The 554,070-nt window shown below is 41.9% G+C and overlaps 1 protein-coding gene across 4 annotated transcripts; it reads right to left on the reverse strand.

Moving 5' to 3' along the window:
* Positions 1-27,478: 27,478 nt before the first annotated feature.
* SGCD (sarcoglycan delta) lies at positions 27,479-367,147 on the reverse strand. Of its 4 annotated transcripts, none has more exons than XM_075766167.1 (9): positions 367,113-367,147; positions 234,719-234,904; positions 156,464-156,649; positions 101,448-101,549; positions 79,064-79,151; positions 76,667-76,786; positions 61,496-61,568; positions 31,016-31,139; positions 27,479-29,361 (listed from the first exon to the last, which is right to left on the reverse strand). In XM_075766167.1, the coding sequence occupies exons 3-9, from the start codon at positions 156,647-156,649 to the stop codon at positions 29,188-29,190; spliced, it is 867 nt and encodes a 288-aa protein (XP_075622282.1). In that variant the 5' UTR covers positions 234,719-234,904; positions 367,113-367,147; the 3' UTR covers positions 27,479-29,187. The 4 variants fall into 4 exon arrangements, with proteins under 4 accessions (XP_075622282.1, XP_075622284.1, XP_075622283.1 ...); XM_075766169.1 differs by having other exon boundaries at positions 156,593-156,649; positions 367,113-367,131; XM_075766168.1 differs by lacking the exons at positions 234,719-234,904; positions 367,113-367,147 and adding an exon at positions 166,747-166,900 and having other exon boundaries at positions 156,593-156,649.
* Between the last annotated feature and the right edge of the window lie 186,923 nt (positions 367,148-554,070).

Below are 554,070 nucleotides of genomic sequence, written 5' to 3' on the forward strand. Positions count from 1 at the left end.
TGATGATCCAATTTTTTTATTAATTTTCATATAAAGAACACAAAATATTGTGGCTGTGAAAGAGCTGAATATGAAGCAGATATAAAATATGTACATAAAACAGGATAACTGACAGCTTTAATACATTTTCAATCTATATGTGAATATAGACACAATTCCCCCCTGCACAAACCAAACACCTAGCCACAGGGTATAATGGGAAGCATAACATTAAAGCAATATGCAGCCCTTGAGCTGGAGAAAGGGTGGTAGAGTGGTGGCAGAGGGCAGGTACTGCCTGTTGGCTTGATGGGATCATCCCCTCCCTCCTTTCATGCCCATCCCTGTAGCAGACATCAGATTCGCTCAGGACCTGACAGGCACAAATCTTTGATCTTTTTGTGCGGTGTCTAACACCATCTTCATCAGCAACTCTGATTCTGCTAGAATCAGAGAAATCATCAAGGTTAAGGAGTTGATTGTAATGGCCAGATGTGACAAAAGGCAATTCGAAGGCAAAGCTGGTGTGACCAGACTGTAGCTGTTTCCTGACAGCTCCCAGACAACCCACAGAGGCTACTCAAGATTGTTCTAAATTGCACCAGGCTCAAGTGAGATCCTGTGTGATCTCAGGCACACTGGTGCCATAAAGCCACCCTTACCACCTTATCACCCCATGATGTTGTCACTTCACCCAAAATTTTTGGCTTGCTTAAAAAAAACAAGGGGGGGGGGGGGGAATGAAAAGAAAGGAGAACAAAAAAATAAAAAGGAAAGAACAGAGGCACAAACACAGAAGAGCAGAATAAGAGGTAAGAAATTAAAATTTTCTGCACCCACAGCAGTAACCTGTCCAATTCCCAGGATGCCCGGCTGTGCCCAGTGCTGCCTTTTTAATTATTGGCATAATCAGGTCATGCAGCTAATCGGCACCCTGGTGTGGGAGCTCATGCTCATGCTGCGTCTCCTCTGCCAAGGCTTTTTTTGGAATTTGTTTAGCTGCACGACACAGTGAAACCTCATTAGGAATAAGACTGGCTCTTCATAAAGGATAAGTTCTGATGAGCGGGTCTTTTCTCTTCTGCTTGAGCTACTGTAAGGGCTTCTTGAATTAATTTAATATAAGCAGCAACAAAAGCCTCTCAGACAGCTCTGCACTCTCCTTCCCCAAATGGCTGTTTGTAAGGATTCCGCTGTCCTACCCTGTATTTTTCAGCAGAGAATTTACAATATTTAGCAGATACCACCAGGGCCTGCTGCAGCTGCTCCTCACTCCTCCAGGACGACTGTCCTTACGCAGCAAAGAGCTGTTGTTGTGCCACTGGGAACCGGCTGATTCCCTGCTGGAGTGCTTGGGTGGCTGTAACCAAAATAAGGAAAATAAGGTTGTGCTATGCCGAAAGAAAAGTATCTCCAAGGAAAACGGACTAGGGATTTTCTATGGTTTTTGCAGAACATCCCAATCTAGACCCTCTCTCTGGACCCTCTCATGGGTTTCCAGCAATGCCTTAATCTAGACCATTGCTAGGAATTTCCCACAGCTTTCCAGGAATCCAAAACCTTTACAGGAAATCCCCATGGCTTTCTAAGAATATAACAGTTGCTTTCCAGGAATCCTTACATTAGAAGGTTTGGAGCAATTACCTGGTTTTCCAAGAATTCCTCAGAGTCCTCCTAGGAATTCAGGTAGTGCTTTCCAGCAATTCCTGGGGCTGGAATCTGTATGGAAAGTTTCTGGTGCTTTCTAGGCAATTTCCTGCTACTTTTAAATGAATTTTTCTAGGTGCTTTTCAGATTTTTTTAAATTTTATTTTTTTTTTAGTTTGTAGGCAACTTTATCACAGCCTTTCCACATGTGTTTTCTAGGAAAATTTCCATTTCTTTTTGTGACTTCTCCCTGTGGTTTCTAGGAATTTTTTTCCTGCTCTTTTATAGGAATTTTTCTGTTGCTTTTTATGAATTTTTTGTACTGCTTTCTAGGAATTCAGTTGGTGCTTTTCAACTTGGTTGTCTTCTAGAAAATTAACTAATTAATTTAATTAAAAATTAATCTACTGCTGTCTAGGAATTTTACTAGTGCTTTCTTGAAACTTTCCCACCACTTTCTAAGAATGTATATGGTACTTTCCAGGCATTTATCCTTAGATTTCTAGGAATTCACACCAAACCCTCTAAGAATTTCACCACTGCTTTCTAGGAATTTTCTGCTCTGTTCAATGACTTCATCAGTTGCTCTCTGGAAATTTGGGTTGTGCTTTGGGGGAATTGCCCTGTGCTTTCTAGGAATTTTCCTGCTCCTTCCTAGGCATTTTCCCACAACTTTCAAGGATTTCATCCACTGCTTTCTATGCATTTCCCCACTACTTTCTAGGAATTTACTCTCCTGCCTCAATTCATTTTTCAAGTGAAAAATCTGTAAGCCCCTTTCTGCTCTGCTAGCATGTCCTGGCTCTGCTAATGGTGTCCAGATTAACAGCACATACCATCTGCGACCAGGTAAAACAGCCCGATGAGGCAGGGCAATGGTGTGGAGAGAAAAATATGGCAATGCTCACACCTTCACCCATGATTATAACTTCATCCTGCTATTGCAACTTCTGCCTGTACTATGTCAAAGCTGAGACTTGAGGAGAAACTTCTGTATTTTTAAAAAAGTTGATTTTTTCCAGTAGAGTAACACTTAAAGGAGTTTTGCAATTAGAATTGCTAATGTTCAAGTGTGGTAACAGCCAAGCACGATGCAGCCTTTCTGTTTGGCACAGCACTGATGAATTGTTAGGAAAAGGAACTGATTCACTTTACTAAATTAGAACTGATGCCACAGGCACTATGAATGTTAACATCCATGTAATTATGCAAAATATTTGTACTTTTATCTACATTAAGTATGGTACAAGTGTACAAGACACAGAGGCTGTCAGAAAAACACCCACAACTCACCCAAAAGAAAAGTTTCTTATCTCCTTGGTTCCCAGAAAAAAAAAAAAAAAAAAAAAAAAAAAAAAGAAGAAAAGAAAGGTGTAGTGACAGGTTCCACCTAAGGATGGACCACCATGTTCCTGCTTTCTGTAGTGTATCATTAGACACAAAATAAAGCAGAATTCAGGGTCGGGGGGCTCCTGCTTGCTACTGGGAAGAGCTGGCCTGCGGTGCTGGGAGCACTGCTCCTTTGGTTGCAGTGTGAACTGTGCAGCCCAGGGAAAACAGGAGCTCGTCGGTTCTCGCTGTGAAATAACACATGAAGGTAACCATGAAGTCTGCACAAGGAAATGGAAAAATAAAGTATGACCCAGAAAAATGATGTAAGGAGAAGCCAGGCACAGCTGACAGTCCTTTTCTTCATATCTCTTGCTAAAGAGGAATTTGGGTGGTTTTTTTAGCCTTTTCCAGGTAGTTATCAGCCTTTCCTGCAGTGCCAGAGAACAACTCGCCTGTCTGAATTTGCTCTCAGGACCTCAGAGTAAGGTAAAGCATGTATAATATTACGGTGGCCATTGATTAACCTTTTCTGCTTGCCAGCTTGAACTTGTCTCAATGGTAGGACCTGACACAGGACAAGGCAAGTAATAGTCTGAGGAGAGACACCAGCATGTTTCACCCTGACAGACTCTCTCAGGCTGAACTAATTGAAAGGATAAGCATGTTTAGAAGTGATAGTCTACCTGTTTCACTTGTATTCACATATCTATGGTGACACTGAAATCTTTGCAGGTAATGACATTAGATTCATACTTCTCCTTATTTGGGGAAAAAGTTAAATCTTAATAGTTTGAACACTAAATCATCCCACAGGTTCAGAGCTGCCAAAGGAATTGTAGAAATAACCCAAAATATATGATTTTACTTTCAGCTGTTTAAAGTTTTAATCTGAATTGAATTACATTTGGGGAGTGGAGGTGGTGGTGGAGGTGTTACTACAGAACACTAAGGCTTCAGCACTTGCCAATTTGAAGGTGACTTCTTAAAGGAGAGATTTTCTTAAGAAGGGTTTCAAGGTCACCTGCACTTATTTTTAACAAAAAAGAAGGCTCTTGAAAAAAGATTGTGATCAGCAAAGCCCTTGATCCTTCACTTTGGTTTAATAGATTCTTTTTAGAAGACTTTGTCACTTTTTCCTGCTTATTATTTATCTAAGAAGCTTCATGCCTATGCTCAGAGAGATATCTGACCTTTGTATGTTAAAAAAGTTGTTCAGGTAGCAACTCTTTTAATAGAACAAGCACCTTCCTTCAGTGAGCTGAACTTTAACTGACATACATATAAAACCATCACAGTTTGGACAGCAAAACCCCACGGTCCTGGGAAAGATGCTATTTATTCATCAGGCTTGAGAAGTAAATGAATTTTCATCAATATCAGCATGGTTCTGGAAGTCAATACCCAATACCCTTATACTCCAGGAGATGGTTTGAGACAGCAGTGTACACAGATGAAATTCCTCCGTGAGGTCAGTGGTATAAAAACCTTGGCAGTTTATTCACCTTTCTACTTTTCTGACAGCAATTGGAGAGAGGTGTTGTTTGTGAACCAAAATGTCTCACTTACTTAACTTCAAAATATCTCAAGAGCTTCGTGTGCTGTGAGGTTCTGGGCTGGATCTCACTGTTGAAAGGGGGGTTGCTATTTCCTTTAACACACAATATTAATTACTAATACTGTTGTCATCAGCAAAGTATCAACAGTAAACTGCTGTGCTCATCAGGCCAGGTTCTGCCACACTGGGATGGAGTTAAGGTGAGACAATTAGGATTTTGTCCTTACACATTCTGAGTTTGGTTTGTTTGTTTTTTGATAATATAAAAAATTGGTGATTCTGAAGCATCAGCCTATTGTAAGCCAGTACAGCTGTATTCCAGCACATCTCCTAATCCATCTCATTCACAAAATCATCAGCTAATCCTTTCTACTGGTTGTGATGATCTGCAAAGCTTCAAAGCAGTTTCTTTTTCAGATAGTATATTAAACTGAATTGGTTCTGCTATAGATACTTTACTACAGCAGCAGACATGTTTAAGGGAAAAAACAGTAAGTGGGATGTAACTGTTACAGCCATGGAACATCACTGGTGTTTGCTGTCTCCCCTCATGAGTGATGGTCTCAGAGCAGGCGTTCCCATGGCCGTGGTTGTGGTTGAGGCTCGAGGCTTTGCAAGCATAGCTCATGCTGTTAGTAGAATTTAACTGTTCTTTTCCTAAGATCCTCTTTATCATCTTGTATTTTATATGAAGGTTTATGACATGGGACCATGCCCAAAGAGGGCACGGGCAGCCTGGATGTGGGATGGTCAGAGATGGATTGCAAATTAGCTCTGTCACAGCAGGATGTGTGATTGTCCTCTTCCCTGGTACTGACCAGACAACTCACAGTCATCAGGCTGAGTCCTACCTCCAAGCATAGACAGATTTTATTTGCTGTTCTTCTGAGAGTCTGGAAAACTGTGCAAGTGGTTTCTCATAGATTGAGCTCAATCCTAGAGGTATGTTACCAATATCTCTGTGTGTGTGTGTGTGTGTACCTACATGCACCAAGTGCTGGTTTGCTATGGCAGAGCATTTTAACCTGCTGAGGGAAGGAAAAACCTTGTATTAAAAAAAAACCCCACTCATACCTCCAAAACCTCAACCCCCAGAGGAAGTATTCATTTTTAGATTTTTCATCATAGGACCCCATAAAAAATGAACTGATGCCTGCCAGAGAAGCTTATGAAACTCATTTAGCAAGCAAAAGGGCACTGCTCCCAGGTCTAACAAGTGCAGCACACTTCCCCACCCCTGGGCCCGGCAACTGGGGTAAAAAAAACCCTCCTGAGGTTAAAAAAAAAAAAAAAAAAGTGAGAAATATTGGATCTCCTACAGGAATCATATGTCTCACCTTAGCAATGCCCAGGCAAGGTGTTCCTGTGGGCTGAACTGGGGAGCTCTGCTGTATCGTGTTCCTTCAAGTAATTTAACAAGTTCTTTTTTTTTTTTTTGTATAGCCAAGATTGGGAAGTGGTGGTGATTGCTTGACACAGAGCTTTAGCACCTTTAACACTTGTCTTCATAGTCAGGTTGTTTTCAGATGCCTCAAATTACACACCTCGGATAAGACCCGCTCCTCACGTGGGGCATCTGGGTGCTCTTTGAGCAAGAGGAGGACAGCAGTGTGTGTCCACCAGCAGATGGGACATTAGACAAGGAGAAATTCTGGTTGTAGCTGGGTGAGACATTGGTCTTTAGTCCTGTTACCTCCTTGTTGTTTCATTTCTGGAAGGCAACAGCTGAAGTGGAATGAGGTGGTTTCCAGTCACTACTTTCAAGCTTGACAAATAACTGCAGCTACTGGTGGGATAGAAGGGTCCACAGTGAAAAGCTTGAAGTGCTGATTATCCCACCCTTAAGCAAGATATCTGATTTTTAAGCTAGAAGGTCAATGCACCAAGATTTAGCTTGGGAACAATCTCCAAAGTTGTTTATAATTCTTTCTAATGCTACGACTGGGTGAAATATTTTGTCAGTCATGAAATCTATTCTAAATCCCAGAGAACTGCTGAGAAAGAAGCAGTTTGTACGTGATCACAAAACAGCAGTTTCTTCAGACTTGCTGTATATTTACAGTTCTCCCCCTGAGGAGTTTTCTTATTTCAATTAGGAGTCAGGATGCATAAGAAAAATGCTTTCACTCTCTCCTACATAGATTTGGGTCAGCACAGGCGAAGCAGGGGAAGTCAGCTGAGCAGGGCTAATGTACATAGGAGGTATTTTATTTGTATTGACTATCATAAATAGCTTGAGCTCCAGTATCTGAGTCAGATGGGAGACCGCCAAACTTCTGTGTCAACATCGCAGTGGCAACAATAAAAAAGAAAGGAGAGACTACCACAGAGAGCAAGCTCTGTAAACAATCCTTCACAGTGTGACTTTCTGCGTTGTTAGACAAAGAGGGAGCAACTAATTGGAGCATTATTTTCCTAACAAAAGCTCACATCTTGCTCTCAGTTACATGTCATCAACTACGCTAAAGTAACTGGAATAACACCTCCAGCAGAAGAAGTTCAGACACCATGGTGATGAGTGCTAATAGAGAGACTGGTTAGATAAAGCAGGATGCATAGATGACGGATCAGTTCAGTTCAATGTATTTTAAAAGTCAGAAAGATTTTCACCTGTGGTTTTCTTTTGAGCCAGACAGATAGCTTTAGAAGTCTTCTTCCTAGAGAGGTGTTCATTTGCAGGAATTTTAAGTTTTTAGAGATCCATATCTGATTTCTTTGAAGTCAACAGAAATTTTGCAGTTATAAATTGTGATCTTGGTTATGAAATCTTATTTATTACTAGAAATTTAGATAATATACATTTCTACCACATCTGCTATATGATTGGAAAGAATTTTCTATGTTATACTTTTAAAGATGCGCAGGTCATGAGTTTTCAGAGTAGCCTGATGACACCTGGATGCTAGTTCTGAAACACGGCTAGAAAATCTGTAGGTAAACCTAACCAGCATGTCTATAAATGTTTCATTCCTATGAATATTTGCTGAAGATCTGTTCCCCAGGCACTAACTACAGAGGACAGAAATTGATTTTTAAAATTCCCTTTTATATTTTTTCTCAGCTAACACTCAAATAAGACCAAGATGACTGTTCCTGACTATGATTTTTCTTTTCTTTTATTTTCTCAAAACATCTGGAACCAGCTATTAGGGAGTTTAAATGATTAAACTTGTGATTATTCTATGACAGGCCAAAGTTGATACGAACTTTATTCTCCAAACTGTATCTCAGGTAAATTATTGTGTCTGGGAGGCAACTGGGCTGACGTGCCCAGAGAAGAAATCAAACTGGTTTATATGCAGTAAGGGCAGTCACTGTATGCCTACCAAAATCCTGATAATCCACTCCGAGCAGGACTTAGACACTATTCCCAAACAGTCTGTGGGAATCTCTCTAGGCAGTTTAAAGGGAGCTGATTTGCACCTCAAATGTCAAGATTTCTTCATTGGTGTCCTCTGAAAAAGGTAGCCTAGCCATCTAGGAAAGCAGCTTCTCCACCTCCTCCCTTCCTTCCTACCCTCAGAAATGGTATCTTACATCTAGTATTTTCTCAGCAAGATGTACACTGGCTGACAAAGTTTTGCACCTTTCACTAATAGGTTACTTTATAGAGTGGAGCTTACAAAACTGATGCTTGTGAGAGCATCTGCTTATAATTGCTTGTAAGTCCTAATTGAGCTGTTCAGCCATTAAAACACCACTTGCACTGAAATACAACACCGTGCTGAACTGTGATGATCTTCAACCACTTTTGTTTAGGAGGTTCCAGAGGAAATAATTAAATGTTTTGGTTTCATATAGCTGAATAGTATCTCAAAGCTTCATTCAGTGGAGAAGTACTGATGATCATCCAGAAAAATGGAAGCATTGACCTGTACATAAAAGCAACATGCATGATTTTTTTAGAAATCAAAGTTCAACTTTATAAGAGGGATTATCCTTTTCTTTTTAGCAACGTATGGAAGTTAAAGTCACGGCTTGATGGGTTGTAGCTGACAATTAAAATTATATCATCTGACAGCCTTCCTGCTTATAGTAGAAGGTCAACTTCCATGCTATCAGGAATCATTCCTTTTATAATTGTTCTGGGTAAATATAGGTTTCTTTTATAAGTTTCAGCCAGACTCCGATATGAAAGCCTGTAGATCAGACATGGTGGGAAGCAGATTGTCTCTTCATAGATGTCTCAAAGCTCATTCAATGCAAGACTTCAGCAAAAGATAACTGCTCCAGGTATCTTCTAGTGATGTCACATGGGCTCTGTTTCATTTCTTCTCTTCCTCAACTTCTGCTTTTCCCGGATTTTGTCTAAACCTTTTAGGCAAACAGCTTCTGCATTACATAATGCTGAGGTATGTTGCAAATAGAAGGGTTCTGTGTTAAGCCCTGCAAGAAGGCTGTACATGTGGATTTCTCCTAGTATGATGGACACTGGAGTAGAACTGGGAAGGGGTTCTGTATTCAGGTTATCTGAAGCTTCTTTGTGCTAATTATTTCACTATGTGTTAGAGAGGAATCTCCCAAGAAATGTATTAATCCTAGAATAGAGCTGCAGACAGAGATACTCAATGGCTTATATGGAATTGTTCTAAGCACAAGGTTTCCTGGATCCTAGCCTCATGCATTAGTCTCAAAGCCAATCTTCCTCAAATTGTTTGCTCTATCTAATTTTATTATAAGACTGAATTTGGCCTGAGTTTCACTTTGCAGCTGGAAGCCAGAAGTAATAGCACTGTACTAAATATTAATGTTTCCCCCTACAAGGAAGCTCTTCCAAGTCTGTGCCAGCTGGTGGCTACTCTGATAGACAGAGTGTGAGGTATTGGCATAGACAAGCAGCTTTGGGGCCTTGAATGGAGAAGTTCAGCTCTTTTGACCTACCTAACTATATGTCAAATGTTAATTCTGCCTCGGAGATAACTCAGATGTCTCTAAATTCTTGAGCTAGAACTAGGTGAACTCACTCAGGTGAGCCTCAGGGTTAGTAGCTGTACAACCAGACGTTATCTTTCTATGCTGCTCTTCACATTGGTTTCATGTCTAGCCAGAGGGTGGAAGAATGCCGTTTCCACATTAAATTCATGCTACTTGCTTGCCTTTATCATTTTGGAAAGCAACTTTTTGCATCTCAGAGGTATTCGACTTGATGTCTGCAGAATCTACTGCAGGGTATGTCAAATCAACATTTCCAAACTTCTGCCACTGAGAGGGAAAACAATCAGAGGAAGGCATCTGTCAGTCTTTTGACAGCTGAACATCTGGGACATAGGAAGTGGTCCAAGAAAAGTTGGTGCACTGTGGCATTTTAACAACTATTTACTAAGCAAACATTGGTAATTAACAGAGAACTCGAGAACATTGCCTATCACATTTTCAATGTGCCTGGCATCTCATTACCTAGTGTACAAGTCACAACTGTGTTTGTTACTCAGTGGCAGGCTGAGAGGACCACTTTAGGAGGAGCACCAGGGAAAAAACAGAGGCAGTACAGTAACATTTGAAAAAGAAAGGCAGAACAAAGCAGTCTTGGAGGGAGCATCTTCTGCACCCATCATTTTGGAATCATCTCCCCAGATTATCTTTCTTCTGGAGCAAGTCCCAAGTTTCTAGGAGATGGGAGCTAAACTCAAGCTTGTATTCAATTCCCCAGAAGGACCATACCAAAAATAGCTGTTCAGTTGTGCTGTTATTTTCCTTCAGTTGGAATGAGCCAAGTCTGAATACTGGAGGCCTCCAGCTCTCCTGTTTCTTGAGAAGTCATTGTTATTTCTGGGATAGTACTGTTGTTGATGGCTCCTTGCTTCCTCACTTCTCCCCAACACATGGGCACAAGGAATGCTCCATCTGGCCAAGAAAGGGAAGAGGAACAAAAGCCAGAGATGGAGGCCCTTTTGGTTTGATGTTGCTCCAACATTGCATTAGTCCTATATGTGTTTCTTCTGCTGTGTTTAACTTTTGTCTCTATTAATAAGGAAAGGAAGGAGCCATCTTTCCGGGGAGCCATTCCATATAATTTATCTTTCTGTGCATGAAAGAAGACAGACTAGCCAGGCAAAATACCAATTCTCATTACAATGGTGGTATTTGCTTGTCTTCTAACCCTTTTGTCACAGTTTGACGCTATCTTCACATCTGCCATGCAGCAGCAGATGTCCAGGGCATAGAAGCTTGGCTTCAGCGATCAATAATTAACAGCAGTCAGACCATTTCTTCCAAAGACTCAAAACTTGCTTATTTGCAAAGATAAAGACCTGGAGGGCTGGGCCTTCCAGCACTGCCTGTGGCTTTTCGTGTTACAGGATTCAGCCATCTACCTGGGGTTCACTAAACACATTATTTAAGATAATGAATACCACAAGGTGAGAGATAAGTTGTGTGAGAATTGAGTATCTTGGCAGCAGAGCCTTCCTCTAGCCAGACTCCCAGCCTGGGATTTGACTGAGTGCTGCATTTCTTTGCACAAGTGGGAACTATTCTTGTTCCCCCGGAGTCTTGCTCCATTCTGGGGGGACAGCAGATGCCCTTGACTTTCTACCCTCCGCAGAGGCTGCAAGCCCATCAGCTTAGGCTGCATGGAGCTGGCTTTAAATGGAGCATCTGCATAAGGGATGTTTCAGTCTGCTTTAGCCTCACTCTTTGCACCTGATCAGCCCTCTCATGTTGAAGGAAATCATTGTGGAGAGGTGTCAGGATGTCAGAGGCTTTCTGTGCCAGCCTCCCCGCCCAGCCGCGCCGGAACTAGCTTCCCCTCTCAGGCAGACTGGGTCATAATCCATCCCATTTTCCACAATGACTGTAATCCTAGCACTGTTTATTCAAGCATGGCCATGCTACAATTAGAGCCAAGGGCTTTAAACATCCAAATGATGCCATTGGCAGAGCTTGTGCTCCAACGAGTGAACTGCCAGCTCCTCCTCTATGATTTGTGCAGCCTTTTCCCAACCAATAACTGAAGTGCCTTAGTGTGGTCTTGAACATAGATGGAAGAAAGGGCTTTTCTAGTCTCACCTCTGACTTTTGTATGCTACTCCCACTCCTTCAGCGCACCTTGTCTCTGGGCTTTTAAATAACTGACATGGCTGAACAGACCTTCTTTTTCTTCTGAAGTTTTTAAATGCTCACTCCAGGCAGAACAATCTCCTATTTGACCAACTCCAGAGCCAGAAGAGAAAAAGTTTTAATTCCTCTGGAAATTCTTCTCTGTGCAGCATGTGACAAATCCCTCTCCAAATCTGTTGCCTGCTGATGAACACAAACCCCATCCTGCTAACGCCGGCACGGCTGCGTCCACGCCCAAGAGGGAGCTGCTTTGCAGCCTGCCGGTGGCCGCTTCAGAACCACATGCCTCTCTTCAGGTACGTGAATGTTCCCACCAGACCTAGTCTTGGCACTTCTGGATCAGGAAATATGATTTCATCATTAATTCTTTCAGCTGTCTTTTCACTTGAGCCTTCCTGTTTGAAGGGATATTTGCTACGGTCGACAGCTTCCTAAAAGGCTTAAACTGAAACAATATTACCTGGAAAATGCAAGTTAAATCTAGTTGTTAGGAGTGTAATGCAGACAGGCCTTTTTCTTGTCTCAGCAAGTTTCTAACGCCTGTTAGTTGACCTGTTGTTATATTGAAGACAGGTTGTTCCCCACTCCAGCTCCGAGTTCTCATTAATCACAGCAAGGAGTGGTGCGGGGCAGGGATGTCTGCACGGTGCAGTGCAGCAGAGGTGCTGAGAGCAGGGCGATGCTGGGGGATGTACCTGCCCAACATCATACTTTGGTTTGTGCTGAGCAAGAAGTTTGTCTGCTGCTGCTTTGGTGGAGGATGACTGTCTTTCCTGTGCCACATTTCCAGGTTTCTGTGTGTTTAGTGTAAGGAAGGGACTCTGAATCCTGTGTTTAACCATCCAAGGTTTGGGGTTTTTTTTCGTTTTCGTTTGTTTGAGGTTTTATTTTTTTTCAGTGAAAACTGTCAGCTTTTAAGTCTTTTCCACTGCAAGCAAACTAGCCCAGGAGATTCCACTTGGCTTCTGGGACTGGCAGAACCCAGAGAAATTGCCACTAGAGCAATGCAGCCATGTTTTATTTCTTGTGGATGTGACAAATTCCAACAGTGAAAAACCTTGAGGGGCAGAGAAAAATCCAAGGTGGGAAATCACTGCCTAATCAATTTTGCAGTTCAGCAAGGATCATTTAGAATTGGCCATTTATCCAACTACAACCAACCAAGTATTTTACAAGAACATTATGTACGACTTAATCTCAGCATAGAGCAAACCCAAATAAACTGGGACAGTTCCAGTGTCACTCTGTTGTGATATCCTCTAGGGAGTGTATTCTTTTCCAGATTTGACCAAAGAGCAACTGGTTCTAGATTTGTCAGAGTGTTTCTGGATTTGCAGCCTAGGCATTGTCATTATGGCTTTTTTTCAGATGCAGATGCCCACGTACCCTGAGCTCCCATGCAGCACCATGTGGCTGGCTGGTAGTTGGCTGATGGGTGTCTGGGTGATGCGGTCTCGGTGACTGGTAATTCTCCATTTCTTTGGGCTGGTAGGAGGTGAATTTAACATTTCTGGATTCTCTTTAGGTCCTCCTGAGGCAAGAGTCAGGCATGTGCAATGAAGCCTGTTCTTTCCATTCTGTGGACAGTAAAATAACAATATCCCCAAGTCCTAACTGCTCTCATAAATTAAGTGAGTAATTGCAGTCAGGTCAGATGCAGTTACTTTCTGGAGTACATGTAACTTTACAACTACCTGGCAGTGACTTCTGGTGCACGTGACACCAAAGTCATTACGGCATTAGATTAGCTCTGCATCTGATGGAGGAATCTAGCGTCTCAGTGGTCCCAAGCATGCTGCATTTATTCCTGTTGCATCCAGATTTGTGCTGCAGCCCAAAGTGCTATAATATGTGCATTATAGCTTTCAGCCTACTGCCTGCTGCATGATGGGCTGGTTTGGGCAATGTTCTCCTCACCTAATTATCTTTTATGTGGAGAGATGAAAACAGAAAAGACAGATACTTCTTTAATATGCAATTAGGGGTCACTTTATATAGGCCATGCAATGTTAATGGAATTTAGCAGCTTATAAATGTTTTTTAATCACAAATAATTCATTGTAACTTATTGAATGAATTGTTTACCCTGAATTGCCTGCCATCTCCATTCCTGCACCTTCTAAGGCTTATCTTGAAGTCCTCCATGCAGTTCTCATGCAAATCAGGGATGAAAATATTCTTGCCCTCAGATTATTATATCATTATTTAATTATTTAATTATTTTTAGCCTTCTTGGTTTGGCCCTGGTGGCTGTTTTAGTCTTGTATTTCCCAGGGAGTAGCTCACATCAATTCTCCTGAGCCAAATCAGACCATGGTTTAGATGAATCTGGATCCAAACTGTCATTCACATCATGCCAAACTTTGGTCCTTTCATTTTAAGATGGCTGTTCTGTCTCTTAAAAGTGGGAGCAATGACCTGTATGTGGACAGAGCGCCTACTGATTTCAGTGGCAACTGTTTGAACTCACTCTAGGGCTGCAGAGCTTTCAGTATTTCTGCTGTCATTTTTGCTGTCTCCCATCATCTTCTTGAAGAAGAAAAGAGCAAAGCAGTGGGTTTGTCTTAAAATGGCAGTGGGTGGGGGGAGAGTTAGGGTGTCCTGTTTCTACTGAGCTTCCAAACAGTGGTCATCTACAGAGATCCAAAAATCAAATCACAAAGAGAAAACTAAGAAGAAAATGACTGAGGCACAAGTTTGGTTGATACCCCACCCCACCTCATATGAGAGGGGAAAAAAGTGACAAGTGACATCCATCAGTCACTGCTGGATTGAGTCACCACCAGTCACTGGTGGCTTTATCTACCTACCTTTCTCACCCCGGGACACATGGTCCCTGCCAGCTTCCATCTGCCTCACCATGCTCTTACCTCTCTCTGTGTGATATGAGTTGTATGTGCAATGTCCTTGTCCTGCAAAACTGTCAAAAGACAGGTCTCTCCTTGGCACATTGTGCTGATCAGTTTTGTCCCACCCAAGTATTTGATTTGATGGAAAACAAGCACATGTGGAAGAGGCTTCAGGTCCAGAAGTCAATGGAGAAAGTAGAAAGGAAGAAAAAGGAGGAAAAAACCTGGAAAAATCATCTCCTGACTCTGCTGTACTCATCTGCTCTGCCTGATCTGCTCTCTTTGGGAGGGAAACACTGACCATATTCCAACAGCCAAAGTCTGAGCAGAGTTTGAATTGCAAAGGTGTCTTAAATGTTTCAGCTGGTTCCTAAGGTCAGATGATGTGAACTTCTTTAAACTATCATAGCATCTTTCTGCTTTTGCCTTCAGCCTTTCTGATGGAAAACAGCACAAAGGGCAGCTTCTCACTTGCTTTTGGGCAATATCATGGCTTCACCTCATGATTCAGAGCCTACACAGGTGTGAGTCAGACTTACTGGGGGATGCAATGCTGCTCTTCCCACAGAGAAATGCTGTCTGTCTGGTCACTTGGTTTCCATAGTGGTACTGCCAAAAATCCCCATGCCCCACATGGCTGGCAGGACTGTGCACTACCATGCTGGGCTTGGGGACAGAGGCACAGGAGCTGAGATGCATGTATCTTAGAAAAGTGACCATTATAAAAGTCATTGTGGGAGGGGAGCTAAACCATGCTCAGCAGTACCATGCTCTAAGGGAGGGCAGCAATCTCAGCCACCCCACTGGAACAGACAGGACTCTGGTGTTGCTCCAGCAATAAATAAATTTTAAAAAAGACCCAAAAGCATTTATAAACTATTCACTACATTTGCTAGGCTCAACCTACAGAAGCCAGGAGCTATGTTGGGGAGTGTCCTGCTGCTCTGTTTGCACAAGTAAGAGTGACCCAGCACAGCTTGTTCCTGGTGATGCTGCAGGAGCTGCGAGAGCCCAGAAGAGCCCAGTCTGGGCCAACCTGCCCACTCTGCTTTTGGTTTCTCCCAAGCCTATGTTCTCCTGCTAGCTCCCACATCACCTCTGCCCCAGGAGCTATTGAATGCAATTTCGGCTCTGCCAGGAATCCAGCTAGGTTTGTTTATGCCCGTGATCCACGTTTGTGTTAGAGAAGTAAGGCGCGCAGCAGCCGGTTAGCCTGACAGCATGCCACGCAGTTGTGCGGCCAGCATCAGGACTGTGGCTTGTCTGCAGTCACACAGTCAAACCAGGGATCCCAGCTGAGAAAGAGGTAAAAAAAAAAAACCCATAAAAGCATTAATTTAATGCTAAAGGCTGGTGTGGAGCCCTCACGGCAGAGCCCATTCTGGCACTGGGCAGGGACAGCCCCTTTTACAGCCTGGCCATAAAGAATTAATTTAAAAGCGGGATGGGGCCTTTATATCTCCTGATTTCTTTGTTCCTGTCATTAGCCTTTAAGCAGCAGCTCGTTGTGCTTGTGTTTTAGCTCAGCATGTAAACAGAGTGGCGGGGGAAAGGTGCGAGGCAGTGGGGTGACAACTCCTGCCAGAGCGGCTACAGCCACAGCAGATGTCTGTAGACCAGAAAGCGCTCGCGTCTGTCACCTGGCTCTGGATGAGCGATGACACATGCAAGTGGGGTCAGAGGGTATGTCAGCATATTAGTACACCAGGCTGGTGTTTGCTAGGACTTGGATTTTTGTCTTAAACTTTCTTAGTGCGCAACTAATCATGTGTATTGCTAAATGTCTTCTTGCCACAGGAACAGCACACTCGTGTCCCCTGCCGTCACCCCAGGCAGGGCTGCGCTGCCAGTTTATGTTTCCTTTGACTGCTAAACTGTTCATTGCAAATTAATTCATAAATAATTCATTGGATGTTGCATTCTGTGCTTAAAAGTTCATGGCGTAGGTGGTAGGTTGTGGATTTTCTTGGAAGTGACAGTGCTTTTCTTTTTTCTTTGTTAATTGTGTGTGTGTGTGCGCGTGTGTGTGTGTGTGCGGTGCTCCTATAGCATTCACAGCCTGATGGTTCCACTATAGATGTTTTAATGTCTTTATAGCAGACAGTTATTTTAAAATTTAGTTACTATGGTTCAAGACAATTGTATTGCAAAAACTCTCTTTTGAGATTGGGGCTTATTGAAATACCCAAATGCTTTTGGGAGTTGCTACAACTTACACAAAAATAACACATTATTCAGAAATGTATCCTCCCCCATCCCATGCCTGTACGTGCACACGCATGGGTGCATGCACACACTTACTCTACCCAATCCCTATTATTATTCCTAAGCCTGCTGATACTGGAAAGCAATGAGAAGTTTTTCATCACCCTGGTTTGCAAAGGCAGGTTGTGTTTGTTGAATGGGAATTAAGATAAACGTGGTCCTCTCTGGGACCAATGTCAGCTCTAACACTGCTTATGTCAGCCCTGGGGCTTCCTTGGTTTGTTCCCGTAAGAGCACTGAAACCCATATAAATATGTCATGTGGGACAGAAACCCAAATCTGATTTCTCCTGACAGACTTCTTGCCATGGCAGGGAGGGAATGTCTTGCTATGGAGAAGCCTATGTGCTTGCATGGCTCTGTCCTGCCATGCTAGGAGGAGCAGGGCATTTCCCCATCACCCTGCCCCGGTCCTGAACACATTGGGGATGCAGCAGATTGCAGCCAACTCCAACTGCAGCAACTTCCATCAAAACCTCAACCCCAGAGCAGGAGATGTGGCATGGTTGGATGAAGGAGAGAGGCTCAGGCTGAGAGTGGCAGCCATACAGAGATACAGCACCACTTTTTGGCATGTGCATGTACTGCATCTTGTCTGTCTGTTTTTTGTTAGATCCCAATCTGGTAAAGCAGATGCAAGACCCATTTTCAATGAGTAAAATCCCATCTCAGTCCTGCTCAGCATCCTTTGCCTGGCTTGGAGCTCTCAGCTGCTAAACTCAACTTGTAGGTAGAGTTTAGGCCAGGTAACGCTGATGTATTTTTTTTTTTGTTTGTTTGAAAAGGTGCAGAAATACTGAGCAGCACTGAGGTCATATTGTCTCCTGTGTACTTGTGGGTTATGCTGTCATTTTAAATATTTCTGTTTCCTAGTCTGAGTCAGGCAGTGGCACGGGAATAGGGCTGTTGAGGAAGGAGAGGTGGAGCCCCAGGAGGGATCCAGCCCCAGCAGGAGCCTGGGCTGCCACCACCTCTGCCTCTGCAGCTGCCTGCTGCATCGGGGAGAGCAGAAAACAAAGCCAAATGAGGTTATTTCAGAGATCTAAAAGGTGTTTTGTGCTTTTTCCCCTCCCTACATGCACCCACTGCATGGGCAAAGCTGATGGTCACATGCATTCCTCAGCGAGGAGGCAGTGGGCTTGTTTTCTGCCTGCATTGCCATGTTGCTTATGAGACTGAGAGCAAAGCCTAGAAGTAGGGTAAAAAAATGTCCCTGTAGGTGTGAAAGGGAAAATACCACGGCTGATGTTACACAAGTTTAGCTGTATGATGGCCTGAAGCAGAGCTGTTATGTGAAGGGCTATTCACAAACCCCAATTTTAAAAAGTGCAGATCATATCAGTAATGTATATTACAATAGCCTGATAGTGTGAATCAAATATTTAAAGACTACCTTACACTCTGCTTTTTATTCTGAAATGACTGCAGAAAAGAGCCAAGTTCTAGCTGCTGGCCAGACTTCTTGCTTTTTCTGTATTAAATGAGGCCATATAATTTTCCTCTGGGATACATTTGGCACTGGGGCTATTGAGGTCTGAACCTTCATCATTAAATTCCGGAGCATTTTTCTGTTCAGTTTAAGGAGAGAAAAATCAAGGTCACAGCACTGGAGAAAAACTGTTAAAAACAGATACTTCTCATCACTGATTTCTGGACACTGTTCATAAAAATAAAAATAATCACCCTGATTTAACAACTGAACTTCAGCAGCAGCAACTTCTCTGTACTAGACTTAGATGAAAAATACAAAAACCTGGCTGCACATAAAATTTTAAAATGTTGAAGTTGTTATCATTTTACAGAGTATGAAATGGACTCATTTCATCTCAATGATTCTTTTCTGCTTTTGTAATTCTTTTTTGTGTTTGGTTCATCTTTTCTGTTTGCTATTTAGGGAAAAAAAACCACAACAAAAAACCCAATTCCAAAACAATGAATTACCTATGGGGTAGAAAGGAAAGAAAGCAAAAATTGGGAAATATTTCTTCAAAAGTGAAAGGCAAGATACGTGGAAAGAAATTACATTTTGATAATTTCCCCAGGAGTCAATTTTAAAAGAGAAATCCTGTTTTTCAGTACAACTTCCGAGGCTTTAAAAAATGGTTAACGTATCATTGCTACTAGAGTACCACACTTTGCATTTCTAGCATGGGGGCACTGCAAATATGCTGCTGTTAAGGCTGAATTTCATACCTGCTCACTGCTTAAATCACAACACGTTTACAGGCAGCTGATGAGGAATTTGCTGGGACTGGGGAAGGATCTGGCTGCTGCCCACCATGGGTGCTGGGTGCTGCCATGCAGCTACGTAGAGCTGCATCTCCTGCGGGTGCTGTGAAGTTCCTGCCAACATGCTTCTTAATGGCGGTTAATTAATGAATTATTTCATTGTCAGTTTGCTAGAAATTCCAAACTCAGGCCAAGAAATGCAGCTGAAGTTCAGCTGATTTTTTTTTTTTTTTTTAAAAAAGTGCAAACAGCCCAAAACCCAGCGAGCGAGAGAAAGACTGTGTGTGCCCAGTGAACAGTACTGAGTGAACTTATTTGAAGCCTGGTAAACAGTAGCCCCTACAAACTGGTAAACAAGTATCCCTGCGGCCTGGATGTTGGCAGCGTCTCAGCTGCGGGGACTGGGCTCGTACTCTCTGTGCACTTGGAAGGCACGCACGTCTTTTCAGCCGCATTGAATTCTTGCTATTCGTTCAGATAACGAGCCTCAATCAATGCTGTCATTTACTGACAAAATCCTGGGTGAACAAATTCATATTTAAAACCTAGCTCCTGCAAAATGCCCTCACAAGTGATTGCCTGGTGTGTGCAGAGTCACCCATGAGCATCTGATTAGTTAGCCAATTAAAATCAAACTGATGGATCGTTAAAGCAGACAGAGGTTTTTTCAGGAGGCTTTTTGTGAGTTTGTCCAGGCTGCTGTTTTTTTGTTGTGTTTTTTTTTTTTTTTTAATTATTATTTTCTGCAGGCAGACTTGAGCTTGTGCTCCCCACACTGTGCACAGGTAGGGGCTTGTTCCCCGGATGTGTGCACCCGCCTCTGCTCCCCCTTGGAGAACCTCGAGTTCCTGCTGGTTTGGAGCACAAGCAGCACCAGATCCCCACTACTGAGAGGCAGCGATCCTCTCTGAGAGGTTTATGATGCTCAGGCAGCACCTCAGTGCCTGCAACACTTCTTGGCTGCGAGACTCTAAAGCTCGGACGAGGGTGAGAAGTTTAACAAAAATGTAAGCAAGATGGTAACTCAGCTTTCCCCAAAGGAAAGATTTTTTTTTTTGTTTTGCTGACGACAGGTTTTTCTTCTGACAGTCATCTGTAGAGATTCTCATTCTGTCCTCTACAGCATTTTTGGCATGAATATATCCAGGGACTTGATGCTGTAAAATGGATCACTAGTGTGATCCAGTTTGGCATATCCTATGGATGTACAGATATACAGACATATCCTACAGACATATCCTCTCTGTATCCTACAGACATATGAAAGTTTGAGGTCTAATTCATGTTTGCCATGTTATGTTCAACAAAAACCACTCAACAGCTCTTTCCTTCTTAACAATCATTATTTTATTAATATATTTTACAAGATTGCAGTTGAAATCATTTAAATACAAATTTTTTTATACAGAAAGTGTAATAAAGTTAAAATAGTTCCTTGTGTAATTCATAGCATTATTGCAATGCTTACAAAATTTTGCATAGAGTGTGCAAGGATTGATGTTACTTGATACAAAAAAGCTTTATATTTTCCCACACAACCACACACATACATAAATTAAAAAGAAAAAGCCAAACAAATCTGAATTTCTTAATGAGAACTGTGATAAGACTTTAAATTAATTCTGTCCTGTTCACACGATCAAGATCGTTGGTGGTTATCAGAGTAGAGGTCAGACAAGGTATTTTACTGTCACAGATGAAAACTGCTACAGCATATGGGTCATGCCTTTTATGCTACTGCTGTAGATGAGCAGGTTTTTGCTTTGACTTGTACTCAATGTTGTTTTGCTGTTGGGTCTACCCACATGGAGCATTTGTTGTGTTAATATCCACAATTCTATTGGCATTCGTGCACAAGGAAACTAATTCAAATAAGGAGTGGACGAAAAAAAACCCCAAACCCCAAAGGGATCTGAGCCAGATCCAGCAGGTCAATCCCTTCCCCGCTCCCAAACTACTGCACAGTGCGGATCCAGACCGAGATCTGGGTCGCAGCTCAGGAAAAGCTTTGACCTAGGGAGGAATCCACGTGCCAATGCTGTCAGCTGAGTCCCTCTTCAAAAAATATAGTATATAATTGCTCAGATCTGCTCTTTATGAAGTTTTTGGCATGCATGTTTACTCTGCTGAGCAAGGGCAGGATCTGTTCATCTTAACTTCTGTGCACTCTCTGATAACCCGTCTTGTCTTTAGGACAAGAACGTGAATTCCTCCAGCAGCGCCTGCCCCGTGAGAGCCGCTCTGCAAACGCGGCAGCCCTGCCCCACCGCCAGCGGCACCCACAGACCCCTGGTGCCTCCTGGCGAGACCTCCTGCTTCGCACATTACCCACCAAATCACCAGCTGAACTCCAGCGTGGTTCCTGGTGGTGGCAAGGAATGAACCTGGATGAACATGCCTCCCTTTTCAGGCAGCAGGCTGAGCTGGCAGCGATGGGAAGACTTGCCACAGCTCTTTATCGCACCCGTGGAAAAGCCCAGACACACGAGGAGTCCCGCGTCCCATGCTGCTCCCAGGAGCACCCAGGCTGTAGTTTAGACAGGGCAGCCAAACTCTTCCTTCTCATTTCACAAAAGGTGCTAAACCTTTAGGGCCAAACCCTCAGGCGGCGTAGGCTATCGGCGAGTTAAATGGAGCCACATCCTGATTTACACCAGCTACCGAGTCAAAGCCCTGCGCTGTGAATGGCCCTGTTGCACCGCTCCAGCCCAGCCTCCCAAGGCAGGCATCATGCTGCTACTTCTAGTGCAGAGGACCTGGCAATGGGATGGAGATAAAGAAGAAAGGGCAAAGCCACCCGCCAGCCTCCCCCACCCCGCAGGCTCCCCGAGTGACTGCAGCATACCGGGGTACCATCCCCGTGCCATCCTCTAGGATGCCGTACAGGTATTAACAGGATGAAGCAGAGGTGACTTTAAGAGCTACTCGGCTGCACCTTCTGGAGTTACTGCCAATGCTTTCAAGGTGGTCAAAGGCTTGTTAGAACAGCAACCAACAACTACCAGTGTTCGTTATACCACTCAGACTGCAGGTACATATAATCTGTAAAATCATTCATACTGCCCAAGTGTTTCATTATCCGTTACATCAATAATAGCGCTGATAGCGAGTGCACAAGCCCAGAGGAGGACCCAGATGAAGACAAAATTATCAGGCTCTAGTTTAGCGAAGGAGTTAACTCCCTGCTCTAAGGCAGCTACTCTAGAGAAATCTAGCTGTAGTGTTGGGGGGTGGTGGTGTTTGCAGCTAAGTAAGTGTGGGAGAAACTCTAACAGCAACATTTTTTCAACTACAATCCAGCCTTCGATAAAAATAGAACCGCCCACAAATAATTATTCTTTTGCTCTCCAGCGTGAGCCTTCCTCAAGATGTTTCAAGGACTCCATTAGGAAATTTTTAAAAGACCAAAGAAACTACATTGCTTTAGAAAGTGATAATGCATTTAGCAGTAGCAGGCTTTGGAACGCTTTATCTCCTATCGGCAGTTAAGCCTTTTGAATGCGGCAAAAATGTGAGAGTACAATGCAATTTAAAATTCCTGTTACATGCAAAGATGCACATGACCTGTGCTTTGCAATGGGCCTGCTCCTATAATGGCAAATATCTTAGAAATGGTGAGACTTTCCATTTGGGTAGGACCTGATGAAAGGCTCCAAAAAGTCCTTTTTAATCTTAGAAGAAAAGACTGTTTAACTAAGGCTGCATGTTTTTATCTGAAGCATTTGGTAGTGGGGCACAATGTAAATGTAACACTTTTGCACAAATTTTTCCTTCTGATATTTTTCTTTTGCTGGCAGAGAGATTCAACCAACTAAATGCGAGACCAACATACAATTATATATCGCTTCACAGTGGAAATATCCTTCCTATTTTTTAATGCTGGTTAAAAACTAAAAAAAAGCTGAATCCATGGAGAGGAGTTGCCTCAAAGGAAGCCTGGCTTCCTCTGAACAGGCAGCCCGTCACTACCGACTGGTGGCAGAAAATCCCAGTCACTGCGTGGCTTCAAGCCGTAGTAAGGTGAGACATTTCCTGGGAGTAGTACCAGTGCTAGCTTTCCCGCAGGAATTATACTTGTAGCAAATTAATTTTTAAAGGAACTTTCACCTCTAGTTTAAAGTGACTTGGATGGGAAATCTCGGTGGTGCGCTATGATTCTATTTTCTTCTTCGCTTTGGATAAAAATCCTGCAGCTTTAAATATGCATCTTTTCCTGTATAAAGAAAGTGCACCACTTTTCACAAGGGCACAATACAATTCAAATGGCAGGACAAGAGAGTCTGAAATGATAAAGCCTCAGGGCTGTATGTGCATAACCATGGGCTTCTCGACCACGTCAGACTTAAAAGCTTTCTAAATACAAGCTATTCACTGTAATTTCCCTCCAAGCCCCAAGCCACTGCGGTTATTGTGGATGGAAACACCACCCTAGCAATCTTGAATGGCCCAAGCTGTAAGTGGTTTCAGTGACAGTAATTCCACTGTGCACCATGAAAGATCAAGCGTAATTGCTACCATATTTAGTAAAATGGATGTTATTAATCTAAAGTATAATAGTGTAAACAGACAGAGAAGTTTGCTGCATTACTGTGATTAGGGTGATGTCTCTTGCCATTTCTTCCCTCTCCCTTCTACCTGCCTTCTTTAATTCACGCCACTCGTGCTTGAGTAATCTCATCAGCGCCACATCAGTGTTTAACCCTGCTCTACTAACGGCCGTAAGCTACATCAGCTATGCAAACACTGCAATTGCAGTGCAGAGTTTAGCTAAAAGTCCCAAATTTCACCTCAGTGCCACCCACATGCAGGCTTTGGTTTTCTGGGGGTGTGCCAGATCGAGACGTGACACCATGGGGGTTCGGGGGCTGCTGGCCACCTGCACCGGGACACTGGCTACCCAAATATTGCACAGCAATTTTAGAACTGAGGAAAAATGTTAAAATGGGGAAAATGGAAATGTTGCTGGGGTTGTGTTCTTGACCAGCAATAGTAATTAAAAAGGCTGGTATTTCTGCATTCAAAAAGCACCAATCCAGTGCTTGGCAAAGCTTTGCAGAAACGTGCCCTGCATTTGCTGGGGTGAATTCTGGATGCTGACATTTCAAAATTTAAAATGTCAGCCCTAAAAAAAAAATTAAAAAAAAAAAAAAAGGAATACAGCCTCTAATTTTTAATTTTTTTTACTGAAATCATTATGGCACAGTTACTCTTCTTCACCAAGCAGTGACTGGAGTTCTGATCTGCTAATGCTCGAGTGCCAGTGAGGGAACAGCCAGTAGCATTGACTCAGTTTATTTATACTTTCAGCCCATAATGATGTCTTTTACCGTTCTGTGTTATTTCTTCACACTTCAAATTTCAGGTAACCTTGCCCTCTGCACACATTTAAAGGTTTTTCTCATTATTTCCTTTTCTCTCCATTAACAAAGTTAAGAGTTTTCCTGCCACTTTACTCTCTCAAATGCAGCTTGGTGATAAATCTGTATTTTTCCTGCCCAGTTCAAAAAAGCACCATTAAAGTTAATACATTTCAGGCATGAGGGCAACCAGAGAAGGGATGAATTTCTGTAAGTCTTTGGTCTTTGTCTCACTCTCTTTTGCAATGTGAAACTTAAAGCCATAACAACAAATACAAAGAAAATTGGCTTTTGTTGTAAACAAGTGTATGTGAGCATGTATATATATATACATATTTGTGTGTGTGTGTGCACATCTTATGACAACAAAAGCTAATTTCCTTTAAGAACATCTGTATTTGGAGAATAGATATGATGTGAACCAACCTGACATCTTCAGAAGTTCTACAGGAATCTCTCTTTAAGCTTGCAGAAATTTCTAGGGAGGGATTTTTTTTATTTAGACTTAATTTTGCTATAGTATATATTGCAGATGGTACTTTTAGGTTTATGCCTTAAACGTTTTTGTTTGTGCATATATGTGATGTTTCTGACTAAAGGAGAAAAAACCCCACAACCCTCTCAAAATACAGCTGTTTGACAGCACATGACTGAACGAAATACAAATCATTCTCGTGCATGCCTGTTTTTTAAAAAAAAGTATACCTAGGTGAGGCCTTATACATATTTTAGTAGTTACTGTCTTCCCCTTTTGATTACTTCCTTTGGTGTTAACATCTCTTTGTACTCTTAACCTACCCATTTCACTGCCTACTTTTTTTACACTTCCAAAAGTGTAAAAAAAACAAACCCCAACAAACCCAAAAAACCCCACAAAGAAACTTGGAGAATGGATACAGTTTTATAATCTCTGCTTTTGCTAATGGCAGAGTCTTTTTGCTTTAGAAAAACCACCCTAACTCACCTGTGGTGGCAGAAGGGCCATACAGTACGTATGGATCAGGTACTGGTGTACAGGTGAGCGCTGACAGTCGTCTTCCCGACTGCTTACTAAAGCGTCGCATTTAAAGCCAATTTACCAAGGTCCCAAATCCCTATAAAGTTCAGAGTTACAATCCATAAACGCCTTTATCTTTAACTGCAGTATTCATGGTTGCCTAAGGTATGTTGAAATTAGTATCCCAGTCCCTTGATTAGCATTTCAATGGGTTTTAACGCTCACAGCTGCAATGCAGACTGGCACGCAGTGCCGGGGCAGGGTTCGGTCCCACAGCCCCCCCACGGGCTGGCAGCGTTTCCACTCCTGGGGGTGCCCTGAATTTTCACCTCCCCAGCTCCTGTCCTAGCTCAGGCTGTGAAGTCATCGGCATCTCTTCTGTCGAGCTCAGTAGAAACAAATTCACCACCCACCCCAGCCTTGCCTTAGCATTGGGAGGTAAAACTAAACTCTGGTTTGAGATAAATGCCACCTCCCCAAATGGCAAATGCTCAGTTGAACTGAATCGCAGGCCCAATTCATAAAGAAATACACAAACTCTTGTTCATTTTTGGCATTTTATCGATGGCAGGTAGAGCACATGGATGAAATTCCAGCCAGGGTGGCTCTAGTTTTAATCGACTGGGGGAAAAACAACCCATACAGGTTGAGCAATTGTGAGGGATTTCTGGGCAAGGCAGGAGGAACAGGGACTCTCGTGCATTTGCCTCATCCAACAGGGGAGCCAGTCACTCCACAGCAGTCCCCAACAACAAACTATGAAGTGTGAGATAGCTGGATGAGTTTGCATGCTGCTTTTTAAACAAAATGCCTGTTTTTTTTTCCCCCTGGGATCTCAGACACGCAGTCCTGTTTGCTGTGGTTTGCCACTCACAGAACAGCAGGGGACTCATCGTGTGGTCAACACAAGTGCAAGCAGCAGCATCTAAACCGCTGTCTTAAAACTCAAGTGGGGCTCAAATGATTTACAAGTCTCTATATGGGGTCAAGCTCTCTAGCAACAATTCCTCATCTTTCAGCACAGCATGTTATTGTATACTTTTTAAGATGGAAACATGATTGTAAAATACATTGAAGCAACTAGAATTCCTTTACGTAGACGTCCTTTGTTCCCCTCAGAGAAGCATCTGCAGTGATGAGACAGATGTGTAAGGTCATTCCCTAACAGCTCCCCTATAGAAATTCCTACCAAAATGAATGGCTGAATGTCGTTAAACAGTTTCATGGCCTTTGTGATACGAGAAAGTGACAACCTGATCCAAGAGCCCAGCTGAGAAGACCAGCTACTCAAAATTAATTTGTTGGGATGGAAATCCTCAGGAGAGCAGCCAGAGAGTGCACGGGGATAAGGACGGAGCCACCAGACTCTTGGGAGCGGAGCATGGGTATCAGGATGCAGCATCCCTGTGGGGTCAGTCCCTGCGTCCAGCCCTGCCTTTCTCACCAGCATTAATACTCTCTGGATCGGGGCGTTAATGCAACTCATTTTCCGTACAGGGTACTCTTCCTGCAGCACATGTGTTCACAGCTACTCACACGGGATTTGTTTATGAATTGGGCCATGCTTGCTATAAGGTTAGTGATCAGTATTAAATGAAACGGGGAAAAAAACCCAACTCTACAGTAAATGTAGGACCATGAATGGGACTTCAGCTGTGGTCCCAGAGGTAATGTACACAGTATTTTGCTATATTTAACATGATTAAAAAAAAGGTCTGTATCACTCTAGATGCCCCTACAGTCTTAATGCATTTCATTAATATCTGTTTTAAGTTGCACAACCAGTTCCCAAGACACCCTCCTGTCCCCCCCCCCCCCCAAATAAACTAGTTTTAATAACAAGATAAATATGATGTGCTTCTCCTTGCTGAGTGCATTGACTTAAGGCATAGGCACAATTCCCCTCTTTGAACAGAGATGGTATAGTCCTGTGTCCCAATACAATTGTTATCCTGGGTGACCCTTTGCATTCAAACATTGACTCAAGACATAATAATTACAGGAATCATTCATTAACAAATAGTTTGAGTTCATTAATTAATTGGAAAACATTACTGAAGTAAAAGGAGATCATTCAATCCTCTTTCATGAATAAATTTTATGGGAGTGTTGCTTTGTTAGGCAGTAACACATCTGATCTAAACTGCATAGAAATCTTTCCTTTGAGTCCAGCCAGTTTTGGATTAAGCCAGAATTGTTCATTTGGAAAAAAAAAAAACAAAAAAACCCCAAACCCTGGTACTCTCCAGACCACAAGAAAATACGTGGAAATCTGTAAAAAAGGAATGGGCTAAAATATTTCTAAATATTTCTGTCAGCTACATTTTTTCTTGAAGATCGCTTGAAGAATACCAGCTTTGCTTAGATATCACTAGGGATGGGCACAGATCTGTCATATTTGCAAATGAGGTAATATTTTCAAAAGCATCTCAGTGGCTTAGAAACCTTGCTGTCCTCTTGAGATTTACTGCGACTTAGACACTTTTGCAGTAATTAGTACATTTGTTTTTCAAGGATTTTTACATTCATGTGGATGCAATTATGGGTCAGAATTCAATGACCTGGGCTCTTCTCATTTTTTTTTTCAAAACTCAAACTGTGGAAGTAATGTTACCAGATCAGATTTCACATTTTATCCTGCCTGTGACTCCTGGACTTAAATAAAGAAAAATGCACCCATGAAGAGATTCAACCACAGAGTTTTTGGGGCTCAAATTCTAGAGGAACCAGCACCCAAAGCCCTTGCTTTCCAGTAATCTGGCTTTGTCACAATCTTTATAAATGCTTAAAAAAGTCTGTTTCATTGTCAGCATCTCTGATATTTGCAGTGTCCACCAAATCTACGTGGCCGTGGACTATATATCCTGAAAAGAAAGATGACAAAAATTCTGGCATAGCATTGACAATACACATCTAATTTGTATGGATTTCTCTGTATCTATGGGTAGAATCGGTAATTTTCTCCATTTCTATAGGTATTGATAGGTAATGTCCAAATCTGAAATCTTCACACCTGCACATGGTATCTTAAATCTTTTCAAAATTAAAGGTGCTAATGGAGAGTGTGTAGGGTGATCCAGGACACCTGTTAACTAAGGAGGCTCAGGATTTTTCTATTTAGTCCAAGGATTTTTTTCTTTCCAAGAACTAAATGCAGTGCCAGTTTTCTTAGCACAGAGATGACTTTAGGTTAGGGTTAGAGCTGATGCATCACATCTGAATAGCACAAAGCATCCTTGGCCATGCACAGGCAAGTCTCAAACCCCTTCAGAAAAGTACATGATTATTCCAGCAAGATCTGGACTTTGATACTGGCCAAGTGCAATCCATGTCTCCCAATAGGGAGCCATGCTTCAGGTGAAAATTGAAGAGTGTAATTTAACCTCAGATATCTTGGATCACTATAGGTGATCAGTACAGCACATCTGGCTATTTTATTGTTTTGGGCTTTTTTTCATGCCACTGATTTAATGGTGCAACAATAATCGGAGATGCTTTTCTTCCGTGGGTCTACATCAGTTCCAGGGTCTTGCCCAGCCAGCAATCCCATTGCTTTGAGAACATGATCAAAAACGAGGGGTGATCATTGGACTGTATTAATACGGAAGGGTCCAGGGGCGCATCAAGTCCAATTCAGCAGATTGTACCAGTAAATTTTGGTGTGGGAAAGAGAAATACTACACAAATGTAACAGGGTCACCCTGGGATTCCTTGTACTGAAACATCATTTTACACAGAGGATATATATATATTTTATATATATATTTTTATATATATATATTCACACACACGCGCGCGCACACACAAAAAAAGTCTTTGATAGGCTTTCTGTGTTCTAGTAAAAATAGTTGGCAGCTGCAATCTGTGAGACCAGAACTGGCTTTTGTGCTGCCTGCGATGCCCCACTGCAAATTGTCTCTCAAAGGCAGACGCTTGTATTTATCTGGCAGGTCGAGCTGGTGCCTGCCTGAGACAGAAATAACCTCCCATTGGGACACACACAGAGCTCGTAGATTTTTTGCCTGGACCCTGCAGATGAGGAAGATCCTTGAGGCAAGTTAGGTAGTTTGATTTTTGCAGAATTCAATGTTATCTGAAGTCAGAGGGGGAAGAGAGAGAGACAGAGAGAGAATTAGTGGATATATGTTATTTTGGTCTTGTGTTTAAAGAAGCTTCCTTCGGACAACTCGGCTGCTACAAAAACTGGGTAGGCAAGTGTATTAAGATGGGAAAGTCTGATACAAATCTGGGTGAGCGTATGATCTGCCTTTACCATGAGCCACCTAAGACCTCTGGTTTGTTTCTGCTAATGTACCCACTGTGTTTTCTTGACTTGGAGCTTCCGGGGGCACCTCCGTGTTTGGGTTACCCAACCAGAGGTACCCCGCTGCTAGGTGGGGAGCATGCAATGAATCCTCCACCGGGGCTTCTGGCACTGTGATCTCATTGCCAGTTACGCTTGCAGGCTCACAGTACTGACTTTTATGTATATTTTATGTGTACGTGTAACACTTTTATGTATATTAAAAATAACTTAAATGCCACAGTGGACCTGAGTTTCTCCTTGTAAAACAGAACATAAACATGAACACGTGGCAGCTGTTAGACACATGGCAGCTACAGGGGAGTGCTCTAACATCACCGAGAAGAGCACAGTAAGATAACCTACACAGCAGAATATTACAGGGCGACTGACAGTATTTGCTCTTATCTTGCAATCACAGTAAGAGTCTCCAGTTTTAGTATCCAACCATCTGATCTCCCGAAAGAGAGATGCATTTTAAAAGCAACTTAGTGTTAAAAACATTGAGGCAACTGCTTGCAGTAGTGAAATGCCTTGGATTTCAATTGTAGTATATTACGTATGGGGTTTGGGTTTTTTTTGTATTTTTGAGAGTTTTTTTGTTAACACCCGTGGTCTGGATTTGGAACGTCTTAAAATGCAAATGTTTGGAAATAACAGGAATTGCAATAAAATTCCCATTCTATTTATTACACCTGACACTAAGATAGGAAAATGTTAGCTTACGTTGCAGCCCTGTTCCTGGGAGGTTTGTGTTCTATGGGAATCTCCTCCTGCCAAAGCTCTCGGTGGGCTCCACAGCGGGAGCTTCTCAGCCACATCCTTCGGTGTCTTCCATCATTGTGGCAGGAGGAGGGGATGAGAACCAGATGCCCATGTATTCTTGAGCCACCAGAAGAGGCTTAACTCAACACCTATTTTACTTTTGTTCTGTGTTATCAGTTTTAGTTATTCTCTCTTCCCCTTTGGAAGTCTCCCCAGTGCAACAACCTGTGTCTCCTAATGTTCCCTTTATTTCCAAATGAAAACATCAGCTACAAAAGCTTTTCAGGTCAAGACTGGTGAATTAAGGTCTTCTTACAGAAAAATGTATGATAAAAGATTTAATTATGTTGGCCAAGTAAATCTTATTTTAAAGTGACAAGGAAACAAAGAATTTAGGAACACTGTGTATTTTACAGCCACATAAATCTGCTTGAACAACAGATGCTATTATCCAAGCACTTTAAAAATAATGAATCAGCCTTTGCCACAGAGTGAGGCTCGTTTGCATATGATATGTTCAATCACTACTAGCAGAAACCAAGCTAGGAAGGCCTGCTGCACTAGTGTTTTCACACCAGTGTTTCAAATGGAGCAGCTCAGTGACTCAGAAGGCTACAAATCTGCAGGAGAACTGTGGCGTGGTTTGTTTTTGCTGCAGGGCTTGACATCCTTCGCTTACCTCTCCATCTTTGGATTCCAGCCTGAGCTCTGTCCTGCACGTGGCTTTCAAGCTGCCGGCCTCAGCGTTGATCTCGATGCCTTTTGGAGCCTCCATCACCAGCGCACGCGTAGGTGACTCCAGTCTGTAACAGAAAGGGGAGTTACAGAGCCCGGTGGGTTGAATATTCACGCTTAATCTCACGTTGTCATCTTGCACAGCCTGACTGCTGGCTGCACAGCACCTTAGGACCTGTTCAGATCCACACCTGGTTTAGACAGTAGAAAGAATTCATGCATGGTGTGGAAAACACATCACAAATCCAATCTGCTAACATTTCACATTGTTTTTTCTATGCTGTAAATGCTGGGACAAGATGCAAGGTGTAAGAGCTTCCCTGATCATCAACTTGCTCATATGCAAGATGTGAGGTTTGGAAGAGTTTAAGGGCATAAAGAAATAAATGGGGGGAAAAAAAAAAAAGGTTGAAGGTCCCAAAATTCCTGGTCTCCACTCCTACGCTGACATCCCACTGCTCACAGCCAGGTCCCCCTGTGCAGTGCTTCGACCCCTCATAACCATGGATACACCATGTAGGGAGCTACCAACCCCATTATAGCACTGGCTAATACAGCCAAACCTTTTAGTTCAGGCAATTGGGGTTAATGGTATAAGACGTAGAAGTGCAAGGTTCAGTCTTCCCTCCTGATTATCCATTCAGAGGTCTCGTATTGTATTTGTCTCTTCTTTATAATACAGTGTCTTATTGCTTTCTGTATTGAAAATGATAAAACCCAATTCTCCCTCTTTGGGAATATCCTCTTAGTTGATTTTGTCATCATTTATTTACTGTACCATCACAAAATCTAGACTATGATCTCCCCAGGTGAAGCAGGCAGGCGGACTGGAACAGAAACTCCTCTGCTTCGACTGCTTTGGGCAGGCAGCAGCGATCGCACGGACAGAACCGAAGCACGCAGCCACCAAGCTTACTTGGGCAGCTTTTAGGATTTGCTTGCATTGCTGCAGTGGCACTTCGGCTGTTTCTTCAGCTCTTCATATATAATCATTTGTGCAAGTAAGTGTATTCTTAAATGGACTCCTGCTGGTACTGGGACAACATTATAGGAGACTGAGGGAATTCAGCTGTATTTATTGCAGCCAACAGTTCAATAAAGCAAAGGCACAGTTCCCTCTGTGTGGCATTTTTCAAGTTATGACTTTCCCTCTTGTTAGTGTCTTCATATTACTGCTTTTCGAACACCTTTCCCTCAAGACCCCAAACTCATCTGTAATTTCCTGGCTGACTCAACTAAATCTAAATTTCAGGGAAGAACCAAGGCATACACAGCCCAAGGAATGAGCATGGTCTCGTGGTTAGCAGCCTCTGCATGGGCTTTCTGAGCTGCTTTTTCTTTGCTCTCTGCTGGGAAGCTACATCTTACATAAACCTTCTTCTGATCCCTCCACTGGTATCACCCTTGGCTGGTTCCTGTATGAGGAACCTAAGCTTAAGTCTGCTGCTACTCACTTTTTCTTCTTTTTTTTTTTTTTTTTCCCCTCCCCCTATTGAGTTGCAGATTGCATGGAGGATAAAAAGCTCGCAAAGAATGATTCACATTAAATATTGCTACCTGGGATATGATTCCCTCTGACCTTCCAATTGCAATAACTGCCTTTCCAATATCTGTTAGAATTTCTTTATGGTAAAAATAGCCACAGCACACAGCCTTAGGGCCCTGGTACACGCGCTCTGGTGGCTTTCATTACGGTGGCTTAACACACTGTCTGCCCCACATCTTCCCTGGAGATTTCTGCCCTGTACACAGTACATCCTCATCCGTGGTGGTGCAGCTCTCAACCTGGTGTCTACCCTGAAAAATGAAGGACGCCCTGCTTGTCCTAAGCCCCCAGGATTTGAGCTGCAGTGGTTGGGATGCAGGCACACATTCCCTCCTGCTGCCTCTGCTCCCAAGGCAGGATCCTCCAGAGGAGAAGCAGACAGCTGAGGCCAGTAATGTTTTAAGTCACTGTAGCTAAATTCACCAGAGGATGTGTCCAAACCCCAAGACAGCTGAGCTAATCCAAGGATAAAATAATTCCTAAGAACCATGGCCAGGTGACTCTTCAGCTCTCTGACATCTTAGTGACTTCAATTTCTTTGATGTCTTGGCTGTCTCAATATATTTGTTCATCTGTTAATCTTGTAGCTCTTCTGCCCACTGAGAAATAAATCTTGTAAGTGCAAAACAGCGTTCAGACACCACAGTGCAAATGCACTCATTTGCAGCAGCACTCAATTGCTGCCCTGTACAGGAGCAGAGGAGCAGCCTCCCAGTCCCACACCAGTGCTTCACTGGAGAGTGTGGAGAGCTGGGAAATTGGTGAATGTCTTCCCACGGTGCGGGGGCATCAAGAGAGGACCTTCTTGCATATCTTCCCCTGTGCCCACAGGTCCCCGTAACATCAAACTGAGTTAAATTCATGCTTTGAACAAGTTACCAAGTACCTGGCAGTCTATTAGATAACATTGTCCCAAAGGTTTATTCTGTTTTCATATCTAACAGAGTGGTTCTCCCTCCTCCACCCACAAATGACCCTCTCGAGTGCCTCCCAACAGTTCACGCAGTAACATGGGACAAGCACGCAACGCTGGGGCTTTGCTGCTGCTCTGTAAGCCACCGTGTTCCTTGCAGCATCGCGTGTGTTTTTGAAAGTTACCTGAGCTGACCCCCACTCTCTCATCCTAAATCACTAGCTCAGACAGCTGCAATCTTGCTGATATGCTGAATTAACTAAACCCCATGCCTTTAATGTTAAAAATATAATTTTGAAGCCCAGGGTTTTTTTTTTTTTTTAGAACCTTAAAACTATGGAAATGAGTGCAAGTACTATAACAGCAAAGTGCAGCTCCTCCAATGACAACAAATTTGGGCTCGCAGCCCACATGGGTTTGTACTTGTGCCGTGAGTCTGAGGTCTGACTCTTCTTTCTCTTACATGTTGGATATTGGTGTAACTCCATCTGTTTGCATAGGACTTTTGTCCCGATTTATGCTACTGTAAATGAGGACAGAAAGGTCTTAATAAAATTTTCCTTGGCATTTGAAGGGCATGTGATTGTAAGGGATTTAATTTGATTACTTTCTGATATCCTGAATGAATCCCTGAGACACCCGTCTTTAAACCAGGAGCTGAAAAATCTATGCAAAGCCAGAGAAAGCAGTTGAGGAGTTTATGCTCTAGGGGGTTTGAGTAATGTTTACCGAATACTTTCATTTGAAGCAAGTGTTTAAGAGACACTCTGCTTTTAAACCTAATTCTGTCTTCCAGAGCAGAACGAATTTGGAGACTAATAATGAAAGAAAATGATTTAGCGATGAACAGATAATTTGTTCAAAATCAACATTTGTTTTCCAGTGTGATACTCTGGAGCTTTCAGTAGGATTCACATCTCCCGGTTAGGTGTAAGCCCCTACTTACAGCAGTAGGCTGGAAACGTGGCTGCATGAATATAGATTGTTTCATTATTTGCTCCTGCTCTTGAATTTTCCATCCCAGCAATTGGCACACAAGCCCTTTTTATTGACTATGGGTGCTGCTTATTTTTGTTCCCATATTTCCAGAACTGGATTCTGACCTCTCTCACAGAGCTCTGCAAGGAGGGTAAATTCAGTGCTATCCACAGAGTCCCAGCATGCTGAATTCAGGACTGAGATAAGCTACTTCCTCCCACTGCCATAAAATTGCTCCTGTCCCACCTACGATCTCCTAGTAGGTGGATGAAGAGATAGTCTCCTGTCTGGGTGACTACGCACAACATGGGAACCTCTCCTATGGATCCCAGGGTATCATGTAAGCCCAAAATTTTAAAAAGAAAAGACACAAGTAACAAGATTTTCAGAACTATCAAAGTACCCAGGTTCTACTTATTACAACGGGTGTTAGGTACTTTTGAAAATCCCATTGAGCACTTAAATGCCATAACAAATCTGACCCTTAATCTCAGTTCTTAGTTCTGCAGCAGAGGTAACAGCACGTCCCAACTCCACAAGGAGGATGGAAAGATAAATATATTAGTGGTTGTGAAGCGGTTACATACTGTAATAACTGAGGCCAAGTAAGTACCATAGCCAAAGATAGATAGCTGGCAGATGGATAACTGATCTTTCTAAAGCTGAAATATTAAGCTCTTACCTTCATCAAAAATACTGTTAGTCCTGTTCCTCCCACTGAGCACACTCAGCCTGCATATCAATGTGCGAGATGATGTACGCAGGGGAAGCCTTTCTCCAGCTTACCATGCTTAATGGACAGTGCTAAATGTGCCTCTTAAGCCCTTTTACTCAAACCTATCACCGAAGCATCTCACATTTTAGAGAGGTGATGGCATGCGTGCATCTCCCAGTGAACCCCTCTCCTGCTATCGCTGGAAATCCTGTGTTCCTGGGAATCAACAAGGGAGCAAAATTTTTGGTGCCATCCCTGCTTTGAAAACTTCAGCAATAATTTAAAGGAGGTCAGCATGTGAGTTTGTATTGTGGTTCCAGTGAAAGTAATTCTCTTGGAAAGATCATTACTTACCCAGATTTCTAGTTTTCATTTCCTTCATCATAAACAGTCACATTAATCACCCCAGCAGCATGGATTATATTTCCCTCTTGTCCCTCTCCTCACCCCCTCCAAGATAACGCATCATTTTCCTTACTATTATGAACTGCTTTTTGAATCTGGGGAGAAGAGGATATTACAGACACCAAGGCAGTACCACCAGCAGCTAGGGGCTGCTGCTGTACTTCAAATAAGGTGGACATAATTTCCTTAAAAAAAATGAAGTTTAATGTGAATAGTTCAGGGAGAAAAATATTCGTCTGTGTGCAGCATTGATGCAAACAGGACTTGCAATTTGTGGCTGGTACCAAAGGCTGCAGCACAGTAGAGGGATCATCCTCAACATGTGAAAGGACTTAATGTGAGCTGGGGACTTATTGCTGCCACTTTTTAATTTTTCATTACTTTTTTTTAACTTATTTTTTTTTTTAAAGGAATGGCCCCGAGCTTCAGAATTTCTCGTCCCCAGCAGGGGATTTTTCTGTATGGGGCACACACTTTGCTTGCAGTGTGGAAATGGAAGGAGAAGTTTACTCTCGGGAGGTGAGGAGCATATGATGCAGCAGTGTGGTAACACGAGTTAATTTAATTTTGCTTAGAAACCTCTGGACTGAGAATAGAGCATGTATTACTGCAGCTGTAGCCCATTATTTCTAATGACTCTAATTATTTCTTATGGTATCCATCTGACCAGCTATAAGATTTCACATTGAGCATAAAATTAGCCAATGTTACCACTGTGCCTGCTTACATCTCATACGATTGGTAAATTATGCTAGCAAGTAAACCTAGAGCTCCATCAATTTGCTGGTAACGAACCAGTATCTCAGGTTGAAATTTGTTTTCAGTTTTAACTCCCTTACTTCAATGAAATCAATGGGATTACCCATTTGCAGTGACTTATACTTCTGACCCCATTATTTGTGTGTTATCTTATATATATCTATTCATAGAAGAAAACACAATACTTTTCCCCCTATTAACTGGAAGTTAATTAGCTTTTACTGAATTGCAAAGAAACCATGCTTAGTTTCTATTTTTAGAATGCTTTTAAACTTTTTTTTTTTTTTTTTTTAAATTTGTCTTACTTTTGCTTGTATTGGAACAGAAAAACTTTGGGAGGAGGAACAAGGGGCTGGGTCTGGACTCACCTGGTGAAAACCTCAACTGATTGTAAGTTCAAGCAAAGTCTTGTCATCTCCCAAAGAGCAAAAGGCTCTGCCCTGAGCTCTACCCTTCGCCATTAGATTTCCTTCCTACTGGAAGGTACTGCCATTTCATCAGAATAAAATAAACTAAAATACGGCAAAACCAGCAAGGCTAATATAAAAGAGGAAAGAGTAAAAAAGAGAGCTGGCCTTGCTATGTCAGTGAGAGGATAAAATCAAAAGGAGAAATGCGCAATGTCTTTTTCCAAGATACCATGATTTTGACAAAATATGTTGTACATGGCACAGTACAAAAGCAGCAAGTACCCTGAGAACTTACAGAAGAGATCATCACTAATAAGAAGATATGTATCCCTGTTATTTATTGCCTAGCTTTGACATAAATCTTGTTTTCAATTACATTTTAATGAAGCACACCAATTACTGTTTGAATGGTGACATCTGATTACAGTCTCAATCAACAGAAATAAATCTTGCTTATGGAATGTTTCCAGGGTATTTTCTTTAGGAACATTAATTACAGAAGTAAACAAGGATATATTATTATCATGTCATCCAATTGTAAATCCTGCCTATCGCTGTAAATACTGTTTAGTTTGAGAGCGGGTATCATCATACAGTTTCCAGTGTTTATGCTGCAAATCTAGTAAGTGACAATTCCAGTGCAGCCATACTCTGAAACAGTGGTCCAAAGCCTCATGTAATTCCTAATATGATCTAGCGGACAGTGAATGAAAATTCTTTCAGCTGTCATCCACAAACCATGGTTAATTCCTAAGGAAAATCCAGTTAAATCTGTCAGAGACCTGAGCAGAGGTCTAATGATGCTTTATTGGAAATTACAGTTTTCTAATTGAGCCAGAGATAACTCTGGTTCAAATGGCAAGAGGTGCAACAACTTTGCTTCTCTGTATTTGGGCAACACAGATGCTAAAGAGATTTTGTACAAAGCTGAGTCAAGAGAAAAAGGAATTGAGAAAATTCTATGAATTACCCTTGTACTTAATAAGCACAAGTTCATAAAGTTCATGAGCTTTAAATATTTCCTTGCATAGGGAACCTAGTGAACATGCTACATGAATAGTCCTGCTTGGACTCTGCAAGTGCTGCAGTCCCTGATGGATGAACGAATGGGCGAGAGTGCGTGCGAGTCGGTGGGTACCTGTGTGCTTGCTCCATCCTCCCCTCCTGGTGCGCTGCATCTACCAAGTCCTGACCACTTCTCCCTGCTTCAGCTCTGCTAATTCAATCTCAAGCTAATGCCTTAAATCTCATTTTACCTTTCCTTTTCTCTCTCTTTTTTTTTTTTTTTTTTTAAGTAGAACTTTTGCAGCCGCAATACACAAAGAAGTGCTTCACAAGAAGTGTAATAAATCTGCTGCTGGTTTTCCTAACTTCAGCTTAGCACCAAATGAACCAGTTTATGTATTTTTCACCCAGATGGAGCTACAGGTGCTGTGTTTAGTGAACTTTCCCTAAACAGAGTCCATGCCAAAACAATAGTCTCCTGACCATATAATGGAAATATCTTAATATCTCTTCAGAGACTACAACTCCAGGAGGAGGGCTAATTGGGTAACAGGAGCAGTCTGATGCCATTATGAAGCAGGGAAAAGACAGCACTGGGAAGATGCTCAGCTAATATTCAAAGAACATTTGAATGGGTCTACACAAATGAGGAACTGGAGGAGTTTGAATGTATGGTACCAGCTTGCAGCACTAAGCAGGAGAGAACTAGCTTTCATTTTCCTCTGAGAAAAACATCATTCCTCAGCAAGGGGAAGAGTTTGAGCATGCAGTTCCTCCCACCACGGTGCAAATCCCCTGTTGTAGTCTTCCAGTACACTTTACACTTGCTGAAGCTTATTCAGAGCACCAAAAAGGAGTAAAACTAGAAAAACATGGCTGAATCAAAACACAATTGTAAATTCTCTGTGATTGCCTACCATGCTACAGCATGGGAATTAGCTGAAGGAGATGTAATTATGCAAAGTTGTCCTAAATGTTTTAGGGTTTGTGGGGGTTTTTTTTGTTACTTTTTAAGTAATCTCTGGAATGGTTTACAAGAAGCCAAATATAGTATTTAGAAGACAAAAGCAGAGATCAAACAGGAGATATCAAATTAATCTAGGGAGAAAAATATACTGTTTAATACTATTGAGATCTAGTTTCATTATGAACTGGAGAAGTCGTGAAGGGTAGAGATCATCAAAGAAAAAAGTACGAGATTAACGTTTAATGAACTGGAGGTATGGCTGAGAAAATTAAAATCATCTGGATAATTAAAAAATTCTGTTGCTTATAAATCAAGGAAGGAAATTATCATAGAAATTGGGAGATAGTTGAAAATGATGTGTGGTAAATACAGATGTGGTTTAAGAAGATGATGTGTTTAAGTGGCCAGGGAAGGGATTCAGGGATGCAAAATGAATTATTCCTATTTTAAGTGTAGAGATGACTGCAACTTCACTCTCCTCATCCGGTGAGTTGTGAGCAGATTGGTTTTGCTCCGAATCCCTACTGTGCCTGACAGACCCAAGCAGAGAGCTGTCTGCAGGATTACCTCCGTCCTGCCGTGCTCAATCTTTCAGCCTTAATTGATAAGCTGGAACATCCAGAGTCATTAGTGTGCCATGTGGTAGGAAACCTCCACGTAACATGGCCTGGCTATGGCCAGAAGAAGATTCTGAGTGCCTGGGGGCCACATCCTGAGTGGGCGCGGTGCCACGGTGCACCTCTTGGCAGAGGTGTTATCAGCTGAGAGCATGGACGTGATTAATAAACCCATAGCAACTGTAGGTGGGACTGAGAAGATTCAGCCCGTAGCGTACTGCTGTGTATGTTAACATAACCTCTGCCAGGAACCAGCCATACAAAGCACTATGAAATACAGGAGCAAAGAGTCAGCTCTGGCTGGAGGAAAATCAAAGGACAGATGTCCCCTACCCTGGCACGATCAGAAGTGGGACAGTAAATGACATTATCACAGAGCTCTAAGCCACAGCACTACTACTGATGCCACTAGCTGGAACTTAAGACCCTGTAATTATTTTTATTACAAAAAACTCGCCATCAAACGTCACAAGTTACGTAGTCTGGGTCAAAACTGGTCAAGTAATGGTCTGGAAATTCCTTCGTGGCCGCGTGTGCTACCCAGAGGGCTTGGAGCTGCAGCATGGCCGTGCCTCTGCTCTCTCTGACTGCAGCTCCTCTGCATTCCCAGCAGGGCAAAGTAACTGACTTGGTAGTTAGATATGTCCCATCTACTACCTAAACCACCTTTTTTTTGTTTGTTTGTCTGATATACCTTGTTACATAACTTATTGCAATAAAATAAAACAGATCGAAACAAAGTGAAATCCTCTGCCTGTTGGGTGCATTAATGAGCGCGCTTGTTTCACACATGGAGAAAAATAATTACTTTTTATGTTACCATAATTGTGTAAACCACAAATGCATTTTTTCAGAAACAAAGGTTGGTGTAAGTTTCTAATTACAGGTTGAAAGCTTCTAATTAAAAGGCATAAATTGGAAGAAACCCGTTCAACCAGAATGTACAGAAGAGGCTGCTACGATTGGGTATTATCTCGATGTACTGTCACCACGCCAGGGAGGAGAAGGAGAAATGGGGCCGCTGACACCGCTTTCTATCTAACGTCTAACAAAGTGCTGCCATCAGGAACATGGAGGAGATGAACACATCGCAAAGTAGGTTTGTGGGGCCACCAAATTTCATAGCAACCCTGAGCCACTGGAGCAGGGAGAGGGACAGCTATATCATAGCCTGGAGGTAACAGCTGAGGCTTAAACGGGCTTTTCTTCCTGACGTTTATGCTGGCTTCTGGATGGCAGCAGGAGGACGAAAGCCACCTGAATTGGCCTAAAATTATAAAACCCAACAGAAAGACGGTACTTGGGTCAGCTAAAACTTGCTAGATTAACCCATAAGACATTTGTTAACAGAGACATTATACAGTGCTCTACTCTGGGTGATGTTCACGTGCAGTACAGTCAGGGGTGACCCCTGGACCCATTCTCCACTACGTTCATGGCTTGCTTTTCTGCTCTACTTTGGAAGAAGACTGCACCATACAAAATTTTTATCTTATTCTTCTGTTTTTCAGGGTGTTAAATAATCCTGCTGAGCAGACTAGCATGTCATCACTGACAGAGAAATCACTTTCTTGTGATAACCCAACATACTCGAATGAGAGGATTACTGGCAGGGGTGCAGTGCTATGCAAATATTGCAGTCATTATCATCAGTAGTTTGCACACAGTCTTCTACATCAGAACTGCTTTATGAAGAGACGAAATGTTGATCTAGATTTCCATTTTTAAATTCTTTTTGAAGTGTATCTGTCATGGGATTTTTTACCTGCCATTTGGTCAGACATAAAGGAAGAGGGTCAGGTAGATTAAAAATCTCACGTGGATAGCGCACAGGTTCAGCCTACAGTGCTTTCTGCGGTGATGATTTACTCTTTCTCTTCTCCGATGATTTATTCTATTCCTTCTAAAAAGATTTGACTTAATAGTAAATCACTTACAATGAGAAATATAGAGATAACAAAAGTAAAAAGGATTTGAAATGGTAGAATATAAAACCTGCTGGAAAAAAAAAAAGTATGTCTGTACGCATTGTATACTTGGTGATGATATCCTTTGGAAACATGTACGCACTTGCCTAAGTGGATTTGAAGAGCTTATTTAGCATGACAAATTGGCTACAACCTGATGGCTATTTCTGAAAACCCATTTATAGACCTTCAGACAGTCATACTCCCGTGGCATAGCCATTCATTGTACAGTCCATTTATAATGATTCCACCAAATTAAATCTTTATTAACAAACTTATTGACTCTGGCTTTGACTTTTTGTCCCCCCTTTTAATTAACTGCAGTAATGAGACAAGCAACATCCAATATAACTGACCAAACATTTTGTTTAAAACCTGCAGTTTATTTCAAGCAACTTCACAGAAAATGAAGGCTGAATTGCTATTTGCTAAATGTCAATTTTCACACTCTGTTGAACCTTTTCTGAAGCTTGTCAACCACAAATCTGTGGTCATTTTCCCCCCTCTGATCAGAGCTATCTATATAGAGCATATAACAGGTTTTCAGTTACTTTTCATTTTTATGCAGAAGATGTACCATTTGCTGTCACCAGTATACTTCACAAAGTGGTAAATACGCATGAATTGTAAATATAAAGGGATGCATATGGCAAAATTGTGGCCTCTCACACAGTCACAATTTACACTAACGATACAGTTGCATGTCTGCATGCGTAAGGCCACAGGAATGAACAAAACTCCTCCAATCCATCCCGTTATTATGCAACAATACTGTACCATCCTCTTTCCAAATGTGCTGGTGCACATCTCCCTGCTCAGAGCTAGGGAGGTGCTTCACCATCCAGACCATTCGTTCACAGCCTTGCTCCCTGATTAGAGGCTCAATTCCTATTTGCAGCTGCAATTCCCTGCCCTGCCCTGCTGCCTGGCAGACACAAAGCAGCTTCACTTAATCACAAGTGCACACACTTCCTTGTACAAGCAACTATGACCATGCGCAGAGATCCAGGACTTGGCTCCAGTGACAAGAATTACCATTTACATGGTCAAAACCACTGACAATCACTAAATTTAACCAACTTTCCCTGCATTTATCACTATTTGCTAAAGCTGGGGTAGCCAGAGGGATCACAAAAGATGCTGTCTAGGTAAGGATATTGCCACTGAACAGGGCGGTAACCAGTGCCGAGTCTGATTTCTGGCATAAACCAGCCTGGAAGTCAGTTGCTCATTCCTGTATCAAACCTAGCTGAACTGAAACCTGCCTTTTAGCAAGACAGCCAATTTTTAATAAGCATTCACTGATGTAAGATTCCTCTACATCCCCCTGTTACAGCACTGCTCCGTAAACTATTTTGACAATTTGGAAAATTTTCCTGTGTACAACTTACAATGTGCCATAGAGAATACAAATAAGTGAAAAATGAACACATCTTCCCTAGAGAAACACCAAGACAAAGCCAAGGAATGGGCAAAACCGCTGAGGGCCCCAGTGCTCCTCTGTGTGACCGCTTGCCACTTTGGCACCGAGGAGTTTGGCAGGGCAATGGGAGGGATGGAGATTATTTGAAGAATTTAGTCTCAAAGCTCTTTGATTGCCTAGAACTGAAAATCTTTAAGCTATGTGAGATTTCCAACTAATTTCTTGCTTTCAAATATGCAAAGGAAAATAGGTTGGGAAATGGTGCAGAGAAGAAAATAAAGGGATTGGGTGGGTGGGTGGAGGGAGGAATGGAGCAGAGAGAGAAAGAGATCAGGGGGGGGAAAAAAAAAAAAAGAAAACTAACCTGCTGAAAAAGAGAGTATAGAGATGTCTCCAGAGGGACTACTTTAATCCTGGCAATAGGATGTTTTGCAAATTCTTAGCATCAATTTATCTTCAGCTAAAAATGAAACTGTTTTCTGTTTATCTTTTGCACATAATCACTCCTGAATAAAACATACACTTTAAGGTAAAGTTTGGCAATCTTTCAAGAGATAAGCTAGATGATATTTTTCTTAACTACAAGAGAGGCTGAGCCTGGTCGTGGCAATTCACTGTGTGTTGGAAGATGATCACATTGGCATGAACCCACCTCCACACAGGGCAGCTACATCCCTGTCCTGCTCCACCTGGAACTGGTGGGAACTGGGAGCTATGAAGCACTGCTGCCCACAGGTGCTTGTCTCAAGAAGCTGTGATCCCTTCTCTTGGCTCTGCTTATGCTATTTGATATATGCCACTGTGCTATCACTGGTATCCATGCTGTAGGTTGTTGATCTTGTTTGTTTTAAGGTACAGAAATCTGTTCTCTGGCTCCTTGGGTCAACCACAGCAAAATGAGAAAATGTTCAGCATTTCTTGACTTCCATGAGGTTCTTTCCATCTTTCCTTGGGCAAGTCTGCATTTTGACTGTAATAACCTCCTTTCTATGACTTTTTAGGAGATAACAAAGAGACAATTACAGCTGCTAATGGAAGAGGTCAAATGGAGGTGAAATGAAATGGATTAAAAAAAAAAAAGAACTGATGTCAGAAAAGCCTCCGTACCACTCAGTGGCATAACCACTTCGCAGAACAGGTTTTTTAGCTGGGAATTTAATTTCATTTTACTCTATTTTATTTTGATTTTAAAAAGAGAGGTAGGCAGGTAGGAGGACTGGCTTTGTGGTTGAAGCACTGGAATTAAATTTCCAGCCCTGTGATGAACTGCCTTTGAGACCATGAACGAGCGCATTCAGCGGTCCCAGGGCTTATTGCAGTGTAGCAGCAGTGGGGATGGCTCAGCACAGCCCAGGAGGAGTAATTCTCCAAAACACAGCAAAGTGATACAGGCAACTCTTCGCCACTGGTTTCTCCTAGTATCCAAGCCAACTCATCTGAAAACTTGCTTATAGCAGACTGCCACCCCTGCTGCAGAGCATGGCCCTGAGCCATTACCTCCACAAGGAACTTCACCAGATCGTCTCATGCGGTGGGAATGCCCCCAGGTACGCAGAGGTAACCCCACTGACTTACCAAGTACTGCCTTTAAAAGAAGTCAATGGAGTTACCTTGGAAACATAACATGGGAAGGGAGATTGGACCTTAAAAGCAACCTTAATTTTTCCTTTGCCTGGGCAAACAAAATAATAATAATGAAGAAACATTGCAAGAGAAAAAAATAATTGTGGTTATTTTACTGCCTTCGAAACCAACAACAATCAAAGCTGTAAGGTGTAATTTTTTTCCTGGAATTCCTTGCTTTTTCTGAATTCCCTGCACCCTCATGGAATCTCTCAGCAGTGACATTAACACTATATATTGATTGTCTGCTTGGTAGGCAGCAGGAGGGAAAACAAAACAGGTAAGAACTTAAACTCTGTTTGGGTTCCTCCAGTGCACGTGGAATACAGACAATTTTCTGTGGGTGGCTACTGCTGAAACCTTCCAGATGAAAATTACTACCATGGTCTTCATCTGCATCAGTAACCAATGCCACCACCAAGCCAGGCAGGACAGAAGTTAGGGTATGTTTCTTCCCTTCTCTTTAAACCGCTGGTGTGTTTCTTTTCTTTCAAGCAAAAGTATGTGAGATGCCTCGATATTTCCCTAGCATGGGGAACACCGAGATTAAGCATTCCTTGTAACAGCCCCATGTCCCAGCAACCAGGAGTGGTTAATTCCAGTTTGGGAATAGTGAATCCAGCCCTCACTTTCTGACCCCAAGGAAATGAGGACATTTGTGTCATGTCCATGCACAATGCTGAGGAGCCATGTCCAACACTGGACCTTCCAGTCCAAACCAGTACCACTACCCACTTGCTAACGTTACCCACTGCTGGGATAACATGCCACTGCTGGGATGAAACACTGGAATGAGTCAACCAAAAAGTTTGCTTGTTTTGACACTGAATATGAAGCCTGCCATAGAGAGCTCAGAGAAATCTATATATCTGTATCACAGAAATATAGCAGACAATTTCCTTCAGCAAAATTTCCTTAGTAGGGAGGAGGCACTCAAGGCTGGTTACCTTCTGTCCCCCCCTTTCCAAGACAGATAAGGAATGTTCTCAACATTAATGACTCACAGATTTTCTCAATGTTTCCTTTCATTTTTCATCCTCAGACTTCAAGGTTGCCCAGATATCAAAAAACAACTTTTCAAGGTGGATCCAAACATTTACCAAGACTTGGTTGTGATTTAGGAAGGTGAAGAACCAACAACCCCAAGCCCATGGCCATACATCAACATGTCATGGAAGTGTTCAATACTGTGAGCCCAAAGCTGCAACATGGGAACTTCGGTGGTTTTTGAGCTGCCGTGCTAAAATACATTCTCATGTCCATGCAACATCCCAGCATCCCAGTTTGTTGTGGCAGTGAATATTTGTTTTTCAAAGCAATTTAGAAGTACTGGAGAGGCAATCCCCAGGGAGTCAACCTGGGTTTTCTCCAGCCTCAGCCCTTGCATTGCTGTATATGACCAGAAAGGTCGTTTCAGCGTGCCGTGCCTGGTCTCCTTGTGTCTTTTCTTGTTTGCTCAGGACACAGTTAGGTGCGAGGACTACCTCTTTCACTGTCTACACAGCATTATGCACAGTAAGAACTGGTTACATCTATAGCATTTAGGAACTAATCCCACGTAGGAAAATATTAGCCAAACGTGCTCTGGTTACCCACACTGAATTAGCTGTGAATTGGAAGGGAAAATATTTAAAATAACAGGACCGTTAGAAAAGACTGGAGATTTGTAAAGATGTTTACATGCCTGCTGGCCTGTTTTTAAAATTCTGGTGTTGCATCTTCCCGTGCCCATTGCATGTGAAGCAGGTAACTGTATCTTATCTTCACGCACTATCTGCTGCTGGATCTTCTGGTCTAAATGGTTTTCATTCTTATATAACATAGCACATTAACGCTCAAGGGAAGGAACCTATTTCATCCCTGGACTCAATAAAACACAGACAATGGGATCATGAGTCCCATTACACAGGTCTCTCAATCAAACATGGCTCTGGTGTAAACAGGAGGGGAGAGGGATACAGCTGCCTCTTACAAAACTTGGAAATTGCCAAAGAATGACTTTTCTGTCCCTCAGCTATTATTAAGTTCACTGCAGTTCTTCCTTCCATCTTACTCCAATGATTCCCACAGTCCTCTTTTTTCCTGTGTACTCCTATAGAGCAAGTCAATCAGGTATAAACAACATTTGCTGTTACCCTAAAAATGAACATTTGCAATTTTTAGTTTATAGGTGATGACAGTAACTGAGTACCCAGGGCAAAACCACTGAAACCACACAACCCCCCAAGCCAGTATAAACATACTCTGCCACTTCAAAAGAGTTCAAACAACTCCATCCCAGCAGCATTCGTGGTGGACGAGGTAGGACCTGCTTTCCTGCAGAGAGCCGAGCTCCTCCGTTGGGAACGCTTGCCCAGGGCTGCAGAGCACGGCAGGGTCTAGCAGGGCGCAGCTCAGGCAGTGGGGATGCGGAGGCAAATCTGGGGGCAGGTTTTATCCAGTGATGCTGACTACGGTCCTAGTATGCTTCCACAGATAACTGCATATGGAGTATCTCTATATCCTCTAAAGGATATCTTTTATAAAGCAGTCACATCCTGACAGTCATGCGGCTTTAACTTTACTGCGCTAGTTAGAGGTATAATGTGAGGAGAGCTTAAAGAGATATAGCTGGACAGGCCTGTTTTAATTGTTCCCACTAGACCTGTGCTCTGTGACCTTGGACGTCTACAGAGCCATAAATACGGGCTTTGATTGCTGTTCCCATAGTGACTGGCAGGAAGAACACACTGGAGGGTGGACTAGGACTGCTTCAAGCAGGCAAGCAGCAACTGGAAATGATTAAGTTCAGAAGCTCTGGGGACACTAATGTCACTGCAGGCCAACCAACCTGGAAGATAAACATTGCTGGGCCCTGTAAAAATTATTTTTCTATTTGCTTTCCACTGAGAGAGTGAAGTAGGCTACACTATAGGCACTGGGCAAATGAGACCGTGAGCTTTTCTGAGGCAAATTTACCAGTCCTTTCTGCTGCTGGAGATGTCAAAGCCACTAGTGGGGCCCGTCACATTTGTGCTGTGTACACTTAACTGCTGAGGAACACCAGCCCTTGAGCTCAGTTAGACCTGCAGAGCCGGCACAGCAGATACACGGAGAACATGTGGAGCAATGCACAACGTGGGAGGCTAAACCATCCCACGCAAAGTTCCCACATACCTGGCCTGTCCCAGTTCAGTGCCAAAGCCAGTGCAGTTATTTCTATAGTGCTCTGCATTGTGCACTGAGGACTGTCACAGGGTTTGGTGTGGAAACGGGAGACCTTTGGCATCCCACTCCAAAAGGGTAAGGACCTGGTGGATGCAGTCGGGGAGAGGAATGCAGCTTGTCCTGCGACTGTGGCATCCAGCTCTCATGAATACAGAAATAGAATTCAAATAGCTCTAAACTCTCCTATTTCAATATAAAAAAATGGTAGTGTTTCAGGAAAAAAAATAGAGACACATGCTAGTGGCCTGAGTATATATAAAAGCAGCTCAGGAATATTTTTATTAGCAGAGTGCACAGCAGGAAAAGCTGAGCTGTGCTAATGGCAAAGCTGCCAGAGTATTTCTGAGTGACTTGCTCAATAGCACGGCGTGGTGTGCTCGCTGGCTGCCCATCCACACGCAGCTTCATTAACTCCCTGGTGATCAGGGCCTTACACATCACAGAAGAATGGAATTTACACATGGACAAATCTAGATTGCCCATAGATCACGCAAAGTTATAACCCTGAAAAACACAACAGCCTCACCGTCTCCATGACTATGTTAAGGTTTGAAATGGAAAACAGCTGTCCTACCATCCGGGATAAAGCAGTAATTATTCAGATGGAATGTAACACTGAATCTAACTATGCACTTTGTACATGACCCAAAGTCTCCAAATCACATTGACCAACTCTTCAGACTTTGGTATTGTGGTAATGTCAGAAGAAAACAGATAAGCCAATAGAAGAAGTAGTACAAGGCATCACTTCTCCCTTACTACATATAGCACTTTTACATACATGCATAGGTGTGTTAAAAAAAACCATGGCAATTCTGACATGTTTTGAAGTCGTGATTACATGGTCTTTTAAGAAAAGTTTAGTGCACCCCCCAGGGACACACCGCACTACTCTCATGCAATAACTGATCATCCCAGTCTCTTCTCTATGCCTCTAGCCTTTCACTGAAAGTAGATCCTGTCATTTTTCAAGTAGTTGAGCCAGATTTGCAAAGTCTGCAGATTCTTGTAGTGGCCACAAACTTAAAGCATCAGCTATTTTTTTCTAAGTTTGGTTCCTCTTTTTTTTTTTTTTTTTAAACCACATAGAAAATGCCAGAATCGTCCAACATTCTTCTTTTAAATGACCAGCTCGTGACCCCCTGATATTTATACAATATGGACCATCATACACTGAAAAATCAAGCATTATAAAAAACAAATCTCTCAAATTAGGTGTTCAAATGTCTTAAGTTACTTTTGGAAATATTGGCTAATAATAATTATCGCCTGCTCTGCTTCACTGTTAATCTCTCAGAAAGTGTACTTCTTGAACTGCAGAAAATGACTGTTTTAAGAAGAATTTTGCATTTTTCTGACCGCAGCAAACCATATGGAGGGTGGCTGACGGGTCCTGATGGATAACACATATACTAGCAGCTTCCCAGAATATTTATGTCTGAAAAGAAGGAAGCTCTGCAAAAGTGGCCTGGATAGCTCCATAAATCAATGCGACACTGTTAATTCCTGACACCTACTAAAAATTAAGGGATGGTCAGTTTTAAGGATTGGTCCTACAAAACTCTCGTAATCATTGTTTCAAAAGAGCCATACTTTCCACTCGGGGAGCAAGAGAACCATTATATGCAAGTATTCGGTGGCGCGCTCAAAATTTCAGCTTAGCTTTTGGAAGCTAGTAAGTAAAAGCTCATCCAAAGATGTTTCTTTTGTTGATATCATTTTTTTCCCCTGGAAACTTAAACCTAAAAAAGCATTTAATTTGTTGTGGAATAGTTCGATCACACTGCTAGGTTAGCCAGTGCTGTAACCCACCATAGCCTGGGCTAGGAAAGCCAGTCATTAAGGAAATAGTATGCACTTTGCTTCACTCAGAAACAGAGAACTGGCATCCAGCTAGAGGAAAGCTTCCTCAGAGAGATGGTTATGAAACCAGCCCTCACTTTGGTATCGTACAGACATTTTGACATACTGCAGTGAGTCAGAGAAACACTTTTAATGTATGTCTGAGCACCTTGGCCTGCAGAACTCCCATTTCATTGACACCCTTTCCCCTTTCAAGTCACATCAGTTGACAAGGTATGATGCAACATCATTGAAAATGTGCATGTATTTATTAGAGGTTACAGCATAAAACATGCAAGCACCTTGAAATATATTTTAGACTGTGACAGCAGGCAGAGTGACTGAATATATGTCAGAGGTTTATGATGAACTCTAAAGTGTCTTCATTTAAGAGGCAGCATCCTTTTTTATAGGCATCCTTTATTACTTGATTTATTCTTTCTATCTCTAACTAACCTCTAGACTCATAGATTTAGACTCCTGGTGTGATGTTGCTTGAATGCCATGCACCTCAGAGCTTAACAAAATGTTCTGACAAAGTCATTGCTTGGTTCTCTCTCACTGTTCAGAACAATGCCAATGGATGGAGAGATTAAATGATACCCCCACTGCTCAACTGAGAACCCATAAAATCAACATATTTAGTGAGTGTTTTAGAAAATTTGTCACATGCTAAGCAAGAAAGAGCAGGAAAGGACTAGGAGAGATTTAGTGTTCCATTTTCCACTCTCTTTTGCTGTACTGCCCTTGATGTTTTCACTAAGACTTTTTTTTTTTTTTTTTTTTTGCAAAGAATAAAGCATGAACTGATGGTGGGGATGAGGAAATGAACCTAGGTAAATGATGAATGACTCTTGTCTTGATGCATTCATTTTGATCTCATCTAGCAAAACCTGAGCATTTCTGGAAGTATGCAGGGCACAGATGGGCCAAGCCCCAGGCTAAGGCAGCTACCAGATCCCAGGGCTGAATTCAGGACCCAGGTTGTTCTCATTGCCTACAGAATTTAGCCTATTAATACTAATGCCAAAACTGCATTGGTAATCCGCATTACCAAAGTTTCTGTGCTTCAAAAAGCATTAGTGAATGAAGCCATGCAGTAAGATATACACCTACAAGCTTTGGATTTGGCGAGGAACAGAAACGTATTGCCCAAACCTCCTGGCACAGCGTGGTTGGGACTTGCTTTTTCCACTGTGCTCCCAGCACAGTTCCTTCTGTCCCGTGGGAACAAGAATTGATTATCTGGTACTGAGAGCTTTGGAGGCTTTAGATAGAAATGAACAGCAATTATGAAGGACTTAATTTTTGTACCCTAAAAGGCTCTGTCAGATATGTTAGTTGTAATTCATTAGAAGTATATCAAGCAGATAAAAGCCTGTTAAAATCAGGTAGCTTTTAACTCAGGGAACTCGATTTCAGCTACTGGCTGAAAGTTCAGGATCTTTTCACAAGTTTCTCTCTGCTTTCTAGGTGATCCTTCTGGCAGCACGTGAGTTTCCAAAATGAAATTCTTCAGGTTTATAAAAAACTTCCATCTTTAGACACAGCTCCTCAGCTGATTCTTGTAAGATATCCTGTTTTTCTAAAGAGACTTTTATTGCAATATGAATTTATTACAAACCATTTCACTTGCACACATTTTCAATCATACCTTGTGGGTCATAAGAGAGAGAATTTAATTTTGGAAACCTTAGGAAGCAATAATAATCTTTAACCTCTGGCATTGCACAAGAAGATACTGCATATTTTCTATCAAAATGAACAGCTCTAATAATCTTCCATTAATATCCATTTATATTTATTACTCCTTCATTAAAGTTAAGACACCAAATCCTTAATAAAAAAAAATTAAATTGACATTTTACTTCTTTCTCTGTCTTTTAAAATGTTAATATGTAAGGAAGTGGACAGGACACGACATATTTTTATCACTGCCACGCAGTTCAGCACTAGCAGCATAAACCCTTTGTGTCTTGCTTTTTGCCCTTATTATATCAAATATAAGCAGATTTTCACCGAGTTCACTGGCAGGGAACATCTCCTTACAGCAGCACATCCCCTCATTATCCAGCCCTCTCAGCTGTTCTCAAACTCACCAGGAGGCCATTTCCCCTCTGCTTTACAACCTCTTTTATGATCCTTGATAGCCTAAGTTTTGGAGTTTTTTGGTTTACTTTCTTGCTTAATTCCCACATGTCACCTTATAACACGTCCTCAGCCAGTCTTCCCACAACCGTCCTTAATGACATGAAACCAGGCAAAGAGGGAGAGAATGTGTTTTTCTTGTTGTATTGTGAAAAGCAAGAGATAACTCACGAACCAAGGTCAAGTCAACATGAGAAAGAGAATTGCAGCTGAGTATCAGCTGGTGAAACAGCTGCCAGGAGGGTCCCAAGATCTTGACACCCATTCATGTTAGCCTAACCCAGGGGAAAGCTTCTCTCCTCCTGCAGCTACTGCCCACAGCCTGGGAGATTTGCTCCATCTCTCTAGAGAACTGAGCTGTATTTCTGAACTTGTTTTTCAGCCTTTCTTGGAGCCACTCACCTGCTTTTTGGTTATTACTGGGTTCAAATCACATTTCTGCTTCCTCATCTCCTGCATGGCCCTGAAGCCACACAACACTGCGTGAAACACACGCCTGTAAGTTTGGCTTCTTCTATCCAAGAACACAATGTCCTTGTGCAGCTGAAGTGAAACACGGTGTTATTTTACTTGCCAGCAAAGCCGTGTGTATGTACCAAGGTATATATTTATAGCAGCCACCTCTGCTGATGGATGAAATGGTGGCTGCCACTTTGCCTTTCAAACCAGCAATGCTCCATCTTTAATATGGTGCTTTCACATGTTTGCTGGTTTTTTTCAGTGAATCACACCAATGCCAACTCAGCTGGAAACCAAGGCAGGGGACTGACAACTTCAGAAGTGTCAGCAGAATCTGGAAATGAAGCGGTGAAGTCCACAGGCTCTCAACTTTACCAAGATGGAGAAGAGAAAGAGGAACGACCTGCCAGCATCTGCCTGTGCTGCTGGCACAAGTAGCTTCTGCATTTCCATTTCCTCTCTTTGTAGGACATGAGCATGGAAAAGGTGCAAGACGGGTCACCGACCATCTCCGGTGCAACATTGCTGAGCCAACTCACTACTGAGCCCAGAAAGTGCATGGCAGCACGCAGCTAATGCTTACACACTAATAATACATTATTATTCTTCTAGATGAAGCAGAGACCACAGGAGCAACTATGGGCCGTGCATGGGTCCCCCAAAAGGGACACAGGCTTGACTGCTGAGGGATATTTAGAAAGGGGTTCTCATTAGCCACGTGCTGACTGCACCCTGAGGCAGCACTGGGGCCAAACACCCTTGCAGAGCAGGGAGTGACGTTCCTTTAGCGTGACCAATAGCAACGCTATTTGGTCAGAAATTATCACTATTCAAAACAGCCAGAGGTGCCACAGCAACCCACGGAACAAATCCATACTGCAAAATATACATGAGGAGTGGAGCAGCAGTGGCCACTGCACATGAAATAGATAAAATCAATTCAAGTCATGAGGAAACGACATAGCTACTCCTGCTTGGCCTGGAGAAAACAACTCTATTCCACATGAAGCATAAATTCAGAACTAAGATTCTGTAGGCACAGTGAATATTTATGATTTCTCTTAATAAGACACAAATTACTGCTTTCGAAAGAAAGGATCCCATTATAGTAACGGACACATTTTTCTCCTCTCTTTAATAGGGTTATAGAACAGCTATTGATTCCTAACTACAGTCTAAAGTACAATTAGTGTATTTGTAAAAGAGTCCTTTTAAATCACAGTGGACTTGTATAGCTCAAAGTACCTCGCTCACACTAAATAGTAAGTATTATTGCCTTGATACAGCCAAACCCTCCGGCATCAGCAGACAGCAGAAGGAAGCAAAACCCTGAGGAACTCCTCACTTAGGCAGGAATCTCAACTGTCCTGCCCTGTTTTGTACCAGGTTAATGAGAAGTCCGTGTTAAACGCTCAATTTTAAGGAAGCTGGTTTGTAACTGCTGCTCTTCAGCAGGTGAATCCCCAGCCGCGGTTCCTGTGCTGGGCTCTGCACGGCTCCGGGGAGCTCTGTTTGCCAGAGGGCTCCCAAGCTCATCTGCAAAGTCTCTGCGGGGAGATAGTCCTTCCTTAAAAGCAAGTACCGAGCGCTGAGTAAGGCAAAGATTTTTATTTTGCCTGCTTTGCTCTTCACTTTGGGTTTTAGAAATGTGAGATACGGCTGGAGATAAGTATAAAGGGATAGAGAGAAATATTAAAGAAAACCATGTATTTTTTTTACCCAAAAGCAAACATGGTGCTCAGTGGATTATATTTCTCTCATTTCTTTAAGATAAGAACAGTGTTCAAAGGAAAATGTCCTTCTTTTCTGAGCTATTCAGTAATTTTGAACACGATTACATCCTAAATATCACAGTATTTGCAAAGGCTTGGAATCACAGTGATAGGTGGGTAAGGTGCTTTCCTTGCCACCTTTCTATTTACTTCTGTATTTCATGCTCAATATCCTTGCTGCAAATAACTCTATCTCAAGTACAAATGTTATGATAAACCAATAACATAGAGCCTCTCGCAGAGCATTACAAATGCCGCATCCCAGACCAGCACACCAACTGGTGCAGCGTCTCCCAACTCCCCCATGTAACGGCAGCACTAGCAGGCTCTGCCGCAAGGCAAACGTTGCCCAGCTTGCCCTGAAACAACCGCTGGTTTGCCTGCCCTTCTCCCTGGGTAGTTGGCTAATGATGCTTTTAGGACACTTATAGCTACAGTTAGTCAATAACCTGGAGATCCTATTACAGTGGACGCCCCAAAAATGGTCCTTAGAGCCTGCAGACCAGGTACTCCTCCCAGGGCACAAGCAGTAAGGTATGTCACTCCAGAACATGGTAGCCCTCCTTAACCATTATCAAAATGTAAATGAAAGGCAACTTTTTCTATAAATACCTGTGTTCGAGAGGCTAAAGGGTATTTTCATAATTTTCTGCAAGACCTTCCAAAAAATACCACCTCAGGGAGCAAACTAACCTACTAGACAGATACATCATGTTAGACGTGTCACCGCGTCCTTTCAATCAGCGCATAGTCAATATTCTGTATTATATGAACAACTAATTAGTTTTGCAACTTATTTCCACAGATGTCATTGCAAAATCTATCTGAGGACTGTCATCTGCACTTGAGAGAAGGACAAGCATTGTAATTAAGTATTAAGCCATTTCGCCAGTGTGAGTCTGCCATGGAGTGTGAAATGGCTATAATTCACATTTTTAAGACCTTGCTTTTATTAGCATCTATTTTTCTACTCAAGGTTAGTGGTGTGCTGCACAGATAGTTAAAAAAAAGCAAAAAAGGCTCACATTTTTGTTATTCAAATGGATATAAGTGCATGTCTGACTGTAGAGACTGGTCACACTGATAGGGTTTCTCTCAAGTCCCAGAGGACTTCTGGCTCGTACACCTTTGTGAACGGCACTCGAAGGTTAGATGAATGCTCTGATTATGGAGCAAGCAACATTCTGCTGTTGAAAGCTAATGACAGCCCTGGGTGCAACACACCTAGGCAGGATACAGATCTTGTATACAAGAGAGATATTCAATCTGAGATAACAGTCAGGATTGATGATTAATATCTCCCAGGAAAAGGCTTTGTTTGCTTTAGGAAACTCCTGCAGAATAAATGCAGAGAGAGAACAATGAACCAGGCTGTTGTATTTTATTTAGACCCCCGGGGAAAAGTTAAACTGGTCTCTGTCTGGAGCTCCAGTTGCGATTACACTGCTTGATTATATGCAGAAGAGGAGTCTTGTCTGTATCCTCCCACCAACCACCAAATAAGAGGGATATTTCCTCTGCTCTTTATCCCATGGGCTATGCCACTTGGCAGTACTTTCATATAGAAATCTGCCTCCTTACCTCCGTGTTCCCACTCCTCTGTTTTCACTTGAGGTGCCACGTGGCTCTGGTGGAATACGCACGCTCTCGCACCCACGCACTCCTGCAGCAGCACAGGGGACACAAGCGTACTTGGGAAGAGCCACGCAACCCACTGCAGGCTGCTCAACCACAAATTCCAAATGCTTTTTCTTTTTTCCCTAGCTTGAGCTTATCTCATTTTTTACTTCAGCAATATACTGTGTTCGAAACACCTTTGAGCCAAGCTCTCCTTCCTGCCAAGCTTGCTTTCACCATCCGTTAGCCCTCTTTGAAGAGGATCTGCCTGTCTATGGACAGACCCTATTAGCAGCACTGTGACCAGGGCAGGGCCACGATTTACCCAGCTGGGATAAATCAGCAAAGCTCTGTCAGCACCTCTGCCATTTCCGAGACGTGTGCCTCCTGAGCATCTGATCCATATCTAGGCTTCACCTAGTAAAAACAGGGAAGGAAAGGACACCAAGAGCTCAATTCCCTCTTTCTGGTGCTGGGTGTGAAGGGGGTGAAGGCCATTAAGAGAAGATTTGCTGGGGTAAGAAAGGGGAACAGCAACCCCCCTCTCCTTTTCTTTGCAATAGAAATACTTTAACAGATGGAAAGCCCCAGCAATCATCCACCTCCTTAACTCCAAGCCTCATATCCAATGGTATAAAGAGATCTTAATACACTGCCCACAAGAAGCCTATGGAAAGACTATCTTTGATTTGGGAGGGCTGTGGCTTGTCTTCTATAATACAGGAATAGGCAACAGCTTTGAAGGGATGTCAACAGGAGGAAAGGCTAAAGCAAAGTGGCCATGGCTGTGAAATCAGTGTGAATTCTGCTCTGAGAAAGTCTCATCCAACAGCAAGCATTTTAGGAAGCCTTAGCTGTCACAGGAAAATTGTTAGATCAGACGTGGTCTGCCAGAATAGAAAATGGAGAGTATGAGGACCTCTGCTATTCCTAAGAAACTCATCAGAATCCACCTAAATTAGCTTGAAGTGTAGAAACCAGGATCCTGTTCTCTTGTTTTAGTTGTATGCTAATAGGTATGTGTTGACTTTAGTGGAGATATCATATAAATACAACCCATCTGTGTCATACGAAAATAGTTACACTTGTTGCAATGTGGAAAGTAAAGCTCATCCCAAGGCAGAAGTTTGTTGTCTTTTAAGCTGGTAGGACTACCAAAATTATTTGGATTGCACTGGTATAACAGAGAAAATAATTGCATCCTTTCTGGTAAATCGATCAGACAATAACACCAGCTAGATACAAGGCTACACTGACCATTGTTCACTTGCTGAAACCCCCCAGGAACCCCCAAGTGTTTGCTGTAAATGAAACAGTGTTTTGGTATCACACATGAGTCTTTATAAATGACTTCCATTTCCCACCGATTACTTCCTCTTTCATACCATTCATTTTTTGCATTTCCTCTAATTTTTGTTCTCTTAATCTTTATTAATGTAATGGGCTTTAGACAGAAACATTAAGTTCGTACTTATTGAAAATGTCTCTGCTGCCTTGTGAAACACAGCTGTGAGAAACCTTAACTCGATAAGAATTATTGTTTTGCAAACCGAGTATTGTTACATTAGCTGAGCACTGTATTTAAATTGCTTTTTGTTACAATGGGTCTCACTTGGACTATTTGGATAGTTCAGTACAGTAGATGGTAAGGTAGAATTGCACTAATAAAATCAAGCTGCAAGTACATTTCATCTGCCATTTGGTACTTTCAGTGCTTCATAATTAACTTTGGTCAAAAATTACCCCTTAAAGCCCAAGGGATTAATTCTCCCTTAACAATATTTGTGCATTACAGGAAAAACAGTCATCCCTTGGTTTCCTGGCCTTGGATGAGCGGTTTACTGCATTTTTAACCTACAATAATTGTGGATGAATTCCAGGTGTGTGCTTGCCCCTCATGGAGTGAATTTCATGCTGTCTGATTTCTTTTTATTTAACTCTGGCAACAGAAATGCCCTAAACCAGGTTTGTATGCTTCACGTGCCCCTGCCCATCACGACCTAGCCGTCGGGAAGGTACCTAAGCTAGCTCTGAGCCCAGAGACCAGGATGGATGCTCTTACACAGCGCCCATCTGGCGTACGCCCTCCCAGGTTCCAGCATTTAGCAGTTTAATGACATCCTCCTGATATTTTTTTCTTATATCGAATCACCCACTTTTTAATCCCCTCCCCTCAAATTACTTTCCTTCTTCCTTACTCATTGGCTAGTCTAGCCTTTATCCCTTGCCTCGGAAAAGTGCTGATCTTGTGTTTGTCGGACAACTTCTGTTAGCCTCCTTGGCATGTATTTGCCTTTCGGAAGAAGATAAATAGAGGAAGGCAGGCGATTCCTGACAGTGTGAAGGCAAGTAACAGGCTCTTGCCAAGTTATCTGGGCGCTACTAAAATAATCCGGTGAGAAAAGGTCACCTTTAATTCAACCTTTATACATAGGCAATCATATTACCATATGTCAAAGACCTGCATTAAAGAGTCAATGCAGATGAGTACAAATATTTAAATGTCCTATCTAATCTCCCAAGCCCTCCTTATAAACTATTTTAAGATAATACTGAATGGCAATGTTAAACATTCCAAGAATTTGAAAATAATCTGATTTTTTTTGCTTTCCTTTTTAGTGTTTCTGACCAGTTTAGGACCCAATGAACAACTACCAAAACTGTCAAGAATCTAAAATTACTTTAAATAAGTAAAACTATGGAAATTTTCACAGAAATATATAAAATAATTTTTCGACCATTTCTAGTCTCAGGTCATTACTAAAGAATATTCTAGATCCCAGATAGAAAACAAGAACCATTAATAACACTCTGCAGGAAACAAGACATTTATGAGCTCTGGCTTTCTACTACAACTGATATTGGGCTGAACATGATTCTTGTTTTAGGACACATGAGTTTCTCTGCAACATGAAGAAGATTCAGAGAAGATTGAGCAACAAAGTCCAGACCTGGCTCAAAAAAGCACCAAACCAATTTTTGCAGCCCTGGGGCTCTCTGAATGGCTTAGCATGTGAAGAAAAAGCTCCACACATATTGCCACCTGAATTTTCTCCATCTAAACCATTGCGGGCGAGAGTGTTTTAAAAAGGGCACCCAGAAGAGGACCACCCCTTGCCTGTTCTCCAGGATCGTAACCATCTTGTAGAGCAGCCAGTTCTTAATAAATGAATAAGGCTATATGAACCAAAGACTGTTTGTCAGCTAAACGGGGGCAGAAAGTCTGTTGAGAACGTGTGCACCATCACTCGAAGTGTGTCAGTCTTTGTGACACGTGGGCATGACTGGAGGCCTTTGGGAGATGGGAGGAAAATAAGGAAAGAAATAGAAGTGACTGGCACGATGGCGTGCTGCCTATCTTGTAGGAGAAATCAGTCTGTCTGTTAAGGAGGGGAGGAAGGGAAAGAAGACATACAGATGGTCTGACTCCCAGTGGTGACAGGAGCAGTTGGTCTCCTCTCTTTCTGATAGTGACAGTCGCTGTCACCTTATTTTGAAGTCTCCTAAAGAAGAAGTGGGAGTCAGTATGGTACTGAAAAGAGCAAATGGATAAATCACGTAACTAATCGTAACCATTTGGTCCAGGAAGAGTGATGGAGGTTGGTGGCGTCTGGAGACAGCCTCCAATAGCTGAATGTGCACTTTCCCACTCCGAGAACTTCAGCTTAAGGACGAAAGAAAGTTTGTGCTATTTATTACAGAAAAAGCTCTTTCAGAGTCAAACGAGCTACTGAGTGCATGTTTACAATGCTGCTTTCCTAGCAGTGTATGACAGCTTGGGACCCATAGGCTGCCGTCTCCTTCAGTCCCATTTCACTGCAGCATCTTTCTAAATAGGCCAAAAGGACACCTAACACGCACACATAGTTATCAAAATAGGAAGGTGCCAAAAAAAACGCCCCCCTCGAGTAAGATTATTTTCTCTATTAACTCTGTACTGCACCCAAAAGGCACCATTATACCTAAGAAGCAGCCAGTGCTCCAACATGGCATGTGTAGAGAGAGAGATGGATGGTTCTCAGTTTGGGGAGGAATAGAGCATTTGCTCTTGGGAAACTTTCCTTTCTCTACCCAGTGCTACCACTGACTCTTTTCTTCTCACGGTGATGGAAAAACCACTTAATTTTGCCAAGATAAAATTTTCAGAAGCACACAAAATGTTTTAGGACCCTGTGAGACTTTCTTTTCAAAGTAAATCCTATTCAATTATTTTCCCTTAAAACAAACAAACAAACAAAAATCCCCCAAACCCCAAAAAACCCCACCAGATTTTTAAAGAATTTTTTTCACCCAGCCCAGTAATTTCAAAGAAAGTCAGTTATCTAACAGCTCTCTACATAAAACAAGTGAAATAACAACATGAATTTAAAGTAGATCAAATATACTGAATGAACCCCTAGCACAGATACTGCCATTAATTTATTTCAATTTAATTTAGTTTAATTCTCTTTGGAACAGAAGCATACTCAATCAGATTAAGGCCATTTTAATTCACATTTGTCCCCTCTAATATGACAACCTACACTTATTTGGATTAAATTCCCCTCCCGTGTTTAGAAAAGTCCTGAGTAACCACGAACTTGGACCTAAATCTTCCATCTCTTTTGCATTACTGAAAACGGGACCTGGTTTTGTAAGTTATTTAGATTCTATTGGATATTTTAACCATGATCTTGATTTTTTTTTTTATTTGCTGAAAATGTCAGCAAAGATGGGCTGTGCCAGAAAGCCTTTGTCACCTGAACCTCACCTACAAAGCCACCCACCAGCTGACCGCTTCATTTGGTTGCTCTGCCCAGAGAAACGGAGGGTACGTGTGCTCTGCACCACCGCACCCTGCCCTCCTGGGCTCCTTCCTCCACCGCAGATGCTGGAGCTGCCCCGGCAGCTGAGCAAAGACCCTGTTTTCTCTTTTTTTAGATGAAGTATACCAAGATTGAGGAAAGAGAACAAACTTTCGTAACGAACTGAATCACACCACCACTGCACTTCTTGTCTGACATATGATCCCCAGAGTGCAAAATGGGAACAATTAGAGTGTTTCCAGAGAGAAACTGAAAGATAGTGATAGACCCAAGGGACGGCAGCCAGGATATCATTCATCTTCCACGGTGATCTAGCTGGGCCATAACTATCCCTGGTATCAGAGCAGTGAGAGTTAATGAGAGGTCCTCTCCCATCTCGGTGCATCCGCAGTAAATCTGCAGTGCTCCTGCACAACTCCAGCTGTCTGAAGATTGCTTCATCCCCAGCAATTTCCAGGAAAGGAGAGTTTGCAACACAAGACCTAAGGATAGATGTTCTTCTGGAGGTTTTTTCACCTTTTCCCTCTCTCTCTTTTTCTAAGGATGGATAATTAGAGCACTGATGGCAAACCCTGACAGCTCTCTTGGTCAGAAGATATCAGGAGATTCAGTCAATAATTTATTTGGCCATATGATTAGTCTCTCTTCACAGACTAGTCATCCAAACTAACCTGTAGTGCCACACTACTTTTTTTTTTTTATTATTTTTCAAATATAAAATAAATAAAATGCCCAGCATTAGCTTGAGGGCAAAGTTGGTTCTCAGGAGCTGTGCTGTTTATTCTCTCCTGGTACATAGCTGTCAGCAAGTGGCATCTCTGCGAGTTACATGCATGCACAGGTAGACCCTATGTGGGTCAGGGAGGGTTTGCATTTCTGCAAGACAGATAATGCTGGAGAGCGTTATCCTTTTGCCTGCTGCTACTCCCTGTGATTCAGCATGGACTCCAATACCTCCCTGCACAACCAGGAAAAGATTTCTCTATTTCTTGTCAAAGACTGAGCCCAGGGTAAGCAGAGCATGTTACAGAAGAGAAGCTATGCTCTCATGACCCATGATTGCCTTTAGCTTGGACATATCACATGTAAATGCGGCAGGTCCCTTCTCTTCCATGGCATCCCCTTGGTGATGCCTTCCAAGGTGAACCCCCAAGCTCTTATGCAAAAGCAGAAATGATGCCCAGCAGTATGCACAACTCCAACAAGGCGCCACTGAGTTACCGTTAAACCACATTCCAAAGTTTACCTTAGTTCCTTGAAGGGGTCTGCCCTGACATTGGGAGTTTCTATAGATTTAGGGAACACTGTGCCTTCTGCTCCTGAAATCACAAAACAAAACAGAAGACAAATCGTAAACATTATAAGCTGTTATCAGGGGAGTGATTGTCAAATCATACCTAGATGCAATTTAACCCGTTGCCTGACCCCATTTCTCTCTTGCACATATCCCTTCTGTCCCCAGAAAAAGCCAGACCTTGTTCTTCTGAAATTGGTTGCTTTGATTACAACTGGGATTTGTCTGTAAACTGCACTTCTGGCTGTAAAAGCAACCGCTTGCACCCTGACTGTGGGAAATGTTTGCCGACCCAACTAATGCAGGGAGCTCGGAGAAGATAGCCCCTTGGTAACCAGACATCTAATCGAGCTACATCCCTCACTAATGAACCTGGATGCATGTCATGAAATTATTTATTTTGCTAGGCTCTGAGAGATACTCAAAGGAGAAACCCAAATTTTGGGTCAATCACTGCAAACATCTCTCTGGTCAGCCTGTGCTCCTGCCTGGGTAAAAGGAGGGAGGTGTCCACCCAGTGAAATGCAGCACAAGCAGGTAGCAGGCTCTGCTCTAGTCCCAGCCCAGCCACTGGTTTGGTGTGTGACCCAGAAGTCATTTAACTTCTGCTCATTTCCCCCTTCTCTTAGAGACAGTGGGGAAAGCAATACTATCCTCATTTGCTGAGTGGTTTTAGATCATGAGCTGTAAACTGCTAGGCAATATGAACAGCTTTCCTAAGTTTCAGGCTGCTGCAATTCTCTTACGTGACCACCTGCATAGCCCAGGTTGGGCCATTTCACCCAGCCATCCCTGCATCGGGTCCGTATTTGTGACCAAGCCATGCTGTGTCTCTAGAAAGATGTGCTCTTGCAGTTTCATTGTTTTAAGCCAAAGGCAGCCCATGCCATCCTCTGGTAAGCCTTTCTGCTAATTGTTTTAATTTAAAAATGTGCATCTAATCTGAACTGGTCTCACACCAGCTTTCAGCCACTAAATCTCGTGTCCTCGTGTGCCAGCCAATCGGCCGTGCATGAGCAGACCCTCTACCTTCTGTAGGTAGTTACTGACGGTGACCCAACCACCACAAACTTCTCTTTTATTCTCTGAAAAATTATGGCTTTCTGAATCATTCACTGGGAAGCAGATTTTCTGGACTTTTCATTCCTCTTTTCTGAACCCTTTCTGCTTTTAAAATACTCTGTTGGGGCACAGGAGTCCCCAAGTGCTGTCACTGATGCTCTGTGCTGCAGAACGTCACTTTCTCGCTCCTGTTGAAACTTCCAATTAAAACACAGCTAAGAATGGTGTTAACTGCCTTACTCACAGCAGTGCACTAGAAATTCATGTTCGTGTTCTTTAATATACAGCTACCTACTCTGTGAGCAAGTATGACCTATATTCCTAAATTTAGACCTATGGTCTTGTGTTCAGACACACAGTGGACAATTAGTCATTCATTATCTGTATTCATCACAGCAATTTCAGTGTCAGCATGCAAATGAGACCAGCAGCATTTTTTTATTTCCTTAATTTTTTCTTTGATAAAGCTGTTGGTGCAAACTACAGATCCTGATCAGACCTTTTACATATACTGTTTGAGCTGTCTCTTAACATGTGCTGTTATGATTGTTACCCATGGGCAGTCTGGAAGTCATCACTATAGAATAAAAAAAAGTTCTGAGATGATGCAAAACATGTTAACACAACATCCTTCTGTAACTTCTGTTACAAGTGAGAAACACCTGTGGCTTCAATAAGACTACACTTTCTTTGCACTGAAATAAATTAACTAAGCTGCCCCACTGTGTTAAAGAAAAAAAAATCAGAATGAAAATAAGCACTCTAAGATTTATAAAAGAAAAAACCAACTTTTTAACCCAGAGAAAACCAAAGTAATCTCAAAGATGACAAAAGTGTAAAGTTTGAAGCTTTATACTTGGGAATTGAAGTTGATCCTCTGGCCCAGTACAGATATTTAGCTCTTAACTTTACTATAAGCCTTCATCATTACAAGTTGTCAAAAGCAGCTGTAACTTTCCAGCCATGAAGGTTATTATTATCTGATCTGTCCTCTCTCAATGGTTTCCAAATGATTTAAGTCTCTGCTTATCCACACAATTGCCTTGGTTATTAGCTTTGCAATGAAACTTAGCAAAAGATGCAGCCTGCACATATCTGCATAATAAAACAATCATTTTTGCGGGGAGGAAGATGAGGAGGTGCAGCTGGAGAGGTGCACATAGATATTCCTGTACCCAATCCACCTGTATTGCGTAAACGGTGACTTTATGCTGGTAATTTTAATTCATTTTTACACACTTTAAGTCAGCTACTTAAGTTATGCAAAGCCCCAAATCACGGTCTGCAAGTAATCAGAAATGCCTGCAGAATAAGGAGAAAGTGTAGCATATTTCTAACGACCTGGGGTTTTCCAGGCTTTCATTATTTAATTCAAATGCAGAAAGCAACTTTGGAAACAAAGCCAGCAGAGACTCCAATGCAGTCAGTTGAGGAAGGCTGAAAATAAAAAAGCCTGCTATTCCTTTCATCCATCTCCTTGTTTTCCTTTCCCTATACACAGTTTTAAAACCTCTTCCTGTCTTATTTATTCTCAGATCCATGGAAGAGTCCCTTATACACTGGGAATAGGAATGAGATTTCCAGATCCTTCTGTTTCTCTCCTTTGATACGAATTAGAAGTGAAGACTACTTGCCTTGATAAGGCTTCCTGCCTTGACAATATAATTTCTTATTATTCTGTTTTAAGAACACAAGATCTCCCAAAGGGCCACCTGTCCCTGTCACTGAGTAGGACATCAGCCACGAGGGGATGCTGAGGGACCAGGACTGAGACGTCGCTCCCTTGACTCTGGCTGTCAGCAGCTGAGGGACTCCTTGAGCTGGCCGTGTCATCCAGCCTCTGGAGAGACACTGATAAGCTTTCCTCACCTCACCTAATTATAATTTTAAGTGTCTCCATTTCTTTAGCAGGGGGCTCACAGATGAATTAAATACTGTGGAGAACTTCTTCCTTTGTTTTCAACCTGCTGCCTGAGGATTTCACTGGATGCTTGTTCTGCCTTGGACTGTGAAAAACAGTAAATAACCATCCTCTTCTCTTTGTGCTACTGGAAATGTCCCCACTCTCACCAGCCCTCTCTCTTCCTCGCTCAAGAGTCTCGGTCTCTGACTGCGGGATCAGCAGCTCCTTGGACACATTCAACGACACTGGATATTTGTGTCAAAGTCTGGCTCTTGGCCTGTATCAAAGTTCTCAGCCAGGCTGCGCTAGCATCAATGTTGGACTGCATTGAAAGTGAAGCCATTAGGCTGGAGGAAGTGACCTCATTTAGTGGTTTTACTAAAGGCTTTGGCAAAAAAGAGAAGGAAAGTTTGAGGGAAATGTGCTGTTGACACTGAATTGGGCTATTCTGGCTCTGCAGAGGACTGGAATGTCATGGAGAAAGACCTTAGGGAATGGAAGAAGAGAGAGGGGGTGAAATGTAAAAATATGAAGTCCAAGGTCATGTGCTTAGAAAGTAGTAAGAATTTCTGCTCCATGATGGATGCTCCCTGGATGGGAATGCCCCTGGATAAAGGCTGAGCACTACTCATGATTCATGGCAGAGGGACAGGGCCAAAGGGAAGACAAACATGACATTAAACTGAAAGGCAAGAGGCGAGTCTAACAGGAACATTAAAAAAATCACATTATTTTATGAATCATCAGTGAATCCTTGAACTATTATGTAGCCCCCAGCTCAACCCCAGTGAGGAAAGTGTACAGAGAAGAAATATTGTCATGACTGCAGGAACAGAAAAAGCCTCTCCTACAAAAGAAGACTGGAAGGACGTGGCTTTTTAGCCTAGTGATGGACAAAGAAGTGATGTGAATGCTGTGTATAAGTACATTAGGAAGATAAATAACACAAAGGAAAAAGAACTACTGGCTGTAGGCCAATGTTGGTATGAAAGCAAGTGGCAAGAAAATCGTCCCAAATATATCTGGGAAGAAAAGGGTGTTTTCTAGCCAAAGGAGGAGCAAAAGTGGGAGCAGCTTTTCAGTTAAGGTAGATGAGACAGACAACCTAACATCTGACAAATTCATGACTATAAGATGTGGGGGTCTCAAAAACCAGGGACAAGATATGCAAGATCAGAAGGTGTCTTCTAGTCTTGCACTCCTCTAGTCTCATTTTCACTCTCCTCTATATGAGGAATGATGGCTTTTGGCAAATGCGTATCTCCAACATTTCAAGACTTAGCTGCTACAATCTCCCTTCTCAATCAAAGCTACTATACCACTCTTCTCCCTTTACTGAGTACAAAGCAAAAGTAAATTAAATTTATTATTGTACAACATAGCTTCTGCTTCCTGAATTATCTGTTATTAAAACATTTGGTATCTACCATGAAAAATGCATAATATAAAATTTCTATTTAATTGCAAAGTACTGAAAATATTATTTTTTTTAATCTTCTGACAGTCTCTGCTGCTGCTAGGGATAACTTACCTGCCTTACTTAACAGCCAAAGACAGTTAAGAGAAAACAATCATATAATTTGTATTTAAACCTACTATACTGTACATCCCTAGGCAATAAATTATTTTTTCTTACAGTATTATATCAGAGCGACTTCTATCAAAAGCCATACCTACCGATTCCCTCTTCTGACACTGTGTAATTTACCGCCGATAAATGTTCATAAACAGTTTGACTGAAAAATCCATAAAGCCATTTCAGCTTTATTTTAAGTTCCATTTAATGTCCCTCAAAAATGATTTCATCAATGTGTTTCCATTAGCTGGTTCTCTGCCCAATAACTTAATTCCACACAATCAGTCAGGAACTTATAAAGCATATGACAGGATCTACCTAAAGTGTTTTGAATCACCATAAAGATTTACTCAGAGTGGGGGTTTTTTTTGCCCTTCTAGTGCATGAGATGTGGTGACACAAATGTCCAAGACCCCTGTATGTGTTCACTTTACGCAAAAAACAAAAATCAAGAGTCCTAAGGCAAGGGAACATTTACAGTTCAATTTCAATGTTTGGGGATTTTTTTGTTTGTTTGTTTGTTTCTTTCTCTTCTTTCATTTGAGACTCAGAAGAAGGACTGCATGAGAACAGGTCTGCCAAATAAGAGCTGCATTTTATCTGGCACTAGCGGTTTCTTAGCCTACTGCCACATCCAGGAGACAAGTCTGGCTGCAGTTTGAACTGTGAAAGTGAGTTGCTGGAGCAACATCCAGCTTCTGGACCTCCTCTCACCTCCCTCTTCCCATTCTGCACCCACCATAGGAGCCTCCAGTGCCACTGGTCTGTCGCATCTTCTGAACAGCTCCAGCTCTTGCACAGGAAGACACTGTCCTTTATTGCTGCAGAGCACGTGCCTGGCACAACAAGCTGCCCTCACCGTTTCCAACATGGGAGCAACACAAAGAGCCAGTGGGCTGAGCTTTTGGCTCTTGCTCTATGACATGAATCCAAAACATAGGAGCTTTTTTAATCACAGTACTGCACTGAAACAAAGCAGAAGTATCATGTTCTGTATGTGCATGTTGGGCTGCCAGTCTCATGTTGAAGAGCAACTTTTGAAGCATCAGCCCTCTTCATCCAAATGTGGAGCTGGCTGATCAATCTCATGAGGTTTGTGAGAAAAGAGAGAGATTACTAACACCCCACCAAGGCACAGGCTCTAGTGTGAGCTCAATGCTGGCTGGACACCAGCAGCTCCACAGAGGACAGAGATGTTACAAATGGCCCAAGAAGGGAGCAAATCTGAGCTGGAACATGCACCTTCTTAACCAGCAACAAATCCAACCAGAGGAAAGTGGGCATCAACAGTTCAGCTTTCCAAGCTGCCTCTTGCTTCCCCTGTGTGCTGTAGAAGTACCTGAGCTGTATGACACTGTCCTGGCATCTTCCCTGGTGCAAAGGCAAGGGCCATCGCTGCTCCCTCTGGCCAGGACTTGGCTGCAGCCATGGTGGCGAGATACTGATCACATACCACTCCCTCCAGACAAAACTTGCTCTAGGCTTCTACTGCTATCAGCTGGAAGGGAGAGAAGAAGAGCTCAAATACAGTACGATGAGAGGTATTTTTAGACTGATGATTGATGCTCCTGCTGTCAAGGGTAGGTGGCAATCAGCTGAACAGCACTTGGGGGTGAACAGAATGCGAAGGAGAGAAATCAGGTTTCCGCTCAGGTGGAGATGCAACCTGGTTAGCTATTCCTCACTTTCTTTTTTCTTTTCTTTCTTTCATTTCTTTACCACTCTGTTTATTCTTTTAGCAATAATTCCAGATTCACAGTACACCTTTAGTGTTGCATATCACTGCTTTATAATGAAATTGGGGTCTCAGAGCCCTTTGACGAACTGGGTGATTAAGTTGGCTTAAGCATATCTTCTCTTTAGCACTCTGCCTTAATGTAGTACTGTGCAAATGAGGGGAGAAGGAGAAGTATTTGCTACAATTTTTTTCTAGCTAAAGTCAAGAGGCAATGTATAGCGTGCTGGTGATCTCCATAAACTACTTCTATTCTCACTGTTATTGATCAGGACACATTCAGCAATTTGCTCATGAAAACACCACCTGATGAGGATTTCTCCTCTGTAGGTCTCATCAGGGTATTATGTGACAGCCTCAGAAAAGTGTCTGTGCAAACAGATGTCTAGGAAGTAAATCCAGTGCAATATAGGTAGAAATGATTTGTGCCCGCTTCTTTTAATTCCTAGCTTTAAAAGCCTTATTCATCCTTAATTTATGTTTTTAAATAGATGAACATAGTGATTGCTGTTGCTCCCCTTGAATCCCATCTGAAATCTGAAATCAATAAGAGCTCCATTTCAGGGCCCAACAATAATAGCATGGCTAGGTTAAGCCAATGCACCGAACAAAAGCCATAAAGCTTCATTCATGTTTCTTTCTAGGATACTATAAAAACAGTTCATTGCAAAGGTCTGACTGTCTGCCTAGCTTTGTTGTCAAAGTGTTGGGGAGTTGTTCATTTAAGGGCAATCTATGTAATGAAATCATGTGCAGCATAAATATAATAATATTTTATAATAAAAATGTAATATATATTATTTAGAATCATTTAGGTTTTGTTCTTGGCACTGTAGGCACATGGGGAGTGAGTCAACCCTTAGGCACTGGGCTGTGGTTGAGTTAGGCTAGACAGGAGCTCCTTGTGACTCCAGCACTGCCAGCTCTGCCGGGTGGAGGAGAAGCAGTTATCTGACTCACAGTCACAAGAAATAAATGGAGCCTGGTTTTAAGCTAGAAAACTTGCAAACAAGATGAGCCACAAGCTCTAAAATGAGCATGTGGGTCATTAGTGATCTGTGTGTCTGAAGACACACGTTGAACTTCAACAGTCCAGCTTCAGTGGTTGAATGTCTGAGAAACATGAAGGGAATAATAAAAGAACAGAAGGGCTTGCATCCAAACTGAGAAGAGACATACAAAGAAAGGTTGCTATGACTTATGCTAACCTCTAGGTATTTCCTTCTTGACTAGTTTTGGGATCCTTCAACACTTTTTCAGCAGCTCAACAATAGCAATGTCATCACTGAATTCCTTTGAAGCTCTTGGCATTCTTGTGCAAAGTTGCAAAGAAACTCAGGAGAGCACCTGAAGTAGGAATACACAGTGGAAATTTATCAAGGAGAATATTATGTGAGCTTCAAACGGATCAGGTTGTGAAGGCTGGGGAAGACACTTAGGAAATAAAATATAAATCTGCCACACTTTTAAACTTGATTTCAGTGTTTGGTAAGTGTACAGTATGTTTCTTTCATAATCCTTGTGACATTTAATCAATATTAATCTGATGGTGGATGATTCTTCTTTTTCCTTAAACAGGATTAAGGTAACACAATCTGAACACACATTCAGCCTGGACTAGAAGCCTATACACTTTACATAAATGCTATCCTTTTTGCCTGGAATGTACTTTGAAGTAAAAGCAAACACAAGGAAAACTTCTCAGTATATCTCTCTCCCGACACACATTGTTCCCTCCAACAAAAGACAAGTTTACAGTCTGGGTGAGTGGATTTTGTAAAAGGAGGGCAATGTTATTTGAATTTGGCATTAAAAGGAATGGACAACAGCGTCTACACCTATTGCCCTCAAGGCAGCAAAGCAATCAGAAGTATTCATTCAAGAATTGTATGCTTGCTCAAGATCTGGTCATTTTAATTCCTTCCCTTACACAATGGGAAAATAAAAAACTTTATTTGGAAGAAAGCATCCGGAAATCCCATCCCAGCCTCTGGGGAAAAAACCTCACCCAATTCAATCAAAAATTTTTTTTTATATAGTTTTTTAAGTCTTTGTCACTGCTGATTACAGATTAAATCATGTTTTCATACCTGACTTTACGCTGATACAGCAGTACTGCAATTCCTGAGAGCAAAAAAGAATTTTCTTGTGGCTTTAATCACTGATACGAAACATATTTTTTTTATCCTTGCTGCTCCTTAATTTTGCTAAATGTATTTTTTTTCCAGCACCACAGCTCTGCAATAAGTGCAAAGAAATTTGATGAAACTCTGCTGCCATGACTGAATGCTACAGACAGCGGAGGTTGTTCCCAGTCTTGCTAGTGCCAGTGCTAAAACCTGGTATCTTCATTCGCCAGCATATTTCCCTACTTTGCTCATTTTATTCTCTGTTCCTTTTCCGCAGGACCAATGACTACATGACCGCTTGGCAACCACTCCGGGACTCCATTAGTATTACTGCTTAATTACCTATAGGGAGTGCGTAGTGAATATTCGTAGCTGCTTCCTAAAGAAGTTCATACATCTTCAGCAAAAGGTCAAATGCCTGTCCAAGCCTCATGAGCAGCACGGTCGTGGCACGCTCGTTTCTCTTGCCGAGAGAGCAGAAGGCAGCTCTGGAGCAACTGCTCCCTCCAGGTGCCCTGAAGCAGCCTGAGCGAGCAGGAGCTCATTTGCAACTGGTTGAACTGGGAAAGGCCTCCGACCCCAGGCCGATGGTACAGCGTTGGGTTCCAGAAGCACGGCGAGGTACCCCAGCAAGGCACCACAGCCGCACTTTGGCAGCACCGAGCCATCTTTGATTAGAGGCAACTTCTCTGCTGCCTTTGTAAAGGAAAAGGATCATAGTAGGAAAATGTTTCAATTTGCTAAGAAATGAGTCTTCTAGCACCATTTCTCCTTTGAAAAAGCTATTTACAGACCTGTAGTAAAGACATATTTTTCAGGAAAACATACAAAATCCACAATACAAAGATTCAAGCTTGGCATTTATCCTCGGGCATAAAGTTGCAGCAGACTCAATGGTGAGGCCAGAAAGCTCCGTTTCCTCTGGATCGGGCCTCATTTCAACACTTGGCTACAAAAATTGTTCACTCTGCCATAAACAAATCAGCAAAATGCCATTTTGAAATCATAATGGCTGCTGTAAAGGGCAACCGTGCGTGTCCTGACACATAAATAATCGCTTGTGTAGACGGGTGCATGCAGCAAAAATGGGTGATAATTCCTGGAAGTTGTTAAATTTTTGGGTTATGCCACCCTCTAAAATTACTGGTACCAGTCAAATAGCTTTGTGGATTATTTTAATGAAATATAACTACTCTTGCACTCATTAAGGTTACTCTGCTGTAAATATTCAGCAAACATAAGCTAGAAAGGACATGCCAAGAAGCTACTAAAATTGTAATATTGAGGAAATGTGAGCAGAGTCCTTTAACCAGGCTGGAATTGCAGCCACAGTTCTGCAGGGTTCCTCCCGGATCAAGCTAATACAAGTCTCCCTCAAAATGTTTGTAGATGCGAAGCTTTAAAGACAGCTAGTTCACCACATTCATATTAAATTAGGTTCTCCTCCTGTCCAAAGTGAAGGACACTGCAAATGCTTTTTTTTTAACCATGGTTAATGAAACCCAGCACTTAGTATTCTGCAAATACAGAGCAGGTTACTCCCTCTGTTCCCAACAACAGAAACCCTCAACCCAAACCCTCCCATTTAAAAGAGCTTTCTATGAGACAATCACGCAGTGATCTCATTGAATATAAGCTTGGGCTACGTTGCTTTTATCATTGGTGTTCCTCCACTAAAATCTCTACAGTCCTTAATATACAGCCCATAAATAAAATGCTGGAAATATGCTTTGGAATGAATTACTCCAAACTTATTAATAAATTTACAATAACATTTCAACAGCTGACTCCTCTTTTCAGGTGCATTCCCAGGCACCTGTAGAGAAACTAGAACAAAAAATGCTCCCAAAGTAACATTCCTGAAAGTCTAACCTGTGGTCAGCATTTGCATGCTCCACATGGCTCTTGCCCAGAGGGAATATGCTACAGTGGAAAAAAACTACAAGGTAGAAATACACCTACTGGCTAATTATTTGAAGGGAGGGCATGCAAGGGGTTGGCGAGATCAAAGGTACGTTTTAGCAAGCCACGGTGCTGGGGAGGACTGCAACGCGTGGCAGGTGGGTCACATCTGCAGAGAAGCCCCTGCAGTCTGGGAGATGAAAGGCATCCTACCCTACTCTAAATACAGCTATTTTAGTTAGGGTTTGCCACAGGGAAAGGCTTTAGCCAAATTTTTATCATTAGGCTATATTAGAAGAAAAGCTTAGGCTACACTAGTATAAATGTCTAAGTGAGAGGCACATTTTCCAGGGACCCAGAGTGGGAGCAATTTGGGAGCAATCCCTATATTCTTCTGTTACAGAAAAAGGACCTTGTGGTTTTATGATTAATCCTATCCTTATTGCAAAGCAAAATGGTAATTGCAAGGGTGGTTAAAAAGCATTGATTAATTTGTAATGGGACAGCATCCAGCCCATGCAATCCTGCCTCCCACACTAACCTTCCTCCACCACTCAAAACCAGGGACTGCGAAAGCCTGTAAGCTGGAGGAACGTGTCTTTTGTGTTTCTATCTCACCTCACTGCAATACATGTGGATTCCCATCAATATTTAGTCTTTAAAAAAAAAAAAAGGGTTAAATCCATCATAAATATTAAACACCAGAGTTTACTGGCAAGTTTCCCTGAAAACAAACTTCAAAAAATAATCTCCAAAAAAGATGTCAAGGCCCTTGGGAGAACTGACAATGCCATGTCATCAGATGTTGTCTTATAAGGCTAAATTAAGCATCTGACCAGAGTTTAATTTCTGTAAAAACTCATGCTAATTTAAATTGCTTTAGATTTAATTAAAAATGCTTTTGTATAGAGATAATAATGTAACTCCGTTAATTAGTATCAAGTGGCATCTAGAGGGCATATTTAAAAACTAATCTGGAGAATAAATAGAGCTAATTAACAGTCAGAATAATGCTTTATGATTGTCTTTTGTTTATAAATGCTATAATGTTCAATATGCTATTAAATGAAATTGGTAATTAATATATATCAAAGTTATTTCTTAATGCTCTTTTAACTAAAGAGTATTTCTTACACACCATTTTTCAGACAGACTGAACACGATTCATTTCTGGAGGGAGGGAAGGAGGAGCGGGGAAGGAGAACGGCTGCATGACGTACTACATGTGAATTCAATTAGGACCAGCTCATTCATCTCCCATAATGCAGACCGTATGTGTTTATGAATCCACGGGGGACGTCCAGCGAGGCATCAGTTTGCATCTATGAGGTGTTTGCCAAAGTGCACTGCTGACCGTGGCAACGGCCGGCTCAGGGAAGGTTTGCGCTTTATGGCACGCACAACCCCAGGAGCAGCACCGTGGTGCTGTTTGGTGGGCAGAGAAGTGGCAGATTTTGCCTTCAAAATCTAAGCCTTGCAAAACCAGAGTCACGGTTCTGAGGAATGAGAACAGCTCAGAGGTTTGTTGTAGTATCTTTTAAAAGATCATGGGGTGCTCAAATGCTACAGGAGTGAAGCTTGTAAAAGAAAGTGGTGCTAGCAGTGAGGATGTGCTGCCATCCAATCCCACCACAAGGCTGGAGGAGATGGCAGATGAACTTGGAAGAAGAAGGGCAGACCAGATTTGGCATAAGGCTCAGTTTCTACATGACTTTTTGTAGGCAAACATGAGCTCCTTCTGAGTCATCTGGACCAATGCAGCTGCTGAGCTCATGGCTTGCTTTGAGCAAGGCAGAGGGAATTCGTGCTTGTGGCTGGAAAAGGTTGTGTAGATGTTATCAGAGTTTACCATGACCAAAGGGCTCAGAGGGCTGCCCTTGTCCTCAAACAGAAGTTCCTGTTATCCTCCAATCTCTCTTATGACGACAGGATTGATTGGATTCACTAAATCAAATAAAATCATTGAAGTACTCTAAATTACATCATGCATGAAAAGCAGAGGGGACTAACTCTGTCTTTCTGTGTCCTTTAATGATTAAAAATCAGAAATAACCCTCCAAAATACAATTAAAATAAAAAGCACTTTCATTTGGCAATCTGCACTACCCGTGGTGTGCAATTTTTTGAAGCACCATCAAATGCAGCACATGTCCTACTTGTATTTTTTTATCCATAATTCTGTGTATTCCTCCCTTTTTAATGCCTTGCTAATGTTGAGAAATCCTTTAGCTACCCAGAGCGGAGTCCATTTCAAAAAAGGAAAGCATGTCTTTTCTCATGACAAGGCTTCAGCATTACTTTGTAGAACAAACTTTCAGAATCAACTTTGAAAAGTGTACAAAGAAAAAAAGTAATTATCATTAACAAGATTAAAAGCTAGCCACAAGCCCAGTAACTGCTGCTCTAACCTCTGTGAGATGACTTTCATGCCAGATTGCAGACATACACTTCCTTCTATAACAAGTACGTGTTCAGCAATAACAAGAACAAGTTGAGATTATTTACATAGCATAGATAGGTGTCAGCAGACACATACCGACAGTACCTGAGATCCCAAACACCAGAAAAATGATCAAAGGAATTTGTCTGTGTACTACAAGTTGGATTAGCCTCAAGTGCAGACAAAAACACTGGAAGAAATACGAACATATGGTATAACACTTCCCAGCATGGCAAACAGCCATGGCAAACACTTTTGGAAATAAAATTAGACTGGGGAAGCAAAGCTGGGGAAAAACAATGCCAAGCATGAACTCTGAAAGCATTTCAGCGCAAGGTCATTGAAATACTCGCCATGTAACTTCACCAGTGCCATCATTCTACCTTTTCTTTTCTGATAGATCTGCATAAGCCAAATAAACCCCAAGAAACACTCAGTTGCACATAAAAATGAAAGTGCACTACAGTGGTGAGCAATATTTTTGATGCTGTTTATTCTGGAGACTAAAACAAGGCAGAAACTGAAAATAACTATAAAAAATAATTGCTGGTTTCTCCAAAGTACAAAGTAAATAAAAAGCAATATTTTTGTAAGTATGTAATCTGAAAAGGAGTACTTGCAACTTGTAAGGAAAAATTTCTGGTTTGTTGTTTGGTTTTTTTTGTTTGTTTGTTTGTTTGGTTTTTTTTTAAGAATCAATGATATAAATCTCTCTTATTTTAAGGTCTCCAAGAAAACACTTAAAAACTGTTGCTTCCTGACTTCATCTACCCTGCACAAAGACTGTACAATTTATTAGCTCTGAAGGGTGCAGTGGTGGGAAGGGAGATTTGTGGTAGAACATGGATTGTGACAAATGTTCCCCAGCTCTGTAACACTGCAAGAATTTTGAATGGTTCTTTTCAAAGTTTTAAGCTAAAAAAAGTACTGTTAATTTTGTGAGGTTCAACATTTATCCCATAAAACTCACCTAACTTTGTACAGCTGGTGACTGAACTAGTCTAGTATGTAACAACAGTGACTTGCAAAGAGCTGCTCTTGGCTTTTCTACAAACAGGAACTGTCTAGAATAGCATGACATCAGGTAACGAAAAATGTTAAGGGTTGGATACAAAATCCCATTCATGACGGTTTGACTCTGAGGCACTCATTTTAAGCTCCTTTAGATTATACATAGTATACTAATAATACACAATGTAATATGTAGAAATAATAATAATTAAAAATACTATACATCATTCTAAGCTCCTTCATTGATATCTCTGTTTTTAGGAGCTTACTAGAGAAGTAAGGAACAATTTGGAGCAAAGAGATGCATCCAAATCAAGCCATTAGAAAACAGGTATCAGTGCATCCCCAGGGACCAGTGGCACTGTTATGTGATTAACTGTTAGCAATATTGAGCTGCCCAGTCTGGTCCTACATGAAAACATTCACGAGCAAATCTCAGACTAACCAAAGAGCATGGATTGAACTGGAGAGCAAGAGAATTCAAGTTTCTATGAGGTAATTTCATATAACAATCGAATGCATTTTAAAATTTTACAGTTACCATAACTGTTTCTTTTCTCTAATTAAAAAAAATAAATTCAAACCAAACAATAAACAACCCTCACTCCCCAAACCCAAAGTGTATCACCAGTTTTTGTCAGAACTACCAACGTAAAGCTAGCAGGCAGGACAGTTGGGGAGGCAGATCCCGCACAGGCAAAAGGGGAGCTCAAGCTGTCTCGGAAGGCAGATGGGGAAGCAGCGGCATCGGTAAGGTTGGTCTCTCCTCCTGTGCACATGACACCTAACCCTACCCACAGCATAGCTGAAGGCGGCTCAGAGATGCACAACATGCTCTTGCACGTGGCTAAGGAAAGATAGCTAATATAAAGGCCACCAAACTATTCAGAGAATTAATGTGGGGTCCTAATTCGTGGTGACTTTTACACTGCAGGTCTCCTCCTTGGTTTTAGAATAAAGGAGGAGCTGGTGAAAATGGTTTGATCAAACCCACGAAGCCTGAGGTCTCCCTGCACACAGTGACTGCAGCCATGGAATCATCCATGGAGCAATCCCTCACTGCCCTTCATCCCAGACCCACGAGATAGAGTTGTTCGGTTTCCAAAGCTGGTTTTAAAGCTACTTCACTGAGCCAGACAAACCACTTCCAGGGGAGTTTTTTCTGGAGGGGAAATAACATATTGTGCAAGTTAAGAAAACCCTCAGATAGAAACTCCTGGCCATTATCTGCTTGGGGAAGATTCAAAGCAATAAAGACAGCGAAAGGCTTTATCTCCAAAAGAAGCTTTCTGCAAGCATGAAAGAACTGCACTAAAATTTGAAGAGGCGCATATTAAAACAGTGATTTAGTGAATGATCTTTTACCTAAAACTCTCAATCTCTCTGCTCCAACCACCACTTCGTTGTCATCTGCAGAAAACAGCAATTTTCCAGAGAGGGTTTTCACTTCAAATTTTTGGCTGTGTGCTTCCACTGCTTGGGGACCTAGAGGGAAGAAGAGATTTACCATAACCTTTAGTGAAAAGTATAAGAAAATCACATAGTAGCTTCATACATTTATTAAACCCATCTGCTGAGATTATCCTAATAGTTCTGCAGATACAACCTGCATCTGACACATCAAGCAGGGAGGTCTGTGCTTTTCAGAGGGTGACTTCTCGTTAGAAAAGGGCACTGTTTTCTACCCAAATAACAACCCTCAAATATATCTACTTATGGGCTTTTTTAATGCTTATGTGTGTTATAAAATCAGCATTAAACTTGGGAAAGCTGGGAAATTTTTACAAAAAGAGAGACCCACAAGTGAAATAGCAGTGAATATGCCCAGCCATGCTTTGAGAGTATTGGCGCAGCTGTAAGAGGCATCAAGAGTTCCTAAGTACATTTTGCTCGGACTGATGCTGCAATGTGAAAGATTCCTGGTGTTCTGCCTGTTAAATATACCTGGATTAAAATGATATCAGTGTCATGCACAGTCCAATTTGAATTTAAAAAAACCCCAAAAAACCAAAAAAGACAAACATCATCGCAGGAGCAAATGTTTTCTTTTAGACCATTTCAATCATTTGCAGGCCAAGATGTACGGCAGTCTCCCACATTTCAGAAAGTTTTTAGATGAGTAAAACTTTCCTTCACAGCTCTTATTTCGATTCTGGTGCTTCTCCTGCAGGCTGCTGTGCACTGCAGCGCTGGAAAGCCTCTGGCAATGCGTTTTGTTGTGGAGCCTGATAAACATCAGCTACCTGAATAGCAATTCTGTGCAGGTCTGTGGCTTAAAAGCTGCAAAGAGCAGACCCCTCAGTTACCTGACTAAACTTCAGAGAAATCACCATCTAACAGCCCCGTCCAACCAGTCCAAGCCACAACCTCCCTGGAATATGCTACTGCGCACGGCAGGTGGTCGGACTTTGCATGACTTCTGGCCATCTTCCTGACTAGTCTCATTTCTCAAAAGGCAAGAGAAATAAGAGCTGATAGCCAGTACTTTCTTATAGGCAGTTTCTAACTCCATCTATACCCAGCGTTTGCCAGCGCAGGTCATCTGTACTGGCATCAGGGCAAACAAAGAATCACACGTGTGGTTCAGACTACAGAAAAGTGAGGCTATGCCAAGATCCCTGGAAACACTTAAAAATCCTGCAACCATTCTGAGAAAAGGTTGATTTGTACCTTTTTAATTAACTGCCTCCCTACTCATCATTGCGGCACGTACTACATGGGACCATGTCTTTGCTCCACTCTGAAACCAAAGCTGCTGCCGCATGCAGAAATGAGCTCAATATCCAGAACATCATGTTGGGAGATGCCACTGACTGCGTCCTCCCAAGTTCTTATGAAATGGAGGTGCTTGAGTGATCAAATACCCTCTTGAAAATATATGGAGAACCAACAAACTAAACACGTTAATTCTGAATGTAAGAATCAGGGAGCTTGGGGCTGAATTTATTTCCTTCCTCCAGGCAATTTTCATGCATGCTGCTTAAATCATTGCTTACTGAAGCTGCATATTTAATTATTTAATACTGTGACTAGAGGCCAAGATGTTATATAAGCAAACCAAACAACCCAGTCTCACGTAGAAGCAACATGTTTATGGATTACTGGCTCTGCCACACAGCAATACTTCTTCCAGTCCCTAGATAAATCTCAATAAATAAATATCTATCCTATATCATATATATATATTATATATTAGCATGTATAATGCATTAGGCTCTTTCAACCCAAATTACACATGCATTCATTCAAAGGCTGCTGTGCACTGAGGATTTATGAAATACCCATTTCCCCATCAAACACACTCATGCTTGGGAGCACGAGAGCATTCTTCATCAGCAGAAGGGCACAGAGAGCTCTAAATTGCAAAGTGTCCCAACCCAGCCACAGTTAATCAGCAGAGTTCCCAAGATCTCAGGCAAGTTAAAAGTGTCTCAGGAAAAGCCTGTGCCTGTTACAACAGAAGTGTCAGCCTGCATATGTTCTTCTTGACCCTGAAGTCATGCAACTAACCTTTCTGTCTCTGGATCGGCTTTCAAATGAAAATGATGGTCTGCTTCATTATCAGAAAGCACCAACCAGCTGCCTCTCCAGCACACCTTTCATGTCCCTAGGTTTGTTTCTACAAAGTGGAGCGAAGTTTTCATTTGTACTTCACAAGACACCTGGGCTCCCCTCCTGCGTGCTAAAGCCAACACAGCATTCCACAACACACTTGCTTTCATCCCTCCTTAACTCTTTCACGCAGCCTTTCCTCCTCCTTACCTGTTACGAGGCGAGTAAGGACTTTAGTCTTCTCATTGAGGATGTTCACTGTCACATTTCTGGCAGACTGGAAGTACAGTGGGTTGCCCTGGAAGGAGAGCACGAGAGCAAGCATGTGAGATGTGGACAGCTGCCCAAGACCAGCCTTCTTGAGACACCTGGAGATTTGCTTTATGCTGCTGGGCTGCTGCTAATGGCCCCAAGGTTGGGTGTGTGGTTGAGGTACAGACTACCCTGCATTAACTTGTCCAGCATAAAACCGTAGTCCACACCTCTGGCCCAGATAACGTCCCAGAGACTAGCCTTGTTTTAGGCAAGGTTAGCTTTATTGCCAGGATAAGTCAACCAACTTGTTATTTTAAAATGTGCAGGTGATATGGGACCTGACCTAAGCTTCCCCAAGGTCATGGTGTTTTGGGAGGGTGGTTGACTGTGCACTTCAGTGCATTTCAGAGTCAAGTCTGCAATATTGCACACAGCTTCAGATGACTCCAGTGGGTGACTGTGTCTGCATAGGTGTCCCTGCCCATGGCAGGGGCGTTGGAAGTAGATGATCTTTGAGGTCTCTTCCAACCCAAACCATTCTATGATTCTATGAATCTATGATACCACACGTGAGTGCCCAAGGCTGCAAACAAGAAAACCTTAATAACATGTAGAAAGTGCCTTTGATCTCAAAGAGCTTATATACCGTCCGGCACATACCACCGTCACATTTCAGTCTGGAATGCTAGCTTGGGACCAGACCCATCCCATCAAGTCTGAAGATACACAAGACATGAAGTCTTTCCCACTCCCCACTTGACCACACAGATTTCTGAGCATTTTTCTTTTTTATGCTTTGAATATACCTCTGCAAGAAGAGTTAGAGCAGCTGTTAACACACAGGAGCCACACAGCTACCTGGCAGCATCCATCTCAGGTATTTCTCCCACAGAGTGAAGCCAAAGAAAACCCACAGAGAAAACCATCTGGCTCCTTCTGTGTGCAAATGCATCCAAGACACCTGGGAACTTGTGTTTTCCACAGGCAGCCCCAGTCCACACAGCTGGTTTCTCAGAGGCTATTAGCCACCTATGGCTCTAGCACAGGGTGACCTCAACTTAAATCAGCCAAAAATCTAATGTGCAAGGTGGAAATTCACTGCCAGTATCTCTTCATAATGTCTAAAGTCGGCAGCTGACTAAATTCATCAACTGACTAAGCCATAGGATTGGTAGAGGAGATAAAATAGCAAGAAAATCAGCAAGGAGTTGAAAATTTTATGTCCATGCACTTCCTCCACCAAAGTCTCTTTCCAGTGTTTCAAAGTCTTTCCATTAGGAATGAATAATCAGGATGGGGATGGAGGATCGTGTAGGTCAGGCATGTTCTCCTTGCCTCCTGAATTTATATGGAACATAACTAATACTTGTACTGATGCAATTTTTCTGGATCATGACAGAAGGACTAGGTTGTCTGCATATAAAACACAACAGGAGCACAGGAATGCACTCATGGGAGCCCTGTGATGGACTGGAGCTTCAAGGAACACTTCTAGTGATGGGTAAATGATTTTCAGCAGTGTTTGCAGAAAACAAACCTCAAAAAACTAAAACAAAACCAGCCCCACATGTGACTAAACATTCACTATTTGCAACTAAATAAAAATAATAAAAAGAAAGAATTCCACTGAATTATTTCCAGACCTTGGGCAAGTTTCAGAAGCTCCTGCTGTCTCTATCTCATCATACTCTAAATGAGGACAAATCATCCTTATATACCTCTGTGATGTGTTTGACAGCTTAAGTAATACAGTATCTGAAACTGAAATACGATTAGTAAGTTAGAAGTAAGGAGCAGCGGTAATGCCTGGTAATGATTTTGCTCTTTTTAATTAATTTTTATTTGTGATCTTTTAGAACCTAGAAATTAATGTTTATTATTATTTTATGGTTAACAGCACAGAAGAAAAGATGGCTTCACTTGAATACCCACTTGCTCTGGTATTAATTCTCTACAGCCCTGATCAGACACCTAATTTGAACACTCCCAGCGATAGCAGTTTACTGCTACATTTTCATCTTACACTTAGAGATGAAGGATATTTTTAAAGGCAGATAGCTACAATCCGCAATAATCTATAGTCATAGGTGAGACTATAACCACTATAAACATGCCATAGGAAGCACAGAACGGTCACACTTGTGAATTGCACTATTTGACTTTTATGGAGTTATGCAAATAGCTAGAGTGTTTTGAAAAGGCCAGGAAACCTTCTAGTCCAAATTCAGGTAGGAAAAGTCATTCAAGTCCCCGTGGCTTTGAAACTCTGTTTCTGATTTGCGTAACAGGAGATTGCACTACAGAAGCACTACAAGATAAGCCAAGTGGTTAATATAAAAAGAGTCAAAAAAAAAGTTGCTCCAAAGAGGTCTTACAAGACAAGCTAAGACCTGCTATCCACCTACGACAGACTTAAATACATAATCAGACTTTGAAATGCTTACCCCAGCATAGTCATCTCATTCACTGATTCAGAGCTCAGATTCATGCAGCCTTCAAAAAACTAAATTTTCCTAATGGAAGAGTTATGTTTTTATTGGTCTGCAGGGAAGGAACATTTCAAGCACTTAATGCAATGCCCGCTCTCATTTCCGTAATTCTTCTTCCATTAAGAAATGAAAAAGAGCTGAAAAAATTACTCCCTTTTGCTGAAAATTCTGCAGATTTTCTGTCCATCATCTTCTGTTTACAAAGGTAACAACATTGACATCTTTTACCCACTGAACGTTTAAAAGATGTTTCCTCTGTTGCAAGCTTGGTGATGATGCCAGCTTCCTTCAATCACACAGAAAAAAAAATAATTAAAGCATAAAAAATTCTGAAACCAGTTAGAAATTATAACTGAAAAGACAAAATCTTTCACTTCTCTAACACGTTCACACTCATGCACATGAGCAAGTGGAAATCTAGATCAATATGGCATCATCAGCACAATAAAAATAATTATGTAGTGAGGTAATATTCTCACAAACTGTCATAACACTTCATAGACCTAGAGTTAGAATATCAGCATGCAATAAATAAGCATGTCTGATTAATTATAACTCCATAATTATGAGAGACACCACATTTCTGAAGTATAATATGCAACAATCCAGTTCCAAATCTTTCCAGATAAATAATATTAAAGAAAAAAAATATATTTTACTCTTGAGATTGATGCAAAGAAAATGGAAGTGAATTGAAAACTAGATTAAATATTCTTCTAGGTTCAGAAAAGTAGGGAAAATAATCTTTTTCTCTTTGTCTACCTGTTTCTCTCCAAAGGTTCAACCCAATTCTTCAGAAAAGCACATTTAAGATAAAATACATCTGATATCGCTGATCACACAATAACCCAACATATTTCACTGCCTGCATGCTATCTGATGCACTGAAAAATCTTTTTCTCTGTCATTTGTTCTTCTTTCTCTCATCACAAACACGACAACAAGGTTTCCCTGCACCTTTCTGGGCACGAGCAGACGCTGCTCCCAGCCCACACGCTGCCGCTGACCTGCTCTTTACGCTCAGACTCGGCTGTTACAACTTTAACCTCTTGACAACAACCCCCTGTTAACTCTGGCGTTAGCAGAGTCACAGTTCATGTCCACCTCAGCCGTCCCATTGCTCTGCACTGAACTACAGCCTTTGATTTAACTTCCTGTGCAACTCTGAAAATTAAATCAGCGGACACCTCCTTTCTGACATTATTTTACATTATTGCTTCTTTCCAGTGGTTCCTTTGATCTGAGGTAGATCTGAGAAACTGAGGTAGAGACAGCGATGGGAGTAGGATTTTTTTTTTTTTTTTTTTTTTCTTCTGGATGTTTTCCTGTTTGCTTCTGACTTATTTCAAGCATTTTCCTTGCAGGAGGTAGATGGAAGATCCCACTCTGCTCCGGGCTGCAGCTCCATTTCTGGGCACAGGTGAGGCTGGGATCTTTTAAGAACTCTTTGGACTGGTTGTCTACTTCCAGCCCACCACGAATCTCCTATTCCTCTCTGCAGGAAATCATACATAGTAAACAGATCATTCTGCCTCTTACTCCAGCCCCTCATTAGCAGACCCAATTGTGTAAAGATAATGCAAATTTTTGTAGACACACAAAAGAAGTTGCCACCGCTATTCAATATATTAAAATGTTGGACACATGCTGCAGAATAAAAAATATGAAAAGTGAAAAAATATGTCAAAACAGTATAGCTCGTTTCCTCACTAAGTAGCAGGGTATTCAGTGAAACACAGATGACTTCACAAAAGGTGTCGACTGATTGTTTGCTAGGTTAAACACATGGCAAAACACGCCCTAACATCTCACTAGCTGTCTGTCTGTGGCTCACTCTGGAAGAGATGCTAAAAACTCCTAGATCAGAGACTAAAACAGAAAAAGCACTTTAATTGACAGCCCTAATTTACAGCTGAAGCGATCCCAACCAGTGCTGTCTTTAATGAAATTCAATACTTTAACAGATGTCCTTAGACCGTTTTAGAGAATTATTAAAAATATTTGGAATTCCTTTTAAATTTTAACAGTCAGTTTTAAAATAATGCATCACAGTCAACATCTTTGTAATTTGGATGGTCAAAAGGAGTAGCTTTGATTTGATCCTGTGGATTGAAAGACTTCACACAGTAAGTGCAAATGAAGCTTGTGGAAATAATGGAAATGGTGAATTTCCTGCAGGTTTGAAAAAGTAATGGGAAAAATTAAAATATTAAAGCATAAACCAGCTTGGCAAGAAGCAGCCTACGGAGAAGCCACTCAGAGCAAAATTTTCTTGCTCAACTGTACCTCTCATTGACATTACAGAAAGAAAACACTTCTCTATACACAGCTGGACTGTCAGAGGGCAAAGCTCGTTTTCTGTAAAGCAACCAGCCAGCCCACAATGAGATCAAAAGCTCTCCTTCACCTGGCCTACAGCCACAAACAGCACATCCGCTTGCCCGCACCCTTGAGTGCTGTTTTAAGGAGCTGCTGATAGAGATGAAGTATTCGTGTGGGTTATATCAAATATATTCCTTTCCTGAAGTCCAACCAGTCCTACTATACTACCAGCTAATTGTGATAATAGTAATACCAGCAATGATACTCACTCTCCTGCATTGCATTTTCCAATGGCAGGGACAACTCATAGCTGCATGAGGTAACGTTTCACAGTTCCGTCTGGTCTGGAGTGGCAAGCATTCATTGCCCATTAACCGAGACACAGAACAATCATTTCAGGGCACAAGAGGTCCTTCACCAAGAATGGCAAACTTTTCTAATGAAAACTCACAAAAACATCACCTCTGTCGTACCTCCTAATGGAACCAGACCCAGCAGCACACGCTCCCACGATGCAGCACTGCGTGTGAGCTCATTTTTGCAGTTGTCAGGAATATCCCGAGACCTACCAGGAAAGCTGACTTTTTAACCCTTACTCTGTTATTTTTGGTCAGTTGACACAGACGTGCTTAAATTAGTATCCCTGACCCAGTTTTGCATGTTCCTGTATGACTTGCTCATCCTTCAAAGGGAAGCACCAGCAATACCCTCACTGCACGACACTAAATGCAGTTTCCTAACCACAAAGATCTCCAGGACATGCTGTGAGCACACAGTCAAAAAAAGCAGACCTGACCCCAAGCGTGCATTTCTTTCCCTCACTCCTGCCTTGAGGACAGAAACTCCTTTGGTGAGTCTCTGATGCTGGAAAAGCTCAGAACTGCCCCGACAAAAAAGAGAGTTGGGAGGAAATAACGGGTAAAAAAAAAATCCAGAATTGGTAACAGATGCTGCAGAGACCAAGCAACCGGCACCACTGTGAATCACAGCAAACCTCACCAGAACATTGTACAGATGTCGTCCACCTTCTGAGAAACAGACAAAACGCTGGACAGCATCTATCTTTGGCTGGGAGGAAGACAAACTTGGGAGTATCTAGTGAATCCCATCCCTAAGATCCTGCTTGGAACAGCTGCCTGGCCTTCATCTACGTCAACAGAAAATCCAGACTTCAGAGCAGACATGCAAGCCAAACGTTACTGTTTCTGTTTCAAAAGTAAACCCAGTAACTCTTCTTCCTGTTTCTGATCTAGCTCCCCACAGCAAGAAGAGGATTTTGTCCAGAAGCCTTCTTGCACAAAAATGTAAGTCGTGTAGCTAAATCCCTAGGTGCTAGATTGAAAACATCCCTTAATATGATTTGAACGTACTTTTTGTTGTTTAATCACTGAGTCTCTTTTGATCTTGACTTTGTCCTTCAAACAGTTGAATATAATGTTCATGTAACTAAATCCCCTTTTTAGTAAAACTTCTGATTTGGCAGTGTAAGCTTTTCATAGCATAATGAAAGCAAACCGTGGATGGAATTGGTAACAAACAGATTAAAACAAATGCTACAAAACGCCCCAGTATGTGCTATATTCCTGTCTAAAGATGATTACTTTTAGGAAGGAGGGAATAGGTCCAGTGCAAAGATAACAGAACGTAGTCTGCATCCTCTTCTTAAGGAAACAATCTTTTCACAATTTAATGTGTCAAAGTCATGCAACCTGGATCAGTAATGGAGCTGATACATCCCTGACCTACAACTGGCACTCAAAGGTGTAAATGTACAATCATGACCTTACTCACTGTGCCATGTTCCAACTTTTGACATTTTATTAAGTATTCAAATGCTTAAAAGCAAAAAATTCAAGTCCCTTCTATGCAAACAAGGTACAGTCATGTTTGCAGAAAGATGCTTTACAGCACCATGAAGCTCAGAAGATACTGTGGTCCCACCCAACTTGGGACCGCACACATTTTAACAGCATAGATAGAGCACATGTTGGGAGTTTTATGTCTAATACCACAAACCTCCTTTTTTATGGCATTTCTTGAAGTTCATTTTAATAACAATAGAAGCAAAATATAAGTTTCCCACTGCTGCATTAAAGCAATTACATCTCTGACTCTTCTTTTTAAAGTGCAAAGAAGGGAGGTCTGTGATGTGAGATCTAAATGACTGGGTTCTGCTTCTGGATGGCTACCCAAGGGGGTTTGAATCTGTCAAAGTGATTTATTTCTGGCAATCTAGGGGTTTCTCTCTTTAGAAGAATACCTGTAATAATCTCATGAATATAGTGCTTCGAGAGAGTGGCTGCTTCTTCAGGATGCCTAATCGTCTGCTTTGCAGCTGAGATTCTTCTGAAAATAAAATTATACCATGTCTGCTGACATTAAAAACACCACTGAAAAAATCTCCAAGACACTACATCTGCCTCGACGAATTTGCCATTCTTTTTTCTTTTTTACTTCATTGACTTATAATATGAGGAAAACCACAGATGACATGATAGACATACACATAAAAATAAAATGCAACCATGCATGTTGGAGTTCTATTCAGTATCCACAGGGGTGGGAAATCTGGATTTATAACATCTGAAGGCTGCTGCACATTCACAAAATTTTCTGTATTAGTAGGACTGAACTGAGCATTACTGGCACCGGAAAAAATCTGATGCATTAAGCTTCAGCGCCAGGAGTCCTCTGGCAACACACCCTCAGACAACATCTGAAATGAAGAGAACAGCACAACTTGTAAAATGACCAAATAATTCCGAAAATGCTTCAAGCACTTCACTGCAGAGTTGACCCAAAGGTGTTATACCAGAGTCAATCAAATGTGCACCGATGATTAACTTTGCATCACGGGGGGAATGGCTCTTCCTCATACAAACTCAAGAAACCGTAATGCTCTTAAACAGAACAGCGGTCCTACGTTCTCAGCACACTGATTACCACTTCCAATAAAAATCAACCAAGTATTCACTAACAATTTCAATTTACTTGAATTCTTCTGCAGAAATACCGAACCATGGTTGCCGCTCAGTGGCAGCTCACACCGATCCGATCCTTGTCTATAGGAGGTGTTGTAGCAGCAGGACTATGGATTTGTGCTAAGTTATAGCCTATTTTCTGCCTGGGGCTATCCTAGTTACGGTCAGACTCCAGTGGTGACAGATCTCCTGCTGAAGAGAACACACTGTAGATAGATACAGGACCATAGGAGAGAGGGAGAAAAAAGAAGAGCGCTCCGCTGAGGTTTAAAATATTCTAAATCATCCAACTATATAGCTACTCCACTGCTCGTAACTTTTACTCCAGACAAGTGTGCAGACCTCTGTTCATGTGTTTTCATTTTTATGGCCTTTCTGGTGTGCCTACTGCCTGCCTTAAACATCTTTTAAAACTGCTTGTAAATCATACCTCACTATCTATAAAAGGCATTTGAAAACAGTATTAAAATTATACAGAACTAGTAATTTCTGACTTACTTTCTCTTACTATCAGCGTTACTTTGACCATAGTACAACCAGAAACAATTAGGCTCTCAGTTAGTTAGTGAGGTGAATACTCATTGAAGAGTACATACGGTTAATACTAAGAAAGGCACAGTAATATTTTCCAATGGTCTGATTCAGCAGAGACAGGGGTTCTGCAACACTCACAGCACCTTTTAGGCATTTTGTTACTGCACTGCATAACGCCGAGTTATATATCCAGATATTTTTCGCCAAGAAGGCTAATAACACGGCTATCTTTGAACACTGCTTTGAAATGATAACTTTCCTTTGCTGCATGTCAGGGATCGCTTACTTCTTGTATTAGATTATAAATGGCCATGCCAACTTACGTATGCATGTACAGCACGAAACACAGGCAAGACCCTAGCAGAGGCCCCTGGTGTTACTGAAATTCAGCTGCTGCTAATAAGAAGAAGGGAAAACATTTCCATCTGTCTGGATTGGGAAAAAGAATTCATGAGTCTCTGATTCATCTGCATCCATATGCTGATACGCAGACAATACTTATGGACACAGACATATGCGAGGTAGCCAGCAACAGAAATCAAATCAATCACAGATCACAGCATGTGATTTGCCTAATTATGAGTAACACCTCACATTTTTTATCCACGCAAAAAGCACTTTGTGAACGAGCAGATGGCATTGCTATGGGATGGCACCATCCTCGACGGTTGCAGATGCACAGCATTTACACAGCACGCTGAAAAAATGACACAACACAAGCTGCTTCCTGGGAAAAAGATTCAAATTGAACAAGTGTCATCAAACAAAATACACGTATTTATTGATGTTCTGAACTTATCTGATCCAGCCTCTCTCCTCAAATCAAATACATACACGCAGGCCAGGGAGTGATGCTATCTAGACATCATTAAAGTCTCTTAGATAGAACTGTCACGTGAGCTGCCTCGCACAGAAAAGAGAGATGCAGACCAACTTGAGTCTAGTTCCAACCCGCAAACAATTTAAATCCACACAAGCAGAATCAATAGGAAGAAGCCCTGCAGAGAAAGCAATTACACTGCAAAAGCAACTATATTACAGCACGGTTACGGCTGGGAGGCAGGACGCAGAAGGCCATCCTCACTTTTGTGATTACCCAGTGGAGTTGTCTCCAATGCATCTGGCCTGTGAAATGACAAGGTTCAGCCCAGACATGTTCCTGCAGCCAAAGTGTTTCTGCTTCTGGGCTTCTATTGCAATTATAAGCTCTTCTTTACGAGACCCGTCCTTCAGGTTTGCTGTGCTCCGTAGGCAAATGTAGGTCTGTGCATCAGGAAAGAGGTTTGAAGGGCTTGGTATGCTCTCCTTTTCTATAGCTTCATGGGAAAAATAATCTTATTTCCTGTATCTGCAATTATTTATTCATTGGAGACTGTGCACTTGCCACTGTACAAGATACAAAGAAAGATCATCTGATGATTCCTGGAAATAGAAAATTCAGGTTTTCTATTCAAATTCTTGGTTTTATTTGTGGTTTGTCTGCATTTTTTTCCCCCGAGCTGCTGTAAGCACATACACTGGTGTGACAGGTTTGAAGCAGTATAAAATGATTGATGAAAACCATATTTTGTCCTTGTTATGGGAATATTTACTGTAGAAATATACTCAGTTAACCCTGTATGGGCATATCTGGGAAAATGGGAAAGACAGAAAAGAAAGTAATTTGATCTGCTTTAATTATGATACAGGGTTATGGGGTCACAGAGACATTTGCACAGACTGTTTTTGAATTGCTTTTACCTAACCACTTACTTTCTTCTGCTGAAATGATCAATACTCAGCTTTAAGGAGGATGCTCTGTCAGTCTACATGACTAGACAGAGGCTTACCCACAGGAATACAGGGGCCAAACTCTGACCTGCAGTGCCATAACAGTCCGTGTGTGAGTTAGTGTCAGACAGGAACTGTCTCGGAGAGGAAGAACTGCAAACCTCCATCCATCTTGGAGAGGCCGAACAGCTAACAGCCAAGGCAGGACTACACTTGAAGAGGTAAAATGACAGATGCAGCTAGGCATGTGACACGAAATTGGATTGATCTGGAGGAAAGATGCTAAATCCTGCTGGACGTTGCTACATCAAACACTTGTATACCTACAGAGATAGCATGACAGCAAATGTCTGATCAGTGGGACCATCGCATGAGCAGGAGTAGGGTGCTCTGTGTTGGGATTTTACTGCATCTTGCGGCTGCCATTCAACAGACACTCTTGAGTATCTGCTTCAGGGTGAAGAGACGAGAGGAATGTAGGGTATTGCTTGTGGTACAGGGCCGATGAGCAAAAATACATCCCTAACCAACCCCACTGGGGAGATGGGGAGTGGTATTTCAGGAGATTTCAAGCTCTCAGAAAGAGCAGCAGATGCTTTTTCCATGCCTGGAAGAAGACAGGAATGTTGTTCGGTGAAATGGTGAGCAATGGCAAAAGCAGCCAAAGAGATTAGGATGTATGAAGGTAAAATAGAGCACAGGGAAGCATATAAAAGCCAAGGACCCAAATTACTCTTTGGGCAATCAGCAGGGTGGCTCAGCCTGCCTGGTTGTCTCCACTTCTAAACAGAAGGCATTTGCCTCCCGATGTTTTTATTCCTGAAGTTCTTTCAAAACTCTGGAGGAGCAAAACTGATCAGTGAAGACACCTGACCAGTGGCTCCTACCAGGAAAGGGCGTAGGAAGGGTCCTGCCTGCGTGTTCCCATTTCTTCTACTTTACCTAAGCTACGCTTCCCAGAATGCTGCATAATAGATAATGCTGCAGAGAAAAACAAAAAGCCTGCTGCTCTCCCAACTGTGTACCAACATCAAGGTTCATCATTTATAAATAACAGTTGGGATCTTAAGGAAACATATATAGCAATAGTCAATTTGCAGCAGGAGCCGGGGATTTCGGAAGGTAGCAGAATACAGATAAAATATTTTGGCTTGGAGCAACAGTAAACATGCAATAAAAGGTGCTTCTCAAGGCAGCAGCACAGACAACATACGTGCCATTGCGCTGTGCGGCCTTTACTTCATTTAAACAGTGAAGGATGTTCTACAAAAAACTGGAGGACACAGGCTCTGAACACTCAGCCACAGGAAGCAGGAGAGGAAACAGGTTCAGGTTCATCACTGTCTTCCAGCCATGGCTTTTTGGAAACCAAGTCACTAAATCAGCTCACGTTGATCACTTACTCTTGACCTTTTACAGCAATTAGCATGCATTTGGATTATGGATTATTTGGCCATTCACTTTGTGGCTTCACCTGTGTGTACAACACAACAGTGAATTTGTTTAAAGGGAAGTATCAGCTGCTCTAAGGTGATGAACAGCTGTGCCCACTTTGTACTTCTGCAAAATATACCTCAAAAAATAATGATCTTAAGAAAAACAATGAGTTGTTCACACTCTTCCAGATCAACCTAATCAAAAGAAAGACAACAGGGTTTTGCTAAAGAACTGAAAGCCTTGCTGGAGAGATATGCTTGTTCAGTCAGACAAATGACCTCTCTTGTCCCCTCACTCAACCCGATTGTCTGTAATTTTATTTATTTCTCTGCTTTTAAAAATTGATATCTTACAAAGCTTCTCATTGGAGAAAACACTTCTTATTCTTCAGCTGTGCTGCCTTAGGCTGCAGTCCTGTCAGACTGCATCCAAGAGGAAGGCTCAGCTTGGATTAGTACTTGGAAAAGATGACTTTCCAGGCACTGTGAAGAGTGATATGGATCATTCAGTGAACAGCACACTTCTCTCCAAACCAGTAGCCACCCATTCACAGTGCCACAGGCAATCTTGCAGCTGCTGCAGGGTTCTTAGCACAGAAGCAGAACTTAGATGTTAACCACTTTTATTTATTAAATGCCACATGACAAATTCATCTCTTGTCTAAATCAAGAGAGAGACAATGGAACAGTATGTTGTTTTGCTCAAGGAGAAAAAGAACTAGAAGCAGAATATCAAGCTTGGTTTTGGTAGAAGTTGGATGACAGCAGCACTGTACAGTTGATGCTATTTGGGGAACCTCATCGGTGAGAAGACAAAAGCCATCGATGCTTTTGTTCCGCCCCTGCTCAGGGAAAATTTAAGGTTTGAAAGTGAGGAATTTCCTGCTATGCCATGGAAGCATGGCAAACAAGGATCGTGCTGCGATGGATGAGCAAGGAAGAAATACTGTGAAACACCTTGAATTTTCTTTCTGTTCCATAGATTATTCCCTTTCAGAGAGAAAGGAGGAGCAGACTCCCTGCTAGTACTTCATACAACCTGCCTCAGAAAATTATCCCACCTTTTAAAGCCAGACTGGAAGCAAACCTAAAAAGTTCATCAGACTCAGAATCACAGCAAATCAAGAGGAAATCAATGGCCATGTGACATTTTATACTGAAAGCTTGCAGTAAAAGATGAAAAAAGAAACAAAAAAGTAATGAGCATCATGGAAACGGCTTTCCTTTACCTCCCTCAGGAAGGGCAATTTTTTACCATATCAGCGTTTCTTTGCAAATATCTGCCAGCTCTGTCATCACACCCCTTTACACCTGAGGCATGTGATCTACCAAAATGAGCATGCACATGGACACAGGACTCCTCACATCAGTCCTCAGCTGCTGTAGGAGCCAATGAGCAAGCCGCTCTGCTCCCTCTCAGCCCTATCTCCTGCCCCACTCTCTGTTTACGTATAGACAACGTAAAACTTTTTGGAGAAAAGGGCGGTATCTGTCCCCATGTTTGTACAGAGATGAGCAGGATGGACTCCTGCTGGTGGCTTCACTCTGCCACGCACATGCAGTATATGTAGAAATTACAGGGCATAATCCAGCAAAACCCACAACGTACGCCTAACTTTATACATGCGAATAGCCTTACTGATGTCAATGGAATTACTCATGTCTGTAAATTATGGACATAATTAAATATCTGGTTGGACTGAAGCATAGATCAATGATTTATTAACAAGTCAGAAAGCCTATCTCTGTGACTAGATTTATAGCCAGTTTAATCACACACGTACGGTAGTGTCCTGCACTCCAACGCTGTGCCACTAATGCTGGCGGAAGACTATCCCTTCTTGAAAGCACTGGTCTACATGGGAGTGGACAGCCAGGCACAGGCTCAGGCAGAGATCAAAAATAGAGATGTTCCGGCCAGGGAAATGTTAACAGACAAAAAAAAATCTTACTTTTACTTTCAAAAGAAGTCAGTTTTCCCAAGAGCCTCAACCAATTTGCCCTAAAAGAACAGGAGCAAATTTAGAGTTGTTCTTGTTTTTCCCTGTGTTCTTCTTTCTCCAAATCCAACATCTGTCATTTAGAAGCAGAAAAATGACAGAAATTCTTATTACTGGCATAGCAACTGGTAAATGAAACCTGTAAGGTCTGGCTTTCCTTTCCTGTTGCAAATCAAAGAACACACAAACTGAACTGGCTGTAAAACCAGTTGTGTGTGCCTGCACTTCCTAATGACAGCACAGTTTGTCTTGTCAAGTGCTGCTTGCCTTACAAAATACATAACCTTGCTTCCGACATAGCTTTGATCCCTGAAGAGTTGCAGGAGTGTTTGCTGTCCTGTGGTAAGAAGACATGAAGCTCTGCTCTTGAGGCTTCTTGGAAATATCAGAAAAACATTCTTTTTCTTTGTAATTGGATCTTGCCACTTGTTTTTTAGTGTTTCCTTTACCCATTTGTCTCTATCCTCTCTCTATCCATACTGTATAAAGTTTTATTCCTTTTTCATTTTTAGTATTAAGAAGTTGTTTTTATATTTCAGCCTTTCCAAAGCAGCCAGAACCCTGATTGTCAGCAGCGATGTCTAGACATAGTAAATCCTTAAACTCAAGGCCTTTGCCCTTGAGAGAGAGAAATGCAGCCGTACACGACTGCACACGTTTTTCCCTGAGCACTTTCAGGTGCTTTGTAAGGCTTACTTCTTTCTGGGGCTACAGCTTGTTAAGATGAAATTTGGATCAACTTTTGGACTGACAATTCAAGGCTACTCTACGAATGCGTTCAATCCCACGGGCTGGTTCAGGTCAGCTGTAGTCAACTACCAGCACAGCTTCCCTTTTAACAGTAATACCTGTCCGCCAATACTAGTAAGCAACAGAAATCCCATAATCAGTAGGTGTGACTGATGTGTCCCGCACTCACGAATCCCCCAGTAAACCCCCATGCTTTTTTATTTTATTATTTAATGTAAGATTAAACATAGAAAAATAAGGACGATGTACAGTTCCTGAAGGTTTACAAGCCTGTAGGAATACTGAGAGGCTGTAATAAATGGCTAATTAGGAAAAAAGAGCTTCACAGCAGCTTCCCAGTTAATTCATAGAGGTAGCATGCAAATTCGTGATGCCAAACCCAAGCTGAAATAACAGACATTAGAAGTGTGGTGCATGCCCAAGGAAGGCAAGAAACTGCCTGCCAAATTTATTCAGCTCAGCCATTTTTTCTTTCAATTTTATAATCAATAATTCCATGTCTTTTCTTCTTCCTTTTGGGGGAAGAAACCACATCAAATGTTTATTCTATTCTTTTAGGTTCTAGTGCCTGCACTCCTGTCTCAAGGTTTGCCACAGCTGAAAACATGCTGTTGGCTGATTTGCAACATTTCCATGGAAATATAGCCCCACCACAAAACTCAGCCCCACCGTCTTCCTCTTCATGGCTGAAATGCAAACGATTTCTGGGATCATGGCAAAACTGCAATGCAAACGCTTAGAGACCACAGAGCACCCAGCCTTAACCCAGCAGCTCACTTTGAGCTGTGATGCACATCACTTGTTTTTATGACCGCAGAGTCCAGCTGCAGATGTTTAAAACAAAGAGGAGAAGGGAATCGGATCAGAACAGCAAAGCAAACGCATGATCTCTCCTTACACAACCAGCTCAACCAGAGAAATTTCACCTGTCAAAGGGAAAAAGTGAACTAATTTGGGAGATCATCTAGGAAATTTTCCATCTCTTCATATTTGGCTCTGGAGCTGTTAAGTAGTCTGCATCAGCTCCATGGCCCAAACTCCCTCCCTAGAAGGTGAAAACTACTGACAATAAAGTGCTTATTCAGCTTATGGGCTCAGATACTTCTGCAATGACCACCATATCAGGTTTTCTGGACACAAAATCTCCACTGATGTTAGGGTAAGAAAGTACAAACCAGTCATTCCCAGAGTTAGTTCAGAGGTGTGCCCATGACGAAAATATAGACAAAAGCTGAGGTAGGTAGCCCACTTGGCACAGCTGATTGACTCTAATAGGTGTTGATTACACTGCTCATATTGCATGAAATTAAAAAGCTTACAAATGTTATGAGCCATTACCCTTCCATTTAAGAGAGCTTATGACAAGTTAGCAACATTTAATGAAACCCTTTTCAAAATGCCATAGGCAGCCTCCACGAGATTTGGCTTTGAAATGCAACTTGTGGAGTTATTTCAAAAAGTTTGTTTACTTCAGAGCTTCCTCTCTTGCTCTTCTTCGGGATACTTGGATTTTGCAGCTGGTGGGATACTTCAGTTCCCTGTTGTGCTCTCAGTGTGCGGCACATAACACCAGCTCATTAGACAAACAACAGGGAACAGGCAAAGCAAGATTTAATTCTGGTGTTATTGGAAGTACCTCTTCAGCCAGCCAACAAAATTTTCTTAAAAATTCAAAGACTTCTGGACAATTTTACTATGAAGGTAAAGGGAAATGTTTTCATAGTTGCTGTAAAATTTACTTAAACTTCCACCTTTTTAGCACACTGGAAATACCACAGAGCCACTAACTGCCCCCAAAACACTGGGGCAACCAAGGTTCAGTCTGAAGTAGGCTCTCTGGATTTTATTGCTTAAGAATGAAATTTATTAAGAGGAGAACATGTCAATTTTATAAATCCCACTGGACACTCACAGCCTACTGCCGTACGCGGACTCAAATGTGCTTTGGATGGCGATGGCAAGAATATCTGTGCATCAGGTGAAAGTGCTTCTGCCAAAATGATGCCTTTTGCAACTTGCTCGGCTGCTTCTGTTTATTTTTACTGTTTGTCCTGCTGACTGGCAGCTCTCCTCTCAGTTGATAGCTGTCGGGCAAGCAAGACTCAAACTGACCAAAGTGAGAGAGACATTTATAGCAATAGTACACTGGCGCGGAATCTAACGACAAGGCATCTGGAGTGATGCCATAACAAATGCTTAACAAACCCTATAGGGAGAATATGAGATGGCCAGGAATGGCTGCAAGCTTTCTTTTGTTGGCAGTGCCATCACTAGCAACTTTGTTCTTTTTTAAAATTATTAGGGCTTTTAAACAATATTTTAACATCGGCTGCCAAAAATCAAGCAAGAAGCAGTAAGCTATGAAGATGTAGTTAGAGGAAGTTAGTTATCGTGCTTCAGAAGTCGACCTTGGATAGTGTGATTTTTTTCTACCCAAAGCTACAATGGCAGCTGAACTGTCCCAAAAGCAAACGCCAGGAGACCAACATCTCCATGAGCTGCCGAGAGCTCTTACAGGCTCATTCGTATCATAATGCACAAAAAAGACGATTCTCTTGTCTTTGAAGAACTGCTCACTAAGGGAATAGTTAAATGCTGGGAGGAGTAATGGCCAAAGAGGTGGTGGGAGTGCGCAGGGACTGATAAGTGACGGCAGCACGGTGAGACAAACTTCATTTCCACCCTGTGATGGTTTCAGTGAGCGTGCTGAAGTCCTTAAGCACTTTGCTAGATCAAATCATCAGGAACTAATTCAATATCCTTTTATTGCTCTGTAAACCCTGACAAAGGAAGAAAAGGAATTATTCTGTCTCCTTCCTCAAAAACTAGCAACCTTCTTTCATGCTACCTATCTGAGCCTTTACTGAAAGCTAGATTTCTACTACACAGTTTGAGCATCATACAAAGTTGCAATTATCTTGCCATCTGCATTGCCTTTCCTCATGGGTGAATGGTGCCTCTTAATCCAAATTAGTATGTTATATTGTTTATAAATATGTATTTATGGCTATGAGGCAGGTATGCCCCATTGTGGGCACATGCCATTGTTTAATCCACATACCTGTTTTATTGTTTTTCAGTGCATATTTTTAGCTTTGAGGCAGGTATACCTGCAGAGCAAATAATACAAAAGAATACGTCCATTATAGTACTGTTTCTGTGCTTTAAAATTATACCACTCTTCTTCCAGATCTGAACATAGTGAGACAAGTACATTGGCAAAATAATTATTTATCACCCTTAAAAGCTTCCTTTAAAATTTCTATCATTCAAATACTGGCTGGGGAAAATGTAAAATACAGACGAGCATATTTTATGCACTTGCTAGTCTAGCTTTTATGCTGATGAGAACTTACTAACACCAGTAAAGGGAATAGCAGTTATCAGCCCTAATTCACAACTGTGATTTTTTTTAGGCCAAACAGATGCCCTTGCAGAATCACAGCCAAGTGTTAATGACAGGCCCAGTCCTTTTTCCACTGTAGTCACTAGTTATTTCGTATGGCTTCAAATGAGACCAGGTTTGCTCCAATGCTCCAAGCCAGCCTGCTGCTCTCAGTGAGACATTCATTGCCATAAGGAGCAGGATAGGGACCTCTAACATCACTCAAAGAAAGGAAAATAAAAAAAAAAGACACTGTACTTTGCCTCAGGCTTTTTTCTTTGATGTATAGGATTCTTCTTTTAAATTATTTTTTCAGTTGATTAAAAATAATGTGAAGCAGACCTTCAACATGAAACTGGCTAAATACACTAAGAGATCTCTTTTAAAAGACATTTAAAATCTCCTCAAAATCTGTTCAGTGAATTTTGCCATCACTTATACCTGTGCAAGAACAGAATAGCTTGGAGCTGCCCCCAGTAGCAGAGGACAGACAAGAAGGGTTGGTGCCCATGTTTAGATATGTGTTCCCAGACCCCATCAGTAGGAGAGTCTGCAAGAGAGCTGAATGGGCAGGACCCCAGTCAAGAGCTTTATAGTGCAAAAAAAAATCTGTCAGGCAAATCCATACACTTGTCTTTAAAAGGATTCAGGGTAAGAAAATTTAAGCCCAGGTATAAACATGTGCAAACTGATGTTTATTTTTTCTATCTATGCACTTGAAATGAACACTGAAAGGGCAAAACCATCCTAATCCTATCATGGCAATGTCTTTCTCTGCTTCCTAAAGCTTAGATTATCATCTCATTGGTTGTCACACAGCTCCTGCGAGCAGGAATTCAATTTTCCTGTGTAATCACAGCACAGGATTTTATTTCTGTTGTTACTGGAACAGAAAATGCACATAGCCTCTTCTCTCTCTTGCCCCTTTTAAGTTACTTACAGACCTGGATGTGGTAAGCTCCAAAACACCTCAACTCCACTAAGAAAGCTAAAGCTGTGCTTACTGTAAGTTTTAAGCAACCTGCTTGTTAGCAGCTCTTCTCAACAACGGCAGGAAAACTTCCAGTTTTAAATTTCTATTCAAATTGAGGCAATGAAGACTGAAGACCACAAAACTGTGCCATTGCTTTCCAGCACATAAAATTAACAATTTGTGCTGCTGCGTGCAACTTTCAGTCAAAGTTTGTCTGATTTATAAACAAGCAGATGGTTCACACGATAGTCCACAATAAATTACAACAGTTAGAAAGACAGCTACATTTTGAGAGTGACAGTACAGCTGAGCTACAGATGGGTTTATAGATGACCCTTCCAATTTTTAATAATCTCCATAATTTATGTGCAAGTAAAGAAATGCAAGGATTCCTAATGCACCTTCTTGACTAAGTACAAATCACTTTTATTTACACAGGCAATGCTTCATGGTCCAGTTAACTTCTTAATTAAAGGCAGCAAGATGCTCATGTTCCATGCAAGTGGCATGGAAAATACTGTTTAGTGTGCAATATGTTCAGCTGGGAGTTTAAGATGCTCTGATCACTCCTGGAAAATGCATCTATCTCATTTCTTTGAAACAAGACTACAAGGGTGCAAACACTGCTATCACCAGTTACTATTCATTAATCTCCAGATAAACTTTAGGCTCATACAGTAACAAGGTTATTTTTATTTGCAAGCTCTGGTGCTTAGAAATAGGCTTCTAACCCAGGAGACACTACAGAGTATTACTGAGCCAGAAAACAACAGGAACAGAGACTCTTGTTACATGAAGAGAGAGGGATTTGGGGGGCCACTCTTGAATGGGCGATGGAAAAGGAACGTGAACCTGGAGGGTGTCATTCCCGAGACAGGAGGCAGCAGTGATGCAGAAACAAACAGGCTGGAAGCAGCTTTAAGAAGCCAGTTCAAGTCAGTGATTTTACTGGCCGCTTCTCCCACACGGGACTGAACCACTTCAGTCTAATCCTTTTGCTAACATTTTTGAAAGGACTCCCAGAAAGATGCCTTTGTTGGGTTGCCATCAATTGCATGCCACAGTACAACAGATTCGGTTCTTCTTGGTTGCAGTTTCAGTTGCAATGAGTTACCCTCCGAAAGGAGCACAGCTAAATTCAACTACTCTGTTCGGAAGGTGATGGAGGAGGCAGTACCTACTAGAGCTCGTTAAAACACAAGGCACAGCTCCTAGGAAAGCAAGTCTGTGTGTACTTTTAATTACCACCTTCCTGGGACTTAAGAGATGCAGCAGAGAAGAGGTACCAGTGACAATTTCAGGCTTTCCAGAATTATCACAATTCATGTTTTGGAGATATTTTGGCAGGGATTGCCCAGCTCTGCCTGCAGCAGGGCAGCAGGGCGGCGTGGGAAGCAGCACTGCAGAGACACAAGAGCGGGAAAACCCACTCCATGGAGGTCATGGGACTGCAGCCACTCACACAAAAATCGATTCTTCCCCTGCCATTTCCACCCAGCACCAACGCTCCTTCATCTACTACACGGAACGATAATGAAATTAATTTTTTTAAAAAAATGAAAGTCTTCTACAAATGACCAGCATCTGAAAGTCTTTTGAACTTTATATAAAACCCATTATCTATTACTGTACACAACTCTTAGGTTGTTTAATTAAACATATGAAAAATATTATATGTCAGCTTATTTCTGGGATGTTCTTTACTGTTATTTGTCATATTGTTTCTGTTACACTTTGCATATTTAGAGCTGCATTATGCACTTCTGAAAACCCAGAGAAGATTACTATGGAATTAGTGTGGATGTTCATCTGTACTACTGAGTGCTGAGTTTGCACTTTATTCTAGCAATATTCATCAAGTTCAGGAATTGCTGGTACACTTCCTGCCAAGAGAATTCTGAGTCATACTACTGTTCTTTAAAAAAATAGTGTTCGTTATTTAATAATATTTTTAAATATTCCGTAACTATCATCCTTTGATTGATTGCAACTCTTTCATTTGCTTACAAGAGGCCAAATTCATGCATAGCACAAGAAAGGAGGAGTTGATTGAAATCAATAGTATTGCCCCTGTTGTCCACAGCCCAACAGTAATTCCAGCATTATTGTGAGCAACCTGAAAGCCAGCACAGGCTATTCCAGTTTAACTCCACTGAGAAGCCAGAGAAAATACATATACATGGTTTATATAACTATATAGTTAATATAGTGTCCAGAATCTGTGGAAGCCAGCAGGGATGCTCCAACTAACTAGGCTGTAGATCAGACCTTCTGGCTTGCAACTAGATCCTTCTCTGGCTAACAGCAAAAATAATCCTGGAGGTGGGATAGTGAAAGGAACACATACAAAGGCCTTACTTTATATTTCTTGTTCCTTGCATTCATTACACTGTCAATAGTGTGGAAACCAGTTTCATAACCTCAAGAAGGGGACACCTTTGTCCCCCCTGGCATGTTAAAATGTAGATCAATATGATAATATGTAAACAGTAAACTCCCCACTAGCAAGAAGTCATTCGCAGTTCTCTTAGTAATCAAATATTATTTCCAGTAATCTAACTAGAGAAAAAGAAATGTAAGCAGCAATTTGTCATTCTATTTATCAAACTGAGTGCTGTACCTTTTCCACACATTTTCCGTTACAAGTGTATGATGTGTAAGGTTCTGCAGTTCTGTTTTAATTCAGGGACGAAAACATTTATAGATATGAACGTTTTCTCATTAACTTTTCTTCCTAAATGATTATGCTTGTTCAAATCAATTCCTAGCCATCGTACAGAGGTTACAACCTTCAATTATTAAATCGGATATTGTATTGGATGTTGTGTTGATTATGCTACAAGTTCCAATTTCTACAAGACCACTGAAATGCTGAAATAAAGGGATGTTAACTTTATTTAATTAGCTATCTGCCATTGTTATCAAAATGGAAGGTTTGTATCTGACTCAAATTAACACTTTGGATCAGGAAACAGGATAGATGACATCTTCTCAGAAGAATCCTGGAAACTCTTTATAATTGTTTCAGTTATTTTAAAGCTGCTCAGGACAAACAAGATTGCATTAGAAAGAGCAAAAAGTCACTGACAGTCAATGAAGTGCTGCTATGAAAATGCTATTTCAATCACACTTGGCTTCCTTCTCATTTTCAGTTGTTAACATCCTTGCCACTTTTGTCAAGCAGTCTCTCTTAGCAGCATTGAATTTTAACTGCACATAATTTTAAAACACAACGTGAAATAGGACTGAGCACATAATATGGGTTTATTGTGCCAGCTAACAACAGGTCAGGCCCTTGTGCCAAGGCATCACCTCTCTGCTCTCTGCAGAAAAGGAGTAACTGGTTAAACATGAGCTGGATTTCACAACTGCCTGCCATCCTTCTACCTCGGAAGCATTAGGTATCTCACTTGAGGGTTGTTTATGGTTTATCTCAAAAGGAGACAAAAAGACAATGTGAATTCTCAGAGATTCTGGAGGCATTTTAACTACAAACTAAACCCATGCGTATCGACCTTGCAAATGCCCAGAGGATACAGTATCCAGATGAGGTACCCAAAGGACACCCACTGTCTCCCCAAACTACATTTGTATAGAGTAGCCAGTGTAAGTTATCTGATAACCGCACCACCCTGACACTCCATGGTTTCTTACAGTTAGGGCTGCAGAAACTTGTTTATTCCTTCCCCAACAACTTACTGGTCTTGACCGGATTTCTTTGGCGTAGAGAGGTTTCAAGAATTCTGAATCTCCTTCGAGCTTTAGACCCTTTTCCGTGATTCTCAGGTTCCCCATTCCATCCTAAAACACAGACAAAAAGAAACAACCCCATTAGTTACAATTACTAAATTCACAATGCTGCCAATCAGTGATTTTTTTTCCTCCATCAAGGAGAACATGTAAAGCACTGGGAGGCACTAGAGAATGCAATTACTCATGTTATCCTTTTAGCTCTGTTTCTGTGAAAAAAATTTCTATTCAGAGCAATCTGCAATGCCCCCCAGTAAACCATTTACACAGATGAAAGATGTTCTTTTAAGCTAGTCATCTCTACTCAAAGAGACGCAGCAATGCTCTGTGTTAACAGGAAACTATTCACTGTAATATTCACCGGCTGCCTGTATATTAATATACCTTCTCATTCATAGCAAATCCATATAAAGACTATGTGATTAATTCTACTGAACTCCATATAGAGAATATGTGATTAATTCCACTGAACCGACAAAATAAGGCTTGGCTGTGTAGGAGTATTGCAATAAAATGTGATAGGGAACTTGACCCCTGTTATTTGGGGAAATCTCTGCAAAATGTGGACTCCTTGGTGGGGTTTCTTTAGGGCTATCAGCCCTTACAGCAAAAAGATGTGGAAACCTGGTGATTAGTTTCAAGTCACACAGTCTTTCCTCTGCTTTCAATATTGTTAAGATGCTAAACAACTTTACCGGAATATACATTTATGCAAATATTTGCTCTGGGAGAAGTAACCACACAACAGGGATATCTTTCCAACAGACTGCTCTCCTGCCTTGGGCTCACTCCTGACTTTTGTCTCCCACCATGATCAGGTCAGGATTGGAGCCCTCGCTCTTTTCCTTGCACAGCCCAGGCACATTCCAGCAATCTGAACCTCTATATCCAAATGTTTGGATCTCCTGAGTCATTCTCCTGCCCTTCAAACAACCATTGCAAAGTCCACTGGCCAGGCATTAAGTGACTGATGTAACATGCGTTTCTGTCCTCTCCTCATTTGGATTTCACAGTTGCAGCTCTCAGTCCTTACCCTCTCCCCAGCCCTGCTCCAGGCTCCCCCAGTCCCCACCAATCCCTGCGCTTCAATAACAAAAATCTTCTTGACAAATGGTATGAAGTGTTGGCTGCAGGCCTCCAGCGGATGACTGCAAATAGTCCATTTTCTTTAGAAATTGTTTAGTTATGTGTGTCCAAGATGTAATGAAACATCTGACAAAACATAATAGCAAACAAAATATATGTCAAAATTTTATATGAGTTTTTCTTATGGTTTTTATGCCATAAGACAGGTATACGGATACAATGGCACAGAGCAGAATTGGACCAAACTATATTTCACCTTTAACTTGTGAAAGTCGTAACTTTTACTAAGATGAGAGATTTAGGTTCATTTAGGCTATAACTGCTTAGAAAGGTGTGTGTTTGCATAAGAAACATGGTGTGGGGAGGGAATTACAAAGGTAAATCTATAATCTAAAAACATCAAATGCATGCTATTATTTCTAAGATTCAGGGTGATTGTCAAAGTCTGCAAGGATTGGGGTAAGTTGGGGTTTTTTTCCTGAGAAAAAGATGGTCTGAAGAATACCTTTTAGCATAAATTTGACTGACATCACTAGGATTTGAGACTGATGCTAGCAATAGCTATGTCTCCACATGTATAACTCAAGATAGGGAAATGACCAAGAGTTGGGTAGTCAAGAACAGGCATGACAATCCTCAAAAATACCCCTTAAGGATTCTTTCCACCTGTTTGGGGTTTTTTTTCCCCATTTCTTCAGGCTAGAGAAGGAGGATGATGATGCTATATGATGCCTCGGGCCTCCAAGATAAGGCAGGATACAATCACCACAAAAGCTACAATAGCTGGAGCTTGGCGTGGGGAGGACATTGCAATGAGGGACACACACATCAGCACTCAGAACAACAGGATTCATGTTACAGTGAGAGAGATGTTGAAACCAAGGGTCATGCAGGCCACAGGACAGCAGGAGCAGTAATTTGGGTGAATTACTGATCTATAAATAGGGACATGCCATACTGATTCCATGGCATCTCATCATGCAATTTAGGGACTCACTGAGGGAGACTGGGCTGCCGCGTTCTCAATTGCTGCTAGGCACGTCCTTAAACACTGAGGTCCAAATCAAAAGAGCCATGTCAGCACATAACTCACCTAACAGCACCTAACCTAACAGGGATTTTAGAGGAAAGGGGTATGTACTTGGGTAGAAGTCCTGTGAAGATCAAGAGAGAGAAGACCGGGAAAATCCAGGAAAATCATGCGCATTTAGATATACGTCCTCATGTTTTCTAATCCAGCTGCAAAAAACAAACCACATCTGTCTGCTCTCTCTTCCTCCCATTGTGTGCGCACCTCCAGCACTGCAAGAGGAATCACTGTCACTAAAGGTGAATGGCTAACCATAAAAGATTTGAACGAACTATTGCCAAAAGGCATGAATTTGGAGGGATAAAAATCAAGGACATAGCACGGCTCAGCACTGCCACTGGTCACTTGCCAGAGGTTCTCCTGTTCCAAGAAGTATTGCTCCCAGGGTGTACCCTGCCAAGTAAAGATCATTTTTGCCAGAGCGTGGTGTCTTACGAACAAAGGCAGGCTCGGGACTACTGGGCAATAAAATGACTGCTGTCATCTCATTTTGAAATGAAAGCTGTAAGTAAACTTTAAATAGAGATATATGCTGAAAATGCTATTGATTGTTGAAGGGAGGGGAATGAGAGATGGGTCATAAAGTGCCACTTGCTACATTCCTTGTCCCAGGTGTAAAATACTGGTTTATGAATTCTGGGTTGGTGGTGGCACAGAAGGGGTTCATTTATCTCAGGCAAAAGGATGAAGGAAAATGAGTGAAATATGATTATGCTCCAAAGAGTCCAGATTAAATTTTGATAGTGGTATGCTTTGCAATTTGAGTGAGCAGGAACTATTACAGCTATCTGCAGATCCTCACACATTTTGTGCTGCTAAAAAACTCTACATTTTCTTCCCTAAAATAGACATTTCAGTAAGGTTACAAGCCCTGAGGGCTTTCACATTGCAGGCTCTTCTCTAGTTTCATTAAGAAAAGTTGTAGGTTATGTAAGCTGGTATGTGCCACATACAGCTGCAAGACTGACCACCTCTGTGCATACACAATCCTGACCACTTCCAGAGATCGCTCCTGAGCTGAGTGGGGCAATACGTTACCAGTAACATGGACCAATGGATAAAGGGACTTGTCAAGTCAACACTGAAGCTGCGGCAAACCAGCAATTTCCATGGCTCACAAATATATTCTGTTCCGAGTAGTGATTCAGATCCAGCAATCCACTCTGCTCTTCTCTTGTGAGTTTCTCTTCCTTCCTCTCCTTCGCCCTCTGTCTCCCAAGTGTCCCCCACAGGATTTTTAGATATGAAAAACACACATATGGGACATTTAGCTCACACCTAGCAGGTCCTATACATGTCAAAAGAGGTATCAGGCCTATGGGACTATTACAACCAAACCATGAAGAACACATTTGATTTATATCATTTTATGCAGGTGTATTCTCTTACAAAACCACTGGGTTGGAGAAAAAGAGGCACTTCCCCATGTATTCTTCTCAACCTTTGATTCTTCCCAACCTTGGATGCCCACTCACCGTTCTCTCCTCCTGCAGCTGACAAAACTAATAAAAGCTGCACCCACCAGACATTATCTCTTGACTTCTCTGGTCGTTGGGATAGGGATGCAATGCTCAGCACTGACTCTTACCACAATTAACTCTCTGCTGTTCATGTTTCTCATGATTAAAAATGACAGTTTTTTGTAGTAACAGTCTGGGTCAGCAGGTCAAAAAAACAAGCAAAGGTTGTAATCTGAATTTAAAGTTAACGAGTATCCTGGCCTCTTATAGTACAATCATTAAATCATATTTATTATTATTTCCCATTAGAAAAAATATAAGCAGCTTGCAGAATTATGTAGAGATCCCAAAATACAGATACATTAAAGAGAAATCATTGTATGAAAGACTACCTCGGATGTTGTTTTGGATAAGGCATCTTCATCCTCCCTGAATTACATGGTTTAATAACAAATAAATGTCATACCCTGCTACAGTGAATATATATGAAAGTTCTTATGAAATTTCATGGACCATGACCTATAAAATGTAGCCAAAAGCTGGCCAGAGTGACAGAGACCATGAGATTTTATTAAACATTGTATCTGTGATTGGTATATATCCTTATCTGCCACTCTATTGCTTGTGAATAAGGAAAAAAAAAACCCCAAGTATTGATTATTTGATACACTGACATCTGACAATCTTTGTTTCTCCTCTGTTTATCAGTAGACTCCTCAGCAGAGAGCGAATGACTTTATTGTGGAGGCACAAACCACTTTGTGAGAGCTTCCAGGAGGAAAGCCCCAAACAGGAGGCACAGAGTCGGGAACTTTCCATTACCACCTGCTTTGAATTGTTTGGCTTTTTGGTAAGGCATGGTGAAAACTTTCACATCAATTTTATCATCTGTGCCACCTCTCTTTTTATACAATGCCTTGTAATGTGCAGCCATAAAAATTTATGTGCTGTTGCTGACTGCTCTGTGTTGAAAAGGGAGAGGCGATGGTAAAATCCTGAATAACGTAAATGTCATTTCAGTGACGCTGAATGAGAAAGAATTTTTTTATTATTATTAGCTTGAGAAGGAACTCAGTTTAACAACCAATTACAAATGATGGTGTTAAGTGTCAGGGGAAGAGCCCAGCATTGCTGCTATGGGATCACCAGGCTCCTCTCTGCCTTGTGGTCAGCACCATGGCTACACATGTGGGTAAAGCCTAGGGTTTTTTTGTTTTCCTTTTTAACAGTTGCGGGTTGCTTTAATTTTTTATTTTTTTTTAATTGTATGGCTTGTAGCAGGGAGATTCAGTTAGCAGGAAAAGAAAAAAACAGCCAACCCAACCAGAGACACGTAATTGCTGTGGTGAATACCTGGAAGAGGCATTAGCCGCACCAATCCAGACGGCTCGCACACAGGAACGGGGTAATTTTCAGTGGTGTCTGCCATCCACGGGCAGCTTTACTAGATCAGGCTGGGCTCACGCCACAGCTTAATCTAGTCAAGAACCAAGGTGGTGATAACATGTATTCACTGTGGTGCTTCGTGCCAGGATGCTTTGTTCTTTACAAACAATAAATTCAGCCTCAAGCTCCTCTGCGCTTCCTCTGTTCTGGCATTTCTGCACATAGAGGCAAGTTTGCTGTTTATTGAGGTCTTTCTAAGGATTTTAGGGATACTGGGGTTGGGGAACACGTAGAGTTCCAGCTGTCTGCTGGCTACCATCGGCACCAGTGGGTTTTTCCCCCTGCTTTTTCCTGCACCTCCATCCCCTTTAAGTTTTCAGGAGAAAAAAACTGTTGGCAAGGTTTGTCTCTGCAGAGCAGGTAAGCATTTACTTTTTTACTAGGAATAAACCGAAGTTATGTTTGGCAATGTCCTGTGGGGGGGAATTATCTTTGGAGACTGCTCATGTCAGATGGCTGAAACACCTGATTATCGTTGCTTGTATTATTGATTGCTGTGCTCTGCATCGCTTCCAGATATGTGCAAGTTATTACACAGCTCAATACATCCAAAGTTAGGGAAAAAATAGCAAATGCAAGTGACCTGTTTTTTTCTTCCCCTACTGGGAAGATTTCTGTGCTGTTCTTCTACCTCTGACTTGACATTAAATGTTTCCAGATCCCACAGATTTAAGGAAGGTCTATACAGATACACATCGTTGTCAGTTCTTCACAGCCCGAAACACCTACCTGCTCTAAAAGGATCTGCCCTTCCTCCTTCCCATTTTCTTCAGTTAATTTGTCACCTCAACAAAGATCCCAGTATCCAGCTGTGGATCAGCAGCAATATTTTCCTATGAAAGCCAGGAGAGCCTAAACACCCACCAGCAGCACCAGTCCTATAAAGTTAAAGCTGGTCACACAGCACAGTCCAGAGCAACATATGCTCCAAGGTAAGGAGACAATGTGTGACAGCTTCTTCCTCTGACATAAGGCCTTGTTTTGAGACCTCACCTAGGGACTCAGGTTTGTACAGACAGTAGAGAAAACCAAGCCAACGTGGTGTTACACAGCATGTATGATCGTACCCCTATATGCATGGACACATGCTTATGCTTTGAATTGCACTGTGAGGTCTCAAGTCCACAACTGGCATCCGTCTCCCTCTTCTTCTTCTGCTTATTGACCTCAGATGTCCCTGTCAGATGTCTTACTGGTACTGTTTTCATTTAAAGGTGACCGGCACAGTGTAGGATAGCTGTGCTGAGACATCGGTGGGTGAAGGAAGGTGACCCCAAATGCCTTGCATCACTGTGAGACAGTATATATGCCCTCTGCAGGGAAGGAGGGAGACACAGATGAAGCACAGCTAAAATCTTTGCAGCTAATTGGTGCACTAAAACAACATTATAAATTGCAAGACTAGCAAGCGGCTAACTCGCTGCTCCCTCCAGAAGCTCGTGACAGTCTGTGAGAAGACACCTCTATATAATCCCTGGCGCTGCAGTAATCAGTCACAGGGAGACATGGAGTTGAATGAGCAAAGACCAGCTGCGGGAGCAAACCACTGGAAAATGACCTCCAGAAGCTGCTGTTAAAGTTCTATGAGCTGTGTAGACACTTTTACTTCCTCCCACAGGTGTGAAGTCATTTGCAATATCTACAAGAAAGTCAGGTGGCTACTAACTTACCAAGGAATTACATACAAGTTGAGGAAAATGACTGCAGACCATTATGATTTATGTAAAATTCAGCCCAAAACAAGCCTATGCAAAGCTGAGAGCCCTTCTTTTCCAGTGGGAAGCTCTTGTTTTTGTGAGTTCCTCTGCATGACTGCAGAAGAAGAGGCAGAAGATGAGAAAAGAGGGTACAATGAGGAGAGCACAAGAACCACGAAGACATCTCACAGTTATGGCAGTGAGCTGCAACGCAGAAAATCTTGACTTCATTCCTGGCAGACTCACACGTCATGATGGTGTTAGGGACGTCTCCCACATGCACATTCCCATAGCCCCTTTCCCCTCTATCGATTCCTCCCACACTGGCAGAGCGCTCCTTGGAGCCAATGCCATTTATTATGAAGATTACTTGAAAAGCCCTATGAAGCTGTCACTGAAGGCAAAATAAACTTACACATTGACTTCAGTGGGAGTTAGGAGAAAAGTCTTAAGCAGGAAGAACAGGATCAAATGCGGTTTTCCAATTACTGTTTCAAATAAGTTACAACTGACCAAAGCAACTAAATCCCATCCCTTGAAACAGTTCCAAACTAGCACTGGAATAATTTCTAAACAAATCGTTGAGCCAGAGCTTGAAGAAAGTTCAGCTCAGGATTTACTGCATATTGCTGGAACTACTTTGGGCAGGAGGCATTTCTTTTCAAAGCAAACTGCTAGTGAGTTTACTCAAAGTATGATCATGTGTGGCACAACAAAACCAGGACTTCTCTGAAATAAGCCATCCCATCTAAGAGTACATTTTTGCAGGGAAAAAGATTAGCAGACCTTTTGGGGAAATGATTATGAATCCCAACATTGTTACTACAACAAAACCATCATATGCAGAATTCCTCTAGGGTAATAATTTCCCTTTCCATTGGTACAGCAGGGAAGAGATCAAAAGTTGCCTTTCACACCTCCCAACTCCCTGTTATGGAGCACTTTGGCACTGAAGCATTATAAAATGAGCCATGTTCTCTTGAGCATTTTTCCCCTTTTTTGCTCCAACTCAAATAGTAAGGTTTCACATCTTATCATCAACATATATTCCAAATGCGTCCCTTGAATTCTCCATCTTTTTCAGTCTAGCTCATTACCATAATTATGCTAACTAGAAGGGAAAAGTCCCATCCTGCAGAAATTTGTGCTCACTCAGAAGTGGAAAAAAGATTCTTATACTCGTAGGAACAAGTACTCTTACAATGCAGCAATTTAATAATAAAATCAGCACATAAATTCACTGTACAGTTCAAGGGGTTTCAGAAACAGGTTTTATAAATTACGGTCTAACACTCCTGAATTATGATAGTCTGTCAATCACCGAATGGAGAGAATAAACACTTCATTTTTTTAAGCTACAAAGATTTTGGACACAACATCCTCTGTGGCATGGCTCCTCCAAATTACACCAAGGCTGAACTGAACTCATGCATCTTTATATTGTTGGAGATGGGAGAAGGGAGATTTGGATTTTTTTCCTTTCACTATCTTAGTGGATCCCTTTTGTGTTCCGTACTTACACTCTAAAGTAAGATTTTTCTGACTAATCCAGCATTTAGCAATTCCCCCCAGCCAGCAATGAAGCTGGCAGATTAAGGACGGACAGTGTGAAAAGGAAAGTGTCAGGTCTCACGCGGCGTTTCTGAAGGTGAGCTCCTGAAAATGGGGCCAATTATTGGGTCATTTTTCTCTGATGTGAACGTGCCAAAACAACTCAGGGGCACCAATTAGAGCATAATACCAGGTCTGTTCAAAGAAATAAGGCTCGCACAAACATGCTCTGGTTTCAAACCCCTGTTCAAGATCCACACCAATACTCAAGATGCCAAAACCACTAGCACAGGTGGAGAGAGACCGAGCAGGGCTGTGGCCGCCCTCCAAGCCCTGTCTGTAAGGCACATTTGAGGATCCCATCTCAGCAGACTGACTTACAGGCTTTGGGGAAACTTGGAGGAGACGCCTGTTGCACTGACCTTCTCAAAAACCCACCGCACCTGCATTATATACTCGCTGCTATGGCAACATCAGCCTCCGAAGGTAGGATAATCACGATGAGAATCCATATTTTCAGTTGCTTCGTTTACTCTCCTCTACTATTATCTCCTCTGTTTCCAAAAGCCAGGAGAAAACAGGGTGGATGGGGAGGAGTATTTTCAATGCACCTCAATTAATCACTGCTGAGCCCAGATTCAGCTAATATTAGGCATTTAAGTGATGAGCCTGCATTTGGAAGATAATCACCCTGTGCTTCCTCTGCAGTCGGGGGAGAGAAAATGGCAACGGAGTCCACCTAGCACCCAAATCACTCCCTGGAAGTGCTCCTTCCTGGCTTGTGGAGCTCCTCCAAGGTGACTTGGGCATCTTTTCTGGATGCCTGTAGATAACTGGGATAAACATAGACCTCAGTAGTGTGCAACAGGATTCAAACAGAACATAAATGGGTTGATAGGCAAAACAATAAACAGATATCATGAAATAAAATATATTTCAAAAATGTGATTCCAACTATACTAATGTAGAGTTGCTTCAGGGATTATTTTAATGATTTTTTTTTTTTTTTTTAATCAAGACTCATACTTTCAGTAAGAGATAGGAGATTGGGCACATTCAATTTATTTGCACAGGTAGGTAAAAAGAAATTTGCTTTAAAATCAAATTCACTGTGTTAAGAGGAATCCATAGTCCCCTTGTTAAGAAGCTGCCCTCATGGCTAAGGAAACACCACAGAATTTTTATAGCTGTATTTGTCAAAAAAATATATGATTTAGGTCTTCCACTATCAGAATATACTGAAAAATAATTTAAACTGTCTTCCAGACTTATCTACAGTGTGTATATGACATTGTTGTTAGCAAGGGAGGCTCTGGAGACAGCAAAGAAATGAGAGAACTGAAAGCGCTGCTCCCAAAGAGACTGAAATAAGTATATTGCTTCTATTGCTTTTTGAACAATTGCCAGCAAATAATTATTCATAGAAGAAAATATATGGGTATGTTTAGGGTCCCTCGCCACCACAAATGGTGGGCAAAGAATGAGATCAGATCTGTGGAGTGCATCCACTGATTTCAAATAGCTCCATCAATTTACACCCACTCGGTATCTGGCCCCAGAGCAAAGAGGTAGGAAACGGAGGGCTTCTGCAAAACGCCTGCGGCTGCCAGGCTGCGGTGGCAGTCATGCAGGCAGGATGCTGCAGCCGCTGCTGGTCACGGCACGTGCAGGACACCCTGGCACGCACCCACTGCACCTTGTTGGCGGGGACGGATGCACAGCCAAAAGCAACTGAACCCCCCTGGCTTGCCCTAATGCTCTGTGATGGGCTGCGACTGCCCAGGAGCAGCTATGGGGGACTGGAGGATAAGCAGCAGTTTGATTACTTGTCATCTTTTATGCCTCCCCAAACTCCCAGCAGCAAAATATTTAGCAGGAGAATGTACGTGCTCTCACATCTGTGCATGGCACACGCTATACCGCATGCACGCTCACACATGTGAACACCCTCTTAGGGGAAACTGAGGCACAAAGTCAGGCATCCACCAACAGCCACACGAGAAAGCTGTGTTAAAGAAAGAGCTCCCAAGGTTTCTCTCTAGCAACTTGTCACATAGCACTGCAGCTAAGAAACTATATATATCCTGCTCCTAAGAAACAACAGGTTAATTTTAGCAGCTTTCAAATGCCAACAATTCTGACTTCAGATACTCTCTCTTCTCCCTGTGGTTTGAATTCCTCTGCCTCCTTGCCAGACGATGCATTATGCTTAATGCCCCCTGTCTTCTTCACAACTTTTTAGTGCACATTCAAAAGTGTTTGCTAGAATAAAAATAATGATCATTACACAGCAAGGGAACTAGGAGCTCGTTAGTCATCAACCCGAGCCCAGAAGCATCCTGCAAGACGGCGCTTCCTGACATAATTTCCAAAATTATCATCAGGGTAGTTTATACTTCTTGAACCGTGAAGTAACTGGAAAACATTGAGATAATTTTCCTACTACTTACTTTTTGAGGAAAATAAAGGCAAAATGGCATTGTTTCATATCTAGAACCCATGCGTGGGCTGTTTTTAATTTCAAATTATTTATTGAGTGGGTGCTTACTGAATCATAGGGGACTTTTGCCAGATACCAAGAGATTCTCTTGGAAGTCAGGAGTGTAATATTACGTGCGTGAAAATCAGGCGGTTATGTGAAATAGCCAAGAATCACATGCAAAAATATACAACTGGCATTGGCAAACTACAGCAGAGCAAGACACAGCACCTTTTTGTAATACTTTTTTAAACAGAGTCTTAAAGTCAAGTCACAGGAAAGCGATTGCTTGTACCACTCTGTGGCCTTTAGAGAACTATACAGCTCTGTGTGTCACCTCACAGAAATATGCTTATTTGGGGATATTAGCATTTCCTCCTTCTTCTGCTCCTTTTTAAAGCATGACACCAGCACGAACAAATTAAGTGACTCACAATCTGCATACGTATGTATTTATTTATTTATTTATCTGCTGAGTGTAACCTCACCTCAGCTTTTTAATTTTTTTTTTTTTTTTTTTTTTTTAACAGCACCAAACCCACCTAAATAATGAAATCTTTTAAAAACAAAGCGTTTCAGATCTGGATTTCCTTTATTGTGAGCCACATTTGAACCTTCTGCCAGGCCACGTGTATTTGGGAGGTGAGCTGCTCCTGGACGCAGTTTTGCAGCAACACCATCATGAGTAAGGAGCGATGCCCACTACCTCCAACCCGGCAGGAGCAAAGGTGAGCAGAGCAAGTGACGCCATCAAGTTAAATATGTTATATTCTCCAGTGGATGTCTGTGAGGTTTGCCAGAAGCCCCTGGTTATGCTCCCTAGGAACTTTGCAAAGAAAATAAACAAACAAGTGGCAGGAAGCGGATGCAGCCCTCGCCGGGAGCAGCTGCCTAGTCCCATGGGGCAGCCCTGACTGGCGCTCGGCACGCTTGCATGCTTGCAGTACGTGGGGAGATGGTAGCTAGGACCAAGCTATGCTAAAATAATGTTAAAATAATGAACTTGGTGAAATGCTTTCGATCAACGAGCACTGCTCGTTGGAAGTGCACCGGTAAGCAGCTCCTCTGTGCAGCCTTTCGTAGGCAGAATCGGGCTGGCTCAGAGGCAGCAAGAGGTGACTGAGCTCTCCATCACAGTCCAGACAGGGCTCTGAGGGCAACTGAGACTCTTCTTACAGCTTTTTGGCCATTTTGGCAACCTGTGCTTGTTACTGCCTGGATAAGACTTGTCTTTCTGACAGAAGAACCACCGGGGGATAATGACACATAATCACTAACCAATGCACTTGGTTAGGGACCAAAAATGCTTGAGAAGGAATTTTTATCCCTTAAAAGAACACAAAGCATAGAGCAAAAAAACGCCAAGGCAAACATTCGTATGTCCATCTGGCTAAGCATCCAGAGCCTGTCTTCAGACTGCCTGAAGCCACGAGATTTCTTTCCCTCTGCACTGAGGCTGCACATCCGCAGCTTTGCCTGGGACACGGCTGTGACACCGGGGTAGGAGCTCTGCATCGCTGTTACCTCCTCCCCTTCCCATCCACCTAAATCCTAAAGCCTAAGATTTCTCTCCCTTCTTTTGGATTTCATCACTGACCTGCTTGACAACTTTAGTGAATTTAATCTCAAAACACTCAGGGATATAGGGCAAAAAATATTTTTCCCAGGCTACATATAAAGAATGTAGTTTCAGGGAGCTTAAATGGCTCTACGGGACATTTTGGTGACCGGAGGAAATGTAGAACCTTATGATAAATTTGGGATATTAATGTAAGAATAAAGTCACACTGCTAGAAGCAATATCTTATTGACAAAACTGCTAGAAAGTTGCAAAGGTAATAAACAAGAAATTGAGATGGATTAGTGGTGATATGCTTTTGAATGTATTATTCAATGCCAGCTGTCGGATACCTTGTGAAGTCCTTATAAACCTGGGGGAAATACTGCACCTATAAATACGTTTCTTGAATGGGACTACTAATGAGAGTAGCTACACTAAGTGTGGTCAGTGATCTTGTCATCAAGGGAGAGGTATTAATACAAGTGTTGTAGTTTATTATTCTAATTGGTTATTTCAAGTCTATCTTTATTGACACTATAAGAAATGTGCAGTTTATAGCTATAGCTATGGCTACGTAGCATGGCTATTTTCTCACTCAAGGTGTATTAAAAAAATAATTTCTTTTCCTTTCAGTTATTAGTGGGGCCTTAAAGACTCTAGTAGTCTTGGCAATCAGTGCAATACACTGCGTATTTCTAGGAAATCCTCGAAAAATATCTAAAATTCCTAACATGGGGAATGGGACCAGCTCACAGGAAGACACTCCTCTGGGATGTTCGCTGTTTAATCAAACAATTTCTAAGTTATGAAATGTCTGACAAAAATTTCTTACTTTAACTAGCGTTCCAAGCTTCTGTAGTCTGTAGGGGACATTCCTTAGAAAACCGTGTTTATTCCTCAAATGCTTAAAGATTATGTCATAATGTTTATATCCAACATTTGTTACCAAATGCAAGCAGCAAATGCTGCAGATCAAAATGCTGCAAGACTTTGTCAGAAGTTCTAGAATTTGTTAAAATACAAGACATTACCTAAGTACAGCATACTTCTATTAAATGAAAAACTATTTAAATATTTGCTAGTCATCAACAATATCCTTTCCAAAATAAAAGAGAAAAACCCACAGTTCTTAAGAAGTGGCAGTAGAAGTCTTTGTAACTTTAAAGACCTTATTTAAGGCCAAGCTTGAAAAGATCCGTTTGGGAGCTGAAAATCCTTTGTATGTAACTTAAGGAGAGTTCGAGTTATTTTGGGCAGAATTTTAATTTCTGTAAACTGATGAAAGAACTACAGGAATATCTCAAAAGGCAGACTCAACTGAAGGAAAACAAACATTAAAACACTAATTATATAGACACAGGGAGTATTTCCGCTTCTCAAAAAAATAAACAGAGAGAAAATTGGGATTCAGCTGCAAACTCATTAACAACCTGTATTTTCAAAGCTTACTGATGTGTCTAGGGCCCATATTTCAATAGAAATCTTGACATTTACGGTATAACTATGGAAAGCCAAAAAAAAAAAAAAAATCTGTCTCAAACCTATCCCTCATTCAGCATTTCTCTGATCTCAATATTTTCATTTTTCTCAGCTTGGTCACCTCTTTCTATTCCTCAGCAGCTCTGCACTGCTTCTACAATACAGGTATACCTTTTACACATCTACTATGAAACTGCGCAACAACTTTGTTAAAGTCCTGCCAAAGGTTTGTGGTTTGGGTTTTTTTCTCCCGTCTCAATTGCTATCATGGGGGAAGAAAATCTTATGTAAGTTAAGATAATAATAGCTTCGCTTGTTAAACATCAGACTAAGTATTTCTGAAGAAGCGATGGAAAGTAACATCAGTAAATAGAGAAAATAGCAGGGTATGAAATTCTTAATAGTCATTAATTTGTCTCTTTCAAGACAGCTCCCTGAATGACATGCAGGTAACTGAAAAGCAACACATTAGTTGCGTTTGCAGAATTTAGGTCAGAGTCTCTACCTTTGCCCATTTTGCAGAGTTTAAAGTATGAAGGGTGTGCCGAAGAGGACCCAAGTCATCTTCAGCAAAACTCTTTGTCACCTATGGACTGCTCTGTTTACCGCGACGTGACAGAAGACCCTGTGCTAACACGTTTTTTTTCCTCCCCGTAATTCATGGCTCGAGATGATCAGAGTCCAAATCTCTTTTGGGTGGAACTGGCCACAGCAGCTCTGCAGAGGCATTGAATGGTGTGTGCCCAAGCTGGTCCTCTCATGGACCAAAGGCACACCAGCCCCACGGCTGCACAGGGCACTCAGGCTCTCCAGGATGAACTTGGAGGACATGTCCCACGGGCTGGGCAAAGGGCACTGGAGGGAGGGCTGGGGGCGGGCGATGGGTGGGAAGGGTGACACTGCTGCTCCAATGCATGCACTGAGCTCAACAGTGCTCAGCATCTCCAAACCCTCCATTTTTCTCTAGACCTCACCCACTGATCGCGCAGGCAGCATGATGGGTATGCCAGCATGGCACTGCCCAGTGCCTCATGGAGATACTCGCGGTGGAGGAGCTGGCAGTGGCAGCACTAGAATTCTGTTAGTGCAACACTTCGCTGAGCTCTAAATAAGTGACCTTATGGCTCCCTACACAAAACTGCATCCTGCCATATAAATTTACCCATATGAGCCTTCAGTTATTTCCTCTCCCGCAGGTCCCTTGTCATCATTTCATTACACGCCGTCCTTTTCCAGAGAGACTACATTTTACTTACAAAATGCTATGAAGAGTAACTGCAGCCGTAGTTGCACAAACAAGTCAGGTCTGTGGGTGTACCAAACTTTTAGAGGAATCTTACAGCAGTTTCTCATTTACACTGAATGAACTCCACTTTGCTGTATCATTAAAAGTAATTGCTTTGCCTGCATAGCAACTAATTTTTAATGATTCCTTTTTCTGCTGAATCTTACGTTGTTTTCTAAGTAATTTCTTGTTTGTTAGAATAAGGCAGAGATTCCTAAATCACTGAAAAGTACAATTTTGTTTACTTAACTTTTGGTTAACGCAAACAACTTACTTATACATTTGCTTTTTAAATTCTCCTCTGGCTATTGACTTTGTACATTATTAGTGTCTTGTTAAGCTCACTATAAATCTCTCAAAAAGAGTCACTTAAATTTGTAAGCTCTCCATGTTTTGGCTCCTAGCTGTATTTGGGACTGTGTTCAAATATTTATGTTCCTCAAGTTCCAAGAAACATCTTATCTGTCCCTACAATCACTCAAGGAATTTTGGCATAAAACTGCCTTTTATTTTCTGAACAAACAGGTTCTCTTTCAGCTGATAAATCCAGACCCTGACTCACAGGTTAATGGCTGCGCGTGTTCATGTTTTCACCCCTGCACAAGCTGACACCATGCAAAAGGGAAGCGTGTGCACGGCGTTGCTGAAATGGGCTTTCTCCTCCGTATCGTCTGAAATTTTGATGAAAGCCAGTCTCCACATGAGTTCAATTAGTTCACTAATGTAACATGAATTCCACTTCATAGACTTCAAACTCCTGTTTATTGCTCACATTGTTTTAAAAGCCTGTAGTTAACACAAGCCTGTGCCGCGGTTAATAGAGGTAATATCTTTAATTGCCTTAGCCATGAAACATCAACAGCTGTCCTAGGATTATCTACAGAGTGTCTTTGGGTTGGAATGGGAGTAGAGATGAATGCTTATTAATTCAAATTAATTAACGGCCTTATATAGTCTAGTGTGGACATTCAGTAGGTGCTTGTTCAGCAAAACAAATGTGTGTGTGCTTAATTGTGGTTCATTCCAGGCTGATCCATTAACCGTTGTGTGTCTTCCCAAGAATGCACCTTCATTAACTCAAGTTAATTGCTATTCAATTACCCTGAGTTATAGTATGTCCCCAAACACTAGTGCAGACAGACCCCCTAGAGATTTCATGTACTTCAACTGCTAATGAAGCCATACCATGTATTGTTGGTAACTGATTACATCTAGTTTTGAAATAATAACTTCACAGTTACACTTAAATTGTTTCCTATTAGGATTTTTTCAAATGTCCTATATAGGTAATTGGAGTGATAACATTCCTTCTTTGCAATAAATTTATTACTGTGACTACACGTGGCCAAAGATGTTTCCTGCCATCATTTTTTTCATTTAATTGATTTGTTAGATGGAAAGAACGGCATATATTTGACCTGATTATCTCAGAACAACACTCATATGATGGCAGATGTTTTGTAAATTTCAGGGTTCATTCTTTTTGTTTTCAAATGTTTTTAAGATTTTTCCACAGTCTTTTTATAGAAATTTCAAAAAGGTACCTTACCATTTCATATGTTTTGATTTTTTGGCTCCTGCTAAGAGAAAGAAAGCATGGCCAAAGCCTTTCTTTTCACAAACTAGAGCAATTCTGATAAACAATAGCTAGGAACAATTGACAAAGATCTTAGACAGTCATCACCGCAAGAGGCTAAAGGTTTTTAATAGTAAAGCACACCAGAGAATGAGTAATACGCTGGCGTTCCTCTGCAAGATTGAAATGTATTTTAAAAAAATTAAAGTGATCAATACCTTCACAGTATTTAAAAAGAATACAGAAGTTAAGGCAATGACCTTAGGGTGCAACTTCTTGAAAAAAGAACTAATGTAATTTTTTTTTTCTTCAATTTAACATAATCCCTGCATTAAATGTAAGGAAAAAAGAATTAGTCAGAGCTAAGACTGAAGAAAAAGCTGTAGCAAGAAATGTTTTTAAAACTGGTGAATGCTATTTGAATATATTTCTACTCAGTATGTCCCCGTGAAACTAATGGAGCCCCTCCTGTGCACTTCTATCAGATGAACATAGAATAATTGGGAACTCTTAAAGTTCTTATATCCAACTGGCACTCTAAAGCTTCTCCTGATGTGGGCTGAGAATGTGAGGAGGAAATCCCACCCCAGCAGCTCCCCATCTAACAATCACCCCGTGAAAGGCTCTTTGCCCCAGAGGAGAATTTTATCATACCATCAACAAAGCAAAGATATTCTAAGCACCAATTCCTTCTAACATTCTTTAGTTCATGCCAAGAGGGAAGCTTTGCAAATTTTGCAAACTTTTTAAAGGTCTCAACTTCAAAAAAAAAAAAAGAAACTGTGTTTTGGATGGTTATGTGTGGAAGCCTGCCCGACCTCTGCCAGAGCAACTTGCAGGGCTCCTAGTACGGTACTTGTCAATCCAAGAAAGAAAACCACCCTGGGTTTGGTCTCCTCTGTGTTATTGGAAAATAGGGAGAGGTGGCACCATGCGCCTCTGCATCGCAATGGTTGCCTGATGGGCAATGGGAACGGAAAAGACAGAAGGAAAACAAGTGAAGGATATAGGAAGTGTTAGAACAAGCAGTTGTGCTAGGAATATATTTAAAACAAAACCTATATAACAGTAGCAGCAGATTTCTTTGTTTCGGAAGATCAGTTGCTCTGTTAACACTCATTAACCTGCACAAAAATGAACTATCTGTTTACACTCACTGGAGCGACAGAAATCACAAGAAATACACGGCCCTTCCCTGGGCCACATTGCAGAAAGCTACAGAAAAGTAGGGGCAGAGGTACAGCAATGGGATGAAGACACTGAGACCGGAGATACGACACAGCAGAATGGACTCCAGCCCCTACTAGTTATTCTGCCTCCCTTGCAGAGCATCGCCACACAGTGAGCACACAGAGCTGCTGCACTGAGCTCCAAGGGCTGGAGAAGTCCTGATTCAGGGGGCTGGGATGAGCATCAGTCATCAAGGCCATGTTTTATCCCTTACACCCGCTGACTGCCCGATGCCATTGATCCTAGGACTCCCTGTATGCCTACATAGCTTCGTCCCCACCTCCTCCTCTCGGTACAGTAATGAATTATGGCACCTCCGATGCCAAGCGGACAAGCCAAGCCAAGGAGAGGCCGCAGCAGGGCTGTGCTGAGCTGCATAGCATATGGTTAGCACTATTAAAGCAGCCAAAAAGCGATAGCAACTCGCAGTGAATTTCACACAAGACTCCCATCAGGATCAGCTCTTGCCAATCTCTAATATCAGCATAATAGAAGGGGAAAATTTCCAAGCTGTACATGGCCGCTGAGCACCCTCTCCGCTCCATGGCAGCACCTTGGGAAGAAGATGCTAAATGACACCTGTCCTCTGAAAGTCTTTTCAACATCTCCCATCCCCTAAAAAAGAATGTAAAAACCAATCCCCTCTGTCAGAGCCAAAAGCCATGCAGTACACAACTCCCCTCTCCCCCTGCCCCGTGCAGTTCCTAAGGGAAAAAATTTCCATTAACTTCCCCCAAGTGAGACACTGGGGATTGGCCCAAAGCCACAGATTCAGCTCCCACATGCAACATACGGCATGTAGATCAACCTGCAAAGCATCAGGAGCCAGAGCCAAATGTACGAAATTATTTAGGTGCCTTTAGCTAAAACTCATGCAACTAGTAAATATTTCCTTTCTCAAAATGATAGGTTTCTTATTGGTCTGAAAAGATTTTCAAAGATGAGTAGGACCTGGCACTTTATATGTGGAGGCTGCAAACACAAAAAAATCCAGAGGATCTGGATTTTTTAGAACAGACTAATACTCACTGTCTGAAAACCAGGTCCTCATAAAACAGCTGAGCTTAATCAGGCAAAAGTAAAAGGGCCACATACCACAATCAGTTCGAGTCATCTATATAATTCACTATACGAAGCAAGAACCCATTTTGGATTCCTTCAGGTATCTCTCCAGGACTGCTATGCCCACGTGTCCCAGTTACATGGACTATGTTAACACCTCATGGTACAGCTGCATCATAACTTATTCATAAGCATTTAAAAAAAAATTTACATTTCCAAACAAAGTCATGCATGCTGCTGATTCATTTACCCCAAATTAAAAAGCTTCATCTTCATCTCTCTCTCCCAAATTTGACTTTCAGCATTTTAATTGTCTTCATTCATTGTTAGATCAATATCAATCATCGTCTTCAGTTACCAGAACTTGCATGTTCTTGAAAATTATGTTAAATTTAGATGCTAATGAAAACTGTTTATACTGTTTAACCACAGAAATGAAACCTCTATTACAAACCATAAAAACTGTTAGTTATAACAAGAAACCTTAATTTCTACCTCAATCTCCTTTCTACCATCTGCTGCCCTACAAGACCTATCCCAGAAACCATGGACTAAACAAACAAACAAACAATAAAAAGGATAATTGTTAACTTTGCTTCAAAACACAACAATCATTAAAAGAATTAAAACAGTTCCATTAACCATTACACTGAAAATTATGTTATAAAGTAAACTAATCCGTGTATGCCAGCACTTGCCGATACTCTCTCCAGCCGTCTTCCCAAACAACCAACCAGACATCCTATATAGTAATATATAATTGACCCCTAACACCCACTGAACACTCTCCATCCTCCCAGAAGGAATAAGACAAAAAACTCGCAGCCATTAAAAGAAGTACCACAAATATACCCTACCGTAGCAACAGGTGATAATTATTCTTTCATCTAAAGCACTACACACTTAATTAGATTTGATTATTTAAAATAATCATTTTTAAAATATATAAATAATATTTTCTCCGGCCAATCCTTCAGAACTGGCTATGTGAAACACTGAGACTGCATCTACGTCTGTCGTTCCCAGATGTTTTTCTCATGGGTCACTATGTGTCTTTGTACAATTACAGACACTGTCATGTTCTGGGAAATGCTGCATCAATCAGCATCAGCTTCTCTGCATGGCGGGATGGAGAGAACTTAAGGTAGACAGCAGGTTTCAGCATAAAGGCCATATTCAGAATGCACCAAAAAGGTCTAAATCTCCTAACATAAACTGTCGTTCACATTTCTTGAATAAATCCAAAATCTAAATTGTGCATGGGGTGGGGAAATGTTAAAATTATTACAAAACTCTAATGCAATGTTTTAAGTATTTTCCGTGCTGCAGTAGCCAAGCAATCTTAGAGAGTATTTTTCCTTTTATTGGGTTTAGATGAGATACAATCAGCTCAGGTAAAACACTCTGCACTGTATTTTACTTCTTAACGGTTGAAAATCTTTACTTCTTGCTTTTTCCTGATCTGCCCCCAAAGAACACTCAACACATCTTCATCAGGTTTATAGTACGAACAAAACTGTTCCATTTGTGACTTGCACGTTAGTCATGTCCCAAGGAAGACCAAGCAAAATCAAACACATCCATGCTACACCGTTGCTAAATAAAGTCCCGTGAAGTATGAAGCTAATGAGCTCATTTGAGCAATAATGTGGTAATGTGGTTTATGCCATCTGGAATGCAGAATGAACATCTCGTTTACTCTTTGTTTTCTTTCTCTGAGTCCCCCCCCGCCACCCCCTGGCTAATATACATGACCACAGAGAGATGGTTTTGATTCTTGATGTAAATTCACTGACTCCCAGAGACAAAAGCATGGATTTGTACCTTTAAAAAAAGAAAGAAAAAAAGAAAGAACTTGTACATAAATACATCATTCTTTTTATAATCTGGACAATTTAGTCAGGAGCTATAGTGTACCTCTTGACTGAGCTAATTCTCTACTTCAGTTATCTTACACACCTTCTTTAATGAATACATGTTCCTTTGATTAAATTAACATTTTTGTCTACCTAATTAGCCTGAAAAACCTGTGCTGAACCAATCTAAAAGTGACTTCATTACTGCTCATTGGTGCATGTTTGCTACCCATCACTGTCAACTCAACAGGCGAAGGATTACAAGAACATTAACTCTGGCTTATTTGGCTTTCCATAGGAATCGTCCCATTTGGATCGCGCAGCCAATCCAAGCTTTCAATCGACCCGGTAAGACAGTGACAGATGTTTTAATCATGTGGCTTCATTCATTAGTGCTCATTTGCCTGGTTGGCCAGGTTTGTGGTTAGGAGAGACAGTTGAAACAAAAAATAATTAAACCTAACCAGCTTAATTACCTTTTTACATTCATCCTTCAGCTAGTACAGTTCACAAGGAATGAAAAATTGAAAATATAAATAAAACCCAGTTTATTCAGACCAATGAGCTAATAAGTGTGCTCACCACAAGATGCATCATTGCTTGTCTAGGAACATAAGCACAAGTTGCTTAATAGGCACTTAATGTACATCAGTTAATGAAATCATACCATAGCTAATGAATATATATAATTGGGTAGGCAGCTGCCACTAAAAAAAAAGTTAGTGAAACGATCTTGCTATTTCAGTTTGTAGAGACAATTAGAGAAGGCCCTTGAAGACAATTCAATAGACCCTGCTAATACTGCGACCGCTATCGATTATTTGCATGGTGGTATCACATTGCTTCTTTCCTGACTGGCTTCTCATATAAACAACTCTCATCCTCCTCAAAAACGCTAAATAAATAGATTCAAATACATTTCAAAAGAAAATTACATACATTTTAAATACATTATATTAAAAACGATCTAAACCAGTGACTGAGTGTCCACAACTCAATATACCTGCTGAGGTTGCTCTCATCAGCCATCAGTTCAGATTCCATCTAATGTGGAGATAAAAATGTGACTAAAATATTTATTTTTTTTTGCTGATTAAGCTCAGGGGAGAGCTACAGCTTAAATTTGTGGTCATTATTATGGAAGTTTGCACTGTAAATTCGGTATGTGAGACCCTAAAAAGTCCTGTGCCAGTGAAGGTGTTATAGAACAACATTTAGCACAAACTCTCCAGCTGTGTGGACTTTTTTGCTTTCACCTGCTTTGTTCTTTCACTATCAGAGACCCTAAAGTCTTGCATCACTAAATGTCCCTCTTCAGTGAAAATATGTCTTCCTCTATCCTCTTCTAGAAACCGTTCAGAACGGGAACCCCAACTCAATGTGAAAGAAATCTGGAGACGGGAAAGCACAACAGCATGGTCTTCCCTCACACCATTTATCCTCCTGACTACCAAAGAACCTAAACTAAAATTTGAGACTTCTGCAGTATAATTTAGCAGACCATAAGTACTTCCTTCTATTAACGATTTTTTAGAAAGCTCTGGATAAATAATAAATATCAGTGTATGCATTTTATGCCAGTCATAGTTTGTTCTTATCTTTTCAAAGAGATTTTTTTCCCAAAATATCCTGTGGAGACCATTTGGAGTTTGTTTTCATTTTCAGGCTCTGCTGAACTAAGCATTTGATTCAGAGAAAATAACGGGTTTGAAAGAAAGGCTCTGGGAAACTTAAACATAACAGATGCTTATTTGCAGACATCTGATTTAACTGAACTGAAAACCCCAGTCTAAATCCCGAAAACCATAAATGTCAGCCAGCTAGAACAGAATAATAACCACTTATCGATATGGATGCACCTAGTAGGTAACAGAGTTCCTGGATGATAATATTCATATAACTACTCTCAGTTTGCTTCTCCTGAGCTCTCAAATTACAACCGGCAATACCGTATCTCATTTCTCAGTGCTGCACATTGATGGTTCACAGGGAAGGGACTGGTTCGTTACAAGCTGTAGTTTTCTTCCAGCATCAGGTGTGAACTATTTAGTTTGGAATTAATATCCAAGGAAGCTCACGTAGGATATTCTCAGCAGTTTAAACGGCCAACAGTAGTCACCTCTGCGAATTTCAAAAGAGCCCATTGAATGCAAGCTGACAACTCACACCTCATAAATCTAAATCTCTTAATCTTTGAAATTACAGAATCTGTGTGATCAAAGTAAAGTCACAGGCAAAACCACTCTGAAACCGTGAAGCAGCCTGGATCGGGATTTGGCTGTTTTGCGTGCCCATAATGAGGTAAAACCAAACTCTCAAATAGCACTGAAGTTTGCAAAAAATTGGTGAAGATAAGGACCTGAAAATTTAGGACCATTTTAAACAAAAACTTTAGCACCATAAATTAAGCTGAATGTACAGAGAAGAGAGGACACCGGCATTTTAGTGACAACTGAGAAATTTCCACTCAGAACTCAGCATCAAGTCAGTCTGTTTAATACTTTCTTATACTTTTCTCTTCACCTGGGTAAGGGATAAGACACTCACAGACCAAATAACTTGGATGGCTTTTTGCCCTTAGTTAGGAAGTTACATTTTGTTCTCTGTGCTCTTGCTCTTTCCAAATCAGGCCCGGATTACCTTCCTAAACCATGAGTCACCTAAGCATTAGGTGCACAATCTCAGCGAGGTGCTCAGGTTAACTCTGTAGCCAACAAAAATAGAAAGCAGTCACCGGAGGGTGATTCATCTTGCCCAAGTCAGATGCCTACTGTGGGATGTGCTAAAACAACTCTATCTTTGGATACCTGAACCTTGGCAAAGGAAATTTCACGTCAGATGTGCAATATTCTTGATTCCTTAAGCCAATGGTCTATTTCAGCAGTGTTAACTGTTTTTGTTAAAAATTTTGTGTTTGTACTTCTAATTACTTTTCATTACATTTTCAAACTCATCGGAGACATATTTTGAGAAATTTTGGCAGTTTGAGTCCCTTGTGATTTCTTAAAATCATGGCTAAAAGCCCAATGTGACATTAATAGAGTTTAACTAAATTCATTACGCTGTTAATTGAAAGTGATCAGAACTTTGTTGCTGATCTCAGTGGGAACTTGCCTGAACATTTTCTGGGCAGATGAGCTGACAGACAAGGAGGTGGCTGGGTGAGGTTGACTGGAGATTTGGTTTATGTGTTATGGGCTGCATTTTCAGGTGGTAATATTCTAGAACTACTGTATAATGCACCACATATATTTTGTTGGGTAATGAAGTGTTCTCCAAAATTTGATGAAAGCAGACGGTAGCTTCTGTGAGGTTTTATGCAAATCTCGCAAGACAAAATATGGATGCTGCATCTCTTCAATTATTCAATGAAAATGAGGAAAAACCTCTTTTATTAAATACTCCCTGATGTACATGTAAGTGTTAAAACTGGGAAAAGATGAGACTCTAGCATCAGTCACCATAAAGAGAAAAATCCATTTTGTATTAAAAGGCGCTTATTCAAGTTAGTTGTGCAAGAAGAAATTAATTACATCACTACATATTGCAAAAGGGTTGTTCTATCATGTTGTATTTGGCAAGTCAGGCCACAAGGAAGGGAGAGTTACTGAATGAGACAACAGTAAGAGAAAAAAGGAGGGACAGCAACATGAAAAGAAAAAAAAGGGGGGACGAGGTGCTAATAATGACATGCTCTGCTAGTGGTCAGGAAAGCAAGAGAAGACAAATCACTGTAAGGTCAGAGAAGTCAAGAGATCAACATAATATATACCATGGGGTGTAAGTCAAGAAGAAATGCAATGTATAATGAAGGGAAGCATCGTTAAAAACTTGGGTCAGGACTCGCTGGGTGCTGTATCCTCTTGGCCCTGCTCTGACAGCCCGGAGGGATTTAAGCCACTGGTGGGACACGTCTGAGCCAGCACAGCCAAATCCTGAGCTGGAGCAATGTGTCCCCTCTGGAGCTGCCTGTGGCCAACTGAACACAGCTCAAACCGATGTCACTGCTGCTCCAGCCGCCCTGGCCAAAGGGTGTTTTCTGCAAAACGCAAAGAACAGAAAAGAAGGGAGCGGCAACAGAAAGGGGCCCAGGGCAGCCCAGATCAGCCGTGAAAGCTGAAAAAGGTGCAGGATTTCTCCATGCTCTTGATGGGGCTCAGTGTTATCTTCATTCAAATATGTTCGTGAAGAACAGAAGGCAAAAAAGTTCACATGAACACAGTTAATATGAAAAGTGAACTCATAGCTTAAATATTACATGCACTGCTGCAAATACAATACTGTCATTGCATTTAACACAGCTTTCCCTTGCATCCGTGCTCCTTCTGAGCACACAAAAATCATTACTCTTTTTCTCCCATGGCCTTTAGCAGAATATCCCCTACATGCCTAATAGAGCCGAGCACTCCAGCACCCCTGTTTTCTGGCAGTGTCACCCCACCGAACAGAAAGCCTTATTCTATGTGCTCATAGCTGATAAGCAACCGCGCTTAACATCAACAGGACACAACCCCATGTGGCTTCCTTGTATCAAAGCATCTATCAGAAATACAGTGCTAAAAAAGCACTTCAATATTATTTTGGCTGTTCTGTGACATTGATATTCATTTTTCTCCGCATTATAGCCTCACTTCTGAAGTTAGAGTAGTAAAAGTAATATCCCGTTGCCACAGGGCAAAAACTTTCATTCCACACTTATGTGGAATGTACATTTCTACAGCAAGGAAAGTTAGTGAAAAACGAGCTTGTAGAAGTGACTCTCCTTAAAGTTAATGTTCCAAACTTTTTTTAATATGATGTAAGTAAGTGAAGTTTTACATCCAGAATTTATTAAGTAAGAGGAGTTGGGCCTTAAAGGTGCTATCAAAATCCTGAGGACACTGCAAGAATATAGTCCAGCCCTTTAAATTAGATTTTTTTTTTCTTTTTTTCTTATTCATGGACTGCTTGAGGTGAATGGCTACGCAGAAAATAAAGAGGAGAGCCAGACAGATATCGTTGAAAAACACATCCAAATATTTCACTACCCATACTGACACAGGGAAGAACTGTATCTCACATCATCTGGAGAGTCCATTTAATCTGCCAAAACCCCATTAGCAATTACTTTCATTATTATCCCTGTCCCAAAAAGGCTATTATCTTTATCAAGTAATTGATAGTTCTGACTGTCCCCTTTCAAAGGTTGCAGTCTAAAATTTTTGAGAGAAAATCAGACTGGATGCCTAAGCGCTGGGTGTTTGCAGCCAGATAAACCCATGTCTAAATCTGTGCAATAAAGACTTAGGCACACAAAGAAGTCAGCACAGTCAAACACACTGGTGGGTGTCTACCGAGCCATTTTATTGTGCCTGTTCATATTTGTAACTTGTGGTAAAAGTTGGGTAACTATAAAGAGTACTCTGCAGTTAAACAGGGTTAAGCTAACATGAATTATCCTGCATTCACAGATGACAAGCCGTATTCAGCTGCACAGCCTATTCTTTGGGCTTTGCTAGCACACGGTAATTCTTCAAAATACATCTGAACGCTTTGCTGAGGCACATCCAGGCCTGGAGACTGTGTCCCAGGTGGGCTTGACCAGCAGCTGGGCGCCTACAGAAAGAATCACCGTCACCCTATCACTGGTTCACCATGATTCACTGAGGCTGGGAACAGCCTCATTCACCCACGTCCTACCTCTGATAAGTAAAGAAGGACATTATGTACCCTTTGTAAATCTGCCCATTTCTCCTCTGTTTTCAGAACTAACCAAAGCCATTTCCCTTCAGAATTTACTTGCTTTTATGCTGTACACTGCATAAATGTTTCCATGTTTACTGTTAGTCTTGATGAGCAACAGTAGAAGTTTTGTTTTGCTTCAGCGCGTGCAAATAGAGCAGCAGTGATAACCTACACGGCATCACAAACCCCACAAAAATCACTGCAATGCCAAACTTCTAAAGATATTTAGATTGGGGATCTAGTTTTGCTCCTGGTAGAAATTTCAGCAGCAAGACCAATATATGACTAGGCAGTCCTGAATACGCCTGCATACTCTGAATGCAACCTCTGCGACTCTGCACGCGCTGGGGAGGGATGCGGTGGCCCCGCAAGCAGAGCGTGGGGCAGGCAGTTGGGGCGCACACGGGCACTGCTGCCTTCCTGAGGGCCCCAAATGGCCAAAAGGCTTATTTCAAAGCTCACCAAATATGTAAGCACAAGCAAATGCTTTGGCTTTTGATATATTGCAATATTTGTATATATTATAAAAATGAATCTATTTTTATGGATCATTCTGCTTATGTGCTCAACATATTTTACAGTTCAAAATTTTGAGACCTTACTCAGCTCACCCATAAACATATTTACTTAGAATAAGGTTTTGCTGTGTTAAATTTTGGTTCATGTCATAAGAAAGAAGATTTCCTAGGCCACATAAAGAGCGCAGTGATGCACGTTAGAGTGCAGCTCTTGCTTTTAACCAGCTTTAAAAGAAATCTCCCTTTTGTCCTTCTCGAAAAAAACATCATCTTTCATCATTTTCATAAAGCAGTTCAGAGTACTTAACAATAGCCCATCTCCAAAGGCGTGTTTAATTCCCCTCATTTACAGAGCTGCTGGATAATATTTACATGTTCTCAGCTCTCACCGAGCTCCTCTGGTGAACTCTCCTTTTCTACTAACACTACTCCTAAGTTCTCATATTTCCAAAAGTAAATATTTTTACTTTCTTTCTTTATAAGCACATTGGAGTCATTAATCCCTTTAGAATTTAGTGCATTCATCTCTCTGGGTATAAAAGATCTCATCTTCAGCTGTACAGAATATGTTCAATTTACCCTGAATTGCAGGAAGGCTCCAAGTTTGCAGGAGGCATTCAGCACCGAAGCACACCCAACCCTCGCCTGTTCCTCCGGGCTGCAACTCAAGCTTCTCGCTTTTGTCCTTCCCACAATAGTCAGAGAGATCAGGCAATCTGTGGGACTAACTAACAATTTCTCAACATGGTGACGGGTTGTATAAGAAAGTCGCACATTTTTCTGGAATCTGATAATGAATGCTTTTGCAATTCACCCGGAGAGATGAGCACTTAAACATGGCGACCACATGTATAAAAGGAGAAAGATAACCTATATCACACACATTTTAATGAACAATTAGAAAAAAAAGATCATTAAGATTGAAAATAAAATAAAAAAAACCCCAAACAAACCAAAACTGAAAACGGGCACAAGATGGCAAAAGTGTGATTTGTTCTCCGTTCTACTTCAGGTATTTAAGACTATACCAAAAGATGAGGGCTAACTGATACATATTCTTGCCTGGTTTTTAACATCATAAGCTCACTGAATCTGGCAGAACATTTCCTAAAGGCTGCCAAAATCTGAAATCAATTTGCGGGAGAAACAATAATCAGTCATTAACTGATTTCTGATTCTCTATTCATCCCAATCAAATTCTTCCATGTGCTCTCATATAAAGCAATGATTGCTTATCAGATCCACTTTACCACGTTTTCCCACAAAAGCCTGTCAAGGAATAGTCACTGTAACTCTATGGGATGCCACCAGCCAGGTACTACATCGACTTACACCACATCAGGTTTCTCTTTATTTTTGCATGAAGTTTGTGGTAAGGGTTTCATGACAAAAATGTGTGTATCTGTACACAGCTGCATCTGTAATCGGAGCTGTTATATGCATGCTCGGCTACAGATGAGGGAAACTTACCTTTCCCCCTTTTGAAACTCCCAGTTCAAAATCTAAGGAACAAGTAAACCCAGTATTGGCCTTAAATGGGGCTACACAATGGACAGATCATACACAACACCCTGCACACAGAGTAATTTTACCTTCTTCCTTAGCAATTTCTGTAAGGTAAACTTTCATGGTTTGGCTGTGATATAAAAAAAAAAAAGTCTCTCCAAAAAAAGTCTCGACTATGCCTACATTCAACCATTTTTCTGATACAAATTCATCAAACTTCATTTCCATTTCACTAGCTGAAGATCACAACTCATACATCTTTTTCATACCTGATGTTTTACTCACTCCATTTACAAAATACACAAATAAAGAAATGCATTTCAGAGACAGCAGAGGGGTGAGTAGAATGAATTCAGTGCTAAGATTCACCTTTACAGTTCAGATTTGAGCATGAACCAGGGTCTCTGGGAAGACAGCCCCGCAGTTCAGCCCAGCTCGTCACAATTCAGTGTACGCCGTGATTTCAAATGGCAAAACACGTTCAGCTGCATGCTATGTACAGGGGCAGGTGGGAGAGACTCACTCCTAGAAATAGGAGAATAATTTGCTCTTTTTTTTTTTTTTCTTTTTTTCTATTTGACATTGCTAATGGTCTGATAAGATGTTCTGCAAACAGCCCATGGGCTGCTCATGAGACAACCCCTGTTAGCTTTCAAATGAATATTTTTGGATGTCACTTGGGAGTGTTTCTCCAGAACCAGTTTCTGCTCATGAGAAGGGTTTGAGCTGCTGCCACACTTGCAGGGGAAGCTCATTGAATGTCTTTCCAATAACTGAACCTAGCTGAAGTATAAACTTCAGTCTCAAGCATCACTTAGCCTATGGGCAGCACAACTCCCAGCACGACCATGAAGAAGAAAAATATCCTATTTCAAACCCTTCCACCATATTATAGTCTTTTCCTTTCCCTATCTCTTCATGAACTATTACATTTACTTTCATTCTGCTCTGGAAGCCATTTGGAGTTTATGCAAATAAAAAAAAATACTTTTATAAAGGAATACTATGCATCAAATTCTAATTCTTCATCTCCTTAAAGAGAGTTAATAAAGAGCTTTCACAACTTCAGCAGGGCTATATCTATATTTCAGGGCTGCTTTGAGGGGCAATATGTCATGGTAGCGGGCCATTTGGCACCCTGTAACCTCTTGTGCATATATAACTTGAATTAGAAAGGCAACGACATATTTATACTACAATTAAAAACATGCTTAATATTCCCCACGGAACCACCCTTTCCAATTATTTTCTGCTAAAGGTGCATTAACCTGCTGATAAAGATAAAGACAACAGTTGTTTCCATTGCTGAAGTTTAAACACTGAGTGTGAAAACCAATTCTGGATTTCCATAACCTTCAAATGTCACCACACATGGATTATACTTGTGCTTAAACACAGCCTGCTCTTTCAAACAGAACCTTTAGAAGTCCTCACACACAACCACGACTTCGTGCTCTTTGGCAGTAACACATTTCACCGAGAAGCGTATGATTCCATTTGCTGCGGGAAAGCAATAAACAAAAGGCGAACATGTAATCATGCAGCTAGGAAAAAAAGTAATACACAGGCAAGGAAAAAAAAAAAGCAGGGACAAGAAGGAAAGAGCAAGACAAAACAGATAGACAAAGTAGTTTCACGCTAACCTTTTCATTACACTAAAAAAAATTACATTAAATAAGTTCTGCTGCTCTGCAGCAAGGCCATTTCACTCACATCTCCCCTGGACACCTCAAAACACTGTCGAGACATCTCGCCTTACCACAGGTGAGCAGCCGGCTGCTGGAGTACCCACCAAGTATCCACACACCAGGGACCAAATATTGCTGGTGTATTTTGGAATCTGCAGTACCTAGAAAGCACATTTTTGCAGAAACAAAATGAACCTTGCCTTTCGCAGCTTTTCTGCACTGATTGCCTAACAATTTCCAAAGGTATAATGCAGTTCCAGACCAAGGCATGATGATAGCTCGCTACATCATTTTGAAGTTGGTTTCTGCGTTCAGCTACTGCTATTATCTTGTACCGAACTACAATAGCTCAGCCGATATTTGAGAGCGAACAGAAGCTGCACAATGACAACTTGGCTAGTGATCTGCTCTGCAAATCGCTCAGACTAGCTTGAGCTTATTGAAATCCATCTTCTCCAGAACAACCTCCAAAACATGACTAATAGGTTGATTCTCCTCCAACGATATCTATCTTGGTTCCTGCTGTAAAATAATCAATTACACTAAATGGAATTATTTATACAGAATACAAAAGCAGTTTGGCTTTGGTGGAAGTAATATGCTTATCAGATGGATTAAGATCTAATAGGCTTTTCTCTCTGAAAGTATAGCTGTTCCTAATAGTCTATCAAACCTCTTATGTAAATTTCTTTGCTCTTGACAATATATATTAGATAAAAGAACTGTATTTTGTTTACAGACTTCAAGTAACGAGATTTTAAATTGGCTGTGCCAATAGAATCAAAAACTATGTTTATGAACTGAAATTGCCTTATCTTATTTCAGCTAATGAAACAAAAGTGAACTCTGCATACTTTTTGTTAATACGGTGACTCCATGAAACTCAAATATTTATGTCTTTGGTCTAGACGAATTAATACACAATTTCTCTATCACAGGAAAAAGAAGGCAATGTCTTCCTTAATGTGTGACTTAATGGAGTATCTTATCTCTCTGGGGTCAGCTCCGGAGAGCTGAGGGCTGCACGTTAGGGCTCAAGGCAACGGCTACACGGAAGGGAGCAGCAAGAGCTGATGACCAAAGCCAGCTTGGTGGACACCACCAGCACATAAGGATGCCAGATGTTGCCTGTTCATGGAGAGTGAACAGTTAACTGATGCTCCATGAAAACTTACTCAGAAATAAATTTAAGAAAATTTACTCAGAGTTCTAGGGGTTGTGCTTTGACATCTCTTTTTACTCCTTTCCTCCAGGAAGATGGTAGAGGAGCCCTTATACTGCAGTAGGAGTAAGAGGAAATGTGTTTCTCCTGTCTTTGGAGACGCATTACAAGTTCTAAAAGTATTCTTCGTAATACTTTTATTATACACAAGTCTTAAAAAACATTTCTTAAAATGTATGCAAGAAGTAGAGACAGTGTCTAACTTAGGAATATAGTCAGTATATTTAGCAATAAAGAAATGATATCTTACAAAGCAAAACTTTGGACTTGCATTGATCTGAAGCACTGGATGAGAGAGAGATTTGGGGATTTGTAGCTTCATTTTTTAAAAACGGGTAATACAGCACAAAAGCAGTTTGGCTCTGTATGCCCATTTCACAGCTCTGGACTAATCAATATCAAGTAAATTACATTTGGCCCAGAGCTTGGCTAAACAAAAAATAACAACACACATTAAACTGAGTCTTAAATAATTTCTGAAAAGCCCAGATGATTTCCTTTATGAGATGCAACTAAGCATTTTTGCCAAAAGAGAATAAGTAATTTATTATGCCATTTAAAAGCTGGTAACTGCTTCTCTTACCTGGAAAAAAAAAAAAAAAGAAAAAAAAAAAAAAGAAAAAGAGAGTCCCTGGCTTGATTATGATTCACTGTGTGTATCAGTCCTCTGTATCATGGGACTAAAGTATCCTTTTATCTGTGTTATTCGTCAGGACAGATTGAATAATGACAAGTGGAGTGCCGAGCCGGAGTTTACTCGCAGATTGGTTAACATCATTTTGTTCCCAGAACAAGTCTCATCGGCTCTTATCAGGAGTCTCCCAGAATTGTTTGAAAGTTACAGGCAGCACACCAAGAAAATTAATTTCCCTGTCTCCTTCCTAGTGTTGTTCAAATCTTGTTACCCTTATTCACACAAAGTAATTCAACGATCTTTGAACGAAGTGCCACTGCATTTTTGCTTAGTCTTACAAAAACCAGTAACATATAATTTCTAGGGACCTGTGCAGGGTTAATTTTCCATTAGATCTGCACACGACATTTTATTTTACGTATATGTATTTTATTGCGGTTTACTCTTCATTTATTTGTAGCAATTATGAACTTTGCTCACCAAGAAACTATAACTTTAGGAGGGTCTTAAGAGAAACACGGTCCATTCTGCAACTGCTGCTTGCACCCAAGAGCGTGGAGCCTGCTCCATCTGGTGAAGGAGCCATGCTGGCACAGGGATGTCATTTCTGATTTATGGTAAGATACACTAGGGATGTTTTTATGCCTTGGGAAATCCAACGTTCTGTATTTTCAAAGAATGTTGTTTTCCTGAGCTCACTACCAGAATTAGGAAAAATATAGGTGAGGTGATTCAGGCTATGTTTTTTTCACTCTTTCGGAAAGTCTACTCTGAGATTTCAGCTTTATGAATGAATCAAATATAAACAATACAATGGGAAGCTGTTTGTACAGTGGACTGACTGGAGAAATGAATTCGGGGGGAAAGTTTTCAGATTAAAAAAATTGCACCAAGACCTTCTAACTCAAACAAGGACGGATGCAACTTTTAATGCTGGTTTCCTACAACAAACATAGGCTGTATGATGGCACCCTGCATGTCTGCACGAGCAACTGTGGATCTGTGCCATGAATTTTTACACACACATGACCTTTTTAATCAAATTCAGCAGACATTTTCTTGATGATTTCATTTACCTTCTGCTTTACTGAAGACTTCAGCACGCAACAATGTAGTAAAGAAAACAAAACTACGGTTTGAGCTTTACACTTGTTCTCAAACTTCTAGCATTTTGTCTCACATCAGCATCTGTGGAAGAAGCCCAAAACTACCCACAGCAGCATGGCCTCAAGTGAGAGGTGTTGTCCACCAAACTGAGTAGTCTCAGTCCTGGGTCTTGTTTAAAGATCCTGCCTGTGGCTGTTTCCAGTCTTAATTCTCAGGAAAGTTTTGCATTGAAGCTTTTTCATTTCAAGTGACTTTGTTCTGATTCAGGCACGCAGGTAAGAGTGCAACAGTGACTCACAGGGCAATCGCTAGATTAGGTTTCTGTTTCAAACCCAGCAAACCTGAATTTATTCCTCCAAACAGACTCTGCGGTCAGAAGTGCTGTTCTGCACAAAGCTGAACGATTGTGAAGTCGCGTTCTTACACCCACGCTCAGCCGCTCCTCGGTCCACCCCCACGCAGGGCACAGCACACCCAACCATCCCTTGACCCAGTTCTGTCAAAACAGTCCGGATTTCTAAAACCTGCTATTAAAATTGTTTAAGCGAGTTTGGATCTTTGCAAAAGAACCAAGAGAAGGAACAATGATTTGTGCATCTGTGGCAGTAGACCTGAGACAAGCAAGAAATCTTCGATGGATGAACCTCTCCTAAACCAGGTCGGCACTGCTGACCATGGTGCAACCCTCCCTAGGACCAGTCACCTTGCTGATCCAAGCTACACATCAGCCCACAGCCTGTGATACATCCAAGCTGGGCAGCAGCAGAGAGAGCTTATAAACTAATTAAACACTCAGTTTTTACCTTCACAAAGTTTGAAGACCTGCTTTTTTTTTCTTTTTTTTTTTTTTTAAATTTATAGGCTGGAGGCAGTCATATCAAATATAATTTACAGTACTTTAGTGAGAAAAAGGGAAAAACACTGAGGCTGCAGACCTCTCCAACACGGATGCTGAACAGATGTTTTCAATGTCTATTTGCATTTTGAACTGAAATTAAAGGGCACAAATCTCAACGGCTTTAAGATCTCTGCCAACAACTTGTGAATACTAACAAATGGCACCTAATGATCCATCAAAATTGGTGATTTTTCTAATTCTTTTTGGGAAGTACAGATTTAACTAACTAAACAAAAGAGAGAGAAGTGAAAAAATATCAAATAATAAAAATCAAAAACTTAAAACAGGATCTTAAAGCCCCAGCTACAAAGCCTGACAGCCGTGCAAAAGTCTGACAGCAGAGATAGGGTTTAATATTCTTTTATTTGAGGAAGCTTTGAATCTCATTTAATTTTATCAGGTTTAGAGTCATTTGCTAGGGGCCAGACAGCCAACTAGTGTAAATCAGTTGAGCTCCATTAACTTCTACGGAATTACAGTTTCCAATTTACATCAGCTGAGAACCTTGCTGTTATGCTACTATTATTAGCTGCTATTTATAATGCAATAATACCTAGAGCAGTCATCTCAAACATGTGGCTCAACAGGCTTTCTGACATTGCCTGCAGATACTGGAGGTCTGCTTCTCTAGCCCATGTTACCCAGAACAGCAAAGCTGTCTGTATTTTACTACTTGCTCCATGTTCAAACAAATGGACTAATGAGGCTGGAGACTACCGGTTGATACTGAAATCTGAGCCTAGGTTTGCTATGATACATATAAATGTAATAATAACAAACCTAATAATAATAATGAACATTATTATAGAAAATCTATCCCTTCCAAAAAAATCTCATAGTGGCAACCTGCAAAGGATTAGGAAGGAGAAAAAGGGGCCAGAGGAATGAGGTGAGGTTACACAGGCGGCCACCTGTAGAGCTGCAGGGAGAAGGGGAATCCCAGCACTATCCTGTGGGATGACTGGGCCACTTGCTTCTCAGGGAGTCAAAAATCATTCAAATTCAAAGCTGTACAGGGTGACTAAAGAGATTCAGGTCCCTCAGCTCTTGCAGTGAAAAGAGTCAGTTTTAAGCTTAGAATATCCTAGTTTTAAAAAGAAGTTTCTGAAGTTGATGTATTGGGAATATTCACATTAACTAAATTTAGGACCTAACTTGTGCTTAAATTAGGTGGCTAGAGAAATTCCTCCAGGTGCCATTCAGTGCAGAAGCATAACTTAGATACCCTGAATTATTTTCTGAATTATTTTCTAAGTCTCTCTCTTGGCTATTCAGAAGGCACTAAGGAACTTCCCTCCTCCTTGCAATTAGACATCAAAATAGATGGATAACAGAAACAGTTCCCCATCTTGGGGACACAGGCAGGTTTTGATGCCCTCTTGTCTCTCTCTGCTCAGTGTTCATTTATTATGGACATACATCCTACTCTGGCACTGTCCGGAGAAAGAACCGTCTGTGCCCTCAAAACCCATGAAGGCAAATCAGTCACAGTCCTTCATGTCACATAAGGAATGTTTTCTCCCTGACTCTGTAGGGCAGAGGAGGAAATGTCATGGTTTTTGTCCATGTCCTCCATTCACTACTTGACCTTCACACAAGATCGGGAAGAGCTTTCCCTCTACCAGCAGATCATGTTTCTTGCTCAGATTTGTCTGCTTTTATGCAACATACAGTGAAGGCAGACCCCAAAAACACAGACTTAAAATCCCCTTCAGAGACAAACCAGACTTTCTTCTGAGGTTTGGCGCTGTCCTGTTCCCACATCCAGGCAATGTGGGAGGATGGAGACTGAGATGCACAGATCTGTCAGGACCAGGAGGAGGTAGACGGAGAAGAGACACCAAAGAAATGATCATTCCCATTAACAAATGCAGCATGAGGCCCATATCTCATGGCATGATCAAAACTTTGCAGCATTTCTAATCAAAGCAGCCTGTGTTCATTCCCTGGTTGGCTCCTCGTTTTGAAGCTGAACTTCCCTTAAGTTCAAGGGCTCAGGAAGAGAAATCTAGTGCAGAGCTTTCTCCTTTTATTTATGAACTCGTACTCAGTAGACTTCAATCTCACAAAGTGGTTAAGCTTATGCAAAGTCTCTCTGAAGCAAACGGGACTGTTCATACGCCTGAAGTGCAGTTCTTTGCTGTATCAGGGTGGCAGCTCACTTCTTGTCAGTCTTTCCGAGCTCTATACATTCTGTTCAAACATTTTCTAAGGCACATGGGTTAGCGTCAAATATAGAAAGCCCTCTGTTCATTTTTTTTTTCCTCCAAGACTGTCACACGCTGCTAAGTTTTACAGCAGTGCTGTGCAGATCTGCAGAGCACAAGGCTGCTGCTGCTTGTCCACCGCAAGATGGTGGGTGCTTGGAGAGGTGTAAGACAGATCATCTCCAAACTTATACATATTAAGAAAAAGTTTTCCATTAGGACCCGATAACTGTTACTTGCTTATAGCAAATACATCAGAACATCTTATTCTGCCTCTGTCAATAATTTGGCTGACTACAAATCCTGAGCCGTTGGCTGGGTTTGTGCTGCTCTCTAGGAGGATGATTGAGAGCTCTGTATAGACTGATCAAGCAACCCATTAATATTTCAGAGCTGGGCTCAGGTTGACTGGCAGTAATTATTACACAGATTACTTTTTCATTTGAAGTGCAGCTGGTCATCCATTACTTCCTCTATGGCTTTGAAGGTCCAATAATTCCAATTATTTTTATCAACAGGAGACAGGTAAACTGGCTCTATGGAAATCTGCCCTGACATGGGCACTGAGTAGGTGACTGGAAGACCACCTCCTTTACAAATCCACTCTTGAGAGCTTAGATGTTTGTGTACAGTGACAAACTCCTTCCCTGATTTTCCAATCTAGAACATGGTATGTGACACTGCTGTAAAAGCCTGTAGCTTTGGCATGTGCTTAAAGCCGGCAGTCACTAAGCTCAATTACCTTGTACAGGACTGGACCATCAACAGGTTTCCATTAATGAAGATACCGGCCAAATCTCTGTGTGGCATACTTCAAAAAATAAAGCCTTGCAGTGCCACAGGGCAACAATGGCCAGTCTGGTCCCTGAAAGCCACATAGGGTCTTCTTCACTAATCAGCTGCCCCACCAGTCGCGTAACATAGTCCAGGCAGGACCACAGGTTTGAGCTCCTGGAGGGCTGTACGTGGCTGAAGGGACACGAGGGCAACTGTCACACGTCGAGGGCATGTGCTGAATCCAGATACTGAAACGAAGGATCATAGCGGGAATTGTCTGCATTGTTCAGAGCAAAGGAAGACTTTCAAGCTCTCCCATGTTTCTTGCCAGCTTTCCCTTTGCATATAGCACCATAACTTACACTAGGGAGTTTGAAACCTGCAGCGGTCCAAACACTGAAAATTATAATGACAGAAAGGGTTCACCATAAAATTTGCAATCGGATCCAGTCTGCAACTAATGCATTTAATCTTGGAAACATTAGCTGGATTGCACCTGACTGCTGATGAGTTATTCTCCCTTGCTTGACTGGAAGGCCATAAACATCCCTGATATTAATGGCCAGGTGGAAGTCAAGGCTCCATGTGGACGGACTGTTCTCTCCCCATTCCTCATCCACCGAGAACTTTCTGCTCCACTTACTTAGCAAGTGGGAACTTTGAATAATGTGGGAAGACACCACTTATCTATTCATAGGGTTCCTCCGTCTCACTGCCGCAGTAATGCCAAGTTTGCTTCAGGACAGAATTTTATTCTGCACCTATTTTTCTTAATCTAAAGGTCCGTTTAAGAGATCTGTTCTACAAAATGATAGTTCTGGTATTCACTGCTCTGCTTTAATAGCAGCTACATTTATTTCATCCTTTCGGTGGGAGTGAGATTGCTTCTCTTCAACTCAGTGGGAGGGTAACTTCTGCAATTTTTTTCATGCTATTGCTTAAGCGTGTGCATTGCAGCAGCTTCTCTTACATTAGGACCAGGCTAATTAGATTAACAAAGTGAGGCTGTAGGGCTCTTCCTTTCCACGTTATTCTGATCAAACTTTTTCTTCTCCTCAGTGCCACTCACAAGCGAAGGGACTGAATGTGTGTGCTAAGTGCGCAGTGCCCTCTGTGTTCCTCTATACACTGCTCCTAATATGACGCCATGCTCCACTAGATACACAGTGGCGGTGAAACTTCAGAGGAATATGAAGCCCAGAGGCAGAGATATTTGAGATATTCTCCTCCACAGACTGCATTGCAGCTACTGCCTTAAACCTACATTGCTGATGATCCTCGGGATGTTCATGCTTTGCCATGACATGAGAGTCTGCATGCACCTACACAGCATCATGTGGAGAGCTATCTCCCCAAAGCGTGGAGGCGCCTACAGCCAGCAAGTCCCAGCTTTCTGTGGGCAGGTATTGCATGTTTGTGAATGCTGAACTGGATTTCTCCTCTCAAGGAGGCACCCATAAGGCTGAAGACCCAACTCTGCCCATGGTGGTGCCAATAACAGCCTACCTGGAAGCCGGGCTTCTTATGCAAGTCACAAGAGATTGTACCTACACAACACATTCATTTAAAATACTTGGAAAGTGCTATAAAAAGTGCCCTTATTTCAGCTCACTGAGTATGAAATGCATGCATAATATTCAGGAAAGTTACAAGAAGATAATTTTATTGGCTATAATATCCCCTCTTACTGAGTCCCTGAAGGCAGACTCCGCAATCCACCAAGCACAGGAGTATCCCAGTGGGTATGTCTACATTGCTTCTTTAAAAAAGCGCAAAAATGAGTTCTGGGAGCATCTGAGAGCAGAGCACACTGCCACATTTGCCTCCTGGCCACACAAGGGCCTCCCAGGTGACTTGCAGAGCCTCCCGCAGCAAGTCTTCCCGAGCATGGCTCCTGCCATCCAAAATTGCCTCCCAGCAGCCTGAGCCACCTGGCCGGCACAGCTCCCCACAGCCCCCACGGGCTCCAGGCGACACTTTCCAGACACAGCCTCAGGCTGAGCTCCCCAGCTTGCTGTCTGGAGGGGCAGCAGGTTTTGCATCGGGAGCTTGTTCATCCCAATGTGTGCTCTGCTCTATCTGGAAAGTTGGGGAAATCAAATATTTAACACACTGAATGCGAGCACTCCCAGCTAAGAGGAACAGTAATTAGAGACCTGCTGACTCATCACATATCAAAGGGGAACTGACACAGTGGGGAATAGAAATATTCTGAAGGAGCCAGACGTTTGCAGTGCATTGGGCCAGGAATTCAAATTAATGGCATCCCAAACAAGCTGGAAACAATGTTTGCTTAAAATTCCCAGTGGGGAGCTGCATCATCAAGAGGGGAAAAACCAAAGAAAAATGGGTTATTTTTAAATTTATAAAGAACACATCCTTTACTTTGCAATAAAAATGACAGAAGATGGCAGTGTTATGGTCCTAGATGCCTGGAACCTGTCTGTATACTACACGGAACAACTCAGGTGTTCTGGAAAACATGCCTTTTCAGCTTTCTCTGCAAGCTTACCCGTTTCTATTGGCATACATCAGGCATGCACATACATTTTATTGTGGGGCCAATCCTGATATTTCTGCTCAGTGTCTGCTCGTGCGTGTGCTGCTTTCTGGCCCTGAATCAATGCCCTGACTGAAAGAAGATGTGTGTGAGTCCGATCACAGATACTGGATCTTAAGGTCACACCTGATTTTGCTTGAGCAGAAGACAATGTGTGTAATCACTGAATCAGCATACTGATGACACTCCTGGAAGAGGATTAGAAGTCAAACCTCAAGTCCAATAAACTCATCCATGAGCCTAATGAAAGCAAAACTGGACGTGCAGGCATTAATATCCACATGAGCACGGCTGCTGGGGGTACACAGGTTCTGCAAGTGCCAGTACTATGTGAAGTGACTTGGAATTTTCTGTGATTCACTGGCAGGAGACATTAGGTTTACGGTTAGACTTGATGATCTTAAAGGTCTTTTCCAACCTAAATGATGCTATGATTAAAAAGCTAAGAAATTGAGAAGTTCCTATAGCTGGCTATGCTGAACAGATTATCTACTACATATTTCCACACCTGTACGGGTAAGCCTGTGGCATTGCTCACGGGTCAGCAGCAGGACAGGCGGCAGCACAGAACTGGACAGGACTCCAAATCTTTGTGATTACTAGACACATTTAGCACATTCATTGCTGCAAAACCATGCTTAAAAGCAAGTAACTGCATAAGTCAGTACAGGACTGGTGACTTACAACTTACCAGCCTGTCCTTTGGGAAAATGTCCTTTATGTCACCACATGGTTTACCTCTCCGAATATCATACTGAAAGACAAATAAACTTTCTCTCTGTGTGATTTAAAAACCACAAGGGCAAGGCAAAGCTGCTGTTTCTCTCTGTTCCAAAAATGTTCCTCCACTTCCTTTTCCATAAACCTGCCTGGTGTCCTGCAGATATCCCCACAAAATTACCCACCTGGAGAAACAAAATCCTGATTCCACTGCCAGAAGAAGGTCACTCGAGCGAGTCTGTATACCTCAGTTCAGGTGTTCATTTTTAAGTTTGGCTAACCTTAAAACAAAGTGCCCTTTAAGTACATATCACTTTAGCCCTAAAATACTTAATCATTAAAGATTTAAAGCAGAAAGGAATTTAAGTGAGTTAGACATCCTGTAATAGGCCTTTTGACTAGGGCCATTAGGAACATTTTGGTTCAGTTCAGACATAATTTATCATCCTGAGTGGAATTCACCTGAAAGGCAGGCAGAGAAAAAAAATCCATTCAGCTTTTCTGATTTCCTAAATAGCTTAAGGTTATGAATGCCAGATAGCTTCCAGCTAGGCATTTACTGCTGTCTTTAATAGCCAAAACCTATCAGAAACCTCCTGAGGCTAAATACAGAGGAGAGAGCAAAAAGTAATCATTTTATATTCCAATCCCTGGTAGGAAAAACCTGCTGAAAGAAGGTCAAAACACTGTAGACTGGTCTCCTTACCATTTCTAGCTCACCAATTAATTATCATAGCTTGGCCAGTTCCTTAGCCAACATGCAGCTTTGCTGACTTCAGGGCACCCATGAAAGCAGCAGAGCTACCCTGGGACTTCTGCAGCAGCATCCCCCAACACTAATGTACTTCTGGATAGCGATAGTAAATTAAGAAAAGGGCACAGCTTAGCTATTAAATAGCAACAGGGCCATAAAATAAGACATTTCGGCATCTATATGTGATTTTTAGGCTGGTGTCAACTTACAGTGATGCTCCAGTTATTCTGTGGAATAGAAAGTCTGACAGCCTTTGTAAGCATGGCTCATTTTTATATGGGAAACATATAAAAATGCTGATGCATTATACTGTTGTATATAAACATGAAAAATAGCAAAGGTAAGCCAGAAAAGGTTTAAGTCCTTCAGAATGTAATAGAAAAAATATCCAGCCATCTTTCTGAGTGATTACAGAAAATTACATCCCTATCAAAGAACTGTGAAAGATAACAAAAAGCTGCTAGGATGGACATGTTCTCTGCTTAATTTAGTAGATTTTGAATGTAATTCCTACCGAGCTATAGTGATTTCATTTCTCTTCAAGTTTTAAATATTTTTTCCTATACAGACAAGAATGGAAAGAGTATGAAATACCTGAAATACATTTCAAAACACCAGAATATAAAAATGCCACATGTCACATTACATTGCAAATACTGATATAGAATCATAGAATGGTTTGGGTTGGAAAGGACATTTAAAGGTCATCTAGTTCCACCTCCTCTGCCATGGGCAGGGACACCCTCCATTAGACCAGGCTGCCCAAAGCTCCATCCAACCTGGCCAACAAGATGATGTTCAGTGCCTGATTTGGCATGGCTGTGAATGATTTTTAATGGAACTAAGGTCAAGAAAGATTGGAACTTATTAAAAATAAATACATTATACTGCCTGTTACTTTTACTAGTGAACACAGATGGACAGTGAGGAGGGAAAGTGCACGCTCTGGGACTACCATTGACTCCACAGTAATGAAGACCACATCCATCCCTCATCCCCATGGCACAGACACGACGACCAGCTACTGCTGCGTGACTGCAGCCTGAAAGTACGGGCAACTGCTCTGCTTCCACTTTTTATTGTTTTAAAGGATTTTCACAGGGGGGCTGGCAGCTTTGGTAACCGATTAGCGTATATTACTAAGACAATTCACAGGGCTTCTATAAGCCAGAAGGAGTCACGCTGAGAGATCTGCTTTCTGCTCTAAATATAGCAGCACAAGAAATGAAATCCAAGTGCCAGATTTCAGTGGGATTTCCCAGGGTGAAATGCATTGCACGCATGGCTCATTAGAGACCTTTAAAACAAAAACAAGAACTACAGATTGCACCAGTATATTCCCTTCCCAGTGCTGTTACTGAAAACATTTTGGATGAATGGTGGTCATTTCCCCACCACGAATCTCATCATCTCTCTACCCTTGTTTTCGGTAAGCATTTCAGCCAGCTCATCCAATATGAACATCAGTGATAATTGTGACTAGGCAGTGAATTTAGCCATTTAACTTCACATTTCTTATTGAATGGATTAATTTTAAGAACAGGAAAACACAAAATGATGAAAAGGAAAGAAAGAAAGGCCTACAAGAGATGAGTTTGGTCTCATTTACTGGGGCTCATGTATAATTGTCCACCATTTCCAGGCTCCTGTGCCATGTTTCCAAAGCTGGGAGCCTGCTTCTGTAAGACTTCAGAGGACAGATTTGTAGTTGTTTCCAGCTATTTCTGTCCACAGAGCTCTCTTGGGTCTTTGTCTGTGTTTTGTACTGCATAAATTTTCACAGTATTTATGTATTTATTTATAACTGACAAACTTAATAGGTGAGTGAAATCCATTTAATGTGTCACCCCATAGATTATTACTAAGCCAAAGCAACACCCTCTTTTGTTCCCTGTGGTGGGAAAACAAACACCACCACCACCCACCACCCCCAAAACCAGGACACACTCTTCTTTCAAATTGCAGCACACTGTCTATATTTCAAAGTTTAAAATCCTTCTGGAGTTGTATGCTGCTAGCCTGTTCTTCTCTCATTTATACCCCTGTAACCCAGAAGCGGTGCCATGGATTTACATCCCTTGTTAGAGAAGAACCAAGTCATGCATCAAACGACTGGCTACCCCATGTTTATTTAGCATACTCTAGAGAGAAAAGGGAATTAACTGCATTCCCACAGCCCCAGGCTCTGACCCCACCTGCAGAACACGTTTTCCCCCAAAGCGTGAGGCCCTTTGCTTGCACAGACTGCTCCTGTGCAGGAATATTTTAATGCCTTTCATTTTGGGGAGTGCAAATTTCTTTTAAGTTACAGTGAGTTGCTCTGGCTGGTACCTGGGACGATGCGAAACACGACCACGGCACTGCTCCCAACATCGCAAGCACAACACTGGCACCAGGGTCTCTTACTGCCCTCAGCCTCCTCATACCGAGAATTGTTATTTCAGCCCTGGATATGTAAAAGATCCTCATTTTCAGCTCAAAGAAAAAAAGGCTTGACAAGGCAAACTGTTCTGCAGAAATGCTTCCTATTAGAAGAATGGTGTAATGGCAAAAGCTGTAGCTCCACTGGGAAGAAGAAAGGAATTAAACACATCTGCCTTCTAACGTACAGGGTTTTTCTTGGGCAACATGTGAGACTGAATCACTCATAAGACTAACAAAGACAAATACGTTTGGTCAATAGGTCTTGACAAGTAACTTCAAATAAAGATGATATTTGCCTTATAATCTATACCTGCTGGTGAACTGAATCATTCTCCCTTCTAGGCAATGCAGTTTTCTGTAAAACCACAGCAGAATTGCCGGGCTCTGCCCTGTCTTCCTCTAACCCAGCCATCAGCTGCTCAGGCTAAAGTTCCTCCCCTTCACATGGTTCAAGGCTTTGCTGCAATCCATCTATCAGTCTCTGTTGATGACACCTCTCTGTAAATAAGTGCTTGATTCAGAAGTGGTTTGTGTGCACAAATATGTGATTAGCAGAAATGCCCTTTCTAGCATGCAGAGGAAATAAAGCCTGTAAAAGGCATTTGATTTCCTAGTTTCCTAGAACAAAATTCTTTAATGTCTTGTTTTGAAAGATTAAATATTTGTTGTCAGAAACTATACCACCCTACTAAATAATCTGAATCAAAATCAGCACCTACACACGTCTATATGACTTGCACCTACACAAAATACAAGTATTCCAGGGCTCTGCATACAGAACTAAAGCACTTTTTTTTTTTTCTTCCCTAAAATGAAGACATGCACTTTGCCAAGTATATTTGCTTGCTAAGAAGTAACAGAGGCAGGTCACACGTGTTTTCATGTATTTAACTGTAGCTGCAACTTAAAAAAATATGACAAATCTGCTGCTGACAAACAATGACTTTTCCATTTCTGACATTTCACCTCTAGCCCTCTAAGAGGTCACTCTGTAAGATTTCAGTCCATCTAGACATTTTATGCATTTCACAGTGGACATTAAAGAGAACCTTCGGGATAATAAAAAGCAGAACTCAGATGTTGACTTGTGTGATACAAGGCATTAATTAACGATGCAAGAAGACAGGAAAGGAGAATGCTCTCGTGTTTTTCAGCATCGATATCTTCAGTGGAGAGAATAAACAGTAGAAAATGGCCATGTCTGCTGCTACAACATACACACTTTTATTTTTGTCATGCCTGTTTTCAGATCCGTAATACGAGGAGGAATTTTAATAGAGCCGAAGGGTGCAATCAGAGCGACTGTGCTGCCAGAAGCAGCACGGAAATGCTGATAGTCGTAATTAGGCAGAATGTGTAATTGAAGTGCCGCACGCTTCAGTCTGAGGTGGTGGCTCTAACGCGAGGGGCTGCGCTCCTCCCCAGACACGGCACCCACGGGTCCCCACAGACCCCTCGGCCACAGCTCACCTCTCTGCGGCAAACAGACACCTCGGCAAGAGGAGCAGGACTGGTTTTAACACCCGTGCTACAGACGGTGGATTACAAAATGCCATGCCTGCGTTAGGGGCACGCTCCGTGCACCAGGATTACCGGGGCAAGGATCCTAGAAAAGGTTGTCCATGCCCATATTCCCATGTTGACACCAACTGCCAAACTATAAACAGTTTGTCCTGAGAAGGATCAGCTTCTTGCAGCAACAAAGACTGAGCCTGTGGCCTTGGAGCTGCGTACAGGTGGAGGAGCAGGGAGATGTCCGAGCTGTTCCCAAGCCCAGAAGCAGTGCTGCTGCTCAGCCCCGCACACCTCGAGCTGGCAGAGCCCCTCTCCTGAGCTTTGCAGGACATACTAGGTGAAAAGGCTTGTAATTTGTTTCAAGAAAAACCAAAATATCATTGGAAGTCAACAAGAACTGTACAAAACCAGAAACCCATGGTGGAAATGAAACCGCCGGGAGGACTGAGGCAGGACATGTGCACCTGCACCCCCCGTGCCCGGCTGTGGGGCACACCAGCACCCTTCAGGAGGATGGACTTCTCATAAACACACCACAAACCAGGCTTTCGAGTAATTAAACTTTAATTTTAGCTGGTTAACCCACACTGAAGAATCATTTATGAGGACCTCAGTCACCTTAATTGCCTAAGGATAAAATAATTTTCAGGGACCCCATGTGTGTGAGTAAACTTTTTCAGATTTGTGGTTTTTTTTCTCCTTTTCCTGTGGTGGGGTGGGAACTCTAAAGACTTCAATTAGAAGCAATTACTGGAGATGTAGAGGCTTCTCTGAGGTTAAGCTGCCCTTCATTTTCTCAAGAGAAGCCTTTAATTAAATGCAAATAATCACAAATTTCATATAGCAGATTGCCATAATTTCACTATTAGTTACTGGATCTCATTTAAAAAGGAAAGAGGTGGGCAGTAGTGCTGGGCGGATGCGAAGTAATGAGAACTCAAGAGGTCAAGGCTGAATTACCTGCGTAAATCTATTCCTCTTCTATAAATCTGTCTGCAAGCACATCATTTCAGTGTTAACAGGTTGTCCTTCATGTGAGTGCGCTGGAGTGTAGTCCCATAGAAACTGAGGCCTCAATACAAGTAATTACCTCAGTCCATCTTACTGTTGACCATGGCAGCGAAGGCAGGATGGGTAATGGGGAAGATGTAATTGAAGTGGAAATGACCAGAACTAAAATGCGAGTTATGATGAATTCAAATGGTATATTCAAGCTCATCTCCATAGCAGAGCTCTGGAAGAACAGGCACATGAAATGGCAGCAAGTATTTTAAATACATCTATCAAACCAGGTATGGTAGCATGCAAGTGGAGAAGAGATAATATAGTGTCTGCAGGAGAGGAGGGGAAAGACAGACTCCACAGGTCTGTAATTCTGCCCTCAAAACCGTCAGTCTTTAGAGCAGTTCTGACAATTACAGAAGATAAATAACAGAAATGCATACAACTGCAGAGAGAATATGCCACTTTTTTTCTTATTCCTTTTGTTTAGTCAAACACAAGCTTATCATAGCTAACAGGCAGCAGTTAGCCCGCAAGCTGGGGCTTCACCCAGAGAAGGTTTCTGCTGCTCAGTACTTTGTGCTTTGCACAGTCATTTACGGGGTAAGAGAGAGTCGCCTCCGTCCCCTTTCCATGGCTAACGCTACAACCCAAGATGCAAACAGCAGGGGTTCAGGACCAAACACCAAGAAACATTTTAAGAAGCAGTTTTCTGAAAAGCTGATAGCTTTGCAGTTCCAGGACAAGTTGAAGGAGGCATGGAGGCTACTCCAAGCAGCATCTCAGCCTTAAGGCAATCACGCAGAAGAGGTGCTTCAGAAGAATTATATTTTTGTTATAGCAATGGCTGCTAGGTTTTCAAAGCTGAGAAGGTCATTGCTCTCTGCCATGCAGAGAGTTCAGGAGGGATGTCAGGAAGCTCAGATGGAAAAAAAGCACGAGGAACAAGAGAAGCAGCAGTGGAAAACTTACTCTACGGCTCAGCTTGGCCTGTCACTTCTGTGTGGATTCCCAAATTAAATCATTTCTCCTACTGTACTGTGAGAATATGGGGAGGGATCAGATCGTAAGCTATTCAGAGGACTAACTGATTATTGGCATTTTAGCAGAGAGCTTGTTTTTGTTCTTTTGCACATTTATAATAATACCTTTTACATGTTCTCTAAAAGACAAATCTCTCTCTGCTTCAGAACTGCTAGTCTGAAGATCTTTTGTTGGCACTGAGACGAATGCTAATGTGAAATATCTTATTTCTTCAGATGAAAGAGAAGCTGAGAACAATCCCTTCTGGAGGGAGGTGGCAGAAGGTGGGATCTGGGATCAAGAGTAAATGCCTCACCCCCCCTGCACAGCCCACCCATGCCCTCCTCGCTGTTTGCTGGGTCCTGCTGCTATCGCATCGCGGAGCAGCTCCTCCCGGTCTGATAAACCTTCCCATCACGCTCCCTGTAGCACAGCGGGGATGTCCCAGCAGACAGGACCCTCTCTGTTCACAGGCAGTAATGCCTGGAAATGAAGCGCTATGCCACAGACCAAATGCTCAACCTCACCTCGCAAACCACCCAAATCCCTGCTACTCTCCTCCTCTCGCCATCTATTTTTGTCCCTCTGTTCTTGGAGGGACCAAACAAAGCCATAATGTATTTTTAATGCAGCGATATACTTTCCTGCTGCAGAGATACGCAGGAGACTGGCTATTGAGGCTCGACAGCATGGCCCAGACAGCAAATCTGCCAGGAGATGGTTTGCCTGTCTGCATGCACTGAGCTGCAAGTATGAGCAGAGGGGTGTTGCTCAGTTTCCGACAGCTTCCTTCAAATCAGTACTAACCAAGAGGTGCTGGGTATCTGGATTTCAGGGCTAAATTCTCAGGTGTCCGGTAGGAAAACAGCACCAATAACAGCTTTTTCTGGTATGGGGACATTTATAATATCTCTCACTCCTGGTGAGTAGTAAGTCCAGAGCTTTTGCAGCAGCTTCTTCCACAGTAGGGATACTAAGGGATAAGATTGCTTTTTCTGTCTCTGAAAAATACAGAAATTAAATATATTTGAGACATTCCTGTCTCCTTAACACATACTTCTGTTCAGATGGCTTGAGCATGAACAGTGGCTTAGAAACAACTGAGAAGTGAGAGCTGGAAACCTGTCCATCAAGGTGGAAGCACAATCACATAAGCCTCAGTTCTTCATGAAACCCAGCCAAAATATCTGAGGGAAAAGGGCCATCTGCTGTCGTAACACTCTGCACCACAGACTGCCTTGTGCAATAGTCAAAAAATAAAATGAAAGAATTACCTAAATGATTGCAGTGCATCATATCCAGCTTGGATGAGTGGGACTAGTGGAAGACTTACTATTTGACTGTTTCTTTTGCTCCCCTGACATATCTGTAAGTATATCCAATGCCATGGCAGGCCTCTGAAAACTCAATGGTTCAGCAGAGAGTAGAGACAGTGAGGTGAAAATATGGGGTCTTTTCATCACTTTTTGGTAACAAGGAAGATGAAAGCCTTATGCACTTACCCTGAGAAAATGTGGTATTAGGATAATAAAAACGAAATATTATCTCAGAGTGAGTTTTCAAAGATGTAGTACTAGAAGAAACTGATGGATATATAACTCAGCAAGTCATCACTACCAAATGCTTGACACTGGAGGATGCAACAATTAAGGGGTCAAACTTGTAAAAACATTATGCAATATCCTATTAAAACTGACTATATTATTCTGAACTCCAAAGGATTGAAGGCAAAAAAGTACTATATGTATCTTTTAAAAAGATAAGTTATCCCAACTGCTTTTCATACAGAAACTCTTTAGGAATGAAATTCAGATCTCTAAAAAGAGTAACAGAAAAGCGTAACACATCTTTTTCCTCAATCTGGGAGGAAGGAAATTAGAATTTAGTGTGAAAACCTGCAAATAATAAGCATTATGGTGAAGGGCTTGATCCACTGATGTCAATGCCAAGATTCCTACTAAATTCCAGGGGGGTAAGGATTGCATCCGTAGAAATCTCTTCACTTAACAGTACAGTCACTCACAGCATCGCTGGTGTTGTCAGACCTCTACAAGATTAACATCTTTATATCAGAAGATGCAGTCCACGTGAATGAGGAAGGGAAATACACAAAGCTCTTGGGTCATGCAAGCAGTCTCAAAACAATTACTTGTTTTATACAAAGAGCAACATGAATTAGGACGGAAAAGCACGCAATTTTGTATGCATGTGTGTCTGAGGGAGAGACAAGAAAAAAACCCAACCCTTCACTCTTTCCTCCATTAGCATATAGTAACATTAATTCTAACTCTAAATTATTTTAGCTGACTGATCACAGTAGCACTACAAAGCAAAAGCTGAAAAGTAGATCAGATTTCTTTCCCATGTTGGCCTTACCATTGCACCTAAAGAGACCCCAGAGAAATCATGAAAAGGGACTATAAACTGCACAGTCATTTTATTCTGAGACAATTTTTAATTTAAAAAAAATTTAGGACAAAGTCTGTTCCTTTAAATCATTAATAAAAGAATCCTGCCTGTTAGGGCAATGAGCTTTCCTAACTCTAATCCATCTTTACTGCTGTGTTATTACACTACTGTTTTCCTGTAATTAAAATGTGGCAGGTAGTTTACACACAAGAGGGAGTAATTGTATTGGAAATAACTGTTCATAACCAATTTTTAAAAGCTCATTTTTCTTATCAACTTTTAATAAAGCAAGGTGATAATGATATTTAGCATTTGTGCCACCTACAGCAGCATTTTGTCTCTCTAAATTGCTATCATTTCATTCAACATGAATGCATGAGGCTAAAACATACCCCTTCAGCTCTTAATGCAGCCTGCAGCAAAAAAAGGAAAAGTCTGAACAATTGCAGTCATTTGTTCCTGCTCAATTCAAACCATAAAATATGTCTGAACTTCATGCTAGAGGACCCAAACCTTCAAAAACCCTTGCATGGTTCTGGAAGGAGAACACAGGGTTTGCATCTGCTGTGGTTAGGGAGCACCCCAACCTCAGCCTGACCAGGCTGGGAAGGGAAGATCCCCCCTTCCCTGCATCCTCAGGAAGAAGGGATGTGGCGGGTCATTGCCTGCCCATTTCTACATTGCATTTCCTCAAAGGTGCACACACAGATGGCATGAGCAGTCTGCATGGGTTTGCACAGACCTGGAAACAGCACATGGTCACCCGGCTCAGGAGAAGATGTTACGTTTGGCTTGTGAACAGCCTCCTGAATACAAAAGTTGAAGAATTACAAAGTCCTTACAAAGACTATTCTGGAGCCTTTGCTTCGGATGATTCTTAGAAGACCGTTCTCCAGGAATTTCAAGCCTTTGCAAGCTGATTAGGGAAAAATACTATTTTTCCACTTATTATTGTTTACAGTCTAGTACAACCTGCCAATATATAGGACTACAGGATGCTGTATGCAAACAGCTTCTGCCCCAAAGAGCATAAAATTCAAAACACACAAACGGGTAACTGTGAATAGAAACAGCAGGGAAGGGCAAAGGAAAAGCAAAGGGTCCTCGGTGGTTTGATGGGCAGACAAGTAGGTGGACATGTGCCACTTAAATGCAGCCACAACACGACAGTTGTTGTCTCTCCTGTTTAGAGGTTGTCCTGCTGCCTAAGAGGCTATAAAGGGGTACTAATGGATAATGCTTTAGACTCCTAACACTGTTTAAAATATCAGGCTACCCTATGCTATGCTACCCTTGCGGAAAGAGGTCAATGCACTGTTGTTGCCCATTACTGAGCCTTCCGAGCCCTGTGCTGTTTAAAATAAGGATATTGGCTTGCTGTGTTTATGGAAGCACATCTTTTGTTGTAATATTCAGAATCTAATACAAGAGGAAGCTTTTAAAAAGTGGTTTAAGCTCACTAGTAACAGCTGAAATAGAAATCCCCAGCACATCATAGGCATACAGCATAAAAGATGCATGTACTTACACACACAGTCATGGGCAATCCTACCGCTAAAGAGCTACATCACTGGATGCAAATGCAGGTGGCCCATAAAGAGGAAAGTCGTTAAGAGCTCTGGTTCCAGCCTTGTAATTAGATTGGCACATACAAACCCTTGCAGGGGTTATGCTGGTCTCAGCCGAGCTCTGTGCAGCTCGAGGTGGAGCCCTCCATCACGCAGACGTGACAGCAGGACACAGCCCAAGGCTGCGCTGGACCTGCAGACTGAGCGGCTGAGTCACACACACAGCCCGCAGGCATTACGGTTTTTTTCTTCCCAAATCCAATATGTGCAAACCACGTACCAGGCTTGTCCACGATCTGAATGGAGTTCCCTTTAACTATATATCATCGGAAAGTTGAGTGGTGGATGGTGGTTTCTACCTCAATTAGGTTAGGCCACCTTCAGGGTGCATTTGGGTTTCAACCCAAATTGGTGGCTTTGGTCCAGATTCATTCCGTGGTTTGGCTTAAAAAATCAAAGTAAGATTTAGAGGTAGAAACCTTCACAGAGCTTCCTGCAGTCCCAGAGCAGCGTAGCGCTGATGTAAATGAACTGGATAAATGGACCTGGCTATGGGAACCAGCTGTGGGACAGGCAGGCAAAATTTGAGGTTGCCTCCAGTCCTGTTTTTCATACAGCCTGTGCCTGATCAAGGCATTTAAAACAAATCTAGGATCAAATACTAGATGAGAAGTGAATGACTGCGTCACAGGATAGACCAGACAGTGACCAACCAGCCCCACGTGAACATGACAATGCCTTGACAACCCCATGTAAAAAGCAATAGCTCCACATAAACTTGTTTAAGCCTTGAATGTTCAGATAAAAAAAAATCTAGAATAAATTAATGATGCCTTGCTTATTAAAAGCCATGGATTGGGAGCTTATGGGTTGATTTTATAGGAGTTTTCTCCTGGAGCATGAGCCAGCGAGGCATGCAGAGGGAAGAGGAAGGGAGTTCAGGGCTTGATGTGGAAGTGGAGTGGATGGGTACTGCTACAACGTGCATGAGAAGGTGGGTTTTTTCCCCTGAGATTGTCTTGCTTCATCTCCTCCTCCCTTCTCCACTCCCCATTATCAGCATTTAAAACACCCCTGAGTTTTCTCGAGCAGGTTTGCTGTGCTCATTAAAATACTGTGAGCACTTACTGGCTATAAAAAGCATTCATTAAATTCTGGTAAGTGCCAGGACTGTCCGGTGGAGTTGAACAGACTCAGGTTCTAGGAGAAGAGCTCAAGGATTGGAAATACTGGAAATACTACATTTTCCACAAGAACAGAACTACAAACTTTCCCCTCTTTTTCTGCTCCACAAGCACTGGGGTAACTCAGACGTGCTAAGCAGCAGCTATTGCTGACTGAGTACTCAAATCATACCTCTGCCCCAGAAGGACTCTCAGCTTCTCTTATCAGAACAGGAACAAATTAAAGATTTTTCCATATTTGCATCTCCTCATTTGAGAATTTTCCTACATTTGTTATTTAGAGATAAAAGTCTGCCTCTAAAAATTCACTTAGCAACGTGGTTTTCTCAGCCTCAGGGAATGGTGCAGGAGGGATTGCAGAGCAGGATCCAAAGCAGCTGGCGAGGCTGCAGGAGCAGCAGGAGATCAGGAGATGAATGGGTGCATACTGTGGCAAGGATCACATTTTACATGCCCTGTTCTTATATTTATTTCCAACTGGCAGTGTCAGAGACACGCACCCTGACTAGTGTGGCCATGCCTATAGCCATAAAGCAGTTCCCACTGCAGAACTCAGTGCTGGGTGGTCTGTGCTTTTATCACCAAAAGCTGTTCATCGCCTACTAACATTAGGAGGCACGAATTAACTAAAACCATATACAAATATACTTTACCTTGGACTAATACCCAGTGAGTCACAGAGGATAAGTGACTATTTAACGAAACTGAATCAGACAAGAGCTTGAAGATCAGTGCATCCCCCCAAAAGCACATGTATATCCTAGTGGGGCGGAAAGAGCTGCTGGAAGGGGGGAGGTTTCTGTAAGTATCCCTAGATGACCCTTCTACAGATGGCCTGCAAAATGCAATGCATCAGGAGCTGGCTGTGAGGGAGAAAGGAACAGAGAAGTTCACCTGGCTTCCCAAGCAGCTTGTAGAGAGTAGACTGACCACCACCAAATCGCAGGAAGCATGGGACTGACATACTGAGGTTATGTTAATCCAAAGAAATAAAGTTACATTCCTGAAAAGTGAGAATCTGAAATTCTATTATTTTGTGCTTGGGCTGATACCCATACCACTGCCTGTGTGCTCAGCATATGACCAAGTCTTCCATCACCTCAGAAGTATCTACTTTTCAACTACATTCATCTAAAGACCACGATTCAGCACAAAATATGTATTGAAATGGCAATTTCCGAAAATTAAATAACTGGTCTGGTTAAACATTAATTGCTCCAGTTTGGCTCACACTTCACCCACTCACAGGAGCTTTTTTGTGGATTACTGCTTTATAAATGCTTGCTCCCTAAGCACACGTGCATTCCAATCTTCTGCACACCTTGACAGCATCCTGGTTAGAGAAAATGAATGCTACGTGTTCCCCTGACACAGAATTTTGTCCCCTGGATACAGTAAGTCAGATATTGTTTACTCAACTTCTCATGGCCCATTAATGACATAATGTTGGACACAGCTGTTCAGGGCTTCACCAGACCAAAGCAAAGACAAAAAATGCCAGGAGACTTCAAACATGCTGCTCACATCAGAGCCTGGCTGGGAAAGTCCTTGAAAGTGGTCTAGGGGAATTTAGCCTTACAGTTCTCTCATGAAGTAAATCCAGGATTAAAGCCTCAAACTTAGTTTATCCTGAAGACCCAAATGATCTTGAAACAGCTTTGTCTGACCAAGGTGGCAATGCCTGCTTTGAAGAAGAGGCAAACAGTCATTTCATTTTCACTCTGCTTGGCCAAATGGTCTATTGAAAAAATAAGACCTGCCATACATAAAGGCTTGCTAGCTCTGGAAGTGGGGTATGTCTGGTTCATCATGTCCTGACTTTCAGTGTGTTTGAGCAGAAGAGGTGAAGTTCATCCTGTAAAGAGGCAATTCAAGGTCGAGGTACCCCTTAAGATCTCAAAAAGAGTTTGAACTGAGTTCAAGTGATGCACAGAGCACTCCACGCCCAGAAGGCACCATCTGCCCCAGTGCAATCTACCTCCCAGTACAGCTGCCCAGCATTTTTCTAGGTGTTCCTGGAAAGCTAACCCTGGCCAGGGGGTCTGTGCAGCAAGGGAGTGCTGCTGGCAGGGCTGATGTGCACCAACCGCAGCACAACGAGGATCAAGATGTGCTCCACCTAAATACCGCACCCAGAGAGCCACTCTGGAAATTTTATTTTTCTGGAAAAGTAGCTTCTGGAACTATGTCATTACAGAACAACATGAACTTTCCCTAAGAAAAAGGCAAATCAAGTTTCTCAACTTCCCAGTCATGGAGAAAAGCAGAAAAAGTGTAAGAGAAAGGCTCAACTCCATTCCCACACCACAGCTGAAAATAACCTATTTCATTAATTGTAAAACACTTTATAAATGAATATTTGGGGGGGGGGCATATATTGTTTACATATATAGAAGTGTGTGTGCGTGTGTGTGTATCAGGTAGGAGGAGGAATGTGATTTGTGATGCTGAGCTGATTCCTCTGCTTGGCAATGCTGCAGACATCGTTAAGAGTCTTTCTCCAGCAGAAAAAGAGGATCATTGGGTAAATTTCTTCCTCCCTGTAATACGGCTATCCATGGCAACTAAAAGACTCTGTTATCAAAGCCATATCTGAATTCATGCTCAAAGGAAAGACCATCACCCTCCCTCATCTTCCCCAGACCTTTCAGGGTAACCGCTACTTACAATTGTGAAGTTCATAACCTTCAGAATCCAGATGGTCATAGCAAGGTTCACCAGGATTAAAATCATTAGGAGCAGCACAAAGAAATAGAGGCATCTCTTCCTCCAGCCATAAATCCCCACTTTGTATACCTGGGGTCCTTCCGAGGTCTGCATGGTGCTCCGGTGCGCGTACTGTTCCTGAGGCATCTGAAACGATCACAAAGAAATAACCATGTGTATTAAACGGCAAGAGAAAGCTGCTGATAAAAACTGCTTGTGTCTGTGCCTCTTGGAGGGTTTTGGTTTTTCTTTTTTCAGAGTTTACCAGCTGGGCAGCGTCTCTTTCGATATCTTGGTTCTGCGTTATTTTTCTTTCTGTTTATTGTATGCAGTAACATACCAAAAGAGAATGTCATGTGTTAAATGTGTATATATATATTTTTATAAATACACATAAGCACACTGTCTAAAGGTACCCTATGGACATCACTCTGGAGTGACTCTGTTCACCGCCCCAGGTTTTGCAAGGCAGGCACTCCAGGGCCTCTAAGAATCCTGAGGGGAAAATTTTGCATGCGTTTGGTAAAAGCAGTTGAGTTCAGCAGTTTGTTTTGAAGATGCAATATTACTTCTCAGAGGCTTTAATTTAAAAAAAAAAAAAAAATCACCTCAAATAGAATCATTCCTTCCAGCCAAAAGAAAAAAAGGTGAAGGGGAAATGTTTGTCTTTTCCCCCTCCCAGCCCCAAATCTCTCTCAGCCAAGAAAACCTGAAGCACAAGGTTCTCCAGCTGCCACATCCCTGACAAATTATCCCCAAATATCTATGCTGGTTTAACAAGGACTCTAATACCCTGGGTGGGCATGGCACATTAGGACAACACCGGGGCCAAAACAAAGGAAAGAGGGAAGGAAGAAAAGCCGGTGCTGCGGAAAGCAGTGCAGCAGCATCCCCAGGAAGAATTTGCTTTACAGTCTCCCTGGCGAGCACCGTCCCCTCACCTACACACCGGTACCCGGCTTGCTCCGGACAGTCAGGGATCTGGCTGTCCCCACTGTGGATGGAAAGAGATGGGTGCTTTGAAACGGCACTGCAACCAGCTGGGACGGGGGTCCGGAGCACAGCCACTGCACTACGGTTGTGTGCGAACGGCTGCGTGCACACGCGGGTTGTGATCGTGGGGGTATTTCATGCCGCACAAATCAAATATTCACATTCTCACCCTTCACATTCGGGGTGAGGAAAGCCACTTTCATGGGCTTTCCCCAGGGATCAGTTTCTTACGTTTTCAGACTTTTTTGACACACAGACTGAGGATATCATATCATCTCTAACAACACATAGTCTGCTGAATGTTTTGCATTTTAGACTCTAGACAGATAAGAAGCCACCAGACACGTTCTTGCACTACTGATTCAACACCATGGGCTTCTTCCTCAGGGTATCTGGCATTAACGTTTGTTTTCAGTGAATTACAAAATTCGCATAACAGGAGGAAACAATGCGCATTCCTCTCTGTGGGAGTGTGATCCATGAGGGCAGAATGAGAAAATGGTAGAAATTAGATGCTCACTGATAGCATCTTATGTTTGTTTACCATTAGTTTCCTGGTTTTTTCCTTATTTTTTTGCTAATAGCTTCATACTCCAGCATCTAACAATATACAGTGTGCAGTTGGCAGTGCTGCAGAGCCCATTGCAGGTTGATGCAACACACGTATCTTCATGGTATAACTTTTATTCCAGTTGCATTGCACTAGGGATGAAATTAACACTTCATCTTTGCTGCTCCAATGCTGAAGCCCACACATTTGAGGCAAGGGCTGCCTGAACAACCAGATACCTTTTTTTTTTTTTTTTTTACCTTTCACTGCTCCAAAAGTCACTACGGCCTGTGTTTTCTAACGTTGCTTGCTGTTGTCACCTGCAGAGTAGGGAATCAGCCACCTCTCCCCTCCACGAGCCCTCACTCAGGCTGAAACACGGTCTCGGGTGCTAAATAAATCCATTCAGGCACTAAATTCTTTTCAGATCAGAGGCATTGACACCTCTCCTGATCTGGACCTATAAAGCAAAGCCAACTTAGTGTCACATTCAGGAAGGCTGTGTTTAGCCTGGGGAGACTGGTGTGCTTGCACTCCTGCTCTCATCCCAACAGCGATGCTCCTCCGGAGCGTGGAGGTGCCCCTCTGCCTCCTTCTCTAATGTCGGCAGCCATGTTAACCCCCCATACTCAAAATTCATGGCAGTGGCTGAAAACTGTAAGATTTTAAAAAATAGTAACAAATGTGGTACTCCTATCATTTTCCTGTCAGGTTTCTGAACCATCGCATCTTTAAGCATTTTTTCCCCTTACACACTTGAAAGCTGCAGTCCACCAAGGAGAAAAAGCAGGTCAGACTTGTGCAACAGTGGGGTGCTGCAAAGGACGCCCGCAAGAGGAGACCCTGGGCACCGCCGCTGCCCATCTGCAGGCAGCTGCCAGGCTGAGCTCCTTCCTTTCGAATGAAGGTGCTGCCTGCACTCGCAAAACTAAAACTAGAGCAAGGCGAGCTTCAGCCAGCCTGTCCACACCTCCAAGCCGCCCGCTTTTTACAGCTTTCTCAGCTGGTTTAAAAAAAGGATCTCACATCCCCCCACAAACCGTGCCTCATTTACAACCTCAGACTACCCCAGTCCCAGCTAATGCCGTGAAGATCTGCAACGTCAACTAGCACAGACAGTCATTTCATGTCAGGAAGAGCCAACAGCTCACGGCAAATAAACCTGTTAATATGGGTCGGCTCAGCCAGTTTAGCCAACGTGCATTAAAAGAGCATCACCAAAGAAAGCTATGTCTGCATTAAAGAGCAGTTTTCAATAGTGTAAGTGGGCTCTTCCTCTGTTCAGACCAGCTGGGGTATCTATCTCCATCCTGCAAATCCACCCAAAGTGCAGGCAGACCCGTAGCTTTTACCAAGCGGGAGCAAAGCAAGTTGCTTACAACAGATCCGACTCGGTCTGCCCGGGTGTTTTCACTCACAGATGCCAAGTCAGCAACTGCGGAGGACTTTGCAGCACTGAGCTTGTCCGAGAGAGGAGCCGGGTCACCAACACATACACACGCTTGGAGAAAAACAGGCCTTTTTACACTGCTACAACCACTCTGATCTGTGCAAAGGGAAAACTTAAACAACAATAAATTACAGAGTTTCCACTACCTGGGGGAAATTATAACCACAACTACTGTACAGTCAAGGATTTTATTGCCTAATATTTTAACAGGAGAGCACATATTAAATGCAGCCTCTCCCTTGGAGAAAATGAATACGTTGCATCGCTAACCCTCTCAAATCATGAAGAGGTTTGACCAATAAGAAACAATATGAAATACCCAGCTCAAAATATCTCTTTATTGCAAAACTTGTTTATTGTCTTTATCTCTTTTCCATGCACTCTCTCTCCTTCCCTCCCCTCCCCCCCCCCTCCTTTTTTTCCTCACTTGCAATCTCTAGAATGGAGAAAATGGCATATCCAGCTGGAGCAATATTTTGCAGACATCAAAAGAATTTATAGGAACAGAACATAACCACAAAGAGCAACTTGTGTCCACACAGCAGCCTGATATTTTGAGAATTTCTCTGGTTCTGATAAAATATTTAGCTCACAGCTGCCCTGACAGAGATAGAGCAACTCAAATACAACACCACACATGATGAGCATGACTTAGTAATACAGCATAAATTTATAACAAGAAAATAACTTGGGAATCATAGATGGTATGTTCTTTCTATACAAGCTCTCACATAGCTACACTTAAAGCTATATATGATTTCTAGCTAGCATTTCCCCCTGAATTGTGAATACCAAAAGAAAATGCTCATGTCTGTAGTTCTCCAGGAAGAGAAGACACAATGATGGACAGAAAGTGCTGAGGTGTGTTAAAACAAACGAGTAGAATGAGAAGGCCTGCAAGGCAACTACATGAGGAACAAGCTATATCTGCTATCAATAATCTGTTCTGTGTGGGAGGGAAAAGTATGCTAGTCATAATTTACATTTTGGCAACTTCTCCTGACTCGAACGTTAAAAAGAACTAAAACACCAGGAAAAAAAGTATTGCTGTGAAAGGACATACAGTGGTTGCATTTGCAAGGTACCCCCCTTTCAATTACTGAGCTAAGGGGAAAGGCTGCTAGTTGCTTAATAGAATTTATTTTTCTTCTTCAGGAAAACATTAGGAACAACCACCTAATTTCATAATAGTGGTGAAAAAAAAAATACTGAAACAAATATAGAAATTGGAAAGAGAAGCATTCCTTCTAAAAGTCAAATCCGAAAGTGTTTGCCTGCCATGAGAGGGCTTAAAGACACACGTGCACAGCATTGGACCACCATTAGCACAGGCACAATCCCATTTATGATACAAAAAATGCAGCATGCCAAATCTTCACAGTTTAGCCACAGACAACATTACCATGACTACAAAAGTATAGCCTGGAATCCGAGTAATTCTCCAAGGAATTCCTGTTGCTGCAAAAAAATGGGTAATAAGTTTTTGCACAAGAGCTGTACACTGAGTCCTTATATACGAACACTGCAAACAGGGTCTGATACAAAATCCAGTCGCTTTAGCAAAGCCATTCATCCTTTCGCTTTAGCATACCTTAGAGATATGGTCCATGACAAGAAAGATTTATTTGTTTTTTTTAAGACCACTGGAAGAGTCATGTCAGTGTGTCCTTTGATCTGCACAGTCTGCTCGCCGAGCATTTCTGGCAAAGAGGCTTCAGCACTTTCCTTCAGTGAAGCTGAAACCAGGCTCAGCTGAAAGGCATCACAAATCTGAACTGGCACTGAGCTTCCAAAAATTACATCAGATCCCACTAGTTATGGCAAATCCTTATTGCATGCCCCTCTCCCTTCCACCATGCCCTCCTGCCCTGGCAGAAAGCTTCTCACTCAGGGCATACAACCCAGATTAATGATTCATTGGGCAGAAGAAGTGTTTTATGTGCACAAGGATGGATAAACACCTTTCCCTTGCAAACACCAGAGCCGTAACATCCCCTGGCCATGCCAGGCTCAATGAGGGCAATGAACAGGGTGAGGCATAACAAGAGGAATCAATAAAGTTTCTGTGCCACGGGGGTTTCTTTGACCAGTGCTTAAATGATGTATGTTTAGTAATAAAACAATTTTAAGCTGAAAGGGGTTGCAATCCGGGAAGGCAGCTTCTCTTCTATGAGCCCACTTGAAATTTGCTGCTGAAAACGCCCTAGAGCTCATCGAAACTGCTCACTACAACACAGACCAAAAGCCTCCAAGTCCCACCACGGCATGTCTCCTCCCTGCCTGTCTGCATATAACTGAGGTGCAACAACCTCATCAGAAAACCGAAGAGCATCCGACCCCAGGCTAACCTGTAGCGTGGTGACGGGAACACGCTTCTGGAGATGAGAGAGACGGGTTCAAATTCCCTCGGGCCTTGGACCTACATCTCCCACATCTGCCTTCTCTTTGTCTCCTTATCATTGACATCCTCTTCTCTTTCTCTTTTTGTTTTTTTTTGAAACAGAAACCTTTTCTTTTGGGCTGAAATGAGAAAAGAAAAAAACCTGAAAAACCTTCAGAGGTGCTCTCTGCCATATCACTGGAAGGCAAGGTACTTGTATTTGCTAGCTGTAAATGCTCTGCAGATTCATCCTCTTTAATTTCTCTGTCTTTTAAGTGCACACTATCCACCAGGTTCAAAAGAACAGACATTTCTGGAGCGTGACTGAGAACAAAATTTGGCATGAAGAAGAGTGTTTTGAGCCATCTATCAATAAGACTTTTTGCCTCTCCATTCCCCATAAAACTCTCTCAAGCTTGACACCCCCGGGCCTGTTAATCCACTAGCATTATGACCCAAAATTGATTTATGGCCCTGCACATTGGTCAGACCACAGCCCGGGTCTCCATGAAAGGATCTGGCTCTGGAAAATGACTTCTCACTTGCAGCTTGGCCGGCAAGGGCTGAGCACTGGGGAGTGGCCTGAAGGATGAAATACTTGCTGGGATAGTTAAATCTCACAGTGCTTTCTCCAGCACCATCTAAGCCATGCGCTGAGGCTCCTTTACCCCGATGGCTGTGCAAGGGAATCTTCTGCCACCGCCATGCCTGTCCCCAAAACTGAAATCTTCCCTCTCCGCTTGTCCCTCTGCTTCTGTCAACAGTTCCCATCCCTCCACATGGGGAACAGCTCTCCCATGGGTTGGGAAGACCATCATCACTTAATGCCCACTTCTTGGGTATCACCGCAATGTGATACATGACCACAGAGGCAAAAAGTGGAAGGAAACACCCTAAGGAAAGTTTTCTTCTTTTCTGACTAGTTTCTATCAGGGGGGTACATCACATATAGGGTTCTTCAAATATCTAGCCTGATTCTGGCAAACATAAGCACATCCACAAGCTTTTCTTGGTCTGCACAGTCCACCAGTGCATGCTCTACCTGGCCCACTAGGAAATACCTCTTTTCCCATTCCCACTTCTTGTATCTTGAGGAAGTTGGACTCACTCAGCACAGGCAGCTGGGGAGACCTTGGGGATTCATCTCCTGGTAAAGCATCTCTAACCCAGACTCCTCAATGCTCCAGGCTACCCCCTACCTCTAATGTCTTGAGAGCTCATGTAATTTCCCCAGTTGCTAGAGCTGACAGCATTTCAACAATAAACGTGCTTGAGGATAAGGGCACTGTAAGTCTCAGTTTATAAACCAGTATCTTTGAGCAGATGGATTGAACGAAAAGCTGAACATGGGACTTCTGCTCTGCTCCATCACTACTCTGCATTCAAGGAGCACTTGCAGTAAAACTCTAAAGATATTAGAGTTTGCCAGAATAAAACAAAGTAACAGGCAGGTCCATCTCTGAATAGCATCTCCTAAACCAAAAGTGGTATTTTATTAAGATGCTGCAAGAGTCTGTGAGCAATGTGATGTTACTATTGCTTGTCTTCTCTGAGAAAAAGAGAAACATGTCTGTTTTCTTATTTATGAGTGTTTCCTCTAAATTTCAGACTTTTTTCTTGATAGTTACCTTGTCTCAATATTTTTCTTTTTCAGAATTAAGGACAAAATCGAAAGGAAAGTTAGTAAGGAAGAAAAAGTTTCTGCAGTGAGCTCTCTTATGTATCAAGCTAGTCAACAAAGAATGACTTTCACAAAATGCCCCAAAATTTGTACGATACATTCACGCTGCATGCAAACATCCTACCGGCTTTGCTGCATTCACACGCTGGTTCCTTTGCACCACTCAGATGATGTGAAGCAATCATAAGCCTATGTCCATCTGTGCCAAGTTTATAAACACTCTTTTCCACTGGAGTATCTCAAAGCAGGATGAACAAATATGAGAACTACACTAAAATAGCCAGCAGCAGGTGTGACTGCAGGAGGCTGTGGGAGCAGCAAGAGGGATATAATCAACTGAGCTCGAATCAGAAAGCAAGCTACGGGAGGTGATACTTTGCAGACTTCTGCCCCAACACACTCTCACCACACAGTACCAAGAAAAGAGAGATGGCTTGTAGGAATGTGCAAAGCAGGATCGTAATATGGATTTATACGGCTGGAATCCAACCGACATGGCACAAATTGAGAACTGTGGGCTTGAGCATGTGCCAGGATCCAGAGTACAGTCTCTGCAGTGATCCTGCTCTCACAAGTTAAAACTTGTGCCGCTGCATCTTCCTTCCACCATCTTCCCTCCACATGACGTACTTACTGTGCTTATCCATTTGTTCATTTGCACAGACGCACTTACTTTCTTGTTTGCTCTTGGGAAGGACCAGAAGAAGGAATACACGTATTAGTGTGTACCTACAGCTCTTATCTGTATGCTTGCAAGATCAAGTGACCCTCCAATTTCACTTTAGATACATACCGTATTCTGTCAGCACATGCACACACTCTTCAGTCCTTTTGGAAACAAAGCAAAGCTTGAACACTCAACCTGGATGGAATTGCAGAAGGGTCACCACTGGCAGGGGGAGGCTCAGGAGCAGCTGCCAGAGTCAGGGAGGAAACACCATCTCCCTCCATCAAATCCAGCTCAGGGCATTGCAAAGGGCCTCCCCTGCCCTGCCTGGACTCACGCCCACGCGCTGATGTCTCCCACTGGGGTCCTGTCAACAGTGGGTACAGCAAACAGCCCTGCTGGGCACTCAGGGCATCCCATGATCCAGACTGATCCCACACCTGATGAAAAACCTGCACTGCTCGTCTCACCCAGACACAGGGCAGGATCACCCCTAAAGCCAGGTACGGCAGCGCAGCCCGGGCTGCTTCCTGCTGAGCCAGATGTATTCCAGTCTCTTTGTCTCTCTCTGGCTCTTCAGTGCTGATGATCAGATTTGGGAGATCAGAGGCAGGAACTTGAATTTTTCTTTTTTTCTTTTTTTTTTTTTTTTTTAAATAAGTTTACAACTAGCAGTGAAGAAGATAATAGGCTGACTGGGTGCCTAAATTAACAGCTGCTGAGATAAGCAATAGAGCTGTAAGTCTGCAGGGTAAGACGGCAGCCTGCAAAGGCTCAGGCAGTCCAGATCATATGAGACCTTCATTTAACACAGCATTTTCACCGCAGGTGTATTTTCTACACAGCAAACTTTGAGCTTATCAAGAATCTTAATTTTCATCAAATGCCTCCCTCTTCCACAGCTCATCTCTGTCTTTCCTCTCATTCCCTTTGCCCCCATCAGCTTCCAGGAAGCCACAGCACATCCATGTCTCTTGGAGGATGCCCTTCCTGCACCCAAACCAGTAAAGTCCTCACTTGGCCCAAACCAACCCATTTCAGCTTACCATCACTTTCACAGGAAAAAAAACAAATATGGTGGTAAGGAGAAACTGCTCCCAAACATGTTTCTTTTCTCCCTTCCATCACATATAATCTGTTTGCATTGGACCAGATAATATTTCCATTAAAGATCCAAATCCGCTGAATTCCACTGTGTCCAGGTGGGGTTTGCTGCCTGCCAGAAGTAGTCATCCCTTGGAGCTGCCTACACATGCGCTTCACCAACATTACTGGGAAAAGGCTCTGGCCCCATCCCATACTGGGTCTGATGCACTTTGGTGGCCAACCTCACCTTATCACTGAGTTTTCTGGATGGCCAAGATGAATCACCCTGTGATCCCTGTACATGCAGTCCTGCAGGATGCAGGCAAAACAAACCGTGGGTCTACTCCCATGAACCCAGCCAGGAAACGCTTAGCGCTGTCCCACTGTATAATTTAATATCCTTAATTCATTCCTTGTTGAAAGAAAAAAAAAAAAAAAAAAAAAAGACTGCCATAAAACACAGCTAAAAAGCTTTTTCAACACATCAAATAACATTGCTGTGAAAAATCCGAAGAAGAGGCACTGGCAGAGGCAAGGAAGTTTCTGAAGCTACGCGAGGCGGACTCCTCCTGACACCTCCATCCCTTGACGAACGCGCCGTACCCTCACTCCCGAACACAAGCCTGCCATATAAGGTGCTGACATCTCTGCAAAGGCAAGACAAGCTTTAATGCTGAAACTAAAAGGATGAGCTAGCATTGCCTAAATCTGGCAGGCTCCTAAAGAGAGAGTGAGCTTTTTATCATAAATGTTTCTTAAGTTATTTGGAGGGAGAAATGCAAATCAGAAGAGAAGTTGCAGATAGAACAGCCCCTAAATTAATGCTTTTCCTTCTAATCTGCTCTATGTGGTTTCCAGCTATGCTGTCTGTTGCAGTTTGCTCGTGCTTTATAGAATACAGAGAAAAATATGCAGAGAAATCACAAGGCAATGATTATTACTGAATTACTGCCTTTCTTCACAAGCTAGCTGTACCAGGATTTGCCAAACAACCCCCAGACAAACACGCTTTCAACTCATTAAACAACTATAATACAAAGTACATATAAAGGTATTTATTGTGACTGAGCCACATTTTTCACCAAAATCTGTAAGTGACACATGGTACAGAGCCAACCTTTCAGTGGCTTCAGGTTACATACATACTTGTTCCCCAAAATGAAAAAGTTAAGAATTATTTGGTTACTGCGTTCACGCAGCCAGAGATGCAGCGCAGGAGTGGCTTTGCCTGCAGAATTACTACCAAAGTGAAGTTAGCCAGAAACCACCACCCAGCCTCAAACTACTCCCATCCCTTCGCAAATATGCCACAACTTGCCATTCTCGACTTTTTTTCCCCTCTAAACAACAGTCTGAAAGCAAGAAGCCTCTTTGCACGAGCACAGAAGAACGGCGAATCACCCCGGCCGCAGCGGGAAGGAGCAACGCAGCTCTTACCTCTCCCTCGGCGGGCAGATGACAACCCGGAGGGGTGCTGGAGCCTGGGGGGAAGATGCAGCGCGGCGTTCAGAGCAGCACGAGGCCTGGCCTGTGCTCATGAGCTGCCCCTGTCAGATTTTCCAACAGCAGAATTGCAGCCAAGTCCCTGCCCATGCCTGAAGAATTTCCTGAACAGCATTCCCGTTCTTTTTCTAACTGCTTTGAAACCACACTGTCTGTACTTCAATAAGGCTTTGTCAGGCCAAGTTACAGCTACTGGGCTGGCTCCAGAGAGCAATTGAAAACACATGTGTTTTGCATTAAAAGCCCCCTTCTCCGCACACACATTCAGACACAGACACCCCCGTCTGCACTCAGCCCTGGAGCCTGCATGTCTTGCCTCTGCAGCTATAAAGCTAGCCATTTCGGTTAGAGAGAATAAAAGGATTACGTTGGTGGGGGGTTTCTTTGGGAAGAGGGAAGAGGAGGTGGGAGGGATCCCATTCCCACAGATAACACCTCAACCTGCCTCGCAATGTTTTGCTAGTATCAGCGGGTCACGGGCACCCAGGTTAACAGTCAGCTTTGCCAAATCCCAACAAGCAAGGAAGCCCAGGAATTAAAATTTCTGTTCACCACTACTTTCCTCTTACCTTTGCCTCTGTCTCTTCTAAAAATTGTGAGAAAAGAAAGCATATTTTTAGCATCTCCAGACTCAGTTCAGCACATCAGAACTGTATCCTAATCTTGACACATACTCCTCTATCTGCTTATACTAAAAATAATACAACTATTTTTGAGTACTTTCATCCCTCTCTGCTTTCCAGCTGTCCTAACCCTTGAAGATATTTTAAGCACCTTGCATCTCCTTTAAAACAGCATTAACGTTGCTCTGGTGTTGGCTTAAGGAAAAGAAATAGAAGATATAATGTTATACCTTTAATCAGAACGGGTCCCAGTTCTTAATATCTGTAATCATTTCCAGACAGCACCATGGGTCAAGGCAGCGAACGTGGGCTCTGCAGCTCGAGATGCCCTGCGCCTGGCATGTGCCCGTGAAGCGGAGCCGGAATAGATGTGGAAATGCACATGGATGTCCCCCTTATTCCACCACGGCTAAGTCCCACCAAAGATGAAACACAACAGCAGAGTTGTCAAGGTAACAATATAGAAAAGAGACAGTTTAAAGAGAGAGAGTTATATTTTTCCCTCTTAATGTTCCTTTTCAAAACTGTGCACTCCACTTCCATCGGGTGATTCTGTTCTGTGATTTACAGAGGTGCGGCGTCCGGTTGAAGTGTTTACAAGAGACAAATACAGCTGGGGATTGGAAATAATTGAGCGCCTTACGTATGGTCTGATCCAGAGCTCGCTGAAGGCAGTAGGAAGCCTGTTGCCCTCCACAGGCTGCGGATTAGGTCCATAGCAAGGACTCATTTATCCGCAGGAAGGCAAGATCTGCCTTTCGCGCACCAGCAATGAGATCTTACAAAACCCACATGGGTTGCCTGTAGGGAAAGCCTGCAGTACTTCACCCACTCAACCTGTTTTAAGAGCTGCTGTGGTAACACCATGTGTGGCTTTCACCTGCACCCTGCCCTGCTAACAAAACTGCCCTTTTCTTAACTCCTGCCGAGCACCACACGTCCGTCAGCAATATTGCCCAGACACCCGGGCGATGAGCACAGCCCAGATTCTGGCAGCCTGGAGCAGCACCCCAACTGCACGGACTCCAGGGATGTATGCGGAATAAGATGCTATTTTGCAGAAGACAATATAAAACCACACAATTGTTCTGCCTCGGTTTTCAAGATTATAAGCCAAGCAAAAGGCATGCACACAAGCCACACACATCCAACCACCGGTGATAGCATTTCAGATTTATTTGCACAGCTTGTGAGGAGTCAGTTTGTGCCAGAACAGAAACCACAGACTGTTGGATCGCTAATCAGGAGAGCTATCGATGCAGCTAAGAGAGTCTCCTAAACCGACTACAACGGCAATGACAATACTCTGGGATGGCAATGAGTAACGGCTGAAACCAATGGCGCCTAAAAGCTTTGGAGTCTCTTAGTATAAATAAACTGAAACAGAACAATAGGAACTGCAGATTCACATAATTAGATTTTCAGTTGTACAGGACAATCGGGCATCTGCAGACCTATTTGCAAGATGATAGTAGTCCTTGCCCTCTGTCTTGAATTTCCCCATGATCTTTATTCAGCAAACCAACTACATATGGTGACAGGCAGGAACTTCAGTGGATCGACGTGTGTTTTGAGTTAAGCACATACTTCAGTGCTTCGTGGTCCAGGATTTTTTATGGCAGCCTGGCTCTGGCAGGACCAATAGTCAAATCACTTACCACTTGGCAGTATGGTTCTTTGAAATTATTCAGTTCTTTACACAAATATGGTAAATCAGTGGTTTTCAAATTTTTCTCGGTGTGTGGACCCCTAAATATTTGCCAAAGGTGGTGCATACCCCTGTAATGAATTCACAGAGTTCTACATACCCTACACAAAACTCTCTTTCTCGGTCATTTTTCACAGTTCCCTTGGGAACAGTCCACAGGCCTCCCATACGTCTGTGGACCACAGGCTGGAAAGTACTGCTGGAGATAACTTAATCCCTTATTAAAAATGTAAATGATCTCTTCTGTTTATGTACCATACTTTCTATCTTCAGAATATTTATGCAAGCTCGCAGCATGCTGGCAGGTAGAGACATGGGGAGGTGACAGCATTAATACTGCATTTTTTCCATTGGCATAATTAGTAGGACAAGTCTATAAATATTTACATTAAATCTGTCAGGCATCACACCAACCTCTAGTGATGACTTAAGGGTGTCTTACTGTAAACTGCATTAATGCCTAACTATTTTGTCATCAAGTAACACATAAAATGCTCCTTCAAGCTAAGCCACTTTGACTAGGATGTTTTTATCTCTTTCTCATTTGGGTACAGGGTTTAAAGATGCTTCAAGCATCAGAACTGTGGCTCAGGGACTGTTCTATTTTTCTGTTATTGACCTATCATTTGTATTAGTGCCAGTGCTACCAAAAATATATGAACCTTCTAAGCGTAAACCTTAAGTTGATGTTGACATAACTATCCGCGTAACTGCTATTATTTCTCAGTACTGGCACGGTTATGAGGATTAGAAAAAAACAACTAGAGCTCTTTGGGAAGATAAAACCAAATTAACTCCCCTCAAAGCTCCAATACTCTTGCAGCTGGAGACTGCAACATGTGAGGACTTCCATTTTGGGCGGGAGATCCACTCCACCTGGATTCATGAATTTCTACACCAGGAAATACATGAGAGCTACAAAAGGTAGGAAGGAAAGTTCCTTCTCTACCATTTATACCTGTCCTGCATTTTGGCATCCAGCATTTTCTAGAAGTGGCTGAAAATGATTTAGTATTTACTGTTGACTTAGCAATATTCATAACTAATTCCATTTAACTGATAATACAAAATGAAACTCAGTATTTTCCTGCCATGCAGATTTCTAGGGACTTGCTCAAACATTCCCAAAACCTTCCTAAGACAATCAGGGCAAAACAAATATGCAGAAAGAATCAGCATGTAAATGCAGGTGTGCATGCACCTGGAGTGGAGGAAGAAGTCAAAATGAAAATTTTAATATCTGAATGAGATAATTAAGCAATCCTTTGTTCGAGCTTTACCTCCAAATTACTTATTTTAAATTCATTAAATCTCTTGAAATATCAAAACAGAATAAATATAAATATTCAAATATTTTTAAACTCTAAATTGAAAGAAATCATCTGTCTAATTGTTATTATTTTAAATCACCCTCAGCCTTGGACTCTTGTAACAGATCTCTTGCATAGGCGTGTGTAAAGGGAGAAGCCAAGACTCATTTGAGCTCCATCTCCTTAAATGCAGAATAAAGGTAGCTGGTGGATTAGAAAGTTAACTATTTTGGGTCAGGAACAGCAAGCTGTGGCAAGGCAGCTATCGGCATTCCTGACAGCTTCACCCAGCCCTGAGGATCCAGAGAGGATGGAGGGTAATGTAATGAGACAGGGAGGGGGTGAGGGGGTTCCCCAAATTTCTTTACCTAATGGCAGTAGCTGCAGGAGACGAATGTTTCACTGGAGAGAGAGAACCCATCCCTGTGCGTGTGTGTGTCTGATTTGATGGCAGGGAGCAAAATCCTATTTAAGTGCTGCAGCTGCGAATGAATGAAGGCACACAGGTCATCAGGTAATCGCACACAGGGCTGAGATGGGCTTGTTGGACAAGTGAAAAGGAAATGGGAGAAAATGAAAAAGCACTCGTGTGCGTGTGTTCGGCTGTAAGTAGCCTGTTGCGACTGTGCCTGGAGAGCAACTGACTGTGCATGCAACTGTGCGCTGGAAGCAGCCAGACTTGCAGTGCCTACATCCTCACCCACTGCTCCGGTTTCTTCAGAGGAGATAAATACAGCTACGTTTTAGGAAGAAGCTATAAATATAGGACTTGTTATGAGATGCAAGATCTAATTCTTGGAAACTAAAGACAAAGAGGGGCAGAGCTAACGCCACTGTGGCCCTGCTCTTCCAGACACACATTCAAGGATGCTCTGAATTTCACACAGAGGAGAAACTCCAGTTTCCAGAGGTGACCCTGAAGTGGAGACCTTGCTTCACACAACACTGAGTTATTTAGATCTGACTACTAAATTTTGACCCTTCTATTCACCTGGAGTTAGTAAACAGTACGACAGCGTAAATGAACCAAGGGAAACACAACAAAAAGTCCTGGTTTCATCGTAATTTCACAGGTGAGCTGGGGAACAGGAGGTCAGGGCAGCAGTTGGTATTTTTTGCGCAAGGCTGAAAACACAATGTGAGTTCAGGTGAAGGGCTCAAGGAGGTGAAGGACTGAGCTTTTATGAGGCCAGACCCAGACAGCTGCTGCTCAGGGTCTGGAGTTTAGAAACATCAGCATCCCTGTCGCTCCTGCAAGACAAGGATCGAAGTGGCAAAAAGTCATCACCAAAGGCAGAGATCTGCTGCTGCAAAGGTCAGGAGAGCTGTAGAAAAGGGAGGGCAGAGGATGGAAATTCAAGTATCCAGCGTGCCAGAACAACAGCAGGCTCATGCTTAATGTTGTACAAGTCGATGTGTAACACCTGCATTGAGAGCAGCCTACTCCTAATGGCTATTCTCTCCTTAGGGTCCAAGACCTGCAGATTCCCTGAGCCCATTTGCAGACTGCAGTGCACCTCATCAGAAAGCTCTGTGCCACGCTCCTTTTTCCACAAAAGCAGCAGCAATGTTTACCCGTCAGCCAAAGAGCCACAGCCAGGACCTCATCCAGCCCTCCCTCCTGCCCCAACCACTGCTTTGTAATTATTCTGATGATTTCAGCCATTTGCAGGCTCTTCTCAAAAATAATTTAAGGCCAGTAGAGCTTGTTAATAGGTAAAATGGAAAGTGTTCCTTTTCATTTCTCTGGCAACATTAATGTAATTATCCTGAATCATTCTCAAACTACGTGGGCTGTAATTTCAAGGCAATATTACTACTACAGAGCCCTGTTCTTCTAGCCAGCATGTGTCATACTTCCCATCCAGAAGTTATTTATCAATAATTGGAAAAGTCTTCATTTAGAAACAATAGACCCTCTTCACTTGCAGCACGAGACAGACGCAGGATGGGTGTCACCACGCAAAGGTGTGCCCTCCGGCATAAGAAATGCAAGAAAGAAAAAATAACTGTGAAGATTAATTTCACAGAGATCTAAGAGCAAATATTCAGTTGGCCAGGCCAATAATTGTTCTTCTATTAAAGTCTTAACGGTATCTAAATTTATTAGTCTTATCTGAGCAGCCTCACCTTCTGTTCTTTCAGAAATCAGGTTTAAGGCACACAGCTGCTCTCGAAGCTTCAGTTAGATATATGCCCCAACACAGACAAATCTTCACCTCGGCCTGCAATAATCATCTTCTGGGGGAAAAGTTTCTGTTTCCCTGCCAGGTCTATAGCGGTGGGGATTTTTGGAGTATGGATATGCCACACTGCTTACGTTTAATGCAGAGCGCGGTTGCTGGTCAAGCAGAGCTGTTCAGCAGTCTGTGCATATCACAGTCTTTCCCTTTGCACTCCCGGCTATTTTTATTCCACCAAGAAAGAAGCTTGTTCTTACACTTAGATATCCTATTATATCACAAAGTTTAACACCACCCGATGCACCCAAATTTGGCTCTACAGAACAATTTTCATAGGCAGCTTAACTGTATTTTTACAAAGCAATTAGCAGGACTCTTGCAGAACACTAACAAGGCAGACTGTCAGTCCATGAGCAGCCCTGGACGTTACCATCTGTTTTAATGAGCTGTGGTGTGTCATTCTGGACACTAAGACTTTTCCATGATTGTGTGAACCTCCTGAGATGAGCAGCAGTGACCGTCATACATAATATCTGATCCAAAGGAGAACTCTTGCCCTCCTCTTCCCATGACAACACTAGCCACTCACCATCAGGCTAAAACCTGTTGTAAAATATCCACTCAAAATAAGGAGCAAGGAGATGGCAGTTCTGGTAATTAAAATGATGAGCCAAATTTTGCAAATTCTTTCTCTGCTTATATTCTGCAAGAGGTGATAAGATACATACTGCTCATAAAGCAGCTCATGACAGTATACAGATACTTGGAGATGTAGCAGAATAAAGTATGATTATGCTTATATATAAATAAATGTACACATGCACATATACTCACATATTTTGAGTTTCAACAGAGAATGAGGGGGAAGGCTTAAAAAGCAAATTGATAGGAACATTAAGCTACACTAAGCTTGTGTACAATGTGTAAGCCAGAGGGAAGGAAAAAAGATGTAATGGCCTGAGAAATAAATGCATGTTTGTATGTCAGTAATCATGCCTGACCTTTGCCAGAGAACTCAATATGGTAGACGCATATCTGTGAGGATATTTGCTCCAAGGACCATGAAAAGGCCATTGTGCAAAAATCCCAGACTCAGATTTATCTACAGAGATCTACCCAATGGCCTCTCAATCTCAGCATCTCTACTTCAGTTAATGGCAGGATGTCGAAATGATAAAAAGCCATTTAATTGGGAAATCCCTTTATCGCTGCAGCTGTTACCTTGCAATTTCTGAGCGGATTCCTTGTGCTTTCCCATACCTAACCAGTTTCGTGGAGCCTGGGCTAGGGGTTTTTCCTGCATGTTCAACAGCAGCCGTAAGGACCGCAATGTCCAGGAAAGTTGATGAGACCATTTGCACTTGGTCTGCTGTCCTCTTCCAAATATTTATCTAATTCAGCAACTGGTAAAGCATAGCCCTCACTCCAGTGAGGGGGGTTCCTGCCGCTTCCAAACCTCTGTGTGAGCCAAAAGACTCACACTAAGGGTGAGTGTAAAAATGTTTGATCCCGTAAGAGTATGGAAGAGAGAAACAAATGTCCTGTCCCTTCCTCTGCAGAGTTGAGAATCAACATACAACTCGGTTCTTGGCCCCATCTTTTTCTCCTGTATCCTTATAATTACGGTCTTGGATTACCTGTGAGCACAGTGACCCTACAGTTTGGCAGCAACAGGACCTTTTTTTCATTAGTAGGACACGGGGAAAATCTTGTCTCATTTGTATATTTTGGAATGAAATTTCATCACTGCTGTGATTAATGTTAACATCATTTCTGCCTTAAATTCTCCATTCTTTCAGGCTAAAAATACCCTCCTGGATTTTCTGATATTGTTCAATGAGAACCACAACGGGAGTGAGGGCAAGGAGAGAAAAAGAGAGAGAGGCTTGCACCCAGACTTACTTTTTAGGCAAAATAGCTGTCAGGAAGGTAAGAGAGCTGTTCCCTTCTAAAATGTGAGGGACTTTACCTGCCCACTTTTCTCCCAAAATGACAGACTAAAGTTTATGTGGATACTTCTTGAAAAGTAGCACAGTTTTCATGCTATCCCTCACTCAGAGATATATTTGCAATTAGACTCTATGAAATCACTAACTGATAATTAAAAAAAAAAAAAAAAAAAAAAAAAGCTTATTTGATTTTGCCTTTTTTCCAGTTGCCCAAGTGGCTTAATTCTCATTGTTCGGTTTCTGTGGGTTAGGGCCATACTCAAGCTGGAGTAAACTCTCCCTCCACTACAGCAGGAAATACGCAAAGTGAAAAAATAAATCCCTTTCTCACAAAACCTGTTTCCAAACACAAAGATGACCTAATAAAAGGCTTAGTGTTGTAACCTCCTGTCTTACAGAAGATCAGCATGAGAGAAATCAACGCAGAGCATTTACTCCCAATTGTGTGTGAAAACATATACGTATATTTAAGTAGAGTGGTATTTAAGTAACAAGTAACGTACTGTTACAGTGGGGTTGGATGTGAATTCTGCAGCGACAGCTCTATCTGTGAAGACCAGAGGTTAAGTGCTTCTCAACATGCTGCTCTAGCAAGTGAGCATCCGCCCCTTGTACGAAGCAGCACTGCCCTGCACTCGCACTAGCGCTGCTGAGCAAAGCCTCCTCCTTCCACCCCTGCAGCTATTTATCATCATCATAGAAAACTGGGAGCGACTTAGCACAGCGTAACAGAAGTCTCCATCCCTACTGCCACACAGAGGTTAAACCAATCTCCCTGCAATGCAACAGCAAAGCCAGTGCATTTTTTTAACCTAAATCACCCAGGTAGTTAGGCTTTGAAGGCAAGCAGGTGGGGGAATATGTGTGCTTGTAGGGGATGCTGCTGGGAGCGTGGTCTGGAACGGCCCCAGAGTTTTATGGGTTTATTATCCCAACACATAAACTTTCTCCCAACAGAGCTCCTTTTCACTTACCTGTTTTTATTATTCTACAGCTGGAACTCCACGGCAAATCTCTCAAAGGTTAACAGGCCTGTCCAGAAAGTGCAAGAAACAGCCCGGCTACAGTCTATGAATTTTAATGCTCTACATTACAACAAGTGTGCTATTTTTATACCAGGTAGCAGTCCACAATCAGCAGTATTTCGGTAACTGTGTAAGATATGACAGAGGCCAAGGAAAGGTGCACTAACAGTTGTAAGACAACCCACCCGCAAATAATAATAGAAGACCACCGTAAAGATGGAAGGGGAGAGCGAGGGAAAATAACAAACTGGGGAGATTCAGAGAAACTCCAGCAAGGGCACCTCCATCTGCTAGCCTTGGAAACCAAGTAAATGTTGTTGTGCTACAGCAGGTCGGCACGCATTTCAGACAGATGGTGATCCCCATGTGAAATTAGTCAATCTTTCTTTGATAGGTTTCAGAAAGCCCCACTGCTGTCTTCCTAAGAGAAATGACACCTTTATGCTGAAAGTTACAGGTTGTTGCAGGCAAAAGGACAGAAATACACCCCCACACTTTCCTCATTCGCTGTATAATCAAGCTGTCCATGTATTTTGTAACAAGGGATGCTTGCAGGCACTGAGACATCTCTCAGACACATGCTCTCTAAACCAACCACGTTTTAGAAGCTATTTTAAAATAAATAAATAAGCTGGCTACCAGAATACATGTTGCATTTCTTCATCCACTGCAATGGAGTGAACAACAAATCTTTAAGTCATGCTTAAGTCTCGCACATCTCAGTAAAGGATTTCTAACCATCTTATGATGAGAGACTGTCACTGGGCCAAAATCAGGTCCCATCACTTCTTTGGTTGTGCAGCAAACCCTGAACTTGCTTCAGCACTGGGGTAAAGGCATTCGCCACACCAGTCTCACAGAGGTTGAGTAATACTTGACTCCTGCAAAGGAGCAGATGACCACATCAACCCGTGCAATGTCAGCGCGGCTCTGGTTGGGATCCACAGCAGCACTGTGCTGCTGAAGGTGTAACTGGAGGGTCCTGGGTCAGCGGATGCACGCAGCAGGCTGCAGCCCCCACCTAAGCAAAGCACTTGAGCACAAGTCCTTTTTTAAATACTTTCTGTAATAGATGCTTACATGAGCATTTGCCATAACTCAAATTACATGCAATTCTATCCACAGACAACTGGTGTTGAATAAAATATTTCAATAAAAACATGCTTCAGTGGCTTCTTTAAATGAGCACCAGAAGCCCATCAGCCTTGTGCTTTCTCCATCTTTTTATCTACTTTCAAAACTAACCTAGGTTGCCCATTTGATCTCCTTCCAACCTTAATGCTGTGAGAGTAAGGGCCAAACTCTCTAGCTGGAGGACACAGCACAAGGAGTGAACAATCAGTCCAGGCATAAAGGCTGGGACCATGCCTGGAGACTAAGGGCTGGCAGGTCACAATCACTATAATGCCTCTTAGACCAAGGCCCAGAGAGAGTTTAGCCCTGTCTATCCTAAATTATTTGCATTGCTGTATAAAGATAAACCCACAGATTCCTTAAATATAAAATTTGTCACAATTATGTGCTGGCATTTCATTATAATTATCTTAAATACTTCACTCTCAAGAAAATGTGGTTGAAAATGCAAGAAAATTATGCTGATCATTTGCTCATAATTAGATAGATTCAATAAAACCTGGTGCTTAGCATGTTTTGCATCTGTATACTCTTTATACAAAATTAATCTCAAAGATATCTCTATCATTTTTTAGCCTTTTGCTATCAAGGACATCTGATTTGGCAAGGATGGTCTTCATAAGCAGATACCTCTTGAGGATTATTTAAAATCATTACTTTGCTCACAAAACAGTTCCCTAGCACACCGGTTTTCCCTTCTGCTGCTGTTATGCAAAGCTTGGAGCATTAAGGGCTTTGGCTTGTTCTGAGAAGAAACTGATTATGAAACTAGTGATTTTTGTTGGAAGCCTGGTTATTTATGAAGAAAATAAGAAGTCATTTTCCCATAGTGGGAAGGATGTGGAAAAAAAAAGTAGTAATCTTGTGGCCCACTGCTCCAAATGTCTTTCAACTAGTATTTAACTGAAAGGCTTCCTCAAAATGTTAGCTGCTTCTTGGAGCTAAAAGCAAGGATGAATATGTACATCTCAGCAGAAAAGATGTCTTACCTATTGATGAAGCTAAAGCTACTGATAGATTCATAAACTTTTTGCCATAGTTCACCTGTGGATGAAACTTGGTCCAGATATAGAAAAGCCCTAAGAGGTGATAAACAATTGCCTGTTTTCCTATGCAAAATGGCCCTTGTGTCATGGAAGTCCTAGTAATTTTCCTGGGAGTGCACAAAATTAGCAAGAGATGCTTGTGTGTACTAAAAAAGATAAAAGGTATCTATGGAGTTCCTTTCTGTTGTCTCTCCAGAGCAGTCCAATATGTCTTCCACCCCATATATAAGCACCTCAACTTACTACTCTGAGTATCTGATCATCATTTCTCTCTGTGAGAAATTTTTCTTCTTCCTTCAGAGTGCTGCCCCATTTCTAAACCTGAAGAATGTGAAATAAATATGGTACTGCATATAAACAATGCACAATATAAGAGAGCTTCTAAATTCAGAGTCAACTGAAGATACCATTTGTTTGCTCTCTCAGTGATTGATGGTCTCTAAAAGAAATAATAATTATATGGCACAAGGAGGAGGAAAAAAGGCATGCTGAGTGATATAAGCATTTAGTCAAAACATAACTGAAACCCTGAGGAAAAAAAAATGCTTTAAAACTGCTTAGCCTGAATAAGACAGCATTATGATCTGTAAAATGGATGAAAAATAAAACCCCTCCAATAAGAAAAGGACTTAAGAAATTTGTTATACACTAATGCCATCTACCAGACATCAATGGAAGTAGCAGAAAAAAAGTCAAATGAAACAGTGAATGCAACAAAGATTAAGTAAGAATTTGTGCACAGCCTCAAGTCTTTTTTTTTTTTTTAGCAAGTACTGAATTGAAAATCTTGTTCTGTCTTTCCTTTTTTTCTCAGAGCAAGCATTTCAGGGCATCTGTGAATGCAAATATTTATCACTTCTAATTGGCAAGGTTGCAGAAAAATTCCCCTTCCAACACGACTTTGAGGCATAACATATATTTACAAGACTTTGAACTATCATTATTCTTCTCCCACAAGCTGCAACTCTCTTATGCAGGGAAAAAAATAACTTGGTGGCAAATTCCACATGTCTCAGGGCCTCTTCAACCTGCTTTGACTATCTTGATCAGCGAGTCCAAGCTCAGTGAGCTTTGCAAATAGCTACACTGTCAAATTAATCACAGCCCTTATCTGTTTGTGGAGACCAGTTTCCAAGGTTTGCCTGATAACTGTGAAGGAGTTGCAACTTCTCTTCTTGTCCCAAATGGCCTCAGATTTATAGCCAGCTCCAAAACACACCTCAAGGACTTGTGCCAAAGCTTAACAATGCAATTGCTTCTCCAGGACAAAGATTTCTACCACCATTGAAGATGGGCTCTTTGAGTTGCCTTCTCCTAGAGCTCTTCCTCCCTTCCGTCTCCTCAGCCATGCCTTTTATGCTAAGACAGAAAGCTGAAACAAATGAGCCCCGAAGGCAGCATCGCTGTCAAGAGTGTTTCTGTGTTATTTCAGAAAACCGAGAACATCTGTGTATTCTCATCTTTTGGAGACTGCAAATGAGATAGAAAACTTTTACTGAATCCTGTCACATCAAAGACAGCCTACTTGCATGGCCAGTGGTGCTTTGACTTCCGTCTCTGTGCCCTTCCCCTGGCAGTTCACCTTTGTTAGCAAGCCCAAGGCAGTCAGGCTGCGAGTCACGCTCTGCCTTAGTCTTGCAATTACAAAGACTGTTGCAGCTGGACCACTTCTTTGGCTAAACCTTCTACAATTGCTGATCCAACCCTCACTTCACATCAACCTTCAGATCATTCCTTAACTCCTGCTAGGAAAATTCTAGACATGGTCTGAATTCTTTCCTGCAATCACCAGCTCTTGTCTCAGGGTTCATATCCTTTTGCAAAGTTTATAGCCTCTTGAAAAACTATTTTAAGTTCACTTGTGAAGTCTTCAGCTCATGTTTTGGGACTTGCTTTGTATAGATTTTTACAGATTCTCAAACACACGCTTTTCACATGGAAGCAGAAAGCTATCAAATCAGTGGGACTTCACATGCATGAAATTCTATTTGTGCTGCAGCCTCGGCATAAGAAAGGCCAAAATACACAAAAAAATGTAGGTATAATTTTACAGCAGAAGTCTATAAGCAGCACAGGACCCTAAAACTTGTGTAACTGAGACAAGAAACAGTGGTCATGAGCCTGTCTTTAGCCTATATACTCTTCAAAACCCTAAGCTAGATAGTTTTTTATATCCTTCAACTTTCCTTTTGGATGTCCACCAGAAATAAATAGCAGATGCCTGTTCAGTCTGAAGACAGTGAGAAATAGATGCCGTTACAAAATCTGCCACTACTATGCCATAGACACCGTCCCCATTTGCTGGTGCAGACACGTGTATGCACATGGAGACGGACAAAGTACTATCTGAAACCAGCAGAGCACGATGTGGACCTGAACCATTTTGAGAGACTGGAGAACACTTCCATTTCAAAAGGAACATCATCTATCTACGTGCCTGTTATTTCAGACACAACTTCATTTCTTCCAGTACATAAACTTGCCCCAAACTAACAAAATATGTTAGACTTTTAGTCCCTAATATCTTTTTAGGGAAATATTCCAGAAACTCTGACAGTTAGAAACAATCTAATTTTCTGTATAAATGTATTCAGATCAATGACAGCTCTATACATCAAGTTTTTGGTTGTTGGTGTTGGGTTTTTTCCCTAAAAAAAACCAAAAACAAAACCCCAACAAAAAACAACAAACAAAACAAAACAAAAACTTTAAGGAAGCATTCCAGAACCACAGACTGGACTTTGAAGCCCATCTAGTTCCAACCCCCCTGCCATGGGCAGGGACACCCTCCACTAGCCCAGGTTGCCCAAAGCCCCATCCAACCTGGCCTTGAACATTTCCAGGGAGGGGGCTTCCACAGCTTCTCTGGGCAACCTGTTCCAGTGTCTCACCACCCTTATAGAGAAGAATTTCTTCCTAATATCTAATCTAAATCTCCCCTCCTTCAGCTTAAGGCCATCACCCCGGTCCTATTGCTTGGCATAGTTTCCAGGACGATCTGCTCCATGATCTTGCCAGGCACAGAGGTAAGACTGACCAGCCTGTAATTCCAGAAGTATTTACACACGTCAACTAACAAAGGCACTAACCACAAATTCTGCCAGTATTCGTCTCTTCATGATCTTCCAGAAGGACAGAAACAAGAGCTATTTAGCTGCCATACTTAGTCTGTCTCTGCAATGGAAAGGTTCAAATGACGAAGCTGTAGTGAATAGCCACTGATTAACTAACAAAGGCACTGTCCACAAATTCTGCCAGTGTCTCTTTATGATCTTCCAGAAGGACAGAAACAAGAGCTATTTAGCTGCCACGCTTAGTCTGTCTCTGCAATGGAAAGGTTCAAATGATGAAGCTGTACTGAATAGCCACTGATTAAGATACTGCAGCAGGGCTACGAGTTGCTGTTGATTCAAGGTGAGAGGAATCACACTGAGCTGGAGTTAGTTGGCAATGCACAAAGAGGAATTTCCATGTTGTCAAAAATCTTCCACTGTGTCTGATTCTGGCATTATTTCCTACTGGCTTGTTAAGAAAAAATGAACCCTCATCACATTCCTCTGGTGCTTCCTTTGCTCCTTGGATGAATATTCTGCAAGTGCAAATAAAATGTTCAACAGCAGCAATTTATTTTCTGTCTCTTACAAAAAGGATTGCAGGCAGCCAGACTTTTGTATCAGGAGCTGGAAGCAAGTGTGTTACAGCAAAGCCCCCCTGCCAGGTCTGAGTTCCCCTCCTTCTTCTGTCCCTTGCTAACTGTAATATAATAGCCACAAGGCACTACAAGGGCCATATTAATATGGTGCTAGTTCCCTGTATTTTCCCTCATCTCTACTACTGTAAGTGCCTGCATGGCAGCAGGATCATGGAATCATAAAATAGTTTGGGCTGGAAGGGACCTTTAAAGGTCATCTAGTCCAACCCCCCTGCAGTGAGCAGAGACATCTTCAACTAGATCAGGTTGCTCAGAGCCCCATCCAACCTGACCTTGAATGTGTCGAGGGATGGGGGATCTACCACCTCTCTGGGCAACTTGTTCCACTGTTTCACCATCCTCATCATAAAAAATTTCTTCCTTATATCTAGTCTGAATCTACCCTCTTTTATTTTAAAAGCATTATCCCTTGTCCTATCACTACCAGCCCTATCAAAAAGTCTACTTTTAGGCCATACTAAAAGGGATGTAGCCACTCCTGAAACTTAGTCATGAAGATCCAAACCCAAGTTCCTGAACTGTAAAGAGAGGATGCATAAGCAGTCCCAAACTGGGCAGAGAATCAATATTGGGGATGAACATCTCATTACTATTACAATTTAAGTTTAGGGCTTAAACAGCCCATGTCAGAAAAGCAGACACATGCCATTGCAAAAGTCATCTTCTCTCTTACAGAATAACATTCACTGCCTCTCTTTTGCCTATCTTTTCTTTGCCAGGATGTTGGCAGCATATGGGTTCACGAGACAGTTATTTGAAGGAAAGACATTTCCAATACCTCAGCAGATAGCAAAAGGGAAAAAGCACTAGAGTAATTTTTTCTGCTCACAATTTCATTATGCTCTTGACTTTGAGCCATTATAAGGTAAATCACCCAAGTCATGTTGCACAGACATCTCTGAAAGGACAGTTATTTAAATCACTTTGTAAGCTACATTTCTTGTTTTGAATGGAGAATCCTGCTTATTTTGGATGGCACTTATGCCCATTTAAAAGTTTTGAAAACAAGAGCTGCAGTAAAAGCTAGAGCTGTAATTTGGCTAGAGACAGCAGATCATGGCACTAGCCTCAGTGTTGTCCCTGTAGCTCATATTCCCCTTTCCCTCCTGCACCAGCTGGTGATGTGCACTAACCTTCTTCTCAAGTTTTCGTGTCCATCAGCCTCTGGTATCCACTCACCAGTCACTGGCTCCTTGGCAAACATGGAAAACTGCAAAAATGTCCTGTTTTCAGCACTAGGAAGGTTCTCCTGGGATGAAACTCCCAGAGCAAGGAAATAGCGAGTGCTGGCAAACAGTTTATAGTTTTGACAGAACTTGGTCTTTTCATTCTATTTCTCCCCCACACCACCAGTGTGATCAAGAGGAGATGGAGCAAGAACAGCGACACAACAGCAGAACATTGTGGACAAAGAAGATGGGGCATGAAGAAAAAGCAAATACTGTGGTGCTGCTGGTGGCCTTGAAAGCACCAGCCAGCCCCTGCACAAACTGTCTTCTGGCCATTTTTAATGGCTTCTAACTTTGCACAGTGTCATTAATGTTCAATATTTTTCTTTTTACAGCTCACAGATTTCAACTTAATGTGTTCATTGTTAGGCTTTTTTCCCCCAGAAATCACTGGAAGTGCCTTTACCTTCATGATTTGGAGACTCACACAATTTACTGAAGTACTGAGCATCAGTTATAAAAACCACGCATAAAAGCCAAACGCACTATAAGAATCTCGAGTTAACACAGTAAAAGCATCCTCACACACACTCTGGCAGGCAGGAATCCCAATTAATGCCTTACACAGAAACACAAGCTCTTCGTGCTTAGCCCTCAGACTTGGAGTGAGAACCTAGTGTTTGCTGAAAGTAGCTGTGGCACAGTTTAGACATTTCATTTCTGCCCGTTCAAAACAGGGTGAAGGCTGCTGGCTTCTCCATCATCCATCCACCAGTCTCTCGCTTGGGTTAGATTCAACACAGCAAGCAGCTGCTACAGAAGACAGAGATTCCTCACCAGTTTCTAAAGTAGTTGACAGACATTTCCAGCTGCTTTTCTATGTACATTCCTCTATCAATCAAAATTACAGGGTATAATTAAGCAGGCAACAGCTAAGCAATGGCTGTCTTCTACCCAAGAAGCCAATGAACAGATTAATTTACCAGTGAAATAGAGTAAGATGAGTTCCTCTAAAAAAAGCCCTGGCAGGTTCAAGGCATCACAATTTTTTTTCCTAACAGCAGGCTGAATATTGTATTTTTTCCTTCTGAATGCAAAGCAGTGTTTCAAAAGTTGCCAAGACCTTGAAGCTTTCTGTATTATCCCATATTAACATTGATGATCTCAGTTCAGCTTGCAAGCTCAGCTCATGAAGACTTCAATGTGTCTTTCAGTCTCATGAGTGGGATAACAATATCTTCTACTGGGCAAGTTCCAGTTTGATGTCCCATGAAAATGAAATTTTCTACCTTGCACTGGGAACCCACCAGCACTGGTCATGCTGGACACACAGCAGTGCCCCTTCCCACCACCCAGCATCATCTCCCGGAGCCAAGAAACAGAATTCTGTGGAATAACAGAATCTGCCCCAAGCACTTTTAGGTTCCCAAGACCTTCCAAATACCTCGCTCTACCTGACGTCTTTGTGCAATATCTGGTATCTTCACTTTGCATTCTTGAACTTTAATTAGTTTAACAACTTGCAGAGGACTTTTGAAATAATATTTTATTTAATCAACAGGTTTTTCATTGTAATGTTCGGTTGCAGCAAGAGATCATGCTAAGATAATGAAAGGTATTGGAGCAGCTGAAAACTTAATTAAAACATGTAAAAATTAATTATACCGCTCATCATTGATTTTGTCTGAAAAAGCTGATATTGCAAATAGGAAATCAAAAGCAAGGAGGTCATGTAGAGAATTGCTGATGCGAAAGTGATGTATTACTGAAAAAATACGTTCATGCTGAGAGGAACCATTCACTCCAGGTCCATGATCCAGTGCTGAGCTGAATTCCATCCTACATCGCAAAATTGCCAATCAAGCATCAATAAGGAGGCTGATTAAGGTGAAGCCAGAAGAACAGAGTACATATAATACAACAATTATGTAGACAATTGTATGTGAGATTAAAATCACACGATTAATATAGTCAGCCTTTTCAGGATCTTCTTCTGCCTCAGTATGAAAAAAGGAGTTTAGTAGTGTAGCCATGAAACGTCAATCTTCAACCTCTCCAAAAACGTCCAAGGTAGGTGCCTGGGTTAGGACTACACCACTTGGTGTTGCAAACAGGGATTATAACACTCTTTAATGACAATAGCTAAATAGGACCGTGCTCATGCCTGCATTCAGCCCCCAGTGTTAGGGTGGCAAGGGGAGCAGCTGGGTGCTCTAACCCTTTCTTGCTTTATCCTGGAAAAAATTACATACTGTCTGCTAACTTAAATAATAATTCTCTCTCCCTCCTGTCAATTCCTGAGCTTGTTTATAAAGCATAATTATATCTTATTTCAATGTGGAATCAGTAGAACCAGTTAATGCATCCTTTTAATAAAATACCACAGTACAGAAACGCCAAGCTGGTAGCAGCATAAATTTTATCCAGAGCTCTACCATAGACTGCTTTGGGCAAGCCACTTAACTTCTCCAAGCCTGAAGTACGGAATGAAGGAAATACTGTTTTACCAAACTCAGCAGAGAGATTATCTAATACTATCTAATATTTATAAAGCACTTTCAGATCCTCAAGTAAAGACCAGAGAAATGTAAAGAAGTACTGACCCAGATAAGGGTTAAGAGCAAAATCTTCTTCCGAATGACAGCTCTCAAATGACCTTGTAATGTTAGGATTTATTTTCAACGCAAAGGAAGATCTGTCAGGTCTAGGACCCATGTTTTGCTCTAACTACGGATGACTTGCTATCAACAGGAAAACAAGTTTAGTCACTGATTCAAATGTCAAGAGCTGCCAAATCAGCACTTTGATGAAATGTCAGGAATGCTAACGTGGTTTTGGGTCTGCACTGATTGAACATCGCGCAGCCAAAATGGAATCTGGTCACACTGTTGTTTTAGAATCATAGACTCATAGAATGGTTTGGGTTGGAAGGCACCTCAAAGGCCATCTAGTTCCAACCCCTCTGCTATGGGCAGGGACACCCTCTCCACTAGACCAGGTTGCCCAAAGCCCCATCCAACCTGGCCTTGAACACTGCCAGGGATAGAGCATCCACAGCTTCTCTGGGCAACCTGTTCCAGTACCTCACCACCCTCATAGTGAAGAATTTCTTCCTAATATCTAATCTAAATCTCCCCTCCTTCAGCTTAAACCCATTACCCCTTATCCTGTCACTAGACTCCCTGACAAACAGTCCCTCACCATCTTTCCTGTAGGCCCCTTCAGGTACTGGAAAGCTGCAATTAGATCTCCCCAGAGCCCTCTCTTCTCCAGGCTGAACAACCCCAACTCTCTCAGGCTGTCTTCATAGGAGAGGTGCTCCATCCCTCCAGTCAGCTTCGTGGCCTCCTCTGGACTCACTCCAACAGCTCCATGTCTCTCCTCTACTGCGACGACCAGAGCTGGATGCAGTACTCCAGCTGGGGACTCACAGGACACAGGTTTTCCCGAGGACAATAACAAGTAACCAGCAATATATACATTATATACACGTCTTCACTTTCTTTGAAGTGAAGCTGAACAAGCTAAAAAACCCACCTAAACCCATAAATATTTCCCCTTGTGTATTTTAAAGGAGTCTGATTTCCACATGCTGCAACTTCAGGAGTACAAATATCCCATTTAATGAGACAACTTAAGTATTCAGGGATTTTTTCCACACCTGCCACTACGCCTTGCACAGGAAGTTACCCTGCAATGGGAGTCTTCCAGACATAAGGTGGCTCAGAGGAATGAAAACATAATCTTTTACCTGATTGAATCTTGAAAGGACAGAAAGCACAGACACATTCAGAAAAGATGACTGTATCTTTTAAGATGCTTTTCTTAGCCAGAAAAAAATAATTAATAGAGGTTATTTAAATTAATGAAAAGAATCTCAAATTATATCTCTTTTGGTTAAAATAACCAGATGTTTCCAAAGAAAATATTTAAAATATCTGCATGTTGTTGTCAGTAAAAGTCTGTGGGAAAAGGATGGCAATCAAATCCTTGTAATAGCAAGAAAAGTGCTGAAGAATTTCAGTGCTGGGAGAAACTGTAGATGTCCAATGTGTTGGGGAACTGCAACAAACTCTGCCCCAGCAATTAAAAACAATCTTACATAAACCCGTGTAGGAACTATTTGCCATATTCCAAATTCCACAGAAACAAATACTTGCTCATCTCACACACAGAAAGTATAACTAAACTGAAACAAAAAGGAAATACCTGTAAAGGAGCAGCACACGCAGCCGAGTATCTGCACGTTTTGCGGTGTTTTGCTGCTGAGAAGCAGGGATGATGTTTTACATGGGAAGCGTGTTCAAAAGCTGGGTGAGTTGTTGCAAAAATACAGGTCTCACAACTGACACTACCACCCATAAGCTCTAAATGATACCCTGCAATAATCTATACGTGTTATCCTTTATTGACACATACATGAGTGTTTCTAATACAAAGGACCCCTTATGTGCAAACCATAATTTTGGTCTCAAGTTTTGGCACATACTTTAAGCTAATTATCTATCCAGTACTGCACACTGAGGAAGTCATACTGTGGTACTTGAAAACCCAAATAACATCCCATTGCCAGCATGGCAATGATTCATTTTATAATTCAACCTGGACAGCACCTCCACAGGAGGGAAAATAAAAGTCTCTCCTGCCAGGAGCATGCTGCCAGGTCTTTTATAAGTACTACAGAAGTTTTCTGAGCAGGTGACCCATCAAACTCAAATAATTGATCCATGTCAGTTAGACCTGAAAGCTCAATAGTACAGCACATCATTACATGAGAAGAAAGTCCTTGTGGTTTCCCCTGCAGCATGCAGTTGAAAGGAAACAGAAAAGCTCTTATATCTTTTCAGCTCTGCACATACTTCCCTTGAAGTCTTCAGGGGAATGGCAAACACTAATAACCCCTGCAAGAGGCCCCTCCTCTCAGACTCGCCTGCTTTTCTGAAAAATAAAAGCATTATACTATTCTCTGTTTCTTTATTGGAAACAGTTCAATGTGGCTAAAAAAAAAAAAAAAAAAAAAAAAGCCTTGGTAGGTTCAAGGGGTGCTGTTAAACAAACCATTTCCTGATGTAATGCACAGTTTTAACAGGCGACTTTCCTCACAGCTGACAATGGTATGCTTCTCTTGGCAGCACTGCCGCCATGGCTGTGACGGTGGCGGCTGTAACGAAGGGCACTGATTCATCATCACAGGTAGACTTAACAGTTGTAGCTGAAATTGCTACTGCCTCAGATCTACCTGCGAGGACATCTCTGTGGATGGGGTCACCACTGTTCACAGCCTGACTCTCCCATGCCAAGGAATTGCTCCCAGTTACAGCGGTTCTCCCTGGTCACGCACGGACACAACTCTCTGGATCTCCTCTATCACTGCACTTTCTCGAGTCAACCACAGCCTGATTAAGTTGGTTATAATTTTTGCTTAAGCATCCAAGCCTTAAATTTCCAGTGCTATGGCTTCCAACGAACAAGTGAAGTCGCTCACTAACTATGCATTAGGACTCAGAAAAGATAAAAGTGATGTCTGAATCATTGCAAGCACAGAAGAAAGCTCTATCAGCCACAATCACTTAATGAATTATTTATTGAATTTGCACAGGCAAGTCAGAGGAAATATAGCTATTAAATCACTAGCCCACAACCTGTACATTGCCTGTAAGATCTTCCAGTGCTACCCACAGCCACGGGAAATTAAGAAGTTTCCACCAAAATACCAAGAAAGGCAAAGACTGACACTACCTATGGTGTGTTGCTCCTTCAGTATCATGCCTGCAGCCCGTGAAAAGCTGCAGACCGCTCCATAAAGACACATCACTATAAACTATCACCTACAAAACATCTTTCTTATGTTAAGCATCTCTGTTCTTAGGGTTTTTTCACTCATTGGAAACTTCATCAGTGACTATACATATAACACTTTCACAGATGCTTATGCAGGTTGTTTCAAAACACTGCAAACAGCTAGCTAGGGTGAATGCTGCTTGCCAGGCAGGAGGAGGAAGGTTAGAGATACTTCTCCCTGCCAAATTTTGTGCCACCAAATACATACCATAGCATTGCCTGAGATATCTAGCTGAAAATTAGCTCCACGTGTGCTGAAGTTAGCCTAAGGACTGGAGTATGAACAAGCCCTGTGGCCCCCAGAGAGATCCTTTGCTGCTCGCAGCCAGATCCCTACTGACAGGCATGGAAACTTAGGCATTCCTGAAAGCAAAGAGTGAAAGAATCCTCATTCTCGCTACACATCAGGACTCAAGATGCAATCCCACAACACGGCAGGTAAACGTGGAACTCTGGCACAAGCCTTTGAAAAACCTTTGGGTGTTAATGGCTTCATTCCTAAGACCCTGCAGGCCACCTGCCACGTCAGTGGACCCTACAGGTGTTGGGACCTTCTACAACTAAGAAAGTTGCTAAAGGCAACATGGACACTGAAGTGCTGCTAGAAACAAGTTTGGGAGCTTTATTGATTTCACTTATGTGTTTTTTTCTCCCCCAGCAAATTCTGGCAGTAAAGCACTAGCGACAGTGAGCTCAAACCTAACTGACCAGTGCTCCCACCAGCAAGTCCCAGGGCAGCTCCCAGCAGAAGCCAGGCAGAGCTCGGATGGGTTAAATCAGCCTCCGGAGAGTCCTGGTCCCTCTGCTACCTAAAGGGGAATTTTGGGTGCCTGTGCTCCCAGCTGAACCCTCCATCAAGATGTATAACATTAGATGAAATAACATCAAGCCTCTATTTTTCAGTTTCCACCTCCATAAAATAGGTATAATAATGCTTGCTTACTTTAAAAGAAAATTGTAAGGCTTAATTAGATAATTAACATGAAAGTGCCTTTAAAAAGGCTATGTACACACAAAGCACTACTGTATTATTAGTGTAGGCAGGCATGGGGAGCTCTGAAAGATTTTCTAGCAGGTTATTTGTTATTCTGGAAGAAGTCTTTAGCTGCATACAGCAGCAGTATAATTATTATCATCATCAGATTCACTTCCTAAAGTTATTTATGAAACACTGTATAAAAAAAAAAAAAGGCATCAAATTAAGTAGCACTGAGTTGAGTTTATGTTTTGTTGCATATGCTGATTAGGAATGCTGTTAAAATGTTGCTTTGCTGTAGTGCGAATACCAGTGCCAGAAATTTAGTTATATGTTTGTTACTAGAATCATCATTATTTAGATGTAAGTGGTAGGTATCAGCAATTTCCATGGCTTTTTGTTTTTATTTGCGTTTCTTTGCAATGGGATTTTTTCCGGAGTCTACTGGAATATTACAAGAACATGCAGAAACTTATGAACTTGAATTACACTGTTGCACAGCTGATTTTGACTGTACCACACATCCAGGAATTTCCCTCTTCTATGCATTGTATAAATATGGGTGTGTGTGTGTGTATATATATATATATAAAAATCATTCAATTTTGACCATGAATAGGAAAGCAGGGATTTCCTTCAGGCAATAACTATGCTATTCTACCTCCATTAAAAGATACATATTACAAGTACTCCAGCTCAATAGTAGTACTTGGTATGGGAATAAGCAGGCCAAAGTCACTCACTCAAGTCATATAAATACTTATGTCATCCACAAAATTTCCCTCACCAGCCACATGAGGAGGATTTCACCCTAAGGCCCTATTTTACTGTTCTTTTTCAACCAAATGTCATGGTAAACTATACTGTAATCAAGTTCACATGAGTTTCATACATCTACTCTCAGCAAATTTCTCTTGACTGACTCCCATACGAAGTACAATCAGATACCGTCTTACTGGAGCTACGTCTGTACAGCTGAGGACTGGGCCCTGAAACACTGCATCAACTGTGTTTCTTCAGAAGTTTAAGGACAGCCAGACTGCTGGACCCAGCAAGGCTGCTCTTCAGTATCTAAGAGTCAGGCAAAACCAAGATTGCTTTACCATTCAAAAAAAATTTCTCTAGAGAGTATTTTGTACTGTCTATACTGTCCTTCCTGGCATAAGGAATGAAGAGGTCAATTCTCCCCATCAGTGTACAGAAGCTTTCATGTTTGCTTCCCATCAGCAAGAACAAGAATTAGCTGAACACATTCTTTTCAGAGTGATGGAATAATAAAATTGCCAGGAATTGCATTCACCACCTTACAACTTCTAATAGTCCATATCAGTAATTTTTATTTTTAAGAAATCAATACAGTAATGCATTCCCCAAAGAGAAAATATCTATAAATCTCATTTTCAGTAATAAATTTAATTTTTAAATCTGTTCATTTTGATCAGTCTCCATGATTCTGGCACAAAACTGGGCAGAAAATGTGTTTCCACCCAACGCTAATTGAGTAGAAAACCCTCCATAAAAGAACAGGAAAGAAATCTAAACATCATCAAATATTTATATCATGGGAAAACATCAAGAGATCTTTTTTGCAGCTTGTACTGTATATATTTTACATGTAAATTAAGCTGAGTGGTTCCTCTTCATAGCTTCAAGCTGCTGCTAATGCTTCATAGATTTTTCAGGCAGACAAATATTGGTGAAAAGAGTTTTATAACCTTCATACTGAAGATTTATGATTACACATGAACTAGAAGTGTAATGCACTGACATGCGGCCTTGGCTCAGTCTCATTATAGAGTAATTTGTACCCCTAGTTTAATTGCTGTTGTTTGAACGTAAATCATCCTCTCCTTTCACGCAACTCTGCCACATTTGGTGTTAGAGTGGGACATACCAGATCTGCTGGAGTTTGCACGGCTTACACTAAAACTAGTGCTAGCTTACACTAAAACTGTTGCAGCTTTGCAAGAAAGTTTGAAAAACTCTGTTCCGCTCTCTTTCCCAATGGAAAGTGGCACTGCTTCTTCCCGCCCTGGTTCCACTTATAAAAACAAACTGTTTGCTATTTTTAAATGCTTAGACACACTGCTTCGATTCAGCCCCTGTACTGCTCCGATTCGAACAACAGAGTAATGCCGGTACATGACATCAGGCGAATTGCAGTACCTCCAGCAGCTGGCAAATCTCACATCAGCAATTCACTGAGATTTCCAAACAGTACTACGATAAATTAATGCTTGTGATGGAAATTGGCCAATGCAATTAGAAGACGGTACTTACACTATGACATTTTCTATTAGCAAAAAACGTATGCCAATACCGCTAGGTGTTGTGCATACAACAAGAGACAATTAATACAATGGACTGCCACTTACCGAAAACAATGGACTTCGGTATGAGCAGATGGTAAAATCCTGCATTTTTCCTACCTGCTTTCAGCCTCAAATCTCTGGCTGACCACAAAAGCAAACTGGGCTGGTTTAAAATATATAACCAGCAACTATTGTAATTAGCAAAACCATCACCCCAGTGGATATTTTCCAAGCTCATCAACTATTGAAAAGTTTAAATGGTTTTCAAAGGGAGTTAAAAACATTCTTAGAGGGCAGGTCCATGGTGGTCTAAGTAGAATTGTTGGCTCAAAGTCCTTGCGCACTACAAAGTGCCAGAAACTAGGAGCATATGGCCTGGGGTGGATCACTTCATCCATCCTGTTTACTGCTGGTATTTCAGCATCCACCACCAGTGACAGATGAAGAAGAAACATTTTGTACTTTATCCAGACCGGCGCAATGTTTCTTATGCATTTCATAACCCAGGATGTCCAGGAATAACCCTTGTGAGCAGAGCAAGTCAATGGGTGCTCCATAGAGCCAAGCAGCAGCCAGGATGGGGGACAGTGCTGCATGGCCAACCTGGCACATCTACATCAAGTGTCTGAGAAGAGATATCTGCCTGTTAGACATTTTTCACTGTCCTAATGGGAGAAGAGGGAGAAGACCCTTTAAGCCAGGCGCGTAAATCCACATCTGCTTTATAAGATGCATGCTTAAGGCTCATTAATGTGCCTAATGGCAAAGTTGTATTTAGGTGCCTTACCAAATAATTTATCGAACTGAAGCAAGAGTTTCTCTTGTTTAAGCTAAAGGCATCATCTTTGGCTGGCAGCTGTAGAAGGGTTATCGTTTTTTATAGCTCAGCCACTAGGGAAGGAAAAAGACACATTCTCATTGTGCTATACCTGATAGGTGCATACAATTTCTTTCCTTACAGCTTCAACCAAGTAATGACCTTCACCTGTGTTTGATACAAAGAAGTTTGTGAAAAGCTATAAATATGGAGAAGACAGTCTTTTTAACAGCAAGCTACGCCGTCTGTCTTCAGCTGGGATTTGTTTCTCTCTTAAGGATTCTTGCTCCAGTTGCCTTTTCCCATGGTTTTCTCTGCATAAACTTATCTCACAGACTGGACTGGCTGGGTTTCCTCTGGAAGATGCTGTGCTAGGATGGACCATGCCATCAATGCAGTACAACCTCAACAAAGTTTTGCAGCACATGTGGATTGTACTGTGTTTGCTCCAAGATATCTTCAGAGAACACAATGTTTCAGCAAGGATTTTCGGCAAGTCTATGGCCGAATTCTGAACGCAAGTCAGAGAAGCCTCAAAAAGCAAAAAGTAGAACCAGGCTTATTTGAATCATGGCTGTAATTTTGAGATGCCTCTATAGGTGACTGCAGCTGCTGGGCATTTTTCTGCAGCTCTCTTCCTCCTCAAACTGTGTTAAATGCCAGTTGACCCTGGGCATCCAGCCCCAGCTTTCCTGCACATACTCGATGAGTGACAAAAACCAGGGAGGGTGACCTGACCTGTTCCCTCTCTGGCTCAATACATGCTCTTTATGTTGTTCTGCTATCACATTCATACTGTGCTATCAAGTTTAGGATGGCCACAATCCTCGCATCTCCACCTGAGGGCATCTCCCAGCAGACTCAGCAGGATGGGGAGCAGAACCACATCATGGAGATGCAGCGCTTGGGGAGCCTCCCAGCTCAGACAAGAGCAGCACGCGATGCCTGAAGGGCAGCTCTCCGCAGCACCCCCGTGCATTTCTAACCAATGCTTAAAGTTAGAAGATTGTCCATTTCTGATTTTTGCTGATAAAATGAAAATTGCTGGAGGAAGCCGGAAAAAAGGCAACCTGAACAGCTATAGTTAAGCTGCTGACCTCAAATCACTGTCATCTTTGTAGTTCTAAGTTCTGTTTTTAGGTAGGGAAGGCTGTAAAATTGCACTCAACTATGTAATACAAGACAGAAAAGAATAACAGATACCAGCTGAGCTGGATCCTCAGTTTGGGGTTCAATAGGGCTACGCTGATTTGCACCCAGTGAAGATCAAACCTATGGTTTCCTTACCCCACTAGAACTCAAACCAATAAAGAAGCAAATCAGCGTTTATCACAATAGCCTCATTATAACTATACAAGTTAATTTTAAATGGAAAATTTATTTACTGTGGAATATATATACACACTCAGAAAGCTATTATGTATGGTGATATATTTGAAACTCTTTAGACTATGATTATTTCTTTAAGTCCAACGTTTATCTCTTAAAAATGAATACTTTTTATTTTAAAAGCAGGGTCAGTGGTGGGAATGTTGTACTTTGCTTCTAACTAAGAGTAAGCAGCTGGGATTGCACCTGATCTGTCCCCAGAGAGTAAATCACTGTTCTGAGGTTAAATCCTGCAGATGGGAAAAGCAAAAAACCCAACCAATTTCATATCACCTGCAGTGACGGCTCTTGTAAAACTGTCCAGTTAACTAGTATGTCTAACTTGCTCAATGTTGTCTTACATGCAGTGCAGGCAGCGCCTTCGGACGAGTGCAAAACCACAAGTTACTCTCCTTAGTTACAGTCTCTAAGGCAACTACAATATATTGGAAAGTGGCCCTGGACAACTTTATCCTGCATGGTGCTTTTACAATACGAATTATTTGTACTGAGCAGTTGGGGCACATGCAAGATCCAACACCAGAGGCAGGTGGATGCCCAACAGCAGTAGGGTGAAGAAGGAAGGGGAGCAAAAGAAAGTCTTATTCCACGTGAGTTGGAGGTCCTGGGGAAACTGTGTGCTCAGAAATGCCAGGATGACAGCCTTTTTTCTTGGTTTTCCCATCAGGCTGTTGCTTCCCTGAAGAACAGCTTTGCAGAGTGCCACATTTGCCCCAGACCTCAAATTTGCCCCAATAAACTCCCCCCCCCAACCCTGCCAGAACAGCAATTTTGTTGACATGGCTATTGTCCCATGGGGAGAGTCAGTAAACAAGAGCAGTCTGGAGAATATTCCAGTCTTTCCCTTCTCCAGTTTGGTCAAAATCTTTCAAAGGAACAAAATCCCCATCAGCCTTGCAGCCTGAGGACTAACAGCATTCACTTCAACGTCACCTCTTTCCTTGTGTACCTGGTCTAGTGTGAAAGGAGAGGAAAATCCTGTATGTGAATTGCCCCAAACTGCCGCCACCTCAAATTTAATGTGGGAAGAACTGGAAGAAATTATGTGGGAATTTTTAAATTTTTAACTATGGATTTTATCTTCCCTTCCCAAAATCTCTCTGTCTATTCTATGGTCTGAGCATTCGTGCAAAGAACAGCCCAAGGGAAGGATTGAAGGCTGGTAGTCCAGGAAAATGCTTCACCCTCTTCTTTCGAGCATCAGCATTATCCCTTCAGCAGCATTTCCACCACCGGGTACGTCATCCCAAGTACAATCAATGCTTAAAACATTTGAAAACAGGACTGTCACAGCCCATGAAACGTACAGGATTTAATGTCTGCAGAAGCACAAAAGCACTGTCTCCAGATCACTTAACATATTGACAAGCCATGTGAAAAGGGAACGTTTTTCTCTAAGTTGCCAGTTATTTTGCTTCCTCCGAGGAAAGCATCTCTGTCGCAGTATCACATACAGACGGGGCCCCTCGCTGCCTCAGTAGCCCCAGATGCTGCAAGTCCTCAGTCCTCACTGCAGTTTACACCGAGATAATCATACCAATTAATCTAAACTGTGTAAGGAAATTTAAACTGTAGGCAGGGAAGTCTGTTAAATGCATCAGAACATGTTCCAAGGAAAGGTCTATACGTGGCAAAGGATTTCACTTCCAAGCTTTTGTTTTAATAATTTGAAAATGGGCAATCATGCACCCAAGTGGCACTCTCCTTAATTAAGGAAGTCAATTCAGAATCAATAAAAGGCCAATTAATCTGTGGATGTCACTGGCTCTGAATTATGCTGATAGCCCCAAAGAGGTGACCCTGTGACCTCCAACACTTCTCCCAGGGTCTGAAGGTTTCCACACACTGATCTATTATTTTATGACAGACACACTGTTAGAAAATACACTGATAACTGTCAGGAAACACTGAGAGAAAAGTGAACTGAAAAGCCTATGTCTTTTGCAAAATTATTTTAGTTAAACTTGTTCTTGCTTTGGATCCTCTTAAAGGCACAAAGGCTCATGGAAGGGAAAAAGGGGATTCAGTGGAAGAGCACCTCTGCTCTCCTGGGGACTAAGGACCCAGCTGGTCATCCTGGATCAGAGCTGGAACTAAAACCACCCCGTGATTTCTGTATTTCCCAACCCCAGCCACTCCGAGTTGCTTTGCCCCTGCCCCAGCCTGCACTAGAGCCCAGGGCCGGGGGCACGGCAGGCACCGATGGTGCCATGAGCTGCAGGCATGACACCGCCGGTGGAACTGCACAGGAAGGACAACCACACAGCCGGCAGCACGAGTCGGCATCGCTTTGAGCAGCATTCTCTTCCTAAGGGTTTTCTGACAGGTCTCTGGCAGGTTTTGGAGAGGAGGAGCACACAATTTAGCACAGTCCCTCTGTCCAAGACAGCCTCTTCTGTTCCTTTCTCTGTGGAAATGGGGCAGTCCAAGTTTTTCAAGGGGAAAAAGGAGAGTATGAAACGGTATAAATCTCTTGGCTCGTTCCCTCTCACACACCTGGGCACAGATCACCGTAGCGCATGCAGATTTATGTTATCGGTGATACACACAGATTGGCACAAAGAGAAATTACTTGGCTTGTTTAGGGCTGGCGTTTAGCAGCTTGCGAGACATCTCAGTGCTATGGAAGGTAAATGCAATGAAATTCAACAGAAGAGAGGAGACAGTTTTGTGGAGTGACTCTCTCATCAAAAGACAATCCCTCCGACTTCACTGGCACTTCATTACTTATGGAATATGGGGCTACCGGAGCATGTTAAAATATCACACTCTGAGCCCTTGTAAAAGTATTAAAGAATGTGTAAAAGCCAGATCCAGGGTAAGCAGAGGTGCAACTAAGCTGCCATCCAGGGGTGACTTAAGAAGTTTATCTGCATTATTCTGTACTGCTCTCCACTGACAACTTTAACAGTCACTCTAAGAAACATCTTATTTCCTTCACCATGTCCTGTGCATCTGTAGCTAATACCACATCCAGCAGAGATTTCATTACAGGCATTTAATCCTAGCCCATACCCCAAGAAACGCAGCTTTGACTGACATTGCCCCATACCCAAGAACTCTGACTTGATCCGTCTCTTCATTTCTATTCTTTTCCTGGTTCAGGGCTATAGCTCGTCTTTTAGTGCCTCCCTTTGCTTCTTCCTTATTACCAATCCCCTGTCTCATGAATTTTGAGTTAGACATTTCACCTCCTCTGGCAGGAGTTCTCCAGTGTGAGATGACTAACAGACATTAAATTGTTAGTCTTATGTTCGCTTTAAAATGTGTTCAGAGCAAATGCTAATAGCAGCACATCTCAAAAGACTCCTACCAGCATTTGTCTTGATCTTTCATTACCCATTTGTCAAAACCCAGGTGACAGTTACGAGTTTAAATCAAAGTTCAGAGGCACCTGTTAGTTTAAAAAAACTTTTGCCTCTAAGGCCCACCTTTTGAGCAGCAGGGTATGCTTGCCAAGTCCCAGCGTTTGAACTGTTGGCAGAAGACTAAGTACACGGGCATCGTACACGGTGAGAAGAGCTTGGCAATTTTCCATTTAATAAACACTTGGGGGCAAATAAATCACAGCCCCTGGGGCAGAGCATCCAACAAGTTTACTCTGTACCTCCTCAAAATGGCTTACATGGCTTCAACTTGTCAAACCAAGCAGGGTAAGGTGACAAAGAACAAAAAGAAAAGAGTGGCACCACCCAAGGTCAGGCAGTTGCCTCTTTCGAGATGCTGGAGATCATTAACCTGGGCTAAGCTGATCAGAGAGGGGGCTACAGACGCTTGTGCTTGCGGAGCTCAAGCCACAACACAGAGCTGAAAATGGAGGATGTGGTTTGGCATGAGGAAGGATCACGGAGAAAGACAACCCATAGAAAGCTCACAATCCTCTTCAGAAACTCCCTCTTCTCTACTGGAGTCCCAGCTCTTTGGATCTGACCTACAGTTTTAGGTTTTGATGTTTGAATTTAGCTTTCCAGACTGCTTTGAGTAGAAATCAGGCTGAATAGAAAATTCAAAACCAAGTAAGAAAACCCTCCCCGAAGGCCTGGCAGACTTTGGTGGAAAAGTGACCTTTGTTCAACCAACCGGCAACTGTCAATCATGAAATCATCAGCCACAGCCTGACACTAAGTTTATTTTGCCAACTGTTTGTATTGCTCGCTGTAGACTATTACTCCCATACATTTCCAACAGTTGCACACATTTTCCACTGTTTTGAACAGTTTATTTTAATTTGAATGTCATGCATCTATTGAAAAGCATGTGGAAAAAGACTACTGTCTAAATCATCTGGTAATTTCTGGATACTGACAAAAGCCAGTGCACGCCACAGTGTGTCCTTCAGAAAGGACAGAGTTGGACTGATGCTTTAAAAGATACCGTAAAAGATCACTGGACTAGGCACAACTTACTTTTTCTTATAAGCATCTGTTTTACATCAAAACGTTGGATTTCTATTTCTGCTTTCCTGCTTTGCAGAAAACTTCTACCTATACCAAACTAAATAATTCATGGTCATCACATCCCAGCTGTATGTTGAAATGGGTGCAGACAGTAGTTCGCAACACAGCCAAACAGTATGTTCCTGTGCAGAAATCATTTTGCAGCTCCATTATTTGCAATCAACTAGCAATGCTATGCTCCAAGGGTTGATTTTGATACCCTGAATAGAAATGCTGTTTCCACTTCTCAGTCTTGTTACGAGAAACTTGGCAGCTCAGCGTGTGCCTTGTTACTAATCCTGTGGTTTCATTCATAGCACCTGGAGGTCACATCAGAGGTGAAGCTGCCAACCTCAGTGAAGTGTGCACATCTATGTCGCGATCAACCCTTCCTCAGCTTAACCTTCATCTTGTCTGCACACTCCAACTGGATTTAAAAAACAACCTGGAAGTTCCTTCTAACCAACTGGAAGCAGACAAAAAACCCCACATGCATCTTAAAGGTACCACTGTGTATATGCAACAGGTCCCTCAGGAACACGACTCACTTTCTGTGCCAGCTTCTGAAATTAGACCTGATAAATCAAGATAAGGCTATAAGCCAAGCAATGCATCTTTTTCAGTGGATGGCAGAATACAAATGCAATAATTCGTTCTGATTATGGTGTTTGATTACTGAGTGTTAGAAAAGGCTCAAACAGAATGTAACTTTTAATTATGCCATTTTATGGCAGTTCATTGCAAAGCCAGCAGCTCTTTCAGGGCCGTGCAAATGTTTGCCTCATTCCTGATAAAGCCTGAAATATGTCTTGGTGCCTTCCATAGCCTCTGGGCATAGTCTATTCATTCTTGCAGATCTCACTGTTGATTTGCTATATTTTGCTACTGCTACCCTGGCAACCCTATGAAACACAAAGAGCTTATTTCTGTGCCTCTCTTATAAGAAAAAAAAAATGTATTTAGATACTTCTAAATAAACAACACCTGCCACCTAATGAAAACCTATGCAAGAGTGTAATATGGTTGTCATTATGCAAATGATGGTTGACCAAGAGTTGCAAATAAATGCACCCCAGAAACACTGCATTTCCTCTGCAGACATTACACTGAGCACAACTGCATATTTCTCTCCGGGAAATCCTTGACATAAATATGGTGGCCTAAGGCCGAAGGAATAAGGTGGGATTTGAACATGCTATGGCTTTTTGAATATGCCTCATTTGTGTAACCAAGGATGGAAATACTCCCAGTCATTTGGGTTTTTTTAACTTAAGTATCTCAAAGATTAATTGATTCATTTACACAAACCTTTCAAGCCCCCCCAGCAGGCAGCAGAGTCCATTTGCAAAGTTCAGACAAACTAAGAGCAACTCACATTTCACTATCTCCTATATTCTGCTAAAAAACCCAACAAACCAAACCTTAGTAGCATCTATCACTGAAATGAAACAAAAGCACAAAGAACCCAAGAAATCTCATGTTTGAATTAATACAAAAGCCTATGTTCCTCTGGGCATAACCACAAGAGTATTGTGGTCCTCTGAAATTAAAATCGGTTCCCTATTTCCTTACTGGTTGTTTCTCATCTGACCCAGCACCAGTCCATGGTGAATGCTGGTGCAGGCAAGAGCGTGGAAAGGGGAGGGAAATGCAGGTTGTAGTAGATGCTCCTGAGTTTACAAATGGAGAGACAATGCAAAAAGTCAGTAAAGCCACAGAGATGCATGCTATAGTTAGCGTTAGTGGCAGAAACGAAGGAGAGAAGATACATTCACCGAAGCATTTTGCAGAACCTCGGAGGGAGGAGTGAGAAGTGACACCCCTGTTGTGGGTCCGTGGGACACGCGGCGGCGGTGGAGCTGTCAACATTAACAGGAAGAGGAGGCGGCTGGGAGGATTTTGAAGGCTAGATAAAGAGTTCAGATTTTGAGCTGTTGGGCTTCAGTTGTCAACAGGACATCCAGGATCTGCCGAGGAAAAGGGAATGGCAAGAGAGAAGTCTATGAATCATCGACTCTGGAAGGCAATTAAAACCTCCATGCCATGAGCTGCTCTGTCAGCAAGCGCCTCTCCTGCAGCATGGGTGGAAGCTGCTCAACACTTGGCATTTTCCACCCAATTTCCTAGAGGAATTAGTGCAATTGATTGTTTGCTTCCACCTTCTAATTATGCTCATGTAGAAATGAAGCATCCATAGGTCAGAGGTTTGCTTGGGCTGTCCCAGTGAGCTAACCTTGCCTCCAGGTTTTAGTCCCTCAGGCCCCAGAGACCAGTTGCCAAAAATAGATAGATACATACTTAAGCAGCAGTTTTTAGACAGTCACTCTTTGCATGATAATTAGAAAGAGACAGTTGATTAGGCTCATGGTTAAATCAGCCCGCCTGCCTCTGAGGCTTGCTGGGGCAGCTCTCCTCCCAGAGCAGTCAGTCTGAAGCTTATCACTTTATTTAGCGTTGATTGGTCAGGACCATACTATGTTGTTGTTATTTCCAGCATCTGCTTTGATCATTTTCTTGCTTTCTCATCTCAGAATGGCCATGGACTTACAACACTTCAACACTCACGTCAAAGAGGAAAAAAGCAAGATAAATTTTTTTATATATATATATACACACACACACACACACACACAACTTTCCGTCTGACACTGAGATAACTTCATGTGATCACTCCCAGGCAGCTTTCTAGATACAAACCACATCTATTCAGACTGAATCTCCTCAAGTTCAGTCTGCCCACACAGCTTCATCCAAAGTAGACGTATTTATTACAGGGTTTTGAAGCAGATGTTGTCCCCACCTCTCTACCTTTCTGACTAGCAGGAGCCCCAAGGCAACCACCATCCACTGCCCATACCAGGTTCTGAATCTGTTTGTGCCTTGTATTTTTATTGGGGGCCACTGCAATACAGCAGGACCATGCGTAGTCTTTACCAGAGCTACCAGTGGATACGTTGCTTTAAGGGCTGGGTTTGCATTGCACAGCAGGGTCAGGAGGAGAAAGCCACAGTGCCTTGAATTGAACATCTACTCACCATTTCAGCAATTGCAGGACCTTTATTTTAATATATGAATTGCTCTTACATCTTAAGGGATTCTTAGGCAATTTCACATATCTCTAATTCCTATTTTTTAAAAAAGATTTCAATACGAACATTTTCTCCTCAGAGTCACTAATGCAGTCATAAATTAGGCATTTCTGTTCCCTCCCATTAGGCAAATGGCACTAATTTAAGGTATAATGGAATGTACAGTCCAAATCCCTACACCTGGCATCGGCGATGCCCTGGTCCCCAGGGAAGTCTCCCTGCCCCACTCTCCAGCACCCAGGGGGGAAGGCTACACCCAGTTCCCACCATAACTGCCCTGCATAGGCTCAGATGAGCAGCCTGTCCTGGATGGGGAAGGGCATACTGTATCTCTGAAATATCTTTGTGCCTGCCAAGGTGATGCAGAGTCCGAGAAAGACCTCCAGAAGGAAACCAGCAAGAGGAACTGTACACAGGGCTTTCAAAATTCTTGAGAAAGCCCCACTGCTAAGCTTTCCTCCAGAAATCCTCACTGTAATCACTTCACAGCCACACTTGTCCCGTGGAAGCTGAGCTTGGGAAGGAGCTCAGGTTGCTTCACACTTTCCTGCTTGTGAAAATGTCACCCTCCTGTTGGCAGTCATACGAAATGGGCCATCTTCCCTCCCCGATCCTTGCTTTTCTCCCAGGGAGAGGAATGCCCCTGGGACAGAGCTGGCCATGTTTTTCACATTATTTCTCTTTGGGTTCTCAGAAACATCTCCCTACAGCCTGGCCAAGGAATTCCTCCAGGGAGAACTGTACCTGGACTAGTACATAAAGTTAAGTTGGTTTCTCTGAAGTACAAAACAAGCAAACAGCCCCTGACGTATCCTGTGGGTAGTGGGTACAGATTTCAGATGGATGTCAGAATTCAAAGCAAACCTTAATAGCATTTACTGTTCAGAAAGAAGCCTGTCTTATTATTATTTTTAGTACATTTCTCAGGCTTGTCATTATGTACTTCTGATTTACAGTATTAATGCCAGGCAACTGTGTTACCTTTATTCTTCCCTGCAGGATTACATGAGAATATTCTTTAGAGAGAATATCACACTGGGCTAAGGTTAAAAAACAATCAAGATGTGTAGCAAGCTCCAAGGTGCCTTCCCGTATCTCTGAAATATAAATGATTCCCTGGCATAAAAGATTCTGAAATACATAGCCATAAAGTCAAAGCTTTGCTAAGCAAATAACAAATACAAGAGGAAGCTCTCCTTCCAAAGGCTCTGAATCACACTGACAGCTACGGCATGCGTGAAGCTAAAATATTTCCAAAAAAGCCGAAAGCTGTCAACGGAAGGTAGCAAAGCACTGGCCAGTTCCTAGACTTTGATTATAATTCACACAGAAACACACACTGGAGGGATGGACCTACAGCTCAGAAAAAGTGCAGTATGTGTTTCTTGGAGACTTTTATATCCAGGTGTTAAATATTGAGGGTCTTGCGCTCTTCTGCCAGTGACACTCAGTAACTAACTGGTAACAGCTAAATACTAACTGGTACCAGATTCTCAAATGGTTTTGGAATTTCCTCCTGCCTTCTGAGAGCAAATACCACTACTGGGCATAATCAGCCAAAATGCACAATCTCTCTTTGCTTTAAAAAATTCTTTCCATTAACAACTGAGGAATAAAGTCAACATACATTGAAGAAATTACTTAAGTTGGACACTGTGTATATATTTATGAAATCAATACTTGTGTTTTAGGACTCAAAATGAGTCCATGAGACTCAGTTTTCTTTGACAAAAACATTTTTCTTTTGCCAAAAATACAGCAAAAGAGTTTTTAAAAGCCCAGCTGGGCAAACCACGTCCTAAAGATTTAACACAGTTTCTCCCACTGTCACGTCAGCATACCTAAATGTAACAGGTTCTGGTGTTCCAGATTATTCTTCTGAATACATGTCCAGCAGTGGATCACACACATGAATTTGTATTTCTCTGTGCAGATGTGAACTCCTCCACCCACAAAAAAAACCTGCAGTGAGCAGTTACTAGATCAAGGAGCGGATAACTTCAGTGTCTGTGCTCCAAGGAAGCACATCTCCCTGTCTACTCTAAAGGAAAAGTAGGGAGCACAGAAAATTACTCCAGTGGGTTACAGTATAAAAACCCCAAGTGTTTAAAAAGGAACCCGCAAGACCAGATGGGCAAGGCTCAAGTTCTTCGCAGGCAGGATAGGCATGTTTTTGGCCATCATTTTGCAGAAGCAGGCATACTGGGTTTTCTACTTCCATCCAGAAGTATAAAGTTCTTTAGCTGTCCCCGTCACAAGCAGCGATGTGCACAGGAATCCAGCGCTTGGGCGTGCACACAGCAGGCACACATCCAGGGGTGGCACCCGGGAAACCCGCTGAAAAATAGCAATATTGATCCAACTGACCATGGTCCAGGCAACAATCACTAGCACACGGGAAGTGTAAATACATTTCCACATCTTCTCTAAACCATAGCCTCTATTAGTTTAACCTATGTCACTGCAATTGTCTTTTTTTCTTATTTTTTTTTTTTTCCTAGATATAGAAGCCTTCTTGAATATGAAATACTTGCCAGGAGATATAAAGGAATAATGTCAGAGGCCTGATATGTAGCGTGAAAGACAATGAGCCAGACTTTTCCTAAATTCTGAAATGCAGCCTACAAGGTATGCCCTGCAATATTTCTTCTTATTCCAGATTCCAGGAGTTATTGAATTTTTTATCACAGTGAATGTAACTTTTTAAGAGACTGAGAATACAGTCACATATTGAGTAATTCAAGCTAAAGGCGTGTAGCTGTATCTCTGCTAAAGGCATATATATAAGATTATGCAGACCATTAGTCAGTTAACTTCAAGCACTGTAACATGCTACATGCTGAAATACCCAGTAATCTGTTCTACAAAAGAAGTCATAGTCAGTAGTGATCAACCTGATTTGCCTGACAGAACCCTACAAAATTTCCAAAGACAGTGCAAACGACAGGATTGTATTTAAAAATCCTGACAAAAGCCTTGGTTTTACTACTTACTTTCTGCAAGCCCCTATAAGCGAAGATAAACTGCCAAAGGTCCAGGTGCACTTTCAACACCAAACACAGAAACGTGGCACACTGTTCACATCCTGTAGGTAACCATTTATCAAGCTCAGGATAAAAATCTGGCAAGTTTCATATTAAAAGTGCCAGAACGAAATAAGTAATATCCTGAATGCACATGCAAGTGTTTCAGTGCAAAGCAAGTAAAAAAAAAAAAAAAAAAAAAAAAAAGAAGAAGAAAAAAACCCCTGTCTGCAGGACTAGCATTTATAATCACGTGCAGCCTGAAAAGAATGAGTAAGAACAAGTAGGCACCAGCATCATTTGTCACCAGCAGCTCTAGTAGCTCTTGGTTATGTTGCACAGAAAAGGAATGTTATATATAACCCTAAATTCAAGTTTGCTTTCCTATCTCCTATTTATGACAAAGATAGAGCTTTGGGAAGCAACGATGAAAATATCTTTTGAAAGTAAGAGCCCAGTTCAGCAGAATACTGACGCACTGAGGCACTTCAGGTTTGCCTGGTATCGTTCAGGCACCTGAACTGCAAGTAAAAACCACCAAAATCTTCAGAATGCAAGAAGAGCTTTCTCTAAACAAGTAATCTTACTGTAGATGGATCTTTTCAATTCAATTTCCAAGCAGAGCAATGTTTTGTGATTTAGTCCCACTAAACCTTAACAAAACAGGATGAGGAACGCATCTTTATCTCAACTGTTGATACAGTCTATCAATATTAAAATAATCTGGCATGGACTGGCTTGCTAATAAGCCAGCATTTCAGAAATGTTGCAAAACAAAACTGTCTTAAATGTGTGATTTGTGGAGGATATAAAACATAAAATCTGTGAAGAAAAAAAAATGCTGTCATTGGCACAGCAAGATTAAAAAAACAATTACAAGGCTGAGTACATTAAATTAAACTTGGCGCAGTCATTCCTGACAAAAGTCCTACTGTCGGTAATTGCACATATTTGGACTTGTAATTGTTAAAAATATCACACTGCAAGTGTTTGATGCATCTGAGATTCTGCTTCTGAAAAGCCATACAAAATTCCCAATAGAAATCTCAGGTTTTGTTTTAACATGAGCTCCTGTAATATGTGATTCTCTTTGCTGCTTGCTCTTTTACTGTTTATTGCCTCAGGATCAAAGATCCATTTTGTAGTGAAAATAAATTCCAAATCATTGTTTGTGTGCTCCTTTACCATAAGAGACATGAGAGAGAGGGCTGGAGTGGTTGAATCGCATTCATCTCCCCAAATTTCTGGTCCTCTAGGGATTCCAGAGCAGTGATGTCAGATTGCAATGGTTTAACAGGGCTGCTGTTGTCTAGCTACCACGGCTTTCATTTCCAGTCACCAAAACCCAAACTCACCACATTTGCCCAATAAAACCAGCAGACAAGATCCTGGGTGATGCCTGAATTGTCTCTTAGCAGATACGTCATTAAATTGTATTAAAGTGCTCCAAATCAAATGTCACAAAATGATGACTTCAAAGTTATGTGTCACCATTTCTTTAATCGACCAGCCAGAAACTCAATTTTACAAAATAACATAGAATTTAGGGAGTCCTTCTTACATATTTAAGATCAAGATAACTTTCCTGAGGTAAGAGAGTGTAGATCGAACAGGCCAGAGAAAAGTGAGGGGGGTTGGCTGATTATTTGGTTATTAAAAATATTCTTGCTATTATATATGCAGTTCACTGGTATTTACACGTTCTTGTCTTGAAGCATGATCTGCAAACATTTTAATGGATCTACCAAAATCTTACATGGCCATTGTCACGTTCGTGTCTGCTTGAGAGACACAAAACCATTTGTGTTGCTATTTCCTAGAGCAAACCTCCTGTCTAAAACACACCTACACCTTGCACAGCAAGCACTTTGGAAAGTCCCGTTTTCTTTTGGGGAAAATACAGCCTGGTAACAGAGTTTTCTACTCCTCCATCAGCATAGTTTCTGTTTGACACCTGCCATTTCCAAAGAACCCCTGAGGAACTTAAGCACCCAACTTCTAGGCAGGGAAAAAGCAGTACTCTGAGTGCATTAGAAAAATCGTATCTGTACATATGAATTGCATTATTGTCCCTTAATTCTCCCTTCAAACAGGCTTTTTCTTCTGAGCTTCTCAAGATCAGTAAATACAGATGTTGGCAGAGGAACGCCACACAGCGGTTGTGTAATAAGTACCATGTCTGCACTACACTGGTGTCATCATTGGTCATAACTCAGTACAAAACCTTTTCTGCAGATAAATTAAAGCACACGTGAAGTTTTCTTGAACTCAGGGAAATTATTTGTCTGCCAAGCTAAGACTTGGGCTTCTGTATGCTGTTGAACCAGGACACTGCTTGTCGCTTTCAAAGTTGTAGGTTGGAAGGAAGAAACTGGTCATTGATATATGTCTATGGTGTACCAGGAAAAAGTTACCATCCTTGCTCAGTACCTTCACAAAATAGTTTTGCCAGACTCCAATACAAATCAGTTATTCAGGCATGTGAATGGTAGCTGGTAGGATCTCAACTCTCCTGTTCCTCTTAAATACAACTATGGAAATTTTTAATCACTGTTCTTAAAAAAGCACACTCCTTAGTGAGCATTAATAAAGTTAAATGTTTATGAAACTTCAAAAAAGTTGTCCAGAAAAACTTACTGTGTCTCATCTAACTTCAGACACTTGACCTTTTCAATGCCTGCTGATGCGAGATGTTCCCCACGTAACCTTGCTTACTTGACTTATCTTGGACTAAAAACCTTCAGAAAGCTAACAAACCTTTTGCCACAGCTGCAATCCCCATGTGGCCTTTCCAGATGCCTTGCTCTTGTCATCCTGCCCTGCTCTGATGGAGTTTGGATGCAGCAGTCGGGTCATACCACCAACACATGGGCCTTAGTCCAACAAGCCCTCAACACGTCTGCCCCACATTCTCAGAATTGGGACAGAAAGGGGTAACCACAACTCTGATACACACCAGAAAAACCTCCACCTGCATAAACATCCCCAAGTATGACAGGAATGCAAAAAAATAATACAATTTAAGGTTGGCATTTTGTTTGCCATTACACATTGGGCGACTCCTCCCTTTCTGGAAGGTGCGTTGAAGCGCGGGGCTCGCCGAGGCAGGGCCACCGCGCCGGGCGGCTTGGCAGCCGGCTCTCTTGTGGCCTCATTAGCCGAGCTCTCGCAAGCGAAGCAACTGAGCGGCGTCCCAGATTTTCATGCACCAACTCTGACATTTATAAAGTACTTTCGGTCGTGACAAGATCAAAAACTCAGCATTCTTTCAAATCTCATAATAACTCTCAAACACCCCCAGCACAAGCTGGGGAGAAGAAAAAAAAAAAGGCAAAAAACAACCCACAACTGAAAATGATAAAGCTCTTATTAGATAAAACTGAAGGAATTATGGGATTGCCCCTCCTCACTTCCACCTCACTCCAGGCTTCATTTGATTTCTGCAACATATCTTGCTCTTAGAAAACACTAATCACATTACCTCCTGGACAGCCCTCATTTGCAATCACTGCAGTCCTTCCCATCAGCTCTTCTGCCAGCAACTTAGTTGCTTGTGGCTCTCGTCTCATTTTGGGCTCTCAACCATCTACTCCTATGATTATATTTAAATGTCAATGCGAGACAACTCTACTTTGCATGTGAGAGCATCATCCTCCAGCCAAGCTTAAACAGAAGTTGTGTCAGGGCTTGTAGTCTAAATTATTTGTTCTGAGTTGTATAAAGGGACTGTTTTGTTTTATGGATTTTGCCATAAAAGCTATTGATCAAAACAATGTTTTTCGTGTGCTTGCACTTAAGAATTGCTAAAAGTGACTGGATCAGAAAGGCTGAGAATACAGTAGAAACGAGTCTCCCTTGGTCACAGTAAACTGTATAAAAGACACCAGTATAGAAAGTCGTGTCACCTGTTGTGTATTCATATACATAGAATTCTTAAGCTGTTCTTCATTCATAATTATCTATAAGAGACATAATGACATATGGTGACCTCCCTTTCTTGCAACTACACATTCCTGTTATCTATGGAGTGTTTGGACTCTCCTTGCTGCCTCACGTCACAGGATGGACCTCTAGGTGCTACTACTGCACCACCAGCATCAGAAATAATTGAGGGCACCTTGTGCTCTCATAACATTATTAATCCAGATGGACAGCACTGAGTTTCATCTATTTTTCCTCTGACTTTAGAGCCAAGAGCTTGGTCAATACGTGTGTTTCAGCAAAAGCAGATTGTACACTGAAGGTTGCAGTTGTGCTTGACCAAGCAAGGGCATTACCATCTCAGCCAACAACGTAAGCCATGTGGCGCAGAAGACTGAGGAGGAAATGTTGAAGGCATCAGGTAACAGATTCCCTGGGAAAGCCTTTTCCTAACTTCCAGCATTAAAGACTATGTAATTCTCTAGAAATGGAATATTTCTATCCTTTTCAATTTTCTTGCTTGCTATACAAGTATTAAGTCTTTGTTTTTGCAACCCTAGATGTTCTTTTAATCTATATTAATACCTGGCTTTTCTTAAATCTGGATAACTTTATGCCCAAGTAACACACTACAGCTTATCTATTTGCAATATTGTAGAAAAAAAAGACAGCTGAATACTTGAGACAGGCTGTGTTCCTTCTGTCTTGTTGTAATAGCTCTATTGATAGTTCCTACCTAGAATAAACATGACAGAATCCCTGAAGTATATGTGAATCAAAGCAAAACAATAACAGGAGCATACACATGGACAAAAGAAGTGACGAATTTTCTGGGTTAGAAGGTATAGTTTTGTTATTTATTTCTCTAAGGACTTTGTTTTTATTTTCCTTTTGTTGATTCAGGCCCTTTACTTATTTTCTTTTTACTTGCTTATTCCAAACATAAAACAGCTATTAGATCCAAGCTGTTAAAAAAAAAATATACAATTGAGAACATTTCAACTATAAACAATACTTGCAGATTTATTCTATGAAAACCATAACTGAAAAGCAAAGAGTGACTCTTCAACACAATGAAATCACAGACAAAATAGGCAGGAAACAATTTTAAAAAACCCAATAAACCATACACCACCATTCCAGACCTGCTTAAGAGCATTCCAGGGCTTTATAAAAAGTAATGATCATCAACCATGAGAGCAGACTTTTAATTAGCAAACTGATGTATTCTATAGAATGGAGAGTCACGTTACGTTGTTCTCAGAGTCTCAGGTGTGTTTATACAACTTACCAAAATGAAATCTTTCATTCAGCCTAAGCTGGGCAACCGTATGCAGCAGAAAATAAAAGTTCTTGTTTACATAGCTAAATTGTGATTAATGTGCACCATATGGAAGCACGGGCCAGCCCCAGTGAACAGTAGTGTCTGTACAGAAACGCGTAATGGGTTTGTAAAACAGGCGACCTGGCACTTGCTAGGGGATGGCAGAAAGGATTAAAACAGAATATCCACCAATGGGTTAGCAACTTTTAAAATACCAACACTGGCAATTAGAATAAATACAAAATAAAACTTTAACTAGGCAAAATAATTCTGCAGGTAGTGCTTATGAATGCAGTAGATAATCAGGACAGGTACTTAGGACACAGGGATTACGTGTGGGTTTTCATTAATAGAAAGAATGCAAGCAATAGTTCATCTAGCAAATTTCATAACCAAACTGAAAGATTAAGCTAGCGTGTTAATCTGAGTCAGAAACGTATAATTAATGTATTGTTCAGGCTGCTCCTGGCACGACACAGAATGCCAGTAAGCAGGTCACCAGGCGGTGTAACCCAGCACAGCTCCAGGCAGCAACAATAACCACAGCACCTGTAAATCCTCTCCCTACTGCCCCAAATTAAGGTAGCTTCCACATTAACACACTCTTACTGTGTATCTTGCTACATAGTTGGTATGGTTAACAGAATACAGGAGTTAAAGGTATTCCTTGAACACAGTAATGTCATTTAACCAAAACTATCCGGATTCTTAGTAGTCCTTATGCTTTTCCTCTATTTTTACCTATATTGGCCCTGATGCTGGAGCAGATGCAAATTTCTGGACGACTGCTAAGTCTCACTAATTTGAAATAAATGATATATAAACATGATTGAAACAGCAGAGCCGCAGACCATAAAATCTTTACCTACTCCAGTTTAATAGCTCAAAAAGATTTTTTTTTTTTTTTTTTAATTAGAGTTGTTAGAGAAGAGACCTTGAAGTTGTCACTTGCCAGAAAAATGGAAGCCGTCCTACCTAACATCACTGCACAGGTCTTCCCTGTAACCCTTCTATACAATGCAATCATAGTTTGCCATTGTTGACTTTGAGGCTGAACATATCCTACTGTTTTATATGCCTAAAGCAACTATTTTTATGGGGGGTTTTGTGGGGCGTTTTTTGTTATTTTTTTAATAAGATAGGTAGAATAAAAAAAAGGACAAATCCGTAAATATTAAATAACTTAAGTTTTCTAACATTTCAAAAGCAAAAATCTTAAGTATATTAATCCCAAACGAAGTGGAAAGTCCATGGCTTGCAGTCCTGAAAAGTTTATAAGGTTTACAAAAGTTCAGCCCTAAGGGCTGTAACTGAACTGTGTTGAGTAGGGCCAAATTTGACTTTTTGTAAAACTACAGAAGTTTTGACTTTTTTGTCTCTTTTATAGCGCTAATCACAGGTGCAGAGCTGCTAGAAGCTCGACCAAAACCACAGTATTTGATACAAGATCACTCAGCTTTTGGAACTTGCAACCCTACTTGACCTGTAACCGAACAGCCACTTGTCCTGCAGAGCCTTCAATTTCTGCCAAACTTTGTCAGCTGAAAAGGTGTTACAAACAAATGCACCATTAACAGTTTACTCGTACAACATTAAAAAAAAAAACAAAAACAAAACAAAACACCCCAAAACTAACAAGAAGCAAGCTCTAGCAATACGCTCAAACAGCTGACATTAATCTTAAACGAATCTTCTTCTGCTTGTAAGTCTCAATAAAATCTTCAAAACAGACTAAACTTCTAGAAACTGAAACAGCCTGATGGGGTGATGCCCCTGCCTGATTTTCTGTGGAGTATCTAAAGACTTATCTTCAAGTAGAGGTACCTATTGAGGAGTGGGGGTAACCTGAGGCATGAGTACACACCTGGGGAGCGCTGACGTCCCCTGTCCCTGTTTGTGACACACACACAGCTTAACCACGATGTCCTGGTACCTGGTTCAGGTTTGATCACCAGTCAGATGCTCTTCCATGAGAGCTGAGCTGAAACACGAGCCTGGCTGACACCTCCTGTCCTCCTACCGAGCTGGGTTTGAATTACTCTTCCTGAGCAAAACTGGGATGATCCCCAGGACAGGAGCTCTGCACAAAGGGGCTGCTGGAAATTTCTGCCGTGGGCTACTCTTTGTCACAGAGAAATGGGTCCAAGCAGGCTCTGGAAATAGAAGTGACCCAGTGGTTAACACAGGAGATGCTTATCTGAAGCACGTGAGAAGAGGCTTGTAAGAACCCTTCGATGACAGAAGTCAGCAACAGCAACTGAATTGCATCAACAATAGACAGCTTGCACATTTTTTAAGAATTTCCTATTTCAAACCGCTCTGCCAATTCCTTATGCTACTGTAAACTATCAGAGCAAAAAAAACCAAAGCTTTTTTTTTTTTTCTCTAAATGTGAATATTTGGCCAGAAGCTAAAACTACAGCACCCAATGCCCTAGAACCCCTGTGGAAATGACACCCGTGGGGTGTGGGGCATGTCTCGTGTTACCCAGATGCATTACTTCACTGTAGAGAAGAAATAACTTGGGAAGAAGAATTGCCCCTAGCAGAAGCAATATTTTCTCATCTGCATTCAGGCCTCCACATAAGGAAATGGAGACTGATTTTTTTAGGGCAAGTCACAGCAAACAGATCAGGGGGAGCTATGGGAGACACTGCTGCATTCCTGAGCCTTTGCAAATGGTTTCACTCTGCAGACCATGGACTGGAGCATGACCCTGAGCTCAGAGCAGAGCAAACCACTCGGCTGCTGCCGCCCGCCCCACAGCCCTTTGGAAAGCGGGCAGGGAACAAGCGTATCCAACGTGGTTCACCTGTCAGCCGCTGAACTACCCTCTGCCCATTCCCACAGCTGGTTTCAGGTTCTGCTGCTGAGCAGATTTACCTGACATGGTGCTTGCAGGACTGTACGATAATGAGAGCAAAACAGGCTCTTCGTTTCAGGGATGTTTGTGTGCTAAGAAGGGCGTGAAAACATAAATCAGGCCAACAGACCTGCAAAATCCTGCTCTGTATTCCTTCAATTCTTCTTGCCTCATTTTCTTCTCTTGCATATTTTTACCTTCTTTGCCCTGTTCTGTTTGGAAAGTCATCTAATTGTCACTTGAGATGACAAACGTCCTTTGCCTCAATGCCCCTTCCTCGGTAACGGATGTTTCCTCTCTGTATCACTCTGCTTGTAGAATTCATTTTCTTAATTAAGTGATGTCTGCATTTATCATTTCCTAATTTTTATTTTACATCTTTCTAGCTCTTTTTTCTTGGTAAATATGCTTAAAAACCACTGCTCATGCTTTTTTTTTTTTTTTAAACTGAGGTTTAAACGTCATAAATCCTCCCCTTCAAAAAGCACCAACTTATGGTACCATGGTTAGCTTTTACCTTAACCTGCTGTTTTTGCTATTTCCCATAAAATATAAACATGCGTTCAGTTCAGCTCTGGAAGGAAAATGAAGCATACTGTATTGATCAAAAAGGTTTGAGGCCAAAAAGTGCTATTCTGATCATTTGTTTGACAGCCCATATGACACAAAGCAAACATTTAACCCCGGGATTCCTGCATGTGCTAATTCCATTTAAGAGCTACTTGGTTGCTTTTAGGTATGGATTTTCAGTCTGCTGACCTCAGGTTGTCCATTTTAGAAGAAAAAAAACCCAGCAAATATTACGTTCTTCGCCATCTTTTGATCTGTTTGTTCTTTTTGTGATCATTGCACTATTTCACTACTTCAACCAAAAAAACCACCTAGTTTTCAGCAATGATTGTGATTTTTTTTTTTTTTTTTTTTTACTTTTGTTACCAAAAATGTAACCAAATGTTTCATCCACCATCCGATTTTAAAAGAGGTCAAAGACAATAAGCTGTCTCCTACAGCAAGAATTAGTGAAGGTTATGTCTTCTTAACTGAATGGGGAAAAACAATAATCTAGGGCTCAACAGCATCCACCAAAGTTTTTGCACTGCTGCTTCCTACAACCTTTCTCAGCACTGTAACCCTGTTATAAGCAGGCCTTTCTTCTGCAGGAAGAAAACATTTACCTAGAACATGAAAATAATTTGGTTTTTTTATTGTTTTAAGTGCATCCCTTTTCCTCCTCCAATTTTCATCCATCAATACAGCAATGGCAGCAAAGTAGGAGAAAGCAAACGCATTTCAGTGGCATGATATTTGGTAGGGGGCGAGCAAAACGCTGTTTGCATCGATGGTATCTGGGATTTCTTGACAATCTCCCACATAAAAGCTAGCCAGGGTCAACACTACTTAACCCACAAATTCAAATGAAAGGGAATACATTCAATCCATTCGATCTACAGACCTTATAATATCTGACATCATCCATGCTAAAAAGGGTGTCTAATTAAATCAAGATAGTGATTGTTTTGACTTAAGTCTAAAGAATTCGCAATCCATACTCTGGGGAAATGGCAATGAAAGAAGACAGAGCATTTCCCCTGCAGAACCAAGCGCAGGCTCAGGTTCACACCTCTGCGCTTCACAGCTGGGGGGTCCCCTGGAGCTCCTCCAAATCCAGGAGAGCGGGACCATGCACAGCTCACTCGTTGGGTCTCCCGTGCCACACCATGGTGGGGCAGAAATGGATAGTGATCCCGTGGATGTGGCAATAACTTAGGACCCACCATAGGGTTCATCTCACTCTACATCTATAGATGACCACATGTCTATTTGGACAAGTTATTTAAATATCCTTTACAGTCAATGGAGACAAAGAATCCCTTCTAGGGTATGAGTCATCTGATCCATGGAGATGCATACCTTAAAATAGAAGTGTTGTGCCTAAAGGAAGGATCTGTTTCCATTCCTTGATTACAAAGGGGATCTCTGTGAGTAGGTCAAACATTGAGATCAATAATTTCATGAGATATCTAAATTAATAAAATTAATCCAAGTCGGTGTCCAAGTTGATCACATATATTAGAAACAATTTAAATTTCTAAATAGCCCTAGAACATGAAGTAATAATTGGTCTCGTTATTCAACCCACTTGGCGCCCAAGCTTTAGTGTATTTGCTGGGGAAAAAAAAGCCATGGTAAAATATGATTCAATATGTACTCCTACAGCCTCAGTGTCTGGTGGACCACTGTGCTAACAGGGTAGGTCACGGTACACCCAAAATGTCACAGCAAATGATCTCACGAGGGAATTACATGGGTCACAGAAGAAAAGAGCCAAGAAAAGAATTTTATACCTGTCACTCCCCGTATAAAAACTTCAGACAGTCTGCTACATACCCAGGAAAGACAAGGAAATGAAAGGGAAAGGAGGGAAGAGAAAGCGAAGGGAGATTGTTAGTCCTCTATGAAAAATAAGATGATTAAATACTGTCAGGCTTTAATGCCTGCTGACAAGCAGAGCTGCATGAGAGATATGGGTTGATTAATTATAGGGAAAAAAGGCTGTGACACAGGCATATGAGGCAGAAACACCAAAAGGAGGGATTTGTTATTTATTTATTTATTGTTAAATAAAAGGCATTCGCTAATGAAAGTAGAGCCACTCATCTGGATCTAAGACTTTCAGCCCTGCTTCTAAATCCTAGTACGGTCTCCCAGCACATACTGGGGAAAAAAAAAAATCTGATGGTTGAATTTGCTTTTCATAACAGAATTAAATTTAGTCCCTGGGTAAGCCTTTCTGGTCAATACATTTATTGATATGGATTTATTAATAGTGGCAGCAAAGGACAACACTGGAAAGGCTGGTTCAACGTAGTGCAATGGCAAGCGGACCAATGGCCAAAGGACTGATGTAGGACATCTCTCAGAGCGTGGAGAAGAAAGATTTCAGAGAGGTGCAAAGTGAAAGTTTTGAGAAGCCAAAGTGTCAGGAGAGTTGCAGTTCAGTGAGTATCAGTAGGGAACAAACACCTGCTATTGTTTTCTCTCTTCTTTCATGTGACTAGTGAAAGGGCTTTTCGGGGTTATTTCCTGTACTACAAGAATTTGATCACAGCATTATATTTTTTAGTGTAGTCCCCTCCCCAAATACAAAGTATAACATACTTTTTTTTTTTCTTCTGAAAAATAGGAAAAAAAAATTAAAAAGAAACTTGTTGCTTTGCTCGCAATTCTAAGCTCTCTGGCCACAGCTCTGCCAAAAACAATCTCCTGGGGGCATTCTCACAGGGCTGTGCTCTGTTTGAAGCACCACATTGTCCAAGATGTGGCTCCTGTTTCACCCAGACAAACCCTGATGAAACTCAATTTCTTGTTCCAACATCCACAATTGATGTGGCATTTGGAAAGCAGTTTCTGTTGTTTTATCGGTTGCTAAAAAAATGGGGATTTAATTCTGGGCTGCCTGGAAACTAGTCAGCTTAGGTCTAGCATAGTATTGCTAAGGTAGGCTTTTGGCTTGTGACTTTGGAAAGCCATGAGAGAGCAGCCAAAATAAAAAGGAAAGAACCATCAAGATAAAAAAGAAACAGCAGCTGTGTTCAATAGCACATTTCCTGATATCCTAGCAAGGGGAATAGCTCATTTAAAATAATTCATTTTAAAGCAGAAAAGATGCAGGAGACGTTCCCATAGTCTGTGGTAAGGGAAACCCGACTGAGACAACATCTGCTACTGGCCCAACTTGGATGCTCCAACAAACTTCTCTGAATTAAAGCTAAAACTGTCAAGCAATATTGGCTGCTGAGAGATGTGTTGTAATCAGGCATCTTAAAAGGAAGGAACACATCCCTAAAACGAAAGACTGAACAACCTCTACATTACAGCAGGCAAAAAATATATATTGTTTTGAAATCTGAGGAGGAAGCAGCAGCTCTGCATGTTCCCAGTCCTGCTTTTCCAACAGGGGAATTTGTCCTTGCTGCAGACACCGCGACCCATGGCTCCCTGGCCCATGAGGGTATGTGGGTCTGCGGCGTGCGTGGCAAGCACAGCCACACGCTCATGTCTGACCGATGTGCCGACAGACTTCCCATTTCTCTTTACACCCCAGTGAAGGTGTGCTGCAGTTGGAACTTGCTGTACTTCTGGCCTGCTGAAAAAGAAGCCCTTTTGGCTCAGCACCATCGTCCCAGGGATTTGAACAGCCCCCAGCATCCCAACACTCCTCCTCTCATGACAGTGGAATTAGAGGATCAACCCCCTACATTTAAGGGGCTCCCTGACAGTGCCTGTACTAGATGCCCTACTCCACTGAGGATTTAAATTTATTCTTTGTTTCTTTTTTTAGCAAGATGCTTGCTTCATCCTAATTTATCCAGCAGAGATGACCAGGGCACTAGGAAGTGAAGAGCTCAAAACAGATCAAAAATCTGGGTTTTCCTTAATCACAATTTCAGCTTTTCTCACCAAACCACTCAACCTTTTCAGGTACCAATTCCAACACCATTAAATAAGAGAAGAAGGAGAAGCAAAGAGAAAGAAGATACCAGAGAGGGAACAGAAAGAGGAAAACAGAGACAATCGTTTATAGCCCCATAATTTCATCCTACAAAATTTCAGTCTGCATGCACCACTGATTCAATTACTGTATAGCGCTTTACCCTTCAGCAGAACTAGAATTACAGAAAAACCATTTTTAAAGGTTAGTGAGAGAATTTTTCATTGACAATGACCTGCTTCAATAGGGGCACATGATGTAAGCTAGGAATTGTATTTGCCTTACTCCTCTAAAACAGATATTGAAACCTGTTTTGGGCTGCAAGTGAAATGTCTGGTGATCTTAATCTACTCCCCACAGAGAGCAAAGCCAGGGAATAAACTCACTTGATTACCAGGTTCTGCACAAAATACTGAACCTGGCATTACAAAGCATGTTTTCCTGGACAGAGGAGCTGAGCCCTACGGCATGTTTAGGAGTAGATAAAAAATTAGGAGTCACAGCTACAGGGCTGGCAGATCAGAAGAGACAAGGTTTAATGCTCCTAGCATCAAGAGCTCCACTCCTCATCTCACATGGTCGTGCTCTCACTCCCTGAACTCCCTGTTTCTCCTAGCACTCCTTCATTGCTATTTTGACAAATTGTATATACTTTAAGGCAGGTATTCTGGGCTACGTGGGGCACACCCGGTGCTGGATGCCAGAGGAGACTTGACCCCAAAGCTGCAGCTCCTCAGTGTTTTCACAAGTGCAATTGAAAGTATTTCCCTAAAGTTGTTCTAAGATGCTCAACAGCATAAGGCCAAAAGGGCTATTTTGATGAGAAATAAGTGGGGTTACTGCTTAAGTATCATTTTTAAATACCTAAGCAATGGTAAGTGTGTTGTCAGCACTTGTTAGAAAAGGTAGAAACATATTCAAATATTTTTTCTTCTCTCAAAAGAGTACATTTCTCCAGGATGTTTCATTTACCAAAGCTACACAAGCACACAGAAGTTCACCTGCAATTTAGACTCTTGAAAACCATCTGATAAATAGTCTCTCTTTTAAATCCAGGAAGAGTGGGCCTATGCCTTGCTAGAGAAGAGCTCGCTGAAGGAGCAGCAAAAGCATCTACGGTAAATCAGCGGCCACGTGGCTTTATTGAACCTGGAGAAGGGCTGAGCTCACAGGACGCCACTGATGCTGAGAAGAGTTGGAATTATTGTAACTATTTACATAATCAGCAACACTACGACAAGATACAGTAAAAGCAGCGAAAGCTCTACTAATTATATTATTCTAAACTTAGTGTTCTCAACCCAACATGGAGCTCTCCAGGGGAATTTTCTTGATTTTTTTTTTTTTTAATCAGCTAAATTAGAGCCTTCCAAAAAACTCTGGGCAAATGACAGCTTGTTTTTTGAGAAGGCTGCCGTGCAATTGGACTGGAGAAATATCAAGAACATTTCCGTGCAATATATTCCCATTTCCCATCCTAATTACTGATGGATTAGTTAGTGTCACTGGAATTATAATAATTTGCCTAAGTAGCGGGTTTTTAAATAAAGATGGAAATTGCATTCAGAAGCTCCTCTTTCACACATTATTTATACATACCGTGCGTCTGTTTACTCTGCATGCATGAGTGGCTATTTTGTCCCTAAAGATGCAAGATAACATGATAACAAGGATCCTACAAGCACATACACACTTTCATCTTTTCTCACTTGCAAGCATTTCCATTTACAGGATTATCACCATGCTAACGCACGTCTGCCAGCTGTTGCCCTGCTGCATTTGACGCTCGCAGCGGTGCCCTCCCTCTCCCCCTGCACACGCACCTGCATGACACATGCGGGGGGTTCTTAGTTCAGTCCAGCAGTGACTAATTCTCCATCTTCAGAAAAAATAAAAAAAAAATTTACTTCCACCTTCCACGTGCAGGGTAGGTGGACTAGCTGGCTGAAGACCACGTGCCCTCTCATCCCAGCTCTGACCTCCAAGCAAACTCCTCTCCTGCGCGGAGCTCGTGGCTCTGCACTGATCACCGCAGGGGACGATCCCCCCCGGGGCGATACTGCGCACCATTTCAGTCATTTTGGGGTCTTTTCCTCTTTCCTGCTTTGGCTGTTTCAGTCTCAGCATGGCTTCCAAAAGGCTATAAGCCTTTTTCTTTTTTAGTAATAATTCATTTGCACAAACAAAACCACTTAGTGCTACGCACAACAAAGCCTTCTGGAACAGGCTAGGCATCACTTCTCTGTCATCGCTATGCTGGTTTTAGCTGGCTGATTGCTTTTCCCCCTTCAAAAATAAAGAATTTAGGGGAAAGGGAAGGACTCGTTTTCAAACTAAACCAATCTCTCCAAATCTTTGCCATCTGTAATCTCCCTCTGAACCAGAGTAAGAGAGCCGTGCTTGGGCTGTGTCCAGCAGGCTCCAGAAACCAGCAGAGTACAGGTCCTGGTGAGAAAGCATCCTCCATCTTTCTGTCCACCTCCTCATGTCCACCAGCCCTGGACCAGGCTATGAGGTCAAAGTCCTGCAACAACACTACCCTAACCCTGCCCTGCACTCACTCCTGACAGCCATACCTCCTACATGCTAAGTAGCAAGAGACTCCAGAAAGCATTTAACTAAATACACAGCTTTTTAAAGTTTCCCCAAAGTTTTGAACCATTGATTGTCTTTCACGTTCATTTTGACCATCGTAAAATCTCCTTTTAACCATTGCAGGAGCATGGAACAACAGCTGGAACCTAAAATCAACCCATTTTCTCCCCCGAGCTGCTATAAGATGTCAAACGTAACACTCCTGCTCAGCCCAGCATGGTTCCTCGAGTCATAAAACCGAGCTGGTGCCATGGCTAGGGCTACACAGGAGCTCACGTGGCCACCACACTAGAACCAGGGGGGTCTGCATGTGTAGCACATGTGCCTGCTTGGGAGATTAGGTCAATGGGAGATTAATAGTAAAGCCACAACGGGAAATCAGCTGCTAAACTCCTACCAAAAGCCACAGGGAGCTGGGTTACTGTTTTGAAAATCCTCTTTATTAATCAGGGGCTATTCTAAGGAACAAGATAGGTTGGAAATATCTCCAATTAAAGGGAAAACTATATTCAGTTATTTAGGAAGAGAATTTGTACTTGTTAGAAGCTCAGAAAATGAGCTATTTTCACTACTCATATATTACTTTTTTCTTTTTCTTGGAAAATGGGCCCATTTTCAACAGCGGCAACGCATTGTTCCTGGACAAAGCACTAAGCATATGTAATATGAAAAGGACAGCGTTACCGCTCCCATTTCACTGGGAGCACAACAGGAGGCAGCGAGGGCTCTGAGGACACCTTTCCTGCAGCGAGAGGATTACATCCTGGGAACGCACAGCCCTCATTCCAGCCGCAACTATTAAATAATACTCTTACATACGTAGGCAGCAAGTACAAAATATTGGCAGGAGACCTAGCGTGGTAATGCACAAGTGTGACGGGAAACCTGAATAATCCCTTATCTTGTGATATAGAAGCAACAGGGGCCCAATTCAGCGCGATATTCCAACAAGTTTGGTAAACACACCAGAGACTGCTTGATAATAATTTTGCCTGTTTCCAGAAGAAAGACCTTTTGAAGTTTGTGCATGTGATGTCAGTTCATATTTTCAAAGGGGCAACGTGACAGCTGTGTTGGAGATAATCAAGAAACCCGGGGGCAATTTAGGTTTTAATGCTGTGACAGTGGGGAAGTATATCAACCTCCTTGTTACAGCCACAAGTTTCTCGGCAAAACGTTCTATAATAAGGCACACGGGATATCATCATTTCTTTGCAGAATATTTTCGTGCTTTTTTGTTGCTGTCGTTTGTTTGAAACCATGCAAGGAATTACTTGCAGATTTGCAGATGCCAATCACAGCTACAGCACCCTATTTCACTTGAAGTAAACATTATTATAGTTACAATCTATAGTAGGTAGAGGAAAGGAAGTTTTGCAGACACTACTGCCTTATACAAACTGAAGAACAAGTACGACAGCCCACAGTGCTACAGAGGGGACTTTGATTTCTCTGGTACATCCATGCCTGATGTAGGGACGTTCTTTGGTGTGTCTGGTGCGGCCCCTGACTACCTCACAGCTGGCAAATTACTAATCTTCCCAAAATCCCAGGTAACGGTGAGGGAGCACCCCTGGAAAGATGGAAAATCCAAAGCACAGAGAAGCCAGCAGAATTATTCACAGAAAATATGTTCTAGAAACAGGTACTCAGCCTGGGCTCTGTTTTTCCATTCTGTTACTTTCTTCTGTTGGCACACTACAATTTCCCATTCGTTCACAAACATTTATGAGTGTGGCCTCCGTGGAACCTGAACACTCAAGGTCTGCTTGGAGCACCACCTTCTCCTGATGCAAAGACTTTAGCTCAGGATGTTGCAACATCAAGAATGAAACAGACTTCACTACGGCACAGAAATCTCACCTCTAAGTTACTCCCTGAGCCTAAAATCCCATCTAATAATAGGTCATTAAAAAAAATAAATATGTATTTTCATTATATTCCAGAGCGGTTCACGTGCTGCTCATGAGAATGGTGCAGCTGAGGGCAGAACTGCCATCCACCCCCTGCCCTGGTGCTCCAGGTGCAAAATGCAGCTGGTCTTACCCTCCTTCTTACACTTTTGGTAAAAGCACTCTTAGACTTTTCCTTCTCCAGTTCCATGAAAGCTATTTGAATCCTTGATAATTTCTCATAGTGGTCTTACAGAGAGACAAAATGGAAGGAGACATGAGTTAGTGGCCAGGAGGATCATGCTTAAGTGATGTGCTGGAGGACAGGGAGGGAAGAGCATCCCATCCCTTCCCCACTGTAACCCCTCTTCTTCCCCACACCCTCCTGAATGCGCGAGTTCAAAATGAACTTTAGCACGTCTATGCTGTGGAATATAAAATAGAGTGGTATTAGCTTCAGCAAAAGGTGTACAGCACCCAGCAAAGCACCAAACGCACAGCATCCAGCCAGCATGTCTCACCTGCCAGGGCAAGGAGCCCTGGTGGGACATGATGCTCAAACAGCCATCCGACTCCCAGGTCCAGAGCCCCGGCAGCTTCCAGCTCGCTCTCCTCCTCCCTGAAGGCTGTAGGCACCCACACCAGCAACAAATGCAAGCTCCAGCCAGTGCTGTTTTACATTCAATTTGCACAGGTGTAAATTGACTACTCCAGGCAAAGAAGAATCAACTTTCTTTAGCAGCCAAAGGTGAAGCGATGCTCTGTTTTCAACTGTACAACCTCCTTTTCTCAAAGCTCCCCATGCCATATGAGCCTGCTGCCCTTTGTCTTCCCTTCCCATGGAGGAGATTATAGATTCCTGCACCGCAACATGCATCAAGCAACGCAGAAAGCACCAGATTTCCAGCAACAGAGAGGAGGAGAGCAAAAATAAGGAATTCATGATGAAAGGCTACTTGTTCTCAGTCTTCTCTCCTGGTTCTGTGCTCAGACTTCATGCCCGACATAGTTTGGTTTTATATGCAGGTCACTCAGTCATTCTTCTCACACGTACATCAGGCGCTGCTGGAAAATGTGGCCATTATCCATCAAGTCCTTTGCTTTAGTCAGCTCCCAGCAGAAGAGTAATAGATGCACTTGTGTTGTCACATCATTGTCCAAAATGTCAGGGAAAAAAACCCTGAACATTAACAACTCCCTAAGGAAATCAGTTCTTAAAAAAATAGAATAGAGGAAAAAAAAAAAAAAAAGAAGAAGAGAAAGAAAGATGCAGAGCATCCCTCTCTATTAGGGATGAGTTATGCAAAATAGTGCCCTGATGAGTTGCATGCCAGCCAAGTATTCACGCTGTGGTTTTACTTCCACTAAAGTTTACATTGCATCTGGATAAAGCAACATGTGCACGTTGGTTTTAATTTCCAGGATCCAGAATTAGAAATGATCTCTTTGGACATCGCACATTAAGAGAGACATATCAGTTTGAAGGGTGAGTGTAATCTCTTCCCAGGGCACTTGCACTAAGATTCAAACAGCATGGTGAGGTGATAGCATTGGGCAGCACAAATCTTCATAGACAGTAAAGGAAAAGGGGGGGGGAAACAGAAAAGAAAAAGATTAAATCCATGATGACAAGAAGCAGTAGTCCAAGTTAGGAAGAAGAGGAGGTGAGGCACAGAGACTAATCGAGGTGGCCCGGTGGTATTTTCCTGGTGTGATCAACCTCTGTGATCTGCTTTTGCAGGGTTTGCTGAAGTTAAGGGAGAACTAAGCAAAGCTTCAGATCTTTTAAAGCTGGGTAAAATGTAGACATGAATAAAGATATTTCTTTGCTGAGATGCAGGGAAGAAAAGACAAGTGGGATGGGAGGAATACTCTGTCCAGAAGAGCCTGAAGGTGAATTTTGCTGACCTCTACTCACTAATGCCTAAACCCCCCCTAACCTGGGACTACAAACCCTGCAGAGGAGCTGTCGCCAGTCCTGGCAGGCTTTCAATACTGGCACCTATTTTTACATTTGCAGCTGAAAGTACACAACATCAAAACCTCAAATGAGAAAGATAAGGTGCAATAAATTTGAGCGCGCTTTGCCCACTATGTTTTCGTTGAGCGCCCCTTTTACACAACCCCTCATTGCACCACAGTGAATGTGTCCAGGAAAGATGCTCATAAAAAATGGGAAACAAAGCCAAAGTTAGACCAGACTGCAGGGATCTGGCTCAGAGACAAGTAACAGTACCAATTCAGTCCCCTACACCAGATAAAGCCTCTGCCTCTCCAAACTCAAACACGTGCAGCCTCACCCACGCAAACTCTGAAAAGGGACCCTTCAACTCATGTCCCAGCACTTTGCCCCTTCGGACAGGGGAGACACAGCCATGCTCAGCACTACAACCTCCCTGCAGTTCCTTAATTTGGCTTGTGTATTACTGATCAGTAATTGATACACAGGAAATGCATGCAAGGCTGCCGCCGAGTCAGCTTCTGCATACAAATACGGGCAGCTGAATGCGAATCAGCAGCAAACGCTGCAGCCCTGCCATTCCTATGGCATTTCCAGTATGAACGTGCTTAAAATATCTCAATGTAAAGTGTTTCACTTTGTACAAATGATGCTGGCATGACTGCTCAATGCCTTTTCAGAGAGGGAAGTACAGAGGGCTAAGGGGGTCAGATAAAAACAAAGATAATGTGTTCCGCAGACCCTAGTCTGGATTAATATTTAGAAGAGAGACGTTAAGGGACAACACAATGAGAAACCAAGATAAAGAGGAAAGGCATACAAAGGCGAGCATACAGCTCTCCACACATCTAGCCTTTAAGGACAATATTACTGTTTTTTCCCCCGAGCCAAAAAAAAGCCCCAAAATTAATCTCTGTGCACAGCCTAAATTTGTACTTAGTGCCAACTTTGTGTCTGCATCAAATTCCTCCACAGCATAAGATGCAACACTGCAAATAGGCTCGTTTTCATTATTTTATCAAATTGTGCTAACTTTCTCTCTGCAGCATCCTCCGAGGCTCACAACACCGAGACGTGCAGGAAATGTAAATCACTCCCCTTTTGATATGATAACCGTAGCAGTGAATTGCATCCCAGAAATCAGCTCAGGATTATAGCCGAGAACTCGCTGAAAGGCACTTAGCTGTGGCGTTGTGCCAGAAGGGTAAACTTCAGCTGGCAGGTCAGTGCAAAGCGGGCTCAGGTCTTGGGAAAGTAGAACAATACATAACGTACAGCTATCTGTGGCTGCACAGACCTCAAAGCCAACAGCCTCAGGGTCAATATATAATTAAAGGATGCCAACAGGTGTTAAAAACAAGTGTGTATTTATGTATGCAAATACATGGGAGAGCTATATTAAATATGAATAAGAACCTAGGAAAGCAGCAGCCAGCAGGCTGTAGGATAAAATCTATTTGCCCGACAAATACGGATGTGTATATAAAGAACCACATAAAAAAAATCTGCATTTCCTGCATGGAACTATTTGTGGTAGAGAACATTATAATAATCATTTTAATCATGTATCGTTTATTTAAATAATTTTTCAGTTTCAAAGGTTCAGCGGATGTTGGAATGCAAATAAAGATAATCAGAACGTGAAAATAATTGTTTTCCCAATGTCTTATTTTCATGTGTAAATGCCACTGCTAACAGCTACCAGAGTTAACCCTGGGCCAGGACTCCACTGAATTTAGTACTGCACGAACACAGAAATAAAAAGCTGTCTGAACCCTAAGGAATTTGCAGCTCTAACAGAAAAGAGACAGCAGATGGATATAGACAGAAATAATCAAGAAGTAGTAGTTAACAAGGCAGGAGTTAGTCTCAGCAAACCAAATCCCTGATTGCCGTGAGCCTCGTACAGGCACCACAACAAAGAGGAGTTTTGATCATCAATGCCCCGCGACACACGGAGTTCTGCGCATCCTTCATCTTTGCTGCTGTGCTCCATCTGTCGCCTCTGAGCTTGCTGGTATTCATGTCTCGTTCACCCACTATACTTTGTTTTTTAAGAGGAAAACTCTTTGGGCCAAGGACTGTCACATACAACCTTGCTCTCCAGCACCAAGCATCGTAGCGCTCAAACTGGTCATAGGGATAAAATTACTTATGAACAAAATGGCCCGTTAAGAATGTTTATTAATAACTACTCCAACACAGTGTGAGCATGCATGCACACAAGTCTGCAGTCAAAATTAACACACACAAAACCCACATAAAACAATAGAGGCATCCATCAATATTTGAGCAATATTGCCTTAGTCCACATACCTCTTACTCTAAATCTGGACCATGCAGAGGACAGGAGTGGCTGGCACATAGATATCTTGTGAAACTGAGACACACTTGCAGTAAATGCATATATTATGTCCAATCTCAGCTGCAGCCTCTGGAGACACCACATTACATACAACAGTAATAAAAACTAGTCCAACAGTTAGCTGGATGGCTATGACAAATAAGCCCCACAAAAAATATCTAAAACATCCTTAAAACAGTTTGCCATAACAGAGATAACATCTACAGGATACAACATTCTTGCTGGAAGGTTTCGTTTCAGCGCATTTGCCTCAATGACCTCCTTATTGCTATACCTTTCAGACTAACTTTAAGCCAATCAAGTATTTAATTTGTATCACCAAACTTGTCTGCCATGACACATGACCATTCCACATGGCTTTCAAGTTCTTAAATTAAATGCCTAAAAGTCACGAGATGGGAAAATAAAAGACTGCTGTACAGCATCAATCCATCCCTTCCTCATGCCCAGCCAGATCTGCGCTGCAGGGGAGCGCTGCCCTTCCAGCAGCGCTTGCATCTTTGTGCCAGGAACATCACAAACATATATCTTTTTAGCTAAGCTTCAGTTCTTCTCAAAGTCTTTGAGTTTTTTATGATTATTTTGTGTCTTTTTAAAAAATTGGACATTCCTTTTTTGACCCCTTGGACATCTCCCAAAGACCAAAAGCGACTGATAGAAAATACTGTTTAGGGTGAAAGTTCACAGAGACTTCACTCTGCATAGTCAGATGTATCCTATACCTATTAATTAAATTACTTTTTCAGTAAGATATAGTGAATTGCAAGGTAAGAAGGCAGCTGCTACATAAAGGCATGTTCAATAAAGCGTTAGCTGCAACTCCCATGCTCAAACATGCAATGTGACAGATTTTCCAATGCAATTCAAACCTTAAAAGTGGAAAAGAAATAGCATGTAAATGGACCTCGCTTGCTCTTAAATCACTGTTAGCAAATCTGAATCTCTTTGAGCCTGGTAGTTTCAAATCAGGCCTATTTAACTTGCAAAGGCAGGTCAGGTTTTATTGATCACCTCTAATGCTTATAAATGCACTCTTAAAAAAAAAAAAGAGAGTAATGAGAGACATAAACACACAGTTCAGTTGCTAAAGGCTCACTGGAAAAATATGTGATAATATTTACAGCCTTCAAGCCATGCTGTTGTCAGTGCAATCTCTATATGCACCAAAACGTGGATTACAGGCTTGCCAGTTCATACTGGAAAGGGAAAAAAAGAGCTCTCCCACAGCGGAGGTGGATTAGTATTTGTGTTTACTAAAAGCACAACTATTAATTTCCAGAATACAGTCACAGCAGCACAAGTTCATTTACTTCTCAGTTATTATTCCTCAACCTTTTTTCAATACAATATTTTGCGCCTGGATTTCCTACTCAGAGTCCATGCTATGCCCCGAATTTTGAACTATTAACAACTGGTGGCATTATTCCAGTTGCTATAGAAATAAGGCAGGCTTATTGTTATTTGTATTATGGCATCACTAAGAGGTGCTTTTTAATTAATCAGAGTTCCTTCTTCTACACCTTTCAGAGAAGGACCAGAGAAGCATGTTAATAAAACTGACGAAGTTTTTAAAAACACGAGTGCTGACTATTTGAAGAGCCTAGGTTTGGAAGGAATAAGATGACAAATAAAGGAAATAAATACATGTGATCTGGCTAAAGGCCAGGGATCCACTTCTTAGCAGAGAAACCAGGGAATGTCTAAATAAAAAGTGCAGCACTTTCTACCCATATGGACAAGCACAGACCGAACATATTGCAAGATCTAGATATAGTCTTACTTGATACAGCTTTTTGCTTCCCTACCCTAGCTGTTTGCAAAGGATTTCACTTGTGAACCACCTCTCAGAAAAATGAAAAGTATTTTTCCATGCAAAACTAAACATGATTTTCACTTTGTTATTTTTCATGCCATGCTAAAATAAAACCACAATGGGTTTTCGGTTGATATCTGATACATCACTCCCATTCCAACTATTAAATACTTATTTTTATGGCCTGACAGAGATTCTAAATATAATATTTACAGACACATAAACACATAAAACCCCACTGCAGTTAATGTACTAGAACAAACACAGGATTTCTGGTTTTTATTCTACTGCAGACTTCTTGTGCAACTCAGACAAGTTCCTTAATCAACCCTTACACCCAGGCTTCCTGCTCCATCTAATGAACAGGTGAGCTGCATAAATGGATCGCTGCCTCAGACATGCTCTGGAGCTATGCTGTCAAATAGTTAGAAAAGCCAATAATAAATAGTATAAATCCCCATCATCAGCTTTAGGCAATTATCAAATGTTTATTAGCCTCCAAAGTGAAGGCTAATAAACCTGCTTATTTTAGGACATAAAGCCAAATTACCTTGATTGAAGCTGGTAAGTGTTCAAAGATGAACAGCTATGGCCTCGTTTGCTTTTAGTTATTTTTGATGAAATGTCAGCTCAAAAAAATGAAAGATACTTCCTAGTTATTTAGGCAACGTGAAACTTGGGCAGTTATTTTCCAGGAAACATGGCCTGCCTGACAGGTTTTAAATGAATAAAAGTGGTATTATTACAATTATCATTAGAAGAAGATGTCCCTCATCAAAATGTGTCTGGATTTTAATTGACAAGGTCTGGGTTAATGCTGTGAAAATGCCAATGAAAGCAAAGCCTGTGGCTCAAACTAATTGTCAGCACTGAGCAACCTCAACCTCTAACCCACCACAGATTTATCACTCTGTGCACACTGTATTCATGACAAGAAATGTTTGAATTAATCATTAACAACTAGAAATTCTTCCCAGACAGAAAGCAAGCAGAGTGCGGGGCTGCCCACCCCCCCCTTTCCTGTGCTCCCGAGCGAAGGAGAGATGCCTACAAGCCTTCCTAATGAGAAGGACTTGTTTTGTTGTTGTTTCACCACCTTTTCTTTTAAGAACATTGCAGGGGGAACTTTCAGTGGTCCTAAAAGGAGGAGGGAGACATTGATCCGAGCAAGCTGCAGTGCATGTATAGCTAAATGTTCTTCTACCACTTTGGCCACCCTCCCCGATCAGCTCCAGTATAGCCAACAGGAGCACATGGCCTTCGTGGAAGAGGGGATGGTGGTACAGTACGACCGTGTGAGGTCACACACCAACACAAACCCTAACGCAGAGGCTAAGGGGCTTCCTTGTTCTCAGCAATAACCACACAATTGGTCCACCTTCTCAAGAAATACAACATCCAATGCAAACTAAAGAGTTCCTTCTCACATTACATCAAGACTGAAAAGCACAACAGCATTGGGAAGAAGAGGGGAATCTCCAAAAAGACCAGGGACCCTTTCCTGAGGTGGGGGAAAGGCATATGGCCACTAATGTCAAAAGGCACCAAGCTTATCTGGTGAGATATAAATGGACCTACTCACCCCGCCCAGCAGAGAAAAAATAAAATTAAAATCTCCCTGTTATCAACTGACTAGTCAGGAGAAAACAACAGACGGTGTTTGCTGTGGTGAAGGAGTAAGACACCACCTTGCTTAGAGGGTGCCAGTGCCAACAGGGTCTCTGCTGGCCCCTTCCCAATAACTGGGAGGCAGAGACTGCCAGGGGTGTTAGCCCATCAACAGAAACACTGCTCACTTCACTGTCCCTCTTCTCCCAGAGGTGGAAGGCAGCCATTTCTCCTCCCATTCACCTCCAGCTACCCTGCCTTTCTAGTTTTTGCTGTTTTCTATATATTCACTCCAGAAACTACGAGCTGGAAAGCTCCCATTAAACGATGCCAACAAGAACTCTCCATTCACAGCTAACGCTTGGCTGCACACATTCTCTCTTATTTCCAAATGTTTTCAGTATGTTTCAGCTTCCCTTCATTAAACATATTCATAATTATTTGCAGCACATTGAAAGAACTTGTACAACAGGTTTTTGATTCCAAATACAGGCTCCTGGCTGCAAAACCTCAGCATGACAGCTACAAAGAGGTTTGTGTTGATCAGGAGGTAGAGCTCTGGAAGAGGAAACTGGAAGCCACACCATCATGACTTGAGTCAGTGACTTCCACCAGGCAGCAATTTGGCCCTTTACAAAATCCAAACATTTCTTAGAGCATCACCCCTCCGTCCACCATCAGTCAGGAGCTGTGAGCATTTTTCCTGATAAAAATGTGCAAAGTGGAGACTTCCGGGACCTTAACTGAAAACTTGAACAGCCTAAAGGATTTTTCTGTTCTAAAGAGACACTTAGTACAGCAAAGAATCTCCATAACACTTCACACCAGTTACTGTTGTGGCTTTGCAAGGCTGTTTCCATTGCACACTTCAATACCCTTTAGACCAAGCAAAGGCTTCATTGAGGAAAGATACAACAAGTGCTCATTTCTTTAGCCAAGCCCCAAATAGTCACTTACAAAAGTTGTCAGGGCTTTCCAAAATCCACACTCTTTCAGGCTTTTTCATGCATTCTACAGAACTTCCTAAGGAAGGGCATCTTTGGCACTGAAATTGTGCCATGCTGGTTCTGCAGTGCTCAACTCAAGCTATCAGGATCCAGCACACAATTACGAGACCAGAACAACTCCTGAAGCACATGCGATGCCGGGGCTTCCAGCAATTATTTCTGTGATCCTCAAGACAGAGGTTGTTCAGGGACAGAACTGCTCCTTTAGGTAATTACAGTCACAGGGCTACAGGGTGCCTGTCAAACTCTCCCCCCTTACATCACAGGCCAGTTTTTGTGGATCATTATGAAATAAATATGTCATCCTGAAGGATGAAAATATAACAAGCTGTAGCTTACCTGAGCCTGAACATTACCAAGTCACCGCTATAAAGAAACACAAAATGTTGCACCCTGACTGTGCATGGGACATGGGTGACTTCCCATCACACACAGAGGCCTTTATTGACTCAGATGCACAATTAAGCTAACATTGGTCCAGCAAAAGGTAAAAATGACTATCTGGATGGTGTCACAGCTGCAGGCAGAGCAGTAAAGGCTCTAGAGCATCCTGAATTGATCAGTCCCACATGTGACATTCCCTAATGACTAAGCTTTGTTCTGGCTACATTCCCACTATTTGAGGAAGGAAATGCAGTATTCTCCTTTTTTCTGCAAGGTTGGATGTAAAGCTTGGAAAGCAGAAGTGCCTTAACCACGTGGCAGAAGGATGGTAGTTCATAATTAATTTTCCACATCAACTGTTGGCCACCCTCCTCTTCCTCTCTGCTAAGCTGCAAACTGCCAGTGGATACTTATCCAAAGAGCAGACATGCCGCAGAGCAAAAAGCATGATTATTATTAGCTAATATTAGCTAGCCAAAATAAGATCAGCCAAAATTTAGCTAGCCAAAAATAAGAGGTAAGCAAGCCTGGGCACAGTGAGAGCAGCACAATGCAAAGGCAGCCCTGCCTGAAGCCTGCCTCATCATCTAAGAGATGCAAAAATGAAGGGGCTAGAAAAACAAGATGGGTAGAGCAAGACAGATAGGACAAGGCTGCAAAGCAGATATGGAAACATGTTCTCAGAAGAAGGTTTTGAGACAGATCATTTCAAAACATCTGCAGCCCAAAGAAACACAGACTCTTTTCCATCCCAGTTAGACTCTGCCCAAGACATGGCCCATGGGCTGCCAAGCAGCAGCTCTGCAGAGGACAAGGGGCTCCAAACTGCTTCATCTTCTGAGAGAAAGCAGCTTTACTCCATTCAGATCTTGGTTAGCATTTTCCACCACTCAGTCCCCAAATTTCTCAAAGACCAGAGTGCAAAGTAATTACAAGGAGGTTGCTGGTCCTCACAGGAGGAATGTCTCCAGAAGAAAATAAACCACTACTTCGTCATGCTCTCTCATGCAAGTCCCATTGACTTCTCAGTACTTCAAGAGTACAGGTAAAGGACTATTATATTACTGTTCTGTGATTGATATCTTAAGAATCTCATGTTAGTTTTGGAGTTTCTTATCATCTTTCAGAAATTCAACTCAGTTCTGCTGCTGATATTTTTTTAATTCATTTTACACCAAGATATTTGTTATCAGAAATTCTGCTTTGATATGTGTCAGGTTGATGGATTCAATAAAAGCCCTGTCAGGAGAAGTTGAGTGAGTAAGGTTGCAGAAGTGGTGTCATCAATGGAATTGATATGTTAACAGCCAGTCTGCTGATCTTGCAACAAAACATGCGAACATAATAGCCATTTTATTTCCTCACCCTGGCAAAATAGTTCAGAGAAACACTAGAAAACATTTGCATAAATATTACTCATGCAAACAAGCTCAGCATGCTCACTGATAAAAACATACGTAAAAAGCAATCCTACATGCTGTCCTGTTTTCCTATTTGGTTTGGAAAATTCAGTCAAGAAGAATAAAGACTTTATTAAAAATAAAGCTTTGAATTTAACTTTGGGAATTCAAGCAGATGTCCTGTTACACTCTAACCAAATTTTTCCTTCGATAATGTAGAAGGACAATTTTACTGACACATTTTCACCCACAGCCGGTAGACCTGCACCCCTCATCGAGGCATTGGAAAGTTGCATATCCAAACCTAGAGGAACGTAAAATCAGTGTTTGTTTCTGATTTCATAAATGAAATTACATAAGCAAGACAGATTTGAAGAGAGAAATAATAACTTTTTATCAGACCACATAATATAGGGAGTGAGAAAAGGACATCTGCCCACTGCTTTGCAATAGATCAAGGAGGACTTGAATATTCAAGCTGCTTGACCTGTATCAGACCATCACAGCTGCAACACTACCCCTGCACTGTCCTGTAATGCAAAGAGATTTTGTTAACTTGAACTGATTTACAGAACATTTGGGAATGTAAAAAATGTGATGTTGAGATTCAACTTTTAAAGAAGAGAAATAATATTACAGCCTAAACAAAGCAAAGGGAAAAGATCCAAAGCAATTAATCTGAAAAAGGTGAATTATACTGAGGTTTTATGTCCATGTAATGAAGACAATTAATTGCTACGAGATCCATAAAACACATTAAATGAACAGGGTTTTTTCCAATTCTACTTGCAAGGTAAATTTATTAAGTATGTTTAATGGATACTTAAAATTTTTCTCTTACATATTTATTAAAAGTGCTTTTTCAGCAGAACAGAGCATTTTACTAACTGGATTCTACTAATCTAAAAAATGAGCAATTGAATAAAAAAATATTAGTCTGCATGTTATCTACACATCCATCTAAAATAATTCCTTACAGAATAAGATTACCATCACCACAATTGCGTAAACGTTGCTAAAAGGGAACCTGCTTGTGTCACGCAAGCAAACAACATTCTGCTGCAAAGATGAACGAGTTCAGCTAACTTATTTGGACATATGTTGCCATTTCCAGCAGAGATACGGAGCAAACGTGGGTCCTGATGTCATTTGGTGTTACGCTAAACATTTAATTAAAAACCCCTCTACTTGGGAGAGCATGACACATGGAAGAAACTGGCTTAGATCAGAGCGGTAACCTCGAACAGATCCACATCCAAATCTCGTGCATCAGCCCACAAGATGAAAAGAAAGGATAAAAAAGGATCTCGGGTACTTGAATGAACAACGGCAGTGTTGCCAACTCTTCACACTTTAGCACAAGCTTCTCAATCTGCAATGTTCTTCTTAAAGATCAAGTTTCCATAAATATGCGAGCTTTCCTTAAATAAGAAGCAAATTTTTAGATCTGACAGTCACACGCTAAAATGCAAAATATAACGAAAGTCCAACCTAGAGTTTAATGCCTAAATAATAGTTTCGCATAAATCAATTGTATGGAAAATGTTCTTTGTCCTCTGAAACCATGAGGTTCTGCAAAGTCCTGCACAATCTCTGCACTGGAGTAATACTCCTGCTGCAGCCTGAGATGTGAACCTTAGATTAAGAGTTGGACCGACTCAGGCGGGAAGGACATGGGGAGCTTATCTCACCACCATCCTGCCCAAGGCAGGGTCAGCACCACCATCACTTCAGCGACCAACTGCTCAGGTGTGAATCCTTGCATGCCCTGGGGCAACCCTACGTACCCAGCAAAACACACACACTCACTGCAAGGGAGATTTACACGCTTTCACCTAGATAAAAGAAGCTGTAGAATCAGAGGCTATATTACCCTAATGCTTCTACAGCACAAGCTTTGTCCACAATATATTCCTCAAGTCCTGGAGGTTAATTTCTTGTTAAAAGATACGTTGTATAGTCCCTTGCTGCAGTTACAGCATAACCAAGCAATGCTTGTGTGGATATGAGATCCTCCACACATACAAGAATTGTAAGTGCTACACAACACAAAAGGGGGCACATACAGTTACGCAAGAAATAGGTATTATTTCCGTCCTTGGCAAACAATGAGAATATACAAAGACAAATGAAAGCACAGGGCCGTATTACAAATTGGCTACTTCAGCATCATTTATTTTTTTCATCACTGACCCTCTGAACTGCAAACATTAGTGAAACACAACAAGTGGGGCTTTCAAAATGTGGATGCCTATCACCAAGCATATATCACCAACAGCAAAACACAACCATCAGCGAGAATTTTGTTCAATAAAGCACTTGATATAAACACAAACACCCTCAAGCCTTAAACTTTAAAAACACTTCACACTTGATGAACAGTCTCCAAATTCAGGGAGAGCAAAGGTTATTTATGGAGGCAATATGAGCATGGCACGTATACAGCAATAAACACAAAGGCTGCTAATTTTTTGTTTTTCCCCATATGTAGATATTCAGAAAAGAGCAAAAAAGAGAAGAGCAGGGGGAAAATGACATACCTTACCAAACCTGAATGTTGGACACAACTTGTTTCAGAGCAACATTGGTGTGAAGGTAAGTTCCTCAGGCGACCACCAACCACAAGTCCTTTCTGAGCTCCCCAGAGGCTCCAGCTCCCCCTTGTCTGTGTCCCTGAGGAAGATGCAGTGTCCTCCAGTATTTCAGAGCCTCAGCTGCAAAAGATGCTGTTCAGGAAAAGGAAAGAGAAGAAGGTGTGGCATTAAATTCTAGGGTCAGTTGTTTGGCAGATTCAGAACAGAACATAAGACAACATCAGACAGGAATGAAATGTCAAGGCGGGACCAAGAGTCTATGACAATCCATCATGTATGGCACCTTAGGACGCCAAACTTTGAATTTAAGAACTGTGGTGCAAAGCTATTCTTGCTCTACAGTACTTTAATAGTGTCCCTATACCAGGAAATGAATGCCAGCCCAGTTGCTTTTTATTCCAGTCTGATATTGTAATAAGTAAGTAATACACTTCTCCATAGGGAATATTTTAATTCATTATGGCATTTCTGCAGACTAACAGGACTTTCATATTAAAATCAGAGACATAGCCTCAGTCTTAATACTTTGCACTGTTAAAATGGCTCTCATTCAAGGAATTCTAAGCTTCTAAACAGGCAATCACGTTAGGACCTAACAGCTGATGGGAAGTGGTGACTGTCAGCCCAACACACAGCAACGGGTTCCTTAAGTTCAGCTTCCCAAGCAATTTTCAGACAGGCAAATGGCCCAAGGTTTGTTGGGAGGCTGGGAGCTCAGCATCACCATGTTTTCTAGCTGACTGTCACTGCTGGACGTGCTGGGTGTTTCCGAGAGGTCAGACCCAGACACTGAGCATGGACGTGGGAGTCTGCCTGCGGACACCCAGGTGAGAAGACAGCAATGGAGACAACCGCCTGGCAGCAATCAAAAAACTTAGAGAAGCACCGAGAAGTCCAAACGTTCATCACTGTCATTGCATTAATCATTCCTAATCCCTGGCATATGGGAAAACACTCAAAGGACCATCCTTCCCCCACCCAGACAACACAGCCTGTGAAGCAAGGCGAGGCAGAGCAGCACAAAGCAGGCAAGGACCAAGCAAAGAACAGGATCCCACCTCCGTAGGTCGGATGCATACACATGAGGTGGTTTGTGTCCTTAAACTGGGCTCCGAGATGCTTTTCTAACATTAAGTCAACACAGCAGCCCTGAACGTATTCTAACTTTGCCTAGAAATGCAAAAAGAGCAAAGAAAAAGGAAAAAAAAAAAAAAGAAGATATATAGACATATTTATTCCTTAGAGGTGTCCCACACAGGAGAAAGCCTGTGGCAGCTTAAAATACCACAAAATCCCATTACCTCTTCACAAGAAATCCTGAACCCATGAACAGGTTACAACTATCTGGAAAACCCATTAGCTTTTGGGCTTGCAAGAAGGAAGATTTCAGCAATCAGCGTGTAAAACTGTCCATACTGAAAAGTTAGCATCAAACTGCTTTTATATATATAATTTTTTTTTTTTTTTTTTTTTTACCAGAAGTCCAAATAGCAAGCATGGTCACACAGATCAGAACAACCAAATATATTCACTTTATTTAGCACTAATTACTTCACTGGACCTTGTATAAATGGTTTATTGTACGTACCACACCTAAAGGCTCTACAAGTCGAACTGCTTGTGAGATACACACAAGAGGACTTGGGATGGCAGAGCCCAGCCCTGCATTTCTTGATACACATTTTCAGACCTTCTGCCCCTCTTGAACTCAAACATGAAGGACAAAAGTGGACCTTCACAGTTCCTGTCCTCTTCCAGGCTAACCATCAAAAATCAGACTGCCAACTGAAATGGTTGCTGAATGACTTATGGGAATAGAAATGGCTGATCCTGCAGTAGTTTGATCTGCAGGTAGCAGCAAGACCTAATTCTACTGCTTTTAAGGGATTTCTATCTCCAGAGACCACAGTTACAATTACACTTTCATTTTTGCTTGTAAATTGTAATGCAAAATAGTCACAAAGAAAATCAGGGCTACATTTGTGTGCATTAACTATAGCATCAGCTGAGTTGAGAAGTAACGATAATAGGACTAGATCATCATTGAAAGCTGAGTGCAGGAACCCAGTCTTAGGTTGGAAAAGATGTGGTTCTGAAAGCCCCTATTTAGTACAGCTTGCCAATGCTCATCGGAAGCAAATCTCTTTGGTAAGAAGTTGGCACCTTGCCTTAATATGCTGCTATACGTGCGCATAGAGTTTCTGTACCGTCTGAATTCCTGCACTGCTGGGTGGATCACAAATTACAGTACAGGCAGAAGCATGCACTTCCAGCTCTTGGTGAAGATAAAAAAAAAAAAATCTATCTTCCCTCAGCCCCAACCACTACCATTATGAGAATGAGAGCACAGCAGCAGCGAGCTGGAAAACATTGCTGCCAAGCAGTTGCCTGATCCAGACTGAAAGCACGGAGTACTACGAACATGCAGCAATGCAGAAGGATGGGAAGTAAGGGGAGGCGTGGACAGGGAGGGGAAAACAACTTTGATCATGAAAAAATGCAATGACTGTGCACTGTTCCCATCTCTCTGATACAAGCAGGAGAGTACAACATAACAAAATTAAATCTGTGGCCAGGATTCCCACGAGCAGCAAGGTGCAGATGCTCCAGCCTGAATGCAATGTGCTCCCTCCACACTTGGATGATGTGCATCACACAAATACAGAGGGAGGGAAGTAGGTCAAGGACCATTCCTAGTCAGCAATATAGTAAAGTAAAAGACTACTAAAAAATAATGCAAGGAAACCCTTGTGAGCTATAATTTGTGTTGGCTCAGAATCTTCCAGAAAAAAAAAAGTATGCCAGTCCTGTTGCCCAAACCTGCACAATTTTGCAGAAAATCCCTTCACATTTAGTAAGCCACTACTGACTGGGTGGTCAGTGTCCTAGCAGGCAACTGGTTTTCCTCTCACAGTGGAGGAACCTGGAGAACCCATCACACAGCTCCTGAGATGGTTCTTGGACCTCCTCGGCTTTGGGCAGCTCTAGTGAGAAGCCGCCCAAGGGCTGGAAAAGCCCGGGCTGACGGTGGTCTGCCAGAGCCACTGCCCAAGCCCAGAGCCCTAGGACCATCCCACGGCTGTGAAGCAAGACACACACCAGCATCCCTGATAGAAAACCATTCATTTCAGTCTGCAGCTGCTGCTGGCGCTGCTCCTATCTGAAACAAAACCAAATCTGAACTTAGAGAAATGCCCCATGTACTAGAAATCCCACAATTTCAGTTAGTCTTGGTTCTAAAATTTTGTGCTCCCCCTGTTCTCCTTCTATCAGACGTGTGGAGGTAACTGCCGACAAACTACAAATTACTTTCATTATTCCAGTGCTTCAGATTTTTAGATGCAAATTCTGGAGCCCTGAATTAAATATTCAGGTGCATTCCTAAATTAACATAGTTAAGTGGTATCAGATCAGTCTTCAAGTCACAAAAGCAGGCATATAGATGTTCTCATTAATCAGAAAAGGCAGGCAAGACATTTTTCCAGTAGAAAGAGACTATTTCCCTTGGAGGAGTCTCAGTCCGTTACTGATAGAAGGCATAAATTATACAAAATAACTACACACTTTAGATGTAACAAATCAGATCAAATATTAAATTTGAAGACACCACTTCTATCTTGAGATGTTCCCAGACCACAAATCAATGAAGGCTGGGAGACTTTCCCACAGGAAGCCTTGCTATACCTTTACCCTGTTCTCATACTTTCCTTTAGGCATCAGCTATTGATCCCCGTCAGGGTGAGGACAGGAGCCGGCTGGACCCTTACCTGACCCACCACAGTCATCCTTATATTTAGGTGTCATACAACTTAAGGTGCAGCTTGGGCCTTGTGGCTAGATATGACAATATTGGTGAGCATTTGCAACTTTAGACAGGGCAAAGAGAGGTATCTAGAAGCTCAACTACATATTTGCAAAGAAATATTACAGTATAGTAGATATTCAAATTAGTATTAGTTTGTCTCATCAAAAAATAATTACAACCTACCTAACTGCAATTGAAGAAATTAGTTGGGCATAGAAAGATTAAATATTTAAAGAGTCTGGTGACTTAAAAATAATTGAAACCATATCTCCTTGCTTAAATATTAAATTTGTTTTATTTTTACTGCCAGCGTGACCATTAAGAAATCAAAACCACATATGTGTGTGCATCCATGCAGACATGTACAACACACTCAGGTATACGTAACATGTTCATATAGTCTCATATATGAACTTTCCCTACAAGTAAACTTGGGTAAACAAGTTCAACTAATACAGAGGAGTTCTACTGGTAGAGCCAGAAGAAAGGCTGTGAAACAGGCAAGGGAAAACACATTTTTATTGCTAAGTATTTAACAAGGTCAACCTCCTCTGTAAGTGCAGGAAAAAAGATCCCACAGCAGACTCTGAACGCAGCAGGGGATTATACCAATTCATTAGCAGGTATATCTTCTAATTACAGCCTTGGACATTAGTGCCCATACAGCTGAGCAGGCAACAGCTGCTGCGTTTTGCCATATCCTCAGCATCAAGCTCACTGTTTTCTACTGAGCTTCGGGACAGCATGGCTTAATGCAATCCCACCACACTAGCTTCAGCCAAAAGCAAGGGTATTCAGTTTTCTCAAAGGATGCTCCTGACTCCTCACAGCTCAAACCTAAAGAGAGGCCAGCTTCTACGTTTTATGGGATTTGTTCCTCCGCTCCTGCCACATCAAGGAAGTGTAGGATCAACAACTCATCCTGTCAGCTCCATCTCTGGTAAAGGTCTCACATTTGTTTAGTGTAAAGGCAACACTGGTGAAGAAGATAATAAAATGAGGCTTTGAATCCCTCCTTCCAGAAGGCTAATGGTAAAAAATTGGTAGCAATGCAACTTTGGCACCTTTCCAACTGTAACGCTTAGAGCATTGCCCACAGCCGTGTCCCAGACACTTTGTCATTCACGATGGCTCAGTACAAAACATAAATAAAACAGAAGTCGCCAGCACTACTGGCACTCAGCTATTTTGAGGCTTTTTTTTTTTCCTTCCCTGCCAACAAAACAAATAGTGAAATAGCAGAATTGCAATTCAAGTGATAATGTCCATGAGTAGGAAATTTGGTGGAGGCTGGGGGTGTGATGGAGTTCCTTTGGAAGTTAACTCAAAGAAAGCTGGCAATAATAAAATGAAGAATGCATTGACTGAGATTAATATAACGGAATACTGTGATGTTGCTAAACATCAGCATTGTTTTTTGTCATCCAAGTGTGAACTAAGGGTATCCAGGAAAAAGGAAGTAAGAGCAGTGGTTAACCATGCTCGTTGTATGAACTATTCCCATCATAATGGTATTATTAATGTTACGTTACAAGGTTCAAAAGTATGATTAATATCTTGCTGCATTAGAAAATGCTAAGACACTGCACAAGTCTTGCTGCTGCTGCATACGAGTAAATAATTTCTGAAAGTGCAATCCAAGAAATTCAGTGGAAATACTTTCAATTTGAAATAAAATACGCATGCTGAAGAAAGGCACTTCCTTTAACGAAGGCTGCTTCTCAAGTTCAAAAGCATTAAGTTGTGGTCTACTGTCTAACTGTCTAGGTGCTAACACTGCATTATACTATTAAGGTTTTTTTTTATTATTATTACTCCTCCTACTACTACAGTCTGGTTACACTATAAAATAAGATCTCCTGGGCTCCTTAGATTCAGATGTTTACATCTGCCCTTGTACTGAAGCTCTTTCATGAGATTATTGTTTCTTCTGTCAGTTCAATTGAAAGCAATGATGAAGTTACAGCAATGCATATATCCTTGTCAAATAATGCTTTCAAAGGGCTGGAAGCACATTTGTGGGGAAAAAGGCAATGCTTAGCTGATTTCCTGGATTTAGGAGAGAATGAGTATCAAACAGCTTGCACTTAACTGGTCAGATCTTCAAAATAATTGAGCAATGAAATAAACGCAGTTCTTTCAACAAGAGCTGACAGGTTTGTATCAGAGGCAGCTGCGTGATACAACCTTTGCTGATATGACAGTATCTAACTGGATTTCCTCTAACTTAAAATGGGAATCTAACTAGAAAACAATTATGTCACTCATCCTAGTATCACAGTTAAACTGCAAGCCTTACTTTCATGTTGAGTGTGGTGTAACTGGCTCCATCAGGTCCGTTCACAGGAAATTTGTTTCTCCAGCCCAAAGTGCATTGTATCAGCATTAACTTGTTTCCCAGCTTACTAAAAGGCTTCATTTCCAAATTCAGGATGGCAGAGTCCTTAATTCACTGGTAAGGCAAAGTCAGTGCCTTTCTTTTCCCTTATCCTCTTTGTTTATCCCCTTTTTCACTGAGCCAGGGACAGACTTTTTGCAAAAGTTGGGACAGATTATCTCCTTTCCAGCTGCCCCTCTCCTCCTGTGGCTCACAACCGCACTGCCAGGGTGTTCCCAGGGTGAGGGTTCCACTTTACAATCACAGCATCGCAAAGGTGGGATGAGCTGTGAAAACCCCAACTGACCCAAGGGAAACAAAATTTGTCAATATATGCAACAATGTAGAATAAATTATGTTAACCAGGGAAAAACATTATTTTTGGATCCATTCCAAGATAAACTTCTACTCGCGCAAATGTAGTGCACTTGAGGCTCTTCTGGGATATATTTTCTATGTTCTGCAATTCAGGTACATTCCAGGATGAAGAATGCTGCTTATTACCAGAAGGTTCAAATACATTTGGATCTCTTTACCACAGCTGATAGCACGTAAGTGGATTGTATTACAGGATCAGGACATGAAAGCATAAGCTTTTTATAAACATACTGTACTTCTCTTTCTCTGTATCAAAGGTATTAGCCTGACCACTATTAACTTTAATCTTATTTGAACTCAGTGTATTTGTATTTTGCCACCAAAACTGACTTCTCTGTATCTCCTTCAGACAGGTTTTCACCTTCCTTTCGCCTTTTTTTTTTTTTTTTTAATTTATGAATTTTATTTTATTTTTTGCTCAGGGACTCATTCTTTTGAATACTTCAGATGAAATTTCCCAACAGTTCTGGCATTGGCCTCACTCTGCTCTCACTGGAATCAGTGAGATTTATTACTGGTCTGCATTAAGGCTGGTCATAAGAAACAACTATTTTTGCTGTCCTAATCTGTCACTCTTTAGAGATACTCTGCTTTGTGTTTCTGCCATTTCTAACCCATTTTCTGTTGGAAAATGAATAAGTAAATGCATATCTCGATCTACTGTTAAATGTCATTGCTAAGCAAACCTTTCATCCTTTTCTTATCTCTAACGTTATTTATTTAACTCTGTAACTTTATTGTTTATCTCTGTGGAACATATTGGGATAAGCTGGTACACCAAATGTTAGAGAAAATACAAGTATATTGGATTCTGTGGCACCTAGAGGACACACGGCTGTCAGTCAGTTGTCAACCCAGAATCTGAGCAGGATTTTTCATTATAAATTCAGATTATTATTCTCAATGTTTTGAATTTAAAAGCCACACAGAGCAACAAACTCTGATGCATTTCCTGAGAGCCTAAATGTGATTCTCCCTTGATGCTTTAGCCATATTTAGTTATATCAGGAAAAGCAAATTGTTTTCATCATTTTTCAAACTTTTGAAAAGTTTTGTCATATAAATTAGTTGTATACAATGTGCTGTCACTCTGAAATTGCCACCCACTGCTGTAGTTTTACACTGTTACAAGCCAGGGGAAAGGTTAAGAGTCAACCACATCTATAAATGACACACAAAGGCAGCCTCATTCGGTGCGCAGATCTGATACGTTAGCCTGAAAAGTACATAAAATTCATTGACACTTGAAAAACATCAACCTAACTTCTGAAATGTAGCTTTTCCTATGTGGATCATATTATTTGAAGGAAAATAAACTCGAGCTGGAAACCAGCATAAAAGCTTGGTAAATCTCTAGAGCCTTTAAGTGCTTTAATTTCAGCCACTGGCAGAAAAAGGACAGAGCAGGGAGGATACAGAAGAAGGCACACAGAGGTCTGGCAGAGCATCAGGGAGGACGCAAGGGTGAACAGATGGCCACCACCAGCTTACGAGGACCATAAGGGCTGGGTAAGTGCACCAGAGAGCAGACCTGGGGCTGCAGGAGGATGTCAGAGCTTTCTAGGAGATGTGTCAGGAGTTTGGAGAGAGTTGATGCAAGTTAAAAAGGACCATAACGAAAACAGGAGCACATGCAAGCCCCAGAAGGTGGCCTTTTGGTACACAGCCACCAACACATTTGGAATTGCAAATCGAGTCCCTTAACGTCTTCTCCCCTTTCCAAGAGCACATGGTGCTCCAGTCTATGCTTTCTGGACCAGGCCATCTAGTTTTACACACTGAATTACAGAAAGTCTTCAATAACGACTGCAAAGCAATGAGCAATCCAACATTGATGCAGAAGGCATCCCTACCTCAGACTCCATATGAGAAAGATCTTGAGTTCACCCATGTAAACACCCCCTTGCTGCCTGCTCTTGGAGACAGAAGGTTAGATGGACTTTTCCAACAAGTCACCAAAATATTTGAAATACTCTTGTTCACCCACAAAATAAGGCAGCCTCACACTGCTTCAGCCGGTAAAGGCTGGCTTCCTTGGCGCACTGTACATCCTAACGAATGGAGCAGAAATACAGCACTTGGCAGGCAGCACGGCAGAGCCAGCCTGAAGAGCAAGTATCTGAGCTGCCTTCAATCTCATTAGGTGCTCAGTAGTCTCAGAGCAATCTCTCAATTTGTGCTGAAAACCAAAGCAGCTAAAAGTAGACTATCAAATGTAAGGGAGTTTAGAATAACCTTGTGAAATATGCTGAATTCTCTTCAGACACAGCTCAAGACTGTTGACGCCGTTTGAAGCCCATGATTAGTAGACCCCAGCCAGAAATATGTCACTAAGTCCAGGTAGAGCTTTGCATGAGATGAAAAGACTTATTTAGCCATCAGCAAAGAAACCATACAATGCACCTGAACTCCATCTAAATCTAGACATGGCCAAAGCATAATAATGAAATACAGATGAAAACTATTCATAACAGGGCAGCATTTAGGACAGAAACTGGCCTTATCATTGATAATTTTTTTTGTCTTCTACAGATGCACATGATCTATAGAATCAGCAGAGCTTACAAGATAAATGCTTTGCCATCAGGTGGTTTGACCCTCACACTCTCTTCCACCCACAGTTCATCATGCCAGCAAGTAACTGTCTTCAATTAAAGTCTCTTTGGAAATACAATCCCATAGAAATCACACATGAGAATTTAGTGAGCTTTGCCTCTTTTTAAAGTCCTTCCCAAACCCCAAATAATATTTTCATCAAAACAGTACTGCAGTTCTGCATGTATTTAAGTCAATTAGCACAAATTCATCTCAAGGGTAAATTTTTTTCAGCCTGCTCACCCTTAAACAATTGGATAGTGCAAAAAAGCCTACAGCTATCTATCTGCATAGCATCGCAAATGGTTTGAACACCACTAAAATAAAGTTCATTGACCTGAATTTATCTCTGGTGTAACTTCACTGACTTCAGTGGGCTTTTGCCAGTGATAAATTTGCCCACTGGGTTCTGGGACATGAAACAACTATGAAATCACAACTTGGAGAAATGTCAATGAGCAGGTTTGGATGTAGGCAAGCCTGTGCATCAAGAAACTCTTCTCATTACAAATCTGCAAACCTTCGGCAGTTTGCAAAATGCTGCTCTTAGAAACATTTTGAAGAGCTATAAATAGACTGCTCAGCCCATGATAAATTATAATCTGTGAAGGCTGCAAGACTAGAAATGTCTATAGCTCTGGATTTTCTGTGAGGGCTTTCAGGACTTCTTTGACTCAAGACAAATTTTCAGACTTCAAGTTTTGATGAGTGTGTAAGCATGTGCATCTCTATGCGTGTATGTTAGAGTCGCTTCTTCTGGGTTCTTTCTGTTTATAATGAAAGATATTATTTTAAAAGTCACAAACTAACACCATTCAAAGAAATTTAAATGCCCTGTGAAATTCCCAATAAACAAAAAAATAGAGAAAGGCCCCAGTTCATACAGTCTGATGTCCCTGAAGCTTCTAAGTTCCAGAAGCCCTTTAATTTTCTCTCACAAGCAGCTTCAGAAATCTTGATGCCACCTCCTGAACTCTTGAGCCAAGCTGAAGTTACAGCCACATGCACTGCTCTTCTGTAACGGCTACTGAAAGGGCCGAACGTCACCAACTCTGACCCACATCCCGAGTAGAAATAGTTACCTATTCCTACCAACTCATCTGTTCTTCTCAAGAAAAGCATTACTGATCACTCTGATTTCTCACTAAGCTTGAAAAGTGGCATAGGAAGATGGCACATGCACATCACAAAAAATATGAAGCAATTAGCAGAAGGGGGAGAAAAGTACCATCGAATTTTCAGCTGGTATAAGTCAGCCTGGAGTTCTTTAAGTTAATGACTATAGAGTAATTTTTATCTTTTCAGATCCATACCACGCATTGCATTTTTGCAAGCAATCCAACAAAGAGATGTGAGAACACTATCCAGCGATAGCCATTTTACAGTGGCCGTTACAATTACACACAGGCAATTATCCTGGTGCCAGAGATTGATGGGAAGTATGCTTGGCCTTTTCTATTTCTCTCTGGAAGGACAACAAAAAGTAGTTAAAAGTATATATTAATGGTTCTTCAAATAATATACTTGATTACATCTACTGCAGAATATTTTCCTTCATGTTTTTGTAATGAATCTGACCATGAAAAACAAATTTATGCCTACAGTTTGTATCATTATAAACTCAACTCATTTGATGTGGAAAACCTACAGTTTAATTGCTTGATTTAGATTTGGCTGGTAAAATGTGTACTGAAACATTACTCTTTTAATTATGTTAATTTATAACTGAAAAGCTAAATTTACAAAGGCAATAACATTAATTATTTACTTGCCTATTAAAGTTGAATATTTATTACCAAGCTAATTGGCTTCATAAGTCTGCCAAAAATTTAAAAATGAGTTTGTGAACTGATTTATACAGGAATGATACTGCTGTATCTCTTAGCAGGTTGTGTGTGTTTAATGAATTGCTCTGATATACAAGTACATTTCTTTCATTTATAGTCTTACATATAGTATTTTCAAAAGATTTTTTTTTTCCTTGATAAAGATGCCAGTTGCGACTCAGAGCAAGTTCTTTTGCTGTTCTGTACTCAAAATCCTTTATGCTGCGTGATGGACTTTTACTGGTCTGCAATAATTTACGAAGATTGCATCTCACTGGTCATTTAAATATTTAAATGCTCACTGAATGTAGGACTATATTGGGTTAAATCAACCAAAAAGGGAAACACAGTAGCTCAAAAAAATCCAGCTCACAGCCAGAACAGCTGAGCTGTTAAGAAACAATACCCAGTAGTGAGGAATCTCCATCCTCACTAATACTTCAGCTTCATTTCCATAGTCAAGATAACTAATATATTCAATATTTATTTATGCGTGCATCCTCAAAATAATACAATTAAGTTACTAATGCTTACAGAACAATTTGAGTGTTACCTTAATGTATGATGAAAGGCTAATTTTGATTGCTGTCAAGACAGAAATTCTAATTCCAGTTGGCAATGTCTTTCAACTCTGGCACAAAGCAGATGATACCTTCTCTTCCTGCTTATGCTCCTTCAATACGTGACTTTCCCAGAGGGTGGTTGGGTTACTAAGGAGCTGCAGCGGCACGGCCATCAGCACGAGGCAGAGCAGGCTGCTGTGATCTTCATCTTTGCTCATGCTTCTGTGAAAGTCCTCTTTGACTGAGGCCTACTAATAATTAGTCTGCAGAGTGCACAAGATAAACTGAATAAAAGGGCCAACACTGAGACAGCACTTATAGAAACAGTAGCTAGTATGTTCAATATTTATTTATGCGGGTGTCCTCAGAACAGGATGATTAGGTCTAAATTATGGTCTAAATTTCCAACCATGGCATAATTGCATTGCAAAGGAAGGACAGAAGTGTCCAAGAAAGAGAGGCAGTAGGTCAGTGGATTCGGCATCTGATCTTATGTGAGAAGGAATGGTCGAATCACAGTTTAAAACTTTGCTGCCCTTAATTTTTTCCTGCAAGTCCTCTGCTGCTATCTCCAGCCCAGCAGTGGAGCCAGCAACGTGGAATGTGTGAACCTCTGTCTTGAGAAAAAATCATCTGGCTTCAACCATCAATATCTCACACTGCCCGAGAGGCTGGATTCAGGACATACAGCTGATTTTTTATTATAAAACTGATAAAGGGAAAAAACAAAACAAAACAAAAAACCCAACCCGACAACAACAAACCTAAAACTTCTAATTGAAAATCTGGGGTTTCTTTGTCCATGTGTTAGCTCCCATCACAATAAACCAGACCTGAGCTAGGATCACAATTCCATCCAACATTTGTGTTTTCTAAAATTATGCAGGACATTGATCCTTATGCCAACAGAGCAGACATGCTAGTATCTCCCAGTGCCAATATTCTCTAAATACAAAAGAAACACAGCTCAGTATAACACAGCTCTGTATGGGTACAAGACACAGAACTGGCAAGAGCCAGAAGAATTTGTTAACATCCAAATTCAACCTGTGATGTTGGAGACATGCATTTTTTTGACATTTTAATTCAATGCCCCCAAAAACAACAAGGGATGATATTTCAGGTGAATACATTAAATCAGGTTAAACTAGAGCTATTCCATATACATATCCAAAACGGCACAGGAGCTGCACGGCAGGTTGCTGCAGGCAGCCCCGTGCCTACAAATGGGACACGATACGGGTGAAGGCTCTCTTACCTCAGTCTCAACGTGGCCGCTCGCACAGAGTTTCTCTTTATTCTCTTGCAAGAGCATATACTTTGCATCCTTTCTAATAAGACCTGATCGAAAGGCTGCTGTCACCACTGCAAGACTCCCCATTAATTTTTGGATTTAAATCAGAATTGGAGAGTTTGTCCTACTGCGCTCAGGGCTACAACCACCTTATGCACATTAAATAGTCATGGAAGCAACCACATCTTTTGCTTTGTATTATCATATATCTAGCAGTTTGGTGCAACACACTTCTCTGTGGGCTTTTACTGATAGCCTGAACAGATCGGAAAGCGATCTGTGTGGCGACATTCACTGAGATACAATGACGCCACTTTTAAAGCTTTGCCTCAGAAATGTCTGACTTGTCTAAATTACATCCGCAGCTTCTTCCTCCCAACAAAGCATAGCCCAATGAGATAATAGCAAGGAATCACTAAGCAGGGCAGAGGAGGAAATTTTTATACCTTTAAAAATGTGTTACTTTAAAAAAAATAATAAAATATATATAATTAGACCAAAAGTGAAAGTCACAGAAATATTAATTATTCAGAAAGCTATTATAAGTTAGAGTCCATACAGAACTCATTTATTTGTGCAATGCTTCATTGAAATTTTAAAATTTTTGAAAACTTTGTTAACTATAATGTAAGATATATGTCTTAGAAAAAGATTTCAAACTAAAACCCAAGCCTTTCATTTAAAAATCTATTGAAGAAACTAATTTTAACAAGCTCCAGAAGACTTGTGCTGTTCCGTTTTGGTTTCAGCCCACTGTTCACGGATCCTGGCCTCTCCCTCACTATTATTAAGGTATTAATGGTTTGGTACCGACCGGTGCCAACACATCAGACTGCAAAATCCAGATCAGGTCTGGCATGAAGCAGCAAACCTCGCAGATAAAGACCTGGTACGAGGCAGTGCTGGTAAACAAGGATAATACTGCATGACAGACAACTAGCAGAAGAGAGGATGGCAAACAGAAGATAATTGTCAAGCGTGTGGTATTTTTAGCAACAATCAACCAAAATGCCTTAGACATCAATTTCAAGCCACTTAATCCTCTTAATGACATGCTATGGCATTTGTTTATGATTAGGGTTTCACGTTGTTTTCTAGAGAAGATTCCCCTCAGACTCTCGCATTCAATGTGCTTTGTAAATAGTTCTGTGAGTACACTGAGTATTAGGTTAGAGTTTAGTTATCACAGTGCTAAATTATTCCAGCTGGGTCATTATTAATTCTCCTAATTTTACTATCATTCACTATCATTACAACAACACAGCACCCTATGGATACATTTATTACAAAGCATAAATCCAGTGCTCGTATAAGATGCTGGAATGCCTACTCTGCAATCTTTATGCAAAAGCCTGAGGAATGTTTAAAAAGAATTATCTTTAAGACAACTTTTTAAAGGCTTACCTCAAGATTCCCATCCTCCACCCACCTATTACATTTTCGTATGATGTTAGATAAGTTTTCTGTATGTGATACTCCACTGCAGTACAGGCTATTGCCCAAGGCAAAGCTCTTTCATAGTAAATACACTGGGGAAAGGGATGGTGAAGAGCGAGCAAAGAAAAAGAGTATATACTGCTGTACACAGCAATTTCCATTAAGAGAAAACATTTATAAAAATGGACATTTAAAAATATCTTAATGCATATTCCCCTCCTCCTTCAAAGAATTTATGCTACTGCACAGTTTTTGTTACACAAGCATATGTTTGATTTGGTCTCGATTCAGAAAGCAATTCATTCAGGAAAGAGCTTTTAGCACCTGCTTAAAACCTGTCAGAGAAAAAGTTAAGCAGATGCTTCAGTGTTTTCCTAAATCAGGACTGTAACCAGATTTACGAATGTATAAATCCCTCCACATCATGCATTTATACATACAGATTTTGAAATTTTCGTTCTATTTTCAAGGCAACTCTCTACCTACTTGGCCACCTTTGAGTCTGGTAACAAGAGGTCATAAACTCTGTTTTAAGCAGCTGCTCTGAAATAGTCCCAAATGTTTCAGTACTAGTTCCCTCCAACTTCCCCAGGTTACCTCTCCTCTTCAGTAAAGCTGCAACATTTTTTGAATATAGTGGATCACAGACTAATACTAGTAATAGTAGCGCTGGTTTTGTTACTCCCCTCTAGGGTTGCCTCAATCCTTTGTGAACACCGTGTCACAGCAGCTTCTGTTGGTCGCCCACCAGTCTGGAGGTCCACAGTGACAAGCCCTGAGCTCTCCTGAAGCAACAGTCCCTCTACAGAAATTCCTTATTTTGCATGTGTGTAATTGTTTTTTCTTTTTAATGATTGGTGCTCATCCACACTTGGAAAATGTACTTTCTGGTCTGTCATACAAGCAACTAATGAAAACTATTAAGGTAGATCCTTCTCGCACCTCATGGCCAAAATGTCCAAGAACATTTGAGTTAAATATTAATAAACTGCTCCTAAAGATTTTGTTAAAGTCAAATCCGTAGCCGTTAGTAGTTATTGGCCAGTAAATTCGTTTCTACCTGGGAATGCGCACCTCTGCTAAAAGCTTCTACTGATCCACAATCACAAAGTTTGAAAACTACAAGTTTGAGCTCAGCTTTCTCTCAGATACGAGAACATGGTTCTTAAGTGAGCATCAGACTCCTGGCAAAAGACAAAGTGCTGCTGCTTTCCTCTCTTTTGGATTAGTCACCCAATCAGAGAAGAAAATTAGATTAGTGTGGGCTTAATAAAGCATATTAGGTATTATTTGCTGCTTATAAGTATGTGCAAGTTCAATAATTTGCTCTGTATCTTTTCGGGTATTTACAAAGCTCTATTTCCCTTGTACCGTCCTCTGTGATAACAGGTACTTTGTTTGCCTTCCTCTGGAGTTCTGACAATTGCCCTATCCTCTGTAAGCTTCTGAGAGTCATCGTAAATAATTCGGTGGGTACATTTCAGAAGGCCATGCTGACCCAAATATATCACACTTATCTAAATACTCCTTATCTTGTTCTTGCCTTTGCTCATAACCCCTTGTTACAGGGAACACTGTTATAGATCTGACACAATTATTAACCTTTCTGTGAAGAGCAGTGCAAAATAATGGCATTTGGTATTTCTGTCTTCTCTGTCTAGTCCATTTATTTACTCCCTTTTCTTTCTGATAGAGTTTTGCCTTCCTCTTACTGCCAGTGCTTTTGTAAGTCATTTCATAACCCTTTATAGCTGTAACTGACTTTGCCTCTCAGTCCTTCTGATTTTAGCTGATGTGGCTCCACAACTGGTGGTGTTCTTAGCCATGCATCTTTTGCTTGCCAGGCTTGTACCATTTCACCTTAGTGAAAAGCTCTTGGCACAGCCATGCTAGTTCCCTATGACAATTTTTAGTAAGACTGATACCAGGTTTAGATGTACTGACTTTAGAAGGGGCTTGGCTACAAACTTTAGATGCAGAGGAGCGCTGGAAGCCACAAAGTGCCTCCCATGTGCACAGAAGATATACCCTACTTTGCCAACGTCTGCCTTCCCACCAAGCGATGCACAGCTTGAACAAAAATTTTTCACTCCTTACCCCTCATCTCCATATGCAGTGACTAGAAGGGATGCAGCAAATATCCACATTTCCAGGCAATTACTCACTATGTGAATAATCAGAGGATAGGATGAAGGTCTCCTAGACCCACAGCCCCCGTGTCCTCTACACACAGCCAACAACCTACCCACACACGCCGCTGAAGACTAAACTCTTCAGCTACACCAGCTTTAGCTAATGTTAGGCTGATTCTCAAGAACCAGTATGAGTTTAGTAGGAGCTTGCCACCTTCCTTAGTCTTAGTTAAATGCATTTTCTCAAATCATCACTGCAATATCGTTCACAAAAGATTTTCCAATTCAACAAAAATAGCCTAAAAATAACTGCTTTCTCTTCTTGGACTGTAATCACTTAACAGAGCCAAGAACTAGCAATTTATTGCATGTTCAGCTAAACTGATTGAAATGCTATAAGTTGCACTGATTAGCAAAGCTTTGAGTTTAAATTTTGAATGGAAATCTGGGAAAACACATAATTAATAAAAGAAATTTAATAAATTTCTTTCATTTAATAAAAGAAATTTAAGAAGACGACTGGATACAGACATGAGAAAATATATACATACAGTATGACTGGGTAAAAAGTTTGCATGTGCCCCATTTTTTTCTTATTCTTCAAGGAAGGTATTAAAGAAATGGGTCACAAACTGGCAGGACTAAATATCTTCTAAATCATCCTTGGATTTCAGTGGCCAATCTACCCCTGCCCTACGCATGAGGTAGGCATATATGTTGTGCAAAACACGGTACCCAACAGGCATTGAGAATCTTGAATTCATCCCTATAAAGAGCTACAGATGAAAGAGACCAAGAGATGGGACCCTCACCTGGAAGAGCTCATGGAGAGAGGCTGATGCTGTCCTGGCAGTGGGAAACAGGGGCACACAGAGGAAAGAACTATTTGAGGTCTTGTTTCTTTGCTGCTCCACTCCCTCAATATTGTCTAGCCTTTGTGCAGTAGACCTCACAAATACCTCAGCTTTACAGCGCTGCTTTAATTAACAAGTTTGTGCAAAGGCATCTTCAATATCAAAGTGTGGGGTTTTCCCCCTCCCAGCATTTTGCATCCCAGCTTATGTTCCAAGCAAGCTCAAAAGTTCAATCCATTTTTTAATTCATTACCCTCTGCCCAAACCCAGCCTGCTCAGATACTTCAAAAAGAAGTTATGTGATATATCTTATACTTCTGGCCATCAACATATCTGTGTCCTAAACTGTCTTCCTATAGCCCATTGGTCAGCATTAAGTTATTTTCCTCACTGAGAGTAATACCCTTGTAAAAATGTCCCACAACCAATTCCAATCAAAATGCCACCTGCCCTCCACCTACTCTGTCTTCACAGTTTCTCTCTTGAATATTCTGGTGGCATCATTTTTTCTTCAATACCTTTTGGATTTTGTACACCCTGGTCATGACCCCTCTTAATCTCTTCTATTCTAATGAATATAAACATAATTTTCTTAACCTCTCCTCCTAGTTTATAACCCCTGAGGCCCTTTACCATCCTTGTTAAGACTGTATCCATAATTAGGGTGTCTAAAATGATCAAAAGGAACGAACAAGAAAGTGCCTACTCAATACAAATTGTTACATGAATAACCAACATCTCCCCCTCAGACTCACCCTTCCCATTCGAACCCGAGCGTTCAGAGTTAGAGGGCAAGTCAGCTGCTGATTTCTGCACATCAAGCGGTTTAGCCAGGACAGCCTTTGAAGCTGCAGGGTGCACCACTCTTCCTAAGCACATACTGCAATATTAATCTTTCATGGTATTTGTGCTAACTCATTACAGCTACACATGCATTCATATTCCCTGCAGATAACTGAAAATTCACACCTGCCCTCGCTATATATCAGACCAACCGCCCTCCATCTGTCCGTACACGGGGACACATACAAGTTCATATATATACACAGATGGCAGACTGTTCCCTGAATGTATACGCATGTATGCATGCACACATATGTAGGGACATGTTTAATATTGCTGTTACCAAGGAAGGAGAACACTGACCATAACCACTTTTCATACAGAATTGCAGATGAAGATAACACACCAACCAGCCTTCAGTGCTCACTGTGGTCGGCATTCGTTAGTTGTATAGATCCTTGAATCCTCCACTGATAAGCACTGTAGGAGCCTCCAAGCAATGAATGTAAAGTCACTAAAATGCCCAGGGCATGGAAGATAAACACCTTGCAGGAGATATTGCTGTGTCCTTACAGATTATGCTATATGATATTTAGAATTTGGAATCTACCATAACAGATCAGACAAGCGCTCTGTTTAGACCAGAAACCTGAATCAGACAGTAGTGAAAGCAGATGCTTCAGGGAAGGGTTTGAGAAACCCTTGTAAACAGTTATAGAACAACTAAACCACCTGGGCTATTTTCTTCCTCATCTTGATAAACCAGAGATAACCTGAAAAGGAAGAATTTCTCTACCTCTCTCAAGCACCTCCCTTTCAGTCCTTACCACTGTACGCTGAATGGTCTCACTGCTGTGAAATGAGGTCCAACCCTCTTGAGCTTTTGCCCTTGGTGGCACCTTGTCGCAATTTGTCCCCCAGCCTCGGCAACTCCACAGCTCCTCCCACACCCACAAAATATGAAATCACAAGCTCATGACCAATCTGCTGCTTTTGTAAGAGGTTCCTTGCAAAATTTGCTCACACATTAGTGAATCACTTCCAATCTGTTTTGCATAAGCAAATTTAAGGTATTTCATTATGGAAATATATGCCAAAACATCTTCCCACAGAACTTCATACTGTCATGGTATGACGCAGTTACGTAGGGTCAAGATTGCGGTACGTTTTACAGAACACAAGGCTGCGACCCATTTGTAATGGGGTAATGATCTATGGAAGTACAAAAGGTGAAAATGTATTTATTTGTCCTTGGCATGCTTTGTAACTACGTATCTGCTGCTCAGCAGGTATAGCCAGTAGTAACCTGCAGAAGGAAATAGTACTAAAACTGTAGCCCATGCCAAACTTATGACTCTATTTTTCTTTGTCATTATTATCTATCAGAAAATGGTTACTATGAAACATTATCTGCATATTTTATCATGCCTACATTTATGCTCCAGGAGCAAATCAGCAGCTGAAAATAGCTTTGTACTCCTCCAAGAAATCTCACTGCCTTTACAAGATCTTAAGTTGATAGTTCTTTATCAGCATCTTATTCATCTAGGCAATTCCCGTGCTGCTGAGCTTCATCATTACTACGGGTAGGCGGCGTACGCTGCTGTTTCATACTACTGGCCTTTGCAAAGAAAATGCATTTCCAGTTTGAAGAGCGAGGACACTCGGCCGCTTGACTGGGTTAGTGCTGTAGGACACACTGAACATTTGCAACACTGCTATTTAGTGCCAAAACATCAACCCATCAGCATAAACCAGGCTGCACCTTCCTTCCTCACAGGCAGACCTTCAGCCTCCAAGCAGCTGGTACATGGAGAAGATAAACCAGAAACCATGTTTCCAAAAGCCTTTGACACCCAGTATAGGCTTTTTCTTTCCACAAGAAGTTCACTGTCACCAAGCTACTCATCAGGCTGTTTTCTGCAGCTCTGAGTGCTCTCACCAAGCGACCTGGTAAGGAAGACAAGAAGCCCCTGGAATTAGAGGCTTTTTGGGACATGCAGGTCACAACTTCCCTCTTCCAAAGCAGTGAGCCTGAAGATCCATCTTGTGGTGCAGTCCTCACAGCTTTCCTAACTCAGTGCCACAGAGGCAGAGCCCAGCATCTCTGGTATAGCAACCAAAGAGCTGTGATTTCCAGGCTGTCTCTGGTATGACATGGACTCCCAGGGCTTCTGATCTCCGCTTGAGCTGCCCATCACCTGGGTGGCTGGGGCCTGGAGCTGCAGGGCAGGAGAAACACAGCTCAACCTGGAATCTCCAAGTTTGAGTTCAGCTACACTTTGAAATCTTAACAAAATGTTTCCATTACATCTGTTTTTGTGGTTGTTTTGTTTCATTTGATTTTTAAACAGTTTTTTCACACCTCTCAGGAAAGGAACAACTTTCTCTTCCCCTCCCACCACCTAACTGCAAATTTTGACTTTAAATCAACTCTTTGTGGATGATTTTGAGTAGCTGCCACATAGCTACTTCTCATTACAATTCTCTGGATGAAATTTTTATATTGTTAGGAGCTTAAAATAATGATGAAGTTCATATTTCTTTTCCAGATACATTGTTTGTATGCTAGCATAAGAGTTCTGCTGGTAATTCTACTCTCTTCCTATAGATGCAAGCTACAGGAGCACATACGTACTCCTTATCTACTATCTGGGCAACAGCAGTGATAGAGCTCAGACTAGAGGACTATTACTAAGCTAGAGCACATCAACCACTCTGTAATCTAAGTAAATAATTTCATGAGCTCTCCTCTAGTTCTTGAGCCACAAATAATGGGAAAAAAAACAGTTCACAGAGTTCCTGGCTGAAACAAGGTAATAACATTCAGTAATGATCAACACATGTTCTAATTCTTTCCTTTAGGATATAACTGGTTAGGGAGAGTCTACATACAGGTGCAACTGGGCAATTACACAACCACAAAGATCTATGAATATTATTAAAAGTTCAGTTGATAGAAGCAAATTGCGAAGTACAGGCTTGTGAACGCAAAGCCATCGAAAAAGGCAAGAGCTTCTTTTAGACTTGGCTCATGGTTAAAAAAAGAAAATGAAAAAAATTTCTTATTTCCTCTTACTGGCAAAGGTGCTGGCTTGACAGTCCTAAAGAGTGATCTATTTATTCAAAGTAATGCTGGCAGCAATGGTACACATTTACTCCAATGTGCCCAACCCCGTATCTATTTTCAGTTCCATCAGCAAGCTAAAGGTTAAAGCTATTTATTTAAACCTACACCCACACGCCATTTAAATTGACCCAAATTATTGTCTGAGTTGTAACCTCTCTGTATTAAAGTCCCCTCAGGGGCTGCTTCTTCATTTCAGGCTCAGAAAATTCCTCCCTCGCAGGATAAAAGCGGGGTAAGGAGCATCTCCAAATAGAAAAGGAGAAGGAAAGTGGGTAGGAGGAGTTCATCTTCAAAGAACGCCTCTTGGTGTTGTGGATATTGCAGAAAACTTCAGTTTTATTAGATAAATATCTAGAGAGGTCAGCTTCAGTCAAAGAACATGTTGGTGATAAAAGATCTCATTGTCATTCCTGTTTTAAGGATTCCTTACAGAAATTTTTTTAAAAAATAAAAAAATAAAAAGAAAACCACTACATGTTCTGCCAGCGTTTGTGCTGCAGCTAGAAGAAAAACCACTAAACCACCCCCAAAATGGAAAAGAAAAGGTGGTCCCATGCAATCAGCCCACTATGGAAATAATCCTTTGCAACCAGTCCTCTCTGTGCCAGAGGATCAGGAGGACTGAGGAGGAACAGGAGCCTCTTGCAGTCATGCACCAGTTAACATGAGCAAAGTGCCATCCCAGGAGTGAAATTACTCTCTAGGCTGATAAAAGGCAAAGAGAAAGCAGCATCTGGCCTACAATATTTAGCCTTTTCTACACAGTTTAATGCTGTGTGAAGCATGGTAAAAGCAAAGCTTCCTCAGCCTCAGGAAGACGGCTGGCGATGAAACGCAGCAGGGACACCATATGATGGAAGGCTCCTAATTACAAAATCTCTGTCTTGCCTGTCAGAGCAACTGCACAGTAGCACAGGGTAGCTCATGGAGGAGGTAGGGAAAAAATCAGAGATAAGACCTGAAATCCATCTCCAGATGCAAACTTCCAATGCCTTTGAGTACAGCTGGCTCTTGGATCTAGCTCCAGCCCACCAAAAAGATGTGGTTCAGCAAGGTCGAGATTTCTCCAAAGTTCAGGACTTGTCCAACTTTGGCTTCTGATGTGGAACCAGCCATACGAAGAGATACTCGGTGGAGAATTTCAGGACCAACGGACTACAGACCCCCAATTCTATCAGCATAAGTAATAATCCCCAGACACCAAGATTCACTCACACCAACACAAAGCACAAGGATGGGGGAAAAAAAAAGTAATCCAAGAGGACTGAATTTCATTTGATGCTCACTAAGACACATAAGAGGAAAAGACGGACTTTCTCTTTCAACCTATATACAGAACCTCATTACATACTGATACTGTTAATTGCTATTCAAGTGCCCAGAGGCAGAGACACAGTACACTTTTAACAAGCTGAAAAATATTGTTAAATACATCAGTATTATAGAGAGGAAGGCAAACCCTCCAATACCGTGAAAGCAGGCCCGCAGAGAAAGAAGGGAGGCGACTCCGTGCTGATGGACAGACTGGTACCGGTATCCACTAAAGCTAATTTAAAACCTGCTACCTTTATGCTACACTTCAGTCACCACTGTGACTACAGAAACCCTCTGAGTCTCCTAACAGCAGCATCGCACTGAGCTCATTGCAGTGACATGAAGGGCCACATGTCAATGAACTTCTAAATCTGGGCTTTACCTCCTCCTCTCTTCTTTGGTTGCTGGAGCTCTGCTATATTAGTGCATTGGCACCATCAGAATTATAAGGGCACCACCGTCTGCTGGGAAGGAATCGAGCAGTGATATTTTCAGCTGTACTGCCAGCATGTTTCTGCAGTACCATGAAGGGGAAAAAAAAGAAACCTGAAAGAGCTGGCTGAACTCTACAGTAAATATAATTAAGCTCCTGCTAAACCACACGACTTTTGCTAAATTTGAAGTACAAACGATAAAACTGTTTTATCAGCTTTATGCTGAGTAAGAAAGGGATAAAGAATTAGATTTTACAATTCAGTATGAGGCAACCCCAGCCCTGCAGAATCAGCATCATCCGGGCTGTGCGTGGGTGGCACAGCTGGACATCTAATTTTTGAGACAACGGTAGATGGATATTTAAAGCTATTGCTCAAAGGGCTTAAATAATGAGTTGTAAATTAATTCATTAGCATTTGCTATATAGCTGATGAAAAACAAGTCAGATCTCATACACTGCATAATTTTTGGTGAAATCTCACAGGTGATGATTTTGGCCAAGAGACAGAAGCACCCAATGCCAGAGGATTCATTTGTGACCACGCTTCAATTCCAACAAGTGTTTGTTTCCTGCAAGAGTAAATTTTTCATGAATTGGGGGTAAATTTCACTAATCTTGCTTAAAGTTTCAAAATTAACAAGTATGTGCCCAGCAGAGCGCCTGACAAAATCTTCTGGTCAGAAGCTTTGAAACTTGTGTTTCTTAATTATGCTAAAGCATTATAAGACCCAAGCAGCCCTAACTAAAACCAAGTAAAATCACTGCTAATGTTTTTAGAAGAATAAAGAATAATAAGGAAGAACTGTTAAAAAATATCAGCATAATGTAATAGTAAACCCAAAAGAAGTCAGTCAGGAAAGTATGTAGACTTTCATTTTAAAGAAGAAAAATGGTCACAGGAATTCCAAATAGTAAAACAAGACTGATAAGCATTAACTCTCCACAAAATTAAATTATATTTAAAAAAAAAAAGAAGAAGAAAAAAGAAGGAGCAATGAGCCCTGATAGGGAAAATGACTGAATTAACATATCAAAGAAAGGAGATAGGAGAGTAATCCAGAGGGTAACAGGAAAGAAAAGTTTAAGGGACACCTTGGGATAAGTTTTCTTTGAAGTACTGCACTTCCTAAAATAATAGGAGAGTTATCTAAACACGCCCATCATGCATCACAATTATTGTACTACACTTTTACTTACAGAAAATTCATTACATAAGTAGAGAGTAAGTGCTCCTGTGGAACAGGCATGATTAAGAAGCTCTCATTATGTGTGGAATTAGCGTCAGGGACACAGAAGCCAAGTCAGTATTTCAGACCCTGAGTGTGCACCCAGGCCACGCACGATCCTCCAAAGCAGAGCAGCCTGGTGGTGACTGAAATTTTTACAGCCAGTCTATCTTACTAAGCTAAATACGGTTTCAATGTCCTACATCACATCTCTTTCCCCCATTTCCCATTTCCATGGACTGTGTCTGCCTCTGACACCGGATGCAGCAGCTGCAAGATTACTGTGTGACTTGAACTGTTACGTCACAAGCGACTGACAATATTTCTTTTTCTATATATGCTCAAAAAAGATAGCATAAACAAGCCTAGAACTTCCAGACAATTAATCAACCACTGCTTCGCAATCGTTTCTGTAGGTGCACCAGTTTCTACAGGTGTATTTCCTTTGTGGGGACATTGCATTTGTCTGCAATGGACATGAACCCAATTTCTTTAGCAATTTACCTTACAATAAATGTTTAAAGACTCATTTAGTTATTGGGAAGACTAGAAGAAGCAGCACCAGCTGAAGAGATGCCGGTTTCTACAAAGCAGCAGACTACTCATGACTGTACGCGACCAAAGGGTTGCCCGTGCTCTGAACAGCAAACCCTACCAAAGAGGTTCCTGTTTCTTTTTTGACTGTGCTGGAAATGTAGTGATTGTATAGTTTCCAAGGAAATATATACACAGTGTATCGCCTGGGGGACTGCTTGGGCAAGGTCTTTGACAAAGATAAGTCCTGCTTCCATTCCTAAGACCACCCATAAATTATCACAATGCAGTATAACTTTGGCACATGCTTTTGTTTTTGGAGATTTAACATCTGGGAATATTTTACCCTATTTAATTTTAACTCTAATGGAGTTAATTTTGCTACTCTCTGGGCCTCAAGCTGCTCTCCTTTCCCAGCCCAGCTCCATGACCACCTTGCAGGTTCAGTGGTGCATCCAGGGTGGATTTGCTCACCTGAGCTGTCCTGCATCCAAATGAGATAACTCAAAATGAGTAGCAGCAGATACTAATTTTTAAACTTCATTCTCCAGCATATGTGACAGATGATACAGATATCTCCAGATGACTGATCTACATTCAATAATCAAATGCATGGCAGATATGATCTTTAGATGAAATTCAATCTGGAAGTTTAAATGGAAAAGGAAATCAGATAATTAAAACCCTGCCCTTAGTAATACATTTTTTAACGTGACAAAATCTATAAAAACCTCAGGCAGAAACATAAAGTGCAGCTGAAAGATTCATTGAAAACCAAATTAATATTTTAATTCTGTCAACACGGAAAAAAAGTCTCTAAATGAGATGAAGTTCAGAATGAGTACCAAGCACAGTGATTTATTGCCTTTTCTCCATAATTTAAATTAGTGTTTCTTTAATGTTCACTAAATTCCTCCCATAGAGTTTCAGTCTTAGTCTCTCACAAAAAAAAAAAAAAAGCAGCTTCCATTTTCAGCGCTCTCTGTAGCACTTCAGAAGAAGGAACATTCAATTGAGAAAAAGCCAGTGGTTTCCCAATAGTTGTGTCAAAAATCAATTAGGCTGAAGGACCAGAGGTGGGATTAATAAAGCTTTCTGCACCTCTGTAGCTCTGCACTTACTCTCTAAGCCATACCAATGGGTTTGTTTGCTAAACAATAAGTTTCAAACAGTGAAACTAAAGATGCTTATGTATTTTTAACATAGCACAATGCTTTCAATGCCAGATCAGCTGGTCAGGCCAATATTTTAGCTACACACACTTTAAATGATTTTTTCCATCTTTTACCTTAAAAGGTGCTTTCCTTAAGCATATCCTCTCAAAAAGCAATAAAAATAAAATAAATAAACAAAATCATGAGCATTTGGCTTGGCTGCTTCAAAGAGTCTATAGCAATCACTAAACAGGAGGTTGCCAAAATTCCAGTCTTAGTTAAGCGAAGATTAATTGTTAAATTAACTTAAATTTAATACAATTGAGTGATGTATCATGTTTATACGAATTGATCAAAGGAAGAGTTAGCAGCCAGGTGCAGATCCACATTTAATAATATGATTTTAATATTCAGTTGACACTTAGCATACGACTGCCTTTATTAAATGTATATGATGATTACCATGGTGATGTCAAGCCTTTCCAACATTCCCATCATCAGAGAAAAAAAAAATTTACGATGCTATTCCTACTATCAAATTTCTACTCTTCGATATAATTACACCAGCATATAAAGTACCCTCTGTAGCAACATTTAATGGCAAGGGGACAGGAGAGAGCCCTGCTTTTAAAATAACGTAGCTGTCAGCTGTGATTTCCAGGTTTAGGGGTAATCACAGGAACACAAAACTGGGACAGGCTGAGCCTGGCCCCTGCAAAGCAGCAACTTTCAGTCACACCGTCCCAGAAGAGCCACTACATCTCCCCTGCTTCCCAACTACACGACACTCCCAATGGAGAATTGCAGATTAGTACCAAGAACAGAAAGAGTTCCATGAAGAAAACAACGGACATCAGCAGAAGGAAGAAAGGAAGAAGTTGGATGAAAATGCCCAGTGCCCAGATGATCCCAGAAGGGCAGCAGGTCCTATGCAGAAAAGGAAAACAAAAAGAAATCTGATACCAGTTCTTGACTCTAATATGGAGAAGAATTTCTTCTTCACCTCAAACCTTGCAAGTAAATTAATTCTGGTTAATCTCTTGGCTGCTTTTACAGCAGCGCCTTTGCCAGGCAGCTGATATTTCCAGTAGAACCAGGAGCAGTTCCAAACATCACACACCACCTTGCCAGGCACTCACGTTAAAAATTTGATGTTTCTAAATAAGGTTAAAGCACAGGCAGAATAGAAATTGTGCATTAATGTGAGCAAACCAGCAATGGTCCTGAGGCACCACAGAATATATGACCAACAAAATGGCAATTCCAGTAGGCACTAAAAGACATCCAGAGTCTTAATGGCCAGTTACGAGCTTGATTTATTTAATTAGAGCCAGATATCTTATTACACAGACAGGTCAAAACCCTCCATTTCCAGTATCATCTGTAGCCTGTTAGACATACTTTTTATAAATGATTATTTATCTCCATCTTTAAATAATATACAAAAAACCAAGATTCTTTCATGGGCTTACCTTTGCAATTTAGAAAGCTTTTCTTGGGATCACATTTAGGTTCTTTCTGGTGAAAAAAGTCAGTGCAAGATAACAAAGCATTCCCATACAAAGGAAAACCAATTCTTATGACTTCAGCGAGGGTTTTATCAAGCAGAAGCTTTTCATTGACTCATGCTGTTCTACATAACAATATTTTCTATTCCATCTGCAAATCTCAGGTCTTGGCCTCAGTGTAACAATTGTGTCTGCCATTCTATTAATTTTATTCTGAGATGCAATGTATTTAGAAAACTACTTAATAATTCAGTATTTTCCCTTAGACAACTTACAGCATCCCTTTTCCAGAAAGTATCAACATTGTGGGATTCATTCTGATATGCTTACTCATGCACAACTGGATTACAGGAATATGGGAGTAAAATTAACAGAAATAGCCACTCTGCACTTCTTAAAAGCGGGATTTTAATTTTATTGGTCATTGGCTCAAAAGTTATACTCAAATTAACTTAAAATTTTAAGACTCCTTTATGAACTAGATCTGAGCACGTGTTATTTATGTCACCACACTGAAGGTAACGAATCCGTATGGATTTCTGCAAGCCAGGAACTGCAGGAGCAGGAACTTCAGCAAGAAGCCACGCATATGTATCTGAAGGCAACATTTAAATCTTGTAAAGAAACGAAGCAACTTTCATTTCAAAGTCCCAGAAGAGTAGTACTGGAGCTGTTTGCTCCGCTCGAGCTGCGTGAGAAGAATCAACCACGCATACGTGCTCCTGCCCCTCAGAGACTGGAGATTTGCTGAGTGTGCAAAACGATAGCTGGCTCTAGTTAACTAAAAACAAGCTCATAACTGTTGAAAAATAGAGGTCTTTGAATAATAGCAAAACAAAAAAATGAATTTAGGGCTTTATTGAAATCTTCATGTGTCCCATCCCTAAGCTCCTCAATGACCCTTCCTCACCTACTTTCAGTCATGTCTCAGTTCAGATACTTTTCTTTATTTTGCTCATTTAAATGTTCTCCTAACAGTTGATTTGTTTGGATATTCATGTAAAATGTTTCCATACCTCAAACAGATGCATTATTATGCCACATGCCAGGATTTGAGAAGAAATACCGCAGCAGTACCCAGGGACTCACTAACTAAACAATAACCCGTTTCATTTGCAACCAGCCAACAAGAGCTGCACGTCTCCGTGCCTGTCCTGCCGGCGGCTTCACAGCCGCTCACATGCCCACACACCACTGGGCTTTGACCTACCAACCAGCTTAGGCTCACCCTTTATTTTCAGGATGTGATTTGTTTCAAATATTATATTACAGACATGATTTTCAATATTAACAGTTGCTCTTTAATACCAATTTAAAAAAACATTTAAAAAAAAAATCAGCTTGGTTTAGAGTAGGAGAAACATCCCAACAACTGGATTTTGCATTTGGGATACGCTCTGCTGCGCACCTCAGGCAGTGCTCGGTGTTTGCCTGGCAGTCATCCCTACCACCTGTATTCGGCAGCAGCCGCAGGAAAAACTATTGGTATTCAAATCACACCCCAGTTAAGACTACCGCCATATGCTGACAAAATATCTCGTATTAGATCCTAGGACAGCTGTTTTGCTACCACCTTATATGACATAAGGTGAGAGCAAAAGGAAATTATAGGGAGGCGGAGAATTAAAAAAGCCCAACAACTCAGCCCAGGCATCAATCATTTGTATTATCCTGCTTGGGCATGAGGAAACTGGGCGGAAAGCTGGATACTGCTCTCAAAGTGTGCCTCTGATGCACAGATTTACTTCTAAAGCCTATAAGGGAAAATTATTTCTAATTTAAGTCATTAACAACGGTTACTCAGAACTGCTGGGGATATACGAGGCACCCCACCACCTCATAAGAATAATGCAATAATCTGGAAATAGTACAGCAACATGTCACTTTCACTTTTGTTCTTAATAAAGAGAGAGAAATAAAAATTAAGTATCATATTAAACACAAATGGTATTTCATTCTAGATTTCTGAAGGGCATCCATTTTAGAGTACAGTGCATCTAGACATCTCATTATTTTAAAAAAATGAATTCAGCTGTGAAAGAATCTTTTTTTTTAGTGAAATTTGATCTCACTTTACAGCTTTTCTAACTTTATTAGAAACCTGTTAGCAAAGCACAAATTGCCATACACTGTCCTTCTGCAAACTAGACAATAATATCAATCACGGATCCATTAGAGAAAGGGAAGACAGGGAAAGTGTCACTAGCAAAATACCTTTGAGTGTTTAAATTGTTGTTTTCCTGTAGTGAGAAATGCTGACTGCTTCCTCTGCCATTGTCGCCTTGTACCAATACAGTGTCGGGCAAATAAAATTACAATGTGAATGCATTGCTAAACTGGTAGGTGATAACTATTACATGCACAAAGAAAATCTACTCTCTTCAGAATTATTTAAAAGGACTATTATATTTATATACAAATATTTACATAGCATTGAACAGCACTAGGTTGATCTCTTCTTGCATGGAATACTTATGTTAAAAATAGAACTATTCTACTACTTTCAACAATTTTCAAGATACCTATTACAAAAACATGCCTTGCATTGGGAACATAAAGACTAAAAGACGCTTGATTGGGCGCTTATATCCTGCTTATGCAACACAACGGAGATCTAAAACAGTTCCATAAACCCTTGGAGCTAGTTGGCCTAGAAAAACTATATTGATATTAAAAATATATTTACCATTACAAATATTTTCATAACCCTAAGCTAAGCAGCCTTGAATTACCTTGCATTTACCCATGGGCAGATACTGTGGATTAACTGGGATACAGAAGCTTGTTATCCCAGAGCCCACACACACATGCTTACCCCAGAGTAGCTTAGACTTAAGAGGTGAATCAATAGGGTAGATCTCCAAGATATCATCCCTAAAGAACAGGCAAAGGTCTTCCTAGATTCAAGCAATATAGTTAATAATATTCTCATGGCACAGATACTAATTTCTCACACATCTCATGTCTGCCAGGGAGGAAAGATCGTTATGTGACATGGGCAACCATACTCGAGAAATCCTGCTGGGGTTCAGGCAAGCGCCAGTAATTTCAGGTAGGACTTAGTTATAAAATGCTCATTTTTTTCTAAACTGAAAAATATCACCAGGAAATGCTGGAATTTTTAGTCCACCTTGCTTTTTCTTTCCCCAATGACTTTTATTTAAAACAGTACTGAAAACAGTCAACATTTTACCTTTATCATAGCTCACTTTTTTTCCCAGTCAACCCAATTTCTAACATTCATTTGCAAAACAGTTTAAAAATGTTGTGGAAAGAAACGGTAGTTAGAAATATTGGGGGCGAGGGGGGAGGTCTCATTTCAAATATAATTTATAAAAAATAACCATCTATGCTTACGTTTAGCAAACCTGTTCAATATGCCCAGTTGAATGCACCTAGCCTATACTTCACCTCCACCTCGTGACATTAGGGGACCAAATACCCCATCATAAGGCACGATTAAAGCTGGTTATCTTTTCCACTCTCATTCACTTTAAATAAAAAATAAAAAAAAAAAAAAAAAAAGTCACAACCCGGGGGTATTCTCACAGAAATAAGCAGTGTACCAGACCATGGCCAGAGGCATTTCCAGGCACACGAAACCCATCGGCCCTGGCTCGCACCACTGCCCCGGGAGGCTGCGAAGAGGCGAGGAATTCAAACATGAATGAAGTGTTTTCCTTGCACTGTCCAGCGTAACTCCTCAACACGCCTGGCTGGCGTTATAAAATTGTCTGCTTCAGCACAACGCTTGCCAGAAATTATTAACACTCAGATTTCTCATGGAGAAAGATCGGCTCCTCCGCACTGCCGAGATGGCCAGTGGAGGACCGAGCGGCTGCACGAGGCAGTCGGCATACTTCGGTGCTTTATTTTACTCTGAGAGACAGGGCAGAGCTGCAGAAGCTGTTTTCTTCTGCTTCACTTGCCTTACACAGGAACAATTTAGGCAGGTGAGATGGGCAGCAATTTTGACCTCGTTGTGTGGGTACACATGGAAATTTCAGCTACCTAAAAAAGTCGCCCTCCACCCCCTGCTCCTGGCATGTTACCACCTCACTATCCAAAAAGCCTTATTGGTCCCATTACTGTAGTATCCATAAGCACCTCATCATCCTTAACAGATCCCTGAGAGGCAGAGAATCACACAAATGATGGTTATATCATTTTTGCAGATAGATTTCAACGTGCCGCACTTTCCCTGGCATTTCACCCAAGTCACACACCAACGCCAGGCAGGGGAAGAAACCAGGACTGGTACCCACCCTGCTGGGATGCAGCCACTCTGTCCTCAGCAAGAACCACCTGTCCTTTCCCTAAATTACTCCGGTAGCATTCATCATCTTGACTATTATCTAAAATACCAGACAGTATTATCTACCTACATCTCATTAAACATTTGGGAGTTTAATTGCAGTGAACTTCTGAAAACAGCAGATTCAGAACAGCCCGTACTCGACTCTGCAGACTGAAGTCAGGGTTGCCGTTGGCCTCATACTGAAAACCAACAGTAAAACAGAATTAAACGTCAGATCTTCAGCCAACACACTGGCCAAAGACCAGCCCAGAGCAAGAGTTTCCAAGAACCGCCTCACTCCCTGCCCTGCTCAGGACAGGTGCACAGGGAAGGGCTGGTCTTTAATTCCCCTTCTATGCCGTTCAGCTACAAGGTACGATGCTATGAGCAGTGTGTTCCACTTGTCTCCGGTTCCCCAGGTAAAAGAACTACTGTGTTATCTGACAAAGTTTTGTTGGATATTAACTACTGTTTTTATAGAAAATATAATTTAAATCCAGAATACATATTTTTGAAAAAAATCTACTGAAAGTGTGCTGTTTTTTCTTACCAAAACAGTCATGACTATTGTGCTCCAGATAAATACTACTGCACAGATGACTCAAAAGAGGATCTGAAATCCATTCAGAGCCTTTAGAGACCATCACGTTAATTTGACTGCCACTCATTCACCCTCAGGGCTGAATTCAGCTAAAAAAAAAGACATGGTCCAAACTGCATAAAGCTGCAGAAGTAGGCGCCTCAGCTCTCTGGTGGAAACTGGAATTTCACTTTTCTTTAGTTCATTTCAGTTACGACACCAGATCTCAATGTCCTGTGTTTACAGAATCAGATAAAGTTTTTAATGTACACAGCCAAGTGTTTAATTCGCACGTGTGGCTTTACCCAGTGTTACCTGGACTCCATGTGTGCACCTCAGGATGCTCAAAGAAGGAAAATGGGTTATACTAATTTATTTAATCATTAAATAAATGTATTTAAGGATTCAAGTAAGTGATTTGATACAGGGATATGTGGCAATAAAGGGGGAGGAGGAAATCCAGTTGTTTGGGGCTGGTGGACCACAAGTGGCTATACGCTCCCATATATGCTGGTGAGGGTCAAGGCAGGCAGGGATGCTGCGTACAGAAATGTTTTGGCTAGAAAGCTGAGTTGGCGTGAAGGAAGAGAACAAGGGAAGATGCGTGCAGCTTGCTTCCACACCCGTGCACAGCTTCTCCCGGTGCTGGGCACTGTGGCGTTTGGGAAAGTGAATCCACATACCCCTGGGATAGAGCACTTCCCTAGGACTACAGGCTTCAGGATATTAAGACAGCCTAAAACTGATGGAGTATGTCAGAATAGCCTGGAAAAGTCTGTCCCTGGACCAAACAGGGAAAAAATAAAATTAAATTAAAGAAAGAAAAAACACATTAAACAAACTGTTGAATGAAGGTCCAGGAACATGTTTAAGTTTCTCTTGAGTCTAATGAAAGGCATAGCCAACTTGGGCTAAAGCTGGAGAACAAGGAAATGAGTGGTGTTTTGATTTGGTCCTAAAGAGGACTGAAAAGGAAAATAACTATTACAGACCTGGAGATGTGCCACTGCTTGTTTTGTTTCATGCTTTTGATGAGGAACCGAACACAATCAGCACACTTTTTTTTTTTTTTCCAAAATTTCCCCCTATTTTTAAATCAATTTTCTAATTTGTCAAATCAGTTCTAAACTAATCTTCGTATTTTACAGCATAGCTTATGTTTCAGTGAAGCAGAGCAACATGCAGAGCTTCATATCCCCTGGGAAAATAAGCGTAGGCTGCAAAGCACTCCACAGATCTGTGTGCTTCCGAGCCACCCCTCCCTCTCCTTGCTGTTTCTGTCCCAGGCTCCCGCCAGCATCGCAGTGGATACCAGAATCATCGACTCGCAGTCAAAGCTACCTTGAAACAGTACAGCTAAACATCCAAAATGTCTTCGTATAGTTTGCTCTGAAAGAAAATGCTGCAAATTACAGCTCCCAACTATGCCATTATGTCACCAGAACAACAAAAACCAGAAGAGATAAACAGTTCTTTGAAGAAAATTTGGAACAGATATGATACAATAAGTACCCACTATTATTTGAATTGCAGGAAGCTCATCTTTTTCTACAAGTTCAAGGGGTTTTTGCATGTTTTCATGTGCATAAAACATGTTAAAATCACATGTTTAACAAGATCTAATGGTAACTCAGAGCCCAATCCTGATGTAATTCACACCTTACACAGGCAAACACAACAGAACACTCAACCGCTATTTAATAATCTCCATTTTTTTCAGGCTAGAAGAACAAGTAAAGGGCTAGGTAAGAGAAAAAGATGCAATGAAACCCAAAACATGCAGGTATCTTAAAAGTCACCCAAAGTCAGGACAGAGAGTCAGTGCTGCATGGAAAGGAATACGCTTGTGTACTGACCCAGCACACCTCAGCTAGCCTGCTGTGTTAAAAAACAAATAAAGATTTTTTTGGTTGGTTGGGTTTTTTGTGGGGGAGATAGAGGAGAAATGTAAAGCTCACATTCATAATATGAACGTGGATGTTTTAAAACAGTGCACCTGCCTATTATTCTAGTCATATTTGGGCAAAAGTTTGGTATTCTTTCCAGCCAACTCTGAATATGCAAAATATCGCATGTGCAAAACATGCCACTGCTGTTGGGTCACAGCATGCTGTTCTGGCCAAACACTGGGTAATGAGGAAGAGAAACAAAAGACCAACTGCAGTATTTCTCCCTTCGGAAAGGACAAACTTAAGCTAATTATATACTTTGTCTGGAATGAAGAGAAATTTAAAACATGTTTGCTTCCTAATAGCTAATATTTATGTTATCAAAGAAGGAAAATAGCTACTAGGATACTTCTAGAACTGAAAAGCAGACCATTATACACCCTTTGATGGATTATGGATTATTATATATCCTTTGATGGATTATTAAATATAAATTAAAAAAAAGTGTGGATGCTACCAGTTGAGACATGCTTTAAACAGGACTCCACATTGGGATTTTTATGATATAATGTTTTAACCAACTTATCATCCTATTCTCATGGGGTTTTCCTCCTTTTTTGCCCCTAGGTAGGTCACTGGATGGTGATACTAATACTTGTCAAAGTTCTCGTTCAATTTTCTGCTTATTAAAAAGTGAGGAATCACAATTTCAAAATCTATACTAGACGAGGCAACTCCAGTGCCAGGGTCTCAGAGTGATCTCTTTGTGTTGACAGAGGAAAAAATAAGTCTTCTTCATTTATATTAGAGATTAAAGTCTTTACCCTTGCTGCATCAGACACTACTGCTTCCTTTCCAGAGGTATTTTGTTTGGGTTTTGCTTGTTTGTTTGTTTTTCAAGTATGTACACAAAAGAAAAGAGGAAATAACAAAGCCAGGTTCATTATTCCCACCCAATTTCCTTCTGACTTCACACAATTTAATTACATAAAGATGGAAATTCTTTTTTTTTTTTTTTTTAAATAGCATTCAAATGCTTTCTGAAAAGAAAATTCTGTATTTACCAAGAAAGGATGGAAATTATCATTCAAAGGCATATGTCAAATGAGGAGAATTAGAAAAGAAGGTGCAATTCTTTGCTGTGAAGGATTCAGACACAAGGGAGAAAAGGAAATGAAACAGTCTCTTCCTTCTATTATACGTTGAAAAAATAATGAAAGAAAATGTGAATGCTCTAATTTCATATATCCTTTTCAGTACCTGATACTTTGGGAAGTTCATAAAAAAAAAAACCAAACCGCAAACAAAAAACTCAAAACATTTTGACCACTTCAGGCTGCCCCAGGAATACGTTTCAGTTGCTAAAAAAGATCTTAAACTCAGATGCTTACATGTGCAGTGAAGTCAGCTGGACCGCCACTCAACGTGTTTCAGCACTTGCTAGAGCTATCCATAAATCTTCACATGCTCCATAGGAGAGGTTTCAGACAGAGACTGCTGGCCACCAGCCCTGCCATAATTCATTTCTATAAAATCATTTTCTACCACTTGCTCCAAGCGCTCGCACGGAGCCGGTGACCAGCCTGGTCTTCAAAACGAGAGGGGCAAATTCGGTAGGAGGTACAAGGCTGCAGCCAGTCCCGAGTGCGGTGCCAAATGCAAAGGGCAGCTCCTGCCCTCTGCCCCTCGCTCCCCTGCAAACTCTGGCCAACACAGGTAGGAGTCTATGAAATAAAATATATAAAAAAAATATACGACTCACCAATGTAAGTGCCAAGTCACGCTTTGACAAAAGTGGCTTTTGAAAAGAAAACGCCTGAGGTGCATAAAAGGCTCTTCTCTTCCAACAAAGTGGAAATATTTCAGCCCTCAAACGATTTTAAAAACTGATGAGAGAATATGCAGGGCGAGTCCCGCTCCGCTCCAGGGGCTGCTGCTGCCCCTGGGGTCCCAGGTCGCCCCCTGAACACCTCCACGGTGCGTTGGAAAACGCCTTCTCCTGCAGAAACCACCTGCCGTCACCCACCCTTCACGTGCACCGTAATCTCTAAGAGACCAAACTCACACTTAGCGGGGTGCATCTTGTTCTCTGCTGTATACAGCAAGGAGTCTAATCCCTCCCAGATTAAACTGTCAATCAGAGGGACAGTCCTTAGTCCCTGGGGGAGATGCTCTACTACACAGGGAAATTTCTTACCCAGAAACTTTTCAGCAAGAACATGTCATTAAGTTCCTCCTCCTGTCACTTAAAAATAAACAAACAAACAAAAAGTTTTAGGGGGCGAGGCAGGAGGGGGTTTGCTAGAAGAAAGGCAAAGGAAGAGGTCTCAGACTGGTGGAGGCCAGGACTTGACCCAGAGGAAGAGTGGAGGACTGAGAAAAAACAGACCTTCCCATCAGTGGTCAGCTCCAGCTTTCATATTCCCAGGAGAACAGAAACCCTAAATGCAAGAGTCTAAAATTATCAAAATATTACATTTCGATGGGAGAGAGGGGCCTGCTTGCAGTGTGCCCTGGGGAGAAATCAGAAGGCAGAAATACAAATCTGCTCAAGGCAGACCGGGTTAAATGGAGCTTGCTAAGAACAGATAAGAGGGTCCTGTCAAGAAGATTAAAATAAAGTAGACGCTCGCAATGGAAGGACGGAGAGAAGATTCGAAACCCAGCAGTGTGAAATGGGAGGAAACCACAAAACGCAATGGACAGCCTGAAAGGTGAGCCCACCACAAAGACAGCAATGGGAAACTGCTGCCCTGATCTACGCCCATTCTGTCAGGTCAAAACAAAACCCTAACACACAAATAGAAAAGGTGAAAGACTCAGGATTTGATCTAGGCTTAATATTTAAATTCAGGGTGGGAGGTGGGGGGTGTGTGTTTTGTTTTGTTTTTAAATAAAACCAAGATTATCTGCCCAGCCAAGAGAAGGAGTTGCCCTCAAACACAGAAATAGTAAATTTTTCAGTCTTAATGCCAAAGTGCATTCAGTGTCATGGTGCGCTAAATATTACAAATGTTCAAACTGACAGTAGCAGTTTATATATATACTGGATTATATTTCCACCCCTTTAAAAGTTATTAGTCTGCAGTTTGAGTAGTTTTGAACCAAGAGCTCAGATCCAAGTCACACCAAACTTACAAACAGTTCAGAAATATATTTTACGCATAATTCTTGTCCTTAACCCAACTGAAATCCAAATCCTAATACGATCTGAGAGGGTGAATCACAGCTTCAAGAGTCTTTGTATTACCCAGTACTTGGCCATGCCTCTCACAAGACAGGAATACTAAGTGATCCCCCAAACCAGCAGCCATCACATCTTCAAAGGCAAAAGAAACTAAACTGGAAACAAACTGAGAAGAGAAATGAGCTCTTCATCGCAGCTGTGATTAAATGAACCAACTGTCTAATGCTAGGACAAATATTGTACTTCACTGGATTTAACTGCATTTTACCCTGGCAAAGCTGATTATAAAAGCATGAGATAATTTGCAATTACATGCTAAAAACATCACATTTTTCAAATGGCATACAAATTTAACAGTGTCCATACATCAACATATAACACGTGCCAGCTAAGGATTTTTGGGTTTACCCCAGTGAGCATGCCAGGCTAACTGAACCTTCAAACTACATCACTTACTACATTCAGAATACGGAAGCTTTTTCCAAGTGTTCCTTCTCCCTCCCCAAACTTGCAAAGTGAATCTCAAGCCTGAAAGCTTCAAGTTTGGCAATGAAACACAAGGCTCTGCAACTCGTGTGTTTGTGGGACACTGTTCACGTGCCACTTCCAGTAAAATACATTGAAGTGGGGGCCTTCAATATTCCCAAAAAATCCCATCACACTCCAATTCCAGGAAATTCAGAAGTCCCATTACATTCATACAAAAGTTCACCCATACATTTCTAAGCTACACAGGAGAGAGAAGCACCTACCTCCTCTTGCACTTCTGATAAATTAATTCCCCGATATGATGGAACTGTACAGCAAAATAACTTTCTCATTGCGGTTTATGTTGTACTTAAGCTTAAATCTGAATTCCTTGGATTTGCAATGTTTCTTTTGGTAAAATTATTACATGCTTGTAAAGCTGTGGGAAGGCTAGGAAAAGCTGCACGTAAAAGTCACTCTCAGATTGAGCTTGGATGAATACAGGGTTTTTTTCTGAAGACTAAATATAATAACATTCACAGCTTCTCTGAAGGCTGAGCCTGCCTTTCCCTATGTCGCTACAGAAAATACAAAGTTAGCAACAACTAACTTTGATGGGACAGAGCAGGATGATCTGCTGTGTCCAGGGGACACAGGTCCAGCAGGACGCACCTTGCTGCTCCATTTGGCTGCTTCCCATGTCACACAAGTCCTTGTCCACAATCCCATGTCAATGCTGGGACGGATGAGGGGTGAAGGGATTCACGATGAAGCTGCAGCCTTGCTGCTGCACGATGCTTTGTGTCTTTCCCAGATTTACATCTCCAACTCTACTCCTGTGTCCCTCCAAAATTTCTCTCTCCCCTGTTATTTTCCATCACTGAAGACGTCACCGAGTTTTCTCATCAGCATGAAACATTCACTGGAAAGAGTCGAGTTTATTTTGTTCAATGTGTTTTTGCTAGATAAGCATTTGGGAACTGCCATTTGTCTTGCAGAAGTCCTGTTTCCTCTTGATACAGGCCGGTAGCCTGCAAGCCGATTTCTGTAGCGTTCTACTTAATCATGAGTCTTGTTTCTTCTAGTCAGTCTTCACGATTATAGTAAAAAAAGTACTGTCCTGTCCTGATATGCATGCAGTTACACTTTTGTCCGATGTATTTATACTCAAATATTACAGGTCTTTGTTGGGAGCAGTTTTATTCTTTCCTCCACAAGAACTGGGATGTGTTATGTTGCTGGTTGGTGCAACTCCCCCAGAGTGCAGAAATACACCCCAAGTGCTTTTCTGCGGGAATGGAAAGCAGGCTTAAAACCTGCAGTGAATCTCGAACTGAGCGCAGAGGCATCGTGTGTTTTCAGGCTTCTTATGCAGACACTGACCAGTGGTGGTGAGAAAATAAGCGTTGCTTGCCAAGCGGACATGAGGGGATGGCCTTCTTGAGAAGATAACACCCCCGTCAGTGATGGGCACCGCTCCAGATGGCCAGATTGCAGCAAAGCACACATCAGCTCATCAACCTGTGTCAAAACTGATTTGTCAAACGTCTCCCAACAACTTCTGTATTTTGAAACACATTACAATATGATAAAAAGGAGGCTCGCTCACTTAAAGAACCCAAGTCAGGGCCCGGCATCCCCTTGCTAGAAGGTCCTTTTGGTGCTTCATGGCAGTCAAGAAAAGCCCCACATATTTAAATTAGTCTTCTGATAAAAGTATGCCAGAAGACAGGACAGAGCTTGTAATGCTGCAGAACCACCCTCCTGATGAAACTATTCGCTCTGACCCATATAAGTGGAAGGATGAAAACCCAAAGACCTTGCACCGAAGAGCAGAGCAGACCAGCATCACCCAGCACAACCCCGCTGGCACCACTGACAGGTGCTGTACCTCCGTGCCTTTGGGGACCGCAAACACTGGGCAGGTGCCTTTGCCGCAAAGCTTGCAAGGCAGCAGTGAAAGAAAAAGAAAGGAAAATGTATTTACAGGCTCAAGGCAACCCTTCCCCTGAGCACCGCGGTTTCTGTTGAGTCAGAGCTGTCATCTGCCCTGCAACAAACTTATCTTCGCTGGCCATTTTGTAAGATTCAATCAGGGCTCGCCGGCTCCTCAGGGAACCAGCACTTTAGCGTGAACTGCTTCCACTCAAATGTAATGGAGTGAGATTGCTCATGCCATTATTTTAAATGGTTTGAGGCCACATGGTCCCCAATTTCATTAGCTGCATTTATATACAGACCTTACACTTAATACTGTGGAATCCAGAGATGTATACATTACGTGTCATCTTCCCACCACAAAAAAAGAAAAAAAAAAAAAAGTAAAAACCTGAAGCAATTAAAACACACCCCGACAACAGCAAATGATGAGCATAAACCAGAGTACCAGTTTAAGTTTCTCCACTTGATACATCATCTGTGTGGGGAGGATATTTCTGCACAGGTGCATAAACCTCATACACTTCAACCAACTTGTTTGCAAGAGGAAGACGTAGAATGAGTCTGCTCCTATTCTGCTTTACAAATTAGAAAAATTACCGTCAGCCAGACCTTGCACACACTGATGTTGGCAGGCAGCATAAAAAAACTGGGAGCTTCAGACTTTACCTGCACTCAGGAGTTCATCCAAGTTCCAGTGTTATATTTAAGCTAATTAGCTACATGCCTGCCAGAGGCTGTGTGGGTACTTAAGAGACTCGTCAGACCCGTGTGCTCACCACCGCACTCTCACACGGCAGGGCAAGCGGGCTGGGAACGCGCACGAGGAGCTGCCTCGCTCATTTAAGCCAACCTTAGGCCAGTTTAAATTGAAACAGGTTTAAAACTAAACTGATACGATATTGCACCATAATAACTCAAAGAGCATACGTCTGCATATTGGGCAGTATCTCTGGATCTCTAGCAATATGTGAACAAGAAATATGAAAATAGTAATACACAGATTCCAAATTGAACAGCATGACAGGAGTGAGATATGAAGCACTCTTGAACACAAAACCTTGCGCAATTAAGCTTTATGTGGCTGAGTAAGTGTGAGTCTAATCGATGCTCATGTACATTTTTTCCTGGAAATGTTATAATTTTGTACCAATTTCTTTAAGAAAAATTGTATATCTCTGATAGACTTCGCAGAGGACTATAATAAACTTATATAGCTGGCTACTCATTTATTAAGTATTATTAGTGTTATTTTGTACTTTTGCAAAACCCACTTGAAAGAATAATAAATATGAGAAACAGAAATAAAATTAATGGAATTGAATGCTGATATGTTTTTACGGTTTGTTGTTAATTGCAACACGGATACAGTTAAACAACAGATGCTGTGAGTACTTTTTAGCTACCGGTAATTTTTGTTGTGTTCTGTTTTTCTTACACAATAGATTTTTCATTTAAACAGCTGCTGGGTGATTTTCAGCATGGAAAATTAAAGCCTTCTCTATCACCCAACAAAGAAACAGTGATTTGCTGTTAATCCAAAGAAGAAAAAAAAGAAGAGGATTTTTATCCAAACACAAGGTATTAGGAAAAGAGAGAGAGTAATCAGCTGGGATGTAAAGTTACCCTGCAAACAATGTCACAGGCAAAACCTATTGCAATAAACAGGCCAAGCACAACAAGACAAGTCTGGCTCATCCACCTCAGTAACCACTTTATGGAGGCAATTTGCTTTATATTCTTCCATTCTTCACTACAGCACCTCCACTCACTGTAACGAGAACACTGTATTACTGCATTGAGCAAGGTTATGGGAATATTTGGTGGAGCGATCTTGTTTCAAGATGGACTTTTTGGTTTAAATTTAATGTGTATTTCACTCTGTGCTTTGCATTAGAGAAGGTGAAGCCAATTAAACACTGCTTCACCTGGAAGGGAAGCGTAGGGACCCCTTGGTGTTGCAGTGGTTACCCCCATGGGCTCAGCCCGGCCGCGGTGAAGCCAGGTTTCATTCCTGCACGCCCGGAGCTCACCGCAGCTGTCTGACGTGGGGCACCAGTCCCAAGACACCGCTGTGGAAACCCTGCAACCCCAAGGAACCAACCACTCCTTTCCAAAGAAGCACTGCTGGGCCGACATGACAAAAGACTGAAGATCTAAGTCCAATACACAGAAAAGTGCAGTATTTGGTTTTCACAAGTGCTCTAACTTGTAAATTTGCCACATTGAAAAGGTCTTCATTATCTGTAGCTCTGAGCCAAATTCAGATTTTTGGTGTAGTAAAGCAGGTTACTTCCATTCAAGTCAGGCGGATAAAAAAACTGACTCTTTACAAACTTTAAACAATTGCAGTACTGCCACCAGTACATTAGTCCTACACAAAAAAAAGTGAGAAGAGAGATGGTGTTCAACATCCACGGCATCCATAACCATCTCTACCCACCTAGACAAGTAGCTTAGGACGGACTCTAAGTCATACACAGCTAAGTCCAGAGAAGATGAAACCCAACAAGAGAGTCAGCAGCAGGATCCACGCTGTATTGCTCACCACTTGGCTGCCAAAAAGGAGAGCATTGTCTAAGGTGGCAGGACCCAAACATCTCTGCACATCTCAAGGACAGAAGCTCCAGGTGCTGTGGAAGGGCACTGGGAAGCATGAAGGGCCTTTTGGAGGCAAGGAGAGACCATCAGAGTACCAGGAATGTGTAACATCACCAGAGGGAAAAAAAGAAGGAACTTCTGGGGGGCTTTAAAAGTTGCCACACAATGATATTTATACTATGCTGGCATGCAAGTATTATAAACAATGAAAAAAGTCAGGACACAACTTCCTAGGCAGGTCCAGAACAACAGTGATGTGAGACAGAGACCATAAATTTATAGGATGAGAAGAGAAGCATCCTAAGTACAATATTTACTGCCTACTCAGTATTCTTTTTTATTTTCCTATGTTTGCTTGACCTTGGACACTCCCTGTTTGGTATTCTCTGAGCAGCGCTGAGCTCTCTTTCAGTACCCAGCAAGTCTTATCCCTTCCAGGCTTGCAGGCTAAGTTATTTTGCCCTGCCTAACATCAGACACCAAATGCGGGAGCCGCCTTCTCTCCCTAATACATAAGATAAGGCTGTAAGGACAGGCTATAAAGCCCTCCACATACACACAACTGATGAATATTCATTAAAAGTCAACACATAACATTTATATCATTCCAGCCACACAGGGAGGATGAAGTGCCTCTCCCCAGGTAGCAACACCTCACTCAATTCACGATGGGCCACTTTGTACCATGTTAGATAAAACCTGCAGCCGCTCGCATCCTTTGCATTTCAAGCCAGTTTTTCTCCTTCATAAACAGCATTGAGAAAGGAGACCAAGGCATGCATAGCGACCCTGCTAGCACTGCAGAATGCACTCACCTTTTTCACACACATACCCAAAGGTATTTTTCCATGAGATAATATTTTTTCAGGCTCTTTGGACTTGGAGAAAAAGGGCTTCAGTGAAATAAAAACATCTCTTATCTTGAAACAACTGTCAGTTTAGGAAACAACTGACTGAGCAGCAACTGTGTCCTGGTACGTACATTGTTTTATATGAAGGCATTCCTTAAAACAGAATACCAGAAGTCCAATTAGTTCCTGAGTGTCTACCTCCCGCTGATCCCTCCTAGCACCATGTGCATACATCCCAGGCTGTTTTCATGCTTTCCAGGATTGTATCTGGGCTAGAAACACCAGATAATTATTTTTAACACAGCAACCATGAGCATTCCCAGCCTTTCTGGACTTCTATACATTCATCACACTCAGCAAGGAGAGCCTTCCAGATTAATACAGAGATACTCGAATGACGATGGAGAGATAAATGGCATGGATTGAACAAACCGTAGATTAGGAGGCTTTTAGGCACATTCCTGCTTCATCCTTACATACTGCCCACATCACCTCAACATGCATTTGTACTTAATCATCTGTTGTACGCTGCAAAGATAAAGTCATATGGTCAGATCCTCAACCTTAGCTATACTGAACTGTGCTGATTTACAACAGCTGAGAATCAAGCCCTGAAGCTTTGGAGAGACTCCATTAGCTTTATTTCACCTCCTGGATGAAGACCAAACTCTGTGCTCATCAATATGATTCACTCCCTGCTTTGCTCTTGAGCTCATGGCCTCTGACCGTGTACAATGGATGCACGGTAGCTTCCTCCCAGTATGTTCTAGGGGGGAACAACCTATTTCCAGAACACTCTGTCTGGATGTTGCTGTCATAGTGTTTGTCTGAAACAGTCCCTGCAGCACACTATGGAGGAAGACTATGATAAAGACCAGTGGTATCTGGGGAGGGCCTGCGCACCTCATGCCATCCAACACTTGCCCTTCAGCTCCTGCTACACAAAGTACCACAGATCCCTCATCGCTTCAGGCAATTTGACCTGAAAATATGAATATAATCTCAGGACCATTGTATGGGGTCCAAAGTAGACCTGAGTGAAGGTCAGCAAAAATGTGCCCAGGCTACCACAGAGAGTGCTAGCCTCAAGAAACACAGAAGAAAACCAGGCTGTATGCAATGACCTGGGAGGTAAGGTTTGTGCAATCCTTACCAGACAGCATTGGCATGGCCAGGCTCCTGTCCGGTGCACATGCTGCCAACCCCTGCCTGCTGCCAGGGAATGGGCAGGGGGACACTCTGTGCACAGTGGGGCCAGGGAAAGGACAGCACGGATCCAGCAACCTACCATCACTCGTGAAGGAGGGACACTGGATGTGATTGCACCTGTCTCCCTCGTGTAAGTGACTACACTGCTCTCGGGAGCCCACGAAGGAAACCTGTTCTCCTCCTGCCTCCCCTGATGCTTTCCTAAGCCCCACACATAGAAAGTGGCCACTGGGGTTCAGCCTGGGGGGTCTCAAAAGACAAAGAAACATATTTCACAGACATTCACACTCTGAGCTCTGAAGTAGAAGCTGTAATTGGAACATAAAATATATATTACAATTAAAATGTAGATATTCAAGAATTTTCAAAGGTGATCGAAACATCCCGACCTGACTCTCTGAAACCTAGTTTTTATAATCCCAATTGCTAAGCAACTTGCACCAAGTTGCTCATTTGTCATGTCTCCTCACTCCACGATTCTTGAATTGTTAAACGTGAAAGAGAGTAGTAATTCAGCATTGTTCCATTGCTTATGAAAGCCATGCAGAAAAAAACATCAAAAATAATCTAGACCAGTTCATTTGAAGTGCAAATGACTTATGCATGCAATACAAAACGCAACAAGTGCCTTTCAAGCTGTCTCATTTATGATAACACAAAAGTTGCTGATGGAATGAGAATTCCCAGGTAGTTATCAGGGAATTTTGCATATCATTTGTACTTCATACTGCATTAGCAACTCTCGCATCATGTCAGCAGCTTGAAAAAAATAAAACAATGAATTACATCTCTCCCAGTTTTTATTCTGCTTTGACTGAGTAATCTCATCACTTATTTCAACTGATTTTGCATTCAATGCAAAATGCTTTGTTCTTTTCTAAAGGAAAAAGAAACCTAACACTTCCCCTGAATTATCCCAGTTTACTAAGATGAATAGTCAGACATCAACAGAAAAAAAATATCTGGTTATCACATCTCCAAGGTACACAAGCTGCACCAGACTATCAGGTATCTCGCTGTTAGCAAAACAGAGAGAACCAAGCTAAGGCTGCTATCTCATCTTTGACCTGTACAAGCTAAAGGAGGAGAAACAACCAACATCCCAAAGGTAAGACAGACATGCTCATATGGATGGATTTTAGGAGTAGAAAGTCACACCTGTGAGAAAAATACATTTTTACACTTTAGCTTGAATCTTCGGGAAAAGCCAAGGAAGAAACCAAACATTCCTCAAATTTTTGGTTGTAGTTCTTTGCTCTGGCTAGAGCTGCATTAGCACTTTATACACTTGACAGCTTCTATGGGTCAGGAAGAGCAGGCAGCGAGAAAGTAAACACTCCTTTGTAAAATTGCCTTTTAAACTTTCTATTACCTCCAGCCCTGGGCTCTGATTTTTCTATCCCATCAAACACCCCTTTACCCCTCTGGTATTACACCGCAACATCAATTCTTTCCCCAGTATCCCACAAATTTATTTCCTAGATTTCCGCACAGCAAATTAATCCAGCAGCACAGTTCAGAGCCTGCAAAGGTTTGTGTCGGCACGTGGCACCAACTCACTGCGTGCCAGCGCTGGCTGGAGTCAGAGGCTTTGCAGGTGCCGTGACCGGCAGCAGCCGCACGACATTGCCAGCACATCTGAATCCCGATCTGGTATTGCAGCTCTGGAGCTGCCCTGAGAGCGCTAAAAGCAGGTCTGAATGCAGGGGACAGTGCTTTGTAATTTGTGTAATTTGCAATTTTGCATCGTTAGGCTTATGTACCATCATTAGGCTGTGCAGTCTATGCCCCTCGTCTCTCCTCTCTTCTTCCTTTTAGCATCATCAGGACTTCACTGAATTTCTGAAATAGTCCTTACTAGATATTTGGTTTCTCTTAAAATAGAATGTGCAGAAAACAAAACCATAACATTTAAATGCTCTTCAGCAATACATCTTCTAAATTACAGTACACATTAATTTTTCACAGAACTTTGTGAAGCAGTTTTATCTTCTCACGTCTCAATTCAAGTGACAAGAGGAACGGACTTAGTAACAGTACCTACAGCAAAAAGCTGCATTCAAAAAAAAAGATGGGGCAATTTTTCTATTTTTTCTTTTTAAAGATTGCCATGATATTGACCTTTCTGAAATAAGAGAACTTGCATACCACCTCCAATCAAGTGGGCAGTGCATCAGAGGCCTGACACACACACTGGCTAAAAGCAGATGTTGAAAAATCACATTTCAAACCAAGACAGGAACAGGAAAGAGGGGAAAAAAAAAAAACCCAACCCCAAAACAAAACACAAAAACAACAAAGAAAGAAAGAAGGGAACAAAAAAAGAGCCAAGGAACTCTTGCTAATCCAAAAAGTCACAAGCAAAAAGCCTGCACAAAAAAACCTGAAACAAGCAAGAAAGCTGATCCTAATTGCTAATGGAACACAGGCAAAGTAAGATCATTCAAATAGATTTAATTGCCTTTCCACAAATGACACTTTGAAGCAAGTAAGCAAATCTCGATCACTGAAGAATTTTAAGAACAAGTTAGACAGTCATCTGTTAAGAATAAAGCAGGACTGGAAGAACAGGTCCTGCCTTCAAGCAAGAAGATGGACAAACTGAGCTCTTGCTATCCTTCCTAGACTCATTTTTCTTCTGTGAAATCTGTAACAATTGGAGGAATACACATATGTAACACCTTATCGAACCTTCAGACTAGTAACAGGTTGGTGTATAGGATAGTAATAAAGCTTGTTCTGAGCCCTGTGATACAGCAGGTTCTCTTTCTGAATTTCAGTGTCCTTCATAGCATAACATAGACCTGGACAGGTAGTAGGGGAAGCAAGGTTAATTTTCAAGTCCAAAATTCTTGCAAGCATCCCTTTTCTGTGGGAATTATGCTGTTTCCAAGCCAACTGCGGTGATTCGCATACATTAAGCTCCAGGATAAACTGCTAAGTACATCAGAGAAACGGCTCCTCCGCAAGGTAGGCAGGAGTGGGATGAGGAGAATGGAGCACAGGGCAGGCACACACGCAGCAGCAATTATGAATCTAAACCGAGACAAAATAGTTGTACGTTTGGGCCTAAAACAATAATTGTTTTCTGCACTGAGAGTTATTTTTAAATATTTCCTGAAGGATCTTTTAAAACATTATTCCATGAAAACCTGGGAAGTTTTAGGTTGAGCAACCATCTATTTAATTCCATCAAATTGAAAGTGAAGGAAGTGAAATATCTGACTACACCCAGTGCCATAATTTGATATATCGGAGTTGTATCAAAGTTAAATATGAATGACCATATTGCTTCGACTATTCTAAAAACCTACAGGGGATTGTTTCACACATTGAGAAATACAGAAACAAACTTAGGTACCATGAAGAAAGAGTTTTCCTTTTCCATTCACTGCACATGCATTTTGACAAAGATGACACACTCTAGATGGATAAGAACAATTTTCCATCATTAGTGAAGCCTTAAACAACCCCTGACTGCTTATACCGTCATCTCTTAGGCTCCTACTAAATTGCAGTTATTTGTTCAAAACAAAACGATGAGGCCTGTGATATAATAGACCAATTTAAGCAGTGAAGAATACAACACCTGTAATTCAATTTCATGGCAGCTGGTTTCACAACATGTTTCTATAACACTGTTATGATATAGGAAACTTCTCTCGGAGTGTAGCAATTCTTCTTGAAGTAAGCCAGGCTCTCAAGAGAGAGTGGGCTTTAAGTAGACAAATACTTTAAACAATAAGCAATTTGTATCTCCATGCCAGTCCTTTCAGTTCTATCTCCAGTTAGTTGCCACTCTTCTGAGGGTTTATATTTTAGTTTATATTTCATATTGAGAGATTGTTGTCAGAAAAGGTAACAATAAAAGTCACCTGAGATCTCTAACCTTGAGTAAGTTTGCGGGCAGAGGAACATACAAGAGCTTCCCTTCACATTTATCTTTGCTACAACAGTCACACATATACAAAAAAAGCTGTAAATCCCAGGCACATGACCTTCCCAAAAAGTCAAGGAGGGAGCAGAGGGAAGATTGAGATATCAATAATGATGAGTCGATGCAGGAAGTACAGAAAAAATGTTCTTCCAAAAGGAGAAATCTAGTATTAGCTCCAAACCCCACAGCTGAACTGCATCCAACAGTGATTCTTTCTCATCCTTTACAGCAAACGGTGAGGCTGCTTGCTATCTTGGTGGAAAGTTCCTTAGAGTGCAAATTCATGCAGATATCAAAATTGAGGTTTGTAAAGAGTAATGTTGATGTTCTCCTTTGTTCATTACTGAACCATGCTACCATGTCTGCTTTATATACTGAAATTAGGAAGAAACCATACACCCAGTTAAGGATCTCTTTCCAGATTTGATGACTGAAATAAATACCAAAGTAGCAGTTTCAGGAAGTCTTTGCAATCGTATAGACTAGCCCTAATGATGAAAACCTTTCCATCTCTTCTCCCCAGCTTTCTGTTCCTCATAGGCCTCCTTTCCCTGCACCAGGGCAAGGATCGGGGCAGATATCTGGATGGAGGAACTATGCCAGGCTGAAATGCCTGCACAATGAAAGTCATCAATGCAGAACAGCCTAGGATTCCCTATAAAGATGACACTTGTCGTGGGCTAGACCTGGTGGAAAAGATCAAGGGCGTCCACCTCTTTCATGAAATGGATGCGCAACAGGGACATGTTGTATCTCAATGACTGTAGATTGGAGGAATACCCCTCTACTCAGAATAAGAAATATTCCTACAGATGAAATGTGTATCTGGTCATAAACCACTCCTGTTCATCCAGCTCTGCTTGAACACCAAATCAGCAGGATGAGCAAGTGACTGAGTCCTATTCTGTGCTACCCACTCTACCCCCAAAGAAGGAAACCAGTATAACCAGAAATGGGTTAGTAGCTCCTTCCTGCATTTCATGTCTGTTTATACTTATATTTTATGTCATTTTAAACACAAAAGCTACTGCCTTGAGCATCAACAATCCAGTTCTGAGATTCTTCGTCAACAACTATTCCACCTACATTGATATTCCCTATATGAAATGAAAACTGCTAAAAATGTCTGAACTCTTTAAGTGTATTACTATTAAGAACCCCATTTAAGAATAGCTCTTCACTTCTCCTTGCTTAATTTCTACGTTGCTAGGCATCAAAACAAGTTGATATGCTGAAAATACAAGAAGATCCAAATCTGTTTGCCCACTTCAGGAAAACCTTGAATAAGCTAATGAAAGTTGTTGTACCGACCTGTATAATTAGGGAGCAAAAATTAAGCACCTCTGTATTTAGATTAGCTACCCACAAGGTGGTAATAATTTCTAGAATTGTATACATAGAAAAATAAGAGTCAGTTGAACTAATTTCATCCCACTCTAACCCTTGATTTTGTTGCTTCTACACACTACATCTGGTTGTGCATCAAAGCTTCAGTAGGGCTGTTCTTTAAACTGAACAGAAAACTCATAGCTTTTCTGTGTGAAGATACTCAGTGCGTACTCATCGGTGACTTCTTCCCATAGCCCATTAATTAGCTCAGCATGCTACCCACTATTAGAAACATGAAAAAAAACTACAAATGAGCAGGACTGTGCGCTGCTTCTAACAAAACGAGACTGATGCAACTGGCACCTTCCTACACTGCAGATGTAAAATACTAAGTAGGGCTAAAACTGGTTGTTTTGGGGAAGAAACTAGGACTTCAAAGTGGTAAGACTTCAGAAGTTCCGACAACACCCCTGGTGTTTAAATAATTTTGTTAGTAAAATGTGCATGCCAGTACATTGTCAGAGCACAGAAAAGGAGCGCCGTGTTCACCGGGAACTCAGAAGGAAATTGAGGTTGCTCCATTCTACTTGAAAGGGGGCTCATCACACTCACCCTCATCCACCTGCAGGGAAGTGATCTGTTCAAAATGATTACTGAGGTTGCTTCTGGAGTCAGTGAAGACAGACCACCATGTCAAGTATGGATTTCGTTATATTCTAAGACAGAAATCTAAGACAAAGGGATTCAATTGCATCTGGAGGTGCCTTTATTTCCAACATCTACAGAAGGAATATAAAAAGAAAAATGACTAAGCAGCTTTTGTTAGATAAAGCGAGGTTTGGTTTTACTACAAACACCTCAGCGAACCTAAGCTGTCCATGGATCTCTCTGCATCTCAAATCTGCAGGTAGAAGGCAGGGATGCCAAATCTCTGTTCTTGATTCACAACGACCATGGTCAACTGGGATTGAAATATGCAAAAGGGACAGTCTTCCACAGCGTATGGCATAATAAAGACTTAATTTCAAGTAGAACTTCACAATATCGATGCAATAACAACATAAACAATGCTGCAGAACTTCTGATGATGTTTTTGGCAATCAAACCTGTCATGCAAGCACCATGATTTAAAGAAAGTCACCATGCAGCCCCATCATTACTGAGCACTATGACAAAAGCATATCAAAAAGCCAGAATAGAACAAAGCATTTCTGATCTTGGTTAAGAAAAAGGAGCAAAGCCACAGCTTCAGCAACTGATACAGCATTCACAAAATACGGCATTTACTGAATATTTCACCTTTTTGGGACTCTCAATCATTCAGCTGGTTGCCGTGTTAGTTCACTGTCAGGCCTGATACTGATTAAAAATCCCTATCCCAACCTAGTTCTCCTCATCACACTCCTGTGGCATATTTGTTTTTTATAGCAGACCTTGATGTCAACAGTTAGTAGAGTTTATCCCTTCTTGTAGCAGACTGAAGGACCTGACCTGAATGAGGTGGGAGAACAGATATACCTTTTATTTCCACACCAGCTACTTCAGCTGAAAGGGGATTTGCAGGGGGCAAAACCTCCTCAGGCACCCCAAATTTTGAATTTTTTAAAAGGACCTCTCAGGGTTTGGTTCCTCTGTTGTCACATCAGCTTCTCCGTAAAGAGAGGCATGAGACAAAACTCCCTCCAAAGCCCAGCAGAGCTCTGCCAGCCCTGCCAGAAGGAGGTGGGCAAAGAGCAGCATCTCTCACAATTATTTCACTAGAAACAGAAAAATATTTACAACTGCTGTCTTGCTGAAGAAAATACAGGCAGAATTCTGCTTCAACCAAAAACACTAAGAGATGGGTCAGGCTCCTACTACACAAGCATGGAGTTCAAATGATGAGCTTGTACAGGTTGGGTTTTGGTATTTGGTTTTTTCCCACTTAAAGCATTGCCCCAATTTATAAATTACAAAGAGATTACTCATCACGCAAAGTTTGATCTTAGTGCTCTCCCCGTCCTTGAGTAAGATTAAAAAAATGAGGGTGTGGGTGTGTTTTTTCACCTTGAGGTGCTTAAAGGTGGAAGTAATATAACACAGTTTATTTAGACCGGTAATATCAGGGCAGATATTGTTGTAGTGTGCATTTGCACAGCATCTACCTCAGTTGGCCTTTCTTTATAAAGTCAATACTTCTCTACCTATAACAATAATATGCAAAATAGCCAAAAAGAGGTAGGAAAGGTTTAGCACAACCATTTTACGGATGGGGAACTGAGGGCCAAGGAAGTTAAAACACCTGCCCAGGGCTATCCGGTAAGTACTTGCTGGAAGTCTACACAGAGAGCAGCCATCCAGAGACCTGCTTCAGTTCACAGCTCACAAAGGTATCTTTCTTCTTCAAAGTAATTTCACAGAATCACAGAATGGTTTGGGTCGGAAGGGACCTCAAAAGTCATCTAGTTGCAACCCCCCTGCTGCAGGCAGGGACACCCTCCACTAGACCATGCTGCCCAAAGGCTCATCCAACCTGGTCTTAAACACTTCCAGGGATGGGGCATCCACAATTTCCCAATTCTTTTCTCTTACATATTATGGAAGTGGATTGAAAATTAACTCTTTGAATTCTCATATTGAAAGAAATCTCATATGATGTCTGCTTTGAATTTCAGTTCAGGTAATTTGCTCCCCCCACTGCCGAGGTTCCTTGCACAAAGGATTTTATACCTATTGACTTGGTAACTTTTGCAAGCGCTTCATTATTTTGAACGAACCATGGCCAGAGAAAATGAGCCATGGTTCAGACAGGCCCTATATTACATATTCAAATTCATTAGCTCTATCAGCCTTCTCAACCTCTTATGTTTGATTAAGTTTCATCTCCTCAAAACTGATTAAATCTAGTCAGCCTCTTTAAATTATTATTCCTCATTGGTCCAGTGGTGCTAAATGTTTCTAAATGTGACAGTAATCTAGTTTTAAACAAACCAGCTGCAGAGTCAATAAAATCATCTTTAGCAAGCTAGTAATCTCTTTGATAGATTCACCAGCAGCAGCAAGTGCAATGCAAGTCATGTACACTAATGCTTGCACCAGCAACAGATGGGCCACGTAGGACTGCAGGAGCCTGGAAACCACTCAGGCTGTGAACGACAGCACACACACGAGTATTTCAACAAATTTTGCTCTGTACCCACAAAACCCCAGAGGACAAGGCCTAAAGGCCAAATGTTAAAAGGAAGGTGGCACATCAGCAATACAGCCATTTGCGTTAAGCTACAAAGCCTGTCATTTAGGGGCTGCTGCTGCTGCTCCAGCAGCAACCAAAACTTAATGTATCCACGTCTCATTTTAAGCTGGACTACTTGTAGATGTGCACCTCTAAAAATGGTGAGTGTGTGTGGTTTAAATTATTAACTTATTCCTCAAAGCATATGCAAGATTCTAGCTGTCTTTTTAACACCAAAAATTTATTCTCTCTGTAATCACTCACACAACAGTGGGAGGAAGCTAATACTGCCACTGCCCGCAATGCAGTCTATGGATAAAAGACCATCAAGTCTGATGATATCTAAGGACCTTGGACCCCAAATTCATTTTTAGAAACACGATCGTTCTTTGGCAGGTGAGTTTGCATCCACTTGCACCAAGCTGTTAGCATAAATGGAAGAGCCCCTGCCTCTACTTTCCCTACACTCAGCGTGGTCTCTCAGAAAATGTTCCGATCATTTCAGCAAATTCATGAGAACCAGATGGCTTTTTTTTTGTCTTTTTGAACCATTGCTCTCCAACTCATACAGGGCCACTCACACTTATAAGTAGTCCCACAACAAACATCAGAAATACAGCGAAAGATTTCAGTGCTGGGTGGAGCTAGGACAAACATGAGAAAAATCTCTTGAAAAACAGATGTTTTCCACTGGTCAAATTAAGAATCACTTCACAGCAAAGAAAACTCCCTACATAAAGTGTTCTTTTGCAAATTTAGCCCCAAGCACCATTTTTCTGGTTTGACCTATTTGTAACAGATACATAAACAAGCATATGCGCAAACAGAAGTTTATTTTCCAGGGGTTTATGCTCCTCAGCAACTGAGGAGTCTGTTTGGAAAAAAATTATTAGCAGGTCACAGGAGATTGCTCTGTGTGTTGCTCAGCTGAGCTTTCTGTCTTCCAAAGGTAAACAGCCTTTTCAGCCACAGCAGTAACACGATGCAGGCAATCACCAGTCATGTTGAATTGCCATCAAACCACTGACGTTTAGTAAATTAAAGGCCTTATGCCATCAGCTGTGCTCAGGGCCTGTTTCAACCTGGGGATGTTCCATTACCTTTTTTTTTTTTTTTCTTCTTTCTTCAAAGGAGCTTCATGTTTTCAACCTGGAAAATTGCAAGCGATTGCATTCAGCAAGCAAATAATAGAAAACTCATACATGCTGGAGAATAAGAATGAGCAGCCTAGAAAGAATCAAGTGAGGACAAGGACCTAGTGATGATAATAGCAGAGAAAAACTCCATGATACATATGAGGGCAACCTGCTGCTCTCGGAAGCACTGCAATCCAGAACCACAGTAGATGCTCTTTGTAAAGACAGTTGATATCACCTACCACATATATCAGTCTGGGGGCTACAGCAGGAGAAGAAACCTTTTTTTGCCTTGAAACGCAGGCTTCCACTGTAAAAGCCTGACTGCCCATATCTTTCTCCTACCCAATGATCTTGTACCTGCAAGCTCCTCAGCCTGACATGCTCAAGCTCTGAAGCTCTGGAGTCCTCAAGACTTGATGCAGAAGTGTCCCTGCCTACAGATCTGAAAACCACTGTTTCACCCCATGTGGTGGACCATTCGTACACAACAGACTTCAGCGGGTACAGCAGCATCAGAACCTCAGCTACGACTCACAGAGCAGCTCTCCACATCTTAATAGTGTGTATATCTCTTTCACACTGGAAATGACAGAAAGAAAGCAAATTTGCTTATGGAACATTCTAATGATCATGTTCATAATATATTTTCTCGTAAAATTAAGTCTTCCTCTTCTTAACCTCTTTGGCACACCCAACACAGTAACAGAAGCAATGTAAAATTTCAATGGGTTGGTGGATCTGTGAACCACACCACTGTGACATTACAAGTTTCGGTCAAAGCAAGCACGACACATCAACTGTATCCTCAGCAACATCTCCTGCTGTCACAGGCACTTATGGTGATGCCTCAGAACGGGTCTACAACAGATAAATGCAAAGCCCCAGGCTTGGATTCCTTGTTATAGATGCGCTGCTTTGTTTATTAGCCCATAATTTGTTTATTTGCCTTTTCTAAACTGAAAATCAAAAGGGACTGTCAAGACAGAAAATTCAATCTAAACAGGTTCCCTAAATACACTTATCCTGGGGCAGGTCCAGTGGTTATTTGAGGATGGCAGCTGGCAACTGCAGCCTTCGGTGTGGCACTTTTGGACGCTGATGGAAGAGGACAGCTGGTTGGGCTGGCACAAGGTGCCACATTTGATTGATCGAGTGATCCCAGTGTCACAGACTTGTAGGCTGTCATTAACAGTCTGCGCTTCCTCCGAGCAGGAGGCACACACCATGCGGCAAAGCGTCGATGCTTGCACGAGCCGGGGTCACTCCAACAGCCGTATCTGCCCACGTGCTCTCCTACTTTCCAAAGACACACAGCTTTTATTAAAGTTATTATTTTAATATATGAATATGTATACATATATATATTTTTACAGACAAGGGATGTAGGGCAATGCAGCACACAACTACTGAAAAGTCATTCCCTTTTGCATGAAAAATTCAGCAATTCTATGGGTAAACGAGTCATAAAACATTTTCTTCAGGCTATTTAATTCATCAACTAGCTGGACAGCAAATATGCTAGGATGTTAATTTAACAGAATTATTCCCCTCTCAATAAGGTAAATGTTAGATGGAGATCATTAGGCAGGCTGGCAACCCTGTCATCTTCCTTCTGCCAGAGAAGCCCACAATGCAAAGTACCTGCTAAAGAGGATCTGGCAATTTGAAGGGTTATAATCTTCCCTGAGCGGACACTTCAGCTGCCATGCTTCCTATATTTTTGGAGCTGGTTTGGGTTTATTCTTTAACACTACCATTTCATTTCTTTAGCTTTTGAAATTATGGCTTCAGTATTCTAGAAGTCAAACAACCACGTGAAAATCCATCAATATATTCGTAAGAAAAACAAAGCCTCTACCTAAATGCTGCTGCATGTGTCACATCACAGTCAGGTACCCTAACTCTTGATGCACTATTGAGTTTATTCGACCATCAAGTAAAATAACTTTCACAAATTGTGTTAGTGTTTTTCCCCACGGGAAGTGCTATTACTTATAAGTAGATCTTGACCTTACAAATAAACTCCATCCTGCCTTTGATAGTTTAAAAACAGGCCAGAGTTTCTGTCAGTCATGGGACTGAAGGGTGCATTCCCATTTAGAAAAAACACAACCGGTTCAGATCCTCAAACTGAAAAATCTCTGCAATAAAACCATTTTTTTTTTCCTCCCTCCCTCCCCCCACTCTCAATTCACTGCAATGACAAGGCAAACAAAATCCTGGAGGAGAACAAACACTCCAAATTGCAACACGGAAAGTGCAAGATGACTCTTGCCTAGAGCCCTCCTAAAATGATTTGGCCTACTCCTGGTTGCAGAAAAATACAAACATAATTTTAATAAAAGAACTACCCACTTCTTCAGTGTTTTTTTTCCCCAGAAACTATAAAACAAAGCAGAATTTTCATGAACCTATGATAATAAAACTGCAGTATTGGTGTTTTGCTTGTCCTAGTAACAGAAGGCTGAGGATCCATGGGCCAAGGCCATCTGTATGAGGTTCAACAAAGTTCAGTGCTGGGTCCTGCATTTGGGTCACAACAACCCCAGACAATGCTACAGGCTTGGGGAAGAGTGGCTGGAAAGCTGCCTGGTGGAAAAGGACCTGGGGGTGTTGGTCAACAGATGGCCAAATATGAGCCAGCAGCGTGCCCAGGTGGCCAAGAAGGCCAACAGCATCCTGGCTTGTACCAGACAGTGTGGCCAGCAGACTAGGGCAGTGATCGTACCCCACCCCTGTACTCGGCACTGGTGAGGCTGCACCTCGAGTATTGTGTTCAGTTTTGGGTTCCTCACTACAAGAAGGACATTGAGGTGCTGCAGCATGGTCCAGAGAAGGGCAACAAAGCTGGTGAAGGGACTGGAGCACAAATCTGATGAGGAGCGGCTGAGGCAACTGGGATTGTTTATTCTGGAGAAGAGGTGGCTGAGGGGAGACCTGATTGCTCTCTACAGCTACCTGAAAGGAGGTTTTAGCGAGGTGGATAAGTTAAATTTGCTCCCTGCTCCTGACATTTTTCCCCATTCAAAAAACTCTGTAGGTTCTCAACTCTCATCACTGTTAGATGCATTTCTAAATGCACATAAAAAACATGACTAACATCTGGATTGTTATTCATCTATATTCTTCTCCCACATTAAGAATTCTATCTAATGTAGCAGAGCTGAAGCCAGTATAGCTCCCTTGTGTTTACTTATCTTCATGAAGAAGCTATTGAAGCATCTCAAAACTCTGACTCCTCTGGGCCCTAAACAGGCTGACACGCTTCTCTCCCGTTTCTATTCCATTTTTGTTCAACCTGTGTTACGTTGTTATTGTTTCACTTCTGAGCCCATGACTGTTCAAAGTCCGACCCTTCCATGTGGATTCTGCTTTTGTAGAATAGATAATAAAATTTATTCAGCAGGTCTTAAAAGTCTCCTCACATAGAAAGGCATGTAGGGAAAACAGTCTTTCAAAGCTTTGAAGCTATATACCAAAACATCTGTTCGAGTTTCAAGGAGTTTACAGCCCAGTTCCCAGAGCTCGTATCAGTAGGTTGAAGAATCCTTCAGAGCTCCAGTATAGCTTTTTTCAAACATCTTCCTGTAATCAAACATAGAGGCTTGAGTTTAAATACAAAATGTAATACTTCTTCCCCTCTCCATGTTTTCAGGGCTCTTTATCTAATTCTTCCAGCAGTTTTTCCCATAAAACCTATTATGACTTCACAGCAAGAGAGGTTTGGATTTCTTCAGTATTAAAGATTTCATTTAGAAAGCTGAGGATCAACTTGCACATTAGACAACATAGCACATAGCGGCATTTAAATGGACATATTAATCATTGACATGATTACTCTAATATTTATCACTTGTTGTAAAGATGAAAACTTAGACACATACGATATGTACAAAACCATGTTAAGAACAGCTGGACCTAACAAGCCCCAGGGTTCATTGAACTAAACATTCCAGACAGTCACAAATACCGTTTGACCTAGGATAAATATAACAGGACACAAATACCATGACACTTTCCCTAAATAATCCCAACTCGTGGGCCAAGGGAGGCCAGCAGAGGTTGTCTTTGCATGTAAGAACCACCAATGTATTTTCCCACATCCACATCTTGAGCCCACAGAAACTTTCAGCAGTCGGATTATCCACTGCCAGGTTCTGTGTGGAGAATAAACTCCTGTATATTTCTGAAGTCACCTGAAGTTTTTATATGATGCTTCCTGATTCTTCTATTACAAAAGACAATATTCAATACCCTCTATTATTTTTCCTTCTCACAGTTAGCAGACCTTTACCATTATTCCCTCACTCAGTCATCTCTTTTCCAGCTGTTTTTTCCGTGTCCAAGATTGCTCACTCATTTTATCCCTTTCTTTAAACTTAAAGCTATTATCACCTGCGTGCCAAAGAGTGGTCTGAAATTTGACTTCTCATTGACCAGAAGAAAGAAGTATGCAGCTACAGCATATCTGTAGCACAGCTTCCTTAAGTGATAAATTCTTGAACAGAGGTGGTAAATTGACAGCACGGATTCTTCTGGATCACACCAAAATACCAAAAACCCAATTCACAAGGAGCAACTCTGCCACAAGGACTACAATGACATCTTCAGACCAGCATATCCATCAGTATTTTCCACAATACCTCCAAATTACTTCTACTACATGAGAAATACATTTCCAATTCTCTCCTCTGGCTTTTCACTCAAGGAACCCCTATGACAAAAAAGACCCATGGCCCTCATATTACTGACCTTGAAAGTTATCAGCAGCCATGGCTTCCACAAAACAAAAAGCTGATGACATTCTTTACAAAGACCATGAAACAGAAGTTAAATTTAAAAAGATTCTCAATTTAGCTGTCCTTTAAAGTTTCCTCTAGCTTTTTCTCTTTAGATCATTAGCAACCACTGAGAAGAATTTCTCATGCGGGTAATTTCAGTTTTATCTCTGGAGTGGGTGGAAAGGACTAAGAGGATGATCACTGCTGGCCTAACCAAAGGAAGTGAAGGAAGCTGGGAAGGTTCCTTATGGACACACCAGATAAGTAAACACTCGGGAGGCAAAAGCCTATGTACCCTGAAGAACAGCGTTGGCATAAAAACAAGGGGGTGCAAATCAGCTGTGAATAAATAGATGCTAAAAATCAGAAGATGAGGTTCTACACCAGTTTTCCAGTACGAGTAGCGGGGGCAAAAATTCTTCATACTTCTAAAATGGAGCTTGATCAGTTAATGAAAGGGCTCACGTGATGTGATTGCTTATGATGGCAGGAAAATGGACCCAATAACCCAGGAGGTCCCTTCCCATACATATATTCTCCTGGTGAGGGGTCTGCCTGCACAATGAGCAGAAGGAACATGTAATAGTAGACCCTGTGTAAAATTCTGGTCTGCTGAAGAAAGTGAGTTTTGCCAAGGATGGCAGGAGAGCCAGATTTTCAGTCCATGTGTACAAGCAGGGCTGCTACAGCTTTATAAAAAAAAAAACCAAACACCCCACCAAAATACACTTTTCTACACAATAAGAAAATGATCAACTCAGCACAGTTGAAAAGTGCAAAAATAAAAATTTAAAAAAAATGGAGCTAATGACTTCACAGCCAGGAAACAAAGCTCCCTTCAAAATTTGGTTTCCTCCTGAAGTGGGAGAAAGAGACAGTAGTCTTCAGCACTAATCTTCAATAAACACAATTTTGCCACTTTAAGCTTCTGCTACCCCCCCCCACCCCCCACCCCCCCCCCCACCCCCCGGAGCCTGGCGCTCAGCAGCTGATCACGGACACTTTGTTAATGAGTTTCTCTGGAGGAAAATTTAGAATTCTTCAGAAACAAACCAAGAGCAGGTATCCAAAATGATGTCTTCAAGCAAACCATATGTGGAGCACACACCCTGCAATGCCTCCGGTCTCCTGCAGAAGCATTTGTCATAGCCACTTCTGGCCATCTCAGACATCAGCAAAGAACGCTCACTTATCCACATCAGAGGAGATGGATGTCAACATGACTTTCCCAGGACTTTGGTAGTCATCATCCAGAGATGGAATAGGACACTGGGGCACAACTCACCATTGCATTCACATTAACCCAGCTCTCTTGTGCTTTTTTAACCTAGATAGATTCTCCTAGATAGTTTCACAGTCATGCTATTCCCTTATACTATGTTATGATGAGTTTACAAAATCTCATCTGTTGAAATCTGCTGAGCAATCACTCAGAAAAGTCCCCATTTTGCAGCCAGTGGATGCTTTGCTTCTGTATTCTCCATCTGTCATATGAAGAAAAGGTTTTAATGTATAAACCTCAATTTACCTTTAATACGAATACAGCATCATTTTCACAAAATCAAGATTTCTCTTATAATGTGTAATTACACTTTTAAAGGACTGTGTAAGACCATGTCAGAAAGACATTCACCTCACTGCTTTTCAAAGGGATTTAGATTACACCATCATCATCAAGGTAACTAGCACTGGATATCAGAGATTTTTAATACCAGAACAAACCATTAGCTCATTTAATTTGATCATGTCACACAAACCAGTTTCCCACAGTTACCTCTACATTAAACCCATAGCTTCAGTCCAACTAAAAACCTCCCAGAAAGGCATTCTGTCATGATCTGAAAATGTCAAAAGAAAGGAAACATACCATCGATCTGGTAGTTCAGTCTTGAGTTACATCATCTTCCACTATCCAAAGTGTCTAACTTTTAATTTTAATTTGTCTGGCCTTAATTTCGAGCTGTTGGTTATTCATATGCCTTTCTCCACTAAATTAAAGGCCTCTTATCTGCCACAGCGATATGCAGAAAAGAGCAAAGCCCAGTTCTGCAATTCAGTCTGACAAAGAGAGATAACTTTTCCTCATCCAACTGGAGCAGCTCCCAAGGCTGGTGGAAAATCATCATGCTTTTAGTTCAGCTACGCCGATTTATACCAGTAGGAAATATGACCCCTGTAGCTTCAGCAGCAGTTTACAATAAGGTGCTAAGGAATATGTAACTTCCAAGAATATTAATAAAATGTAAATTATAACCAAGCCAATGTCTAGCACGTATCTCACATTCCTTTTTCTCACCTATCCAGACTATGTTCACAGTAATGAAACAAACGTTAATTCTCCTTTTTACGCTCTGTTCAAAATTTCTGCGACTTCCCTGCACCTGTAGTCAGCTGTATCTGAATGATGGCAACAAAATGAAGACAAAATGATTATAAAATAAATCAAACCAGTACAGAAATGTTCTTTTGGGTGTTTTTAGTCTACAGAACAACAGTCCCATCCCTCTCCTTCATCTCCAGTCATCACAGTTTATAGACTGTGCTCTCTCATAAGCAAAGTGAGTTTTCTCAAAAGAGAAAGCAGACTATTTCTGCTTTAAAGATAAAACATTTACACAATCCTCATGACTCCTAGTATTCCTCACATCACAGTTTCCTATTTAGAAATCTCCTCCCACATACACACCCCACCAGGCTGTGTTGGTGGAATGGCTTAAAATACCGATTTGCTCCTTCTCCATACAGTCCTGCCCTATCTCTTGCACTCTTTTTGGAGACAAAAGAAATCAGAAAGGCTAAATTACACAACACATGAAACACTTTCTAGCCCTTTTTTTTTTTTTTTTAAACAAGCCTTCCCATCAGATGCTCTGAGTATTGGAGAAAAGCTGTGAACTTTAGTCTTTGAGAGGTGATACAGAATTCCCATAAAGGTGCAAGGTTTAACTAACTGTGAGTGCATTCCTCAAGGAAAAGGGAGAACACACATAAGTCTGTGTTTTGGCATTTTAGAAAAAATTAGAACCATAATTTTGAAATCAAACAGCAGTCTAAGGAAAGCCATCCTCACATCAGGGAAATGAGAAACATTAGGACAATCCAGCACAGACTCTGGCCAGTACCTTCCAGCCAGTAAGGTTAATTTTCAGTGCTGTAAGAATATTTAGCCTTCAGCAAGTAGCTGAAGTCAGTGTTTGCAACAACTATTAAAACCTATCATTAGTTGCGAAGGAACTCCTAATAACTGTAGGCTTTATAGAATACGTCTCTCACTGCTTATGGGGTAGGAACATCAAATGCTGCAGTGCAGCAAACATCAGTGTATTGAAACTGCCTCCTGCAACAGAAGGGAACAATTGCAAAGAGCCTTTGTCAAGCCGTGTGGAGTACTTTCTAATAGTCTAACTGTGTGTGTGCACAAGCTGACCCGCTTGCGTTCCAGTGGGAGTTTTGAGCTGACTTTAAGTCGCACACATGAGTTAAGAGAATGAAGAACCGCACCGGAGTTGTTTTACAAAGGCAGCCAACAGCGAGGCATTCTTTTGTTAATACAGTCTTTACATGAAAAAGATGTCAAATGCCAGCTTTTATGCCAGCTGAAACTTCGTCTTGGGGAAAATGCTCTTTGAAAGTTGCAATCATTCTGGCTGCGTTGAAATCAAGTATTTAGACCAGAAGAATCATTTTAGTTTCTTTTTTTTTTTTTTTCCTTCACACAAAGCGCAACTATTTGCTTGCTACAATACAAGGTTTCCACCTCTCCATTTGCCGGCAGATGTCCAGCCCACCTGGAACACACAGCTCTTACCAGACACCCAGATCAATACTTCCACTTCCATCCATACCTTGCTCTTGAAATACCTTCCCCCTCAGACTCCCAGCGAGAATTCTCTCTCCAACACCCAGTTCCTGCTCCAGTTCTCCATGTCCTTCTGAAACACCCTCCGTCCACAGCCTCAGTTCCCCCTCCAGCCCCCAGCAGGGTTACTGCCTTACAAAGCACTCCCCTAGGAGACCAATCTCACAGACAGAGCTTTTAATTCCAAACTCACCTAAATCGTTTTGATAATAGAAAAGTATCTAGGTGCAGATTATTTTATACCCAAGTGAAATGCATGAGGAGATAGGGCCAGACTGCCCCAAGCATAAAACTTATCTTTAAGCCCGTGTGACAATCAGAAGCAACAGCGCAATCAAAATCCCCTGTGGTTCCTCCATTAATAAGACACTTTGCCTACAGAGCCTACAGCAGCCATGGAAAATTGCATCAAGGTTTGTATGGCATTTCATATCAGCTGTGGGAGCAACACTGAAGGTCAGAGCAAGAGCACTGCATCTGCCTAAAGTTTTACCCACAGCAGCAGCAGACGAAGCCAAGAAGTTAGTCCAGAAAAGTGTAAAGCAAGCTGCAAGAGATGGAAGAGATCTCCCGAGATATGGGGAGCAGACTTTAAGCAAAGTGAGGTGTACACGCCAATAAACCTACAGCTCAAATATCACTCACAGCTACAAGCACTCAGCTCCTCTTTCCTCCCCATTAAATCACACTTCCCTCCCACAGATGAGAGTTGTCGGCAGAGCTCTGCGCCAGCCAGAGAGGAACAGACTGAGATGAGTGGGGAGAGATTAATTGAAAACTGAGAAAGAGGAGGATGCCCAAGATAGCAAGCAGCAGCTCTGCAGGGCAAACAGGGACGAGAAACTGTGCTCAAAAAGCAGATTTAGGGAACTAGGTGGCAAATGTCAGAAGTCACTGAGGCTTGGGACTACAGATTTCCTAATGGAGGAAGCAATGAGACACTCATTTTTTACCTACGCTATTCTCGCTTCTGGGGAGATCAGTTCCCTTCCCCTGGAGACTCTGGCTTCCACAATCCTGAAAACTAGAATTTTTTCTGGCTTCATTTCTTATCCATAACACAAGAGTAATTATGCCATGCCTAACTCCTGGGGTCTTTGTGCAAGCAGTACTTTAACAGTTGGGGCAAACCATGCAAATATCACTCACATAAGGACTGAGGATACCTAGACAGTCACAACAAGACTTCCAGGAGGCGGTTCTAGTTTTAAGCATCTTCAGAAGCAATTAAGTCATTTGATACTGATAATAGAGCACCTTTTTTTTTTTTTCTTCCCTTCTAAGTCAGTCAAATGACTTCAAATCTGTGCCAGCAGAATGGTTCTTATAGGTTAGGATGAAAATAATTAAATACCCTTAACTGACAGGATTTTCATCCTAATGTTCAAGTATCTTGTTTTCCAGCATAGGTCATAAGAGACATCAGCTGTGTCAGGTCACGTACCAGGAGATGGGTGACAGTGCTAGGTCACAGCAAGCCAACTGCAGCCCTGCAGGGACTCTCCTGCCAGAACAGGTTCTGCAGTCAGGCAGAAGCTCCCAGGGAGATTATTCAGTCAAACTCCTACAGCCCCTGCCACCAGCCCATATTCTGCCTCCTCTCACTCACCAGAGGCATGCACTGGATCCAGCCCAGACAGAACCAGACCTGCTTGCTCTGCCAAGAGGGATGTGAGCCACGGGGACTGCAAGTCAACGCTGCTCCACGCAGTGCGACCAGCAGCCTTGTCCTCCTGTTCTCATGATGGACTGCAGCAGCAGCATTGTGCCTTGCACCTGAATCGTCTTCTCGGTTGCTAACCCCAACCTTACCTGTCCTTCCATGAACATTATGAATTGTTCCCATCTAGTTTTTGCTGAGTTTGGTTTCCAGTATTGATAGATGTTGATAAAATATCGCGGTAATATCAATTACTTTCTGAGACTGCAGAGGTGTGTGAACTCAGAGATTTAGGGGAAAAGACCTAAAGCAAATACCAAATGCTGGGATCTGTTTTGTCAGCAACTAGTACCTAACTAGTAATATTCAACTTAAAACTACTCACCTCTACAACAACTGAAATAAGAGCGGGATGCTCTCTAACATACAAACGACACTAGAAACTCTACTCCAAAGACAGCATTACAATTTTTAAAGATAAGAGCTCTCGGCCCACAAAAATTCTGGTTTTGCTATACGGGTGCATGTAAAAGGAGAGCTGGTGACAGATTGATAGTATAGCAAATAAAAGTCACCTAGCTACTTGGTACTTCTGTTAGATAGTTTCTTCCTTTATAGGAGAAAAAAAAAAAAAAAAGACTTGATCATGGATACAATATGTCTAAGAAACAGGATCATGCAATGTCCATTGCCTCTCTGGCTGCTTTAAAATGGTTCCTCCAGCTTAACCCAGAAGGGTCCTCACACACCGTTTGAAACAAATCATATGAGCCTTTACACGAGATAATTCTCCTCTTTTAAACAGGGAAGTGAGTTAAACCCTGAACTCTAATCGTGTTAATAGCCCCGCCTGACACTATAAGTCACCGATGTAGCATTTTGTTCGTGCCCATAAATTACTGATACCATATCCTTCTGTAGAAGATTCCTTCTCCTTAGAAACATATTTAATATATTTGTACCCACTCTTCTTTTTAAACACACTGGCTCACACTGCCAGCTTTCCTAATGCTCTAGGCACTGATTTCAAGTTTCATAATCAATTATATCATTTTGCTTTGCGGCAGTAATTTGATTACTGCTTTTGGGGTGTGACAGGCATTTGTGAACATTTCTGCCTGTCTTCATCTGAAATTGCTAATCTTCCTTCCTTCCCTCCTCCCTGCAAAACCTGTGCAAAATTGATAAAATAACATCAATAAATCAAGGCACTTGCATTTTCCCTGAAGTGACTATATTTCAGATTTCTTCTCCAAAACACAAACAAGGACATAGTTCATCTAGGCCAACAGCATGACCAAAAGGGGTATAAAATGATGATGATGTTTTGTGGCATTTATCGCCAGTTTTGTTAATATGACTGACTGCTTTTCCTGTGCAAGCTGTCTCTTCTAGATCACCCTATCTTTGAAATAATGACCAGTACCGCCTAATATTTAGTAATAATTTACTACACAGCAATTGGTATGACAGAGCCCACATCAGCAGAAACAAAACTGTAAAATTCAAGGAAAAAAAAATAGATTTAATTCACATTTGTTTCTGACAAGTTCAGAATCCTTTTTGACCAACCTGTACGTTACACTGCACTGCTGAAATGTATTAAGTTCAAAACTATTTGAAGGAATAAAGTTTAAACAAAACTTGCCACTTTCTTCCCAAAATTTCAGAAGTTTTGATGAGAGTAAAAGCAGGAGGCAAGAAAACTATGTATTAATCAAGTTCTAAAACAGGTCGTAGAAAGGTGCATGCCCATCCCTGAACATAGCTGATTTCATCAACCACACAAGGATACGTAAATCCACTTACATTTCCACAAACATCTGGAGAGATTGATGCCAATTGCATCTACTGAGTTTTCCTTCTGGGCAAGCATGGACTTTTTCCAAGGTTAAGACATTGGTTTCTCTCTTCTTCAAACCCACATTAACACAAATATTTCCAAAGTCCAGCTGGGTGATCATACAAGCATTCTCTGACTCAGGCTTGAGTAAACCAGATTTTCTTCTTTGATTATCCCCCTCATCCATAATTTTTGGGGGACATAAAATACCACATGTGTTACACACATTTAGACCATGGAAGCTTAAAGCAGTTGATCTATAACTTGAAAGAAAGATTTCCATGAAACAGATAATAATTTTTTTCTCCTGATTTTTTAAAATACCTGATTCAAGATATTTAAAAGTTACTTGTGATCCCGTATTCTATAAAGTGTTCTTCTCTCCCTTGAGCTATCTCAGAGCAATCCATTTTTTTGTTAGACAACCACACTCACATAAGAATTTTCATTAATCTGCAAAAATGATGTAGTGTGCTAATTTACAACTGCACAACAGAAAGACCACAACTGAGACAAAAGCAAATGGACCAATGAAAGAATTTTCAACCTTACGTCAACTTTTGAATTAGGACAAAACCAATAGTCCAGTCAGTCATATTTAAACTTTATGAATGATTTATCCCATGGGAGGAAAAACACATCAAGAGCCTGTTTGGCAGAAGGAACCATTACCATGAGAAACCCCCATCAGTCAGATGCATTTTTTTAATTCAGAAGAGTTGTTAGTCTCTTCCAGGAGCTAAAGCCCAAACGCTCACACAGGGGTTTTGAAAAGAGTGAAGCAGCAGATCATAACTGAACAAAAAATTTCTTTGAAAAGAGCAATACACGTTCCTGGAATGAAGAATTCCTTCTTGTCCATTTTAGTCATTCCTTCTCACCATTCACATTTCTGTCACAAATTAGCTGCAATTTGCTTTTCCCCCAAGATGAAACCTGTGCTAGTAGACAAGTTCATAGCCACTCTGAACTACTGAATCATGCAATTTACTTTTTCTTGCAGGTTATTTTCACATGAATTTCTTTTAACTAAGTTACGAAAAAATAAGTTCTTTTACGATGCCACAGCAGCAGCAATCTGCTTTGCTTTTGCAGGTTCCATTTACTGAGCTAATAAAGACATTCATAAATTAAACACTAAAAGTGATTTAAAATTTAAAATTAGCATTCTGACTTAAAGCTACATATATGAAGCTTACATGTTGCTTTTGCTCCCAGACAGATATTCATGATCTGACCTGTGTTACAAAGCTGCTGTGAAGACTGCACAGAAGGAACTATAGCAGAAGAGTCACTTCATATGTTGCTGGTCTGTAATACCATCTATTTGTTCATAGTCCCTTTCAAATGGAAAAGATCTTACCATTTTTCTTAAGGCCCAAGAGTGAGGAATTAAAAAAAAAAAAACCAACATCTCAAACAGTGGTTGAATAGACACTACTGCAAAAATTTATATCCCCACATCCCTATTTGCTAGTGTTACAGTTTGTGAAACACAGAGCAATTCAGTATTTCAAAGGAAGCCGATAACTATCACAAGAGCTCCCATGGGTAACGTTACTTAATCTGCAGTTTTATGTTCCGGAGGAAAAACTATTTCCATAAACCAGGAACTTAAAAGCCAAAGAGCAAAAAGTTTTGGGTAAGCACTAAAATTCAGACACTTTTGTCTTACAATCACTCACAGTCATCCCCTTCCTCCCCCTGAAGCTGGAGAATACTCCTTTAAAGGTAATGGAAACTGGAGACCTCGGAAAATGCGGATCTTGAGGAGCATGGTATCAGAAGGGGCCAGTATTAGGGAGAAACTTCTTCATTTCTGCATCAAAGTTCCCTGCGGCTCTAATAAACCAGCAGCAAAAACACATTACGCCTTCCAGAGCACATTCCCCACAACACACCTAACGTGCGTGACTTCATCCCTGCAAGAAAGGTTACAGCAGTTCATTATTCCTCATCCTCCTCTTTCATTAATTTTCTAGCTTTCAATGGTAACAGACGGCTGAACAGAGCTACCAACACCAACTCAGAGAGTGTATCTGCTACAGCAGATATGCTACACGCAAACGTGCAAGGGGATTTTCAGGGGAGGAGAAGCAGAAGGAATTGCACACACCATCCTGCAAGGATCAACAAATCCCACAAACAGACTGTAATGACATGAAATTGTTTTGGAAAAGGAAAGATGAGGGAAAGGCTAGCTGCAATTTTATAATTCTTCTCATTGAAACAAAACCTGCATTTTTGGGAGAAGGAGGAAAAAGGATGTGATTTATGTCATTTTGAAGGGCATGCGGTAAGCAAGAAAGGAAGGAAGATTCTCTTCTGCCAATTTCGAGACCAGGCAAGTGGCTTTGCAAAATAAATAAATGTCTTCACAGGTCTGCAGATAGTAATTTAAAACTTTATAAGCAAACTCTGCGTTCCACTGGCAGAGCTGTAAAGCTCGCCTAGAGACTACACACGATGCTCTTAATTGCACAGGCTCTTCGGAGCTGACCCATAAAAGCAAGAGCAATGACTGACAGATGCGATAAAAGTTTCTGACTAGCTTTTTGGGGAACAAGCCACTGATTTGTATTTGGAAGCTATTCCAAACTGTTCCGAGAGTCATGTAGAATAAACAGCCTTTTGCTCAGCTGCCAACATACCAGCCCAAAAGCTTGACGAGGTGACTTCAGACAGAAACAAAAAGTCTCTGTGTTTCTACCTACTACATCTTGCACTAATAATTCCCCTCTTCTGACACAGAGGATCTCGGCGCCAGGGAACAGCAATGAATTCACAAGGGCAAAGGCTCACATCTGCCGCTTTGCTTTGAAATCCTTCCTTGCTTTTATAGGCTAACTGCAAAGGAAACCAGAGCTCAGCACCACACATAGGACCCCACTAGCCATGCTGTGGTCACCCAGCACAAGCCCGGAGACTTGCATCACTCAACAGCTTTAGATTTTGAAGCACTGCGCCCAGTACATGATACATCGCTGATTCAAGACCCGAGGCTCTAGAAATCTCTCTCGTTAGTGCACATCTGCTGGGATAAGAGGGTTCAAGGTGCCTCCAAATGCTAATCAGGAAAATAGGAAGATGGATCCTTCCACAATGAACAAATATGCTGCTTCGCTCATTGAAAAGGAGATTAAAAGACGAAAGCGTTGCCTGTGTAAGTCTGTCCAGAAGTTTCTGGCAGAAACTTGTTTCAGCCATGGTCATTGCTTCACAAAACCAAGCACCAACCTTTACAGTTGAGAGCCCATCCTTCTCCACAGCACTTCTCAGGAGCTCCCTCTGAAGTTTAACCATCAGTTGTAAGGTCTCGCCTCTGCATCCAGAATTCAGGATCACAAAAGCATAGTTACCAAATAAAACGCTATCTGTGAACTAACGCGAATGGCCTTTCTGCCGTGGCAGAAAACTAGACACAGGGCAATTCTCGTCTTTACTCATACATCCTAGACTGCAGTGATTTCAAACACTTGCCTGCTTTTCTCTGCAATGCATACCATACCATTACCCCCCAAGAGGCCACTTTACACTTTGCTCTCCTGCCTCCTTGCCTCCTGCTTTGTTGTATAAAGTTATATGGAAAATAATACCTAAACGGCTCCGCATCCTGCGGGGAAGTTGCTTAAAACATCACTCAGTTTTTCTGAAAATTTTCATGCCACTGCAAACAAAAAAAAAAGTCAGTCATTATGCCTCAAACTTGACAGCTTTTTTCAACCTGAAAACCATAAATTAAGTAAAAAATATTTATTTATTCAAATGCATGGGTTCACTTACCACCAAAACACTTCTGACGGTTGCAGAGATGACAGTAACCTGTGATACCTGCTCTGCATCACCCTTGTGGTTGTCTTGTTATTTCAGGAAACCCAAAGGTACGTCCCAAAAAATCAAATCACTCTGTCCCAATTAGAAGCTTCTGAAGACAAACTTCAATTGGGATGTACGCTTCCCACACATTAAATACTAACTCGGAAAGCAGGAAGCCCTTCTCACCACGTCCTTCAGATGAGAGGTTGCAGACTTAAAAACACCAGGTTTAAAACCCAAGCTGAAAACTCTGCTGTTTAATAATGAAACATAACGATTGTATTTGACACATTAGAGTTCCTCCAGTAATAAATAAAACCCTGGCTGCAGCAAGACAGGTTTTAAGAAGCTTGCTCACATTCACTGAGTCTTACAGCATAGGATTTTGCCCCCTTGATGCAAATGCGGAGGTGATAAAAACCTTCCTCCTCACACAGCTGCTATTACATGAAGGGGTAGAACTTCATTAAGGGCATCACATTTGCTTTCCAGGGATGACACTGCCTTCTAGTCCAGTGATCAAACACACAGACAGTTTGTGAACAATCAGGTCAAATACCTCAAGTACCACGTGTTCTCCACTCTCATCTTTGTTGCCACAGTAATATTAACTGGGCTTATTTAGCTCTTTTGCAGCAAACTCTCAGCACTGGAAAATACCTCACAGCCAAGGTCATTCCAGATAATGCAAGTGCCACCGCTGGACAAGTGGAACTGTATGGAGGGGAGATGAGCCGTGCACAGCCTGTTACTCCTATCTGATCATTTAATGTTGATCTTAATGCTAATCTCATCATTTATTATGGACGTAAAATAGTCTAATGTCCAAGTCTTGCTAGGCAAGGCAGGGACTACCAGCAGCCAAGATATAAATATGAGGACCTTTAATTTTATTTCCAAAAGCAGTTAGTATTTTCATTTGTGGTAAAAATTTACTTTCTTTGTACGCTTTTCTGCAAAAATAGCAGGATCTTGTCTGCAGTAGGCTAGGAATTAGATACAACCCCATTTGCATTTCTGAATTACCAATGCGACCTTTGCAGGGCAGATACCCAACGATTCAAGATCAACAATAGCAGATTATTACAGCCTATACGCTACCAAAAGCCAAAAAACACTTTGGGACTTTTTGACAGCATGTGTGACTTGGGCAGCAAAAGCCCTATGCCCTGAAATCAACAACACTCCACCAGTTAAGTCATGTAGGCATACAATTTCCTAGAAAGCACTTGAACTCTCAATTTTCACCTACTTAGAGGCTTGTCACTTCCCTTTAAGTCTCACAATGAACGTACTGGTTCATCTCATGAGGACAATTTATTTTTTACCTTCTATACAAGTGCATAATAAGCCAAAGCTAACATGTACTTTTATTTAATTAAACATAATCTACTAGTAACAAAGCATAAGACCTCTTTAAGACAATTTTCATTGCTTCTAACAGTGCGCAGTTGTAGTAATAAGAATTACTGCATCATCCCATGCTACTTTCTGACGTGGTGTAAATGGGTATAATTCTGCTGAAGTCCTGTTTATTTACACCAACGGATTTGGTGGCTGACTGATCCATTTAATTTCAAGCTTTCAAACTGAGACACAAAAAATATTTTGCCTGCAGTGAACAGTATGTACAGACATAAGACAGACAATTCTTTCTCTCCCGCAGGTATAATGTCCGCAACACCAGCTCTTTACGCAACGAGGTGGCAAAACATACTACAACCCTGAACATACAAAAAGGGGAGCATTCAGTGAAAACAGGCTGTGATTTGAGCTTTCTGTATTGTGCTGATATAACATTTGCTATAACGCTGTACTCCAGCTTTTGGATCTATGCTTCTTCAAGGTACATATCAAATACTAGGGTGTCCAAAGACCAAACAAACCCAGAGGTCTTAGGTCCACAGAGTTGCTCAGATTAGAAATTTGAAGGCTACAAAATGATTTAATCACTATCCATAGCTACTCATAAATGGACGTTCTGGTAGTAGGGAGTTTTCCAGCCATGCTGATGAAGTAAGATCTAGTGTGTGGAAAATGAAGTTACATGAATTTAACCTTCAAATAAGATGAAAACTTCCTAATTGTGTGAGTTGTTATAGACTCGGAGGGTTTATTAGAGAACATGATAAGCTTTCCCTCATTTCGTATTCTTCAAAACCAGACTGGACAACATTTTAAGCATATGCTTGATCCCACCTCCTCTACAAGTCCCAAGCACACAACAGGAGGTCAACAAGGCCAGTACCTTGCAGACAGACAACCTCAAGGCCAGGCCACAGCCCACAGTTTGTTGAGCTGCATTAACCTCCTACCCAACTAGAGTAGAAGGATAATTTGACTTAATTTATTGAGTGCTAAGTTACTTGTATGCTGTCATATTTGCTGCAGAGCAGGCACATACATGTCAACAGCTAGCAGGGCATACAGTCCTATAAATTGTCTGGACATGTTCTACCCAATTAATTTCCTGCCTTTGCTAAGCGACAGGGTTTTGGTGGTACCTTGGTCTGTGCTTTCCTGCCTCAGGCAGGCCATGCAAACTCCCATTAAAAAGTCTAAGACAGAAAGTATGATGTATACTTCTGCTGTGAACCAAACTGCACTTTATTCAACTCACTAGAGCATTTCATCCAATGATGGGAGGACACCAGAAGAATGCACCATAAATGGAATGGAGGGTCTGTGGCTTCAATTTGTATGGAAGAGACATGTAAGCTCAGCAGTGAGCCAAATACCCTATATCCTCTGCTTTTAAGAACTGCTAATACAAAATGCTTCTTAAGGAAGCATTAAAAAAAAAATCCATGATGGAAAACTTACCCTTTGGAGAAAGCTCTTTCTAACCCCTGTTAGTTCTGTCTGGTTCATGTCTTGAGGGATGAAGGCTTATAGAAGAAACCTGCTTCCACACACTGCCCATCATGCTGGAAAGTCTTTGGATTTATTTAGTTTTATGTCAACTGCTGTGGAAACTTCTAGCAGTATCCTAGCAGCTCCAGGGAAAGTTATTTTGACACATTTGCTCGTACAGCATACAACATAGGAAAGTGCTTCAGGAGCAACTTTTGCATGCAGAAAGAGAAGTGCAACACCAAATCCCTAGGAACCACTCTTTTGCCTCTAAAAGATAAGGACACCATCGTAACCGAGAGTTATTTCCAACACAATTAGGCTGCCTTGAATATAGTGGCTTTCAACCTCATCTGAATTGCCTCGTTACACTAATTGGCATTAGCACCGCAAGCTGCCACAATAATGGCATGGTGAGACAAGCCGAAGGTGCAGCCTGGATGTGCATCTCTTTCAACCTGCACCAAGCAATTGTGCATGCTTCAAGCTGACGTGGCTACTATGTGAGATGTATGGATTCTGCATGGCCTGTGTCAGGAGGGAGGTGTCAGGATGACAGCCTAATCTGGATGAAATTACAGAAAGCCAACACCTTGCAATGGAGACTGTGGAGCTGTGCTGCAAGTAGGACTTCATGCATTTCTCCACTATAAGCCTTAGCTTCTACTGGCTTAATGAAATTGAAAAAACCCTAAAATTTCTTTCTTCTTTAAGAAAATACTCTAGAAGGTATACCTTTCTTCTGACCCTCAGTGTGTTAATATACCCCACCTGCATAACACCTGAGGCCAACTTTTGTCATTTAAGCAGCGTGACCCCTCACGATCCCCTTTCCCCGCCTATCAGACAAGTCTAGCACTAGGGGGTTCCCTTTGGGCACTTAAGACATGTTTCACAAAACCAAAGTAATACTTCATTAGGGGCTTTAATCACTAAAAAAAATAGGTAAGTTACTCTTTTAAATGGAATTAACCTGTAATTTTTTTTCTACAATCACAAAGGTAGGACATGAATTGTCATTTCAAGCCCCTCCTGACTCCTCAGGCAAAAGTCTCGGAGTATTCTAGCTGAATGACTGTTGTTTGCTCTTTAACTTTTAACTGAGAAGTACAGCCCTGAAATCCAATCAATGCTCACTTTTGAAACTCTACAATTTTAGTTACCATTTTCAGACACTCTCTATCACATGTTTTACGTACAATCAATGCTGACTCCGTAAAAGAAAAGCACTTCCACGTTTTGGAATACAGGAAGTTTGCTCTTTAAGAAGAAAACAATAAATTACTGATCATGTAAACATTTCTGTATGAATATCTATCACTCTTCTGTTATTGCCAATTAGACATGATTATGTCCCAAGAAAGCAGAAATTATATAAAACTCCACTTCTGATACATTTAGTATAAGAATTTATTTAGGTTCTTTCTTATGGTGATAGATGTTGTTTGTTTGTTTTAAAATCTACCCGAAGCATTGTTCCCTATAAAGCAGCTGAGGGGGGAAAAAAAAATTAATAATAATTAAATCTTGAAACACCAAAATTTGATCAATATGCTTTGACACTGTTTCCTTCTAAATCATTCTTAATATGCTGAGATCTGAATGCATGTTGACACATCAAGATACCATTGTGTGAGAGTTGTCACGTACTGAAAGAAAACTGTTCATATATGTACTCTGGTTTTAATATGTTGTAGCAGACCATGCCATAAGTAGCTTGTCATTCCCAGATTTTGCATTTGGGTGTTTCTTTTTTGTTTGGTCAGGGGTGGAAGTCAGCCTGCAATTTTTTCTAAGACACATTACCAAGTGCCAGCTACATAAGACTTTAAACAAGCAAGGACAATGTTTCCCTTATGAATGCATATAAATAAGAGGCATAAAAAGTGTCATGACAGGCATTTAGAGAAAAGAAGTGCCAGGACATCCATGTTCTCTGCTGTTAGTTCATAAGGGATAGCTTGATAAAATGCTTAAAGAAAAGCCTACCTTAAATTTGTGTTCAAAACCATTAACATGAGTGTGTAGGTAGGCAATTAGCTAAGTTGGTATATCAGGTACATAGAACTCAACCAACCTCCTGCTGAAATCAAGAACAGCATTTACACTGGCGACTCAGAAAGGCTATCAGATAAGGTGTATATTTGGGGCTAGAGACTACAACATAGTAAGAATAAGCTCAGCTGCTTCTTACTCCTCTTCCAAATGACCTAAAACACGTACAGGATTGGCTTTCTGTAATCATTAGCATGCTATCAGAGACGTACATGCATAAGAACACCAATTCTTTATTTACATGCAAACCAGAGATTTGCACAAATATGGGTAGCTAAACTTAGAAATAGAAAGGATGTATAAGTACGTACATCCTATGGAACATTAAAATGAGCACAAAAGTTGTGCAGATCTTATTACTTAAAAAAATAATAACAATAATCAGGCCACAAAAGTTAGTGTATTCTTGGAAACAAAAACTACAGCACAGGTTACAAAAGATGGGGGAGAAAGCTCTGCTTATGCTAAAAATCTTTTGACTTAGCTTGGTCAAATCAAAAGACTTCTCTACAGTCAGTGAATCTTCAGGAATCCAAGTTACTTCTGTCTTCACAACTGAAGCTGTAAATACAGTCACTGATATCCCCAACTCTTGAGTGGACAGGTTTAGGAATTTAGGAAGTTCCAAGTGTCAACAATGCAGGCAAAAGTCATCTTACTTCTGCTGAGGTTGGTCAGCATGGCACCTTGAGCTAAACTAAACTCATTTATTTGCTGATCTCAAGGAAAAACTGTCATTTGATGCAAGTCAGAAATAAAGCTGCAAAGTTAGAAGTACTGTACTACATTCAAGCTGCTGGTCCTCCCAAGTAAATTACGTTTCTTGCACCAGGCCAGTCACTGTGACATCAGTGTAATGCAACACAACTGTAAGAAGCCAACACCATGAATCTGAAAGGGGATTTGCATGCAAATTTAGATGATCACAGATGGCACTAGACGTTAAGGCCAAAGCTGAATACAGAAACTGCTGATAGGAATGCTGAAAAGATTCAAGACCTGCAACCAAAGAAGAGCTTTCAAATTTTTATCTAATACGTGTTCATCTAGGGTGCAAGTCATAGTCTCCTTCCTCAACACTGTAGATGGCAAGTCCTACCTCAAAGGACAATTTTAAAAAGAGAACAACATTCTCATATTATAATGTAATTGTCAGTTACTCAAGCAATACTTTTAAATGAGAGCTTCCATTTGTAAGGGCCCTACAAACATCAGAAACTACAGCACCCTCTTATCAGCTGGATCTTATTTTCCATAACTGTTAGGACCTGAAGGGTGTAGAGGTCCGTGTGGCATTCCTAAAGCATGTTTCATCATTACTATTTACATTTCTTTGAAGCTCAAATGGTATCCAGCTGTGTTTGAAGTCCCATCACTCCTTATTATCCCTAGGATGGCAAGTACAGTCCAACCAAAACAGAAGAAAAAGTAATTTCCATTTATAGGAGAAAAGAAAGAAGAAAAAGGAAAAAGATAAGCAGCAAGCTTCCTCCTTTGAATGAGGTTTAAGAGTGAAGAAGACAGCAGCAGTGTGTCTTGGGCTGCCTGATCAGCAGGCAGTCACCAGCTCCTACCTGAAAAGGAGCAGAGTACTCTTGTAGCCGCAGCAGCCTGTCTGGTTGTGCAGTAATATTCCACTCTTTACCTTCTCCTCTTGCTACAGCAGTGAACCTTGCATGTTAATCCCTAGAATCATCCTTATTTAATGAATGCATTAAAGTCTATTGATTTTTAGCGACTATGAAAGGTCAAGTCAAAACAAAGCAGGAACATTTTGAAATGCACAGGGCTGCAAAGAGGGGAAAAAAAATCCTAATGAGAGTAAGCAGTTACTATGTAGATTGAAGAGAAACCTCAGCCAGTCAAGTTCATCTCTCAGTTGCATGGATGTAAGCGGAGAGTAATTCTACTTGGGCCAGAACTTCACGCAATACTCCTGTGGCCTTCTCCAAAATTCATGCTTGCACATCCATGAGACAATTTTTAATCTCAAAACCTCAGAGATTATTAGAATTTGTTTAAAGGCCAAGAAAGGGTTCTCTAATCTGTCAGTATGACCTCTAGTTCAATAGAGACTAAAAGAAGGCAGCCAAAATCTTCGCCAGCCATCTCACAGGGGAGAAGGGGATGGGAACCAATGTCCTTCCACACGCTTGGTATACCAAGTCAAAAAGCCACGCAACAGCTAATGGGCAGGAAAATGAGAAGAAAATATATGCTTTATTGTAAATATCTGTTATTTGAAATCTTCATGAAAGGTAATTTTCTGAATAGTCACATTTTCTTTCTAAAACTTTCCCATCCCACCCAAACCTATCCACAGTGAAAAATGATGTTGTGATTAGAGGCATGCTTAATTACTGTTCAGCAATAAAAGTTTATGAACCAACATTTTATCTTAGCCTGTGTATTGTCTTATTTATTTTTATATATTCATAAATATGCAAAGCCATTAAGATGATTATTAATTGCAGCAGAATACAATTAGGTGGCTTTCAGCAATAGCAGTCTTTGAAACTGTAATGTGTAGTCAACTGTTTTTCCAGCGCCTGTCTTCAATTATTTAGCTTTTGGAGGATCTCCATTATCATGATATAACGAATGTTCTACTTAAATAGCATCGCTGCCTAAAAGAAAGGACACTGATCTATTACTAAATTAAGCTCAGCCATGTAGTGAGTTGTGTCATTTTATAAAAACTTCACAAAACCGATTACCTGTACGGCCTCACTCTCTGTTCACACTATTAGCAATTCACATACTCTTATTGGACACAAAACTATCATCTTTCCCTTCCTTCAAATAATTTCTCTTTAATCTTTTTATAGACGTTTTACACCATTGATATTTAATTTCCAAAAATATTATATTTTAAAACATTCAACTCCACACACCATAAATACATTGGTGTTGTACCCGCATCAAGGGACAGACCTTTTATAAAACTATGGGCACTGCACATTGTAGAACACCAAAAATCAAGTTAGCAGTCTGCCTTTTCAGGAGTTACTCCTCCAGAAGGAAAAACTCTTTTCGAAGGTCAGCAGCCTGACCTCGCTGATGTTTACTGCACTGACTTCAGTACCAGCCACTTACGGGATGGTTTGAGCATCCCACTTCGGTAAGTGGCAGCAGTCTTCATAACGGGCAGGATATTGTTACAGCTTGCAAGAACTGACATTAACTTTTAGCCTAAGTGGTAGATTTTACCTCTAAAATGATCATTTGCTTTTGATTGCAAGCCCTTAAATCCTTTCAGTCTAACCTGCCCTTAATCCCATACTGTGCCCCTCTCTACCACAGGCTACTGCGGGTGTCAGTGCACACTCTTGCCTTACAAGCCTATTACGAGAACTGCAATACTAATTTGGAAACATTTTGTCCAATTATATTGTTATCCTCTTTATTCAAATTGCTAATGGAGAGGCAACTCAAGGTGATGAAGAAAGCAAAAACATAGTTACAGGGCAACATCGAGGCTGTTGAAGTCGACACTAAACAAGCCGGTGCACAGAAGGTGATCGCTCCCGGGAGGTGAATGTACGAAACGCAGTCACCAGCCATGCATCAAGCCAGCAGCACCAGCGATGGTCACGCTATTAACCTGTGCCGTTCAGCCAAAGTGACTGTGCGGAGATGTGAAATAGTGCAAGCGCTCCTAGAAATCTCCTCAAGTCTGTCCTGGGATTTGGTATGGTTTTATTAGTTTCTACTTTGATAACAGTAAAGCAAACTGAAGGCACATCTGGGCAGTGGTAAGCACTGGACTTCAAAACTTTACAACGTTAGGGACAGTACTGCTCCCTGCATGCAACTCGTATTTCTTCCAGAAATTCTCAGACCTTTTTTCAGCCTCAGCTGTGTACAAAATCCAGGCAGCTAACCTACCACTGGTTTTCCCTCTGTGAAAGAACGAGATGTTCCTAAAATAGTGTACAATACCACATCATGTTATACCGCAATACTATCCCATCTTAACCCTATAATCCCCTCCAAGTAGGGGGACCCTGGCCCCAGTGCTCAGAGCCCACTGTCAGCACAGGAGCCACCCACAGAGGTGTGATCTCAGGATGAAGGAGATGGTTTTAAGGAGATGGTTTTGGGAGCTCTGTATACGTACAGCAGGAGGGGGGGCTCCCAGCTGCCCTGGTGTGATAGTTCATTCTGGCTTCAGACGTAATGCTTTTTCCTTGGTGTTCAGTCAAAATAGTGGTCAGATATACTCATACAGATCTACTACCTCATTTGAGACCACGCTTTAAATTTAAATAACAGTATTGAAAACACATCACATCCCAGTCCACTTTTTCTTACTAATGTTCCCTGCATTATTTAAGAGATTAACAAAGAGAAAGAAATTAATAGTCCTATCTGCTTTCTGCTTTTCCTTAAGGTTTATTTACTCATCTGCCTCTAGGACTAATACCTGTTCCACAGAAACTAGCCTTCAGAAGGGAGAAAAGGGCCCAGTGTCAGCACACAACTGAGATTCAAAGGCTAAAGCAGAGAGCAAGATTTGGGCAGGGGCGGGCTGCGGTGCAGAGGCGTGGGTGGGATGTGCAGGTCTGTGCGTGGCCTCTCGGTAGCACGGAGATGCTGCACCACTGCACCGGGGAAGGGCTCGCAGAGGGGCGGCTTGCAGATGATTTTTTTTACATGGGCCTGGAAGGGATCCTCCATTTCTATCCATCTGCAGAGGCCAGTGCCAACCGCTACGCACATTTGCGTGGCCCTCGCCCTCCCTGCCCTTTGGGAAGGGGCTCCTTGCTCCTGCAAACCTCTAAAAAATGGCTCAGAGTGAGAAGGAAGAAGTTCTCACGCTCTCTGACAATGCACAGGAGCTAAAAATTACTCTCAAAATTGCCTCTTTGCAATACAAATGTAGGCAGTGATAAACAGAGCTAATGAAGAAAATACTGCAGTGGCTCATCTGGTAGCCCTGCTAGCTGGGCACACCTCAGAATTGCTTAAAAAAAAGTCATTTTCTATCTTGGGGGGGTGTGTGTGCTTGCCCTCAGCAGCAAGCACATCCAACAACAAGGATAAACTAAAAACTTAGAAAAAAAAGATACCTCTCAAAGCTATTCTGGGAAGGAAGAAAAAAATTTGAGATGACAATCATGCATGCCAGCTACACTGCATAACCTGTTTCTAGAAGGTGCATAGTGTTATGGAAAAAAGAGGTGGTGCAAGATGGTAGAAAGGCATCCATGCTCCATTCGTATCTGTGAAAGGCTGGGAGAACTGCTGGAGCAGACACCAGCGCTGGCAAGCTGACCTCCTTACTGTGATCTCTTTGACCACTGATTTACAGCACGCACGCAGCAAGGGTGCGGCATCCCCCACATACCCTGCCTCCGCGCGACTGCCGCGACGCGAGGCCAGCCCATGCGCAGCACTCCCAACTCAACCACAGAGGCTATCTTCTGCCAGCGAAGGTGGATGTTCTGCTGCACAAACCTCCTTCCACCAGTGCATTTCACAAGTCCACCAGCACTCAGATCCCTACTTGTTTCCAGCCATCATCACAGCAAGCTGGATTTCATCCAGTCAAAAAGCACGAGGTGAATAAAAGCAGCAATTAGCTAGCAGGAAATAAGTGTATTAGCAGACAGCATCCCTACTGCAACAACCATTTTTTTTTGCTGCATAATGCCAAGATACCAGATTTACTTCCCAATTTTATAACTTCAAAGTTAATACAGCAGTTAACTACAAAATCGACAAGTATGTTTTACTAGCAGTCAAGATTTTAATAAAAAAATATAAACTTAACACCAGACTCTCAAAATACTTTAAGAAATAAGGACCTATTAGGTAAGAGGCTAATATTGCTAAAACTTTTCACATTGGCATATGAAAATTTAACACATTAGGAAAGAATTAAGCTGAAACTGCATGCTTTAATTAAATCCTAGTGACATAATTTTTTGCTGGATCAATTTGGAAAATCAGAAAGATTAAAGCTGAGATCCATTAGTAAGATGGCAAGTGAATATAAACATAATTTCTGCTGATTCAATTTTAAAAACCTACAAGATTAAAACTAAGACCTACTTATAAGATGGCAAGTGAATACAAACATTACTCTTCAGATCACGGGGTTTTAATATGAAAATAATAAATGAGAAATCGCATTAAAGCTGTTTTTCACATTCATCAGATTATTCAGTAAAGAAGCCAACAAAATTAAATCCCTCCTGATACGATAATATGAAACAAATATAAATTTTCCAGATCATAAAAAAAGACATTCCAAGATAGAGTCAAAACCCAGGATCAAACCTGTATTGCAAATCAACAAAGTATTATTAAATTAGACTCAACTATGCAATGAGAGACTCTGTCCTGCACACTGGCTCCTCTGTATCTCAGCAGGTCTAGATGCTTCTGGGAAATTAGCCAGACTGATTACTGTTATAAGAAATCTTTCCTTTGGCTCTTCAAAACCACTGATGTCAGCTCCTTCCAATTTTAAAAGAACACATGCTGGATTACAAATAAGTGCACAAACTGAAGGATTACAGCAAAGCAGGAATAAAGTAAAGGAGAAATAAAACTCCTATTACTCTAGTAGGAATCCACACAAATATTTTCCCTGGAGCAATTAAGAATCTCAGGAGATACAGACCAGAAGTAAGTTGGGTACCTTTCTTCAGGGACATCAGCAGAGGATGGGAAGCCATCAAGTTCAGCTTCTCCCCTGCCCGCCAGCCATAGCCAACAGTGCCCGATCCAGACCCAAAAACCCCAACGCAACTTCTGCTTCCCCTTCATCTCAGTGCAGAGCAAAAGCCCAAATACTGCACATGCAGGGAGCCTAAACAGCTGGTTACAGCTGACGTTGGAAAGATACACCACCTAACAGCTAAGATAAATTAAGGAACATCATCCTGACCTCTCTTGGTAAACAAACTAAAGCAGCTTCTTCAGGCCCCAGAGCAGCAATCAGATCTCAGCTGGTGGAGCCCAAAGACTACAGCAGAGCTCGAGTGACCTTCCTAGCGCAGAGACACATCTACTTGCTTCGGACTGCAGAAACAGTTCGCAATGAGAGCATATTCTGCAGTTTATAAAGTGTCTGATACCTCCCTCGCTCCCTGCCCTCTAGACCGAGATTGGGGATTTTATTTTTCTGTGATTCTAATAGTGCTGAATTAGACACAGGTTCTGGCTGGCAGCCTTGACTGACCTTTTTAAAGGCTTGAAATAGATTTAAACTCAAAGTGCCTGGCAAAGGAAGCCTGGCACGCTTCTTTCACGCGGCCAAACAGGGTTCAATCCCAGAGACACTCCCCCACAGACCAGATAGGATGAAAAGGGCAAGTCTCTTAAAATATGGCTCTGACTTTGAAATTCAGATGACAGGGCTTCTGGACATATGGTATTTGACAGCTCTGTAACACAGCAGCTCTGGTCATCCCTTGAAAAATTAATCAAAGTTTCCATAAAGACATGCTTTTCCAATTCTGCCTTCACAACATTGCTGAAGGGGTCCGTGGGTTCCAGCAACCAGACCCTTTAGAGGGAGCAGATAGATTGAAGCAGACATGGCAGCTCCTGCAGCCTGGAGCTACCAAAGTGAGTCTCCCCTTGCTTTTTTATTTTTTTTATTTTTAAACTGCATAATTAAATAGAATGCATGAAATTCAGCCATAGAGCACTCAGAACATACAGCTGAGCACTTACGTAGAATAGTTTCAAGAGTCAGCTACTTGGAAAAATAACACAATGAGGTTAGTAAACTTTTTCAAAAAAGTCAGGAGGAAAGAGGGTTGATAATTTCATGATTTAAATATTACCCAAGTTAAACTTGAAAACCCTACAAATACATTGCCGTGACCAGACAGGTTTCACATCGCAATGCTGTGCCCATCAGACCCCTACACAGCACTCCACCTCTGCTCCACTGCTACAAATGTGCACCCATTTATTGAACATAAAATATTCAGAGGAACATAAAACATTTTGATGAATCACTACATTGTGCAGCCCTGTGCAAAACGCCTCTAGGGATTTCTCATGTTCTGACTGTCTGTTCAGATATGGAAGAAGAGGAAGGAGGTCAACAAGAGGAAGACCAACCAAGCCTTGGACAGTTGTTGAAACGAGCATGATGTCCCAAGTGTGATGTTCCTCCCCAAGCACAGGAGTGGGTCCGTCACCATGGCAGGGATTGCTCCAAGCACCTTCCTCTCTTCAACTTTGATTGTAGTGATTATGCTCAGACACGTAGATAATTAATACAGCTATTTCACAGACCATCCCAGAGCTGAACAGATAACTACTATGCAATAAAGCAGGACATTTATTTACCTTGAGCCTGATGCGTTGCTTTTATTGTGCAATCTTCTACTTTACTAATCCAAATCGAGAGTTGGGGAAGCCCTAAAGCTAACCTGCAAGGAAACCACTTCAAAAAACATCACACACAACTAACAGACCAAATTTAATTTCGTTTCAGAAAGAGATGAAAAGGGGCAAATATAATGGGAAACTACTGTTTCACACCAGCTTGTGAAACATCCAGGAAGAGGCATCCGTGCAGCTGTGTACTTAGTGCCGCTATCATACCTGAATAAAAACCCATTGCTTGCAGGATCATACTGTTTTGGCTGTCTTTTAGTTTACTGCGTTTTTTAATCACCCTTAAATTGTCACGTTATCACTTTAGAGCACAAATGTTTGTTCTTTCATACCTTACAGCAATGCCACAGGCAGACTGTACAGATGCACCTGGTACCCTGTGTGCCTCCCACCGTAAGTGAGGGTTTTAGAGCAGCCATTACTCCACGTTCAGGACCACACTGTACCAGGTCCTGTACAAACAAGCAAAATGGGCTCTGTCCTGGGCAGCTCCCCATCTCATCATCTGCTCCTGTTCACATTTATCTTACTTCAAAGCAAAACCAGTTCCTATTCCTGTATCTGTTGCAGCACTGAGCCTGATGTTGATACTTAACAGCTGCTCTAACTCATTTTGTCTAATTTGAAATTTCAAATCCACAAAGTAGATCTAAATTTTGAGTGAGTTCTGCTGGCAATAAGTTTGGAAGTGAGTAGGATCCCTTTAAAAAAAAAAAAGGAGAGCAAAAAAGCCTAGAGGGAATAGACTAAAAAAAAATAAAAATAGAGGCTATAAGAAAGGAGAATCATATGACAAATGTAATTCAAGGCAGTCTCTCAGAATGAGTAAAAACCGTCCAGTCAAAAAGACTGTGTAAGGGTAAAAATGAAGTGTGATAGTCCTCTCACCTTTGGGGCTTCAAGGGATAAGTAATGAAAAGTCCTGGATTAGAGATCATAGAGAACACGGCTGGAAGGGACCTTACGAGGTCATCTAGCCCATCTCCGTGCCCAAGGCAGGAGCAGCTCTACAGATACCACTCCTGACAGATGTTTTTCTAACCTATTCTTAAAGACCCACAATGATGGAGGTGCCACAACCTCCATATGCAATCTAATGCAGTATTTCATCCTAGAAAGTTTTTGTCACTAAAGTAAATCTCACTTGCTGCAACTGAAGCCCATTACTTCTCATCTAATCCCCCACAGACAAGAAGGGTGTTCCCCTTCCATGCAGGGCAGGAGAAAAATGCAGCAATGTCCTGAGTGACCCAACTTCAGCGCTGTTTTAATTCTTGCCACTGCTGCTCCCGTTACTCTATTTAGTTTGTAATATTGTGGGTTTTTTTGGAAGGGGTACTGAAGGTAGCATCATGGTAGCAGGAAAAATTAACTGATCTGTCCTGTCAACGAATGGTTAATCTTGAAGCAGATCCTTTCTTCTCCCTAAAGGTAAAACAAAAATCGCAATTCTTCCACCCATGACCATAGTACTTGTATTTCTGTGAGGATATTAGGGCTGCTGTGTCCATCAAGTTTCATCTCTCTGAACCTTTCCTTTTCAAGACACAGGCTCTTGAAAGCCGACAATATTCAAACATGGGAGGAAAAAAAAAAAGCCAAAAGCAGCTGCCCACCATGATTTCAAGTGGCAAGTCTCTAGGTAATGACAGGAAAAAAGCCAAGTACTCCAGTGAACTGAAGGATGTTAGCTTGATGCAGATACTGCTAGGCAGCAAATTAGTATGGATTGTATTATACAGAATCTCTTCTTTGACCTGTAATGTTATGGCATTCAGAATGGGTCAAGCAGGCTTTTGAGAGCAACAAAGCAGAAGCTGGTGAAAGATTATTATCTTGATAAACATGCAATTACAAAACAGTTCTCTCTGGGTACTTATATAAGACAGCAACATCATGGGAACGAAAGCTGTGGGAGTCTTTATTTGTTCAGTGGGGGGGGTTATGCATTCAAATCCAAAGCTGTCACATCTTCAAGCTGTTCTCCCCAAATATGTGGACAAACACCTTTTCTGTGATGAGAATTCAGATTTTTGCTTATCACATCACTCTGACAGCTAAGGTATTTATGAAAACCACTAAATATCTTGGAATTAATAACATCAGTGCAAACACTACCAACAGGAGTTCTAGGAATACTCCCTAGGAGTATTTCTGATTCAGTCCTTTTTTTGCTTATGAATCCAATGACCTGCTCTGTTTCCTAATGCCAATTAAACATCCAAGAAAAGCGAAGAAGGGGGAGGCACTGAAGTTGTTACACTTCTCTCATGCCTCTCGGCCAAAAGCTTGTCCCCTTTTCTGAGCCTTTTATAGCCTAGGCAGATCTCAACAGCATTACCAGCCGAGGGACAGCTCTTGCCTAAGGAGCTGTCTGCCTAAACTCCTCAATTTATAAGAGCCTACAGACATCAGGGAGCAAATGGATGCAGTCAGCAAAGATGAGTTGCAGAAGAAAGAAAATAAAAACCATCCATTATACACATAAGCCTTGACTGCAGAATTCAAAAATATGCAAAACAAAACACCCCGATTAATCATTAATTATACCACGTATCTCTTAAAAGCTATGCATTCACTTCACCAATCCGAAGGTCACATCCAAGATACGGTCATTTACTCCCACAGTTTCAAAGCACACAATTCCGAGTGTCCCCCCTTCTGGATCAGTTCCCTCCTCTGATCTCTTTGCACACATTGATTTAGTGCAATTAGGAATACACATTTAGCAGGATCGAAATTAATGGACCTACATAAAAGAAGTGCCCGGCTCTATAAGCAAGCCAAACGCCAAATTCCTTAGTCAGGAAAAATTCCCATTCAAAGCAATGGGAATACAAAATACTTCTGTGTTGGTCCTTTGGGATAGATTTTCAGAGGAAAGCTGCTTCTATTTCAGTACCAAAGCAAGTAGCCAGACTTTCTAAGTAGCAACTCCACTTACACGCTCACTAGGTGCTAAGCTCTTATGAAGAGTGTAACAAAAAGTGGATTTAAAATGTGCCGCCATACCTGTGGTGTGTAAAGACTGATCTTGGGTCTTTCGGGGGGGCGGGGGGGGAAGGGAACGACACACAACCTAACTGAACTTGTAGTTTGGTTTCCTTGCTTCAAAGTGGATTTCTTTCACTGACCCAAAAATTACACTTGCCCTAGTGTTCCACTTTTTCCAGCTAAGAAAAACAGAGAGAAAATGCAGTTGCCATGAAGACATCTATAGGAGCCTGCATCCCACTCTACTTGAGTATCAAAATTTTAACTTAATATTGACAGGCACAAAAATTAGACATTTTTTTGAAAAAATCAGAAGACTCCCGCTATGTTCTTAAAGCTCTTTTCAGTCAAGACTCGCATTTGACTCAATTATGTCTCTTAATTAACAAGTAATCTTTCAAAAATTAACAAAAGAAAAGCAATACTAAAGGTTATGGATGTTACAAAAAGAAACAAGAATAACATTGCTGGGTTTTCGCTATGTTGGATGAGATATTAGTGTGCCAGAGGCACAAGTAATGGAAATGTACTTTTATATAAATCTCCTTTCTTTGCTTGGATTATTTTAAAATGACTCCACTACAGTGTATATTAACCTTCCTGTAGTCAGCTTGCTTTTTACAGTTTATTAGGAACACAACCACCATGGAATCACCAAACAATGGTTAATACCGTTGCCCTCTCCCTTTGTTTGTTAAACACGCAGAAACTCCATACTAGAAATTGAACAGAAACCAATTCTGGGAAGCAAATCTTGCCATCATACATTCAAACCTCTGTGCTAGAGATGACGGATGAACAGACTTAATTTCTTTTCAGCACAGCAGCACCTCCCTTTGCCTTGGCCAGAGGTTACGCCGAACAGTGGACAAGCACCTGCCAACTGGAGCTATTTTCTCCCCCTTTCCTTGCTGAATTGACTTTTAAAAGCATTTTTTCAGAAGCTGGAGTCCACAATAAACTTAAGCTACAACAGATCAGGGCTCAGGTAAGGAACACACTCCATATTTGCTCAAAAATGCTCATTATTCCTTCCTTATTTTACTCATTTGTTCCTGCGCTATCAAAAAGCTATGCTCAATACTGACCAAAAGTGCAGTTACGCTGCTCCACGCGTAAATACCGCACTTCATTTGGGCACATTAAAGTCCCATGGTGTGACTAGAAAAGTATGATCGTGTGAACACACAAAAACATTCAAAAACAAGAAAATCTTAAAAATCTTACCCCTTTCCCTACCAAATCTTCCAAACAGCATGTTGCAATCAATGTTTTTCTTAATTTTTCTACCTTACAGCACAGACAGCAGTATCCTACTTACTTGTGAGAGTATAGGGAAAGTTCAGCATTTAGAAAATTGGTTTAGATCCCTGAGTGAAGGTGCTATAGAAGCGCACGCAGAGTTACGATTCAATCCAGTTTGCTGGAGCAGAAAGAAAACAAAGCGCTTTCAAAGTTAAAGTGAAAGCCAAGATTTATATTTTTTCCTGTGTGTGTAGATACACACATGTGCACACACACACACCTCCTTAAAACTGTAGGAAGCGCAATCTCCAAGGAGAGCGCTGGCCTGTAAGGATATAAGGCAAGTTGTGCAAGGTATACAGAAGCATATGCTGTGTAGAAAGGAACAGTTAAAGGAACTTCCTTGTACTATCATCCTTTTTTCTCCGGGATACGAACAAAACAAAATCAAAGCCATTAAATATTTACCATGAGAAAAAAATTAAATAGAATTGTGCATAATCCTCTGAGTTGCTATAATGAACGCACTTACTTTACTCTGACCAAGAGAAAACGGGCGTTTTTTTCCTCCAAGATACACACTGGAAAAAAAATCCTGGTACAGTTAGAATTCAAAGAAACAAAGTTGCCTCACACAGTACTTTCCTTAAAAGGGGGGGAAAAAAAAAAGCACCCGTGCTGTGTAATTGTATAAAGGTAAACAACTAGGAAGGCTCGTTGTAAATTGTACTGTATGCCGGGTGATTTGTCATGCTGACAAGCTTCCAAAGGAGAGAGCCTGCAACATGTGCTCTCGCCCTCTTTATCTCAGACTTTTGCATAATGCAAATTGCAGAGCGAGGAGGCTCAGCTCTCCCATTTAAATTACGCAGCATCGATATTTTGACTCTGGAAGTTTGGTATGCAGCGTGAAAACTCGCCAGTTATCCAAAACAAGGCAGAATAACAGGTTCAGACAAGCAAATTACACATCTGCTCCCCTCTGACCTCCAGCATCAAGGAAAAAGTGGGTGCATGAAAGAGCCCCTGGCACCGTTGCCAGCAGATCTCCCTGAGCTCCTCAGCCTTGGCAGAATTATAGGGGGCAACTTCACACATGGATGAACTGTTCTTGAGCAATCTTTCTAATGCAGTAGATGCAAATAGGCTTTCCTCCAATACCAGGAAAGCATGTCCCACATGTTTGTTTCTTTTGAAAAATATTCCTGCGGACAACCCAGCGACATTTCTGGAGGGGAGTTTCTCTCTAAGAGCAGTGCAGGGGTCAGTTAATTCTTGGAGAAAGGTGGGTGGGTGGGGAGCCGCCAGCATCAATTTCCAGACCAGACTCTCTTAGATGCAATCCTATAGGAATGTGGGTGCATTTCTGTAGGGTCCCAAAAAGCTGAGGAAACAAAAGGCCCATTTACATCTGGGTAAGAATTTAAAACCAGAAGAGACAAATAACCACGGACAGAGGGATCACTCATAAAAATAAGATTACCTTAGCAAAGGAAATTTTGGGCATCTTCATCTACAAAAATTATATTGATGATGACACTATGTTATGACACCACAGCCATAAAGGTGAGAAAATAATGAGTATGGAAACTCCAGTACCCATAGGAAACTTCTTCGCCCATGGGAATGATTCTCAGAAGTGTTTGTCTGTGCTTCCATCATGGCTGTGACTGTCAGGCAGGAAAACATTTGCTCCTGCTACATCTGATAACAGCACAGGGAAAGAAACACCAACGCCAGCAGTGCCCAGCCTGACACACTGACACCGCTGCTCCTGTGTGGAGATGTACAGCATGAAGAATAAAGGCAGCCTGAGGCTGACTAATTGTCCTACCCCCAAATTTACCTCAAAACAACCCAAGGATGAATGCAAGACCTGGAAGTTTACTGACCTAGGATCCTTCCAGACTTCTCTGCCTAAATGTTTAAACATTGCAACACTTAGTACGATGCACATTTCTCTCAGTGGTAGATACAGAAATAAGCATCTTCACCATTTTTTACACATACAAACTAAACACATATATTCCCGGGTTTCAGAACAAAATTGCATCAGTCTATCTCCAGGAATTCAGGAAAGAACAGAATGGATGAAGAGTAAGAGCAAAGGCCACGAAAGGTTAACGTTTGAGATCAGAAGGAGCAGTGCCATAGGGAGCATCTCTGCTCAGCCCCTGAAATCTCAGCACTTTGCACTGAGATTTAGTGCCGTATGTACTCAGCAGTAGATACAATGTTGCCAAAGTTTTTATTTTTAAATAAATAAAGGCCAGAAGTACAGATTTCCTTAACTCTCCAGTGGCTTCAATTACGCAGTACTGCACCCACCATGTAAGCAGTATTTCCAGAGCTTTAGCACTTGACATTTTGAGATGAAATGTCACGAATAGAATTTGTGAACCTCTCTCTCTTTGTCCCCCCCTTTGAATTTAAATCCTTAAAGGCATCAGACCACTGCTTCAAACTATCCCCTTCCTCTTTCCTCAAGTTCAGGACTGGAGACCAGACAGACTTTAATGGCATCTTTGCAAACAGTTTGCTGTAGGTCTTTTTCCCAGAGCTTTTCTTCTCCAGTGCTCCCCACCACTATGCTAAACAACATTTTTTCTGCTCATCAAGTCCTGCAGGTGGAATCGCTCTTGCCCATCAGCAGGACACTGCTGCTGGCTACTTGCTTCCCCTGCCTTCCCTCTTTCCAACCCAGGAGCAAAATAGTTTCTTTGAAAGAAATCAATGCCATCTGCTTGGGTCAGAACACTTTTTCTTCTAAATTATGCCAAATCTCAAAGTCCTTAAACTAGTCACTCCAACTTATGGCTTCCCTCGCTTTCACCTTACCTCCTTATGCTCATCTGCTTCACATCTATCCTCATGAGAAAATTATGCCCTGAGCAAGAAATGACAGGCAAAGAGAAGGCACAAAAATAAATAACTTCAGTGCTGTGAACTTCTAGACTTTCCTGAATGTGAAGCAGGGACATAAGAAACTATTTTGTCAAATTAAGCCAATTAGTATGGGGAGTTTAACAGTATCATTCATGTGACTGGCTCCTCCATTGGCACACGCATTTATCCGTAAAACTGAAGGAGAACGGTCATTAATTCTATCACACTCTTCTGAGAAGGCAGCTGTGGTGAACCTGCCTCTTGAAAAGTAGATTTTGGATGCATTTTCTCTGCCTGAAGATGTAAAGCATCTTAGTCCCAGCATCCTCTTCCTCCTATCTGATGCAAATATGTGGCTTTCCAATTCCACTCTTAACTTCTCTGCTACTTTCTTTAGCTAGGCTCCAACTGCATGGCTTTTCCTGAAAGGTCAACTAGCTGATGGCCTCCTGATGGAGTCTGAACTGATTATTACCCCCCACCTACTTATGTAAGCTATGGTCAAGAGACTGTTTGGTCAAGGATGCCTTCACAACTGGAAGAGTTAATGTGACAGCTCTGAGCTGGGAGAAAGAAAAAAAAAAAGTTGCTTTTCTTCTTCTCCAATATTTGTCCTGTGCTGTCATGCTGCATGAGGGGGCCACACAGGCATCTGTCATCCATTCCCCCGAAGGAGCGCTTCACAAGAGTCAATCTGCCTGCAAAGAAAACGGGAGGATTTTGAAGATGGCACGTGGAAAGTTGCCATAGGTCTTCCAGAAATCTCTTCTGTAAATCTCACAAGAGCTGACCTGGGGCATACAAAACCACAGTGCTTGTGAAATACAAAGTAATCACACTGAACATTTTCAGCCATTTGCATTTTCAACAAGTTCTCTTCAGAGAGATGCCCTGTGCCTACGGGAATATTTGCCTCTATTCGCAGCTGACTTTTAATCTAAGTTGGAATCTGTTGGCTCTTCTTTTATAGTTGACAGTGAAGTTGTGGCTCTGTTAAGATAAGTGTTCTTTTTGTTGCCTCTTGTATAAAATTCCTGGAAGATGTGCCCTCGAACAAATCTCCCAGAATACCAGGGCAGAAATAAAATAGCATTGCTATTACTGAAAGCGCTCAGCAAATCCCACACAGCCCAGGAGATCCTGATGGAAGATGTTGAATAAAGATGCTCAGTAGGGGGAGATAAAAGTAACCAAACAACCAGCAAATGTTGAATTATAAAGCTTGAAATACAGAAATATCTATTAATCCTTTAGATTCGTTACCCTGATATCTAGGATTTTTTTGTTGTTGTCCAAGTCACAATGTGGGAGCATTCCTAAGCTGATGAATTTTAAATACTAAAATATCTTAGGATATCTCTAGAAGCATAAAACCAGGAACATTTTTGATAAACCAAAGTCAAGGGTTCCTGGGTTTGGGTTGGTTTTGTTGTTGGTTTGTTGTGTGGTTGTTTTTTTTTCATTGGGGGTTCATGGAATTTGTACTTGAGCTCGTAAGTATTTGAGCTCATAAATACTATTGAAAATACTAACAACCTCAAAGTTGCTGGCCCTCAGAAGTGATGTAATTAACCACCAAAAGTCTTCATAATACTGTTACGAATTAAATTAGGTTGTCTCAGAGTTAGCAAGAAAAGGTGCCAAACCCAACAAAAGCCAATCTATCTGTTGTAACTGAGGTGTAACTGAGCACTTGTTTCAATACGAGGATGTCATTTATTAACAGATTTAAAGTCCATTATTTCATTCAGAGAATACTTTCAACCCACAAGAACAGAGATATTCTTCCCATGCTTGTATGTTCAGCTGAAAAGCATCCTATGTACACTGAGAAGCACAAGCAAGAGTCCACCTAAAGACAACTCTTTCCATGGAAGAATGGCAAGGGTAAAGAAGAGGCAGAAATTCCCATGGAGATAGTATAAATCAGAGAGGAACCGTTGCTAATCCTAGGGGACCACTAGCTAGGTATGAAAAACGGGGCGGTGGATAACATATTAGCTTCTGCAAGGACCCTTAGCCCTTGCATCAAGCAAGACTGCGTGAAACGTGAAAAGCCATTTGGAACATCACCTAAAAGCCTCCCGTCTTATCACCATTCCAGTCACTACAGCGAAATATTTTTCAAGCATCTCAGCGGAAGGTTAAATACAGATTCAGCGATTACACAATACTAGACGAGGGTTGCTAATAAAATAGGTTTTCATAATAGGGAACTTTTCACCTAAATGGGAATTAGAGGGAAGACAGCTACCCTAGAAAGTACTGGGATCCGTAACAGTTTATCTCGCAACCTCACCTGCATCAGAGAAGCGGCTCATTTCAGTGCATGCTAAAAAAAAAAAGACATTGTTAAGCACGAGCGTAACCCTTTCAATTACTCTTCCCACTTCTGTGCTGCAGGATCAGTAGACCCGAAGTGTACATAACAACACTTAAGCCCAGAGCCCCCTGAGGTAGCGTCTGCTATGAGCATAGTGAGAGCTGACAAGGCTCTCCGCTAAACAATCTCACCCAGCAGAAACACCCTATATCTGAAGGAAGCTCTTCAATAATGAACGAGAATTTCAAAATCAAAAAGAACAAAAGATAAGGAGAATTGAGGGAGCCTGCAAAGTAACAGGAACCCAGCTAAAGGAAATCATACCAAGTCACAGCTAGAAAGCCAAAGTAAATTCTGCTTTCAGGAAGAAAAATCTTGCTTGCTACTTTCTATTACTGGGCTGTCCCACCGCAAACAGCGAGGATGAGCGAAAGTAGTCTGGATTTTTCCACTTGATTTCTGCCATCCCTGCTGATGAGTGCTTGGGAAAATTCAGCATCTCTAGAAACCACACTGAAAACTGTTCAATTATTCAAAGAATAAAGCGCTAGACTGGAGTCAAGAAAACAGAATCAGGAGCCAGGTCTCAGTGCTGTGGTTAGCAGAGCACAGAATGGTTATAACCACAGCAGTGCCTGCAGCGTAGGCATTGAGCAAGGCTTCAGAAATCAAAACACAGCGTTTCAAGAGAAACAAACGTGTTTAGGAGCCCAATTCCCCTTGAATGAATTGCATTTCTAAACCCAGCAATGGCTTTTTTGCAAATCTTTCATCTCCATCCCCAATATTACATATTGTATCAAATGCCCATCCTCTTTGCTAAAGCTGTTAACAGTCTTATTTCTTTCTCTAGAAATATACTATCACAATAAGAAGAAAAAAAAAATAGTTGGTACAATTGGTTTAATTAGTTGGATGGTTTCTTACTGATGTGGTATTTTAAACTTTGTGCAAGAGGAGTTCTTAAAACTACAGCACTTCGAGCATGTAGGTATTAGCAAGAATGTGTCTTTTGTTAGTAGTCACCCAGTCAGGAGAGTCTGCCCAACTCCAATGATGACTTAGTGTCATGGGAATCGTATTTCTTTTTCGCTGTTTTATAGCCACTCATCTTGAACTGACATTGTACAGTGCTCTTCACTGCTGGTGTCAGATGGTATATCAGCACCCAGAGCAGCCTCAGCATCTTCTGGATGAAAAGTTTCTATGATTAACTTTTAAAATGTCAATCGTTCGCCACATTCAGTATTCAGGCTTGTTCATCAGTTAGTAATAACATTCCCAGCTGAACTGAAAATGTGTTCTGAATAAGTGCTGGGAAAAGGAAAGCTTAAACGTTCGACAGCAGTTAGAGATGAAGCAGACTATACTTTTCATTTCTGAAATGAGGATGCAGTGATTTCGGTAGGCTTCTGCAACAGAAGCAGCTACAAGATTATGGAAACAGACCTTTTCTTCTAGTTTTTATGACAACTACAATTCTACATTTCTCAGCTCTGCCCTGCAATTAAAAGGGGAAGATACCAGAAAGAGCTGAAGAAGCAAGAGACAAGAAAGGAAAAATAAGCTGATTCCAGCTAGTTCTCTTTTTTCTGTCTGTGTGCCGTACACATTTCATTATTAGATTAGAAGCTTCTTCCAGCACCATCTCCATAGGCTTTGAAATTGCCACCATTAAAGTACGTCACAAAAGTTATTTTTAAACTGTGGATTGTGTTACAGAGAGAATCTCATTTTTAAAAATGTAATGGAGGAAAAGCATTTGTTAGAGGACTATGACAGCTGAGGGGAAAAAAATATTCATCATATTCAGAGGATATAGAAAAGAAAAAAGCTTGGAATGTGTTCTTGCTCTCTCAGCCTGAATACCTCTCTCTTCCCTGACTGGTGTCAAATATGATCAATCAAATTAATTCTGCACATACTAAAAATTAGCTTCTCCAACTCATTCAGTTCTAGTCACAGTCTCTCTTCATTCGCACCAAAGTTAGACTGCCACCTAAATGAAAAGGGGCTGGCTCCACATGCTGGAATGTAGGTGGATCTCCCAGCACATCAACCAACCTGATTTTTGGATGCATACCAGTGTCTGCAACACGCACTGGTCGCAAGGACAAAAAGAAACTGGTAACAGATACATGATCCTTCTGGTAGGGGTGCCTGTAGCCACAGCCCTTTCCCATGGCCCTGTGATCTGCTTTCCCTGGTTACACGATACTCCATCACCCTCGTTCCCCAGTGGGGAATGACACCGGGGACATCTGCTCCCTGTGTGCTGCCCAGCACCACCGCAGCGTTTCAACGCTCTCAACAACAGTTTAAGATGAGAAAATGAGAATCAAGTCAAACTCAGAAGTGAGTGAAACACCAAGCTTGAAAAATCCCCCTGACTGGCAAAGGCAAGTGAACTCATGTCCTGCTCAGATGCTCAAAAAAAGACAAGAGGAGAGGAAAAAAGTTCACATGCAAGAGAAAGGACAAGACCAATGTTGAACAGGAAGCAAAGATTTCTCCCACGCACAAGCAAATAAACTCCTCATGCATTATTCATGAACTGTGCAGCTGGAGACTGGTACACCTCTCTTCTAGAAAGGAAAAAAACCATTCAACATCCTCATAGCTTCAAAACTGCAGAATCACCCCAGGGAAAAGATTCAGTGAAGAGGCTGAGGTGAGAGGCCAGTTTACAAGTCAAACAACGCAAAAGGGTTTGGTTTTCATTGGAGAGGCTGGATATTTATCCAAGGAGATGCTAGACTGAACTGGTGCAAGTCTGAAAGTTTTGCTCAGTATCTATAATAAGCAGAGGAGGGAAAAAGAGCAATTCTTAGCACGTTACCACAGCCACATTGAAAATAAAGCAAATCCACAATTCAAGCATTACAGTATTTCTCAATACTATCCTGATAAACTGAACCTTTGCTTACTACAGCTTATTAATCTGAACTACAGTTTACTAATCCCCCCTCCACCCGCTCAAAGGGCACTTCACAGTTTCTCCATACACAACCCATGCAACATTAATAAGAGCCTGTAAGGGTCAGGAGAAAGCCCTGAGCCAGAGCTCTGGCAGAAATCCAAGCTGGAAAAGACACCAACTATGCACACCGGCAAGCAAGGACAGACAGCTTTTCCCCAAAGTGATATTTTAATTCAGAAAGGAACCTTCACTAATCTCGGGAAGGCTTTATTATTGTCTGTGTAGCAAATGGGACTGCAGTTGGTCTACATAACGCACTAGTTTCCTACAGGGCATTTTAGACTTTAAATGATGAAGGACCAGACCTAAACCAGAAGTCTGCTGGAACTCTGCTCTTACCTTTAATTTGATTTAAGCGTGCTAAAAGGCAGGGAATGAAAAGTACAGCAATAACAAAAAGACCTCAGTGGAACACAGGGCACGGGAGGGATCCCCTCGGGCTGGGATCTACACAGGAACCCCCGTCTGCACCAGAACTCCCTCCCTCTCTGGGACCAACATAGTCCTCCCTGACCAGTGGCAGGGACACTGGGAGACGCAGCAGTTGCATTCTCTCCAAGCAGAAAACACAATATATTGTCAATGGAGTTGTCTAGCCGAAAGGCTGCTGTGTGTACAACACATCTCTCTGGAAATAAATGACGTCACGCATTAAAGGCATTTTGCTATTTGGCCATGATATTTTTCAGCGTGTTCCCACAGTCACCAGCATGAGCGAATTCACTAACCAAAGTGAGTTTGGCTTACCAATGACCAGCTCCATTGATTTTGGGCAAGACCCCTTCTCTGCACCTCCTCCCATGTACTTTATGAAAGGAGTGAGCATCTCTGTGCACCAGGACAAGACTTAGCACAAGGGAACCAAAATCTCAGTCATGGATGCCAGCATAACAGAAGGAGCACTAACTGCAATGGAAAAAATGGTTCCACCATGGACCATAAGTAAGTATAACCAGCAACAGTCTTCCACTGCAAAATTTTTAATTTCTCATGGGCTGAGCCATTAAACACAAGGATGAAGTCCACGTGCACTGACTTCTGAAAGCCAGTAACTCACAGGGTTAAAAAGGACCGCAAACTTGCTATAAAACCAGAGCTGATCCTCCAACATGGCACACATCCCACACCACTTCCCTCCCAGCCCATTGCTCAAAAATCTACATTACAAAAGACGTTTCCTCCAAAGCTCTTCCTGTGATGAGCTTTAGTGAAGAGAGGAATCTAAAAGACAGATATAAGCGCAGGGACGTGGGTTAGAAGAGGTCAAAAAAAGCCACCATGTACTGTTACTGACTTCACAGGAATATTTCATTATTACGTATCTTTCTTCTCTTCCCCATCCTCCACTACAGAGAATGTCTTTTTCCAGAATGCTCAAAGGTACCAATAATCAATTTAAAACATATGAAAAACAGTTAAAATGCCTGCCACACACACACCCCCCCGCTTTTTTTTTTTTTTTTTTTTTTGAGCGCTTTGCATTATGGAACTGAAAGCAGAGTGCTGGAGAGTAGCCATCATTAGAAAATGGTCTGCTTAAAGAAATTTTCTCACATATGAAGAGGACTGTGAAGCCTTTAAGAGTCTAAAAATATTTTTATAGAACTTGTCAGGTAGGAAAAGCTAGATGGGAATTTTACGAAACCTGCTTTTTTTAACCTGAAATGTGTGAACTGTACCTACAGGCTCTTTAGTTATCTAATGCTCTCATCAACTGAACTACAATTAAATCCATACACCGATACCTACTGGCTGAAGTGGAGGTGAACTGCAAAAATTGTTTCCCTCTGGGCTGATGATGGCTAACATACAAAAGCTGATTATCTTTCCTAAAGATTACTGCTCTGCCTTCAGGGTGTGCAAGTCTTTCTTTGGGACTGTGCAGTTCTGTTCGGGATTCCAGTCCAAGAGCAGATTCCTCCTACTTCTGACCATCCCTTTTAATGATGGGCCAGAACTGCAGCAAACTCACCAAGCATTCAACTCTCTTCCCAGTGAAGCTGGGGAAACTTTGCCAGGATTCAGTCCTCTCTGCTCTGGAGGAGATCCAGCCAGGTGTCTCATCCTCATGCAATCTGCTCAGCGCCACTGACTCATGGAGCAAGCTCACTCAAAATTTTGTGGAAGAACAGACCAAGAGAAATCAGTGGGATCTAGAGTTTCACAGGATCATTGTGAATTTGGAAATGGATTTAAGCAGCAGCTCGGAGTCAAGCTTTCAGCTTGTGACGTGTGTCGTGACTGGAGTGCCTTCCAGGTAATCACGGACCCGCATCCCTCAGCCAGCCTGCCAGCACCCTGCACAGAAACACCCTCTAACACCGTAGATGTCAAGTTCCCCATTGGCAGTAGGTCTTGGCATGCCCAAGGGTGTTCATCTAGATGATACAGAGCATGCTGAAAGCATGCCACCATCCCCTCTTCACTTTTCACTGTGCAGACCCATATTAACCATAATCAAGTGTAAGTTATTAAGAAAACATAAGAATAAAAATTTAATGATATGACTCCATTCTTTGATAAGCAAACTAATACGCAAATGCTGCCAGTCAATCTGACACATCCAGACATTTTTTTCTTTAAAACAGAAAAATAAAATAAATTCACAGCTTTCTACTACTCGCATCAGAAACCAGACCAGTAAGCTACAGGAGGATTTGGAGCAGGGACATCATAATTCAGAGACTTTCAGTTCAGGCAGGAGGTTAGTCATTAAAATGATAATTCGAAGCATCAAACGAGGCCCAAGCTAAGCACCATGGCTCTATCTGCTGTATACCGCGCAGCAGATCCACCCTACTGTCTCCTATTTTTGTCACCAGACTACTTAGCTTCATTACTCTGGGAAGTGGATGTGATTGATCAGACAGGGATTATTCCTTTCTCTTACTCAGTTGCTAGGTAATTAAACCAAGTTGTTTGAAGCCTATTGCAAAATTAGCGGAAATATGACCTGATAAGCAACACTGAAATTTGAAGTCACTAGTCCAACCTCACAGACTTTCCCACTGAGCCAACGCCAGAGCAAGCACATCTCTAGCCACAAGATTTTGGTACAAAGGGCTGTCCAGGCATCGCTCCTCAGTCCTGCTCCCCGCTGAGCTTCCTCAGTTCATCCAACAACAAAAATAGGATCATCATTGAAAAATACTAATCCTGCAAAAAATAAACAAAAAAGAACACACTCAAACACATCAGAATTTGTGCTGCAGTTCAACAGATTGAAGAAAACTCTAAAATAAATGGCAAATTTTCTCAGCTGGGGAGGGTTTAGATCAGCACTAAGTCCCAAAAATTGCATTACATACTAAGGAAAACTTTTTTATCGTTCATATTATATCAATCCAGATGAATAGGTTCCTGGAAGCAGTAAGATATTAGAGAAAAAATAAAAGGAAATGAAAGTTAAGTAGGAAACAAGGTTGAAAAGGGAGTTGCTTTAGTCACTGAGAGTTCTATTGCCAAATACTGCTTCAACATGAGTTAAAATATCATTGCAAATGGAGCTCTAAGGAAAAAAAAAAATCAAAACAAGTAGCAAGGACTTAGGTCAAATGGTTTTCACCATTTCAGACTTCTCAACATCATCCCTTATTTCTAATGTATTTCCCTTTGCCATTTTGATTTCTCACATCTATTCATGCTGGGTTTGGATGTAGCAACATAACTGCATGGGTTATTACTTCTCTCAGTTTGCAGCTAATAATTTTCTAGACTCAGGAATGGCACAGCAAAAGCCTTTTCTTTTAATTTGAAGAATCATAATGAGGAATGTTTCCACTTGAAACATTTAACCAGTAGTTCAAAAATTAATCCATGTTTTCCTTTGTGGAGAATGATACACGGGGAGAAAATATCATAACATATAATTTATGCTAGCGAAAGTTTCTGAAAGATCAAAAACTGATGGATACTAAACAGTTAACATTCAAATTACACAAACGATGAGGAGGAGGGCAATGCACTTACTGAAATTAAATGTACCTGCTCTTTGGGTATAAATCCAACACCAGCTATTCCAAGCTCCCTATATTAAATTTTATTCATGAAGTTCAAACTAAGATTATGCTGATAAAATGCCAGACTGCATCTGCACTCCCCGGCAACAATACCAATGATAATTCCTGTTGCTCCTTTGCTAAATTCAGTATCCTTATGTTTTATTGCAGCCGCACCAGACCCTTAACCTAGCCAAGTTTGTGCTGCCAGTTGGCATTACAATCCTTCCAAAAATAAACATACTTGTAGTTCTGCTATCTTGGCTCAAAAATGTCCATTTCTCTGCAGCTTATGATCAGCCTAGTTGCTAACACACTGTTGGTTGTCCTAAGAGACCCCAAAGGATACAGACAGGCACAGAATAATTGCCACAACTGGGGTGCCTCCCCCTCCCCTTTTTCAAATGCTCTTTTTGGAGATGTTTCTTCATTGCATGAAGAGAGTAGATGTGTTATGGAAAGCAGTGTTCTGGCTCAACCAGAATTATGAGCCCGATTAGCACAATTGTCTGGTAAGTTTTTCTGGTCTATATTGCATAGAAGACAGGGGTGCTTGGATTTAAAAGACATACTTCCTGCCTGATATTTAGGTTTCTGTATACCCTCTCCTACCTAGAGGATATGCAATATTGTGCCTTTGCACTACTACAGGTCAATTTTTAATTTTTTTTTTTGAAGCGCTACTACACTGCAGAGTAGCCATCTAAGCCATGTTTCATGTCAAAACATCTTTATCTCCCAAGCTATGAGGCAACTTTGGGTGGCAGACGGTGTTCAGTTTTATGCACTGCTCATTAAACAGATAAAGTCAAACGAGGGAGAGCACAGTAGAAAGCACTCCAAATGCACCAACACGTTAAATGAAACATTCATGTTAAATGAAACAAATAACCAAACAAGCGGTGTAGAAAAGAGAAGATCAGGAAAGCATGCAAGAGCCATCATCAAATGTGTAAAGTGATTAAAATGAGGAGGAAGAACAGCTGGTCCCTGTGTGCACCAAGGATAAGGCAAGAACAACTAGTTTAATTTATAGCAGTAGAGATACAAGTTCACTGATAAAGAAAAGAAGGAATGGTCTGATCTACTGGATTTGGCATTAAGTACAGACATGCTAAGGGTTTTGCTAGCCTGACTCAGTCTTCACCACATTCAAGGAGAGATTTTTTTTTTTTAAGCAAACTTTACTTCTCAGAAGTGTTGACCACTCAGTCTAAGCTTAATGATTATAATGATGATAATAATAATAGATGGACATTTATTTTGAACCAACTGTGGGTGCAGTTTTACTTCATGCTTCAGCTGAAGATTACAAGATATACTTCTATACTGGAAATAAGTATGGTTTGAAGACAAAACGGATAACCTGCTGCACTCTTCTCTCAGACTTCTTGAGGCAGAAAATCCATTTAAGCCATCCATTTCGTTGAGGCTTTTAATATTGGCCCTATGCTAGGGGATCGCTCTCAAACACACAATATAACCTCTGTCTGCACTCACGATGCTGTGCTGCCTCTTCAGAGAGAAACACGACAAGAGGAACAAGCATGCAGCACATGAAGGGATTTCTTTTTTCAAGTTTTATGGTATCAGTGTAAATTACAAAATAAATTTGCATTGCATTTTCTTTCTCCCAGTACATCTAGGCCCTCTTCTGTCCTCTCATGTTCCAAGGCTTAAGATGAGATGTATACTAATTTCTTCTCCTACTAGCCCCTCAATGTCTTATTGCCCAGACATAACTGCATAAATATGTTCAAATGTAAAGAGGTATAAGATGCTAATGCTTAGCTTGCACACAACAGGGAAGGATTTTTTATTTTTTTTAAGAAGTGAGCACATGAGATACCGAGCCAGACACTTCTCCAAACCTAATGCTGTTTGGCTTCAATCTTACAGGAAAGCCATTTAAAGGGAGCTTCATTTGAAACAGATAGACATGAGCCTAAATATCTGAGAACCATTAAGTTCATGATTTGTTCATCACAGATTCCAAGGCAAAAATAATTTTGTCCTGAAAGGATACGTAATACCTAGCGTTAATAAAATCCAAGAAACCCAAGAGCACCAAAATATTTGTCTGGGTTGTTGGATTGCTTTCTGGGCTTTTAATGACCCGCATTTCCAATCATAGCTTCTTCAAAACAGATTACAGAACAGCAACATCACTTTAATTTGCAGCAGTAGGTAGGTAATATATGATAATATCATAATACCTTAACTAACATCTTTTACTTCATTTAATAAGAAAGCATATTAAGAATGCAAATACCATATGCATTTGCACCTCCTTTCCTTCCTCTGTGTCCAGTTCCTCACAGCAGTGTCTAGCCTCGAAGAGAAGACCTAGCAACACATTTTGTTGCAATTGTTCTTCCAAGAAATAGATAATGTGGTTTTATATGGTTACAGAATTCAGTCTTAGTGAGACTCTTAAGTAGTAAAGCACATCTTTAAGCGAAATGATTTATTGGTGACTCCTAGGGACTCGCAACCTAGCACAGAATAGAGGTTTTATCACTGAAATGCAGACAGTGAAGGGAATTACTCAGAAAAAAACTTCCTCTCCCACATCACATGATACTTTTAAAAAAAAAAAAAACAAAACCACCAAATGCTTTTATCTGGATTGTGGAGGGGCAGAAAGGTTTACTGCAGAAGCTTTCCAACATGGACCTCAGAATGGAAGAACATTTTTCCTTAAGTTCATATTCTGACTTTATACCATGCCTTGCATATACTTCAGTACATGTTTACCTAACCCATGAATCAACTATTAACCAAGCTATGCAAATTATTCGTTTTAATGGTATACATTATTTAATGCAGAAAGATCTCAAAGGGCAAAAGTCTGCCAAAATGTACAGTATTACAGAGAAAGAAAGAACAAAAGGTATTTGTATGAGACAAGCCCAGCTCCCAATTACAAATCACACTAGCTGTTGGCCCTGCAGCCAAAGAACACCTGAGCCATCAGTATTCTTTGTCTTAATCCTCTTAAATTTTTAAAATAATTTATGTTGATCTAAGTCTTTAATTAAGCAATTATCATTGCTATGTGTAAAGGAATGACCAGTGTGCTAGACAATTTGACATTGGCATTGTTTAGAATGGTAACTTCCCCATCACTTTCTAAGCTTTTTCTCAAGCAACAGATCAGCTTCAAGAAGTCATCACCAGCCATGTAATACTTTGAGGGAGGGCTTTGGGGCAGAGGAAGGAAAAAAAAAAAAAGAAGAAGAAAAAAGTTATTTGAAGTCCCACACATTAGCGTTGTGAAGTTTCAGTAAGTCCATCACTTGCAACAAGTCAAAAGCTGCTTTGATGTGGACACGTTGGATAAACAATACGGTACCTCCTCATAAAGCCTAGATGACATAGAACAACTCCAACTGCATTTAGCTCTTCAGCCCAAACAAGAGTCAGCCAGAGCACCAACATATCCCAGTAGTATTTAAATGTATTCATGAATACAGAAGCGCTCACATGCTTGCTAGGAAAAGCTGAAAATAACTGTTTGAATTGCTGAGCAGCACTTTCAGTAAATAGGTCTATTCTCCCCATCTATGGGCAGAGGATTTGCTTGCTTAACTCCCATTAATGATAACAGAGTTGGACTTACAAATCCCACCCGAGGTGGAATACTGACGTTCCTACTGCTGCACCTTTTGCCGACGTTAAAGCAGAGCAATTCACTTTAACCACTGCCCATTTTGCTCACTCTCAGGAGCTTTAAATGTAAACTTAAAAAATTATTAGCATTACCTTGAAAAGAAAATACATTGGTTTGCTTATTTTGGTTTTTAAATCAACAAGCACGGCCATCCCAATAGACCAATTATAAACCTATTCAAATAAGAAAACAAATCTTAATACCAAAATATACAGATAAGTCAAGTACAGCTTATAGGTCAATTTTTTTAGATGAAGCCTTTCCATTCCAAACAGTACAAATATTCCACTGTTTTTTTTGCTTACTCCCTACCACATCTAATGAAAAAAATTAAACTGATGCTTCTGAAAGGTACATTATGCAACAAGAGATACCACTAAAACCTGGGGGGAAAAAATAGAGAAAAAATGAAGTACTAAAGGATTCTGGTCCCAGACAAACAAGTCAGTGTAGGCAAATCTCAGGCTGTAGTTTCATAGTCCAGTTCACTCTGAAGCTCACCATGGGCTAAGTTCCTAATTCTCTGGTACAGACTATAGGTGCTAACATACGTATGAAGAGCAGAGGCAAAATCCTAAACACTGGTTCATCTTCACCAAAAACAGAATAAGACAGAACATGTCTAATGGAAGACTAAGGACTCATTTCACTCAAACATAAAGCAAAGTAAGGACACTCGGATAGGCAAAAACTGGTATCAATGTCACTGCATGGGGAAAAAAATTCCCCTAGCATCACCAAAATGAGCTGGTCAAATCAAGACTCAAAGACAGATCAGATATAGTGTGCATTGAGATCCAGTCTGAAGTTCATCAGGGCTCTGCCTGCAGCAGGCGTGGTGCAATGGGTGTGAGAGGCAGCTGCCTTCCCACCAGGATCAGCAGCGACATGCTGTTCACTGACAGCTTGTCATAACACCATCTTGAATATTTGGGACTTCCAATTTCAAAAATCTTTTCTATGCTAATGACTTCCTACAGATGTTTTGAAATGTTTTAACTGTTCTGGTTTGATTCGGTGAGCCAATGATACTGTGATTTGAGGTGAACGTAGCAAGAGCTGCAGCAGTGAATCCATCCAGGACCTTCCTGGATGCCCAGTAGCAACAGGACATGGAGAAGCAAATTCCTGCCTTCCCTGGCAGAGCAGAGTGTGATGAAAGATAGGAACAGTGTACTGGTGGTACAAGAGCGCCTGTTTTGGCTGCGAATACCTGCCTCTCACAGAAAAGGGAATTTCCATTCTGTACAAAACCTTGCCATTTTGAACTGACTTTTCAAACCAAGCAAGAAGAAAAGGTCAACATTTCTATATATCAGAACTTTTTTAATGTTGATTCAGAAGTATTGACATCTCCCTAACAATATCAAAACAATCTCAAACATCGCAAATATGGCACCGAATAATAAATCCAAAAGTCAAAGGGAAGTCAAGCATAAAAGCAACACACAATGTGTAAACATCCCCCCTATCAAAACAGAGGCTGCGCACGACATAGTGCCCACAAATTGGTTAGCTGTCAATGCAGCTGCATTTTCATCAGAGGCTCCCACTTGTTTCTTCTCCATTTCCTTCCTCACTCTGCTATTTGCCCATGCCTTGGCATCACATTTTGTTCGTAATGCAGCGCCTGCTCAGTGTTGAAAACCCAATTGTCTGTTACACCTCCAGAATAATCTAAACCTCTCGTTCCAGTTTTGCTATTTCCTTATATATAATTAAAATTAAGTGTTATAAAGGTGTTAGGGTTTTGGGCTTTCTTGTATGCAGAGCAAAGATGGTCAGAGAGTATTAGACAGTAAGGAAGACAGCCATCCTTCTTCTGCCCACACCACACACGACCTTCCTTCTAATGGGACTGACATACAATAGTCCAATAAGAAACATGATTTCTCTCGACAACTAATTCAGCTGGGAAGAAACGAGCAGGCTTTTGGGTTCTGCATCCCTTCACCAGGCATTTAAGTTGAATATATTTAGGCTCAATGGCTCTTAATAAAAGGTAATTATGTTAACTAATAAAAAAGCAGTGCAAGACTGAATGGGGTACAATTAGTGTGAATGAAAGGAAGGGAGAATACATGAGATCATTAAGACAGACTGTGAAGGGTGATGCCATAACACACGGGCAACAGTTCATGAACAGCAGAAGCCACTGAGACCAGCGATACCAAGGGAATTTCTGCCTTTCAGCTATTATCAATGACAACAACTGCAGTGTGACTTGAGGTGACTTGTGGCCCACCAGGTTCAAGAACTGCAAACAAAGTAAGAAGTTTCTAAAAGGCTCAGAGCCTTTTCTTTAAGATGTGCCAAGTGCAGCTGATGAAGATGCTCAGATGCATTGAAAGTGCAGCAGAAACCAAGTGGCCAAAAACACTGTCAAGTACCACAGAAGACAACATTTCAGATTTTTCACATAAAGCAACATTTTTGTTCCCGAAGAAAACCTTCCAATGAGTCTTATTAAGGATTTGAAATAAGGTAAGGATTTTTTTCCCTTTGCAAATACAACTCACTTGAAGCTGGGGAAGAAACCAATCACAAGCTTGACTGCATGTGTTTCAGCACAGATGATCTTTCGCGCTACATTTACGCTATTGCTTTCTTTACAGGGACATCACTGCTGTCTGACTTCCTACCTTCTCTCCACAATTCCATTGGTTAATAGATCCTTCACATGGTGAGATTTTCTGGAAAAGTTAAGTAAAAAATCTTCTGGGTAGAGGAAATAAGTTGTTACAATAACAAGCAATTTACTATCTGAATGCCACGCATACTGTATCATCTTATTTGTATTTCACAGTTAATCTCCCAGCTCACAAAAGTTTTATCGGATTGGAGGCATGTGCTGTATTCCCCTTTATAAAATTTTACAGTCCCTTGCTATTCTCAGGGCTTGTTTTATAGGCACAATTTGCTGCTTTAATCTCACCCAATTGTCATGTTCTAAATCATGGTGTATAAAAAAGTCTTAAAAGGAGAGATGCGCTGAAGGGTAGTACTTAATTACACTTACTGCCTGATTTAAATGTTATCTGTGCTTTGCCAAGTGCCAGGCACAGAGTAACCCAGCAGTGCAAATCTGCATAAACTGATACAAGTCATTATTGGGCTTTTAATAGCAACCCTGTTCTCCCGTGCAGCATTCTGATGAAGGTATGTTCCTCCTCCTCCTCCTCTCATATTAGCTTGTGAGAAAATTAAGGAGGTTGGGGAAGCTGGTAATTGGGAGGGTCTTTGCAGTCACTCTTCCCTAACTTATTTTGATCTCCTTGCAGAAATCTTTGTCAAGACAATTTCGCTGGTCATCTTCATGAGTCTAACGTGTCCTAATGAAACTGAAAAGCAGAGTGCACAGAGCAAACAGAAAATTCATTTGTTTAATGGGTTCCTATTCCTTTTGTAGTACTGCCACTCCAGAAGAGCTTCTCTTTACACCCTCTCACTCCAAATCCCAGGAAAAAAAACCTAAAAATGCCCAAAATTTCAGGCAATGTTTTCAATATTTTGATTCCTGACTTCCTTCTCCCCCACCCAGGTAAGCACATCAAGGGACTGATTTGCCTCTGCACTAGCTACGCTAGACATGCAGTTAAATTCTCTGGCTCAGGGGAGCAGAAATGCAGCTGAGAGTGCAACACATCCAAAGACTTTCTACTTCATGCTCCAATCCCTGCTCCAACCACATGTCAGACAAATCATCACAGGACCACTGTACACAGATCACTGTGAACTTGAGGGAAAGCAACAGGGCGACCTTCTTTGCTTAGGTTCATCATATTTAATGAGCCAGTGGAGGTAGGATGAGTACTACAACTCCCAGTAATGTATCCAGCAGCTTTATTTCTGGTCCATACCATCACCATAAATTCAGTTCACACTTTTTTGTTCTCTTGAGTGTACTGGGCTTATGGTTCAGCACTGCCAAAGTCTAGAAGGGACTAAACCACACTATTTTGTGCCAAGCTCCTGGCAAGTAGATGTGAAAGAACATCACTGAGTCAATCCCAGATTCTCAGCAGCTTTCTATTCAAATGAAATTTGTAACTTTGTACACATTTCAAGCACAGTTATGCACTACTATTCCTTACCCCTTCGTGTAGCATACTTCCGATCATGAGAGGTTAGCATTGTTGCATGTGAGATTTCATATACCTATAAGGGACAATGTTTATGTGTATGTGCTATTGTTACCAGTCCCAACTGTGCTTACACTGTCCTTACACTGTCCTTATCGCAGCTTTGGCAAATAAGCAACTGTTTTAAGCAGTCTTCTGGCTAAACTCTGGTGGGGGGAATAAAAAGAAGGGGAAGAAACCCAACTCAGAATGATTAGATGTTTTATTGTCCAATTTTAAGCATCTTCTAAAGCCCAGTAGCGTGAAATACTCATCAACCCTCAGCTTCACAGAGCGCCGAAGCGATACAGCGTCTTGCACGGCAGCAGCTGAACCTCTCAGCAGAACCTGGCCTGAGAAGACAGGTACAGCAGCAGCTTTTCCAGCTCAGAGTCAGTGTAATCCTAGCAAGACCCTGGTAGGATGACTGTGCTGTAAGCCATTCCCAAAGTCCAGCCGGTGGATCCCTGGCAACGTGCCTTCCTTCAGGCAGAACAAGAGGATGGATATGCGGTAGCAAAAAAGCTACGGTATTGGGAAACTGCTGCTCCCAAGAACCTCATTCACTCATTTTCTCTTAAAATGAGGAGCAATATTTTCCAGACCACTGGTATCTGAAGCCATGTGAAGAAGTTCACATCTGTCTCAGGGGATCCCACCACACCTCAGCAGTGATTTTAATTAAAATTTTGATGACAAAAGTGCACAGTCTTCTGCAAGTAATTTAGAGAGTTAAAGATGACGCGTACCTCCAAAGTGCCTGACACACACAGAGTTATAAAACTGTAGGCTTAGAGGTAATGAGTTGCCGGCTTCAGTTTGTTTCATGACTATAAAACATTCCCCCATGCAAAGGCTCATTTGAGTAGCCACAGACTAGAACTTCTCTGGAGGCAGATCAACCTTGCCACTTCCAGGAGCAGCCACTCCTTCAGAGGGAGAAGCACATTAGAGAAATGATACAGCAAAAACTCAACTTTTCATGGTGATCATATCACCCTCCTAGGAAGACTGGCTCCTCTGATGGGTCTCACCACACTCCTCTTTCCAACGTGCACACCAAGTTTGACAACTTTGGGGCTTCTTCTCGTCCCCAGTGAATTCAGGCTTTTTTTTTTTTCCTCTAATGTAATAATATTACAGGATTAATTACGTAGCAAGGTCTCTATAAACTCATCTGCCTTTGAAACAACTACAAAAGCACAAGTGAAATTCCAGAGATAAACAAACACAAACTCCCTTTTAATTAAGCACTGTGCCTCTCTGTAGGGGGTGATGGAGTGAGCAGATGCAGGGGGGGATTGCCAATTAAGATACAATTCCTTTGATAGGAAGGGTACAGCCTTACACAGGAGGAAAAAGGAGAGGAACTTGCCATCCAAGTCATTATTTTAATTGGCTGCTCAGAAAGATTATGTATTCCCCACATCTGATGCTGCCAAAAAAGTACTACTGATCAAAAATACTAAAGAGCCATCAAAACATGTTCTAAACTGGAGGTACCATGTTAGTACTAATACTACCTGTGCTCCTCACTCATCCTGTTTGAGAAAGCTGTAACACAGGGAGCTAATTCTCAGGGTTAATTAGACAAAAAAAATAGAGAACTCTTGGATTTCATTTTCTATTATTGATTATTATTATTATTCACTGAACACCAGGCATTCTTAGCAAAAACTTCTTGAAAGGAATACATAGTACTTCTGGTCTAACTCAGTTAAAAAGATTAAAAGCCATATACATAGCTAAAATAAATGCCGGGAAATTGAACGAATAGGGAGGTACTCAGAAAGCAAACCTGAGGATGACTGGTCATCTTCTGTGTAACTTCCACTGATTTGACATCCAAATATTTTGTGTTTGTTGACCTTTATTTTCTGTGATCCTAATGGTGATGCTGTCATTCTCTCAGCTTTGTTAAAGAGCTGCATATTAACTTACACTTCTGTTTTTATCTGGTTTTAATGGAAATGCAAATCAGTTTTTGCATGGCTTGTTCCATGCCTTTGTATCCTTTGGGGAGGGGAAAAAAAAGGAAGGAAACTGAAAAATAGTTTGTTTGATTTGCATCCTGCTCAGAAGTCTTGATTTTCCTCCTTATACACTATGTCTTGACTGCAGAGGACAGAGCACACTGTACAGGGGAGAATCCAGACATGGAACCCAGAGAAAGAAGCAGCTGCTTTATCTGAGCCTTCTTCCCCTGAACACGACAGCTCTGTCATCCAGTCATATCAAAACACAAAAGCAGATTGGGATTTCACTGTCTTCACTCAAAATCACCTCCCTCTGGTGACCAGTGATAGAACCCGAGGGAACGGCATGAAGCTGCGACGGGGGAGGTTTACATTGGGTATCAGGAAAAGGTTCTTCACCGAGAGGGTGGTCGGGCACTGGAACAGGCTCCCCAGGGAAGTGGTCACAGCACCGAGCTTGACTGAGTTCAAGAAGCGTCTGGACAACGCTCTCAGTCATATGCTCTGATTTGGCTGGTCCTGCGTGGAGCCAGGAGTTAGATTTGATCCTTATGGGTCCCTTCCAACTCAGGATATTCTATGATTCTATGAAAAATAAATGAATGCGATGGAAAAGGACCCCTTGTCTTTGCAAACAGAAGAGGAGCTCTGTTCTTATCAGGAACAGCATAACCAGAAATGTATTCCTGCCTTGGGAAGAGACCCCAGGCTGCAGAGGTAAGCTGGGGCAGAGAAGCTACTCCTCTTTCAGCTCTCTCCAGCTCACAATCTGAAAACAGCATCATTACTAAATCTCACAGTTGTACACAGCAAAAACAGTTACGGCCTTTGCGGCTAGACAAAAAAAAGCCTGTAAAGGTGAACTGTATAGTCTCAAAACACTGTGGGCTGTGAACTAGTTTTTTAAAAGAAAAAAACATGCAATTTGAGAATGGAAAGTAGAAAAGCCACCAACTTACTGGTTGGAGGATACATCAACAAACATGTTATTTAGAACCGGCAAAGCTTTAGAGGGGCATGGCCCTCCTAAGGGCCATCGTCTCCCTTAATCCTCCCATGAACTACACCCCATTACTCACTCTTTGAAGCACGTTGCTCTACTAATTATAATCCTCCTTCTCATTTCTAGTCCAAATTGATTCATAGCCAAAGTATATCTTTTATTCTTGCTCCAGTACTTTGCTTTAACTTATTTACTTTTTTTTTTACCCCCTCATTTGTACTCCCCTCCAGTACATTTTTAATTAGTGGCCAGAATTCTTTTCAGCTTTCGTTTTCCTTTACTCATCTCCTGTCAGGGCTCCTTTCCAAGGCTTTCATCATGTCATCAACTTTTCTGTGGTCCTGACCCAGTTTAGGTTCATCTTTCTCAAGAGAGAATCACTACAAATATCAGCACTATTCCAGTGGAGACATCACCAGTGATATTTCCACTGTCATGACCAGGAAAACCTCACCTGATCTGTTATCTACCTCTGACCTTCCACAGCTTCATTTCAGATAGAGCTCACGGACCAGCCGATACACGTCTTACTCCACTGCTGCTTCTAACTGCAGAGCTCCCAGCTTACAGGACAAATCCTTACAAGTCCTTCAGTGCGCAACCTTACGTTCTGTCTTGTATTACCAACGAGAGGTCACTTTTTCAAAGCACAAGAAACTGCATAAACTGCTGTCATTACAGATAAAAAAACCCAAACCCAAAATAAAAAACTTTAAAAACAAATCCCCTTATTTCCCATTAAAAAAAAAGAATAAAAAAAAAGAAACCAACTCATATCTTTCTCCATTTCTTTCTTCTCTCTGGGAAACGCCTCAATGCCACTCTCTAAGGACAGAAAAGTCAGAAATAGCAAACCACTATGGTGCCCTCCCGCTACTTGCTTACCCTGCAATATGAACTCCATTTCCCCCTTTGGGGCTGCTCCCAATCACTGACCCCAGAGCACCGGGGAGTTATTTGGGAACAGACTCTCCAATGCACAATCAATACTGAATGCCCATTGACACCCAGCCCCTCTCAAGCCACAACAGCTGTAGGAAGCGCTGAGGGCCAGACCCCATGTCGAGAGCTTCCCCCCCACCCCTCTCACATTTTTTAGGTACACTAGTGCACAGCACTGGTACAGTACTTATAAAATACACCGAAACTGGAACAGCTTCCTAGTGTTACCATACTCAGTTATTAATCAGAATAAAATTAATGAAAAGGAATTAAGGATATTTAATTTATGAATGAAAAGGCCAAGGAACCCAATTACAGCTTATTAATTCCTGCACGTGGAAATTACATCTCCTACTATGGGGCTCCTTCATCTAGTAGAGTTCCAGTGTCTGGAAATCAAAGTCAGCTCCACCAAGGCTCAAAATGGAAACAAGATGCCATTTTTCAATAGAGAGGAAAGTGCTTCTATCTTCAGTTTCCTTTGGTAGATCTTCCATCGCTTGAACCCATTATCCATATGCATTATCACTAACTAATCCTGGATAATTTTCAAAACCAAAATATATTTAAAAAAAAGAGAGGAAGGAAGAGAGAAACAGTGTTTTCAAAGATGCAAAAGGCAGGCAGAGAGAAGAGGTGGAGAATCAATTTAATCTAGGCAGCTAATTTAAGCATCCAAGTCAGGAACCTCAGTCCCTCACATTCTCACAGGAGAGAATCAGGCTCTAAATTCAGAGCTTTGAATCACCCTGTGGAGGCTCTAGTGACTGTACGTGGCCTTGAGGCTCCCAAATTAGATACCTGAACTTGGATGGGACTACAGCTATTGGCCATCTAATTTTCAGTTAACACTATGAGGATTCGGACACCTAATATTGCTTTTAAATTTTTTTTTTTTTGTTAACAGCTACGTGATCGCATTGATGCAGGAATGAAAAAAAAGAACTATAATTTCTCCTTTAAAATTTATAACTGTAGTGACAACAGTCTCAAGAGTTCTCTCTCCTTTTAGGAGAAAGAGATACTGTAACTAAAGTATGAGCTACGCTGAACATCAACAGGCTTACAGTCAGAATTTACTATATGCAGCATACTACATTCATATACTTGATATTTCACCCTCTAAAATACAGCTATAGAAAGAGATACATCTTTGCCATAAACATGGACAAAGCAAACTTCATGGCAACAGGATGCGTGCAAACAAAACTACAGAAGTTGTTTTAAAGATACCATTGATGCAAATCACACTGATGACTGGTTTTTGCAGACAGATTTCATAATACCTTGTTTCTGTCCTTCACACATCTATCCTTTGAAACAACTCTTCCATTACTGTACAACTTAAAAAGCAAGAAAATACCAAACTCTCACCTCTCCCCTGCCAACAAGAACTCTCTTAAGCAGAGCAGTTCTTGAAAAACTAATACTAAAGTGACTGAACTTGCACATAACTCTCAACTAGACTTTATCTGGTACAGTATATTGTCAGAAAACCGAAAACGCAGGTTGGTCTCACATTATCTATAATAAGACAGACAGTCCTTCATTTTAACAAGGTACCACTGCCAATATCAGCCCTGCTGTGCAAAAACCTGATGCAATGATTTTGTTATTTATACAAGTGCAATGAAACCCAGCGAGATCAGATGCGATCAAAGGCACCTTCCAGCAGCTGGCACACGGTGCGTCTTCATGCAACACCTTTGAGAAGCAGCTTACATCCCACACACCCTGCACCAAGGTGGCTACCAGGGCACTGCCCCAGTGCTGCCATAGCTGGGCAGAGCAGCCTGGAACAAGCAAGCACACACACAGCTGTTCAGCCCTGCACACCCATTTCAAAATAGGAAATCAAGACATTTAAACAATGGGAGTAAGAGTTTAGTGATTTGTCCCCAGTGAAATGTTTAAATTTGTCCCTCCACCATCACAAGGCTGATACAGTGAATCTGAATGGTTTCCTCATACAAAAAGATGCCAACACTCCTAGGACCTATCCCTCTTCCAAGTCACTGCACCACCAGCAAGGGTCAGGCACCATGAACCACGTGGACAAGCAACCCTACAAACCCTAAGTGGGCTCTCAATCTCCATCAAGGGAGCAACAGGTCAGTTCTCTTCGCTCTTACTTCCACACAGCTCTAGATCTCCTCGGAAGCAGGTGAATAGCCTACCGTTGTTTCTCTGAAACCTGTTTCTAACCAACCACACTTTGCATAGTATTTCCACTACTTACTACAAAGGACAAATTAAACCAGTGGTCGTCTGTATGGGGGATCGTGAAGTATAGCATAAGGGCAAGCAATTAGCTCTGGAATGAAATGGAGCAGACAAACATTGGCTGGCTGGAGGCACAAAAAGCATGCTGATGATTGCAGGTTCATCTGCATCTTGAGCTCAATTGAACTTGTGATCCACAATCGCTCCTTGCTAACTTTCTCCACGTGGCTATCTGTGGGAATTCATTTAAAAGAAACCCATGACTCCCTGCAAGGTGCTGAGGAAAAGCAGGAGTACAAACATAAGAAAGCCCAAGCAACTTAGTAAGACAAATGCATGGAAGAAAAAAAGAAATTATCTTTTGTTGCCACTAAATTCAGGCATCTGCAATTGGAAAGATGCTCCATGGAGCAGCCATCTGTTTGGAGAAAACCTAGGCTTGACTTCCAGGTGCTGTAAAACACAATACGCAATGCCACTAGGCTCCTTGAGTTGCACCAACAGTGACCCAGCATAGCAGGGAGTGACCAGAGCCATGCCTCTCAGTTTTGGGGGACAGCACAAGGACAGAAACACAGGCAGTTTGTATTTGGAAATTCCAGTTCTGCCACAGAGAGCAGTGTCAAAGAACATGTCAAGTTACTGTCACATTCAGGGCTCTGCTTTCTTGGGACCAAATAACTGGAAGTGTGGAAATTTTATTTTTTTTCAGCTGCCACCACCCCAAGATGGGTCATGACTCCGATCACAGACAAGAGCCGTTTCGCTTCTAACTGCAAACTGCAGGTGTGCAATTGGGGCAAAAGGGGAAGGAAGAAAAACAAAATTAAGTGGAATTGTCATCTAACTTTATGTGGAATTTGTCCACTGACTAGCCGTTTCAAATTTGTCACAAGATTTTGAAGCTGTTATCTGTTTTGGCAGTAAAGTAGATTTTTAAGAGACTCATGTAACCCAGGTCTCATCCTTAGGAGGACAGCATGTACTTCCACAACAAATGCCCCTTTTTAATGCAGGGTCACCATCATTAACCAGAGAGAAAATTCTTGATGAGGCAAAATTTGGAGACCATGCTGATTTACACCTGATGGTCCTGTAACCTCTGGACAAGACTTCCCCATCCTTCAGTGAACAAGACAACAATTTAGCGAGTAAGTGCTCTCTGCTGCTACAGAGAGGTTTGACAGCTCTATTACCCTTGGCACATAAGGTCACAAGGAACACGTACCCACCTCGACCTGGTGCTTCAGGAGAGACCAAGAGCACAAAACAAAAGGAAGGAATTCAGGAATGTTAGCTGGCCCCTTCAGGGGTGGGTGTTTATGAGGACTTTAGTTTTCTCCCACTGCTTTTCATTACAAAACTTCATATATATATACATGCATATATTTCAGATTCTCCTGCTGAGAACATGGATAAGCTTCTAACATTAAGTTTTCCATAAACCAGAGTTACAATACAAGGCTAGTGACAAATGCTGGCATCAAAAGCCTGCAGTACTGGTATTTTGTTAGAGTTTTGTAGAGCAATGAAGAAAGATGTAGAGAGTAAAATAAAAGCCTATTCTTTTCCCAACTTGTAAGTTTATTTCTGGAACCTTTAAAATGTGAAATACTTGTTAAAGGTCTTTTGCTGACCATGCAGACAGCCCTCTGTCTTGATACCTCTATATACAAGAATGGCTTAAACCAAATGTTGTAGTAGAGTTTTAAGTCAATATTATTTCTAGTGTTCGATTTATTCCCCACAATAAATACATTAAAGCTTACTACCATTGATAAAGTCTATCTTGTACACCTTGGGGCATCACTTTGGAAATCTGCATGGTGAAATTCAGTAGGGTCATGCAGTGACCATGGTAACACCATGGTGACGTATCAGTGATGCCAATGCATCATTTTCATCATTTCCAATTCTGACCCCACAACTCTGAACAAAGCTGTAACGTTGTGATTCAGAGTGGGACAAAATAAGCCCCACAATATCCACAAAATATCATGTAAAACATATCCCACTTCTTTCATTGGCTTTCCACAGTTGGACATTTCATAAAAAAGCCAAATGCTCAAAGACACAGACCACTGAGTTTATATACAACGCAAGAAAAAATGGTAGAAAATATAATATAGAATCAGCAGATGCGTTATATACACAGGAAGAGTCAGAGATTTTGCAGACAGCCTGCAAGTACAACAAATCTGTTAGACTTCCCTGAAGGAGTTAACAAGCACATGAATAAGGTGACATGGTACGCACAGTAGCTGATGCAGTACATGTGGCTTTTTCCAAATCCTTCAGCAAAGAGTCTCAAAGAATCTTAATAAGAAACTTAAAAAAAGGTAGGCTACAGTGGGAAAGAAAGGGCTTCGTAAGAATCAACAACTGTAAAAAAAAAAAAAAAAAAACAAACAACCCACAAACAAACAAAAAACCCCACAAAAACAGAAATAAAGGAGAGAATAAAGAATCATTTGTGACGGGAGGCTGTTAATGCATCATCTCAGCATCTGTGCCGAGACCTGTACTAGTCCATATACTCATTAACGGTCTGAGAAGGGGGAAGGGAAGTAATGAAGTGCCAAACTTCACTGACAAAACAGAATGATTAAGAGTAGGCAAAATTATAACTGACATGAAAGCTGCGGAAGAGTCTCAAGACACTGTGATTGGACAGCAAAATGACAGAGTAAATTAAATGTTAATAAATGCAAAATATTGCACTGAAAAAAAGGAGTATGACTGTCCACATAGACTGACAGGCTCTGAATTAACTGTTGTAATGCAGAAAAGAGATGTAGTCATTACAGACAGTTTTCTGGAAACATCAGCTCAGCACTTAGCAGCAACCAGAAAAAGCAAATAATCTCAGAATTTTTCAGGAAAGATATCAAGACTGAAATATATAATACCATTATACAACAAAATAAAGTCACGATTTATCTGCATCTTAAAAATGGATATATTTCTGGTTGTCCCATCTGTAAAAAAAAAAAAATTTAACAAAGACATGCAACTGTGATCATAAGAGCAAAATTTTTTCTAAACAGTGAAAAGCCTTATATGTTAAGAATGCATCAGAAGTAGAAATACAGTGGGACTCTACAGCCTGAAGAAGAGCCAAACCACCCAGAACTGGTAGGTATCCCAGACAGGATGCTGAGCTATGCAAGCCTTTCATCTGACCACCCAAATTGTTCTTTACTTTCTTGTAGAGGACATAGTAAGGACAATTTCTACTTTCTTGTGAAGCGTTAGTAGAATAAGCCAGAGCATGTTTAGATAAACTGTATTAATTGGGCTGAGATTTGTAAGAGACACTTCTCTCATTTCCATCTGCCCTGGAAGCAAAGATATTTAATAAGTAGTTAACCATTCGGCTCATAGTGTGCCATAAAATGTTACCTTTGGTCTTATTAGGGTAACAAATGGGAAATATCATATGAGGCTTGAAATTATGGAGTAGATTAGATTCAAGTTGCCTCATAAGTTAGAAAAAATGCTTACAAAGTCACCTATGCCATCTCCATCCCAAAAGGACAGGTCCAAGTTCAGCCCAACATTGTACTTTCTATTTTGATTTGAAAAGCTGCACCTTCTTTTTTTTTTTTTCTCTACAGGCTGTGAGAAAAAGCAACTTTTGTACATTAAGAGTATACATAGGAAGTATTAAACGCATCACTGAACAGACAGATGTCTAAAATGCTACATTATATACAAGTTAGGTTAGAACACCCTGAGTCCGTTAGACATTTTATGCTGTTGTAGCCCAAAGATGCAGGTCCCAGCTGGCTGCAAAGCTTGGGGGGAACCAGGAGCAAGTTATGAACTCCTAGAGCCTGCACAAAGGGAGATGTTTGGCTCTTCAGAGCACCAAAACTACCAAAGTATAAAACATTATTAGAAGTTGTCTAACCAATCCACTATGAGGAACAAGATCAGCCCTGAAAGAAGGAGCACAAAGTCACGGCAGAGGACCATACCAGGGTTAAGTCAAAGTCTGTAACAGAGCACATGACAGGGGGGTGACACACTGAAGAGGGCTCTCAGTCTAGGACAACACCGCAAGGAGACCCCACGTCTGCTAGGACACGCCAGCTGTACAACACATACATCTTGCCACCTTCCATCCAACTCTTCGCTGCAACATTTTTCTATTTCTGACTCAACTATAATATCCTCCACATCAGTAATAGGAAGATTCTTAAATATGATACTTAAAATTATTCACCTCTGACTTCACAAAGCTCTTTCAGGAAATACCTGTTAACAGAAGTCATCATTACTGTAACACTCGGGAATTAGTATATAGGTGCTTTTTGTCTAAACCAGTAAATAAAATGCCCACCTTCAAAGTTATTTACAAAAAGTGTGAAAGGAAAGCATGTAGCAGCACAGAGCATCAGCCTGCATGATCACGCCATAACTCTCAAAGAGATACCAACTTGGGCAGGGGAATTTAGAAGCGCCTGTGGCTCAGCAGCCGAAGAGCTCCACTGCTGAAGTCCGACAGAAACAAGGGGAACGAAGAGAACAGGATAAAAGAACGGTATCTAACAGATTTGTTTTTCAGGCAATTCAACCAATACATCAAGTCTTTTATTCACACCTTCAAAACTCATCATCTGTTGGTAATTAATTACTATATGCCTGACTCTGTTCCCAGTATTTTCACTGACACCAGTGGCAATAGGATTGGCCTCTTCCCTATTAGCTAACTCAAACCTGTAACATGCTCTCGAATATCTCATTCAGATCTAATATCTCCTTTAAGTATCCATTTCTGGCAGGGCATAAAACAATCAACCCATCATCAAAGCGCTGCAGTTTCATCATTACCCCCCAAAAATTAATCATGTTTCCATACATGCAAGGCAAGCCTTTTGCAGCACGCTCTGTTAAACAGGAGCAGATAGAAGTGCATTTCCCAGTGCCTATACTGAAACAGTAATACAGCTAATGATTTGCTACAAAATGCTAGAGCAAGCTCTGTGAACAAAGCTGCAAAATAATTCAGCTATTCCAGACCAATGTGTAAGCAGAAAATTGACCTATACTCTGTAAGGACTATGATTCTTCTTTGGTCTTACTGAAATAAAATAAAAACCAGTCAGGTTAAATAAGGTATAATTCTTGCTCTGAAGTTTATTTTGGATTCACTTCTTTGAGAAGGCATGTATACTAAAAGATGAAATTTGAAAGTTGGAATATTTGTAAACTTGATAATGTAAAACTGCTAAAATTGAGGGTTAATGTTTTACCTGAGAGTGACAGTAACAACAGTGAATTTTATCCTCCTTCAAATAGATAGCATAAGGTAGAAAGTTCATTTACATTCCATTTATATCCATAAAATAAGTTGCAAGAGGAGCAAGGCTGCCTATGCTGACACTCCAAAAAAAGTTTATGCTTTCTGCATAAACAATTTTGTAATTCAAATATACATATATATAAACAGAGAGATTTACAGGTTATTTTTTAAGCCATGGAAAGGCTCTCATACCCCATGCCGTGGCTACGCATCTCGTACATATACATGGACAACTCTCAGCATAGCTCGAGCTTCACTCCCCAACTCCGCTCTTCAGATCTCGCACTTGCAACAGTCTAAAAGTCAGAATGAACGCTGGGAGTTGCGGCAACGCACAATTTTGAAAGACTTCAAAAAGTTACTGGAGCAAGACACACTGCACAAGATTCTTCTATAAGAAGTCAGACTAGCAGCAGTCCAATAGCTCAAACCAGCTCTCATTTAATTAGCTATTTGGTATGTATAAGAGAGGCTGTAGGAAGCGCCCAGTGCTGCATCCTCATTTGTGCTTTGCTGTGATCCATACCGCAGCAATTCAGTCCTGAGTGAAACAGAGCTCATTATCCAGCAGAGATGAACTCTCCTCAGGAGAGAGGTGTTTCTCCTGCTGTTAATAGCATCAGCTCAATATGATCGCCCCCACCGCCCGCTCCTAGCGGAGCACAGCCGATATGCGAAGGCGATACAGGCGGTCTGCGTGGCGGGAAGGACCTGGCAGAGCCGGGCTGGAAGCAAGGATGGAGATTGGTCTCTAACAGGAATTGAAATACTGACTCTTCAGAACAAGTTTGCAGGGCAGGTAAGAATTTGAAAGAAAATTCAGGGCTTGTTCCCGTTTGAATTTGTTTTCACAAGCCAGTGCAGAAGATGGGAGAGCCTTCCCTGGGAGGGCTGACTTTCATCCCCAGCTCACAGGCACCTCCAAACGACGCTCTTTTTGCTTTCCGAGTAGCACGTTCCACATTTGCCAGTTGGGCACAATTCCCTGTCTAAAAGAGGGTTAAGACCCATATCGTCATCCTCTGCAGACTCTCAGTTCATGCTTTAAAAGAACACTTCCATTTATTTAGAAAATGTCCAGTGCAGAGCTGGGTCATGCCCTTTGATCAAGCAGGGGAGAGCATTCGGAGTCCCACTCTACTTAAACTGCCTCACACTACCAAGGGGAGCAGCTTAATCTGCTCTACCTACTAAAAGCCTCAGTAAATGGCACCTCATTGATTTAAGTGGTATAAGAGCACCGATACTCCGCGCTCTGAAGAACAGAGCCCTGAAGCCGATCACATCACTCGCTGGGTTGGCGGCAGACGGGGAATGAGCCGGATCTCCAAAATACTGCTGTATTCAACCCAACTGCAGGAACTGCCCATCGTTTTTTCCCCCCCTTCATGCTCATCATCTTGCTTTTATCTGGCAGCATTTTAACAGCTGTTTTCTTATCACATTAAACCGACATTTCTGACAAAAAACAAATGTCTAATTCTCCTGGATTTCTGCACAGTATGCTACAGGGTAGCAAATATCTACTGAACCATACTGTCTATTTGCCTGAGCACAAATGTTACTCTTTAACCCAATACCTTCCCCATCCTCAAAAAATATCAAATAAAAAAACCCCACAAACCCCAAAAGCCTCAGTCACAATCTTTTGCTCAAACTTTCCCCCCCACCAAAAAAAAAAAAAAACAAACCAGCATGCCAGCCCTCCAGCTAGTGGCACAACTGGCACAGTGCTGGGGAAGTCAATGGAGCTATGCTGATTTATGACAATTAAAGATCTGGCCTGGAGATGAGTCATGTGGATTAGTTGCTGCTTGAATTTCAAGTAATTCAAGGGGTTTGGTTTTGGGTTTGTTTTCTTTTTTTATCTCTGGATGTACTGTAAAGCTTCAGTCACTAAAGGCCAACTCCAGCATATCTTCCTAAATATTCAAAAAAGCTGAATATTTAGGAAGCACTTGGATCTATGAGATTTTTCAGGTGTGCTGCTTTGGACACATCTTTTCTGTCACAGCCACCTACTCTGCCATCTGAAATAGTCATTAACCTACAGATTGAGGCAGCTACTTTTGATCAAGAGGTGAAAAATCACAGCTTAGCTCTGACCTTTAAAACAAGAAGGGAAAAGAAGAGGAAAAAAAAAAAAAACAAAAAACATTTGAGTGGGGAGGGAGGCTTTGGGACTCCTTTCCCTGCCATCAGTCAGAGTGATGTGGCTGGCGGTTTTGGGTGCCTTGTGCGATATGGTCTGTTCTCCCTCTGCTGAGCAATCCAAGCACTACAGAGAATAACAGAGCTGCCTTGCAGCAAGAGGTCCTTCAGTCGTATCAGTATTGCACAGGAGCAAACTTTATTTCTCTGGCTAATGCTAGAAAAAAAGGAAAAACAGCCACGGAGATCTGCTCGGCCCCATGCTCCCACCTCACCCGCAGAGGTGTGCGCCAAGCCAGGCCGTAGCTGCCACCCGCCATAGCCGAACTCCGGGTTGAGCACAGGTCTGCAGAGCACTAACTGGGCTGGTGCAAACGGCCACGGCACAAGCACCTGCTCACATGTGGAAACCAGCACATCAGCTGGTGGCCAACAGCAGCTATAAACCAGGCAAACCTCTGGAGAAAGCAGGAAAGGTTTCAACTAAATGGTTAGCCCTGGCTGCCGCATTTCCAACGAAGAAATGAGCCTGTCTTATTGCTCACATCTTCCGTACCAGGAACGAACAAAACCACTATGCCAACATTTCAGCTGCTGGGGTGATTCTAGCAGATCTTGGCTCATCCCAGCAGTGGACAACTTTTCCTTGGATGTGGTCCCAGCACCGCTCTTCTGTATTCACAGTAGCTCTCCAACACCCAACCTGACAAACCCTACCAATCCCTTGGACAACAAGGGGCAATAATGGGAATATTACTATAACCCAATACTAGCAGCTTACCACTTCACAATGCATTAGATTCAGGGGGCTTTCTGTGCAGCACCAGATTCTTAAAGCCGTCAATAAATTAAAAAATAAAAATAATAAAACTCCAGTGTCCATATCAGATTCTTTGGCTAAACTGAGTGGAGATGCTGAGATTTTACAAAGTTTTCTCCTCCACGAGGAACCAGTATCCTCCCTTACTAAGCAGAGGAGCAGATACTCATCCTAGTGCTCTATTTTTAGTGAAAAGCAAGATCTCCCATTTCTCAAAGGCCTCCCCCCCCCAAAAAAAAACCCACAAACAAAAAACAATCAAAAACCCCCGCACATCCCTTTTCACTAGCTCTACTCAAATTCAACAGAACAGCAGCTAAAAATATGTCAGAAATCAGGGGGTGGGAGGAGGGGAAAAGAAAAAAGAAAAGGCTTGACACAAGAATGGCAAGATTTCAGGTGTGACCCATTGCCTGGTAATGTCAAGGGGATTCTTTTGAACCATTTCAGATACAAGGCACATCCAGGTGAGCTGTTATTGAGCACACCTGATGAAGGTAGAAGGGAACAAAGCACAGAATTCATAGGGAAACACACAGATATACAAGTCATACTTGTACCAGCCCTTGATTGTTGGGCTGGGAAAAGCATTCCTTTGTTTCTTTTCAATATTTAGCCCTAAACTGGAAAAAATACTGGCTTTCCCATAGGATCCATCTTAAATCCGTGTGTGTGTGTGTAAAAGTGTATAAGACCTAAGATTTTTCAAGGTTATTTAAAAAGACATTGCAAAGTTCTTTATTGTGTTTAGTAACCTCCTGCCCCCAAAAAAGTTAACAATACGTTTTCAAACTTCTCCAGGCATATTCAGCAAAAAGCTCTTATTAAAATCAATGAGAGACAAGCTGTTAGCTACATGTCGTGCCGGAAAGCTGCAGATGAAATGCAGAAAGTTCCTATGCTTTCACTCCAGATCCAAAAATTCAAACATTTTCAGTTACCTCATAAATCAAAGTTTGTCATTAAGCTACTCCTAAAGTGCTATCTTGCCAAAACCTCTGGAAAAGCATCGAAGTAACTGTTAATTATTTTTCTGACAATCACTCGGGAAACATTACTCGGGTGAGGAGCTGTGGGTTAGTGCAAACCCTGCCTCCGTTAGGGCTCTGGGGACCAACGGTATCAAGGCGGATCTGCTGGTACCCAGAGACAAATGGACTCTGAGGGTGACAGTGTGTGTGTGAGCTTTTAGGATGAGACACTTTTCACTTCAAGCACACCTAAGGGACTCAATGTAAACTGATAACAGAGTCTGGGATTCTCACAAATAAAATAAAAGCAGGAGTAGACAACGGAGAAAGTTAATTTTTCACCTAGAGAACTGCAGTGTTAGAAGATTGCCCTGGAGGTTTTAATCAATGCAAGTGAATCTTTTATATTTTTCTCCAGTATTCCCAAAATAAGTCAATAAGATGCCAGCACTTTCTTAGGATAGAGTGGCCATTTCCCAGCAAGCTTAAGTTCAAGTCTTCATTAAAAAAAATAAAGCAATGTATTATGATTTCAAAGAAAAATAGCAAGCAAGGAAACAGAGGCAGCAGGATAACCTTACGAGGCATGGTAGGTTTTCAGGACAAAAAAACCCCACAAAACTCTTTACTTCTTTTATTCTTGAGGATGATTACAAACAAAGACTAGTCTAACCAGACTTTACTGGTGCACAAAAATACCTGCAGCTACCCTGGCCCCTAAGAACAGCAAGAAATTTGAAAAACACGCACCACCATCAAACACTATCTAAAGGCATTTCTAGATCCAGAACCTCTTCCCCCGTGAGGGAAACGCACCTACTTGTCCATCTGCTTCATCACAGATGATATCAAGCTCCTTATGCACTCAAGCAACTTCTATTGCACCCACCTAATAACCCATCACCTAGAGGATGTGTGCATATTGTGTCCAAACACGTCACCGTAAATAAAGGGCAACAGACCACATTATGTAACACACTTCTATGCAATTATAAACACCTGAATAACTGGCCCGCAAGGTTCGCATGCAGGTGTTCTCTGTTGGCCAAATGAAACGTAGGCAAGGAGCTTTCTCAAGTCATGAGTCAATTTACAATCCCACCTTCAGCTGGAGCCTGGATAATCTGTTTCTCTGAGCATTTTTTTTTTTTTTTTTAAAAAGTATCTCCATAATTTCCTCTTTGTAATACTCAGTTGGAATGCACAAATAAAAGAGCTGTCACTTCCTAAGTTTTAAAAGCTTTAAGCAAAATTAGCTATTGTGTTACCTGCAAAAGCAAAGAGGTGCAAAAAACATCAGGGGCACAGGATCCATGCTTCCTCAAACAAAGTGTTAGAAGTTTCCAGAAGGCACAGTAAGGATAGAGTCAACTTCCTTGGTACACTCCAGCACAAGAATTTCAAGGACTTCAAGGGGTAAACACAACAGTAATTTTTCAGTGGCAACCAGCTGTAGGTATGCTAATCAAAGGGTTTAGAAGTGAAGTTCACACACTGTTTTACTGAGAGGTGATGCTCTCAAAAGAGCATTTACTATAAGGAATCTTGTTCTGACTTGTTTCAGAATGATTACTCTTATTTTTCCATTTATCAGTAGCATTTTTTCCTCAAACTAGCATCCAAAATATAGCTCTTCCTCAGAGAAAGAAAAAAAAAAGCTTTGAAATACAGGAGAGGTTTCTCAACAGATATACATCAACATGAGAAGCCCATGGATTTATGTTAATTTATGCCAAATAAAACATAACCAAGATTTCTTGCTTTTGAGATGGAGCTGGTACAATTACGGTCATTTATAGCAGATGCTACTCCTCGTAGCACAGCGCACGAGAGCTCGTTCCCATGCCTATGTAATGTCAGAGCAAATATATCTGTTAGTAGGAGGAGGACTCAGTTCAGCACAATAATGTAGTAACGTCACTGGCTGACCTATTCTGCCCAGCACACATTTTTCTTTTCAATGAGACACTATGCAAGTGTTGATTTAATGGGTCATTTATCAACCCCTCTGAATATTAAGCAATTCATTTTGACTTAATTTGGACAATTCAATTTCACCCATCCTTTCTCCCCTTGAAAAATGTGAATTGCTGTCTAGGGAGAAGCTGGTTTAAAAGTTGACTTAACAGGAAGCACTTGCATCTATGGGCTTTATACGCTTTCATAGTCCGATGCATATTTCAATCTTTTTTTTTTTTTGCCTTTTACATATTATACCTGAAACTCACAAATACTAAAGCAAAGACACTTCAACAAACATTTTTAATGCTGTAAACCAAAAAGCATCTTCTGTAGTATTAGCTACTCCATAAGAAGACCATTGGAAAATTAAGTGCATTGTCAATACAACCAACAAGCTTGTGAAATTCTGTAATACTTAGGGAAAGGAGCTTCTCATTGAAAATCCATTACTTTTCTTAGAAAGTTTTTGTTGCTGGATACATTTTCCCAACGGGAACAAAAATAACGATCAATGCAGGAAACACTTATGCTCTACCCTTTCATGTAAGCAGTATCTCATACCCAGAAGTTTGCATCTCCAAGAGCTCCCGCAGTGAAGCGCAAGCCCCGCTCCGGAGCGGGGGGTTCGGGTCGCGGCTGCCCAGGACCTGCCCGCGGCACCGACCCACGGCAGCGGCTTCAACGGGAGCGACCCGGGGTCGGGGCAGCCTCCCCCGGCGCCGGAGCAGCCGCTGCCGCCGCACCTGTTGGTCACCCCCCCCCCGCCACAGCCCCCCAGTAACCCAGCCGCATCATTCACCCGGCCGGGCGCTCCCACAGGTTTTTTGTTTTTTTTTTCTGATTCAGCCAGATTTCTGCCTGGTTTCACCTGCTGCTCCCGAGGTGCTGCTGAATTCCCCTCTCCGCAGCACCCGCTTTTAACATTCAGCCCATCAGCTCCGTCCTGCCGTGCATCCCCGCCAGCGGCAGCACCTGCGCGGCGGCCCCGCGGAGCCCGAGCCCCGGTGGGTCACTTCCAAAAGTCACTTCCCCACGGCCGCGGGAGCCTCACCACCACCACCCCGCAAACATAGCATCCCCCTCCCCACAAAGCCCGGCCGAGCCTTCCGGAGGGCCAGGCGGCATCCTCCCGCTGCGAAGAGCCACTTTTCCCTTCGGGAATGCAAATACGGAGCCGCCACGCTACGAAGGAGGGATGCGCGGGGGCATCGCGACCCGCACCCGGCACCACCGGGGGCGGGGGGGGGGGGGGGCTTACCCCAAGGGCCGCGGCTCCCCGCGAAGAGCAGCTCCGGCCAGACCCCGAAACTCCGCCAAGTCCGAGAGCGGGGCTGGGCTGGGCAGAACCGCCCGGGCATCCCCGCGGTGCTCGGCGCGGCACTCACCTGGGCGGCGGGGGGCGGGCGAGGGGCGCGGGCAGGCTCGGCCCCTCAGGAGATCATGCCGCCGGGGCCGCCGCGGCCGGGGGCGGGAGCGCGGGGCCGGCGGCGGAGCGGCTCCTCCGGCAGCGGGGGCGCGGCGCTGCCTCACGCCGCGGCGCAGAGCCGCGCCGCCTCCGACACGCGGCCGCGGCGCCCCGGCCCCGGCGGGGGGGGTTGGGGGTTGGGGGGGGCGGGCCCGGACCCGGCTGCTCCCGCCCCGCCCGCTCCTCCGCCGGCACCGGCCGCCCGGCCCCGCCGCGGGGCGCCGCACCCACCGGCACCGGCTGCACACGGCGGAGCGCCTCTGCTCTCCTCAAATGTCTTTTTTTCTCCTCCTCCCTTTTTCTCCTCTTTTATTTCTTTTTTCTGTCACCCCACTTTTCTCCTTTTTCCCCCTTTTCACCCCCCTTTTCTCCCGTTTCCTCATTTCTCCCCTTCACTCCCTTCTCTCCATCCCCTCCCATTTTCCCATCCCCCTTTTTCCTGCCCCCCTTTTCCCCTCCCTTTTTCCACCACCTCCCCCATTTCCCCCCACATTTCTTCTCCCTTCCTCCTTTTCTAATTTTTTTTTTCTCCTCCCCGTTTTCCCCATCCCTTTCCCTACCAAAGCCTTTACCAGAGGAGACTGTGGCCAGCAGCCCAGCGGCTTCTTTCTGCGAGGAGATGGCCAGGGGCTGGGGGAAGCAGATGGCCTGGAGGGGAACAGGCCACAGCAGCCAGGATGTGCAGTACAGACACCCCACGTCTCCTCCGCCTTGGGACCTGATCGGACCCAACCTGAGCACAGCTGGCACAGGAAGGCACTTCCAGAGCCATCCTTCGCTACTGCTCTTGGGAAGGTTAAGATAAGCCAGTGCAGTTTTTCCAAAAGATTTAGCAAAAATCAGGGAAGCAAGGTTTATTGTTCATTTAATCCCAAGCAGCCCACCCTGCTTCTTGCTGTACCGGAATACCCTCCACATCCCAGCCCTTAGGTCTAGCTGGTTCCTGAGTACAAAGCATCACCGAGGCAGCAGGCAGTCAGCTACCCAGCCTGTGGTACAAAGGCTTCAGTAGCAGCATGGTTCATTTTCCCCTTTGAGTTTCACGTGTTGGGGATGGGATCCATGGAAATGCTTTTTTCCTACCTTAAAAAGGTGGTTGTTTTGCCACTACATGCAAATGCTTTGGTTTTACCAGGTGGCAATGAATGTTTTCCTTCCATGTTTTATTCTGGAGCTAAGAACCAAGGTAGAAAATTGAACGAGTTCACCATAAACTCAGTAGCTACTGACTGCTGTTTGCTGGGACAGGTTATACTTGTATTCATGGAGAACTTGTCCATCAAACGCTCACTTGCTGCTCTTCCCTCCTCTCTGCCAGCCCAGGCCCCTTGCTTCCCTTAAAATTCCAATAAACTGCCAGGCTTTGGTTCATGGGAGGTCTGTAAAATGAGTGTTCAAATAAATGACATTAAGTGGGGAGGTACAGTTAAAAAAAACAAAACCTAAGCTAAAGGTGTTATCTCCAGGTTAAGGACTTTGGTTTTTTTCTTTTCTGAGGAAGAGAAATGATTACTGATGAACCCTGGAACAACTTAAACAGAAGTATGGATACACACATCAGAGGGATTGCTTCTGTCAACTTAGTTGAGTTGTTACTACTGGACTATAAAGTTAATCATTAGCAGAACAGAAATTTGATTCTTGTGAAAGTTTACCAAGAGTTGGTTGGGGTCTTTTACCTTGTGACTCACTGAGTTGCTGCTGTGCCATTGAACCTCACTATCACTAAAACAGCACCAGGCAAAATTAAATGAACTACTAAAAAATCTGATTCACTAGCAAGAAGTCTCTTTTTTCCATCTCAGTATCAGACAGCTTGAGGGCCTAGTGCAGTTGCTTTCTTACCCATCTAAAAAGCTTGTAAACGACAACAAGTGCTTTTGAACGGCGCATGGAAAGCGCGCGAAGGTTCTGCCCTAAACACCTGCCTCTATACATGCACTCCTTCTACGTGTTGTATTTTATATGGAAAATTTCTGTGTTCGTTTCATCTCCAGCCTCAAAAAAAGAGAAAGTATTGAAGAATTTGACAGACCAAAAGAAAATAAAAACAGATAAGCAAAACTGGCAAGTATCAAGTACCATAAATTTCATCGAGTCAGGCCAGCAACAAATTTGACCTATGGCTCTTCATTTTCTTTTTATTTTTAATTCTTCCCTCCAGCAAATTCATGACAGTTGTTGTCCTTTGTTTGCATTGCTTTGCACTGTGCACTGGATCCAGTTGGCCAGCAATGGCAGGGAATGCTAATTCCATTTAGTTACCGGAAAAAGCAATAAAAGCAAATATGTTTCCCCAAGGCCCCAGCCCAGAGTGATGAAAAATCCAGACCAACAAACATATTTTGTTAAAATCAATCTTGAATGTCATCTCTTTTCCCACTGAAAAGTAGGAAAATAGTATACCAGGCAAACTGAAATCTAAATGATGGACCCTTCCCAGCTGTAGTAATTGCAGCCCAAATAGACAAAGAATAGAAAAAGTGACAGTCTCCACCCCAGAACCGGGCGAGCCCTAATCACATTTCAGATGTGCCACGAATGCATAAATGCCATACAGCCATAGCTAAGATTATTTAAAGTTATGGGGTCAGTGACAGCAGCAGCTGCTGCTCCTGACCTGAAGGGAATCACGGTTCTGGTTAATGCAAACTCTTGCCTTCCCATTTCTCACTGGAACTTACTGGGCTGTGGGCTGTTCTGCAAGCTGCTGCGATGGGTTCCCAGTGCTGTACTGACCACAGGCAGGGTGTGCTGCAGGGGCAGAGGAAAAGGCAGCGCGGGCAAAGATAAAGTAACTTTTCCTGTTAGAGATGACTCTACTTATTTTCCCTGCCTTTAGAAATGAACAGCTGCTGCTCAGGTTTGCCAGCACCCAGCACTCAAATACTGTGAGTGAGAGACTCAGAAATAGGATGATTGTCTGTAAAAACAGTCTGATGTTGGAAAAAAAAAAAAAAAAAAAAAGAGCCTCTTTTTATTTGGCTTGTGATTACTAAGTCTGCAGGGATCCTTTTTTTTTTTCCCAAGCTTTTTCATTAGTTCATGAGGAGCAGAGATCCACTCTTTTTCTTTCTTTTCTTTTCTTTTTTTTTTTTAATGAATGCTGCGATTCTAACATAATCGACTAATTCCAGGAGCTGAGGCTTCAAGATAAAAAAAAAAAAGTATACCATATCGCAAAGCTCACAATGCAATCTCATTGCATTGGCATTGGCAGCGGTTCACTTGGCTCTGGAAATAATAAAGTGGGAGACTGAAATGACAAACAAACCAGAGATCCAAACCAAAGTACCACCAGGGAATGCAAAGCAGATGGCCAGCTAAAGACGACTAGCCCAAAGAATCGCTATAGTCTTTGCAGTAAGATTACTGACAGCATCCACCGTGGTGGCCTCCTTCCTGTGAGCTTGCCTGGCATGGTTTGCATCTTGATGTCCTTGTCATGAATTATTATTAAGAGGAATAAACAAGCTCAAGAGTCCTCTCAATTGCAAATCGTTTGTGCACCCTCTCATAGCAAATAAGGAGATTCAAGAGCATTGGAGAGCCCATGCGAGGGTCAGGAACAACTTTGCGTTTCTATGCCATCTCGGGCATACCTTGCTTGCTTTAACTATCACTTAGCTATCACAAAGGTAACACTGATATGTGCTTTCAGGAAGAATTGATTAGCCAGCATGCTTCTATTAAAATGTCTGCTTTGCTTCAATATACCATATTATTATTTTGTCAAGAGATTTTATTTAAAAGTTGCAAAATTAAGTCTGTGCTAAACAGGAGCCAGCACAGTGGAAATTAGATTTTAGGACTCCCCATAAATATGCAAGTGTGAGCATATGAAATCACATGTAGCAATTCATTTTCGGAAAGAGGAAAAAAACCCCTAAATTACATTGTCTTCTGTCATATCTAGTTTGCTTAGCAGAGGAAAACACACGAATACCAACTGTGACCATTTGAACTAAGCAGTGTGGTAAAATGCCCTGCAGAGCTCCATCGGGACTGATCCTTTCTGCTTGCCCTAATCAATACAGTGGTTTATTGGAGAAGAAAACAATTATTGTGGAGCAGGTTTCAGACTGCCAACCCCAGCAGATTCTCCGTGCTGCCAAATAGGATTTCTCTTTAGTTTATGTCCATCCCTAGCACTTAGCAAAGCTGCCCTATCTTCTTGTGCTTCTAAGCATATAGCTGTTTTCTCAACTTTTCACTCTTTTTACCAGCCTAGAAATGCAATGTTTAACACTGACTACAACCTATGTGCTTTGCTCTGTGGCCACTCACAGGAACCAGGATTTTGAACTCTGAACTCGATAGGAAAAGTTGTTCCACAAGCACCTGGAGCTAAATCCTACCCACCATATTTGTGGGCGTTACTCCATTACCTGTCAGTTTGAAATAAGTGGGATTTAATCACTTGGAGATGACAGTGAATTACAGCCCCTCCTGAACGGATACAGCACTCCCGTCCCCCTCTCCCAGGCCGTCTGCTCACAGGCTGGTGCGTCACTGGAGCATGGCCAGGCAGCCATACAAATGCATTGAGTGAATAAGGTCTTCCTTCCCTATCAGCCAATAAAGAAAATTACACAGGCCAGCATATACTAATTTGGGTTCAGTCCTTTTCCCACTCAAATTAATGTCGGTTTTGCCGTTGACGCTGATGTTAGCAGAAGCTGGCCCAACATCAAGGAGCTAAAATTAGATTGCTTCTGCCATTTGCTGGTCTCCCCTCTTCCCCCGTACCGACCGAGGGAGTTACTGGCCGAGCCAGGAATTCCAGCAACTGCCCAGGGATCCAAGGCACGCCGCTGCTGGGCTCTCAACACCTACCGCGGGAACTCGGGCAACAGGAGCCCTGCGATGACCACAGTCACACCACCTCTGCCCCCGCAGCACCGCAGCCAGGGCCCCAGGCACGCTCGCCCCTCTGGAACTCACGTGCCAAAGCCAGCCTTAAACAAGGGCAGAGAAGGAGACACGCATGGAAAATTTTTATCCAGCGGGACTCGGAGTCAGGGGACGGCAGCTTCCCGGGGGTGCCCACGCACGCTCACGTGGGTGTGTGACACACACCGCTGTCCTCAGAGATGCCCCGTGTGGGGCTGTCGGATTTTTATCCCATTTCCACAATGCAGAAGTCACTTGTTACCAATATTGGTGATGCCAAAGTTGCTTGTTGTCAATATCGGTGATGCCACTCGAAAAATCAGAGGAAATCCATCACAGCCCATGAGGTTATTCTGGTGTAACGAGCAGCCCTTGCATCTCATTTTTCAGAAGTGAGCCTCAGCTCCTACATCTCCATTTCTGTGCTGCACAAAGCCATGTAGGTGTTGGCTCAACGCAAGGCTTGTGGGGCTTTTCTGCAGTCCACCAACTCATGATCTCCCTGCATACATGCAGGTGTGGACGCACACAGATACTCACACACATGTACATATAGAATTATCCTCCACAGTTTTCCTCTGAAACAGTATTTTTTTCTTTAGGCAGTAGTCTGCCTATCAGTGTGTCTGAGTATAAAGATACACAGACATTTACCAGCAAGGCTGAAAAGCGTCCTCAGCCACACTTCCATGGAGTACACATAGCACCCTGATTTGCACATATCTCGGAAATGCAAACAGTTCCTCTCTTTTCATATTTTGCTGTTGCAATAACTTTGCAGATAACTTTGCTTACTGGACTTGTATCATGGTGGGTGTAACTACCAGCAATAGCTTGCCTGCTACTCGGAGCAAAGTCACATGCTGTGATTGCTCATATGCTGTTCAGATTCTCTAACTGAGAGGGGAAAAAAAAAAAGAGAGAAAAAAAAAAAGGGTGACTTTCTGAGACACATACCTTCGTTGTCTCTGTGGCTGTAAATGCTCTCTATACAGATTTCCTTTAACTGGTCAATCCTCACCCTGTTTCCACAAACACGGAAAGCAACTGTTTATAATTCCAAACTCCCAGCCTTGTGCCAGATAACATTTGCCGACCAACTGCCAAGGCAAGCTTCACCCAGGAAGAAAAAAAAAAGGAAAGAGAAAAAGAAGGAATGGCACATTAAACAGACCAGCTCTGATTCTTACCTTCAGAAGCAGACTTCGCTCAAAGCCCAGAAATACTTTTACTTTGCTGGAAGTCTCTGAACTATTTTTAGCTTCCCTTGGGGATGCCATATAGGGAGAGCAGCCCCCTCCCTATCATTACTAATCTGCCTAACATAACAGCAGGACACCTGCTGCTAGTGAGTCATGTTTTGTGTGAAGCTAATGGTATATATATAGACAAAACGTAAAGACAATTGCTTATTTTCCTCCATACCCCATGTGTTGTTTCCGTCTTCCTGTTACTCTAAGCAAATCAAATCAGCGCAAAAAAGATAGTGTAAGGAAGACAGTGTAAAGATGACAAATACACAGGAAAATTCACATTCTCTTCAGACCAGAATCTCTAAGAGAGGTATAGCAGAAGTATGCTTGTTTATATTTGTGGCATATATACCTGTGTGTATACATATATCTCCACTTTTACACATGTACAGAGTGATCATGTTCTTGCAAGTTCCTGCTCTGTTACATGCGAAGTAGTGTTTTGACTGAAAACATGAATGGCTATTTAGTGATTATAAATCGAAGCTCCATCCTGAACCTGTCTTTCCTACTCACACACTGTAAGAAACAGCAAGCATGAAAACAGGCATATTTAGGGGAAACTCAGGTTTATAACCCACCAGCATGGAGAAGAGGAGCCTACCACATGTTCTCCATATAACCTTCCGGATACGAGGCAGAAGTAGCCTTGTGGCTGTTAAACATCAGCTGTATTCCCCTTTGTTTGCTTCACAGCCATTACTTGCAGCGGCAAATACATACATAGAACAAGCCTTTGGTCTGTGCCAGGAGCCTGATTTAGCTCCCCCCCCCCAAGCCATGCATTTCATCGTTATGGGCTGCACTTCTGAACTTTTGAGAGCTGCAGTAAAGAGCTGCTAGGTTTGGCTTTGTGATCTCTGGAAGATCTCTCTTTTATTCCTTTCTTCTCTCTCTCTCCCCCCCCCCCCCCCTTTTTTTTCCCCTCCAAAATGTGAAATTTTGGTTATTTCTGTCTTTGAAGAAAGGCATTGTCCTGATCTTCTGCCTTGGGCAATACTGTGTGCTTCCATTCGTGATGGATACTGGTACTCACCCTTCTTAACCTTAGCTCACCCTACTGTCCTTAAATTCTACAACTTCATCACTCTTATTAAAGACAATGATAAAATGCCCACTAACACTAATGGAAATAGGATGAACGCTTACAGGAAATGCTAGAACATTGCACAATAACCTTAACAGTCATGGCCAGAAACAGTATTTAGGCATTGCAACACATGAAGCCGTACCCTGACTGATACAAGCACATAAAGTTGTATCTTCCCCTGATAGAAAAATACCTAAAGTATTCAATGGATAATGAAAAACTTCCTGTAGGTTTATAAAACCATCGTATTGACTGTATTGCAGGAGAATTGTTTTAAAATATACACAAAGAAGATACTGCTGTTCCCAGAGAACTCTAGATTTTCAAATATATTTCTTTAGACCCTTGTTTCCCCCCCACTCCATTTCCTTTTCTTGTTGAACTGGACGAGGGATGGTAGAAACTAAGAAACTCTCCCAGCCTGTCTGGTTCCCCTTCTCCAAGAGGGGCTGGACTACGCAACAGCAAATGGCCAAATTTTCCTTCTTTGAGCAGCTTAGGGACATGTGCTGCATAAAACCCCTCAAAAGATGAATGAAGCTCCTAAAAACCTGCACTTAAGTATGTTCTAGGCTTTCTGAACAGAGTTCAGAAACATATTTCAAGCTCAGTAATTCAAATAACCCCTGGCAAATCAACATCTTACCACTTAACATGACCATCTGCCAAGTCCTGAATATATGGGGGAAAGGACTGCCCCAAATATCAACCCTGGGTCTTCTCCAGCAAATAAAGGTGTGGAAACAGAAAGCCATGTGTCCTTTCCCTTCCACATCCAGCTGCTTCTCCAGCTTCTGCTGTAGCAGGCGCAGCAGGATTTCAGGCAGACAGACCCTGAAGCATTTGCAGTTTTCCTGAGGAGCGTGTCAGCGTGACCCACACGCTCTGCAGTCCTCTATTCCCCCCTAGTGACCAGAGCACACGGAGGGTACCGGATCAGCTGCAGCCTTCGAGCTCAACAGAGCTGCTGCAGCTCTTGAGCACCAGCAGATCCGGCATTGTGCTTCAGCACTCCTGCTGTCCTCTCTGCCAAAAACCCACCCAAACCCCCTCTTCACACCTGCCTTCATCTGGGAAGGACAGAAGTCACCAGCTACAATGGGGAGAGTTACAAACCGAGCGTGAGGGTCACTTCTCCCCTGCCTTTCCTCTGACGATAGCCTGAGCGTGCCGTTAACATATTAACTAATACAGTGCCTTTGTATGTCTGCTAAACAAAAAAGTAGAAGCAGAAGGGAAAAAAAAACCCAACAAACCCCTCGGCATGTCTGCCTTGAATCCCAATTAGAAAAGAATTGTTTGCCTTAATTCTAAATGTATTTAGAATATGGAACATATATTTCCAAAGGATATTTTGTATTTACAGTGTGTCTGTCTGGTTATACTGCTGCAGTGTAATTGTTTTCCTGCTGAGAATTATAGCAGTGAAGTTACTCTGGGTACGATTACAGCTAATTATAGTTTCACTTTGGAATTTAAAGGCTCCCCTGCAACACTCCCTCCTTCCCAATTCGAGGCACTGGCCTTGGAGCACGACATGACTGCTGCCCGTAATCGTAGGAACTGAGGTCCATGAGGTCACTGCCAGCTACGTGACATGCAGATGCATTTGAGGTTTAGTAGCTAGAAATGGGTAAGTCATTATGGTAACGGTATGAGGGGAAATCTGTAAAGAACACACTACACTAAGGCCATAGCTGAGACTATCTAAGACAAAACTTTGCTAGGTCTGCGCCTGGGGGGAGCTCAACAGCAAGGCGGCGGCAATCCCCGCCTGGCAAGGCTTCGGGAGAGATAGCCCTGCAGGATTTGTGTCCAGTGGGTGATTTTTGACAAAGAGCAGTTATGTTCATGGTGGTAAAGAGCTGAAGAGCGAGGAGATGTTCACTCCTGCGCACAGGCTCAGCACAAGGTGACTGCTTTAAGGGCAGAAACAGAGCCCTAGTACAGCACGGGTAAGACGGCAGGCACTGCTGGGCCAAGCTGTGGTGAATTCATCGACTGCTCCCTAATGGGAAACACTCCTTGGCATTTTTCTTAACTGTAGTTATTCCTTTTGCCTCTAAATCTTTAAAGTTTGATCCTAGAATCAGGTTTGCATCATGAATCTCTTCCTTCTATCATAGCTTTCCCTATTGTTGCTGATAATCCCGAGCAGAGAGCTGAGCGCCGGCTGCGCCGGAGCAGCCCCAGACGGCCTTGACCTTAGTTCAGCACAAACCATGTTGATGCCAGTGGAGCAATTCAGGCACCTGAGGAAACCCTGCCAAGCCCCTGCGGCCAGGCAGGGCAGAGCGCGCCCCGGCAGCCCCGTCACTCTCCCTGCCCCAGATGGTGCAGCTACGGGAACAAGTGTACTCCATTGCTGAGCGGCACCGTGTGTTTCAAAACAAAATGTCAATGAGCTTTCCAGATTAAAACATTAAAAATGTATGAGCAACAACTGTCACACACGAGGGAGCTAATAATGCTGGTAGGGTTTTTCCTTTCAAAAACAGGTAAGATCATTTTTAATATCAGTGTGTTCATATGCAGTTATAGTTTCATCAAGCTGAAGGCCAGGAAGACTCATTAGATCTTCATTTGACCTTATAACAAACCGTTGTATTCTACCCAGCTATTTCTAATCGAACAGAGCTATAAGTCCCAAGAAAGTCAATAGTGGAGAAAAGCAGCAAGTCTTACTCTGGAGTCATCAAAAAAGCAGAGAATCCTCTTTTTTTCTCTTGATAATTTGCTCTAACAGCTAAAATAACCCCCCAGTTAAAAAAACAAAACCAAAACCCACCCACCAAAACCCACACCTCATTTAGTGATACCTGGTTCAGCTTTCAGACACAGACTCTTCTTTCACTTTTCTCTCCTTTTATGACAGAGTATTTTCTTCTCAGAAACAGACTCATGCCCAAAAATATCACCTCAGATCTTTTTTTTTGGTCAACCAAACGCACTGAGCCTTTCAGGCCTCCTATTGCAAAACATTTCCTTAGACCCTCAAACAATTATAGCCATTTTTTCCTACCCATTCTCCAACTTTTCTGTATCCTTTCAAAGTTTCAACACAGTATTTTGCTATTTGAGACCTGTTTTTAGCGATGCTGCACATAAAAGTAAAATTACCTCTTTTCCTGTTATTCACTACACCCTTGTTTATATATTTAAAGGCCACATAAATTCCTTTTGTCAGGTCATCACAGCAGGATCGATGTGCAGATGCTTTTTGGAGCACTGATCCCTTCATCCCATGAGCGCTACCTGCGCTCCGGTGTGCAGGGCTGTGCCTTTGCACAGACCGACACGTAGTTTGATGGATTCCTCATTCCCTTTACCAAAAGATTTAGCTTCCTCAGTGCCAGTCTCCTTTCCTCTTCACTGCCTACCACTCTCTTGATCTTTGTGCTTTGCAAAAATTTTTCATCTTGTGTTTTGCTACAGACCATTGATACAAACAACGGAGAGCTTTGGTACTTACGCTTACCCTTAATGTGCCCCAGAAACCACAGGTCCATTCAGTTCCGATTCTCCACCGACAGCTACTTGTTGAGCTCTGTCAAACACTTCTTAATTCATTTAATGTATATTCTAATGTTACTGAATAGTGCTAATGTTTAATCAGCATGCTATTCAGTGCCAAGTCAAACACCTTACAAAAGTCTAAATGCACTAAATTTATACAATTGTTTTTGTCAACCAGACATGTAATATAATCAGAGAGTGAAAATTAGGTTTCTTTGATAAAGTTTGCCACAAAACCATGTCATTTAGACTACTTACTAATTTACTTTTGCATCGGGTTTTGAATTATTTAACCTCAAATGATTACAAACTAACTAGCCTGCTTGAGTCTTAGGAAATACTTCCTCATAACAACCTTCTCTCTAAAATTGATATACGTTTCATATGACTGGGTGAGCATTAGCTCATTCACGAGGCAGGTCTTGACTTTCAGGGAGAGTGGACTGGATTTGCTCCCTGTCGGAAGGTTTCACAGGTAAACTGGGCTTTGATGGGACCAGATGCCTGATGCAGGGGCACAGTACGCTGTTCCTCCCAGTACGCCTTCACATCCACCCTGCTTACAATGCTTCACTAGCACTTCTAAGGAAAATGGACAAACGAATCCCAAAGTCTTCAGTATAATTTTCTTTGCAAAAGCTCAAAACAACTTTATCAAAAGGGAAAAAATGTGATTTGTGGCATTTCTGCACGCACCTGCCAGCACACAGCTGTTGCTGCACATGATCTTGTGATTTAGGGCCCCAGTTATATCTGCTCTTTAACTACATTAGTACAAAGCTAAAGCTATAATTTTATGTGCTGAAGGATAGACATGTTTAGGAAGAGATCCAGCTGCCAAGAGGATTTTTCTGCCTGGTTTCTACATAAGGTCCATCCACAAAGACAAAAATTTCTTTGTACCAAAAATCCACCTCTTTTTGTTCAGACCAGGTTATTTGAAGGAGCTGAAAGGTATCTGTGAACCTCATTCCCATTGCCCATTCCCCACCCTACTCCTTTAAACAAGTTCATTTGGTCCTGCCAGAACCGCTGTTGCCTACCTTATCAAATAATAATGAAACCTCAAGGAATTCAGTGGAGAGCTGTATGCTTTGCACATAAAGACACAATGGCTTCTCAGTGTTCCTGCTGTTATTCAGAAATCATGCAAAATGAAGCCAAGGCAGGGAGCAAAGCAAGGTACAAAACCGAAGGTTTCATACTTCATGAGGATACCTCATTTGCTTTGCTGTCAGTAACTCAAAACCCCAATAAGAAGAGAAGGGGGGGGGGGGGGGGGGGAAGGAGAAATAAAAGGAGTAAATTATATGCAAGCCACTAGACTTATGACTTAGCTTTTGGCAAAATATTGACTCCTGAATGATCTGTGTCAAATCTTGTAAAAAAGCAGCCTCCAGGTGATGAATCTTGCCACAGGCATTAAATGGGGTGCTGCTGGAAAAGAAAAAGAAGGGAAATGGAAAAGAAGGCTTAATTTTAATTAAGTAAACTACCTGTGTTGGCATTTGGTCACAGCTCTCATGATCTGGAAAAGCAGGATGCCTGAGGGCTTGATTTTTGTTTGTTTTAAATATTCATGGCATTTTAAATGTCTCCTCTGCTGGGCTTGGTGGACCTGATGGTAGATGGCTGAACCAGCTCTGGTGTTCCCCGCAGGGAACAGCCTCGGCAGCAGCGCAGTCAGCTCCGAAGGACACTCGGCCAAAACCAGAGCAGAAAACTTACAGTGAAGGCTCTGCTGGGACTGTGTGTACAGGGAGCTGAGCACGCTGACTGAGTTCAGGAGGGAGATGGATGAATGTGCAGTGTGTCTCTATCAGCAATCCAGACATTTTGGACTGGTTTTGTGTGCTGACATTTCACTAACACCTGGGGGTTTGCACAGGCTTTAACCCAACTATTGAAGCTAGAAAGGACAGTACTATGAACAAGGGGTAAGCAGTGGGGAGGAAGAAGAAGAATGTATTTGTTATCTAAAGCAATAATTTATCATTTCCAGACAGTACGGCAGGGTAAAGAATAGCCTCACAGATGAAGAATTGACTTGAGACTGACACCAAACAGGTCTGGTCCAACCTCGGCTGCAGGCTTCCTGGAAGATCTTGGACCTGCTAAATAGAGACACAAGATGGGAAAAATGCTACCTGCCCCTGATGTGGTCTGAGTGGTGGTGCAGTGCCATGCGGACAAGCTCTACTGCAAAGTCCCAGTTAAAATCCTGAGGAAGAAATTTGTGTTATATAAAGTAACCTGGATTTTTCATCATTAAAAAAGTGCCATAAGTGATATTGAGACATTCCACACGCAGTCTGCCATTTCCAGTTTCACTCTAATCCACTAATCAACATTAATTCAACATTAACTTAGGACTCAATTTCTTCACGCAACTCATGTTGGCACCAGGCAATCCACCCAAGAGTCTCTCCCTCAGACTCCTCCTTTTGGAAGTGATTTTTAAAAATCACTTTAAGTGATTTAAGAATACTCCTAAATGTGAGCTGCAGGCAGGAGAAGATAGTTATTGGTCTGTTTTTAGAGAGAATTTTTGGCTCAGTTTCTTCTTTCTACCCTGCTCATCACTGATGTATTTTTAAATGAATCCTAAAATACACACCAGGAAACTCTATTAAATAAAAATCATGAATGGCATGCAGACTGTGCTATTACTGTGCATAAGAAGATAACAAGACTCAAGAGACTGCCCTTTACATTCTGCTGCTCTTGCTAACTACAGATCTGGCCCAGCAAATGCACACGTTCCACGAAGAAGGGAGAGTGCGACGAGCCCTAAACAATATGCCTGGAAAGAGGCCGGAGGAATAAGAGATCAGAGAGATAATCGGGATGCCGTGAGCTGCATCTCTCTGTGTTCTCAATTAACTAAGTGATTGGACATGCACAATCAGAGATCCCGAACGCATCATTTGTAGGTTATCAGCGATATCGGACATCAGACGGAGCGGTGCTGGACTCCCCCTGTCAACAAACTGGAGGAAAGAATTAGAATTCTGAAAGCTTTTTAAAGCCAGACTCTCACCTCAAGACACAATAAAAGAAAAGCTTTTAGATCATTCCTGGCAGAGGAGTTGGAAAGCTGCCACGCTCACACAGAGTAACTATGGTAATCCATATCAGGTTGCAGAAATCATCTTTAGCATACAGTCTTTTAAGCCCTCCAAGAAGCTTTCTTCCTAATCTACTTAAAAATAAAAAATAAAGGGTGTTTCAAGGTCAAACAGTACCAATAATGGGATCAAAGACACTGACTGGGAAACAGGTCGAGGGTACATGTCCCTGAGCACCAAGCACTGTCCCTGCAAGGCAGGAGAGCTCTAATGCAAGAGCCCACAGCTGGGTAGGGGACGGATGTCCCTGTCTTGTGCTCTGCATTACCATGTCAGCTTGATCATCTATCATCTGCAGCGAAGACTGCACAATTAAGATGCACTGCAGAAAACCTATGTTTAATTGTTTTGATGCTTAGGTGATTGAGAGCTGAATACATTAGTGTGTCAAAATTACTGAACACAAAGGCCTTGATTCTGTTCTCTTCTATGATGGTGTAAGTGATGCCCAGAGTTCGCCTTCGTGGGCATATGAGGATTGCTGGAGCTTATTTACGTAGGCAGGCTCAGCCCTCGGTGGCACTCCAATTCTATTTAAATACTTGGGGCTGCAGTGTGCCTGATCTAAAGGAATTTGATTCTATTGTTCACTTAGGCAGAATTAGGAACATAGAAAATAAAATTTCATTATTTTAAAATTAGTTCAAAATTAAACACCACTAGTTAAATCCCCATACTACACGTAGCCCATACTTTTGCCCTGCTTCACCCTGTTGTGTGCATAGCCGCCTACACCATCATCTATTCACTATCAGTATTCTTCAAGTATTTGAAGGATCCCCGCACCTCTCAGAACACACTTGAAATTAAAGGCAAATGAACATCATTTGGAGCTGGACCCAAAAAGGATCAAGAAGAACAAATGAACACAGAAGCATTTGAGGGAAAAGCAACATATGACCAATGAAGTCTTACACATTGAAATCCCAAATGGCTGTACAGTAAGGAAGACGTATCAGGCTTCCTCGAGTCTCTGCTGCTTTACTTTGCTGCCTGCTGAGCCAGACACCATCTCTCCCTCCTTGCAAAGACGGCAACATCTCTGATGAGTCCAACAGAATGTCAAAAACGGAGAAGTGTTCTACATCAATCCTAGAGATCAGGCGTCTATCACTGAATGTATGTTCACACACATTCTTTTTTTTTTTTTTTTTTTTTTGATACTTCAACTGACATTTTTCTCAGTTATGGGGCTGGTTGTTCCTTTCCTTATGCGCAAAACGGTTGTACTTGCATGCACAAAGCAGCTGAATGCTTATCTGGCTGGTCTGTTCATATGAACACAATAGAGGGCAAACATCTGTGTTTTGGGGGAAAAAATAAATAGATGTCCAAAAAAAGCATGCAGGCAAAAAGCCTCAATAATGATAGACACAGCTTTGGAGATGCTTTGAAAATCAGGTCTAAAATATCAACTTCTCTTGTTCTGTGTTGTAATGACAAGATGCTCATTTGCTGTGATTTCAGTAGGCCATAACTTAATTTTATTATGTTTGATCTAACAATACTGAGCATATTTCTTGGTTCTGAGTTAAACATTATATTCATTATATATTAAGGTGGGTTTAGGTTTTTACCTGTCTGTAATTTGATATTAGAGTTTAGAACATTCTCCTCAATTCGCAGGTGCAGTAGCTGGGGGAATCCCTAACCCACAATTTAGAGGGGAAAAAACTAATTACGTGCAATCAGAGTCTCCAAGAAGAGGCTCTTTTTATGGGACTGCACCGTTACAAGTGAAGGACACTCAGTTATGTCCTCCAGACAGGTCCAAAAAGTTACTGGCAGCACCCAGGATACAGAAGGGGCCAATAATTTGAAGCTCAAGACACGTTGTGCACAATGCCATCTTTCCCTGCTCTTTTTCAGTTCTGCTACAATCTCACACCATTTTCAGGAGCACCATTCCGGTGCCTAAGGTTTGGTTTTGCGTGCAGTGTCTCTGCACCCGCTCCCTGGGAGGCAGTGAAGAACAAGGTGTGTTGTGTAGGGCAAGGGAGGCAGCAGGCCCGTGGACTGGAGAGCGTCCTTCATGGCTGACCTGCCACGTGGCAGAAAGCAATGCCAAGCTCCGCCGAGGCTGACCCAGGAGAGGGTTTGATTCTCAACTGCAGTGCCCACCTTGGGTTCTTTTCTTCCAGAACCAGCTGCTACCGGGTACAAAGCAGCAAGTGGAACCAGTTTCAAAGTGATATTTCCAAATATTTAATTTGAACATGCAAAGTGGTGCTAGGCTTTGGGTTATCTGTCCTTGATTTTTTTGCGTTCTCCTTGGACACAGCTATTGACACAGGAAAAAGTAGGATATGCAGTAATTCATTCAATAAATAAATAAAAAAAACCCTAATAAATCTAGATCATAAATTAAGCTTGCAATGAAGGCAGATCATTGCTCTTCAGTCATTTGCATAGCACCCTGCTGGCCTGCCTGGCTGGTTTTTAGTTTAGGGAAAATATTCACAACCAGTCACCCAGTGTGCGTATGTTGATTTTAAGACACTGAATTATATCTCTAGAGGAGGTGCTGGCATTTATATATCTTTTGTAAATATTCCAGAGGATTATTTATTAGATTCAAAATGCCTTTTTTTTTTTTTTTCCCCAGAGAGGAACTGTCTAGACAGATCATAGTGAACTACAAGATTTGTGGATATAAAAAAGAAACCTTGTAGCTCTCTCTTGGCAGGTAAACCCAGCAATGATGAATGATATGTCCTCCCATTTGTATGATAAGTGCCGTTTCATCGAGAAAAGCCTAACGAGACTTTTACATCCTACTCATTAGCTTTTTCCAGAGCACTCACCCCTGTTTGCAAACGAAATGGCCACACAGATCCTACTAAGCAACAGCCCAACCCAGAGTGGGTTTTGCCCAGCCTCTGTCTACAGAAGCAAGTCTGGAGCCAGTAGTGCCTCTTTTGTTAGTTGGTGTCATCTGCCCCCCTTACCATGTCCTCTTCCCCTGACCATATACCACGATCCACTACCCAGGAAGGTCCCTCACCTGCAGCAGGAGGAGATGATGCCAGGCCAAGAACCATGAGAAACTTCATTAGCCAGTGAGGTATCGCACTCATCGACTGTAATCAAAGTGGCCACAGGCAGCAGCAGGTGAGATCAGGAGAGAAGCAAACTGATGCGCAATCAAAAGCCCACATCTGCCACTGCTGTCCAGTCTCTACATAGGTCTCTGAGGAAAATGGTGATGCAGGCAGGAGTGCAGCTATACGGAGTCCCTCTGCATGAAGGCCAGTACAAGCACTTTCATTCTTCCCTCCAGCAGTCCCTTGCACACACCCCCACAAAAAAAAGGCAGGCATAGAATGTCAATGAATATTTAATTAATAAGTTATTATAGAACTACTCAGCTAAAGCGAGCATCCTACGAGGGAATAACATCTAGGGAATAAAAGCATGAATGAGGCTCCAACTGTCAGCTTTATGGATGTCTGCTGTTGGGATATGGCTCCTTCAGCTGTGATGGAAGGAGCTTAGACTTTGGGAAAGAGATATAGGAACTGATGCATGCGCTTCTTGTATGCACATTTTCCACCTGGAAAATGTCTGTGAAGATACGGTCTGCTACACTGTGTCTCTGGCACAGGAGGAAGAAACAGATGGAGAGATCGTCTAAAACCTTTTGTTCTCCATAGTTAATAACCTGGAGCTCTTCTAATATCTAACGTGCAGGTTGGCTTCACCTCCATGTGCATGCTTTTCAGAGGAAAACCAACTACATTCACCGGTTGGCTAATACGAAAACGTGTGACTGTTTTACGAAGAGAACAGGATAAGCTCTTAAAAATGTTGTCCCCTTTATGAAATGCTGTTTACAGCAAATCTGTCATGAACATTGGTAACTCACCTAGCCGTCTTAGCGCAATATGACATTTTAGTGCCAGCGAAATTGGGAATGAAACCAGACACATTTTGATACAAGTTTAGAAATAAAGAAAGCCTTTTTATCTTTTTTTTTTTTTTTTTTTTTTTTTTAAAAACTCAAACATGTTGATCTGTTCTAGTGGAAGACTGCTGTGCTTCTGAACAAAGACTCAGCACATCATCTCATGCTTAAAATATAGCGCTGGGCTTATTTGGAATCAAACAAAATTTTGAAATCATTATTTTTCCCACTAAAGAAATGTCCATTTCAGTCCAGCTTAACCTCAAGCAACAACACAATATTGCTGGTGGAAGAAATTTCCTTCCTAACCCCTGCAGAGTTTGTTGTACTCTGAAATACATGGTTTTATGATCCTTAATTTACCATGCAAAGCTACAAATAACAGTGGCCATAAAATTATCCGTCCCTTGTTAAAATGCAGCTAGAATACACATCCTCCTTTGATAGTGAATTCTAGAGGAGGACATCACACTGTGTGAAGAATTGCAGTCTTACTCCCACCCATGAAGAGCAGGTAACACTAACTGACAGAAGGCAATCAGAGCATCTTCCCAGCTCTTACCAAAATGTACCCTTCAACAACTGAAACAAAAGTATTTAGCTCCTACAAAGTCCTTATATGACTTTGGAGCCCATGGCTCGTGGCAGTGAGACTTAGACTCCCAAATGAAATTAAAAATTTCTACCTTTCACCAATAGGTGTTGCCATGGGAAGCCAATGTCGTTCATTCAGTCTGCAGCTCGCAATTCCTGTTCATAAGTCATCTGCTTCTCTATGACTTAGAGGGAATACAGATTTTTCTTGGGACACCAGGACTCGAGGGAATTACCTGTAGTTAAACATCTGATTAATGGCTCATTAAGAATCAGCAACAGTGTTTATTCAGGCCCTGTCTGAGTGTGGTTTTGCAATTATGTGCTTTTGAGACTGCAGGTGTGTGAAATATTCATAACCCAAATGGAAATATGATGGAAGTGCAGTTTACGCTTACTCAAGGGCTAGCTGTTCTGGATTATAAATATAAAACAGAAAAGCAAAAGTGCAATTATTACTCTGCCCAGGGAGTATCCAGACACTCACTAGACTCTTTACAAACATATTAAACACTAAATTTCTGTCCCAAGTAATCTATTCTAAGTGGCAGAGCCTTCTATCCCACTCATGCCACCTCTGGTACATGCTACAACTAGACGTGAGGCTTACTTGTAAAAGCAACATTCATCATCGGATTACTCATGTAGCAACCATTGCACCCTGCAGGGTCTGTGCTTCTCTGGGGGCACACGAGGGGAAGAGAGAGGAGAAAGAGAGAGAGTGACGACGGTATTTGGCTGGATCTGTCTGCTAGGTTTCTGGCCATACATTAAAATCACAGTATTGGAGCTTTAATTCTGTTTAATGGTGAATCGTTCATTACTTTCATCCCTTCGCTGACCCCAGAAGGACTCTTGTGCATATAATGTGCTTCTGTCATTTGCTCCATCAGCTCCAGAGCAGCCATGTACATCACGCCGCTGCAACCTTTGACTACATGCCTGGGCAGCTAGCAACAGGTTACCAGTAATTTTAAAATCTGCAACCATAAAGCTCTAGTTTTGAAGATGAAACAAGGACTGGAGAGCAGGGAGAGGGATGGGAGGCTGGTACCTAAGCAAATATTGTGACTCAAGAAGAGTTTCCCCATTGACTTCAGGTGTGGCAGACCCCCTTCTGAAACAGTTAACTTTTCCTTGCTGTGGCTGCTGCTCTAAGCATCAAGCCTTCCCAAAAGCTGCTTCCTTTTTCTAATTTATTTTATGCTGTTGTTTTTTAAAAGGGTCATTTCAGAATTCCTCTGGGCCCCATATATGCCTTGCTACCACCTTGCAGAGGCTCTCAGTGGTACCGTACAACTAAATATTAGTCACAGGAGAACAGGAACGGATAGCCAGGCAGAAACAAATCTAAAAGCAGTGAACCATCAAATGTGAGGAACACAGGAGGAAGCTGACAGATGAAGGACCGTGCAGAGTCCCTAAATCCTAAGCGCATTTCTGAAAGGGCACTTTCTTTCAAGAGGAGTATTTCTAATAATCTCTCTCCACCGCAGAAGGGAAAGACTTATCTATTTGCCATTGCTGATTGCCTAATGTAAAGTGCTTTATATTAGCCTGAAAGAATGCAGTCAAGTGCTTCCAGATGGTGGGAGGCAGCAGGCAGGATGGCTACAGCCAGGCAACGCCTGATATCTGCTCCCCACTTGCTGCAGGTACGGTGCAGAGCTGGTGGGTACAGCCTGGCCCCGGAGGCTCCCCCCACCTGAAGGCAGCAGTTGGATCTCCCCTGGCTTTGCCTTCTCTTCCCCAACAAATGTGCTTCCTTCTCTTGGCTCGTGGGTAGGAGTAGTCTGAGAGAGACACTATGGATGGGCATCTACAGCATGAGCCAAGAGCTCCAGATGTTCAGAGGGGAACAGAGGAACCCCCAGGCACTGACCATACTGGAGATCCCACAACTTTGGGCTGAATGCTACTATGATTTTTAGGAAGATGCCCAAAACCATTTAAAAATATATATAATGTTGGGAAGTCCACCATGGTCTGTGGTAAGCTGTTCCAGTGTTGATTACTAAAACCATTTGTCTTTTTTTTCTATTTTGAGTGTTTCTCACTCCAGTTGTGAGGCTCAGATCATGCTATGACATCCTCCATGACATCCAAGGGTCCTCTGCTGCCAGATCTCTTCCTTAGTGTTAGTACTTGTAAGATCCCTCCCAAATCCTCTTGAAGAAGCTAATGAGATGGAGTCACTTCTAGTCTATAAGCCAGGACTTCTAGAAATCAAACCATTCTTGTAATTATTTTTTTTTTCAGAAACTTCTAAATTTGTCACAGAGTCACAAAAAATGGTCTATCTTTATTTCTCTATATAGAGGTAATATCTGCATGAACTCATTCTTCCCCAGTTCATACATTCAAGGTTGCTGTTTAATTTCTCAGCCACTGCATCCAGCTCACACTGAGGTGTTTATCATTTAAAAAATACAGTCCCCTCAGCCACTAAGCATGACCTATTTTCTTGGTTCCTGGGCCTCATATTTCCTGTGTTGTTCAAATGAGTCTGGTTGCTTATCGGATCCAGATCTCTCTGAAGAACTGATTTATTATTTACTAATCTTCTTATTTTTCTGTCATCTCTAATTCTTGTCATTAGTATTTGGATATTTTCTTCTATATCATTGATAATGATGCTCTACAACACTGAACCAAAAATAGATTGCTGGGCAACTGAAGAGAAGCAGCCGCACTGAATGTTGGTTCCTTGCTCCCAATTACTGTAATGTAGCTAAACTATCTGTAAAAGTGAAGGCCGTTTTGAAGGCCCATTTAAAAAACTTTTGGAAAGCCTCCAAAATAGAAAAAGGGAGAAAAAGGATTGCAAAAAAACCCAAAGCTTTAATCTGTTGTTTTGGGGTTTTTTTGAACAGCCTTTTTTTCATGAGAAAATACTTTTAAACTATGTCTGGGCTCTTAAGTCCTGAAGGATAAGGACATAACAGAGGAGTCATCCCATTATTGTCTTGTTAACTCCTTTCCTGCTGCTGGCATACATGCAAAAGTCTGGGAGAAAATTCTCCTTGTTAAAATGTGTCTCATCCTTTCAGATTTGAGGAGAGCCACCTTTTATTCATAACTGTCATTTCTAGCAAAATAAAGGAGAAAGTCTAGGGGGGGGGAATCCCCTCTCAGCCTTCCATCTTATTCTCTTTTTGAAGCTGTATGTTTGATAAGTTCTAGCAACATGAAGTTTCAAAAACCCAACTGTTTTCTTTAAGTTTGAACTATAATAGTTTCCTATTATAATTTGACTACTGGTCAAGCTTTTCAATCTACTGCAGAAAGGCATTCAAGGATGTGCCAAATGTTAAACGTTAGCATTATTTATTGTGGTATTTTCAGTGCTAACTGTTGTTAAATTCATACACAATGACAGTCCTCAACCCATAGAGCTTCCACCAAGCAGCAACACAAGAAGTGGGTTTTGGGTACTGAGTTAGTGACAAAAATAGCAAGCAACCTGCAATTCTTAACCACTATGAATGTCTTCCTCTACCTGGCCAGGTATTTGTGATGCACTTCTAGGAAAGACAAGCTTTGAAACAGCTTCAGAAGATAAGGCTGAGAGAAGGATGTGTTCATGCATTTGCTTACAAGTGTTTTATCTTTGTGGGGCCCAAATGCAAGCACAGAGAACCAAGCTGTGAGCAGTTTCAGGGAAAACACATATTTAACTTTAGGTGTGTATTTGTACCCAGCTAAATCAGCTAAATTGGGGGTCCTGGTGGCTTGTCTCTCTAACTCTCATTTTTACCACAGGGACTTGTTGAGTTGCTCAACCATTTGCAGTTCTCTTGTTGGCAGACAGCTTCTTAATACATGAGATCTTTCTAAGATTGATACAGAGAAGGTCGTATGCTTTTCCTCAGCTGTGTGATTAATGCTATTCAAGGCTTTAAAAAATATATAGCAAAAGACAATAATTGTCAAGGTTTAGGTGTATGTCTAGTGAATTCACTGCTACCTTTAGGAGACAATTTGCCATACCTCTGATTGAGTAAGACAGTCTTGTAAACAAAAGAAACTGTAATCAATATAATAGGAAAAGAATGAGGCTTTTGTCCCCATTATCACATAAAATATCTCCCTCTACCCCCCAGTGCAGGAATACTTATCAATACCATGTTTGAATCCTACCTATTAAATAGTGGAAAATAGAATCATTTCACAGAACTGAAACTCATTTCTAAAAGAGGGAGAGATTCGATCCAAGAATTCACTAATAGCATCATTAAAATTAGAGCCCAGATCCCAGGCTCCAGCCTGCAATCCCACAGGGCAAGGACAATACTGCGCTCAGTGTCGTCCCAAGTCGGTGAAGGCTCATCTGCTCCACGGCCAGGGGAATCTGTCCCTGGGAAGCCCTTCTGCATTTCTTTCATCTAAAAGCCTTTGCCAGGAATCTGAGGTTTCTTCATTGTCACAATGTACAGAGCAGACCTGCCCTTCATTTCAGGGTTTCAATCCAAAAAAACCGCAACCAGTGCTCTAATTAGCAGCTCTGCTGACTTCTTCTGGACTTGAGAAGGATTGAGGAGTCACAGCCAACCTTTGATTTAAAATCAAGAGGGTTACAGCCTGGCCTTCCTTTGAGAAACAGTGATTTCCGCACTCTGGTACTCATTAGGAAGAAGCTTTTACTGCCATACATACGCTTTATTAAAAGGCTGAACTTATTAATAGACGAGAAGTTACACCTAGATGTTCCACTCCACCCCTTCTTCCTCCGCACCCACTGGAGATCCGTGGGGACGGGGCAGCAATGCCTCTGCTGCACCACTTCCCCGGTCCATTGCGAGGAAGTTTTATGCAGAGAACAGCCGATGCTGAGATGAAGATTACTTTGCTGGTTACATAAGGGCTTGGGTTTTCGGTGGTTTTTTTTTTTTGGACTCCTCTGTAGCAGAGGCTTTTCAAAAATCCACAATAGGCCCAATTTAGCCAGACCCTACACCGAGTGCCTTGCAGCGTCTGTGAGAGCAATTAGGAAGCACTATTCCCAAAGCTGTCTTCTCCTCAATTATGTCGGCAAACAAAGAGGCGTGACTGTGTAAGACCCTGGCTATTAAACAAACCAGGCCTACTTATTTTCGCTTTGATCAGGGGAATGAAGTCAGCAGGGAACAAAGAAGGCAAAGCAGTACATTTGCTTTTGGACTTCTGAAGTTTACAAACAAAAAAGAGGAAAAGAAAATAATAATGATGTGCAACTTGAAACTTAACCTGTCCTTTCCACAGCGCACCAGGTACACCAAGCACCACGCAGGACAGTTGGGCCTCAGGTTCCTGGGACTGGAAACTGGGCGGCCATTATGGTTAGCACAACAAAAATCAAAGAGAAATTTCCATTGGGAAAACTCCTTTTTTCAGAGGAGTTCATAACAGAATGATTCGTGGTTTGTAACCCTGTTTCAGGTGTGGCAAGAGATACCATTAATTGCTGTGCCCCTGTCTCATCACTTAAGAAAGTAAATAAAAGCCAAGGAATTATGACATCTTGAATTCTACTATTCTTTTTATTGGTATAAATATATATTTAGTCTGCTAAATATAAAAAGACAATGCATTCCATAAACTATGTTCTTTTCTTTCTTTCAAATTTCAGTAACTGCCACTTTGTTTTGGTTAGGGTTTTTTTGGATTGGCTTATTTGGGCTAAGGTTTTTGGATGAGCTTTGTGCTGAGACAGAATATATATTGTCCCACACCACAGACCCCCCATCACCTCTGCAGTCTCTGCTGGAAAAGTCGACTTTCCATTTCTCAGCTAATGAAACACTCAGCAGTGCCTGGGCAGGGAGGGTTACTATCAAACTCTCCCTACTGGGAGGTAAAGTATATCACAGTGTTTCTTAAATCAGAAACACAGCATCTATATTAGCTATTTTGACATCACTCTTAAAACATACTTGGTCTTGCATGTAACAGCCTAGAAGACAAGATCTGTGCTAGTTCCTCAGGGTTCCTAGGAAGGAAGCAGTCTCAGGAGTTACTGAGCTGGAAGCTCCAGCAAAGCTGCACCACATAGCAAACCTGCACATGTCAACTGGCCAACTTCTCAATAATGCCTCCAAGATGAATGAACTGTGGGCTTGCTCAGAGGATTTTTTTTTAATTTTTTAAAAAACATAGATTTTAACGTTTGCAAAAGTGGTGGATGAACAGCATCGGCAACAGAAGCTGCTTTCGTATGTGCAAACTGATGTCTTGGTGTAAGCAGAAGTACTGATGGTTGGGGAGACAGCAAGCTGAGATTATAGCTCTTTATGTAAAAACTTGCTCGACCATTACTTCATTTTAATCTCCTATGTATTATTGGTTGCATCTGCTTATAAATTAGGACAGTAAGTTGTCTGGAGCTCTTAATGGCACATTTGACTGCTGCTTTGAAAGATCATCTGTACTGTCAACAAAATAATATTAATGGGTCATTACTTCAGTAAAGCAAACCAAGGAATGATAACAGCAGTGGCATTAATAGGTTGGTGATAATGAACTCTTGGAACTTCTCTAGTGGCTGGTATCAAAACACTTTCCAAAGGAGATGAGTATCTTTTACTCCATTTAAACCTGGGAAAACTGAGAAAAGGAGCAATATCTGGATTGTCAAATAGTAACACATGCAGGTATTTGAAGCTCAGAAAGTGAAATTGATATTTGTCTCAGACCATATTCTAGAGTTTTTAATTTACCACTACCTTCTCTTTTTGAATCTGAGCCACTGCCAGCTCAGGGGGAGGCTTCTCTGAAGGAGGAGGAAAGGCTGTGGTTGCCCATTGCCACCCTCATGCCACCCCATTTGCTAGCTCATGCCCTTAGTCTTTCAGCTTTCTAGAAATATCCTTCATTCCTAGAAGAGTTCATTTCCTAAAGACACGCTGTGTATGCTGATGATTTTTTTAGGGCTTGTCTGGATGGAGATATGTGGGAAAATTAATCCAAAAATCCTCCATGAACTTGCTCAGAATCAAAGTGGCCGCAAGTGATTTAAGCTAAGCTAATGAAGGCCTGACTGAGCCTATCTGCACAAAGCTTTTGGTGCCATTTGAATCATACACTTTATCATATCCTTAATTTTGGATCAACAGCATTACAGACAAACCCTCTCAAAATAAAGGAGAAACACCAGAAGGACAACAGGACGTGGGTAACCATCAATAAGCATTTTCACAGCTACTACTCTACAAAAGCCAAATCTTATAATGCTGACCAGGGAAGACAAGAGGAGTCTGCATCAGAGACTTGTGAATAATGAAATCAGGATTCTGGCAGTTCAGAAATGCACCAGAAGCTGCTCTGGGTATTTAGTTCTCAGGAAGAACAGAAGAGGGAGTGACTTGATGCAGACACTGCATTAGTGTAGGAAACCTGTACTTGGGCAGAGTGCTGAGGGGAGAGGAGGCGCAGATGCGGGGAGATGCACAGTACTGAGAAAATTAGACTTCCGATAAAGTCACCTACCAGATTTGTCACCATTCTCATGGTGCAAGTGCAAACTTTGTGACATCGGTTGAGTTCCTAAAACTGCAGCATCACCTTGATGCAATGTGAAAATGTTACGTGTACTTTCGACCATCAGATCTGTGACTGCCATTAATTTGAGGAGGCTGCACTTGCAAACATCTGTTTGAGAACTACTTTTTGAGCCATTGTTCAGGATTCTCAGCTTTCACAGAAAGATATCTCTGACCCTCATGGCTGGAGATAAGCACCTGAAAACATAACTCCCTAGGGAACAAAATTAAATGACAAATAAACTCAGATTGCACCCTTTTCTTTTGACTTTTTCTCAATTTCTCATGAATGTCAGACCAGTCTCAGCATGGTTATTCAGGATCCAGTTCTCCCTTCTGGTGCTGGAGGATGGGGTCTGGTAGCACATTCCCTGGGGGGTGGGAGGGAGCTCAGCCTCCTGGGGACCTTTCTTTCCCAGAAGGAGGGGACTAAGCCTGCAGCCATACTTCAAATACTTTAAAAGCGAGGTTTTTCTGCTAATCTGCTCCATTTGAACAGAAGCAGCACAGTCAGTGCTGGAAGTGGACCAATGCCTTGGAGAAATACTTCAGTATCTCCCAGCTTTGGAATGTAGGCATCATTTCTGATCTGCCCTGTATGCTCTCACTAGATCAATGTATCGTCACACCAGTTCCCTCTGCTGAAACAGGGTCATCCTTCTCCCCGCACAGCTAAATGTCTCACCCAGGCTCTCATCATCTTATACCACAGATCAACTCTGATTTTCTTTTCTCTAACACAGAAAACTGCCATTTTGCCCTGCTTGTATTCTCCGAGAACACCACTGTAAAGACAATTTTCTTAGCTTTGCTTCAGACTCTGCCCTTCCCTTCCACATAGTCCTCCTCTCACCTCCCTTCAGCGGCCACATCAAACCTGAGCTGCTTGGTCTTTATTTTCAAGGCGCTTCACAACTTATATCTGCCTTACCCATCATTTTTCACTGAATTTCAAGAGATCAGCTCTCACCTTCAATCAGCCCCGGTGCCAGATGGAAGCAGCCCCAAATCCTTCCCCCTCCCTCCTCAATACAGCTAACTAAGATGAAACAGCAATTCCTCCCTTCTGTGCCAGAGACTGTGGCAGATGGCACCACCCTGTTTATTACAGGATAATCCTTTTTTAAAGGAAGATAAGGAAAAAGAAATACACAGAAAGTTTAATGAGGACTTTGAAATGGAGTTCCTGCATCTTTGCACAGACTGTAAGTCATCCCTGGGGTCACCGAGTGCAGTCCCTGCTATCGTATGTGCTGCATCGTATTATCTCTCCATAAACTCACTGAGCTGTGGCTTAAGAGTAGTTGGGGTTTTGTTTGTTGCCATTCAGACCAAAAAGCGGTTCCAGGGTCCCTGTCCTAATGGCTAGAGAACTTCATTTGATTTCCAGTGTGATTTTATTCATGTCCCTTCATTCTTACGATAACACTGTTCTCCAGTGCAAATAGTCCTTTTTTCTCCCTGATGTTTTTACAGGCAGTAATCATAACCTTCTAAGCCTTCATTTTGCTATGATCAACAAGCCATGCTCCTTTAGCCTTCTCTCGTAAAGCAGGCTCTCCATTCTTCTGATTTCCGTAATACCCCTGTCTGCATGTGTCCCTGTTTTAATTCACATTTTTTGAGCATAAATATTCCACAAATGGCCGTATCATGCATGGACGTTAATAGCTCCTTATCTATACAGCCATACATACTTTTTCTGACACAGCCTATGTCTTTTTCACAACTTGTCTCAACAGTGGGCATAAAAATTTTGGACAAAAATTTTGATTCTGTAGAGCTGATGTCAGACTAAAAGGCCTATACACACTGATCTCCCTATTTCTCTCCCTTTCTTAAATACAGATACTCTGTTTGCTATTCTTCAGTCACACAGTGCCACCCTTGAGTTGATAGATTTATTAAAATCTCTTACTACCAGATTTGCAATTTCACACATCAATTCTTCCAGAACTTTAGGACCAAAAGTTTCCACTCCACACTCCCCTCAACTTGTGGTATGGAAAACTTTAAGCTTTTATTCCACTGATGGTGAGGCAAATTCTGCTCCCACATGCTCCTTCACTTCAGCCACTGCACTTTTACCCTCGTGCAAACTGGTTACCTTGAATTTCTGTGTATATACATTGAGATGCAGTCCCCAATATAGTGAGTGATGATTCCATGCTAAAGTGAAATTATGATATTGGATTTGTGCTGAAACGTTAAGAAACACATACGATATATTGAGCATTTCAGAAACTTAGCAGGGGTATTAAGATGAACAAGTATGTTTTAAAAACCTCTTTGTAATGCTTGAGGTGGAATAAGCACCATATATCGACTGGGCCGTTAAAACAAAATATCTCCCAGGATTTGAGTGCATTTCTGCAATAAAGAGAAGAGAACAATGCTTGTGGCAGCCACAGCCTCAGTAATTGCCTGGGGACCTCGTGAGAAACTGAAGCCTGAAAAATGAAGGAAAGAGGGAATACCACAAAAAAAAGGCAAAACCAAACATTGCAAGGCACCTGATCAGCTATTTCATTGCTACAGAAAAAAAAATGCTGTGTGCTTTCTTTAGGAACAGCATCCTAACGCTCTTGCTTTCAATGAAATCAATGGAGAGCACTAGAACAGTCCATTAGAATCACAGTCAGCTGCTGTGCTATGGATCTCCTCTCTGATATCCATGGGAGCCCTCAAATTCTTCTAGTACAGCCCTCTTTAAGTCTGTCTGACGCAGAAATGGGCCCCACAGCTGAAACATTTCAGACTCCCTCCAGACAAATCTTAACTCAAAGCTCTGTAGCTGGTGAAATCGCTCGGCTGTGGGGCCCGAGAGGAGCGGGACATCCGCTTCGTGTCTTGGCCAAAGTCCTGAGAGGGAGCTGGTGTTCAGAGGAGCACAAGCAGACACAAGGAAGGGGCAGCGGAGGATGAAATATTTAAAATGCAAGAGACATGAGCACGTGGGGTACCAAGAGAATTGATTCAGCTTCATCTTCCTATTTCACCCTGGGCAAATCATTCCATAAGCTAACAGCCAGCTGGTCTGGGTGCAAAACACAGATTACATCTCTTTCCTGCCTCTTCCTTGAAGCATAAATACATGAAGCTAGAGTCACGGGGGCCAAGCGAGTCCAAGCGCCAGGCAGAAGGAGCAAGCCGGCCGGCCCTGGACCGGGGCTGGCATGCTGCTGCTAAGCAACGTGCAGGCACAACCCGCAGCCCTGCGTCGGAAAACCAATCAAGGCAGCATCTCGCTCCCCTTACATTAAATGTCAGTTTACAAATGGAAGCGACAGATCACAAACCATTCCCCTCTGTAGCGGTGCGGTCTCATCCTGAACCCATCTCCCCGCACCCGGCTCGTGCAAGCTGATTCTGCGTGCCCTGGAAACACACCTCTGCTAAATCACTCCCCAAGTCTCCAAAGTACAATTGTGTTTTATAGTTGCTGTCAAACCAAAATGTTTCATGTTAATTTCTTACAACCTACTCCACTGTCTGCTTCTCTCCTATTTGATATTTATTCCCCTGCCAAATGTGCATTTATTTGTTGACATTTTTATTAAATTAGACTGCAATAAATCTGTCTGCATTTATGTTTATATTCCTTCATGCTCAAGTTTGCAAAAGACCCCGAAGTAACTCGCATACATTAAATGTATGACCAAATACTCGTAAGCATTTCACAGAGGGTAAATAAAGTCAAAGTACTGGTAATCAAAAATGATAATGACCCAACCTGGTCGGGCTGGAAGGGGATCATTGGAAGCAATGTTTTTGTGGAAGTGGGCAATCTTCTCTCTCCTAAGCAGAAGGGAAGATTCTGGGAACAGCTCCATTTCCAGACTGTGAAAATTCACATTTTTAATTTCCTTGTAGACAGGATAGAGAATTTCTTGAGCCTCAGTGTCAGCAGATTTTCTTCAGAGTAAAAAATAGCTTTTAAATGGTTGCACATTACAAAATATTGCCATAAGATACAATATTAATGAAATTCCAACATGCAGTTAGTGGTCAAATGCTACCCATCTCTTAACAGACAATTTAAAAACATCCTTAGCTCACCAAGCACTGGGTAAATACAATTGTGCACAGGAAAAGTGAGGCATAGAGGGGTGTGATTTGCCTGATGTCAGCCATCAAGCTGTCACCAGTCAGCAATAAAGATCAGACCAGCTAAATGCCGTCTGTAAAAACCTGAGGGACCAGATCAGCTGTCTCACACTCATGTAATTTGAAGATTCTTTCTGAAAGTTCTACGCAGAAGAGTATTTGTGTGTAGTATCTTTTTATCGTAGAGGCAATAGGGAGAAGAATAAGTTAAAAATTCACATCAGCAAGGTCACTCAAGGTTGAGTGAGCTTTTCCTTAGCTCTCTGCTGTTGTCCCTTGTATTGGTCATGCCTGATATTATGCAGCACACGTGCCCTGAAAGTCATAGGCGTAACGGTGGTATGCTAAAGAGGGTCCTCACGCCTTATTTCTCCCTCCGTGCCATTCACACCAAACTTGATAAAAGGAATGCAGAGAAATTCAGAGCAGCAGCTCCAACTTCAGAGGACTCTGAACACAGGAAATTTTTGCTAAATTACAATGTCTCAAAATTGGCAACAGCACACTGATTATGTCTCATTGTGACTGTGATGTCCTTGGCGATGGAGCTAAGAGACCGCAAAGTGAATATAATGCTCCTATATGTGACTCTAATGACTGATGATGCTCTGCTGTGGGTAGCAATTTTGAAATAACCAAGAATGACGACAAAGAATATTGCCTTTGTCTTTTTGCTTCAGAAGAACTTTTCGTGTAACTGAGTACAACGCAGTATTGCCAGCTACACATGCTGCTGATAGGGAAATTTGCAGCCCCATCAAGTAGTTTGTGCTAATCTGCCCTATATATAGTCCTGCAGGGTGGGCTGAGTGCACAAAGTGGGGAAATGTGGGTGCTCACTCCTGGGCAGGATGTTCTCCTGTGCAGGATGAAATCTCAGGACAGGGGGACAGCCAACAAGTGCTGCAGACCACACAATCAAATTAATAAATTAAATTAGATGTACCATTTTTTAAATTGGGCACAGATGCTTTCCTCACTCTGGTTGCTTCCTGTCATTCTGATAGCTCAAAGCAACCATCCCACTGAATAAAACAAGTGCTGATCCCACAGAGGGATGAATTGAATGCTTTGGTGACATGCAACAAGTGCAGTCATATTGTCTTCGAGACCTGACCTAGTAACCCTGTTTGCCAGCCCTTTGTGCCATGGGGAAGTGCCAGTGTGCTCGGGAATATCTCATGTTTTATGTCAGCATATGCACAGGGGACACACGAAGAGTGTTCCACATTAGCCAGGGATGATGCAGTTTCACTCCTTCCTCAACTACCATCTGACCAAGCATGAAGGACTTTGGTACAGACAAATGCTGCTGTCAGTCGAATGGAAAACACCGTGTGTCAGCAATCATCACGTGGATGGGAAAGGTGAAGAATAACTCACAGAAGAAAACACAAAAGGAGGTTAAATGCACATGCCCCCCCACCAATCTTGTCTTCAGGAAGCTCCAGATCTCATCTGAGCCTCACGTTCCTGTGCCCATCCTAGCCCTCCACGAGGAGACCTGCAGACCTGAGCCCTCACTAGCAAGAGCAATTTGCAGATCCAGCCCGGCTGTAGGACCACTGAGCTCACTGACCGTTATACAAAAGCTGACTATTTTGATTTTTACACACTGTTTGAACAAGCTAATTTAAACTGGTGCAGGTCAGTCTCCAGAGATCTGAAGACTGACATAAGAGGGGCACAGAAATCTATTTCTGATCTGCCAGAACAGCAGGTCCTAAGCAGTCCAAGTGCTGTGCTGGCAGCACATTTCTGTTTGCCTTTGAGGGATGGGAAAATCGGAAAAGAGGAAATTGGTTAACTTCAAGATAACACAGCTGATTTGGAGAAGTGCCACCATGAAGCCTTTACTTTGATGGTCATTTGGACTCCTGAAGATATTCAACTGAGCAAATTTTGTTTTAATCCATCCAGAAGGATTTTAAAGTCAAGATATTGTTCTGAAAATGAGCTCCTCACTCAAACCCCCATGCAGACTCAATTACCATGGTGGCCCTTCTGTTCTGGCAGTTGCGATTTATTAACCTTCTCCCCTTCCGTTACTGCAGAAACCAATGGAGAACAGAAATGTGATGACAGGCTTGAGGAACTTCTTGTGAAAATCTTTCCCTATGAAGACAGCAAGTCAGTGCCCACAACATCTAATCTCCTCCTGATCATGAACTCACAGAGAAAATGTGAAGTTCTCCTGACACCTAAGAAACAAATTTAGGTGGGGTACAGAAATCTGTGTCCTGTTCCACCCAGCAACAAACCAGAGGGTCTTTTTGGACCAGAAGAGACTGATCACACCTAAAGGCTGTTCCAATAAGCTACTAAGAAAGCAAACGAGTGGTTTTCTCTGTACCAGAAGTCTGCCTTTTTGCTCCTGCTTTACATCATTCCTTCTAAATGGAAACCTCTCCGAAGCCCAGTTTGTGTGCCCTTAACACATTTCATAGCATTGCAGCTTTCTGGGCAAAATTCATTCCTCACATGGGGTGAAGGCCATGCCCAAGACTTGCTTCCACCTCGATCTAGAGGACTGGTCTTTTCACGACTTTAAATGGTGATGACAGCTCCGGCGGTCAAGCTCTGAGGAATCTAGCGGAGCCAATTTAAAAAGTTAGTGCTCCCAGCGGTCCGCTTTCCCCAGAACAATTAGAGGGAAACATGTGCCTGCATTTCAATGGCTTCAGTGTAGAGGTTGGCATATTAATGTGATCCCATCGTCATCCACAACTTCAGCTGAAGCACTGAACTTTACGCTGAAGCATCTGGGTGGCTCTGGCTCCTGGGGACAGATCTTTGCTAGCCCCATGACGCGAGCCCATCTCCCTGTGCCCTCAGCCTCCTGCCGCCCCCTCAGCACACAGACAATTTGCATTCATGGTGTTTGTTAGTTCTGCAGGATTTCTTGGCCAGGCGATTTTGAGAGAGAGGTTTGGTGGTGGTGCAAAGAGTGAGTAACTCCGGGGGCTCCAGGTACCTCCCAGCCAGCAACCGCAACCTCCCACCTGCAGAAAAGGAGCCGGGACACACAGCAGCACGTGGCCGGTGGGAGTCCATGTGCACACGTGTTTGTGCAAACCATCACGCGATAAAGCCCAGCCACGCGGACGATTTTTTTGCATGGAAATATGCATCTACCAAAATGAATGGCTGTCCTAGCTTCTCCTTCCTCAGGCCTGCTTTTGTGTTTCAGATGAGTGGGTTTTGCCTTCCTTCCTGCAACTGAATACTGCTTTTCCTCAGGAACACTGGGGAACAATTAGAGCAACGAGAAAATGGTAAAAATAACACAAACCCAGCGTATTCCTCATGACACTGACAGCCAGAATGCTGTTTAGTATGGCAGAGAGCAGAATTATTAACATGCTTAATAACCAAATAAGTGAGCATGATCTCTGCTTTAAACCACTAGCAACCACGCTCTCTTTGCTACAAGTATTTCAGAAAGCCAGAATACCTCCATGGCCCTGTGAACACACTTAACAGTGCTCAGTAATTTGGCACTTGGGATGACAATCACTGTAGTTTTTATACTGTTATAAAGTGGCAGCACTGCGGTACAAAAACATTCAAACATTGCTAGGTTAAAATATGTGTTTTCCCAGTGGTAATTAGTACAAGAAAATCAGGCTAAACATATTAGTTTGACTTGGCTTTTTCATTCTCTTCCTGTAGTTTTACACTTCACAGTTGCAATAATTGTAGCCCTTATGAACAATTATGTAAAATTATGTAAAATGCAATATGATCAAGGTATTAGACTATTATTATCCCAGCTGCAAATGCATGAATCATTACTACAGAGTACCTAAAACCCCCAGAATTTTCTGTCAGGTTGTGTTTAGGGGACTGTTTTTGTCTTCTGGATGTTCATGACAATTCAATCATACCTTGATAAATATAAAAGGAAAATATCCAGCATAGTTATTATGAGTCTTCATTAGGAGGCAAAAGAGTGGTTTTCATGAGATGTTCTTGTTTTGCCACTCAGTTAATTGACTGGCTTCTCACTTAGCTGGAGGGTCCTTTCTGGAGCAGGTATCCAGGCAGGGCTGGGATGGATGTGTGGGGTGTCTTTGGGGCCGGCCTGGTGGGAAGAAAAGATTGGCAGACTGGAAGAGGGCTTGGCTTGGCATGTTTTTTGAGTTACCTGTTGAATGCATGACACCTACAGATAGCTCACAAATGACAGAAGGATAGTCTAGATCTGAATGAAGACAGGAATTTCCCTCTCTCCTTGAGCCTATTACTTTGCTTCCTGGGGTGCAGTGATGCATGTTTTCTCTTGGGGATAAAAATTAGAAAATTTTCTTTAAATATATTTGTGTGTGTGTGTATAACCCCCCCATATTTTAAAAACAGGTCTCCTTTTTTTGGAAAGGTCAACAAATGTTTTATTAATGCAAAGGTCCTGCAACCTGACCTTACAATCAATTGGACTGCCCAGAGATGAGGAGTCCCAGCATCACCAGTCAGATCTCAGGACATGTATTAATTTCCTTCCATGCTGAAGGATAACAATTCTCACTGATTTTGGAGGAGTTAAGCTAGTATTCTGGCAGAAGGAACACTGACCAGTTTCTTTCCTTTCTATTTCCTATTTCCTGAAGATGTGTATGGTAATTTGAATGCAAGACAAAACTCTGGAAATTGCTCAGGAAATTCTCATAGAATCCACTCTCAAATCTTACAAGAACCATGAAGATCATATTACAGTGTTACAGAAAATAATAGAGCCTTGAAATTAAGGGGAAAAATCATAGAGAAAAATGTGGCTGACACAGGTTCTATGGAAATTACATACCATTGGCTTTTTTTGCTGAAAAGAGGGGGAAAGAGAGCAGAGATAAAGCACTAACAAAAATTTCAAGAAGAGTCTAGTATACTGAAAATTGAATAACCACTACAACTTGGTCAAAAGAATAGGACAATTATTTATATATGGGTCCAGAAAAGAGAAATTCTTGCATTGGATGGTAAAGCTAGTGGGCTGGATTTATCTTTCACTCTATTGCTCCTAGACCCCATCCCTTTTCTTCCTCCTGATCCTACTGCAGTAAAATGTACTGATTTGCTGACACCACTCATTGCCATCCAACACCTGTGTCACAAAAACTGAACAATTACTTCATTTGAGAAGAAGAAACTGGACCAGAGATAACAAAAGATGAAGTGACAAAGAGGGAAATGAGACAATGATTCTTCAAGGAAAGGACATCATAAATATTCCCCTTCTCTAGTTCAAAATACAACAGTCACTCCCTAACAGGTTGTTATGGAGAGCTGCGGCTTTTAAGGAAATTGCAGTGAAAAACTAATGCCTCTTCTTCCCATTCACAGAATCAGGCACTGATGCTGAGTCTTTCAATGACAAACACAGGCACTGACAGCAGGACCCAATTAATTCTTTAATCTAAAGGAAGAGCACTCAATATCTACATTTGGACCTGAAAGCCATCTCCTCTTTTAGGTTATCACCTATCGGGAACAGCAACAGGGCTGCTTTGTATCTGGAACCTGGCTGCAGATGCCCAAGTTTGCAGTAATTATGTAACTGGCAAAGCCAAGCCTGTTAAACTTTAGATCAGCATTAATAAATGTAAGAGAAAGCTATCTACCTAATTGTCTGGGAAAAAAACTATGCTCCCCATTTGCAAGAATGAGACAATATTAATTGTCTTTCAGTAGCACAAGGTTGTTGTTCGGGAACCTTGTTGTGCATTATTTTTTCCTTGAAAAGGAGAAAAAACAAAAATAGAGAAATGTGTTCGGGGGGGGGGGGGTAGAAGCAAATATAACTAGAAGTGAAATGCTAATGTTATTTCATTAAATGATTTGTGGAGAATGAGATAAGAGATCGACATTCTCAAAGAATAATTTCTTTAAATACCTTGTGCTCAAGATTCCCCTCTAGGCAACTTTTCATCTTTCTTCATTAAAAAAATAGCATTAAATTTTATTAAAGAGTCCCAATTAAGCTGGTAACTTGCTTCAAAGAGCATCCAGGCTTAGGGGGATATGTTAAACGTTAACAGCGATGGGAAGACTCACCCGTAAAGCTGATTTTAAAAACAGCATCCTTCTGACTGGTACAATTTGGCTTGCACACCCTTAAGGCATTCTCCCAAACCTAACTGATGCCTATTTTGGGAAGCAGTACATAAATGCTTGGATTTAAGGTCAAGTAGATGGCAAAGTTGGCTGTAACAAATGCCAACTTTTTTTGATAGCTTTAGAAGATGGTAAAGGACAATTTCATTTTTCTAAAATGAGCATTTTTCTTAGATCTCAAATTGATCTGATTTGAGGGTGGCATCAGATACATCTGAAGCAAACTCTGTGAATTTAGCTTTAATGCCAACAACCCTGACAAGCTGCATACCTTGCCTTCTTGTTTAAATATAATTGGCAATAAGCACATCAGCTCAAAAATATACACTCGGTCTTGAATGGAGACAGGTCAGAGGAAGAAAGATGTCAGTCCAACCTGCCTTAATTCTCACAGTCAAAACCAATAGGAAAAAGACATATCTTTTTGTTTTCAGAGAAATACTCAGAGTTTGCCATTTTTAAAAATAAGACAGATGCTACCAATGGCCCTCATAGCCCAGTACGTGGGAAAGGGGCTGCATGGGTGCAGGGTGCTCCTGAGCACACTGGCAGCCCCAGGGAGAGGCAAGAAGTTATCTGGTGACAGTCAAAGCGGCAGTACATCTAATGCTGACAAGGGTTGAAAGATGCCTTCAGACCCTAAATGGCATGAGCTGACTGCGTGGCCTGGCCAAATACTCTTTTGCTGATGCCTGACTGCGGGTAAGGGATAACTGACGCTCCACCTTCATCGCTTTATGTTCTGGGGAAGAAGAGCAAGATATAAAGACAAATACTGCAAAACCATTCAGAAGATATAATAAGCTCCAGTCTGAACTGTATGGAAAACCTGAGAGAAAATATGGAAGGGGAAAAATTCAGAGAAAACCACTTGTTATGAATCTTGTACAGTGACAACAGATAAATAGGACAGGGAGAAAAAACTGCAGCACTCCCAGGTCCCTGGTGATCCCAGGGGAAAAAGAGGATGGGAACAGAAATGAAGGATGGGTCTTCCACCTGAGAAAACCATCTTAAAACCAGACTTCTCCTACCCTGCAGGAAAAACCACACTTTGCTGATCCTGTGGCAGATCTTCTCTCTGAGCAATGCTGCACAAGGAGACTATTTATGCAGCCATACAAATGTCACATTCATATTTAGACAATGATATAGTCCTTTGCTTTACATTCACATCCTGCATTTCCTTCTCTTCTAATGTGAATGCTAATTTCACATTCATTCTTCATAGCCAGGTTTAGACAAGGCACCCAGTAGTGCATACTTAGGGGGTGTTATTATTATTATTTATTTTTTATCAGAGTATGTCATTCCCAGGTAAAGGATGTGCTGCCTGCAATGTAATTATGTATGCTGGATAATGCTTGCGTTGACTGGGAGGCATATAAGTCAATTGCATATTGTATTGTGTATTATTTTATATTTATTATTTGCTGTCAAAGTGTTTTTGAAAACCAATGCTTATGAGCTGTGTGTACTTTACTATAAATACGGGGTCTCCTGAAGAAGGTACAGGGATCAGGATAAATTTAATTTGACAATTCTGTCAGAGGTAACCTCCACTTCATTCCAATCTGCCACTTGCAACAAACAAGCCAAACTGGTGCTGAATGCAGAGGAAAAGAGCTGGAGGGACTCAGTATTAAATATCACAGTGAGAAGATACAGGAAGGCTTGTTTCACGAGGTCAGTGAGGTGCACAGCAAGACTACATTTTCCTAAGAAAATTATTAATAGCACCCCTGAAATAATGCCTTCATTTTTTTGGCTCTTTTTTTTTCTGTTTAATTCCTCTTACAGGAGTCAGTTTTAGAATGATACCTTTCTACTTTCAATGAGACAGCATGTCTCACAAGGGAAAAATCAATTCTAAGTGGGAATCGTATATATTGCAACATTTATATAATAATTCTCCCCTCCTCTCCATTGTACACATCTCCATCAGTGATAAATAATGGAGCCAATTTGCAGTGGGTGCAATGTGACAGCAGCTCTGCTTATTCTGCCCCAAGGCTGGCTGAACAATTTTACCTCGTTGCAGGCAAGAGAAGGCTGCTGGAAAGTTTTTATCAGTCCAGTACGTACAGGGGGCTTAGAAGTGGAAGGAGAGCAGGGCAAGGTTCCCTGGAAGTGGTCTAAAATGCTTTACTACTGCAATTATGATCGATGTCATGGCTTTTCACACTATGTTACTACTTCTTTTCCCCGTGGTGTGCCTTCTCAGTCCTCTCACTGAGAGCTGGCGCTGCCGTCCGAGTGACTCGGCTGCGTCGGAGCCTCTGTGCTGAGCCTGATGGATCTGAGCTGATCGGTAACCACTGAGGACTTGCTTCTTCAGCTTCATTTCCTTGCCTTTCCATGCCTACACAGGTACATTTTTGGCATGAAAATAAAAAAATAGTTGGAACTGATATTTAAAAGTCAGCTACCACACATTCTGGATTCAAAAGCAAGCAGATCTTATTTGATTGGGACCAATAAGTCTGGGAACCCACTTTCACCTTCCCCTTCTGAAAAATTGTTCATGCTATAGCTCATCTATCCTGGTTCAGTGCACAGAGACCAACAGGGAGCAGGACAGACCCTATGTGATAGCACAGCTTCTGGCAGGGGGTGGCTAGAGGAAAAAGCAATTATATTTTATGTTCTATCTTCCCCTCTGTATTCATTTCATTATCCTATAAACCTTCACAGGGAATAATCAAAAGAAGTTCACTGGCTGCACAGCAAGTATGCTGAGGTCAAACTTGCTTGAACTTGCAACTTTACCTTAACTATCATATCAAGACAACACATTGACCTGCTCTCCAAGTTGATTAGATAAATCCTGAACACAGCTCTTAATCATTCTCCTTATTCCTGGTTATCTTTCACCAAAAGTAGAGCACAGTTGCTTGGCTGTTTATCGTAGTGTTGGCATGGTATTATCTGCCTTGAAACTTCAAACTCCCCCTGCCCAGAGTATGACAATTAATAGGCATCTATAGACATAGATAAAGTAAGATTTTTCCAAAAATAAAAGCCTTTCTAATCATAAAAAAAAGCATTACTATGCTTATTTTGCACACACCTCTTGCTAGCACTTGTTTGCTATGTCTCCCATTTTAGATAATGTTTTTATCTAAGGATCAGGACTCAATTCCTAGACTCAGGAACAATTACAATTTATCTCCGTTTCTCATTTCTACGGACCCCTCTGCATTAATCCCAAGCCGACTCCCAGAAATCCTTCAAGGCTTTTCTCTGTAAAAGAGAGGAAAAGGGAATTTAAGAATTAAAGATCAGCCACTGTTTCCAGCCGCAGTAATAGAAATCCTTTTAATGCTCCCAGAAGATTTAACAACAAGAAAAAATCACTTTTGTGAAGGACATGGTGACAGAAGGAACTGAAAATTATGTGGACCTTCAGTGCCTAGGGAATGAAACATAATATTAAAGAAGTAGGCATCTACCTCACATGGTGGAATGAGCTTTATATTTATCAGTTTCTCGCTTTTGTTGGCCTTGAAGGATGAACCCATCATTAACCTCAGGCAGTATCTTTTAATTCACCTGAGGTCCAGACAGGGCTCCTGGATGCTTTCATGATGATCCTTAGCAAGACCTGCTCTAGAAAGCAAAGCCGTGATAAGATGCAATGTTTCTGCCTGAAGGCCACTTGGGAGCTGGACGGGAAAGCAAAGCAGGTGGCAGAGTGTCAGTAATGCTCCGAAGCCTGAAGAAAACCTCGCAGCAGTTTCATGCTAGTCCCCTCACCTTTCATGCTAGTCCCCTCCCTTCACACCACCTCCAGTTTTCTAATGTGCATTTCCCTTACTGTAATTTTATTTTGCTATCTGCATAGTGATGAAAAACACAGGTCCAGATTTGCATTATCTGTTTTTTTAAGTGATATCTATAATTGACTTCTCGAGCGCAACAGCATTCACTGAGTGAATTGATTTAAAATTGCTGTAATAATACCACAAAATTCCTTATTAGTGCTGGAGTACATTAAAGAGAATCAGTTAGATTGCCATCTAGGATAATAAATACTTATAGACAAGTGCAAGCAGCCCACAAGAAGCAGCAATTTTACAACTGCTTTTGTCTTTCATTCTGTTTCTCCAAGAGCCACTAGCCCATCGTCACCATAAATTAGATGGTACCTACAGGAACCATTTGAAGGGATCTGGTTTTCATATCTATTGCGAGTATGTGAAGAACATGAGGGAGAGAAGAGATGAAACAGTAACGTCAGTAAAGTGAACTGAGACGGTAATTCCTCATTACGTGCTAATGTTGGGAAGAAGGGTCTAAGTCTCCTTCTGTTTGTATCTGCGTAAATTCAGAATCACTCCGGTGACTCAGGGAACAAGTCTGGATGCAGAGCTGAATGGTCAAGCCTTCAATCCTATTCACAGGCCCCAGTCCAAGAGATCCTTCCAAAGGATCCCAGGCTATCTTTGCACTGACTGCAACAGGACTTGGACCAGACCCATTTTCTCACAAGGCAGGAGGCACAAGGATTAGATGCCTCACGCGGCGTGCACACAGGCAGTCCTGCCTGGCCGGCCTGCTGAGATCAGCCCACAGACTATTTCAAAACAAAACATTAATTCCCTAATGACTGCATGCCACAATCGCTATATGAACCAATAAACAAAGCTGACACTAGGAAAAAGTTATCATTATAGCCTTTCTTATGCTTTAATTTTGCCTCTTCTAGATGAAATACTTCAAGGATATTTTACTGAATCTTTTCCCTGAGACGTAAAGCCAGGTTTAGCTGTGTTATTTCAACTGCCCTGGTTGGTCCAGACTGTTTGCAGAGCTATCATAGAGGCTGTCCAAGCCACTGTGTTTCTCTGAGCTTCCAAATTAAAATACAACATATCACACACACTTAAATTACACATCCCGTACTCATATCGTACACAACTGAAAAAAAATTACTCATTAGTATAATTAATGCAATTATAGTCATCAAATTTCAGATGCGTTCAAACAAAGCAAGATTTTTCAGAAATATATAAATCCCACGGGATCCATTTGCTCCTAGAATTCAAGGTTTATTGATACCCATCACATCCCTGGTAAGTAAACCATGTCAGGTACCTACATTGCAGTGATAATTGGTGGGAGTATGCCGGTGTCTGAGGGGGGCTACCCTACCTCATTCACTAAAGGAAGCTTATTGCTATAGCAACAACTGCATCCTATGATTTGCTTGCTACAAACACCCGCAGAAAATATTCTGAAACGATCCATGCAAAAAACAACTGTTACCCTGACCTAGTGTGATTAATGTGTTCAAATCTGAATTATTTCTGCCACAGGTTAAGCATTCTGAATTCAGATGACTCATGCAAAAGGAAGACGTCCCACTGCACTTTGGATTAAGAAGAGGAACCCTTATTTTGAGCCCTATCCTCTGTGCCATGCCTGAACTTCCCCAGAGTAAGAAATAGGAACCAGAGTGACAACTTGGTCTGGTTGGTGGGAGAGACCACTCAGACAGTGAAAGGAGCAGGGCATTTCCACTCAGGGCTTGATCACGGAGCACAGCCATCCCTTCCTGACATTATTTCTGCCTTAACATCTCCTTGCACAGGGCTTAGAAGTCACAGTGACAAGATATGACCCTTCTCTTTAGAAGGGATGGGTGATTTGCTGCACTCCTCAAAATTAAAAAAAAAAAAAAAAAAAATGTTGACACAGTCCAAATTACCAGTAGCCTGGTCCCAGCATGTGACGGACTCTGAGCAGGGTTGCTCAGCTCAGTTTAATGCAGCTGAACTCCAAAAAATTTTTCAGTTTTGCTATCTGTGTTATAACGCAGAAGGCATCCAAACAGAAAAACATCCTGAAGGCAGATATTAAGGTGTATCATAAAAGTGTTTGTCAAAGGATCTTAAGGAGAAGAAGAAAAAGATATAACCCCTCCTTCTACCTCTTCCCTCTCTCCCATGTGGTGTCCCAGTGCAAGAAATGAGAAAGTAAAGCTTGGAAGAAGAGTTTGGGCAGGACCGGGCATTCCAGTTTGGGATGACACATTCCCCTCCTCCCCTCCCAGGAGGGACGGAACAGACTCCTTAAAATGCAGAGTAACAAAATTTCACTTTATTTTTAAGCTAATCTGTAAGTTAGGAAAGGGAGAAAGGTAGGGTAGCTTGTTGGGGAGCAAAGCTGAGAAAGAAGACCTGCAAAAGACATTTTATCTTTTTATAATTTTCACTTGGTCTTGCAGACCTCCCTTTTTAAGTACTTACTTCTCATGTCTCCTCATGTCTACTGACAACTGAGTTGAATGAACCGACAAACATTTATTCTACTCCTAAAGGAATGATGATAACAAAATCCAAGGCACAGAAAAGCAAAAGACAGATGCCGGCATTGCCAATTCTGCCGTAAGTAGAAGCGGCATCTTCCAGTGACCAGTAACGTTCTTTAAAAAGCAGCATGTAATGGGGAACATGGCAGTATCCTCATGGCCCCGTGGAAGTGTCCCATACATTACCTCTCAATGTACCTCTCTAGCATCAGAGCACTTAAGTAATAATGTCCCTGTGTCAGCTGAGAAATTCAGCAAGTGTTTCCCAATTGGAGTTCGTGTATTTCTGAGAATTTACATTTGAGGCAACTACCAAGAGTAAGGATAAAAGCAACGGTAGTGTCTCTATGGAGGGATTCACAACCATACTGTACAAACTGTTTCTGAATAAAGAACTGTCTTTATCCTCCCACTAAAAGGCTTTTTACTAACTGAGCATCTTTCGAACTCTGTTTAAAAATGGAATTGTAATTTCAGCACAGAAGCTAAAAATGTCTTACAGACTTGCTTCCCTTCCACACAAATAAACATTTAGCAAGAGAAGCAACTTCACATACTAAAGTCTGAAAGTTGTCAACTGCTGCAAGAAATTCTGCCTTGCACCACTGCTATTTAAAACAGCATGGCATCAATTTGTGATATGAATGATCTATTGCGGTGAATCTGATTCAGTGCCTCATAAAGGCAAATGCATCACTCTGACCCATCTGTTCTATGGACATAATCTTAATTACAAACATAGGGTCACATCCCAATAAATCAGCAGTGCCGCAGTGAAGGTGCCTACATTTACGCCAGCTGAACATTTACCCAGTACTGCCTACAGTCATTGCTCAACAGAATTTAGGGACAAAAAGAACAAGGAGATTGCTATCAACCCCTTTTTCCTTAGAGTGACTCGTTATATTTATTGAACCTCAAGCTCTGCACGGGCAAAATCCAGGTCCTATTCTTACAAAACCCAAAACTTCCACAGACCAGAACTTCACCCCCTACATACGGCATAAGACAACAGAGATGTCTGGGCTGAATGGCAGGCCACATAAATGCAAAGGAGAAATATATATCAAGTCACAGAAGAAATGCCATAGGATCTTTCCCAGGCTTGCAGAGCCGAGTGTGCATATTCTGAGCATCTTTAGTCTCAAAATAAAGGTAAATTATTGGAAAGGATAGAAAGGAGAAAGTAACGCCATGTTTCCCTCTTCCCCAAATGGCACAGACACAGATGATCTCATTAGCTCATCTGTGTAATTTACACTTCTAATATGGCTAGGGAATAAAACAAATATTCAGAAATAAGCAACAGGACGGGGATAGAAGAGGGGGAAACCTCACAGCCCTCTCTCATCTCAGCTCCTTCTTTCCTTGCCAAATGTTATATTCCCTTCCTGGGAACCCCTCCAAGTTTGCGTCTCCAGATGCCACGTTGCAGCAGGCTGCCTGGAATCCCTCCTACCCGCCTCCACATCACTCACACTGAACAGGCAGGGTAAACACAGAGTGCAGAGAGCGTTTTATCCTTGTTTATTTCCAGATGGAAAATCGAGCCATGGAAATAGCTAACAAAGAAAAAGAAAAAGAAAAAGAAAAAGAAAAAGAAAAAGAAAAAGAAAAAGAAAAAGAAAAAGAAAAAGAAAAAGAAAAATTCTTAACCATCTAGATAACAGACTCTTTTTTTTTTTTTTTTTTTTTTTTTTTTTGAAAAAAAGGGAAATACAAGTCAGGTTGAAATTTGAAAGTATGGACACCTGAGCTGTGTTTTCTGCTGTTAACCTAGGGTAGATGACTTACAGTCAAAAGAGAAGATCAGTATGGGCATGCGGGAAACCCTCATTACAAGAAATATAAACACAATGATCAAAAGCATGTGCGACTGGAGCCCAATGGGATTCGCTCTAAACTGACTGTTTGGGCATAGGTCTATCCTAGCTAACTGTCAGCCTTCATTCGAGCCAGGACCATGGAACTGTAGGCTCCTATCAGGGCACCTATCTTAAACACATAACTTCAGGTGAAGGAATTTCCTGCTGGAAGTACCCATCAGTCCATGGATGAAGCTTAGGCAGAGATCTAAGAGCTGGTGGCTAATGTATGAGTGGGTGAAGTTAAATGAGGTGAACCCCTCTCCTCCCAGGGGCAAGAACTGAACCATTGGTACATCACCCCCCACCTCTCTCTTTTGCCAGTCTATGGAGGAAACCAAGAGTGGTTCTCACTCAGTTTTGGGCCTGAACTTAGGTAGGTTAGAGCTGAGCCTAGGAGCTGGTGGCTTCCTGGAAACAAAGTAATGGGATCCACAGTTACCAAGGAAACATGTTGATCTTTAGTATTTTTGACACTTAAAAATGCACCTGATTTAAATACAGATAAATCTGGTTGAAGAAGTAAATGCAACCAGACCTAATTAGAGAAGTGAACTGGTGTAACACGAGGCTTTCTCAATTCACAGCCTCCTTTCATCCTCTTCCTACATATCTCCAAAGACCACTGCTATCCCATCTATGTGTCTCTACCTAATTTTCATTTTAAAATGTGCTTTAATAACTGCAAGTAGGTCTGCTATCCAGAAATAGAAGTCTCAGAGCGCAGAGGGCATTATGTTCCCATCCACCTCACAGGGCAGGCTGGAGCAGAGTCCAGACCCAAATTACCTAAGTATTAGAAGAGACCCCTATGCAGTATTTCATTCTGGTTTCCTTTTGGACACTATTTTACGACACCCAGCTGGCCTCCAGTCCCAGTAAAAAAAACACTCTTACACCTGATTCCCTCCGTCCCTCTCTATTTTTCTCTCCCCTCTCCTTCCTTTACACGAAGAATGGCTGGTAAAAATTTATTGTGGGTGGGATTTTGAGGCACGCATCCCATTAAATTTAATGGGAACTGAGCATCTAAATCCCTTAGGCAGCTTGAAAATTTCAGCCTCTATTACTAATGCTCTTCTCATTATAACAAGATTTGTACATGACAGCTTGAGAGCCCTGACTCTGCTATTAGTGATGTGGTTCTGTATCGTGCCGCTCACGGCACTCAGTGTAGGCTGCCTTGCTCACAGCTCATCTTGTCACAAGCTCTGCAGCTAACATGAGACCAGAAAGCATCCTGTAATTCTGTTATGGCTGATGAACTTTCTTGCAGGGGGTTTTCCAGGAGAGAAAGATACTGCCGAATAAATCTGCCTTTGTTGTGATTATTTGAGAACCATTTAATTTTAATTGTAATCATCAGCTTCTGATGTGCAGCGTACAATAGGATGGCCGTGGCCGTGTTGCACAGCTGCATCATGATATCAAAAGAAAGAGTTTTTCAAGGGTTGTTGTAGACTTTGCTGGGCTGTCAGAATTGCCAGATTCCACAACATTAAATTTTTCATCAGCATTCTGCTTAATTTACTGAAATTATAATTTACCAAGAGGGCATGACTGGAAAGAGAAGTGCTTTTTAAAATTTCATGCACATTCTGCAGGTCTTTGTTGGTAAGGTGTTTAACTGTATTGGTTTTAATCACACCTGACAGGGCAACTGTTCTCATTCTTATCAGAGATTTTTCCCATTTCTTTTCATGGTACTCCTGCCCAACTGTGCCATGGGTAATGGGGCCAGAAAACCTCAAGGAAACCTGGGGAAAAGCAAACAGTGATTGGACTGTCATGATAAAGCATTACCTTCTTGTACGTGTAGCGGGGAGGATAGGACTATTAGGAAGGCAGAATTACTCCATAATAAACTGGAGTTGCTCAGCACCTTATTTAGGGTGTCATATACACCTATCTCCTCACAGGGTGCTATGTGTGACTGGGCTCTGGAATACAACCATCAGATCTGTAAAAATGCATGGTGCCTCTTCTTACTTGATTTGAACTCTCAGAGAAGTCAGTGGAAGTTTAGACACTTAAAAACCTTGGGATATCTGAGCCCGTATTCACTGTCTGAGGGACAGATTTTATAATTAACTCTTTTTTTTTCTTTCTTTCTTTCTTTACTCATTACTGCTACAGCTGAGATTGGAGCCAAGGACTTTAGGAGTCTTTTGTGCTGTTATCAAAGTATTGGAACAAATTGGATCAGAACCTTTGGCCATGTTCCTGTCTAGCGACAGTGGTCACAACAAAGGGCTGGGCATGGTCTTTGCTGGATTTTATGCACTGCTTTGATACCACCTTACCTCCCCTCACCCAGGTACTCAATGCACAACCCTTCATTGCTTTCCTTTTGGCTTGTGTAGTTTCGATAGTTCTTCCCATAATTCAGGAATTAGGAAATGGCACCCTTGCACCAGGCTCAGGTGTACAAACAAAAATAGTGTCTGTACATTAAGATGTCACTGTCTTTGCCTTCTCAACTCATAAACTTCTGGAGAAAAAAAAAAATAGAAGGAAATTTATGTCTCTCTCTCCTCCACTCTACAGCTATAGATTTAGGCAGTGACCTTGCTGGGCTTTCTGCACACAGGGCCAGAATATGCATACTTCAGTACTTCTCATGATCTTCCCTTGAACCAGGACATATCTTTCTTTGAATTTATTTTTCAGTTTTCAAGGGAAGCTCCTGGGGAAACAGGAGCTCTATCACTCCACTGCTCCCAGGGAAAAAAGGAACCATTCTTTAAGGGAAGCAAATCATTTTTCCAGGGGTCTTCTGGAGCTGCTACTGCGAGAAGCTTTAGAAGGAAGCAGACAGGTTTGCTCCACTGCTGCAGTATATCTGCCCTGCAAGGCAAGATGGGGGGAAGGGTGGGAGAGAGCCGAGACAAAAATTAGCCAGACTCTAAAAACATGCTTGCTAACCCCCAAATACACCAACACTTCATCTTTCCATCACTAAAATGCACGTAGGAGAGGGCACAAGCCAAAGCCAACTCCAACTGGTACCTCCACACACACAATACAAAGTTGGGGAGACAAACTAACTGAGGATCCCTGTGCAAGAGAGCTGTGTCGGTATGGCTCCTTGCCAAGCTAACGAACCCACACCTCATCAGTGCTGCCTGGCTGCCCCACAGCAGTGCAGTCTCCTGCCATTTCCTCCATGAGCATCTTTGAAGAAAGTTTTAAGCAAACTGTTCTGGGATTAACAGGCGAGCAGGCACCAAGATCTGGAGCCAAATGCAACCATCCTGCATGAGATCTGAAAACATTTAGGCACTTTGCATTGCAGCTCATCCTTGCTTTTTTTAAACACTTCTTGCTTTTTTAGCAAGAATGATCTCAAAAAAACTACAAAATCCCTACTTACATTTTTTACTTTAACTAGACAGATGATTATTTTTATCTGCAGCTACCATACAACATTTATTTAGGCAAAACCATCCATGGACTTCAGATGGGAGTTTTGTCTCCAATAAACAACAAAATGGCTGTCCAGCTGCATTAATATTAGACTGTCACTAGTTCGATAAGGCTGATAAATTGGCACTTCCATGCCAGCAAGGGAAATCTCTGGCTGGCACTGTTTAGTTTAAAAAGCAGAGACTAGTCTTCATCAGGAAATGTATGAGCAGTGGGTTGGGGGAAAGGAGCCCAGAGAAAGCGGTAAAGTCAAAGGTAAAGAAGTGAAGATGTTGAAGTGTGTTCAGGTGGATGTTCAGGCAGAATAAGATGTTCTGAGCGTGCAAAAGTCTGTCATCCTCTGCCAGCACAGTGCAGAGACCTGAGAGGCATTTTAGGGGACTTAAGGATGGTCAAACAGATCCACAGCTGGGTATTTCCATTGGTCCTTAGATCCACGTACCATTTTGGGAAAGCCCAAATTCTTTGTGTGCAAAACTCTACCTTGGGGTTGTGCCTGGCAACACAGCAGCAGGTCATCTGAAGCAGCTTTCTGTGCAAACTCCTTTTTTGTTTTAGCAGCTTGGGGGAAAGTAAAAATCTTCTCCACGATATGTACATGGCTTCACAGATTGCATGACAAAATTCCAAGTAATTAAAGAGCTGATAAAAATGGTGTTGAAAGAGCCAGTATCTCTTCAGGACACTTCAGATAAGCCAATCATTGCATCTTCAGAACAATGATTGTCTTCTTTGAAGACAGAGATGAAAAACAAGATGAATCGCTGTTATGTCTGACATGATATGTACAGAAATCTGTAAGATGTTAGTAGAGATACGAATGATACCGGAGTTGTGGTAACAGGAATTGTAGTAGGAAAGCTTTAATGTTCCAGATGCTGCTTCCAAATGCTACTTATTACAGTGGGCCTCAGATACTTGATTGTGGTTACCCACACATTTCTTTGCTGCATGGACTCTGAGTAAACAAGATGCTTAATACTTGGCTTTAGGGGAGCAATAAATTCGGATAGGAACCCTATTTGTAACAAATAATTTTGTTATAAGTGACTCAGCGTGAGTTTATTTTCTTCAAATTAAAAGCAAATCTAAAGAAAAAGTCTGTAAGTAAGGTTTTTTCCAAAAGGGAAAACTAAAAATTTAAGACTACTATTTAGTGGAATTATCTGAATTTTCTGAAATGAAGAGCTTAGTGACCAAACTGCAGAAGTACTGAATGTATTTAAGTTATAGATTCAGCCATCACCTGGAAACGATACATGAAATAATTCTATTCTTCTTCCCAGCACTGGGGGCAAGGCTGACACATTTAACCTGAGCATATGATGAAAGTTTACAGGCCAATGAGAAAAAAGTCCAACAGAGAACCACAAGAATAATCAAAGTTTTCAAAAAGCATGAGAAAAGCATGTGAATAAGTCTCAAGGGGCTTAAATAAAAGCAAAGGAGATTTTAGTTAGAGATTAAGGAAAACCGTCTAGCATGAAACTAGTGAAACGCTGGGCTAAACTCTTAGGTGATGGAAATCCCTGCGCAGTAAGTTTTGAAGAACAGATCAGACAGACAGCCACTAGGAACAGTTAATTACATGTTCACCTCCTTTGAGGCAGAGAGATGGATTAGATGATGTCCCAAGGTCCCTTCCACTCCCTATTTCGTCTATGCAGCATATCTCCCGCTTTTTCACTTCTTTAATGAAGCAGAGGAAGAAGACAGTGCAAGGAGTATTTCAGATGCTTAGCCAGCAGGATGAAGGACACAGCAAGCAGAGCAAACTAAAGGCTGAGTCCAGAGGAAAATTAACTTATGACTGAGATCTTTGGCAGGAGAGGAGAGAATATACATTGCATCCTGTCCTGACTGTCCTTAATGTTTCCCCTGAGCTGGATCACTCTTGGCCCATCCTTGAGGAAAGGAGTCCATAGCCTACAAGCAACCTGGAGCCAGTCTGAACAAATAAAACACCCTGGTGTTTAAGGTTTTTCTATCCTTCTGCTCTTTATATTTTTCCTAAATTCTTAAAACCTCATATTTTCTCTGCTGTATCCCACACAAGCGTCATTCCTCATGAAAACAGGAAGAAAAAATATAGGGCAGTTGGTGTAATCTACTTTCTTAAAATTAGTAATTACCATAGCAAGTATAGTGCATTTCAAAGGCAGTCTGTGGTGTTACTAGACTAATTCATTTGTGTCGTGCTATTATTGGGCCTTAAATCTCTGTTTCTCAGGCTGTTTGTTAAAAATAAAGCGCTTCAGCATAAAAGGGAGTGAAACAACTGGGATGATTCAGCCCACTCAGGATGCTATATATTTCTTCTCTGCTCCATCAGTACCTCTGAATTGTAGTTCCCAAAGCAACCAAGCCTCAGTCTTCAACTACAATCTTACATCTGCCAGGGAAAGAGATAAGAGCAGCTTTACACCGATTTGTATACTCGGTAATCCCTATTCCACAGCTGCTTGTTTCCACAAGAGGGCAGAAGATGAAGTTTGTGGTGTTTTGACTCCTACAGTTATATATGCCTGCACAGCATCTACTTGCCATAAAGTGGCATCAACCATGTATTATTCCCCTATATCACCACAGTATTCTTTACCTACCGTGTTATGATGATATACAGTGGGTTGGATCACTTTGCTGGCTGATGTGCTGTATACTGCAGCCCCCAGCCCAGTGCTCACAACACTGCTCTGTGCTATTTCACTCTCTGCAGCCCAGACTGAGGTCCAGACTGTCCAGAATAGAAGTACCAGGCAGTGAAATCCCTGCTAGAGTTTTGTGCAGTCATCAGTTCCCCTCTCCCTGCCCCACAGCTACTAGTACATGCAGCAAGATATGAGCTAGCGGCTGGATTTTATTATGAAATGCTTTCTTACTTGTTCTCCTAAAATAAATAAAAATAAAATGTAAGCAATCCTATTTTCAGCAAGAGAAAAAGATGCTGTCATGCTGGTATGGTGTATAATGGAATACGGTAGCACTGTATTTCATTATGATTCAGTGTGTTTTCATGTTAGTTGCCAAGGATTCAACGGCTTAACGTGAATTCTAAAATAAGATTAGTATTCCAAATAAAATACTTCTGAAATACTTGTATTTCCCATTTCATTCTAATGAGCTTCAGTAAATGCACAGTACTGCTTGTGGGTATAATTTGAATTCAGGAGGGACACAGCTCAATTCAGCCATTTGGGACCAGTGTCGTATCTCAGCACATAAAAGCAAGAGGGACAGGCATTCTGGTCAGCAAGGCTGCTTTGCAACAGGCTCCACAGCCATCAGAGCCACAGCATAGGAGGCCTGGCCAAAGAAAGACAGCACAGCTGCATGTTTCCCAGCAGCCGTCAACTTTTACGGGACTTTCCAGGACGAGAGTTTGCACATGATGCCCCATCCGACAGGAGTGGTATAAAATGGGATAGTGGTCCCCCCCCCAACCTGCTCAGGTAACATGCAGTAGGAAGGAACCACACATCTGAATTTCACTGTACCAACTCAATCTAATAGGTTTTTATTAGTCTTTAAAAAATTAACAGATTCTTCTTCCACATTCTGGAACAGTGACCACTCCATCAGCCAAATATTACCAGCAGCTCCAACACTGCTCATACTTCATTCAGCTAAATTACTGCAGCAACTAATCAAGCCCACAAAATTTGCCTTTTTTTTCTACCTTAAGATTTATCTTATTGGTCAATCATCTTCTTGAGTCAGTGAGGCTGGAAACAGCCAAGAAATTGGGCATAGACACAAGTGACAAATCAGCATCCAACAAAGGAAGTTCCTGTGGTCTTTCATAGGAATTTGAAACACTTGCATTGCATTTTGTTAATGCAGATGAGAAAATGACACAACACAAACCCACTGTTAAGAAAGTGACTATAAAAAAAAAAAAGAGGAATAAATTGTATTAGAGGATGTTTTCTGGTCCAAGCTTAAGGCTACATCCACCTCCAGACCGCGGATGGGTGAGGAGGCACCTGAACCAGCACCCTCACAGGCAGGCTGCAGCGGCGCAGCCCAGCAGGGAGCCTCACGTATCCGCTGGGAAGTCTGTACCTTGCTGGAGGAGCTTCTCAGCAGGAGGAACTGCCCCGTAGGGAGCACCACGCTGCTGCAGCCAGCACTGCCCCACCAGCCTCCCTGCGCACAACCAGCAGCTTCCAAAATCCTTCCACTTTCCTGCAAGCACCTCCTGGAACCTGGGTTAAAACCGTGATGGTTCAGCACCGTTACACCGCAGGATCTGGGAGCAGCAGGGTCTGCGATACGCTGAGCACATGCACACAGTAAACGCAGGTACCTGCTAAGGGCTGAGCCCTGTCCCCTCCCCAGGAGAGATGGAGAGAGTTGGTCCAGGTGGGAATCACACACTAGCAAATGCTCAAGCCTGTTCTTTGGCCATCTCTTTTAGCTTTGCTGGTCACCCGTCATTTTGAGACTACGCTGGAGCTGAGGCATGGCAGTGAGAGCAGCCATTCGTAGCAGCCACACAAAGGGTGAAACTTCTCCTGTACCCCTGCTCCAAGCCCAACTGCAATGCTCTCCTCTCGGCAGCGTCAGGGCTTCCCACAAAGCACCAAAGCAACCACACGAACAAACAGGCTCTAAAGTTTGTGAGAAAGAGTCATCCTTGGCACGGCACGGCAGTGCTGGCACCTGCGGGTCTCACCTCTCCTCCAGCGCTCTGCAATGTCACATCTTTGCTGAACAGTAAGAAAAACCTTTCAAAATTCAGCCCATAGTGGGACCACCCATGGTAAGAAAAATGACTAATGTCCCGAGTTATGAAGTAGCCATGACTTTCTGACAACCTTACTCCCAGGGGACCCTTTTTGTATTCCTCTGCTGTTTTCTTTTTCTCTCCTCATTTATTAAGACTGTATAAAATGCTTACTGAGTGGACTTCAGGTCCAAAGCTGAAGGATGATGTATTTCTAGCTAACGGCCTTTTTAAAGAACTAGCTAGAAAAGAGGTGGTGGCATTAAGCAGCAAGATAGCTCTGTAATTAGTGGGAGTCACATGGGAACAGAAGACTGATATACTGGGGCCAGGAAAGTGCTGGAAAGAGAGCAAGTGGGGAAGACAATATGCAATGGAAAAGAAGAAGTTGTATGGAGGCTGGTGGGTGGAAAAAAAAGGGATCTGGAGAGACCTCAGTGATGTGCAATATCCAGGAACCAGAGTGAAGGATGACGATGCCTGCTGCCTGTGATGGCATGGCTGTGTCCGGTGAGGGAGAAGAGAAAGGGCCAGACCAGCCGTGACTTCTGGAAATGGGGCACATCCATAAACCAGCAGGCATCCCTAGTGCCCTCCCATAATTCAGTTAGTCACTCGATCGCTTACATGAGGGGACAATAAACGGCACTTGAAGTGCCTTATCACCGAGCTTATGATGGAGCAGAAAATATTGTGACATTAACTCCATTAGCTACTTCCACCACTGGAATGAGAAATCCAGACAATGCTTCGTTGCTGGTGTGTGGTTCCTGGACTGTATCAACTTAGGTGTTAACTCGAGGAAGCTTCAGTGGAGGACTTCGGAGTGACTGTTGCATAGATAAGAAAATGTAAATTCACAAGTCTGAGTCCTGGTATGAATAAGAGCAGGATTTTGACCCATATATTTCAGACAGAGGAAACAGTACCCATGACATCCGCACAGCTCTCCACGCTCACTGACAGTCTTCTGGCCAGACAGCACACAAGCATTTTGCTAAGCTTCACAAAATAACATTACTGCACACTCATAACCATATTGGACCTATATAGCGTAAGAAGAGCAGCCTGGCTGCAACCAGTAATTATGGCAGGCTCTGATCTCGTTTGGCTCTCTGGCCACACTACGCAATGGACAATGTTCAATTAGAATTAAGTTGACTCATCTTACAGTACTGAAAAACAAATTAGAAGCTTGTCTAGATTACTGTAGATATACCCTCAGACATGAGATAATTAGGTTGCTGTGAGGCACCCTGCCACACATCTCAAACTGTTCTGCCACTCGTCCCTCGTCACCCAAGGACGTGCAGAGATAAATGCCAAGATTCGCATCCCCTTTAAAATGGCTTTATGCAACATGTCGTACCTGCAGTGTGGGAAAAAGCAGGTGCACACAAGTTCTTGGTATGAGAAGTTATTAAGATAAATGCTGCGAGAGAAAATAAATGTGTTTATAAGAAGAAATCATATTTTAAGATGGCAATTTATTAGCAGCCTACAGAACAGAGCCGATTGATCCAATGACAAGGTGTCAATACTCTGTTCTTTTGTGTGGTAATAATTATGTTTCCCTCTGCTTTAGCCAACCTTGCACTTAATGGAATCTTACAGATTCTGGGCAAAAGTGAGTTCAGATTACTCTGATTTCTACTTTCTGACCACTTTAAAATGTTTTCCTACATTGAATTAGCTTGTTGAAAAACACTGACTTGAACAGCTAAAAATATTTTCTCAAAACGGGCTTCTTTCAGAAACTGAAACAGTTTGTTGTTATAAATTGGTATCTAATAGCTTTAGGGTGTTTATAACTACAAAGCCTAGGCCTAATCTGTCTTTTTACAGCATTTTTTCAAGTTAAGTATTAAAAAGAATTAACTAGAAACTTGAGAATACTTACTGGTCTTCACTCTTCTGGGGAGCTATCAGAAAAATAAAACATTTTCATTCCTGTTATTTTTCTCATTTATACTTATACAAAAAATCTCTGAAATAAACTGCAAAATTTTATCTTCTCTTTTTAGTTTTGGTAGAAAATAGAACTTCCAACCACTTCTGAACAAAACGGTTTGCTTCCCCAGTGTAAGGCATGGACAGGAGGAGGAAGATGAGCAGGAGAGCTTTTAATCGTACGGTCAGTTCTACTTGTCCATTCTTTAGTCTCCCACATTATCCACAGATTTCTTCAACTAATTAACCAATAACATAACTTATCCTTGGCATAACTTTACTGGCATTATATCAGGGATTGTATTCACCACAACTGTGCAATAACAAGATGTACATTAATTCCCTTAGACTTGGTTTGAGAAAGATATACTCTAATTACACCGAGAGATAAACTTTTATTATACTGACATATACCCCAACTTCTTTTCTTCCCAGAACAACTAGACTATAGCCACTCATTCCAAAGCTGTCAACCCTCATTCGGAGAAGTGTATTCCCAAAGTATTGAATTTCTATGCTCATTAAAATTAAAGGGTATTTTTCCAGTGGCCAGAATGCCGTTCTATCTCTTCTGTCTAACCACGGTTCCTTCACCGTTCTAAGGGAAAAGTAGTATTCTCCATCTCTTCTGCTAAATTTTATAATTATGTACTACAGCACTGAAGGGCTGGAATACTGCACACCAAAACTGGCTGCTGGAAACGTTCTTTCAAATGTTTTGAGATAGAATGTACTATTCCAGCAAAAGACACTTCAGTATTTTACTTCGTATGGAAGCATCTTATTTTAGCCAGAACAAGCAAAACTCTCTAGTTTCCATTTTCATGTAAGCCATTACCAAGGTTCAACTCGGGAGTGTAATTACTAGTATATGAGCTGTGGTACCTGTTATTTTGCAGACATAGACCAGCCCCTCTCAGATTTTATGAGCTGTTATCCTGAATCAAAACCCAGGGACACATGAAGACTGGAAGCCTCCAAGTCCACCTTCAGTTTAAATAGGAATCTGAATATTCAACATTTGAATATTTGTTCACCTGCTGGTACAGTACCAAGTTTGCAGAGCTGTGCCGAAAATTTAACCAAAACCTTTTCATCTAGCTATTTTGTACTTGTACAGAACAGTTCCTCCACTAAAACTGCTTTGGCCATTGCACTCAAACTCCAATCTTGAGAAAGAGTGCAAACAGCATCTGCGCTACTCTGCCTTCAGCTGTGGTTAGGAATGGGGAGGAAAATCAGTAATTCCTGGAGCTGGAGAAGATTTAGTCCTTTGCTCCTTTACACCCGCTCCCAAAAGAGTTATAGTGAGTGTCCAAGCCTGGCTTGTTTTATTGCACCAGAGGGGTGCTTTTAAAACAATGCTGCTTCCACCTTCTCCTTAGACCTTGCTAGCATGAGTCTTTTGAAGACAGAGTCTGTGCTGCCTTTTCCTCTGAGCTTTCTCTGTATATTGGTTTATGCACCTGCTGCTAAGACCTCCCTTGTTCTTATGCTGGAGAATCCTTGACTTTGAAGGGTAAGAAAAACACCCTGCTACGAAGGACACCGAAGAAATCCGCAGTGCTTTTTTGGTGCTTTGGTAGGTATAACTGACCTAGATATCACAAACAGCAGGAGGAGAAAAATGCAAATGCCTTTCCCTCTATATAAAATTATTCAACACAACAGAAAACTAAAGGATCTGCAAGGTGAGGGATGATTTATAAGGGAAGATGTGGGAATATTCTCTTTGCACTTCCCCAGCTGTGGATTTCTGATGTGCACAGCTGTGTCCTCTTTTTCACTGTTTGAACTGCTGCCTCTACAGCACAAGTCCCCTGACTTCTTTTTCCTCCTAAAATCTTTGCTTCAGCTGGCTGTTTCCTATTAAGCTTCCCCCAGAGATGTATGTATTTTTAAGATATTAAAATAAAGAAAGAAAACCTAAAAGAGGCCATGTGCCTGCACACAGGCATGTGTGTGTGGCAAAGCCTATCTCAAAAATAGTCTTTCTTTCTTTTCCCCCTTTGTTTTTTAATGTTTGCACAGGAAAAAAAAAAACGAACCATTTCCCATTTCAGAGACTTATAGCTCTGAACAAATGTTGCAATTATGCTTCTCAAAAGCAGATAAGTGACAGGTGAAAAAAATTAAACTCACTTAGGCAAGGCAGGTTCAGAATATCTGTAATGAACAGAAATTACTTCAGCGAGTCCCTCTTTTAGTTTGAAAGCCCAGAAATCATGATCATTTGAGCTTTGCCTGCATTTTTTCAACACATTGCAATTAAGCTCCAATGTGTGACGTCTCTCAAGTCACCTAGATTTTTAACTTAGATGTCTGCTAAAAGGATGCAGCCAATGCTGTACAGTTGGTTAGCGAGACAGATTTTTCATACCTTTGCATCATTGTACTAGTCAGCTGGAAACAGAAAAAAATCTCAGGAATACGCAAGACACTCTGGATTCCTCTCCAGAGGCCAGCACCAATACATCTAGCACAGAATCAAATCTTTGCAAAACTTTTAAGTGGTTCAAGTTCATGCACAAAAGACGACTTTTATTTTGGGGCCACTGCTGGGACCATTACAGCAGCTCCAAGCAAATACTTCAATCATCCCCATCCACGCCAGCTCTGCGGGAGCTATTTCGAGTCTGTACAGACAATGTGACCAGCCAGATTTCCCAGCACGGTACCGCTATGCCAGCGGTGGTGAGGAAGCAGAGAAGGTCCCTCCACCTTTCCTATGGCTCCCTTCAAAAGCAACCCCAGAGAAACCAAGACGTTACTGCGCAAAACCTGCAAGACCTTTAAACAGGGGATGCTATGTGAAGGCAAAGTATATATTACTGTCTAAGCATCAGCCAGAGGGTAGATTTTGTTCTGGTAAAAGAAGAAAAGCAGTTGCTGATGAGCCTGTACCAGTTCTCCCTCCTGCTCCTTTTTATTGCAAGTCACTGAGAATAAACATGGTGAAGCAGTTTAAAATAGCCTTTAATTATCTTGCAAGCATGTCCATTATGCAATTTAGCCAAAGCACTGTGATTCTGCCCATTTTACTTTCCCATAGCCTGTTGCCCATGAGTCCAGAGAGCTTTTCTTTCAGCCTTCCCTCCATCCCCTCTCATCTTTCCCTCTTATTTCCTCTAGAATAAAAATTCCCAGAGGACTGTGACTATGCGGGACCTCTGGAAGCTGCACTCCCAGGAATTTAAGGCAACACTGCATCCCCTCAAGTCCAGCACTGGCGAATTTTAAGCTGTATTAATGGGTCAAGTGACTGATAAGCTCAGTTTACCATTCCAGCAGACAGATTTGTGCCCTAAGCTAACATCACAGGCAGAGCCATAACTCAACTCCCAGGCTCTGCTTCCACCTGTGAACTGAGATACACTGCCATAGTTGTTCCAGCAGGAAAAATTTGACATGCAGGGCTGACTTCAATCAAAGTTTTTACATCCTTCATATAAAATATTAAGTATTTCAAACAAACCCATATATTTGTAAACTTAATTAGTCTACAACAGTATTCCATACCATCAACTTGTAAGAGTTTTAAAGTTAACTACAGATGATACATATTTGATGCAAACCATTGTAACATGATAATAAAAAGATTAGTTATAGAGCTATAAAAATGTTATGTCAGGCTTTCACAGCTGATCATTAATATTGTAAAATGTAGTTATGTTTTTATGCTTTGTTGGCTGACAAAAACAACCAGAATCTGAAGGAGACCATGAACTTTCTTTAATAGAGGTCTTAAATTGACCCATTCAGAGAAACATCTTCTTAAAGGCTATAAAATACTCCTGCAGTCTATAGTACTCCTTAAAAATAGGTTAGTAACCATCAGAGACCTCAGAGTCAAAATGCACTATCTCCATTGGGTTAGTAGTTGCTACAGTTGAAAAGAAAATAAGATCTGATATCAGGAACAAAAGAAAGATCTTTTGTTTAGTTTTTTGTAGTAAATTCAGAATGGCATTCAACAGTCAGAAGTAAAACACACCAAGTTCACTGGGTGGAGGTTCACACTGGTGTGAGGGTGGAGAGGTTTTTTACTAACATTTACTAACCTTTACTAAACAGCAGTAGGAAACGTAAACAGACAGGAAACCACTAGAAATTATGACTTTTTGAGGTTGTGTGGACATACCGACAGGCATCAGTATTTGTACACACAGGATCCCTCAGGAAATCAAATCTAAATTAGCTTTTGAATTTGATCCCTTTAATGTATTAAACAGAATTGTGGCCAGTTTAAGTTCTGATTAGGAATGACCATAGTAGGATTCATCTTATTCTCTTATTCTTATTCTCAGGACAGAGCCTGAGCATCTCCATTTAGTCAAGAGCTCATCAGCGTGTCGTGCTGCTTCCCGCACTGCCCACCTTGGCCTCTCTTCCCTTTTGCATATCTAACTTTCATTTTACTTTTTCTGGAGTATCTGTAGGAAACTTATGGAGCCTCCAAGCCTTCAGTCTGCATTTTTCTGCACTATTAATAACAATGTGCTGAAGTAATGAAAGACCTATTGGTGCCCTGATGGATTGTGAGAAAAAGAAAAGTGATTTTTTTTACAGCTGCATTTAAAATCAGCTCATTACACATATTGTTTTATTTTGTTTTGCACTGCATGACATCAGCATTCTCTATTTGCTATTCACTGGAGGTTAAACCATCCAAACGGATCCTGCTTCCAGGCCTATGGTCCAAGTTGTGATTTGGTTAAGCTAGATTGGCCAGATTTTTCTCCTGGAAAATATCCATTCAAAATCAGGAAAATTATTCATCCCAGATAATTTGGCTTGGAAACAATATTTTCTTTTAAAGTAATTTAGCAGAGGCCTGTGCAAATCCCAGCAAATTTCCACTGACTATGAGAGTTTTAATATAAATTAAAAATATAATCTGTATTTTTCTCAAGAGGCTCCTCATTTGCATCAGCCCCCTAAAGATATTTGTTACATGTAACTTAGCTGATGGTTATTTTTCCATTCTTTTCTTTTGCAGGTTTGTTGTTTTTTATCCCCCCGAATAAGTCTAAGACTGGAAAATAGACAGAGGCAGCACTGCGCAAATGATATTTTCCTCATTACTTTAACCTGTCCAGCTTAAAAGGCGGATTCTGGAAGTCAGAGAAACAGACATTTAAGGGTGGGGAGCTGGGATGGGTCGGAGAGGGGACGGGTCAGTGACGGCACCAACACGGACAAACCCTTTGGAAGGCATGACGTGGTGCTGGCGTCCAGCGACAGCGTATCTGCAGAGCTCTCGGGGAGGACGACGAGAGGAAGTACAGAATTTAATAACTTGGAAAGTCTTTGCATTAAGCAGGGATAGGAGCAGGGTATTGTGGAATCAAATCCTGAAGCTGTGTCAGGAAGCTGTTATACTCAGAGAAAATCCTTCCAATCTCTTAAGTCAGAAGATCCTCTGTTTTATTTTACCCCTTGGTTTTGAGCTAGTTCAAGGTTTCAGATGGAGGAAATTGTGGGGACTGGATTAAATACCATGCTTGGCTTTTCCTCTTAAACCACAAGCATGAGATGGCCAACATATGAATCTTTTCTAGTCAGAGCTATCCACAGGTTCAAAATGCTGGTAATTGGTGAGTCTAAACTGTTGATAGCAAATAAATATTTTCTTCAAACAAAAACTTAAAAAGCCTTTATCTTGAGGAGTCCAGGAATAGAGCCAGAACCACACGGCTTAATAGATTTCATAAGTCAGCCTCATCGGGGAAGAGAAGTTATTATACCTGAATTATCACACTAAGAGATCCTGTTGTAATCTCTACTAGAAAAATCTCACCAAACTAAAGGACAGTTAACATATACTTGGTACCGGGAACCGCAAACACTTACCTCTGTGCGTCCTATATGGAACAGGAGAAGACCAGCTTGCAATTAATGTCACAGAAGAGAAAATCTTTTCCTTGCAGTCACCATCCTGTCGTGTGCATCCCAAGCGCTGATCACGGGAGGACTGAAGTCCTGCACACCTGCTGCCACCATCAGCTGGCATTTGTCGCAGATAAGATCTGAAGACAGAAGATCCAAAATGCAGTTGAGTCCCAGAGGACCGTAACCATCAGGAGAAGTTTGCAAAGTAGGAACAAATTGTGATGCACGGTCAGAGGATGCACAGCTAGATGCTGACTGGCCGTAGATATGCCACGAGTATCGCATAGATGAACACACAAACCTGTTGTCATTAAAAAAAAAAAAAAAAACCAAACAAACCTTTAAGCTTACACCTTGCTTTATCTGCCTTTACTCTTAGGGATGTGTGATATAAATAACACGGCACAAGATAAAATACTGCAACATATATGACAGAATGATTATTGGTCATTCCATAAAACATATCCTGATGGCACTAATAAGATCACTTTATATCTTCTCCTGATGCCTACACCAGTCTGTGTGCAGTAGATCTCCATCTGAAGCCAAGGGGATTATCCAGAATAACACACCCAAACTAGAAACTTAAACACTTCTATTTCTCATGCAGCTACACTTAAGAGAAAAGCTCTGATAGTTCATATTTCATGTCCCTGCTGTCTTCTCTTTTTTTTCCAGCTTTCATGTTTCTTGAGATAAGCATTTTTTGTCACTCTCCTTAGAATGAATTACATGTGGTAAATATAGTCAGCGTGCTCTGATCTTGGCTTGGAGAAAGCTTCTTGGCCTGCTTAAAAAAGAAAAAAAACTGCTAAAAGCTTACACTTTGAGATATAAGGTGAATATAAACAACAGGCTGACTCCTAGTCTTGGGCTTTATTGCAGTGCACACATGGCTGAAATTATCTTTAGGAATGAGATTTCTGTTAGAGCTCCTTTTAAAAACGTTACTTCCTTGCCTGCGCACAGTGTATGTGCTGCAGCGATGGAGACGTTTTAAATCTGTGCGAAGGGATGGAGCTGCTCGGGAAGCTGAGACGGGGCTGGTTCACTTTGGGGCTAATCAGGGCAGGAAAAGGCTGGGAGTTGTGCGCTCAGGCATCCCAGAAGTTAAGTCCTAAAAACACTTTGCATTTGCAAATGAGACGTTTACAAACAATAATGAAAATTTGCGATGTTTGCATCCTCCCTTTGCAGAGGAGGCAGCTCAGGCGCAGGAGGGCTGTCATTTCTGATTACCCAGGAAGGGCCTGCAGAAGCTCCGGCTTCTCTGCACCTGCTCTAACCACCTCGCCCAGGCTGCGAACCACCTAACGCGAGCAAATAAAAGGATATATCTGCTTGCTTCCTTCCTTCCTGGCACTGTGCAAGAGGGGCAGCACCGGTTTTCCCAGAGGTGTAATCTGAGGAGTATGGAAATACCTTCACAAATTTTTTCAAGCTCAGTTTTTGATAATTGCTGTCCCTTTAATTTGACATTTCTGCAGCATTTAGTTTCACCTTTTCATATTTAAATGCTAATTAGCTTCGCTGAGGTATAAATCTCCCTCCAACTTTTTTTTTGTTTAGTTGGTTTTCCAAGACACCAGGCTTCCCTTCCCTTGGATTTTTATAAAGCACAAAATCATCTGCATGCAAGTACTTCCAATATTTCACTGGAAAAAAAGTTATTTACCATTGTACCCAAGAGTGACAGTGGTTTCTTATTCTCAAAACGCAGGCATGAAACAGCCCTGAGTCTGCCTCCACCACAGCAGAACATACGCCACTTTTAATCAAACTAACTGTTTCTCTGTTTATTAATCTAAACTCCCAAACCAATCTAGGGACGAGAAGAAGGAAAAGAAAAAAAAAAGAAAAAAAAAGGAAACAAAAACTTGACAAGTCTACTGTCTCATCTAATAAAATTGCAGTAAGCTGCCCAATCAAAAGTCTCTGGAAAAAAGCAATCACTCAGGATTCAGCGGGGAAGATGACCTCTGCCTACTGCCTCCAAAAGATGACTGGTGGCACTGGCTCTGTGGTGCTATGAAGATGGAGGTGGCTCCTTTTAGACTTTGCCTCACGCTGTTATTTCTACCTCTTTGGTTCGCAAAGCTGCTTTTAGCAGCCTCTTTTAAAGCTGCTTCTTAATTCTACTTGCAGCTGAAGGTAGCTGGGTTTTCAGTGAGACAAAACCAGCACTTCGAGGAGCCCTGGAGGGGCAGCACAGAGGATGTGGGAGAAACCTGCTGAAAATGAGCCAAGCTTCTTGTTCAAGTATTACATGCAATTCTGGAGTCTTCACTGCAATTCATGTGCCTGTATTAGAGACATGGGCTTGAGTTTGCAAAACGTCTACAATTTTTGTGGTTTCAACAAACTCCCTTGCGTCCTTTCAAAGCTTCGACCAGGACCACATTCTCCAAGCGTAAGGTGGAAAACATGGTGGGACTTTACAATACCCTAAAATTGTGATTGATTTTCCCTCTCACTTCCCTTAGGTTCCCACAATGATTCAGGATGTTACAGGCTGAGGCATTAACAGCTGTAAGTGTTCATTAAAAGCACTGGGCCCCATGCTGGAACCAACATAAGGGAACAGCGTGTAGCACCACATCAACACCTATTTAGTTTTACAGTCCTATCAGACCTACCCAGTACAATGGTGCATCTCAGCAGAATGAACTGAAATGTCTCATTGAGTTAATGCTTATCTCCGTGCTCTGAGCTCACCTTTCAAGAAAACCCCATTCAACCAACAGAGCCGGGCTGCTCTGCATGCCAATGCACTCTGTTATTCAACATGTCACTGTGGAGAGGTTGCACACAGCTGGTTGCATGTAGGCAGCTGCCAGGAAAACTTCGCTGTTGAAGAGACGGATTTGCAGTGGCCCCAGAATTGGGGAGAGAAGGAGAAGAAAGTGCCCCGGGCATCCCTTGCAAAGCACGGGGAGCTCTTCCAGCCACCAGACAGCGAGGTATTGAAGCGATCGGCAGACACATCCCTGTGTTTTGCAGTTCGTGAGCAGTAAGAGATTACAATGATTAACGAGGACATTGGAGCTGTTCATAGGGTGAACTCACACCCTCGGACAGTGAGAAATTATCGTGATTAGCTAGTCAGAACGATTAAAATTTCACAGGGCAGGGCGAACTGAGATCCATGGACAGGAAGATGTAATGATTAAGTGGGTCACGTCCACCAGCTTGTCAGGGGGAGGCTCAGATTCATGGGCAGCAAGACGGTTATTAACATGGCGACATCAATAGTTATTAACCTGGCTGCATCAGCGTTGTTCACAGAATGAACTTCGCTTCACGGGGGGAGACAGGGAGAAAACGATTAACAAAAGAACTTAGCAGTGCTCTCAGGGTAAATTAAGATGTATGGACAGAAACAGGATTAATGCAAATACATCAGCGTTGACCGCGATGTGACCAGGCTCACAGGCAGAAGACTCAGATTAACACGGTCTTGTCATGTCAACTTGTTAGATGGCTCCTCGTTAGGAGGGCTTGGGCAGCGACTATGCCCCCAGAATTCAAGGTTAAACATTACCCAACTTGGCAACTCGTGAAATCAAGCCAAAAGGGGAAGCAATTATCTAGTCTAGACAGACCCTCACATCTGTACAAGTGTTTAGATGTCTGTTGGCCGGTGCCAAATACATCAATTAGTTTGCAGAGAAGCAACATTAGAAACCATGTCATCTGTCTGGTCTCCAGTGCAAGAGGAGGCTTATGGGTTTTCACAAAGGGTTAATGAAACTCCAGATTCACAACAAGTTCAGTACTTTGCAAACTTCTTGTGTTAGCATGGAGACAACAAGTAAGAATCGTATATACACAGCCTTTATGCTCCTATATGGTACAGTATGGCATAAAATGTCCAGTAGCTACAGAGGCAGTCCCAGGCACATAAAATCCACATTCAGCTACTGATAAACCCAATTAAACTGATTAACTTGCAGACTAAACCTCTCTCTTCACAGGACAGACACAGCAACATAATTGATTATCACCTAGCTGGGTTCTGTAGCTTAGACACACTGGCATGGCTGGGGTTTTGAGGGATGAACAGGGGAAAGAGTCACTCTGCGACTGCAATGCTTCCCTTTCTGGGGGAACCCTGGGTCTGAAAAGCTGGGGTCCAGTTCAGACCAGTCAATACCAATATGTCACAAGTGTCCGGTCTAAGTGACGCTTCTCTGAGCCCTTGGGCATACTTAAAAAATTTGGAGATGCATTTTAAATTCCTTTAGTAATGTCAGAAACATCAAGGCAGGGAGCAAGAACTGCTTCTAAATACCCAGAAAGAGATTTTCGTGGACAATATCTTTTGGCCCCTGTGAATACTAGTCAAACTCTTATTTCAGGATTTCAGCCAATTATATACCAAATTGCTTCCTAAGGCCTGCAAATAGCCTACCTACCCTTAGTTAAGAATAGAGGACAATGATCTCAGAGGTGGAAAACTATTACACACTCCTATTTTGAGACCAGAAGGAAAGCTAAGAAAACAAAGTCAGCAGGGGATTGGAGTGTCAGGAAAAGCCGTCTCCTATGGGTTGGGTACAATGCAATTCTGTGTACAAACAGATAGGTGATTATTTCCTACTGCATATCAGCTAAGGCTGACCTGATTAAAATCATAATTCAACCAATGCTTCTGTTTTTATGCTGCGAGAATCCATGTCTGTGTTTGCATATTAATTAAGATATGCTAAGTAATCAAAAATGTTTGCTGGGAAAAAGAAAATAGATTGTAACCTGACAGAAGCAAACACAGGAGTGTGGCACACCAACTTCTCAAAAAAACTTCCACTGTTTACATTGTACCCTTTGAAATTATGAGCAGTTTCCAGCCACCTGTGATTTCCTTCCATCAGGTTTTAGAGGAAAGTGTCTCTGTCATTTGTATCCCACAACTTGTTTCCACTTGGTGGGAAAATAGCATGAAAGCTGCTGTCAGGCTAGAAAGCCGCATAACTTTATAAGCTCCAGTATATTTTTTGGCTGTTATTCCCCATGCGCTATGCAATATCAGAGTAATGTCACTGTTCAGCAAAGCTTAGAGTATTGATGTTGAAACATTAAAGGTATTTCATTAATATCAGGTTTGGAGAGAGGTCATTTATGGTCATTAGAACAGAAGAGCATTTCTTCTGGACATCAGAGAAATCCCCATGGGTCCTAGAGATCATGCTGCAAGCCCCATAATGCCATTAATATAATGGCCTCTTTCTTCTTTATTAGAATTTTATGGCTAAGTAGGATGTAAGGAAAACTATCAAGTCAGTGGAGTCCAGCACCCTACAGTCGCTCTTGTCACAAAGTCCATATGCTGTTCTCTGTTGGTTTTCCTGTGTGAGAAACAACGTTCATTAACCAATATCGCTGAGCCTTTTCTCTTAGCAGCTACAGGGCTAATATCTCCAGCAGGATGCTGAAACACCCTGCCCCAGTTACAGTGTACAAAGCAGCTGCAAATGCCCTACTTTGTTTTATCCTCACGTTATGCTAATTTAACAAGGAGCACTTCAGGTTTGGGGCATTTTTTCCCCATATTGTTCCAAGTCAGAGCTCAGAGGGCTGAAGCTGGGATCATGTCTCCATCAGAGCGGTGCCTTGCAGCCCCACTGCAAGGCGTGAAAATGTTTCTCACCAGGAATTCAGAAGCATCTTTTACCAGCCCAGAGGGATAGGGTGAACGATCTGCGGCCACCCACACTCCAAATGTAGACACTTTGGTCTCTCACTTTCCCCCCCCCCCCCATTTTTACATCAACCCAGAGACATCACTAGACCTGCAACCTCTTGGCCTCTTTCTCTTCTCTGCCTGCCACAGCAACAGGTGAAATTACAGTGTCAACTAAGCCATACAAAACTGCCAGTCAACTGGGTTATGCTACAGGGCCCATTCACCATGATATGCCCGAAAGAGATTTATGCAAAATGTTATGCTAATTTAGGCAGGATCTGCTGCATCTGTCTGTCTGCAAGCAAGCAAGAGGAGTTGCTACATTTGGATGATGATGCTGCAAAAGCAACACCACAAAGACAGATGGGTTGAGCCGGCAGCGAGTATCTAATCCCAAAAAGCAATTATTTCCCAACTAAAAGACAAGCACCCACCCTCTCGATGGAATAACCTGCCGAGGCTCGGCTGGCTGTTCTCGCAGCACACAGTTGCTGTGATAACACTGTCCTGCAGGGCAATTTTGGACTGACTAATGACATTGCCTCTGCACAGGGTGAGGCTCTTTGTTTAGCAATGGGCTTGGTTCTGCCAGCAGATTTCAGATAGAAAAAGGCCCGTGAAGATCAAAAAGAATACATTTCAGGTTTGGAATACAGCCATTTCACTTATTACAAAATGCCCAACTCTCTGGTACAACGTTGCAATCAGTTTCTTATAAGACAAGCCCAAACCGAAGGACTTCACCAAAGGAACAGCCATTGTCTGTTATATACAGACATAAAATTAGCACCTTGAAGAGAGCTTTACCCATAAAATAAAAGTGTTTAAATCTTATAAATTCCTTAATGCTTTTCCCCCTAGCGTGAGTCCTTAAATTGCCCTGCAGAGAGCACTATTTCTATTCTTCAATTCCTGCCTTTAAAAGTTTCACTAAGGCAAGTAGGGAACAGACCCGTTCCAAACAACCCAATAAAAATGGCAGATAAAATATCAGACACACTCCTGTAGCAAGTTAAGAAACCTGCAATCTGTTCAAGGACATTTTGTGCACAGGAAAAAAAAAAAAAAAAAAAAAGGAAAGAAAAAGAGACGGGCTAAATTCATCAGTTAATTATTCACTGTGAATTATTTACTCAGATGCAGTTAATTAAGAAAAACTTTTAACGCAAATATTTTTCTGTCCCTTACCCCTGAAAATTAAGCTAGACTTGAAATCTTCCCAAAGGCACAATTCTGAGACAGGTGCTGGACCCAAACCCCACGGCTGCTGTTTCTATCCAGCCAGACGTGAGCTGGCTCAGGGGTGAAAACTGAATACCTGCAATAGCGTAGCAATGGGGCTGAGCCAAGGTGGTTAGACTCCCAAAGGCAGGCGCAAACTGGATATAGCCCCACACACCATGTTCAAGGTTAGAGCTGGCTTATACCTGAGCAGGTTGGACCTTGGGCAGAGACAGATACATCTGAATCGGTTAAAGGCACTTGAATTTTCTTAAAAGAGGAAACACATTGTTATACCTGGTGCCTAAGACCTTGGGCAGCTATTCCTTGCTTAGAGGTGTGAATTGCTCTTCCAGTACAAATGAACTGCAGCTGCAGCAGCCAAAAACCTAGACTAAATGCAAACGCACCAAATTTTTGCATGCTTTAATGAGAAGCCTCTAGTTACTCCACACCCATGGTTTATATCGCTTTCCTTAATCTACTCCTTGAAAACATTTTGCATTGCCTCTTGCTTCATTTTAAGCAACTGACCTCATCATCTTTTCTCACTGGGAAGACAAAGCAAAAAAAGCTCGTGAGCAAGGATAATTCTGGATGGGAAAAGATCAGAGTTTGCTGGGATGCTTTTCCCATAGTAAGAGATGGAAAACACCTGTGTGCCCTGGTACATATCAAGCATTGCAGCAGCACAGGGACAGGCATTAATCCAGCTGTGCACATAGCCAGGGGAATGCACCCACACAGACATGTGAGAGCAAGATGTCTTCTGGGTCATAATTTTGCTCTCTTTGCCTACACTTTCAACATGCAGTAATTTAACTTCCCAGTAGGAATGATATTTGCAGAATGTGGTAAGATGACATAATTTCTAAATTATGGATTGTTGCTTCTGCCAAGTTTTCTCCTCCTTATGCTTTTCCACCATGTGTTTCTTATACAGTGACTGTACTTTATCACTTAGAGAACAATGTTGTAAGGTTTCTTTCAAAGCTTCCCCACAAAAAGGAAAAAAATTATATTATTAAGTTATCCTGAAAATATTATTCTAAGCTGAGCATGTCTCATGGCTGCAGTATGCATCCTATTGATCTCCATCTTTCCCAGGTAGATAAAATACACCACGGACTTCACATATATGAGAAAGAGCAGAGTTTTTAAACCTTTGGAACAAGATCCAAAAAGCTCACATCACTTTGTTAAAAAGCAAATAGGAGTTTATTCTTATTTGGCTAGGGAGTGGATGCCTTTGGTCTTATTCAGAAGCTCACTGCAAATGTTGTGGATGATAAGCTATGTGGCCTGTATTTTACATCTGGTGAGAATAGATGAACATCATAGTCCCTTCAGGAATGAAAAAAAGAAATCTATTTAAGGATGAAAAGTTGCAGGTTTTTGTACTATTTTGCATTTTGATTTCATCAGTTACTGAAGAAGGTTGTATATTCAGTATCTGAACTAGCTTTAAGACATCCAAAACCCAACTTTCCTTGAACATTTCCCCTTGGTGGCCTTCCAGTATGTCACTCTGGTGCATCAGCTTGTGCCTGTCAGTAGCAAAATGTCAGTATAAGATGTCAGATTAATTGAATAATGTACATTGGTTGGTCTGAATGTCAGATTGGTTGGCAGATTAATTGAATAATGTACATTGCAATCAATTTTTCATAATTCCTCATTTGTGCTGTAATTTATATATATAAATGTCGTATGGCTCCCTAGGACTTTCAGTATGGATTTTGGATTGTAATGGTCACAACAGCACAAGCTGACAATGCCAAAAATTGCTATGGATTTCACAATCTGATTTCAGCTATAGTTTTAGATAAATATTTACTTCCTGCATGTCATTTCATTAGTAAAGCTCAAGCACAGACACATTTACAGAAAACAAACACAAAAGAATGACAATGACAGCTGAATCAAAATCAACCACCGAGTTCAAACAAACATGAAAGGATGTTTTCTGCTCTTAGAACTTATGCTGCTCTAACATGGAGTTGTGGCTCTTCGTAGCTGTGTCACACAGCTTAACGCAGGGTCAAGTTGATAATCTAAGTCCTAGCATAAGTTATGTTCATGCATAATCTTTACAAAATGTTTGCTTTTCTCACATTTTTTAAGACAAGAGGCCTGAAGAAATTACTTGTGTCTGGTAAAAATAGTTTATCTCAGTGGGGACAATGTTAATCACCAGATACCATAATGCATTTCATAACTTTCAAATTAAATATTAAGCATTTTAACAACATTTTGGCTCTTCTGTCACAACCACCCTACTGTAGGTCATAGTAGGGCATCTGTCTTCAAATATTGCATGCTGTTTATTGCTGATCATCCTCTAAAAGACTGATTACTGCATTAAAATTGAACATAAAGCTACTGGTATTGCTCTACAATCTACACAGCTGGAGAAATTAATCTATTCCGGTTTATGATGAAGGGAAACTAAGAGCTACAGCAGAGCCATAAAGAGACTTTGTGCTGGACAATGAAAAAAGCCAGCGGTTTTCTGTTTTGCTTTTGCTTCCACCTAAATGCGCCAGTGTTAAACTCATACACTCTTTTCTCTTTTGGCCCAAGGTTCCCTTTGTGGCGTGTAAACAACACAGGAAAGCTGAGCTGTCATAATAGGCGGCACCGCCTAGAAGGTGCCAAACAGCTTCTTTTAGTAGTTTGCTATTCCCTTACAGATCCTGTTTTGTCCCTACCATTATACTATCTAAGCACCGAGCAATAACACACAAAATAAAAGAAGTTTGATCACATACAGTTATTGCATACTGTCACAGTGCTAAATAGCCCAATGCAAAGATGAATAAACTTCTTGTAAAGTTGTCCGTGCAAAGGTCTATGATTTATCATTGCAATAGGTACTATCTATTAAATGTTTTCTGTTCCTGCAGGCTCCCATTTAAGGAATGAAACCCTGATACAGAGACTGCCCAAACAGTATGTTTCAAGTCTGATGCAACTGCCAACCAGAATTTGAAAAGTGATGGACCATATCTGATATGCAGCTTTCTCCTACTTAAAATGTCTTTCAGGAAAACACCTAAACATTCATATGCTCACATACTGCTTGTTTCTTTCGTTGGCAATATAAAAATCCGTAATATCTACTGCATTTTTTTACATGGTCACTGCACTAATGATACTTTCTCATTCCTTCAAATTAGAGACAACTACTATACTGGACTCAAACTCTATTGCGGTCTAAGCTCTGGCACCAAAGTGTAAGCTACTCATCATTTCTCCATGCTTTCTGCATATTTGTACCTGAGATCATAGATGAACACTATATATTACCAAGGGCTACTCCTGATGGCCTTTAAAACCATCCTGAATTTAAGCAGCAGTCCGTGTCAGTGAGTATTATGCACATCAAACACTCTTTGAGCAAAAGTAAAGTATTCCTTACCAACTTCATGCCTGTATTCCACAACTGTGACACAAGAAAACATAAATCCACCAGAGCCACAGGAGATCTTGCTCAAGTTTATTTTATTTAGATTTACTAAAGATAACATTAAGTAGGCAAATTACTCTGATTCCCCTAAGAAATTGTAATAAATAATGTGTATTAGAAATAAAAACACTAACTGCCAAAATTTACTAGGACTTTTTTGTGGGAATAAATGGCTGGTTTATTGCCTTAAAAATAAATGCACAAACTGTTAAACATCTGAAGTTTCTGTGGCATGAGTTCTAATAGTAAAGAAGAATGAAAAATTATTTCTCTCTGCTGGCTACCCACCAGACACAAATCTAAGAAACGGTGCTTATGTCTTCAAGGAGTGTTAAAGATCATATTTTCTTTTACTCATATGCTTACAGAATGCTTAAATGCTTACAGAAGCAGACAGTAAGTATTGCCCGGTGCAAAAAGGCAACATGTAAATTTTCTCTGCATCCTACTATCTTGCAGAACTTCCGCCCTGAACACCATCAGTCTTTTCTATTTCAATCCCATATTATCATGCGTGGGGTTTTTGGGGGGGGGTTTTTGTCTGCATGGAAGAAATTAATGTAATCTGAACCTGGTTTCCTGCTTTTCTCATGCCTGACTGCAACGTTCAACGGCTGCCTGGAGCTCAGGGGTGATCGCTGGGGACAGACATGGCTTATGAGCTTGACCAGGAGTTGGGTTTACGTCCAGCATTTGCAGAGAGAAGACTCTGGTGGAAAAGGTTCTTCAAGGGCACCTCAGGAACTCGTCCACATCCCTTTCTCCTCCCAGGCAAACTACCTCCTACAGCCCAACAGCTTGGGCAAACTCACAGTACCTTTTCCATCAGCCGCAGAGGCAGACTTCAAGAGCTGGAGGTGCTTACGGCCAGTTGGCAATTAATTTGAAACAGATCCTGTAAATCTGTTGTTTTAAAGTTTGGTAGCTAATTTGCATCCAGAGGCTATAATATCCCTGATCACAGTATTGTGACAGTTTCCTCTTAAAATCCCTGAAGCTTTAATTGAAAATAATCAGCGGTGGAAGTTGTTCTAACAGTCCACATTCACTGACATAAACAAACACAAGACTTGAAAGCTGTGAACGCTTCTGTTTGCATCTGCGGCTCTTTCACCAAAAGGCATGTTGTTGATTTCATTTATTCCAAACACAGCATAAATGAATGCTTAATTTGGAAGCCTATAAATAATGAGCATGCTCAATTACAGCAGCAGCATCTAGAAGCAGGCTTGAAATGATGTTCCTGAGTCACTAATGCTCTTAAGAATTTCTATACGCTAAGCCCCAGACACACACACCCAGAAGTTCATGGGCAAGCGTGTTCCACCCACTTCGGGACAGGCACCACTGTAGTTCAGGCACTAATAGCTCTCAAAAGCACAAAGCCTCTTTACGAATTATCCTCATTACTACAATAATCCTTCACTGGTTCCCAGTGACGGTGTTAAACACAAGGTGAATTTAGTGCAATAGGAAGTGGCAAAGGAAGAACAATGCCTTTATCAATTTTCTTAATATTCCTGCCAGAACACGGTAAAGATCTGGGGAGTATTTGGCTAATTTAAAACATTTTGCATGATCAATAACAGCGAGAGATACACAGCTTGTTACCACTATCCTGAGTGACAGGCACCTGAAACACACTCCTTTCTCGACATCTTTCTCAAGAAGAGACGAGTGGTTCTGGCAAACTGTCTGAGACAGGCAGGCACGTAGCAGAGATGAGATTCACGTACTTTTCTCTTTGCAATCTCTCTGGACCTGTAGGATGACAGGATGCCATGTACAGAAACCAAGAAGCCTTGATTTATAGGGCAGGACCAACATATACCTCAGCTTACAGTCTCTTCCTTATTTCTACCAGATTCACCTTTCCTCCTTGCAAAATTGCATAATTAGATATGACTCCTCAGCAGAGATGAATGTACAACCAGCCCATTTTCCAATGTTCCGGTATCTACCAAAACACTTGGAAGTTGACCTCGTGCTACTGAACTTGACTGATCATTTCTTCACCCAAGCCGGTGGCTGACATCCTGCTCACCGTAAGGAGACTGGCACTGGGGAGAGGAACGGCATGTACTCCCAGCAAGCGGCAACAGCACCAGCTGGCTCCAAATCCAAAGGCAATCGGGCAAGTTCTCAAAAAGTACTTTGCAGTTACTCAGTCATGTTGAAGAGGGAACAGGCACAGGGAATGGGACCACCGCAGAGGTCAGCACGACTCTCTTATCATAGCACACACCTCAGTGGGCATGTCTTGAAACATGCAAATTTTTCCATTGCTGATAATTGCTTGGTGCTCTGAAAGGCTTCTGCTGAGAAGCTTCAGGGAATTTAAGAGGAAACTGTCACAATGCTGTGAACAGGGGTATTATCTGTGCACTCTGAGGTAAGAGGTGGAGGACACAGAGATCCTGTGCTCTAACAGGTCCTTTCTCCTGCAGGTGTAATTTCTACAACATCATGTACAGTTTCTAAATTTAATCTACAAACACACTTCCATTTAATAAGCCAGCAGTGTTTTTTCCCTTCTCTTGCCACAAGCCTAGCCTTAGGCCAGCTACTGCAGACAGGGCAGCTGTCACATTTCAGCCAGGTCTCCAGCTACATTTGCTTCCAAGAGATTGGATATAGCATGGGGAGACGCTGTTAAGATTGTCCGCATTTCTTCCCCCTTGCCTTTACTCCCAAAAGCAGGTCAGCCAGCATTTCTGCCAAAGATTTAATTGTATTTTCTCAGGATTGGATGCATTTCAGACCCCCCAGTATCTCCATTGCTTGCCACACTGATTAATGCTAAACATAAATCCTTCACTTCTTAGTTGTCTTTCCCTCACCCCTTGACCTCTCTCCATTTTCCCCTCTTGTAATGAGGCAGTAAATGGATATTTACTTCCATTCCTGGTTTTTAAAGTTCTGCAACCTACTTTTTAACACACAGATCAGCAGCAGCTTAGAATTTTTTAAGAAGGACATAAAAATGCTTCCTTTTTCTTCTCTGGATGTGCACAACCAGCTCCTGCTTCTCAGGACTCACCCACAGACCCACAGCACAGCAGGTGCCAGGTGGCACCCAGGCCTTGAACAAAAGACACCAAGTTTCTTTAAGGAGATAAAACTAATGATTTCCCCTTGACAGTTGAAGACTGTCATGGGGACATGCCAGAGGAGAGGAGAAAGCTACAAAGCACAGCAGGCCTGAGATGTGCCATAGCATATATAAATACATAGAAATATCTACAAGGGATTTCCTCTCCCAGCCTGGTACAGCTTACATATCCTTTCACGAGCTAAAGGGCAGAGATGAAAATCTTTCTTCTCTCCAACACCTTAACCCTTTTGGCCTCACACTTTTGCATTCCAATACACAGTGGGTGAAGACAAGCAAAAGTCAAATTTGTTATCTGAGGGAGATAGGAAGGCAGACAGAGAAATAAAAAGGAAAAGAGATAAGACCAAGGAGTTGAATGAGACCCTTCTCCCAGGATTGCCCGAGGGTGGGCAGGCAGTGGGGAGGAAACACAGAGAGCGCGACTCCGAAAGGGAATGACTGGGAATGAATGACGACCCTGCAGAACTGAAGTAATCACAGTAGACAGGGCTGTCATATTTTATCTGTGCAGAGGCTTTTAATTTTGGAGGATCTCTTGCCAGTCATGTTTTTAAAGGCATTCCAAAACAACACTGCACTGACCTTGGAGCTCACTTACGTGGAGCTCTCTCAAAGCACCTCTAGAGAAAACCAAAATCTCATTGTTTTGTAGTTTTGTGATATTGCCATATCAGAAAGACAAGTCTGGGGTAATACTTAATGGTTACAGGTTTTCAGGCAGTCTTTCAATTAAAATTTAATAGGACATTTATAGTCTCTAACATCAAATTAATGAAATGGCTTTAAATGTAAATCCTGGATGGTAAAAATTCCTCAACATTTATGTCTCTGGATCTGCTAGCCAGAATGCAGTGAAAATTTTTTAATCATCTGTACAGGTCATTGATTATCTAGGAAATAAAGAATAATTTTAAAAATCAAGGTCATTTGTAACAGAAATTTAGAGCTGTAACAGACAATTTCTTCATATTTAAGGAAGAGTGTAAACTGTGTTTAGTTCCACTAGATTTCCAAATTCCAATTCCAAGTTCTGATGCCAGACCTCCTTTCTGTAGCAAGGATTGATCACTGACCCCAAAAGTTATAGTCTGCAGACCAGGAAGCTCAAAAGAGATTTGGGAAATTCCTACACAGTCCCAGTAACCTGACAGTTCACCTGGGAAGGGGTTTTGCAGTCCTGGGGGGAAAAAGAAAAAGACACACACACACACTTAATGTAAAAGCCTCAGGGTAACAGAGTGCTTCTATGTGTGTATCCAGGATGCACAAATAAATGAGATGAACGATGAATATGGATCTTGGAAATATCTGCATAGGCGAGGCTGTATTGGATCCAGCAAGCTGAACGTTAGGCCTGATATCCTGGCAGCATTAAAAACAATAACAAAATTCTCCCCTTCACTGGTGTTCCTTTGGTGTGCAGAACATGTAAGCAGGACCCAACTTACTTATCAGTATTTTTAAAAAAGACAAAGGAAAATTGCAATTCCAGGAGGAAATTGTGAGGTGCCGTTCTTCAGCTGTGAACTGAGCGCTCATAACTTTCATTGCCAACAATCCATAAAACTCGCTGTCAAGCACTCAGTGTCCAGAAGGCATAAGAAGTGTCAAGAAATGCTTTATGCTGTTGCTAACACACTACAAAAGGCTTGATCACAAGATTAAACTAGAGAACAGGCTGGCATTCTCTGGAAAGAAATTTGGATGAGACCGTAATGGTAGAGAGAAGAAGAGCTTTGATTTGTGTAAAACAGGATGGATTAAAAAGGGCCTCCACAGACTGTGGTTCTCACAATCAAGGGGTCCAGACAGACAGACAGATGGACTGAGCAGGAGCTGCAACTGATTGCTTCCAGCCAGTTGCCTGATGGAGGGGCTCTGGCTGTCAAAAATAGAGAGAGATAGCAAAGGTCATGTTTCTCAGCACTCTGTTCCTGCCTTGTCCCTCAAATAGATGCAGCAGGTTGAAGCACTTTCCTTGCTGATCTGTGATTTGAACAAGTATAGCCTCAGGACAACTTCATCTTGTGCTTGGGTGCCTATAAGCCCAAGAAGCTGTAAGGGCAAACAGAAATTGCTGGAGGATGCATGTGTGCTTTTCCTACAACTGTGTCCTTTGTTTCTTCTGTGTCTGGGAAGAAGGGAGAACGTGCAGCCCTGCATCACCCAGTGCTTTCCCTTGGCCCCGGGAAATCCTAGCAATGTCTCAGCTTCACATTACAGGAAAGGCATCAAAGATCTGCAACGCAATGGAGAGCAAGGCCTCCAGCTGGGAGGGATATGTCCCTGGGCAAGTCAGCTAGGATGGAGCACATTCACCGGGGAGGATTGTAAGGGAAGTGGTAAAATGAGGACAGAGTAACTGGGACAACGTTGGCAACATTTTAGTGCTTTGCAAAGGCTCCAGGGATAAACGAGAGAATCCTTCTGATGAAACAAGAACCTTGAAATATGAACAAAACAAAATGATCCATCTTTGGAGACTACAAACATCTTTAGTTTCTCAAATCTGGTTAGAACCAAAAAACCATCAAACTAGAACCAGAAAATGTTGCACATCTTTCAGGAAATATTACCTTGATGCATCCAGAATAGATAAAAGAAACCCAATTAAACTGGAAAAATCTGAAACTCTCAGATAAAATATTTTTGAATGCTAAATGGAATTTGTGAAGCTCCATTGCCTTAACCTCCGCTAATAAGCTGCTCAATAAAATTCATGAAAACATATTTTATGTACTGATAGCATCTCAAAGTATGAAAGGTTTTGCAGTTGTTCAGCAATCAGTTACCAGCTGGATTATGGTCCACTAATGCTGTTAGATTTCTGCAAGACAGAAGGCAGCTTTTCAACCATTTGTTATTTTAATGATGAGGAATCTCACCATAAGCCTTGTTAAAACTTCATTTAATCCATTACAAAAGAAACAAAGACATTTAGAAGTGAACATAAAAAAATCTCAATCTATCAGAGCAGAAATTATAGGGTCTAGGGAAGCTTTTAAGGAGCATCCATGGAATAAAATGGCCCTGCTAATTAAAGAATTGTATCTTTTCAGGTTTGACATTTAGGGACTATCTTCAACAGGGACTGAACTACTCTGCATGATAGCACTCATAATGACAAAGAGAAAAAAGGAGAACCTTTACAAAATCACAACCAAATCACTCCATCTATTCCAAATATCACCCAAACATTTGCAAGGGTGTTTTTCTACTGAGTTTTCTTCCAAAAATGCCTCAGAGAAAACAGAGGGTGCAATCTAGATCATGGGAAAATTTCTCCTTGCAGAGATGACTTGTTTGGTTCAGGAGCAGGAGATAACTCAGTGAGAGGTAAATGTGCTTCAGAAACTTGACTGTCCTGCTAGGAGAGGTGGGATGTGCAATCAGTTCAATTAATTTCATCAGGTACAGCTCATGAGACTATGACTGCCTAATTTTTGCTAAGTCTAGGAATATGTCATCTGAGGCAAGCAGGTGATGGCTGTGCTTTTTTGCCATTGCTCTCAATTTGCAAACTCTTGCAGATCTGGAAGAGGCACTTCCATAGGGTCCTCTAAAGAGAAGCAATCATGGCCTGGATTCCTTGTCCTTCTCTAACATGTCCCACTCCAGATCTGCCACATTGCTCCTATACACCAACTGAGAAAAAACACACAGTGGCCAGAATAATCTCTTTTTATAATCTCCAGAAAGTATCCTATGCAATATATTACTTGAATGAACATTTATTTTATGGCTAATACGTTAAAAGTTGAAAATGGCCATTTCTGAGTGCACAAAAAAATGCATTTTCCAAAGGACTAAACACTATCTTCAGCCCTTCAATTACCCTTACAATTCTATACCTGCAGAGCAACATGCCAAAAATTTGCAATCAATAGTTCAACAAACAAGTCTAGATTTGAGCTTATGGGTGCAGGCGAGACGTTTATTCTCAGAAAGTGAGGCTACTTACTGAAAAACACACTGAAATGCTGCAATCTCAATTCTCTCAGATCTTCTGGAGCAGCAATATCATTTATAGCACAGTTTTCATATTCCTGAGGGAAGGACATGCTATTCCAACTCCTGTGATTACTACCTCCTTCATCAGCTCTAATGAAGTTCCCAATTGCTATTGTAAGAGTTAGGCAAAGCTCCCCTTGAGAGGGTTTTTTTCCTTCAAGGATTTCCCCAGAATTTAGCTTATTGGCCAAGCCACCCACTAACTGGGAGAAAGTTCAGGATTGTCTGTCAGATTGTGATCCCATTTAAATTCATGATAAGGAAGAGGACATGGTCTATCATATCTATCTGCTTTCTTCTCTTTGTTTGAGGGAGATGGAAAACATCCGCAAAAGTTATATTTATCTCAAAGGTCCAAGTACCAAAAAATTATAAATAAATAAATATGTTTTTCATTTTGAATACAGCACATTAAATGTTAAAAATCCCAATTCTATGTATAAAAAGACATTGTGCTGCTTTGGGTTCTTCTGAAATGTTTGATGTAAAATTATTCTCCAGCTCCCACATTCTTCCATAACAAACCACAAGTTTACCAGATGTCCAGCTGTTTTGAGACCTTCCATCTTCAGCTTGGTTTCCTAAAGAAACAAGGCTTCTGCAAACATGTTTGTCTGTCTCCTTTCAGTAACTTTTGAAACAAGCTTCATAAGTTGTTTCTCAAAGATTTACTTTTTAAAGTTCCTCTCCCCCCAAGCTTGTAAAATATTAACATTTGAAATCATTTTATATAATATCGCTCTTGCAAGAAACTGCTGAAATGGTAAATTAAGTGCCATCTAGACTGGCTAAGGAGTTTTTGATAAGAGAGTGATTTTGAATGAAAAAATGGATACTTAATTCAAAGTCAATTAAAAATGAAATTATAAAGTATCTAGATGAGAATCACATAATGGATATCAACACTAAGTCTATAAAGGAAAATCAAGCCTGAAACTCTTCCAAAGGGTCAGAAAAGTCTTGAAGTCCAACTTCACCAAAAACTTTAACTTTTTTAAAGCCTTTCCTGAAGCTTTTCATAAGACTTCATTAATGAAACTAAGCAGTCATGGACTCAGAAACAGGAATGAGTTCTGAATCTTAGTTAAGATTCCAGTTTCTTAACTAAGGCACAAGATTTAAGAAATGGCCATTTTTAATTGTAGCATAATATTAACAGGAGTTATCCCAAACTTCTATAATAAGATTGGCTGGATATAATTTCTAGAATACATGATTTTACAGATTCTGCTTTTTGTTTACCATAGGAAACAAAAGGAAGTATTTTTTAAGAAACCAAATCTGTTTACTCCAAAAATAATCAAGAATAAAATTTAACCCATAAAGTCCAGCAGAAGATCAAGCAAGAGAAGCTGAAAGTTGAAGCTCTTGTGAACCATATGTCACTTCAGTATGACAGAGCACTCAGGGTGACTGCAAAATAACGTGTGCATATCTGTAAATATTTTCTTTGAAACTATCAAAATCCATCTCAAAAAGCAGTTGAGGTTATTACTAAGTGATCATTTTCCTTTCCCCAAAATTGCATACTATGTTCTTAAAGAATCCCATCAATACAGTCAGTTGAGCATTTCCAAAGATGCCCACCGACACAGATCATCCACTAGGAACTGGAGAGGGATAAAACCACGCAGCTCCTCTCTGTTACTTAAGTGATCTACAAATGTCAGATCAAGCCCTTGTTCTTCCAGCTGATGGGAAGAAAAATGGTCTAAACTAATTTTCATTTAAATTTCTTAATGCACTGCACCAGTTGTTTGTCACATCCTGACACACTGTCATATTGTTTTACAACATGATGTATTGTAACGTGATATGAAGTGAACATATTTAATGTAGAGAAATGCACTAATGCCTTTAGACTCTTGAGGAGTAGACAGGTAGTTGCATTATTTCTTAGCACCTGATCTAGACTTATTAGAACAGGTGGAACCATAGCGCAAACTACCTATATTGCTTTCATACTATTCACCTTATGCACTCTAGAGGTGCAGCATGTTCACGCCCATCCCACCGAATGCAAAAAGCGCTCGGATTGTGCCTGGTATTTCACCAACTCTGCAACGTAGAGTCTATTTCTGTTAGAAGAATCAAAAAATAAACTCTCCTGAAGACTTTGTAAAGGTTCTAACTTGTCTTCTTTCCTGGAAGACAAAACGTTTATTTTACTTGCACAAGCCCGTTTACATATGTGTAGTGGAAAGAGTTACTTGTATTTATGACAGTAGTGTATTATACTACAGAAGTTGTCATATTTTCATTAAAAGAAACTTCAAGAGAAGTCCCTAAACTTCAAGGGAAGGAGCACATATTTTTCCAAGAATCCCCAAATAAATCCTTGAAGTCCAGGTGAAACTACAGTTGATCTACTACAATCTATACGATGACCAAAAGGGGCTGCCCTGCCTCTCACCCCGCTCGCTCTCAGTAACAGCTCCCACCCTTCACTTCTCCAGGGTTAGCTGCACGCTGCCTTGGTTCAGTTTGTACTCCGATTGAAAGCTAAACTTTTTTTTGCAGGGCTCGTTTTCAGTTAGATCAATGGACAGATACAACTCACCGTAAGATTGCACAAATATTAAAGCTGTAGGAAAAGGAGGAGGAAATACATGGTTGGCAGCATGGGAAGGAAGAAGGGCTACTCTTTCATTGCTATCTGCTGCAGAAACTGAAATTCATAAGCATGAGACTGAAATTACGTGTATTTTATGGCTGAGTATAACCAAGGTAAAAATGCATACGTTGCGTGCATCTTCTTCGACTTTAAAAAGCGCGTTCGTGAATGATAGTGTGAATTTCGGTCAATTGCTACTGTAGCCTTTTCCAATTTCTGTGATTCAGTAACTGGACTCATGTCTCATCAGCACTGTTAGGCAGAAATCTGACAGGTATTGAAAGAATATTCTTTTACTCTTGCCACAAATAGTATTTAAGACTCACAAATAGAATTCTTAAAATACGCACTGAGCTTTGACTGTAGTCTGAGGAAAGCCATAGCATAAAAAAACACTCCTTAATTTGTACAGCCCGCAACAGGGCTTCCCACTTAATCCAGGAAGATTAATTACATAACAGCTAATTGATTAACTAAATCAGTTACACATGGTCCAGGGGATCTCTGGATCTTTAATGTTGAGAGTTTCACTGAAGTAGACAGTGACTTCCAGCTAGAAATCAAAAAGATTTGCTTCAACGACCACCCCAGCCCTGCTAACAGCAATGTTTATGAACGCGGCCAGTCAGCGGAAAGCCTCTTGAAGTGCTAAATAAAACACCCCATCGCTCTCCTGTTCCTAAAGCCATTACAATGTAATCCAAAACAAGTGGATTAATTGTGCTGATTGATATGACACAATATAACTTTATATCTTGGAAACAATTTCAAGCAACACTGAAAGAGATACTCCCCATGACTAATGAGCCACTGTCTAATCAGTGTGCCCTGCTGGGCAGGAGATCAGCAGGAAATGCTGAAGGAGGACCTCCAAAGGCAAGAGAGGCCTTCTAAATTAAGTTCACAGAGAAGCTAAAGTAGTAAGACACAGGAGGTCCCTTTGCAAGAAGGGAGAATTTCACAGTCAAGTTTCGCACCAGCGCGGTGGGGTAAAAGAGGTGAAATATGGCAAAACTCCACCAGCAGAACACATTTAACTTTCATTCACACAAATAACGCTAGAAGTGGGCTCTGGAGGGAGCACAAAGCAATGTCATGCCCCCAGCCAATCCTCTACGCATACTCCTTATGCATTAGCACTCATTCAACCACACACCCACCGTGTGCTTACTGAGCTATAGGCAGTCAAGCCCTATGCCGTGACCTTTCAGACCAGTGTCTTACTGGGACTATCTGAAAAGCATAACAGCGTAACCAGAAAAGTTAACTGTATCTCTGAGACAAAAAGAATAACTCTGTCTCTGCCTCAGCTGCAACCTCACACAGTTGTCCCTTCCAATCCAGAAAGGGAGATTTCTTCGGCTGAGAGCACTTGACAGAGTTGCCAGCCACCCCGACCGTGCAGACTACTAGTTTGGTGACATATTCTTGCCATCACCTGCAGAAATGCCCTGTTTCCCCAGCAGCAGCTGCAGGATTTGACTGTAGCTGACAGTAGACTGTAACATCTAATGGACTTGTGCAGAGTGTCTGAACGCCTAAGGACTTCTGTCATGTGTCAGTGCCACTTATGTTAAGAGATCCATTAGGAGTGCAATGATCTAAAGAAAGGTCAGCTGTCACAACTAATGCCAGAAATGTCACCTTTGCTTAAAACGATTTTGCACCAAACTCCCTAGCTAACTAGATGGCGCTGATATCCTTGTCTTAAAGCCAAAGACATGTCACGTTAGGCTGGCACACACGTACAGATGTCATTTGCTGTAGCAACATGAGTGCTAAGCCTTTTTCAAATGAGCCTTATCAAAGTCCAATGGCAGTGTCACCAACCCTGATGCTTCTTTTGGGAAGTGCTTAGACTTCCTTGGTCTTGCACCAGAGCTGCGTTAGCAGAGAGCTCTGCAGCTGAACCAGCAAAGCTCTGCAGGAGGTATTTTGTGAGTTTCTAGATAGAAAACAAGAAATCCTACTTCTTTGGCTCCCATTGCTGAGTCTCCCATAAGAAACAATAGCTCTGCCCACGCTCAGGACAGAGGAACAAGATGCAATAAGCACAGCGAATTAAATCAGAAATAACTGCAAAAAAGTTAGCTGAGCTACAGCACGGAAAACAGGATTAGAGGCAAGGCAGAATCACCACGGTGGAATTACTGTTCTGGTGGATGGACTTGCATGCGTAAGGTAATCCGATTCAGTCTGAAGCTTGCTTCTCCAGGACTACAACTCCACTGAAAACTGTTCTGAGGTTTGGAAAGCGCTAATGCAGAATTGATTCATTCTCAGCTGACAGAGCCAAGGTGTTAATGACAGAACACGACTACCACGTTCAACTTGCAGGGTCAAATTCCAGCTTGACTGCTGTCAGTGCAAAAACTCCAACTGACCTCAGTGAGGCAGCTATGACTTGATCGTTATACTCTTTTATATTAAGCATGTTATAAAAGCATTCATGTTTCATAGTCACTATGCAACTACCTGCTGCTCTAAAATCCTGGTATCTTTGAATACCTGACATGCACCAAAATAATTAGCTTCAGGAGAGATGAAGTTATTGTTTGTGCCTAATTACTGCTTTGTTTGGATTATTTAGGCAGTAACGCTTGCATAATAGCTAATGTTGCTCATCTATTTGAGTAACAGTGAAATGAAGACTTAAATAAGCTATTTTAAACCACAATAGTGGATTAAAAAGTAGCCAGAGAATGCTGACATAACACTTTTATATTTTCAGTCCTTTGAACTAATTCTGTAAATTATAAAAATAAATTCAAGACCTGGGTGCCTTGTCAGAATGGATTGCATCTGTATTGAACTATGCTGTTTTGTAATAGGGATTGAATACGGTTTAATCTTGCCAAACTAATTTTATTACAACGCGCTCCAGACAAGTGACCTTGACACGCTTGAAAGAGAGATGGCGTTCACTGTGATCATCACCCAATTGCTGGCTGAATGACACCAGAACTCACATTTTCTTTACAGGAGTGTCAAAGTGGGAAGCTGACCTGTAGTTTATCAGCAATAGCATGTGGCAAAAGTTTAAAAAAAAAAAAAAAAGAAAGAAAGAAAAACATTCTCAAGCATAAGGAAGAACACACACTGTGCCAAAACTGAAAGTTTGGTTGGAACAAGGGTACAGAAACACAAGTTAATGAAGGGAGCAAAAGGACACTTGTTATTTTGCAGATATCTGGATAACACCACACTGATTTTCAGGGCTGTTCCACAAGCCCTCATTTTTCTCTTTTATTATCCGTGATGAAGGTAAATTGAAATTCAGGGTGATCACATCTAATAGGAAATATATGTAATTAATGAAAGATTTTGGGCCTTAAACCCTGATTCAGTGTCTTTGAGACTCTGAAATCTGTCGTCTCTTGTCCCTGGACACCAGAAAAGAGACCTGAGTCTTGGGGCACACCTAGAAAGAAAGTGCATGACCACATCTTCCCTGGAAGCAATGGGCTCAGGTGCAGGAAAGGAACCGCCAAACAATTTTATCTCTAAGGAAATAACTATTTTGGCTAGAAATTTTGTATGTTGTGCTCAAAACTATGCATTTAGACAGTATGTTCTAGTGAAGCTGGACAGCCCAGTAAAACCAGATTGCTTGTTTCTGCCAAGCTTAGGGACAGAAACTTCACTGCTTTGAGAGAGAGCATAAGTCTGTCAAAATGAATATAAAATAATCCCTCAAACCTAAAGAAAATAAACATACAGGTAGAAAGTTTTCTGGTTCTAAATTTTTGGCTGGTTTCTTACCACCAGGGGGAGGGAAAGTTTAAAAAAAAAAATCTCTACACTTTTATGTATTCACTTTTATTCACCACTAAACTCATTCAATATCAACCTCTTCCACATATACAGTTTGTCTCTATCAAAAAAAAAGGATAGTGCAGTTGCTCAGAAGTGGTGGTATTTGATAACTTTTGCTACTGAAAATATGTATTTCATGAAACAGCCCAAAAAGCATTCTGTGAAAGTTGGCAATTCTTATTGAATTCTGTAATGCTTTTTCAAAAGGCAAATTTCAGTGGCAGAAATCAATGTTTCTGAAGGTTTCATTAAGGACTAGAAAATGTAGACTTCTATTCATAAATGATCCGGAAAAAGAGATGAATAGTGAAAAGAAAAAGTTTGCAAGTGATAGAAAATCATTCAGGATAATCAAATCTAAAATGGACCATGAACTATTGCATAAGGAACTTGCAGTACTCAGCAACTGGATGATAAAATGGTAGATGAAATCCGGTTTTGCTAAAGAAAGCATTGCATGCTGGGAAAAATAACTATACATGCAAATCAATAGGCTCTATATTAGCTATTGCCATTCAGTATATGGATGCTGGAGCCTTTAGTTAGTTCCCAGTGAAAATCAGGTCAATCCTCAACAGTAATCAAAATGGCTAGAAAAATTGTGAGGAAATGTTTAAAGAAAAAAAAAAACAAAACGTAAAGGATCATTAATGTACCTGGGTGAGGCAAAAGAGGACAAATGGTTTCCAAAGGGGCGCATGTACCATTATGGAGGAGAGGTCTAGCGAGACCTCCATCCTTGTTATTCTCTTCACTGCTGGGGAGAGAACCTGAGGCCACATGGACCCTTCCCTCCTAGGTGTGGCCAATGTCTCAGCATGACAGAAACCTCAAAACGTATTAGCAAAATGTGGAAACTAGAAACCTGTTAGTTGTCTGTAATTCAAAGCCATCCAAGAAGCCTGTTCTGAATTAAGCAGAAGGTGCTGGTGCTTGGAACTTCTGAAATAAAGCCATCACTTCTCCATTGCTCCCAGAGTGTTTTCTTGGAGGGGTAGGACAGGAGCTGTTTGTCTTTTCAGCTCTTCAGAAGTATACATTCAAGTATGTTTGAAATTACTGGAAGTGGAAAACCAAATTTCATTCTTGATTGATTTTTTCAGTAGACGAAGTGCTCATTTAATTGTTTTTTAGTATTTGACCTTTCTGTTTCATTTGGTTAATCTTCATGATGGTGAAATAGCATTCGTGATATTCACACAGGGTAACTGTTGAAGGCTAGAGCATGAATGCTGATTTTTCTACAATGTTCTGCTGCTGTGGACACCCTAGGAATGAAATCAGATTGAAAAAAGAATCTCAGCTTTTGGTGCTTCTGCGAGACTGATTAAATTTAGCTTCACTGTAGCCCATTTAGTCAGGGAGTGTCTGTACAGAACATCTATGGAAATCCATCTTTTGGACTATGTCAAGTGCTGCTGAAGCTAACCACAAAAGGGAAAACCCTCAAAATAATAATTTCCTTGGCAAACATTATCGAATCTTCCAAGTTATATGAAGATTATCAACCCTCCCAACAACAGGACAATTTCATGAACATCCTCGTAGGACAGGGTGAGAAGGGCAGAACACCTTCACTGCCAGTAATGACGGGATTGCAGCCAGGTCCTCCGCACGCTGCCTGACAACTTACAGCAGTGTTTTTGCCTGGTCTCACATCATCTTCACGCATATAGCTAAACACCCTGTCTGTCTACCTATTGCCTAAGTTTCCAGGTTATTCTGGGTACCTCTGAAGGATGAAGGACATGTCCTACCTTGAACCTAGGAAGATTTCAGCCTGAAAAATGGCACATATTTTGCTTTACATAAAAAAGCTCCCACTCCATAATAGGAAGCATCTGACAGCATGAAAAAAAACAAAAAAGAGGGAGAGAGAGACGGAGTTCCTTAGGGATCAACATGTTCAACGATCCCTTCAAACCACCACAAACTTCATTTATGAAGCCCCATAGGCTCTCATTAAATTTCTTTGTCAAAATATTTGCCTTTATAAATTCACCCAGGAGTATGTCATTCTGCATTTCAGCCAGCCAGAACGCTAGTGAGGTATTAAGCAACTGCTGAGATTTTATTGGCACCCGCTTTTAAAGCGCCTTTAGGTCAGTAGCTCTGCTCTGCCAATAACCACCACACAGTAACTAATTTAACCCACTAAGGTTAAATTTCCCTGGTTCCTTTTTTCTCAACTACTTAGCAAATCAATTCTTTTTGAGAGACCTCAGTTCATACACAAGAGGATAACAATTATGTGCCACCATGGTTTGGCAGAACAGAGTCAGGCACAGTTGGGGTAGAAAATTACTTTCTACACTTTCAAATCATCAGAAAGAAATAAGCAAGAGAAATCCAGCAGAAAGTGATATTTTAGATAGACATACACACCTATCGACCACTCCTGTTTTGTATCATCTATAAACTTGCTGAGGGTGCACAGTCAGTCCCATCATCTGGATCAGTAATGGAGATGCTAAACAGCACTGGCCCTAGCATCTGCCCCCAGGGTGCACAGCCAGTGACTGGCCTTCAGCTGGACTTTGTGCTGCTGATTACAACTGTTTGAACTGGGCAGTTCAGCCAGTTTTCCATCCAACTCACTGACCACACTTTGTCAGTTTGTCAATTAGGATGTCAGAGGAGAGTGTTGAAAGCCTTGTTAATGTCTAGATAAGCAACATCCACTGAGCTTGTCGTTTAATTGTAGATGGCTATCAGGTCAACCAGACATGATTTCCCTTTTGTAAACCCATCCTGACTACTCCCAATCACCATTTGCTTAAACGCACGCTAACCTTATCATCCTCCAGCAAGGATAAGTCTTCCTTGCTCCAGACTTTCTCACTGGTCTCAGGAATCAAGGATTCCTGAGGGTAAATCTTATGAGTAAACACCAAGCTGAAGACAGCACCAAGAATCTCAGCCTCTCTCATGTGCTTGTCACCCCATCCCTAAATGATTTTATTTCTCTTTGACTAAGAACAAGCACCAAAACATTGCTTCAATGTTTCAGCAATGTATTTTTCTTCCTGCAGTCATCACGATAACTTAAACCTCCATGTTGTTATGAACTCCAGGTGGACAGGACATCCTTGTATACAGATCACTGCAAACTCAAGAGCCCCAGTGCATTTCTTCTTGTACTGAAGAGAACATCTAGGAAAGCCTGCAGCTTTGATACTTGACAAGGACATGCTAACTGCTTGAGATGGCTGGAGTCCCTGGTCTAACCCAACTGGAACAGACAAGAAGGACATCTGAACTGCATGCTTCCCTTCTTCGAGAAATGAACGATATTGACAGGGCAAAAGTATGCCAAATGGCGTTTGCTTTTGCCTTCGTTTTCTCCTCATTTTGTCCTGAAATGGTATGGACACTACCCAGGAAGAGAAATAAAGGGAGGAGACAGTCAGGCTTTACTTTCAGCTACTTCTCCTTTATGGAGGCAGCAGCTCCACAGTTGTCAGAAGACTCACTCTCAATTTACGCCAGGGTAACAGAGCAGTGTGGGAAGCTCTTTGGATAGAAGTTACTTCTGGGTCCATGTAAAGCAGCTCCCCTGAGCAGAAGCAGCTGTAACGCATGATCTGCCATGCTGAGCCCTTAGGTTTCCCCAGCATCCCACCAGCATCTCCGACACTTGGTATAGCTGAGAGAGAAGGCGGCAGTGAAATGCAGCTGCCACAGAGAGGCAACCAGGGATTCCCCCAGTATTTGGGAGCCTGAGGGGAGTACAGTACCAGCTCAAAGGTCAGGTAGTTCCCTTGGCATACATAAATGACATTATCCAGCACTGAGAAGGTGCATGGCACAGGCACCATGGTGCTCTGGTGGCCTCCAGCCAGTGGACATGCTCTTACACGAGTTGTTTCTGCTGGAGCAACACGGATCAAAGCAAAGTAACAGAAAACTGTACCATCTTCTCTCACATGGAGCCTTTTGCCCCACTTTCCCCAAGTTTTGCAGAGGTGCAGGAATCTCGTAAGTATTACATTCCTTCAAATTTTGTGGAAAAAAGACATCTTGCTACTGGAATGAGATGCAGAGGCACAGCAGAGAGAAGAGGCAGGCATCAGTGCTGCAGCCCTCAGGCACCCTGTTGCTCAAGGCATCCCTGGGTTTTTGTATGTGTTTGCACAATACCAGAAATTAAACAAAAAGGGGTGGAAGGCATGTTTTAGCTGCATCTAGAGAAACTGTTAACTAAGTTTTTAAGTACAAAAAACAAGATTCCTCCTGTCTTCTTATACTTTCTCTGTGCCCTGTTCTATGTGCATCCCCTCTCCCCAGCACACTGATTTGTCAGTCTAGTGCCCATAATTTTGTCTTCAGGGTGCATTCCTATCAGTAAGGCATCAGAGGCTCACATATATATAGAAAACAAATTGATCGATGCCATGTATTTCAAAAACCATCTTCTCATGCATTTCTTCAAAAGCCCAAGGTACTAAAATGCACAAAAAAATTGATAAGAGTACCAAAAATCAACTCTATGTTTGACTCATTTGTTGATTTTAATTGAATGGCGTGTATCTTCAGGCAATTTCATTATTCTCCCAAGCACTGGGAAGCTAAATGAAAGACAAACCTCATTAACCTCTGACCACAAAAATCAATAATTTTCAGTAAAATTTAAGCTAATTTGTTTCAAAAAGATCTCACACCTTTACTCTAGCATTGTGCACTCCAGAGCTAATCAGCTATGGGATATTATACTTTTCCAGATTGTTTTTGCCAACTTAGCTAGAAAATCTTTAATTTTACCTAAAACTACAGGAATCCTTGCACATATATGAAAGACAGCTACTCTCAAGATTGTGTGGTAGCATGAGCAAACAGTATCCAACTTGCCCTGTATTCACAAGCCACTCTAGAGTGACAGCACAAGCACTTCAAAGAGTGCTAGTCTTATTTTTAGTTCTGTTTAGGGTCACAGATTCTTCTTCAACCACAGAACTGATTTCTACAAGTTCATGCTACACACTTTATCTCACTGAATTCTGCGACCACTGAATGCAAAAGTACATTCCTCTTTTAAATAAATATGCCAACCTTTCCAGCACAATACTGGAAAAAGCTGAATATGGGCTCGTTTCTGTGCATGCACCAAAAGCAAAAGGTGAAGCAAATATTTCTTACTATTTCTTAATATTTCTTCTAGCTCACCTTCTGCCAACAGGAAAAAATAGCAACTGTGGTACTCTGCTAATGAAGCGCTTAAGCTATTAGATTCCTCCAAGTGGCAAGGAGAGGATATTTGTATAGATCCCTGCTATACAAGAGGAAATCCATTCCTTACCTCAGTAGAGCATAAAATACAGAAATTTCAGATGAAAAGTTGGTGTTCCGCAGTAAGAGCAAATACAACATTGCTGGAGCATGGCAAATATTGATAAGAAAAACAGATCAGCGAAGGGAAGAATCAAGCAGTCCCCCCAAATACAATGCACAAATCCCCACTGGAATTCTACCAAGGTTACAGGAACAATACCAGTTTACAACAGAGCTATCACCACAAATACAAAATTGATCTTTCTAACTCCCATGCTAGGTTGGACGCTAGATTATAAGGCTTCAGAAACAACATTTTAAAAGATAAAATTAGCAATAAGAACATTTCCAAGTCATTGTGGAACAAGACCCTCTAATGGCTCTTTTAGAGAAAGGAGCCCCTGGAAATTTGTCAAGAACATCAAGAAAAGGGAATGATGGGGGGGGGGGGGGGGGGGGCAGAAATGGCTCAGTGGAACATAATATCAACTCTCAGAGAACAGATTGTGCACATGCATAGCCAGTCTAGGAGATTGGAAGACTGAGTATTCAAACTCCAGCCTTAAGATTTGATGAAACTAGCAGGTCTGGAAACGGTAAGCCGAAAACGCTTCACATGCGACACCTCCACATCACACCGTGAGGAGTGGAGCCACATTGGAACCAAAGCAATGCCTTCTCTGGAAGTACTAAAATCTTTGTAAAGGGACTGAAGAAATTAAAGAAGCAAGTAGCAAATTCAGTTCCAGAAGAAGAAATTTTAATGGAAATGACAGCATTGACGGCACTTATGTTTTGCTCCTCCCTGAGCAAAAACTCCCACCACCATTCAGGAGTCCTCAGCCAAGGCAGCCAGCCCCAGCCTTCCTCCTCTGGACAGAAGACTAGTCCTTGACCACTTCAGCCTTGGCTGCTCTGCGCAGAGCTCAGGGGAGGCACTCAATGTGATAATGTGGCAAAGGAGACATCTTGCCATAGAAACTGGACCAAAATGCCTGTTTCCATTAAAATTCATTTCACGCCAGCCAACCTTTACCACACAGCTGCTTTATCATCCCCGAATTCCTTCTGCCAAAGAAGTCCCTCACCTAACTTACACCCTTGTTTAAGTCAAACACTTCCTTGAGTTAATCAGCCCAGTAAGAATATTTCTTTTGCTGACTTTGAGAACCTTGGTGGAAGAAAAACAAATAAATTAAATTAAAGGCCAGGAAAAGTTGCAGCCAACTTACAGCAAATTCCTCCAAACACAGCTGAGCATTTTACAGAACGTTAATGAGAAACAATCAGCTCGCTACTCTGACAGCTCAGTTTAGGGAGTAAAACACTGACTATCGTGTATCTCGGTAATGTAGACAGCAAAAGCTACGTGATGAAATCCCGTTTTTGGTGACTCAGCACAAGAGACTTGGGAAAGTGCACAGCTTGCAGAACAGCAGGGAAACCACACCCCGGCTCAACTTCCTAAAAGTCATTAAAAAATCCAACAATAGATCCCATTTCTCACTGCTTTCAAGTGAAAGTCATCAAAAAAGATTACACATGCTAAGAATTATGATAAAGGAGTGTCCCACAGGGAAGGATCGCTGATCTTCCATAGCAAAGAGTAAATATTTATCACTAGGCAGAAGAAAGCAATGAACTTTCAGAACTAAAATTACATTTGATCAGCCACTGTTCAATATTACATAAGAAAAATCAAAGATATTAGACATTGGATTTAGATGAGATATAAGAGTTTTCATGGTTAGATGAAAAATTCAAAGAAAAATTCAGTTTGATTTGCCATCAATCTAATTTTCACAAATGAAAAGGCTGCATTTTTCAAGAAAAGGATAAGAATGCTTATCAAAAATATGTTATGTAAAAAGAAATAAATTTGGACCTGGATTTCTTGTTCCTTTTCCAGAAGAGCACAACACACGAAGTCACCCAAAGGACAACAGGTTCTTGTTTCTTTCTAAATACCATGAATACTGGTAATTGCATTCCATCTTCCCACTAATTTTTTCGTCTGAGAGGCTTCCTACTTTTCAGATTTGAAATGATCTCAACACCAGGCAGTGTAGTGTATTGAATACCCACATCAAGTCAAATCAAACCAACTGACCTCATATCATTTTCCCAAACGCTTATAATGTTTTCATTGCACTGTCCCCAATAGGATTTTTGCTGCAAGATTCATACCAACTGACTGAAATCTTTGGCAGCGGAGCAGTGATTGCATGGCAATTACTCTACAAATATTATCCATAAATGCTCCACGTTACAGGAAGCACTTATGCTGTGGTTGAGAAACTCAGGCAATATCAAATAATTTTCCCCACTGACAGCTATGTCTGCTGCTTAGCAGAAAACAGCTTTCAGTCTGGAAAGTAGAGGCACTTGTCTACCTGATCACTGTAAATCAAGCAAATTCCTGGTTTTTCCTCCAAAACTTTTGCTCAAGGGACCCCATGGGCAAAGTGAATTATTGAGAAGTTGTCAGTCTAGAGATTACAGCAAGAAGACTATCGCCTGAATATCTGGGATCTATGTTCAACTGTATACCAAGTGATACAAAGGTTAGCATAATACCTTAAACGTTTGTAAGACCATTTGACAAGCTATATCCATCTAAGCAGTAGTGCTGTTACACTCAATTTTGGAGAAGTCAGGTCAAACCACAATGTTGAGCAGCAATAAAAATAATCACGTTGGTTTAGCCTGATCTAGCGCAATGAGTGCTTCAGTGTGCATAGCCAAGGTTTTCGGTAGTGAGTAATAACTTTGGAGTCTTCTTTATTTGATAGCCAATGTCACATGCTGGCATGACACCCCTTTTCAAAGGCCGGTATGTATCATTTGCTTTTTTAAAAATCTCAAATTAAGTGTACATACTGCACATGCATATACATACACTCTAAAATTGGTTGTCCGTTTATAAATTCTCTGCTGAAACTCTTTTTCCAAATAAATTGTAAAAACCTGTGCAGCCTAAAACAGTAACCAGAGCACTGTCTTGCTTTATAGGCATCAAAGGCCAGATTTCATTAACAGCACAGCTAAAGACAGGAATTTCAAAGTACTAATCACCCAATGAGCAAAGAATTTTTTCTTTTTCTTTTAAAGTCATACCCATTTTGTAACAGTTTGAACACACTGAAAGTCATTTTTCTGGCTCCTTAGGCAAACTGATAGATAGCTTACATGGACCACAATCACGCCTGCGTAACCAGCCAGCAGGTACACCCAAAGGGCTTGGCGGGGATGCTGCGTGTGAGCACAAACCTGGGCAACCATATTGCCATCCCGTAGGCACTGAGAGTTTATTCAGACCTTTCTTTTCTACGCTTCTGTGCAAATTAAATTGGAGCTTTCAGAACCAGATTTACCAGTGCAAAACCCTTACCAAACCAAATATTCCAGAGTACTCATCACAAACGAAGGCTTTTGAAGATAGTTTCTGCCTCCAGTTATATACACAGAGACAAGAGATGCTGAATCTTTCAAAGCTGAATTTAGACAGTCAAACGCCAGAGACTTCCAGGCATTTCCCTGCAAGACTAGAAGTTTCAGGTGAGTGAAATGAACCCTCATTTAGCAGTATCCTGGCATGACCTTTACTGAGTTCATTAGAAACCAAGTACAGCACACACTCAGGTATCTCCTTAAATGCCCTAAATGTTTCACAATGATGGAAATGGATTTCTTATGACATCTGAGCTTTAAAATGCCCTATTTACATTTTGCTTGCTTTATTTATTTATTTTAAGACTACAGAAGCAACTCGGAGAGGTTTTCCATGTGCCTTAGATGTTTCTTTATATTAGGAGAACTGTCAAAAGTCATAGTTTAGAAATTATGGTAATGCCATGCAAATGGTATTAATAAAGGAATTAATCTGTTTGCTTCTCATATCATCCCAGAAAACTGGCTGGTTTAGTGCTGCTTGTTTCGTTATTGTGACATTGGTGAAGAAGACTTAAGGAGCTAAATACACACCTGTGGCTGCGTGGCACAATACAGCAAAGTTGTGTGTTAGTGTCAGCGTGGCTCAGTAGCAGCCCTTCCAAAATTAGCTTCATTTAATTTTGAAGAACGAAGCAGCTGGGCATTCATTTTATGGCACCAGTCTTTCTTCCTGCTTGCAAAGAGTCTACTCTGCTTACTGTCAGCTTGTTAGCTTTAAAAAAAATTATGCATAGAAAATTGTGATGGCATATAGGGGGAAAAAAGCCCTAAATATACTTCTACATATTTCACCAGTTTCTAAAATGCAAGAGGGATGTTTTTGTAACAGGGCAGCAACTCAGGAAAGTGCTAAACATGTGCTCAAAGTGTAATCCCTTCCAGTATAGTAATTAAGGTGTTTAAGTGATTTGTTCAATGGGGGTGGACATCCAATTAGAACACAAGTGTAAAAATCATGGGAGTTGTGATTTTCAATTGAAAATAAAATCAACAACAAGGGATTTTTCCTTCTAAACTTCACATAAAAATACAAATTTATTAGATCTCGTTTAAAGTTATTGAAGACTATCAAAAGAACATTATTCCAGCATTGATTCAAAACCATGGGGTGCACTATCAGCATAATTAAAATGAAAGTATCTTGAGCTATTTTCCTTTCCTGCTTCCATATTATTGTCTAATTGTTCAGAATGTCTGTTTGTTACAAAGGCAAAGTAATTAAGCACAGCACGTTGCAACAAGGGGGATCATAAAGCCAGAGTTGGCTACATTACCAACACAGATACCAGCATAGGAAAACATTAAGGAAAGGATCGGAATTGTAATTGAAAATAATTGGATGATCCAGTTCATTTGGCTGACATCAGGACCATTTGCACATTTCAGTGCTCTTTAGCCCTGGATGCTCCCCGTTCACCTGTGCTCTTAAAATGGAGCTTTTCAAGGGAAACTCTGGAGCAATGTTAAAGATCTGCTTCCAGTATCTATGGCGTGTCAGAAGGCTGAGCATTACCATTCAGTGTGAATGGTAAGTGGTCTGATATTTAGGCTGCTATCTACAAAACACAGTTCAGACTAAAAGTATGTAAAATATAGAAGATTCTTATGAAGCCAAATGCAGCATCCCTTGAAATCAATGCAGGTATTTCCTTTCTCATTAGCAGATGAGGACAGAGATCTCCAGGGAGAGCTATTCTCCTTAGAAGGGTTAGAACAGTTACCCACCTGTTTAAAAGAAAGAATATGTGGTTCCATATATTTTTTGTTAACGTAACAATCAAGCTGATGGCTGTTCGAGAAGCAAGTTTAACAGCTTCAACAGAAAAACTTTGTCACTGTCTCTCAGAAACCCAAGCACCTCAGATGTCTCCAGCTCTCAACAAGTTGTGGCTGCACAACTCTCTAATTTTGTGGGTCACAACTTGGCAAAATAAAAACTCACCACTCGGCAAAACCCAAATTTGCAAGTCAGCAATGTGGAAACAGCCAAGTCACAACTTCTGAAATTACCGAGTCGAATAGCCTCCAAAAGAGTCTATCGCTTCCTAATGTTCATCTTGAAAAACTAGATAGCTTAACATGGAGACACACACACCTATTTGCATAAAACCCTTCACAATTCTAGAAAATTGGAGCTCCATCACTCTCAAACTAGCGCCACCAGCCAGAGTCTTGGGAAACATGCAACTAAGATGTAAATTTAATTAAAAGAATTGTGCACACATGAGATTGAGGGCCATGCAAGTCTCTTCAGCAATGCAAATAACTGTGTCCATAATTAACATTTTTAATCAAAACATAACAGAAGGCCAGTGAGACAAGAGCAGGTGTGAAATGCCTAGTCTGGGACTACATGAGGGACTAGCAGGGGAAAAGGTAAAACAGGAGGGAAAAAAGAAAGGCAAAGAGAGTTTCCAAACAAGTTTTCTTTACAGCCTGGTCTTGTGCTCCACAGGACCTGCACAAGAGTTGTTTGAGGGTTTTTTAGATTCAGATGACAACTTGAGGGCCATTGGGTGACCAGGTTTGCAAACTGAACCTGGCATCACTTGCTCTAACAGCACCGGCACATCTGCCCCAAAAGATGCTGCTCCTGCCACTCACCAGCCCCACTCACAGAGGAACCCTCCCTGCCAGCGCGCATACCGCAGCACGGGGCACTCAGGAGAGATCATTAGTGAGGGCTCTTGAGCAATTAACTCACAGCTGCTGACATTTCCAAAGTCAGCTTATCAATCTGCAACGCTCTCCTAAAATCGTAAGTACTGTTTATTACTAAATAATTTACGTATCTTCCTAGCAAACTGTCTGCACAGTTTATATTTATAAAATGAACTCTCCCACATGGACAGTTTTAACACCCCCCCTAGGATCTCTTCAAACCAACAGCCTTCTACAGTCAGGCAAAGGTTAAAATAAGGTTACGTCAGAGAGTTTACATTCAATGAAATACTAAGCTGATTCAAATGCCCTTGACTGAAATTGTGCATCAGCCGTGAGAGTGGCAGCCTTCTCTAACTGGCATAGAAGCAAGCTGGGACCAGCAAGCTCCTGACTAACTCTGAGCTGCACCAAACTTCTTCGGTCCTTGCCTGCCTGGCCTGGAGACGCTCTCTTCAAGTGAGACAACCGGAATACCCTCTGTCCTGGGTGGGAAAAGCATGTCCTGGTCTATTTTAACCATCCTGAAGGCAGCACTGACCTGCTGGGGACCACAGCTGCTGAGACCTGCTGTTGGCTGGTAGGGAGAGGAATTATAAAGCTCTTCAGTGGGAGTTTTAATGTCTTCTGTAGATTTTATTAGGTGACAGGGAGGGTTACAGAGGGCAGGGAGCCAGGAGGCATGAGAGGATTTGGAGCAGGGCAATGGAGAGGAGCTGCAGCGAGCAGGGGCAGAGGAGGTGGCTGTAGGTCACAGCAGGGACACTGACATCCCTCAGTGCACCGAGTGCCACCGCTGCTGCCTGCACCCAACCATGGCACCAAGTGATAGACACTGCAGCTCTCCATGCCAGTACAATGCCATGGTAACAGCAGCTTTGCAACAGCTCCGGGGGGAAGGATCAGGGCTCCTTGTAACGGCTGGGGTCCAGCTACAAGGTGAGCCCCATTGTAACACTCTCTGGGCATTAAGAGCTATTTACCACTGACCTCCAGGTTCAGCAAACTCCCAATCACTATATCGGAGTCCAAACACAAAAAAGAAGGAATTGAGATCAGGGTTTATACCCTGTCCATGCTGTAATCTCAACATGACCTTGGACAAGTCACTTGGGTTGCTCGTATGTTACAAGCCATACCACCAAATAAGTCCTATTTCAGCAAGGGGCAGTGGAAAAAAACAAAAGCTGAAGGTTTTGCTGAGCAGTTTCCTGAGAAATCACTTGTTCAGACATCCAGAAGAATGACAGGCGACTATACTTCGTTAGTCTCCATTTCTCACTGAAGTATTTAGGATACCACAGCCAACGCACACAGCTGCTTCCAACTCTGGATCTCTAAGCTCGGAGCTCAGGCTGCAAGGTACCACCTCAAAGCTGCGGATGTGAGACTCCTGCTCTGATGAGATGATGCTCAGCACCATCTCCACAGAAATAATTGACTCAAAAACCCATGGAGATATTAAATATTTCTTTTGTCTACTGGTAAATCAAGAATTTGCTTTACAAAACACCTGAGCATTCACCCTGATGTTTAAGGAATGTAACACATTTCTGGAGTTTTCTAGCTTGGCTCTAATTTCTTTCCTAAAAAAAAAAAAAGTTCACAGTTCACATTTTCTAAAGTTTCTGATATTTTGTGGGGAATCCAATTACGGCTTAGCATTTTTTGTTGTTGTTGCTACTTTATAAATGTAAATTCTTTTGAGCTTCAGACAGATGACACATCCTCAGACTCTGGCTGCATTATCCATCAGATACAATGCAGGGTTTTTTTTAAATTTTTTTTTTTACAGCTTATCCATTTTTTTTTCAGTCCTAAGAGGCAAGCAGATATGCAGGACTCCTTCATTTTAACCTTTCTTTTTTGAGACAGAATTTTAGAAATGTTTTTAAGGAAAATAATTTGTTTGTTAATACTATAATAACAGAATTAAGCTTACTGGAATCCTCACCTCTCTTTTCATCTCAGCCAAGACTTGATTACTACAGATAGCACACTCAAACCTCTTCGCATGAACGCAGAAAAAGGTCTCTTTTCCTGGGCTCCACATATGTGGAGTGATAGCATAGAATCTTGAGACTGGTAGCACCGCTTGGGTCTTCCAGTTCATCCTGTCACTGTGGAATTGTTCCTTATTATTCATTTTTTATTGTCTTGGCTGGTCTTGCTTTAAATGTGCCAGACACTGAACTACTGCTACTTGCCCAGGGAGACCATATCATAACACACTACATCTCACTGTCAGAGTTTGGCTGATACTTGAACCAAGTTTTCCTTTGTTTCATTACATTACTCTCCCTTATACTTTCTACCTGTAAATAATTCTTTCCTCCCCGCAGCTCATATTTTGTAGGCACTTCTAAGACCTATGCTGTCTCCCACCACTCAATCATTCTTTACTCAGATACGAAAATCTTAATTTTTCTGGGTAATTACATTTATTTGTGCTCATAACTACTTTGTTGCTCTTCTCTGAGCTCTGCATCAGGAATATGCTAACAAACATGGAGGGAGACATCTGAAATTAGAGGTGCTCTCCATGTAACAGTGTCTCATTGCTAGAATGCAGTAAAACTTAAAAAGCAATAAGAATTCAGAATAAAGGGAGTTCTAAGAAATTTATTTTTAATATAAAAAGGACAGTGGGTTTTTTATTAGGAGACTTTGATTCAAAATTTCATGGAGATGTATCATCACTTTAGACAAGCTCTTAATTAAGAAAGATTTCCCATGTCCAGTACAGAGTCTGTGGTCAAATCAGACACATTCAACCACTTCAAAATGGCCAAAAGCTGGTTTTCCACATTTAAAAACCTGCTTCAGATCAGAACCCTACTCAAATGAGATATGACATTTACACCACCTCACCAAAAATGCATCCTATCTTCTAACAGGATTTTTTATTTACTTGATACAAATAAATATTCCTTGATCTAGCAGAGAGATGTAACTTAGTCCAACACACTGCTCAGCCAAGGGGATATTTGAATTAATTTCTTTGTTCTGAATCAAGCAGACCTGCAGCCTGCACCCAAATGTTAAATGCGTATCTTCACTAACCTGACTCTTGGCTATTCTGGGGTGAGACTTGGTACACAACAAAAAGGTGCAAGTTAACATCAATGAGACTGAGCACAAAACTCTGGCATCAGAGAAATCCCCCGCTGCTTGGGGCTGGCTGCATCTGGAGTTGTGTGAATAATGGCATGGGGAGAGGCTGCTCCTAAAGCAGAACCTAATAGATTGCTACTCTAAAGAGCCCATAGTGCTGTTGTCTCCCCTAAAGCTACTGGAATTAACACAAGATTTCAAGACATTTTTGATAACAGCATCAGCAAATTCTTCCTGAGGGCCTTTTTCTGTTATATTCAACCACCACAGGTCATGAGTGTTTCCTTGAGAGGAAACCTGCAATTAGCAAAAATAATCCCAAATCCTATGTTTGTTTATTGTTCATTTTTAGCTGACCAAGGTGCAGAAATAATAACATATTCCTTCAGTGACTAATTGCCAAAAATATCAAGTAAACTGAATATTTAAGAACACTCTATAAGCCATTGGCAAATACTTTAAGACAATAAACCCTGAAAAGCCAGAAAAAGACTGTGATAAGTTTCCTCCTCCCCCAAAAAATTGCTGAAATCTCTGCTAATAATTCAGGAACATCTACTTAGAATCCTATCGCTTGCAAAATTAGCGCACTTTCCAAAGAACAGAATACCTTTTTCTTTGCTTTAGTCTTTTTCACCCTCTTGACTTCAGTTCAGGTGACAGCCCACACCATCACAGCTGCTTTAGCTACATTAGCTCACTCATGTAATGTCACCTCCTGTTAGTACCAGGCAGTGAAGAAAAAAACCAAACATGACATGATATAATACTACACAGTCCTGCTGAATGTAATGCAAGTTGTCAGAGGATTGTAGTGCTAGGCTTTAAAGAGAAGAAGAAAGATCTATTTGTGAATGTAGTTAGTGAGCAGCATACCTTAAATGTCTCAGAAGTTTATCCTTCAATAGTCCCCAAGAAACTAGGCTCTTCATCATCTATATGAAACTTTTATGGTCTTCATTCCTCCCATCTTTCATATTTCTCTTTTACTCTGACCAAACCAAACACACTTTTCCTACTTTTACCCAGATCCATCATCTCCTCACAAGGAATTCCAGTCCCTAGCATCAATGTCCAGAGTATGAGAGGTTCAAATGAGGCACTTGCGTAAAGTCTCCCCCATCTAGGGCACTCAACAACCATCCCTCTCGCTGCTTCCTAATTTGAGATTGTGCATCGTGCCAATCACTTGTAGAAAGGTTTGTTTATCCCATAGTGCAGAAACAGGACAGAGCATAGCCACAGAAGAGAGAGGAAGATGTTTTGGTAAACTGGAGACCCCACTAAGCTAATCAACACCTCAAAAGTACAGTTTGTGATGGTAAGTTAACAAGACGAGCTGGCACAATAGTTCTGTTAGATGCTGAGTAAAGTCTCTTAATTGGCAATGTAACATTACTCTTCATATCACAGTCAGTCTGTTAAGAGTAATGAAAACATTTCACCTACTTCTCATCCCAAGACTTTGGAATCAGAATAACAGAACTGAATTTGGGGCAAAAACTGAAAAAAGATTTTTAAAAGTTCATGAATAAAAGATTCAGAAAAATATTTGAACGATAGGCTTAGTTGTGTATTTGCAGACCTTGTTAAAATCTGATGCCAAATACATAAGCTACTAGTGAGAACTCTCATCTGTCACTTTTGCAGAGAACATGGAGTACCCCTCAGCAGAGCTGATGCGCTCTGCTCCCCATGTGCAAACCCAGAGAAGTCACTGCACAATGGCCAGGAGCAATTAAAACACATACTTTTTCAGTTCACTTGAGAATACTGTATCCTTCAGCTTGAGACAGTTCGAAGTTCACAACCCAGGCTCAGATTCCCAATTTTGACACCGATCCCCTGACCCATCTGACAAATTGTTTACATTTTGTGCTGATCTGCAGAACTGTAAAGCAGAAATAGTAAAGGAGATTAAACAACTGCTCAGTTCTGAAATGGCTTTGTATTGGAAAAGCATTCTGGAGACATAATGATACTTTCCATATTCTACTCCCAAATTTCACAACCTGTAGGATGACGGGCAAATAAGTTTCTCTGCTGTGGCCCAGGAGGTCTTTCCGCTGCCAAAGGGATTTATATACATGTAAGAGCTTCAGGAGCTACCTCCTGCTAAACAGTCTTTCAGTCCAACGGATATTTTGTACCACAATCATCAGGCCATAATGACACCACCTATTTTATGGGGACAAAGCTGTAACTCTTTGTGGGTGGAGATAACATAACTTTTATAAGACTAAGTCATACAGTTGGAAGTTACATGCACACACTGTTCTTCAAGCAAGTCAAAAGCAATTTGTCTGACTAGATACTGATCAGACCAGAAGAGAGAAGGTAGTTGGGTAGCTGAGGAGTAGGGGCAGGACGTTAGCATAGGAAGAGATGTGTCCCAGTGAAAGGGAGCGATAGGTAATTTGTCATCTATGGAACATGGAGAGATTAGCGGAGCGAAGGAGAGGAGGAGTTGTAACTGATGGGTATTCACCTCCCTGCCTTCTAACTATTTTGGCTCTTATGCAAAAGTTCCATCCTGTCACTTTACCATGTTCATCTTCTTGCCAGCCACAACTAAAAGGTTCATTTGTATAACTAACAAATGAACAGAAAGCAGAACTAGCTAGCACTCCAACGAATGACAACAGACTGATTGATATCTACTCCCACCACACACAATCAGGGTTTTAAATTAAGTAGCTCTCACATCATTGATGAAGGTGATAGTAACTGCAATGCTACTTTTATAGGTCTTTTGTATTCTCATTCCCTAACCCAGTTGATGAAATGTTATCTGGTGATAACATCAGTTTTGTCAGAATGATGCTAATGTAGCACCCCATCCCGACTTTGGACACAAAGGGGTTGTTAGTGCATAAAATATACAGAGGAGATCCCTGCCCTTGCTTGCACTTGCGTGCATCTCGTATTCATTTTCAAGTGTTATCCCAGATCACTGGATCACAGGCCAGCTGCTGGCCCAGGGCTGCGTGGTGCAGGTATTTGCAAGACTTCTGCAGACTGGATCAGGAAGCCTTCAGACTGCAGTACGCTGTGAATTTGAAATAGTAAGCACTCTCTAATGAATGAGTCAAAGCTGAAACATCTAGATGCAGGCACCCTATTACAAATACAGAAACACCCATCAATGCCTCATAAAAGTTTACCTATAAAGGATACAACATACTATGCTTTCAAGAGGAGCAATAGCTGTCTTGCAAGATTTAAAAAACAAACAAAAAAACCCCCAAACCCCAACAACAAACCACAAAGCAGAGATTAAAATGCTCTCTACATTTTGCTGGCTACTCCAGAATTTCTATACTAAATATCTCAACAATGATGATGTTAGAAATGGCTAAGATTTCTGAAGACAAACAGTGATTTTGGGTGCCTGACAGGAGTCCCTGAAAGAGGTGAATGACTTTCTCGTGACGCAGTTCCCTCCTGTCTGCAATTTGAGTCTATTAAACCAAGCACGTCGGGTCACCAATCACCCTTCAAAATCCTGGGCTGTTCATCACCACAGCACGCATTTCCATAAAGGGAGAAAAAGCTTTAGCATCAAAAATATGTAAATAGGCCCAATAAATTTGGTCCTAGGATTTGTTTTTTAAAGTCAGAAAACTAACTATTACTGCCAGCCTCTTTGCAGGGGCTATAAGAGATGATAATTTTCCCTTGTAATGGTTCTGACATAAAGTGTGTATCAAAAACTGCACACTCTTCATATCCATCCAGCTGTGTTGAGCAATAAACATGATAATTATGCAGATAAGGCTTAAATAAATTCCTATACCTAAGGGCAGCTGAATGCTTTTTTAAGCAAAACAATAATTAACCCTCCATAGGGCTGAATGAGCACAGACCTTTGCTCCTTCCCAAGGTGGGAAACCTGCATCTTGGCACCTCCCAGGCATCTGTCACAGATATAAATGGGTCAGTGTACTTCAGAGGAAACAGCTCCAGGGCTGTTCCTTGTGAGGTTCCAAAAAAGGTCAGGAACAACAAGATCTACTAGTTCCTATATCTTGACTCTGGGATTTGAGGTGTGTTTCAGACAAATGTCAAAGGCACTGCAGGTAAAAGGAGAGAAGAGCATAAAACACCAGTGGAATTGCTCGCTGAAAAACAAAGAGGAGGTATGAGCTTGGCAGTAAACGAAGATCCTTGCAGTAAACCAAGAAGCTCAAGGGCTCAGAAGTATGATCAAGCTATTGCAGTGTAATGAGTTACCACACACTGGTTGATCTGCAGTAACTGCTCATATACGTACTCTTAGCTCACAACAAAGATGAAGATGATGCGTTTATCTTAACCCCTTTAGTTAGGTTGAGACTAATATATTTTACTTCGGATCTGTGACAAGCCAAGCATCTCTATGAACTGCTACTGCTTGAAGAAGCCTGTGAACCATGCTGATAGTGGCTCTGGTCTGGTAAGATAAGCAAGACCAGCTACCCATCATCTTATGTGGCCAGTCACCACCCTATTGCAATGCCTTTGTGGCTGCCCTCACCACTGTATCTGGCTACTTCAGTCATAAAATCTTTCAATATAGAGACTGCATGGTCATATGGATGTTATTTTACAAACTGAATGCTGAATTAAATGGTTTGCCAGGATGTTCCATAGCAAATGATGGTAATAAATCCTACATGTATATATTTGTCCTTCTTTCTTCATCTTTCTTGGTCATTTTTTGGCCTGAGATTGAACATGAAAAGGACTCCAAAATCATCTCCACCACATAGCTCCTCGCTTTAAAGCCAACATAACATGGGAATTGTCATACTGGTTTATGTGCACTTGAGGTCTAATGCAGCACGTGTCAGGCATCAGCTGAAGGTGTGTAGAGAAAAGGTCTAAAGTGATCCTTCCATGGTGAGGAACCGGAAGAAGTTACCAGTCTTAGAAATTTCTGCATCACTGTGCTTGCCAGTCAGTGCATTCTCCTTCCATAATGTTTCTCAATGGCTTTTAGAAGTCATCTAAACTTTTTACCCCCACCAAATCACATGGTAATAAACTCTGTTCAGTTGTACACTGTGTGGAAATAATGCTTCTTCTGAGTTTTTAACCTGCTGTGCGATTCAAATGCTCCCTGATTCCCTTATTGTAAAACCCAGTCAATAATAATCCTTTTGCATTGCTTCCCCACTCACGGCTTTACAGCTGGCTGCTGCAGCACTGCCCCACCACAGCTTTGCCTGGAGGGACAGTGCTGGTGACAAGTGACAGATGGTAGGAGCTCTAAGCTGGGTCTGCTCTTGAATCTCTGAGAACACGAAGCTGTGGTTCACATTCAACAAACCTCCACGACCAGTCCTGCAGGAGGTGCAAAAATTTCTCTCTGCTCTATGGGAACAAACAAAACAAACAAAAAACCCCCACAAAATACAAACAAACAAAAAAAGCCAGACCCGGCTCTGGCCACTGTGTCTCCCTGTGGGTCACCCATGGCAACTCCGCTGCCATCTGCTGCTCTCATTTTTGTTTGTTATACCCTGATTGTACTGAGCAGAGAAGGACAGAGACTTGACCAGACCCCCTCTCTGCATTTTAAAGGCTTACCTATAAAGTTTGAGCATAGGTGTAATCATCTTAGACTCCAGAGGGGCACATTTAAAACCATACGGAAAGTTTTCTGCTCCCCATTACATTCATCGACTCTTTCAAAAGCCTGTTTCTGCAGGCCCCCCATGACTTCATCTGTTCTGAGAAGAAAGGATGTCTCTGAAGCCATGTCACCACATAAGGAGCCCAGATCCCAGGAGAGGGTGGAAACTCAGCACAGCCTCCTTTGAGAAGCCTAGGCACAGTTATGATGATCTCTGCAGAGGGCTAGCTGTCCTGAAGAGTGCCATGCTGAGACAAGAAGTGAAATCCCCTTGAAATGCATTTTTCAGAGCCTGATGGTACTGTCTCAGCCTGCAGGGATGAATCAGACATCCCAGCGGGCTGCTGGGTGCACGAAGGGAGAAGTGCCTCAGGTAGTCCTTGTGCGAGTCAGTCTATACCTGTAACCATCTGCAAAAGAAATGCTTAGTACTAGCGTCATCTTTACAGCTATTCTAGTTTTTCCCTTAGACAGGTGTCCTGGGGCTCGCTCCTGCTCCCCAGCTGGGTCTCTGAGGTTTCACATACTTTCTTTTCTTACATATAAGAATCTAGAATTTAGACAATTCAGCCTGAGAGAAAACTGAGGTATCCAGAAAACAAACAAACAAAAAAAAACACCAACACAAAATAAAAACAAAACACTGGCCATTTTTTATCAGCTTCCTAACAAGTATAGAAGAGCATTTGCCCTGCATGAACAAGAATATTCCCTACACCGCCATAGAAATATCTTTAGCAGGAATAGGACACCTATGGACTTCATCAGAGGCAGAGCTGAGACAACTCTATGAACTCTTAAAAAAACCCCAAACAACAACAACAAAAACCCCCAAACTCACCAAACAAAAAAACCCCAACCCCCCCCACCAGGACCCATTTGAGCAGGAAAAGGAAATACTGGATGAAAGAACAACTTCAGGTAGAAGTCAGACTAGAGAACATACTATCAAGGTCTCACCTCCCTCTGCACTGGGATCTATCAACATTGCCTGTGGCAAGTAGTATGTTAAGGTGATCTCCACACCTGGAAAAAGATATAAACCTGAACCTCAGCCAACAGCCAGAAATTCACATCTTTTTTCTGTAGACTCACTGGTTTCCTGCATCTCTCTTTGGGTTTCAATCCCCTGCTACAGGGCATCCTTTCCCCTCTCACTGCCCCACACAATTTCACAGCACTCAGACAACTTGCTGCCAAAGCACGTTACTTGCAATTTTCTGCATTAAGCTACCCTGTGCTCATCTCCCTGGACTCAGGCAATGCTCCAATGTCTCCCAGCAGCTTTGAGTCATACAATCCCACTGTCTGACCCCCTGGACTCCTCTCCTCCACCAGAGAAGCAGGCTAAGCCTGAAGCCAAGTGGAGTTGAACTCCAGCCCTTTCAAAGAGCTTACATTGCCCAGCAACAGATGGTAGAGCGCAACTTCTAACCAGCAGGAAAGCGATGTTTTCCTATCACCAATTGGAATATCAATAAAAATTTGTACATATTTTCCAATTCCAGTATGAAAGCTGATTCCATTTTTCAGTTCAGAGCTTCAGCCTTTGTAATGCCATCAGAGCAACTGAACCCTAAGTAATACCACTCAGTTTCCCTTCTGGTGCCTCAGAAGAAGGAATACGAGGACCATGCTGGGTGACTTTGCAGCGAGTTCAAAAATTCCTGCTTAGGGATGTGGATGTTATCTCCACAGTGGTAATAATGAAATCACTGTTGCAATATGAGGAATAAAAACTTCTGACTAGTGATACAAAGAACTAAGTTTTCATTAAGGAAATAGAATCCATTCTGAGAATATTCTCTTCAGGGATGTTAATTTGGAATATTTTTACTTCTAGTCATGATCATTCCTACATTCTCGGAAAAACAACCATGCTCAGCCTATACTCTGCGAGTCACAGGCAGGTACCATCCAATCCAGCAGTTAATTGTCACCATTTCCTATTTTTAAGGCATTTTATAGAAAATAAATAACATGCACACCTTTGTAATGTGATGGTAGGAACTGGCTTTGTATCAAACCAGTGCTTTGCAGTGTCAGCCTTCAGACTGCGTTCACAATCCCCCCCCCCATTACAGCCACTTCCAGAACAGCTGTGTGAGTCCCTGGTACTGTGTTCATTATACATTTGAAAATAACTTCTACTCTCTAAAGTAGAAGTCAGAAGCTACTGTAACTTAGCAACATGACTAAGTGCCAACAGTGGCAAAAGAAACCCCTAAGACCCACCTGCTCCCTTGTTGCTCTTATTTATTTGCCAGAAGTTTGTTATTTACTGATAAGCAAAGCAAACAACACATTACCATGACACGTACGTTCCACATTTACCCACCAGTTTTATTGTTGACAAAGAAGTTCGTAAGCAAACAAGAAATTAATAAAGCCCTCTATACACAAGTGAAAGTTGATAAGATCAGTAATATCGTCTGTCAACTGAGTTAATATAACCAACTTGCTAATTGCATGAGAAATACTGAGAAGTAAAAGCAAGCCATTTGCTTTGAAGAAACTTAATTCCCTATAATCAAATTTGAGTATGGCTATAGCAGTCTAAACATTTCCTTTTATGCAGTATCTATCAAAACATATGACCTGTTCTCTTCTGATTATTTGATCTGCAAAAATATAACATACGATGGCTTGTTCAGAGTTGCATCTAAAGTCCAGAAGAGGAGGAAATCAGTGATAAAAATGAGAAAAAGCCAGAGATTTTTGCACAGCAAATCTTTTTTTGTACATTAATTAATAATTATGCCTCAGATTTTTTTCAAGTGAGCTATTTCTCCTGCTGACTCTTGCATTTTAGGCAATGGGAAGCTGCATCTTCATTCTCAAGGGCAAAATTTTTAAAAAATATGAACCCAAAGACTTCTTAAATGAGATTTTATTTTTCCCCATTTCTAAATGAGAACTAATATAAGCTGACATTAAAAAAAAATACAGACATCAGACAGACATTAAAGCACAGAATTGGAAGTTGAATTTTTGGCTCCTTTATTTCTTTTTTCTTTTTTTTTTAAGCTTTCCCTTAAAAAAAAAAGATGCCAATCTTGTACACAATTCCACCTACCAACCAAGAGGCCATGCAAGGCTGAAAAAGCAATCAAAGCTTTGGTAAGTGATAAATCCTCTTTTACACTGGTAATTTGGTTGGAGACAGCATTGACTTATTTCTCAAAAGACCACAACAAGTGACCAGTAAATGGCAGAGGCTTCTATAAAAAGGCCTCTGCTCTGGAAGTGGAAGGCTCTTCCACCTTATGGTCTCTAAAAAAATCTGCCCGTGTGTGCCATAACGGCATGAGACAATGGTTATGGCCCTGGCACAGGTTTTTCAGTCCTTCACGTGAAGACTCACATTTCTCGGCTCTGGGCCGCCCCATTTGGATGGCATCAGCACAGCAAGGGGTCTGGGAGGCAGAGCTACAGACCCCACCAGCACGTGGGACCCTCCTCTGGCACAGACCTAATGGTTTTGGCTGCCAGCCTGCCCTTCTTGCTCTGAATATCCCAAAGCAGGGGAGAGATTAATTAGAGCAGCCCAGAGGCTATTTAGATCAGTGCACAACCTAGACAGCGGATACCGACCCTTTCCCATTTAGGTCTTGGGCTTAGTAATACTAAAGAATCTGTCTTAGGTCTGGAAATCAAATCAATCTTGCGTGCACTAGGAGATGACGCCTCTCAGAAACATTTTGCTTTGTTGAATAACGCACAATAACTCTCCATGCATTTATTCTGGTATCACAGGATCTCAAATGAAGTTCTGTGGCATATTCAGCCTTCTCTTGAAGCAAAACTTAAAGGGCGGTGCTGGGTCTATATGCCATCTGCCACAGCACAGGACCAGACACCTCTTAAGATGAGCTCCTATACAATGAACACTGCAAGGTACGATGGGTTCCTTTATCTCCAACCTAACAGGCATCTTTATCTGAGCTGTGCTGACAGTGGTCTCGAGGCAGGCATTTAGAAAAATCTCATCATTATCTTTCAGTCTGTTTTAGCACAAGCAAGTCCAGCTGGTTCTGAAAGACAGAAGGAAGAAGCAGCATCCATGGCTCAGCCTTCTCACCGAGAACCAGAAGGCCCCTCTGGTGCCTCCGATCAATTTATGTCCCTTCCATTTGATCTCAGATCTCCTTGCTCCTGAGCTGATGACCTCATTAGAAAACTAGAAAATGGTGTGGAAATGAGCTGTAGCCCCGTGAGGAGTGCTGCACACGCAGCTCCTGCTTTCTCCTCCTGACGTTCTCCAGCAACAACAAACCTTGCTGGTCTCTAAATGCAGCAATCTCCATACCCTTTCAGAGAGAGGCAACACTACAGCAGCTAAGAAAGTAATTCACAGCAAAACATCTTTCCTTATACTTTTCCATGCATAGCATTATCTTCTCTCAGCCTTTAAGTTATTCCTCCCGAGAAGCAAACAGTAACCTTTTCTTAGAGCTAAAGTGACCACACTGATGGAGGCTCGGAAAAAATTCCTGCCTCTACCACTCATTGCTAACCTCCCACCTCAAAACATACCCTTGTTTACCATAGGAGTGCTCACATATATATACTGTGTAGCCACAGGCTAGGCATTTAACCTCTCAAAAAAAGGTTAAAAACCTCAAGTTTGAAAAGAAAAAAACAACTCCAGAAGTTAAATGGCTAGCCTGCAGCTACACAGCAAAGGTGAGTACCAGAGGTGCATCTTCTACCAGAAGCTTGCTAACACAGAAACCTTATGTTTAATAATTGAAACATGTAAATATGCTACATGGATTCACTGGTTCATGACCCAGAAACACAATTGACCCACTTCTATGACCAATCGTTAGTTAAAACAACACACGTTTTTCCTGTGCACCCAAAAATACTGCAGCACAACCTGTGTATGAGACTGTTTTCTTTTTCTAGTTTTGCTTTTTTCGCCCCTCCTGTATAGGACACCTTAATAATGTGCAGTGAAAAGGACCTTAAACATCCAGCAGAGAAGACACCTTTATCTTGCCTTAATTTGTACTGCTTGTATCAGAATAGCATTTCTAAGATTTAGACCGGAGATATAAATGTAATCTCTCTAGAGTTAAACTAAGCTACCTGTGGGCCTGATGTTCTCATGGTTTGCCTGAGGAAAACAAATCTTTCATCCTTATCTATGTATTTCTTCACTAATTAAAATGCATGGACTACTTTAAACACTATTTACCCAAGGGGCCTTCAGCAGTGCTCTTTCACCATTTTAAAAAAAAATAAAAAATATACCAGCAGTGGAAGGTTTTAAAGATGCCACACACAGAAGCCACTCAATATTCCTGAAGAGTATCATCATCAAAGCAGGGTATTAACACTACAGGTCTATCTATACAAAACAATTGCCAATCTAAACACATGACAACAAGTGAAATCAGCAGTAGTCAGAGATTGAGATAGAGACAGAGAATGTACTTAGATCTTGTCGGCTGTTGCGGAGAGCAAAGTAATTCTATGTCACAATTTGCATTTTTCCCTGGGTATTCCCAACAGTATGCAGAAAACCCTGCAGCAGTGAGACAAAATTATTCAAAGCAAACTAGGAAGTGCAGTGCTGCTAGTGATGATTCTGTTATATTCTAAATTCAATTAGAAAGGTAGGCAGCTAAAATAGCAGCACCTTGCTGATGAGGCAAATCTTTCCCAGGCTGAAGGATAAAACAGTATTTCTGAAGTCTGTTCATGCAGAAGATTTTACAAAGCCTGACAACAAACAAAATGACAACAAGTTCTCCTACTGTCCTTTGTTCTGAAGGCCTCAGATCAGCCCAAAACATTAATTATGGGTGTGGACTCATAATTACAAACAAATGAGTAATCACATCTTTCTGATTTTCTGCTTATCAGCCAGCTTGCCTTCATGGTGGTTTAAGATAATGTATTTTACTCCATGCTTGCAATAGATTAGGGCCATGCATGTGGTCAGTTAATTCAGTACAGCCAACAAGCAGGAAATTATGAAGCACAGGAGTGCATGTCCTTGCAGTATCAGCAACTCTGTAAAATGGTGAGTGCCATGAGAAGAGTCAGCTTTTGCCACAGGTTGCCCTTCGTTATTCTTACTTTTACCCTTATACCCATTTTACTGAAAGGCAGACTGAGACAACAAAGGGTTACTGAATGAAGGCTACACAGCACATCTGCAGAGAGGTAGAGACTAGAAAGCTGCATTCCTGCTATTTTCTCCTGGGCTTTTCCTTATAAACAGAAGCACTCCCACTTCTTTTAGCAGACTTGCTCTGCAGTTGACGAATTAGGAACTCTTCCATATTAAGCAGCCTTCAGAGATGGATAAGCTTTAAAATAAGATGATGGCTAATTCTGAAGGGTCTATATTTAAGTCAAAAGAACAGAGTGTAATTATTTCTGAAATAATTTCTGAAGATGAGATTCCTCTGGGATAGATACCCACTACACGTGTGGCTCTAAAATGAGTGATATCATCCTTATTACATTGTAACACCCTTGTGCCTATCACTCGCGTATCCTTTCTCTCAGACACTGAACAAGCCCATCTCAGAAAGCCAAGCCCTGCCCCCAGACCTTCTGTTCAAGGGCGCTACACAAACTGAGGGAATACATCCATATTTTAATACCCTACCTCTGTCTTGTGTCATGCCCTCCTCCTGAAAGGAAAGCAACCTTGGACAACCTTGGGATCCTGCAAAATGAAAGCAAACCAACCAGCAACAGAAAACTTCTGCCTGGACAAAGAGGATTTTAAAATGCTAGAATTTTATGTGCAAGTAACAAAAGAGCAGATATCTGATAGGGTTTGACTTTTTAAAAAATGGAATCCATATTTGCAGCCAGAATTAACTGACAGCATATATGCAACCACTTCAGCTGTTTACCAAGTGACTGGTGCATACAAATCAAGGGTGTTCAATGTCTAAATGCTAATGTCTTTATAGACTATGCAAGCACAAATTTGCACCTACAAGAACTGGAAGCCACTTCCTTTAAACTTTAACAAATGTGGCTGAGAGAAAGGAAAGAGAGAAAGGCAACATGAATATTTCAGGGTGTGCATCTTGAAAGCTTTGGTGCAGCTGCACAGCTCCAATTAAATTCAATAGGAGCCTCACATCTAAAACCCTGAGCAATGCTTTGAAAAGTCTAAGGGTTTGATGTCAGAGTACGACTTTCAGTCAATTGCTTTTGTTCAGCAGAAGCTTTCGTAGAAGAATGAAGCATGCACTCTCTTTTTACAGAAAGAGAAGGCTGAAGAGAGCAGGAAGGGGGGAAGGAAGTTCAGACTAGATATTGGCATAAAAATTTGTCCAGCACAGTGTCTGAGGGGCCATGTTGACATTATTTGTACTAGAAATGATTCAAAGAGGTCAGGCTTTGGCTTTCTCATTACCCAACATCCATTTTCTTTGAACCGGCAAAGCCCAATTGGATGAAGGAAGCTCCTGGATAAAAGGATCATCCACTGATCCAATTCTAATCAGCACAATGATAATTCTCTTACCTCCAGAAGGATTAATCTGATTGTTTGAATAAACAATTTGGTTCATCTTCTGGAAGCACTCAGAGAGCCCAGATGTCTTTGGACATGCATGTATTAGTGTTTCACTGTGGAGCAAGGGTGTGCTTTTGAAGATGCTCTCCTGCTTACCTCCACTCGCCGGCCTTCGGTTCCCAACACAGCCTGTGCTCAGGGCACCTCATTTTAATTTGGGATAACATTAGAATGCAAGACGTACTCCAGAAACTCACCTATTGCCCTCCAGCAAATGGTGGGCAGCAAACCAGTTAGACTACAGCTACCTGAAGCAAATCCTTCAAAATATGTGGAGTGGGGCCTGGACCTTCAGCAGCACCATTTTGCTCTACAGATGTGTTTGTGTCGAGATGTATTACTTCTTAATGTGGGCATAGCTTTCATGCTCACACACATGTCCATAGTCAGAAAGAACTAAAAGGCACTGCAGATGCTAGAAAATCATCTTACTTTTGTACATGACAAGTTAGAGTCTAGTGATGATTGTGTGATTTTTTTAAAGTCCAATTATAAAAGACCATTTAAATTGTTTCTAGTAGAAATCACAAACTGGCATAGTCCTCTCAACCTCAGATGTGGTAAGTGACAACTTTTTGTCTCAGTATTTTTGCTCTGAAGATGTTTTCTCTTCCTATCATTTTTACTAATTTATGTTATTTCATGACATGTCTGTGGCATTGTATCTACATATAATTATTTCAAGTTGTCATGTCACATTCCACAAGACTGCTGCTGCCGTGTCAAATCATCACAGAGCAGAGCAAAGCAGTCACTTTTCTTTATCGTTAAGGGCAGCTGCTACTCTCTACAAATTGAAACATCAATATGCTGCAGAAGGGTTCGAGGCTACTGAAAACAGTTGCTCCTGAAATTAGTACACCAAATGCTTATCTTTTTTTCTTGTTCAAAGTGTTAACCTGCATCACTTCAACACAAACAGGAGGCATTTTGTTCAAAGAAACAAAAAGTGAAGAGGTTTCAAATATCCAGAGTATGGTTTATGATTGTCTAAACAGACAAAAAGAATGTGAGAGAAGGTCATATTTTTAGATACTTCTTGTATCTAAAAGTACATGCAGAGATCACAGAACTATTAAATGTTGTCATAGAGGAAGCCTTTGACATATCTGGAAATTTTAACTTGCATCATTTGCATCCCACTCCAGTGCTTTAACCACAAGCCATTCATCCTGGCACAACAATGAACAAGATGAAGAAAAAAAGAGGAAAAGAGAGAAGTCAATGAGATTACACACACTGGAGTAGTTGTTTATATTTCCATTTTTTCCCTGCCAATTGTTCAAGTAGATTTGAAGAAAATAGGATTCAGAAAATAAATCTCTCTGTAGGTATTGTCAAAAGGGTCACAAATTCCAATTCCCTTAGAAACCTTAGCCTTGGGACCTTAATTCAGATGGAAATATAAATGAGATTGATGCTTGGAAAAAGAAAAAAGGAGGATTCCTGCTGAGAAGAGATGCTCGTGTACATGCAGGCAATTTCCAGATTCTTTTGGAAGTTAAAGGTAGCCGGATAAAAAGCCTTGCCCTCCCTGATACGATTGCTTATGTTGTCTGTCAGAGTATAAAATTTGAAGACACCAAACATTGTAGATTATTCCCCTTTCACCTTTTGAGTTAATAAAGATGTCAGAAGAGATCAAATACACTGTATTATGCTGTAGAGGTAACGCAATGGCTAAAAGTCACTGTAGAAAATCAGCAGTGCAGGGACTGCGTGAAGCATCACGTGCCGGGTGTAAGTCCCATTCAACAGGGACATGCTTCAGTGTACGCACAGCTTCTCCCAAAGTGTAGCTAAAGGATGGAGGAAGGGCTATAATACCCTCTACATATATCCCGTTCAAAGGCTGAGCAATAGCAGTGTCTGTGACTGGAAGACAAGACATACCAAAAGCTGCAGACAGGAAAAAAAAATAAGAAAAACCTGAAGTTGCTTTTATTTACAGGAGCAAACGGGCTAGGAATACATAGCTTAAGTTTACCTTTGCTTTCTTACTTTTCCATACCAAATATACGCAAAGAATGGAGGAAGGGGAAAGTCAAGTTTATGGTCACAGTCTCCTACCAACATCTTCTCAAAAGAATTCAAATTTAGTTTTACATTAAGCGCACTGCAGTACTTTGATCACAAGTTCACAAGGGCATGGAGGTAGTTTGCATATAAAATAAACAAGCAATCAAAGCAGAAGGAAACTCACAAAGAGAGGAATTTGGGAGGGGAACAAAAGGCAGAGTGATCAGATGGTGAAAAGTATCTGTCACAAATAGTTTGACTTCTCCCTTTTTCTTCTCCCATTCCAAGTTCAAAACATGGGCCAAACACCATCAGAGGTACAGATGCTAACTATAAAACACTCCTCTTGAATGCTTGCAAGAAAGAAAAAAAAAGAAAAAAAAAAGAAAAAAGGGACCCGCACCTTTCCTCTCCAAAAAGGATTCAAACCCAGCACTCCAAAGGAGCCGGTGACCCAGAGCAGGCATCGCCCCTCCTCAGGGGTCTCTGGGTACCAGCTCTCCTTTGCCCAGAAGCTGGGGCATCCCAGCAGCACCCAGCATGGGCACTGCCATTCTCAAATGGGGACACATGCCAACCTGTTTTAGCCCTGAAACTACTGGAAGATATTTTAGGAACATCAGCAACATAACCAGGAGTTTCCTCTGCTAGCAAAAAAAATTCAAGAGCTACGTGGGCTGGGTAGCAGGAGAGAGGACCCCACTTCAGCCTTCTTTTCGATTGGATTAGAAAAACACTGATTAAAAGTCAGCCTTACACATCAACTTAAGGTAACCTCCTTTTGCATTTTCTTTCTCAGCAGACAGCAACTCTACCTTTGAAGATAACCATTCATGCATAAAATTACTAATAGAGACCATCTATCTGACAAATGTCTGTTCCTTAATAATTTATATCACTTGATCTATTTTCAAAGGTTAGCCTTACATTAAAATTACAGTTCTGAATAGGTCAGCCCGTTACTTAAAGATAAATTACTCCACCTCTTTACGTTATAGTGTTGTGTTTTGATAATGACAGGCTTTTTATTCCCATGCTTTCCTCTCCCTTCTCAGGAGCAGCATGGCAAAGTATTAGCACGACCTAGCTTGCTCGTGCCTCCCTGTAGTCCCATTTCGATTCTTTTTGACTAAGGCAGTCTAAACATCTCCAGCTTACAATCTTTTACCTGCTTTTATCTTAGGAAACGTTCCACTCCAGGATGAAAAGATGAATCAATGATGCATGATAGGACTATGCTAAACTCTAAGCTTTGTCATGCTGTGTGTGAAGTAAAATGCTGTATAACCAATACCGTTAAATTCATTGTAATTAAAGGATAATTTCTGCTCTCCTCTAGATAGATAAAGCAATAAAATGACAATGTTTAAAGAGGAAATGCCAGTGTAATGTTCAGGCATTTAACAACTACCCAGGAGATATGCATTGTAAATATACTTATAACAGAGAAGTTCCTACTGTTTTATGTACGGAAGCATTTTGTGGTGGCAATTTCATACCACTGAAGTAATCTGGAAAGTTACTGGACCACAGAAGAGTGACTTTTTTTTTTTTTTTAAACACCTGGTATTTTCTTATGATTGCAAAGAATTGTCAGTTTATAACAGTTTGTCACATATCTTATTACAAATGCATCTCTGAGTTACTGAGGGTGAAAAGCTCTTCTCAGGCAGCACAGACATCTGCACACCAGATTAGCACACCAGGCTGTTAGCTTTGCGGTAGCAGGATGAAAGGAAAAAGCAATATTTGGAGTCTGTGGACCTTCTATATTAGCTGCACAAGCATGGGTCTCCAGGAGCAGCATCTGGCACCAAGAGAGCCAGGAGAGCAGTGACATCCCTCCCAACACAGAGCCGCTCTCAAACATGGTGATGCCTGAGGAAAGGACAGACTTCCATCCTGCACAGAGACCATCCCAATATGGAAATTGAGAGAGAAAGCAGTCATTCTGGCAAACTGTCAGGTCTTCCGCAGCATGCCGCAATCCTGAGGGATTTCCCTAAGTTGTGCTCCTGATGCAGTAGCTCAAGTGAAATAACTAGCCTTTGCTTTGCAGATAAAAATGAAATCAAAATCTGCATGACCCCTTGGAAACACAGACTCAGAGGTCCACTGTGTCTCTCATGAAGCCAACATGGTTAATGAAATTGTCTCTTCTGTTCCTGGCTCAGGTATCATCTTCTCAGAGGTAATCAGCACAAGCTTAGAAATAGTACGCGCACTTCAGACGCAGTTTCCTGAGGCCCCTTTTGAAGTAAATGCATGCACAAAGAGCAAGAATTCAGCAACTACAACACAGTTAACACACAAACAAGCATCCCCACCATCAGGTTCTAGGCGCAATTATCAGCGGTTATCCAGAAGCAAATTATTCACAACAATTGGTGATAAACAAATCGGTACACATAGACGGACCTACCCACTTCAGCTACAAAGATTCAAAATCCCTTTTGTAGATGCTAGCCAGTAGAAAAGAACACAGTCCATGCATACGAACAGCTCTCAAAGTCTCAGGACATAGGAGATTTGTCAGCATAGCCTATTTAATGTGCAGAATACAACATGATATTTTCAGAAAATTTTGACCTGTTGCGTGTAAGAACAAGACAACCCCTCTAATACTCAGTCTGCCCTCTACCTATGCAGGGTGTAAGAGAAAGTGCTGACTTTCTCTTCTTGCACCTTTTAGCTCTTGCCCAACTGTGTACACAGCAGCTCTGCATCTCCTCGCTGGGCAGCTCTCACTTTGAGTGTTGCATTATTCTGGGTACACCCAGTATCCCAGGAACAAACTCCTTCATGTTTCACAGACAGCAAGTGAGGTTAAGGCGGAACTGAAGATTTGTTATTTTGGGCCCTGGGCAACAAATGTTGCACAAAGAAACACAGCGGGTTTCAGATAGCCCTAGGGAGACTACCGGAGGAAGACTAAGAGAAAGAACAGAAGAAACATATTCCATTTTTTTTTTTTAGCTAACTAGACATGAAAGACTGCAAAAATAGGTATATGCTATTGCCAGTCAGCACATCAGCTCTTCCATGTATTGACAAAGACAAAAAAAGGAGGATCGCAAAGCCTCCGTTTACTGTAGGGGTTCTAGCCCAATGTGAGGCCTTCAGAAGAGACAAGAATGGTGTAGGACACTGCAGCCCACAGGGCAGGACTGCACTAGAACAGGAGATACTTTCACTCCATTAGCAAATACTAAGTGTCATATTCAGTCCACCCGTTATTATTTCCACGTAGATGGTTGTGACATTGACTTCTTTCAGGGCTTGTACCGTATGGAAAAACCCTACATCATATCATGTCTTCACCACAAGCCATGCTGAGACAAAGGAGGAAAATGTTTTAAATTAATTGATGTGGATTACCCCAGATCACCTTTCCCAGCAGCAAACTAATTCTGACTTCCTTAAGTAGTACAGCCCTTTCAGCAAACTCTGCCCAACACCTCCACCTTCCCTACTCCAGCATTTAGCCCCCTTCTTATCATGGAAGGATAGAACAGCAACAGTTTAAAAACAAAACAAACAAAAAAAATCCCAACCAAACACAAAACAAAAAACCCCCAACTTGCCATAAAAGCATCTCTAGCACATGCTCTAACTTCTTCTTGCTCATGTATTCTAGCAAAAGCTGGACAAGGCAAGGCCCGGTGCCAGCAACCCTCCCAGTCCAGGTGGAGTCCCCCCTTCTCAGCCGGCAATCCCATATTTCCTGGATCTAGAGCCTATACCGATTCTCCCAGCTTGAGGCCTCGTTGGCCTTTCCTTTGCCCTGGCTCTTGCTGTGCGATTATCTGCATTTGCTCACTTGTTCTGTGATCGTCCGGAGGCTGCACAGTAGGATCATTGTTGCTTTAACACGCACCAAATCCAATCAGTTCTAGTGCTGTAGCTGGCAGGGCAGGCTCTCATTTCTTTGTTACCCTCTCAAATGCCAAGGCACTGAGATGCCAGTGCTGTCTGAACGCACCCAGAGCCAATTATATTAGCCTTCTGCCAACCTGGGGCCTCGTCTGCTCCCAGGAATTAATTCTTGTTTTGCTGCAATGCACAACCAAAGTTTTAAGTTTCTTGGCCAATTTATTACAATTAGTCTTTCTGCGATGCATTTGGTCTTCTCTATAATTATCCCTCAGAGTCTGCAGTTCTGGGAACTGCTCTACACACTCCTCTGCTTCTCCAGGTCCCTCACTTTGGTGCAGAGGCAAATACCAACTTTTCCACCCCCAACCCCTCCCATACACATAAATTGAAGCAATCACCGCAGTGCTCAGTGCTTGGATAGTCTGGCACAGGGGGTGGGAGATAAACTGACAGGCTGACGAATGTGCAGCTAAGTTAGTTTCTTCACTGTGGAAAGTTTATTTGCAATAGCTTTCATTTGATCAAATCACCTTTACTTGGTTTGTCGTCTCAAGTAGCTGTGCAGTCCATCGCTATTCTGTTCTACAGAGTAATTAAGAAAACAAACATACAAGGCATTCTCCCACAGAGCTTGCCAGGTTGCTGCCTGAGTACCCCCACATGGCATCATCTCTGAGACGTGGGACCCATCTGGAGGATGGCCAGAAGTTGCCATCAGAGAAAGCAATTCACTGAACTCTTTCCGTTCAGATCCACTTTCTATGAAAAGTGGTGGGAACAGTATTAGGGCATCAGTGCCACTGGGAGACACGTGGAAAGGATGAATTTGTAGAGTTTAAAGAAGGAAAGGAAGAGATTTCAGGAGGGTCCTCTTGAGGCTGACAGTTGTATTAGGCTGCCTCAGGGCTGCAAGTTAAGGATTTGTGAGGACCAAGCTCCCATTAGGTCACAGGCTAGCAATCCCTTTTTCTTTCTCTGCAGAAGACAAAAATCTGGATGACTTCTGAGATGAACCTCAGCAGGACCTCCCTGGTAGACAGCAAGGCCAACTGCCCTGAAGACAAGTTTGCAAAATCTAGTTTCCCTAAATTTTCACCTAAAGATGATGGGCTGAACCATGCAAAACCCTGATGCTGACCCAGTTTTACCAAGAACAGGTTTCATTGCCTCCAGTACAGAAGTATTATTGCCTACATTACTTAAGTCAAGATATATAGAGTACCAAAAATGCTCTGAGGGACTGACAAACATTAAATTTAATTAAGCATAAATTACAGATGTGTAGGGTATTTTGGCCATATCTATTCCTCTTCTCAATCCTTTTCTCAACCTTAGAACAAACTTCTTAGTCACCAGCCACCCCAAGAAGTTATGCTGCAAGCTCATTGATCATAAGAATTATTTCCTCTGTGGTGCTTGGAGATGCAGATCTAACTCTATTAAGTCTGTAATGACCCCAAGCTGTTTCACAGAGAACCGTATGGCCTGACAGGCAGGTGATCCTCAAAGCCCTCAAACAAGCATCACTGTGCACCATGCCACTTTGCTTTTATTTCCTGGTATGCTTCATTTCATGGCTGCACGTCACATACAAGCTGTTGGGGAAAGGGCCATATTCACATTTGGGATCTGTCTGTTTCTCCGAGGATGTTTTGATGCAACTGTCTCAGCCATTTCACCTTCAACTGGCCCCTTTCCACAGATGACCAGTCATCCAAAACACCGGAGAGATTTTAAACCTCCTTGATCTAAGGGAGGCGGATGAAAAAAGACATGATGCAGGCAAATGTCACATTTGTGTCACTGACTGAAACACTGCTGCCAGGATACATTATTCAGTATCTAACAGACCTACTGATATAACCCTGAGCTGAACTCTCCTCAAAAGATCAGTCATCCATGGCTTTCCCACAGCAGGTGGAGAGATTTACCACCACAGCCCTGGGGTAGGAGAAAGGAATACCTCCCCCTGCGTGCCCACACAGCCCACGGAAATGTAACACGTCCACTTTTTTCCTTCATGGAGAATTCTCCATAGCGACTCTCTGTAGTGCCCAAGCTGTATAGAAAAAGGGAGCCCTCACTCCAGGCACTGAAGCAAACTAAGTTATCCTCCTATTCTGCTTGAAAGTCTTTGCTATGTGCGCCAATGGAAAACACTAGACCATACGATTTCTTTTTCCACAAGCACATTATTACTAGTAAAATACTCGATACCAACCAGGAGCGAGCAGAAGCAATGCTACTAGCTTGCATCTTCAATCCTGCTCTTACTTCATTTCATCATGTGGAGTTGGAGAGAGCGCCAGGGCAGTAGCTGCTCCCCTTCTCAGTGCTCTGAATCTGCAAGTGCAGATACAGCAGGATGCCATCATCTCCCATGACTTGCACAGCCCCACCTTCCATCCGACTGAGAGAAAAGATAGTGGCAGGTTCTGGTCAGGTTTTGCCCTCCTTATTCCTCTTAACTGGCTTTGTGCTAGAATCCATTTTGGGAGTAATGGGAAGGAAAATTGAGTTAGACCTTTTTAAAGGGTTTGCTAATGAATTTATTCATGAAAGACTTCAAGGCCTGAGTTTTCCATCAAACACCAGCACAGGCTTCGTTAACCAACACTCACCTACGACTTTTGCTGGAAAAGCCAAGATACTACTTTCCTGTTGCCTCAGTGCCTTTTTACGCATCCTAGCCATGTACTGCCCCTAGAGAGTATCAGACCATCTCGCCCATTAATTAGATTGGCAACAATGAAGACACTAGCAGAGCTTACATATATCCTGAACTTCTCACGCTTCAAGACATCTGCTTTTCAACTGCAAGACACAATACACCAAAAGCCAAAGTTCTCTGTTCCACCATGGTTTTCAAGAATGTCTAGAGATGCAGAACTATCTACTGCTCTCTACTCATTTTGAAAGTTAAATTAAAAACCATGCTTCAACCAATCTGTGTTAGGCATAAGAAAATTCTTGTTAATACCTGTCAAAACAAAGGCTAGTAACTCAGGAAGGCAGGCTACACAATCTGTTAGAGAGGCCTATGGGGGCTGCAAACTCCACTGCTGTGCCATGGTAAGGCCAAAAGGCAAGCACCAGGTCATAAAGGCACAGAGGGCCACACAACAGGCACACAGCTTCGGAGGTCCAAGCCCTCATCCCTCTTACTTAAACATAAACCTGTCTCATAGTGTTACTGCTGGAGCTCCAACCACGCAGAAAGCTGTACCACCAGATCCCCAGCCCAAATACAGCTGGGTCTGCTCTGGCCACAAAGTGCAGGGGAAGCTATTTTATTTGTTGTTGTTTGTTGCATCCATCCCATTACAAAGAAAAGGTGCTGGCCAGGCACTGCCCAGAGGTGCTTCTGCTCCCAGCTAGACAGTCCAGCTCAGATCCTAAGACCACCAGAGAGAGCAGAAAGGACGCTGTAAAACTAAAAGCAAAGAAAACCAAATCAGATTTCTGTGGCTGAGGGATTATCACTGAGAGTCTCTGCAGAAGAGTCCCCTAAGGAGTGATTTATCTCACCCAGAGTCCCCTGTGCCTTACTGGAAAGGAACACATCAGCAAAAATGGTGCTCAGCACTGCCCAGCTCAGCACAGTACTCATCCATTACTTAGGCTTCACACAGGCATATGCTCATTTTAAAGCCCATAAAGTTGCTCTTGAGACTTGGACGGTGGAAGATATGATCTCCGAGATCATGACAAGAGGATGTGGGAACGAGAGAGAAGTCATCTCCCTTGTCTTAAGGGAAGGAGGAGGGCACCTCTTTTCCTGCCAACACCCCCACCCCACGCAGCAAAACTCTTAGAGTACTGGTGGCACTGGTGAGCTCAATCCACATACTCTGCCTGTACAGGAGCGATAAGCAGCACAAGGAGCAGCTGCAGCAGACAGAAGCACTTAAGAGTTCCACCTGAGCTCTCCACCACCTAACACTGCCTTCTGAGATTTGGGGAGTTTGCATCCTGTCACCTGGAGGAGATTCAGAGCAGACACAGGGTGGCCCAGCAGCTGTGATTACCAGGGAAGCCAGAGATGGAAAATAAAGCAAAAACTCATCTTCCTCTTTCAGCAGCCTAAAGGTTATAGAAGTAGCAGAGCTGTCTGCAGGCCAAAACATAGAACCAGGCAGAGCCCTTCTACGTTACCTTTCCCGCTGTCCTGCTTTACCCACTGTGTGATCAGAACAGATCATATGGCACGTGCAGACGACTAATGATGGCAGTAATTAAGAAGGTGGCTAATTTTCATGTGTAAAGTCCTTGCTGCTCCCCTCCTGTGGTCAGGTAGCTCCTTATGATCCCCGCAGCAGTGATTTATCTATCAAGTGAATGCATCAGATGTCTCACTTCTTGCTGCCTTGGGATTGCAGCCCTCTGTCCTAATCAAGAACTTGTAGGGCAGATAAGATGCTCAGATTTAGTGTCTGAAACTCTTCAGTTGTTCAGAAAAAGGTTTGGTACAGAGGGTAGAAACATCAGAGCAGGCTGAAGCAAGATGAACATTCTCAAACCTTTTGTTTAAGAGATAAATAGAATATTCTAAATAATTAATGTTTTGGCCAATCCAAACCATCATCTTTAAGCAGGTTTGGGGTTTTTAAACACATTTTGTTTAATCTTTTGAATTAAAATACAATATTTCAGGATGTATCCAAGATTTACGCTAAGCTTGTTAGTTACAACGCAAATTTCAAAAAGCTGTTGAAACCAACAGTGAAGTCACACAGTAGTCCAGATGGTTACAAAGTCCAGAGGAATAGGGCAAGTAGCTGGGCACGGCAGGAGGTCCACAGAGAGTAAGTGGGATAGCGCTTGCTGCCAAAGACCCCTTCAGATGGATTCTGCTGGACTGTCCCCACACTCTTCCAAGGGACTCATCCGTGACCAACGGCAGAACCAAACCCAGAATGAGGCGCCAAGTAACGAGCTAATGTCTCAATGTCATCCAAGACTGAGAAAAGGCTGGATAGGACACAAGATCGCATGGCACGTAGGACACAGCCATAACGACATGATGTGAAAGATGTAAAAAGACAAATCTGAAAGCTTTGGCAATCTTTCCTCCATCAGGCAAATAAACAGGTATTGGCATCTATGTCTGCTCAGGCTTTATCTGGTGAATAATTGATGCATTCCCATGTGTTTTTATTCAAAAGTGACTTTGAAGTTCCAATCTTCAATATTTCCTGATATTCTTAAGGATTAGAACCTGATAATGGTGACTTATAATCAACAAAGAGTCCACATTAGCAGGGACTTGGGGGGGAAAAAGCAAGCAAGAGTGAAAGGAAAAACAAAAGGAAACACTAATCTGTCTAGTTCCTGCAATGGTTATATTTCCTTCACACTGAGCTGTCAGTAAGTAAAAACATATTGTGGCAGGCTGTAGTTTACCTATGCTTGCATGCAGGCATCAGAGGCTCAGTGGGACTAATTATGAAAATATGATTATAATGGATTAGTAATTCTGTCAGACACATGCATCTGGTAAGAAAAAAGCAATGGGTAAAAATGCCACAGGACAGGAGAATTTAATGCTGTGGGTTAGTACCAAATGCATGTCTCATGGGAGAAAAAAAACATTTGAGTTATAGGGGGAAGAATTGCTGGGATTATATATTAATAAGAAAATACGTATCAGATCTGTGGCTCAGAAAAGGATTAAAAACAGCTGTAAAGCCATTTTTACCCTTTCTCTCTAAAGACAGCTTTGACTTACTTTGAAAGGGTACAATTTCAAGCCGCACTAAAAGTTTGCAGGCAGAATTGGCAAACATCAGCATTAGAAGGGCCTGCTCAGTCAAAGGAAAAGGTGACATCTCTACCACCAAGGACAGTCCATTTATCTCTGAAATCACATTCTAGAATCAAAGAACAAGAAAACCTGGGGAAGACAGGGCAATTTTGGGTAAAGAACATGGTTTTAAAAACTGAAGAAGAAAGTGTCTTTGAATCTGTTTCCTTAATGGTGATCCTTCCCTTTCCTCCCCCACCCATGTCTGGTTTGCTATTTAGGACCCTGCAGGAGAGCTGGACTATGGTCAGGATGTCTCAGGGAAGGCAGGTGAGGAGCCGTCCCCTGTCTCCTCCTCTGTATAAAAACACCATAAAGTAATTTATTCTGTAAAACAATGTGAAGCTTGTAAATAACTGCAAGCATTTTGAACTTCATTCTGTGCTTTACAGCTCTGCCAATATGTGCCCTAGTAACTCGGCCAACTCTTGGCATATTAATATGTTTTATTATAATTTTTGTTCCTTGTTTGCTCAGGGAGGGTTGAGACAGCTCCCACATTTATGGGCCAGCCTGGAAGGCACACATTTCTCCAGAGGAACCAGCAATCTTCTGGCTCAGCCTCCGCAAGCTGAGGGGTGCCAAACACAGCTGGGATCAGATCCGTCTGCAGCTCCCTGGGAGGCTTGGGGACACTGTCATCTGGAAAATTAGGATGCTGCAGCTTTCCTGGCTTTCTCCTTCACAGCAAGGAGGGTGGGCGGGAGGAAGCTGGGGGACTAAGCAGGACCAGTTTGTCAGTCTACAGCGTTAGATAATTGACAAACCATTGACGCTGACCTGACAATAAAAACATCATCTATTTCTTACAGTTGATATAAACCCAGCTAATTAAAGTCCTTCTCCTAGTCTCAGATGGCTGCCTCAGGTACTGGCACCAAAGCTGAAGGATGAAGAGTTTGTACAGAAAATGGACTGGAAACGTTGACCATAGAGCAGGGCTGTGACAAGCCACTGAAAACAGATCAAAACAAAAGACAAAAATATCTGTGTATTCTTGGCCTTTCTTTTCACCTGTCGTTGCTGCCTCCTCTTTGCAGTCTTGGAGGCACTGTACCACTAACTGACGGGACAGAAAACACAAATGCTAAACAAACACAGACAATAATTCAGAATAGTTTTGCACTCAGAAGAAAGGAAAAAGAGGAACTATCCAGACCCTCTCTTCTGCTATCACCTTGTTTTTCCTCAAGTATAAGTGCTTTTTATTGGTTGGAATTGCTCTGAGATTATTCCAGTCCAAGACCAGACTCAAGTGTTGGGTATGAGCCTGCCAGCAGCACCTCTGCTAGGGTGGAGCAGAAAAGAGAAGAAAAAGGAGGTGAGCTAATGTGAACAGTCATCAGCTAAACACATAATAAAAAGTGTATATTAAAATGGAAGACAAGCTTAATTTTGAATATAATTTCTACCCTACAGCCTAGAAGGCAGAGAGACAGACTTTATACCAGTAAAAAGCAAACTACAAAAGCCAGCAAAATCCAACAGTACATCTGACCCACGAAGATGTGCTCCTGGTTCCAACCTAAACCATCAACAAGCAGGGAGTGCCATCAGGAAAAGAAAAAGATTATAAGAAGGTAATAAAGAGATATATTCCAAATACATAAGACTAAAATCCATCTGGTTGGCCTGGGACTTCTCTCCCCCTGCAGCCAAGGGACTGAGCAACTTTGTCCCATCATTTGTACAACAAAAAGCCAATAAAGTGATGCAGAAGGGTTTCTGCAACGACCTCACTGAAAACTTATTTGAAAAGAAGGACTGCAGAGAAAGAAGAGGAACCAAGGCACAATGAGATGGACCCTGAGCTCATGGTCTTCTCCTTGCTGTGAAGACCTCCTTTCACCACTTTGTGCTACAAAATTCCACTGCTTCAGCAGGAACGGGCTGAGCATCAGCTCAACTTGTGAGTTTCTTCCCAGCTGGTAAAAACGAATGGCTTTTCAAAAGCAAAAATACAGAGAACTTTTGCATTTACAGCTTTGAGCAGATTTTTTAGGCATCAGTTCCAATTTGGGCTTGTTTTTATGTAAAAGTGGGTGAGCAGTAAGCACAAGTGTGCTGTAGCTCTTCTAGACTAACTTCCTTCCACAAACAAGTTTCTCCCTGCTGAGCATTTTTGGAACCTGCTACATATTATTTCTCCCTAAATGAGCAGCTGAGGGCCATACGTGACCCATACTATGATTACAAGGATTTTCCCTGAGGTTCGGTTTCAGATGAAGCAATTCACACACAGAATTTTTCTGCAGAAATGGAATGGCTGCTGATGAAGGGGAAAAAAAAAATGCATTCAGCTCTTTTTGAGACATCACTGTTGTTCAGAGGAACAGCCAACAAGGGACCATGTGAGCAAGAGTAAGCTGTGGCAAAACTTATCAAACATGATTGGTAAAGTGCCATCATGCTGATAAAGGCATTTTGGACAACACTGCCAGCTGAATCCAGTTTATGCACAGTGCCCTCAGTCCACTCTATTTTATGTCAGAGACAAAATTTCAAGAATCTGCACTAGCTTTTTGAAGCCATGGCAGGGTGTTTGTCACAGCCATGCTGTCCCTGCAGTTGCTCGATGCGCATTTACACTGCCACTGAGTCACAACCTGTCAATAGCCCAGCATCGATTTGATTTTCAGGATGGCATGTTTTGCTGCAAGTCACCCAAACAGACCCAATAAAATCATTCAGACTTGAAACAGCCTGTGTTGCAAGTGGATGCACCTGCAGTAGTTGCCAATCAGTTGTTATAACCATTGAACAAGTCATTCTTATGATGGCAGCTTTACAGTTGATTTTAACAATGTGTACAGTTTAAAGCCTTGGCATTTTTGTGCACCATGCAAACATGCTCTGGACTTTTACCTAATATAAGCAGAGAAGGCAATTTAGTCCAGGTAGAAGCTGATGAGGCAGGTCCACAAAAGGATCAGGATGATGTTCCTGGTTAAGTATCCTCCTCTTTACAGGAGGTACAGGGACCTCCTAAATAGATAACTAAGGGCTAATCTCTGATATTAGGATCGCTTTGATCAAGATGCACCACCATAGGGTCTAAGTTTTAGATAGCAAAGTTAAAAACTATCATTTTTCATCATATTTTCAGAAAAAGAGGTTTCTCAACACACCTCACCTTTCCTCTCTGTACTGGCAATATGCCTGTATGCACCTTGCATTGGATTATGTAGCCAAATCCAGGACTCTAGAAATGATGGAGCAGCAGAATGTAAATAGGACTGATCTTTATAATAGCACATATTCATTGCCCGGCTGAAAAGATAAATTCAATGTGTTACACAGGCCCTCTCATGTGTCTAACGAGACTATTTTCATGTACTCAGTGGCGGCACAAGTGAGCTGTGTGATAGAAGCAGCCAATTTTGGGAAGGACATTGGAGATTAATCAGCAGGTATTCTCCCTGCATGGACACGTTCTCTGCTGAAAGACACAAGCCCATCAGAGACCTGCCGCACCACAAAATCCCTGCAGCTATTGAGAAATGCAAGCCAGAGGCCAGCTGATTAGAAGAGGACTAGAGCAGAATTGATTTAGGGTCTACGTCTTACATGTCAAGCTACCAGTATTCAAAACCAAACTTTAAAGAGAAACAAGCTTAGACAACAGAAAACAGGCAGGTTGGGCAGTAAGTGCGTAGCAATGGACGTTAGTGCTGCTGTAGAGCTGGGGTTGTGCTCTGCCAGCTCCCACGGGACACTCGCCAGACATGCTTAGAAACTGCAGGGTACGTGTCTCAGCTGTGGGCCAGCACATCCATCAGATCTGAAATCCAGACTGGGAACACAATGCTGCATCCCAGGGTTTGACCTGGTAAGGTAACACTTGCCACCCCTGCAGAATTTTCCCCTTTGAAGTCCATGAGGAATTTCCAATGACATTAAAAGATTGTTGAATGAGTCCCAAAGCTGTTATCTTCATTTACTTGCATCTGCCTCTGTGGTAGAAAGGGACCTAGTAGCAGTGTCCACCGTGAGTCCAATTTACCAGGCACAATGAGAATAACATACCTAAGAGCAACAGGGCTGGTCCGACAAGCACTGGATTTCTAAAGGGCTCTGCTACGTCAGGAATATTGCTGGTCATAACTACACTGATGGTCCAACTACTTCCCTGTTTTTTAGGAAAGAACAGTCTTAAGTACATTTGATCATAAAGGCAAACGGCCATAACAAAAAAGAAATATTCTAATACAGAGACAACTTTGAAAATATTACAAGGAAAAAATCACTTGAAATCAAGAACTAAACCCTAATCTCTCACGATGCTTTTTTCTAAAAACATGTCACCACGCTTCTACTATTTTCTTATGTATCACATTTCTCTACCTCAGCAAACTGGAGCTTTACTGATATTTCATTACTCCTGGGAACGCAGCTACTGCTATATAAATAACAATAATACAATCAAAATACATTTATTTGTCCTTGAGAAACAGTAATCTGAGGCGGGGGGGGAATAATCTTTGGTCTGAGATAAAGCAAATAAAATACCATAAAAGAAGGGTGCATAATCAGCTAATAGACAAGCAAAAGGTTTTATTACAGAAAGGGTTTTCCTTTCTTGAAGAATAGTTTGTGTACCCAAACCAGTCTATTTTCCCAGCGCTGTGCAGTCTACTCAAACCTATCCCTTCCTCTATAACCTCTCCTAGCATCTACCAGATTCAGAGGTTTGCTAACATTTACCTCCCTACCATGTTTTTTTTCAGATTGCAGCATTCCCCATTAAAAGGCAAGGTTTCCAATTGCTTATACTCGTAAGACTCGTTTTCATTAGATAATATCTTTCGTATCCTCTCTCTACCTATTTCCTGTGTAAATAATTCCTACAAAGCTTATGGGGACTGTTCGGTTCAAACACCGACTCTGCCAAGGTCAGAGACCTCCTATGCTCAGCAGTGCTGGATGCCAATTCTTTTTCATTCCCTCCTACTAGGAATAAGAAAAAAAAAAAAAACAGGGAAAAAACCAAAACTATTCTCTCTCATTTTTTAAACAATTTCGTTCAGCTAGAGCTCTGCTACCACCTTTCAAATGATGGCAACTGCTGGTAATTGAAAAAAAGCGGAAGAGTTTATGACTGCAGTTGAGAGCAATAGCCCCTTAATTTACAAGGCTACAGATTCTGCTACATCCCTACACACCGTGAGCAGTGCTTCGCACTTCCCTTTTTCCTAGGAAAATGGGACCGCTCACAAACTAAAGGAGAGCCTATCATAAGATGCATGGCAGACTTTGCCTGCAGTTTGTCAAGGCAAAGCAAGCAAAAGATTTTATTGGTATCGTTTTATTTCCAGTTAAGTTCCATAAAATCAATCTCTGGGAAGCTCCAGTAGCTGATGTCTGCATTTACAGGCTAATGCAGTGAGTGGGCATAGCTTGAAATAGATAGCTGTAAAAAGAGATGGCAGCAATGCAAATTGGACTGAATAAGAAAATTATACCCTGAATCGTACAACTGTAAAAACAGCAAAGGCAGAGCAAGTAAAACTGAGACATCTCTACTTAAACTATGGTTTGTAAATATCATGGAACCAGGTAGAGTGACAGTGCAGCACCGGAGAAGCAGCAGCCTTCCTTCTAGGAACTTGTTACATGCTTTAGTAATTTAATTTGTATCCAGAGACAACATAAGCCCCAAACTATACAAAAATACTTATGCATGCAAGCTCTGTAACTGCATTTAAAAATTATAAGCTTGAGTTTTTATAGATGTGACTGGGTTTGTGAAGTCATCAGGTCTTTTCAAGTCTCCATGTACAAACAGTTTACTTTGCATTCCACAAATTCACTCCTTCCGCTCAAGTTGGACCCAAATCCTTCTGCTTTCTTTGCGGATACAGAATAGGATCCAAACCCACTGCAAGTTTCAATGTACCATCCCTGCTGAGTAGGCATCACTACAAAGTGTTGATAACTCAACCTTTCCCTTTAAACATGAAAGAGCGTTTTGAGTCAGGACCTGTGGGCTTTTTAATAGTTTAGATCCCATTTTAGCTGCTGCCTAAAGCATAATGCCTGGAGCATAAACGAAAGGGCAAAAATCGAAGTCAGAGGTATTCTGCCAGCTCTAATTGCATTTATATTTCAACTAACTCAAATCAAAACATGGGAAATTTGAAACAAAAGCTATGATTCCCAGGACACCCCATGGCCCAAAAAGGAGATGTGGCAGGCAGACTCTGCCTGCTGCTGCTGTGGGGCTGAGCGGGACCATAAGCGAGGCTACACGTGAGATGAGCATGTGTTTGACCTTTGAAGTAATTCCCTCCTTGTGAAAGCCAAAAACTGGCTTAATACTTTGTAAAAGTGTTCTTCCAAATAGATAACAACCAGTTTCAGGAGCAGAACCAGGAAACAGCCATGTAACTTACAGCAGGGATGGTCTGGATGGGGTGGGAATGAAGAAGATTCACCCACAAAAACAGCTGCTGCTGTTCTTTTTCTCAAGCCTTCTCCTATCCAAGAGGGTTTGGTGCCTCACTCCAAACATGCTCTGAGCTAAGCTCTGTCCTGACCCCAATCTTCACCCATGCTCAGCAGGATGGTCCAGAAGAACCTCAGCTCAGAAGTCCCCAGGTGCCCAACCCTAACCCTCGTCCTTGTGCAAAATCCCTGCAAAGCCAAGCACCTGCAGCTCCCGACAGAGGTGGGGAGCAGAGTATACTGGAGTTGGGACAAAGGGAGTGCAGATGTGGCTGCAGCTAGCCCTGCACTGGCTAACTGGCTTGCTTTGCTCCATTTTCTCCCCAGGATTTCTGGTCCTCTCTCATTCAAAGCTCTCCATCACCACCAGGAGACCTGTGTAATAGATGCTGAAAAAGGGCTTCAGGAAAGGACTGCGGGAACACGCCAAAAGATAATGATTTGCCTGCAGATGTCATGTGGCATCCCAGGAAGAAAGAAATTCTTGGCTTACATTTAGATATGCCACTTCCTAACAGTGGGAGAGGTCAATTACGACCATGTAATTCCTGGTTCTTCGGAATCTCACTCCAGGACTCTCATCTTTCTTGAATGCGGCACAAGTCACAGGTAGCCAACAGGCAGGTGTCAGCAACTTTAGATATCACCTTTGAGACCTTGTTCCATGTAGTCCTTAACCAGAGTTATTTTTCTTCAGATTCCTTAAGCTTTTGCTTTTTAGCCCCTTATTCCATTAAGCAGCTGTCTCTATTTTAAACAGAAATTATATTCTTTTCAAACTATTTCAAACAGCTCCATTTTTTAGCCTCCTCCCAATTATACCAACCTCCATTGGTTTTATTTATTTCTCTAATATCTCTCCAGTACTGTAGCATGCAGAAATACAAACTTTACTTCAGCTCTTTCCACAGTATCATATTATTCTCTCTCAAAACTCATTGCACCATCCAGATTCTTTAAAGTTTTCAGTAAAAGGAATGATTCTGAAGTTCTTTAATGTTGGAAATACCATTTGATGTCCTTGGTTATTTTCATGGTAACAGATTTTTAAAAGCATCTGGCAGAGGAAGACACACCAGTAAACAAACGTACTTAAAACGAAGGAAACCTTGATACTGCCATTGACTTCCTGTATATAACTGTACTGATAGCAACTGTAGAATATAGAGGAATAAATGCCACTTGCTGCATTTTTATACGCCAGTCAATACATGTATTTTTGCCAACAAGACAAAGGCTGTCTACCTTTGGTGCTGCAGCTCGTACAAGCCATCCAGACAGGTGAAAACACATGCTGGGAGGTAACTGAGGTTGAGACTAGGATGTTCCCACTGTGCTGGCACAGCTGCTTTGCCTTTCCAGCTAGGGAAAAAAAAAAGCAAACAAACCCCCAAAACAAAACCACAAAACAACCTTCTGACTGAGCTTGCAAAATCTGGGCTAAGATTTTCTAGGGCAGAGACCAACTGCTATTACCCAACATACAGCTTTTTTCAAAATGCTTTCACAAAACCCAAGTCCTTCTCCAAGTTCTGCTGCTGTTAACATCGTAACTTCAAGTGTTCCAGCTGCCCAGCTGTCCACGATAGGTTGGGAAAAAAGGAGAAAGAAAATATATCTTAGGCCCTGTGGTATGCATTTGTCAAAGTCAGAAAAAGTTGAGTACCTGTAACTACCAAGAAGTTCCAAGTTTATCAATGTATTTTCTCTTGCAATATTTAGCAGAATAAATTTTTAACAACAGAAAACTCTCCTTACAAAATGAATCTATCCCTAATGACTCACAACTTGCAGAGGTGAGCAGAGAGCAATCTTTTACTACTGAAATTTTAACATTACTTGGGGGATTCACAACAAATTGTTTTCCAGGTCAATTCAGGCCCCTAATTTGTCTAATTCATAAAGTCTCCCATCTCTAACAGATGGCTGCATTAAAGTTACCTTGATAATCAGGTCAAGGGAGGCAAAATAATCCCTTTAAAAATGACCACCACCAAAAACCACAACACAAATCTCCCTGGAGCTTCTAAACAACCTCAAGGAAGAAAGTGCACAGAGAGTATCAGAATAAAAATATTCTGAGAAACTTTGGAGTACTATAGAGTAAAATCATACTTTCCTTCTCCCCACAGGCAAGGACTTGCTATAGCATTGACTTGCAATGGGACCTGTCTTTTATACCCAAAGCATATAAAAGAAAGAACAGCTGAATGACCACTGGAGGTCTCTAATAATTTGCATTTTGGTAGACAGTAGCTTCCAGCAGTTTCTCTTTTCTTGGGGAAATGAACAAGAGAAAGAAGAAAATAGAAAAGGAAGAGTAGATAAACTGGTTCACTTGACATATATTCTGAGTAGTCATAATGTAGAGGCATCCACATCCTCCACTGCAGTTGTACTAGCTGCAAATAGATCCATGGAACTTTCCAAATGTACAAGCCCAGCTGCCTTCAGTCATCACTGGCTACAAAGCACTCGGCATGCACCCTGCTTCTGTCCTGTTAAAGCAAACATGCATCTTGGGGAAAAAAAAAAAAATAGATCTGTGTCTAAGAAAATATATGCATAATTGTCTTTAATGTAACCTTTTTGCTCGTATAGCAGTTCCAAAAATTCCATCACATCTTATCTGGGCTAAATCTGGGCATATAATCTGTGAACAGATAGGGTTTGCACAAACAACATGACAAATAAGTAGCTATACACAAAGGTAATAGCATTCTGAGGCTTTACAAGACAAATAACCCAAAGGTGTAAATACTTTTGAAAAATAATTAGCTCATCAGTTTGGTTGGGTCCCTGCATCTTTTCACAAGCCTGCAGTAAAATGAGGTAACTTTACTTCAGGCTACTTTTGGTTTTCTAGTATTCTGAGAAACCTTTCTGCATCTGTTAATATTTATATTCCTGCACTGAGCAGCAGCTCCCTTATGGAGCTGGGCTCCTTTGGGCTGGCTGGCCTCCCTGTGGATACCCAGGAAAGAAAGCCCATGCTTAAAGCGCTGGTGAGCTTGATTTATTTACAGCTATTTTCTATGGCCAGAAGGGAAAACAATAGTCTGAGCTGAATGCATGGTCAGCAAGCAGCAACTCTTAGTTGCATTAAGACGTTTCTACTCTTCAGCTAAATGTTGAAAGGGCATGTTTAAAAGGAGACTGTGAAAGTTGCTGCTGAAACCCTAGAGCAGGAGATGCTAAGTAAGGTGCCAAAAGTGACATCGAGCTCTCAGGAATGAGGGGTCCATCAGCTCTGCAGCTCAAGCAAACACATCCTGCTTCCAAAGAGATGATCCTGCACAGCCCAGTTACTCAGGTAAGAGCTCACTAACCCTAGACACTGGATGCACGTGTATTCCTCTTCTAGTCAAGCCAGACCAACAGTCAGCTGGAAAATGCTTTTTTACAGACTAAACAGCCATAGAAGATATCATTAAACATCACTCCATTAACAAAATTTCAGTCACTCTCTGTTGCAATGGATTTTTATTCCATTAAGCTCAGTATACTCTATCCACCCCTAGGAAGAAGGGCATGTGATATCATTCAGTGGAGCAGCCATTAATCTACATTTCTGGCACTGCTCTGGAGGGCTGAACAGCAGAGATCACAGTCATACACATACATTCATTTCCTAAAGCCTCCAGCACACCCAGTTGCACCTGGTTTTGTGGGTTTTGGCTGGGTTAACTTTTATTTACCATCCCTACTGTTCACTTTGCTGGCTTCTAAAACTACTGTTGTAAGCAACCAAAGAAGCAGCAGAGTCCAAACGATAACTAGCTTTCATCTGCTATCCTCTCTCTGCAACGGCATTACGCAGTAAAGCCTCAGGCATATAAATATAGCACTGCTAAGTCAGAGACACTCCTTCATTGGCTGTAAGCAAGGATTACCAAGTCTCATATGGAAGGATCAGACTTTGCTTCTTAGTCTACGCGTGAGAGACAAATAGATGTATGAACAAATGAAGAAGCAAACCAGCTGGGATGATGTGAGGTAGGTGACTCATCCAGCCAACAGCCCTTTAGCAAGGCAGAAGACCTCTCCATAAAATGAATTCCCTTCTGGATTATTGCCTCCCAAAGCAATAACATAAATCCACCTAACATTTAAGCAAAGGGATACTGGATTTGACAGATCAACAATGATCATGTTTGTCTACAGAGTTATAAGGTCACTACTGAAGACCCAGCTGAGAAAAGCAGGTGCGTGTGAAAAGGGGCCAGATATCACAGGGTAGCTAAAGGAGATTAACCTTTGAAGAAAAATAAATATATTAAGAAATCATCAAGGCAGAAGCAGTCCCACAGGAACCAGCAGTTAGTTAACTTTTCATTGCTAATAAAAGATACAGTAAAAACCCGCATTGTTTCGCAGTTAGTTGTTGGGATTTTGTTTTGTGGATTTTTTATAAACATAAAGATCAACTGACAGATCACACAGTCCAAACACCTTGAAGCAGACACCATACAGAATAAACCTTCCTTTGAAGCAGAAAACAAGCAAACAGTCCAGGTTCAGTGACCTCCAAACCCCATTCTCCAATGGCACCCACTGCCAAGCACTTCCAGACGTGCCCATTGCAACTTCCTAAGGTGATACGGACATCTGTCTGAAGACATATTACTGAGACAGATATCAAAGAGTTAAATTTCCAGTGAAAACCCATCAAGTGAGATAAACTACAGCAGAACTTGCATAAATTCAATTCTAGGTATCCATTGCAACGGGGTAACATCTGTCCTTGGATAATGTTTTGTGCTGCTACGGTTCATGTGATGAGGGTTGGGATCTAACAGTTCCCTGCACCTGGTATGCTCCCATCACAACACTTTTTTTCTTCCTAGATGTAATCAAACTAAAGAAAACATCTTCTTTCAGAAAACAGAGGACAAACTAACCTGCTAAATTATTTTTATTCAATTAAACTTCCTTTCTGTTTGTACAAGTCTTCATGGGTCAAGATTAACATACCAAACATACCAGATGAACATTTACTGATATCGCAAAATTGAAACTAATATGCTACATCTCTCCCTGTCTCACTGCTGCACAGAGTACCTAAGCCACTTTAAGCAAAGAGCAGCTCATATTTAGAGCTTACAGGGGAAAGGGCATCAAGAGACTTTTCTCTTGGTTTGCTCAAGCCTTGCTCCACAGCCACTCATTTTCCAGCTTCCACAGCTGGTGGAGCAGCCAGCCAACCCAAAAACCTCACATTTTGTCACAAGAGTTTGGATGTGGATGTCTTTGTACCTAAGAGCATCTCAAAATAATTGGTTCTGCAGTGCAGAAAAACCTTTCTCCCCTGAGCCAAGTAAGTAGGACAGTCATTTCTTCACCAGAGGATATTATTCCAACATTGCAACATGACCTGCTAGGTACACAGACCCCAGGCTGAGACAATCAGAGGGGCTGCTGGACTGCACAGCCCTTCCTCCTGACTGCAGGGCAGCTGGTTCATAGCTAAGAATGCAGCTCAGACCTTGCCCCAAGAGCTCCCCATGTGGATCGACCCGTGCTGGATGCAACGTCAGGCTGCAGAGTGACACATCAGATAGAACTCATAATTTACCTCCTCCAGCACCAAAACAGTTGTCAGCCCAAGAAGTCCCTCAAAAAGAGGTTTTTAAGCCTGCTGGACTTCAGAGATCTGCATTAATCTGATACACAAAGCAAATGAGTTTACATGGAATGTTTGTTTTTGCATTTAAAATAGTGATCTTATAAATAATCTATATGAGTGCTCTCAGCTAGTGTATCGGTACAGAGTACATTAGACTGTATATGGAAGATCTGCAATAAATAACACACTTCTCAAAAGGCCACTGGAAGCCATTTGACAAAAAAGACAAGACCTAAAAATCAAATGGCACTTCAGAATGGGGCACCATGATGTGAGGCTGAAGGACACAACACAGCTGGTAAAACTGATAGGGATGTGTCCAGCTGAGCCACTTGGGTTGGGTTCCTGGGCTCTCAAAATCTAGTGGGCTCAACATCATGGGGAAAAAACCCAAAACATTTTTTATATATATATATATACACACACACACATATATATATTAATTCAGTCTGGTTTCTCATCTCGCTATGTAAAAACACCTTACACAAACAACAGAGCAATAAGAGATCATCTGCTGGAGCAACCACACACCAGAGTCACCTCCACAAGGCAAGCTGGCAATTGTGTCAGGAGAAACAAATTATGAACAGGGCACTAACAGCGTAGGACAGAAAAAGGAAAAGTCTAGCCCAGGATTTCATCCCATTTAGCAAAGCCCAAACTAGTGACAAACAGGGAGAAGGAGAGAGTCCAGCCCCAGCACTGTTTAATTTGGTACAATTCTCTGGTAGGTACTCTTCACCTAGGACAGCCTCAGGTAAATCCCAGACTGGAGTTTCATTCCTCTCTCTAGCAGCACCCAAGAGGTTTATCTGTTTATCAGTCACTTATTAATTCTTTTAAGTGGTTAATTTATTTAAATCTTTGGGGGGTTATATTTTTTACCTGTGGAATATTGTATTGTTTTCTGAAGTCCATATTAATGGGGAATCTGACTATAGTAAATATGTGTATTTTTAACCTTCCTTTTGGGGACAAGGGAGATATAGGAGCAGGAGCATACAGGCTGGGAACATAATTTTGGCAATTTTTTTGAAAAACAAGTTGTTGGTCCCCAGGTTAATAATACTGACTGGTGAAATCTGCTACCGGTGGTACAGGTAATTTCTAACCGTAAGAAACAGTCATGGTAAGAAGGTGGATTGGTCTCAGAGGACAGATTTAGGATGCAGCTGATTTCACCACATCCAAGCTGGACACTTGAAATTATTTTCAGACTTTAAAACTATGCTGAAAAACTGTACAACTGCCATAAGGCCCTCCAGACCTGTTGTCTGCTGCGGTAGAGAGAAACACGGTAGAGGATGTCAACACAGACTGCCAGCACCAGTGTGTTGTCCCAAAAGTGGGATCATTTACCCGGTGTGCAGTACGCCAATACACACACAGAGCAGAGGTATTTGATTTATTTCATGCCTGTGCAGAGATGGGTGCTAGGTGGTAATTCCACACAGCTAGCACACCACACACAGAATCTACCACATATTTATCTTGTTACAGGATTAGAAAAACCCGCCTAAATTTATGCTAATTGGTTATCAATTACCACATCATCTACTATTGGTCAAGCATCTTTAAATTAGCAGGCATGCTCCTCGAGTGTGTGTGGGGTGTCACTTGCACAGTCCTTAAATTGAGAAGGTGGTGCTAAACCTGCCCCCCAGCCACCTTTCCCTTCCCTGGTTACTGGCGATTCTTGGTGACTTCAGGCCTCTGGCAATCGCCCAGCTCTCAGCACCTTCTGGGGCAGGATGTTTCCTCTTGATCAGTTTTTCAGCTCTCTTTCAAGGATACTCTTTAGCAAAGCATGCTTTTTATCAGTCTTTAGGCTCTTCTTCAAACATATAGCCATCAGCAAAGCAAGTAGTGCATTTAACCTAAATTAAACAGTGCCTAAGCACTAACCCAAACACATTTCTGTCCTTGTAAAGTGGAAAATTCTACTTTACGGATATCAAGTGCACTTCCAAGAACAGAAAGGAAAAACATGGTAAGACGAAACACCTCCACATCCCCACACAGCATTTCCTATGCCCTGATGTACAGCACCCTGCCCTACTTTTTAGAGGTAACAGACACGGGCAAAGTTCTGAGTACTGAGGACACTATAAACATGAGAAAATGGCCCACTTCCTCTGCTGTTTTCACTTACAGCCCTCCAGGTTTGGAGGGGATCATCCTCCCAGCTGCAGCTCTGCCACCACGGTGGTCGTGCCGCAGTGGCTAATCCCAAACTAATATCGTTAGCATCACCCTGCACTTTGCAAGCCTCATGCAAACATTGCTTCACCTTCTCAGAGACAGGTAACTGCAGGACATCTGTCACCACATTGAAAAAAATAAATTATCTAGCACTATGCAAATCCAGGAGTAAAGCTCAGGAAGTTCCTGCGTCACTGACTGCCGTTCAGCCTCTTTTTTCCTCCTCCAGCCTGGAAGGACTGAATTAACAGCTGCAACAACAGCCACAGCTCTCTCAAAAGATGCTCTACAAAAAATCAGGAGAAGACACTAAGTAGGCAAGCAAGGATTAGTTGTGCTCGTTTGAGGAGACTTTCTTAATCCTGAGAAGTAGCAGCAGAGCTGCACAAAGCAGCAGACAAAAGAGTCAAAATGCAATTCCAACAGATAAGTAAAGGGGACCTCTCACCTGAAAACAGCCCATTCCAACATGATTTCACTAAACTGTTTTCCACTCAGATTCTGCTTTTCTTCTCTCTTCAGTCATGTTCCTTTTATACTGTGTTGGCTGCCTTCATTTTTTATTTATCGTACTTCACCCCCATTATGATTTTTCTCTGCAAAGTTTTTAGCCGATTACAGCAATCTCACATCTCTCCTGACCTGCTGCTAGGAACTGATGGACAGCAGTGCTCATTATTTTACAGATGCCCTCCATTTGGAGAAGCTGCACCATTTACAATACAAGGGAGACCATGGTGGTGGCAAAAGAATTTTTCTGAGCCAGAACCTTTTACTAAAATTTTCAATATTTAATCCACACGCTCTGTGTAAGAAGATCAGGAATCTCCTTGTATACATGTGTACATCCATGCAAAAACATTAGATCATGGTGTCTGTTAATGCAAGCAGATGTAGGTCCCTCATGCCATGATTTCTGCTCCAGAATCATCTCTGAGCATATCAGACAGCCACTGCAACCGGGTTACAGCAGTTGTGAATTTAAGTCCACAGTTTTACACCTGGGATGCATCTAGCCCAATTGGCTGCATTCGCAAAGAGATTTTGAGCCAGTTTCTAAAGCTCCGAGCTTTATTCTGTACGTCTGTAAGTATTTGCTCATGCTGCCGTATTTCCTGCTTCCATTCCTGCAAAAACCTGCGCTTCAGAACACAGAGCTGCACCCACATGCACAAAACGGGGAGCACGGCCACCGGCACAGAGCCTGGCAGGGCAGGAACACGGGCACAAATCACAGCAGAAAGGACGACAGAGGCGTGCAGCACTGGGATAACATTGTTCCCACAATGTTGTAGGATTTCAAAAACAAATTCGGTGTATTTTAGAGCTGGAAGCAAATCACCAAAGAAAAGACCAGTCAGACTTATTTTACCAGGAGCCTGGCATCCGCCACAGAGGACAGCAACAAAGGTAAAGAGAGAAACAGAGGAAGATCCCCAGGGACCTTGAAGACTAAAAGAAATAATGAGGCATTTGCTTTGGAGCCTGAAAACTGTATGATACGGTATTTGCTTAAATGAGTAGATTGCAAGTAAAATACGACACAGTACCTTCATTCATATTTAGCAGGGGTTTTCAGGGAACTCCTGCCTGCCTTCAGATAGTCACAAGTAAAAGGAGCGCTGGCAGATAATTTTAGAATAAAAAGGGTAAATAAAGAGGAGTCCAGCTGCACTGTACAGAGGAGCACAGTGAGATACCCATTAGAGGGTACGGCTCTCCCCCGAGACAGAAGCAAAACATATGTCATGCACTAGTATTTCAGAACTAGTTATTACTATCCGCACAGTTAGGGTATTAAATATACATTTCTGTGTCACAGCAGAAACAGACACAAATAGGAGCATGGTAATGCTTCAGTATGATGTTCCAAGCTTAAAAGCCACTTACAGTAGCATGAAACCTATTCGGTATTTGTTTTCCACAGGTACAAGTCAACAGCCCTAAGCAGATGGCTGCCTTTAGCATCAAATGAGCACCTGAGGAGGGAAGGGGAAGCGAGTAACTCCAACAGACCATCTGTTTCTTAATTTTAAAGCAAAGGGCACAAAGAACTTTGAGGCACTACCAACTATATCCAGGCTGTGCCATACCCTCCCAATTACTCAATTGTCAGCATCAGTTAATTCCCCTATTGTTGTGATGCGATGCTCTCCCACGCAATGCCCGAGAGCCATAAATGATTGTGCCATGTGTCACCGATAGCTTCTCCAGAGAAAGCGTTCCCCCAAGCCAAAATACTTCATTTGCAAATCACACCTGAGCAGGAGTTGATAGGAAAAGCTGGCTCCACCTGTAGTTACAGTGTCTCTTTGGTTTCAGCATGACATAAGCAAGTACTTAAGTGCTTCACAAACCAGACCCTTAGAGCAAAATGTACGCTTCTTTCAAGCAAATATGCATATTAACCTTGCTCCAGACGGTAAATGTTTGTACGTTACCAGTTATTTATGAAAGTTTTTGCTCTGCATAATTTACAAAGGACAAAACACCGTCTATTTTCAAGCCACAGACACTTGCTCTTCCTTTCAAAATATTAATGTCTCCTTTGGTAGGGAATCAGACAGGACTTTGTACATGGGTGCTCTGTCCTCAAGCACCCACAGCCAATTGCAGCCTAAGACTACTGCTTTAGAGAGTCAAAGAATTATTTGGAAAGTTTCCTGCATCAGTGTTTTTTTCTTAAAGAGAAGTATATGAAACGCAGAGCAATACCAGTCCCCAACATGATGTCCATGTTTCCTCTGCACGCAAGCTGATAGTTTTGCTGATAATTTTTTGCACTCAGTTTTTTCTCCACGCAAACTCCAATTACTATACCAAAGGGGTAAGACCAGGAAGAACCCAGATTAAAAATATGACTCTTTCCTAACATCATAATGTTGCCTTTTAGGGAGATTTAAACTGCCTATAACTTCCCCAGAGACCCATACGTTATGCTTACACAGTCTTACTTAAACAATTGCACCTCTTGCAAAAGCACCAGCTTGAAATGAGATGTCCATGTCCTCGAGAGACCTCCTCAGCTCCTACAGCTGGAGTTGTACAGGGCAACCTGGCCTACAAGAAGAGGTTGTCCTGTTTTAACTTTTGTCAGTAGAATTACACCCCCTCTCCGCTATAACTACACCAGCTTAACACCACAAACGTGAATGCAATTTTACTAGCATAAAGGCATTTTATAGTGGCATAAATATTCATGTACAGGAATAGCAAAGCATAAGATTAGTGAAAGTTCCTTCTTACCCATCTAATTGCCTCCACACTACAGACTGTACTTGGCTTGTTAGTGTTTAGAAAGCTTGTTTATAAATATTAGGCCTAGCCATAGACACAAAGTATCCTTGGCAGACAGCTTTGTATAGCTTCAACCTAAGCAAAAGGTCTGTAAAAACATTTACATAAGATATGCAATCTGTTCACAATAAGTGTTAGAAAGCCAGCGAAATTCAATCGACAAGAAATTATGGCATTGACAAACTAATGAAGGAACAAGAAAAGGAGCAATTTTTAAATTTCTTAAGTAAATAAAATACTAAGAACAAAAACCTCACAGCTAAAAGTCAAATCAAAATAGCACAAGTTTCAATTATTTGAGAGGGAGGTTATCCCAGGCAGCCTGAAAAATACCAGGCGCTAATTTGTAACAAGTGGAGACACACATTGTGCATGTGAAATTCATGAAAAAGTGACAGCAGGGATCAAACACGCAACAGTTTGAATGACAGAGATTTCCTTGTTCAAGTCTCCACAGTCCTGTTGTCAGGGCCTATCTGACAAGAAGATCAGAAAGGAAGACAACGGTGACCTAAGGGGGCCTTTTTTCACCTCCTGTCAAGGTAAATGTTCCTCAGAGAGTCCATCAAAACATTAAATTCATCTTTAATCTCCTGGAAAAAAAAAAAAAAGAGTTGGCAAGAAGTAAAATAAACAAGTTAAAATTCAACTAAGTCATTTCTCCTCTTCTCCTGCAAAGACCCTGTTGTCCATGGATTATTTAAGTTAACTGACAGATAGTTTTATCAAAGCCTTGTCTACAGGAAAAGAAAAGAATAATGCAACTTTAAATGCTGCTAACTGCAAGAAGGTCATAAAGATTTATAGTTTACCCTCCTGTAAATACCATTCTTTATAACTGATCCCCAGGAGATTTACTGAATGCTCAATAACCTTTCTCTGGTAGATGCAAGCAAAATCATCAGCACCATCTCAAACCCCAGTTTATTCAGCAAGCCAAGAGCTCCCTGCCTGCAAATTGACCTCAAATAGCACCGTTCCTTCTGTCCCCCCTTCTGTAAGCTGGTGGTAATGAAGATGCTGTTGTGATGGAGAATCGTCCCAGTCAAGGTTGAACTTTAAATGTACTTGGAAAGAGTTCTCCAAGCCAAATGTCACTGAGCTGGCCTTGTGGGCCCAGCACGGAAGATGAAGTGTGTACCCTGGGCTCTGCAGGATTACTGCTAGAGAGACTCTTTCACCTTCAGCTAAAAGAAAAACTAAATGTTTGCACTGAACTAGGCAGTGACTTAGCAAATGGAAACAGGAGCCACATCTGCTATTAAATCATATATCATTTTCTCAACTTCAGTGGTACCAGGGATCCCATTACTAGAAAAAGCAGATAAGCAAACGGCAAAATGTTTGAGGTAAGTCAAATTTCTAGATATGTTAGATTTCTACATATGTTAGCAGAAGCCTGCTTAAAGGAGCCTGACGAACTGGTCCCAAATTCTGTGTGCAGTGGATGCAAGAAAAATTAAGACAGTGTGCAAGACAAACGATCTTTTTCATCCATCACTGGAGCTTTGTGGCCCTGTGCAGTGCCAGGCACCACCACGATTGCCAGTCCCAGATCCCCAGTAATGGCAATTCTCTGTCTCCAAAGATGCATCCTAGCATCGTTATGAAGCTACCTGTGGTGCAGCTAGCCTCCGGGAAAACAAGGCACGCTCTGACACAACATGCAGGCCAACAAAAGCGTTGTTTGGCACAGCAACGGGCAGTTCTCAAGCTCAGCAGTTTTAGCATTGCAAAAAGAACTGGTGAGCACCGTGGCTGAAGCACACACAAGCATGCCCGCAGCCTGGATCACCTGAAGAGCTGTTGCCTGCGCAGCGGTCCAAATTCTGGACACTGCTGCAAGTTGTGTTCTTCCTGCTTAGAGATAAGCTCAAGGGAGACCTGGTCCCATTAGCTGGGATTTGCAATTTAAACTGTATTTAAAACTAGTGGGCTGACTGCTGGGTACAACTCTACATCTCTATTAAGTTTTATTAATGCAAGAAACACAGGATAAGACTGCTTCTCTTCTTGTCCCATGCAATCCCTCCTCACAACTTAATCTCACCCTGCAGCAGCCATCTGTGCAAAGGGGGGCTGTAGAGAGAGCACAAGCCTCCTGGCAGAGGATCACAATCTCTTTTCTCCCTCTCTCTCTCCTTTTCTTGCATGAAAAGAAAAAGTATTGGCACAGCTGACAGACAATGAGGATATCATGTGAACGCCTGGCTCTTACAGGCATTGGCAGCCAGCGTTCAGCCTTATCTCCTCCTGCGTAGTAAGACTGGCTTGCACACACTGCCAGGAGGAGCTTGAGAGCATACAAGTGAGCTTTAAATCTCTGACCTACCTGATCTATACTAGAGGGTTTTGACTGCCACCTTATTCTCCAGATTTATTTTTTTCAATGATCTTTTGGAAAAGGCAGAAATTACAGTCCCACCCGCACTATTTAAATACCTCCGTACTTTCACAGCAGTTCTAAGCAGAAAGTTGGAGCAGTCCCCCAGGCTTGGACCTAAACTGTCCCGATGTTGAAGATGACTCTGATCTGGAGTTACAGCTGTTACCCACTTAACGCAAGTCTTACGCCTCACAAAGTTGCCCAGACAGATGCAAATTGATCCAAAGCTTTAGGGGGCTAAGATCTGGTGTACTGGTTTCTAACCCATCGCTAACTTAGAGCAAAATTAAATCCCACCTGTAAGCATCCATCTGTTATTTTCAGTCACCCAGCACCAAATAGAATATTTAAGGAGTGATTTATGATTCCATTTATTTTACATACCTCAAAATGAAGCATGCAAATAGCTAAATATTTTAAACTAAACAGTGAGCAGTTCCCAAGCGTCTGAAAACATCTGCATCTCCCTCACTCACACACAAGAGATTCCAAGTTTTTAAGTAAGAAAATTAGGTTTTAAATTATTCTATTTTCAGAGAAATTATGTCTTGAAGGAGATAACTTGGCCTTTGCAAAATACCCAGCTCCCCTGGGTGACACTCAGAAAAGCTGGCAGTTGTTCTTCCACCCACCCTCCAAAAAAACATTAAATTTCACAGATAAAAAATAATAAAAAGGTCAAAGTTGTTTGAAGTTTAGTCAAACATAAATACCGTCTATGATAAGCAGTGCCCCTGGGGAATGGGGATACCATTGACCTTTTGCAACACAAGAGTCAATAAGCAGCACCTAATGCCAGGGGAGATACTACAAAGGTCTCCATGCATGAAAATATATGTGTATACTCTAATCAGCCTGCACATTCGCTCATACTTGTTTATTATTTCTACTGATCTCTCCACCACAGGAGGAGGGGAAATCCCTAGTGTTGCTAATGATCTAGTTTATGCACTGAATAAGTCAATCTAGATCAGGGCAGCAAAGATTAATGGAGTCTTTGCTGTGGGAGTTTTGTTTCTGTTCATAGAAGACATTGAAAACATTCTCAACAGTGACTTCCCACAAATAAAAGTTATTCCTATCATACTGAGCTGAGGTGACAAAAAAAATTCCTTGTTTGATTCACACCCATGACAAAAGCAGCAAGAAGCCTACAAAACCTCTTCCTTTGACAATTATGAATACCTACCGTGGATCTTTTAATGAGAGAAAAATGTTACTTCTTTTAAAGATCCTTTGGGATACTTTTCTTATTTCTATCTTCCCAAGAAAGTGTACACTGGAAGGTCAGTGGAAAACTAGAGGATCTGTGTTCTTTCAGCTGGCAGAAAAGGTCAGAGCAGTACATAAATGCCTACCCTGATGGACTCCAGGCAGTAATAAGGAAGGCCATAAGAAGACCTATAAATAACCAGTATATTTGCCCTTTCTTGGCATATTTCCTGGAGTAAGGTATTGAAAGCACTCCCAAAGACTTGATGGAAAGGAGTGCATCAGCACAGCTAGCAGTGCTGCTCCCCTCCTGTAGCATCATGAGCACAGAAGGACACTGACTGTCACAGGCTCCCAAAATCTCCATTTTCTTGTTGTGACCATGTAGCTGGACTCCCTGGGTCCTGTGACTCCAGCTGGCCATAGAATTCATTAGGGTCCTTGGTGGAACCCAACAGCCAACCTTTGGGGAACCCTGTCTCCTTAGGTCTTTGACCAGATTTTACCTCCTCCAGGCAATTTGCTGCACCCTCTTTCTGGGTCCCGGGAGGGAGTTATGAAACACATCATCATGGGTGAAATTTTTTGAAAATTACAATACTGAGCACCAGACTCTCCTGCCTCTGTTGGCTATAATTTCCTAAGTTTTTTAATTCCTGGAAGTGCAAGCAACGTCAGAGCAGTCTGTTGCTTGAGCAAACCTTGCTTCTAAGATTTGACTTCATCCAGAAAGTACCAACTGAGTCTCCCCTTACCCAGCAGCACCACCTCCAAATGCTGTAATCCCCTACAGCAAAGCTTGCTGGGGCTCTCCAGGCTTCACTCTTTTCTTGTGAACTGCGCTGTGTTCTGGTGCCACACGAGAGATGTTCTCTTGCAGAGGAGTCGCACTATGCCCTGAAATTACTTGATCTCAAGTCAAGAGCACCAATACTGAAACACAGTGACCTGGTGTGCTTCGTTATGCCTGGTATCACATCCGCATGGGATGGAATTTGAGAAGAGGATGCTCAGCCCTGCTCTGTGTGCCCTGAGATGATCAACAGAACTTGAGGAAAAAATTATTGATTCCATGTTAAAAAAAAAAAAAAAACACCAAACAAACAACCACCACCAAAAAAAAATCCCAAAAAACCAACAACAAAAATACCACCCAACCACCAAGACTTTTGTTAGGAAGCAGGCAGGGATAGAGAAGTGAGCATATGGAAAGAGCGTGACTGACTTTCTTCCTCTTGATACAGCTTTCCTGAACTCCAGAGAAATGAGAGGAGCCACTTTGCATTCTACAATGGTCGAGACTTCACAAAGCTAAATTATATCACTCAGCTCCACTGGTTGTTACTAAAGAAAGATGATAAACAAATAACATCCTGAGAGAGTTTAGGAATAAAGAGGCCAGAACTATTGTTCAGAAAGATGGAACAGAAAACGTGAGAGGGGCAACAAGGAGAGAAGCTTTTATTCTGTATGAGCCAAGTGAATGCTTAAAAAAAAAAAAATAGCATTTGTGCTTGCTCAAACAGTTCATCCAGTGCCAACACACCAGGTTTCAGAGGGTCAATTCTGATCTTCATGAAATGCAGCAAGTTGGAGCCATTTATATAGATCAAGACAGACTTTAAGAGAAGAGGCTAATACCCTCATCTTTAATGCTACCAGGGAGCCAACAGATATAGCGTAGCTTTCTATGGACTGTGTTTGGCTCACACCACTCTGTGGGTGCTACCAGTTAAGAAAGGAGGAAAGTACAGCAGAAGACTGTGTTTCAGTTTGAATCAAGCCTGTCAGTGTTAAATAGGAAATCTGGATCAGGGGTGGATTCTCAGGATAGCCATCTGGAGCACACATCTGGAGAGAAGTTAACCAGTGGCTGCATGCCACTATGATCATTCCTCCCTCAAGTACTGCAAATGGAGCATCAAAGCAGAAAGCAGGTGGTTCTTCCAGGAGGTAAATGAACCACAGAGAAGGGTCAGAAAGTGTGACACACATTTGATGAGGCTTTTTTTTCCCTCTCATAAAAATTGTCAGAACAAATTACCCATCGGATGTTATACCAGGTTACTACATGCTCAACATCTCCATGCTTGTTGCTTTGCAGAGAGCGGAACTTCAGTGAAAAGTTTCTTCAAACAGGCATTAACTTGGAGAGTATAAACTGGCATTTAGTTTTGCACATGAGTACAGATCTACTGTATTCCAATTTTGAAAGACTTCATCTCATGCCATGGATATTACTAATAATTTGGGGACAGCAGATTCAGGATCTTGTGAAATCTCTCAATAAATTTGAAAGTTTTCTCATTCTGCATCAAGGTAATCCTAAAAACCCCCAATATAAAAGGAGAACACCTGCATAGGATGCAAGCAATGTGAGTTAAGGTCCTGCTCTGAGCTTCTTTTATGCCCATGAGTGTCTGCTGATTGCTATCTGTTTTGGGTAGGACTCCACCCATCCCACAGAAGTGGTCTCACATTGAATAAATGATGTTAATGCAGAGCAAGAGTTTGAACTGCACCTTTACCAAGCAAGAGCCCTGATACAAAAGCGAGCTGCTGCTGTTGAGGAGGTCTCATCAAAACCTTGGTCAAAAAGAGATTAGAACTGAGAAACTTTTTTTCCCAGGAAAACAACTGTGGAAGTTTTGTGAATTCTGAGGTAGTTTCTCTGGAAACAGGGTTTGGGGGTTATTTTTTTTCTCTCCTTCTTTCAAAAATGCTGATAGAGTAAAATGAAATATTTTCTCAAGAATTAATTTGCAGATGAAGCCTCAATACTTGAAAAGGACCATTCACTCATGAATCTCAAAGTGTTTGAACCTCATCTATGCCTCAAGGCGAGCATTATCTGTGCTTCTTCAGCACCATACACACGATGAAGTTGGAAAAAGAGGTGCAGACCCAGACAGAGAATCCCAAAGCCCACAGCTCTGGCAAAAAGACCCACTACATACGTATAAACACCTCAGAGACAGCACGGCTACTTCTTCAGGGCTTCTCAGACCAAAGGAAAGAGCTTCTCCTCTCATCTCCTGCCCCAGAAGATGAAACTTGAACAGCCTCTCTCAAATCTTATTGTTGTTATTGTGCCTGGATCCAAGGTACAGGGAGAAAGACCAATATTACTAAAAGACTGAATCGGTTTAGAGTTCATCCTGGTATGAACAATGACTTGAAAAATCAGTGTTATGAAGATTTTGACAGGTTGGTAACCTTTCAGCTTATAGCGTAAGCGATTGCAGCATGGGAGTTCGCTCCTCACAAGAGGTCCTGTCCGTATTCTATACCAAGATAAACTGCATCTGGCCCAGCATTCACAGAAACTGCTACCGGACACAGGCAGAATACGTAAACCAAAGTGGCAGCCAGAACCCCTGAATTTTTAATGGGAACGCTTCCTTGGAGGATCACAGAAATCAAAGAGGTGGTCCACGGCCATAAATTTTTTTGTAGTATAGATTAAAAACGCAGCTGTGAGATTTTAGGGATTTAGAATGAGATAGGAAGTTTCTTCCTTATCAGTTCAGCCCTGGCCTAGACCAAGAGAGTTCAGAAAGTGGCTACCATTTCATGCTCAATGCCAAAGAAGGTGAAGCCTTCATGTGTTTCCTCATCAGACAGCCTCCATAGACCCTTGGAAATAAAACCTTCAAGTTTGCACCCAACAGCAACCTCAGGAACATTCACATCCAAGCAGGGGAGCCACAGGGGACTGACCAGCTCCCTCGTGCCTGTCTGTTCCCCTACAGAAGAAACACTGACATGCTTTCTTGGCAGGCACACAGCGGCTCCTTATCTACAGATTAGCAATGCTAAGGTTTGTATCTGGCCAAGGCTAGACTGATACCTGCTCCCAACAAGGCTGCTGAAAAGCACGTGGCTATTTTTGTGCTATACTGCAACCATCTACTGCCCAAGCGGTTCAGGTGGAATTCGCAGTAACTGCTGCATTTGGGATCATCTTTCACTTTTAGCCTAGTACCAATTACCTGGGTATTTTTAGAGGCTCTTTCGCATAGCCTGCTATGCTTTTATTAAAAGAGTACTCATTGTGCAGCAAATAAAACTAACATCAGAAGAGAAAGAACAGGAGAGGACAGCAGTGCAAATCTCTCACTTGCAGTGAGATCTGTACTACTGTAACCAGGCATTTGGGTTAAGTTGTCTCATACCAAGTCATGTACATTAACCTAGGTTAAGTATAACACTAGTGACTGGGTTTCTCAGGTCTTTGAATTTGGGTTATCTTTTAATTTTCTCCTATTTCTTTAAATCTACCTTAAAAGGAGGTTAGTCTTCTTAAATTGCATTTAAGTATTGAAATGTAAAAAGGGGTTAAGAGAGGCAGGTCTCCTGCCTGCGCTGCCATTCACCGAGCCCACACAAACACAAATAATGAATAACGCAGGTGCTCCCAGACACACTGGCTGGGCAGAGCCCCCAGAGAGCGCCTGGCCACACACCTGCAGAAGCCAGCAGAGGTAGGAAACAGTTCCTGCTGCAGTACCTCCACTCTCTTTCAATTGAAACTCTTCTGTTCAAGCTCTTTTGTTCTTTTCCTGCTCTCCCCCTCTCAGCAGGTGAGACTAACAGAGGAACATCTATGGTTACTGGACGCAGATCACCCAGCCTCTAACCTACCAGCCTGCTCAGGCTGCAATGCCATTTGATGTTTGAGTGTATGACTGCAACCCTCACACTCCAAAAATCACATACCTGGATGTCACCAGACCTGCCCTTTCCTACATAGCCATCTTGTAGCTCCAATAAGACTGAGAAATTCCAGTTCGGTCATTGCACGATCAGGTCTGCAGAACATGCAAATTACAGCCAACACTTCTTGGTCACACCTGACCAATTGCGTGTGTTTTACCTGCCACCTGTTCTTTTATTTTCACATTTTTTTCCTAAACAGGACACAAGATCATTAAACTCATACCTCATTTGTGTCACCAGATCTGTTTTGAAAATCCAGCCACTTCAGGAAGCTGTATAAATAGGAGGCGAGTTTCACAGAAAGTCTGTCTTAAAATATTTACACGAGGTCATACAGAGAACCAAATCCAGCTCTCACTTCTGAGAGCTCAGCTCAACTCTCCAGAGTCCTTTCCTCCTAGCCACTAAACCAACTTTTCTTTTCCTGAAATTCTCCTCTTTGAAAAGCAGTTCTCTAAGGCATTTGCTACAACACATAAAGCATCCTGACAAACACCATCAATTTAATTCATATTAATGGTAATGAAAGTTAAATAATAGATGTTGCCCACAGTATTTGCACATCTGTAAGTTCTACCACATTGCTAGGGGGAAGAAAAAAATTTTAAAAGCCCTGCATTTCTTATGCAGAAGAGATGGACAATTAGCTCTTTAAAACAAAAGCCTCTCTTCATTAACTGGAGACCGAGTCATTTGTTGACATTTATCTAGTGCGATTCTCCAGAGCAGAATAATGAATGTACCAGACTACGGGCTGCTCGTGCCCAGCCATGTACCTGCGAGGGCCCAGCAGACTCAGAGCGCGACGGTCGATATCGCAGGCAGATCTGCCAACAGCTCCCAGGGGCTGGACCCGTGGAAGGCAGCGTCCCTTTCCCTGCCAAGCAACACGACCAGACTTCATCACACCTCCGTGTTTTATGATACCTCCTGCCGCGCACTACACCGACAGGCCAGAGAAAGCCAGTACAAAATGTTCCCTGCCCTGCGCCTAAGCAGATGGCAGCACTGGCAATTACACTGCCAAGACCCAGCCAACACAGCACCGAGCATCACGCTGCGCATCCACAGCGCCGAGGTGCTCCGAGGAGGACCGAAGGCAGCATGGCAGCGCTAACACCGACACCGCAGTGTGCCAGGCACCTTGAAACCTGGTGGCACAACCTAGAAAACAAGTCATGTCTGGAGTTGGTGTCGCATTTGAGAGAGAAGGGGCCAGCCCTTGGGAGAGACCTGCTAACTTGGTGCTCCCCTCCAGCAGCAGCCCCTCAGCAGAAAGCAAAGCCGCACAGCCCGACTCGTCAGCACCGGCTGAAAGGCAGCTGCTGCCATGGGAGCCGAAGAAGTTTGTCTCCTTGTACAGAGGCAAAGCAGTTGGTTGTGGAAGGTAGGAAGAAAAATTAGCCTTCCAGTGCTGCAGTTCTCCCTTCTCTTGTTTGCTCCTGGATTTCAGGATTTTGCAGGTGACTACCTGGACAGACACGGTATTAAGACTGCAGAGCTGCACAACGCATTTTCCACTTCTCAGAGAGTGGCCGTTGAGTGAAGCGCCAATGCCAATTCATCACTACGGAGTTGCTCAAATCCTCCTCTTTCTGCTGCCAGCTGGGGCCGAGCGCTCTGGGTAAAATGCCAGCAGTCGAAAGGTTAATAGCAATGGGACTGGCAATTCAAGCTTGCTGAGATAAATGAAGGTAGAGTGCAAGAAAGAGAGGGGGAGAGGATCCTTGTTGCGATTTCATGGCAGTCTTTTTCTTCTATCATCATCATCTGAAAAGCACGCTTATCCAATTCACTCTCCAGCAGGCCCATCAGAGAGAGAGCAGAAGACAAAATGTCCCTGAAACTCACCCAGTCTGGCAAAACGCAGCACCGTGTCTGTTGCTGTAACGCATCAGCAGCCCCAAGTGCATCCTTAGCTGAGCCTCGTAGCACTGACTTGACTTCGCTGGAGCAACTTAACAACTCGTTGCATGCTAGAGACCACATACATCATCTCGGTGCTGGATACGGAAAAATATACCCCTGTGGACTTAATACAGATATAAAGGACTTGCTCGCAGAGCTGCGGAGGCATGGCTTACTGCTCCAGAGCACAGAGGGCTCGCTCTGCACCTAGAGACTCCAAAATCCCAAAACCAGCCTTGATACTTCCATAATTCTGAGTAACCTCAAAGCTGCAAGCACAAGGAGATGCTGCAGGACTTGCTCAGAACAGCTAATTAGGGTATTTTAATACAAACTCAATGGGTAGTTTAAAACCTACATCTACCCCCTCCCCCCCAAAAAAAATCTCAACCCTCACTCTAGTTGCTGATGTTTAGTTCAAGGAGCTATTTTTCGCTCCTGTTTTCATTCAATCATTTCACAGCTGTTGTTCACACTTATCTAAAACAAAAAATTTTTTATTTTGATAAACTCCTGTGACTGAGCCAAACAGTCAAAACTGGCAATGAAGAATAAAAAAGGGAGAAAATGTAATGCCAAAAAGAACAAAAAAGTATGATCTTTTAATATAGTACTTGCAAAATTCAGAAAGCCTTTAACATATGTATTTTTCTGAAAAAATATTTTATTAAAACTTACCATAATTCTTCATTATGTGTTAAGTTGTATTTCAGTTACTAGAGAATAAAGCTAGAAAGAATGCATTTAGACCCCCATCACTCAAGATCTTACTATTTAAGCTGCAATTACACAAAGTATTTAAGAACATAATATGAACCACATGACCAATTTATTAATTTCAGGCCAAAATAATTTTTTTTGTCAGTTGCCTTCAGGTTGCCTTCTGTTTCTCATTTTTAAAAACAGCAGAAAAGTTTTTTCTGAGGGGAGTGGTATATAGTCCAAGCCTTGCAAAGAAATTATACAAGCAGATCTGACTCTCCACGTACTTACAATTAAGGATACAGTTCTTCAATATCACCAAACTTTTTAAAAAACAAATATATGAAACTTAAATTTTTTATTTGTAAGTAATTATATATTACAACACTAAATGAATTATTTATGGTATCCTAAGTATAAGAAATCAACTTTGTTGCTTCATTGATTTCAAAACCAGTCCTATACTCTATATCCTGTAGAAAACATTTCTTCCTACAGTCCCTGCAAAGGATTTATATATCAAGTTTCTCATTTTCCTGCAGCAAATTCTGAAATTAAATTTATTTTTAAAACATATTTCTCATCTCTAACAGGAAAGTCAAGGTAACACTAGAATGGCATTTTAGAATACAAGCAGTTTTTAAGACAAAAGATTTAAATTAAAAAAATGGCAGTGAGTCTATAAAGAGTTCTGCACAGCTCAGTCAGAAGTATTATTGCATACTACAAACCAACCAAAAAGCTTCTTTTCTTCCACTCTTCCTGTCATTTCTTTTCAAAAAAATTTCATATACCACCTCACAAGCATCCATTTGCATTATTCATAATAGCAACTTGCAACCACAAATGAGGACACATAATTCATTTATACTTCACATCATTAAGAGGGGTATTATAACTGCAAGCAGTAAATAGGAAATATAATAGCATTCAGCTTTTTCATGCACTGTGAACTAACAGGTATTGAAACTTTGTGAAAGTCTAAGTAAATGAGAAACTTTTTCTTGTTAGGACGGATTTGAAGCGTGAGGAAAACATGAGCTACACAAAACAAAAAGAATTGGAAAAGGATGGATGCACTCAGCACATCAAGTCTATTTAAATATCCCCCAACAAGATAATTTAAAAAACCTGACATAACCTTCTCTGTGAAACTCCAAGCTGAAGCGCCTGAACTCCAGTCTAAGTTAAGCAGCCCAAGCCCCCCGCACAGTGACAGAAATCCTGCAAGAAATAGCCACCTTTGCTTGAAGTCAGAGGGAGATGTGGGAGCTCAGGATTGGGCTGGGTCAGACCCACATTTGATAAAGTGAATAGCTGCAAAATTCAGTTTATAAGCGTCCCCACTCCGTTTAAATCCTTTTGAGAAAGTGCTGGACCCAAGCCCCACATACAGCTCCCGTGAATACTGATAGGCTCCCGTTTATACAAACATAACTATAATGAATATCAGCCTTTCATCTTCAAGCAGACTTAACATTTGACAGTCCAAAGGCTGAGGAGATCCAACCAGATACAAACCCATCTAATTCCATCTACTTCAAATTTCTGTCTACTTTTGGGAAGGGTCAGGAACTGAAAATTTACAGCTGAGATACGAGAGAAAGCATTAGTTCCCTGCTATGTTTTATTACCTGAAACCAGAGACCACAAACTATCAGAGACCACATCATGAAGCTCAAATCAGCCGAATCCACCAGCATCAGTGATGTCCAGATACTACAGCAACCTCTGCCCAGCCCAGAGGGGACTGGCTTTTCAAAGGCTTAGAAGGCACACGGGCAACAAAACATTTAACAATCACTGACTTCTTTTGAAGACCTCTGGGTGAATGGAGAAGCAGTCTGTGAAAAGCCAATAGTCTTCAGGAAAGTCCTGAGGAACTGAATTCATTTGACTATGGCTCCCATATATGTATTTATGCACAGTACACTGTGAAACAAAAAAAAAAATCAGGAGGCACCAAGAGGACCCTGGAGTCATGAGAAATTACTCCAAAAATTCACTCATTCTCGCTTGGCACAGATGGTTTTGATGGGTTTAAAAACTGTTAGATAGCAAACCAAGTTTTATCACAAATAGTAAGTATAAATGGAGAGGTATATCCTGGGCTTTGTAGAAAAATCAGATATTTCTCATTTCCACAAGACAGTCACAGCACCTGGAAAAAAGCAGCAAAAAGTCCATACCACTGGTATGAAATACACCAAAAGTATCACCAAAGCTGAGTTTTGTAACACTGCAAATTCCAGCAAATCTCCTAGAACACAGGTGCCTAATTCCCAGCTGTCACTTCAAAAGGCTCAGCTTAAACTTAGATGCATTGCAGATATCAAGGACGAAAAACCATAAGACAACATTGGCAGCAAATAACGTAACGAGTACGCCAGGACATGCAGCAGAGACAGCAGCGAGGGAGCAGAAGAGGAGAGCAGAGTTGTCTCTGCTCCACCACAGGCCACTGCTGGGACACAAAGCCAACCCAGGAAAGGGACAGGACTCCTGCCCTTCAGAAGGACAGCAGCCTTCCCTTCGATACGGGCAAAAGAAGCACTGGTGGAAAACATTTACACACAAGCGTGTCAGTGGGGCTTGCTCAAAGAGCCGAGTCATGCTTCTGCCTGCCCTTAGCATTTGGGGCTGACCACTGAAATTCTTCACGCCACGATTTACCCATCGCACTGGTTCCCATCAGCACCGTAGCAGAGACAGGCGCAGTCTCCGGTAGTCCTACTCCCAAGTCAAGATCAAAAGAGTCTTGTGATGGGACTGAACACAAATGGGCTGTTGCCTACTCACGTTGCTAGAAACCAAGCAAAAAAAAATATTCACAGTAGTACTATAGCTCTGAAGAGCTCTGTTCCAAAGAAGAAAAGCGCACTTATTTCAGAGCTATTTGTATGCAGATGCTTTTTCTGATTTGCTTCTGAAACATGGATCCTGAATTCAGCATTCCTATTGCAAGGGAAGCACAAAGCAATTGCAGAAAGAGGGAATGCAGCTGATCACAGCGATACAACAATTATACTGCAAGACGAGATCAGAGGAAATGCATTTAATGCTGCAATGTTAACACAGCTATTACTCCTGAAATCTAAGTCCCAGCAATAAGATTGGTTCCTTTAAGCAATTCTTGAAGGAGTCAAAATTCATTGCACTTCATATTTCTCTTTTTGCAGTTATTTCCCAATGCATTAAAGGAAGGAGTGCAAGGATGTTACACTTCATTTCAAGCATCCTTGATCTTTACTTCACTGTTTGTCTCATTTGTTCCAAAAGCCATTTCTGGTTTCCCCAAGACAGTCACAGCACCTGGGAGAAAGCAACAAAAAGCAGAGAAAGAGGCTTTACACCGATTTCCAGGGCAGTGTCTCCTCTCTTCTACATGAGCTGCAGTTACAACGTACAATACGGTTTATTCTCAAGAGGGGTAACCCACAGTTCTCTGATTAAGCCTGAAACAGCTTTGGATTCCTGTAAAGCTTATGGCCTAAGCCCATGGCAGACAAAGGGTGTCTAAACTCTTTTCTGTGGACTACCTGCTTCAGAAACACAAAATACTGAAAACCCACACAGCACTGAAGCCTTGTTATTACAATTTTTCCTAAAGGCCTAAAACAACCAACTCCAAGAGTTCATGAATAGGTCAGAAAATGAGGAGGTTAAAGTCATGGTATTTTGTATGCATTTTTAAAACAACAAAAAAAAATACATGCAATGTTCTTTTTATTCTCTGTTATTTGAATCTTAGAGACCACACCATAATACTTTACTCTTGAAATGCCTTTTTTCCCCCCCTCCCTTTGCAAAGGAACAGTCTTGCATAATCACAAGACTCTCGAGCATTACCAAGTATCCTGCGACGTTTGGTAAAACCACGAGTGTTAGCAACTGTGATTCCAGGTCATTTCATCCTGCCTCCCTGATTTTTTTGCCTTTCATCCATGAGATGCCAAGTATATTAGGTATCGCACAAGTACAACAGCTGCTACATCAATCCAGATGCCTGTTTTCAAAGTGACCCCACTAAATCCCCCTTACAAGGAAGAATCGGGGAACCCAGCACTTTGAGCAGCACTGAAATTTCCTGCTGTCTTCAACCCTGGTCTCTGCCCAGCCTCGTCTATAGGATTTCATTGTACAGAGCAACTCACGGGGATGGAAAGGATTGCAAAAACGGCCGGGGCTCTATGCTTCTGTACCCTCCTAATCCTTTTGTGGGTGACTGGGACCTGTTCTTTTGGGATGACTAGTGAAGGCTGAAGGCTGCTCTCTCATTTGTGCTGCAACAGCTCAAAGCTGCAGCCAAGGATTTGCCTTGTATTAGCTGTACTGGTTGGTTTCTTTCTTTCCTTTCACCATATCTATTTTGCCCTGTTTCATCTTTAGGAGGGAAAAATAACATTCACAAAAGTTAATATTTAACACTGACACCCGGGAGACATTTGGGGGTGACTTACACCATCATTTGGGCCAAATTACATCTGCAATGCAGGTAACAACAGTTGTACCATCTGGCCCATAGTATGCACACTAGCATATAAACATTTATAGAATCAAAAATAATTATAAGCTGAAGTTTTCAAAGCCAGCTAGCAGTGTCTGGAAACGCTCAATAAAAATGAATTCTTGGGTTCCTCTCTGCAACACAGGTTTCCTGAGACATTAATCCGATCACTGAAGACTAAACGGGACTTACAAAAGGCTAGGACATTTTCAAGGGGCATCCACATGAAAATGCCCTAACAGCAGCACATCAGCTTCCCAACAAGCCTGGGAAACAGCACTCCCAGCTACCTCCAAGCACAGGTGAGCTACTGCAACTCTAACTGCAGATCATGAACAGCAGCCTGAGCATCCACTGCTCCAAATCCCCAGGAAAACACCACACAAACCCATACAAACCATGAAGTTCAATACCATCTCTCCAAAGCCACCATTGCAGCACGGAGCCACAGCCAGCGCAGATTGGAGCAGGGCTTTGCAAAGTTGTAGTGAACACAAACGCAATAGTTTCTGTAACCTGTGCTGGGGCTGCCTATTCACAGCTGAAGCATTAAGAGCTGAGCACTGTCATTAGAAGAGGGGAGAGAGGCCTGATTATTTCTTCCTTTGTATACCACAGTGCAAAAATTGCCACCCCCAAGCAGAGGATGCAGGGATGGCTCCCTGGATTTCCCTAAAGGTACTGATCTTCAGCACCTATTTTTAAATTGATTCTGTGCATGACTTTGTCATGCAAAATCCTTCCCTCTGATCCTCTGCTTTCTCTGTCCCCACAGACTGCACTGATTCTTCCCTCAAGAAGGGGGATCTAGACAATGCAATTCTCATGCTGGTTAGAGTACTGTTGTTTAAAAGCCAGGGCCAGGTGATGCTTGCCCAGGAGCTCAGCTTCCTTTCTCTGCTGCCCAGCTGAGGTCTGAAACAGGCTGAAGGCTTGTTTTTAGCAATGCAGCAAAGTAGCACTGTGCCAAGCCTCCTCCTGTTCCTCCTTCAGGGGAGGGCATCAGTGGGAAGCACCAGGAGGTACTTGCTGTACCACGGTGGTTACACCTAACTCTGCCCAACCCATTTGTTTGACTCCCAGAACCACGAAAAATTAGACTGGCTTGGCAAAGCTCAGAGCAGGGGGAAGTCTGGTGGCTTCAGGTTATCCAGAAGTAGCAGGAGGTGCTCAGTTTATCCCCTCATCTTGTGAAAAAGCCAACATCGATTCCATTTTCCCATTACAGGCAGCCCTTGCCTTCCACACTGCCCCACCGGCATTGCCTGCATCCCTGCAGGCCAGCACTCAGGAGCAATGACAGCCCTGGGCTTCTCTCCCTTCAAGAGGCAGCCAAGATCCAAACTGAGGAGAGAAAGCTCCCCCCAAAGCTGCCTAGCTAGAGCCTGGCAAATTAGCACGTTTGCCTCCCAAGTCTTTCATGCTCATCTCTACTTGTTAACAGGACAACCTTGCACCAACCACCGCTCCTCACGGACACCGGAAAGGGCTGGCTGCGACCCATTACTAGGCAAAAAATGGCCCCAAATTATACCAAGACAAGGAGCATAGATCTACCCTGCTGTTGATTTTTCTATTTGGTGTAACTGGCAGTTGGAACAGAAGTCATACAAAGGAGGCCAAGTCATAAATAGTTTTCTAGTGATTTACTGGAAAACCAACGAGCCAAATGCATCCATGTGGAGAGGGGAAAAAAAAAAAAAGGCACCTATCGACTCAACTATATATTGGCAGGCCGATGCAAAACACTGAGCTTTCTACCAACCTAAGAAAGTGCTGTTCTGGGATGTTAACCACCGCACTAGTCTCGTTCCTTCCAACCTTTCCTAGTTCAGAGTATACTGAGCACAGCCTAGCAGGACAGAGGTGCCATGAACTTGAACTAAAAGTCTGTTTCTAAGACACACCTAACGTTTTTTTGTCTTCAAAACTTTAAGAAAGGTTTTCTTTTCAGTTTTATCAGCAGGCACCGAGAGTAGAGGCAGGAGGAGCAGAGTAAAGAATAAATGAACTGAAATCTTGCAGAGTCCCAGAGAACATATCTAACCCTGGGTTCAACTATATGAAATATCTAGAGGGCCAAATTTGTCACTGCCTCATACCAAGTGGAGTAAGAGACATAAACACATGCCCCAGTGCCAAATGGATGTGAAATGCTGCCAAATCAGATGCAAAGGAACATTTTGAGCCTGCATGGCATTGGTGTGAATGATAAACCAAGGTGTAAAAGAGTGCAAAAATCAGGGTCTAGGAGCCTTCTTTAGATGCATGAAGAATTCACCAGAAGGGAAATGGTTTAAAAGTTTAAGCACAGAGCTCCTGGGAATGTAGTAGTTTTGTCTACAGAAGAACAGAGCTGTCAGAAGCTAATATGTTTTCAATTTGTGAAATCCATGCTATTGGAGCAATCCTCACCGGGTAGCTTTTATTTACTTCTTCCTTGGCAAAGTCCAATTACTGAGATGCTCCATGAGCAATGCTCCTGGACACCCCAGTTGACAGCCAGCTCTGCTGGTGAAAGCTGCAGCTTTTGGGGCTTTTGTGGAGGGATCCATTTTATCCTTCTCTGTCCAAAGCAAAGAAAAATATTAAATGTCCTGGAAGAAATCATAGTTAAGTAAGCTTTCTACATAGAAAAACTGCAACAGAGCTATTATTTAGAAATGCTTAACAACACACCCACAAACAACATTGAGATTGCTAACGTGTCCCAGGACAGCTCATGCTCCAGTGCAGTTTCCTAGGTTTTCCAGGAGATTCCTGCTCCTTCCCTTTGCTCCTCTTTCTCAACCTCTTTTCTCATAGAGCAGAAATGACTGACACAGAAAGGGAGACCCGCTTCACTTAAAGATGCACAGAGCATTAGTGATTTGGCACCGAGAAGTACAGTGGCTCCTTGACCCCCGTGGCAATCATCAGGCTACTTCAGCATTAACAGCTTTGTTTTGAAATTTGAATTGTTCAGAAAAATGACTCAAAAAAACAATATCTCTGCCTTCCCAGACCACCGAGCTGACTCTTCCTTCCTTCCCAGCACCTTGTTTTGTTCACAGCTCATCCTGCCAGCAGAGACGTGTTCAGAAACAGAATCGAGCCTTCACGGTGCTGGCGACACACATAATTCACAGCTGCTGAGCAGAAACTTCTCCTGCCATAGCTCCTCTGATCTCAGCGAGGTCACATCAGCTGCGTGCCTGCAAACCATTTAGCATGGGGATTGCTAGCGCAGAGCATTAGTACTTGTCCCAGCGTGACCTAGGTCACATCTACAAGCTCTCCCTGGCCATAGGTCTCTGCTGAAGGAGAGATGAACAGGGGTCATGCTAAGTCCATTAGCCAGTTGGGAGGAATCACAGAGCCCCTGCCATGCTGTAACAGGGAAGGGAAAGAAAAGGAAGGTCCTGGGAAGACTGAAACTGGCTGCCAAGCTCCAAAAATCAGCCTTGGGACTACAGGGACCAGTCTGACCTCCGCTGCAGCCCTGAGCATTGACTTACCTTGCAGACAGGCCCCCAAAAACTAAACTTTATATAGGAACCCTAGCAGCTCCTCATTTCCCAAAACTAGAGTGTCTGTGCAAGTCTCAGCAAAGCAGTAGGATGGAGAAAGCTGGCTGAGTGTCACTTTTTCCTTCTCTCTTGGCAGACCTGGAGATCCGCTCTGCAGGGGAGGTTCATTGCCTCAAGCAGATATGAAGGGTTCCCAGCACACAAGAGGAAGCAGTCCCAGGCCACAGCAGATGCTAAGGGCCTCTCTTTTACATTTAAGAAGAAAGGCTAATGCTGAGAGAGTTTAAAGAAACTTGCGGTTTGAAGTGTCTGTTGTTTACAAGCCACTGCTGCTCTGGCCCAAAGACTAATCAGCTGAAATGTTCCTCCCCTCCCTGACAAGAGGAAGTACAAACGAAGGGCAGCATTTGGTCTTCAGCTCATCATCCTTTCCTACCTGCCCTGAATCCCCTTTTCTAGAGATAACCACCTTTATCACTTCCCTCTAGGCAAAGCTATATTAAAAATACACACACACACAACATCTGGTGCCTTTTCTGAGCACTTACACTTCAGAAGGATGCTTTTTGAGAAACCACAACATTGGCTTTATTCCCAGCTATCACTCTTTTATCCCCTTTTTACTTTCAATAGTCCTGTCATATATACAGGATTTTTTGATCTCTAGATGCAAGGAGAGCTGCATGCTAACAGAGACCAGCAAGAAACAAAGATGAGGAGAAAAAAAAAATTATACTTCTGGAAGGAAAGAGAGGCATGATGAACTCCAGCATACCTTAGAGGTTTAAAAAATGAACTGTGGTTGAACCCAAATATTTGATTTTTCTGGGAACAGTGTGGTGTATCAAACATTACTCCTCAAAGCCACATTCATTCAGCACGTGAACCCATTTTCTGTGGCAGCAGCTCATTTGGAAAGTCCTTCCCACACAGCTCTTAGAAACCTCCAACTTGGACACATACGAGACCTGGTGGATGCTTCCAACCCACCTTCCTGAACAGCTACCACCATCAACCCTGCTCTCCAAAGCTCACTGCAAGCTTTTCCCCACCACTGTCACATCCATTTTTCAGCTATTTTAGAGATGAGGATCCTAATGAGGGGAGCACAGGAACTGCAATTGTGTGACCCCAATCCTGTCCCCTTTAGTACCTGCGCACATGAGGTTCACTGCTATTAAGCTCCCCCAGAGACGCAGGGTTATTCAATAACTCCTACTTACCTATTTGATAAAAACATAAATGAGATCATTTCAGATGCTATTTAATGCAAGTGAAATTTGAATCCAATGAAGCAAACGTTTACACTTCAACTTCTCTTTTGAGGACTCTCCTCTGCTGTCCAAGGACAGCGAGGATAGCATGTGACCTACAAACATATGGGAAATGAGTCAATATGACTGACATTGTGAATACAAAGCATATCTTGCAGCCGATGAGACTATTTCAAGGCATTATTTGAGACCAGGTTTTGCTGTGGTATGCATTCAGAGTCAGTAGCTTATTTCAGAGATCATTCCACTGACATAAAACATGTAAACTAAGGACTGAACAACAGGTTGCAACTTCAAATCTAAAAATATATCTACATATTTAAACATATTTTAAATCATCATCTTCTTCATTTCTGGTGAAGAGAGCAGAGTAAAAGCCCTGAAATCCTCCACTAGAGTTTGCAACAGGCCCAGCTTGAGCACCAGCAATTCAAACTTCATCAACTGGAAATGCCAGGGTGATTGCTGCTTCAGGGCAGTCACCCACTCCATCGGGTTGGTGGACCAGAGATCACGCAGCATTGTACTGTTCCCAACTCCCACTCATCCTTGCCATTAACGGGAGCTAGTGCTATTTCCATTAGACCTGCATTTAGAAATCCTAAATTCTTGGCCATCTTATGCTAGCAACTGGACAAGTGTTATTAGTTTGGTTATTGTCTGCTACCTGGAACCTAACACAAGTTCAACAGCTTCCTTGATATAAGGCACCAAAGAGCTGGTGGGACTGTCACCCAGTGACCGGGGGAGACCGATGGACCAGTGCTACCAAATTCCAGCACCAGGCACAACCACATCTAAAAAGCTTCAACCTGCTTTTCATAGTCTCACCATAGACACACAGCAATCCACTTATTTGGGGAAAAAAAATAGGGTGTTTATCAAACCCATAATTAGCTCATTCTTCTAATGTTGTTTAGTGAAAGGAAGACAGTGATTTACTTCTAGAAAACTTTTAGTGAGTTAATATTTAAAAGTTTTGATTCCCCCCCCCCTCCGGGTTGATGGGAAAGCCATTAACAATTCTGCATACACCTTATTAGAAAGGCTGCCCACATCCCAGCTCAGACAGAGCATAGCCCGATAAAAAGGCTTAATACATAAATGCTTGTTTGTGTTTGGAAAGTTCCTGGAGCTTAGCCAAACATACAGTGTGCCGAGGAAATACAGAGACACAAGGGTCTGCTTTTAAAGCAATGCTTGTCTGAAGCTCTGTATTATCCTGAGTGACATTTTGTCCAAGTATAGTAATAACACATGTCCTTGCCTGCCGCTGAAAGCAAAAGCCGGATTTTAATACCTGATGGAAACGTTCTTGCTTTTGGGAGCATACGGACCTGGGAAAAAACATTCTGCTTATAAAAATTCTGATTTCTTCACAAATAAATGAGCTGGTTTCCAACAACAAAAACCTCTCAGATAGTGGGTGTAATCTCCAGGCTGCTGCCATGACAGTCTTTTACTAACACCTGTAACTTACACAGAGATGTTTTGCCACAGATTTCAAGGACACAGAACGCTTACTGCTCCAACAGATGAGCAGGGATCCCAGAAGCACGGAGCAGGACGGTGACTTTTACACAAGCCCGCTCAGCAGGTCAGGATCAGGAAGACCTCCAGCCTCCTGAGTCCCAGCAGACCCAAGGCACAGGGTTACAGCTGAGCCACCTGCACAGTGACCGTTCTCATCCTGATCCAGGGAGTAACCATAAACACATGGTTTACATCCGTCTGGCTTTTACTAAAGTCAATAAGATGCAAGCACAGGAGGAAAGCTTGACCAACCTGCTGAGCTAAGTTCACACACACATCTAAATGACATAACCAGGCAATCTCACCAAAACATGGCATCTATTTTTTATCCTGCTTCCTTTGCCCGTTTCCTCTGGTCAAAGGATGCTAGGGTTTAGAAATGGGTCAACAGATGAGCCAGCAAGAGACAAGTCTCAGGAGAAACCCAGAAAGTAATGATTTTCTCCCTAGGGTGATGGGCAGGTGTCTCTGGCAAGCAACAGCAAACTCACTAATTCCCATTATAAAAAGATTACCTTAAAAACATGCTTATGCATGCATAAAGAGTTGTATGTGTGAAAGGCAAGACTACTGTAAATGCTTCCTATTGCAAATAGCCTCTTTCAATATCACCATTAAAAGCGCTACACTCGTTGCTACACAGAGTGCTCCCTTTGAGGTCCACAGCACTGCTTGATGAACCTGACCCTGAGGAGCAGCTCCCGAACCGGCCTCTCCCATTCAATGGGTCTGCGTTTCCTTAAGGGCTCTCTCTAGGGTGTGGTAGGAGAGTGAGGGAAAGGGGAGTAAGAGTTCTGTAAAATCAGGAATGGAAAATGGTGAGAAGGCAACTACGCCCAACTTAGTAAATGGACATGAGGGGTGGAATTTGATGAAACGATCAGGCAGCATGTCTAACACAAATTAAATAAAGTGCTTTTTTACACAGTTAATTTATGGAACTCCTTGACACAATTTATTGCAGAAGACAAAGGGATTTAAAAGGATTTAATAAGAGACTAGACAAAGTCATGAAGACTTAGTACCTAAGGGTCTGGCTTGAAAGCCTCTAAACCAGCAATTGCCAAAAACTAGAAAGGTTTATCTGAGACAGGCTCAACATCGATTTGTTTCTCATGTCTTCTTCTATGCATCTGCCACTAGACAGACTTGGGCTGACCAATTGATGGCTGCTTCCATGTTATCCTTAGCAGTGAGCAGGGGCAGAGGACAGCATGGAGCCAAGCAAGGGAAGATCACAGGAGCCAGCCCTTCACACAGAGCATTGGCCTCCACACAGCAGGACCAGCAACCCATTTTCTCTCACTACCAAAGAGCTTTAATTTTGCCTGCCTATGGAGTCACCTTCCAACATGTACATGCCCAAAGGCCAGTCCCAGCGTGGCTCATAACATGACCAGGAGACAGGCCAGAGCTGTCCTCCAGCGATTTTCATACCACTTCTTAAATTATCCTTATTAAGTGAAAGAAGATATTTTAAGGTCTTTTTCTCTTCTCATTAAAGCCTCTGTCACAGGAATTACTTGTCACCACAGGTTTTAATCTTCTGCAGAGTCCAGCTTTCATGTGTTTGCATTCATGAGATGAGGGACAGAACACGAGGAGGAAATTGGACCAAATTAACCTGCTCCCATGACAATCCACAATAATAACAAAAGTGGAAAATGGCAGAGAATTAAACTGTTCTTGACAAAAACTGTAATGACCTCCAAGAATGCCTCTAAAGTAACTGTCCAAGTAATAGTTTCCAAGTGTAATTTCAAGGATATGCTATGCAAACTCCCCTTCAGAATTTCAAGCTACCAGTTAGCAAGCCTGAAAAAAGAATGAATGAGAGGAAGAGGTAATCGATACTATAATTAGCAACACAGTAATCTGAAACAGAGTGATTTGATTAAATAAGGACAGGTAGATTGGGTGAGGGAAAACTCCAAAGTAAAGAGAAAAGTTTAAGTCTGATTTGGTTTTAGCACTGGGAAAGAAAACTCTTTAAAAGAAGAAGTTGTACAACAGGGTGCCCTGCTCCATTTCAAACTCAATAACTAGAGGGGGGACACCACTAAGCAAATCAAACTTATTTTAGATAGGATAGCCTTAAATAGTCAATCCCTCCCCAAATAGAGGGATAGCATCAAAGTCAGGGCAGAATTAGAGTGAGAGGCCATCTGAGGGTAGGCCAATCCTCTGAATAAAAAGGATATCCAAAATAAAAGTATTTCCGCTGAGCAAAGAACAGAGGCTGTACACTGCGCATTTTTCCTTTTAAAGCTGACTGAGGTAGCCAGGGCTATGTTTTCCAGGGATTAATACAGGACAGAGAAGGAAAAACCTTGTTACTGTCCTTGTAACAATGGCTGTGGCACTATCTAAACACTCCTGGTCAGAATCAATATTTCTGAGAATTGTGTCAGTTGCCATCACATCAAAGAAAAAATTCAAGAGGTTGTCCCTGAGTCATAAAAGAGACTGAAATGTCGTCTTCAGGGTGATGCCGTGTTCTGACACACCAACCACAGGCCACATCTGGGTAACATAAAAATCACCCTGGCCATATCAACGCACAACTGATCGCAGTTCAGGGACAGTAGAAGTATTCCTTCAAATAAAACTGAGTAGTGATACAGCATTGTCATAATACACCTCCTTAATCTAGTCAAACTCTACAAGAAGAAAGTGAGTAATCCTTAGAGGATTTCCACTAAGTATAAACAATAATTATTACCTAAGGGCTTAATACTGCTATACTGACAAAAAGCTCTGAAATGTACCACGACTGAGACTCCCAAATTCTAGTTCAGTACAGTGAGCACTTCACGTGGGATTCATTTGTCCATCTGCAAATACCTGCAATGTGCATATTTACATATGAAAATTCATTTAAACTCCATATATGTAAAGCTAGGTACTTCTAGAAAGAAATCCCTTTCCTTCCATGACTGGTGGATAGACCAAAGCAGCACTGCAGATGACTAATGCTAAAGATAAATCCCATTTCTCCAGTCAAAAAAAAAAAAAAAACCAACAAAACCCTGTAGGCTAGCTCTGTGGCCAAGATACAGACATTACTTCAAAATTTGTATAAAACAAAAAACTAAGCAAGCACTGATACCAATTTAAAAAAAAAGTACAGCATGGAGTTAGTCACCAGGTCACTCTTGTCACACAGAGTGAACCAAATCCTTCTTTCAGACAATATCCTCCTACAAGGGCATTGCATAGAAGAATATTGGCCAAACTTCTGTTTCTTTCTTTCTTCAGTCCCCCACATGGACAATTAATCTCTGTTTTAGGAGTCAGTCTATGGAGCACAGTTGCGGTTGAAGCTATCATTGCCAAATGAAAGCAGTGGGTAGGTGACTCTGTTGGATCCCTGGTTTTTCACTGTTCCTTCGATAAAAGTTGGCTTTGAAGCAAAAGAAAGAAAAAAAACCCCAAAAACACAACCCACACAACACAACAACTTGGTATGAAGACTGACAAGCAAGCAAAGCTCTGAAAGGCACTTGTATCTTGGTGTTAACATACCAAGGTAAATCCTTGGACAAAAAACAGGTCAGATCATACCATAAAATAAAGGGAGAGGCACAAAATGCAGTTAAGACTTAGAAATGTTTTAACATGCCAGTGGATGAGTTCACTATCTATTTCTATACTCCTCCCAATTTGTTGAAGCTGATTTTGGTAAGACTGAAAGGGAGAAAAGCCCTGCAATTTAAATAGACCTTTCTGACTGTCAGTTAGATTGATTACAGTTTTCTGCAAACAATACATTTTTAAATAGTTCTTTGTAGAGTTTATTTTACTCCCAACATTTTCTGTATTATAAAAACCTCATAACAAATGCAATCACATTTCTATTCACTGCCTCTCCAAAGTCTTCCTCCCTCCCTTTTCTCTGGCCACCTGTTAGCTCTTCCTTCTCTAAATTTAACTCTCTCAGCTTTGTTTGGTAACCTTTTCCTCATGCCCTCATTATCCGAATTCTGCTCCTGCTGTGGTAAAGCTGGTGGGGGGCTGGATCTGGGTTGTTATTTTGGAATCGGGCAGGGGAGGAGGTAATGAATCAGTCCATCAGTAGAGGTTTATTTATGGATGTTTTTTCCTAATAAATAAATAAAATTTAAAACCCAAGGTCTCTACCACCTTTTACAATGGGTTCACAGCATAAAGATAACAATGGAATGTGTTAGAACGTCTTAAAATATGGCTCATTTCCGGTTATCTGTTAGTTTGCCCAAGTAGTGAAAAGGCACTGGATAGTCTTTTACAGCTGTGAAAGGTAAATATAAGCATAGCAGAATTAGGACTCATTTGTTCGGTGCTTGCTCAGTGTTAACACAAGTGACCGTGGAGAAACTGTGGACAGCACAGAGGCACGGTCCCGTGGTTGTCCAAGGCTACTGCGGATTGCAGGGAACGCAGTCCTGCCCTCAGCCAGCTGCTGCTGCTTGCCCCATCTCTAACTCAGTGCACGTGGCACATTCGGCAGCAGTTCCCTCCTGTCTGTCATGACGTAGTATTTAGGAAACTGCCTCCTTGAGCACGCAGGTAACTCCCTTCTTCCTCCTTCATCCCACTGATCCTTGGCCAAGGTAGACCTGAACGCTGACTTAAGAGTCCCTCCACAAATTGGTGATGATATCCAGCCACCACTCAGCAGGCACGTGTATGGAAATATATTGTTCAGAGAAAAAAAGGGAAGACTTGCAGAATGAAAAGGCAGGGAAGCGAGGACAGGGCAGGTCTAACTAGAGATCTGTCTCATCGGTCGCTTCCCAAAAAGGATAACAAATAGATTAAATTCATATCGCTGAGCAAAGAATACATTGCTTTAAATATTGCAGTTTGTGTTGCATTTCACTCGCAGCACTTTTGCCCAAACTTTGCTGTATAAACTGCAGCTCTCTGTTGGAGTATCCCATTGACTTGTTACACACACAAAACACACCCACAACCCTTTGGAGATGAAGAGAAGCCCTAGGCATAGCATCGTCCAGCCATCCTGACCATCAGGGATGCAGGAGAAAACTGTAGATTGCATGATCCCAATGGAAGGAATCATTGCAGTGCTTCCCTACGTCACGTTCAGCGTGTCCTGTTCCGCCAGCCCTGCCCAACACACTCTTCTACAAACTCCTCGACTGCCCCAATATATCTAACCTTGAGCTAGTACAACTACAAGATTCTATGGAGATGCACATAAAAACCACACAGCTAATGCACAGTGGGGTTACTAAATGAATGAATTTGGATGCAAGTAGGAAAATAAAAGCTATATTTCACCTACAGAGAGCCTGAAAAACCCTGCTCCCACAAAGCACATACTGATTTTGAAAATATAGTGAGTTTGTGTTGGGACACAGAGGGGAGATATTTTTAAAATGCCAAAGTCACTGGCATGGCACCAGGCGTTGGTTTAATTTCATTCTCATGCTTGCTCAGAGCCAAAATGAGTCATCTTCCCCATGAAATATGAATCTGTACACAACGCTAGCTGTTAATTACCTTTCCTGTCTCCATTAAAGAGCAAAGTGACAGTTTCAACCTCTCCCTGGGCGAGCATCGCGTTCTCTCGCTGTCTCCATCCCTCGCCAACAAATCTGCTGCTACAACTCAAGTGGCACTTGAGATATTCAGTCTAGCATTTCAACAACAGTATAATAACTGATAATTTGACAACAAGAAGCCATCTTTAGAAAACTCAAGCCACTTGTAACTGCAGTAGCAACAGATAGAGGTATTTCTTCACCAGGCCTGCCCATAGAGCAGCTCGTTTGGCCCCATCCAGCACTGATCACTCCAAGGCTGGGAGCACTCATCTCTAAAACATTGCTAGTTTAGCACATTGGCTTCATCAAATCAGAGGTTTTATCCTTCATTTATTTACACGGCTATATTACTGTGTACATAATGTTTTGAGAATAACAGGACTCAAAGGAGATGAGATCTGGCTACACAGTGATCACTCCGTGCATCTCCAACCCAAAAACCACTCTCCAGCTCTGAGGAGGTCACCTCTACAGCCCCGCTGTCACCCCAGTGACCAGGATACGCTCCCTTCATCACTCCTGTCTCCCAACTCCATTGACATCAGGTAGTTCATCAAAATTTCACAAGCTGCTCAGGTGCCTTTTTACCTTTGCACAGCACATTAACTGGAATTAATGCAAGTGTTATAGTAATTACCACCAACAAATATTAAAAAACACCTGAACCCTCTCCATATTCCAAAAATTAGTTCTGCTTGTTCTCTGAGCTTTCAGTTATACGGGAGACTCTCCAATTGTGCTCTCAAGACTTCTTTTGTAACCATGAAGGGCAGAAACAATTTTTTTTTTTGTTATATAACAAAGAATGCTATTTTGAAACACCCTTTTGGATAGCTTTATCTCTAAAGTGAAATATCATAAGATTGAGAATACATTCATAAGAAAAAAAATTTAAAAGAAATATCAGACAACACTGAAGTTGCAACTCATTTACAGTTGTAGCAGAAATTCACTCCTATGCAAAGATGAATCAAGATCCATACAAGACTTAGCCCAGCAAGCCCTTGCAATTCAAATAGAGTACTTGTGCTGAGCCTTTCCAGAAGGACAAACCTCACCTTCACATGTGTTGCAGCAGTAAGAAACAAAAATTTGCAGGAAATGAAAACATTGAAATTTGAAAGTCTTCAAAGGCAGCAGGGAAAAAAAAAAGCAATATTCACTTCAATTTCTATTCATAAAGTGCAATGCTTTACCCAGCCAGAACAACCTCAGAGCAACTCACTAACCCTAATCAGGTCTCACTGGACACCTCTACATTAGATAGATACACAGCTAATACATCTTTAATACTTTATGTCACTACAGGAAAAGATTGATGTGTTCACAGCGAGGCACTGGATGATTCTCTTATGCCATATCACAGGTCATTCTCTTAGCTCAGCATGTAACAGTTTTTTCCTTCTTAAACCAGCTGCACCCAATTTATTTACTAATTCATGTGAATAAGTAAATACAAACATCAGGGTTGATATCTCTATAGCATCTTTCCCACAGAAGAACCAGGGATTCATTATATCAGGATATCCACTATTATGATAAGCCCTTTTTGTTGTGAATTTATTACTTCATCATAGTATGCTATGTATTGAAGATAACAACTCCAACTGAAAGCAGTTTGTTACTCATCTACGCATGGGGGAAAGCTCTGAAATTCTTAAAAATAAATACACAAGAGGACTAGCATTATTTCTCAGAGGCAGGGAAATTCTAGATACCACCCGTGTCTTACCTGACAAAATAAAGAGTACAAGAAAATAATAAAGGAAATTATTGATCATTAGAGTAATTTCATGGAGTATCTAAAGAACAACATGGAAGACTGAATTTCAGCCAGGCAAGGTTAATCATAGAAAAATTCATCTACATGAAACACACTGCCTAGTTTACTGCTGCCATTTTTTTTTTTCTCCATAAAGTAGTTTAAAGCTAGTTATTCATTTCATTGAACTTTTCATACAGTTGTTCATCACATTTTACCATTGTGGCAAGTGACTAATGACCTTCAAAAAAATAAAAAGTAGCCATATGAGCATTAGCAGAATAATATATACTCCAGATTAAAGAGGGAATATTTAACGTTTGCTCAGCGAGGTATATAGCTTGCTCGAGAAAGAATGATTTATAGGGAAAGCAACAGAAAAATTCATGATGTTTTTGAGATACAGAGTAGGCATAAGCAAAGCTGCAGCTCAATGCAAGCAGAATCGTAGTCAGCCACCATGGAAATACTAATACGCTTCTGTGCTTGAGCTCACCTAGCCTGTACCTATCTTATTTAATTCCTTGAATTCCGAGCCATCATGAATAATAGGCTCTGTGGCATTTTCTTCCCACAGACTGAGGAAGAAATGAGAACAGAGTCACAGCTAAACAGGGTAAGACTAGGATCTACTACTCTCCTTTGAAACAAAGGAGGAATTATTCCATAGCGAGTAGCTGAAGGTGCAAGGTACATTGCTATGGACTCCCCGTGGTGTGGTCTGCTCATGGACAGCTGGCTCAATAACTCTCACTGTTTAGGATTTTTTTCCCCTGAAACATGAGTCATCTCTCAATCTCTTTAAAAATCTTAATGCTGCTAATACTAGCTATGTAATTCCGGGTATTCTTATTCAGATAAATAACAACATTGTCTTCCTGAAGCCTTTGGTGTGCATGTGGGTTTGTAGTGATGAGCTCCAATGGATATATGTGAGCTGTGTGCTGGGGGCGGGGGGGGGGGGAAGGCAGAACCACACCATAACATCTTTAAGGATGCCTCTTTTTATCCTGTTTCTATTCAGAGAGCTTGTGACTTCAATATAGGAGCAAGAACTATCATTTCTTTTAATGCTACAAGATTTCATAAGTAGATTAAAGTTTCTCTGTAGTCGTTCTCTCTGTATTTGATCTGGCTTATTTCTTTTAATATCGATAGAGTTAAAAGAGTATGCATGTCATCTATTTTAATGGGCTTGGTTTTTCTCCACTTTTACTTTTTACTAAAGCAATCAGCTAAAAGATAAAAGGTAACACTACTGTTCTGACCTGGTAGAATTTTACATCTACTTAGCAATCCTAGTGGTTATTTCAGTTGCAAGCTAGCCAAGAGCCAGACTCTTGCTTTTTGGTTGCAATCAAAAATCTGCCAAATGAAAGAAGAGTTTTTCCAGGTAATAGTGTTTTGATGGATGCGCATGTAACTGTTGCACCCTGAAATGCCTTTGGAAACATAAGACATTGTGCCGAGAGGTTGACCACATATAGATTACTGAGCTGGAAAATTATTTTGGACCCAAAGTATCTGTACTTCAATTTTATGGGTAATTAAACCTAATGTGTTGCCATTCAGAAAGCAATTAAGTCCTATACCTAGAATGCAGTGTCCCCTTCCAGTGAGTGATGGAGAGGAAGCAACAGGATTCACCGTGCCAATTGATCATTTCTGGGAACCCTCCTTGCAACCTTAGGTCCCGTCATAAAACAGGGATCAGGCAAAATGTGGAGGTGGAGCAAGAAGATGTCCCTTGGGCTACAGCCTGCACATGTTATCAACTGCACATCCAGGGTAGGTGCATTAGCTAACTCGGGCAGAGCCTGGAAAGGAGATTTCCCTAGTAATTAGACAGCTTTATCTGAATATTGTTGTACCAAGGAGACAGGAATGGCCAAAGATAAGACAGCCCAGGGCTGCAGCAATGATTTCTGTTCATTATGGACTTCATGTCAAACACAATGGGCACCCTGGAGATCTTTTCACTTTTCCTGTTGGCAGAAGACACCAACTCAATCTGGCTAAAGGCATCAAATCCATCAATAGGGGTAACACAGACATTGCAAAATCACCCTGAGAGCCGTGCTTAGTGTGAGGCTCTTAATTCTTAAACACCAGAAACTACCCAGCCCTAAAAGCAACACACCATTCCTGACATGATGGGGAGCAGCTCCCAGACCATGCCTACAGCCCTAGATGGACGTGAACCAAAACAGCTGCAGTCCATGACTGGGTGCCCCTCAAGCCCCCCATGCATCCTCATGGCCCATCTGCAATGATGCGGCAGGAGCTGTGCTGTCTACCCCAAGCAGAGGCACTGCTCCAGGCTCCTTCACTCCCATACATCAGACATGGCCCACAGTCCTCGGCCACATGAAGGCTTGGGCTTGGTTCAGACAATCAAGAAAGGTGGCATGAAGTAACCAAATAGCTCAAAACACAAAGCTCATCTGCCACCAAGGTCAATGAAAGCTCCAAGTTGAGTTCTGGGGAAGAAAAAAAAAAAAAACAACAAACCAACAGGCTTATGGGAGAGTACCCATAAATACTACAATATTTGTTTTAAATTATATTATTAAATACTATTAAATTTAATAACACTGATGCACTGGGACATAATTGTGATCAAGAGGTTCATCCAAGGTTAAAAAGAAAGTTAGTTGCAAAGTCACAAAACCAATCTAATCTCTTGCTATACTTTAGGAGGAAGATAATTGTTACTAAAGCTCACCAGTGGGTATGAATAAAAACTTAGGCATTATAAACATTCTCAGTTGTTATTTTTTTCAGCATAACTATGGAACAAGGAAGGAGATCAGTAGGGGAAAAGAAAAATAAGCTTACCAAACAATACCTCCACAAATATCACATCAAATTGTGTCTCAGAGATGCTATTACAATTGTACCGATCTAGCCAAAGCATTGGTCTTTTTGATAGGAAAACTTAGCAACAAGCAGAGATTTCTTAAAATATTTTTCTCCTCCTCTGTTATTTTTATACTATTATTTGAATGCATCAGCTTGCTGCTTCTTTCATGACTGGGCAGCTTAGTGATAAGCCAGAGTATTACAAATGTTTTCTCCATTTTTGAGAGCAGTATGTAATATCATTAGATTTCCACAGTTTGCTTTGGCAGTGATATGTTCAACGGACAAGCTAGTCTTCCTGTTGTAGAAATGGGACCGGCTCTGAGTAAGCAAGATAGAAGAGGAGCATTAGCAGAAACCTATTATCTCTGTTCAATTTTCCCAAAGAGTAACCAAGGCTTCTTCTGCAACAGAGAATAAATGAAAGCATTTATCGTCTGATAAAAATTAGTAGGCTGCTCTAACACCTGCCCATACTGGCACGTTTCCTTGCTGATTACAGTGCAATAAGGTGGCTTCAGGCGACAAGCAGCAAGCAGTGGTGACAGCCTCCGCAAACGCTGCTCCCGCCACCCGAGGACCTGGCTTGGAGAGCACGGGGGTGAAGCAAAAAGCCTTCGCATCACCACAGAAAGGATTCATCTAATTGGTGTACCGCTCGCATTTCTGCAAGGAAGATAAACTGGTCCTGTTCCTCTGCCTGCCTACACAGTCCCCCCTCCTCCTTTTGAGGTGGCAATTACCACATCACCACTGCCCACGCTGCTTTTGGGCCACCAGTTGCTGCACCGTAACAACAGCACATTCAAAGTAACATCACCCCTTCCTGAGCGCTTCTGGAAGATAAACTTTCTCAAGGTGCCAGGCTTGCAGTCTGTTGTATAGCCTGGCTAGTTTTACACCCTGGCCTATCCACAAGAATATTGACAACATGCGCGTTCTGCTAATGCGTCCTATTTCTGCATCAGGTCCTCCCGAGCTCCTGCACAGGCTGGCAGTGATGTGTGACATCAGGAATTTCCCAATTTTGTTGACTGTCACAGGTTTGCTTTCACCTTTGTGGGAAATCAGTCCCAGGAGTCTAAAGCCAGATTTTCACTCTCTACTTCAATGCCTCCATTCAGCATGTGCTGGTTAATGACGGTGTGTAATAATCAATAAACAGCTCTTGGCTTTCAGCTGATGGTGCATTACTGCCAGATAGGAAGGGGAAGGTGAGCCGTGCAATTTCTGCTAGCTGGGGAAGGCTCTCTCCATGCATATACAACCCCTAACAGCCTCCCATATTGTCCTGCTGATGCCATTACCGCTCTCCTAACTCTTTGCTGTCAGCACATCGCTGTGTTCCAGAATTAAAAGACTGACAATCACAGTGCCCCAATTGTTTAACTGTGCAAACAGGCAGCATTTCAGTGATTCCCAAAAAGTACACCCCAGCCTGGCACACCTGATGGAGGTGGGTTATCCCAGAAAGCTTTATGCTCACAAAAGACAGAGCCCATGTGGATTTGAATCAGGACCAAGCTGGAGCCTGTGGCAGGAGAACATTGCTTCATACAGTATGCGTCTGCAGTGCTTGTGCTGCGAGAGAACACCAAAGTTCAGCGGTTGCTTTCTGCTTGTCTCCTGACAACCTCATTTGATCTGCTATATCAAAGATTAAGAATTAAGGAGAAATGCTCTTTGATAAAAGCAGGAAATACACACATCAAAATAAAGCGTTCTCCCAGCTGCACAAGATAGCAATGGAAACAGCCTAAGATTTCATCCCACCCTTATTGTCCCATTTCATACCTGCACCTGATACCAGGAGACGTCTATCCAAACCGTTGGACTTCTTTCCACTATGCAGAGGGACAGATGTCATCATGTGCTGACACCTTGAAGCACTTTGAGATTGTAAGGACAGAAGCCAAAGGGCAATGAAGCGTTGCTTGCATTTGATCAGCCAAGTGCCTAAATCCCTTCACCTCATAACTTCCAAATAATTTCTACTTGACTCAAGCAAGGTAGCAAGGACATGCTAGATACCAAACTATAGACAAACAAAAAACCCCAACTTTTAAGTCTTTAACTCCTCAAGATAGATCATCACTCACTATCCACATAATCCATTTGATTGAGTTTGATTCCGCACAGTTATTTTTACTAGCGGTGCACCGGAGGTGGTACAAGCACCCAGGGAAACCATCTGAAATGAGTTCCCAACATCAAGAAATGACGGGCAGAGCCTACGCATCCTTTGCACGATTCTAATGCGATTTGCCCAGACACAGTGCAGTCACACCAGGCTCCAAGGGGTAGGTTTAAGCTCCAAAACAGGCAGGATTCTGCAAAGGCCTCCTACAAAGTCAACCAGTCCTTTCGGGTCAGTGAGCAGCTCTTCTCTCCCCGCAGTGTCGGTCAGGGTGAACAGCAGATACCGAATTCAGTCAAGCTGACACGAGTGCTTCACGCAGTGCTCATGCACTGATGATCAATCATTCATAAGCTGGTTTGTGCTGAGAAGTTCTCAGGGGCTCTTCTGCCTATTGCCAGACCTGCAACACTGCGACTGTCACGCCGGGTCCTGACGGCACCGGCTGGGTGATGTGCCCTATTGTAACCGCCACATCTGCTTTAGGGACCTGCCACTTGTGACACAGTGATCTGAGCCAGACCGAGCAAGGTGTTTGCTTTTGGAAATCACCGGCTTCTTGCCTGAGTAGGGAAAGAGTCTAAGAAAAAGGAGAAAAACTGCTGGTGCAGCACAGATTGGTTTTATTTTACACGCTTACCCACTAAGAGCGGGTCCAGCCACTGCTAAGATTGGCCGACTGGCTCCTGGATACGAGCCAGGTCGAGGAGCAGCCGGGTCTGCAAACCACAGGGAGGACAGACCCTCTGCCTGGATGAAACGACAGCGTCAGGTCTTCACTGCAGGGTACGGTTTTCAGAGAGGCAGAGGAAGCACCAGCCCAAGGTTGCTACCCGTTTGCTTTGGACTTCAGATCTTTTTCTTCTCTTACTGAGGACACTCAGTCTTACTTAAAGAGCAGGACCACGCTTGAAGTCACCCTTCTGTTACAATAAGTTAAATTGTCACTATTCAGCATGTCAGTGGGCAGAGCTTTTTTTTTCTTCCCTAAAGAAAAAACCCACAACAAAAAAAAACCCAAACACACAGAACAAAAAAAAAACCCTCCACAAAAAAAAACCCAAAACCACAAAAACACCCCAACAAAAGACACCACAAAAACACCACTCAAGTTTCTGTACAAGATTGCAGCTTCTGACAAGCTTTGTGGAAGACCAAAATAGGAGCAGATGTGATAGGATTGGAGAAGGTGAGGGGTCACAGAAGATTCCCAAACTCTTTACTCTCACACAATAAGGGACAACCTTAACAACCCCAGTAGCTTAAATAAAATTAATTAAAATTAATTAAAATTTAATAAAATTAAATACCCTCAGGTCAGTGTGGAGCAAATGGCTGTACCCTCGTGCTAGTGCAGTGAGCCTCAAAGATGCCTTGCTGAGATACACTGAGACAAGGGGAATTTTTGTTTCAGCTCCTGCTAAAGAGTTAGCAGAAGTAGCCTGGGAATGCTACAAAATAAAGACAACACTTCCTGCATTTCTTTCTCCAGCAGGAAAATAAAAATGCAGAAGAAAAACCCAAGAATCAACCAAACAAAACAACAACCCAACTGAAATACATCTCAACATTTCCTCTCTTTCTATGGCTTCTTCTCCAAACTAGATTCAGCACATGGCATTAAACCCGTTTCAGAGCAGTTAAGTGCAATACAAACCATTAACCTGAAGGTGAGAAAAGCCATAGCCCATTCCAATGGGCTATTAGGTGCCCCGTGCTGAACACTTCCAAAGCGATTAAAGTGTTATGTTATTGAACATCACTTCTCCTACAAGAGTTATGCCATGTTTCTTTAAAATACCAGAGAAAGCCATACCAAAAAAGGCAGACTATAGCCATGGAGAGAAATACAGTCAAATTGACACCGTGGAGGAGAACCAAAGCAAGCAAGGAGCCACCTTTCTCATCACTACTTCTTGATTAGATTTCTTTCTGACATTTGCAGTTGTGAGTCTCCAGTCTAACCCATTGCCACCAGTTGCTTTTTGACAAAGAATTAAGAGAAAATCTTAAATGCTTTTTAAAAACAACCAAATAAAAAAAAAAAAAAAAAAGAAAAAGCATAGCAAGAACTGCAGCTGCTCCCAGGGACCAGCCCATACTCTGTATCCGCCTGTTGACGAGGAGCAGCCTAGTGCACTTCCTTGACATAGGAACCGGGATCCTTTCGTACTCTGGAATACCAGAAGTCCTTCCTGCAGCTAAAGGAGCCTTATCTGTAGCTCCAGGACACAGAATTATTCATTTTTAGGGTTCAGGATTTGAGACTCAGCTCACAAGAACCACCACAGGGTCTGTGTACATATGGGTCATGTCCTGATGAGCTGGTTATAGTGGATTTGAACACGGTAGGACTTCCCTGCAGAGAAAGAGCAGATTCAAGCCCTGACTTGTTAACAGGGCTAAATGACTGAAAGAGGGTTCTGCAGACAGTGGTCCATGGAAAAGCAACTCTCCAAAGGGCTTGTTTTCTCTCAGCTTTCTTCCATCAACAGAAATCCCTGCCAAGCTTCCATCTGAGAAGACTTCAGAAAGATAGAAACAGGACATCATCTCTCCCAAACGCTCATGCCTTTCCTGACCTGGACAATCACTTAAAAGCATTAGGTGACAAATGCTTTGTTGCCAAGCACTCCAGAAGGCCCATGGGACTTGTCTTCTGACACCTCTGCTGGTAAATGAACAAGTAGCATAACAACATGACAAGGGATTTAAAAAATTAAGTCTTCCCAGACACTCCCTGGGGGTGCTTTTGCTATAATATGCAGGCTGGCAGTGCTGTTGCTCATGAGATGCCATGTTCCCACATTTCCTTGTTTTACAAGGAATGGATTTCTCTGGTTAGTGAATCTTTAATGTGACAAAAGGAAGGGATGTGGTAGTAGCGCTGGAATGCTTTTCTTGGACACCACGATGCAGAAGGCTGCTTATGGAAGAGTATTCACATTACTCCTGGACCTGCCTTTGCATAACCAATTACTCTGATCAAGGGGTGGAAAAAAAAAAAAATCTTCACTTTCAGAAGAAATAGAGAGTAAAGGTTTTGGCTGTGGACTTTTCATGCTGGGAAGTGCTAGGAGGGGAAATGAAGTTGGAGAAGATGGACAAGTCATCTGGGCAGGATGGGATGAGCAGGTCCTGGTCTCTCCCTTCCCAGCTGTTTGAAACATAGCAACACTTTCCTCAAGAACATATAGGATCCCTTCAGTGACAGCCCACAGCACGTTTCAGCCTCCGCCAGCTGAAGCTGCGTTATCAATGGCTGTCTCCTCACTTCCAGTACCTGCCACTGTAAATCATACCCCAGAGCAATGCTTAAGAGAAGGCATCTAAATCACAAAATAAAACAGGTCAGAGCTGCAATTATGATCAGTGAAGCAGGCATCAGTATGTTGTGCATAATTAAAATGACTGTAGGACTTCTCTATAAATATCAGCCAGAAAAGCGTCTCTTTGTGTGTGGGCATAAAGATGAGATGCAGGAAACAGCCTGGGTCTCATGCAACAACATGACCTTGGAACAACTTTGTTGCCTCCACACCAGAGTAATTACACTGTTGAAACATCTGATTGTGTGCCCCTCACCATCAGCGGCAACCAGCAATAAATGCATAACCACTAAGAGTCCAATATAGATCCAGAGATAGACTGATTTCACAGTGGCTGCTGCTCCTTGAAGTTCTCTAAAGCTACAGCTCCAAGAGCAAAAGCTCTGTTTTCTCCTTTAAAAGTCTGAACTCAGCTTGGAGATGAAATTCACTCAAGATGATAAATGGATACCATGCAAAGCTTGTCTTACACACATCTTTAAATATTTTACTTACTGCTCATCAATCTTCCCCATCTATGCAGCATTCTCAACTATTTTGCAGTGAAGGAGCCAATTCCTTCAGGGAATTTGGGAAGCAAGATACATTCCCGCTCTTCTCAACACTACGATGACAGTAAATATGGAAATGTTAAATGAAGAGTGGTGCTAAAGCAGAGAGCTGCTCCAGATCACTGTGTTACTGCCAGACAGAGCTGTAGGGCAAGAGCTGGCCCTCGCTGGTCCCACAGGTCATGGGCAAACCCCCGCGGCACATTTTGCATCTCATTAACCCCAGTATTTACACAGTTTCATCGGGAATAACTCAGAGCTGACCAACAAATCAAGTCTGAAATGCTACGGGCAGGCTCCATTACAAAACTTAACAGGTGAATAACATCACTATTAATGGGTAACACAAAAGGAGTATTTCTGTTATTACAGGGACAACCCAAAAGTTTGGCAAGTGACAACATGCACATGTTTTCATTCAAAGCTGTTTAAAACCACAAATACTTCAACCTATAATCACTCACCTCCCATTCAATAAACCAGTAATCCCCTTTTGTCCAGCATAATGCCTAGACACATTTTTATTGACGCAGTAGTAAACTCATAGGACTTGCCATTCTTTGACTACTAATGGCTGGGTATATTTCTCTCTGCAGTCAAGTATTTATCAGGCAGAAGGCAAATATGTGATTCATTGATTCATAATGCATTACAGATAAATAATAATGAAAGGCCCATGTATCATTCTTGTCAATGTGCTGAAAAGATTTGCTGAATGCACAGAGGTTGGGGGGGAAAGAAAATTAATAAAAAGTGTTAATCTGCAAGAACAGGGAATAGATATTGAGACATAAGCTTACTAGGGGGGCTAAAGGAACCCTGCCACCAAGACCAAACTATTAATACTAGCCAATACACAGCCTGATCTCACATCCAAAAAATGTAGCATCACCACATAATCCATACTCCCAACTATCCCACAATCCAAGGTGTGGTTGCAAAAATACATATTGAAGGGGAAAAAATGATGGGGTTTGAGAAATTTAAGGTAATATTTGTGAATCTTTCACAAGCTGAATGAGAAAAATAATATTGGATTAATCCATATAAATTATTTTCCATGTGAAATATTAATATGCTGGCCAGCTTTCAAAAATCACAAATTAAACAAAATAAAAGCATACAATGAACTGAACTGGGACATGGTGAAAAAGGAGGAGAAAAAAAGGAGGAAACAGTTGTATTCTCAAATCACTCAAATATAGATCTTCCTTATAAAGAATCCAAAATGGTCATCTCCTTAAAATAAGCTATATAAAGCACTAAAAGGAGAAGCACATAATACATGACTACTTATTGCAATGTTGTCAGGTCACAGTTTTCTTTTTAAGGTGTTATACTGCTTGAACTTCTGTTGGGAATTCTCCCTAATAAATTCCCTTTTTATGTCCCTTTTCAGGGCTGTCATTTAAAGGATGCTCTGACAAGATTCTGAGATCTTCTGGAACAACTACATGGAGCTGGTAACCCTCAGAAGACTGGAGTCCAGCAGCTCCATCAGATGCCCCACTTGAATGATAACTAGTGTTGGTGCAGGACAGGAGTCAGGGAGTCTAATGAGCCATCTGGATGCTAATGACCTCCAGGTTCAGCTCCTATAGTGCTCTGGGAAACCCAGGGTGCTACCAGGATAGCCCCTCCAAACAGGTGGGATTTGGGCAAAGTGGGGAGACAGAAAGAACTTCAGCCTGCTGGAATGGAAACTGTGTTGATGGGGCACAGTTATCTTTAAGAGTTTGTCCCCTAGAGAGGAAGGGATCCCTCTTAAACTATTCCCACTATCTTAAGTGTAGACCCAAAGGAAACTTATTCTGTACCAAAGCAAGTAGGGCATATTCTGTCAGCTCGAGGAATTAATGCTATAGTGTTTGAATTTTTTTTTTCCCAGATAGATACATACATCCATATACATGCATACACACCTCACATAACTTGACTCCACTTTACAAGCCTGGTTATATACGTGCTCTTGGCTTTCGCTCAGGTCAGCATGGGATGCTCCTCCCTTGCGTACACACACACAGAGCAGGCAGCCAGTTCTAGCACACGTGCAGCATTTCAGCCCCACTTGTGGCGAGAACAGATACACAACATCACCCAGAACAAATGAATGCAAGTTTGCAAAACACTAAGCCAACGCTTTGTAACCTAGTGCTGTGCTAAATAAAGTGGAAGAAATGTTCTTAAATCTCAGCCTCCGCAAGGCACGGTTTCCAGAGCGCCCACGGGCATGGCTCACGCAGCAGGCTGGCTGAGCTGGGCTGTCTAGCAGAGCTTTCTGCGTTTTACCAGGTCACTTGTCTCCTGTTGCTCAAACTCAGAGGAAAAATGAGATCTGTCTGCCAATACATTCCTCTGTCAAAGCCTGTTAACTCCCCATCTGCCCTCCTCCATATCCCTCACCCTTGCAGGAGACAAACTCCATTCAAGGCAAGCAGCATAAAGAAAGCTCATTTCCTTTGAACTTATTTACAAGTTTTACCATTAAACTTGCCCACATTATGCAAGCAGCTTGCAATCTTCCCTAATTCTCTGACTTTAATTATATAATTGAACAACCCAAAACCTCATTTTTTCCAGGAAACATTAAACATTACCATCTTAATGAAATTCTTAATGAAACGGTCCTCTCTGCATGCAAATGACTGGCACTGGATTTGCTTATCACACTGATAGACAAAAGGACAAATGTCCTTCCTTTTGTCAATCATCAAGAGCAACAGCCCTTTCTAACAACACTTCTCCTAGATGGATGGATAACATGGACAGAATCACAGACAAGGAGGAAGACATGATGAGGAAGGGTGAGGAAGTGGCCAGGAAAGGTCAGTAACTGGGAATAAACCAACAACAGATCCACAGTCAATGCAAACTTTTTCCTTAAGCTCAGCTAAGTTCAGAGGGGCTCTGCTTCAGCTGAGCTTTAACAGCTGGGAAGGGAAGAGCCATAGCTGGGGCTGGATGGATGAAGCAGCCAGTGGTCTCAGCAGGGGTCCTGTTGCAGCCACACACTGTGCTCCTGCCCAGCATAAGGAAAAAAAAATGTTGGACATTTTAGACACTTGGCTTCTATAAACTGTTTCAAGACACATGGCTCGGTCTTCCCCACCTCAGACGCTCTCCTTGCAATGCCTTTATCTCAGGAACGCTCTTTGGTCCAGGGCCCTCTGCTGCAGACACGTTACGTCCAACATCCACCAACAAACAAGGAGCCACAGCAGAGCCCCATGCGGGAAAGAGCCCTGCTAAGGCACACATCCCCAGCAACAGCCCCGTGCTGGGAACCTTTGTCCTTCCTCACACAGCTGGCCGTGTGCCCATCGCATCGCAGCACAGAGGGACGCTGGCATACCAAGCAGCTGTACTGCAAGGACCCAAGATGTCTGCAAGGCTGAAAACTCCAGGACAAGCTGCAGAAGAAAGATAGAAACCAGTACTAAACTTCTCACATACCTCTCATCATGTCTCTCGCCTCACCCACCTACTCACCAGTACTCTCTACTATACCAGCTGCATGGGAGAGGAGCAACCATCCCCTACCAACAGCATGGCGGTAACCTCTCTGGTCCCATGTCATCTTTTGGTGTCTTTCAGCTACACAGATGCTGCTCTCCACAGAAGACCTTTGAGACTCCAGACCAGCCATCGCTCCAAACACAAAGCAAGATTTAATTTACACACTGCGGCACCATTTTCCCAATACAAACCCATTTTGCTCCCTTTGAGCATTTTCTTGCAGGGTATTTTTATGTAGCTGATTTCTCGTGCAGTACCAAGCTCTGCCCAGCTGAAGAAATTTTTGTCACAAATATTTCAGGTGCATCCATTCCTTTGCTGTCACTTTGTGACCTCTAGTTCTTGGTTTTGATACCAGTTCAAAGACACCAGGAATGTCTTTCATTTTTATTCCCGTGCATAGTTCAAAGACGCGACCTTGGTGTCTGTGCTTCTGCAAACAATGCCAGCCTCAGCGCTAAACCAAAACCCACATCACCAAATCGGCTTGCTCCAGTCTCTTCTAAATCTAATTCTTTCTAAATCTAATTCCCACAGATCAAGAGCAAAATAGTTTTATTCAATAAGCTTTAATTAGTTATTTTTTTCTCCACTCTCCTGCTTCACTGAACTTTTAGTGTCCTACCCCTTTGGCCCACAGATACTCCTCACCAAGCTGCAGCTCCCAGATTTTCCTGATTATTTATTGACAATAAAACTCAAACCCTAGGTGCCTTTCCCCGATTTACACTTAAATCTGCAATTATGTGGTACATGGTCACAATAAACTTTAAAATAAAACAGAGATAGTTGGGATAGTAATTTAGAAGGAAAGAAGGAAAACCCAAAGAGGTGTCTGTGTCCTGGTACTACCCTAACCAGAAGGTCCAGAGGGGGGAAAAAACCCAAACAACTCACAACAAAAAACCACCACCAACACCACCCCCACCACCCCCCCCAAAAAAAAACCCCAACAACCTGGATGAGTTAAAGATACAGGAGCAGTTTGGAAATGGGAGTCCAAACCTGATCCCTGTGTGGTCTCTGCTAAGGGGATTCTACTGCCTCAGATTCTTACTATTGTCAGCTGAACGTCTGGCATTTTTCAGGAGACAAGGGCAAAATGGTCTTTTCTGTTTCAAGGCAAATAATATAAATATTTGAGTCAGCTACAAACATTTGACAAGCTAATTGCTTGGTATCATTAGCAGATAAAAGAATTAGGTGCATGACCTAAGTAACATTAATCTGGGTGAATTTCTTATGCTGCTTTGAAGCAAAAGGTTAGGGAGTCTTGCTTTGACAAGTCTCCTCCACCGGTGTCCATTTCTCTGCTAAAAACAGCTGATGAGTTCTCCACACATTTAAAAAAAAAAAAAAAAAAAGGTTCAGTTTTCTCAGCTCTCCACCTTTCCTTAAAGGCTTATTCCCCCAGCCACAGCCCTACCCAGCGTTGCACCAGGACATTATCTGTGTTAGTAACAGAATCCTTTCTGAAACTCTTGTAGGCAAAGAGGTTTTTGATCCCGTGACAGTTTACAATCCTAAACAACAGGAATATCCTAACTCAGTGTTAATTAACACAGTCTTCATGCTCAGACAGTCCAACTGAAACCAATTGATATATTTGCCCAGTAGAGCACGAGAACATTCACAAAGCACAAGGGATCAAAACATGGCCCACGAGGCCCAGATCAACTCATTAAAAAAAAAAAATGGGAGCAATTCCATGGACCTCGGTGGGAATTCAATCCAGTGTACAGCTTATAAACTGCTTTCACCAAGTGCCTTTCATTTGAGGTGCTCCACAAGAGAGATGCATCATTATCTGCTGTAACCCCAGAACCTTCCCCTGTTCCAGTTTGCTTTTCACTATATGATTCATTCCACTCTTTCAGCATATTCCTTAGTTGCGCATTTTTGTCCTTGGCATTGTTTTCTGTCCTTTGCATCCTGTGTGCTGTATTCCTCAGCAATTATTTATAGAAGGCACTCGTCCACCCCCAGATCCGTGCCCCCAGCTGTATGTCAGTACAGCTCCAGCTGTTTGCCTCCCTGGAATTCAATCACCTTTCTGCTCACAGGCTGCAGCTCGGCATTAACAACAGCTCATCCTCTCTGCAGAAGCAGAGCTCCATCCTCCCAGATATAAGATTTCTATTTAGTCTCCACAAGAGCCATTTCCACACGGAGGTATGAACTCGGAATGGGTAAAAGTGGGGTCCTCAGAACCTATTTTATTAAAACTAGCACAACATTGGAATCCTACCTTAGTCTGATATAAAATTTTGCTCTTTATTCATCCCAACAAAAAGCCTTATTATTTTTGTCATGGAAGCATTTGTGATGACAAGGAAAAAAAAAGCAGCTTAAAGTGCTCCAAAATCAAGCATGCCTGAACACACCAACCTGAACATGGGGACAGACTCAGTCCCACTGTGCTATGTAGACTGTGGTTTATTGCTCTGTCCCATTTGATTTTCCCTATTACCTCTCCTTTTTTCCTTTCCCCTCTATTCCTCTTTATTTTTAAAGGAAGGAACAATTTTTGCCTTCCCTGGTGGGAAGTCTGCAGTGACAGGGTGGGTAGGGGAACCCTTCAGCGATGGGAGGGGGAGCACAGCCAAGGGTCTTGGAGATGCACCAAAAGTGCTGAATCTGCTCCTGAAAGCCAGGAACAGCCTCCCGGTCACGCTCCATAGCTCTGACCAAGAAAGATGCCCTTTCCAAAGGCGGCATATTGATGACAAGTGACTGTCCCATCACCACCCCCCCTTGGCAAAAGGTCACTGCAAAACTTCCTCTCCTCTCACTCACGCCTGTCTCGTTGACTGTGCAGAGATTCTGCAGATTACGGCGGAGCAACTGTATTATTCCAGCTAAAGAGAACGTAATGTTTCATTGCTGACTTCCACAGTCACTTAAATCTATCCTTATATAATTAATTTTGCAAAACAAAAAGTGACTAGCCAAATAAGCTCCACCACAGCTTGACAGCCAGTAAAATTATACGAATTAATGTTTGTTCAGAAAACAGATCAAGAAAGCGTAAGGGGGGGACAAAGAGGAAAGAATGAATAAACTGCTCAATACATAATTGACTTCTAAATCAGCGCAAAAGATGGGGAGGGCAGCCTTAGCATTGCTTTTCAATTAACAAGGAGGACAGTCACCCATGCAGGTTGCCACAGCAGTTTGAACCCAGGGTTGAGCAGAAGCACCCAGACCTCGGCCACCGGCGTTACAGGAGCGACTGGGTCGCAGCAGTAAGTTCCCTCTCCCGTGGCAAACCAGCGACCAGCCGCGGAGGCAACGCGCATTCGTCATAGCGCTGGCACCCGCTGCTACCCACACACATGTGTGAATGCACAGGACACACAGACATTTGCTAAAACAACATTTTCAGTAGTTTACTTGGCAAAGCCTTGAGCTGGAGCAAAGAGAGTCATGGGACTGGCTGCTTCTTGCTGCCTTCTTTCTAGTTCCAAAGAAATATTTTGCATGCCTCATCCACACAAAAGCCAGCAAATTGCTAGTCTTATCTTTTCTTATTTAGAGAGTAGCAGTATGTCTGAGAGCACCCAGAAGTCAGCAAAGGGAACAGGCTTCATTAAAGGGACAATTAACAAAACTATTCCCCAAAACCTTGCCCTAAGCCTGGGACGGGTAAGTCAGTGGTTGCACAATTGCCTATTTCGTAAGGTACCATTTTGGGCTTTAAGTAAGAAGCCAAAAGATAACAGATTGTGTTCTTAACCCAGCAAGTCTTATTCAGAAAAAATGAACCTTTGTCTTAGCGAGGAATGCAGGTTGGCATCTGAAAAGGGTAAAAAAACCCCATAACTGACCCACTCCAGCTCTGTAAAAGCACGACCCCATCATCCCGCTATTGAAAGGTACGGAGGCTTGCGAGTGACAAACCGCGCATAGCCGAGCTACGTGGACTTAAGGCAACCACAGCCCATCTCAGAGAAACAAAATTAAACAACATTAGCAATGACCCATTTCCGCACTCAGCGGGGAACGGCGGAGCTAATCTGGCACCGGGAGGAAACACGCTGAGGGTTTTCCCACCGAGAGATCGCTCACTGCCAGCACACACAACGCTTCCACTAATCCACCTCGCCCCAAAGCGGTTGACCATTTCTGTTTAAATAAATAAGTGGGGATTAAAAGAAGGGAGCCTGAAATCCAACAGACTTGAAATTAAACTGGCAGGGAAAGCGAGCTGCTGAGAAACAGCAGTTTGCTCTGGAAAGAGATGCAGAGCAGCTGTGGGTCGGGGGGGCTGCACAGGGGGTGTAGCAGTTACACCCCAACAACGCCCTCACCAGCACTGGAGTTTGCGCATTTCTGGGGGTTTTTAAATTTTTTTTATTATTTTTTTAAGTAGAAAAAGGAATTCCCTCACTGTTCAACTCAGAATGAGCTTAAACGTAACTTCAGCCACACAGATCTTTCACTCGTGCTGTGGGTAAGTGTTTTTACTTGAAGAATCTAAACTGCAGCGACAGCTACTTCTAATGTTTGCTATCATCTTTTCCCTCTCCCTCCCCCACCACATTTTACTTGCCTTGCCTAAATCTACAGCCATTTGTATCCTATTTGCTAGCGGTTACATTTGTGCACATTTTCCCTTAAAAACCAGAAGGCAGTTCCTCAGCCAACGCCGACTGGCAGAGATCTTTGACTGTAATCAGAGCAATTCTCATTTATTCCAGGATCTGACCCCAGGACTTCCAGTGCTTGAGCTGTAATAGAAATAGAATCAGACCAGAACATTACATGTTTGGGAGATGTCCAAGACACTTTCAGGTGCTACAGAAAGCAGTGCCAGCAAATCTGCAGCTTGTAAGGTGGTTTTTTTCCCCCTCTGAATAAAACAGGGGAGGGAAATCAGTACAATGGGTATGGTGCACAGGCATCTTCTCCAGAAAGCTTACTCTTTAGATTAACATACATTTCAAGATCTGCCATAAGGTTTAGTTGCAGGGTTAGGAGTCCCGGGACACACACTGGACCGTTTTACAATTCAAGGGTTACTTGCATTCAGTTCTTTTGTTTTCAGTCCAAGAAGCAAGGAGACACCCCATAAGTCAGACAGTCTGGTGTGGTACCGCTGCATAGGCTAAGACACTTAATATACCTGACTTTTGGCAAACAGAGCTATCTCCAGATCCAAATTTGGACAATTGAATTAAATTTGAAAGGAAGTTAAAACTACCCAAAAAATTCCAACAAAAGCAAACCACTGAAACGAGAGGGGACACATTTCACACCCAAGCATCCAAAGAAAGGTGGGGTTTTCATTCCTCCTTTCTTCCTTCAGATTGCACAGTTTTATCACGTTCTTTCCCATTTCTCTGTGGGAGAGACTACCCAAGACAAGAGGAAGATAGGACACCGGACACTACCTGATATCTTGGACGACCACATTTGCGACAAGAACATGCAGCAATTACTTTCAAGAAACTGAAAGACTGCTTTCCTTGATACACATGGTCCAGTCCAAACATGGTAGACTATTCTACAATATCTTTGGGGTTTGCCCAAGATAGAATCTTTGGGGATAATAATGATAATCTTCCCCAAGCACGGTTATGCCTGGCTATGGGACACTGCATATTCTGCCTAATCCCAACGACACAGAAGTCAGAAAAACCTCCCTGGAACATTAAAACACTTAAAACTGCCATTTCAGCTCTACTTGACTACTCTCACTAGAACAAGCCACTACTACTTGCTTAATAAGGCGTTTTGCAAGACAAGTGAAGAGCAGCACAGGATGAGAGTAACACAGAAACCAGCCTCTAACCAGAGAGCTGCATCAATATGTCACCATATACACATGCCAGCAAAGAGCCTGACCCTGCAGACACTGACAGCAATTCAGCCAAAACCTGATGAATATAATTAACAGGTGAGGAAAGACATCTTCAAGAACAAACCCATTTATTTGTATAGTTATTTTTCCATTACAATGATGTATTCTGGCATAACTTGCCATACCTACCGTTTCTGCCCCTTTCTTTAACACTTCTGCAAGTCTCCCTGATAGAGAAAGAGCTGCATTCCTATTCCTGGTCTAAGCAATCTCATTTCTTTCTTAGTTTGTCTATCACTGCTAATGTCTTGGGTTAACTAATTGAATTCAAGTTGCTTAATTGAAACATGTTAAGTGCAGTGCCTGTTTCTAATGCAGCAGGAGGGGGAAAAAAAAAAAAATCCCAAACAATGAGTTTCAAAGCTGTCTGAATTTCTTGGCAGTATGTTGTGGTTTTTTTACCTTGATGTAGAATAGGATGTTCAGAGCAATATTATGGAGACTATTCGAATTTCTACCTAAGAATAAGATAGAAAATATTCTTTTTGTACAACAACATTTCTGTAAATTTTGTTTAGCTTGCGTGGGATACAGTTAATTACAGTAATTTATCAAACTGGCACAAGGTAGTATTCACACACAAAGTTTTTCCTGCAGTCAGAATCCTTAGTTTTATATGAGACTGGTTTGTACTAATTGAATTTTCACTTGGGTAGATAAAATCTTTAACAACTCTGGAATAACTAAGTGCTCTTTGTTCAATGATGTGGATCAGAATGATTTACAGCACCTTTCATATAATCATGCTAATTTTGCTTTCATATGATTAATTAAAACAATATGTTCTTTCTTCGTAAAATAGAATTAGTGCACCCAAGGAGACAGGTTTTATTGCAAACTTCTTTTTCTGCTAATAAAAGCAATTTTCACGCACCATCTTTTTGGCAAAGCTAAGTAAACACGCTTAAGTGGGCAAGAAAACTGCAGCTGGGGTCAGATCCCTTCATGGTATACCGCCAATGGGTTTAGCAGACTGCACCAGAGATGATCTAGCCCCAATGCTGTGAAGCAGAGCATAGCCAGCATGAAGCTGGCCTGGACATCCCAAAAGCAAAAGTCCCTTCCCACTGCCATAGTTTCTTATAGACAGGCTCAACTCTCATCACATCTAGAGCCAAACTGAAGGGCATACTTGTAACAAAACAGAAATTCAAAGGCTAAACTGGATCATGCCTGTGGTCCAAGCTCGAGATTCAGCACAAACAGGTAATTTTCAGCGCCGTTCAAGCACGCCTAGAAGGGTCAGATTATCTGACTGCGGTGGTCATGCTGAGTCTGACCAGCAAGTTGAAACAAAATAAGGCTGACTTAGATAGCCCTTGAGAAGTTATTTGCTAAAGCAAAGTTTATGTGCCGACTCCTTGGCTCCCTGTTCAGCTGTAGGAATGCAGAGCATCACTGAGCCCTACAGCTATTGATGGGTCCACAGGTTACCTTAGCTCTTCTAGGCCAGGTGGCTTTTGACACAATACTGATAATTCTCAGTGAGACAAACTCAGAACAACATTAGCAGCATTAAATTGCCACACCTCATCATGCTGATGCTGGGTAACGGGGGGGGATCAGCAAAAGGTAAAAACAACCACAAAGACAAAATTATGTGAAACCATGGAATATGTTTTCTATGATCCATGTCACCACAGTGCCATGACAATACTCCTTTGATCAGAGACTGTGCAGGCACCACTATATTAAAATTCACTGAAGAAGAAAGCAAGTGACTTTCAGGTCTAATCAGCAACGCAAGGAAGCAGGGAGGAGTCATCTTCTGCCATCCATATTCAACTCAGCAACTTCCCTGCACAAGGCTTACCCACTCTTGGTTATGTGATGGCCGAGAACCAACAGTTAATCTTACGTGGGTGCAGTGACTAGTGGTATGAACAAACAATGAATTTTAACAGAAATACCTGGCAAAGACCTGAAACCACCTGGTTGCAGATGATCAAGCTCAAGACAAGTTAATTCACCCCGAAAAGAAACCATGCTGAGGCAAAGTGTCAGGCAAGAGTAGCGCACCAGATTATCTTACATCCTTTAAGGCAAGCAAAGGGGTTTCAGTCTGGTGCTGTAACCTTCCAGGTAGGCACATCACAAGCTCCTTGCACTTTCCAAACAGATATGAAAACCAGAACCTAACTTGGGGTCTGCGGCAAGTTCTGTGGCATTTCAGTAAGAATTGGGATTTAAGCAAGAAATTCAAGCAGCAACAGTGACATAACTGTTTGTGTGCCATCAGTGCCCTGGGTGGCCCAGGAACTCCCCAGCTAATCTCTGTCCAGAAGCAACGGACCACTCCCCAACAAGGCCACCAACTGCTACAAGAGTGGGAGTTTTGGACAGTGCTGGAGATCACAGAATGGTTTGGATGGGAAGGCACCTTTAAAGATCACCTAGCCCAACCCCACTGCCACGGACAGGGACATCTTTCACTAGAGATGCTCCTAGGCAGCTTCTGCCGTGTACAGATCAATTGATGGACACACCTCACCTCACAGGGATGGATGAACCCCCTGGGTGGAGAGCCCAGCAGCCCCCAGCAGTTCCTGCTGCTGAAGCAACCAAATTGCACACGGGTAACTAAGTTGTCAGTAAAAACTGTTCCTGCAGATACAGAAGTGGTCACTTTGGACCCATGCAGAGGATGTGAATGAGCTTGACAGGGTCTTGCTCTGTGTATTGGGTACCAAAGAAGAAATTGTTTTATAGGTTGTTTTTTTTATTGTCCTTTCCAGTTTTTATTATTGTGCCTTGGCAGGATTATTTAGATCTTCTCCTTAAGTTAAACACAGATGAAATACCCCAGATAATGAGACCTGTTACAGGATAGTGGTGAAGTGGATCCCATGGGGAGCTCTAGAGGAGAGGCAGGTGCTCTGGCTGATAGCAAAAAGTGAAGAGGGAACCTCAAGAGACACTCTAATAGCACCAAAGGGGTAATTGTGCAACCTGATGCACGAGAATGGAGATCCACAACCATCATTACTGTTAATGGCAATCATGCGGATGGCTAAACTCCCCGCACAGAGTATTTATCTCCAAGTGCTCTCTCCTGTCTTTTTTCATTTCAAGCCTGGATCGAGGTGCTGGACAGCAAAGGTTACCCAACTCACTAAGGTCATGGTATCACATCTCTGACTACAGGCCTGGATCTAAGACTTTCTCTAATGCATGAAACAGTGAAGGGAAGTCTATAGCATTGGGTTTCTTTTATTTTAACCAAATATTCAAAGCAAGAGAACTTTATTTTTGTCCATCATCCAAAGATCTCAAGTTACTTTACCTGAGGTATCCATGTGTACCAGCAAAAAGAAACCTCTCAACCGTTAAATGTCAGGGAAAACAGATTCAATTGGCATCATTTATTAAAGCAAATATTTTCATCACAAAAAGAGTATAATCCTCCCAGACAGAAAACCAATGTAAAGCCTGAAGTCACCCAATTACACCCAACTTTGAGGACTTGCATGCTGCATAAGATTCCCTGCAAGAAAGGGGAATTCCAGCTGCTTATTAAATATTTTTCTTGTAATGGTCAGTTTATTGCACAAAACTTCCCATAGCATTAATATGAAAAGTTTGAGGGTTTCTTCCCCACCCCAAAGCATACCTAGTGTTCAGATGTGAAGTACACTGTAAGAGTGAATGGTCAGGCACAGGTTTTCTGCTTGGACCTATGTTGTTCATTGGCTCCATCAGAGACAGAAGAAAGAAGGGAAACCCAGAGAGGTGCAGCAGAACCCTATGGCAGTCCAAGAGACACCTACAAGTTCTAGCATTGGCTGATGACGTGGAGTTACTGTACCATTCCTCCAAGTAGCTACAAACAAGGTGAAGAGCCCAGCAAAAATAGCAAGTCAGGTAAGGCTACACATAGGTATGTCTAATCCCTGGAGCTCAGGTATCAAGAAGCACCATCATAGCAGAAAGCATTTCAAGAAGGTAACCCACCAACCATACCATATGGAGACACCTGCCTAGAGATATAAATATAAGAAGAACAAAGATCGGCCAAAGCAATTGCTTGGTGGGAAAGAAAAAAAAAATCAGCACTGGACAGATGGAAACGTGTGTTTCTGTACCTATCAAAAAGTCTCCAAGGATGACTGCACAGGTTCTCTCTAACAAAATAAGCAGTGAACCCAGAGATACATTAGCTGGAAGAGAACCTCTCAGCACTAGATCAGTTTGACAACTGCAGGGAGCACGGTCTCTTCTTATTCTAGTAATTTGTGGGCTAAAATATTCTCTAATTATTTAAAATCAATATAAATATATTCTACCCATACCAGTACTTTTTGCACCTGTCAGACTGTCACTGTTTTGCAGAAAGACAGATACCCTACTGGGGTCAATGAAGTATCCACGATTGCGTTTTCAAGTCACATTTGAGATCTAGAGCAAACTTTTAAAAACAAACATGCAAGCACACCTCATACACATACGGCTTTTCCAAGTGTTCTGGCAAGTGGTTAAAGCCCAAGGCACGTGCAAGACTGCACCATCTGTAACTACATTAGCAGTCACACTGGTTTTGGTGGAACAGCCAACAAGCTTTATGGAAAGCACATCTATT

Source organism: Balearica regulorum, chromosome 14 (assembly GCF_011004875.1).
Source record: "Balearica regulorum gibbericeps isolate bBalReg1 chromosome 14, bBalReg1.pri, whole genome shotgun sequence".
In the NCBI taxonomy this organism is placed as follows: Eukaryota; Metazoa; Chordata; class Aves; order Gruiformes; family Gruidae; genus Balearica; species Balearica regulorum.

Coding starts and splice junctions, on each gene's coding strand:
- SGCD (XM_075766167.1), bottom strand. CDS start 156,649: ATGCCTCAGGAACAGTACGCGCACCGGAGCACCATGCAGACCTCGGAA. Junction 101,550..156,463: donor AGGTTATGAACTTCACAATT/GTAAGTAGCGGT, acceptor TCTGTGTTTTAG/GATGGAATGGGGAACCTGAG. Junction 61,569..76,666: donor AGAGAGATTGAGAGTTTTAG/GTAAAAGATCAT, acceptor TTGTGATTTCAG/GAGCAGAAGGCACAGTGTTC.